The 561,996-nt window shown below is 49.7% G+C and overlaps 17 protein-coding genes, 2 long non-coding RNA genes, 3 other non-coding genes and 9 pseudogenes across 57 annotated transcripts; 17 read left to right on the forward strand and 14 right to left on the reverse strand.

Moving 5' to 3' along the window:
* Positions 1-597: 597 nt before the first annotated feature.
* KEAP1 (kelch like ECH associated protein 1) lies at positions 598-9,062 on the reverse strand. 3 transcript variants are annotated; one of them, XM_036313189.1, is made up of 6 exons: positions 8,928-9,062; positions 6,248-6,933; positions 3,486-4,171; positions 1,953-2,158; positions 1,500-1,676; positions 598-1,336 (listed from the first exon to the last, which is right to left on the reverse strand). In XM_036313189.1, the coding sequence occupies exons 2-6, from the start codon at positions 6,884-6,886 to the stop codon at positions 1,170-1,172; spliced, it is 1,875 nt and encodes a 624-aa protein (XP_036169082.1). In that variant the 5' UTR covers positions 6,887-6,933; positions 8,928-9,062; the 3' UTR covers positions 598-1,169. The 3 variants fall into 3 exon arrangements, with proteins under 3 accessions (XP_036169082.1, XP_036169081.1, XP_036169080.1); XM_036313188.1 differs by lacking the exon at positions 8,928-9,062 and adding an exon at positions 8,594-8,719; XM_036313187.1 differs by lacking the exon at positions 8,928-9,062 and having other exon boundaries at positions 6,248-8,420.
* Positions 9,063-11,877: 2,815 nt separating this feature from the next.
* Positions 11,878-18,261, reverse strand: S1PR5 (sphingosine-1-phosphate receptor 5). Its single transcript, XM_036315242.1, has 3 exons — positions 17,887-18,261; positions 16,224-16,529; positions 11,878-14,859 (listed from the first exon to the last, which is right to left on the reverse strand). Exons 2-3 carry the CDS (start codon positions 16,423-16,425, stop codon positions 13,667-13,669), a joined length of 1,395 nt encoding a protein of 464 aa, XP_036171135.1. The 5' UTR covers positions 16,426-16,529; positions 17,887-18,261; the 3' UTR covers positions 11,878-13,666.
* A 16,814-nt stretch (positions 18,262-35,075) lies between these two features.
* Positions 35,076-36,114, forward strand: LOC118659334. Its single transcript, XR_004968495.1, has 3 exons — positions 35,076-35,212; positions 35,565-35,745; positions 35,947-36,114. It is a non-coding gene; the product is annotated as an uncharacterized LOC118659334 (long non-coding RNA).
* Positions 36,115-38,371: 2,257 nt separating this feature from the next.
* ATG4D (autophagy related 4D cysteine peptidase) lies at positions 38,372-45,535 on the forward strand. 2 transcript variants are annotated; one of them, XM_036315616.1, is made up of 10 exons: positions 38,375-38,749; positions 39,219-39,302; positions 39,387-39,560; positions 39,837-40,113; positions 40,187-40,251; positions 42,207-42,337; positions 43,178-43,256; positions 43,333-43,409; positions 43,494-43,613; positions 44,128-45,535. In XM_036315616.1, exons 1-10 carry the CDS (start codon positions 38,518-38,520, stop codon positions 44,299-44,301), a joined length of 1,413 nt encoding a protein of 470 aa, XP_036171509.1. In that variant the 5' UTR covers positions 38,375-38,517; the 3' UTR covers positions 44,302-45,535. The 2 variants fall into 2 exon arrangements, with proteins under 2 accessions (XP_036171510.1, XP_036171509.1); XM_036315617.1 differs by lacking the exon at positions 43,178-43,256 and having other exon boundaries at positions 38,372-38,749; positions 44,128-44,261.
* Positions 44,324-53,838, reverse strand: KRI1 (KRI1 homolog). 3 transcript variants are annotated; one of them, XM_036315613.1, is made up of 19 exons: positions 53,700-53,838; positions 53,525-53,595; positions 52,736-52,841; positions 52,277-52,382; positions 51,969-52,023; positions 51,844-51,890; positions 51,481-51,577; positions 51,314-51,391; positions 50,898-51,025; positions 50,465-50,591; positions 50,290-50,385; positions 50,031-50,201; positions 48,962-49,037; positions 48,773-48,861; positions 48,561-48,687; positions 48,345-48,475; positions 46,101-46,165; positions 45,899-45,997; positions 44,324-45,265 (listed from the first exon to the last, which is right to left on the reverse strand). In XM_036315613.1, exons 1-19 carry the CDS (start codon positions 53,791-53,793, stop codon positions 44,926-44,928), a joined length of 2,103 nt encoding a protein of 700 aa, XP_036171506.1. In that variant the 5' UTR covers positions 53,794-53,838; the 3' UTR covers positions 44,324-44,925. The 3 variants fall into 3 exon arrangements, with proteins under 3 accessions (XP_036171506.1, XP_036171505.1, XP_036171507.1); XM_036315612.1 differs by having other exon boundaries at positions 51,844-51,893; XM_036315614.1 differs by lacking the exon at positions 51,314-51,391 and having other exon boundaries at positions 51,844-51,893.
* Positions 53,839-54,256: 418 nt separating this feature from the next.
* On the reverse strand, positions 54,257-56,814 carry CDKN2D (cyclin dependent kinase inhibitor 2D). The gene is made up of 3 exons (XM_036315620.1): positions 56,674-56,814; positions 56,265-56,417; positions 54,257-55,201 (listed from the first exon to the last, which is right to left on the reverse strand). The coding sequence occupies exons 2-3, from the start codon at positions 56,403-56,405 to the stop codon at positions 54,842-54,844; spliced, it is 501 nt and encodes a 166-aa protein (XP_036171513.1). The 5' UTR covers positions 56,406-56,417; positions 56,674-56,814; the 3' UTR covers positions 54,257-54,841.
* A 1,242-nt stretch (positions 56,815-58,056) lies between these two features.
* Positions 58,057-68,565, reverse strand: AP1M2 (adaptor related protein complex 1 subunit mu 2). 2 transcript variants are annotated; one of them, XM_036315618.1, is made up of 12 exons: positions 68,410-68,565; positions 66,506-66,662; positions 66,202-66,269; positions 64,585-64,715; positions 64,327-64,474; positions 64,105-64,231; positions 63,486-63,634; positions 63,335-63,406; positions 60,526-60,684; positions 59,386-59,511; positions 58,807-58,882; positions 58,057-58,440 (listed from the first exon to the last, which is right to left on the reverse strand). In XM_036315618.1, the coding sequence occupies exons 1-12, from the start codon at positions 68,449-68,451 to the stop codon at positions 58,418-58,420; spliced, it is 1,278 nt and encodes a 425-aa protein (XP_036171511.1). In that variant the 5' UTR covers positions 68,452-68,565; the 3' UTR covers positions 58,057-58,417. The 2 variants fall into 2 exon arrangements, with proteins under 2 accessions (XP_036171511.1, XP_036171512.1); XM_036315619.1 differs by having other exon boundaries at positions 63,486-63,628; positions 68,410-68,559.
* Positions 61,242-68,297, forward strand: LOC118659335. The gene is made up of 3 exons (XR_004968496.1): positions 61,242-62,111; positions 65,324-65,429; positions 67,526-68,297. It is a non-coding gene; the product is annotated as an uncharacterized LOC118659335 (long non-coding RNA).
* Positions 68,566-69,249: 684 nt separating the features above from the next.
* Positions 69,250-70,259, reverse strand: LOC118658549 (annotated as a pseudogene).
* Positions 70,260-79,512: 9,253 nt separating this feature from the next.
* SLC44A2 (solute carrier family 44 member 2) lies at positions 79,513-106,771 on the forward strand. Of its 4 annotated transcripts, none has more exons than XM_036312965.1 (23): positions 79,513-79,648; positions 93,830-93,878; positions 96,386-96,459; positions 96,587-96,671; positions 97,643-97,727; positions 97,912-98,022; positions 98,094-98,154; positions 98,244-98,367; positions 98,484-98,567; positions 98,662-98,774; positions 100,506-100,637; positions 100,733-100,832; positions 100,910-101,002; positions 101,178-101,265; positions 101,835-102,097; positions 102,187-102,281; positions 102,777-102,880; positions 102,983-103,056; positions 103,154-103,224; positions 103,379-103,467; positions 104,627-104,711; positions 105,118-105,235; positions 105,495-106,771. In XM_036312965.1, exons 1-23 carry the CDS (start codon positions 79,618-79,620, stop codon positions 105,514-105,516), a joined length of 2,151 nt encoding a protein of 716 aa, XP_036168858.1. In that variant the 5' UTR covers positions 79,513-79,617; the 3' UTR covers positions 105,517-106,771. The 4 variants fall into 4 exon arrangements, with proteins under 4 accessions (XP_036168858.1, XP_036168857.1, XP_036168859.1 ...); XM_036312964.1 differs by lacking the exon at positions 79,513-79,648 and adding an exon at positions 93,205-93,377; XM_036312966.1 differs by lacking the exons at positions 79,513-79,648; positions 105,495-106,771 and adding an exon at positions 93,206-93,377 and having other exon boundaries at positions 105,118-105,239.
* A 10,093-nt stretch (positions 106,772-116,864) lies between these two features.
* Positions 116,865-160,709, forward strand: ILF3 (interleukin enhancer binding factor 3). Of its 4 annotated transcripts, XR_004968117.1 has the most exons (23): positions 116,865-117,059; positions 133,291-133,387; positions 134,260-134,489; positions 134,652-134,829; positions 137,572-137,719; positions 139,115-139,206; positions 139,595-139,690; positions 140,331-140,442; positions 140,865-140,962; positions 141,535-141,646; positions 141,746-141,856; positions 142,187-142,386; positions 142,755-142,922; positions 143,374-143,499; positions 143,605-143,781; positions 143,880-144,033; positions 144,178-144,231; positions 147,586-147,945; positions 148,595-148,723; positions 149,109-149,292; positions 150,424-150,589; positions 158,651-158,787; positions 160,472-160,709. XR_004968117.1 is itself a non-coding variant. In XM_036312352.1 (20 exons), the coding sequence occupies exons 2-20, from the start codon at positions 133,385-133,387 to the stop codon at positions 149,243-149,245; spliced, it is 2,685 nt and encodes an 894-aa protein (XP_036168245.1). In that variant the 5' UTR covers positions 116,866-117,059; positions 133,291-133,384; the 3' UTR covers positions 149,246-149,782. The 4 variants fall into 4 exon arrangements, 3 of the variants coding, with proteins under 3 accessions (XP_036168247.1, XP_036168245.1, XP_036168246.1); XM_036312352.1 differs by lacking the exons at positions 150,424-150,589; positions 158,651-158,787; positions 160,472-160,709 and having other exon boundaries at positions 116,866-117,059; positions 149,109-149,782; XM_036312353.1 differs by lacking the exons at positions 147,586-147,945; positions 150,424-150,589; positions 158,651-158,787; positions 160,472-160,709 and having other exon boundaries at positions 116,866-117,059; positions 149,109-149,782.
* Positions 154,331-154,454, reverse strand: LOC118659456 (annotated as a pseudogene).
* Positions 158,782-160,709, forward strand: LOC118657770 (annotated as a pseudogene).
* A 1,182-nt stretch (positions 160,710-161,891) lies between these two features.
* Positions 161,892-161,997, reverse strand: LOC118659513 (annotated as a pseudogene).
* A 6,595-nt stretch (positions 161,998-168,592) lies between these two features.
* Positions 168,593-179,378, forward strand: QTRT1 (queuine tRNA-ribosyltransferase catalytic subunit 1). Its single transcript, XM_036314854.1, has 10 exons — positions 168,593-169,123; positions 169,388-169,456; positions 169,562-169,700; positions 176,774-176,852; positions 176,956-177,071; positions 178,200-178,338; positions 178,598-178,673; positions 178,793-178,902; positions 178,989-179,076; positions 179,164-179,378. The coding sequence occupies exons 1-10, from the start codon at positions 168,881-168,883 to the stop codon at positions 179,314-179,316; spliced, it is 1,212 nt and encodes a 403-aa protein (XP_036170747.1). The 5' UTR covers positions 168,593-168,880; the 3' UTR covers positions 179,317-179,378.
* A 2,198-nt stretch (positions 179,379-181,576) lies between these two features.
* Positions 181,577-268,929, forward strand: DNM2 (dynamin 2). 13 transcript variants are annotated; one of them, XM_036314639.1, is made up of 22 exons: positions 181,577-181,920; positions 211,155-211,228; positions 225,267-225,416; positions 227,016-227,219; positions 227,802-227,900; positions 232,755-232,915; positions 234,482-234,624; positions 237,763-237,898; positions 239,177-239,244; positions 239,845-239,983; positions 242,346-242,432; positions 244,830-244,900; positions 246,486-246,515; positions 248,215-248,266; positions 249,128-249,139; positions 253,760-253,873; positions 259,559-259,668; positions 261,637-261,748; positions 262,554-262,721; positions 265,100-265,332; positions 266,388-266,639; positions 268,548-268,929. In XM_036314639.1, exons 1-22 carry the CDS (start codon positions 181,760-181,762, stop codon positions 268,585-268,587), a joined length of 2,616 nt encoding a protein of 871 aa, XP_036170532.1. In that variant the 5' UTR covers positions 181,577-181,759; the 3' UTR covers positions 268,588-268,929. The 13 variants fall into 13 exon arrangements, with proteins under 13 accessions (XP_036170532.1, XP_036170528.1, XP_036170526.1 ...); XM_036314635.1 differs by lacking the exon at positions 268,548-268,929 and adding an exon at positions 267,188-268,099; XM_036314633.1 differs by lacking the exons at positions 239,845-239,983; positions 268,548-268,929 and adding exons at positions 241,231-241,369; positions 267,185-268,099.
* Positions 194,873-194,935, forward strand: LOC118659442. The gene has a single exon (XR_004968560.1). It is a non-coding gene; the product is annotated as a U7 small nuclear RNA (small nuclear RNA).
* Positions 268,930-269,067: 138 nt separating the features above from the next.
* On the reverse strand, positions 269,068-271,676 carry TMED1 (transmembrane p24 trafficking protein 1). The gene is made up of 4 exons (XM_036314645.1): positions 271,435-271,676; positions 270,645-270,742; positions 270,319-270,502; positions 269,068-269,658 (listed from the first exon to the last, which is right to left on the reverse strand). The coding sequence occupies exons 1-4, from the start codon at positions 271,624-271,626 to the stop codon at positions 269,440-269,442; spliced, it is 693 nt and encodes a 230-aa protein (XP_036170538.1). The 5' UTR covers positions 271,627-271,676; the 3' UTR covers positions 269,068-269,439.
* Positions 271,677-280,074: 8,398 nt separating this feature from the next.
* Positions 280,075-295,172, forward strand: CUNH19orf38 (chromosome unknown C19orf38 homolog). The gene is made up of 7 exons (XM_036315122.1): positions 280,075-280,537; positions 282,266-282,571; positions 284,670-284,759; positions 286,884-286,911; positions 287,647-287,690; positions 288,842-288,879; positions 294,542-295,172. Exons 1-7 carry the CDS (start codon positions 280,507-280,509, stop codon positions 294,689-294,691), a joined length of 687 nt encoding a protein of 228 aa, XP_036171015.1. The 5' UTR covers positions 280,075-280,506; the 3' UTR covers positions 294,692-295,172.
* A 2,383-nt stretch (positions 295,173-297,555) lies between these two features.
* LOC118659502 lies at positions 297,556-297,689 on the reverse strand. Its single transcript, XR_004968612.1, has one exon. It is a non-coding gene; the product is annotated as a U11 spliceosomal RNA (small nuclear RNA).
* Positions 297,690-298,117: 428 nt separating this feature from the next.
* CARM1 (coactivator associated arginine methyltransferase 1) lies at positions 298,118-346,766 on the forward strand. 4 transcript variants are annotated; one of them, XM_036315036.1, is made up of 16 exons: positions 298,121-298,659; positions 330,173-330,298; positions 331,926-332,032; positions 332,985-333,089; positions 335,743-335,853; positions 337,008-337,185; positions 339,244-339,334; positions 339,508-339,589; positions 343,503-343,588; positions 343,783-343,872; positions 344,340-344,477; positions 344,563-344,652; positions 344,744-344,856; positions 345,007-345,084; positions 345,353-345,421; positions 345,577-346,766. In XM_036315036.1, the coding sequence occupies exons 1-16, from the start codon at positions 298,440-298,442 to the stop codon at positions 345,717-345,719; spliced, it is 1,827 nt and encodes a 608-aa protein (XP_036170929.1). In that variant the 5' UTR covers positions 298,121-298,439; the 3' UTR covers positions 345,720-346,766. The 4 variants fall into 4 exon arrangements, with proteins under 4 accessions (XP_036170931.1, XP_036170933.1, XP_036170930.1 ...); XM_036315038.1 differs by lacking the exon at positions 344,340-344,477 and having other exon boundaries at positions 298,118-298,659; XM_036315040.1 differs by lacking the exons at positions 345,353-345,421; positions 345,577-346,766 and adding an exon at positions 345,259-345,295 and having other exon boundaries at positions 298,119-298,659.
* Positions 346,204-351,648, reverse strand: YIPF2 (Yip1 domain family member 2). Of its 2 annotated transcripts, XM_036315042.1 has the most exons (10): positions 351,510-351,648; positions 351,297-351,357; positions 350,748-350,902; positions 350,581-350,661; positions 349,302-349,389; positions 347,965-348,081; positions 347,713-347,879; positions 347,452-347,634; positions 347,238-347,366; positions 346,204-347,157 (listed from the first exon to the last, which is right to left on the reverse strand). In XM_036315042.1, the coding sequence occupies exons 2-10, from the start codon at positions 351,325-351,327 to the stop codon at positions 347,152-347,154; spliced, it is 957 nt and encodes a 318-aa protein (XP_036170935.1). In that variant the 5' UTR covers positions 351,328-351,357; positions 351,510-351,648; the 3' UTR covers positions 346,204-347,151. The 2 variants fall into 2 exon arrangements, with proteins under 2 accessions (XP_036170935.1, XP_036170934.1); XM_036315041.1 differs by lacking the exon at positions 351,510-351,648 and having other exon boundaries at positions 351,297-351,487.
* Positions 351,649-351,695: 47 nt separating this feature from the next.
* Positions 351,696-353,732, forward strand: TIMM29 (translocase of inner mitochondrial membrane 29). Its single transcript, XM_036315043.1, has 2 exons — positions 351,696-351,838; positions 351,928-353,732. Exons 1-2 carry the CDS (start codon positions 351,745-351,747, stop codon positions 352,620-352,622), a joined length of 789 nt encoding a protein of 262 aa, XP_036170936.1. The 5' UTR covers positions 351,696-351,744; the 3' UTR covers positions 352,623-353,732.
* A 7,779-nt stretch (positions 353,733-361,511) lies between these two features.
* LOC118658737 lies at positions 361,512-363,532 on the forward strand (annotated as a pseudogene).
* Positions 363,533-367,280: 3,748 nt separating this feature from the next.
* On the forward strand, positions 367,281-369,132 carry LOC118658550 (annotated as a pseudogene).
* A 12,113-nt stretch (positions 369,133-381,245) lies between these two features.
* LOC118658777 lies at positions 381,246-381,840 on the reverse strand (annotated as a pseudogene).
* A 37,857-nt stretch (positions 381,841-419,697) lies between these two features.
* LOC118659541 lies at positions 419,698-419,833 on the reverse strand (annotated as a pseudogene).
* Positions 419,834-423,109: 3,276 nt separating this feature from the next.
* Positions 423,110-493,024, forward strand: SMARCA4 (SWI/SNF related, matrix associated, actin dependent regulator of chromatin, subfamily a, member 4). Of its 7 annotated transcripts, none has more exons than XM_036312787.1 (34): positions 423,110-423,331; positions 425,345-425,477; positions 426,260-426,664; positions 426,987-427,085; positions 428,043-428,301; positions 430,493-430,619; positions 431,176-431,349; positions 433,222-433,395; positions 434,561-434,728; positions 434,815-434,865; positions 441,539-441,669; positions 441,831-441,888; positions 445,696-445,817; positions 446,160-446,310; positions 447,654-447,817; positions 451,755-451,821; positions 452,693-452,803; positions 454,393-454,635; positions 456,752-456,865; positions 457,754-457,861; positions 458,977-459,063; positions 459,919-459,965; positions 461,050-461,216; positions 463,287-463,450; positions 465,724-465,951; positions 466,217-466,315; positions 466,572-466,649; positions 467,399-467,617; positions 471,943-472,205; positions 487,616-487,724; positions 488,042-488,143; positions 488,875-489,007; positions 489,207-489,349; positions 492,518-493,024. In XM_036312787.1, the coding sequence occupies exons 1-34, from the start codon at positions 423,110-423,112 to the stop codon at positions 492,548-492,550; spliced, it is 4,953 nt and encodes a 1,650-aa protein (XP_036168680.1). In that variant the 3' UTR covers positions 492,551-493,024. The 7 variants fall into 7 exon arrangements, 5 of the variants coding, with proteins under 5 accessions (XP_036168680.1, XP_036168681.1, XP_036168682.1 ...); XM_036312788.1 differs by having other exon boundaries at positions 487,619-487,724; XM_036312789.1 differs by having other exon boundaries at positions 471,952-472,205.
* A 19,372-nt stretch (positions 493,025-512,396) lies between these two features.
* Positions 512,397-554,750, forward strand: LDLR (low density lipoprotein receptor). 2 transcript variants are annotated; one of them, XM_036314534.1, is made up of 18 exons: positions 512,397-512,557; positions 523,505-523,627; positions 524,646-524,768; positions 528,767-529,153; positions 532,131-532,253; positions 537,371-537,493; positions 539,457-539,576; positions 540,126-540,251; positions 542,012-542,183; positions 542,269-542,493; positions 543,841-543,959; positions 544,286-544,425; positions 545,666-545,807; positions 545,915-546,067; positions 548,705-548,803; positions 551,267-551,347; positions 552,251-552,408; positions 553,081-554,750. In XM_036314534.1, exons 1-18 carry the CDS (start codon positions 512,506-512,508, stop codon positions 553,114-553,116), a joined length of 2,502 nt encoding a protein of 833 aa, XP_036170427.1. In that variant the 5' UTR covers positions 512,397-512,505; the 3' UTR covers positions 553,117-554,750. The 2 variants fall into 2 exon arrangements, with proteins under 2 accessions (XP_036170427.1, XP_036170428.1); XM_036314535.1 differs by lacking the exon at positions 548,705-548,803.
* Positions 516,690-516,796, reverse strand: LOC118659405. The gene has a single exon (XR_004968537.1). It is a non-coding gene; the product is annotated as a U6 spliceosomal RNA (small nuclear RNA).
* On the forward strand, positions 526,113-528,258 carry LOC118658817 (annotated as a pseudogene).
* Positions 554,751-561,996: the final 7,246 nt, after the last annotated feature.

Raw genomic sequence — 561,996 nt, forward strand, 5'->3', positions numbered from 1 at the left:
ACTCACTTTGTGATGGTCGGGAACCAGACCCACGCTATCTCAGGTATGCCTATAGTGGAGACCACACTTCATTTTATTTCCACCCCCACAAAACGAATAGAGTGGATTGGCAGAAGATCCAGAACACATACTGCCTTCACACATATTGTTCAAGGGACCAGACTATTGAGCCCTTTGTCTAAGAAAATTCGCCAAAACCCGTCTTTTTTATTAAAGGCACTTCAATAAAAGAAAAGGCGCAGTCTGTGACTGAAGTACACTAAAATGACCAGACAGATTTTCACCACATTTGGAAAGCATGTTGGGGATGGTTTGCCCTAAAACAGAAACTGTGTGCACATATGAAATTAGCCCCTCAGGGCCTGGGAGATGTGTCAGGAGTTAGGTCATTGTCTTCGAAGCAGCCCAAAGTGAGAGACAGAGCGGGCTCTGTGTCCTGCCTGCAGGAGAAAGATGCCCTACATATCAACAGGCAACGGGCAGTTAACAAACTGGTTTCAAATCTAAGGCCTGAATCAAAGATCAAAGACTCGAGTGCATTTCAGGAGAAGAGTCTTTTCTGTCCTCGGGTTCAAGGTCTTGAGCCGAGCGTAGAGGTAGAAGACACTAGTTAGTTTGTTCTTTATTTTCATTGGAAAGTTACAGGGTTACTTATCAACAAAACGACTGTCCAGGACAAAAATATCCAGTGGTTTCTATGTACAGGCGCATCCTGGGGTCCCTACCTCCTGAAGGGCCTCACCCCCAAGGCCTCAGTTGGCTCCTTCCCAGTCCTCTAGGAACCAATCACAGAGACACAGGGGACAAAAACCAGCCTGACCTCAGGACTTGCTTTCACCCCAAAGGGAGGTGGCGTCTGCTGGTGTGGGACCCAGGCCCCTTCTTGGGATAGTGGATGGGAGGTTTTCTTTCCCAGGAACCCACCCTGCTGGACCCCCCCCCCCCCCCCGCCCCCTGGCACTCTCTTGGACATTCCTGGGACTATTCTGACGGGCTCACGGGCTCCCACTCCGGTCTTTTCCTTCCAGGTAGTCATTCTAACACTAGGGCATCCCAGCCTCGCATCCTGGTGGACACGCATTTGCTCTGTAGCTTTTTTTTGTCCCTGTTTTTGTACAAAAACAATACTCCTGATGAGACCATTTTTTGCCCAAGAAAACCAAAGTGGTTCAACAGGTACAGTTCTGCTGGTCGATCTGCTTCCGGCAGGGCTCCATGGTGACAGCGACGCCCACACCGCTCCGGCCAGATGTCATGCAGGTAACCTCGCTCCAGGTGTCCGTGTCTGGGTCATAACACTCCACGCTGTCCAGGAATGTGTGGCCGTCGTAGCCCCCTGCAGGGATAGCAGCGGAGATGGTCACTGCCTCCAAGGGCAGGGGAAAGAAAAAGGAGGGAGAAACCACAAGAAGCCTTCCTATGTGACTTGAGCCAGCCCCCCAGCGATGAGGTTACTTAATTCGTCTTCTCTACCCAGGTCCCCACGCCCAGGGCCTCACCGAGAACATAGATTCTCCCCTGGTGCACAGTGATCCCCAGGGCACTTCGCCGGTGCTTCATGGGAGCTACGAAAGTCCACGTTTCTGTCTCCACGTTGTAGCACTCCACACTGTTCAGCTGGTCCTGACCATCGTAGCCCCCAGCCGCATAAATACAGTTGTGCAGGACACAGACTCCTAAACCACACCATGAAGAAAGGGTGACTCCGGGGCCTGGCCTGGGGGGCCCCAGCCACCACCTTCTTGGGGGGCCCCTTCCCTCCTCCCTCTCCGAAAGGACCCTTCAGAAACTAAGCCAGGAAAGAGGAAGTTGATGTCAGAATCTAGCTCTCCTGTGTGTGCCACAGGGTACTCAAGATGGAAACAACAGGCTTCACTCAGGCCTGGCCAAGTCTCACTCCCGGGGCAGGGAGGGTGATCCTCCATGACCCCCTCCCCTCAGCCCCCACCCACCTGCCCCACTTCGGATGGTGTTCATGGGTGTGATCATTCGCCACTCATCTCTCTCTGGATAGTAACATTCGGCTGAGTTGAGGCGGTTCGTCCCGTCAAAGCCCCCAACGGCATAGAGCAGCCGGTTGAGAACAGCTACTCCCACCCCGATTCTTCGAGTCAGCATTGGGGCCACCAAGTGCCACTCATCACGCTCTGGCTCATACCTGCAAGGGCACAATAACAACGACAGCAGCAGTCACAGCCGTCCTCCAAGGAACACTTCCTAAAGCCCAGTATTCCACTAGGTCTATTCTGCTAGGTCTAGCTCTTTAATCCTCACAATTGTTCTCTAAGGTGCAAGTTATCAGTAGCTCCCTTTTCCAGATAAGGAAACTGAGGTTCATAGCTGTCATGTGCTCAAGGTTTTACACACACACACACACACACACACACACACACACACACACACACACCTGCTGGACCCTGCTGGCTTCATCAGACCACTTCCAAGGCCTGTGCTGAGTCTTATGTGTGCTATCTCACCAATGCCCCAGCCTAGTGGGCAAGGGGTCCTCATTATTGTCACCTCTCTTCAAAGATGATAAGATGGAGGCACAAAGGGGTTAAGAGGTACATCAGGACATAAAAAAACCCGTGGAATCAAAAAAGCAATGGAGCTGGGGTCTGACCCAGCCCTCTCGGAAAACAGAACCCCAATTCTAACAACGAGGCTACCTCCCAGGATGTTTTTTCTTAAAGTTTGATCTCAGAGAGAGGGGGGCCTGGGCAACTCCAGTTCATGCCTGTGCTCCTGGAATAATTAATAGTGTCCTTTTTTTTTCCTTTCAAAAATAGCCTATTAAGGGTGATGCATCATCCCATCATCCTAGTTACAGACCACAGGCATTAGAAACCTCTGGGGCATTTGTTTAAAATTTCCATTCCCCAGCCTTGCTCCAAACCCACCCACCAATGCCAGACCTCCACAGCTCCAGCAGCGGGCTGGCGAGTTTAACAGGCTCTCCAGGTGAGACCTATATCCTGGGTCTCACTTCTGGAAGAAGAGAAGGTAGAGGGCTAAACTATGCAAAAGTCAAAAGTCCAACATGCTTGGCCCTAAACGCAGGGTCACTCCGCACAGCAGCGCAGGCTGCACTGCACCCGGGCACCACGTCGAAGAGGGCACGTGCCACACACCAGACCGCAGACTCTATTACAACAATTTGGGGGCTGACGACAGTGAGGGGTTGCGTTTTAACAAAATTAGCATATTACATCAATTTCAACCTGATGGAACTCTTTCCAAGTCTGCACAAAGGAGCTGTATGGTTTTGTGACGGCCCTGTACGCAGTTCCCAGGCCCAGACACATCATCCAAGGTCACCACTAGAAGTCTCCCGCGAATTTAGCTTTAATTTGAGGTTTCTACTACCTGAAAGCAGGCTGTAGAGACAGGCACTCAACAATAGGAGAAATCCCCAAATGCCAATGGCTTGGGACCTGTCAGCTGGGGGACCCTCTGAGCCCACCCCTTCTGGCCCTGCTACTTACCTCTCCACACTGTTGTGGTGGATGCATCCATGGGAGCCACCAACAGCATAGATGTGCCCATCGATGACCCCAACCCCAATTCGGTTGCGTGGGACACTCATGGGCGCACAGGGTGACCACTGGTTGGTCATGGGGTTGTAGCAGTCCAGGGCGCTGGAGTCGGTGTTGCCATCAGGCGAGTTGTTCCGGCCGCCCACGGCATACAGCAGCCCGCCCACCACGCAGCCTGCCAGGCCACTTCGAGGCACCTGCAGGTCTGCCAACCGGAGCCATGTGCCATCAGTGGGGTTGTAGGCCTCCAGGTAGCTGAGTGACTGGCGGAAATAGCCACCAGCAGTGTAGATGAGCCGGCCCACCTTGGGCGCCCGGCAGGGCATCACCTGTGTGGGCTTGTGCAGGGTGAGCTCCTGGAAGATCTTGACCAGGTAGTCCTTGCAGCGGGAGTCTGACTGCAAGATCTCACACTTCTGCAGCTGCATCTGCAGGAAGTGGGGTGTCAGCGAGTGGCAGCGCACGGCCCGCAGCAGCGCCTGTACATAGAAGCGTCGGTGCTCACAGTCGTACTTGACCCAGTTGATACAGGCATGGAAGACCTCAGACTCGCAGCGCACATTCAGATCATCCCGGCTGATGAGGGTCACCAGCTGGCAGTGGGACAGGTTGAAGAACTCCTCTTGCTTGGCCACCTGCAAGGGGGTTAGCGTGACAGGCTGACTCCTGTGTCCCCCCCAAGGCCTCAGCTGTAGTGACCTTGGACAAGTCACTCAACCCGCCTCTGACAGTCTGGTTCATCATCTGTAAATGGGAGTTTGAATAGTATGAACTCATTGGTTGTGAGGATTAAAGGCGTTAATACCATGTGCCAGGCATGTAGTACATAAGTACTCAGGTAAACGGGCAAAGACACAATGTACTGTGTATCTTTTTTGTTTCATTTTTTATTTGAACTATAAGAACATTACCTTTTAAATTTTTATTTATTTATTTTGAGAGAGAGAGAGAGAGAGAGAGAGACAGAGACACTGATTTGTTGCTCGACTTATCTATGCATTCATTCACTGGTTGGTTCTTGTATGTGCCCTGACAGGAGGTCAAACCCACAACCTTGGCATATGGGGACAACGTTCTAACCAACTGAGCTACCCGGCCAGGGCTACCTTTTCTTTTTTTTTTTTTAATGATATTACTTTTTCAAATGGCATATTTACTAAAAAGGAAAAAATAGCCCTAGCCGGTCTGGCTCAGTGGATAGAGCGTCGGCCTGCAGACTGAAGGGTCTCAGGTTCGATTCCGGTCAAGAGCACATGCCTGGGTTTCAGGCTTGATCCCCAGCAGGGGATGTACAGGAGGCAGCCAATCGATGATTTGCTCATCATTGATGTTTCTAGCTCTCTCTCCTCTCCCTTTCTCTCTGAAGTCAATAAAAATATGGTTTTTAAAAAAAGGAAAAAATAGCCCTAGCCGGCTTAGCTCAGTGGATGGAGCATCGGCCTGTGGACTGAAGGGTCCCAGGTTCGATTCCGGCCAAGGGCACATGCCTGGGTTGCGGGCTCCTTCCCCAGTGTGGGGTGTGCAGGAGGCAGCCAATCAATGATTCTCTCTCATCATTGATGTTTCTATCTCTCTCCTTCTCCCTTCCTCTCTGAAATCAATAAAGAAATATATATTAAAAAAAATAAAAATAAATTTTAAAAAAAAGGAAAAAATAATAGCAATAGAATATTCTAGGGAAAAAAAGTACAGGCTCTGAAGAAAGCAACCTGAGTTGTAATTTTGGCTCCCTACTTTCTAACTGGATGACTTTGGGCAAATATCTGAAACATTCCATGCCTTTGTTTTCCTCCTCTATAAAGGGGATTATATCAGTAGCTCATAATGGGGCTGCTCCTAGGACATACAGGGCCCTGGGGCAAATCCTTCCTGTCAGGCACTGGTCTATAAAAATAGACCCCACATCAGCAGGTTACCACTGTTCAGGTGCTCCAAGCCCAGGCAATCCCTTCAACAAGCACCATGCAGGGCAGTGGAAAAGCCTGTTTGCAGACTGCCTTTCTGGAAGCTAGCTGTCCAGATCCTCGGGACAACTGGTCAACCCCACATGTGGCGGAGAGGAAAGAAGAGAAATGGTGACCAGAGTAATGTCTACCCCGCTGGTCCCGGCCACTGAAGGAGGATTTTGAATACTTTTAGGAAAGCCCTCCAAGTAGCCCAGGCATACTTCCTCCTGGGATAGTTAAGAAGATTCAATGATTTAAAGGATGGAAATCATTTAGAACACAGGCTGGCCCACAGCAAAGACTCAAGCACTTATTATTTCTGCTTTCACAACTTCCTCCACGTAAAAATGAAAACGAAACCAAGAACATAGGATGACACTGCATGAACCAAAGAAAACACGTCTAAGGGTCACATTTGCAGTCAGCAGCATGTCATGGGTCTACAATAAATATTTGCTGACTGCCTGAAATGCCGGGCCCTGCTCTGCACACACCAGGGCTGAGCTGCTGCTGTGTTGGCTGCATCCTATCCCCACTCTGGACCCAAGAAACCAGGGAGCCCAGATACCCATGAAGGTCTCACTCGCCTCAGCTGTTTCCCAGCGTCGCCCTAGATGTGTACACTAGAAGCTCAGAGCTCCGCTCTTCTCCAGCTGCTTGCCTTCACCCTTCATATCTCAAGGGAGAGAGTGATGACCACCCCTGATCCCTGGTCCTTCTCATACCACCCCCAAGCCTTGCTCCATGTCCCGTCCCCTCACTCACCTCCCCGAAGTGCATGTAGATGTACTCTCGGGCACGCTGGTGAAGCTCAGCACAGCCAATCTGCTCAGCGAAGTTGGCGATGCCGATGGCATTGCTGGGGTCCAGCTGCTGCACCAGAAAGTCACTGCAGGCACGGACGACACTGTCGATCTGGTACATGACGGCACCGTTCATGACATGGAGCACGCACTTCTCACCCATGGAGATAGAGGCTGTATAGGCGAACTCGATGAGACGCTCCATGACCTTGGGGTGGATGCCCTCGATGGACACCACCTCCATGCCCTGCTCCCGCAGCCCGTTGGTGAACATGGCCTTGAAGACAGGGCTGGATGAGGCCAGAACCACCTTGTGGGCCATGAACTGTGCAGCCGGTGCGTCCTGGTACTTGACCTGAAGCGTGACATCGCACAGCTGCTGGCTGAGCCGCAGTTCATTCATGATTCCGAAGGCCTGCTTGGTGTGGTCCTCCAGCGTGTAGCTGAAAGTGCGGTTGCCATGCTGGGAGGGTGTCACCTCAGCCTTGCACTCGGTGGAGGCGTACATCACTGTGTCCCCTGAACCCTCAGGGCGCTGCGACCTCAGGGGCAGAAATCGGGTGTGGACCCCAGCCCCGCTAGGCCTGGGTTCCGGCTGCATGGGGTTCCAGGTGACAAGGGACAACACCACCACTGACACTCAGGGGCCTGGAGGAGGGAGAGCACAGGGCTGGGGACAGGGCCTGGCGCCAGGCCTCCTTTTTAAAAATAAAGTGACTCCTAGACCAGTTTTCCTTGACAGGCCCAGGTGAAGCAGCATCCATTTGTTCTTGCTAAATGTCCCATAGCCTCGCCAGCCCACAGGTCCATCTTAAAACAGGTCAGATGATGTCCCTCCCCTGCTCAGAATCCCCCAACTCCCTATAGCATGAGTAAAACCAAATGACCTGCCAAGCCCTCCACAATCAGCCCCTGTCCTCTTCCCTTTGCTCACTCTGTTCCAGCGGTTTACTGGCCCTTCCCTTCCTAGATCATGTCCAGCTCACTCTTTCTTTCATTCATTTCACCAACATTTATTGATCAGCTACTGTGTGCCAGGCACTGTTCTAGGCACCGGGGACATAGCAGTGACAAAGACAGACATAAACTGTGCTGGAGTTGACACCTGGGGAGGAAATGGCCATAAATAAAATAAACAAGATTTGAGTAGAAACTGGAGTTATGAAGAAAATGACAATAGCATTGACAGTGTGACTTGGGGAGAGTTACTTTAACGTGGGCGGTCCAGGCCTGTGGTGGAGCTGAGACAAAAAGAATGAATATATGAAAGCGGGTGCGGGTGGGAGTTAGTTTTCCAGGTGAGGGAACCGCAAGTGCAAAGGCTCAAAGGCAGAATGAGAGCGACAACCCGGAGAATCAGGGAAGAGTGTAATGACAGATAACGACTACAGAAAGGGGGGTCTTCTGGGGCCTGGAAAGCCAGGGCATGAGTGGTGTTTTGAAAGGTCCTGCGTGGGAAAAGGTGGGGGTCGGGGGAGACCTGCAAGGGGCTCCCCAGGTTCTCCATCTTATCTTTCCGGGGCTCAGCTCACATTCACCTCGTTTTCATTCCCATAACCGCCCTGGTCAAGAACTGAAATGAGCTGCTTGGCTTGCTCGTGGAGGGGCGGCCCATCGCCCTGACCCTCGCCCCGGCGCTTCGGAAGGCAGGGAGCCCCGTGCAGGTCAGGGCTACACCACCTTCTCCTGCGCCTCCCCCACGTCCAGCCCGGAACGTGCCAAGGCGCAGGGTCAGCGGGCTGCGGCTGGCCGGCTGCCCCTCCACTGTGCCCGCGGGGCGCCTCCTCCCCTGGGCCCCGGGCGCCGCGGGCCACTTCTCCCGGCCAAGGCCCCTGGCCAGTCTCTTGGTCGGTGGCCAATGGGTCCACGGTGCCCCCTGGGCCCTGGGCGCTCACAAACGCGGGGGGTGGGGGGGAGACGGACGGGACTGCGCATGCCCCGCAGGAGCCGCCACCGAAGCCCAGAGGAGGGAGGAAGTGACCCCACCGCGGCCCCGCGACTGCCTACCCCGGGGCGCAGATCCAGCCCCTCAACGTCCCGGGGTCCCCGCGCCTCGGTGGCAGCGGCGCTCCCAGGGCCCCTCGGCCGGCTCGCGTCTCTCCCGGGCAACCCCGCGAGCCGCGCCGTCCAACAAAAGGACAGGACTCGAGCCGCGCCCTCCTGGCCTCCGCCGGGCCGCGGGGACCCCGAGCGACGGGCCGGCGGGGCCGCGTCTCCCGGTCCCCCCCACCCCCACCCCGCCCCGCACGGCCGCAGAGGCGCTCCCGGCCCGCCGCGCCCGCCGCCCAGGCGCAGGCCGCGCACTCACCCCGCCATGGCTGCGCTCGGGCTCCGCCTCCGCCGCCCAGGCCCGGGCGCCTCCATCGCAGCGCGCGGGGGGGGCGGGGGGGCGCGCGGTCACCGTGACTAAGCAGAGCGGCGGCGGCGGTGTCAGAATAAAAGTCCCCGCGGCCCGGGCCGCTCCCCTCCCCTGCCCGCCGCCGTCGCCAGGCTGCACGTCCCCCGCGCGGCGAGCACGGCGTCCATCCCCGCGGCCAGCGCCGCGTGGTCAGCGCCGCGGGGATCCGAGTTCCCGGTTCGAGGCCGGGCGAGCCCTGCCGGCACCTGGACACCCTCCCTGTCGCCGCGGCGGGCGCGCTCACCTCGGCCCCCGCGTGGCCTCGCTCACGCTCGCTGCGGGGCGGGGATGCCCTGCACGTGGCGGCGGCTCCGGGCGCGGTGGTGACACCCGGGCGCCGAGCGGCCGCGGCCGAGCCGGGGGCGGCTCCCGCCCCACCTTCACCGTCGGGGACGCGGGGACCCCTGCGCTGTCGCGGGGCCTCGGCTCCGGGTCGGGGCGAGGCTGAGTCGCCGGGAAGGAGGCGGGGAGAGGGCGCGGCAGGGAAGGAGCCGAGACTCCCCGCCCTGCCCTCGGGTGCCTGAGCCCTGGGAGCGGAGCCGGCGCCGGGCGAGCGCGCGAGGCCAGGGGCGCCCCCGTTACCCCTTCGCTGCCCCTGCCATCGCCCTGTTTCCTCGCCTCAGCGCGCAGCCGCTTCGCAGCACCAGCTCTCCTGCCCTCGCGCCGGCGGCCGCAGCCAGAAACGCCCAGCCGGCCGGGCTCTCCTGGTCTTTATATTCCAGTTGCCTCCAACCTGGAGGCGCGTGGCCAGCGCGTGCGGGGGTTCAAACCCCAGCTCTGCCGCCCCCGGCTCTGTGCGGCGGGACTGAAACTTGGCCTCTCCATGCTTCAGTTTCCTCCCTGTGAAATGATAGCGAATGCTAGCGCCCAGCAGATGTTAGCTATTGCTGTTTTTTAAAAATATATTTTATTGATTTTTTACAGAGAGGAAGGGAGAGGGATAGTTAGAAACATCGATGAGAGAGAAACCTCGATCAGCCGCCTCCTGCACACCCCCTCCTGGGGATGTGCCCGCAACCAAGGTACATGCCCTTGACCAGGGTCGAACCTGGAACCCTTCAGTTCCAAGGCCGACGCTCTATCCACTGAGCCAAACCAGCCAGGGCAGCTATTGCTATTTTTCGTGCTGTTTATTTTTATTTTTTTAAATATATCTTTATTGATTTTATAGAGGGAGAGAGATAAAAAACATCAATGATGGCCGAAACCGGTTTGGCTCAGTGGATAGAGCGTCGGCCTGCGGACTGAGGGGTCCCGGGTTCGATTCCGGTCAAGGGCATGTACCTGGGTTGCGGGCACATCCCCAGTGGGAGATGTGCAGGAGGCAGCTGATCGATGTTTCTCTCTCATCGATGTTTCTGACTCTCTATCTCTCTCCCTTCCTCTCTGTAAAAAAATCAATAAAATATATTTTAAAAACAAACAAACAAAAAACATCAATGATGAGAATCATTGATCAGCTGCCTCCTGCACGACCCCTACTGGGGATGGAACCCACAACCCAGGCATGTGCCCTTGACCGGAATCGAACCCAGGATCCTTCAGTCACCAGGCTGATGCTCTATCCACTGAGCCAAACCAGCTAGGGCCATGCTGTTTATATAAAGTTAAATTTTAAGTAAATGGATTTAAGGTTTTTCATTTTTATTTAATTTATATTTTTATTGAATTCAGAGAGGACGGGAGAGGGAAAGAGAAATATCAATGATGAGAATCATTGATTGGTTGCCTCTTGCACATCCCCTACTGGGGATTGAACCCGAAACCCAGGGCATGTGCCCTGACCAGGAATCTAATGGATTACCTCCTGGTTCATAGGTTGGTGATCAACCGCTGAGCCACGCCCACTGAGCGATTTAAGTTTTTTGAAACATAAAACTAAGTGAATAATGGGAATGCTAGGCTGAACATACGTTAGTCTAAGAAAGGATTCTGCCAGCCTCCAGAGTGAATTTGGAGGATTCAACGTCCTTGCTTGGGGTCTGGGATTAAGCCCCCTCGGAGGATGGGGTGGGGTGCCCCACCACCACCACCTCCCAGTTGCATGAGTCTCCTAGTACCCCTAGGGTCCTAGTGCAGTAAGTAGTGGCACATCCATGCTGGAAAGTAATATTGTCAGCGAAAAGGAGCAAGACATTTGCTGTATGAATATTTACCTCAATATTTTAAAATGTTGTGTGTGTGTGTTTAAGAACAAGTGCTATGACTGAAACTGATTAGGTTTAAATTAGGTCGTGAGGAGGAGGCTCCCATGAGGGGATTAGTGCCCTTATAAGAAGAGACATCAGGAAGCTCCTTGAATTCTCTACACCAGAAGGCAACTGTCTCTGGCCCAGAAGAGAGTCCTCACCAGCACCCAACCACACTGGCACCCTCATCTTGGACTTCCAGCCTCCAACTGTGAGAAATAAATGTCTATTGTCTCAAGCCACCCAGGCTGTGGTGTTTGTTATGGCAGCCTGAGTGGAATAAGGCAGCCAGACAGAACAAAATCTGTAGATGGACAACAGTTTCCAAGATCTACTATTAGGTGAACAAAACAAGATGCAGAGCAGTGCTAAAATTGTATAAAAAGAGAGAAGATGTATTAACATTTCAGCTCATTTATTCACAGACTAGTGGCCCAGTGCATGAAATTCGTGCACAGGGGTGGGGGGTGTCCCTCAGCCTGCACCCTCTCCAATCTGGGACTCCTCAGGACATGTCCAACTGCCGGGACATCCCTCTCTCAATCCGGGACCGCTGGCTCCTAACTGCTCGCCTGCCTGCCTGCCTGATTGCCCCTAACCACTCTGCCTGCTGGCCTGCTCTCCCCCAACTGCCCTCCCCCACCATCCTGCTCGCCCCCAACTGCCACCCCTGTCGGCCTGCTTGCCCCAAAATGTCCCCCCCCCCCCTTGCTGGCCTGATCGCCCCTAACTGCCTCTGCCTCACCCCGCCACCATGGCTTTGTCTGGAAGGACATCTGGGAAGGTCTCCCAGTCTAATTAGCATATTACCCTTTTATTAGTATAGATAGAGGCCTGCTGCACAGGTGGGGGCCAGCTGGTCTTTCCTGAAGGGGGTCCCGGATCAGGGTGAGGGTCCCCTTGAGGGGCATGGCCAGCCTGGGTCAGGGGCTGAGGGCCGTTTTTTAGGCTGGCCACACCCGCTTCAGGGTGGGGGGTCTCCGCTGGGGGGTGGGGCCAACCTGGGTAAGGGGAGGGCTGTTTGCAGGCTGGTCATGCCCCATTGGGGTGAGGGTCCCTGTGGGGGGTGTGGCCGGCCTGGTGGAGGAGCTGAGGGGCCATTTGGGGGCAGTTTGCAGGCTGGCCAAGCCCCCGGCTTTGCCCAGAAGGGTGTCCGGAAGGTCTCCGGAAGGTCTCCCAGTCTAATTAGCATATTGCCCTTTTATTAGTATAGATAGCTCTGGAAGTTTCCCAGGAACCTCCACAGTGATCATGGCCAATGAGGTAACTAGCACTTTTTGAATTTTGTAAAATGTGAACAAACAAATCTGCCATCACATCATTAAACAACTGAACAATGGGGTGAGCTTCAGGCTCCCCTGGAAAATTAAAGGAGCCTGGGGCAAGGAGTGTTAGGCTGGGTTGGGAATTGGGTCCAGTCCTGAGACTGTGACCCCAGGCATGAGTGTGTTTGTGTTCCAAGAAATAGGTTGTTTCCTGTGTGCCTGGCCTGTCGGGGAGGCCTGAGCATGGCCCGCAGAGACTGGGCCCCCCTAGGCTGGGTTAGTGCCCCCAAAACACTTTACAGCTGCCTGAAATTCCGCTGTCTCTGGACAGGAGGCGTGTGACAGTCTGAGCTACAAGTTTCCCCATCGGGGCCCCACCTCACAGGAGTCAGGAATGCGCCTGGGGACAGCCAGGGACCGTGGCCAGCAGTCTGGAGCCTTTTATGGGCACAAATGGGGCTCTGGAATTGCCCCCCATTCCGGAGGAGCCAGAAACCCAGCCTGCACCTCTGCAGGCCTAGGAGCCTGACAGCTTGGGCGAGTGCAAGGTACTCACCGCTTAGAGTTCCCTCCCCTGTAAAACGGGGGTGGGGAAGCTCACCTTGCCAGGTTGCAGTGAGGGTGAGTAAAAGGTGTGTCCTGGACCTACCACTGTGGGATGACTAGCCAGGCACAATAAGCTGTAATTGGTCGTATTATTTTATTACATTTTTATTTTTTATGAAGGATCTGACACACGCTCAAATCTTGTTTCAGCTCAGAATTGGCTGAGTCTCCCAGAGTCCCATTGCAGGGTGCCCTGTCTTTGGTGCTCCCGCCTCTAAGCTGGAGGGAGAGCTGTCCTGGACTCCTTTCTCGCTCCCACACTCAATTCCTCAGTAATTCTGTCTGCTGTTTCCAAAATCTATCCAGAACCCACGTGGTCAGAGTCCCCATCATCACGCTCCGTGGCCAGTGCAGCCACCACCTTGTTCTTTGCCTCACACAGAGGTCTGTGAACACTGAACCAAGTCAAGCCCTTCCCTCACCGAGAACTCTCCATGGCTCCCGCCTCAAGTAGAGCAAAAGTACAGTCCTCCCCTGAGCCCACGGGCCCTGAGTGATGCGGCCAGTCACCTCCCCGCCTTTGTGTGCACGCTCCCACTCGGGGCCGTGGCACCTGCTGTCCCCTCACAGGAAACGCTCTTGCTTCAGGTGTTCAGTCATGTCTCAGCTCACAGCACATGTCACCACCTCTGCAGCGAGGCCTCCCCTGACACCATCACATCACCCATTGTCACGGGAACTATCTCCATGATTTCTTCACGCTGTTATCTCCTGTGCCCCCACCAGGACGTCAATTCCACAAAGAGTGTGGTTTTTGTCAGTTTTGTTCACTGTTGTGGGGTTTCACACCAGCCAATGAAATACCTTTCCCTGCGTCTTCTTTCTCCACCATCTTCGGCTGGGTTTCCTATAGAGTTCATTATTTAAAAAAGAAAACGTCTGCGAAACAGCTCTTAGGAAGGGCAATGGCCGGTCAGAGGGCGTCATTCTGCGGCTGGCGCGGGTACCCGGGTCCCTGGGGCTGTGGGTGCGCCGGCAGAGAGGGTTATGTCCAGCCCGTCCCGCTGGGGCAATGAGCGCTCAGAGCGGATGGAGCTGCCATCCAGGCTGGGGGGCAGCCAGTGGTGCAGGCCTTCCGAAGCCCCAGCGGCACTCCCGGATCGCGGAGAGGCTCCCGAGCCCCGGCCCCGGGGGCGCCGGCCGCAGCAGAGGAGGCGCAGGAGCCCGTGGCGCAGGTCGCGGTTGGTGAGCGTGTAGATGATGGGGTTCAGAAGAGAGTTGGCCATGGCCAGGCCCAGGAAGGGGTCGGCCTGCAGGAGCACGGGGCAGGCGCGCGCCGGGCACGCCACGTCGAGCAAGAGCAGCAAGAAGAGGGGGCCCCAACACGCCACAAAGGCCAGGAGCACTATGCTGAGAGTGCGTAACAGGGCCAGAGAGCGCGGCGTGCGGCGTGCCCGGCTCGAGGAGCCCCCAGCAGCTCGAAGGCGCCGCGTGTTGGCGCGCACCTGGCAGTAGATGCGCGCGTACAGCGCACAGATGGCAGCCAGGATGCCAAGGAAGGCGAGCACGCAGAAGAGCACGTAGGCCTTGGCGTAGAGCGGCAGGACGGTGGAGCAGGCGTCCAGGCGGCCCAGGCAATTCCAGCCCATCACTGGCAGTAGCCCGAGGATCAGCGACAGGCCCCAGGCGGCGGCCGCCAGGGCCAGCGTGCGCCCCCTTCGGGCTGCGGGCGCGGGTCCCCGGCGCGCCATGGTGAGGCTGCGCTCCAGCGCGATGGCCAGGAGGCTCAGCACCGAGGCGGCGAGCGCCACAAAGACGCCGCCCTCTCTTGCGAACCAGAGCGTCGGCGACAGGCGCAGCGTGAGCGGCCCGGACAGCAGGATGTTGGCGGCATACGCAGCGCCCGCCAGTAGGTCAGACAATGTGAGGCTGCCCAGAAGCAGGAACATGGGCGCATGAAAGCGCGGGTGGCGTCCGAGCACGAACAGCACAGCCAAGTTCTCCAGCACGATGAGCGCGCACACGGCCAGGCAAACGACGGCGTCGGCGCGCAGCCCCGCGCCCGGCTGGTAGCGGGCGCCGCGGAGCTTGCCGGTGTAGTTGTAGTGCAGGACGATGACCTCGCTCACCGGCGCAGGGCGCAGCAGCCCCGACTCCATGGGCCACCGCCCCGAGGCTGCGGAGAGGCGGTGCAGTGTCAGGCTTGGCGCGAACCATCCTCGCTGCCAAAGGGGCGAGGGGCCCTAACCCACTCCCCTCCACCTCCCAGGTACACTGGGGAGCAGGGGGAGTTCCGGATGGAAGGGGGATGGCCATGGTGACAGGCCGACACAGAAATAATAATAGGGAACAGGGTGACACAGTCCCACAGTGCCTGAGGGATACTCATAACTCGCACATCATCGAGATAACCAGAAGTATATTCAATCGTAAACAGAATGCAGCACACAAATACAGCCTCACATAGGAAGGGACACACAAATACAGTGACACACCGACAAGGATATATATGTACACGGTCACAAACGAGGGCAAAAATGGTCAGATCCCATCTGAAAAACACACAGAAATGCATTCATCCGTAGATAAAGCAACACGCAGAGGCATACAGCAATACCAACAGCCACACAGGCCACAATTTCACAACCTCCACCCATGCTCAGCCTGGAGCCCTGAGCTGCACACAGGGCTTGTTCCTGCCCTTTCACCCACCGCAAAAACCCGTGAGAACGCTGAGCCATCGGCCCATTTCACAGAGCCCGAGCCCGAGGGCAACCGACAGGCCCACAATGCACGGGTAGCGCCAGCAGACAGGCACACGTGTCATGAAAGCATGATAATGATCCCCTGCGCCTGGGCCCTTTAATCCCCTGGACGACTCTCACCATAGCCCCGTGTACAGACGAAGACACTGAGCGGAAAAGAAGTGCCTCGCAGAGAAACAGACACAAAGGTGTTCGTGCTCCCACACAAGCACAGCCACGCGGAAACGGCTACACACACAGTCGCGCAGGTCCCATTTCACGGATGAGAAAACTACGGCCTGGGGACGGGAACCGACTTGTTTGGACCTGGCTGGGTCCAGTGCCTGCCAGGCGGCCTCAGTTGTGCACAGGGAAGCAGGCACAAATACAGACCCACGGAGAGGCTGGGGCTCCGTCCCGCTGCGGGGAGCGGGCATCAAACACACGCAGACACGGGCTGCCCTTTCTCTGACGGGGACTCGGCAAACAGGCTCCCAGCCCCCGCACCTCCCGCCTGGCCCCGGCAGGCAGGCAGCGGTCCTCAGGTAGGGAAACTTGCAGGGCAGTGACCAGAAAGGACAAGGCCTGAGGGTTCCAGGCGTGTCCCCCCCTCCCCCCCCCCCCGCCCCAGCCCGCGCCAGCATCCATGCAACGACACCGGCAAAGTCGCTGGCTTTCTCCGCCTCCAGGAGAGGCCCGGGCACTCCAAGGAAGGGGACCCGCGGAGTGGCCAGAGCAACCTTTCCGGGCCAGACCAAGCCATGCGCGTCCCAAGGGCCCAGTGCTGTGCACTCACCCAGCGCCTTGTCCGTGCGCCCCCCGCAGTCGCGCAGCCTGGAGCCCAGAGTTCGGGTGCCGCTCGTGGGGGCGGGACTGAAGACGGCTGGCGGAAAGGGGGGTGGGGGTGGGGGGAGACTGGCCCTCAAAGCCGAGCTAAGGCGGTCGCCAGCAATTGCCCCGCCCCTTGGGCTGCCAGCCTGTGCCATCCGCTCCAGCATCAGAGCGCGTCCCGGCGGCGACTGGCACCGGCGAGCCCTCGGCTGCCCCTTCCGGACCTGGGGCGCTCAGGGACGCTCCGTCGCGGTGGGAGGACCTGGAGACCCTGGAAGGGGGAGGGTTCCCAGCGGGGCAGCTGCAGCCTCTTCTCACCGCCCCCGCCCCCCGCCTCCTCCCCAGTCACCACCGCAGAGGGATCCCATCGGTGGCTGGGTTCCTGGGCACTGGTCCCTCCCGTTTCCCGCTTACCTTCCACCTGACCCTGCAGGACTGGACCCGAGAACGCCGGGTCTGGGAGGGACCCGGGCAGCGCGGGTTAGGAAGGGGCTCCTGCGGGGCGGCCGGAGCCCGAGTCCCCTCCCGGAGCCCGAGTCCCCTCCCGGGGCACATAGGTCCCGGCAGCTCCACCCGGGCTTGGGGCCTCCGAGGGCGGGCAGCGCAGGAAGGATTCTTGTGGGAACATCCGCCCCCCCCCCCCCCATAAGGAGGATGTGGGTCCTGCGCCCCCTGGTTACTCCATCCCCTACCCTTACTGTTCCTAAAAATGGGACTTACTCATCTATGGTTCCTCTGGGCTGAGTCCCCACCAAACTGCCAGCCCCAGGGAGCAGTGATTTGAGTCCGTCGTGTATCCCCCCAGTGAGTGAGAGAGAGAGTGAATGAGTGTATCTTGTACACTTTCTCTGTGTGTCTCTCTCGCTGCTTCTCTCCCAGTTTCCAACCGTGTGTGTGTGTGTGTGTGTGTGTGTGTGTGCGCGCGCGCGCGTGTGTGTCGCTTTCCCACGCCTCTTCCAGGCTTCCGCTCCTTCAGCGGGCCAGTCCCAGCTGGCCCCGCACCCCCAACCCCCCCCCCCCCCCCGTTCCCAGGAGCTCCCTGGCCGGGCCCAGCTCCCTCACCCTCAGACCAGAGGCCAGAGCCCGGAAGGGGGGCTGGGCCTGGCGGTCCCAGGACCGTGCCCTTTGCCTCGGCTGCTGCAGCCTCTGCCGGCCACAGGGGCGATGAACTTGAACGGGAGGCTAAGAATGGGGTGGATCTTAGACGTCCGGGTAAGGGACGGAGAGGGACACGCAGGCCAGGGTGCGACCCCAGGTAGCCCCTGGCAGAATCCCGGGCTCCTGTCCCCCCTGTTCCGAGACAGAGCGCTCCTGCCCGCTCTGACCAATCACAGCGCGCGCGGGCGGCACAGCGGGTACTGCCGATAGGGGGTGGGGGTAACCCTGTGCACAGCGAGTGCCTACAGCCTGGCGACCTAGCCGGCTGGAAGGAGCCTGGAAAAATACCCGCACGCAGCAGAACCAGCCCCGCATGCAGCAGAACCAGCCCCGCGCGCAGCATAACCAGCCCCGCGCGCAGCAGAACCAGCCCCGCATGCAGCAGGTTCTCCGTAAGTGACCCTCTGCAAGGGGAAGCTGCAGCCTGGTGGGAGGGTGGCTGCTTCACACCTCCCAGGCAGCAATCTCACCTCCAATGGCTCGCTCAGAAGTGGAGGGAGCCTCTTCCTGCTGCGGTAGGTCGGTGGGTAGGGGCCCAGCACCTCCCACTCCTGCCTCCTCCGGGCGCTGCTTTCTCTGGGGCCCAAAGGAATGGGGCTCCCAAGACTGGGCCAGATGTCAGGAACCTCCTGGAGGATCTGTGCTTCCACCCTACACCCCGTTCCATACCTGCAGCCAACAGCTCTTAAAACTCAGATCACACCCCTTCCCTGCTCCAGACTCTGCCCGGGCTCCCCATGTCGCTTTGAGTAAACATCCAGCCCTAGTCAGGGCCCATAAGGCCCTGCACAGTCTCTCCTCCTTCCTTCTCCAGAACTGCCCCCCCTTACTCCCAGCCCCACTGGCCTCCCCGTTCCTCACATACTCCAAGACCTTGGTACTTGGGAAGAAGTCTGCCCGAAGCACCCTTCTTCCAGCCCCTCCAGGCTGGTCCCTCCTCCTCAATCTCACATGACAGCACCATCTGAAATTACACTGTTTTTTTTTTTTAATATTTTTTTATTGATTTCAGAGAGGAAGGGAGAGGGAGAGAGAGAGAAACATCAATGATGAGAGAATCATTGATTGGCTGCCTCCTGAATGCCCCCTATTGAGGATCAAGCCCACAACCTGGGCTTATGCCCTTGACCGGAATCGAACCCGGGACCCTTCAGTCCACAGGGCAACGCTCTATCCACTGAGCCAAACCGTCCAGGGCTACATTGGTTATTTGTTTCTTCTTCTGGTACATCTGTGCCCTAGATCCCCAGCTCCAGGGAGGCAGGGACCCTGTGTGTCTCTCTGCCCAGCTCTCATGTAAATATTAAGGTCTGGGAGTCTGGAGCCAGACTCAGCTGAATTGCTGCCCCTCTGAGCCTTGGTGGACTCATCTGTAAAATGGAGATGACAACGGCCCCCGCTCTGCATGTTGTTGCGAACGGAAGCAAGACGGGAGCAGAGCTGGGATGTGCAGTAAGAGCCCAACGTTAGCTCCCAGCTCCCGTGCTATTGCTCACCGCTGTATCCTCACAGAGGCATTAGGAGGGGACTCAGCCCAGGCCCCATCAGGGCCCCAGGCAACACCAGCTACCCAAACCACACCCACCCCAGCCCAGCCTGGTCCCTTCTCCGGAAAAGGCAGCCCTGGCCTCAAATCCTGCCACAACCCATTTGCCTAATGCATGCCTGGGCCGGCACACTCGCCTGGCAGGTTCTGCTGCCAGGGCTCTTGCCTGGAGAGGACACCTCACCCAGTGTTCGCCGTTCTCACTGAGCCGTGTCTGCACCTCTGAAAGGGCCAAATGCCTCTCATGCTCCTCTCCAACCCCCACCCATCGAGAGAATCAGGGGACTGCAGCAGAGGTCCCCACCCGCCTCCTCCACCCTCCACCAACCCGTCCTGAGGCCGGTGAACGTGGCTGCACCAGGGTGTGAACTGACAACCAGAGCAGGCATGAGGGTCTCAGAGTGGAGGCCAGAGGGCCAACTCCAGCTCACAACCACAGCTTTGCTTGCTTAGCTTAGATGTTTCCTCTGCATTGTACAGAAACAGTGGACAGTCAGTACATTTGTTTCTCGGGGGCTAACAGTTCTGGATCTGCTTCTATGCGAGCCTTGAACAAATAGTCCACATGCTGTAGACACTGACGGCCAGATTTCATGGGTAACTAAATTACAGATAAGCGATGTGGTGCTAGACTGGGGTTATCAGCATGACATGTTTATTTTTAATAGGCACAAAAATAAATACAGATATGTGTGCATGCATGGGTTCTGACACACACACACATATTTCCTAGCTCTGTCTGCCCCCAAAAGCAGTGACATCCTAGTAGCAATGAGTAAACTCACCGCCCAGATCTGGGTTTCTAGAACCAGGGCTCCTCAGAGAAATGGCTGACTCTAGGGTTGGGTCAGAGAAAATGCAAACTGATCTTGGAGCATCTTCCAATGCCAGAAAGTGCTTTAAAAAAGAAAAAAGCCAAAGGACATAGGAGCCAGCATGAAAGAACTCCCACTGGCCACAGCTGGGACAATTTGAACAAGAAAATAAATACCAACAGTCTTGGATTATAACCCAAATAATAAGATAAATTAGCGCAGTTCATACTGATTTAAAGACATTATTGAATCGATTTAAAAATGAGGGAGAAGGGACAAATTATCCTGAGAGCAGAATTCTAATACAGTGGGGCCTTGACTTACGAGTTTAATTCTTTCCGAGACCGAGCTCGTTAAGGAGCTCGTTAACTCAAATTACTCTATCAACTCAATGCAAAAAAATCCGCCGAGAGACAGCTGGTATCTCAAAAAACTCATTAGTCGGGACACTCATAAATCAAGGCCCCACTGTATAGAAATGTAAAATGAATGATGAAAATAGAAAATTAACATTAGACCCTGCTGGAGTGACTCAGTGGTTGACCCATAAACCAAGAGGTCACTGGTTCGATTCCTGGTCAGGGCACATACCTGAGTTTTGGGCTCAATCCCCAGTGGGGGTCGGGGGGTCGGGAGGAAGGGGGCGTGCAGGAGGCAGCCGATCAATGATTCTCTCTCATGGATGTTTCTATCTATGTCTCTCCCTTACCCTCTCTTTAAAATCAATAAAAACATATTTTAAAAGAAAATTAACATCAGAGCACCACTATAATAATCGCTGCACATAGACTGTACTGATTAACGGAAAAGGTAATAGGCCAACCTTTAAAGAGAAGCAGGACATTTGCATAGCATCAAAGTTTCTCCCCCAGAATATTATTAGTCACCTTGGTAGCCTTAATCTTTTTTTTTTTAAGTATATTTTATTGATTTTTTACAGAGAGGGAGGGAGAGGGATAGAGAGTCAGAAACATCGATCAGCTGCCTCCTGTACTCTCCCTACTGGGGATGTGCCCGCAACCAAGGCACATGCCCTTGACAGGAATCAAACCTGGTACCCTTGAGTCCGCAGGCCGAGGCTCTATCCACTGAGCCGAACCGGTCAGGGCAAGTAGCCTTAATCTTTGTGCACAAATTCTTGAGACTCCTCCCTTAAAGTGGTGGAGTGCAGCTCCCCTCCCCTTGCGCGTGGTGCCTTCCACACAAAAGCCTGCACGTGGTGTGCTAGCCACTTTGTCCATCATTGCCAAAACTTAAAAGAAGCCAAGCTGTCCTTCCGAAGGGGAGTGGATGACTAAATTGTGGCACATCCATCCAGGCCATGGAATATTTATTTAGCAAATAACAAAAGAAGTGAGGTTTGCTCTGACAGGTACTTCATTTGGTTAGAGCATTGTCCAGCTAGGTCAAGGTTGCCGATTCAGTCCTCACTCAGGGCACATACAAGAATCAACCAATGGCCCTAACTGGTTTGGCTCAGTGGATAGAGTGTCAGCCTGCGGACTCAAGGGTCCCAGGTTCGATTCCAGTCAAGGGCATGTACCTTGGTTGCGGGCACATCCCCAGTAGGGGGTGTGCAGGAGGCAGCTGATCAATGTTTCTCTCTCATCAATGTTTCTAACTCTCTATCCCTCTCCCTTCCTCTCTGTAAAAAAATCAATAAAATATATTTTTAAAAAAAGAATCAACTAATGAATGCATAAGCAAGTGGAACAACAATGTCTCTCTCTCTCTCTCTCAAATCAATTTTTAAAAATAGAATAAAAATAAAATCAATAAGTTAAAAACCACTTTAAAAAGAAATGAGCTTTCAGGGGGAAAGAGGGGAATACTTCCTACAATAAAGATAAAAATTTTTAAAAGAAGGAAATGAGTTTTCAAGCCATGAAAAGACATGGCGGGACCATACATGCATGTTGCTAAGTGAAAGAAGCCAATCTGAAAAGACTACACACCACATGATTCCAAGTCTGTGACATTCTGGAAACGGTACAACTATGGAGACAGTAAAAAGATCAGGGGTTGGTGGGGTTAGGGGTGGGGAGGGATGAACAGGCAGAGCACATGGGATTTTTAGGCTGTGAAACGACTCTGTATGATGCTGTCATGGTGGATACATGTCATTACACATTTATCCAAACCCACAGAATGTGCAAACACCAAGAGTGACCCCTCATGTGGACTGTGGACTCTGGGTGGTGATGTGCCAATGTGGGCTCATCAGTTGTACCAAGTGCACCACTGTGATGTGGGGTGTCCGTGGTGGGGAAGGTTGGGGGGGACAGGTATATGGGAAATCTCTACCTTCTGCTCAATTTTACTGTGAGCCTAGAACTGCTCTACAAATAAAGTTTATTAATTTTTTTAAAAAATAGGTAAAAATGTCTGCTAGAGAGGTCCTCGAGGGGGCAGACTCCCAGGCCATGCCACCTGGTGGCCTTGGACATTTGCAGCGCCGGCCTGGCCCCTGAGGTGACTTGCGTTTCAGACGCCTGGTGCAGACGCCAGGAGCGTGGGTTCTGGAGCAGACAGGTGGCAGGAAAGTCAGTTTTCTAAACTGCCCTGAGCCTCAGGGTCCACAGCTGTCCCCTGCCAATAAGAGGCTCACATTTTAGTAGGATATAAAAGGAATCCCGACAGAAGGAGATAACGCCCTGGCCCTGGTCGGATAGTTGAGTCGGTTAGACCTAGAGCATCGTCCGGATACCTCAAGGTTGAGGGTTCAGTCTCCAGTCAGGGCACACACAAGAATCAACCAATGGCCCTGGCTGCCTCGGTCGGTTGGTCATTGTCCCATGCACCAAAAGGTGTCACCTGGATTCCCAGTCAGGGCACATGCCTGGGTTGTGGTTGAGGCCTCCATGCCCGGTAGGGGGCGTGCAGGAGGCAGCCAATTGATGTTTTCCTCTCACATTAATGTTTCTCTTTCCCTCCCCTCTTCCTTCTTCTCTCTAAAAAATCAACTAAAAGTCTTTTTTAAAAAAAGAACCAACCAATGAATGCATAAATAAGTGGAGCAACAAACTGATGTCTCTCTCGGGCTCCCTAACTTTCTCTCTCTCTCTCTCTCTCTCTCTCTCTCTCCCTCTCTCTCTCTCTCTCCCTCCCTCTCCCTCCCTCTCTCTCTCTCCCTCCCTCTCCCTCCCTCTCTCTCTAAAGTCAATAAATAAAAAAGGAAGATAATTCCGCATAGTGATATTTGCTATAAACAAATAAAATATCATAATGTGATATGCCAGTGACGGGATTATTTTAGATTCAGAGCGGAGGGAAGGCCTCTTTGAAGACATGAAATGAGCTGAGATCAGAATAACAAGAAAGCTATAGGAAGGGTGTTTCTGGCAAAGGAATCAGCATGAGCAAAGGCCTAGTGTACTCCCTTTTATCTTAGTTTTTTTAAAATATATTTTTATTGGCTTCAGAGAGGAAGGGAGAGGGAGAGATAGACAGGAAGATCAATGATGAGAGAGAATCATGGACTGGCTGTCTCCTGCATGCCCGGCATCAGGACTTCTTTTATATCCCTCTCGGTTTTGACAGAGCCCCAAACCCGGGCATGTGTCCCCGGCTGGAACTGAACTCGGGACCCTTCAGTCTGCAGGCAGATGCTCTATCCACAGAGCCAAACCGGCCAGGGCTATCTTGGTTTTTTAAATTGAGGTGATAGTCACATAACAAAGTTAATTATTTTGTTTTTAAAGTTTTATTTATGAGAGAGAGAGAGAGAGAGAGAGAGAGAGAGAGAGAGAGAGAGAGAGATTTACCATTCCACCTATTCATGCATTCATTTGGTTGATTCTTGTATGTGCCCTGACCAGGAATTGAACCCAAAACCTTGGTGCACTGGGAAAACCTCTAAACATCTGAGCTACCTGACCAGGGCCAACATTAATCATTTTAAAGGAACAATTCAGTGGCGTGGAGTACATTCACAATGATATGCAACCACCACCTCTATCTAATTTCAAAACATTTTCATTTTCCCGAAAGGACACTCCACACCGATTAAGCAGACATTCCCCAACCCCCTCCCTAGCCCCTGGCAACCTCCAATCCGAGTTTTGTCTCTAAGGGTTTACCTGTTCTGGGCACTTAAGCCGTATAAATGGAATCGCACAGTTTGTGGCCTTTTGGATCTGACTTCTTTTTTAAAAAAATATTTTATTGATTTTTTTATAAAGAAGAAGGGAGAGGGATAGAGAGTTAGAAACATCGATCAGCTGCCTCCTGCACACTCCCTACTGGGGATGTGCCCACAACCAAGGTACATGCCCTTGACCTGAATTGAGCCCGGGACCCTTGAGTCTGTAGGCTGACGCTCTATCCACTGAGCCAAACCAGTCAGGGCTGGATCTGACTTCTTTCATTGAGCATAATGTTTTCTGAAGTCCTTCCACATTGTAGCAGGCATCAGGACGTGACATCTTTATATGGCTGAGGCGGCATTCCATTTTATTTGAGGACTTCTTATGAAAGATCCTAAAAGGTTTTAAGAAGAAGTTATGAATTGGGAGGGGGAAGGGAGGAGGAGGCAGCTTGGGGAGGGGGGGCGGGTATCGCTTGGTCCTGAGGTGCTGGGCAAGAATTTGGCAGAACCACATCTCTCCTCTCACCTACTCACTCAGGCCTGGCAAACCCCGGAGGGGGAAGATCTGACCTGACCCTCCCTCCAGTGTCCCCAGCTACACCTTGGGTTAAACCAGGCCTCGTGCTCCAAATGCATGGGTCAGGGGCCAAATCCTCTGGAGTCAGGCCCTGATCTTTCCTCCCAAGCAGCCCTCTAAGTGCCCTGTCCTGTACTCCTTCCTTCCTGGGCTATAGGCTTGGAAATTTGGAGTCTTGCCCCCTCACTCTTAGACATTCATTTCACAGATTCTGTTGGGAGGGAAAAGAACAGCTGGGCACAGGTATGGGATCAGCACATGCAAGAGGCTGGAGGCTGGAGGCTGTGTTTAAAAGAAACAGAAATCAGGTCAATTGGGCAGGAACTTGGTCTAGGGCAGTGGTTCCCAACCTTGGCTGCACATTAGAATCACCTGGGAATCTTTTTAAAATCCTGATTTCTGGGCCTCATCCTCCGGAAATTCTGTTTCTTTGTTACTAATGTTGCGGCCCCCACCCCGTAACAAAGAAACCAAGGGCAGTGATGGCGAACCTATGGCGAACCTATGGCGAACCTATGTCAGAGGTGACAGGCGAACTCATTTTATTTGGTTGATTTTTCTTTGTTAAATGGCATTTAAATATATAAAATAAATATCAAAAATATAAGTCTTTGTTTTACTATGGTTGCAAATATCAAAAAATTTCTATATGTGACACGGCACCAGAGTTAAGTTAGGGTTTTCCAAAATGTTGACACACGGAGCTCAAAAGGTTCGCCATCACTGCCTTAAGGGGAAGGAAAGTGGAGGGAGGGCGAAACTGGGTGTGGGGCATGGGTCAGGTCTGGTGGGGCCTTAAATGTCAGGCCTCCGGTTTTCTGGCCACGGGCTCACTGTGTGACTTGCTTAACCTCCCTGACCTCTGTCATGAAAGTCTTTTTGTTTTTCACAGTGATCTTGACAGTGTTAATGCAATCGTCGCCTGGCCCAGAGCTAACCACTCACTAAAAGGCAGGTATTATTTGTTAACAGTGTTACTGGGGTATAATTCTCATACCATACAATTCATCCAATTAAAGTACGCAATTCTTCCTGGCCGGTGTGGTTCCATGGTTGAGTGTCCCCGCCATGAACCGGAGGTCACCGGTTCGATTCCCGGTCAGGGCACTGTTAGGAAGTACTTACCCCTGGCCTCTCCTGTTTGGGCATGTTTTCTGAAATATATTGTCATAAGTTGTTTTCCATAACTTGAGGCAAACAGCCTGCACCTGCGGGAGATAAGACACACTCCCCAGCCGACGCGGGCGCTCCCTCTGCCTGAGTCCTGCACCCACCAGGCACCCTGCTGTCTTCCAAGGTCGTTGTTTAGGCAGCTGCCCCCGCTGGCTGGTGCCACCCTGGCCCTAGAGAAGAAAACATACACACGCCCTTGGTGCTGACACCGACACGCTGGTCTCAGCCGCTGCGGGAGAAGGTAATAGCATTTCCTAGACTCGGGGACTCCCCCCCCCACGTGGGAGTGTGCTGTGAGATTCTTTCACCTTCCCCATGTGGGAATCTGTACTTGTTCTTCAATAAATTTCTAGCTTTGCTATACCACCTTCTGTCTATGGATTCATTCTTCGACTCTGGTGGACAAAGAATCTGGGACACCCTGCCCAGGGGAACACACGTGTTCCAGTCCAAAAATTCCGTTTTGCCATTGATGTTTCTCTCTCTCCCCCATTCCCTCCCTTCCATTCTCTCTAAAAAATCAATGAAAAAAATATGCTTACTCCTCAGGTGAGGACTAAATAAATAAATAAAATATTTCTTAAACTCTCATAACGTCTCTTGGCCTGGCTCCTGTTGGCACAGATCTAACAGGCACATGCCTGGGTTCCAGGCTCTCTCCCCAGTGGGTGGCTTGCAGGAGGCAGCTGATCAATGATTCTCTCTCATCACTGATGCTTCTTTTTTTAAAATATATTTTTATTGATTTCAGAGAGGCAGGGAGTTGGAGAGAGAGATAGAAACATCAATGATGAGAGTGAATCATTGATCAGCTGCCTCCTGTACACCCCCTACTGGTGATCGAGCCCACAACCCAGGCATGTGCCCTTGACTGGAATCGAACCCAGGACCTTTCAGTCCGCAGGCTGCCGCTCTATCCACTGAGCCAAACCAGCCAGGGCTCATCATTGATGTTTCTATCTCTCCCTCTTTCTGAAATCAATAAGAACATCTTTAATGATGGTGCAGGTTTTTCTATGTGGGCATATGTTTTCATATCTATTGGGTAGACACCTAGGAGTGAACCTGCTGGGTCATATGGTAACCTTATCGTTAACCTTTTGAAGAGTTGCCAGTCTGTTTTCCAAAGGATTGCACTGTTTTACATTTCCTCCAGCAATGTACAGCGGTTTCGACTTCCCCACATCACTTGTTATTTTGCACTATTTTCTACTATAGCCCGCCTAAGTGAGTGTGAAGTAGCATCTCACTGTGGTTTGGATAGTTACCACTTTCTGTTACTATTTTTATTGATCCCATCGTCCACACTGAGTACGCCCTTCCTCTTGTCCTTCCCCTGCTTATAACCCTCCGTCTCTCCTTGGTGCCCTTTGAAGAAAGTTGGAGGAGCTGTGCATTGGCATCTGGCTCTGCTCCCCTTCCCCTTCCTCTCCCCAGACCATACCTCCTGCTTCTGAATCTCCAAATCTGACAATTACTACTGACGGTCCAAGGGGCAGGTTATGGGCTCAGAAAGATGTGGGTTGGAATCCTGGCTCTGATGATCTTGGGCAGATGGATTTACCTCTGTGAGCTCCAGTTTCCTCGTCAGCTAAATAGGAATCGTAATTATTCCCTCTCTCACAGGGTTCAACAAGACTGTTATGTCAAGTCTTTAGTGCAGGGATGGGCAAACTTTTTGACTCGAGGGCCACAATGGGTTCTTAAACTGGACCGGAGGGCCGGAACAAAAGCATGGGTGGAGTGTTTGTGTGAACTAATATAAATTCAAAGTAAACATCATTACATAAAAGGGTACGGTCTTTTTTTTTTAGTTTTATTCATTTCAAACGGGCCGGATCCAGCCCGCGGGCCGTAGTTTGCCCACGGCTGCTTTAGTGCAATGCCTGGCCTTGAGTAGGAGCTGTATTTTTTTTAATATATTTTATTGATTTTTTACAGAGAGGAAGGGAGAGGGATAGAGAGTTAGAAACATCGATGAGAGAGAAACATCGAACAGCTGCCTCCTGCACACACCCTACTGGGGATGTGCCCACAACCAAGGTACATGCCCTTGACCGGAATCGAACCCGGGACCTTTGAGTCCGCAGGCCGACGCTCTATCCACTGAGCCAAACCGGCTAGGGCAGGCGCTGTATTTATTAGGACTTTTTTAGTTGGAAGTTCCAGAAAGAAAAAAAATAACAGCAACTAAGTTCAACTAAAAAACAACTGGCCATAGCCGGTTTGCTCAATGGTTAGAGTGTGGGCCCTTGGACTGAAGGGTCAAGGGTTTGATTCTAGTCAAGGGCATGTACCTTGGTTGCAGGCTCAATCCTTGGCCCCCCGGGGTGCATGTGGGACGCAAACAATTCTTAACATCATTAGCTATAAGGGAAATTCAAAATATCATGGTTGTATTTTAATCAGCTGAAACTGGAAGGCCCGCCCTAGCCAGTTTGGCTCAGTGGATAGAGCATCAGCCTGGGAATGGAAAGGTCCCAGGTTTGATTCCGATCAAGGGCACATGCCCGGGTTGTGGGCTCAGTCCCCAGTGAGGGACTTGCAGGAAGCAGCCGGTCCATGATTCTCTCTCATCATGGATGTTTCTATCTCTCTCTCCCTCTTCCTTCCTCTCTGAAATCAATAAAAATATATTTTAAAAAAAGAGAGAAAGAAACCGGAAGGCCCAAGAGCTGCAGAAAGATCAGTTCAATTGGGAAGTTCATTTTGGGGCAGACGGGGTTTCAGATGCAGCTCAGCCATCACGTGGTGCCACTGAGTAATCAACCGGCTGAGACATGCGTTCACCTGATGTCTTGGCGGCTCACATTCTTTTCATTGTTTTTATGGAAATGTAATTTCTTTTTTCTTTGAAGGATACAATTGAGACGTGTAATTATTATGATGTATAATTTCTCCAGCTGGAGTTAATTGCCTTTTTTTTTTCTTTACTTGTCTTTCTTAGAAGTTCTGACAGTGTATCTCAATTCAACTTTCTAAATGACCTATAGGTAGAATTCTGTTTTTAATTCTGCCAATAACCTATAGGTAGAATTCTGTTTTTCTCCTGGCTTCTTCCTGCGGGGGGATTCCTCCTCTCACCCTCCCGGGAATTCTCTTTATATCCTACAATGGGACCTCAATACCGTGCCTTTTTCTTTACTTCTTGCTATACCACCTTGTTTTGGTGGGGTGCGTCCTGTAGTAACTTTCTGAAAATATAAGAGCATGGGATGTAACATTTTTGAAACCTTCCATGTTTTAAATGTCTTTATCTGCTCCTTACATTTGGTCAGTGTTGTGGCTGGAAATAGTAGTATGAATTGAAAGTCCTCTATTGTCTAAATTTTGAGTCCAAAGACCCATTGTCTCTTTGCTTCCACTATTTTTGAATGTGTTGTTCATTCTGCCAGGAATGCACTTCCCTCCTCTCTTTTTCCTGGCTAATTCCTACTCATCTTTTAGGCCCCATGATAGACATTTGTAGGGTAGAACAGTATCTATTAAATGAAAAGCTACATTGAATTAAGTGGCTCCCTTGACTAATTTCAGCCATTTGAATGTGAGTAGAGATGAATATGTCACTCACTTCTGAGCAGAGGCACCCAAAAAACCCACACACACTTCTCCAGTTTCCCTTTTGTCCCTCAGTGGCAATGGAGGTGATGAGTTCCAAATGGTACAGCTACAAGATGGTGGGTGCCTTGTCAGCATAGACCACGCATGACTGTGTGGAGCTGAGTCCCTGTCAACCCATGTAGGAGTATAGTGAGGGGGAATAAACTTTGGTTGTGTTAAGCCACTGCTCTTTGGACTTGCTTGTTAGTGCAGTGAAACTTGACCTATTCTGACTAATACAGAGCCCATCTTAAACGTAGCTTCCTGCCTGACCGGTTTGGTTCAGTGGATAGAGCATAGGCCTGCGGACTCAAGGGTCCCAGGTTCGATTCCGGTCAAGGGCATGTACCTTGGTTGCGGGCACATGCCCACTGGGGGGCGTGCAGGAGGCAGCTGGTCGATCTCTCTCATCGATGTTTCTAACTCTCTATCCCTCTCCCTTCTTCTCTGTAAAAAACCAATAAAATATATTTTTAAAAAAACAAACAAAAAACAACAACGTAGCTTTCTCAGAGAAGTCCTCCTAGAAAAAAGTCCCCAAACTAGATTTCTTCCCCCTATTGTAAGCTTGTGTTTTCCTACATGACCCTTATTAAACCGGTAGCTATGTAATTATTTATGTAATGAGTTCTTCATCTATCTCCCACATTCTAACTCCAAGATCCCAAGAAGAGACAACAGTATTTATGCCATCCGTCGCTGCAGCCCCAAGTCTAGCACAGAATCTGGCACAGAGCAGGTGCTCAAGATACATTTGTTGAATGAAAACATTAGCTTTGCAAACTTTCAGCCAAAAAAGCAGCAGTGAGCACAGCTCGTTTCCAGAGCAGCCTCTCACACAGCCCTCAGTACGATAGAGGCATGAGAGGCGGAGGACAAGCGGCTCCAAGCAAACAAGGAAGTTGGGCAAGGAAAGTCTCAACTATCGTGAGAAAGCATCTCTCCACATATTTATGTTTCCTGCAAGAGGATGTAATTTATTCTAGCAACTGCTCAGTCTGGAAGGAATTTCCAGGGCTTGATTTATTTCACTAAGGGGCATGGGAACTGGGTAGAGAGGCATGGAAACATTCTTAGAATGGCTGAGAGACCCATGATAAAATTCATGCAATGGTGCCAACATACAATCCCCGGAAGACAATCCCACCTTATAGAGTTTCGCTTTAGTACAAGTTTTCACTGGTGCCCGCTACACTGAATTGTTGCTGTTGTTTGTCAATTTCATCACAACATACGACAAACTGCATGGACTTCAAATGTTCTAGTTCCTCTATATCCTTGGGAAGGCCAGGCTTCATTCCACCTGTTCCAATGGGCTTGCAGTGGCATCTGATTCCCATGCTCTTTTGAATTTCCCTTATGGCTAATGACGTTGAAAATCTTTTCATATGCTGCCTGGCATCCAGTTACTTCTTTTGTGAAAAATCTGTTCAAATCTTTGGCCCGGGTTTTTATTGAGATGCTTTCTGAACTGTAAATGCAGGGTGACGATGAAGATTACCACAGGGGAAACATAGTAGCTCCCTTACTGCAAGCGTTCTGTATCTGAGCCTCTATTTTCTCATCTGTAAAATGGGTTCTTACTTGTACCGACCCTAGAGGGTTGTGCTGAGGGTTAAATGACTTAAGACAGATAAAGCCAGTAAGGCCAAGCTCAAGGAAGTTGGTCTGGAACCCTAGAGAAGTCAGCTGTGGAGACTCAGAAACAGCGGGGAGGAGGCTCTGAGGACAGCTAAGTTCCGTCATCATGTATTTAGTCATTCAACAAACGGTTATTGTGCGTCTTGCGTGTTTCAACACAAGAGGCACTGGGGAGCAGGTGCAGCTTGTTTTCTCTCCTTGGCATTGCCGAGCCTTGGTGTGGGCGCGCTGCAAGGGATGATGGAAGTTCTTGAAAGGACAGTGGCCACAGGACAGTTGTCATTCATCTTCGTGCGGCTCTCACTCTCACAGGGGACACGGGTTGACAAGCGGTGACACGGGTGGTTGGGCGCTATTACACTCGTGGTCAAGGGAAGCCTGAGAACACATAAAGGAGGCCTGGCCCGAGCGGGCGGTCAGGATGGGCCCCTGGAGCAGGTGAAGGGCAAGCTGAGGCACGGACGGGAGGAGGGCTCCACAGGCCGCGTTGCTTTCCTGGGGCTGCTGTGATCAATCGCCACCAACAGAGTGGCTTAGACAGAAGTGGATTCTCTCACAGTTTGGAAGCCGGATTCCAAAGTCAGGGTGTCACTGGGGCCACGCTCTCTCTGAAGGCCCAGAGGAGAGGGGAGAACCCCTCCCTGCCTCTTCCCAGCTTCTGGTGGTCACGGGCATCTGGTTTACCCGCGGCTACATAACCCCAGTCTCTGCCGCCAAGGCCACGGGACCTTCTTCCTGTGAGTGTCCCTCTCTGTCTTCCCTTCTTTTGTTTTGTTTTGTTTTGTTTTGTTTTGTTATTGTTGTTGACTTCCCAGAGAAAGGGATAGGGAGAGAGAGAAACATCAATGAGAGAGAGTCACTGATTGGCTGCCTCCTGCATGCCCCCCACTGGGGATCGAGCTCGCAACCCAGGCATGTGCCCTTGACCGGAATCAAACCCAGGACCCTTCAGTCTGCAGGCCGATGCTCTATCCACTGAGCCAAACCAGCTAGGGCTGTGTTCCCTTCTTATAAGGGCACCCAGTCATCTTGGATTCAGGGCCCACCCTAACCCAATACGACCTCATCCTACTGATTACATTGACAAAGACCCTATTTCCAAATAAGGCAGCGGTTCTCAACCTGTGGGTCGCGACCCCTTTGGGGGTCAAACGACCCTTTCACAGGGTCACCTAAGATCATCCTGCATATCAGATATTTACATTATGATTCATAACAGTAGCAACATGACAGTTATGAAGTAGCAACGAAAATAATTTTATGGTTGGGTCACAACATGAGGAACTGTATTTAAAGGGCCAGAAGGTTGAGAACCACTGATAAGGTCACAGCCACAGGTACCTGGGCTTAGGACTTCCGGGCTTTTTGGAGGACCGGAATAGACATTTTTCCAAACAAGACATACAGCATGCCAACAGGCACATAAAAAGAAAAGTACTGAACATAACTAATTATCAGGGAAATGCAAATCAAAACCACAATGAGATATCAACTCACACCTGTCAGAATGGCTGTTGTCAAAAGAGCAGGAAACAATGAGGGTTGGCGAGGATGTTGTAGACAAAGGAACCCTTGTGCACTGTTGGTGGGAATGTAAATTGGTGCAGCCACTATGGAAAACAGTTTGGAGCTTCCTCAAAGAAATAAAAATAGAAATACCATACGATCCACCAGTTCCACTTCTGGGAATATATTTAAAGAAAATAAAAACATGATCTCAAAAAGATATCTGCACCCCCATAATCACAGCAGCATTATTTACAATAGCCAAGATATGGGAACAACCTAAGTGTTCATCAGTGGATGAACGGGTAAAGAAATAGAAACTCCAGCCCTGGCTGGTGGTTCAATTAGTTAGAGTGGCATCCTGTACACCAAAAGATTGAGAGTTCGATACCGGGTTGGGGCACATACTAGAGGCAACGGATTGATGTTTCTCTCTCTCCCCAACCCCCCCTCCCCCGCCCCGCACCTTCCTATCTCCCTAAAATCAATAAAAAAAATATCCTCAGGTAAGGAATATATATATATATATATGTATATGTATATATATATATATGTATATATATATATACATATATATATATATATATATATTCCATTATACATAATGGAATATTATTCAGCCATAAAAAAGAAGGAAATATTGCCATTTTTGACTATATATATCAGTGATTCTCAACCTTGGCTGCACATTAGAATCACCTGGCAATCTTTTTAAAATCCTGATTTCTGGGCCTCATCCTCTAGAAATTCTGTTTCTTTGTTACTAATGTTGTGGCCCCCACCCCATAACAAAGAAACAGAATTTCCAGAGGATGAGGCCCAGAAATCAGGATTTTAAAAAGATTCCCAGGTGATCCTAATGTGCAGCCACGGTTGAGAACCACTGGCATAGATGGAACTTGAGGGCTTTATGCGAAGTGATAACACTTGTTACTTCTTGTCTCTTTGAGGACAGCCGTTGTGACGGGTGCGAGTTGCCAGCTCAGTGCGAGTTTTGGTTTGCAGTTCCCTGATGGTCAGTGATGCTCAGCACCTTTTCGTGTGCCTATTGGCCATCTTCTTTGTCTTCTTTGGAGAAATGACTGTTCAGATCTTCTGCCCATTTTTCAATTGGATTGTTTGTACTTTTTTTTTTTAAAATATATTTTATTGATTTTTTACAGAGAGGAAGGGAGAAGGATAGAGAGTTAGAAACATCGATGAGAGAGAAACATCGATCAGCTGCCTCCAACACACGCCCTACTGGGGATGTACCCACAACCAAGGTACATGCCCTTGGCCGGAATCAAACCTGGGACCTTTCAGTCCCCAGACCGAAGCTCTATCCACTGAGCAAACCAGTCAGGGCTGTTTGTACTTTTTTAACATAGATACTAGAATATTAAAAATTATATCTCACGCTATGTTTCTAGTGGATAGAGCTGCTCTAGATTTTTTTGTGTGGTGAAAATTGTTCATAAAAATAATTTTATATATAATTATTTTATTTTTTTAAAAATTTTATATTTAGAACAAATATTTTGTTTTTAGTTAACAGATGTCAACCAGACTTATTGTGATGGCCATTTTGCAATATATACAAGTACCGAGTTATTATGTTGTACACATAAAACTAACCTTATATATCAACTAGAGGCCCACTGCATGAAATTTGTGCACTTGGGGGGTCCCTCAGCCTGGCCTGTGCCCTCTCACAGTCCAGGAGGCCTCGGGATAGGTCCGACTGACAGCTTAGGCCTGCTGGCCTAAAGTAAATAAAATGAAGTTTAGTATCATTTGAAAAAGAAAATAATAATTTTATAAATAGAGGTGTTCTTCCTGCTGTTGTATGGATTTGAGGGGTCAGGGTGGCAGCCAAGAGGCCAGGAACTGGGGAACACGGGTGATGGGGCTTGACCTGGGAGGGCAGTGGTGGGAATAAGAATGAAAGCAAGAGCAGCTCAGCCGGAGTGGCTCATGGTTGAGTGTCGACCTATGAACCAGGAGGTCAGGGTTCGATTCCCGGTCTACCAGGTTGCAGGCTTGATCCCCAGTAGAGTTGTGCAGGAGGCAGCCGATCAATGATTCTTTCTCATCATTGATGTTTCCATATCTCTCTTCCCCTCTGAAACCAATACACACACGCACGTGCGCGTGCACACACACACACACACACACACACACACATATATACCATATATACATATGGTATATATATATCCTATATAATAAAAGCCTCAGTGACTATTCAACCATTCAACTGTTTGACCTAGCGACTCGTAGCTATGACATGCACTGACCACCAGTGGGCAGATGTTCCACCTGGTAGGTTAGCTTGATGCTGGGGTCCAACCAATCGGGACTGGGCGAGACGGGCCGGACACGCCCTGGAACCCTCCCATGGTCCCTTCCCGGCCTTGGTCATGCACCGGTTGGGTCCCTTGGCCTAGCCTGTGCCCTCTTGCCATTCTGGACCCCCTCGGGGGATGCCCGCAGGCCAGGCTGAAGGACCCCACCAGTGCACGAATTTGTGCACCGGGCCTCTAATATATATATATATATATATATATATATATATATATATATATATATATTAGCAATAACAACACACACTAATGTAGCGATGGCTGTGTGCCAGGGAGTGTTCTAAGTGTTTTGCATATTCACTTCCTCCTCCCAACCCCTAGGAAGTAGGCACTAGTTCTCCTCATGCCCCATTTGGCAGATGAGGAAAATGAAGCGTAGAGAGGGGAGGTCACTGGTCTGAGATAGCTGGCTGCAGCCTCTCTGCAGATGGCCAGGACTATTATGTTGCTTTTGGGAATATGAGGACAACTGGGGCACAGGTTAGGAGGTGGTAAGACAGACCCTGGTAAGAAAGGCAATGGAGGCGGGGGGCGGGCAAGGGCTGGGGAGGAAAAGCCAGTGGTGGGGAAATGCAGGACCAATTCAGGACCAGGAGGACATTCCAGGGGCAACACAGGTGGTGGCTGGACCTTGGGCTGGGGACGGAGACCCAGGTCGAGAGCTGATATTGTGGCTGTGCTCATGGAGGAGCGGGGAAGGTCGAGGAATCCAGGGCCCCGCAGTAAACCACCCCCTTCTCAAGGGGAACCAGCTGTGGCCATGGTGGAGGTCAGACACCAGATCAAACAGAAGAGGGCCTGTGGCTCCACCACCCATCTATCCCCTGTGAGGCAACAAGTCCTCCTTCCATTTCACAGGTGTTTTGTGGCTCCTACTGTGGGCCAGGCCACCGGCTACATGTTGAGGCCCTACTGTGGGCCAGGCCACCGGCTGCATGTTGAGGCCCTACTGTGGGCCAGGCCACCGGCTGCATGTTGAGGCCCCAGCAGTGACCTGGATGGACAGACACCCCACCCTCAAGCTGTGGTGGAAACAGAGGTAATAAACGTAGAAATTACATATGTAAAACATATACTAAAAAAAACCCAAAAAGCGTACTAGTATACAGGGTGGGGAAAAAGTAAGTGTAAGGTTGTGAGTATGAGAAACAGTTTATTTTTGTATTACTACTTATTCATTATTGTATTATTTTCCATATGAACAGTTGTAAACCTACTTTTGCTCCACCTGGTACCGTAGGGCCTCGGGTTACGTCGGAGATCCGTTCCCGCGGCGCGACGTGATGCGATTTTCACCGTAGTCGGAACCCACCCACATAAGCACCTACGTCACTCACATGGAGCACACACACAGCAGTAATGAAGTGAAACAGTAAAAGGATTTAAAAGAAAGATAACAATTCCTGACCTTCACTTGTGGTAAATAAATAATAAAAAACATAAAGCACATATGTACGTACGTCAAAATGACGGACTTTTTTTTTTATAAATACTATAAACGGAAGATGGTGAGGTAACTACGAAACGACGTACGTCGAGTCCGACGTAACCCAAGGACTGCCTGTATATATAAAATCGGTGCTATGGCCCCGGCAGTGTGGCTCGGGTGGTTGGGCATCGTCCTGTGCACCAAAGGGTTGCCGATTCAATTCCCGGTCAGGGCACATGCCCAGGTTTCAGGCTCATCCCTAGTGTGGGGAGATACGAGGGGGAAGCCGACCAATAACGTGCTCTCACATCCTCTCTCTCTAAAAATCAATAAGCTATCCTAATAATAAAAGCCTAGGTGGTGTGGCGTGATGTCATCACAAGATGGCTGGCAGGGGCGGGCAGTTGGGGGAGACCAGGCCTGCAGGGGCGGGCAGTTGGGGGAGACCAGGCCTGCAGGGGAGGGCAGCTGGGTGCGACCAGGCCTGCAGGGGAGGGCACTTGGGGGCCATCAGGCTGGCAGGGGAGCATTTAGGTGTCGATCAGGCAGACAGGGGAATGGTTAGGGGGCGGTCAGGCAGGCAGGCAGGCGAGCCGTTAGGAGCCAGCAATCTTGGATTGTGAAAGGGATGTCTGACTGCCCCCAAGGGGTCCCAGATTGGAGAGGGTGCAGGCCAGGCTGAGGGACACACACTCCCCACCCCCGCACACAAATTTCGGGCAGTGGGCCTCTAGTTACTAAACAAATAAATAAATAAATAAAATCAGTGCTATGGTGTGAATGCTTGTGCCCCAAATTCATATGTTGAGGCCCTAAACCCCAATGGGATAGTATGTGGAGGTGGTTAGGGTTAGGTGAGGTCATGAGGGTGGAGTCCCCATGGTGGGAATGATGATGCCCTTATAAAAACAGGAAGAGACTCAGTCTTGCTCTCTCTCCAAGGAGAGGCCATGTGAGGACATAACCAGGAAGAGGCAGGCCCTCACCAACATCCCAGCTCCACTGGCACCCTGATCTTGAACTTCCACCTCCCAGAACTGTGAGAAATAAATGTCTGTTTTTCAAGCCACCCCGTCTGCGGTGTTTGTGACAGCAGCCTGAGCTGACTCAATCAGGGTTGTAGCTGCTCTGTAAACAAATATAGCAGGAAGGGAGAAGGGAGCCCAGGGTGGGCATGGGGAGGAACTCTGAGAGCCGTCACCCTGCAGGGATGACATTGGAACGAAGTCCTGACGGAGGTTCAGGAGGAGTCGTGCAGATACCTCAGGGAAGAGAGAAACAGCATGTGCAAAGGTCCTGTGGTGGGACCTGCAGAGTTTAAGGAGGCAGGGGTGCCTGAAGGGCGAGCAGAGGGAAAGTCAGGGAGGTGACTTTCCTTTTGCGCCTTCTCCTTTGCATCCCACACCCTCACCCTAATCCTCTCTGACTTTCTTAGCGGCTGAGGACAGTGCGCTGCGCATCACACAGGCCATCACACTGTCATCTCCCCGTCAGGCTGAGGCTGAGGCTGAGGCTGGCCGCGCTGAGCCCTGACTGCGCCTTCGGTGCCAGTGAGGAGCTTAACGCGGAGGGGCTCAGCCCCCTTCCAACACTCCTGCGCGTTAGATGCACTGAAACGTCTGCAGCTTCATTAGCTGTGATTGGCGCACAGCAAACACCCGACTTAGAGTGCACGCGCGGGTGAGTGTTCACCTCCCGGAAGCCGCCTCCGCCTTCCAGACCGTGAGCCCTTCCCGGCCCTGAAAGGGTCCTCCCGCCCTTGTTGGGCTCCTCCCTCTCCCCCCGCACCGGCAGCCGCTGAGGGTGTCAGGAGCTGCACTTCCTAGGGATTGAGTTTGATCTAAACGGGACGGAGCGTATTCTCTCCTTTGTCGTCTGGCTTCTCTCCGGGAGCAAAATCATCATGAATATTCGTTTATGTTGTGACGTGTCTTTGAGCCCCCGTTTGCTTATGGGGAAACTGAGGCACACGGAGGGGGGATGAGAGGTGGGGAGGGAAGGGGCGTCACGGACAGGCCTGCCCCGCCCGGGCCCGGAGGGGCGGAGGGCGCCCCGCGCGGCGGGAGGCGGGGCGGGGGCCTCGATAAGGACCCGCGGGGCTCTGCGCGCCTGGGCGCCGCGATAAGGCGGGGGGGGGCGGGGGGGCCGCCGGACGGGAACCGGGGCGGGGCGGGAGCCGGGGCGGGGCGCGGGCCGGGGCGGGGCGCGGGCCGGGGCGGGGCGTCGGAGGGCCACGCCCGCCGCCTCGTCCTCGGGCAGCGCCGCTAAGATGGCGGCGGCGGCGGGGACAGCGCCCCGCGCCGGGCCCGGGGACCTGGCGGCCGCGGCGGGGGCGGACTAGAGCCTCCCGGGCGCTCCGGCCGGGCCCGGGACCCGGCGCCCATGCACCCCGTGTCGCCGGCCGCCGCGCAGTACCGCCGCGGGGGCCCGGAGGACGCGCGCCGCCCCGAGGCCCGCCGGGCGCGGGCGCCCCGAGGCCCGGACCCCAACGGCCTGGCGCCCCCCGGAGCCGGCGGCCCCGCGCTGGGCCCGTCCGGAGCCGCCCCCGGGGAGCCGGGCGAGGTGGACAAGTTCAAGGCGAAGTTCCTGACCGCCTGGAACAACGTCAAGTACGGTGAGCGGGGCCGGGCGGGGGCCGGGTTGGGGGCCTGGAGGAGGGGGTGAAGGGGGGCGGGGGGCGGGGGGTGAAGGGGGGCGGGGGGCGGGGGGCGTCCGGGCACCAGTCCTTGCCCTGCATCCGGTTCCCACCATTCGCTCTCCCGGAGGCACCTGCGGCCCCGCCCCGCCCGGCCCGGCAGGTCCTGCAGGGAAAGTGTTTCCAAATGCCCCCCTTCCCGTGACCTTGAGCAGCCTTTTTACTTCCTTGTGCCTCCACCTTTCCCTTCTGTGAAATGGGTACGATAGTCAGACCTGCCTTCATTCATCCCGAGAGGATGGCAAACACTTCCATCCGAGAGGACGGGGCTGGGTTCCCCCGGGGCCACCCGGAGCCGGGCGGGGGGGGGGGGTCCCCATTTCACAGATGGGAGCTGTCGCTGCCATGACGACTGTGCTAGAACCGTCATCTCGCTGCTGCTCCACAGGCTGGACAGTCAAAAGCCGGACCAGCTTCAGCAAGATCTCCAGCGTCCACCTCTGTGGCCGCCGCTACTGCTTCGAGAGTGAGGGTGAGCTGGCGGCCCCGGGCCCGAGTTGGGGGAGCCCCCCTCCCCCAGATGTTTGTGTGGCCGCTGACACACCTGCTCTTACAGGTGACATCCAGCGTTTCCAGCGGGACTTCGCGTCCCGCCTGTGGCTCACCTACCGCCGGGACTTCCCGCCCTTGGCCGGGGGCTGCCTGACCTCAGACTGTGGCTGGGGCTGCATGTTGCGAAGTGGGCAGATGATGCTGGCACAGGGCCTCCTGCTGCATTTCCTGCCCAGAGGTGAGAGGCGGAGGGGGAAGGGCACACCAGGCGCATGAGCCAACCGCATAAGTCAGCAGGGTTAGAATTGTTTGTAAATAAAGTTTAAAGTCACGTCAGAATTACGTAGAAAGCAAGTTCTGCCCCGGGGGAGTTAGAGTTGTTTATGTTTCAGGACTGTGAGAATTGTTAAACGTGGAGTCTCAGGGGCATTAGAATTGGGTGTAAAGCATGAGTAACTGGGAACTGTGACCCCCACACACTGGCATTGGTTGACTGTTGATTCCATCCCTCCAGACTGGACATGGGCGGAGGGTGCAGGCCTGAGCCCCCCTGAGCCAGCAGGGTTGGCCTCTCCCAACCGGCACCATGGGCTTGCCCACTGGAAGCCCCCACGCTGGGCCCAGGGCGCCCCTGAGCTGGAGCAGGAACGCTGGCATCGGCAGATTGTGTCCTGGTTCGCCGACCACCCCCAGGCCCCCTTCGGCCTACACCAGCTGGTGGAGCTCGGACAGAGCTGGGGCAAGAAGGCAGGTGACTGGTATGGGCCATCTCTTGTGGCACATATACTCAGGTGAGGACCACGGCAGGGGACATGGGAGCCAGTGGGTACCCCAGGGAACTCAAGCCTTTCTTCTGGCCCCCAGGAAAGCTGTGGAGAGCTGCTCAGAGGTCACCCGCCTGGTGGTGTACGTGTCTCAGGATTGCACAGGTAAGGGGCTGCTAGCCAAGGTCACGGGGTTCTCCTCCTGGGCCAGTCACTACTGCGGCTGCCTCTTAGGACCCGCCTTTCTCAGAGGCTGAAACAGTTCTGGGTCAGAGGGACCCTTGGAAAGGATTCAAGGCCTGCTCGGGACAGATGCTCAGGATCCCTCTGCTGCCTCTAGATCCAGGAGAGCAAGCTTCAGGGGCTTCTCCCCAAGGATAGAATAAAGGACATAAGGACTTATTTCTCTGAGATCCAATTAACTCTTACTGTAAACAGCTCTGACATGTACAAAAGTCTGGTCTTCTCTACCTTGTAGTGTTGTTATAAGAACTAAGTGAGCCCTAGCTGGTTTGGCTCAGTGGATAGAACGTCAGCGTACAGACTGAAAGGTCCCAGGTTCGATTCTGGTCAAGGGCACAGGTCCGGGTGTGGGCTCGATCCCCAGTAGGAGGCGTGCATGAGGCAGCCGATCAATGATTCTCTTCATCATTGATGTTTCTATCTCTCTCCCCCTCTCCCTTCCTCTCTGATATCAGTAAAAATATTTTAAAAAATAAAAGGATTGGGCCGTAACCGGTTTGGCTCAGTGGATAGAGCGTCGGCCTGCGGACTGAAGGGTCCCGGGTTCGATTCCAGTCAGGGGCATGTACCTTGGTTGCGGGCACATCCCCAGTGGGAGATGTGCAGGAGGCAGCTGATCGATGTTTCTAACTCTCTATCTCTCTCCCTTCCTCTCTGTAAAAAATCAATAAAATATATTTTAAAAAAATAAAAATAAAAATAAAAGGATTGGTATCAGGGAAGCTACAAAAACTAAATTGTTATGCAAAATTGTAGGGGTTTGGGACAAGGTTCGATTTTCACAGAGAGCTATTGTCTTAATCTGTTTAGGCTGCTACAACAAAAATAGCACAGACCAGGTGGCTTATAAACAACAGGAATTTATTTTTCATAATTCTCAGGCTGGAAAGTCCAAGATCAAAATGCAGGCAGATTTGGTGTCAGTGGGAGCCCATTCCCTGGCTTGCTGTGCTGTGTGCTCACATGTCAGACTGGGCAAGCAAGCTCTCTGGGGTCTCATTTTTGTTTCATTTTTCCGTTCAGGTATAACTGACCTATACCAATATAGTAGTTGCAGGTATATAATATCATGATTTGATATTTGTATGCAGGGTGGGGCAAAAGTTTACAGTTCGTATGGAAAATAATGCGATTAATAATAGTACAGGAGTAAGCTCTGTTTCACATACTCATGACTGTGTACCTATTCTTGCCCCACCCTGAACATTGTGAAATGATTACCACACCAAATCTAGTTAACATCTGTCAATATACATAGTTTTTAAAAATTGGGGGGGGTACCTCTTTTATAAGAGCACTTATCCCATCCTTGAGGGGTCCAGCCTCAAATGACATCATCACCTCTCAAAGGCTATCACCTTGGGATTAGGATTTCTACATACAAATTTGGGGGGACTCAAGCATTCAGATCATAGCAGCTGTGTCTCCAGAAAGGGTCGGATCCACTTCTCTGGTACCAGCAAGAAAGGAGGAGGAGAATGGACAGCTGCAGATGAGACTTGAGGAGGAGGGACACACAGGGACATTGGTTGAGGACTGCTCTGTGCTCCCATTTCCTTATTGGCAAACCCAGAAACCGAGTCAGTGAGGACCAGTAGGGCCTGGGGTTGGGGGTAGGCTCCAGGCTTTGGGAAAGGCTCCACCTCCTGGCAGTACGTTCTTCATCCGACTCTTAGGGTCATGGTTGCTCTCTGTGAAATGGGGGCCCTGGGATTGTCTAGGGGAGTTTGGGGGTTCTGGAAATACTTCCTTCTCCACTGACAATGGGAGTGTCACCCCCTAGGGGGTTGCTTGGATGAGATTGGACCCCTGGGGTTAGAGGGTCACACTCTGAAGCTGAAGGTTAGCAAGATGACCTTCTGCCCTGTCCCTTCCAGTGTACAAAGCAGATGTGGCCCGCCTGGTGGCTCGGCCGGACTGCACAGCGGAGTGGAAGTCTGTGGTCATCCTGGTGCCTGTGCGGCTGGGCGGGGAGACTCTCAATCCCGTGTATGTGCCCTGCGTGAAGGTAGGTTCAGCCAGATTCACCACGTCTCCCCCAAAAGCCCCCTGGGTTCTTTCAGTTTGGGTTAGGTATGTGTGCTTCCTTCATCTGTTTATCCAATAGTCACAGGGCACCTGTTATGTGCCAAGTGCTCTCCCAGTTGCTGAGGATTCAGACGTAAACAGGCAAAAATTTGTGCCTTTTGGGGGGTGAACATTCTAATGACAGGCAGTGAATCTGGGACCAAATAGACAGCCTGGGAGTTACAACTCGGACTGTAAAGGAACGAAAACTAGTGATGATGGGGGTGGCTGCACAACCGAGGAAAGCCCCTCTCTTGCCAGGGCACATGAAGAGCCAGAGGAGTGTTCCAGGCAAAGGGAACAGCAAGGCTGGAAAGACCCTGGTGTGTTTACACTCAGAATAAAGGCCACAGCCCACAGGACCCTGGACCCTGTCCCTTCCTTCACCTCATCTGCTCCCACTCTCCTCACTCCGCGGCACCCACATGGGCCTCCTTGCGGTCCTTACAACGCACCTGCCTCGGGGCCTTTGCACTTGCTGTTTCCCAAGATGCTGGAACATCACCTCCCAGTGAGGCCTTTCCTGACTCCTCAATTTATAATTTCAAGGCTCCCTTACCTCCTTTCTTCTTTTCCCAGTGCAGTCACTTCCAACACATAACTCACTCACCTTGTTCCTTGTCTAACATGTCAGCTCCATAGATAGTACTTTAGTCACTGCTGCTCCCCAGGGCCCAGCACACGCCTAGGTTCGCACACATTGGGTGTTTGCGAAGTATTTCTTGACAGACTGACAGCACCTGCCCCGAGTTCTCACCTTTGCCCACTCTCCTCCCTGCAGGAGCTCCTGCGTTCAGAGCTGTGCCTGGGCATTATGGGGGGCAAGCCGCGGCACTCGCTGTATTTCATCGGCTACCAGGGTAGGCCTGCTCCGTCACATTCCATCCTGCCTCACCTCCCCCTTCCCCACCCCCACTTACACCTCCTCCCCTGCAGATGACTCCCTGCTCTACCTGGACCCCCACTACTGCCAGCCCACTGTGGATGTCAGCCAGGCTGACTTCCCCCTGGAGGTGAGCTGGTATCCCCAGAGTGGGGTTGGGGGCATGTGGAAGAAGTTGGGGCCCCCCTGAGCTCCCCTTCTTTGTCTGCCTCAGTCCTTCCATTGCACCTCACCCCGCAAGATGGCCTTCACCAAGATGGACCCCAGCTGTACTGTGGGGTTCTATGCTGGAAACAGGAAGGAGTTTGAGACACTGTGCTCAGAGCTGACCAGGGTGAGCAAGAGGAGTGGTGGAAGGTGTGGGAGAGTCAGGGCTGGAGGGGAGAACGGACAGAGGCCTCCGGGCCAGCAGACCTGGGGAGGTTACTTCCAGGCTGTGTTGTCAAGGTTGTCATCCTGTCCATGTTACAAAAGCCCAGCTTTGAATAGACCCAAAAGGGGCATAATATGAAAAGTTAGGGGCTTTACCCTTATTGTGGCAAAGGTCAGCTGTCAGCCACTCTGGGCACCTACCTCCCCATTCGTGGGAAGGGAACCCTACTCTCCCAGCACAGAGTGAAATCCCAGGGCTGCCTTTCGTCGTCTGCATTGGGGCACATGCCATCAGAGTCCATCACTGTCCGGGGGAGTAGAAGGTGCCGATTTACTGGCCTGGGTCACTGCCCTGAGGGATGGGATTGAGTTCAGGAAGCACCTTCTGAATAGACCTGTTAGAATAGCTGTGCCTGTGGGGTCAGTAACTGGCGACTGCTTTTGGTACTGAGTTGCTCTCTCCCTCCTCCCACCAGGTCCTCAGCTCCTCCGCGGCCACACAGCGGTACCCCATGTTCACCCTGGCCGAGGGCCATGCTCAGGACCACAGCCTAGACAACCTCGGCTCCCAGCCAACTCTGCAGCTCCCTCGCACTGGGCGGCTCCTCAAGGCGAAGCGCCCCAGCTCTGAGGACTTTGTCTTTTTATAAAGGGATGGGATGGGGGAGAAGATAGGACAAACACTATTTATTTTTTTATTTATGTCACACTGGATGTGGGAGCTTGACCTCTGGTGGTGATGGTACTTCCCACTTCTCACCCCCTTTAGCGCAGCTGAGACCAGCCCAGGAAACCTCCAGGCTGGAGCCATTAAGCCAGGGACGGAGCCCAAAGGCCTGCCTCCTGCCTCTTGGGCCCTCACAGGGCGAGGAGGGAGGGATGGCAGATGGACTCCCAGGCACCCACTCAGGGCCTGACTCAAGTACTGTAGTTTGCACTGGACTGCTCGTGCCCTCACTGGCCTCCAAGCTCCTGTCCTGCTAAGGGCTGGTGGCAGTGTGGGAACTGGCTGCCTGGGGCCAATAAAGCCGTCAGATTTGACCTCAGCTATGGCCAGACGGAGCATTTGAGAGATGGGACCAGGGTGTGTATCAAGATGAGACATGTCCACGTCTCCTGGGGAGCTGGAGTAGACTCAGCTTCCACATCTGTAAGACGGGACTTCTCCCTTGCCCACAGGGAGACACGTGGGTCTGTACAGTCAACAAGAAGGGATGCACTCAGGGGCCTATTGAAGGGAGAGAATCTGAGGGCCCTTGTCTTCTCCATCGAGCTCAGGGGCAGCTCTTGAGCCCCTGCTGCTTCCTCCTTTTCCGGGCCAGCAGGCGGAAGTGCAGCCTTTTTGGATTGAGGCCGAAGGCCTGCAGTCTCTGGCGGCTGAACTCCTGTCCTCCAAGCGTCACTGTGGGGCCCAGGAGTCGAGCCTTCTTGCCCCTCCTCCGCCTCTGGGGGGCTGGCTTCTCTGTGGGTGACATGGGGGCGGCCTCTTTCTGTGCTAGGGGGCTCTCAGGCTGGGGCCGCTTCCTGCAGGCCCCATCAGATGCCAGCAGCTGCCCCTGTGGGCCGGCTTTGTCTCCCTGTGGCTTCCCTGTGGCTTCTGTGGGTGTCTCTTTCCTGGGGAAAGAAAGTCAGGGCTCAGCCCAGGCCAGCACAATTAGACCCCTTCCCAGTTGTACATCCCCCGTTTTACAGTTGAGGAGAGAGGCTCAGATAAATGGCAACGCAGCAATTCAGGTGCCTGCCTGGAATTCACACTGGGGTCTGACACCAAAACTGGGTTTTTCTACTGAATCCTGAAGCTGGACTGTGTTGCTGATAATTCTTGTATTTGAGCCTGGGCTTACACTAAGCTATTCACATAAATTAACTCATTTCATCTTTAAATCAACTCTGGGAATTCCTGTCACCCCTGCTCCCTGCTGTATAGACCAAGAAGTAACATGATGATAACAATAGCTAAAACCTATCAGCACTTACTATGTTTTAAGCACTTCACATAAATGCACTTAATCCTCAAAAAACCCCAACAAGAAATGAGCCATCTTTATCCCCATTTTATAAATAAGGAAATAGGCTGAGAGGGGAAATGACTTGCCCAAGGTTACATAGCTGTAGCCCAGGCAGGACTTGAACCCAGGTCTCAGAGAGGGGGAGGGCCCAGTCCCAAAGTCATGCAACAAATGGCTGACAGAGCGAGACTCAAACCCTGGCCTGGCACCCCACCCTCCCCGGGCAAGCAACACTCACTCCTCTGAGCAGAGCGATTTGAAGATCTGCCTCTTTTTCCATGAGTTCTGCGCCTTCTGGCTGTACGCCTTCTTGTCCTGCAGCTCCTCCTGCTCCGACCTTGGGTGCCCAGCGGACACGCGTGTCATTGGGTGCTCAGGGAGATGCCATGCTTGCCTGTCTGCCCCTCCTCCCAAACACCTGGCCCAGCCCCACCCGTCACCTATACATGCAGGTCTTCTTCAGGGAGCACCACCGGTTCAGCTCCTTGTCGTCAGCAGCAAGGATCTGCATGGGAAGGGAGAGGGGTCCTGCTGCGTGAGCCCTGGGGGGGCTCTGACTCTAAGCCTTAGTCACCTCATTAGTCATTAGTACAGGGCAATGCTAGTACCACCCAGTAGTGATGTCACGATGGTGGGAGAGAAGTGATGTCCGTGGAGGCTAATGTTTTTTGCAGAGGACAACAGATAGGGAAACAGGTTCAGAAAGGGGTTCCTTGCCCCAAGTCATACAGCCAGGAAGTGACTGATTTCGGATTCCAGGGCCCTGTAGCCCTCACCCATGCGCTATGGTCCCAGCAGCCTCAGGGCAGGGACCTCTATGCCAAGCACTAGATTTGCTAATTATAGGTAAGGCCCAGGTTCTCAACCTCCAGGCTCCTGCCTCCAGGCTTCAGATTCCTCATTTATGAGGTGGGCATCCCCTCAGAACCTATTAGAAGGTTGTTGAGAAGAGTGAGTAAATGCAGATGGTATAAGCTCAATCGACATCAGTTCTATTTTTTTTTTTTAATATATTTTATTGATTTTTCACAGAGAGGAAGGGAGAGAGACAGAGAGTCAGAAACATCGACGAGAGAGAACCATCGATCAGCTGCCTCCCGCACATCTCCCACTGGGGATGTGCCCGCAACCCAGGCACATGCCCTCGACCGGAATCGAACCCGGGACCTCTCAGTCCGCAGGCCGACGCTCCATCCACCGAGCCAAACCGGTTTCGGCGACATCAGTTCTATTTTTATTGATTTCAGAGAGGGTGAGGGAGATCGAAACATCAATGATTAGAGATAATTATTGATTGGCTGCCTTCTGCATGCCCCCTGCTGAGGATCCAGCCTGAAACCAGGGCCTGTGCCCTGACCTGGAATTGAACCGTGACCTCCTGGTTCATAGGTCCATGTTCAATCACTGAGCCACACCAGCTGGGCGACATCAGCTATTTTTACTGACCAACAATAGTCAAGCACTGACAGCCATCATGGATAGCTAAGGGACAAGTGCCATCTAAAGAGACACATGGGTGCGGCCAGTGTGGCTCAGCAGTTGAGTGTCGACCTATAAACCAGCAGATCACAGTTCAATTCCAGTCAGGACACATGCCTGAGTTGCAGGCTCAATCCCCAGTAGGGGGCGTGCAGGAAGCAGCCGATCAATGATTCTCTCATAAGTAATGTTTCTGTCTCCCTCTCCCTTCCTCTCTGAAATAAATATATTATTTTAAAATATATATATATATATTAAAAATAAAGAGCCACACATCGTTTCAGCTTCAGGGACATGAGGTAGGGGCTGTCATTAGGCCCGTTTTATAGATGGGAAACAGGTACAGAGCCCAAGTCCACGGTCACACAGCTGATGAGTGGCTAAGGCAGGATTTGAATCCAGGGCATCTGGTTCCAGAGCCCATCTAGTCTTAAAGGCCACCCTGCTGCACATAGAATAGTAACATAATTAAAGGTACAGTTGACCCCTGAACAACATGGGTTTGAACTGCATGGGTCCATTTATATGCAGGTTTTTGTCAAATATTTAAAAATTTTTAACATTTTCCCCCCATTTACTTTATTGTAAGAATACAGTACATAATGTGTATAATATACAAATATAAGTTAATCAACTGCTTATGGAATCAGTAAGGCTCCCAGTCAACAATAGGCTATTAATATAGTCAGCCTGAATCTGCAAAGGTTGAATCCATAGATGTGAAACCCACAGCTATGAAGGGCCAACTATAGTTGAGTTTTTGGGGAATCAAAAATTATATGCATATTTTTGACTGCACAGGGACCAGCAGTTGTTTAAGGGTCAACTGTAATATTTATAATGGGCTGTTTGAAGCCCCTCCCCATCTCATGGAAACCCTCTGAGGTAGGAAATTTCAGTCGTCATTAGCACTATTATTCCTGTATTTTTTTAACTTATGGAATTTAGAGAGAGAGAGAAACATCTACTTGTTGTTCCATTTATTCATGCAGTCACTGGTTGACTCTTGTATGTGCCCTGACCAGGGATCGAACCCGCAACCCTGGTGTATCGACAATGCTCTAACCAACTGAGCCACCTGGCCAGGGTAGTCCTATCAATTTTGACATGAGGAAACAGGTCCTGTGGCAGCAACCACTGGCTCTGAGCTCCCTCTTGCCTCCTGGGTGCCTCCCAGTGTCCCGCACCCGCCTGGGGCCCCCTACCTCTTCAGTGCTGAGCCCGAAGTCACAGGGCACGACAGTGCGGTACTTGAAGCGACAGGGTAGGTCGTCGATGATGTCCTCATAGTCCAACCGGTAATACTCGTCCAGGTACTCCTCAAAGGTCTTGTCCCCTGTGTGGGTAGAGAACTGGGCTGCTATGGTGCGCTGGCCCTGCGGAGCCCCTGCTCGCCCACGGAATGCCCACCAGAGCCTCACTGGGGTTGAACACAGGTTTCTCCTGCCCCACAGCTGCAGCAAAGGGTGACTTGCGCTTCTTCTTGCCCGTTAAGGGGGCCTCACGCTGCTTCTTCTGCGGCTGGCTGGGGTCGTAGTCAGCATCCATCTGCCAAGACATGCAGGTCAGGCCAGTCCTCGCAGCCCTTGGGACTTTCCAAGGCAGCCCCCGCCCCCCTCCCCATGGCACCTACATTGAAGTCTGGGTCCTCGCAGTGCAGCTCCTGCTGGCTCCAATCTCCACCCTGCTCCAGCCCAGTCCACGTGTCCCAGTTCCAGTGATCTGGCTCCAGAGGAAGGACAGACAGGGATGAGCCCAGGGGGCTCAGGATTGGGAACTCGGGCTTCAGGCCCAGCACTCCACCCCCACCCAGTGACCTCACCTTCGAACCCTTCCTCTTCCTCAAATTGTGGCTTCTCCTCCTCCATTGTGCCGTAGTACTCGTCCCCGAAGCATTTCTGCAGGGCCAGGGACCGGGAGGATCAGCAGGGCCCAACCCTTCCAGACAGCTCTATCCCTGCACCTCACATGCCTCCCTAGCATCCTTCAGGACCCAGCTCCTGAAGTGGGCCTGACAAAGCTGGTCAAAGGACTCCTCTCAGACCCCACCTGCCCCTGCAGGTCCCCATCACCACTCAGGCCCTGCAGGTTGTAACCACATAGTTAAACGCCTGCCATCAGATTGAGGGCTCTGAGAGGGCAGGACCTCTACGCTGCCCAGTGTTTGGCATACAGCGACTGTCAGGCTGGCTCTCACCACTCCATCAGCTCCAAGAAGGCCGACACTGGGCTCCACGAGGGCTGAAACCCCAGTGCCCAATGCAGGGCCTGGCAAAGGCAGATATTGTTAAACATGTCATTTATTGAGCGTCTACTATATCCCCAATACTGGCTACACCTCACATTTGCACAAGCACCAGGAGACAGACAGTATCCCCATTTTATGGAGAAACTGAAGCTTAAACTCCAACTATATAGCTCCCCCCACCCCCCCCCCCCCGCTTCCCGCCCCCATTCTGGTTTTCACCTGGCCTACCTACATATCCTCACTCCCCTTCCCTCACTTTCCAGACTTCGTCAGAGGCTTCTCTGAGGCTCCTGTGGTCCCCACTGCTCCTCACATGCCTTCATCACCTGTTTCTATGGCCTGATGTTGTATTCCCACAAATACAACAATAAACATTAATGGCACAATAAATGAGTTTAAAAGAAACACAGCAACCCACTGTTCCTTGAGCACTTACCAACTAAACTTTTATGTGTATTCCTCTCAAGCTATCCTTACAACAGCTCTGAGGTGGATGCTATGGTTAGACCCACTTTACAGGCAAGGACAAAGGCTCAGCGAGCTCAAACCACTTCTCTTAGCCCCACAACCAGGAAACAACTGATTCCAGAGCCATGCTCCTGAGCACGGGCTGCACGGCCAGGCCTGGGCGTGGGGGCCGTACCTGCATGAGCTGGTCATGCCGGGTGGGGTCGAAGTCGTCCTCGAGGTCCCGTTCCTCAAAGCCCACTGTCTCGTTGCCCGTGACCTGCCGCAGCTTCTCCAGCTTGGCCAGAATCTCCTTCCTCTTCAGGTTCTTCAGCTGCTTGAGTTCTTCCTGCTTTTTCGCTTTCTCCTGTGGGTGGCAGGCAAGAGGGAGAGGGAGGATATGGGCTCTCCCCACAGCTAAGGGCTCTCCTAGCCCACCGCCCCCTCACACTCACCCTCCTCTTCCGCTCCCTAATCTCCTCCCTTTTCTCCTTCCTTCGCTCGTCCTTGCGGCGCACAGAGGACGCAATGCTCCGAGGGTAGGTCTTGACCTGTGGGACAGGGATGATTCTGGGCTCTCTGGGCCTGAGCCCAACGAGCCAGCGCCTCCCAAGCCCTAGCTCTACCCACCACGGCCGAGTCAGGCTCCTCAAAGCGGAAATTGTACTTGTGCTCGAAGTCCTCCTGCTTCTTCAGAAACAGCTCCCCCTCGTCAGAGGAGTCATCTATGGAGAGCTGGACCGGGGGGCCTGGGACCCTGAGGGACAGGATAGAGGGAGGCTGGGTCAGCCGAGCTCCTGTGTACCAGCCCTGTTAACACATTCCATCGTCCAAGATCCCTACAGTAGGGTGCCACTGTTGCCCCAACTGTAAGGACGGGCAAACCAAGGCACAGAAGTCTAGCAGGGTCAGGATTTGAACACCTGGCTCCAGAGCCCACACTCCACGGCTCTTCCTCGAATGACTAACTCTGCTACGATGTGTGTGCAAAAGTAAACGCCAGTGCCCTTCGCTTTTCAGCCAGCATTGGCTCCAGGCCCCGGGTGAGAACATGGCTGCTCACCCTTCCTCCTCTTCCTCCTCCTCCTCCTCATCTCCCTCTTCCTCATAACGTTTGTTGAGGATATAATCCCGCAGGAACTGCTCCCCTTCGTCCAGCTCTGGGTTATTCCAATATTCCTTGAGGTGAGTCTAGGAGTGAAGGGGTGACAGGACCCAGGTTAGACACTCAGAGGCAGGGAAGGAGGGCAGACATGGGCATCAAATGGATTCAAGTAACTGAAACTTCACAGCCAGCCTATGAAATAGGTGGGGGGCATTATTCCCATTTCATAGATGTAGAAACTGAGGCCCAGAGAGGGGCACACCCATTTTCAGAGTATTGCTCTTAGCTACCCCTTCGAGGGTTACTTTCTAGAAAAAGGTTGGATGAAGGCGGGACAAGCAGTGTAGTCCTTCAGCAACTGCATGGAAACTCACCAGTTCTCTCAGGGCCTCAGGGTTCTGAATCTCCCTCTGCCCCTTCAGCCATTCAATGTAGTCAGCATCTTCCTGGGCCTGGGGGAAGGCTGGCACTGAGGGTCTGCTGGAGCCCCAGCGCCCCTCCCTGCCACCAGCCCCAGTCCAGCGAGGGCCCCAGCACCCACCTTCTCCTCCTTGGTTTTAGCGCGTTTCTGCAGCAACCCAGAGCCACCTTCCCCGGCGCTATCCTCATCTTCACTGTCCTCCACAAATGCTCGGAAGCTGCCCACCGAGAGAACAAGTCTCAGAACAGCCAGGCTAGCCCCGAACCCTGTTCACCAAGCCGGAGTTCTTCCTAACAAGCTCAGAGTGGTGCTGAGACATAGCATTATCAACCCCATTTAACTTCAGGAAACTGAGGCATGGAGAGAGCAAGTATGTGCCTAAGGGCACACAGCCATTAGTGACAGAGCTGGATTGGAGCCCAGACCTATCTACACCCAGAGCCTCAACTCCTATCCATTTGGCCACTCGCTGGCCCAGCTCACCTTTCCTTGAGCTGTTCCTGTTCTTCCACGTAACTTTTCGACAAGACCTGCTAAAGAGAGGGAGCGGTCGGCCTCAAGCCCAGCCCCGGACCCCTCAGCCCCAACCCGGTCTCCACCCCACCCACCTGGAGTCTCTGATTGGAGGTCTCCCCGTCTGAATTCTCCTCGTCAACATATTTGCTGTGCAAGGAAGGATTGGGGCTTCAAAATAGACTCCCCACGGTCTGCCGGTCCCAGTGGGTGGGGGCAGTTATGAGAAGCAGGAGGGGGAGCCGACAGGGGTGCAGGCCGTCACAGAGGAACATGCTCTCTGGCATTCCTTCAATTCTGGTGAGTCACTGGCTTCTTCCCACCCCTGCCCCTAAGACCCCCATGCATCCACCTGCTCTGGGAAGGCGGGGCAGAGGATGGTATGTGTCCAGCCTGTCCTCACCCTTCTTTCTCCAAGATAACCTTCCTCTCATAGTCCTTCAGGTACATGGGCCGCATCTTCTTTTGCTTCTCAGCTGCCAGCTCCTCCTCGCTTTCCGAGGACGTTGCTGCGGAGTCATCGGAAGACACCTGCTATTTTCCACAACCACAACTCCCTTCCTTCCCCAGACAGAGAATGCCACGGGGCTGGGCCAGGGCCAGGGCCAGATGAAGGCCTCAAATCCCAACCACCAGTCCCTAGCTGTACAACAGTTATCATACTGGCTACCACCTGGCGGTACCTGGCGGTGATCACCCAGTAACTCCCACTCTGAATAGCACAAAGCACACGGTTGATGTTAACATCAACGGGTTATAATCTAAGACACTCTGCTAAGCACTTTTCACATAAAATGATTCAATAAATAGTCACAACAGACAACAAGGCCACGAGGAACCTTGGAGAAGAGCAGCCCCAGACCTGTCCTCTGGTAGAAGGTGGCATCTTTCTGGTAAATCCGGGGATCCTTCTTCTTCAACAAGGAGAGTGTCCTGTAAAAGTCTCGCTCCTGCTGGGGGTCAAATTCCTAGGGCAGGACAAGGATTGGGGGCAGACTTCAGAAGGAAGGTGGTGAGAGCATGGAGGGCAGAAAGCAGGAGGGCAGGTGGGCTGAGAGGGTGCGGGCATTGGGGTGGAGGGATGAGCATCCATTAGGTGGAATGGGCATCCGTCACATGGAAGGAAAGGGGATCCCGCTGGGGGAAAGGCAGGTGTGGTGTGTGGGGTGTCAAACAGGGGGAAAGGGAGGGAGGGCCACACATCAGGACAGAATCTGAGACAGAGGGGGGCTCCAGGCAAAGGGACCGTGCGTCCTGGGGGAATGGATCGGCGTGGGGCAGGAAGCAGAGAGGACACGGGGCCCAGCAGGAGGGACCGGCTGCACAGTGAGGTGAGGTGGCTGATGTGGGGGAAGCTGGTGCCCATGTGCAGAGATCTCCACTTCCAGGGCAGAGTGGCCACACCAAGCACATCGGGACGGGCAGGTGGGCCCGTAGCAGGGGGGGAGCGGGGGGAGCAGGGGGTGAATGGAGGGGACAGGGGGGATTCGGTCCCGCCCCTGGGGATGGGAGGGTGCTGTCTGTCCCTCGTGGAGTCGTGGCGGGGGGCGTGGGGGGGTTGGGCCCGGTACGGCGCTATGGGGTTTGGAGTCAGGATGTGGTGGGGGCTTGAATGCCGCCCGCACGCCCGGGTCGGGGTGCGGAAGCTCACCACGCGCTCGTCGCTCGAGTCCGACTCGGAGCTGGAATCCTCACCGTCGCGGTCCCGGTAGCGATCCTTCACTGCGGGACAGACGGGAGCCCCTGATCAGCGGGGGACCGGCTCCACCACCGCTTCCCGCCGGCCGGCCGCGCCGGCGCCCCGCGAGCACGCGCCCAGCACTCACGCCGCTGCAGCTCCTCGCGCTCCCGGTAGCGGCTGTACCGCGCGGCAAACGCCGCGTTCACCCGCAGGGGAGACGACCCGCGCGGCTCCGGCATGGCGGCTGCGCGACCCACTGCGCACGCGCGGGCTGGCGCCCGGGGGGTGGGGCTGCTGTCGGCCCCGCCCGGCGCTACCTTTAAAGGAGGCGGGGCCTCGGGGGCCGCGCCCTAACCCCGCCTCCAGCCTTTCCGGAATCTCTGACGCCGCGTGAACTCAGTCCCCACCCACGGGCACGCCTCTGCGCGGAAGGCTGCAGCCACCGCCCACCCCACCCCGGGGGCTGCCCGCACCCAGCTGACATCTGGGGGCCCTTTCTCCACTCGCGGTTTCCTGCCTCGCTTCCGCTCCGACAGCGCAAAACGCCGCCCCACCCAGCTCTCGCACCCCTGGCGCCCTGGGAATGACCACTCTCTCCACTCCCCGAAGCATCCGTGACCCGCGACCCCCGTGCCCACCCCCACGAACATCCTGGACGCGTGACTCTCCATGGCAGATTAAAGAATCAGAAGCCACCACCACTGCGATCAAGCACAAGAATTAATTTAATGGGTAAAAACATTAAGTTATCACACAACTTTTGTCCATAAAGCTTAATAAATAGAATCTTCTTTTAAAGCTGTACAAGAGACAGGAAAACAAGTTTCCAACAAGATATGAATGAACTCATCCCACCCTCTTATTCATTTGGAACTCCCCCCGCCCCATGCTCAAAAGCAGAGTGCACACTTGAGATCGCTCTGTACAGTCAGCCAAGTCGCCAGGTTCCAGGAGCCCTGGAAGCCATGACCTCACTGTGGGGCTGAGGCTTTAAACGCTCTGCCCTTGGGACTCTGTCGCCCCAGCAGTCTGGGGAGTGGAGGAAACTGAACCGTTTAGGTGGCTGTTGCCTACAGGAGCCCTTCTCACCAAACACACAAAAGGGAAAAACAAATGAGAAATGTCCCTTGAGCACACACACTCCAGAAATCAATACCAACAAGCCACAAACTGGTGCTCCCCCACCCTTGGCAGCAGGACTGGAGGAGCAAAAAGAGAAAGTGTTTCTTTCTTCCTTTCGGAGAGAGAACCCAGCTGGGTCCTGTGGCTGCAGTGGGTGGTCCTGGGTCACAGTGGTGCCACCATGTGCCCCTGCAGTATGTCCATGAGATCCTGAGCCCCTCTCCCTTGCGCCAGCTCCAGAGGCGTGAGCCCCCTGGTGTCCCTGTGATGGAGATCAGACTCGGCAGCCAGGAAGCTGACCACAGCCGTGTGGCCCTCCTGCACGGCCAGGTGGATGGGGAGCGACCCCGTGTTGTCAGGGGCGTTCACATCAGCACCGTGCTCCACCAAGACCTTCAGCGTGTCGAGGAATCCCGTGCGGGCTGCATCGTGGGCCGGAGTGGTGCCGGAGGTGTCCTGGACATTGGGGCTGGCGCCTTGTTTCAGGAGCTCCAGGGCGATGGTGGGGCTGCCAAACATCATGACCTGTGCAGGGGCAGAGTTCCGGGGGTTCTCAAAAGAGGGGTTCCAGGAAAAGGCATCACTTGGAGAGAGGGGTCATTCAGAAATAGGGAACACCAGAGAAGAGGTCCTCTGGAGAATGGAAAAAGCCCAGGGAACGCAAACCCCCAGGCAGCTGTTTGAGACCTCAGAGGACAAGGTCTCCTAGGAACCGGGACCCCCAAGAAACTAAGGAAAAACATCCACCCCAGGAACAGCTCCCATGCAAACTTTCAAAGAACATAAGACCCTCCACAAGGAACCAGAGGACCACCGCCCCCTCAGACGTGGGAAATCACCAGGAAATATACACCTCCCTCCAGGAAATGGGTCTCATAAAATGAGAACTGCCCTCCCCCCCCCTCCCCCCGAACTTGACAGCCCCCTCAAGCGAAAGGAGAGGCCCAGGGAATCTGAAACCCATTCTCCAATGAACAGCCCTCCCATATAGCCGGAGCGCCCCCCTAGAACACCTGAATCATTCCAGAGATGAGCTTCCTCTCTAAAATGACTCCAGGGAATGGGGACTACTATGCACCCTGTACCTGTTCCCCCCGTGGGACTCCCCGTGATATTCCAAGAATCTAAGGGGGAGGGGGAGAGAAAAGAACGGAGATCACCCCACACACAAGGAACCGGATCTCTCTGGGGACCCCATAGGCAATAAGAACGCGGTGGAGACCTGAATCCCTAATTCCAATGGTCGGGTCTCCCCATCGGAACCCAAAGAAACAAGGGCCGGCCCCGTGAAACCGGTATCCAGAGAAGCTGAATCCTCGCTCCCGGAAAAAGAGCCTCCCAGGAAAACTGCACCCCAGCACCCGAAGACCGAGAACTCTCCAGAGATGGAAAGCCTTCCCTTCCCCCATCCACGCCCCATCCACCAGCACCTACGAAAGGGGGCATCAGGGTGTGACGTAAGCCCCCAAATGGGGGCCCGGGGCCCGGTCGGCCCCCGCCGGGCCCGGAGACTCAGGAGCGGGGTCTGGGCCCCCGTTCCCTCCCGGCTCCGCCGCCCCGGCCTCGCTGCCAGGCCGGCCGGCCTCACCTGCAGCGCCGTCTTGCCGAAGCGGTTCAGGGCGTCGGGGTGCACCAGCTCGCGGTGCAGAAGGCGGCGCACCTCCCGCACGTCGCCTCGGGCCGCGGCCCCGCTCAGCCGGTCGCCGGCGCGGACCTCCTCCAGCAGCATGGCGACACCGGCCTGGGAAGCCCCCCGACCCACCCGGCACGGTCAGGGCGGGGGCAGCCACCGGTGCTGGCCCCCACCGCCCCCCCGCGGAGCTGCCAGCCGGCGCCGGGCTCCCGGCCCGGCTCGCCAGTCCGGGGCTCCGCCGCGACCCCCACCGCCCCCACCCCCGGCCGGCTCCTCCCCGCTGTCAGCCGGCAGGTCGCGAGGGGCTGGGAAGCAGGCCCAACCCTCCGCGGCCCGCAGGGGGCCCGGTCTCCGCCCCACTCACCCTCCCTCCTCCTCTGCGGGCGGAGTCTCTTCTGAGCAGACGCCGCGACGCAGCTGCGGAGCTGTCCGCCCGGGACCGAGGCTGCGCGCTGAGCTCCGCCCCCGGACGCGGCCGATTTGTTTTCTTACGAACTCGCTCGCTACAAAGTAGCCCCGCCGCGCCGCCCGGCGCCCGACCCTGCGACGCCCCGCCCACGCGCCCAGCGCAGCCAATAGCTACGCGTTGCCGGGGAGGGTTTGAGCGCTGGCGTGGGCGGTGCCGCTCCTGATTGGCCGAACCGTGGCGATTGGCGGACCGCCGGCAATGGCGGGGTTTTCGGTTTTTCAAATGCGCCTGGCGCGCGGGAGGCAGAGCCGGTTTAACTGACCGGGGAGAGAAAGTTCAAGGCTAGGGGAACGCGGGCGGCTCCAGGAACCCAGCGCCTCCGCTGGGGCTGCTGCGCCCGCGGTTCCACCATAAATGCTGCACGATAAGCATTTATTCGTCCTTCACAGGGAGCGGAGCGTTTTGTCTCCTTCATCCACCCACCTTGTGCAGGAACCTTTCCCATCGCACCTTCAAGCACCTACATAAGTTAAGACAGCGTGAGGCACCGTGGAGAAAATAAAACGAGCGAATGAGGAGGAAATCTCTTTCTGGCTCAGATTGAACCAGCCCGAGCACAGCAAGTGCAAGGGACGCGAAGGAACGTTCACGCCGCAACTGCCACGTGGCTGGACCTGGCAGAGACCTCCATTCAAACATATACTGGGGGGAAATTTTAATTTTTTACTGAACACCTACTGTGTGGTGGGCGCCCAACTGGAGAGCGAGCTACAGTTCAGGGCAGGAGGGAACAGTAATTACATATTTTCTGAGTGGTAAACGCTAAGGGAGTTGATACAACGGGATAAGTAAGAGTCTATTTGGAAAGGAGCCTGTTGAAACAGGGGTCACCCTGAATTGGTGACATTGATTTGAGACCGGAAGTTACGGTAAGGAGCGTGTGTGGATACCCAGGAAAAGCATGCCAGGTCCAGGGCACTACAAATGCGAAGGCCCTGAGGTGGGAGTGCGCCTGGTGTGTCCAGGAAGAGCCGGGTACGGAGGGGGAGGTGAGGGCACGCAGGTGGCGGGATGGGTGGCACAGATCGAGGAGGGAAGCACGCGAGGGTTCTGAGCGGAGGAGCCAGGCGCTGACTTGGACGTTAACCGCGCCCTCTGGCGGCTGCGGGGGGAACTGACTTTGGGGGGGGGGGGCGGGGAGGAAAGTCCCCAGCCAGGGGACTGGCCCAGAGGAGCTGTGACCAGGGCTGAAGAATGGATCTGTGCTACCCACTCCCATCCCAGCAAATCAAGGACGTCCCTGGCACCCCCAGTCCCCAGCCAAGAAGCACATGCACAGCAGCTGAGTTGATGTTTTTAATGCCATCCTCAAATGAGCAGCTGTGAAGAAGGAGGGGCACCAACACCCCCTAAGGCAGGTCACTGGTGAAGGCACTCCTGAATGGGCTTCCAGGCCCCTCCTCTCTTTCTTCATATAAAAGTGGAAGTGGAAGAGGGAAGCTGGGAGGCCATCCCTCCCAGCCTATGGGTAGAGGACAAGTCTGGGAGGGGGCCAGGTGCTGGGAGCAGGAAGCAGGAAACTGCTAAGCCAATAGAGGCCTGCTCACACCTTCCCCACCTTCCTTCCCTCCCTCTAAAGTCCGCAATCAGGACCGAGGGAGAGGGAGGCCCGTGTTCCAGGCCCTACCTCCTCTCCTTCCTAGCTGGTACGAAGTTGATAATCTGCAAGAAAACAATGAGCAGGGACATCTCAGAATGGGACAAATGGCGAAGACGGACAGCCTCCCCAATCCTTCCCCAGCCCCAGTGTTCAGGATCAACCCTGCCAGGAAGTTACAAGGCCAAGGGTGAATCAAACACAGGGAATGAACCCACAGTAACTAGCCTGTTTCCAGGCAGCAGATGGAACTGACAACTGCCCCCATTTTAAAGATGGGCAAACCAAGGCCCAAGTTGGCACGGTGACAAAGACAGGATAGGCCTGTTGAGTTCTGGAGCCCTCGAAGTGAGAGTGAGAATGCATCTAAACTCCAAGACCATCCCCATCATCTCTCTGACCCCACTGTCCCAGGGAGCCGGCTGCCTTACCTCCACTCTGGGTGATGTAGCGGACCCAGGGCAGGGCCTGGTAACCGCTTTTCTCGATGATCTTCATGTATCGGACCTGAAAGGAAATGAACGGAAGGGGCCCAGGTTGAGGGGAGAGAGCTTGCTAGAACCAGGGGAATATATGTGACACCAGTTGGGGGAGGAAGGGCACAGGCTGGGAGTAATTAAGTGACATGGCTTGGGGCAACCATGTGGCATGGACAGTGGGACGGGGGAAAGGAAGGTGGTCCAGGAGAGAGGTCCAGAAAGAGATGACACAGTGTAAGGGAAGAGACACAACACGGTTTGGGGGAGATGAGGTGCCACAGGCCAAGGGAACGGTGAACAGCCTGTAAGTAGGAGAGGGATGGAAGTTACAATGGGGGGCGGGGGGAGTGGCACAGAACAGAGAGAGGGGGGGAGGGAGAAGGAGAGAAAAAGGGAGAGGAGACCCAGGCTGAGGGCAGAAGAGGCAACAATGTTCTGGGGAAAAGACATGGTCGGCTACAGAGGAGAGGTGACTCAATAGGGGAACCTACTGAGGTCTAAGAGAAGAGCCACCCTGCCCACTTCCCTTACCTGAATCCCGGAGACGGTGAAATAGGGGATCTCAAACTTGACCCCAATGGGGGGCCGGCCCTCCTCCTCCTCCTTCTCCACACTAGGGAGGCCAAAGTGGGCACGCATCAGGTACTCCTTGCCGCCCTAAAGGCAATGGGGGCATCAGACACACCGAGGGGTCCCTAAGACCACAGACCATCCTCACAACAGCCCCTGGAGCCGTCTCAGCTCTCGGCCCCTTTCACAGACAAGAAAGGCTCCTGGCTAAGACTCACAGCCTCAGCCCGGTTGGAAGGTGGGGTGGGGCCATCTCCCACTTTTCAGGCCCTGATGAACCACCTCCCCGACCCTACCCCCGATTCCAGGGACAGACCAAACCCTCCATGGGCCCACGGACGTGGGTAACATCATCCTGCCTGTTTCAGGTGGGAAAACTGAGGCTCCATGTGGGGAACAGGGCTTCCCAAGGCCACACAGCTCAGAGAGGCAAGAGTGGGATGGGAGCCGAAACCGGTTTGGCTCAGTGGATAGAGCGTCGGCCTATGGACTGAAGTCCCAGGTTTGATTCCGGTCAAGGGCATGTACCTGGGTTGCGGGCACATCCCCAGTAGGAGATGTGCAGGAGGCAGCTGATCGATGTTTCTATCTCCCTTCCTCTCTGTAAAAAATCAATAAAATATATTTTTAAAAAAATTTAAAAAAAAAAAAAAAAAAGAGTGGGATGGGAGCCCCATCTGTGTGGCTCAGTGGTTGAGCATCGACCTATGAACCAGGAGGTCACAGATTGATTCCAGTCAGGGCACATGTCTGGGTTTCAGGCTCACTTCCCAGTAGGGGGCGTGCAGGAGGCAGCCAATCGTTGATTCTCTCATGACTGATGTTTCTCTCTCTCTCTCCCTCTTGCTTCCTCTCTGAAATCAATAAAAATATATATTAAAAAAAGAGAGTGGGGTGGGAATCTGAACCCAAGGCTGGGTACCTCAGACCTGGTAGGGAAGCTTTACCACCATGCCAGCCTGATGTCTAGCTTTATTTCCCCACCCCCACCCCCACAATGACAACCATGTGCAGGTAGATGTGGGTCTGATTGGTTATCCCCCTGGCCCTCAAGCAGTTGGAGTGGGTCCTTACAGAGCCCCACCCTTGCCCAGTGCTCACCGGGAAAGACTTAATGCTCCAAATCACGATGTTCTTCTCGGGCACATACTTGGCACTGCCCACGCTGGTCTTGAAGCGCGGGGAATCGGCATCACTGGGCACCGGCACAGATATCTCCACACCGTTGGCCACCGACTGCTTCTTAAACTGTCCCTTGGCCTGGTGGGCGGGGGGGAGAGTGCAGCGGGAAGAATTTGCTCATGGATTCTGCAACTATTCCCCAAGCCCTTTCCATATGCCTTCTCATCGAGAGCCTCCACAACCTGAAGTGAAAACCAGTCCTGCCCAATTTGCAGATGAGGAGAACAGAGGCAGAGAGGCATTTGCCTGGAGACACACAGCCAACAAGTGGCAGACCACAGTCCACACCCATGAGACCCCAGAGGCCCTACCCTTAGTGCCTTCCATATGGAAACTGTCATACCCCTCTGCCAGGTCCAAAATGACTTCCATGAGCCCATCGGAGAGGGGTTTTCATTTGAAGGTGGCACTTACTGAGCCCCTGCCATGTGCCAGGCCCTGTGCCAAGCACTTAATCCTCTCACTGATTCCGTAAAGTAGGATCCATTCCTGAAGTCCATTTGTAAGAGACTGAGGTACAGCCCTAGCTGGTTTGGCTCAGTGGATAGAGCATCGTCCTGTGGACTAAAGGGCCCCAGGTTTGATTCCGGTCAAGGGCACATGCCCGGGTTGCAGGCTCGATCCCCAGTAGGGGGGGATGGGGGCGAGCACGAGGCAGCCAATGAATGATTCTCTCTCATCATTGATGTTTCTCTCTCTCGCAAATCAATAAAAATATGTATTTTTTAAAAGAGACTGAGGTACAGAGAGAAAGAGCATTTTGCCCAAGTCACATAGCTGGTAACTGGCATAGTGGGGATTCAAACTGAGCCTGTGTCCTCAACCATTACATGTCCTCCTTACAGATGAATGAAGAAGCTATACTATATGTGTACCTCGAGCTGTGTGACAGGACAAGCTTTCACCATAAGGTCTCTAAGTGTTCCGTGTGGTAGCTAGCATTATGATTACTACTATTATTTATTCACTTGGGGAAGAATATGTGAGAAGTGGGATCTGGGCAGAGGACTTGGAGGTAAATGGTGAGGGGGGGGATGAAAGGCTCTAGCGTTAACAGCCCCTTTCCCTTTCCTGCAGAGATGGGGACACTGAAGAGCATCAAGACCCTCCCTGGTGACCCTCCACTGTGCAACCCAGCTCCCCTGAGGCCCCAAGGCCAGGGAACAAAGGCAACTCTAAGAACACAGACTCCTGAGTCAGGCAGACCAAGTGCAACGTGGGGGGAGCTCCCTCCCTAGATGAGTGACATCATAATCCCAGGACCTGTTTCCCCGTCTGTGAAAGAGGGCTGTGCTACAAGCTCTGAAGAAGTTCCTGCTGTGGGACTGGGACACATGCACAAAGCTGCTTATGGCAATGGGAACTGGCGTAGCCACGAACTGAAACAACCCATGTGAGAGAATGGAGACATAGATTTCCACGGTGGAATATTCTATAGCTATAGAAATGGATGCACAAACTATGACACCTGGAATTCATTTTTAAATCGATGTTACACGAATAAAGTAAGTTATACACAAAATCATACAGCCTGAGTCCACTGCTACGAGGGTCAGAAGCTGGCAGGAATGAAATATTTGTGGCTACACATGTGGGGAGCGAAATTATGAAGAAAAGCAAAGAAATCATTTACATAAAATTCAAGATTGTAATTACCTCTGGGCAAGGGGAGGGACATGTGGGGATTCAGAGGCTCTGGTCAAATACATTTTTTCGTTGTTGAAATATATTTTTATTGATTTCAGAGAAGAAGGGAGAGGGAGAGGTAGAAACATCAATGATGAGAGAGTACCATCGATAGGCTGCCTCCCGAACACCCCACACCGGGGATCGAGCCCCAACCGGGGATCAAACCATGACCTCCTGGTTCATAGGTCGACACTCACCCACTAAACCATGCCGGCTGGGCAGGTCAAGTACATTTAAATAAGCTAGGTAGTTCACTATTTTTAAAATCATATAAATATGCTATTTATCTATCTAAAAAGTAAATATGTAAGTAAAACAGATCATAGATGGTGATAATAGAAGAGAAAAATAGAGCAAAGAAGGGAGGTGGGAAATGTTGGGGGTGGGTATAATTCTCAATAGGCACATGAGGGAAGGCCTCTTTGAGGAGATGACATTTAAGCACCTAGACCAGCAGTTCTCAACCTGTGGGTTACGACCCCTTTGGGGGTCAAATGACCCTTTCACAGGGGTTGCCTAAGACCATCGGAAAACACATATATAATTACATATTGTTTTTGTGATTAATCACTATGCTTTAATTATGTTCAATTTGTAACAATGAAAATGCATCCTTCATATCACATATTTACATGACGATTCATAACAGTAGCAAAATTACAGTTATGAAGTAGCAACGAAAATAATTTTATGGTTGGGGGTCACCACAACATGAGGAACTGTATTAAAGGGTCACGGCATTAGGAAGGTTGAGAACCACTGACCTAGACTATCTCCAATTTAAGAGATTAAGGAGATGCGATTAGGAGTCCTGGGTATACCTGGGTGAGTGGGGGCGGAGTGATCCAGGGAAAGGGGACAGCCAGTGCAAAGGCCTTGCAGGGGTTCAGGGACCTGAGCCTGGAAGGTTTGGGAACCAGCCAGGGGCCTGTGTGGCTGGAAGGAAATGAACCAGGAGGGAGGTGGGAGAGGAAATTAGATTGGTGAGGAGGCGGGAGGGGCAGATCAAGCACTGTGAGTAACTGTTCCTCCAACCCACCTTGACCATGATCTCCACCCGGCTGTGGGAGAACTTCTCAATGACAGACTCAATCCAGATCAGTGGCTTGACCTGCAGACAAAGGAAGGGGGGCTCTGGGCGGTTCTGGGGTCACTCTCCTTCCCTGCCATGGGGCTTGACCCTGCCTCACCTGGGTGCTGAGGCGGTAGGACATGAGCTCGAAGTCGCCATCAGGTGGGATAAAGGAAATGGTGCGGTCATTGTCAAAACGGGAGAGTCGCACACACTGGTGAAATTTCACATCCTCCAGTTCCACCGACTTGTTCTTGTTTCCTGAAACTCAGAGCCAAGCATGCAGGATGACCCTGGGGGCCGGGGCAGGGTCCCTTATCCCTAACTTAATAGCCCACTGCTATCATCACCCCCATTTGACAGATGAGGAAACTGAGGCCCAGAGTGGATAAGTAACTTGCCCAGTCACCCAGCTGCCCAGGGGCAGAGCTAGGATCCGAACCCAGGGAATCTGAGTCTCACTGTCAGGCTTTTAAATGCAATGCTAGTCTGTCTCCTTGTATAGCCCAGAATGTCAGCTCTGTGAGGGCCAGGATTTGTCTTTTTCGTCACTGCCCTGTCCTTGCACCCAGCACTTAATAAAGAAGCGTTTGAGCAAAGAACCAGCAGCTGTAGTGCTGGCCATGACCAGCAGAGGGTGCTCGAGTGCTGATTTCAGAACTGACTGCAATTCTCTGGGGCCCCAGATGCAGAGGGGTCTCCATCTCCTCCATGAACCCCCTGCTCCAGACACCTACGGCCAGTGAGCTCAAAGAGCACGCGATCGTTGAGGCCGAGTCGCAGCTCTGGCATTCCCGACAGAAACACCTTGAGCTTGATGGTGCCCACGATCTCGCTCAGCAGGACACTGCCATTGGCATTGACCTGGGGATGCACACATGGGCATGAGGGTCAGCGGGCAGGGGCCCCCTCTCCTGTCCCCAACCGTGGCAGGGGCGGGTGGGGCTGTGGGGGCTCACCAGCAGGTTGACAGACTCTATGACGTCGATGAAGACCTCATTCTTCTTGTACTTGATGCCCTCGGAGCGCCAGGACACAGCATTGGTGACAGTGGGCGGCACCCGTGACTTGCCCGTCTCCAGCTTGTTGCCCTGCTGTGTGATGTACCTGGCAGGACGGCAGGGAGCATGAAGAGGGGGGCCCGGGGACACCTCCTGGCCCTCCTCAACTTCGTGCCACCATGACCTGCCCTGTGGCTGCTCCCACAGCACACTCACTCCTGCAGAATCTTGCTGTCAGTGGTCTGGGGGAAGCCAAAGTCCATGAGCTCATCCAGCAGCTCGTAGACAATGACAAAGTTGTCCCTGATGCTCTCCTCCTCCAGCTCCTTGAAGTATTCGGAGAATACCTGGGGGTGCAGGAACAGACACCCACAGAGGTGGAGCTGGTGTAGCCATAGGCTGGGTCCCCATTGATCCAGCCAGCCATCCAATAAGCAATTATTGAGTGCCTACTTTATACCAGTGCTGGGACATTAACGATGGACAAAGCCCCCAGGGTCCCTGCCCTCAGGGAGAAGTCCAGTGAGGGAAATGGACTGGTAACAGAACCAATATAATCCAACGTGTTGGGTACAATAATGTGGAAAACTCAAGGAAAATAGGAACCCAGAGGTGGGGAGGTCCAGGAAGAATTAGAACTGATCTTTTTATTTGTTTGTTTTTTCTTTGACTATGGATCCCTGCATATCTGATGGTCATGAGCCCATCTCAGAATAAATACATAAAACAAAATACACAGGATGGCAAAGGAAACCTGTTATACAGAAACATGACTGAGGTCATGGACTTTCTGTATTCTATTCATAGTCCTTGGAAGTTTGGGGTCCCCAAGTTAACAGGCCCTGGGAATTAGTAGGCATAACCACAGAAGAGAACCTGTTAGTCATCAACATTTGAACTATTCTCCACTCCTCATTCTGCTCCAACCTCACTGGCCTTTCTATTCCTACCCCAGGGCCTTTGCATATGCTATTCCCTCTGCTTGGAACACTCTTCCTTCAGCTCATCTCACAGAGGGCTGCTTGTCCTTCAGACCTCAGCTCAAATGTCACCCTCTCAAGGTAAGGAGTCATGGGTATACCTGGGTGAGTGGGGACCACTCCCCTCCATGAGTATCATGATGCTATGGTGAGATTAGCATTTTAATCAGATTTAATCTCCTTTACGCCCTTTAACTCCTCAGGACAGAGACCTGTCTAATGCATAGGTGTTTTTCCTTTGCCTGGCAGAGAGGAGACAAATCCATGAATATTTCTTGTTTGTTGAATAGTGATGACTGAGCACTTTCTCAGTCACTGAGAATGGCATATATTAATTGTAGGCGCCACTGCACTCGGACCAGCCGAGAATGGCATATATTAAGAGCTCACTAAATTATATAATTTTATAACATTTGTGATAATGCTAACAATAATACCAAGCCTTTATTGAGCACTTAGTGTATACTGAGCACCGTTTTAGGCACTTTAGAGGTATGAATTTTATTAATTTGTACAACCCCGAGGTAGGACTTGCTGTAACCCCCAGTTTAGAGGCACAGAGAGAAGAGACTTGCTCAAGGTCATATAGCCAGGAAGCAGGGAAAGCTAGGATTGGAAACCAGTTCACTCTGGCTCAGATTTGAGCAGTTACACTCTCTCGAAGACCCCTCGGTCCCTGCCTATTATAGGGAGAGATGATCCCATAGCAGCCAGTGACAACACAAGTGATGGGACTTTGTTAGGGCACCCCCAGGGAGGTCACGCAGAGCTTCTTAGGAAAATGGATCATGAAAGAGATGGGCAAGACAGGTGGACCAACAGGCCAGCTGACCAGTGGGAGGCCCCAACCTACCTCCACCGTCTTGTAGAGGAAGGAGTACACGAGCGAGGCATTGGCGTTCTTCAGCGTGGTGGCCACCACTGCGGGCAGCGAGGTTAAGGAAAAGGTGCCGTTTTCGAAGGGCTCCAATGGAGCACAGACCTTGAACCCCCACCCTGTTCCCCACCAGCACCCCATTTCTGCCCACGCACACACCCCTAGGCTGAGGACAAGAGTTGCACTGATGTGCTGTGCAACTCCTAACCTCAGCCTACCCTCTCTGGGCCTGAGCTGCCACCACCCCAGCCCCCCAGGGACCCCACCTGTGGCTGGATACAGTAGAGGTTGCTGTATTTGATCCACAGGAAGTGGACCCGGCCGTGGCTCAGCAGTGGGGTCAGAGCGCCCTCTTCCTCCCGCTGCATGAGCAGAGGCATAAAGTGCTCTATCTCGCTCATGGCCACATCGCCCTTGTAGTTTCGACTGATCAGGGGCTAAGGGCGGGCAGAGAAGGCCCAGTCATCACTGGGATCCAGGGACCCTCCACCCAGGGGCACTCTACCTAGAGTGCCTGGTTCGGACCCTACTCCCTGGCCCAGGGGCCTGAGCACCTCTCTGCACCTCAGTTTCCTCCTCTGTAAAATGGGCACGTGATAAAACAGCTAACATGTCTAGACCCTTCACTAAGGTCCAGGTCATAGTTCTACTAAAGCCTGGATGCTTGGCCCTCCCCTCCCAGGAGCACACCCACACCTTTCTTCACTCTTAAGTGTGCATCTCCTACACCAGTGTTGGCGAACCTATGACACGCGTTAGAGGTGACACGCGAACTCATTTTTTTGGTTGATTTTTCTTTGTTAAATGGCATTTAAATATATAAAATAAATATCAAAAATATAAATCTTTGTTTTACTAAGGTTGCAAATATCAAACAATTTCTATATGTGACACAGCACCAGAGTTATGTTAGGGTTCTTCAAAATGCTGACACGCCGAGCTCAAAAGGTTCGCCATCACTGGCCTACACCCTAAGGGCCCCCAGGAGACTTGCAACCGGGGGAGCAATGGGCAGCTGCAGCTCCTCCCAGGCAGGACCTGTCTGTCGCCAAGGCCCTCTTTTCTCTGACTTTTCAGTGAGCCAATAGCAGCCCTGCCCAGGCTCATTTCTTTCCTATAAAGTGCCAAAGTAGGCTCTCTCCTGTTGCTTCTTCTATCCTAAACCTTCCTTTTTCATTGTCCCAGCTTTAATAGGTATGCTCTCAGGAAAAAAAAAAAAAAAAAGAGTGGATGTTTGCTTGCTGATTTAGTTCTCACCACAACCCTGTAAGGTCGTGTCATTGTCACCTCCATTTCACAGCTGGGGAAACTGAGGTAGGAACCGTGTTCATAATAAGTGGGAAATCAGGAATTGGACCAAGTACCCTCATTCCAGAAATCCTGGTCTTGCCCAGGGCTTCAGATGCACCAAATCGGCAAGGTAGGGATGACGAACGGTAAGAAGGGAAGGATGGGAGGAAGGACAGATTATAGAAAGAGGAGAAAAGAGAGATTATAGAAGAGGGACGGAAGGAAGAAAAGAAAGATCATGCCAAGAAGTAAAATAAAAAAGAAAGATTATACCTAAAAGAGAAAAAGAAAGAAAATAAAAATGATTGTGCCCATACAGCTCTCTTAGCTCTGACTGGCAGGGAGGGAGCCACCAATAACAGCAGAACCTACTTGGTAAGGTTGTTTTGTCCAGCGCTCAGAGCTGGGGGCAGGTCCTCAGACACCTGAGCTCTCACTATCATTATCGGAAACATTATCTTCCCCACCGCTCTTATGATTGCTCCTGAACGACGGGACAGTAAGAGGGGGCCCCAGAAAGGGACAAAGCAGCCCCAAAGGGGAATCAGGGCCCCCTGGCCCTGCTGTCTTCCCCAAATATTCATACTGTGGGTGCGGATGGTGACAGAAATAACAATTCCAGTGGGTCGATCCCCGCGTGTTCGCAGCAGGGCTGCGGGGCCAAGTGGTCGCCCCCGGCTGCGGGTTGTGCTAATTGTTTGGGGTGGAGACCCCTGTCGTTCCCATGGTTACGGAGCGTGAGACCGAGGCTCCGAGAGGCGAGCGCGCGGCCGGTGCCGGCGGGAACGGGACCCGGGACCCGAGTGGGGGGAGGGGAGCCCCCCGCCCTCGGGGACACCTGGGCCGCGCTGCCACCCACCTGTGCGCCCCCGCCCACCCCACGCCCAGCCTCACCTTGCCCTTGACGTCGAGGATGAAGACAGCCGAGGCGGACATGGTGGCGGCCGGCGGACCGGGAGCCGGGAGGGAGGACGGAGACGACGGCGACGGCGGCGCCGCTTCCTTCTTCCTGCGGAAGCGCCGGCGCAGGTGAGCGCCCAGGTGAGCGCGTCTTAAAGGGGAGGCCGCCAGGTGAGCGGAGCTGTCAGCGGACAAGAAGTCCCGGCGGGAAGGAAAGGGGCCGGACTCTAGGCCGCACTGCTACCCCGCCTGCCTTCGCACCCAGGAGTGCGGCCGGGTGGAGACCCAGGTCAGCCGTCCGCCCATCCGTCCGCCCATCCGTCCGCCCGTCCGGTCTCTCCCACACGCATGTCAGACCCAATACAGCAGGGACTGTGTTCTGTTCATGTTTGTATTTCCAGTGCCCAGCACTGGGTGCTCAATAATATTCGTCCAAATCATTAATTCTTTTCCTCGTTTATACAATAAATATTTATGAATTATTCTCTCTTTATTTTTCATCTTTACACTCAGTGAATTAACAGCTGTGGGTTCAGACTGGCCAGGTCCCGGGTTCTGTGAGCCTTGGGGGCAGGCCTAGCCACAACAAACACAGGAAAATGGGCGAGAGGGCAGGGGGAGGAGAGAGTTAACAGATTTGGTCTTGAACTTGGGGGGTTGGGTGGAAAAGTGATGATCCTTGCCGCTTGGGATGAGGACCAGCAGGAAGAAAGCTGTCTGATGGGGGCCTGGGAAGGCCCCAGGGATGGGCTGGGCCCTTGGGGCCCCCTCCCCGGAGGACAGGCACTTGGCTCAGTCTCCTGCCCCACACCACCCATGGGAGAGATGCGGCCCTCATCCCCTCGCCCCTCTCAGGCTCAGAGGCTGTTTCAGGTTGAGCCTCTGAAAGAAGCTTTTGCCCAACTCCTGTGCTGATCATGATGGCACAGGAGGGGGCGGCCTTGATGATCGTTGGGAGGAAGCCTGCAAAGAGGCCCCTGGTGCCGGACTCAGCCCAGATCCGCAGCAGCCACAGCAGCAGCAGCCACAGCCACGTGGAGTCAGCGTGCACGTGGGCGGGTGACACTCTCACAGCCTCCACCGCTCCCAGCGCAACATGGCCTTGAGCCTTCGCCACATCAAAGGGTAGAGTCAGGATGGCAGCCATCGTCCCTGAGATGCAGAGCCACAAAGCTGATGCCCACCGAAGTCTGGTCCTTTGGCCTGCGCCCACTCACCAGCTCTTTACCAGCTCACAGTCGAACCAGTGCAGGGCTGAAGAGGGCACATCCGGAAGAGCAGTGGGGCCCCAGCCCAGCCACAGTGAGGCCAGCCGCCCTGAGCTACGGAGGTTCGGACTCAGGCACCCAACTCCTGGTATGACACGGGCTGAGGCTGCAGCTTAGTCCCTACGGCCTCTAGGGGCCTTATCACAGTCAGGGTGCCCAGGCCAGTGCACCAGCCACCATGGGTGCGTAGAAGTCAGAGGCCAGGGCTCGACCACACAGGAAGGCCCTGAAGTAGATGGCAGTTGCTGGCACAGTCATCACCAGGTGAAGCGAGTGGGGTCCTGAACGCAGGTGGCACAGCGGGCACCATTTGGGCACAGGTCCCGGGGTTCCAGGACACCACTGCAGTACAGGAGGCACTTCTCTGTGGGTTGGAGGGAGGAGGGCAATTTGGCGTAAGAGGCTCCAGAGTCTGAAGGGAGGCATCAGCTCGATGGTCACTGCAGGGAGTTGAGACTGCAGGTGGATCTTCACCACGTCCAGGGGCGTCAGGAAAGTGGAGGTGATCACAGCCCCAGCACCTGGGGCCACCGTTTGTTGGAGGGGACTGATGCCCCCAGCGTCCAGATCAGCCATCAATTCTGGCTTTAGGATGGGGTCTGCGCGCGTTTACCTCACCTATGAATTATTCTTTCACTCAAATATTTACTCACTAGTAAATTCTTTCACTCAGTGACAGGAACTATGGGTTGAACTCTGAGTAAGGCAAATGTAGCTGCTTTTATTATTATTCCTAATGTTATTCTTATTCATTCAAAAATATTTTTAATATTTTTTATTAATTTCAGAAAGGAAGGGAGAGGGAGAGAGAGATAGAAACATCAATGATGAGAGAGAACCATAGACCGGCTGCCTCCTGTCGACTGGGAATCGAACCGTGACTTCTTGGTTCATAGGTCGAAGATCAACCACTGAGCACACAGCTTGAACCATTCAAAAAATATTTATAGTCCTAGCTGGTTTGGCTCAGTGACTAGAGCGTTGGCCTGCCGATTGAAGGGTTCCTGGTTCTATTCTGGTCAAGGGCACATGCCCGAGTTGCGGGCTCTATTTCCAGTATGGGACGTGTAAGAGGCAGCTGATCAATGATTCTCATTGATGTTTCTATCTCTCTCTCCCTCTCCCTTCCTCTCTGAAATCAATAAAAATATTTTTTAAGCCCTAGCCGGTTTGGCTCAATGGATAGAGCGTCGGGCCTGTGGACTGAAGGGTCCTGGGTTCGATTCCGGTCAGGGGCACATGCCCGAGGATATTTTCCCATTGATTTTTTTTTTTTAATTAAATCTTTATTGTTCAGATTATTACATTTGTTCCTCTTTTTTCCTCCCATAACTCCCCTCCTCCCAGTTCCCGCCATTGATTTTTAGAGAGAGTGGAAGGGAGGGGGAGAGACAGAGAGAGAGAAACATTGATTGGTTGCCTTCTGCCCGCACCCTGGCCAGAGCCGGGGATAAAGCCTGCAATCAAGGTAGGTGCCCTTGACTGGAATCGAACCTGGGACCCTTCAGTCTGTGGGCCGACGCTCTATCCATTGAGCCAAACCGGCTAGGGCCCAACACTTCTTATTTTCTTTTCTTTTTTTTTAAGATTGTTATTTTTTGCTGTGTTTGATTCCAGTCTTCCCAACTATGTTTTATCTGATAACTCAGGACCTGAGGGGAAGACCTTCTTGTCTTCTTACATTGGAAGAAGCAGAGGTCGAGAGAGGTAAAGCCGCTGGTTCAAGGCCGCAGCCTGGAGACAGCTGAGTCTGAATTGGAATCTGAGTCTTCAAGCCTGGTCCCAGCTTTCACCCACCTGCTCTGTCTTTTTCAATCGTGAGGGAGTCTCAAGCTCCCGACTGCTCTGAACTCCAGTTCCGGGCGAGTCTCTGGGGACCCAGGACTCATACGGGGAGAAACTGGACTGTCTGGCAGCAGGCAGAACTCGAGGGCGGCTTTCTCTCAGAGGTGCTTGCAGTGATTACCGGGACACTGAGATGCGGGGCCTCTTAGGGTAGGGCTGAGGTGCAGCCATAGCTTTTTGCTCCACCCTGTTGATTCCCTGAGACCCCACCCCACCCAAGCTGTGCACAGAGGCTTTTGCGTATGAATGCCCTGGCCCTTTGCAATCTGAAAATTACCTAACAAATTGCAGCTGGGCCAAACAGACCCAGAACTTCCAAAAGAAGGCCCAAGGCCCCACAGCAGCTTGCATTGCTTCATAGCTGGGCCTCATCTAGGCACCTCCAAACCCCAAACAAAGAAGAGGAATCTGCAGATCTCTCCATAGCTCCTGCTGGGTAGCCTCAGGCCGAGGCTAAATTAGCACCTCCTTAGAGATCCAAGAGCCTGTGTACCCAGTGGTCAGATTGGGACCATCCAGATTACAACTCCTCAGATCCATAAGGGACACACTCAGGGGGCAGACTCAGTGAGCACCAAAGCCTCACTGAAGCAGGTCTTGCCCCAGAAGGGTGTCTCCAGCACATAAGTTCTCCCACTGTAGATACAGCTGATTCTCACAGCCAATTGGACTGGAGGTCAATTTCTCCCAGTGATCCTACAACAATCAAGGCTTAACTACAACAAGACTGTGCACAAAGCCCACAAAGGGGTGCACCAAGAGTGTCCACCTCAGGTAATTGGGGAGGCTGAGCCACTGGGCCCTATAGGACACCTAGCACAGAAAGCCACTCTATCAACACAGGAAAGCATAAAAAATGCGGAGACAAAGAAACAAGTCACAAATGACAGAAATGGAGGAAAGCAAACTACTGGATATAGAGTTCAAAACCACACTTATAAGGTTTTTCAAGAATTTTCTAGAAACCGGTGATAAATTTAGTGAGACCCTCAATAAATCTAGTGAGACCCTTGAGGATATGAAAAAGGACCAACTAGAAATTAAGCATACACTGACTGAAATAAAGAATATTATACAGAGTTCCAACAGCAGACTAGAGGATCGCAAGAATCAAGTCAATGATTTGAAATGCGAAGAAGCAAAAAACACCCAACCAGAAAAGCAAAATGAAAAAAGAATCCAAAAATATGAAGATAGTGTAAGGAGCCTCTGGGACAGCTTCAAGCGTACCAACATCAGAATTATAGGGGTGCCAGAAGAAGAGAGAGAGCAAGATATTGAAAACCTATTTGAAGAAATAATGACAGAAAACTTCCCCTACCTGGTGAAAGAAATAGACTTACAAGTCCAGGAAGCGCAGAGAACCCCAAACAAAAGGAATCCAAAGAGGACCACACCAAGACACATCATAATTAAAATGCCAAGAGCAAAAGACAAAGAGAGAATCTTAAAAGCAGCAAGAGAAAGAAAGTCAGTTACCTACAAGGGAATACCCATACGACTGTCAGCTGATTTCTCAACAGAAACCATGCAGGCCAGAAGGGAGTGGCAAGAAATATTCAAAGTGATGAATGCCAAGAACCTACAACCAAGATTACTTTATCCAGCAAAGCTATCATTCAGAATTAAAGGTCAGATAAAGAGCTTCACAGATAAGAAAAAGCTAAAGGAGTTCATCACCACCAAATCAGTATTATATGAAATGCTGAAAGGTATCCTTTAAGAAGAGGAAGAAGCCCTAACCGGTTTGGCTCAGTGGATAGAGCGTCGGCCTGCAGACTGAAAGGTCCCAGGTTTGATTCCGGCCAAGAGCATGTACCTTGGTTGTGGGAACATCCCCAGTAGTAGGTGTGCAGGAGGCAGCTGATCGATGTTTCTCTCTCATCGATGTTTCTAACTCTCTATCCTTCTCCTTTCCTCTCTGTGAAAAATCAATAAAATATATTTTTTAAAAAAATAAAAATAAAAAAAGAAGAGGAAGAAGAAGAAAAAGGTAAAGATACAAATTATGAGCAACAAATACACATCTATCAACAAGTGAATCTAAAAATCAAGTGAATAAATAATCTGATGAACAGAATAAACTGGTAAATATAATAGAATCAGGGGCATAGAAAGGGAATGGACTGACTATTCTTGGGGGGGGGGAATGGATGTGGGGGGTGCGGGAAGAGACTGGACAAAAATCGTACACCTATGGATGAGGGCAGTGTGTGTGTGTAGGCGGGGGAGGGTAAGGGCAGAGAGTAGGGTGGGAACCAGGTGGAGGGGAGCTATGGGGGGAAAAAAGAGGAACAACTCTAATAATCTGAACAATAAATATTTAATTTAAAAAAAAATCACCTGCCAGCAAGTGGTCAAACTGGAATTCTAATCCTGCAAACCCAAGGTTTTATGCTGCCTTCTTCTCAAATAAGGGTAATCTCCAAGATCCTACCAGCCCTCCGCTCAGAAGGTGATTTAGGGGGGCTTGGGAGCTGCCAGTCCGTCACCCCAGCCCAGGCATCACTGAACCTCATCAAGGGCCCTTCTCCTGGGGCCCTGAGATGTTTTCAGGCAGTAAATAGAACCCAAAAGCCTGGGCCAGGTGCCCTGGAATCTGAAACTCAAGTCCTGTTTGGCTGAAAAATTCATGAGCCCCGAAGCTACAGTGGGGTCAGAGAACAGAGCATCTCTGTGTGAGCAGCTGCCCCGTCTCAGCTGCAACTTCCCCTGTCCCCAGGACCTGTGGCCTTGCCCCAGTTCCTCCTGGGTGCCTACAGCCTGCCCAGCTTCCCCTGAGGGACCTGCCTCTAGGCACCCCATTCAGCCTCTTCTCCACAGCACTAAAGGGATCTCTCTAAACCTCGCAGCTCCTACTGCCCTCCCTCACTCTCACATCCCCCATGGCTCCCCATTGCCCTGAACTGCCCTGCCTGGCATAGCAGAGCCCTGCTGACTTCTCCCAGGATGCACCTCTTGAGCCCACTGCCCCAGATACACTGACTTCCCTAATTTCAGTTCCTCTCTCTCTTTCTCTCTTTCTCTCTTTCCTCTGGCACCTGACTACTCAGGGCATGCCTGTGCCTTTTTGCTTTCTCCACCCCGTTCTCTTTCAGCTTTCAGGCCTCCTCTTCAGGAAGCCCTCTCTGACCTGCCAACCCATGTCTAGGCCATATGCATCCTGTGGGCTTTCCCAAGTGTCTCCCATCACAGCTGTGTTGTACCATATTTTTAAAAATATATTCAAATTTTTTTTATTATGGTAAAATATACATAACCTAAAATTTACCATTTTATTCATTTTAAGTGTACGCTTCAGTGGCATTAAGTACATTTACATTGTTGTGTAACCATCACCACCACCATCCGTCCCCAAAACTTCTTCATTTTCCCAAACTGAAACTCTGTCCCCATTAAACTCTCCAATTCTCCTTCCCCCAGACCCTGGGACTCACCATTCTTCATTCTGTCTCTATGACTCCTCTAGGGACCTCCTGTAAGTGGAATCATACAGTGTTTGTCCTTTTGTGACTTGTTTGTTTAAATCTATTTTTTGAAATAGAGTTTTAATAACCTAAGAAACATATACTTTCTCCTATGAGAGAGAGAGAGAGAGAGAGAGAGAGAGAGAGAGAGAGAGAGAGAGAACATAGATCAGGAAAACTCGTCCCCTTTGCCAGCTTCACTCCATTCTGGTCCCTATAACAACCACTGAAGTGTTCAGATCTTTTTCTGTTTAGTTTAATGCTGACATATGTATGTATATACCTCTGTGTGTAATGTTCTCTCTCTCTCTCGCTCTCTCTCGCTCTCTCCCTCTCCTCCCCCTCCCTCCCTCCCTCATACTATAAATGACTAAACACTGAACACACCTTGCTATTTTTACTCACCAGTAGGACCTAAAAGCTTAGTTGGGCTACACTGTCAGGGTTGTGGCTAAAGGGTGTGGAACATGTGTGGGTTTTGAAGTCAGGCTTATGAGTTCAAATTCTTGTACAGCCCCAGGCTCACTAACTGGCTGAGAGTAAATTAACCGCTTGTGTCACTTTCCCCAACTGACAAATGATTGCAAAGATTTACTGCAAAGCCCTTAATAAGTTACTTAACCTCTCTGTGCCACTTTCCCCAACAAGGAAACGGTTATAAAGATTTAATATAAAGCACTTATTTCCTCACCTGATGCTGAGTAAGTGCCTATAAACACTCACTCTTGTTACAACCTGCAGGGCCACCTCTTTCTTTCTTAAACTATATTTGAAAATTCCATTTAAAAAATTGGAATGTATATCAAGTCACTGTTGCCAACTGAGCCCACCCGTGTAACCACAGGACTGTTTCCAGTCCCCGAAAGTCACCCTATGGCCCCACCAGTCACTACCTCCTGGGAAGGCAACCCCTAATCCAAGTTCTTTTATCACAGGTTCATTAGCTATGCCTGTTCTAGAACTTCATACAAAAGTGACTGGCATTTTTTCACTTGGTATAATGCTTTTTAAAAAAATTACTATTAGCCCTAGATCAAGCATGTCAAACTTGTGGTCCGCTGAATATTTTTGCGGCCCAGCCAATATAGTGGTATGTAAGAAATGTTTTAATAAAAATTTTGTAGCTTAATTTTTACAATATCCACTTATACATAATTGTTAATAATGAGCTACAATGTTCACTAATGACTGATGACTATAATCGTGTGCATTCATTTCCCTTATGCGCAGGCGCACCATTTCTCTCCACTAATACTAGCAGCGAATATTTTAGCAGCCGATTGCCACGCCATTAGTCTTGGACTGACTTGTTTGGTGTTCACAACAGGAAATATTTCGCGTTTGGAGAACAAGAAAGATAGGTTTATTTGCGTTACGCTTATTAATTTGTGCAGTTGTTCAGTGTCTGCTAAGTTAACGTTCAAGCAAAAATATTAATTTTTATTAAAATGTTCTATTATTTTATCTTACGATGACTCATTTACCTCAGCCCTTTGTATTCAGCATGTCTCTATCGAAATAAACCTACGTTTCTATGAAAATTGAAGCTTTTGTTTTTTTGCGGCCCACATAAACTTAAACCTTGTTTATTTGGCCTGTGTTAGCCTTTGAGTTTGACATGCTTGACCTAGATGGTTTGGCTCAGTGGATAGAGCCGGCTTGCAAATTGAAGGGTTCTGGGTTTGATTCCAGTTAAGGGCACATGCCCAGGTTGCAGGCTCAATCCCCAGTAGAGGGCATGCCGTGGGCAGCTGATCAATGATTTCCCCTGATCATTGATGTTTCTATCTCTCCCTCTCCCCTCCTTTCTGAAATAAAAAATATGTATTTTAAAAAATTACTATTATTGGTTTTTAGAGAGAGGAAGGAAGAGAGAGAAAGAGAAACATCAATTTGTTCTTATGTTTATTATGCATTCATTGGTTGATTCTTTTTAAAATATATTTTTAATGATTTCAGAGAGGACGGGAGAGAGAGATAGAAACATCAATGATGAGAGAGAATCATTGATCGGCTGCCCCCTGCACACTCCCTTGACTGGACTGGAACCTGCGACCCTTCAGTCTGCAGGCGGATGCTCTATCCACTGAGCCAAGCCAGCTAGGGTCATTGGGTGATTGATTCTTGCATGTGCCCAGGCTGGCCCACAACCTTGGCATATTGGGAGGATGCTCTAATCTACTGAGCTACTCAGCCAGGGCCGGCAGGATGTTTTAAAAAATATATTTATTCACGCTGTTGCACTTACCAATAGTTCATTTCTTTTTCTTGCCAAAGCGTATCACCTTATATGGATGGACCACCGTTTGTTGAACCACTCATCCATTTATAGACGTTTAGATTGCTTTCAGTTTTCAGCCATTATGAATAAAGCTGCTATGAACATTTGTCTACATGTCTTTGTGGGGTTTTTTTTCTTTTTCAATCAGTGTTATTTTTCTTGGGTAAATACCTAGGAGTACAATGGCTGGGTCATGCGGTGGGTACCCATTTCTTATAAAGGAAACTGCCAGACCTTTTTTCCCAAGTGGCTGTGTCATTTCACATTCCCACCAGCAGCGGAGGAGAGTCCCATTTGCTCACCAAAACTTGCTACTGTCTGTCTTTTTAGTTTTAGCTGTTCTGGTGAAAATGTAGTGGTATTTCATTATTTTAACTTGCATTTCCCTGATGTCTTTTTCTTTTAAATTTAGTAAATCTTTTATTTTTTTTAAATTTTTAATTACAGTTTACATTCAATATTATTTTGCATTAGTTTCAGGTATACAGCTTATGGTTAGATAATCATGTGCTTTACAAAGTGTTCTCAATATTTCCAGTACCCACCTGGCACCATCTATGTTATTTTTTAAATTTATTTTTTATAATGTTACATGCAATAAACATTAATATTTCAAGAAAACTATTTTAAATGTAATAATGTTACATGCAATAAGCATTAATATTTCAAGAAAAAACATTTTAAATATATTACCAAAACTGTACTAACATAGTATAATATCACAAAAATTGTAGGAAATATTTAAAAATCTGCAAATAACAGGTTACTTCTATTATACTCTAAAAATTTTTTTTCTCATTTCCCTGATGTCTTTCATTCTTTCTATCTGCTCATGCTATTCCCTCCTGGGACCCTACCATCCTGGTGTATGCAGTCCTCCGTTGATGGACATGTCTCCCCGTTTTTTGTTTTTTGGGTTTTTTTAAATTTTTTATTTATTTTTATTTTTTAATATATTTTATTGATTTTTTACAGAGAGGAAGGGAGAGGGATAGAGAGTTAGAAACATCAATGAGAGAGAAACATTGATCAGCTGCCTCCTGCACACCTCCTACTGGGAATGTGCCCGCAACCAAAGTACATGCCCTTGACTGGAATCGAACCTGGGACCTTTCAGTCTGCAGGCCGGTGCTCTATCCACTGAGCAAACGAGCCAGGGCGTCTCCCAGTTTTTTTTAACACTAACTATCAAAGCTGCAGGTAACTGGAAGGGTTCAAGATAATAAAACGGGGCAGAGGAAACTTATTGTGCTTAGCAGATATCTTGTGGAAAGCTTGCAGTCTTGAACGCGGCATAGCCTAGATAACCACTGGACGTCTGGCATGGAGGAACCAAGAACGGACCCGACCCTTACGTGAGCAGAACTGTTTGCAGCCAGCAGAGGTTAATAAAAGTCTCTGCCCTGGCTGGTTTGGCTCAGTGGATAGAGTGTCGGCCTGCGGACTGAAGGGTCCCAGGTTCGATTCCGGCCAAGGGCACATGCCTAGGTTGTGGGCTTGATCCCCTGTAGGGGATGTGCAGGCGGCAGGCGATCAATGATTCTCTCTCATCATTGATGTTTCTATCTCTCTCCCTCTCCCTTCCTCTCTGAAATAAAAATAAAAACAAAATTAAAAAAAAAATAAAAAAGTCTGCCTCCCCCTTCAGTCACCGCTGATTCCTTTTTCGGACTCAGCCCATCTGCACCCAGGTGCCTGGAATAAAAGTTCTTTTGATACATTATGGCCTCATATCATAGGTGCCTGAACCCGGCCCACTCGGAACCTTTCAGTAACACCCTTTGTTTGGCATGGACTCCCCACGCACACACGCCTGCCACGGCAGAGAGGAATCGCACGGGGTGAGCACGGTTTGGATTTAATCCTTCTACAGCCTCTCTTCACCTGGCTTGATGTTACCAAACTCAAATTCTTGCCAATCTGAAGAATGAAAAATGGCATCATTTTGTCTGTTCACTGGCACACAGACAGCGAGCGCTCAATATCTATTTGACGAATGAATGGGTGGGTGGATGGACGGACGGACGGATGGATGGATGGATGGATGGATGGATGCAAGATTGAATGAATGACAACTCCTCCTTTTACAGGAAACACACCGAGAAGGTCTCACGGTCCAGAAAAGAAACAAAGGTTGAGGTACCACCCCTTCCGAGCCGGGCCCGCCTCCGGCCCCGCCCCTGCCTCCGCCCGCGCAGGGCTCCCATTGGAGAAGGCGCGCGGAGCGCCGGGCGGGCTGGGCGGAGCCCGACCCGGGGCGGGGCGCTGAGCCCGCACAGCCTCCCGCCCGCTCGGGCTGGGGTCGCGCTGGCTCGGACTCCCCTCCCAGCCCGCCGTGGCCATGGAGGACGAGCGGAAGGACGGAGCCTACGGTAGGAGCCGCCTCTGACCCGTGGCCGCCTTTGCCGAGTAGGGGGGGCCCTTGGAGGAGGGGCAGGTCTGAGATCTTAAACGCCCGCGCTGCAGCCGCGGCCTCATCCTGCTCCCAGGGCCTGCATCCCTCCCTGCGCCGTGCCCACTCCCCCTCTCCCCGCCCTGTCGCCCTGCGGACCCTCCGGGGAACCCTTGCTCCCCCTCGGGCCGACGGGCCGGGACGCATGCGCATGCTCCGCCCGGGGAGGTCCCGTTATCTGGGTGGCTCAGATGCCAGGCGGGGGAGGGGAGGCGCGGCGACCTGGGCTTCGAAAAGGGACAGGGCCCCAACCTTCCCAAACCCCCTCCTCTTCCAGTCCCCTTTGTCCACTTCTTATTCCTGCCCACATCCCTCTGGAGGTCGCCGGCACGGGCTTTTGGCTGGATGGGGAAACTGAGGCAAGACTCGGCAGACCGAATGCAAGGGTGGGAGCCCATCGTGTCTGGCCCGCCGCCTGGGAAGGGCGGAAACCGGGGCGCCTCCGTTGCGGGGGCAGGTAGGAAGCCGGAAACCATTGGCTAACTTTCCCTGCCCTGTGCAAAGGGTTGGGGGTGCCCCCCTCCCCGGAACCTCTGAAGGCGGCCTGCACCTCAGGGCGCAGGGACTGGAGCCAAGATGAGGCCCCTCCCCAACCACGCCCTATTGCGCTTCTCTTCCTCTGGTTCCCACGGCGGGACTGGGAGGAACAGTCCTCAGTTTCTCCTTTCTCTTCCCCCTTTTGTGTCCCGGGGGCCGATCTGGTCACACGCCTCACAAGGCAGTGCCTTGGGGCAGAGAGGCCCTGCCACCCTCCTAGTGTGACAGAAACTTCCTGGAAACTGTAAGACTGAATGGCCTTGGGGAAGGGGCCGGAAACCACTCAAAAATGAAAAACAAATGTGGCAGAGCTGTGCCTCTCTCCCTCCCCTCCCCCAAGTCCCACCCCCCTAGAGACTGTGGCCTCAGGAGGCTGCAGAGACACATCTGGGGGAGGCTGGGACACTCCCTGCCCAGCCCACTCAAGAGGGAGGCAGGGGACCTGGCTACCACCCAGCCGCTCCCCTCCTTGCTTGAACTTGCCGGTCTCTTAAGGGTCTTCCCTGTTCTTGGTTTTGGCTCAAGCCCCAGATCCTGCAGCTGCCCATGCTGTGCATCCCTGGGCTGTGGCCAGCTATCTCTGATCTTCAAATTTTAGTCTGGGCTCCAGGCCTGGCCCGGCCTGCCTGTGGGCGGCACTTCACTTGAGAAATCTTTGGGCTCCATGAGGCCAGACTGGAGTCGGGATGGGGGACAGAATGGACAATGATGTTATTCACCCAGCCTTGAATCTGCCCAAAGGGAGGTAGCCATGGATGGGCCTGAGCAAACCCTCCCAGCCCTGCCAGGCTCACAACCGAGACAAGGGACCTCTGTGCCCAGCAGACCTTATGCTGGGCGCTGGGAGCACATTCTATCTACAAACATTTATTGAGCATCTTATAAGGTGGGGTCTGGACACTGAGTATACAACAGTGAACAGAGCAGAATCCTTGACCGCAGGGAGTGGACAAGGGAATAAAGATGTAATTCTAGGTTGTTGTAAGTGCTGTGAAGCGAAGGACAGGATACGGTGAATGTAGGGAAAATCATCTGGGTTTATTTTAGGTGACCAAGGGCTGGAGCTTGAGCCAATGGCTGTGGGGAAAATGGGAAGAAGCGTGTTTCAGACAGAGTGAACAGTAAACAAGCCTCACAGTTGCTTCATTATTTCTCTCTGTGAGGCTCAGAGGTGGAGGCGTCAGCAGGATCTTGCAGCCAGGGCCTCACCTCCTCCAGGGGGGCCACCTGGCTTGAGTCCTCCAAGTGGGGAAGGGTCTCACTTAGCTTGTGAAAAGTCTTTTCTCATCAGAACCAAAAACCTGGGGCCCTCCGGCTGCCCTGTGAAGACCCTGCCAGACAATGAGGACCTTTCCTTTGGGGATAGTGTACAAAAGTGGCTCACATATCCTCCCTTTGCACCCCAGTGCTTTCTGTGAGTTTAGACGGTGACATCAGACAGACAAAGGCTCAAATCCAGACTCTAACACAAGCTGTGTGGCCCTGAGCAAGTTGGTGACCTTGGGGCTGGGCATGGTGGGAACCATTTTGCCTAGTTCCCAGCAAGCTCCACGTAGTCAGGATACTTCTGGGGCTGGTGATACTGGGGACATGGATTTTCCGTGAGCTGATAGAGAAGCAACCCACTCTGTCAGGACATAAACTTGAGCTGACCTGACAGGGCCGGAAGTTCCCTTCTCAGCAGACACGATGTCTAGAGGAAGGCCGTGGCTCCAAGAAGGAAATGACTCCCGGGCCTCGACTGATGTCAGCAATGGGCACAGCCATCCTTACCAGCCCACCCTTAGCATGAGCAGCATGGAATAAGATTCTAGAACCTGATGGGGTAGGGGTGGAAAAAAGGAATGGTGCTTGTTAAAAAAAAGAAAAAGAACAAACGAACAGATTTCATGGCCCAGTTTCCTAGAGTCCAACTCAACCAGCAGTGGGTTCCTAGCACCTGATCTGGAAACAAAACGAAACACTGTTGGGAGAGGGTATTTACTTCTTAACTGCAACTTTTTACAAAAGAGAACATATATTAGTATAGTTACATGCTTCAAAATACAAATGATACAAAAGACTTTTATAGCTTTACTAGAGGCCCTTTGCATGAAGATTCGTGCAATAGGCCTTCCTTCCTCTGGCTGCCGGCACTGGTTTTCCTCCGGGCCCCGGGGCTCAGGCCTTTGCTCTGGCCACCGCCTTCCGTCTTCACTCCCACCAGTCTTTGCTGTGCCCGGAGCCTTCAGTCTTTGCTCCAGCTGGAGCACCACTCCTGTAGCATCCCCCGGCCCCGCCTTCCCCCTCATAGCAGGCGTCCTGCCCTGCCCTGAGCAGCTGGGGGGTGGGGTTGCCACCATCTTTGTTGGGCTAATTTGCATACTCAGTCCTGATTGGCTAGTGTGCGTCATGGAGGTACGGTCCATTTGCATCTTTTTATTAGTGTAGATTATGAAAAGTCTCCTTGTTTCCTTTCCCAGCCCCATACCACTGTCTGGGAGTGCATTAGTGTTACAGCAACTTGTGTTGTCTTCCAAATGAAGTCTAGACCTTAGAACATGTAAAAATACGCATATTCTTTATTTCATGGTTTGAGTTCTAACTGCATGAGGCAGGAATGCGTGTCTGTTTGGTTAGAAGGTGTATGGACAGTGCCTGGCACTTAGTAGATGCTGAACAAGTATTTGTTGAATGAAAGGTGTTTGTTTTACATGTTGCTTTTTGTCGTTGTTTTTTCTTAATATATGTTCGAGATGATCTCTCATGCCAGTGCTTGGAAAGCTTCCTCAATCATTTTTTTTCTTTTTTTAAAAAAATATGTTTTTATTGATTTCAGAGAGAGGAAAGGAGAGAAAGAGAGAGAAATATCAATGAGAGAGAATCATTGATTGGCCGCCTCCTGCACACCCCTTACTGGGGATCAAACCTGCAATCTGGGCATATGCCCTGACCAGGAATTGATGCCAGCAACCTTTCAGGACACAGGATGACACCCAACTAACAGAGCCACACCAGACAGGGCTGAACTGTTTATTGAAACAAAATTCATACATAAAAGGGTTCAGATCCTACACTTATGAGGCTCTGGGAGTTTTCACACCCAAGTAACCAGCACCCAGTTTAGGAAAAATATTACCAGCACCCCAGAAGCCTCTCATATTATTTTTTGTGGTAAGAACACACACACACACACGCACAAAATTTATTATCTTAACTGTTTTAAGTGTATGAAAAATAAAAAGAATGTACAACAGAGGTGATATGTGAACCACAAAAATTAACATCTTGAATATCTGGCCCTCAACAGAAAAACTTTGCAGCCCCCTGGTAAAGCCTTCCCCATCACGCCAGAAAGTTCTCTTATGTCCTTTGCCCCATCAATCCTCAAAGGGAGGGGTATTTTTAAGTAGATGTAAACACTCTTAAATAAACAAAATTAACATATTCTCTGTGGGAGCTGGAAATTAAAATTTAGCCCTCAACCGCACGGCAGATTTAGCCTGCCGCCCGAAAAAGCCCTTCAGAAACACTCAGCCAGCTGTCCTCATCCAGAGGTAACCTGGCCTAGAAGTCTCCAGAGCTTCGTCTACTGATTTCTCTGTCTCTTTCTGTGGCATTTGTATCTTTTTATAGTTCCTCAGGCTGGTTTAATGAAAAATTGTACTGTTCCCAGAGTAGGATACCATGTTGCCTTGTAAAAAGATGAAGTAGGTTTAACTTCTCTGATGGGGAACCATGTCCGATTATGTTAGTGCTAGAGGCTCTATGCATGAAATTCGTGCAAGAGTAGGCCTTCCTTCCCCCGGCTGCTGGCACCGGCTTCCCTCTGGCACCCAGGACCCGGGCTTCCCTCGCAGCCCTGGAAGGACTAGTTAGCATATTATGCTTTTATTATTATAGACTAGAGGCCCGGTGCACAAATTCGTGCACCAGTGGGGTCCCTCGACCTGGCCTGTGGGATCGGCCAAAACCGTATCGCCGACGTCCCCTGAGTGGTCCCGGATTGCGAGAGGGCACAGGCCAGGTCGAGGGACCCCACTGGTGCACGGTGGGGGCTGGGGAGGGACGCAGGAGGTTGGCCAGCCAGGGAGGGACCGCAGGAGGCTCCAGGGCGTGTCCGGCCCATCTCGCTCAGTCCCAGGTCGGCTGGACCCCAGCAGCAAGCTAACCTACCAGTCGGAGCATCTCCCCCCTAGTGGTTAGTGCACGTTACAGTGAGCGGTTGAGTGACTTTAGCATATCATTAGCATATTACACTTTGATTGGTTGACAGACAACTGGACACTTAGCATATTAGACTTTTATTACATAGGATGTGTGCCAAAACTCAGGGCTAAATAACTAGAAATCTGCTTGTGTATCTGAACTGTAACCAGTGCCTGGAAGGAGGAAAGGAAAATCAGTGAGGAGAACTGCTCCCACGGAGAGGAAGTGAGGGCTCAGGGCCTGGGGTGACAGAGAGAGTGATTTCTGTTAGTTTTTATCTTGATTAGCATATAGGTTGCATAATCTAAAGTTCATTCATAACTTCCCTCAGCAAACATTTATCCTGCAGGTACCGTGTACCGGGGTCTGTGCTAAATGCTTGAGGCGCAGCAAGCACTGCACTTCTGGAGCTGACATTCTAGAAAGGAAGCCAGACAAGACATTAGGTGAATGAGGAAAATTCTTAAAATGCCAGAGAAGGGCCCTGGAGAAAAATAAAGCAGGAAAGAGGGTTGAGAGTGATATAGAGGGCCTCGAGGGAAAGTTTAAAATTTTAAATGGGAGGATCAGGGAAAGCCAGCCTGAGGTGACCAGAGGAGTGAGGGAGGGAGCAGTGTGGTAGGTTTCAGGCAGAGGGCACTAACTGTCTATGCAAAGGCCCTGGGGTGGGATTGTCTGATGTGTCTGAGGATCAGTGAGGAGGCCTGTGTGGCTGGAGTACAGGGATCAAGGGGAAGAATGGGAGGAGGTGAGGGCAGGATTTGGAACTTAGTCCTGGGAGATGGGAGCCATTGAGAGTTCTAAGCCGAGGAGGAGCCTGGTCTGACTCAGGTGTTCACAGACGTGCCCTGGCCCTGAGGGGCTGCAATTGCAGAAACCAGGAGACCAGAGCAGAGGCAATAAGATTAGTTGAGTACTTATATCACCTAGTACCAAGAGGCTAAATAAACACATCTACAGGAAAAGCTAACCAGAGTTCTGACTCTCAGCCAGGTTCCGGAGCCAAGCCTTGGCTCTGTTCCAGTCCCAGATCCATTCTTCCCAGTTCTGTACCATCTTTGCCTTTCGTATCCATGAGCCTTTTGTATCTATACCTTTCATATACCTGAGCCTCAGTTTCTGTATCCATAAAATGGGGGTAACAGCAGTATGAACTCCCTCTGTCTCCTGGGTTCAGTGAACTGACGTGAGTACAGCATTTAGCCCAGAAGTTGGTCCATGGCAAATGCTCAGTTAATTAGAGTTATTCATTTATCATAGAATTTAAGAATATGGTGTCAGGAGCAGAGTTCAAATCCCAGCTACTGCTGGCTGTGTAATTCCGGGCAAGTAATTCAACATTTCTGTGACTCAGTTCCTATATTGTACCATCTGCCCTCAGAGTCTTGTGAGGCTGACATGAGTTTCTAGAAGTAAATGCCTGGCACACAGTGGGCACTCTGTATTTGTTCTTAGCTTTATGATGAATAGCATCGCTTCCAGCTTTCCCTCCCACATGCTGTCCCCAAACCTTTTGTCAAAGGATCTCATCAGGCACAGACTTCTGGGAAGGTGGGGTGAGCCAGACTGGCTGCATGGGCGAGGCTTTGGGCCTCTGTAGGCTTGGGGACTTGGCCAGTATACGGCAGCCGTGGGGGCTGGGTGGCACTTGATGTCCTGGCACCGGCATCGTAACCAGGCAGCCTGTGTTGGTTCTCTTATCTCCCACGCCCATTGCTCGGGGTGGGCTGACCATGGTGCCCAGCAAAGCCAGGACTCAAGGGCTGTCTCCACCCCTCACTTCCACCCCTAGTCTGGCCTAATGGCTCAGCTTTCCCACGCCTCCCCCCCCCCCCCCCCCCCCCCTACCATTGTTGCATATTTAGCTCTGTCTCGCCCAGTAGCTGCCAAAGAACAGGCCTGGGTTGGAGCCAGAGGGGCCTTGGTTTGTTTTACAGCTCCACGCACCAGCTATGCGGTCTAAGCCAGTGGCCTCAGTTTGTCCCTCTGTCGAATGGGACCACGTCCCTGGTTAGTGTTTGCTGCAGCTTTGTACCCCAGGCCTGGGCTAAGTGCTTTTTGAGTATCGCGTCCTGGCAACACCTGTGAAGCAAATGCAGGTGTTAGTCTCGTTCTCCAGACAGGAAAACGGCAGCCTGGAGAGAAAAAGAACTTGTTGGTTTCCTGGCCTGTGTCGCTGGGGAGTAAATGACACACCTCATCGCCTCCAGTTGTTACAAGGAGAGCACATGAAACACGCCAGCACAGACCCAGCTCAGCATGTTGCTTCATTGGCCTAGAGACCAGGAAGTGGAAAATTTTGTAAAATTTGAGAGAATAAAAGTTTCCAGCTTCGCGGGCCACGTGTAGTACAGTCTGTTGCTGCCACTCAGGTCTGCCTTTGTCGTGTGAAAGCGGCCAGACTATGAAAATGACCATGGCTGTGTGCCCTGGAAGCTTGATTGATGACCACTGACGTTTGAATTTCACGTAATTGTCACATGACAAAATAGTCTTCCTGTTTTGATGTTTTTCAGCCATTTAAAAATGTAAAGACCGCCCTGACTGGTTTGGCTCAGTGGGTAGAGCGTCAGCCTGCGGACTGAAGGGTCCCAGGTTCAATTCCGGCCAAGGGCATGTACCTTGGTTGTGGGCACATCCCCAGTGGGAGGTGTGCAGGAGGCAGCTGATCGATGTTTCTCTCTCATCAATGTTTCTAACTCTCTATCCCTCTCCCTTCCTCTCTGTAAAAAATCAATAAAATATATTTAAAATAAAAATAAAAATGTAAAGACCATTTGCGGCTCTGGTTTACATGAAAGCAAGCAGTGGGTGGTTCTGTCCCACTGGTGACATTTTGTTAACTCCTGGCCTAAATGGTAAAGACACTGTGACAGACAGAATAACGGTCCCCCCAAAGATGTCCACATCCTAATTCCTGGAACCTGTATCTACATTACTGTACATGGCAGAAGGGAATTTGCAGAGGGAGTAAATTAAGGATTTTGAGCCCTGGCCGGCGTGGTTCAGTGGATAGAGTGCCAGCCTTTGGACCGAAGGGTCCTGGGTTCGATTCTGATCAAGGGCACGCACCTCGGTTGCAGGCTTCTCCAGGGCCCGGGCCCTGGTCGGACTCATGCAGGAGGCAACCATCGATGTATCTCTCTCATATTGATGTTTCTCTCTCCTCTGTCTCCCTCTCCCTCCTTTTCTCTCTCTCTACAAAGCAATGGGGAAAATATCCTCAGGTGAGGATTAACGGAAATAAATAAGTAAAATAAATTAAGGGCCGAAACCGGTTTGGCTCAGTGGATAGAGCGTCAGCCTGCAGACTGAAAAGTCCCAGGTTCGATTCCGATCAAGGGCATGTACCTGGGTTGCGGGCACATCCCCAGTGGGGGGTGTGCAGGAGGCGGCTGATCGATGTTTCTCTCTCATCGATGTTTCTAACTATCTCTCTCCCTTCCTCTCTGTAAAAAATCAATAAAATATATTTAAAAAAAAAAGAAATCATGGCAACTTTAATAAAAGAAATCATAAGGATTTTTTTTTTTTTAAAAAAAATAAATTAATTAAGGATTTTGAGATAGGAAATTTATCCTGAATTATCCAGGTAGGCCAGGGACAATGGTTCTTATAAAGAGGTTGGGAGGAGTCAGAGGAGACAGTGACAATAGAAACAGGTATGTCCTTGATGGGAGTGCTGGCTTTGAAGATGGGAACTTGCTGAATCTTTGCAACAGTGTTGCAAGGTAATAATAAGAGGAAGAGGCCACAAGCCGAGGAAAGGGGGAGGCTTCTAGAAGCTGGAACAGGCAGAGAAAGAGAGTCTACAGAAGGAATGCAGTCCTGCCAACATCTTGATTGTAGCCCAGTGAGATGCACGTGGGGCATCTGACCTCATACATTTTTTTGTGTTGTCTTAAGCCACAAAGTTGGTGGTGATTTGTTACAGGAGCCGTAGGAAGCTCATACAGACACTAACATAGGAGCTTGGCCTGGCTCTGTTGCTCACCATCTTTGTGGCCACCTGAACAATATTTCTCTCTGAGCCTCAGTTTTGCATCTGTCAAATGGGGGTTATAATGATAGAATCAACCTCACAAAGTTGCTGTAAGGATGAACTGAGGTCAACTGTGTAATGTTTGAGAAGAGTACCTGGCACATGGCAAACAGGTCAGTAAAGGGAGGCATTGGGACATTTGTACTTTTCTTATTATTACCTTGCAACATCGTTGCAAAGATTCAGCACGTCCCCATCCTGTAGGGTTTGGATCAGGCTCATTATCAGAAACCATCAGTATTTGCCTCGCCTTTCCTTCCTTCCTTCCTTCCCCATCCACTAATATTAGTAAGAGCTAGTGGAATCCATGAGGTGATGGTACCAGTGTTCCCTTTTGTATTCCCTGAGTGCCCACCAGGCCAGGCCCTGAGCCAGGCCTCGGCCAGGTGCCCGTCTCTGCATCTTTAGTTCCATCTTAAGGAGGGGTAACTCACGTTTTCACAGCAAGGTCATTGACAGCCATGAGAGCTGTCTGAGATTTCCCTCCGTGCCTCCCGCAGCCTGGCCTGGCTACGTTTCTGCCCAGACACCCTCAGTGGCTCCCGCCCACCCATCACACCTGGTGCAGGGGCGCACCGCTCGCTGCCCCCCCTCCCTGAGCCTCGGTTTCCTCTGCTGTGACATGGGTGGACGGTAGGACCTCCAGAGGGGGGAGAGCAGCGCCAGTGTCTGAAAGGCCCCCCTTTGTTAGCACCAGCTGTTGCGTGGCTGCTCCCCCTCGGCCAGTCTGGCTGCCATTTAACTGACACAGGAACTTTCGGTGTTTCTCTCTCCTCCACATGCTTACCAGTCTCACCTCCCTCTCAGATGGTAGAAATATGCCCCTGTGTTTTCCCTTCATACTTGTAATCATGTTGAGTTTTCATGTATTTGCATGACTAATCCATGTGGAATTGTTTTGCTATGTATAGTGGTGGAGTTAACTTTATTTTCTTCCAAATGCAGCCAAGCCAGTCACTGACTTATCCTTTCTCTGCCAACTGGAAATTCCACATTTGTCATGTATTAAATTCTTTTATGTATAAAATTCACAAATTAATTTTTAAAATATTTTTAATTGATTCCAGAGAGAGGAAGGGAGAGAGAGCGAGAGCATGACCGAGCTGAGAAACATCGGATCCATTGTCTCCCGCACTCACCCGGACCAGGGATCAACTGGGAATCAGACCCACCACCCTTTGGTGTACGAGAAAATGCTCCAACCAACTGAGCCACACTGGCCAGTGCTCAAATTAATTTTTTAAATATATACACCTGGAAAACGCTAAGCTACATTTCCATTTTCAGTCTTAAGTATACATTTGACCCTTGAACAACATGGGTGTTAGGGGTACTGACACCCCACTCGGTGGAAAATCTGTAACTTCTGACTCCCCCAAAACTTAACTACTAATAGCCTATTATTGACCAGAAGCTTTACCGATAACAAGCAGTTGATTAACACATATTTTGTATATGTATTATATAGTGTATTCTTACAATAAAGTAGGCTAGATAAAAGAAACGTTATTAAGAAAATCTTAAAGAGCCTGGGCCTGTGTGGCTCAGTGGGTTGGGCATCATCCCGTGCACTAAAAGGTTGCAGGCTCGATCCCCGGTATGGTGGGGTGTGCAGGAGGCAGCAGATTGATGTTTCTCTCTCACATTGATGTTTCTCTCTCTCCCTTTCCTTTCTCTCTAAAAATCAATTTTAAAATATTTTTAAAAAAAGAAAATCATAAGAAGAGAAAATACATTTACAGTACTGTACATATTTACTTTAAAATATCCACATGTAAGTGGATCTGCACAATTCAAACCCAATGCTCAGGGGTCAACTGCATATACATGGATTATATAGAGCGGTTATTCATTCAGCAAACACTTCTTCAGGGCCTGTTCTGTGCCAGGCACTATGCTGGGCACCGGGGACACCACCACAAACAAAACAAACATAAACCCCTGCCTTGGGGCATGGGCGCAGACACCAAACAACCAGTGCATAAATGTGTGACATGTCAGGTGGTGGTAAGAAACGAAATAAAATAAGGTGATTTTAATGGAGGGGAGCAGGTGCTGTTTTAGAGAGGCTGGTCAGAGAAAGCTTCTCAGAGGAGGCGCTGTGAGCAGAGGCCTGAAGGAGGCGGAGCCACATGGACTCTCAGGGAAGAGCTTAGGCGGAGGGAGCACGTGCAAAGGTCCTGCGTTGAGCCCAGGCCTGGTGAGTTCTCGGTGTAACCAGAAGGCCAGTGAGGCTAGAGTGGAATGAGCGAAAGGGAGAGAGGGAGCAGGTGAGGGCAGTGGGGGGACAGGGCCTTGTGGGCTATAGTGGGGCTTCTCTTCTGAATGAGGTGGGAGCCATGGAGGGTTCTGGACAGAGAAAGGATGTGCCCTGACCCAGGTGTTTACAGACTCCGCTGGCTGCATCGGGAGGAACACGGGGGGGGGGGGGGGGGGGGACGGGAGGGGGGGGGAACGGGGGTAAGAGTGGGAGCTGGGAGATGGGTGGAGACACCTACACTGGTCCAGGCAGAAGATGACCGCCATGTGGCAGGGTTCGGGCCAAGGAGTGGGTGAGAAGCGTTTGGATACTGGGTAGATTCTGAAGGCAGAGCTCATGTTAAGCAGAGAGACATCCCAGGTTTCTGGACCGAGTGCTCTGGAAGACAGAGCTCCCGTTTCTGAGTCCAGGGGGCCGATGGGGAGGGGATCGGATGTGGCGGTGCTGAGTGTGAGGTGCCCATGAGAGCCCCATGTGGGGCACCGGGAGGTAGGTGTCTCAGGGGCGTGCGGCTTGGGGGCCAGGCCTTCCCAGGGATGGACCTTTGGGAATCATCAGGATGGAGTTGGTTGAGGTCCTGAGTTTACAGGAGTGACCCCAAGAGGCCTGGTGTATCTGGGAAGAGAAGAAGCTGCAGCCTGGGCACCACTCAGACGGCCGGGGGTGGGACTAGCTGGCAGGGACCTCAGGAGCCACAGGATCTCTTTAGGAGACCTGGTCATCCGAGGGCATGGCCGGAAGCCTTGAGCCTCGCCTGTTTGCTGAGGTCTGCGGGCCAGGGGTCAGGTAGGGCCTCACAGCTGTGGGCCCCTGGGAGGAGGTGGCCTTTCTCTAGGAATGCTGGGTTAGCGATCAGAGTGGGGCAGGCGTGGGGTGGGACTCTGAAGCAGCTGCTGTAATTATTGAGCACCAACTGTATGCGACCACACTGGATAATCCCATGTTAACTGTATGCCCCACACTGAATATACATTCCTGCCGACGGTACCCCCATGCCGGCTGTATATCGGTAACTACACTGTAAAGGATACAACTGGCCCCATGACTGGTGGGAGATGCAGTGAAACTGAGGGGTATACGGTTCACATGGGGGTGGAAGGTTGGTGTGGGGAGGATAGCCGGCTGCCTGCACCCTCTGCCGATAGTATACCTCCCTCTAGCTGTATACTCCACCCTTACTGTATACCCCACACTGATTAAACACCCTGTAGCAACTGTCTGCCTCCATGTCAGCTGTGTGAGTCCACACTGGCTGTAAATGCCATTCTGACTGCCCCCCATGCCGTATCCCCATCCCCACATTGGTCGTACACCCCTACCCTACAGTACAGTACATCCATTTCCTCTGTAAGCCCCAGGCCAACTGTATACCTCCTGGCATCCCATGCCTGGTCTTTGACTAGTTTTGGTTTTTTGCTTTAGTCCCATTTCACCGTGGAGGAAACTGAGGCTCAGGGAAGGCAAGGCGCTGGCCTAAGTGTTCTCTGGTTTGGGGCGGGGGGTGGGGTTGGGGGTGGAATATTTGAATTCAGGGCCACCCAGGAGGATGTTGGCTCCACAGGACACACCAAACCTGGTGTCCAGCCCAGAGCCTGCTCCCCTAGGGGCTCAATAAATCCCTGTTCTACAAAACTGGCTCCTGGGTTCACAGTTGTGAGAGTGTGCAGGGATGATGACTCAAGTGTGTAGCTTTGGGGGCCATACAGGGACCATCTGGGTGCCAGGCAGGAATGTGGCATGGGGGCTGCCCGCCCCAATTCGCCAGTTTTCAAGAAATTGGCCGTGTGGATTTTTTTAAAAATATATTTTTATTGATTTCAGAGAGGAAGGGAGAGGGATAGAGAGTTAGAAACATCAATGAGAGAGAAACATCGATCAGCTGCCTCTTGCACATCCCCTCCTGGGGATGGAGCCGGCAGCCCGGGCACGTGCCCTTGACCGGAATGGAACCTGGGACCCTTCAGTCCGCAGGACGACGCTCTATCCACCGAGCCAGACCGGGTAGGGCGGCCGCGTGGGTTTTTATACGGACTCTCTCAATGTTTAACTGTCGCCATTTAATGTTTTTAAGTGCAGCTCAAAATAAAATACAGCCACTTGATTTGAGACTTTTCAGCTGAAATACTTTACAATTGGGCGTTTGGGGCAGCCATCGCCGGTTTTGTGGCGGGCGCCCGGCTAGAAATCGCCCTCCTTGTGCCTCAGTTTCCCTTCCTAGAGAATGGGGTCATATTTGGTGCCCTTTGGGGTTTGAGGGGTGGGGGTGGGGGTGGGGGTGGCCCCGGGGGGTTCTCCGATGGGGGCGGGCGGGGCGTGCGGGGCGGGGCGGGCTAAATCCGGCGGCGGGTGAGTGGCGGGAGCAGCTGCCCGCGCCCCGCCCGCCTCCCGCCTCCCGCCTCCGCGGGTCAGTCCCCTGGCAGCCGCTCCGCTGGGGCCGGTCGGACTGGTTTGGGCCGCCCCGCCCGGCTCCCTGCGGGGAGGAGCCGCCGCCAGTCGGTCCGACCGCCCCTCCCTCGGGACACCCACGGGGCCAGACCCCAGGCCGAGGGGGCGCGGGAGCCGGCGGCGGGCGCGGCGGCGCAGGGATGGGGGGCGACCGGCAGCATTACTACGGGAAGCACGGTAGGCAGCGCCGCCCGCACCGCCTGGCCGCGGGGAGGGGGCGCAGGGGTGCCGGCTCTGCCCGCGGCGCCCCCTCCCCCGCCAGCACCGGCCAGCACCCCGCGCCCCCGTCTTCCCCGGAGCGCCTCTCAGAGTCCCCTCCAAACCCCCTCCCCGAGGGCCCGTCCTTGAAGCCCTCTCCCCAGTTCTCCTGTGGGGTTCCCCCGGGGACCCTCCCGCTCCACCGAGCGCCCTGGCGGCCCCCGCGCCAGCCCGCTCCCCAGAGGGTGGTCTCCAGCTCCCCCCGCGCTGGCCGTTTTGGGGGCTTGGGCACGTCCTCCCCCGGAGGCGGGCGAGGCGGATCGGCAGCGCCTCTGAAACTTACTCCGGGGACCGAAGACCCCGCAGGAGCGTCTGCGGGCGGGCGGGCTCCCGGCGCCTCTGGGCCCACCAGCTCTGCCTGTGATTTTCAGGGACGCCGCAGAAGTACGACCCCACCTTCAAAGGACCCATCTACAACCGGTGAGCGCTCCGGGTTCCCGTGGGCCGAGGGGGGGTCTGCTCGTACTGCCCCACCCCTGTGTCTCACACTCCCCGCTCTGTTCTCCAACAAACCGGTGATAAATATTTTGCAACTTGACGGTGAAAGGATTCGTTTCCTTAATATAAAGAGTCCTTACAAATGAATTAAAAAAAAAAAAAAAAACGCAGGCAAAAGCCTGGGACAAGAAATACTGCAGGCGATGAAGTTATGGAAAAATGTTTCAAACTCAATGGAGAGTAAAGGAATATCATTTAAAACGATAACCAGATAGAATTTCCTATCACGGATTAGCACAGCGTAAGTAGATCAACACACATGTTCTGCATTGAAAGTAACTGTGGCGGTTTTTCAAGGGAATATGGAAATGTGAACGTTTTAAGTGTGCATGTTTTTGTTCCAAAGATTAAAATTTCGGGGAAAAATAGTTTTCATAAACCTTGCACACATGGACAAAAATGTATGAAATAGCTATCTTTTAGGAAATGGCAGAAATCTAACCATCTGAATGTCCACCCTTTGCAACTAGCTACAGTGGATGCTTAGGTTAATATTACACAGCTGTTAAAATGTACGAGTCCCGCCTTGGTTAGTGTTGCTAGGTGGTTAGAGCATCGGCCCTTGCACCATAAGGTTCGATTTCACATCAATATTTCTCTCTCTCTCTCTCTCTCTCTCTCTCTCTCTGACTCTCTCTATTTCCCCTTTCCCTCCCTTCCACTCTCTATAAAAGATCAGTGGACACCCACACCTTCTCTACCCTCTACCACTCCTCATCTGGTAATTCCTTCAGATTTCCATCTGAAAATCACTTCTTCTGAGGTCTTCGGAACTGTCTTGGAAAATCTGAGCATAACAATCACCAAAAACATTGTAGTTATTCATTACTTTTTCCCTTTATCAATCTGATCTCATGATCTAAATAGCTGGGTTTTTTAGTATTTGTCTGACGGTGTTTTAGACACCAAAGTGCCTGTCTACTAATTATGACATCGTCACTGTTTTTCCATGTCTCCATTTATGTTTTAATATTCCAGCAACTGCCCTGTGATCCCTAAGCAAACAGGAGTCTATTCAAAAAAGTAGATACAAGAAGACTGTGTTCACTGTCTTGTTAATAGAGGAGCTGAGGCATATTAAACATTTTAAGAGTTTATTTTAGCAAAAACAAATTCAACTCCGGCTGCACCAAGTCAGAAATGGTTAGGCATGTTCCACTGATGGGAGCTCAGGAAGATAGTTTTATAGAGAAGGTGGAGATAAACTAAGAAAATTATTGATGGGCTGTGGCTTACAACTTTTGCGTTTTGATTTTGTAAACGTGAGGCACATAAAGGCTTTGATTTTTGGATTGCTGCCTAAATCGCTAAGGTATTAGGGTCACCTCAGTCTCCTGGTTTAATTAATTTAGTAGTCTTCATAACGCTTTATTTATTCATTCACTTATTTGTTTGTTAATTCATAAGTTCAATTTGAATTCATATTGATTCTGCCAGGCAAGGTACTAACCACAATAACTGACGTTGTGGAGTACGCAGTAATAAAGGTATGAATGAGGTGTGTACGCAGGAAGGATGGGGGTGATGGCCATCCGTGCCTGAGGTGGTAGAAGCTAACTGGCCTTGGTTTTGAAGACACAGTGGGCATTTCCCAGTGAGTCAAAGTGAGGAATAGTAAAAAGAAAAAAGATCAATGGAAAAAAATATCCTTGATGAGGATTTACAAAACAACAACAACAAAATGTACAAGAGTCATAAGTGATGATATGGATCCCTCAATATATTAAGCAAAAATAGCAAGACACAGGAGATGTATCATCACACTTAAGAAAAAAGTTTTTTAACATGAATACCTAATAAATAACCCAAAGGACTAACTAACAGGTTACTTATGGGCAGGCAGGGGTGTGTGTGGTGGTGGGGGGGGGTGGGGGGGGGGTTATTTCTTTATTGTATTCATCCCTATTTTGTGGTTTTAATTTTTACCATGTTCATATATTTTTTAAGTTTTTATTTATTGATTTTGGAGAGAGAGAGAAAAAAAACACATCAATTTATTGTGCCACTTATTTATGTATTGATTGGTTGATTCTTGTATGTTCCCTGACCAGGGGTCGAACCTGCACCCTTGGCATATAAGGGACGACATTCTAACCAACTGAACTACCTGGCCAGGGCTCATCTATTTTTTACTATAATATTTAACCTTATAAAAATAATTTAAATTAAAAAAATATGTAATGCTGGTAACGATGTGAGAAAATAGACACCCTCAATCAAAAGAGAGCTGCACGTCGCTGCACCTGCTTTGAGGACAGTGTGCCATTACGCATTAACATGTAAAGTGTACGTGCCCTTTGGTGTAGCATCTGTGTAAGTCAGGAACATGTCCAAATCACACATCGGTGTAAGTGTGTGCACCGGGTCCCGTGGGTCTCTGATCCTCAGGGCACCAAGGCGCCCACCCTGACACTGTCTCTTGCTCCCAGGGGCTGCACAGACATCATTTGCTGTGTGTTCCTCCTCCTGGCCATCGTGGGCTACGTGGCCGTGGGGATCATAGGTGAGTGGAGGAGGGAACAGGACTGAGGGTTCCAGGGTGAGAGGGAAGCCACAGCCTCTGGGTCAGGGGTGGGACTGACGCTGAGGAGTGGCAGGCAGTGCCTCAGTGGCTCTGGATTCCTCCACAGCTTGGACCCATGGAGACCCTCGAAAGGTGATCTACCCCACTGATAGCCGAGGCGAGTTCTGCGGGCAAAAGGGCACAAAAAATGCGTAAGTCTAGCTCCTTATTGCCTGGTGGGTCTGGGGAGAGGAGTGGGCAGGAGGGCTTCATGAGTTCTGGGGAGAAGGTTCTAGGCTTCTCCTACTTCCAGCCATCCGTTAGTCCAGTCAACAAATATTTATAAAACTCCCACTATCCCCAGCCACTGTACTAGGCCTTGGGGACACAGCATTAACTGAGACATTAAGAGCCTTGTCCTCTGGAGGCCCACGTTTTAGGGGAGAGACAGAGAGGAGACGTTATGGGATCTGATGTCGGTCATGACAGCTGAGGTAAAAGAGGGAGTTCTTTCATTTCACCTGTACATGTGAGGGTTATGTCACGCCCTGGCTGTGTGACCTAGGGCATGTGTCTCAACCTCTCTGAACCTATTTTCCTCATCTCCAAACTGGGGATTCTAACAGTCCCACTCTAATAAGGCTGTCTAACCATCCTAATAAGGATGGTTAGATGAGCCTATATGTGTTCAGAGCTTAGAAAGTACTTGACATGAAGTTGCTGCTGCTGCAGTTATTGTTATTGTTGTTGCTTTCATTAAGATACTAGTGGCCCGGTGCACAAAATTCATGCACATTAAAAGGGAATTAATTAGAGGAAATATTTTAATATTGCTATTTGCCCTTTCTTTATAATAGAAGCGTCAGAGATGAAAGAAAATTAGTAAAATGTATATGAAAATCTCCCTCCTGTTAGAGCCTGGGGGACCCAGGGTCAAGTCCCCGCCCAACTGCTTGTGCCTCAAAATCACACCAGACCCAGACCCGGCCGGCCCCACCCCCATCAAGCCCCACAGGGCGGGGGTCCCAGCCTCAGGTCCCCTCCCTCCCCCCGCCCTGGTGTGAGGGTGCGAGGGCATGACGACAATTTGCATATTAGCTCTTTATAATATAGGATAGGATAGGATTTTATATAGGGTGGTTGAGGAGTCTTGACAGTTTCCATCTCCCTTTCCCAACCCCAGGAACAAACCCTTCCTGTTTTATTTCAACATTGTGAAGTGTGCCAGCCCCCTCGTCCTGCTGGAATTCCAGTGTCCCACCCCCCAGGTAACCTGTCCCCTCCCCAGCCCCTTCTCTGTCCCCCATTTCCAACACCAGGTCCTTTTTCTCCTGTAGTGATGACTTCTCACCCAGCTTTTTCTTTTTCCCTGGTGAATGGGAGGTGGAACTTCTATTTTGAGTGGGGATCAGGTGTCTGACCCCACCCAACCCTGCCTCCTGCTCCCCCAAGATCTGCGTGGAGAAGTGCCCCAACCGATACCTCACCTATCTGAATGCTCGCAGTTCCCCGGACTTTGAGTACTACAAGCAGTTCTGCGTGCCTGGCTTCCAGAACAACAAGGTGAGGGGAGCCTAGGCAGGGCCAGGCGGAGGGTGCTGGTCTGGGGGGTTAACTGTCCCCTCTCTCCACAGGGTGTGGCCGAGGTGCTTCGGGATGGTGACTGCCCCCCTGTCCTCACTCCTAGCACACCGCGTGAGTCTGGGGCCCCGTGAGCTCTGGTGGGGCGTGGGGAGGGGTCAGGGGCTCAGCTTGACTGCTGTCCCGTCCCCTGCTCCATGCAGTGGCCCAACGATGCTTCCCAGCCATCCACGCCCATAAGGGGGTCCTCATGGTGGGCAACGCGACGACCTATGAGGATGGGGACGGCGTCCGGAAAAACATCACTGAGCTGGTGGAGGGCGCCAAGTGAGGACCGCAGCCCACCACGCTGGCGTCGCGCTTTCCTGGGTGGGACAGAGCATCCCATGGGGCTGGACCCATCAGGGAGGGGTCTGACGCCACCCTCGTATGCCTTCCCCCAGGAAGGCCAATGGGGTCCTGGAGGCGCGGCAGCTGGCCATGCGGATATTTGAGGATTATACTGTCTCCTGGTACTGGATTGTCATGTAAGAGGGGAGGAACGGCGGCCTTTTCTGGGCTGGGCTGTCTGAGGCTGGTGAGAGGGTGGGGACCGCTCATGCCCCCCATTTTATCCTTCAGAGGCCTGGTCATCGCCATGGCGATGAGCCTCCTGTTCATCGTGCTGCTCCGCTTCCTGGCTGGCATTATGGTCTGGGTGATGATCGTCATGGTGATTCTAGTACTGGGCTACGGTACGTCTCCCCCTCCCTTCCCACTGCCCTCCTCAGAGTCCGCCAAATGCTCATGCCCTTCGACCTGGCACTGCCCCATTAAGCATCTTCTAAGCCACTGGTTCTCCACCTGTGGGTCGCGACCCCTTTGGCGGTCGACCGACCCTTTCACAGGGGTCGCCTAAGACCATCCTGCATATCAGATATTTACATTGCGATTCATAACAGCAGCAACATGACAGTTATGAAGTAGCAACGAAAATAATTTTATGGTTGGGTCACAACATGAGGAGCTGTATTTAAAGGGCCAGAAGGTTGAGAACCACTGTTCTAAGCCATCAGATGTCCTCTACCTTGTCCTCCACTTATGGGCTAAATCGTAGTCTTCCAAACTGGGGCCCACATCTGTATTTTATGACACCAAAAGGCATTCGCAAGCAGACTACTTAGGACAGTGGCTAATGATACATGCTCTGGCACCAGAAAGCTGGGGGTTCAAATGCCGGTTTTGCCAACTCCTCACTCTGTGACCTTGGGCAAGTGACTCACCGCCCTGTGCCTCAATTTCTTCTTCTATAAAATGGGGGTAATTAATATTTACTAGTTAGGAGGCTTAACGAGAAGGAGGTAGTATGCGGAGGAGATGGAGAGAGCTGAGACCGAAGGAACCAACAGGCCACGCTCAAAACCCCGTGCTTTATATTCTGATTATTCTTTTTTATAGAGGCTTTAGAAAAAAGTTTTCATTGGTTTTAGAGAGAGAGAGAAACATTGATGTGAGAGAGAAACACGGATTGGTTGCCTCCCTTACGTTCTGGGACTGAACCCACAACCTGGGCATGTGCCCTGACCAGGAATCAACTGGCAACTCTTTTTTGGTGGATGGGACGATGCTCAACCAACTGAGCCCCGCTGGGCAGGGCCTATTTATTCACTTAAACTTTCCATTTGGAAAGATGGCCTGATATGCAACCCAATCTGAGGGCACAGATATTAAAATATTCATGTTAATAGTAGTTTCTATCTGGATGCTGGCATTTTAGGCAACTAAACTTTTTTTTTTTTTTTTTTTTTTTTACTTTATCTGTATTTTACAATTTTCTGCTACAAAGAGCTAAGAGGAATGCTGAAAATTCCTAATGCTACCCCACTGGACATTAACACCCATGTCCTCCCTTACTACCCATGAATCATTGTTACAGAGTTGCAAGGGGTTCAGGAAAGCCTCAGACCATGCAGCACCCTGACACCTATTCATTCATTCATTTAACATGTACTGAGTGTCTATTGTATCCTAGGCAGTTTTCTTGGTGCTGGGATTATAGCATTGAATAAAACAGGACAAATCTTTGCTCCTGTGAAGTTATATTCCTGGAGGTATGGAGCAGATGGACAAGAAAAAAAAACAAAACACAGAAAACCCTCTAGGACATCAAAGCAGAGCAGGGGGATACGAAGTTGGAGTGTGAGAGGGTAAGATTCTAGAAAGGGGAAAGGTTTCTGGAAGGTCTCATGAGAAGGCGACATTTCAGCACAGGAGGATACGAAGGATCTGTTGGGGAGAGAATGTATCAGAAGCGGGAAGAGCTGGTGCAAAAGCTCAGAGACGGGAGCAAGCAATGGCAGCCCCTCTCAGCCTCCATTTTTGCTTCTGCTAAACTGGGGCGGTGGCGCCCGCTTTGCTCCATTGGCGGAGCAGTGGGTGTGCTGTAGCACGGCGACCCCCCTGTGCACGGCGACCCCCCTGTGCAGGTATATTTCACTGCTACATGGAGTACGCCCGACTGCGTGGTGAAGCCGGCTCCGACATCTCCCTGGTGGACCTCGGCTTTCAGACAGACCTCCGCGTGTACCTGCACTTGAGGCAGACCTGGATGGCTTTCAGTGAGTCCAACCCCCCATTCCTGCCCCCAGCTGGGCACGGGAGGGAGTGGGAGCCTAGGCAGCTGGCAGACGTGGCCACCCTCTGCCCCCAACAGTGATCATTCTGAGCATACTTGAGGTTATCATCATCTTGCTGCTCATCTTTCTACGGAAGAGAATTCTCATCGCCATTGCCCTCATCAAAGAAGCCAGCAGGTGGGTGTGAGGGGGTCAGGCTTGGGTGGTGCCAGGGCTGCTCGGTCCCTCATGCCTATATCTCTGCTCCCCTCCAGGGCTGTGGGATATGTGATGTGCTCCCTGCTGTACCCACTGGTCACCTTCTTCCTGCTGTGCCTTTGCATCGCCTACTGGGCCAGCACTGCCGTGTATCCACTGTCAGGCCCCGATTCCTGACCCCGGGGATGGCTAAAGACCACACTTGCCTGGAAGTGACCTGCAGCTTGGGGGCAGGCCCAAAACTTGGTGGGGGAAAAGACGCTTTCTCACAAGCCCCTGGGGTCCCTAATCTCAGACCTCAGAGATTCCTTAACGGGCTCCCAGCTTCCTGTCCACTTCCAACGAAGCTATTTATAAAATCTTCGGGGATGTCAACACCTGCCCAGTTAATGGGAAAACCTGCAGCCCTGAGGTGGGTATCCAGAGGGGGGAGTTGGGGGGGGGGGGGCTATTTCCCCAGCAGCCCATCGAGGATCTGAAACCTCTCATCCCAACTTTGGGACCATTCAACAAACCATTGGTGCCTGCCGTCTGCCCTGTGCTGGATATGGGGGTATGGCGGGGAAGAGATCCAACTTGGCAGCTCCTATACTCCTGTCTTAACCCAGTGATGGCCAGTTCTTGCTTCTAGAACTCCTTCCTTGCCTTCCCCAAGCCCCTATCCTGACCCCAGCGATCCTTATGCTGGCCTCTGCCACTACCGTCCTGTCCACGTGGCCACTCCACTGACACGGGACCCCACCCTGACCCCCCAAATAGCCTAGGCTACCTCACTGACACCCACTGAGTTTGTTCCATGATCCCTAGTCTTGCTTCTAGAACCCCTTATGCAAGTCCCAGTCCTGAACCCCCAGCCCCTTAACTCTGATCCCCGTGACTCCTGTCCCACCCTATGGGATAGCTGACCCAGACCTGATGCCCAGAGCCCACTCTGAACCCCGGGTCCCTGTGTTGTGACTGGGCTCTGCGTCTCTCCCACAGACCTTCCCCTCCTCCAACGAGTCCCGCCTGTGCCCTGGAGCCCACTGCCAGTTCGCCTTCTATGGTGGTGAGTCAGCTTACCACCGGGCCCTGCTGGGCCTACAGATCTTCAATGCCTTCATGTTCTTCTGGCTGGCCAACTTCGTGCTGGCTCTGGGCCAGGTCACGCTAGCTGGGGCCTTTGCCTCTTACTACTGGGCCCTGAACAAGCCAGATGACCTGCCTGCCTTCCCGCTTTTCTCCTCCTTCAGCCGGGCACTCAGGTGGGACCCCAGATGGGCTGGGGGTGGGTGGGGGTGAGGTGGGGTGGAGGAAGCCTGGCCCAGCCACTGACTATGCCCTTGGCCTGCAGGTACCACACGGGCTCCCTGGCCTTTGGTGCCCTCATTCTGGCCATCGTGCAGATCATCCGCGTGATGCTGGAGTACCTGGATCAGCGCCTGAAAGGTGAGGCCCGTGTGCTGTGGGCTTTGGCCTTAAACGGGGGAGGCAGAACTGGGGGAAGTCAGAGTTGGTTCTTGCTTGAGGGCAAGGCTTGTGTGGGATAGTGATTGGTTTCTGACTATGGGCAGGTAGAGCTGAAAGACGTGGGTGATTGGTTCCTGCCATGGAGGGGATGGGTTGTACCATGGAAGCCTACAGGGATTGGTGTCTGTGGGAGGCGGGGCCCGAGCAGTGGTATGGGTTGTGATTGGTTCCTGTCTTGGAGGCTGGGCTGAAAAGCTTCAAGATTGGGTCCCTCATTGGGGGCATGCCCTCCAAGGGTCCTGGATGGAGGCTCTCCTCTCCTTGTCTCTTTGAGAAGGTGGGCTCTGGGAGTCCTGCACTGTGCAGGGGTGTGTACTGGTAATGAGGAGGTGTGTGTCGAGGGCGGGAGGGGGGGTGCAGGGGGGTGATGGTGGTGGTGTTCCCTCACCTTCACATCCCTCCATTTTCTCCCAGCTGCCGACAACAAGTTTGCCAAGTTCCTCATGACCTGTCTCAAATGCTGCTTCTGGTGCCTGGAGAAGTTCATCAGATTCCTCAATAGGAATGCTTACATCATGGTCAGTGGCCTGGGACCCATAACCAACCCACCAGCTCTTCCTGGAAGGGCGGGGCCCTCGTTCCCACCAGGTGCCCTGACCCTTCCCTTCTACTCCCTCCAGATCGCCATCTATGGTACCAACTTCTGCACCTCGGCCAAGAACGCCTTCTTCCTGCTGATGAGAAACATCATCAGGTCCGAGAAAACACCATCTTCTCACCACCTCCCCCCCTCCCCCCCCCCTCCGGCCCCTGAGCCAACATTCACACCTGCTCCTCACTCTCCCTTGCAGAGTGGCTGTCCTGGACAAAGTTACTGACTTCCTCTTCCTGTTGGGCAAACTTCTGATTGTGGGTAGTGTGGGTGAGTGCTGCTCACCCAGCCTGTCCGGCGAGGAAGCCCATTGGGCTGTGGGGTCCCCATGTCTTCTTCTGTGGTGGGTTGGGCCTTCTCTGGGCAGGGGGCTAATTCCCTTAGCCAAAACCCTTAACCATCTCGGTTTTCTCCCCCTGTCCAGGGATCCTGGCTTTCTTCTTCTTCACCCACCGTATTAGGATCATTCAGGACACAGCACCGCCCCTCAATTATTACTGGGTCCCTATACTGGTATGGAACTTTGGGGATGGGTGGGTGTCGGGGGAGAAGGAGGAGTTGGGGCTCACCTGGCCCCCTGTGACTGGACAGATAGGGTGGGGGTCAGAAGTAGGGGATTGGTTATTTATTCCCACAAACATGAAGCACCTGCTATGGACCAGCCACAGAGGGAGGAAGGGCGTCCCTCTAGAGAACTGCAGTTTAGAGGCAAATAGACATTAATCAATAAATCAATCATGATGTGGGTGGCTACGAGTTTGCAGACTGGCACGTGCCCCAGGGCAGAATTCTAGGGACCTTTTGGAGCCTGAGGTGCAAGTCTGGGAGTCCAGGCAGTTTCACAGAGGAAGTGATGTCAGATCTAAAATCTGAAGGACGTGCAGGCAACAACCAAGCACAGGGAACAAGGACAGAGCCTCTGAGGTGGGACCATTCCAGAGCAGTGAGGAAACCAGTGTAACTGGTGTGGAGGAAGTGAAGAGGAAGATAAGGGCAGGGAGGTAACAGGTGCTGGAGGGCTTAGGTCATCACAAACTCTAGGTGCAGGCCTTGGAGCCCCATGACCTAGATTTTTATTTTAGTCCTCTTTGCTGGTTCTACGATGTGTAACTTTGGGCAAGTTATTTAATCTCTCTACGGTCCACTCATGTCAGTCAATAAACGTTTATCAGGTACCTACCAAGGCCTTGTGAGTCACCAAATTGCTGGGGATATTGCAGTAATCGGGACAGGCACAGTCTGGTGGAGATGTGGGCATTAAACCTGTACTGCCCTAAACATGCATAAAATTGCAGCTAGATGAAGATCTCCGAGGAGAGGTGCTCAGTACTAGGAGAGCATAAAACAGGGTCTAGATGTCAGAGGCAACTCCTTGGAGGAGGTGTTACCTGAGGACTTGATGTTTGAGCTTAAAGTAGAATAATGAGGAAGCATAATAAACTAGACTAAGTCAGGGCAATAGCATGTGCAAAGGCCCTGGGGTCAAAGAGAGCAAATAATGTTCTGTGGATGATAGGGCTCTTCCCACAGGGTTGAGGGGTTAGGTTATTTTTATCCTAAGACGGGCTTACAGCATTGGAGTGACGGTGATCCCTGCCTGGGAGGGACAGGGTGGGTGGGAGTTGCCCTGGGCAGGAGTTGGGATGGAAACAGCTCCTGTCCCCTCACCCAGACTGTGATCATTGGCTCCTACATGATCGCCCATGGCTTCTTCAGCGTCTACGGCATGTGTGTGGACACATTGTTCCTCTGCTTCTGTGAGTGACCCCTCAGCCCAACTCTTGCTGGGCCCTGACTCCCTTCTCCCCTCTGGGCAGAACCCCTTCCCATGGGGCTACACATTCACCTGCCACATGGCCCCAGCTTCCCAGGGGCTGGCTGTCCCTCACCCGGGCCCTGGCATGCCCTCTCAGCTTCCTCCCTGCGCACAGAGCTGCTGCAGCTGGAACACCCTGCCCTGGGCCCTTGGTTTCCGAGTTTTCAGCTTTGTTTGGGGGGTATCTGTGGCTGCCACTAACTCTGGTCTCAATCTGTCTGTTTTTGTTCTCTCTTTTCTCTTCCTCTCTTTCACGCCTGCTGGCTTCCCTGTTCTTCCCTGCCTCCCTTTTTCCCTCCCCTTCCTGACCACCCCATTTCCCCTGCCGGTTCCTGGGGGGAGCCCAGGTGAGGACCTGGAAAGGAATGACGGCTCTCAGGAGCGACCCTACTTCATGTCGCCTGAGCTGAGAGACATCCTGTTGAAGGGGAGTGCGGAGGAGGGGAAGCAGGCAGAAGTCGAGGAGTAGGAGGAGTAGAGAAGGAGGGAGGCCAGCCTCCTCGTTTCCTCCCTGTAGACGGGGGTGCATGCGGGGCTTCCTTGCCTGGGCGTGGGGGAACGTGTGTGTCCCATTCCCGAGCCCACTGTAGCTCCGCCTCTCCAGTGCCCGTGTGTCTTGCTTCCTAACCCTCTGAGGCTTCTGTGGCCCCTGCCCGCCCTGCCCCCCAAGGCCCCTGCCTGTGAGCTCCCCTCATGCCACCTGCTCTGGGGTCTCTCTCTGCAGTGGAGGACCTAGAGAGGAATGATGGCTCGGCCGAGAGGCCTTACTTCATGTCTTCCAATCTCAAGAAGCTTTTGAACAAGACCAACAAGAAGCCGGCAGAATCTTAAAGGCCCCACCTTCCCCCCACCTCCCTGCAAGGTCTCACGCTGGGTGCTCGGCAGCGGGGTCAGAACCCCCAGCCCTTGGGGCTGACCGGAAGTCCTGTCACTGCCACACCCCCCCCCATCATCCAATGGGGACCCGGAAGATTTGTGGCATCTCCTCCCTATGCCAAGGGGCAGTCGGGGCCCCCCCAAGACTGCGCAACGAACCGCTCCAGCCCTCACTGGCCGGGATGGGAAGGAGTCCCGTGAGGGCTCTTGATGTGTCTGGCCTGCGATGGGGCCCAACCTCTGTGGGCTGCCTCCCGCTTCCTGTTCCCTCTTATGGCGGGACGGTGTTTGTGTCTGCGGGAGCCATGGGCACAGTCAGCTCCAGCTCCTGAAGGCCCTCCTTCACACGCATCTGCTCAAGCCAGGACGGAGCCCCCTCTCCAGAGCTGAACAACTGGCACGCAAGCTGCCACATGTGTTTCTTTACTATTTTTTTTTTTAACCTGGCTATGCATTAAAGGGTCTATTAGTTTTTTTCTGTCTCGACAGCTGAAATGGGGCCGCTGAGGAGTGCCTTCTGTTATCTGGTATGGCTGCAGCTGGGTGTGTATTCGTGCCCAGGGGGTTGTCTCCTGGCATGGGGGCAGCAGGGCACCCTGGTGGTTGATGGGAGATGAGGGAGTGAGACTATTCTGGGAGGCTGCTTGGAGCAGGAGGGAGGAGACCACTGATAGCTGCCTGATGGGAACCGGCTGGCGGGCGGGCGGGCGAAGCTGGGCTGAGTTTCTTCCCTTCCTCTGCCAGTGACGGACACAGCTCTGTTTGTAAAGAGAGAAAAGAAACTGAATCCACCCAAGGGACAATTTCAGGGGAAGGGGTGCAAGGCAAATGCTGCCTGCACACCGGACCTCCCTGCCCAGTCACCTCATCTTGAGGATCCTTTTGCCAAATTGGTTGAACTCAGGACCTGGTTTCCTGGTTTCCTCTCCGCCATATCCTAAGGCCCCCGACTTCATGTCTTTGTTCATCAGCACAGTCCCAGGATCCCCGAGAGGGAGAGGTTCCCGCCTGGGGTCTCCATGTCCTGCGCCTGTTGCCAGTCCTCCCACCTCCCTCCCTGTTCTGTCCACACATCCCTGCGTGTAACTGCATTCCAACCACTAATAAAGTGCCTATTGTAACAGAGCCCAAGCCTGGAGTGTTTGTGGGGGCCGCGGGAGGCTGGTAAGGAGAACCCCAGCTGGTATAGCCCTGGAATTCTCTGAGCTGGGGTGACTGTGTCCAGGGGAAGGGGGCCAGGAAGCCCTGTCTGCTGGCCCCCGTCTCCGCCTGAATTCCACCCTGCAAGCGGCTCAGGTTTCTCCTGAACAAATGTCCCTTATTAGGTTCTGGTGCCTGGACTCCAGAAGGCGGCCACGGGCTATTCACCTCCCACCCCCGCCCCGCTATCCACTTCCCGCCTCCCCCTCTTCGGTCACATGGCCTGGGCTTGTCCCAAGGCCTGCTTGTCCCCTGGCCCAGGCACCTCAGGTGCCACCGTTTAGCTCATTTGGATCTGGAAAGTGGCACCCTGCCAGGCTGCCTGGAAGCTCGCCGCTGCCCCCTGCTGCCAGCTGTCACCATCACCTCTCAGCCAAGTGCCCCACCATGTTAACTGCCTTTCTTACTCCTACTAGTATATGCCTTTGCCTGGAATTTTTTCTTAAGCAGCCACCATTTTTTATTTATTTATTTTTTTTAGTACTTCCTATCTGCATACCATACCTGGCTTCTATTGCTCTCCCATTAGTAAGTTTATTAAGGCAAAGAGGTTGCCTAGCCAGCCGGAACGGGGACAGGTTTCCTTGGCCCTAAAGCCCACACCCGCTAACCTGTACTAAGGTTCTCTGGGTTCCTTGTTCACCTCTAGCTTCAAGTATTTTTCACTTACCGCAGCTCCTGTTAGCCTTACCTCCAAAATATTTCCTAAACATGCCCACTTCTCCCCATATCTCAGCCCTCAACCCTCATTATCACTCACCTGGACCATACAGTTCCTTGTGCTGGTCCCCAGCTCCTGCCATCATGTTCCCCCGACAGGTGCAGAAGGGGACCTGTGAACAACTGAATGAGTTCACACCTCTGCTCAAGAGCCATCCAGGGCTCCCACCTTATTCAGAGTACAAGCCAAAGGTCTCACTGCAGCCCGTAGGCCCTGCCCCACCTGCCCCATCACCTTCCCCTTGCTGGTTCATCCAGCTACTCTGGCCCCAGGGCTTGTGCCTGAAATGCTCTCCCCCTGGTTTTTTGCATGATTAGCTCCTCATCCTTCCACTTTCAGCTTAGGGGTCACCTCCTCCAGGGAGCCTTCCCTGCTCACCTAAAGTTGGCCTCTCTTGGTGACAACCACGTCAACCTGTTTTGCGGGAAGCCATCCACTGCCGATACTATCATGAGAGTGCACCAAGGAACGAGGAAGGCCAATGGACCTTGGGCATTAGCAGGGCTAATGCCAAGCACCATTGTTCTGTTGACTTAGTGGTGGCTCGAAGCAATTTCCTGACCTAATAACCTCAAAGTAAATGTTTACTGAACCTTACTGATCTTTACTGATCTTTATTGACCTTAGAGACGGTCTGCCTGCTACCTGTTTGCTGTGCTTTACTGAGGACAAGATGTGTATCTAAAATTGAATAAATAGAGGACAAGGCCAGGTTTCGGTGTGCCTCTCCAAGAGAGAGGTCTCCACCTGGCCCCCATGCCTTCTAAATTCATATTTCTTGTCTAATGTTTTCATTTGTGCGTCGGCCCCTCCTTCAGGCCCTGAACCCTAGCCGTGAAGGTCGCGGCATTGTTTATTTCCTTCACGGCACTGGTCACAGTCTGCAATTATTTATTTGTGTTTTTACTTTCTACGCATCAACCTTCTCGCCCAGAATGTCAGCTCAAAGGGGACCCAGGTCGTGCCTCTTCTTCTCCTTCTTTTTTAAATATATTTTTATTGAGTTCAGAGAGTAATGGAGAGGAAGAGAGAGAAACATCAATGATGAGAGAGAATCATTGATCGGCTGCTTCCTGCACACTCCCCACTGGGGATCAAGCCTGCAACCCAGGCATGTGCCCTGACCGGGAATCGAACCCAGGACCCTTCAGTCCCCAGGCTGACGCTCTATATCCACTGAGCCAAACCGGCTAGGGCTCATGCCTCTCTTTTACCACCTTATCCCAGGACAGGATAGAGTGCCTGGTACAACTGAATGAATGGAAAGAGCTTACTTTACTTAGCATAGCACCTGCCCCAGGGGAAGGTGCACAGTATTGGTGACTGCTGTTAGCATTTAAGTTCCCTGTCTTTTATGCATGCTCACAGCCCTCTGGCTGCTGGGTGCAAGGACTGTCTGATAGAAAACAGAGCACTGGGACCAATTAGGAGGCTACTGCACTAGTTCAGGCACACGCTGATAATGGGCTGGACGCAGGTAGCCTTGGTGAGGGTGATGAGAAGCGTGCCAGTTTTGGATGTCGTTTGAAGATGGAGCTGACCTGCTTGATCCTATGTGACATGTAAGAGAAGAGGAGCCAAAGAAACAAGAGTAAGCAGAGCTGTTGGGGAGCAAGCTCAGGCAGAGTCCTGCAGGGGGCGCCCGCTGCCTGACCCTGCAGGGAGCGCTGGAGGATGTTATATTTTCGAGTTGTCCTACATTGGTAAGTCCTTGGCTGAAGGTCACCCAAGGGGAACGTTTAAGCTCCCGGGCGCTTCTGGTCCTCTGAATGTGTAGCAAACGGCCCAGAGCCCAGGGTAGTTCTCCCCCAGGGTAGTGCTCCCAGAGTTACAGGTGCAGGCCATCAGACAAAAGCATGCAAAACCCTGGCAATGATGCAAAGAAACAATAAGACAGAAGCAAAGGGATCCGGGCAGGACAGTGTTCTGTACAGGGAGGTTGATTTTGGACCCGCCGAATGGAACATTTCCAAGAGAAGTCGTCACACAAATGGTTGGATGTGTGTGCCTGAGCTTCAGGGGAGGGTTCCCAGGCTGGAGGCATGCAACCAGGAATGCTCAGTGTTTTGAAGGTCTTTCAAGTCTTTCCTGAGGTCACCTGGGAAGTGAGTGTAGACCAAGCATGTCAAACTCAAAGGCTAACACAGGCCAAATAAACAAGGTGTAAGTGTATGTGGGCCGCAAGAAAACAAAAGCTTCAATTTTCATAGAAACGTAGGTTTATTTCGGTAGAGACATGCTGAATACAAAGGGCTGAAATAAATGAGTCATCGTTAACATAAAATAATAGAAAATTTTAATGAAAATTAATATTTTTGCTTGAACATTAACTTACCAGACACTGAATAACTGCACAAATTAATAAGTGTAACACAAATAAACCTATTTTTCTTGTTCTCTGAAAGTGAAATATTTCTGTTGCGCACAACAGACAAGTCAGTACAAGACAAATGATGTGGCAACAGGCTGCTAAAATATTCGCTGCATGTAAGGTACATAAGGGAAATGAATGCAACATGATTATAGTAATCAGTCACTAGCAAACATTGTAGTTCATTATTCATAATTATGTATAGCCCTAGCTGGTTTGGCTCAGTGGGTAGAGCAGTGATGGCAAACCTTTTGAGCTCGGCGTGCCAGCATTTTGAAAGACCCTAACTGAACTCTGGTGCTGTGTCACATATAGAAATTTTTTGATATTTGCAACCATAGTAAAACAAAGACATATTTTTGATATTTTATATATTTAAATGCCATTTAACAAAGAAAAATCAACCAAAAAAATGAGTTCACGTGTCACAGTTCGCCATCACTGGGATAGAGCATCAGCCTGGGGACTGAAGGGTCCTAGGTTTGATTCCGGCTGAGGGCACATGCCTGGGTTGTGGGCTCGATTCCCAGTAGGGGATCAATGATTCTCTCTTATCATTGATGTTTCTATCTCTCTATCCCTCTCCCTTCTTTTCTAAAATCAATAAAAATATATTTAAAAAATAATTATCCATAACAGGATATTATAAAAATTAAGTTACAAAATTTTAATTAAAATGTTTCTTATGTTATATTGGCTGGGCCGCAAAAATATTCGTTGTGGGCCGCATGCAGCCCGCGGGCCGCGAGTTTGACATGCTTGGTGTAGACAGAGGTGAAGTCTGAGCCCTGGGGAGAGAAGAAGAAGAAAAAGTGGATGCAGGGGAGAACCAGAGAGGGCCTCTGGGGCTAAGTGGAAGGTAGGGAATATGGGCACAAGTGCTCCTGGCTATGGTGGCAGAATAATATGCTCACAGGGACTGTTTCTTGGGAAATAAGAAGCAAGGCCATCAGCTGAGTGTGGAGTGTAGGGAGATGTTGGAAGCTGTGAGAAGGAAGTACGAGAAATCATCCCGTTGCATGGGAAAGCACCACATAAATGAGGAATGTTAGGGAGGTTGTCGCGGGGGGGGATTCTTTCTTTTTCCCCCCAACTTTCAAGGTGAGAGGTGCAGGCAAAGAGTTGGATTTAGCTGGGATGACAGAGGTGCAGACACTTGAAGGTGTGTGCAAGGGAGGGGTGCAGGACGGATCCGATCCCTTCACTGCCCCAAATCCTCGCACAGCTCTCAGTGCGCTGAGTGAAAGCCACTGTCCGCATGGGGGGCCACAGGGCTCTGCCAGGACTGCCTGCTGTCTCCTGAACGTCCTTTCCTCCCCGCCTCCCTCACTTGCCCACTCCAGCCCCTGGATCCTCCTTGCTGCTGCTTCTATAAGCACAGTCCACCTCTGGGACTTGGCACTGCCCGTTTTCTCTGCCTGGAAGGCTCTTCTCCCAGTAATCTGCTTGCCCTCCATCCCTCAGCTCCCCATAGGGATTTTCCTGTGCGCTGACTTAGAATTGCACCTAACCCAGCCCAGCACCAACCCCCCCTTATTTTTGTCCGTTGCTCTTGCCTCAAGGGGACATATGATGTACTTTGATTATTGTGTATTGCCCGCCCCCACCCCCACCCCCAGGTCAGCTCCATAATGGTTTCTCCACTGTGTCGCCGACAGCTGCCCTCCTGGATGGTCTGTGAGTTACCAACAGGCTTTACTCAAGATCTTTTCCGCTTGGATTGGCCAGCATTCATTTCTGTGGTTTGCATCTCTGAGAGGTACAGACCCAGAGTGACCCAGGATGAGGCCAGCGGGAGGCATGCAGGCACAGGCGTGCCAACCAGTTACAGGCTGGCCGAATACCCAACGTGGCCCAGAAAACCAACAGGCACAGAGAAGGCCATGCTGCCCTGACCGGTTTGGCTCAGTGGATAGAGCGTCGGCCTGCGGACTGAAGGGTCCCAGGTTCGATTCCGGCCAAGGGCATGTACCTTGGTTGCGGGCACATCCCCAGTGGGGAGTGTGCAGGAGGCAGCTGATCGATGTTTCTCTCTCATCGATGTTTCTGACTCTCTATCCCTTCCTCTCTGTAAAAAATCAATAAAATATATATTAAAAAAAAAAAAGTCCATGCTGTATGTTTCCAATCCTGTAACATTCTACTACAGGTAAAGCTAATCCTGGGGATGGAAGAAAAGGGCTGGGGATTGGCTAGGACGGGCAGGAAGGAGCTTCCTGGGGTGGGGACAGTGTTCCTTATTTTGATTGGGGTGGTGTTTACACAGGTGTATACTATAAAAATATATGCCAAGCTGTACACTTATGATTGTAGATATTACACCTTAATTTTTTTTAAAGTGGATTAGGGGCCCTAGCCAGTTTGGCTCAGTGGATGGAGCATCGGCCTACAAAATGAAAGGTCCCAGGTTCGATTCTGGTCAAGGCCACATGCCCAGGTTGTGGGCTCGATCCCCTAGGGGGGGCTTGCAGGAGGCAGCCCATCAATGATTCTTTCTCATCATTGATGTTTCTATCTCTCTCTCTCCTTCTTCCTTCCTCTCTGAAATCAATAAAAATATATTTTTAAAAACCACAAATGTATAATAAAAAAAAAGTGGATTAAGGGATGTGGGGAGTTCTCTTTGGCTCATCTGTCTGTGAGGCTGGACTGACCTGGGCATAGTGGGGCACAGGTGTGGGGGGAGACCCATGCATTCCCTCACCTGCTGTTGCGAGCGCTCTAAGCCAGACACTTCACATAGTAGATATACAGGAGTGAACGAGGACCTTGTTGCCCGGTCTCATCAAGTTTACCATCTAACAAGGGAGACAGCAACTAAATATGTATCAGTGGTTCTCCACCTCTGGCCCTTTAAATACAGTTCCTCATGTTGTGACCCAACCATAAAATTATTTTCGTTGCTACTTCATAACTGTAATGTTGCTACTGTTATGAATCGTAATGTAAATATCTGATATGCAGGATGGTCTTAGGTGACCCCTGCTACAGGGTCATTTGACCGCCAAAGGGGTCGGGACCCACAGGTTGAGAACCGCTGTAGAGGTGATAATAAACACTTTGCAGAAAAATACAGCAGGGCAATGGATAGTGCCCTTTAAGAAATGATGATCAGGGCAGGAGAGTTGAGAGCTAGGAGAAGGAGGGAGCTCTGTATATGGAGGGAAGAGTGCTTCAGACAGAGGAGACAGCCAGGGCAAAGGCCCTGAGGTGAGGGGGTGCTGGACTGAACATTTGGCTGCTCCAGCAACCCTTTGAGGTTGAAAAACTCACCAAAGTTGTCCAGGAATCCTCCATAGAGGTGGTTGTTGGAATCAGGATCCTACCTGCCCCTTACTTTGCTTGGGGCCCCTTTGTTAGGGGCTGCCTTAGAGGAATAAGATCCTCAAAAGCAATTTCTTTAAAAAATGTAACCTTGGGCCCCTCCCAAGAAAAGTCTACAGCAGTGATTTTCAACCTTTTCTTAATCTCATGGCACACATAATTACCAAAATTCTGCAGCATACCAAAAAATACATTTTCTGCCCATCGAACAAAAAAAATAGGTATAATTTTGATTCATTCACTCTGGATGGCTATTGTGTTGGCTGTTACCATTTTATTTTTTAGTGATTTGAGAGAGAAAAACATTGATTGGTTGCCTCCTGCATAAGCCCGGACCAGGATTGAATTCAAAGCCTGGGTACGTGCCCTGACCAGGAATTGAACCCTCCACCTTTCGGTGTATAGGAAGATTCTCCAACCAACTGAGCCGCACCACCCACGGCTGTTGTCATTTTTTTAATTTGACAATCTAAAGGAAAAGAGGCAGGTGCCCCTGACTAAACAGTCAGGTATTGCATGTTTTAAAAATTCTTGTGGCATGCCCTAGCTGGTTTGGCTCAGTGGATGGAGTGTCAGCTTGCGGACTGAAGGGTCCTGGGTTCGGTTCTTGTCAAGGGCGCATGCCCGGGCTGTGGGCTCAATCCCAGTGGGGGGTGTACAGGAGGCAGTCAATCGATGATTCTCTCTCATCATTGATGTTCCTATCTTTCTCCCTCCCCATCCTCTCTGAAATTAATAAAAAAAATTCTTGTGGCACACCAGATGAAAAATCACTGGTCTGCAGACTTGGAGTCAGAAAACTAGAAACCTTTCCTGTTCTACCACTTGGTAGCGCTGTTAGCTTAGCTAAATTGCCCTGCTTCTGAGCCAGACATTGCTGACCTTTAACTTCAGAGGTAAAGCCCGTTAGTGTTAAAAGCCAGTTATTACCTTCATCACAACCTGGTAAATTCTAAACTTAATCATCTGAATACAGCTGCCATTACTTTGACCAAACTTTTCATTAATCTCAAGCTCTGTTTGTTTATGAAAGATCTTCATCCCTGGCTGGGTAGCTCAGTTGGTTAGCTTGCAGTTCAGAGCACATATAAGAATAAACCAATAAATTTATAAGTAAGTAGAACAATAAATAGATGCTTCTCACCCCCTCTCTAAAATCAATTATAATATTTTTTTTTAAGAAAGCTTTTCAAGTAGGGGGGGAGGAAGTTGCAGAATGTCTATTATTTATGTGAAACACAGAAACAGAGATACAATTAAGCATCGTTGGGGGTAAAATGCCTGTGTAGAGAGACACAAAAAACTTTACAACAGCTGCTGAGGAGGAGGGTACCTGGGGGAGGAAGGCAGACTTTTCCTCTCACACTCTCTTGCACATTTGACATTTTATATCATGTGAATAGGTTATCAATTCAAAATTCTGTGTTAATAAAAAGCAGTAAGGTCCTGCTGATATGGCCCAGTGATTGAGCTTCAACCCATGAACCAAGAGGTCACCAATTCAATTCCTGGTCAGGGCACATGCCCAGGTTGCAGGGTTCGATCCCCAGTGGAGGGGGGGGGCGGTGTGTGTGCAGGAGGAAGCAGATTGATGATTCTCATCATTCATGTTTCTATCTCTCTATCCCTCTCCCTCTAAAATCAATAAAAAACCTATTTTAAAAAAAGTAGGTACAGCATGCACCCATTTCTGTAATCATATCTTTACACCTTTTAAAAAAACAACCCTCAGCCCTAGCTAGTTTGGCTCAGTGGATAGAGAGCATCAGCTTTCAGACTGAAGGGTCCCGGGTTTCCGGCTCGATCCCCAGTGGGAGGGCGCTCAGGAGGCAGCCAATCAATGATTCTCTCTCATCATTGATGTTTCTCTCCTTTCTCTCTGAAATTAATAATTAAAAAACACACAAAACAAACAAAAAACCCTCAGCCAAGGATATAGTTTTTTTTTTTATTTTCTAAAATAATGTTACTTGGGCTCTGGGAAAGAATTCAGAGCCAGACCCAAACTATACGGGAACATTTGGTAAATCACATAGGTAGAATAAGTAATTCCTAGAAGAAATGGGCTTAGGAAACAAGTTATAGAGGTTAAAGGAAGGGCCCTTGGAGCTTGGGAGTGAGGAAGCTAATGGTAACATGCCTAGGGCAGGGAGGACAGGGAAGGGAAAAGAAAGGGAAAGGCACACATGCTCCCAGAGGGAGAGCGCCTGAGAATGTTTTCTTGTTTTCAGAGAGAGGAGGGGGGTTAGGGGGAGAAGCATGGATATGAGAGAGAAACTGATGGGTTGCCTCCCAAAGGCACCCCAATCATGGATTGAACTATAAACCTAGGTATGTGCCCTGACGAGAACTGAACCTGTTACCTTCTGGTGTATGGGAGGAAGTTTCAAGCAACTGAGTAACCGGGCCAGGGCCACCTGCCCTTTTGAATAATAGCTATAATTCTGGGGTATTTGTCCTGCACTAAAATTCGCCAAGTGCTTTTTTATTATTACTATTTCGTAGAAAAGGAAACGGGGATCGATCAGACCTTGGTTTTACCGGGGGCCTCAAACCTAGGGCAGGCACTGGACATTGCATCGTTTACAAATTAGCTGTGCCGTCCCTCCGTTTTTGCAAGGAAGACCCGCTACTAGGCTGTAAGTCTTGAATTTCTCATCTCTTTCAGGAAGAAACCCTTTCCAACAACTCCTTATTCTGGACCCAGCCTCGCCTAACGACCATGCCTGTCGAGCGCCAGCCTGACCCTTACGCTGGAGGGGGCAGAGCTTAGTTTAGGTACAGGCTGTACATCAGGGATCTTACACGGCGCTCGGGAGGATTCCCCGACAGGCTGGTAAAGAAAAGGTAGCATGACCTCGGTCCCCAGGGTCTTTCTTTATGAGACCCAAACTGGTGGCCCAGCGTCTGAGTCCCGGCACCGGTTCTCCCGTGAACCCTCAAGTCAGGTCTTTTTTTTCGCATTGCCTCAGTGTCTCCATCTGTGAAAGACAGGCGGAATGACCCGACCAGCTCAGCTCCGCACTCCGGCGGCTCGGGACACTGCCGTCTGGCACTCGCACCTCCGGTCTTCTCCGCTCCTTGCGGAGATGCGGGGAGGGGGTTGGGAGCTCGGCGGGCAGGCCGCCTTTCGAGGAAACGCCTCCTCCGCAGAGATCCAGCTATTATGAGGGCGATAACGGGCCAGATTCCCAGAGGCGTTTCCGCCAACGTACACATGGCGGCGGGTTTAAGATGGTGGCCGCGCATGAGCGTAAACTCCGAGCTTCAGTGAGGACCAGACACTAGACCTGAATTACGTGAAAAGGCGGCTCAAAACCGTCAATAAGAGAGCGCTGGCGTCGTCACATGATGCAGGCCGACCAATACAACGCAGGGAAAGCGAACAGTCCTCATCACGTGGCCAAGGAGGAGTCCGAATTTGCCACTGTCACATGACCAAGCAAAGGCGTGGGAAGGGGGGGGAAACGTTCCGACGCCACGTGATGAGCTCGCAACGTCTACGCCCTCATCACGTGACCAGAACCCACCTCCTCTCTTTTCGTCCCTCACTCTCTTAAGCTGGGCCTGCGTCGAACGCTACGCGGCGGCGAGGGGGCGGGGCTCCGGGTGGTCACGTGGCTCCGCACCTCCCTGGCGCGCGCCCGCCCGCTCGCCCCCGGCTCCTCCTCCTCTTCTCGCCATTGCAGTTGGACTCAGCAGCCCGGTGCGCACCGCGTGGCTTTTGCGGGGGAGATCCCGGCGGGTTGTGGCAGGCGGTCGGCGGCGGTGGCGGTCGGGGAAGGGACGCTGACAAGGTAAGCTCCAATGTGGCGGCGGTCAGGCCCGCTCCCGCCTCTTCCCCTCCCCCCCCGCCCGTCCTCCCACTCAGCGTGGGCCCGGCTGGAGAGTCGCGGTGACAAGGCCAGAGGCGCCCCTTGCTTCCCGCCTCCGCCCGGTCCCCTGTCCCGGCGCCTGGCTCATTCTGCCCTCGCCAGCCGTGCTCCCGCGTTTGGCCGTTACTCTCCCCCATTGTGCCGAGGAAACAAAATGGCGACGTCGGCGGCGAGGGCCCCGTGCGCGCGCACCCGTCCTCCCCCCTCGCGGCCCCTCGTTTGGCGGCAGCGCCTCGCGTGGGGGGTGCGCGCGCACCGGGCTCCTGGCCTCAGCCTCCCCCGGCCCGGGCTTTTGTCTGTTGCGGCGCTCCGCGTGCGCGCACGTGCTGGAAACACACACCCCCTCCTCCGGCCCAGGGCATCCGGGTCCGCGGGGCAGGAGCGCCTCTCACCCCCATCCTCATCTCCTCCTCTCCTCCTCTTTGTCCCACTCCCGCCTCGGATTCCAGGAGGGTCCTAGGCTCCTGAGGCGGGAAACGTGGTCTTTGTCCTTACATGGCGCGGAGAGGTGGACCCCCTCCCTGAAACCTCTTCCATGTGCGGATTACAGAAGAGGTCTTTGTGGGATCATGGGGTTCCCAAATCCCTGGCCACCCAGGCCTCCCACAGATCCTCATCCACACTTGGGGAAGGCTTTGAGATTTCCATTTCTTTAGTCCAGGTGTTTCATTGATGTTGAATTTTTTTTTTCCAGATTGTTTAGGGCTTGCATCCTCCCCCAAAATGGTGATCTGGTGCGATGTTTGGGTGCACTGTAATCTGCAAGCTTGGGACCCAAACATGAGTGCTAAAAACGGTTTTCTATTTTATTTCTTCAAGTAGTAAAATGATTTGAGGTTCTTAGGGTTGTTCTTGATGTTCTGCCCGGGTTAATGCTCTGCCTGGATGAATTATTTGGAGTGTACTGTGATCAGCATAGTTTCCACTAGCTCAATGCCTAAACTTGGGGAGAGTAAGCCGTCTCTTCTAAGTAATTTCAAATTTGATTGAAAGTTGCTTGGGGTTCTGCTTAGGGAAGGTGATGGATCAGCAAGGAATCAACAGTTTCTGTGATAAGCCTCCCTTTTCTGGATTCAGGTATTTCAGATTGTGAACCTGTATTTCTGATGCTTGGTTTTCTTCGGTCTTTACAGTGAGTGGTCCACGGGGAAATACAAGGTGCCCTCAGAAGTTAGAGCTCAAATTTAGGACTTTAGGCTCTCCTCAGGTGTCTGTGATTGGGAGTCTCCACGGATTACTCACAGTGCTGCCACTCTGCTTTGTATGTGATGCTTTGTGTGTGGTCATGTGGGATGTAGTGACGGCAGCCACTCATGCTGTGAATGAAGTGTGGGAACCAGAGGCTCATTCACAGCTGGAAAAGGGGGCGGGGGAGGATCTAGGGCACTGACAGGTGCTGTTATGTAGTCCTGGGGTCTTTGCCCCTGAGCTGTAATTCTTGTCCCTGTGGTTTGCAAATGGAATCTGTGCAGGCCCTAGTGTTGTCTGTAGCTTATTGGAGGCTGGCAATTACTGCCAGGCTTGGCCTTGCCAGCACTGGACATTTAATTTATCAGAGTCTTCCCTGCCCTAGGAGCTTGGGCAAGCCTTCGAATCGTCTTTTTTCTGGAGTGGAATGGTGCCTAATTGTTGGCAGTTTTGTTTTTCTTTATTTGAACTCGTTTAGTGCCTATAGGCAAAAATTTGTTTAGTTACTTCTAGTATACTTGATAATTTTATTCCTTGGAGTGAGGAATCTCTAATTTCTAAAAAAAAAAAAGTTTGCTATAAAAAAAATCCACATTGGCAAGAGCAGCTGCTAATATTCTGATGACACATGTATGGTGCTTGTTTTTGTGCTCCCCTGGTTAAGTTCTTCAGGTAGGCACAGGTGGAGTCCATGATGAGGAAAGAGTCTTCTATGAATCTATAAGTCACTTCTCTTTGGGTAAACAGTATCTTGTCTGTCATTTTTTAAATTTTTAAATGTTTTCATTGATTTCAGAGAGGAAGGAGAAGGGAGGGAGAGATAGGAACATCAATGATGAGAAGAATCATTGATCGGCTACCTCCTCCACGCCCCACACTGGGGATCGAGCCCACAACCCAGGCGTGTGTCCTGACTAGGAATCGTACCGGTGACCTCCTGGTTCATAGGTTGACGCTCAACCACTGAGCCACGCCGGCGGGCTCTTGTCTGTCTTTAGGCTTCAGCAAGATGTAAGGATTGGAAATGTTCTCATTTCTGAAAAAGGCTTTAGATGTTTTCTTTAGGCTGGACATGTGCCTCTTAACCTCTCTCACCACCTTCCTAATTCTTTCTGATTTTACCTTTTACAGGTCAGAGGTTAGAGAGGAAGGAAGGGAGGAGGGGAAACAGAGAGAACATTGATGTGAGAGAGACACATTGATTGGTTGCCTTCTGCACCCCTAACCAACCAAGATCAAGCCTGGAACGAGGTACCTGCCCTTGACCAGAATGGCATCTGCAACCTTTCAGTCCTCAAACTGATGCTCTAACCACTGAGCAACTGGCAAGGGCTGTGCAGTTTTTTTAAAAAAGATTTTTTAATTGTTTTTGAGAGAGAGAGAAACATCAATGTGTGAGTAAAACATCCATTGGCTGCCTCCTGCACAACCACAACTAGGAATTGAGCCTGAAACCTTTAGGTGAATGGTAGGATGCCCAGCCAACTGAGCCACTCCAGCCAGGGCAATCTGGTACAGTTTTGAAAGATGTGTAAATGTCACCATCTGGTATTAGCATATATGGCCCAAAAAGTGGTGACATTTTATTTATATTTTTTTATTGATTTCAGAGAGAAAGGGAGAGGGAGAGATGGAAACACCAATGATGAGAGAGAATCATTGATTGGCTGCCTCCTGCACGCCCCACATTGGGGATTGAGCCCACAACCTGGGCATGTGCCGTGACTGAGAATCAAACCTATGACCTCCTGGTTCATAGGTTGACACTCAACCATTGAGCAGTGCTGGCCAGGCAAGTGGTGACATTTGAAATCACTAGAGGCCCAGTGCACAAAATTTGTGAACTTGGGTGGTGGTGGGGGGGTGTCCCTCAACCTGGCCTGCGCCTTCTTGCAATCTGGGATCCCTCGCTCCTTATGCTCAGCTTGCTGCTCCTTAGCGGCAGGCTACTTACCACTCGGCTTACTGCTCCTTAGCCCTGCATCGGAGGTGGGAAAGACTCCCACCACCTCCGCTGTGCTCGCCAGCCAGGAGCCTGGCTTCTGGCTGAGCAGCTGCTCCCCCTGGTGGTCAGTGTGCATCATAGCGACCGGTCGTTCTGTTGTAACAGCAGCTTAGGCTTTTATTATATAGATAAATGCTTTAAACTTAATCAGAAATTAAGATTTTTCTAGGCTTTCTGAATTGGGTGTTTTTTATTTTAGCAGAGTCCTGGGAAAGGAAGATCTTACTTTTGTTTCCAGGGGAAGGGTTTGGAATTAGAGACAGATGGTGGATTGATAGGAGTCTACACACAGGTTGTCAGTGAAGTGTGTCTGAGTCCTGAAGAGATGAGGTTGACTTCAGTTTTCTGCTGCAGCATTTGACAATTAAACCTGAAACAACTAGCTTTCCTCTCTGCTTTGTTTGGGTAAGTTGGTGCTGCCTCTTCAGAGTGTTAGCTGTGTCGGCAGGTATTTGTTAGGGAGCCTTGTCAGTGTACTGATTTTTCAAACTTGCTTCTCACCATATTTATGCTCTGTTAAACCCCTGTGAGGTTTTCCCAAGACAGCACTTTCTGGTGATCCCATTAGAAATTGCAGTTGGAAGTTCAGACATTTTTTATTGGTTGCTTCCCAAACTCATCCCATAGAACCTGAAACCTAGGTATGTGCCCTGATTGGGAATCAAACCCAGCCTTTTGATGTATAGGACCTCACTCTAATCTACTGAGAACACCTGGCCTTTGCCAGACATATTTTCAATACCTGCTTTTTTTCAGATGTTTTAAGAAAGCAGTGTCCAGTGGAAATTTTTTCCTCTTCTCATTGAAAATGTAGCCACCAGTTTTAACAGGAAAATGAGTTTACTATGGGCCTTTTTTTTTTTTTTTTTTTTTTGTGGGAGCCATATACTATCACCAATGATCGTTTAGTCAAAAGTTGACTATATACCCTGGCTGATCTGGCTCAGTTGATTGGAGCTTCTGGTGCACTGAAGGGTCTTCAGTTCAATTCTTGCTCAGTGCATATACCCAAGTTTCAGGTTCGATCACCAATTGGGGTGCCTACTGGAGGCAACTGATCCATGTTTCTCTATTGTTCATCTCCTTCTCTCTCTCTCCCTCCACCCCCCTTCCTCTTCCTCTAAAATCAGTAAAAATATATTCTCACCCAGCCGGTGTGGCTTAGTGATTGAGTGTCAACCAGGAGGACAGGGTTCGATTCCAGAGCAGGGCACATGCCTGGGTTGCAGGTTCAATTCCCCATGGGAAGCGTGAAGGGGCAGTCTCTCTCAACATTGGTGTTTCTATCTCTCTCTCTCCTCCTTTCTGAAATCAACAAAAAATATATTTTTTAAAAAACAACTCAAATACGTCCTCGTGGGAGGATTTTAAAAATAGTTTAACCTGCAATCCGCTTATTAGGATATGTAAATTGGCTCCATATTATTTTTATACTTATAGGTGATTAGTGAAAAGTGGTGCTGTTGGCAGTTTGAGATCCATGATAGTTTTTTTTAATTTAAGTATGTTTTTATTGACTTTAGAGAGAGGAAGGGAGAGAGAGAGAGAGAGAGAGAGAGAGAGAGATAGAGATATTAACTGGTTGATATCTGTATGCACCCCCACTGGGCACGGAGCCAGCAATCTTTTGGTGCACAGGGTGACACTCAGCCAGCTTAGCCACACTGGCCAGGTTGGTCCATGATGATTTTTATTGAACATTCCAAACAGCCTTCCTTTTACTTATTCATTTTACTTGAGAGAGAGAGAGACTGTTATTCCCCTTATTTATGCATTCATTGGCTGATTCCTGTATGTGCCCTGACCAGGGATTGAACCCGCAACCTAAGTGTATTGGGATGACACTTGAACCAACAGAGCTATCCAGCCAGGAGAGTTCTTCCTTTTTAAAATTGTTCCTCCTTTTTAAAATTTTTTATGTTTAAATTTTATTTATTGATTGTTAATTCTTACCCAAGGACATTTTTCTATTGATTTTCAGAGAGAGTGGAAGGGAGAGGGAGAGACAGCGAGAAACATAGATGTGAGAGAGACACATCCATTGGTTGCCTCCCACATGCGTCCCAACCAGGGCCAGGGATCAAGCCTGCAACCAAGGTATGTGTCCTTGACTGGAATTAAACCTGGGAACCTTCAGTCCACAGGCAGTGCTCTATCCACTAAGCGAAACCAGCCAGGGCTTTTTAAAAGACTTTTAAATTGATTTTTAGCGGGGGGGGGGGGGGGGGTGCAGGGAGACCAGGGGACGGGGACATTGATGTGAGTGTGAAACATAGATCAGCTGTCTCCTGCACACTCCTACCAGGGGTCAAGCCAGAATGAAACAGGCAACCTTTCGGTGCATGGGATGATACCGAACCAACTGAGCCACACCATCAGGGCCAACCACAGTAGGACTGTGGTTCAGACTCAAGGATGAGGTCTTATTGGAATAATCTTCCAGGCTACTTGTTTTTCTACTGCTTGCCTTTCAACTAACCTGAGAAGAGTATGTGTGTGTTTAAAAAATGAAACTCTGCAAGTTAGCTTCTCAATAGTACATGTAGTGATTTGCAGGTTGACAGTCCCTTGCATTCATAAATTACTAGTAAAATGTAAAAAAAAAAAAGTTTAAACGTCAACAGTCTATATATATAATCTATCCTATATAATAAAGATGTAATATGTAAATGGTCATTACGCCATGAAGCATAACAACCGACCATGTAACCAGATCACGGATCAGCAGGAGGGTGGGGCAGCGAGCTACAAGCGGGCAGCAGAGAGCTACAGGAGGGGGCAGAGCAGCAAGCTATGAGGGGAGGGGCGGGGGGCAGGGGGAGCTATAGGAGGGCGATGTAGCGGGCGGAGAACTACTGGAGGGTGGTGGTTAGCTACTGGAGCACAAATTCATGCTTAGGGCTAGTCCTATATAATAAAAGAATATGCAAATTGACCCTAACAGCAGAACGACTGGGAATCACTGTTCACTATGACACACTGACCACCAGGGGGCAGACACTCAATGCAGGAGCTGCTCCCTGGTGGTCACTGCGCTCCCACAGGGGGAGCTCTGCTCAGCCACAGGCCAGGCTGACGGCTGCCAGTATAGCGGTGGTGGTGGGAGCCTCTCCCACCTCCTCAGCAGCGCTAAGGATGTCCAACTTCAGCTAGGCCTGCTCCCCGCTGGCAAGTGGACATCCCCCGAGGGCTCCCGGGCTGCCAGAGGGTTGTCTGACTGCCAGCTTAGGCCCAATCCCACCGGGGAGCAGGCCTAAGCCAGCAGGTCGTCATCCCCCGAGGGGTACCAGACTGAGAGGGCACAGGCCAGGCTGAGGGACCCTCCCAAGTGCACATTTTTATGCACCGGGCCTCTAGTGTGTGTGTATGTGTGTGTGTGTGTGTGTATATATATATATATATATATATATATATATATATATATATATGGCTAATATGCTAAGTGTCCCTCCCTGCCTCTGTCCTACTGGTTGCTATGACATGCACTGACCACCAGGGGACAGATGCTCAACACAGGAGCTGCAGTGACTTGGCAGTGGTTCTTAGGTACGCACCCCGACACCAGAGAGGAGGGAGCCCGATTCCTCACTGGGCTGCACAATTCCACCTTTGGACATGGGTTATGTTGTTGGCTGGGGGCACTGTCGGCCCCGAATCTGGTTTTTCTGCACACTTATGTTTGCGTTCCACACCCTGTACCACAGCAACTTTGCAGAGTGCCCTCTTGCACTCCGGGGCCCCTTGGGGGATGTCAGACTGCCAGTTTCAGTCCAATCCCTGCAGGCCTGGCTGAGGGACCCCACTCACTCCACAGACACCTTTTGAGCCACAGCGCCACCCCAGGTGCGGCCGGCCAGGGAGGAACTGCGGGAGGTTGGCTGCAGGGCGTGTCCAGCCCATCTCGCTCAGTCCTGCCCTGCCAGACACCTCCTAATTAATTTTCGTTCAGTGTGCACGAATCTGTGCACAAGGACACTTGTATGACAATAATTGGCTCAGTCCCATGGCTCTTAGTAGCACCTAATATTTGTCCTATGGATGACCTGTGCAGAATGCTTGCAGAAGGGGAAAATAGTTGCCCAGTAAACAGGGAGAATTATAAGCTGCCCAGTGAGAGCTCACCAGTGACCACAGCTTCACAGAGCAGATGTGTGAACTGACAGGAGTGTAGAAAAGGTGAACTGAGTCAATTTTGGTGAAGTTACTTGAGTTGTTTTTTACTTTAAATATGTTTATTGATTTCAGAGAGAGGAAGGGAGAATGATATAGAAACATCAATGATGAGAGAGAAAATCATCGATGGGCTGCCTCCTGCGCTCCCCCTACCGGGGATAGAGCCTGCAACCCAGGCATGTGCCCTGACCTCCCGATTTATGGGTCAACAGTCAACCATTGAGCCACACCACTGGACTCGAGTTTGTTTTTTAAAGTGTGACACTTCAGCTCTGAAAAACACTTAGGCAGTTTTTCATAAAATTGGCAGGCAACTACCATATAATCCAGCAATTTGACTCCTGTGCATTTATCCCAAAGAAATGAACATATGTGTTCACACAAAAATGAATACACAAATGTTCTTAGCTTTATTTGTGACTAGTATCCCTGTGTATGAATCCGTGCACCAGTAGCTCTCTGTGGGTCCTGGCTGCTCCACGCCCACTGCCCAGAGGCTCTCTGTGGCCCAGAGGCCCATCTGCAGCCAGGCGCTGAACACTTGCCTCGTCGCCACAGTGACGAGGGACTGGGAGACTCTGGTGGGGCTGAGAGGACTGGTTGCCACAATCTTGTGGCTATGGGTGCCACGATCTTTGTGATGGAGTGATGGTTAATTTGCATATTCCCCTTTTATTAGATAGGATAGCCAAGAACTGGAAACCCCACAGATGTCCTTCAGCTGCTAAATGGTTAAACAAACCAAGGTGTGTCCATACCAAGGAATACTACTTATCAATAAAAAAGAGCCAACTATTGATACATACACAACTTGCATGAATCTTGAGGCAGTTGTGCTGCGTGAAACAAGCCAATCCTGAATGTTTACATCTCTACAATTTTGTTTATATAAAACATTCTTGGAATGCCAAAATTACAGAAAAGTGAAATGAATTAGTTGTTAGGGGTTAGGCATGGGGGCAATTGGAAGGTGAATGTGACTGTAGAGGGCAACAGGAGGGATCCTTGTGACAGCAACAGTCTGTATCTGTTTCAGTATGAGTATCGTGGTTATATTGTACTATATAGTTTGCAAAATGTTACAACTGGAGGAAACTGGATACAGAGTACACTTAATCTCTTTTTACAATTTCAGGTGAAGTTACAATTTTCTGAAAACAGTTTTCATTAAACATGAATGTACCCCCTTGCCTACTAAAATAATTGACATTTGAGTGTTAATGTCCTTTGTGAAGGAGTCTTTTTAAAATTTTTCTTCTTTTACTTAAATGTGATTTTACTGATTTGAGAGAGAGAGAAACATAAACATCAGTGATGGGAGAGGATCATTGATTGGCTGCCTCCTGCACGTGTCCCTGCCGCCCCTTCATCCCTACCCCCAAATCGAGCCAACTTGGGCATGTGCCTTGACCTCTTACTTCATGGGTGGGTGCTCAACCACTGAGCCACACCACCAGGCAGGCATTTTTTTTTCCTTAGTGGGAAAAAAACTTGGGAGAAGAAATTAAAATGTATGTTACATTTTTTGAAAATCCTCTACGGCTTCCCCATGGGATAGGTGGGCAAGTTGCATCCCCCCCCACCCCCCAGGTGTGGAAGATTTCCAAAGCTGTTTTCTCCTCTCTCTTTGCTGCCTGGAATGTGTTGGAAAGAGGGTTTGATAATTCTCACTTGGTGTCACGTTGAACTTTCTGCTGTGATTTTACATTTCTCTTGGTTCATTCAAGAATAGTTGAAATTACTCCAATAATACATTGTATTTGTGGCTTTATAGTTGAAAAGGAATTTTCCCATATTGTCACCTTTAATTCCTACTCTCTGCAACTTTGAGGCAAGTGATTTTTCTGGAGGTCCTACAGCTGTCAGGTTGGAGAACTGAGGTGGATACAAACCTGGGGTTTCTGTTTCTTAGACCTGTGGGCTCTTCAGTGTCAGAGGGCCTGGGGTCCTGCTTCTCACAGACCAGTTGGAATTTCTAGAAATAGTAAGACTGGAAGGGAGGGGGAAAGACAGAAAGAGAGAAACAGCCATGTGAGAGAGATACATCAATTGGCTGCCTCCCGCACATGCCCTGACCAGAGCTGGGGATCCAGCCTGCAACTGAGGTACATGCCCTTACCCGGAATCCAACCCAAGACCCTTCATTCCACGGGCCGATGCTCTATCCACTGATCCAAATTGACTAGGGCGGGCCAACTTTTTATTTTTCCTAGAAAAATGCCTTTTAACCAGATACCATACACCATTTCCATCTTTTCATAAGAAAAAAGATATTTTAGCACTGAAAATATAGAAAGTAAGTTAAGCATAAAGGATGGCCCTTTACATTGAAAATCTTTATTCCTAACTTTCTACCTTTCTATGGACCAATAAAAACACTGTTGCAGACAGAACTTTGCCAATTGCACTAGACTTGAGACTTTTGTTAGACTTAATTTCTCGGAGTGGTGTCCATGCCACATTTTTTGTTTACTTATTTATTTTAAATCTGTGTTTATTGATTTCTCAGAGAAAGAGGAAGGGAGAGGGAGATAAAAACATCAATGATGAGAGAGAATCATTGATCAGCCGCCTCTTGCATGCTCCCTACAGGGAATCGTGCCTGAAACCCAGGCATGTGCCCTGACCAGGAATTGAACCATGACCTCCTGGTTCATAGGTTGATGCTCAACCACTGAGCTACAATGGTCAGGCCATGGCCACATTTTAGATTGGTATCTTTTGGATTGCTTTGTTTAAATTATTTATTTATTGGGGTGACATTGGTTAATAAAATTATAGCTTTCAGGTGTAACGGTTATATAACACATCACCTATATATTGTATTGTGTGTTCACCACCCCAAGTAAAATTATTTTCCGTGTCCTTGATGTGATATTAAACGTTTTAAGGAGATACTAAAGGACAGCACTTCTGTATTATTTAACTTGACACTCCAGGATAGGATAGCTCCAGAGGTTAGGAAACCAGGAGGAGCTTGCTTGGGTCCTTGTACATTTCAGAATCTAATTCAGTCTCTAGGACCAGCATCTAATTCAGGGCAATTCCCCAGAATCCTTAGGATACCTGCTAGGTTTTGTGAAATACCGTGGAGGTGGGGTTGTGAGTCCACTCTGGAAGAATGATGGGGCCATACCTGTTAGGCTGTTCCCACCACACCTGCTTATTATACAAACATTTGTTGATCTTCCTGGCCAGTGTGTTCAGTGGTTAGAGCGTCACCTCACACACCTAAGGATGGTAGGTTTGATTCCTGGTTGGGGGCAGGGTTGCCTGGGTTGCAGTTTCCATCCCCAGCCCTGCTCTGGGCTTGTGCTGGAGGCAACCAACTGATGTGTCTCTCTCAAATCCATGTCTTTCCCTCCCCCCCCACCTTCCACTCTCTAGATATAGATGGAAAAGATATCCTCAGGTAAGGATTAACAACAACAAAAACATTTGTTGAATCACACGTGCTAACTTGGGCATGTTTCTTTTCCAATAGCAAATGCCATGAACATCATATTCTAATTAGTGAGAGGTCAGAAAGATGATCATCACATTGTCAGCATGATTTGTGGTTTAAACTTCTGTAACTGCATGCCATAGCTGGTCTGGTTTCAAAAACAAAAGAAAGAAATCTGATTCTATTGTGTTAAAACATCCCAAACTACACAGAGGTCAGGCTTAAAATCCTGATTCTTGCTCTAGCTGGTGTGGCTCAGTTGGAGCATCGTTCCATACACCAAAAGGCGGCTGGTTCAGTTCCTGATCAGGGCACATACCCAGGTTTCAGGTTCCATTCCCGATTGGGGTGCATGCAGAAGCAGCCCAATGTCTGTCTCCCTCTCCCCCGGCTCCTTTACTCTTTCTCTTAAAAAAAAAAATCCTGATTCTTCACTCCACTCTTTCCTTCCTTTGGTTTCTTTTTCAGAGAGGCTGGGCTGGTAACAATTAGGTGTCACTTGTGCCTAGGTTTGAATCATAAATGAGGTTGCAGGAAAAGCTTTGTGCAGCCTTTCACAGCGTTAGTTTAAAGTTAGATTGGTAGGGGTCTACGATTTTTTTTTTTAAAGGTTTCTGCTCATCCAGAAGACCCCTGTGTCCATTAATGAGATGGATTCCCTGGTATTCAAGACCAGAGCAACTGGCTTCTGAGAGGCTATGTTGGGTGACAGATCTGGGCTCACAGTGAGACAAGCAACGCCAGTTTTTTTGGGTTTTTTTTAATGCATTTTATTGATTTTTTACAGAGAGGAAGAGAGAGGGATAGAGTTAGAAACATCGATGAGAGAGAAACACCGATCAGCTGCCTCCTGCACCCCCCCCCACTGGGGATGTGCCCACAACCAAGCAAGGTACATGCCCTTGACCGGAATCAAACCTGGGACCTTTCAGTCCACAGGCCGATGCTCTATCCACTGAGCCAAACCGGTTAGGGCTATTCCAGTTTTTAAATGTTTGTTTTAGTTCAGGTAATTAGTACTTTTACTTGCTTTGTCCATGTGAATCACTTTGTCCACCTGAATCAGGAGGCATCACCACCAAGGCCTGGTCTAAAGGAGGAGGGCCAGGGATGAAGGGACTGCAGATGGGCCAGACTTGGTGGTCAGAGCCAGCCATAGCCCAGTGAATTCCCCTCAGAGGAGGATCAAATGACACAGCTTGTTGAAGCAGAGGCATACCCAGGTTCTTGAGTTTTAAACTGTGAGGTGAATACAGCAGAGGGGTGCATTTGGGGGTAGGTGTCGAGTGGCACTTTCTGTGGGCTTATATTTTGACACAATGAATATCTTGTTCCCCAGTGGGAAAGGGGGAGTTTTAGGCTGCTTACCTCAGTTCATAACCTGACATTAGTAGTAGTTTTTAGAGTATGGAGTTGGAATGTAGGCATATCTGGTGGTGGCCAATCATTATTACTTAATTTTGTATTGGTTTTGAGAGAGAATCATCCATGTGAGAGAAACATAGATCAGCTATCTCCTGCATGCCCCTGACCAGGAATTGAATTAGCAACCTTTTTCTGCACAGGACAGCGCCCTTCCAACTGAGCCACACCAGCCAAGGCTATTACTAATTCTTTAAGTTATCATTATGGATTCATGGATTTTTATAAATGCAGTGTGCTTAATGAATTTTAGTTATGTATTTGAAAATTTTTATTATGAAAAATTTAAACATACACAAAAGGTGACAGTTTTATGGTGAATGCCTACCTGTATATGCACCCTAGATTCTGCCATTGATATTTGACTGTTTCGCATATCTGTCCATCAATCTGTTTGGTTCATCCTTCAGCCTACTTTATTTTTATGGTGCACTTCAAAGTAAGCAGAAAGTTGAACTCTTCTCTTGTAATACATTTTTTAAAATATATTTTTATTTATTTCAGAGAGGAAGGGAGAGGGAAAGAGATAGAAACGTCAATGATGAGAGGGAATCATTGATTGGCTGCCTCCTGCACACCTCATGCTGGGGATCGAGCCTGCAACCCAGGCATGTGCCCTTGACTAGAATTGAACCTGAGTCCTTTCAGTCCGCAGGCTGATACTCTATCCACTGAACCAAACCAGCCAGGGCTTCCCTTGTAATATTAACCAGAGCCCAGTATTTATGTAAAGTCCTTTTTTTTCTTTTGAAGTAATGCACAGGTCTTTTTTGTATATATTTTTATTGATTTCAGAGAGGAAGGGAGAGGGAGAGAGAGAGACATCAATGATGAGAGAGAATCATTGATCAGTTGCCTCCTATGCCCCACACTGGGGATTTGAGCCCGCAACCCAGACATGTGCCCTGACCGGGAATCGAACCCTGACATCTTGGTTCATAGGTTGATGCTGAGCCACACCGGCCGGGCCACACGTCTTGAATATACCATTTAGTGAACTCTAACCACTGCATACACTCAACCCGTACCAAGATGTAGACCATGACCAACACACCCAGAAAGTGCCCTAAGGCCCCTTTCCAGGTGTTCCTTGAAACCATTCCCCAGAAGCAACAGCTGTTCGGAATTTTTTCTCATTTATTAGCATTACCTGTTCTAGAACTTCATATAGGAAACTATTTATTTATTGATATTCAGTTGCCCCAAATGTAGCCAGTCAGAGCCCTTACCAGTCAGCTCCTTGTTCTTTGGACAAGACTGCATCAATCTCTTAAGCAGTTTCTGACACTGCAGCTTGACCTAGGCCCACCAAAGTACAGTTCCTGTATCAGGTGCTGAATCAGCCACTTCTCCCAGGAGCTCCTTTTAAATAGGTTTTAGACAATATCAATCCTACAAAAGCCCTGGATAAAAAGGTCAGCCATCTGGAAACTTGGTTAGAAACTTTATTTTTTGAAAACTTATTTTTAAAGTCTCTGCATTTGGTATTTGTGTTGAAGGAAGGATGTGAGATGAGTAGGTGGTATAGGTATACAGTGAAGTATTTGCTCCTGAGCCTCATCGGGTTTAGAGGGAGGGAGTTTGTCCTTTCGGGTTTGCTAGCTGGCCAAGTCCAAGTGAACGGGACTTTCAGGCCGTATCCAACACTGTCCCAGCAGCTAGCCTGTGGCCTGGCATGAAGAAGGTGCACACTGAATACATGTTGAACAAATATGCTTTTAAACACCAGCCTTCTTTATCAGATTGATGAAGTTACAACACAGATATGGCTAGGAGTGGTGGTTTTTTAACACGGGTCCTTACCATTAAGCTATGATTTCTGTTTCTTGGTAGTTTAGAATTAGTTTTCTGAGCTTTGGTTTGATTTTTAGATTACCTGCCATGGCTGCACTTTTGTAAGACTGCTTATGCATTTTAAAAAAAAAACGTGGAAATTTTTAAACATGCACAAATGAATTCCAATATACCCATCCCCTAGCGTCAACAGTTATCAACATTTTGCAGCCTTCTTTTACCCTCTGCCTCATTGGAGTATTTAAGAGCAAATATCAGGCATGTACTTTCAACCATAAAATTTTCTCAATGTATATCTAATAGGTAAAAACATTCTTTTCAAACACAACCACAATATCATTTGTCCCTAACTGAATAGTGATAATTCATTATTACTACAGGATGCAATTTTGCATGCATATCACTTAGCTCTAGGCTTCCACAGCAGCCTGGTGGTGTAGATCCAGCTTCACGCTTTCCTTGGGTTGACATACTCACTTCACAATTCTCCTGCAGAGAGAGGGGTTGCTTCCTTTTCGCAGGTATAGAAGGAAGCTCCAAAGAAATCTCAAGACCACACTGATAGTGGCTGGGCAAGCAGGGTTCAGGCCCACGTCTGTGCAGAAGCTCCCACTTGGTAGTGACCAAGTGGCTCATCGAGGGCCCATGCACAGCCAGAAGCTGAGTCCAGGGAGTGGTCATTCACTCCTCCCCTTCCTACTTGTGCCTTACCATGAAGCCTGTGAACCCCACCTGGCATTTGCTGCAGGGGCATTTGGCCTCCTTCGATTTTCAAGTTATTTGGAACCTTAAAATTTTTTTCTTTAGCCCTAGCTGGTTTGGCTCAGTGGATAGAGCGTCGGCCCTGGGACTAAAGGGTCCTGGGTTCAGTTCTAGGCAAGGACACATACCTCGGTTGCAGGCTCAATCCCCGGCCCTGGTCGGGCCATGTGCAGGAGGCAATCAACCAATCAGTGTGTCTCTCTCACATCAATATTTCTCTCTCTGTCTCTCCCTCTCCCTCTACTCTAATGAAAAAATATCCTCAGGTGAGAATTAACAAAATGAAACCAAAAAAACCTACAAATAAATAAATTGAATTAAAAGTGATTTAAAACATTTTTTTCTTTAAATAGTATAAAGTTTGGATTGTATCCTCCCTTTTTTTAAAAAATTATTTTAGAGAGGGAGAGGGAGAAACATCAGTCAGTTGCCTTCCATACCTGCAACCTAGGTGTGTGTGCTGACCAGGAATTGAACTTGAAACCCTTGGGTGCACTGGATGACGCTCCAACCAACTGAGCCACAGTAGCCAAGGCGTGGAACCTTTACATTTTCAGTTCTGTTACTAGGTAACCCTAAAACATTGTGGGAATTCTTGTTTTGGCCAATCATGTTGACATTTATCTTAAAAGTGAGTCCCTGTCCAGGATGAGCCTGCTGCCCTGGCTAGTGACTGGCTTAGATTGACAGAGCTAGCTGTTAGGTGGTTGTATGCAAAGGGTGTATTTATCTGTTCCATGTTGTGCTGACGGGTTTTTTGTTGTTGTTTACTCATTTGGGAGATTTCTGTGTGGACCAGAATGTTTACACAGAGTGGGGGTTGAGTAGGTTGTAGTCAAAATTATAATTATAGCTGTGTTTGTCCTGAAGACTTCTGTTGTGCGTTTCAGTTGTCTCAGCCTCTCCAAGGATGAACCCACAGGTGTGTCTTTGTGGTGCAGTGGTCACATCTACCTGGTGTTTCAGAAGGTTCTTGCCTTTCCAGTTTATAGGATCTTTTTAGAGCCCTGTCTCTTGCTTCTTCCATTTCTTCATTACCCTTAAGGACCAGAATCCATCTTTTCCTTTATATTTGTAAAAATTGGCATACTTTATATAAGAAATGATGAAAGAAGATAGAAGAAGTAAAAATCATCTGAGTGTGGGCCTGAAGTGATTTTGCTTCTAGAAACCAGCTCTTTTCATTTTTAGGGAACTTTATAATTAATTAATTAGCTGTTTGTACCTTGGCTTAGCGGTGGTTACTTGAAAATAAAGATGTGTCCTGCTGTGTTAATGGGGCTTATTAATGAGTCAGCGCTGCTGTCCTCTAAAATTCATTCATCTATGAAATTTGAAACTAAAAAGATTTTCTGATTTTATAGATAGCTGAAGTATTGATAACACCAAGGAAATCTGTCACAATTTGAAAATATAAGCAAAATTTGATTTCCAGACACTACAGAAAAAGAAGTAAAAATGGTAAGAAACTTTCTTTAATCATAGGTACTATTTCTTCATACATGTACAGATGTTTGTAGTATTGCCTCAATATATTTGATTCTATTTTTTTTAATTCTATTTTTCATTTAACTTGAATTCTACTACATAGTGTAACAATTCAAATAATATAGAAATATAAGTGACCCCTTCCCCCATTGTCTAGAGAAAGAACAACTGTTATGTCTAGTTGTCCTTTTCCTAGTGTTCATATACAGGGATGGGCAAAAATGGGTTTACAGTTGTATGTGAAACACAGTTTATTCTTGTATTGTTATTTATTAGTTATTGTATTATTAATTTGTATTACAACTATAAACCTACTTTTGTCCACCCCTGTACAGTAATCCCCCCATCCGTGGCTTTGCTTTGCTTACCCCTTGTCAACCACAGCCCAAATATTATATGGAAAATTCCAGAAATAAGCAATTCAGATTCACCTCACTTCGTCAAGTAGGCATTGTGTCATCATCACCTCACAAGAAGACAAGGAAGGATGAGTACAGTACAGTGAGATATTTTCAGAGAGAGAGAAATACCACATTTACATAACCTTTATTGCAGTATATTGTTAAATTATTTTATTCATTGTTAATCTCTTACTGTGCCAAATTTATAAATTACACTTTATCATAGGTATGTATGCTCAGGGAAAAAACAGTATATAGAGGGTTTAGTACTATCCGTAGTTTCAGACATCACTGGGGGTCTTGGAATGTATCCTCCGGAGAAGGGGGGACTACTATAGTCTTATTTTCACACAAATGATAAAGCATAGTTATGCAGCCTGAAAGGTAAGTGGTGGGTTGCTTGGTCTCTTCACATTGGTTTTAACTGAATTTTCACATTTCCAGCGTCCATTGCGAATTTTTGTGAATGATGATCGCCACGTGATGGCAAAGCATTCTTCTGTTTATCCAACCCAAGAGGAACTGGAGGCAGTCCAGAACATGGTGTCCCACACAGAGCGGGCTCTCAAAGCTGTGTCTGATTGGATTGATGAGCAGGAGAAAGGCAGCAGTGAACATGCCGAGTCCGAGAACTTGGACGTGCCCCAAGAGGATGAGAGCAAAGAAGGGGCCGGGTAAGTTTGAGGTTTTGTTGTGGTTTTTTTTGTTAGTTTTTCTTATTTCTAGGGAGACTGACTAGTCTAGAGTTGAGCATTTCCTTTCTGAAGAAACTCCAGCCTTTCTGGGTTCTGGCCAGACTGAATCCCTCACATAGCATGCGTTGATCTGTTCTTCAGGGAGCAAAAGACGGAGCATATGACCAGAACCCTGCGGGGTGTAATGCGTGTTGGCCTTGTGGCAAAGGGCCTCCTGCTCAAGGGGGACTTGGACCTGGAGCTGGTGCTTCTATGCAAGGAGAAACCCACAACTGCCCTCCTGGACAAGGTGGCTGACAACCTGGCCATCCAGCTCGCTGTGAGTGTGACCACATCCACTGGGTGGGGCAGAGGAAGAGATGCCCAACTGTGACATGTGCCAAAAGACATACTCTACCCACCCTTATACCTGCTGTGCTCGCACCTCAATAGGGAAAGGACTGGGTGCTGCAGAGCCACTTAGGATCTGAGGACAATAGCTGGGTGACTGCAGTGGTGCCCAGACACTGGCTTCGAGGAAGGACCCAGTACCTAACATATACTAGGCTGCACTGTTCTAGGGCCCCAGTAGGCTTAAATTTCACATCCAGACTCCATTGGATGGCTGGGTGGGGGGATGGATGAATAGATAGTATAATTAACTCTTTCCCTCATATCTAAATTTTGACATCAAAACCTTTTTAAAAATCAGATCCTATTTTTTCCTTAATCCTCACCTCAGGGCATGGTTTTGATTTTTAGAGAGAGAGGAAAAGGGAGACAAACACCAGTTGGTTGCCTCCTGCATGTGTCCCTACAGGGGATGGAACCCACAACTTACAAATGACTAGGAAACAAACCCACAGTCATTTGGTATAGAAGGTAACACTCCAACCAACCGAGCCACCCTCCCAGGGCCAGGCATACATTTTACATGTGTCATTTCATCTTCACAATGCTCCTTGTAGATAGGGCTTTATCAACAAGGTATTTGGGAAGAGTAACAGACACCGGCACCCTTAGCTGCTGATTTCTGGGGCTTCAGAACCTCCACACATCACTGCAACCAGCTGCCTCCTGGATTTAATGACAGGAATAGCAAAAACGAAAGAAGTAAAACTCATTCCTTAGAAATACCATTCACTTTTTTAAAAAAATTCTTGCTTGAGGATATGCTTATTGATTGGGGGTGGGAGGGCGCATTGATGTGAGAGGGAACATCAGTTGGTTGCATTCTGTCCCTTGTGACTGACAATCTGGGATTCAGGACAAAGGGCAGAATTGAAATGTGAAGCTAATGCACTACAATAGGTAATTCTGGGGTGCTATTTAAGATGAAACCCTAGCTTTTCTGTTTTAATAGTAAGTAATTTTAAGTTAATTTTATCCTTGTCTATTAAAAGCATATTAATTGAAGAAAATTAAGCTGATGAAAATGTTTCTGAAGGAAGGACTTTTTTTTTAAATTTCTTACTGATGTTTTAGAGGGTGGGAGGAGAGAGAGACATCAATGTGAAAGGGAAACATTGATGTGAACCAGCATTACCTTCAGTGCATGGGATGATACTCAACCAACTGAGCAGAAAGACAACTTTTTTTATATATAAAGAGTGGGTTTTAGAGAAAGATGCAAATAAACTACATTTTTATCTATTTAGATTGGTGGGTTGTGGCTTTTTTGTGTTTGTTTTTTGTTTAAAACAACACAGATACATTATCTTTCAGTTCTGGAGGTTAGAAGTCCTGTGTAGGTCTCTGTGGGCCAAAATCAGGCTGTAGAGGAGAAACTATCCTGTTCATTCAGGTTGTTGACATAATTCAGTTCCTTGTAGTGGTAGGACTAAGTTTCTTGCCTTCTTGCTGGCTGTGTTAGCCGAGGGTCATTCCCAGCACCTATAGGCCACTGCTGTATTCCATTACTGAGGCTTCCCTCATCTTCAAAGCCAGAAACCTTGGGTGGAATCACTTTCACACTTCAAGTCTGCTCCTCCTCCTGTCTCATCTCCAGATGAATGGGTTTGTTGTTGTTTTGGTTTTGACGGGCAAACTTGCACACACACACCCAGGAGACATATGGTAGTTTCTGGGGACAGTTTTGGTTGTCACAGTGTGGTGAGTAGAGTGCTACTGGCATCTGTTGGGCAGAGGGTGGCGGGATGCTGCTCCTCACCCTACAGTGCACAGAGAGTACTGAAGGCCAGTACTGCGGAGGAGCAAAACCCCCAGTTTAGATTTTTGGAAGTATGGTTGTCTTCCCTACATTTGAAACTTATTTTGTTTCCCTTTAAAAAATAATAAAAGCTTGACTTTCCTTCATCAAGGCATGTAAACTGGTATTAAAAAAAAACAGAAGTCAGACCATTGTGACCATCCTTATAGATATGCATTTGCAGTGAGTACGTGCTTTAATATGCACCACATGACAAACTATTTTACTGCACATCATTTTCACTCCACACATTGGTGGCTGCTCATCCTGGTGTGGAAATAGCAGTTCCTAGATGCTCACTTTGTGCTGTGTGCTGAGCTTTCCATCCAGAGTCCAATTTAAGCCTCCTGCAGCCTTGTGGTATAGATCATGTCATTAAGTCCATTTTACAAATTAGAAGCCACAATGTTTTGGGAGTTTTTTAAGACTTAATTGATTTTTTTAGAGAGAGAGAAGCATCAATGTGCCCTGACCCAGGAATCGACTCAGCAACCTTTCAGTGCACAGGACAACGCCCAACCAACAGAATCACACCTGCCAGGGCTAGAAATAAGAGTCATAATGAGATTAAGTGATTTGTCTAAAGTCACGCAACTAGCAAATGACAAAAGGAGGATTCACGCTCTCAGGCCCTAAACTCTTGCATGTTGCATTATGAAGCTTCCTGTGAAAAATGACATCTTTGTCTATGAAGTACTGGAAAATACCCATAGACCTTGCCAATTAGAAGGAGGTCCTGACCCCCTAGATGAAGGGCCTGTTGTCCATCACACCGCAAGATATTGGCCTGTTTTCTGCAACAACCAGTGGGGCTAACTAGAAGTGTGGATTCCCTTGAGAAAGTATTTTGAAAATTGCATTTTCTTTTTTTAGGCTGTTACAGAAGATAAGTACGAAATACTCCAATCTGTCGATGATGCTGCGATAGTGATAAAAAATACAAAAGAGCCTCCATTGTCCCTGACTATCCACCTGACATCCCCCGTTGTCAGAGAAGAAATGGAGAAAGTATTAGCTGGAGGTAGGGAGGCTGAGAAGGCCAGCAGGACTTTGGAAACTTGGTGTTCCCTCACTACTCAAATGTGCTATTCAGTTTTAGACTTCGTTGATAAAAGGATACTGGTGTAGCTTTGCCCACTTTTACTCTGAGATCACATCTCCTGTTTTGGTACTGGGGAGTTTGATCAAACAGTTGCACTAAAAGTGAGTAGCACTTTTCAGAGGATTGCACCATTTTGGTTTGTCTTAATCCTTGAATGCTGTCATCAGTGTTACAGTTGGCTTTTCTATTGAGCCATTCTCTTGTGTGGCCTTGAAAAAGTATGTCCCGGGTGATGTTACAGTTTTTTTAAATTATGGGAGACAACCGTATGGCTTCTGCGTAAACATCATGATGGAGTTGTACTAGCAGCTTGTGGTGCAGCAGAACTGAGGGCTTCTTCATTTGTCTTCCTTCCATTGGCTGCTTTGATCAGCTCAGTAATTGAAATGCAAAGAACTGATACAAAGTGAGATGCAAAGAGCTGATACAAAGTTAAATTGTTGTGTGATTTTTTTCAAAAAACAAAAGATCAGACACTAATAATGCTTTCACAACTCAGAGTCCTCCCAGGGCTTCCCTCTTGTGTGAATTTTTTTTAATCACAAACATCACACCGCAAATTAAGGGAACAGGCCTTATCCAAATCCCTGATACACACACGGCAGAACTACAAACACACCAGTTTTGCTGCAGCATGGGCTCACACTTAGCACCCTTGTTGCTGTTCTTTGATTACCTTTGGTTCTGATACCCGAATCCAACTACCAAAGCCCTTTTAGTTTATCAGTTTAGGGAAGCTGGACCTTTGACCAACAGGACTCTCTCTGTCAAGGGCTGGGGCTAGGGCAGTCCTGCCTGGTGGGTGGAGGTGGTCCCCTTTGCGGCAGATGCCTTGGGATGGCTGTTGGGGGAAGCAGAGAGGGAGTTCATTTCGACTCCCCCACCACTGTTTTGTTTTTGTTTTTTTTTTGTAGGGTTTTTTTGTGTGTGTGGTTTTTTTTCTCTATTGAAAATTTTAATACAGCTAATTTATTGGGAGATGCCGGGGAGGAAGCATGGTAACAGTCTATTAGAAGATAGGATCCACCTATCTATTCCCTCCCCTATGGGATTATTCCTTGTAGAGTAACTTCCCACTTGTATTTTCGTTTTTGTTTTTGTTTTTGTTTTTTTTGGAGGGGCCTCCAATTTTTGCAATTTCCTCTCTGGGCAGAGTTGACACACTCAGGCTTCTCCTTCCCTGGTCCAGGGTAGAGATGACTTGAGATTCTGGGAACCTCCACTGCTCTTTAGGAAGCTGCCACATCCCCTTTCCACCTGACAGAAACCCCTTGGTCAAACTGTGCCTTGTCTTCTTATTCCATCCATGAATAGAAACGCTATCAGTCAACGACCCCCCGGACGTCCTGGACAGGCAGAAATGCCTTGCTGCCTTGGCGTCCCTCCGACACGCCAAGTGGTTCCAGGTTTGCATTTTGTTCTTCTATTTGTCTTTTGGTAGAGAATTCCTAAGTTTTAACGTGGCTAACTTGCGCTGTAAAGTTTCAGTAATGTTGACCAGTGCCGTGCAGAGTTTAGCACCTGCAGGCATGCAGTTGCTAATGCAGCACGCATAAACCAATTGACAATCCCCCAAGGAGGCTTGTGACTGAGTAGGTGGGTTGCTGCTGCTTTGTGCCAAGAGTAACATTATTATCGTCCACACAGTGGCATCACTGCCAACCACACACTTGATGGTTGTAAATGTTCATCCTTTACCCTGGACAAAGTAGCACCCTGAGACTTGTGTTGTTCATGTTTGCCTTGTGTTCTGGTAGGTGCCTTGTGTAAAGAGCCTGTGCTTTGTTCCTCTAGGCCAGAGCCAATGGGCTGAAGTCTTGTGTTATTGTCATCCGGGTCCTGAGGGACCTGTGCACCCGAGTGCCCACCTGGGGTCCTCTAAGAGGATGGGTAAGGCACCTTCTAGCTATGGCCACCTGGGGATTGTGTACCAGGGACCTTCTTCCATAGCCCAGAAATATCTTCTGGTATCTGGGCTAGAGTGGCCCTTTGGGGTATGGCTGATGTGTCCCCATCCTAGCTGCTTGTTTAGCAACTGCTGTATGCCACATTCTGGGTGGAAGGTGAAAGTGAGAGCAGGACCCCCATCACTGCTGAGGAGGCACACAGCTTAGCCTAGGGAGGGTGCTAGCACATACTGTGACACGCTCGGCTCCTTGATGAAGCCTTTGTGGCCACTCTTGGCCAGCAGTCAGCAAATAGGCCTACAGGCCAATTCTGGCCAGCTGCCTGTTTTGCAGCACGTACTTAAGGATGTTTTTATAACTTTAAATATAAGTACCTACAAAATAGCTTTAACTTGGCCTCATGGCCAATGTGGCTGAAAAGATTGAATGTCTGGCCCTTTAAGGAAAAGTTGGCTGAGCCCTGATCTACGTGTCCTATCTTTGGCTTAGCCCTGTCTTGTGAACTTGAATGGCTGTGACTTTCCATGCCAACCCCTCCTCACATATACACAGTGACAGCTCCTCAAGCATTGGCCAACCTCCCCACCCCTGGACATGGGCTAACTATCCCTCTTGCCTTTCAGCCCCTTGAGCTTCTCTGTGAAAAGTCCATCGGCACAGCCAACAGACCCATGGGTGCTGGCGAGGCCCTGCGGAGAGTGCTGGAGTGCCTGGCGTCAGGCATCGTGATGCCAGGTTGGGGCCTTGTGCTTTGCAAGTTACAGGAAAAGGACAGGGATCAAGGCCCTGAGGCCACTTCCTGGCGGGTCCCCTGACCGGGTTAGGGCAGCAGCAGCTCCATGTCCCCATAGGGCTAAAGCATGTGACTACCCTCTTGCACCATCATATCCAGCCCTGTGCCGGCTCCGCAGCTGTGACTCAGGGCGGATCCGGGGCACTGGTGACCCACTCCCATGTGAGCTCCTTGCTCTGAGACACATGTGGATTATTTCTCTCATGGGCTGGATGCTGAGTGGGTCACCGAGCTCAGCGTGTTTTCCAGAGCTGGGTGTGGATGGGGCGCGGGGGGTAACGCATCTGGTTCCCTCAGCCAGTACAACTCTTCCGAGACACTAAAGGATAATCCTCTGCATATCTTCCTTGTTTCCTGCCTTCAGATGGTTCTGGCATTTATGACCCTTGTGAAAAAGAAGCCACTGATGCTATTGGGCATCTAGACAGACAGCAACGGGAAGATATCACACAGAGTGCGCAGGTATAGTCATCGCCATTGCCACCGTGAGCCCTTACCCAGTCTGTAATCACTGGCTTCTAGTTCCATTACTGGGTATTCTCAGGGTCGCCACTGGACAGTAGGCTCAGGTTGGGACTGAAGGCGAAGGGATTGTGCCTGATACAGGGCGCCCCAATCTGGGCTGCTTCTTTCCCCTGGTGCCACGCGTGGTTGTAGCCTGCTCCCCAGCCTGCTCGAGTGTTGTTTTCAGACACCGAGTTCAGTGGGGAGATGTATTTGCTATTTAGATTTTTCCAGGGGTCCTTCCCTTGCAGGCCCACCACGTGGCTCCGTGTGGCAACCAGTCCCCAGATTGGGGTCTCCTGTATTCCTCTTGAGGCGGGTGGTCACAGGCTGGCCTTCCCCCACAGCAAGGCTGGGTCCTGGAAGTCAGGCCCTCCCCTGGCTGTTGGGGGACCCCTTGCTATTTTAGGGGAGACCATTAGCAACCCCTCAGCTCCTGCCCCTTCCAGAAGGCATTAGCAAGCGTACACACCTTGGCCAGGCACACAGGGCGGCTGAGTCAGGTTCCTGTTCCTCTTCCCCTTTTCCAGCATGCTCTGCGACTTGCTGCATTTGGACAGCTGCATAAAGTCCTGGGTATGGACCCTCTGCCTTCTAAGATGCCCAAGAAACCAAAGAATGAAAACCCAGTGGACTACACGGGTAAGTCTGCCAAGGGCTCCAGGTTGGGCAGCAGCCTTGTGAGCCCCTCACAGAGCACCAGACTAGTCTCTTAACTACTTCTGTCCTGATCTCTTTCAGTTCAAATCCCCCCCAGTACCACCTATGCCATTACGCCAATGAAACGCCCAATGGAGGAGGATGGAGAGGAAAAGTCTCCCAGCAAAAAGAAGAAGAAGATTCAGAAGAAAGGTACAGGCATTTGTTCCTAGGCCTTTTTTATCCTCCATCTGTCTCCATTTAAGGTTAACCACAACGTAGGGAGACATCTGAATTTTTTCAGACATGTTTAAGACGTCTTTAAAATGGTTAAGTATATCATATGGGTACAGAAGACAAGTGGGGGGCGGGGGATGTGCCCCTACTGGTGACCCCAGAATTGGCGTGTACCTGGCAACAGCATAGACAAGGCCTTGTAGCTGCCCAATCTATCATATCCCCTTACAAAAGCCCATATCAGAAGTGATCCCCTCCCTGGTTCAGAACTGATGTTCCAGAGTGATGTTGGTGGTCTTTCTCTAGAGGAGAAGGCAGAGCCTCCCCAGGCTATGAATGCCCTGATGAGGTTGAACCAGCTGAAGCCCGGGCTGCAGTATAAACTGGTTTCCCAGGCGGGGCCGGTCCATGCCCCCATCTTCACCATGTCTGTGGAAGTAGATGGCAGCTCATTCGAGGCCTCCGGACCATCCAAAAAGACTGCCAAGCTGCATGTGGCTGTTAAGGTACGGTAGCTGGTGGCATTAGCCAACATATGCTTTTCCTTTAGACAGCGAAAGCACTTTGTTCATCTAGGATTTTTTCATACCTGTCGTCTCCTATTTAAGTCCTAGCTGCAAACACTATGAGGCTTAGGGAGGGTATACAAACAATGAAATGGTTAGGTTTTTTAATGTTCGTCAAATCACATGTGGCAAGAATGCCTTTGTCAGCATGGCTGACAGGCAGAAGGTGTCCACACATGGTTGGGCATGTGGGGAGCTAAAGGAAGCAACACCCTGCAAATTGCTGGGTTCCACCCTCGGAGCTTCTGATTTAGAGTCCCAGTGCTGAGCCCCATCCCTCACAGGGGCCTTGCGGGTCTCCCTCCCAGGTGTTACAGGACATGGGCTTGCCTACCGGTGCTGAAGGCAGAGACTCCAGTAAGGGGGAGGACTCGGCTGAGGAAACTGAGGCCAAGCCAGCTGTCATGGCCCCTCCACCTGTGGTAGAAGCCGCTTCCACCCCCACTGCTGCCTTTACTGCGGATCCCACTACCGAGGTGAGCCCATGGTGGGCGCCGGGTAGCACAACAGAGTGGTGCAGGCAGCCTTGTGTCCTGTGAACCTGGATGGTTGCTGGTCCTCCTCATTTTCTTGCAAAGGAGTCACCTTCCAGTCTGGGAACCTATAGGGGGGACTGGATTTGAGCCTTTGAGCTATTACCCAGAAGGCTTTGCTGATGTTGACCTAGCACTCAGGGATGTACTGGGGTGACCCTCAGTCAATGATAGGCCATTTCCCAGAAGAAGAGGGTGCAGGTGGAGGTCATCTTGTTGCTGGGAGGCTCACAGGTGATTTTCAGAGGCGAGGGTGGTGTGGGGCAGCAGGTACATGGAGTGGAGGGCTGTGGTGCAGTAGTGGCTGTGCAGCACGTGTTGGACAGCCCTTGGCTGAGTGTGTTGGGTTTGTGTGGTTTTTTTTTTTTCCTTTTTCCCTGAGAACATAAAACAGCAGGGGCCGATTCTGACCAAGCATGGCAAGAACCCCGTCATGGAACTTAATGAGAAGAGGCGTGGCCTCAAGTATGAGCTCATCTCAGAGACTGGTGGCAGCCATGACAAGCGCTTTGTGATGGAGGTGAGTGATCCTGGAGCAGTTCCTGTGGAGGCCTGGAATCTTTGGAGAGTCCCCTTGCCCATTGGGAGGTTTTGGATCACCCCTGACACGTGTCTGTTCTTTCAGGTTGAGGTAGATGGACAGAAGTTTCAAGGTGCTGGCTCAAATAAAAAGGTGGCAAAAGCACATGCTGCCCTTGCTGCGCTAGAAAAGCTATTCCCTGATGCCCCTCTCTCCCTGGAAGCCAATAAGAAGAAGAGAGCACCTGTGCCTGTCAGAGGTGGACTGAAATTTGCTGCTAAGGTAACAACTGGCTGCCCCGCAATCTCTTTAGCTTGGCATGAATTCTTCTGTGATCTGAAAATGAGGCAAATGTAACTTGTCTGTTCTTTCCTGTCCAGCCACATAACCCTGGTTTTGGCATGGGAGGCCCCATGCACAACGAAGTGCCCCCACCCCCAAACCTTCGAGGGCGGGGAAGAGGAGGGAGCATCCGTGGTCGGGGTAGAGGAAGAGGATTTGGTGGCGCCAACCATGGAAACTACATGAATGCTGGTGAGGAACCTTGTCCCATACCCGTGGGCCTGTCTTGCTCTCTCGGGTGTGTGGGGTCCCTAGGGTTGAGCTGAGGTGCTGGGAGAGGCAGATGCAGAAGGAGACCCGCCTCCAGCCCTGATAACCCTGTCGGTTCCTTTCTAGGCGCTGGGTATGGCAGCTATGGGTATGGAGGCAACTCAGCAACAGCTGGCTACAGTAAGTGTGTATTTCTCTTGGTCTGAGTTTGGGAAGAAGCTGCAGTGTAGCTCCCATGCCTGAGTTAGGTCAGGGTGGCCCACCCCATCCTTGGTGATTAGATCAGGTGGTCCTCAAGGCCCCCACCCTCCCCATCCTGCAAAAGTGTGATTTACTCTGTAAATGTTAACACACACACTGTATGACTTGAAAGTACCTTAAAAGTAAAAAATTTTAAATTTCTCTGCTTTAAGCCATGTGAACGAAGCACCAATCTGTGAATATACTTTTCCTGACAATGCACAGCTCTTGTCTTGAGAAGGAGCCTTCATTGGGGGGTTACAGGAGCAGAGAAATCTAAAACATGAATTTCAAATGTGGCGCTCTGTGCCATTTTTCAAAAGAATTCTAATTTTTTTTCTCTGCTCTGTCTCCCCCTTTTGTAGGTGACTTTTTCACAGACTGCTACGGCTATCATGATTTTGGGTCTTCCTAGAGCATCTAAAAGTATTGCACACAAAATCAACTTTTTACTCCAATTTTCTCGAACTCCAAAACCTAAAGTGTCCGTGCTGTGCCCCTGTGCTTCACTGGGTTTCTCAACCGTGGCTTGTCACCGCAGCTTGTCTGAAACTCTTAGCCTGCAGAATTTAAGACAATGGCAGTTTTTATCGTGATTTGCCTTTGAACTTGGTCATATTGAAGTTAACAATAAGTGGAAAACAATTTTCAGAGAATGCATTTTTTGTGCAGAATTGCACAGAATTCTAGAGCCAGCGTTGGTCAGCATCAAGGCAAAAGCCCACCTTTGCTTTTTATGGAAAGCATTACTTTATTTAAGAGACAGATAATGATGCATTTTAATCTACCTTTGTCTTAATTTACAGCAGGTTTTGTATGAATTTTTAACCTTTTAACAAATTCCCAAATCTGGTTGATGCCTTTGATAGTGCTGAAAACTATTTCACCACATCTGAATCCAGAGCAACCGACTTTTTTTCTTTTCTTTCTTTCTTTCTTTTTTTTTTCTTTCTTTTTTTTTTTTTTTTATAAGCATGTAAAACAATGGGAACATTGGGGAATTGTATATTGTACAAAGTTAACCTTTCCTGCCTCTTGTAAATGCTCTGGTGGGTGATTGGGGATGCGACATTCTGTGGCTGGTTTAGCTAGAGGTGAACTCTCAAAGGTATCAAAACTGTGCTTCCATCATTTAGTGCAAGAAATAGACAGGCTTAAGGGATCAATAATGCAGAATTTTGCAAGTCCTGATTACAGTTGCAAATGAATGGAATTCTAGAATTTTATTAAATGGAGTTTTAAAAATAATCAAGCGGAAAGAGCCTAATATGTAGCTCAATTCTCCAGTGAAAATTTTACCTCAGTAGGGCCTGCACTGCTGGGCGCACAGCTGCGACAAGCCCTGGAAGCTTCCACCCTTCTTACCTTAACGTACAGGCTTGAGGTTGTGGCTTCTCCCTGTGTGGAGAGGCACACAGAGGCGGTCCGGCTCTTTACTCAGGCCCCATTTCCTGGTGGGAGTCCCTGGAAACAAATCTGGTTTTATCTCTGGTCAGCAGTTCTTTTTTGCAGCAAAGCCTGCCTCTGTGTTGACTTGCAAGATTTTGCGTTTATTCAGGCAAAAACTGGTCAAAACGGTTACTGCATAATTTGTTCCCAGAGGTTTGAAACATTCAGTGAAACTTTTTAAAACTTTGCATGATGTATTTTTTTTTTTTAGAAAGTTATTGTTTGAGAATAATGTCTTTTTATACCAGGAAATAGTTATCCTGAATGACGTTGAAAACTTCCCCTCTCCTTTTTTTTTTTTTTTTTTTTTAATCAATACATGTTAAAGTAACAAGCCCTAACTACTTGGCGTCTTCATTCATTCCTGTGCTTGTGGAGGGGTGCGGAGGCAGGCACTCAGTGTAGCCCAAGGGTCAGCTGATGTGGCAGAGTTCTAAGAGGGGATTTGAAGAGGACCTCCTGTCCTGGCCTCCTTGTGTTTGCTCTCTTGCATTATGGGACACATCCTTGTCCTTGGCTTTGTGATGGAGGTGTTGGTATAGGGTGGAGACTGCCCGCCTGAAGAAAATAAACCCATAGCAGAGATCAGTTTTATCCAAATTACTGTTCAAATAACCCAAGGCACACCACTGTGGGGTGCACATCTTCAGTGGGTGGAAGGCTGGTGAGGACTCCCAAATTCACCCAAAAGACGAGAGACCCTTACATGGAACGGGACAGATTGCGTGGCAGCGTCCCTTCCCTCTCCTACCTACACTGGGCATAGCCCGGCTGACCAAGCACCAGCCTCAACCATCTGTGGACAGAGGCAGAACTAACCAGCAAAGGCACACCCAGGCCTACCTGCTCTAGGAACCCAGGAGCTCCACTGCCCCTGCGGGAGCACTGGACACTGCCCAGCCAGATGGACAGCAACCCACAGGACCCATCTTCTCCCTGTTCCCCGCGCCTTAGCTGACCCATCTCCCACAGGTCCACTTGAGAGTCTTTTGGGAGCCATATCTTGACAAACAGTGTTCTGGGGGGTCCTTGCCTAATGACCAGAATTGGGGGAGCTCTCTGTGACATTCTCTGCCCTTGAGCCTCAGAATGTGGCGGCTTGCTGCACGCTTGTCCTGCTGCTCAGTCCTGCCTCAGCCCAGCAGCTGTGCTGGGAACAACAAGGTGCCCTCTGGGGGACCACTTGGATCTTCTGATCTCAGCCTTAGTCTTCTTTCCCCTGGAGGCTGTGGAATTGCTCCTAAGGCATGTGTTTGCATAAGTCCCATCGGAGGAGTCCCAGGACATTTGGCTTAAGTGTCCATTCCTGGTTCTTCTGGAACTAGGTCAGAGCAGTTGGTCTTCTAAGAATGACACCAATGTCAGGGACCTTGTTAAAGAGCATTTCCTAGGGTCACCCAAGCCTGTGACTGCCAAGCCTCTTCCCAGCACAGCAGGGGAGGGCTGGTTGCTTCTCTGGGCTTTGCTTTTCCTGTCATCGTTGGGGACATCTGGGTAGCAGTCAGCTAGTTGTGAATGTCATCCTGCACTCGGAGCCCATCTCATTGTAACGTTGACATCCGCTGCAAAAGCTGCTCTCAGCGTGCTGCCGTGCCGCTGCTTGGCAAAGATCCATTGTCATCAGCTAATGGGTGAGTGGAGCTGAAGGCTGGGCCAGCCCAGACCAGGCTGCTTTAGGGACTGGAGCTGCTGCTCCTTGCTCTCCTGCCTCTCACTCTGCCCCCACCTGAGCAGCAGGCTCCTGGGTCAGCCTTCAGGACCCACAGCTTCGACCTTCCCTCCCTACCCCTCTGTTCCCACTCCATTAACCTGAGCCTCCGCCTGACTGGATGCCTTCCTGTTTAGGTCAGTTCTACAGCAATGGAGGGCATTCTGGGAATGCTGGCAGTGGCGGCGGCGGGGGCGGTGGTGGCTCCTCCGGCTACGGCTCCTACTACCAAGGTGACAACTACAGCTCCCCAGTGCCCCCGAAACATGCCGGGAAGAAACAGCCACACGGGGGCCAGCAGAAACCCTCCTACGGCTCAGGCTACCAGCCCCACCCAGGCCAGCAGCAGTCCTACAACCAGAGCCAGTACAGCAACTATGGCCCCCCGCAGGGCAAGCAGAAAGGCTATAGTCACGGCCAAGGCAACTACTACTCCAACTCCTACAGCTCCCCCGGGGGCGGGGGCGGCTCCGACTACAGCTACGAGAGCAAATTCAGTGAGTTGGCATCCGGTCCCCCAAAAGCTCAACACTATCCCACCTCTGGCTGGGGGCTGGAAGGAAGTTGGAGGCATTGGCCTTAGGGTGGGCATTGGGACAGACTTGGAGGCAGAGGCCCCCAGGCTAAAGCCCCTGAGGCTGTGGGTTGAGACGGGCACAGGGTGGAGTCTGAGTCTGGGCCAGCCACTTCGAGGTGACCTGTGGAGCATCCAGCCCCTATAAGAGCGTGAGTTACTCTGCTCCATCTCTCCCTCCATCTCATGTACAGAACCGGGGGGCTGCACTGTGCCAATGGCCCCATTGGGAAAGGGTAGGAGAACCGTGGTTTGTGGTGGGACACCCAGTAGCAGGGGCCGGGACTTGGGCTAGCTCTGCAATTACTGAACTGCTGGGAAACTTAGGTTGGAGGAGCAGGTGGGAAAGTGGGATGGAGCTTGGCTTCAGAGTGGTGATCAGGACAAGCCAGGGCATGGTGACCTGTGGGATTCCAGCCAGCCCCAAGCAGTTCGTGGTGAGACTGACCTGTGCCAAATCTAAGCAGTCAAGACAGGGAAATTTGCAAGGGTCCAGGGTCTTGGCCAAAGGTCTGCCACGTCCAGGGCTGCAGCACAAGGCCCTTTTAACCACACTGTCTTCTCTTTCCCAGACTACAGTGGTAGCGGAGGCCGAAGCGGTGGGAACAGCTACGGCTCAGGCGGGTCGTCGTACAACCCAGGGTCACATGGGGGCTACGGAGGAGGTTCTGGGGGCGGCTCCTCGTACCAAGGCAAACAAGGTGGGCCTGGGGCAGCAGGTGGCATAGCATGGGGAGGGGGGTCCTCACAGAGGCAGAGGCTGTGAGGGTGGGTGTGGCCTGGCTTGGGCAGATAGCCTGGGCAGGGCCACAGTGACAGCTGCCTTTTGGCTTCTGTGTGGGGCAGGAACAGAAAGCAGGAGACGGGGCATATGGGGCTCTATGCAAGCACCAACGTAGGCATGCCTTTAGTTTCTTGGCTTTTAGAACCAGGGGCCCAGGAATTATCGTACCCTAAATTTTGCCGCCTCCATGAAGAAATGCTGGCAATACGGAGAGCCACACAGAACCTGGTGCTTAGCCCCAGTTAGAGCTTCCACTGCTGACACCTGTGACTGGGCTGATCCCCACCCCCTCTTTCCCTCAGGAGGCTACTCATCACAATCGAACTACAACTCCCCGGGGTCCAGCCAGAATTATTGCGGCCCTCCCAGCTCTTACCAGTCATCACAGGGAGGCTACGGCAGGAACGCAGACCACAGCATGAACTACCAGTACAGATAAAGCCCTGAGGGTGAAGATTTGTACCTTCTGCACTTACCCTCCTCGTTGTAAGATTCAGTTTTATGCATCACAGTTAACATGTCTGCGGCCCCTCTGGGTCCTCTTGCCCTACCCTGTCCACGTTGCTGTGTTGTGAGGTGCAGCTGGTCACCTTGTGACCCGTTCTGTGACCCATATTTAGCCGTGTTTGGGACTCCACATCTTCAGTGGTTTGTTAGTTGCCATTACAACTTTGTCCGAGTAGAGTTTTCTGAGTTCTTACAGTTCAGTATCCCTCTGTCTATTTACAATTGGTGTTAGTGTTAACTCAGTTTGTCTTGAAATAGTTACAGAAGGGATACCTCATCTGTTAATGCTTTTGTGAAGTGAGTTAAACGAGCTTTCTGTATTTTAATGCTTTAGTGTTTCAGTTTTATAAGTGAAGATTTTATTTTAAAAAACAGTGGGAAAGAGTGGGGTTTTTGTATGTCTGGATCATTCAGGCAGTACATTTGAATTCAACTGAATGTAGACAAATAAAAATCGGAGAAAAAAAAACTGCGCCATCGTAGGCCTGGGTGTCTGACCCTCCAGGAGTTCAATGGACAGGTTTAGGTTCCTCCACTCTGTTTCCAGCACTGGAAAGTGGAGCGCATGTGGCAGGATGGTCCCTGTTCACCAAAGAGGGTATAGTGGCTACCTCCAGGCTTATGACATCTTGACTGAGTTGGTCAGGGCCAGCAACCAGTTAGCTGGAATCTTGTAGCCCCTATGTCCCAGCGAACTCCACAGCCCCGAGTGTCTGCATAGTAGCCTAGCGACCCATGCTCCCACAATAGAGCATGCTTTGTTTTATGCTCCGTGAATTCTGGATGTAGTGTAAGTGCAAGTTGAAGTCACCATGGATTAAGTTTGGTACATAGAACCTAATCTGAAAAAGCCTGGTTGAAATTTGACTGAGGCGCCCCCAGATGGAACCATTTTTTAGTGCTTGGGAGACATTGTCACATAGTGGTTAGAAGCCAATGCTGCAGAACATTCTACACTTACACATCAGTGTGGAGGTGGAGGAAACCTCCCCTGAGCAGCCCTTCTCAACTCTGGGGGTGGCCTGTCTGGGAAGAGCCCTGTGGGCAGACAGGGCCTGCACTGCCCTCTGCAGGGACCCCTGTCGACTTGCTGCCTCTTCACCCTCTCAGATCCTGGCACTGTTCACCGCCTAAGCTCTTTGTCCTCCCGTGCTTGTTAACCATGGCTACTGGGAGAAGTGCAACCCATTCTTGATGCAGGATTACTCAGCCGAGGCAAAAACTCCAGTGTGTCTTCAAAGGATGAAGACTTGCTTTCTTGGAGAGGTGATAAAAGGTATTCTGCACTAAAAAAGAAAACATTGGGAAATGTTTGCCCTCTGCTGCAGCAGAGGAGGTCCTAGATACCAAGTGATCCAGGTCGGGGAGAGGGGCCCTGTGAAATCCATTCAAGAGGTGGCCAACAGTGTGAACATTTTGGTCAGCCTGAAGTGCCTGCCTAAAGTATGTGTACGAGTTGAGAGAGGAGACAGGCTTGAGGGTGGATATCCACCCCAGCTCCTCTCCCAGACGTGTGCAGGGGCTGGGATAAAGACCCATGTGACATCTTCGGGACCTTGTGTTTGTGATGACAGGATACAGGCTTTGGACAGAGCCTACATCACTCAGAAATCCAAAGGGAGGAGCCCCTTGGCACCAACTGCCAAATGCCTTCAAACTCTGGACCTTTCTTGTCAACACGGGTCTCCTCACATCAGTCTCTCAAACAGAGACCACTATCATATTCCAATGTATGAATATGAGTCTGTGTCTCAAATCTTCCTCTTTCTTACAAAGACACAAATCATTGGAATTAGGGCCCACTCTAATCCAGAATGATACTATTTCAAGATCCTTGTATCTACAGAGACCCTGTACCTACAGTCAGTCACATTCACAGGCGTCAATGGTTAGGATGTGGACATGTCTTTTGGGAAACACTTTGCAGCCCACAATAGGGTTGGGTGAAGGTTTCACCCACTGGGCTGCTGGCACAACCCTGGGAGCTTCAGCTACAGCCAGGATCACCATGGTCAGGTCTGGACAACACTGAGCCAGCAGCAGCATTGCAACACAGTGGGTATCTGTCCTGAGGGGACAGCTCATGAGTCCAGATCCCTTGGCACCTTAATGCTACTTGGGGACCTCATTGGTGCTGATAGCCCGGTGATGCCTGAGGCCAACTGCAATGTCCCAGCCTTCAGGACCTGCTACTGCAGGAGGCTGGGCTCAGGAAGATGTGAACCCACCTTGAGCATGAAGGCCTTGCTGGGGCATCACCCACTCAAAGCTGACCAAGGCCTTCCCAGGCCTGTTGCCCTCCAAGCCCAGGAAGCCAACCTAGAGAAGGCCCTCACTGAGCTGCTGCTCCAACTCATCAGCCAGGGCCATAGTGGGCAACAGAGCTGGCCTATGGGGGAGATGCTTTGACCCATATATTGCTGGAGGACCGTGTCATGCATCTTTCAGTCACCAGCAAAGATCACCAGGAACATAAGCAGGAAGGACCAGCGACCCACATGCTTACTCAGCGAGTTGATCAGACAGGGTGCTTGGTGAATAGGCTGGGGGGTGGGGGGGTGTCAGTGCTTGGGACTGGACACAACACTCCAGAGGGCTCAGGAAAGGAGACCAAACCACTGGTGGGACAGATAGACATGGGCATGGTGGGCCAACGTGTTTTTGGGCGGGGGGGTGGGGGGGGGGAGCAGGGCCTTTCCAGAATTTTGGACTGATGGCATGGGGGTTGGTGGGGATTGGTGACTTGGGACCAAAGGGGACCTCTGAGTAGTAATAGGATACAGATCCAGGATTCCACCTGTCTAGATTGGCAGTCACTGGGCCTCATGTCCCTCTGGGCTAGGTTCCAGTCTGACCTGAAAGTTACCACCTAGCTGCCCAACTACCCTGGCAGAGCATTCAGCTCCCTTGGCCCGTTGACCATTCTTGTGTAGTCAGCAGGGCCTGCTCTGCCCCTGAGGCCTGGCCCTGTACAGCTGGGCTGTCAGCTGAGATTCAGTCTCCTGATGTGAGCCCCATGCTGGCTGTGTGCTCTTTGCTGCAAACCTTTTTGGCCCAGATACTTATTCTAACCCATTCTGGAATAAATGGAAACTTCCTGTGTTCATTGTTTGGTTCACTCAACATGTGTTTATTGGATGTTGGTTTATGTATCACTCCTGCACTGGGTACTGGAACTTCAGTGGCAGAGTTGGTCCCTGCCCTCATGGTGCTTCTAGGCACCAAGAAAACCCTGTTCCATATGAGCAGGAAGGGTCAGGGAAGGCTTTTTGTGTTTCAAGTGAGACAGGATGCTTGAACTGAGACCATGGGTGTGTTGGGGAGGGAAAGAGAAAGCTATGCCATGCAGAGGCAACAAAATTTCAGTTGGAGCCGAACTCAGGTGGTGCTGGGATCCAACCCCAGCAGGTCCAGGAGTCCCCAAAGGTGTGGAAGGAGTCAGCGAAGAAGGAATGACACGGAGACAGCGTTCAGTTGATCAGCAGCCTAGCCAAGATCTCTAGCCAAGTTTGGTGTTTATTGTCTTGTTACATCTGTATTTATACCAGTTGATTTTAATCCTGTCAATTTCTATTGCAAAGGTTAGGGCGTTTCTTATCTCCATTCCAGGGAGTAAAGATTATGTAGCTTAATCGGGATTGTAGTTAGCGATTAACTACCCGCTGGCACTTAGTTAAGGGGTTGTATCCCCTCCCTAACTTCAGGGGAAAATCCCTACCTGGGGAAACAACCTTTCTTGGAGAGGTGACCTTGGTTAAAACACATAGTGCTAAGGGGAGCAAACATCAAGAACAGTACGCCATATACACCAGGTCCCTTGAAACTTGCTGTGCAGATGTTTCTTTCCTGCAGCGACTGTGTCAAGCAGCAAGGATGGACCGGCCTCCGACAAGGTGGGTGAAGCTTTTTGATTGCAAAAAGATAGAAATGTTGCTAGGTTAGTGAGGGACACCCAGTGCAATTCCTTGACAGCTAGCCAGAAGAATTCTAACCTTTATCCTGACAATAATTGAGAGCTATGGAAGGATTCTGAACTGGGAAGACCCCCAGGTTAAGTCAAGCTTCAGAGAAGTCCTTTTGACTTGAGCAGAGAATAGGTGTGTGGGAGAAGTGAGAATGAGGGCAACAGACCAGGAATGAGGCTTGAGTTCTGGAACATCCAAGCTGTGAGTTTCAGGGGGACTTAGTTGGCAGAGTCCACTGGGCTTGGTAAAGGAAGAGCTCACAGACCCAAGACAGGTTAAAACAATGTCCCAGACCAGCAGAATGGCCTAGCAAGGGGCATTGCCTTCCTCGGGATATAGGGAAGGAAGGAGCCCAGGCTCCCAGTTCTTCCCCTCACTGTGAGGGGAGGGGGACGCAAGCAGGAATGGCTAGGACGTGGCCACGAGGTCATTACCCAAAGGTTCCAGGTCCTGTCCGTGGTCTTCCCATTGCCTCCCAAGAAGCCGACACCTAAACTGAGCCTCTTGGCAGCTGGGCTTGGGGAGGGGGCGGGGAAAAATGTCAGTTGTGCCTCCCACCCCCAGATGGATAAACCTGGGACCCCTATTTCAACGTTAGAGGTATCTGAAAAGCCCACTTCAGAGTTCAGGGATTCCACGCTCCGTGTCCAGAAATCCAACTCCTGCACTTACCTGGGACATCAAAGTACCGGCTTCTTAAGGCCAACCACCTAGTACCCAATTTGAGGGACTCCTCGGGGAAGAAATTGGGGGATCTGAGCGCCCCTATAATCCTGATTATGCATCTGTGATGATGCGTGGGCCTCCTCTTGGGCGCAAAAACCGGCCATAGCCCCACTTCTGCAAACACACCCCTAGACCCGCGTGGTACACACCACCCGCCTCTTCCATGCCCAATCAACAGCCCCAGTCCCAATAGAAGCCTTCCACAGGCCCTGCCCAGTGACGCCCCCTCTGTCTGTGTCATCACAAGCAATTTTAATAGGACCTTTCCTAGGCCCCGCCCTGCCACTTTCCCATAGGGTGCTCACAGCACCGCTTCTGTTTTTTTGAACTGTATTCCTTAAATGTTGCAGATCAGTTATGGACAGAACAGCGACCAAGGAAAACTCCCTCAGTACTCCTTTTGACCGCAGCAGCTATATGGACGCAGCTGCAGCTTCCAAAAGGGCCATGAGCACAGCTTCTAATGGGGCGCCTTCCACGCTCCACCCCGATCTAGGCCCCTTTCCTGGTCTCCAAGCAATGTGCAGGCGCTGTCCAGCGTGCTGAAGTCTCCTTCCCAGCACTTCCTCAAGGGGAGACCTCAAGGCGCCCCTAGCCCTCCCCACTGAACGGCACAGAAACCTCGATGCCACTGAACCTCGGTTACACCCCACTTCCACACCCTACTTTACCTCTTGGTGATAGAAAGAGATCGCCTCGCTCCACATCCCACCCTTCTAGCTCAGATAAAAGCCAAAGTTCTCAACGCAAACTAGAGGACTTGGGGGACCTCTCTTTTGACCTCCAGCTCCTCATCTTCTGCTCCTTCCCTCATTCCCTCCAGCCACACTGACCTGCCCCATGCGCCACAAACAATCCAGGCACATTCCCACCGCGAGGACTTTGCTCATTATTTCCACTGCATGAATGCTCTTAGTTCCCATCATGGATCCTTTCTCATGTCTTTCAGGCCTTAACTCAAATGTCACCATTTCAGTGAGTCTGATCCTGACCATTCTATTTTTTATTTTAAGAAAATTTTTTAATATATTTTATTGATTTTTTACAGAGAGGAAGGGAGAGGGATAGAGAGTTAGAAACATCGATCAGCTGCCTCCTGCACAGTCCCTACTGGGGATGTGCCCGCAACCAAGGTACATGCCTTGACCGGAATCGAAGCTGGGACACTTGAGTCCGCAGGTTGATGCTCTATCCACTGAGCCAAACCGGTTAGGGCTTAAGAAATTTTTAAAATTATTTTTTATTGCCCTAGCTGGTTTGCTGAGTGGTTGGAGCATCAGCCTGCGAACTGAAGGGTCCCAGATTTGATTCTGGTTAAGGGTACTTACCTGGATTGTAGGCTTGATCCCCAGTAGGGGGCATGCGGGAAGCAGCCAATCAGTGATTCTCATCATTGATGTTTGTATTTCTCCCTCTCTGAAATCAAATATATATTTTTTTAATTTTTTTACTGATTTCAGAGAGGGAGGGAGAGATAGAAACATCAATGATGCGAGCGACTCATTTGATTGGCTGTCTCCTGCACACCCCCTACTGGGGATTGAGCCCCAAACTCAGGCATGTGCCCTGACCAGGAATTGGTTCATAGGTCAATGTTCAACCACTGAGCCACGCTGGCCAGGCCAACCCTATTTAAATTCACCTTCCAACTCCTCCTCTCCTTCCCTGCTCTCTATTCTTCAGCACTCCTCACCACATAAGACATGATATGCATTAATAATATTTTTGCCTGTCCCTCCTGGGCATGGATAATCCTATCTAATAAAGAGGGAATATGCTAATTGACCCTCACACCATTGCAAAGATGGTGGCACCCACAGCCAGTAAGGAGGGAATATGCTAATTGACTGCCCCACCCTCAAATATGGCGGCGCCCAGCCCCCTCAGCTCCGCTGGGGTGGCAGGCAGCTGCACACATGCCTCCGGAGTCCCCCAGTCCCCTCAGCCCTTAGCTGCCCAAGGCTCAGGTAACCAGGGCCGCCCGAGGCTCAAGTAACGAGGGCTGCCCGAGGCTTGCGCTGCCAGCAGTGGCAGCAGCAGAGGTGTGATGGGGTGTCACCTTCCCCTGATCGCAGGGTCTCCTCCCGCCCCTGAGGGCTCCCAGACTGTGAGAAGGGGGAGGCCGGGATGAGGGACCCCCGCTCCAGTGCATGAAAATTCTGGTAAATATATAATTTTTATTTCTGAACCATGACTTCCTGGTTCATAGGTCGATGCTCAACCATTGAGCAATACCAGCTGGGTCAGAGCATGAATTTTTGTCTGCTTGTTCACTGCTATGCTGCCAGCAGTGAGAACAGTGTCTGACACAGAGTGAGTGCTCCATAATATTTATTGCATATATATTCGTGCATATATTTGGGCATTTACTGTGTGCCAAGCCCTACTTACTTCATAATGACCCCTCTGCCCCTCCTCCTTTCTTTCTTAAACCTCATCCAAGGATATTTTCCCATTGATTTTTAGAGAGGGTGGAAGGGAGGGGGAAAGACAGAAAGAGAGAATCATCAATGAGAGAGACACATCAATTGGTTGCCTCTCACACATCCCACAACCAGGGCTAAGGATCGAGCCTGCAACCAAGGTACATGGACCTTGACTGGAATTGAAACCAAGACCCTTCAATCTGCAAAGCAACACTCTATCTACTGAGCAAAACTGGCCAGGGCTCTGTCCCCATTTAAAGATTAAGAAACAAACTCAGAGCCGAAACCGGTTTGGCTCAGTGGATAGAGCGTCGGCCTGCGGACTGAAGGGTCCCGGGTTCGATTCCGGTCAGGGGCATGTACCTGGGTTGCGGGCATATCCCCAGTGGGAGATGTGCAGGAGGCAGCTGGTCGATGTTTCTCTCTCATCGATGTTTCTAACTCTCTATCTCTCTCCTTTCCTCTCTGTAAAAAATCAATAAAAATATATTTAAAAAAAGAAAGAAAGAAAGAAAGAAACAAACTCAGAGAACGGCAATCACCAGACTAAAGTCCCCTGACTTCTAAATGTCAGACCCTGAATCCTCCCTCTCAGGTTTTCCTGGCTGTATCCTTTCCATCCTTCTCTGTCCTACAATCCCTAATACTGCCTTCTCCTACAGAAAAAGAAGTTGTATAAGAGGTTGACTTCACAGGGCTCACACAGGACTCGATTTCAATTCCTGTTCCTTGATTATTAGCCATATGACCATGAGCAAGCCAGTAAATGACTCTGCCTCATTTTCTTCATTCATAAAATGGGTATGAAAGTAATACCCACCTCATTGTACTCAGAAGGTCAAATAATGCAGTGACAGGGTAGAGCTCAGCAGATACCTGGCACACACCGACACCTACTCCATTAGTGTTGGCTGTTAATCATCATCATCATCTTATTATTATTTGTATGAACTAAAAGTAACTTGAAAATTAGGAGAATGAGACCAAAAAAGCTATAGGAAGACAGGCTCTTAAGAAGGTAGGAGTTGCCCTGGCTGGTTTGGCTCACTGGATAGAGCATCTGCCTGGGGACTGCAGGGTCCCAGGTTTGATTCCTGTCAAGGGCATGTACCTTGGTTGCAGGCACATCCATCCCCAGTAGGGGGTGTGCAGGAGGCAGCTGATCTATGTTTCTCTCTCATGGATGTTTCTAACTCTCTATCCCTCTCCCTTCCTCTCTGTAAAAAATCAATAAAATATATTTTAAAAAAAAAAGAAGAAGAAGAAGAAGAAGGTAGGAGTGGCCCTGGCCAGTGTGGCTCAGTTGGTTGGGCTTTTCCCCGTGCACAAAAGGTTGCCAGTTTGATTCCTGTTCAGGGTATATGCTGGGTTTCAGGCTCCATCCCTGGTAGGGGGTGTGCAGGAGGCAGCTATCTCACATCAAGGTTTCTCTCATTCCCTCTCCCTTTCTAAAAATCAAGTTTAAAATGTTTTTTTAAAAGGGTGGGAATGAAGAATAGATTCCAAACCTCACTGGGATCCCAAACCTCACTGAGAATAAGAGAAATGTACATTAAGAATTACATGATGCCGAGACTGGTTTGGCTCAGTGGATAGAGCGTCGGCCTGCGGACTGAAGGGTCCCAGGTTCGATTCCAGTCAAGGGCATGTACCTGGGTTGCGGGCACATCCCCAGTGGGAGATTTGCAGGAGGCAGCTGATCGATGTTTCTCTCTTTTACAGAGAGGAAGGGAGAAGGATAGAGAGTTAGAAACATCGATGAGAGAGAAACATCGATCAACTGCCTCCTGCACACGCCCTCTGGGGATGTGCCCACAACCAAGGTACATGCCCTTGACTGGAATCGAACCCAGGACCTTTCAGTCCGCAGGTCGATGCTCTATCCACTGAGCCAAACCAGTCAGGGCTGTGATCTCTTTTTAAATAGGGCGCTGTTTGCGGGCTGCTGGCTGCTTGCTCTGTGGCAGAGGCTGCTCATCTCAGGCACCATGAATGGCCACAACAGCGGGACCCTTGAATACCGAGTCTTCTTCAAAAATGAAAACAGACAATATATCTCTCCATTTCATGACAGTCTAATTTATGCAGATAAGGATGTGTTCCAGTCCACACGGTAGTTGAAGTACCTCGCTGGTCTAACACAAAAATGGAGATTGCTACAAAAGACCCTTTAAACCCAATTAAACAAGATGTGAAAAAAGGGAACCGGTTATTTTGCAGATCTGTCCCCTGGTGAAGGATATATCTGGAACTCTGGTGCCATCCTGCAGACTCGGCAAGACCCAGGACACAGGGACAAACACACGGGCTGTAACGGTGGCCATGACCCAACTGACGCCTGTGGGACGGGAAGCAAGGTATGTGCAAGAGGGGAAGTGATCGGGGTGAAAGGTCTGAGCATATTGGCTGTGATCAATGAAAGGGAAACTGATGGGAGAGTGACTGCCGTTAATGTCGATGGTCCTGATGCAGCAAATTATAGTGACGTTAAAGATGCCAGGGGCGGAAACCTGGCTACCCAGAAGCTACTGTGGCCTGGCTCCGAAGGGACACGATTCCTGATGAAAACCAGAGGACCAGTTTTCTTTCCAGGCAGAACTTAGAGATAAGAACTTTGCAACTGATATTATTAAAAGCACTCACGGCCATTGGAGAGAATAAGTGACAAAGAAAATGGAATGAAAAAGGAATTAGCTGCATGCATACCAGTGTCTGAGAGTCCCTTCACGTGTCATCCTGACGCTGCCAAAGCCACTGCGAATGCTTTATGCGTTACCTCCGCCGCGTGGCCGTGTGCATCTGCCTGCAGAACACCAAACAGATGTACATCAGTGGTTCCATAACCAGAAACACTGAGGAAATTTCTTTGGAATACAAGCTGATATTGCTGATATGCAAAAGTAGTGTTTTTCAAAACTTTAACTTTATAGAACTAATCTAATTAACAAAGCAAATTCTGCTGTGACCAATCCAATGTATTTAGTGTGATATCCATATAAAAGCATTGTTCAGAAAGCCGGGTCCGAGCGGACAGGTCCTAGGGGTGCGGGTCCCCACGGCCCCCCGGGCACCCGGGATGGAGGGCAGGGCCCAAGAGATAGCCCCCTCCCCTGGGCTGAGCCCGAGGCCAATGGCCAGGGACAAAGCCAACCCCTGTGCGGTGGACCAAGAGAAATATGGTGCTGATGACAACGTGAAGATCATCTGCCTGGGGGACAGCGCTGTGGGCAAGTCCAAACTCATGGAGAGATTTCTCATGGATGGATTTCAGCCCCAGCAGCTATCCACGTATGCCCCGACCCTGTATAAGCATACAGCTACTGTGGGTGGCAAGACCATTCTTGTGGACTTTTGGGACACGGCGGGCCAGGAGCGGTTCCAGAGTATGCATGCCTCCTACTACCACAAGGCCCACGCCTGCATCATGGTGTCGATGTGCAGAGGAAAGTCACGTATAAGAACCTAGGCACCTGGTACACGGAGCTTCAGGAGTTCAGGCCAGAGATCCTGTGTGTTGTGGTGGCCAATAAAATCGATGCTCACATAAAGGTGACCCAGAAAAGCTTCAATTTTGCCAGGAAGTTCTCCCTACCCCTGTACTTTGTCTCAGCTGCTGATGGCAGCAACGTGGTGAACTCTTCAACGACGCAATTCGATTAGCTGTGTCCTACAAGCAGAATCCCCAGGACTTCATGGATGAGGCTTTGCAGGAGCTTGAGAACATCGATTTGGGGCAGAAGGAAGAGGAACGGCCAGGCCAAGAGCAGTGTGGCAGCACCAAGAGCCTGCCTCCCTCCTGAGCCCGAGGACGCCTCTCCCTTCACAGCTCCGGCTCTGAACTGAGAAACTTCATGAGCTTCCACACCCAGCCCTCTACAGCCACTCCTGTGCTGAAGGACAGGGACAGGGCACCGCCATCCAGACCCTGACCAGGATTGGAGATCAATCCCTCTCTAGGGTTGGACAGAGAAGAGAATCTTGGAACCTGCTTCGTGTGTCTCTTAAGTAAAAGGCAATTTTGGTGTTTTTTTTGTCTCCCAGAACAGTTAAAAGCCCGACTTCAGCATGAGGCATTCCTTCCCATTCCAAGCAGTGGTGGGCGTGGTGCCCGGGCAGCCAGGGCATAGGCGTGCCCTTCTCTCCAGTACCTGTGGCTCACTGATGTGCTTAGTGATCATCTTGTACGTCATTTCCACTGTATTTTTTGTTTTCCTTTTACAATAAAGGTTGGATTACATAACCATTGGAAAAAAAAAAAAAAAGCGTTGTTCAGTCCTGGCCATTAGAGCATTGGCCTGAGCACCGAGGGGTCTCGGGTTTATTCCCAGTCAAAGGCACACACCTGGGTTGCAGATTTGATCACAGGCCCTGGTCGAGCATTTGCAGGAGGCAACCAATCAATGTGTCTCTCTTACATCGATGTTTCTCTCCCCTCCCCCTTCCCTCCTTCCAACTCTTTCTAAAAAATCAATAGAAAAAATATCCTTGGGTGAAGATTAACAACAACAAAGCATTTTTCTTTTTCTTTCCTAAAAAAAAAATATATTTTATTGATTTATTTTACAGAGAGGAAGGAAAAGGAATAGAGAGAAACATCAATCAGCAGCCTCCCACACACCCCCTACCCCTACTGGGATGTGCCCGCAACCAAGGTACATGCCTTTGACCAGAATCAAACCTGGGACCCTTCAGTCCACAGGCCCACGCTCTATCCACTGAGCCAAACCGGTCAGGGCCAAAGCATTTTTTTAAAATCTCAACTAAGATAACTTTTAACACATGCTTAAATATCAAGGCAGTTATTGGAACTGGGAAGTCATTTGTGAATAAATGTGCAAGATGTTGGATGTATATGTTTACTATGTGTTAGTAAATAAAATTATTTTGCTGCCCAGTCGGCGTGGCTCAGTGGTTAAGTGTCGACCTGTGAACCCAGAGGTCAGGGCACATGCCTGGGTTGCGGTCTCGATCCCCAGTGTGGAGCGTGCAGGAGGCAGCCAATCAATGATGCTCTCTTGTCATTGATGTTTCTCTCTCTCTCTTTCTCTGAAATCAATAAAAATCTATTTTAAAAAATTATTTTGCTAAAAAAACTTTAAATATATCTATTTATTTAAAACAATAATAAGTAAAGCTTATTAAACTCCTGTGTGTGTGTGTGTGTGTGTGTGTTTAATTTTGACTTTTAGAGAGAGAGAAAGGGAGAGGGATAGCAAGAAACATCGATGAGAAAGAGGAAAATCATCAATCGGCTGCCTTCTGCAGTCCCCTACTGGGGATTGAGCCCAGAACTCGGACCTGTGCCCTGACCAGGAATTGAACCAGAGACTCTTGGTTCGTGGGTTGACACTCAACCACTGAGCTATACTGGCTAGGTTAAACTCCTGTTTTCAAATTTTTCTTTGTTTTTGACTTTTTTGTTAGTGTACATGTTTTTATTTTTATTTTTATTTATTTTTTAACATGTAGGGTGCTTGTGCACAGGAAGGCCACACGTTTTGTGCCCCTTGTCACAGTGACCCCAGTTCCTGTTGGGTGTGTTGTAAACATGTACATGTTTTTATTCATTAATATATATATTTTACTGAAGTAAGATATATAAAATGTAAATCTCATCTTCTAATCTTTTTTCATATTACTGAGAGATGTCTCTCCCCTCCATTTTTATTGAAATACTAGTGCCCTGGTGCACAGATTCTTGCACATGGAAAGGAAATTAATTAGAAGGTGGCTGGTGGGCAGGACTGGGCGAGACAGGCCGGACAAGCCCTGGAGCCAACCTCTTGGTGGTCCCTCCCTCGCTGACCGCATCTGGAGCGGCACTGGGGCTCAAAGGTCGTCTACAGAGTGAGTGGGGTCCCTCTGACAGGTGTGGTCCCTCGGCCTGGCCTGTGGTGATTGAGCTGAAACAGGCTCTCCTACATTCCCCGAGATGTCATGGATTGCGAGAGGGTAGTTCTCAGGTGATGACCCCTGGAATCGGACTCCCTCCTCTCTGGTTCCGGGTATGTCACCCGAGAACCGCAGCTGTGAAGTCACCACAGCTCGGGAGCTCCTGCATTGAGCGTCTGCCCCCTGGTGGTCAGTGCACATCATAGCTACTGGTCGGATGGTTGGTTGGACAGTTGCTTGGCTGTTATATATGTAGATAATTGACAGGTAACACTGTATTAGTTTTAGGTGTACAACGTAATGATTTGATATGTGCATACACTGCAAATGTATTTTGTATTTTCAGTGGGAAATAACATCAAAAAGTATTAACAGGCACCCTGGCTGGGTGGCTCAGTTGTCCCATGCACCAGAGGTTTTTGGGTTGGATTCCTGGTCAGGGTATATTCCTAAGTTGTGGGCTCAATTCCAGATGGGGGCAAGCATGGGAAGCAACTGATAGATGTTTCTCTTCTCTCTCATCTCTCTCTCCTCCTTCTCTCTAAAACTCAATATACATATCCTCAGGTGACGATTAAAATAAATAAAGTCTCTGGAAATAGTCCTAAGGCCATACGGCCAATAAGGAAACATCTATTCAAGAAAATCTATGAGAAAATTTGATTAGAACAGGGAGTGTCTGTGGTATTTGATATCTTCTACCTCCCTTCTACCAGTTCGGTGAGGTGGAAAGTCCACTCTAGACTGGTGCAATGGGGTTTGCTCTCCCCAGCAATCTGAGGGCTATCTTTTCAGGAGGGGTGGCAAGCCAGCGTTTCTCATCATGCGCCCAGCTACGTATGAGGCTAAGTTGCAGGTAAGTGCAGCACTTCAAAGAGAGAACAGAATTTTCCAAAATTATGGAAAGACTCCAGTAATCAGATACAAGAATTTTAGGGAATCCAAGACAGGCTAAATTAAAAGAAACCCACAATTAGACATATCCTGTGAAATTGCAAACTGGCAAAAAAATTTTAAAAAAATAAATGACTTTAAAGAAACAAGAAAAACAAAAACAGGTAAGAAATAGCACTCAGATTGAGATTTTACTTTAAAAAAAATGTTTTTATTGATTTCAGAGAGGGAGAGGGAGAGATAGAAACATAAATGATGAGAGAAAATAATTGATTGGCTGCCTCCTGCACACCTCCTACTGGGGATCAAACCCCGGACCCTGCAGTCCACAGGCTGAAGCTCTATCCACTGAGCCAAACCAGCTCGGGTGAGATTTTACTTCTTCATATATATATATATATATATATATATATATATATATGTACACTGAGTGGCCAGATTATTATGACCACCTGACGTTTGTAGGCAAATTAGCTATAATTTTTGCGCTGAAGTTGCTAGAGGGCCAGACCATTATAAATAGGGAAGCAGGTTGTTTACCACGACAGTAGAAGTGATTTTTTTCTGAAGATATGGTTAAACAACGTGATTTAACAGCCTTTGAACGTGGGATATATATATATATGTGTATATATATATATATATATATATACACACACACACACACACACACACACACACACACACACACACTGAGTGGCCAGATTATTATGACCACCTGACGTTTGTAGGAAAATTAGCCGTACACTGCATCGTATGGGATGTGGAAGCCGAAGGCCTGTTCGAACACCTTTGCTGTCTGCAGTTACCAAGATAAAACGTCTCCAATTCGCACAGGAACACAAGGATTGGACAGTCGAGCATTGGAAAAAAGTCATGTGGTCCGATGAATCACATTTCCAGTTGCATCATGCTGATGGCAGAGTGAGAATTTGGCGGAAACAGCATGAAAGCATGCACCCCACATGCATGAGTACAACCCTTCAAGCTGGTGGGGGCAGTGTTATGGTTTGGGGCATGTTTTCCTGGCATGATTTGGGCCCTTTAATTCGTGTGGAACAACGTCTGAATATCACAACATACCTAAGTATCGTTGCTGATCAGGTTCATCCTATCATGTTGATGGCGTATCCCAGTGGAGATGGCTTCTTCCAACAAGATAATGCGCCATGCCATGGTGCTCGTATTGTGCAGGAGTGGTTTCAAGAACATGAGGGTGACTTTACCTTGCTTAGGTGGCCCCCACAATCACCAGATCTCAATCCGATTGAGCATTTGTGGGATGAAGTTAAAAGAGCCATCAGGCAGCTGGTTCCACAACCATCAAATCTCACAGAACTGGACAGTGCTATTCGTCAAGCATGGCGTCAGATTCCTCGCATCACCTTTCAACATCTCATGGAGTCAATGCCAAGAAGAATCGCTGCAGTATTGAAGGCAAAAGGTGGCTCAACGAAGTACTGATGGGGTGGTCATAATAATCTGGCCACTCACGTTCAAATATATCCCACGTTCAAAGGCTGTTAAATTGCGTTGTTTACCCATATCTTCAGAAAAAAATCACTTCTTCTGTTGTGGTAAACAACCTGCTTCCCTATTTATAATGGTCTGGCCCTCTAGCAACTTCAGTGTGAAATTATAGCTAATTTGCCTAAACGTCAAGTGGTCATAATAATCTGGCCACTCAGTGTGTGTATAAAATTGATTTCAGAGAGGAAGGGAGAGGGAGAGAGGGATAGGAACATCAATGATGAGAGTGAATCACTGAGCTGCCTCCTGCACGCCCCATACTGGGGATTGAGCCCGCAACCTGGGCATGTGCCCTAACTGGGAATCGAACCATGACCTCCAGGTTCATTGGTCAATGCTCAACCACTGAGCCACACCAGCCGGGCAGATTTTACTCCTTAATAGTGATAATGGCAGCCACAAATGGTGTATGTTCAGTGTGCCAATAGAAAATAATTATCAATCTAGCATTGTATACCCAATGAAACTATCTGCCAAGAGCTAGGGCAGCCCTGGCTGGGGAGCTCAGTTAGTTAGAGCATTGTCCCATATGCCTGGGTTGCTGGTGCATCCCCAGTCGGTGCACATACATGAAGCAACCAATGAATGTATAAATAAGTGGGACAACAAATAGATGTCTCTCTCTTCCTCTAAAACCAATAAAGGAGGGGAAAAAAGAACTTAAATCAATAGTTGAGAATATCCCTACAAGAAAAACAGCATAAGCAAATGGATTTACAAGTAAGGACAATAAAACATTCAAGAAACAGATAATTCCAATGTTGCACAATTTCTTCCTCAATATATTAAGTGTGGGAAAACTCCTTAATTTATTTGATGAAGTTAGCATAATTTGAACACCAGACTTGGACAAGACAATACATAAACAAGGAAAATCATAGACCCATATAATTTATAACTGAGATGCAAAAATTATAAATAAAATGTTAATTAAAATATTAATAAAATGCCACAATCTAAAAAATACCACGAACAAGCTGGGTTTATCTCAGGAATAGAAATAAAATTTATTAGTAAATTAGAAAAGAGCCCTGGCTGGTTGGGCTCAGTGGATAGAGTGTCAGCCTGCGGACTGAAGGGTCCCCGGTTTGATTCTGGTCAAGGGCACATGCCTGGGTTGTGGCTCAGTCCCCAGTGGGGGGTGTGCAGGAGGCAGACAACCAATGATTCTCTCTCATCATTGATGTTTCAGTCTCTCTCCCTCTCCCTTCCTCTCTGAAATCAATAAAAATATATATTTTAAAAAAAGAAAAGAAAATTTATGTCATTAGGCATTTTAAATTGAGACAAATTATACGGCTATCTCAATAGATACAGAAAAGCGTACCAGGTATACAGCATAAGGAGTCAAGGACAGGAGCTGGAACAGTGAGGAGGCGACTGCAATGATCCAGGCAGGAGCTGGTGGAGCCTGGGCCAGGGTGAGGGCTAGCTGTGGAGGAGGCGATGAGAAGCGGTTGATGCTAGATTTTGAAAGCAAGGCAGCCAGGATTTGCTGATAAATCAGAGGTAGGGAGTGAGAGGCAGTGAGAGCTCAAGGATCGTCCCTGTTTATATCAGAGCTCCTGGAAGGTTTGATCTGCTATTGCTTGAGAAGGGGAAGGTGGAAGGGGGTAGGCCAGCTTGGACTGGGCGACAATCAGGAGCCCTGCTTTGTTTGTTTATCTGTTTATTAATTACTAGGGCCCGATGCATGAAATTCGTGTCAGAGTAGGCCTTCCTTCCCCCGGCTGCCGGCACTGCAGCCAGCTGGTTGGTGGCCTGGGCCTCCCTCTGTGGGGCAATCATGGGCGATGGCTGGGGCCTCCAACCAATCACAATGCATTCACCTGGCCGGCCTGGCATTAGTGGGTGTCATAGCGTGGTCCCAGATGATCTTCCGATGGTCGTTCTGCTGTTGGGCTGTTTGGTCAATTTGCATATTATGCTTTTATTATATAGGATTATTTTTAGGAGCCCTGCTTTGGACAGGTAGAGTTTGGATGCCTATAGACACCCAATGGAGATGTCAAGGAGACATCCGTTAAGAGGACGTGCGAGTTCAGGTGATAGGAATAAAAATTGGGGCATTGTCAGTGCATAGAGGTTTTAAAAAGCATGTGAGTTACAGGCCATGCAACATAGAGTGTTGGGGTGAAGGGCTCTACATTTGGGGAGTTAGGAGCAACAGACTGAAAATACGGAAAATCAGAGGAGTGTTGCAGACAATGGCAAAAGCAAAGTGGGCCTCTTGGGTGGGTGTTTCCCAGATGTGGCCTCAGTGAGGACTCTTTGCCACCTGAGGAACTAGCATCATTAGCCAAGGCTGCTAGCAGTGGTTCTCAACCTTGGCTGCACATTAGAATCACCTGGAAATCTTTTTAAAATCCTGATTTCTGGGCCCCGTCCTCTGGAAATTCTGTTTCTTTGTTATGGGGTGAGGCCACATTAGTAACAAAGAAAGAGAATTTCTGGAGGACGAGGCCCAGAAATCAGGATTTTAAAAAGATTCCCAGGTGATTCTAATGTGCAGCCACGGTTGAGAACCACTGTGCTGGAGGATTGGATTCTTGCTCAGGTCAGCCCGGTCAGGCCAGTGATCTTGCAAAAGGGAATCTGGTGTAATTACGCCCTCTGCTGGCCAGGACAGATATCAGCCCCATTTCCAAAAACAATAACGGTCATTATTATATGCAGTGTTTTATATTTTTTAAAATATATTTTTATTGTTTTTTTTTTTCAGAGAGAGAGGAAGGGAGAGGGAGACAGAAATAGAAACATCGATCTGTTGCCTCCTGCACATCCCCGCACCCCCCACTGGGGATCGAGGTCCAAACCTGGGCATGTGCCCTGATTGGGAGTTGAACCAGTGACCTCCTGGTGCATGGGTTGACGCTCAACCACTGAGCACACCAGCCAGGCTACAGTATTTTATATGCTACTAGAAATCATGCACAGCTGGGGTCCTTCAGGGTGGCCTGTGGGGATTGGGCCCCAGCTCGGCCTGGAGCCTTGCAGCCCCACCTGGCATTGGGATTCGGGAGTGACCTGGCGCTGCCCTCTCACCTGCTCCACCATCCCGCCTCAGGGCTTGGGAGCAGGGCAGGAACCCGCCCCTGCCCTCGCTGTCACCGCTGCCGGTGGCCTCTGCAGGGCGATCTGGGTCTCCACTGGCACCCGCCGTGGCCTCGTGCCATCTGCTCCACCATCCTGCTGCGGTCCCGCTCCACTGCCTCCTGCTGCCAGCGCCCCGATGCCCACCATGCTCTGCGCCGCCCCCTGGTGGTCAGCGCACATCATAGTGAGTGGCTGAATTCCCGGTGGAACAATTTGTATATTAGGCTTTTATTATATAGGATTATTATTAGAACACAGCCAGTGCTTAATAAATCCGTGACCCAGCCTCTTTCATCCCTGTGCAGCATGGAGGCTGGCAGTATGGGGATGTATATGTAGGTGTACATCGAATGAATGAATGAATGAATGAATGAATGATGTGTCAGATTCTGCATCTCAGGCTCCCCTTCTGTAAATCCGGGATTCCCTCTTTCATTGAATAAACCAGTGACGGCGAACCTATAACATTCGTGTCAGAGGTGACACGCGAACTCATTTTTTTTGGTTGATTTTTTCTTTGTTAAATGGCATTTAAATATATAAAATAAATATCAAAAATATAAATCTTTGTTTTACTATGGTTGCAAATATCAAAAAATTTCTATATGTGACACGGCACCAGAGTTAAGTTAGGGTTTTTCAAAATGCTGACACGCCGAGCTCAAAAGGTTCGCCATCACTGGAATAAACTAACGTTGATTTTATTGATTGAGAGAGTGAAACATTGATGCTCGATTGCCTCCCCCGGGGATTGAACCCGCAACCTAGGTATGTGCCCTGACCGAGACTGGAACCCGCAACCTTTTGGTGGAAGGGAGGACGCTCCAACCAACTGACCAACCGGCCAGGGCACAAGACAGCAAAGCGCTGCTGTTGGAGCGAACCTCACGCCCCGAGAGGACCGGTGGGCCGGGTGTCCGTTGCCATGGTCCCCTTGACGCTCTCCCAGGGCTTCCGCGAGCCTTACGCCTCACGTGACGCGGCCCAATATGGCGCGGCCCAGGGTGTTTCACTGTCCACGTGGTTCTGGCAGGCAAGATGGCGGCGGCATCCAACGCGACCTCCTTGGAGTCAGCTCCGCGGATCTTGCGACTGGTGGCCGAGTGCAGCCGCTCCAGGGCCCGGGCAGGCGAGCTGCGGCTGCCGCACGGGCCGGTGGCCACCCCCGTCTTCATGCCCGTGGGCACGCAGGCCACCATGAAGGGCATCACTGCGGAGCAGCTGGACGCGCTGGGCTGCCGGATCTGCCTGGGCAACACCTACCATCTGGGTCTGAGGCCGGTGGGTGGGCTGTGCCAGTGCGTGGCGTTGGCGGAGCTTGGGGAGCCCTGGGGTACCCCCTGGGTACGGGTATGCCTCCAAAGTCAACCGACAAACGCCCATGAAGCGCCCCCGGAGGCCCAGGCCTGGTGCTGAGCTTGCGGGAGCGGCGGGGACCCAATTAGACCATCCCGCCCCTCCCCCGCCCCTCCCCCGCCCCCCGTGAGCTCCCAGCGTGGCGCTCACCGCTTACCGGACTCTTCGCCCCCGCACCCCGCAACCCAGGGCCCGGAGCTGATCCAGAAAGCCCAAGGTCTGCACGGCTTCATGAACTGGCCCCACAATCTGCTGACGGTGAGGCGGGGTCGGGGCGGGGGCGGGGGGTGCGAGGACGCTCCTGGGGGCGGATCTCGGCCTGCACCTCTCCCGACTGACTGCCCCGCGGCGGGTGTCCCCCAGGACAGCGGCGGCTTCCAGATGGTGTCCCTGGTGTCCCTGTCCGAGGTGACGGAGGAGGGCGTCCGCTTCCGCTCCCCCTACGACGGCGACGAGACCCTCCTGAGCCCGGAGAGGTCCGTGGAGATCCAGAACGCGCTGGGTGAGCGGATCGCGGGAGCGGCCCCGCCCCCGCCTTTGCAGGGTAGCGGCGCGGTCCCTGTAGGTTGTGTGCCTTTGGGCAAGTCACCCCCCCTTCCCTGAGCTGCAGTTGGGCCAACTCTACTGCAGATAGTTCACAAGATTCATGGTGGGGTGTCGGCAAATCTCTCTGCACAGCGCCTGCCATGTAGCTGCTTTTATGGCTCTTATTGCTGTTATTACTCTTAAACTGTAAATTAATTGGGCAAAGATGTGTTGAAATCATGGGGGCAACAACAGAGGGTTGGGGAGGCTTTAGGCTCCCACCGTCTACATCAATATCCCCCATTCCTTGGTGAGGACAATGAGCATTTTCTCCATTGTGTAAAGTTCTACGGAAACACGGGTGCAAACCTTCCCATCTTCCAACCAAATGGCGCTTTCAAGTCCCTTCAGGTAACAGGTCCTTTAGCTCCTACGCATAGTCACAGGGCTGGTGTCACCTCATCCATGGAACTTAGTCAACAGGGAGACAGGCGCTAGTGAGAATGTCATAATCAGGGGGGAAAACTGCAGGTGGAATGTATTGTATAAAAAAACAAAACACATCTTTCCCCTTAAATCCTTACCTGAGGATTTGTTTTTATTGACTTTTAGAGAGGGAGGTAGAGAGAGAGAAACATCTGTTTGAGAGAAACATCGAGGGGTTACCCCTCTGAAGTGCCCCCATTGGGGATCAAACCCCCAACCTTTTGGTGTACAGGAGGACACTCCAACCAACTGAGCCAGGGCTCTGTTTTACTTTATCTATCTATAAAAGCTTAAGCTCACCTGTTGGACCGGTAGCTATGATGTGCAATGACCACCAGGGGGCAGAGGCTCTGACCAGTAGCTGTGACATGCACTGACCACCATGGGGCAGAGTCTCAACGCAAGAGCTGCCTAGCGACAGCAACTTTGCAGGGTGTCCTCTTGCACTCTGGGGCCCCTTGGGGGATGTAGAACTGCTGGTTCTGACCTGATCCCTGCAGGCCAGGCCAAGGGGTCCCACCTGCCGGAGGGACCCCACCTGCCGGAGGGACCCCGCTCACTCCTCAGACATCCTTTGAGCCCTGGCGCTGACCGGTGGGGAGGGACCACAGGAGGTTGGTTCCAGGTTGTGTCCTGCCCGTCTTGCCCAGTCCCGCCCCACCAGCCACCTTCTAATTAATTTCCTTTCAATGTGCATGAATCCATGCACCACGCCTCTAGTGTAAATATAAATTTGGGACTGTGACCATGGAGGCCAAGTACATGGCCTCAGTCTGTGGGCTCAAGGAGGGCTGCCCTAGGCCTAAAACCTGTGGATGAGAAGAAATAAACTAGATGTCCAAAGGATGCAACCAGTGCAAAGGACCTGAGGCAGGACTAAGGTTGGCATGTTGGAAGAACTGTAAGGAGATGTGTCTGGCTGGAGCATGGAAGGGGAGAGTGGGAGGTGGGGACAGGGAGGTGACTTGAGCAGGTCCTGCAGGGCCTCCTGAGTTTTGATTTGTTCTTTAAAGAAAAAAAAAATTGAACAAGAATACATTTTGGCTTTAGCTGGTTTGGCTCAGTGGATAGAGCATTGGACTGTGGACTGGAAGGTCCCAGGTTCAATTCCAGTCAAGGGCACATGCTTGTGTTGCAGGCTAGATCCCCAGTAGGGGGCATGCAGGAGGCAACCGGTCAATGATTCTCTCTCATCATTGATGATTCTCTCCCTTCCTCTCTGGAATCAGTGTGTGTGTGTGTGTGTATCTATATCTATCTATATATCTATATCTATATCTATATCTATATCTATATCTATATCTATATCTATATCTATATCTATATCCATATCTATCTATATCTATATCTATATCTATATCTATATATATCTTGTATACATTTCTATATAGAAATGTGTACAGAAAACAGTGCTCTTCCCACACCTGTCCTCTATCCATCTCCTTTACTCCCACAGGTTACCACTGTTTCTAGTTTCTTGACTATTCTTCCCGCGTTTATGCAGATACAAGCAAGTTCAAATCTCTTCTAATTTTTTCTCATTATGAGAGCATGCTCTTTATGGTACATTCTTTCTGTACCTTGCATTAAAACTTTTTTAGCCTGGCCAGTGTAGCCCAGTGGTTGAGCATCGACCCATGAACCAGGAGGTTACGGTTAGATTCTCAGTCAGGGCATATGCCCTGGTTTTGGGCTCAATCCCCAGGAGAGGTTGTGTTGGAGGCAGCCAGTCAATGATTCTCTCTCATCATTGATGTTTCTGTCTCTTTCCCTCTCCCTTTCTCTCTTTGAAATCCAAAAAACAAACAAACAAAAATATACAAACCTAGCTGGTTCGGTTCCGTGGATAGAGCGTCAGCCTGTGGACTGAAGGGTCCCAGGTTTGATGCTGGTCAAGGGCATGTATCTTGGTTGCAGGCTCCTCCCCAGCCCGGGCCCTGACCGGGGCTCGTGCAGGAGGCAACCAGTCAGTGGTTCTATCACATCAACGTTTCTGTCTTTCCCTCTGCCTTCCACTTTTCCTAAAAGTCAATGAGAAAATATCCTCGGGCGAGGATTAACAAAAAACCAAAAAGAAAACATTAACATTTTTTAAAAAATGTATTTTATTTTAAAATTTCATTTATTGATTTGAGAGAGAAAGAGAGACAGAAAGAAACACATCAATTTGTTGTTCCACTTATTTATGCATTCACTGGTTGATTCTTGTGTGTGTCCTAACCAGGATGGAACCTGCAACCTAGGTGTATCCGGGCAACGCTCTATCCAACTGAGCTTCTCCGCTAGGACTCTTGTACTTAAAAAGGAAATTATGCAAACTTTTAAGTATATGCCAAATCAGATACAACACCATCCACCTGTCACCCAGTTTCAGCAATCATCACGTCATGGCCATTATGTTAAATATTTCATAAAATTCTGCTGTAAAGCCTCCTGAGCTTGGAGGGTTTTTTTGTTTGTTTGTTTTTGTGGGTTTTTCACAATGAATTCAATTTACCATGTTGATAGGGCTATTCAGATTTTGTGTTTTGTCTTGGATCAGATTTGATAAGTTGGATTTTTCAAGGAATTTGGCCATTTCTTGAACTTTATTTCAACTTCCTTGGCATAAAGTTAATCATAATATTCTCTTATCCTCTTTTTTAAAAAAATATTTTTAGTGATTTCAGAGAGGAAGGGAGAGAGAGAGATAGAAACATCAATGATGAGAGAGAATCATTGATCGGCTGCCTGCATGCCCCACACTGGGGATCGAGCCCGCAACCTGGGCAAGTGCCCTTGACTGGAATCGAATCCAGGACCCTTCAGTCCGCCGGCTGATGCTGTAGCCACTGAGCCAAACCGGCTAGGGCAGGAAACTGGTTTCTTTGCCTTGTGGTGTTGCCCTGGTCTCTTCCCTGTGGTGTAGAGTAACAGTTTTTTTCTGTCACCTACATTTTCTGTAGGTGGGTACTTGGATCTAGAGATTGGAACAATTCAAATTGTTCCTTTTAGCAAGACAGTTTCACCATGTGTATTTCTGTTAGGAGGTGCCTGATGTCTTCCCTTCTCTCCCATGAACCATCTGTGCTTCTTGCTTGGGTCTGTTACGTCATTAGGAGTTGCAAAATGGTGATGTTCTAATTCTGTCATTCATTCTAATTTACTATCCAGATTACTTGCGTAAAGAGAACCATCTCTAATCTATTCCTGGGAGACCAAGTAGTTCAGTTGATGTAGGAAACTTGGGATTCATTCTTTTTCCTTATTTACCAGTTTTCATCGGTTGATTACTTAGCATCCTCTAGTAGGGGCAAATCAATGTTTAGATTTTTAGAATCACCATGAACTCATGGGTTTAAATGTATTTGATGTATCTCAATCCATTGCAATTGGATCAATCCTTATTGATTGCCCATCTTTGGCTAGTGTAGTATACGGTGCTTTTTACTATAATAATACCTGAGACTTGAGCTTTTCTAACATGTAATATAGAAGTCAAGAGTCCCTAATCGGAAATTCTTGGGGCCAAGAATTTTCACATTTTAGAAAGATAAGAAGCCCCATGTATTTTATTTACTGATTGATTTTTTTTAGAGAGAGAGGAAGGGAGAGAGAGAAAAATAATGATTTGTTGTTCTACTCGTTGCTGCATTCATTGATTGATTCTTGTATGTGCTCTAACTGGGGATGGAACCCAAAACCTTGGCGCAAGGGGATGATACTCTAACCAACGGAGCTATCAGGCCAGGGCCAGAAAGCCCCATTTATTGCACACACAGCATCTCAGTGGGGTCTGGGCAGTACCTTGTGGAGTTACACTTCAATTTTTTTTTTAAATTAAAACAAATTACTACTATTTCTTTTCATACAAGGAATTTTATCTATTGTGCAAAGAGAGGGTTATCTGCCTCCCCAGAGGGTTCTAGGCTCCATTTAAACTCTGTTTCTAGCTCTAATTCTTAGAGATTAAGGGATTCAAAGGCCTGTGATCATGGGCACTGATGAGGACTACAAAACATTTGGCTCCAGTTAAATCCCTGGTGTTTGAGGTCTGTGGGAGCTGTGGGTGCTTGCTTCTTGGTCCTGTCACAGCCGTTGAAGTAGCTGGTTTAGGAGAAAAAGGCTGCTGTCTCTGCAAGGCAGGGGCAAGGGTGGGGGACAATTCCCTTTCTACCCCAACACTGCCTCTCGGCCTGATCCTGCTTGTTCCCATTTGGGATCGGCAGCATTCTCTGTAGTCTTTTCTGACCTTGGTACTGAGGGGCAGGTACTTGAAACAACTTCGGGATCAAGTCTTTCTCTGTGAGCGAGAGAAAGGCAGGGCTTGTTCGTTGGTGTCTCCCAGCATCCCGCCGTCGATGACCTTCAGTGTACCCCTCATCTCACCCACATGCGCCCTTGATGCCTGTGCGTTAGCGTCACACTAGTCCTGTAAGCACGTTCCACAATAGGTGGATGCAGGCCCGGGGCCAACGCCCAGGCGGCCACGGGAGGTGGCTGCAGCGAACACACAGCTGCCTGTTCCTTGCTTCGCCCAGCCTCCACGAGGCTGGAACGCCCATCGTAAAGTGTCCAGTTCTATGGCGTTAAGTAGCTTCACATTGTTGTGCAAACATCCACACCATCCAACTCCAGAATTCTTTTCCTTTTTTTTTTTTAATAATTTTATTGATTTCAGAGAGGAAGGGAGAGGGAGAGAGAGATAGAAACATCAATGATGAGAGAGAATCACTGATCAGCTGCCTCCTATACACCCCACACTGGGGATCGAGCCTGCAACCTGGGCATGTGCTCTTGACCGGAATCGAACTTGGGACCCTTCAGTCCGCAGGCCGACGCTCTAGCCACTGAGCTAAACCAGCTAGGGCTCCAGAATTCCTTTCATCGTGCAAAACCAAGACTCTGTCCCTATTAAACAATAACTTCACATTCTTCTCTCTTCCTGCCTCTGGCGCCACTCTGAGAATTGACTACTCTAGAGATCGAATATAGTGAACTCATACAGTGTTTGTCTTTTTGTGACTGGCTTATTTCGCTTAGCATGATATCCTCAAGGTTCATCCATGTTGTTGTAGGAAGTGTCGGAATTTCCTTTCCAAGGCTTATTAATATTCCATTGTATGTCTATGTCACATTTTGTTTATCTGTTCATCTGTCGATGGACACTTGGGTTGCTTCCACCTTTTAGCTTTTGTGAATAATGCTATGAATATGGCTGCCCAACTATGTCTTCAAGACCCTGCTTTTATTTCTTTTTTTTATTTTTTATTTTTTTTATATTTTATTGATTTCTTACAGAGAGGAAGGGAGAGAGATAGAGAGTTAGAAACATCGATGAGAGAGAAACATCGATCAGCTGCCTCCTGCACATCTCCTACTGGGGATGTGCCCGCAACCCAAGTACATGCCCTTGACCGGAATCGAACCTGGGACCTTTCAGTCTGCAGGCCGATGCTCTATCCACTGAGCCAAACTGGTTTTGGCAAGACCCTGCTTTTAATTCTTGTGAGCATATATCCAGAAGTGCAATTACTAGACCATAGGGTATACACTTCAGTTTTATTGGATTAACACTTTAAGAATCCTTATTCTAGCCGAAACCGGTTTGGCTCAGTGGATAGAGCGTCAGCCTGCGGACTGAGAGGTCCCGGGTTCGATTCCGGTCAAGGGCATGTACCTGGGTCGCGGGCACATCCCCGGTGAGGGATGTGCAGGAGGCGGCTGATCGATGTTTCTCTCTCATCGATGTTTCTAGCTCTCTCTGTCTCTCTCCCTTCCTCTCTGTGAAAAATCAATAAAATATATTAAAAAAAAAAAGAAAAAAAAAAAAAAAAAAAGAATCCTTATTCTACATTGGATTTTTGAAAGGATTATAACCATCTTGGGTTTTGCTACCAAATGAGTGTATCATAAACATAAGAAAAAGCCTTTGATTTTGAGAGTGTCTGGATTTTGAATGGTGGGGAAGGTATGTGGGAGCGGTGGGTGCTTGCCCTTTAAGGGCTGGACCATGGTTTATTAACGAGGTTCCTACTGATGGACACGGGTTCCCATCTTGCTGTTGTTGCCATACATCACTTTGCACAGTGTTTTGTTCTTTTTTTTTTTTAATATATTTTATTGATTTTTTACAGAGAGGAAGGGAGAGGGATAGAGTTAGAAATATCAATGAGAGAGAAACATCGATCAGCTGCCTCCTGCACACTCCCTACTGGGGATGTGCCCGCAACCCAGGTACATGCCCTTGACTGGAATCGAACCTGGGACCTTTCAGTCTGCAGGCCGGTGCTCTATCCACTGAGCCAAACTGGTTAGGGCAGTGTTTTGTTCTTGAAGGGTAAATTTGCAGAATTGGGATTTTACTCTATATTCCAGGGAAGGGGTTAGCTGGGGAGGGCTGGGATTAGCTGGGGGAGGCAAGAACAGATAAGGCATGTTGGAAGCTCCCTCTATCTGCTGTATAAACAGGTTGGGGTATTAAGTGGGAGTCGCAAGACCCAAGGAGGGACTTTTGGTGTCCAGTTTTCCTCCAGCAGGTTGGGGCTTTCCTAGTGACAGTATTCCACCCTCCCCTCCCCCCAGGCTCAGACATCATCATGCAGCTAGATGACGTGGTCAGCAGCACTGTGACGGGGCCACGTGTGGAGGAGGCCATGTACAGGTGTGTGTGTGAGCACGGACACATTAGAGGAGGGGTTCCTGATCCTGAAGCCGTGGTCTCCCTGTCCTTCACCAGGCCACATGGCTGATTGATCCTGTTGCAGATCAGTCCGCTGGTTAGACCGGTGCATTGCAGCCCATCGGAGGCAAGACAAGCAGAATCTCTTTGCTATCATCCAGGGTGGTCTGGACGCGGATCTCCGAGCCGCTTGCCTCGAAGGTAGAGCCATGCTCAGTGGGACCGGGTTTGTCACATCGCTGAGGGCCCCACACGGGCCTGGCATGCTCAGGCAGTGGTGGCTAATGGGTGAGAGGGTTCTCCAGGCGGAAGGAACGGCTTAAGCAAAAGCTCAGAAGCAGAATGGAGTAGAATGTTTGTAGAATAATAGCAATTCCAATAGCCATCAATTTTTGGGTGTTCACCTTCCACTATGCCAAGTGCTGCTCATGGGTTGACCCACTGAGGATTTTTTGTTGTTAATCCTCACCTGAGGATGTTTTTTCTATTAAGGGAGGGGAGGGGAGAGAGAGAGGTATTGATGTGAGACTAGTTGTCTCCTGCATGCCCCAGACCAGGGCTGGGATCAAACCTGCAACCTTGGTACGTGCCCTTGACCGGGAATGGAACCTGCGACCCTTTGGTGTGGGGCCGGTGCTCTAACCACTTAGCAACACTGACTGGCCAGGGTGACCCATTGAGTTTTTCTTTTTTTTAAACATTTTTGATTTAAGAGAGCAAGGAAGAGGGAGAGAGAGAGATAGAACATAAATTATGATAGAATCATTGATCAGCTGCCTCCAGCACAGCCCCTACCGGCGATCAAGCCTGCAACCTGGGCATGTGCCCTGATAGGGAATCGCACTGTGACTTCCTGGTTTATGGGTCGAGGCTGGGCAACCCATTGACTTTTCATAACCATCCTATAAGGTGGGAACTACCTGAGGTTGCAGAAGGGAAAACTAAGGCAGAGAGCTCTTAAGTCACTTACCCAAAGCTAGACAGTTTGGATATTACGGACCTGGGGTTTGGACCAGGCCTTGAGCTCTAGAACCTACAGCATTCATTAATTGATTCACTGAGATGCTAGGAAGTCATGGAGGGATGTTGAGTGGGAGAGTGACAGGAACCAATGGGGAACCAAGGAAAACTGGTAGGAAGCAGCGGCCCATGAGGAAGCTGGAGTAGTTGCCTAGGGAAAGAGTGACTGAGGCCTAAAGCCGAGGCTGTGGCCAAAGAGATGAAGGGGAAGAAGAAATGGGGGCAGAGAGGAAGAGGGGGAGGAGGAAGAAGAGGAGGAGCAGCATTCCCTTTTGCCTGATTGCCCCTCACCTTACTCTGTACCCCTAGAGATGACCAAGAGGGACGTGCCTGGCTTTGCCATCGGGGGACTGAGTGGGGGTGAGAGCAAGGACCAGTTCTGGAGGATGGTGGCACTGAGCACTTCAAGGCTGCCTAAGGACAAGCCCCGATACCTGATGGGGGTTGGGTATGTCCAAAAGCAGGGAAACAGCTGTACGCGTGGGATTGCGGATTTCTGGTGGCCCTCTAACCCCTCCTCCCCCCGTGTGTTAGGGGAAAGGACACAGCCCTGCCTGGGAGGGGACTAAGGACATGGCCCTCTGCTGGGGACTGTTGTGAAGGTCCCAGTCTAGGAGGAGTCTGAGGGTCCGGAAGGGGGTCTGGTTGTATGACCAGGGCTTGAGAGATTCTCTGCTCCCCTCCGCCCACCGTGGCCCCACCCCCAGCTATGCCACTGATCTGGTGGTCTGCGTGGCTCTTGGATGCGACATGTTCGACTGCGTTTTCCCCACGAGGACAGCGGTGAGGCTTGGACAGTGGGTAGCTGGGGTAGGCCTGTTGATGGGCCAAGGTTGGGGTGGGGCCAGAAAAGGTGAAGACCTGGTGGTTGACTTGCCTTCCCCACCCCTTTCCTCCCTCAGCGCTTTGGCTCTGCCCTGGTGCCTACGGGGAACCTGCAGCTGAAGAAGAAGCAGTTCCAGAAGGACTTCCGCCCCATAGACCCTAAGTGTGCCTGTCCCACTTGCCAGAAGTAGGGAAGGATGGGGCTGGAGGGTGGGGGAAGGAGTGGAGGGGTGCAGGACCCTACACTGCTCAGCCTTGACTTCCTGTCCCCAGGCACAGCCGTGCCTTCCTGCATGCACTACTACACAGCGACAACACTGCAGCCCTGCACCACCTCACTGTTCACAACATCGCCTACCAGGTGGGCCCATGGTCTGGGTGGACAACTAGGGGTGGGAGTGGGGTCTCCTGGGTGCAGGTGGCTGACACTGACACTTCCACCCCATAGCTGCAGCTGATGGGCGCCCTGCGAGCCAGCATCATGGAGAAACGCTTTCCTGAGTTTGTGCGGGACTTCATGGACACCATGTATGGGGACCCCACCCTCTATCCCACCTGGGCCACTGAAGCTCTGGCCTCTGTGGGAATCTCATTGACTTGACCCAGCTTACGGGAGGGAGGGAGGGGATGGGAGATATTGAAGGGTTGGATTTTTTATTACAATTTAGAGTGTGTCTGTTCCTTCTTGGGGAGGTGGTTTGTCTTAGTCCCCTTCTTTGTCTGAGTGTCCCTGCGGTCAGTGTCCCTCATCTCACATTGATTGTAATAACTAGTAACCATAGCAGCAGCTGGTATCTGGAAACCACCTCTCAGCCCAGAATGTAGGAAGTACCCCAGAGGGGGAGCGGCATTCCTTTTCCTGTGGCCCAGGTCTCCTAACCCCTCGGGGGTCAGTCAGCACTCCTGTCCTCCCCCTTTTTATATGTCAGTAAACAGGCCCAGAGAGAGGAAGTAGCTAACCCAAGGTCACCACCGAGGAAGTAGTAGCCTGGATCCAGAGCTCATGCCTTTGGCCTTGACTCTTCAAACTTGGCATAGTCTTGCTGTCAGTAAGCACAATGATAATGATAATAGGTGTGATCTAGCAGATGCTTACACTGCACCCGGGCCTGTTCTAAATGGTTGTAATGTGCATTTAATTCTTACTACTTTATGATGCATGAATGGCAACTTTCCCCATTTTACAGACGAAGAAACTGAGTTTCAGGGGAATGAAGTCCCTTGGTCATTCAGCAAATAAACAGGCCCAGGATCTAACCCTGATATGGCCAATTACAGAGCTGGTGTTCTTAGAAGATAAGGGATTTTATTTTATTTTATTTAAAAAATTTTTTTAAATATATATTTTATTGAGTTTTTACAGAGAGGAAGGGAGAGAGAGAGTTAGAAACATCGATGAGAGAGAAACATCGATCAGCTGCCTCCTGCACATCTCCTACTGGGGATGTGCCCGCAACCCAGGTACATGCCCTTGACCGGAATCAAACCTGGGACCTTTTAGTCCGCAGGCGGAAGCTCTATCCACTGAACCAAACCGGTTTCGGCAAAGATAAGGGATTTTAAATGGAAAAAGTAATACATGTGTAGGACCACCATTCAAATAGCGTAAAAATTCAACTGATCAGTTTGTGTATTTTTTCAGAAACGTTCCATGTGTACATATTTTTCATGAATGTCGGTGTCCTTTACATGCAGTTTTGTACCTTGCTTTTTTCTCAGTATTTTTCAAATTATTTACATGTCAATACATGAGACTTCCTTATCTTTTTTTACAGCAGCCACATAGTATTTATTTAGCTCCAGGGAAACACCCTAACTGGGTGTTTCCAGGTTTCTCCTACTCTGGTCAAGGCAGAAACCTGTTCCTGACTCCTTACTGGGTTGCTTCAGCACTCTTTGGACTCCTCCGCAGTTTCTCTCTGGCCCATCTGTGCCCAGAGCAATCAAATTACTTCTTTTCTTAGCGTGTCTTTTTATGAGCAGAGGATCAGTTGAGTTTCACTAGGTACTCAAAAAGATCATGATATGCTAAATTTGAAGAGTCATGTAGTTAGCTCATCCAGACAGGACGTGGAGGGAAGGTATTCTTAGGGGAGGGCACAACATAGCAAAGGCATGGTGGTGTGACTGTATATAGGAATATGGGTGGGAAGCAATGCCGCTCCCTAGGAATCCTTAACATCACCTGACTCTCGCATTCAAAGCATACTGGAACCCGCGCGCAGAGAGCTGGTTTGCAAGCCCGGTACCGAGATGCATTCTGGGACTTGTAGTTTTCGTTACAGCCCAGAAACTCGTGATGATCACTACTGGGTCCCACTAAGACTCGGCGTGTGCCGTGGGTCTTACCCTCTGCTCGGGAAGACTCATAATAGACAATAATTATGAGTAAGAATGGGAGATTGACTGACAGATATAGTTCTCAATCAGAGTCAATTCGGAGATTATGGTATTTATATGAACCAACGGGAAATTTTTAGGGAACTAGGTAGAGTCAAATGACAAACCAGTGTCTTAAAAAAATCGATCTCTAACATCATTGGCTAGCGTTGTTGATTGGAGGGTCTCCCTGCCAATAAAACTGGCGATTTTCCTGCTGCCCGGGAACTCCTCTTAGTAGGCGGAGCCAACATGTCTTTTCCGAAACCACCTACCGGTTTTGACGTGTCGCTACCCGCTGGTATTGGCCCAAGCCTAACAGCGACAGTTCTTAACGTCCAATGAACCCGCGAGGAGGTCTCCAGGGGGACGGGTCCCTCCGCCTTAAGACCGTGCCTCATTTTTATTGACTGGTTTGCATGAGTGGCAGCGCAGTTAGCCAATCAGGGGTGGCGCGAAGGTTTTGGGGCCGGGCGGGAGGTCGCTCGGGTCGGGTGTCGCCTGAGAACCGGATGAAGTGGCGACCGTGAGGCCGAGCCGGGAGCGGGTGTCGCGCTGAGGCCCGGGCGGGCGGGGAGCAACGGCCGCGGACGCCGCGGGACCGCGTCGTTGAGGGACGGGGCAGCCGGGGAGCGCTGGGCGCTCGGGCCGGGGCCGCCGGCGCCATGGGCAATCGCGGGATGGAAGAGCTGATCCCGCTGGTCAACAAGCTGCAGGACGCCTTCAGCTCCATCGGTCAGAGTTGCCACCTGGACTTGCCTCAGATCGCCGTGGTGGGCGGCCAGAGCGCGGGCAAGAGCTCGGTGCTCGAGAACTTCGTGGGCCGGTGAGCGAACGCGGTGGCGACGGCCGGCGGGCGGTGGCCCAGGGCGCGGAGGGCGGACGGGGAATGGCGCGCCCTGCGCCTCCGGCGTAACTGCGGCGCTTGCGTGCCCGTGACGGGGTCAGGGGCAGGGAGGCGGGCCCTGTGGGACACTGTGAGCTGAGGGCGCCTTGCAGGGGCTGGGGGCCCAGCCCCGCCCCAAGGGGAGTCTTACAGGCAGGGAGGCGTGGGCCCGGATGTGCGGTGGACCCCCGTTGACTCTCTGGTCCCCAGGTTGAGTGGGTGAATTCTGCCATCTGGTTGCTAGTGGGGCAGGGGGAGGTCTCCCATCTCTGTCCGAAACGTGCCACCTCGATCTCTGCTGGGCCGACTCCTGTCGTCTGCTGGCTGTCCATTTATCTGGAGCAGTTACTGCCGTTTGGTTGGCTGATTCTATCCTGGATAGGCCTCCCTGCTACCACCATTTGGCTGTCCATCTGTCCAGTTCTGCAGGGCAGCTCCCTGCTGTCTAGCTAGCTGTCCAGGGTCACCTGTGCCGTCTGGCCGCCCATCCGTGCCCCTCACAGACTAACAGCCATTTCGCTGGTGGGTTACCCCAGCTGACCTCTGTGTCTGACTGGTTGTTTGGACTCTAGGGAACCCTGTTGTCTGGCTCTCGGACTGACTCTTCAGCTTGGTCCCTGGAAAACACTAGCTCCTCTCTTCCAAGTTCATCTTTTTGTCTTTCCTCCTAGTGACTAGTCTGCCCAAGTGCCCTAACAGCCCCTGAGTGTCCGGTTCAAGCTCTGTGGCAGAGGGTGATGGGAGCATAGGAAGAGCAGGTGGTGAAGTATGAGACTTGAACTGCTCTCTTCGCAGTTGGAAGTAGGACCCAGGGGAACTTTCTAAGGGATTCTTTCCTGGACCATGTCAGGATTTCCAGGGCCCTGGAAGACAGGGACCAGCCCCCAAGCTAAAGCCTGCCAATTTCGGGCTCTCTTGGAACCTGGGAAGGGACTTTTTTTTTCTTCTTTTCCGTTTTGTCACTAATCCTCATCAGAGGATATTTTTTCCATTGGTTTTTAGAGAGAAGGAAGGGAAGGAAGAGAGAGAAACACATTGATTGGTTGCCTCCTGAACCCTCCCCTACTGGGCCGAGGATCGAACCCACAACGCAGGTACATGCCCTTACCGGGAATCGAACCTGTGGCCCTTTGGTGTGCTGGCCGATGCTCCCACCATGGAGCCATACTGGCCAGGACAAAAGGTACTTCTTGTCTGATCAGGCCCTCATGGCAAGAGCTGGGATAGGGTCTTCCTTGGGTAGCCCTGAGAAGCATCAGTTTGCCCATCTGTCTAGTGGGCAAATTCTATTTCTGGGCTGTTTCAGGGATTCAGGAAGCTAATGAATGAGAAATGGTCCTGAGGTCATTAAAGGTGTTTGATTCTCCCCTCTCTTTCTTCTTTAGCCTCTTGCTTTTCTGCCTCCCAGATGGGCGGCCACATTTTCATTCCAGGAAGGACTCCATTTGTGACTGTGGTTGCCAAATGATATCATAGTTGTTATTATTGCTGTTATTATTGTTATCAGTGTTAGGAAGTAATGTTCATTCATTCAGCGGGTGCCAGGCTGACTTCTTTCTTGATTCAGCATCTTGATTCCCATGATGAGCAAGTAGAGTGGAGGTTCTCTTATCCCCACTTTAGAGATGAGCAGGGAGGCTCAGAAAGGACTTTGTTTGCTCAAGGCCACCAAGCTGGCGGGAGCCCAGCTGGGTGCCTGACTGCCCCTGGCTTCCCAGAAGCTTGGGGTTTTGCTCCTAGCATTTCCTCCTCCTTCTTCTTTTTTAAAATGTTTTTATTGGTGTGTTTGTTTTCTTTAGCAAGAGAGGAATGGGGCGGGATAGAGAGATAGAAACATCAATGATGAGAGAGAATCATTGATTGGCTGCTTCCTGCAAGCCCCACACTGGGGATCGAGCCCGCCACCCAGGCATGTGCCCTGACTGGAATCGAACCATGACCTCCTGGTTCATAGGTCCATGCTCAACCACTGAGCCACGCCAGACGGGTGAGGATATTTTTTCCATTGATTTTTATTTTATTTTATTTTATTATTTTTTAAAAAATATATTTTATTGATTTTTTACAGAGAGGAAGGGAGAGGGATAGAGAGTTAGAAACATCGATGAGAGAGAAACATCTATCAGCTGCCTCCTGCACACCCCCCACTGGGGATGTGCCCGCAACCAAGGTACATGCCCTTGACGGGAATCGAACCCGGGACCCTTGAGTCCGCAGGCCGATGCTCTATCCACTGAGCCAAACCAGTTAGGGCTTATTTTATTTTTTATAGAGAGAGTGGAAAGGAGGGAGGGGGAGAGAGAAATATGACCCTGAGAGAGACACATTCATCGGTCGCTTCCCACACATGCCCTGACTAGGGCTGGCGATCGAACCCGCAGCCCAGGCAAGAGGTCCCTGGCTGGGAATCGAACCCTTGACCCTTCGATGAATGAGCCGCTGCTTCAATCACTGAGCAACACTGGCCAGGGCCAGAATTTCCTTTTTTGTCTCTGGCGCTTTGCTCTCTGTCCACGGTGGTGGAAAGGTGTTGGTTTTGGGTCAGCCAGGCTTGGGCTGTGGGCCCCTCTGCATGGCCATCTCCTTGATTGCCGGGCTTCCGGTGGGTGCCTACAGAGCTTGGTCCATTTCATTTACCTTTGTCTCTGAACAGGTTTTTGACCTCTCCAAGCCTCGGTTTCCCCGACTAGACATGGGGTGATTGTCCTTTAAGACTGTTGCAAGGATACAGTGACTTAGTGTGTTGAAAGTGCTTGCTTAGCACAGTGCCTGGCACACAGTAGGTCTATATGGCCATTATTTATTGATCTAGCGCCTCTCGTATAGACAGCAAAAGTTCATCAGGATTAAAGTGCTCTCAAGTTTCACACTGACTTCATGTAAGCCTGTGAGGGTGGGACTGCTGTGGTCTCATTTTACAGAGTGGGAAACAGGCTCTTGTGTGAGGTTGTTCAGTGAGGAATCGGGGGCTCTGGCTGGGTGGAGGCCCGAGTCTCTCTCTCCTCTCTGCCTTTCTTCTGTCCCTCTGCCCCTTGCCTTTCTCTGCCGCCCACCCTGGCATATGGTGACTGCCAACTACTACTGAGCTGGCTCCTGTGGCAACCTCCTCCCGAAGCCTGCAATGCGATATCCCATGTTAAGAGCATTAATTCAGGGCCTGAGAACCAAAGTTGTAAAAAGCCTTTCTTTGGGTAAGGGGTGCTCTAACAGAACTAATTTGTTTTTATTTCTGGAATGTGGAGAAGGCCCCTCAACTACAAAGCCCTGTTCTAAAAGGATAGCAGGCGGGCCTTATTTTGAATTCTTTTCCTACTTCTTTTTGTGAATTTGGTCAAACTACTTTTTTCCTTGTACCAAAGACTTGTACAGTGAATATCCCTGTTGGTTTCAAGGAACAAACAAGAGCGTGTCAAGGGCATGTGCCTGGGGGTCAGCACAAGCTGCTGTTTCATTATCTCCCCCTTGTGGGTTTTCTAAGAATGTGGTCCAAGTGGGAATGACCCAGTTAACTTAGCCCTGTACCAGGGGTTGCTCATGGGTGGCCTTGAGGCCCAAGACCTGCTTGCTGGACCTTTTGTTTCATTTGCCTGGTGTTTAGAAGGTTTTGTTTTTAATTAGCTGTCAATATCTAAGATCTTTAGAGATTAAGGCTTCCACCATGTTTGGCTATACCCATGTACCCATCGCTGCTGCTGTTATAATCATCATTTTCTGATCTCCCTGTTCCATCTCACTTGGGGCCCAATTGCCTAGATCTCAGAATCAGCAGCCACTTGCTGCCTGGTCAAACTAGGACCGGGCACGAGCTGCAGCAGTCCCCACCACTCCCTAGTGCTGCCCAGGCCCATTTCACATTTGCCTTCTGTCCCTGTGAACCTTTGAGTTTAAGACCCCTGGCTTGCCCTGGCCGATTTGGCTCAGTCGATAGAGCATTAGCCTGTGAATTGAAGGGTCCAGGGTTTGATTCTGGTCCAGGGCACATACCTCGGTTGCAAGCTTGATCCCGGGCCCTGGTCAGGGCTTGTGTGGGAGGCAGCCAATTGATGTGTCTATCTCACATCTCTCTCTCTGTCTCCCTCTCCCTTCCACTCTCTCTAAAAATCAATGGAAAAGTATCCTCGGGTGAGGATTAAAACAACAACAAAAAGACCTCTGGCTCTGCACCAGTAGGTAGACCTGTGGCCCTAAGGAGAGGGAGGGGCTTGGGAGATTTTTCTTTGGGAAAAGAGCAGGAGGAGGCCACCGTTGAAGCCTCCAACCCCTGAGGCGTGGGGTGACTCTGTGAGCCTTTCCTCACTGAGCCTCTGTTGACTCCACGGGCCTCCAGGTTGGGTGTGTTTCACTTCTTAGGGCAGATAAAGTCACCTGGTGCCCCTCAGTGAGGGTGGAGTGACGATTAAATGAGATTGTTTAGACGCAGCGGTTGCCAACCTTTCGGACTTCACGGACCACCAGTGGTCCGAGGACCACTGGTTGGCGACCCCTGCTCCAAAGGTTTCCTTAAATCAGCGGTTGCCAACCTTTCGGACCTCACGGACCACTGGTTGGCGGCCGCTGGTTTAGAGTGCTTGGGAGCATCTAGCACAGAAAAAGTGCTTAAAATGCTTTGCATTTTTCATTCCTTCACTGAAACATGTTTCGTCCCTGTTCTAGGCCCTGGGCAAGATAACAAAACCATTGCCCTTGCTGTGTGTGTGTGTGTGTGCGAGGGGGGGGGGGGGGCGGGGGGTGGAGGTAGGGGGGTTGGATTACCAGCAGGGGGCAGATAAAGAAGAAACTTGGTAGGTGATAACTTATAGAAAAAAGAGCAGGGCCCTAACCGGTTTGGCTCAGTGGATAGAGCGTCAGCCTGCGGACTCACGGGTCCCAGGTTTGATTCCAGTCAAGGGCATGTGCCTTGGTTGCAGGCACATCCCCAGTAGGGAGTGTGCAAGAGGCAGCTGATCGATATTTCTCTCTCATCGATGTTTCCAACTCTCTATCCCTCTCCCTCCCTCTCTGTAAAAAATCAAAATATATTTAAAAAATATATATATATTTTAAAAAAAGAAAAAAGAGCAGAAATGAGGAGAATGAATGGGGGAGGGGGAGGTTTATGGTTTTAAATAGGGAGGGGGTCAAGGAAGGGAACATTTGATCAAAGACTTAAGGAGCTGAAGGAGGAGCCTCCAGTGGAGACCTGCTGGAAGAGCATCCCAGGCTGTGGGAACGGCTAGTGCCAAGGCACTGAGGTAGGACTGTGCTGGTATAAGGGGTGGAGATGAAGTTGGGGAGGTTTCTCAGTCTTGGTGGGTGTAGGCCATGCAGAGCCCTGAGGGCTAAGGAGGGCTCTGAGTAGAGGAAAACTGCTGCTGGTGCCCTTACTGTCTTCTTGGTCCTGGGCAAGTTGAGGCTTTCACCTTTGATTTGTTAACGTAAAAAACCATTGAAACGTGTAAAGAATTTTTGTGACTTTATTTGAGCCAAACTGTCGACATATGCCGGGAAGCAGAACCTTGATGAATTGAGATAATGCTCCGGAGAATGGCAGGTTACATCTGTATTTACACATTGCAATCAAAGGAGGGACATAGGTGGTTCACATGCAATCCATTGGTGATAGGCTAGAGAGGCGGGAGAAAGCAAATCGGGGAAACCCCTGGGATTGGATAAAAAGTAAAATGATAGACACATTTAGGTGGGTGCAGGATCAATTAACATGATAATGAAGGAATTTGTGGTGTCTGTTCTGGCGCCTAGCACGTTAGGTTGTGCCCCAAGGGGTCCAGAAAAAGGGAAGTTACAAGTTACCCAGACATTTCAAAGGGTATGTTATCATAGATGCAAAAAGACAGATAGGCTCAGTGAAGGTAAAGGTTGACCTTGTCAGTGAAGATACTGGCCTAGGATGTAACTGCCCACCATCACTGCTTTTAGTTTAATTTCAGACCATCCTTTGTGGTTACTTTAGGTCTCTGAGTTTGCAAGACCTCCATTGAAGCCTTCCCTGAGCTTGTTAGGTTAGCATGTGGCCCCTTTTGTGCACAGATTTTTAGCTTTACTTTGATTTTTTCAGTGAGCAGATCCCCCGAATGCATGTAAGGGCCTGGTGCCATTTTTCTTTTAACGAGAAACAGCTGCCCATGGGACTCTACCATCTCCAACTGCATTTCCATTTGGTCTTTGGTGCTGTGTTCCTTCAGGGACACATGGCTGCTGCCTGGCACACAGTGGGTGCCTGACAAATGCAGGATGACTGTTGGCTCATGTCCCTGCCAGACATGGGCATGGGTCTGCCCCTTGGGCTGCTCTGTCCCTTAATGGATCTTAAGTGGGTGAAGCCACTTGGCAATGATGGCTGCTCCTCCATTTCCTTCCTTCCTTTTTAAATTTAATTTAATTTTATTATTATTTTTTAAAAAATCAATATTTTTATTGATTTTAGAGAGGAAGGGAGAGGGAGAGATAGAAACATCAATGATGAAAGAGAATTATTAATTGGCTGCCTCCTGCATGGGATCGAGCCCACAACCTGGGCTTGTGCCCTTGATGGAAATCGAACCTGGGACCCTTCAGTCCACAGGCTGATGCTCTATCCATTGAGCCAAACTGGCTGGGGCTTCTTTATTAATTTTAGAGAGGAAGAGGGAGAGAGAGAGAGAGAAACACCAATTTGAAAAAAATATTAATCAGTTGCCTCCTGCACGTGCCCTGACCAGGAATGGAACCTGTCAACTTTTGGTGTATGGGATGATGCTCCAACCAACTGGCCTTCATTATCCTTTCTTTTGGGCAAAACTGAATTGCCTTTGCCTGTGTGGCCTATGTACACAGGCCAGTCATCATGGAAGAGGTTACAGGTGCCTTTGGGAATGTGGCCATCCCTTTCTCTGGACCTCAGTTTTCTCCTCTGGATCATGGGGATTACAACGGTCCTTTTCTCCTGGAAATGCGTTAAGGATCAAATGAGCTAATCCTTGTGAAACATTAGACCTATGCGTTTTCTATAGCCCGGGGTTAGGAGTCTGATGATCAGTTGTTAATTTCTTTTTCCTTAAAGAAAAGGAATTCATAATTACTTTATTAATATAAGTAACACTGCATTTTAGCACAAACACTAATTGAGTGCCTGGCAGTGCAAGCCAGAACCAGCTGGGGAACCACAGGCCTGCCTGTTCCCCAGGCTGTGAAATGCTAGCAGGATCCTGTTCCTGGTTTGTTTCTAAATGGGAAAGGTGGCTGCGAACAGATATTTGGCCGTGAAAAGAATTTCTGCTCATTTCATTTATGGTGGTGGGAAATAGGGAGCAAAAATGCCAAACAAGCCCTAGGTGGCTTGGCTTAGTGGATGGAGCATCTGCCTTTGTCCTCAAGGGTTTTGGGTAGGATTCTGGTCAGGGGCACACGCCCTGGTTGCGGGCTCAGTCTCCAGTCGGGTGTGTGCAGGAGGCAGCCAATCATTGGTTCTTTCTCATCACTGATGTTTCTCTCTCTCTCTCCTCTCCCTTCCTTTCTGAAATCAATAAAAATATATTTAAAAAAAAAATAAAGCCTAACAGCCCTGGCCAGTTAACTCAATGGTTAGAGCACTGGCCGGAGGACCGAAGGATCTCGGGTTCAATTCCTGGTCAAGGGCATGTACCTGGGTTGCAGGTTCAATCCCTGGCCCCAGTCAGGGCTCCTGTGGGAGGCAACCAATTGATGTTTCTCTTTCTCTCTCTTTCTCTCTTTCTCTCTCCCTCCTCTCTCTTTCTCTCTCTCTTTCTCCCTCCCTCACCCTCCCTCCATCCCTCCCTCCCCCCTCCTTTCCTTCCTTCTACTCTCTCTAAAAATCAATGGAAAAAGTAACCTCTGGTTAGGATTACCAAAATAAATAAATAAATGCCTCACAGTAGGGAATTCACTAGACAATATGCCCAAACATCCTACTGAAATAGTGATCTAGAAGAGGATTTAATGGCCCAGAAAGCCATGTAAGACCTGCTAAGTCCCAAACCACATGGATGGTATGACTCCTATCTTGTTCAAAATAGTTTTGTTTGTATAGTAAAAAGCCTGGAAAAATGTGTGTCCCCCCAAACCTCACATGTGGGTTGTCTCTCCACGTGAATCTTGGTTTTTGCTCATTTTGTGATTTATAACCAGAAAGATAAATTTCTCCGAAGCTCAGAATTATTTGTCTTAATGGATAATGGCCCTCCTTAGGTTCACAGGTTGAAAGTCCCTGCTAATTAGCCAGGTCAGTTCTGGGTGAGGGCAGAGGACTGGCTTATGGATAGTTCTAGAGTTGGAGTTTTCTTTTTTCTTTTTTTTCCCTTTAGAGATTTCAAAGACAGAGCGGGAAGAAGGGGCTGGTCTTGTAATGGAATCCTGTGCCTCTCCTGGTGTTTGCATTTGGCTCAGAATCACATCTGCCAAGTTTTGGCCCTATTTGAATGAAAATGCCAAAATTATAGGCCCCTTTACTGCAGAAAAAAGTGGGAACATCAGCTAACCCTTAATTTACTGGGGTTGCTAAGCGCATGCTGTAATTAAGCCCTTATTGTGTTAAAGCTTTGGAAAAACGCAAGCCAATAATGAGATATTTATAGGATCTTAGCTACAATCTGAGTAAAAGAAAATAGTAGCCCTACCTGTGAAGCAGAATGGCACTGAAGAGGAGAGACTCCTGCTTCTGGGTGCATCTGGGTTTCTGTTAGTCTTGGCAACGAGGCCCCTGCTGGGCACTGAGGTGTTTCCTCCTTGGAGTCTCTTCCGGCTTGAACAGGATGCTGGGTGGCCCTTTAGGTTTCACCTGCTGTTGGGTGTTTGTGACTTTAACAGTAAGAGCTGATGTTCGTGTAGAATCACCCTGTGCCATGTCTAAAATCTGACCACAAGGTCCCAGAGCCCTGGGAAACAGGTGCTGCTCTTAGCACCCCTGCTTTAGAGGTGGGGAAACCGAGACCAGCCCAGCCCGGGGGACTGGTCTGAAGTTACACAGGGAGGAGCCCAGGAGCCAAGGCCTGAGCTGGGCCTTTCTCACCCAGAGACAGACACCCAGGCACAGTGGGGCTGGGAAGATGTGGCCATGGCTTTCGTGAGTGGGATAAACAGTGGATCATGGCACTTGTGTCTGAGGATGAGGTTGAGGTTGCAGTTTGGGCGACTTCTGGCTTTTAGAATAATTTGATTAGCTGTGCATACCTTAAATAGCACCTACCTTGAGCCAGGTGCTGGGCACCCAGCGGGGACAGAGATCAGGTGAATGGTTACATGAGCAAGAACATTCTGAAGTTTAAGAAATGCAGTGAAAATAGAGGGGGCTGCTTCAGAAGGGGCGGTTCGGGTGGGTGTCCTGCAATGGAGCCAGTCCCTCAGAAACTCCAGAGAAGAGCATCCCAGGCAGAGGGAACAGCAGGAGCAGAGGGAACAGCAGGAGCAGAGGGCCCTGTGCACCTGGCCTGCCGGGTGCCTGCTGCACATGCGGAAAAGGGACTGAGATGGAAGCAAGAATCAGCAGGCACATGAGGGTCAGGAAACTGCTCATCGGAGGCTGATTTTTCATAAATTTTAATTACGCAAGTAGAACACTGGTAACAGTGTTGTTGTAAAAAGGGAAACCATGATACATGAGGAAGAACACATGGCCCACCCTGTCCCTTCCTCCCAGCTCTACGTGCCAGTTTAGGGTATACCCTGCCAGGCGCCTCTTATGTATTTGTGTACATATGTATGTGCTGGTATCTGTAGGAATATACAGCACTTTTAGGGGTGGTTGTTTGAAAGTATGTCTTCTTTCCAGAACTGGGACCAACCCAAGTTTGGCAATTTGTTTTCCGTCCATTCAACACATCCTAGAGGTCTTTATGTGTTGTTTGTAACTGCTACTTAGAGCTTCATGATTGTCCCAGAGGGGTGAGGAATGGAGGCAGGGGGCCAGCAAAGTCCCTGTAGCTGTCCAGATGAGTGATGACGGCACCCTCTGTGTGCCATGATTCACGCTTGAGACCAGTGCTTGATCCCCGTTTACTGGCCAGGAAACTGAGTCACAGAGGTGTGCCCAACGATGCTGGGGTTTCAGGTGGTCAGATTCGAACCCAGAGCCTTGGCCAGCCTGGTAGGCCTACGCCACAGTTCTGCTGGCCTACATGTGGAATAGCACCCTCACCCCTGGCTTCATCAAATCTTCCAACTTCCTTTTCCCCTTGGTCTGGCTTCATGGGGGCTGGTTTTCACTCTTCCAGCACTCTATCTTTGTCGGCATGGCCTCAGAAGTTTCTGGTATAAGGCAGGGTGTCAAGGAGTAATACAAACCCTGTGGATCCTGTGGTGCCCACTGAAGAGCCCGATGCTATGCTTCACTTGCTTGATTTGCCTCCTTCATTGGTGACAGGGTGTGGCTCTGGTCTTCCACACTGAATGGGCTTTCCATGTCTGTGAGGCACTTGCTAGGTGCCAGGCACTGAGTACTGTCTGTATGTCATCTTGGGTCGGCCCCATTTCCCTGATGAGGCAGTGGAGGGGCAGAAATGGGCAGGCCAGGGGGCGCGGGGGGCTCTGAGCCCTCATACTTACCCACTTGTCCACTCAACCGGTATGTCCTTGGTGGAGAAAGGCACCTCCATACCAAGTGACAGAGGATATGTTCGCATGGGGATGTCATGGTGAGAGAGGCTTCAAGAGGTCCTTACCCTCTCAGGTGGCACATTCCAGTGTGAGTGAGAGGAGGCATGTGGAAGATGGAGGCTCTGCTGTGGATCCTTGGGGTGGGAATGGTTGTGAGGGAATGCTTCTTGAAGGAGGCAGTAGGTCTTTCTGCTGAGGCGAGGAGGACAGGCAGGAGCTGGCTAGAAGCAGACAGATGACTGCTGAACTCGTTGTACCTTCGTACCTGTCTTGCCTGGCTGTGGGCCCCAGCTCATGGCTCATGCCCTGTTATCCATAGGGCACTTTCGTTTCTTTTTCACAGCTGTGTAGTACTTCACAATACAAAGACACCTTTATTTACGGGCTCTTGGTAATGGATATCGAAGCTATTTCCAGTCATTCGGTCCCAGGATTTGCACCGGACAGGGTATACCTGTGTAGAATATGGAAGAGGAGGACATTGGGAGGTGATGGCCAGCACTGGGCATGTGGCCATCACTACCTGGGTGTGATGTCTAGGGCACCACCAAGTAACGGCTTCACCGGAGTTCAGTGAGCAGCTTTGGAATTGGTCAGCGTGTCCTTACCACGCTTCACCCCTTCTTACCTCTTCTACTCAGTGCAGTCACCTCTACCCCAGGTCCCCCAGCTCCTACCCTCACTCCCCACAGCATCCACCCGGCTCCTGTGAACACCTGAATCAGGACACATTCCTCCTCTGCTCACCGATATCCGTGGCTCCCACCTCCTTTGGGGCAGATGCCCAAGTAGTCCTCCTCCCATGACCCCTGTCACCTCCTCTCCTTTCCCCCTTGCTCATCCTTCCAGGCACATGTCCTCCTGGCTGCCTCTGGGACCTCCTAGGCTCACTTCCACTCTGGGCCTTTCCCTCTTTTTCTTATTTTCTTCTTTTTAAAAAAAATATATTTTTACTGATTTCAGAGAGGAAGGGAGAGGGAGATAGAAACATCAATGATGAGAGAGAATCTCCGAGGCCGCAACCCCAGGCATGTGCCCTGTACGAGAACCCAACCTGGGACGCTTCCACCTGCAGGCCGATGCTCTACCCATTGAGCCAAACCAGCTAGGGCAACCCTGGGCCTTTCTCTTCCCCTGTCTGCATTTTCTCTTTTTCAGAGCTCTATACTACCTGACCTGCGGGTCTCTTCTCAGGTCTCTGCTCAAACGTTACCTCCCTGAGCGGCTGTCCCTGACCTGCTCCAGCTCACACAGGACCTCGGCACGCTCAGACTGCCTATCCTGATGGTTCTTATTAGCACCTGAAATTGCTTGTTTCTTCTCAGTCTTCTCCCTGCCCTCAAGAATAGCAGGGCTTCAAGGGCAGGGATTTTTGTCTGTGTGTCCTTTGCTGTCCTGGCAGAGTAGGAACATGCATATTGAATGAATGTACTGCCCTGGCTGGTGGCTCAGTTGGTTGGAGTGTTGTCCCGTATATCAGAAGGTGGTGGGTTCAATTCCCACTGAGGGCACATACCTAGGTTTTGGGTTCGATCCCAGTTGGGGGCATATAGGAGGCAACTGATCAATGTTTCCCTCCCCCCCTCCCCTCCCCCCTTTCTCTCTCCCTCTCCCTTCCCTCCTCCTCCCTCTCTCTCCCTCCCTACCCCCTTCTCTCTCCCTCTCTCAAATTAATAAAAAACATATCCTTGGGTAAGGCTGAAAAAAATTTAAAAAAGAAAAGAAATTAATGACCTAGAAACCAGCATTGAATTAATTGCACTGCATAAATGTGCATTGAGGAGGGGGCCAGAGGACTACTCTGGGACTTGTCTTTGGGGGCTCACAGCCCACTTGGGGACATGGGGTGCTCCAGGGAATCAGAAGAGCATTGTCTTTGTGGTGGGCTATGATTTGCCCCTTGACAAAAAGAGTAATAATAGGTTAAGACCCCAAGGTTGGGCAGGCCTGGATGTCTCTTTGGGCTGGCTCCCCAGCTGTAAGATGATGCCCCCCCTCACACCCTGCACAGCTTCCAGTCAGATGCCCCCTCCACTCTACTTTCTGTCTGGGTACCAGGTGGCCCTGGCAGGAGAGGACACCACTCTTCTCAGGCACTCCAGTATCTCAAAACGGACGGGAAGTTTGAAGTCAGCCCCTACTTCCCCCCCTTGGTGCCCACGTGGACCAAGAACCAAGGCAAAGAAGCCTCTGGGGGTTGTCACCCCTCAGCCTGGTAGCCTGTTAGTGGCCACCATGGGGAGATGCCATAAAATACCAGGTCCCAGTTCTAGACCCCTCCCCAGACCAACTTAAACCCCTGGGGAAGTGCTTACAGCTCTTTTTGAATTTGTCCAGGAGGTCTTCCGGCTTTTACCAGAAGGCCCTAAAAAAACACACAAAACAAAACAAAGAACCCTGGGGATATTCCAGGCATATGCTACAGCTTGGAGAACTGCTGCTCTCTTTATCACGGGAGACCCATGGGGCTGTGGACAAGCAGCCAGCAGAGCTGTCCAGGTCCCCGGTGACACTCTTATGCCCAGACGTAGGAGGAGGCGCCCTGGAGACTCTGCCACATGACATTTTCCCAGAGATAAGAGTGTGTTGGGGCTGGCAGGCTGGCAGGCAAGTGGAACAGGCAGGAACAGTCCCAGCTGGGGTTACACCCGCCTCCTGGGTGATACACCCTGGCACAGCCAGGCCAGCCCCCTGTTGTGGGTGAGGGACACAGCCCTGTCTGTCCCAGGCCATGGGGCCTTTGTCTTCGGTGCTGATGGGCAGGGTCCTTCTTGAGGGTCACAGCTTCTTCGCCAGGAGGCCCCCAGCTGGCCCTGCAGCTGGGGAGCTAGGGCTTTGAGGTTGATGCCTTGAGAAGTTTTTACCTGGCAGTGGAGTGCCCGGGATCTAGAAATCAAGACGGGAGCCTGTAACCGGAGGCCAGGAGCCACCCACTCAGCTGGAGGGAGCCTTCCTGTGGTTTGGGTTGGCATGGCTTATCTTGCCACACGGAGTTCCCCTCGTCTGGGCGGAAGCCCTTTTGACGGAAGCTCGGCTTCAGCTTCTGCCCTGGTGGCGTCTCCTGTTGCCCTATCTGGCACAGGTTGCTGGGGAGCTCAGGGTGGCTGCTTTCGAAGGTGGGGAGGCCCTACCTGGAATATACTTCCAGCACTAAGTGAGAAACAACTTCTAGCTTGATTTTTCAACTCTCTCTCTTTTTTTAAAAAATATATTTTATTGATTTTTTACAGAGAGGAAGGGAGAGAGATAGAGAGTTAGAAACATCAATGAGAGAGAAACATCGATCAGCTGCCTCCTGTACACCTCCTACTGGGGATGTGCCCGCAACCAAGGTACATGCCCTTGACCGGAATCGAACCTGGGACCTTTCTTTATTCTTTTTTTTTTTGAACCTGGGACCTTTCAGTCTACAGGCCGACGCTCTATCCACTGAGCCAAACCGGTTATGGCTCAACTCTCTTTTTTAATTAAAAGAATTACTCGACTGTATTCATTGTAAAATAAAATGCACTCCTTTAGTATGTATACAGAGTGAGGCAGAGTTTCCTATCACCATTAGCATGAGAACCACCTCCATCGGTGTATGGCTCTTGTCAGGTCCTTTTTTCTAGATTCCTATGTGTAGCTGTCCCCTGCCCCCCTCCCCCCAGTGCCACCATGAGTTCATCTTTGACCGCCCAAAGTCTTGCCAGAATGTGACCACCTCATGCCATGTCCCTGCTATTTAGTGCCTTGAGGAGTTCTTACCTTTGTTTTAATAAATTTTTTATTTGGGAATAATTCTAGATTTATGAAAAATAAGTAAGCTTTACATTTACAAAAGTTCCAAAGATACATTCAGCTCCCATATACCCTTCATCTATCCTTAATGTCAACATTTTACCTTAATATGGTACATTTCTCACAACTAAGAAGTTAACTTCAGTATATTATCATCACTGATGAGTGCCAGGCGTTACTCAGATCTTCCGTTTCCCTCACTGTGTCCCTTTTCTGTCCCAGGGCCCCATCCAGGACCTCATGCTGCATTTCATTGTCACATCTCCTGAATCTCGGCTGGTCTGTGACAGCACCAGTCTTTTCTTGTTTTTCACAACCTTGGTATTTTATAAAATGTCCTTCAATTGGGGTTTCGCTTATGTTTTCTCATGATTATACTAGGGCTTTGGGTTTGGGGGAGGAAGACTACAGAGATAAGCTGCCCTTCTCTCTGCATCCTTGATATCAATGAGGCTTAGCACAAGTGATGTTGACCTTGATCTCTTGGTTAAGGTAGTGTCTATCAGCTTTCCCCACTGCAGTGTAGTACTCTGTTTTTTTGTTTTTTTTTTTTTAGTAGTACTCTTTTTTATACACTATTCTGGAGCATTGAGGCTTCGAATATGTAATATGTCCAACACAGCCTCAAATTCAAAACCATCATAAAAGATGGAGAGAGGCCTTCTTGTCCTCCTCCTCCTAGCATAGCTAACCACCCTTTCCAGTCTCCTGTGTGTCCTCCCAGTTTCTCAGTGCAAATAGAAGCAAATATGAATGTGTTTTTATTCTCCCCCATACACAGCTTTACACCCTGTTCTGAACAGGGAGATTGTTACTTAACAGTATTTCGTGGTGATTTTAGTGTATTAGCACATAGAGTACTTGCTCATTTATTTTATTTTTTCTTCTCCCTCGAGGTTTAATTTAACCCTAGTAAACCTCCACTCATTTTTAGTGTATAGTTCTAAGGTTTTGACAAATGCAAAGAGTTGTGTAACCACCGCAATCAACACATAGAACATTTCTGTCACCCCCCAAAACCTCCTGTGCCCTTTTGAAAGAATATATATTTTAAAATATATTTTATTGATTTTTTTTACAGAGAGGAAAGGAGAGGGAGAAGGATAGAGAGTTAGAAACATCAATGAGAGAGAAACATCAATTCAGCTGCCTCCTGCACACTCCCTACTGGGGATGTGCCCGCAACCAAGGTAAAAGCCCTTGACCAGAATCGAACCTGGAACCCTTCAGTCCACAGGCTGACCTCTATCCACTGGGCCAAACCAGTTAGGGCCCCTGTGCTTTTTTGTATTCACCCCTCTCCACCCCTCATATCTGACTCTACTGATGGGTTCTCCACTCTGGTTTTGCCTTTTCTAGAATGTCATATAAAAGGGCTTATGCAGCCTTTGAATCTGGCTTGTTTCCCTCTGCATGATACATTTGAGAGCCATCTAGGCTGTGTGCATCAGTAGTTGGATCCTTTTTTATTTTAAAATATATTTGATTTCAGAGAGGAAGGGAGAGGGATAGAGAGATAGAAACATCATTGATGAGAGAGAATCATCGATCGGTTGCCTCCTGCACGCCCCCTAACTGGGGATCGAACCTACAACCCAGGTATGTGCCCTTGGCCGGAATAAAATCTGGGACCTTTCAGTCCGTAGGCTGAAGCTCTATCCACTGAGCCAAACCGGTTAGGGCTTGAGTTAATTTTTGTATGACTTATGAGGTATAGATTGAGGTTTATAATTTGTTTGGCCTATGAGTGTCCAATTGTTCCAATGCTATTTATTGAAAAGACCATCCTTTCTCCCTTGAGTTGCCTTTGTCAGAAATCAGTTGGTCATGTTCATGGGGGTCCATTTCATGCAGCTGCCCTTTGGGTTAAACCACATTTCTTTATTACTGTAGCTTTATCGTAAGTCTTGAATCAGGCTGGGAGAATCTTCCTTGTTTATCTTTTCCAAAATTGTTTTGGCCAGTCAAATTCCTTTGCCTTTACATATAAATTTTATAATCAGCTTATTGATTTCTTAAAAAATGATCTTTGGCCCTGGCCCGTTTGGCTCAGTGGATAGAGCGTCGGCCTGAGGACTGAAGGGTCCCAGGTTCGATTCAGGTCAGGGGCATGTGCCTTGGTTTCGGGCACATCCCCAGTGGGGGGTGTGCAGGAGGAGGCTGATTGATGTTTCCCTCTCATCGATGTTTCTGGCTCTCTGTTCCTCTCCCTTCCTCTCTGTGAAAAATCAATAAAATATATTAAAAAAAATGGTCTTTGTATATCAGTACATGGAAAGCTTTGCTATTTTTATAACTGTATTATTCCATCAACATCACCACTCTATTGTACTTTCTAGCCTAACCTCCCCAAATAGTCATTAAAAAAATATTTAAAAAAAATTTTTTTTGTTGTTATTACATATGTGTCCTTATCCCCACATTACCCCCCATCCCCTCCACTCATGCCCTCACCCTCCAAAAAAAATATTTTTATTGATTTTAGAAAGGAAGGCAGAGGGAGAGGGAGAGAGAGACAGAAACATCAATGATGAAAGAGAATCACTGATCAGCTGCCTCATGCATGCCCCACACTGGGATCAAGCCTGCAATGCGGGTATCTGTCCTGACTGGGAATTGAACCATGACTTCCTGGTTCATAGGTCGATGCTCAACCACTGAGCCATGTCGGCTGGGCTAGAGATGGGTTTTATTGTAGAGATGGATTGATAGACCTGTCCCCTTGTTGGTCCATGGATTGCTCTTTTGCTTTTGGATTATTTGTCTTTTTATTGTTGATTTGTAAAAGTTATTTAAATCTGGTATCAAGACTAGTCCTTTATGAGATGAATGATGTGCAAATACAGTCATGTGTTGCATAATGACATTGTGGTCATTCTGTGTATAGGATGGTATCCCATCCTATCTAATAATAGACAAACATAGTAATTGACCATACCTTCGCTATGCCTCCCATTGGCTAATCAGGGAGATATGCAAAATAACCGCCAGCAAAGACGGCAGTTAATTTGCATACATAGGCACGAAGCTGTAGAGCGAAGACTGAAGGCGGCTGAGACTGAAGGCCGCTCCGGCCGCAGCAGGAAAGGCTTGAAGGCAGCTCCGGCCGGAGTGAAGGCCTGGGTCCTGGGTGCCGGAGGAAAACCGGTGCAGGCAGCCAGGGGAAGGGAAGGCCTATTGCATGAATATTTTCGTGCAACAGGCCTCTAGTAAGATTATAATGGAGCTGAAAAATTCCTGTCCTCTAGTGACATCGTAGCTGTTGTAACACTATAGGGCAACACATTGTTCACGTGTTTGTGGTGAAGCTGGTGTAAACAAACCGACTGCATTGCCAGTCCTACAAAAATATAACACAAGGCCGAAACCGGTTTGGCTCAGTGGATAGAGCCTTGGCCTGCGGACTGAAGGGTCCCAGGTTCGATTCCGGTCAGGGGCATGTGCCTGGGTTGCGGGCATATCCCCGGTGGGAGATGTGCAGGAGGCGGCTGATCGATGTTTCTCTCTCATTGATGTTTCTAACTGTCTGTCTCTCTCCCTTCCTTTCTGTAAAAAATCAATAAAATATATATATAAAAAAAATAAAATTAACACAAGATATTATGTAGAATACATTATACTTGATAATAATAAACAACTATGTTACAGGTAATGTATTTACTATACTATACTTTTCATCATTATTTTAAAATGTACTCTTTCTACTTATTAAAATAATTTTTGTTATAAAACAGTATGCTATTGTACACCCACAGCAGCCTCATACATCTCGTTTTTACTGCTTCTCTTGATTGCATCATTTCTCTGCACTTGACTTAATCGTGTATTGTTTTGTACAGTAGGCTATTTAGGTTCGTGGCCTTTGAGAAATAGGCCTGGTTGTGTAGAAGGCTCTACCACCTAGGCTTGTGTCTGTATACTCATGATGTTCGCACGCATTTCTCAGTTATTGAGCAGTGCATGACAGTATTTTCTCCCATTATGTGTGAACATATGGCGTCCTTTGAAGCAGAAAAGTTTGAAATTTTGATGAAGTCCCATTTATATATTTTTTTGGTCATTTATGGTTTTGGTGTCATATATAAGAAACCATTGCCCAATCCATAAAGGTCATTTCCTAGTTTTGTTTTTGTTTTTTTACATGTTTTATAATTTTAGCTATTACATTTAGGTCTCTGATCCATTTGAATTCATTTTTATATATAGTGTAAGGTAGAAGTCCAACTTCCTTCTTTTGCATGTGGCTTATCCAGTTGTCCCAGGCCTCTGTTGAAAAGAGTATTTTTTCCCTCGTTGAATGGTCATGGCACTCTTGGTTGAAAATCAGTTGGCAATAAAAATGCAAGAGTATATTTCTGGACTCTCACATCTGTTCCCTTGATCTTTATGTCTACCCTGATGCCAGTACCACAGAGTCTTCATTACTGTACCTTTGTAATAAGTTTTGAAATTGGGAAATGTGATTTCTTCAACTTTGTTCTTTTTCCCTCCTGAAGCTTCTTTTGGCCATTCTTCGTCCCTTGCATTTCCATATGAATTTTCGGATCAACTGATGAATTACTGCAAAAAAATGCTCTTGGGATTTTGATAGAGGCTGCATTGAATCTGTAGATCTATGAATGCAAGCTGTCTTTTCATTTATTTAGGTTATTTATTTATTTATTTATTTAGTTTTTAGTTTAAAAGTTTGTTTGTTTGTTTTTTAATGAAAAACTGTATTTAAGGAAGGGATATACAAAGGGAAGGGCTGAGCCAAGGAGATATTGGGTTGATGATGGTAGCACCCAGGAGCTGGAGTTTCATCTTTATATGGAGTCACTGGCAGGAAGCTCTTGTCAGTGGGTCTTGGGGCTTAGAATATGAATGGAAAGCGAATGCTCAATCAGGTGTTTTTAGGACAGTTTTAATTCCTTATGTGGTCTGATTCCTGGTGCCCAGTAAATTTTCCTGGTCTTTGTCGTGTGTTGAGAAGTTTGGACAAGTCTTCCTTGTCTTTGTTCTCCTGTGGTGGGAAGCTTATAAATGGCCGTTAAGGATTATATTGACCTATAGTCCTAACAGGCAAGCAGATTTAAGGGTACACACCTGAGGTCAAATGCAAATGGCTCAGACTCAGGGCACTATTCTCCCTTCAGGTTTCCATATTCTGGGCTATTCAGATGGTTGGTGCAGCTGCTACTGTTGTCAGAGGAAGATGCCAGTGTGGCCAAAAAGGGGCCACATACTAACCTGCCTAGCTCAGGGAAGGCCTGCATGGTGGCCTTGCAAACTCAAGAGACCTCTCCTCTTTTGATTATATGTATAAAAACCTAAGCACTGACTAGCAGGGGACAGATGCTCAATGCACAGGATCAGGCTCCCCTCTGTATGGATCGGGCCTGTGAGGATCAGGCTCCCTCCAGTCTGGATTGGGCCTGCAGGGATTGGGCCGAAACCAGTTATCCGACATCCCCTGAGGGGTCCAGGATTGTGAGAGGGTGCAGGCTGAGGGACCACACCGATGCACGAATTCATGCACTGGGCCTCTAGTAATGTATATAAAACAAGGTGCAAATCTGTCATTCTCTGGAGCATTATCTCAATCCGCTGAGATTCTACTTCCCTGTGTGGTTCGTGTATTAGGCAGTGAGTTGAGCTCTGGGTGATGACTCTGATCGAGGCTGTGGGGCTGTGTGTGTGTTGGAGGGTGGGGAGATGTCAGCAGGGGACTGCTATGGCTAGAGAAGCTCACTCTTCGTGCCAGCTCTCTCAGCAACTAAGTTTGTACTTTTGTTGAATTTATTCCCAAGTATTTTTTAAAAAATATTTGTATTGATTTCAGAGAGGGAGAAGGGAGAGAGAGAAACATCAAAGATGAAATAGAATCACTGATTGGTTGCCTCCTGCATGCCCCCTCCTGGGGATTGAGCCCGAAACCCAGGGATGCGCCCGCGCCCCCCCCCCCCCCCCCCCCCACCGGAATCGAACATGGGACCCCTCAGTCTGCAGGCCGACGCTCTATTCACTGAGCCAAACCAGTGAGGGCCCAAGTATTTTTTTTTTTTTTAATACATTTTATTGATTTTTTTACAGAGAGGAAGGGAGAGAGACAGAGAGTTAGAAACATCGATGAGAGAGAAACATCGATCAGCTGCCTCCTGCACACCTCCTAGCAGGGATGTGCCCGCAACTAAGGTACATGCCCTTGACCAGAATCGAACCTGGGACCCCTCAGTCCACAGGCTGATGCTCTATCCACTGAGCCAAACCAGTCAGGGCCCAAGTATTCTTTTTAATTTTTCTTTAAATTCTCACCTGAGGATATTTTTCCATTGATTTTTAGAGAGAGTGGAAGAGAGAGGGAAAGACAGAGAGAAATATCAATGTGACAGAGACACACAGATTGGTTGCCTTCTGCACATGCCCTGATCAGGGCCCGGACCGGGAAGCAGCCTGCCTGCCCTTGACTGGAATGGAACCCGGGACCCTTCAGTCCACAGGCAGGCCGAGGCTCTACCCACTGAGCAAAACGGCCCAAGTATTTTATTCTTTTTGATGCTGTTGTAAATAGAATTGTTTCCTTAGTTTCGTTTTCAGATTAACTGCTACTGTACAATAATATAACTGATTTTTGTATATTGATCTGACATTCTGCAACCTTGTTGAACTTATTATCTCTGATAGTTTATTATTTTTATTTTTTCGGGGTGGGTAGGTAGATTCCTAAAACATTGCCTATAGACAGGATTATGTTATCTGTGAATAGTTTTCCTCCTTCCTTTGTCTTTACCTCTTTTTCTTACCCAATTGCCCTGGCTAGAAACCTCCAGTGCAGTGCTGAATAGCCGTGTGAGTGGACGTCCTTATTTTATTCCTGATCCTAGAGGGCAAGCTTTCAATGTTTCACCATGAAGTATTGTTCGCTGTGGGTTTGTGTAGATGTCCATTATCAGGTTGAGGACTTCCTTCCTATTCCTAGTTTGTTGAGTGTTTTTTATCATGGAAAGGTGTTGGGTTTTGTCTAATGCTTTTTCTTCATCTATTGATAATTTTGTGATTTACTCTGTTCATATGATGTATTGTGTTGATTTTGACATTTTTGGACCACCGTTGCATTTCTGGGATAAATCCCACTTGGTATGGTGCATAATTCTTTTTATATGTTGCTGTATTTGTACTAGTATTTTGTTGAGGATTTTTGGTGTGCGTCTATATTCATAAGAAATATCAGTCAGTAGTTTTCTTAAATATTTGTTAGAATTCATCAAACTTTTTTTAAAAGCTTTATTGGGTTATAATTGATATACAGAAAATTATAATCTTTCATTTTCTTTGAGGTACATGTTTACATTTATACATTTCCCTGTGCATGTTGCTTTAGCTGTAGCCTGTAGGTTTTCCTATGTTGTGTTTTCAATTTTCTTTCACCTCAAAATATTTTCTAATTTCCTTGTGATTTTTTTCTCTGACTCATTGGTTATTTAGGAATCTGTTGTTTAATTTGCACATAGTAGTGAATTGCCCAGTATTTCCTTCCTTTGTTTTCTAACTTCATTCCATTGTGGCCAGATCGCATACTTTATAAGATTTCAGCCCTTTTATATGCTTTCTTAGAGAATGCTTTATGTGCCATTGATGAGAATGTGTATTCTGCTGCTTAGTGGATTGTTCTGTACATGTCTCTTAGCTCTTGTTGATTTATTGTGTGTTGACATTTTTTGTTTCCTTGTTGATCTTTTGTTCAGTGTTCTGTCCATTGTTGAAGATAGGTATTGATGTCTCCCAACTATTATTATTTCTGTATTTCCCTTGCCCCATGCTATTTGTACATCTGTGTAGTGTTCCTCAGTCTGGACCAATCCCACTAAGTCCAGTTACTCTTCTACATGAGCTTTTAATTTTCTGGTTTTCTAGTATTCCCCTCCTGATAGAGCCTGTGGGGTCTTCAGGCTTGTGTGTCGGCTGTGCCGAGGGCTGATTCCTGTAAGGGAGATGCTGTGTTGGAGAGGAAGCAGATTTAGAATCATCTTGCCAGGTCTGCCTGGAAAGGCTGTGCCCAGGTCCTTCTGAGGTCCCCCCCGTCACCTTTGTGAACTGTCCTATGGAATAGAGTCTCACACTTGCCAGGCACTGGGTTACTGTGACTCATCCTCATTCTGCTGACAACTTGACGGGGTTGGCACTGTTATTTTCCCCATTTTAGATTGAACAACAAATTTAGGAAAGTGACAACCCTTGTCCAGGTCACATGGTGAGGCTATGGCTGTGCTGTTCAGCTTTGGGACTTCTCAGTACAACTGAAAAGCTACAAATTAATATTTGCTTGGTATAAATAAAAGTTATAAAATAGTCTTAAAAGACAAACCCAGATCACACTGGAGGCTATAAAACAGAAAGTTTTTCATTCTCACTCCACAGACAACCTCCATCCAGGTTTGGTTATCTCCTCCAAGCTTGTTGTCCCTACTTAGCCCAGAAATATACACAAACATTTTTTTTTTTAAAAAAGGGCAAAATTGGAGGACACTATCAATTCTGTGCATCTCATTTGGTTTTCAGCACTGTAGCCTGAATTGCTTCCTGGCCCGGTTCCAAGACCAATTTAGCCAACTTCCTGCTGATGGACATCAAAGTGGTTAATGGGTTTCACTCTGGAAAGCACTGCCACAGGGAGTGGCCGTCCTTGCAAACCCACCTAGGAGAGCAGAGTGGTCAGTAGGGGCAGTCAGAGGAGGTGACGTCTGTGTTGAGAGGAAGCCAGGATGTGGAAAGGCTTGAGGAGACATTCCAGGCAGGGAATCAGCATTTGCAAAGGCCCTGAGGCAGGAGTAGGTTTGACTTTCTCTTGACCACTAGGTTTGACTGGAATTAATGAGCCAGGTGGAGGTGGGGGCTCAGAGCAGGAAGGTGACAGGTCAATTGCTCAGGGCCTTGGAGGCCATAGGAACACTTTGGAGCAGAGGAGAGATGTGATCCTGACTCATTGTAAGTGTTCCTTTGGTTTTACAGGGCAAACATTCTTTTGGGCACCACAGTAAGAACTTTTCAAACCCTTCTAATTACCCTCTGAGGCATGGCATTATTCCCACTTACCAATGAGGAAACTGAGGCACAAAGAGGTAACCTGCCCAGCCCATATTGTCCAGAAAGGAGAGGGCAGTGCCTGGATTCCAGCTGGGCTCTGAGAAGCCCAGAGCCAGGGCAGCTAGTTGCCATGGGCCACTTCCTGCTTTTGCTCCTAGCCTGGCTGTCAGTTGAGACCATGGAGCAGGTGACACTAGGGCTGAGTGCCAAGGGCGGGCCCGGCTCTGGAAGCTGCAGAATTCCTGAGCAGGGTGCAACCTGCTGGGAATTTTGTGAAGGGATGGTGTCTGGAGTGAGACGGTAACAGCCAATAAGATGTCTTCCCGCCCCACTGCCTTCTGAGCCGAATTCTCATTTGTACAATGGCAGGTTTGGTTTTTCACCCCATAGCATTGATCATTTGCTTCGTGCCTGGCTCTGTGTTGGGAGCTGGGGAGAACGTGCCAGGCAGAGGACCCTGCCCCCATGAGGCTACCACTCTACTGGGTGGATGGCTGGCTGGGAAGGGGCAGATCACAGCCAGGTAAACAAATCAGTAAACTGGGGGTTGCCAGTTATGAGAAGAATTGAGAATTGATCAGAATGGTGTGTGACAGAAGCTGCTTCATATTAGCGGTGAGGGCAGGGAGGAGGCAGTTTGGCTAGGAGTTGCCTGCTGGCCAGTTGAATGCTACAGGGAGAGGGTCCAGGCCCAGGAGCAGACAGTGCAAATCTCTTGAGGTAGGAGCTTGCCTGGTGTTTTGGGGGAACATTGAGGAGGCCAGGAGCCAAGCGAGCGAGTAGGAGGCTAGGAGGAGGTGAGGACAGGGAGGTGACTGGGCAGATCATGTAGGGCCTTGTGGGCTGTGGGGAGGGAGGTGGGAGGCTGGGAGGGTTCGGAACAGAGGGGGCACATGCCACGACTTGGCATCCAAAGGTGTCCTATGGCCACTCTGGAGAAAACGGTGTGTGGGGGTGAGGGTGGGCAGCCTGAGGGTGCAATTGCACTGTTCCAGGCAAGCACTGATGGGCCAGGCCAGTGGCCTTGGAGATGGAGAGAATTGGCTGCATTTGAAGGTGGAGCCATCAGGACTTACTTGTGGGTGGGGTGGCTTGAGGGAGTGGGTGAGAGGTGGGAGGAGCCCAGGCTTTTGACCTGAGTGAGGAGTGTAACCTTGACCCTTGAGGTGACCACAATGACACAGTGGCACCTGCCTGGAGACTCTGAGTGTGGGCTGGGCCCTGGGTGATCAATGGTCACTGTTGGATAGTCACTACTGGGCGCAGATGAGGCAGGGACTATGGCAGGGTGTGCACAGGCTGGATGTTGAGGCTCTGGAGACTGAGTGATAAGCTCTACTCTATTCTAGCAAAACCACAGAGGAAACCCCCTTGGAGATAGGGGTGACTGGGATGTCTCCCTCATTGGTGTCCCACCTATGTTCCCATCCTGGCTTTGCTTCTTCTGGCTGAGTGGCTTGGGCAAGTCCTAATACTCTCAGCCTTAGTCTATCCATTTGTGAAATGGGTGTATTGACCCTGGCCTCATTCCTTCAGTGTCGCTAGAGGGTTTGCTGAGATGTTACCCATGGTGGCCAGTGGTCCTTGTGGGGTGGTCATGACTGAGGCCCCGGAGCGTGGGGACCCTGCTGACCTTGTGCTAAGGTCTCACAGCCACACTGAGGCTTTGAGTGACTCCAGAAGGGTGTGGTGATAAGGAAGGGATCCCAGCCCAGGGCCCTTGCTGGGCGCCTATTACCAGATTGGTCGGGCGAGGGGTGGCCTGGGCATTCACTGGATCTGGGTTGGGCTTGTTGCTGACTCATCCTCTGCTGGCTTATCTGTTTATTTTCCCTTCCCTGGGAAGGCCTGCCCACCTGCCAGCTTGGGTGTGGCCTCCATTGTTCCCCCATGCAGGAGTTCCCGTGCTCTTGTTGGCTGGAAGTCAAAGGGCTCTTGTTGGGGCCTTGTGCTCTGTTCAGGGGACATTCCCTGAGTCCTCATCACCTTCCAGGGAGAGGTGGCCCATTTTAGAGTTGGTAAACTGAGGCTCCACAGGGGTGAAATGACTCATGCCAGGTCATACAGCCAGCCGGGCCCTCTTTGGTGATTGGGTGGCATCCTGCCATCCCCCAGGTAGCTGAGCCAGTGTTCAGAGAGGGTGGAGACCTGTCCAGGGCTTGTGGAGGCAAAGCTGACCTTTGAACCTAGGCTGTCTGGCTCCAGAGTCTGTGGACTGGACCTCCACTGGAGGCGGTATTGGTGTGTGGAGGATGCACGTTTGGGAGGAAGAGGTACATTTTACTGCATCTGCCCATAGGTGAATGAGCAGGGCCTGTGGGCAGAGCGTACAGCCCTGTGCCTATACCTGCTTGCTGGTACCCAGCTGTCCTCTGAGGTGGGTGGAGTTACACACCCCTCCACCCCCTTACTGACAGGAAACTAGACCAAGAAGCAGGGGAGCCAGCCCAAGGTCATACAGCCTGGGTGCACGGTGGCCCTTGTCGCAGTGGGGAAGAGAGAGGAGGGAGGTGGGACCTTCGAGCCACAGTGAGGAATGTGGTCACCGGTGGAGCATGGGTGGGGTCAAGGAGGAGGAAGCAGATGACTGAAGCTTGAAAGTCACCTCCAGATAAATGGACAGTCAGTGTTCCGGGCAGAGCTGCTTGGGGGAGGTTTTCTTCCACCACGCCGCCATGAAGGCCCCAACAGTGCCCCTGCTGCTGTGTGCCAGGAATGCTGTGGAGGCCTTAGGGCACAACTGGACAGGCCCCTCTTCACCGAGCCCCTTGGAAATTTCTGGGGGCTGCTTTTTGGGGGCTGTCCAGGCCGAGAGTGGGTATTGCTGCTTTCTTTACTCAGCAGTCCAGGAGCTTCTAGAAATGCAATTAGATGAGTCCCAGGGCTCCTGGCTTGTGAAGACCCCCCTGCCTACCCATCCTTGTCCCCAACAGACTCTGCCTCCTTCACCCAGGCTGTGTCCTCCATTCATACTTCCTGCTCACCATGAAGTCCCAGCCACAGAAAGCCGCCTTCCCCTGTGTGTGCCCAGAGCTGTCTGGCTTCTCTTGGGCATCATGCTAGCCCTCGTGTTCTCAGGCTCTCATTGTCCAGTCCATGTCTGTGGTGTCACCATTGTGCTCACGGTGCTGACCCCCCCCCCCCCAAGACATGTCCAGAGCAGTCACAGAGGACACACGTACCAGCACCAGTGGCAGAAGGCCTGGCCCAGGCTGGGGAGACGCTGGCGGCTTCTGTGTCAGATGTTTGGGCCCAGAGGCCTGATGACCTGGTGGTCAGAAGCTCAGACCCCATGGGTTATGGTCATGCTCACGCCACTCCTGGTCACTGGGTGACCTTGCAGAGCTGCCTGTCCTCTGGGCCTAGTTGCAGACTCATCTTTGTGGTTCTCGTCATGGTTAAGTAGGTAAATCCATGGAAAGTTCTCAGCTCCTTGTCTGGTATACGGTGGGCACTCGACAACAGTTAACTACATTTTTTAGAAAGTAATTTTTTAGAATCAGTAATCCATATGGTTGATAATGCACAATTCAAGGACGTTCCAGAACATGCAATGATTTTTCCTTCCCAGCAGGCCCCGGCCTCCATGGGCTCGATTTTGTTGTTGTTGTTTTTTCCTTTAGCTGCAGAACACACACATTTATTTCTGCATCTGTTGTTTCCCTCAGTATAGCCAGGTGGAAGTCAGGAGATAAAAAGCTTGTGTGTGTGTGTGTGTGTGTGTCTCCACAGTAGTGTGAATGGGCCCTAATTTATTTAATTAATAAATTAAATGAATTTATTAATTAAATAAATTATGGCCCACCCCCATAGGCTTTAAAGTTCTTTAGATCTGAGCTATTCTTACTGGGAAACTAACATGATTGTAATGATTTTGTGAGGAAATTTTAATGGGCTGTTTGTACTTTCCCGAGGTTTATTATATTTTTATATTGATTGATTTTTAGAGAGAGAAAGGAAGGGAGAGGGAGGAAGGGAGGGAGGGGGAGGAGGAGAGAGAGAGAGAGAGAGAGAGAGAGAGAGAGAGAGAGAGAGAGAGATTTGTTGTTCCACTTATTTATGCATTCATTTTTTGCTTCTTGTTTGTGCCCTGACTGGGGATTGAACCCTCAACCTTGGTGTATCAGACGATGCTCTAACCAACTGAGCTCCCTGGCCAGGGCCTCTGTACTTTCCTGAGTCATGAGCATGTCCTCTTGGACTTATTTATACGTTTGACCTCTTCTTGAGATTTAACTTAGATACAGGAGCTCGCCCAATCTTAAGTGTATACTTTGGTTTTTAAAATAAATGCATGTCCACCCAGGTAATCACTAGACAGATCACAACAGAGGGTGCTGTCATCATCCCAGAAGTTCTCTCATACGCCTACCAGTCAGTTACCTCAGAGGGAAACAACTGCTCCGATTTCTGTCAGCAGAGACTGGTTTTGCCTGTTCAACTTCAAGTCCACTCTGTGCCTCAGCAGGTGAAACAAGGGCATATGTCAACAAAAGGCACGAGTGAGAATGTTCATAGCAGCTTTATTATGGACCTGAACTTGGAAAGACCCCCAAACATCCCATCACCTAGTGAATGGGTAAACAAACTGTGGTCCATTCATGCAATGGATATGGGTCAGCAGTGAAAAAAAAACTGCCTCCTCTGGCACTCTCTAGGGTCCCAACCGGGGTCCCCAACACAAATAGGGTGCCCCTGAGACACTATAGTTGTCACAGTATTGGGGAGCAAGGTGGCACCAATGCACTAGGCTGGGAACTCAGGGCCGCTGCTGTCTTGCCATATGAGGCATAGCTGCACACCTGTCCAGCCCCAATTGTCCTATGTCCTGCACAGATTTCAGATAATCCAAATGTTTATCTTGGTACAAACATTGTTTGAAATTCCCTGAGTCTAGATAGAACCTTTCTCTGTTTTACATGAAACAAGAGTCCTTTGCAGGCTTTAAAAGTCTCAAAATGCCACTTCTACTTCAGTGCCTGCTTGGTCTTCTGCTCCTCTGCTTTCCTTCCTTAATGGTCCAGGGTGGCTTCCAGTCTTCCCACTCTGCATGCATCCACGTGTAATAGTGTGAGTCGGTGCAGGTAGTGCCCGAGTATTTCTGTAGTTAAATACATGGCATATGTATTTTTTATTAAACTGCACTGAGGAATCATTTACATACTAGGAAAGTCATCCATTGCAAACGCAGTGATTTTTTGTAAATTTACCGTAAATATTAGCAAACGTCACTACAGTCCAATTTTAGACCATTTTCATCACCCCCGAAAGCTCCCTCCTCTCCATTTTCCACCCCTGGACCATCACTGATCCACTTCCTGCCTCTATTTGTCATTTTGGGATAGGAAACATCATATTTTGTCACCAGCTACTTTCCTTTTAGTCTTTATAGCATACATGTGGCATTATATGAACTTAAAACATATATGTAGAAACTGTACTGGTCTCTTTGGGTCTGGGAGAGATGGTTCAAATACTAGTTAAGGAAAGGGCCGTTTGGCATGCTGGGGCTGGAGCAGCCAGCCAGAGGGAAGTGGTTCATTTGTTACCAGCCTTCTGTCATCTGCCTCTCTCCTGCCTCCGGATCCTCCAAAGCCAGAGCATCCCCCCGTGCCCCGTTGGAGTTGGTGTCTTTGCTGAGGTCACCCAAAATGCAAGAGGGGATTGCGCCACCACGTGTGGTCACACTTCCTGTCCTGCAAACTGGCTTCATGAGTAATTTCTGTTCCTTCCTCCTCCCACAGGGACTTCCTTCCCCGAGGTTCGGGAATTGTCACCCGGCGGCCTCTCATTCTGCAGCTCATCTACTCAAAAACAGGTATGGTGGGATGAGTCAAAGCTGTAACAGGAAGTGAATGGGGGGGGTCACTGTGTCCTGCAGGAGCCAGGGGTCTTATGATGGGGGCTCTGATGGCTGGACTGTTGTTTGGGTTTGAGTTCATGTTTTCCACGTGTGCAGGGAAGTTGAAGCACAGTTCACTGAACACGTACACCCACCCCAGCATCCCCAGTCATGACCAGGCTGCCGGGTACATATGTGCTTGCTGTATTGTAGATAACATGTTTTTGCTGAACGCTTTCAAAATCAGTAGCAGACGTTGTGACACTTAACCCCAAATGCTTCAGTGCCCCATCCCTTGCAATTGGGCCATTTTGCAGTCACAGACCCCACCAAGAAAAGTAATCAGTCCTGCATGTTATTTAATGTCCAGTCCATACAGGTTGCCAGTTGTCCCCAAATATCCCCCCTGGCTGATTTACAGCTGCTCTGATCAGTCCCCTGCTACACTCCATTGTTATGTTTCCCGTTTGCGTTACAGCAGCATCCCTGCCATTTCTTCTTTAATCACAACATTGACTTTTGGGAGAGACCCACAGAAGGAATTCCTTTTTTTTTTTCTTTCGTGTGAATTTCAGTTGCTTGAATTTAATAAAGAATCTTCCACATGGAGATTTTTTTTTTTCTATACTCCTCATGGTAGCCTCAAGTTTATTTCTGTTCTTGTGCAAGTCTGACTTGACATGGGCATATCTCGCAGCTTGAAACCCCCTCAGGCCTCTCTCGAAAGCATCTCAGTTCAGAAGGTGGACTGGGTGAGGGGAATACCTGGGGTGGGTTCTCTTTTCTCTCTAGAGCCATGGCAAACTGCGGCTCGCGAGCCACGTGTGGCTCTTCCTAAGCCTTAGGAATTCCCTAATTAAGTTAATAACAATGTACCTACCTATATAGTTTAAGTTTAAAAAATTTGGCTCTCAAAAGAAATTTCAATCGTTGTACTGTTGATATTTGGCTCTGTTGACTAATGAGTTTGCCGACCACTGCTCTAGAGCCCCTAGGGGTCTCAGTGCAGAGTCTCTATGCTGCTTCCCCATGGACTGGAGTGTCAGCCCTGGCCAGTTCAGCACTGGAAAGGCAACAAAAACATCCATTTTATAGATGGGAAACAGGCCTAGCCAAATTACTTGCCGTCCTCGTGGACTCCAGATCTGAAATTTGAGGTTAGACCTCTGACTAGGCTCTCAGCTGAGCCCTAGTCCCACCCTACCCATTTGCCATGGGAGGGCGTGACTGATGAGAGGCTGCATCAGATTGGCCCAGCTCCTCTTTCTGAGGGTAAGCCAATGGGCTGCCTCCCCTGGGTTCAGCTGGCCAATCAGCTGTGCCTGGACGGGCAGCTGCAGAGCAGCGTGTTTCAGAGTTCACATGGATTAGTCACAGAGGGCTTGGCCTACTGGGTTTCTGCTTCCCATTTTGCAGGTTGTTGAGGTAGAAGGGTAATAGTCTGCATTTTAATGAGTTTCCAGGGTATTGCTGATGCTTTTGGCCCCTGGCCATACTGGGAAATCCTCTGACCTGTAGATGGGAGCTGGGAGCTACTAGTAAGACTGCCCAGGTTCAGATCCTGGCTCTGCAGCTTACTGACTGTCTGTCCCTGGGCAGGGACTGCTGCTCACAGCCATGTTTCCTGCCTGAACAGAGAAGATAATAATAGCACCTCTTTGTTATGGCGAAGACCATGTTATTCAGTCTAAGTACATCTTAGAACAGCGCTGAGGAGTGCTGACCCAACAGCTGCAGTTTTGTGCTTGCTTGCCAGCCTGTTTGGGGAGAGCTTGCTGGGAGAACAGGTGGGCGGGCTCTCTCGTCACCTCCACAGTGGCTGTCACCCAGCGGTGGTCCCCTGGCCATGTACCATGTACCACAGGCTGGTCCAGGGCTGGGGCACCCAGGTGAGCAGGATCAGGACCTACCACCTGCCCTCCTGGTACTCCCCTTAGTGGTGGGGGACAGATGAGGAAGACTTGGGTGGAGGGACAAAGAGTGAGACACAGGCCTGGCCTTTATCAGATGGGAACAAGTGTGCTGGGGGGAGGGTGGGGACATCACTCGATTATCGTGAACTTTTCCAAAGAATTAATGTGTGAATTGAGGCTGACAAGTAGGATAGGTATGTTGGGGAAGGGAGCTCTCCTTCCCATCAGAGAGTGTGTGAGGATCATGAGATCCCTGTGCCCAGAGTGGCCTGTTGGAGGAACTGAAATTCCTTCTGCGGGAAGGAGAAGCACATGACGAGCAGTGTCCTGGTGGGAGCACCAAGGGCAGGAACTTGACCCAGATTATCTGCCTCGTGCCTAATGCAGATTGACATTGAAATCTTCGTTCCTGTCGTCCCCACTTCACAGAAGACTGAACTGAGGCCTCTGAGCTGAAACCACTGTCCTGAGGGCACGATGGAGGGTTATCTTGAAAGCCCCATCTTAAATTCACTCTTGGGAAGTGTGGCCGTAGACCAAGGTGTGACTTGACCAGATCCTGTAGCTGCTTGTGGAGAAGAGACCACAGGGACCTGCTCAGGGGCAGGGGACCCAAGAGGAGGCGGGAGCAGGTGCCCCGGGACAGGTAGGGATGGGGTGGCAGCCATGGAGATGGAGATGTACTTGGATCCTGTTGGGTTGGGATGTGGGAGAAGAGGTCCTGGTGTCCCACATGGGAGTGCCTTTGCTGTGTCCCAGTTCCCATACTCCCCTCCCCCACCTGACCATGGCATTCTAGGTCTCTTAATGATCCAAGTAGATGTGTGGCCACTTTGTGCTGGGCCTGGTTCCGACACCAGCGAGGCACTGTGAGTCCTCTGAGAGTCCTGGTGCTCCCTGAGCCCAGCCAGGCTGAGAGGAGAAAGCAACAGAGCATTGCAGAGAGTATACTGGGCACCAGCTCTCCTTTGGCCCAGAGGCCCAGGGAGAACACTCTAGGCAGGGCCAACAGTGTGTGTGCAGCTGTGAGATGAGTCTGGGGAGGGCCGGAAGCAGGTGGCACAGCCTGTCAGGGGCGGTGAAGGATTCAGGCAGTGGGAGCCTGAAGGGCATGCGGGGTGGGGAGAGCAGCTCAGCCCACTGGCTTTGTGGAGGAGGGACGGGCAGGAGCAGGAGTATGGGCCGGGAGGCCAGGAAGAGGGTAGCCTGGCGAGAAGTGATGGGGCCTGGCCCGAGGTGGTGCCTCGGGTGTGAAGGGCAATCTAGAGTGACCTCAAGGTGGGGAGGCCATCAAGACACCAAACAGCAGAGGTCCTGGGGTTGGGGTAGGCAGGTGGGAGGTGGGATTCCCCACTAATAGGAGGGAGGAAGCTCAGTGCAGTGGGAGATGAAGTGATGGCTAGGGCTCCTGGGGTTACGGCCTTGGGGCTGTGTTGTTCCTAGAGATTGACCTTTTGTCCGGCTGGATCTCTGGGACATGACTTTAGAGCTGCCACCCTGTACTAATGGGGTGACAGTGCACCCCGTGTGGCTGTGGTGTGGCCCTGAGACTGGGCCTCATTCCTCCCCTCTGACTCCTGCGACACCCAGTGGTGCCCAGCTCCTCCTCGTCCAGACTGGTCTCAGTGAGCCATTATTTTTAATCAGCTTAGGTTGAAAATTACCTCAGACTGCAGCTTACCAGGGTTTGGAGGCTCCTGAGTGAACCCTGCTCCTCCTCAGGCACCACCCCTGGCCTTGCAAACACTAAGTGCTGAGGACTGTTCTTGTCTGGAATGTGGATGACTAGGGCCTCCTGAGCCTCCCTTCCTGTCCTTGACCTTGGCCGGCACACAGGAACCAGAGAGGGACTTGGTTCCTAGCCTCCCGCCCATGGCTTTGAGGTCCTGACGGGGCCCTGTTGGCCTCTGGGACCTTACCGCCTCTTGGTTGCCAGCTGCAGCCACCTCTCTCCTCATCCTCAAGCGCAGCTCATTTGTTTCTGTCTCAGGCCTTCAGCCTCACTGTGCTCCCTGCCTGAAACACCATGCACCGTCCTCCCTGTCCTGCTCCCCTAGGGGAGCCCTCCAGCCAGTGCTGCTGTATTTCCTCTGCATCCCATGTTATGTGACATCATCCTGTTCTTTGATTTTCTTAATGGTCTCTTTCTGGCCTTGCTCCAGCACCAGTGGCACAAGAGCGGGGATGCTGATCTGCGTTGTCCATTGCTTCTTTCCCGCGCCCCCGTGCCCAGCCCAGGGCCTGGCACCCAGTAGGTGCTCCATCAGCCTTGGCCAGGTACCTAGGCATGCTCTAAGGCAGTGGTTCTCAACCTTCTGGCCCTTTAAATACAGTTCCTCATGTTGGGACCCAACCATAAAATTATTTTCGTTGCTACTTCATTACTGTAATGTTGCTACTGTTATGAATCGTAATGTAAGTGTCTGATATGCAGGATGGTCTTAGGCGACCCCTGTGAAAGGGTCGTTCGACCGCCAAAGGGGTCGCGACCCACAGGTTGAGAACCACTGCCCTAAGGGCTGCTGCTGTGCCCCTTCTCTTCTGTGGGCGGTTTTATCAACGACTGTGCTGTGCCTTCTCCCATGAGCCAGGCTCTGCCAGGGCGCTTTCTATAAAGCCTAGAGGCTCTGCAGCAGTTGGGTGTGCACCTTGTGTCTCCAAGAGGAATCCAAGCCGGGAGCTGGTGAGGGTTGCCTACGGGCTGACTGGGATGTCAGCAGGGCTGTCACCTTCTCCATTGTGTGCTCTTCTCCCGTATCACCAAGCAGTTCTCCCAATTTTAGTGGGCACTTCCCAGGTATCCTGCAGTTTAACTCATTCTGATACTAGCTACCTTCAGATCCCACCGGTTAAAGGCTCAGGCCCACAAGACTGTACCCCGCCCACCCCCATAGACACTAGTTACAAGTCCAGATTGTCATCTGTGCTTTTGACTGATTGGCTATAGATCAGAGGTTCCAGTGACCCCCTCCTTAAGTTTCTAGAGTGGCTCACAGAATTCAGAGAAACATCTTACTCACTAGATTTTCAGTTTATTAGAAGAATAGATAACTCGGGAATAGCCAGATGGAAGAGATGCACAGGGCAAGGTATGGGGAAGTGGCTTGGAGCTCCCAGACACTCCATCAGCACCCCCATGTGTTCACTAACCCAGAAGCTCTCCAAATCTGTTCTTTTGGGTTTTTGTGGAAGCTTCATCATGTAGACGTGAATGATGAAATCATTCCTTATTGGTGGTTGATTCAGCCTCTAGCCTGTACCCTCCTAGAGGTCACAGGGTGGGACTGAAAGTTCCAATTCTCTAATCACGAGGTTGTTTCCCTTCATAAACTCAGGTGTGGTTGAAAGGGGCTTGTTATGAATAGAGACTCCTTTATGGCTCTTATCACTTAGGAGTTTCTAAGGATTTTAGGAGCTCTGTGCCAGGAATGGAGAGAAGACTAAATATATTTCTTACTATGAATCACAGTATCGCAGCTTCCCAGTGGCAGTGTGTCCTAGACTGGGAGATGTTCTCAGCTTGTCTCAAGTCAGAGGGAGCTTGAGGACCAAACGAACTTGGGAGATACCATGTGCTTTGTCCCTTCTTGTTCGGCTAAAGGCTCTGAAAAGTCCCTGGAGATCAGATCCAGGTCCCTGGAAATTGGGTCTGTTAGATCCTGTGATACTCAGGGTCTCCCAAGTATGTTTGAGCCCCATGTCATTCCTCCTGTGCCATGTCAACAGGACCAGCATGCCTGTTGGTGCCTGGTATGGAGAAGGCAGACCCCATCTCCCGCTGCCAGAAAGTCAGCCTCATGGTTCTGCTCTTTGCTGGGTTCAGAATGGACAAGAGATGGGATCTAGGCATGAAAATTATGGCAGAGCCCCTCTGCATAGACCACTGAGATTCCCAACAACTTTGCAAGTGCCCCTAATCCGGCAACTGAGCTATTTGTGTGTTCCCATGGGCCCAGCACTGTGGATTTCATTGCTTTCTCTCGTCCCAGCACTGGGTTTTATGTTGTTTCTTTTCATTGTTCGGAAACTGAGGTCTTGATAGATGGGTGAGGCTAGGTAGTCCTACATCCCTATCTTCCTCCTGTCATCTCCCCAAATCATGTGACACCTGACTCACCTTCTCCAGGCCTGAGAAGCAGGTTGTTCTAGCAAGATATTTCACAATTCTTAAGAAATACAAACAAGCAAACAAACAAAGAAGAAAACGAAGAAGAGGGAGAGAGAGAAAAGAAAAACAGGAGAACCAAGATGGCGGCATAAGGTACAAACCTGTACGTGCTGCCCTCCACAACAACATTAAAATCACAACTATAAGACAAAACAGCTATCATCCAGAACCACGGGAAAGCTGATCGAGTGGAAGTTCTACAACTAGAAGGAAAGAAAAAAGCACATTGAGACCGAGTAGGAGGGGAGAGGCGCCAAGAACAGAGGTACAGGGGCGTGCGCGAGGCTGCCGCACCTTGGTGCACGGTTTGTTTCAAGACAAGCTCTCGAACGCACTGAACTCATTTACTGAGAGACGCTGGGGTCCCAGGCTCCTACGGGGAGAAACGGGACTGTCTTGCAGCGGGTTGGAAAGCGAAGGTGACTTTCTCACAGAGCTGCTCGCAGGATTCATTGTTGCTGTGGGGGCTCTCAGCACTCGGGGGAGTCTCGGAGTCGGAGTCGCGGGGTTGCTGACAACACCATTGCTGTTTGCTCCGCCCTGGGGACTCTCTGAGACCCCGCCCCACTACATCCCCTCCCAAGCTGTGCTCAGCAGCACAAAGGAGGCACCTGTGCTTTTGCAGCCTAACAAACTGCAGTGAATCGGAGAGCTCCAAAACTTCCAAACTCCAAACAAAGAGGAGAAATCTGCTGATATCACTGTAGCCCCTGCTGGGTGGGCCCACACAGTGGTTGACTTGGAGATCCAGGAGCCAGGTACTCCGGGTCAGATACCAGATTTCAGCTCCTCACATCCATAAGGGACACACTCAAGGAGCAGACCCAGTGAGCACCAAAGCCCCACTGCAGCAAGTCCTACCGCGTAAGGGTGTCTCCAGCACAGCAGTTCTTATAGACACAGTGGCTCCTCGCAGTCAGCCAAAAATGCGAAGACAAAGAAACATGACACAAATGAAAGAAATGGAGGAAAGCAAACTAATGGAGGACACAGAGTTCAGAACCACAGTTATAAGGTTACTCAAGAATCTTCTACGCACCTCTGAGGAACGTAGTGAGACCTTCAAGGCTCTTAATGAGAATGCCAAAAAAATGGAAAAGGACCAGTCAGAAGTTAAACATACACTGACTGAAATAAAGAACAATATACAGCTGAAACCGGTTTGGCTCAGAGGATAGAGCGTCGGCCTGCGGACTGAAGGGTCCCGGGTTCGATTCCGGTCAAGGGCATGTACCTGGGTTGCGGGCACATCCCCAGTAGGAGGTGTGCAGGAGGCAGCTGATCGATGTTTCTAACTCTCTATCTCTCTCCCTTCCTCTCTGTAAAAAATCAATAAAATATATATATATATATATATATATATATATATATATATGAATAATATACAGAGATCCAACAGCAGACGAGAGGATCCCAAGAATCAAGTCAAAGGTCTGAAATACGAAGAAGCAAAAAACACCTATCCGGAAAAGCAAAACGAAAAAAGAATCCAAAAATATGAAGATAGTGTAAGGAGCCTCTGGGACAACTTCAAACATAACAACATCCGAATTATGGGGGTACCAGAAGAAGAGAGAGAGCAAGATACTGAAAGCCTATTTGAAGAAATAATGACAGAACACTTCACCTACCTGATGAAAGAAATAGACTTACAAGTCCAGGAAGTGCAGAGAACCCCAAACAAAAGGAATCCAAAGAGGACCACACCAAGACACATCATAATTAAAATGCCAAGGGCTAAAGACAAAGAGAGAATCTTAAAAGCAGCAAGAGAAAAACAGTTAGTTACCTACAAGGGAGTATCCATACCACTGTCAGCTGATTTCTCAACAGAAACCATGCAGGCCAGAAAGGGAGTGGCAAGAAATATTCAAAGTGATGAATGCCAAGAACCTACAACCAAGATTACTTTATCCAGCAAAGCTATTATTCAGAACTGAAGGTCGGATAAAGAGCTTCACAGATAAGGAAAAGCTAAAGGAGTTCATTACCACCAAACCAGGATTATAAGAAATGCTGAAGGATATTCTTTAAGGGATAAATACCACATGATCTCACTCATTTGTGGAATATAATGAACAACATAAACTGATGAACAAGGACTGATCCAGAGAAGGAGAGGCATTGGTTGGACTGTCGGGCCCTGGAGGGAAGGTAGGGGAGGGTGGGGGTAAGGGGGAGAGATCAAACAAAGGACTTATATGCAAGCTTATAGGCCTAACCAATGGACATGGACAACGAGGGGGGGGGGGGGGATAATGTGGGGATAAGGTCACAGATGTAATATCTTAATAAAAAAAAATATATTTAAAAAAAAAGAGAAGTAGCCCTGGCTAGTGTGTCAATGGTTAGAGCATCGGCCCATGCAGTCAAGGATCTTGGGTTCAATTCCGGGTCAAGGGCACATACCTGGGTTTCGGGTTTGATCCCCAGGCCCTGGTTGGGGCCTGTGCAGGAGGCAACCAATCCATGTGTCTCTCACATCCATGTTGTTTCTCTCTCCCCCCTCCCCCATCCATGTTGTTTATCTCTCCCCCCTCCCCCATCCATATTGTTTCTCTCTCCTCCCACCCCCAACCCCATTTCTTCCCACCCTTCCATTCTCTCTAAAAAAGACAATGGAAAAAATATCCTGGGGTGAGGATTAACAAAAAAGAAACAAATAAAAAGAAATGCCAGCAGTGACCTACTCTGCCTTTGGGGTAGGGAAGGTGATCTTTTAAAAAAAAAAAATTTCTTTATTGATTTCTTTATTGATTTCATAGAGGAAGGGAGAATGAGAGAGAGAGAGAAACATCAATGATGAGAGAGAATCACTGATTGGCTGCCTCTACACACTCCCCACTGGGCATGTGCCTTTGGCTGGAATCGAACCTGGGACTCTTCAGTCTGCAGGCTGATGCTCTGTCCACTGTGCCAAGCCGACGAAGGCAGGAAAGTGAACTTATGACCTTGCTTTCATGGGCTGATGTCCTCCCAGGCTACAGTACCTGATGCTTTGTAATAGGCTTCTCAGTAAGGTTTTATTAAGCAACTGTTCTGTACCAGGCACCAGGGAGAGTATGACCAAAACCAAGTCCTCCACAGTCCCTCTCTGGAAATTCCAGCTCTAGTAGGGACATGCGAGCATATGGTGTGGCAGTGTGAGGAGTGCCGTGGAGGAGAGGACAGAGGGACAGACGGGTGCTGCTGGCATCGGGTGGTCAGGTTGGGTCTCCCCGTGTAGGGTGTTTAGAGCTGAGACCTGGAGGAGGCAGGGAACAAGTTGGGGGGGTGAGGGGGGGTGAGCAGAACCTCTTTCTAGAAAAGTACTGCAAGTGCATTCATTGACCCCACAATTAGGACTAGGCGGGAAGCCCTGCGGTGGACGATGGTGGCTGACTCCTCTGGGTTGGCAGTGTGACTGCTGGACAAGGGCCCACTTTATTCCTTTATTCCTGCTGTGCTCCTGGCTCTGGACTGGGTCCCGTGGAGCCCCAAGACCTGATTACACATGCTGACCCTCCTCCCAGGGAAGCGCACTTGGCTAAGAGTGTGGGGGTGTTTGTGTGGCTGTTGAAATACTGTGGCAGGGGCTGGGAACCGGAGGGACTGGCTTTGTTATCTGCGCTTGAGGAAGAGGTTTGGAAACGCAGCAGCTGGGCTGGGGACCGGCAACGCTCTGCGGTGAGGACTGTGGCAGGCAGACTGGGCAGTAGCTCAGCCCTGGCTGCTGGGAACGAGTTGAGAGGGAGCTCTCCAGGAATCACGGGTGATGAGCTCAACCCTAAGGCCTCTGACTTATTGAGACCATGGATAGTTAAGTCATCTCCACATTTGAACACATACAGGGTTCTGGAGGCCTTGGCTAATAACCCTTCTTGTCTATTTCTCCTGTTTCGATTTTCCTCATGGGGAAACCAAGGTACAGAGAGTGAGCCTGGACAGTAGGCAGGCCGTCCCTCCCTTGTAGTCTCCTCTAGGTACAGAGCATGCTCAGGACATGGGGAAATGTCACTTCAGTGAGATGGTGCAGGCACAGGCTCTCTGCCTACCCCTACCCTTACCTGCCTCCATCACATGGACTGGGGTTGGAGTCAGGCCATCCCTTCCAGTTCCTAGTATGTTGGGCCTCTGTCAGACCTGCTGTGACATGCTTATGCAGTGTCCATCTTCCCCGTCAGACCAGGAGCCTGGCTCGGGGCTGGGCCTGTGTCGCCCCCTGTCGTTAAGTAGTGCTTTGGGAAGGAGGGAGGGAGGGGAAGACAACAGATGGCCCTGCCAGACCCTTCCCTGTCTAGACTTCCAAATACCCAGCTTGGTGGCTTTGGGGGTATTGGGCCACCCCAAGAAGCTGAAGCGGGAGCCATATTCTAGCAGAGTGATTCGGCCGTGCATAAAATCATTGAGCACCTACTGTGTGCCCAGAAGGAGCCCCGAGGACACAGCGCACAACAAGAATCAGGTCCCTGCCCTGTGGAGTGGACCTCCCAGCTGGGAACCAGAGAAAATACACAGGATGAGAAGGTAAATGGTATTGGAGTGCTTGGAGGATGAGAAGGATAAGGCACTGAAGAGGGAAAGAGACTGGGGAGGCCTGTCATTTCAGGTGGGGGCCCGGGCAGGCCTGCAGAGAAAGTAACGCCTGAATGAGGAGAGGGAGGGAGCCCTGAGCGTGCCTGCAGACGAGAGAAGAGCCCTGAGGTAGGAGCAGGCCTGGAGTTGTGAGCAGGGAAGCTGGCATGACTGGAGAAGGAGTGAGTTGAGGTCAGAAATGGGGGGGAAGGAAAATTTGTAGGGCCTTGTAGATCGTGGTAAAGACTGGCTTTTACTCGGGTGAGGTGGGAGACATGGAGGGGTCCTAGGAGAGGAAGGCCGAGGTTTGGCTTTAAAAGAGTCAGTGCCACGGGGAGAGAGCAGGCTTGGTAGAAGCTTTTTAATGTTGGTATGACCCTGGAACCTAGCACACGGTTCCAAAGTGGCAAGGAGCCCAGTAAAGAAGGCAGGTGGTGAGGCCCAGCTGGCTGGCTCAGTTAGTTGGAGCGTCGTCCCTTACCCAAGAGGTTGCAGGTTTGACTCCCAGTCAGGCACATGCCTAGGCTGCAGATTAGACCCAGGGTGCGTGCGGGTGAAGGCAGCTGGTGAGGGAACCTTCTGCTGCCCACTGACAGGCTGGGGAGGAAGCAGGGCCTTTCCAGCACCGTCTCCTGCATATCCTTGACCCACACAGACTGGAGACTGTCAGCACATGCAGGGCCCTGGGGGCCACAGCTGACAGGTCCTGGTCCCATAAAGATGATCCACAGTGACCTGGCTCTAATGGGGGAAGACACCCAAGATGCAGGATGGAATGCCCAGTGACATCGAGTCAGGAAAAGCTCCCTAGAAGACGTGACAGGCAGGTAGACCCTGGGAGAGGAGGAGGTGGGGCCAGGCCTTCTAGGTACCAGGTTTGGCTGGGAAAGGTCTGCAAGGGGCCTTTATCATCCCACATGCCCCTGAACTCGTCCTTGAAGGGAGATTGCCTCTAGCAGGTGCTGAGGCCAGGGCCTTGAGCCAGAAAAGAACTGAGGTTTGCTGTGGGGGTTGGAGCGCTGCTCCATTTTTGGGTGGCTGCTGCAGGAAGAGCAGCGAGTGTTTCCTCTTGTCCCTGTGGAGAGCTGGAGCGTGACTGTCCTTGGGAACTGGGTCAACTGATGGGGGTGGGGTGGGTGATCCTGGATCCTCCAGCTGGTGTCCTCATTGCCCCTGCTCTGAGTGGCCAGTGCCCATGCTGGACAAGGTCCTCATTGATCTGAGCGCATGGTGTTCCCCTGATCCTACAGAGCTTCAGAGAGGAATTGCCCGCAGGTGGCTTCACAATGGCCATGTGACTTGAGAGCCACTGCCTGCAGACAGATTATCTGAACTCCAAATCTCAGCTCCACTGCTGAACTTGGGCCAAGTCACTTCACCTTCCTGGGCCTCAGTTTTCTTATCTGTAGTACAGGCATTACAGAGATGACTACCTGCTGAGGTGTTCACTTGTGAGGAGCACACTGTGGCCAACACAAAACAAGGGCTGAATGTTGGTCATAGTTTGTTAGGCTACTGTGATGGGAAGGCGAAATGAGTTCCTTGAACTCATTTTTTTTTCCTCTTGTGACCTGTGGGTAGAAATTCTAGATCTCTCTCTCTCTCTCTCTCTCTCTCTCTCTCTCTCTCTCTCTCTCTCTCTCTCTTTCTTTTGGTTAATCCTCACCTGAGGATATTTTTCCCATTGATTTATTTTTTTTTACATTTTAGAGAGAGAGAGAGAGTGTGGATGGAAGGGAGGGAGGAATTGGGGGGGGGGCGAAGAGAAAGAGAGAAACATTATGTGAAAGAGACATCAATTGGTTGCCTCCCACATGGGCCCCAACTGGGGCTGGGGATTTAACCTGCAATCCTGGTACGTGTGTGCCCTTGACTGGGAATCGAACCCGAGATCCTTTGGTACCTGTGCTGACAATCTAACCACTGAGCCCACTGGCCAGGCCTCCATCCTTTCTTTTGAGTTAGCTAATGATATGCCTGTGCTGCGGTTTATGTAGCCACGTCTCTTCCTGGTGGACATGGAAGTGCTTTCTAGTTTTTCACTTTGTGAAAGCACAGTGGGACACATTTTTGCATCTATGTAGTGGTCCAGCTCTTTAGGCTGTTTGCTGTGTGACTTATTTCCCTCTTTTTAGCATCTCTGTTTGGCAGGAGCCGTGATCTCTTAGCCTTGTTCCCAACATTTACTATGAAAATTCAAACATAAGGAAAAGTTGAGGGATTATTTGGTAAATACCTGTAAACTCAGTAAATACCTATGTCCTACAATGAATATTTTTTATTCTTTATTCCATATCTGGATTTGGATTTCTCTAGCTTGATGACAGGACCAGCACTGCCTTGCTGGTTACTTATTTTCCCCTCCATCTCAGTGTCGATATGGCTTTCAGACATCCTGGGCTCAGAAGGCATGCAGTGGCCTCTTACATCCACTTGAGGCCCTGCCCAGAAAGCATTTTGTCTGAAGGGTTCATGTCTAGGTGGGGAACCCCTTGAATAGCCAGGAGGGGCGGAGGGACATTGAGACAGGCTTCGGTGAGGCAAACAGTAACGCTCTATTCCCCATACCGTGTGGGTGCCTGGGGGAAAGACAAACGATCCCAGGGACGTGTGCCAGCTGGCAAGTGTTGGTGGCATGGAAACACACTGGGACACAGATTTGCATCTTTCACCATGACCCACGGTGAGGGAGGTTCTGCATCCTGACCCGGGACTCAGTCTCGTGTATGACACCACAGCAGACGCTTCATCAGCTTCTGGTTGCTCAGTGGTTGAGTATCGGCCTATGAACCAGAAGGTCACTGTTCGATTCCTGGTCAGGGCACATACCTGGGTTGTGGGCTCGATCCCTAGTAGGGGGCAGCTGATCAGTGATTCTCTCTCATCGATGTTCCTATCTTTCTCCTTTTCCCTTCCTCTCTGAAACCACTAAAAATATATATTTTTTAAAATGTATATAACCCATGATCTGAGTGATATGTCATATTTCCTCTTTTATTCTGTTCATCCAAAAAGAATAAATGTGGTCACATCCATCTGTTGATTTTATTTTTTTTATTCATAATATGTCACTATGTGTATGTAGTTTTGCAAAATGCTTCATGAGAATGTCCGTTCCCTGGGGATGAGATCTTTGCCAGTTTTGCTCCTTGTGGAATCCCTGAGGTCTGGAAGGGGGCTTGGTCTGTAGGAGCGCCCCACCCCCCATCAAATACTTGTCATGAGGATGACTCTATTGCTCTGTGGATTCCTAGAATGACTGTGACTGATTCTTCACTTTCTCTGCTTGCAAAGCACCTGTCCCACAAGGCGGTCTGCTCCCCACCCGCTACAAGACTGCTTCTCTTTCTCATTTTAAACATCTTTCTTCCCTTTGCAGAATATGCTGAATTTTTGCACTGCAAGTCCAAAAAGTTTACAGACTTTGATGAAGTCCGACAGGAGATTGAAGCGGAGACCGACAGGGTCACGGGGACCAACAAAGGCATCTCCCCAGTGCCCATCAACTTGCGGGTCTACTCGCCGCACGGTAGGCAGCATGAGCACGTACCTATCGCGGGGGCAGAGGGGGGCAGAGGAGAGCTAACTGCGCCGGTCACAGGTTGAGTCGGCCTGACTGTCACAAAGAATATGTCCCCTCCCATTTTTCTCACATCCACCCAGCCCTCTTGATCTGTCACTTCCCACTTTTGATAGAAAGGTCATACTGAGAAACTGATCTCAGCTCTAAGAAAAACAGCTGCCAGGAAGACTGTCGGGAGTGGTGGGGACTGGGGCAAATTGGAGCTAGACGCTCCTTTTACTTCTTTATGGATTTATTTTGAATTGAAAGAAAATTTTCTTTTCTTTTTTTTTTTTAAATATATTTTATTGATATTTTACAGAGAGGAAGGGAGAGGGATAGAGAGTTAGAAACATCGATGGGAGAGAAACATCGATCAGCTGCCTCTTGCACACCTCCTACTGGGGATGTGCCCGCAACCAAGGTACATGCCCTTGGCCGGAATCGAACCTGGGACCCTTCAGTCCGCAGGCCGACGCTCTATCCACTGAGCCAAACCGGTTAGGGCTGAAAGAAAATTTTAATTAAAGTTGACGTTCAGTAGTTTATTAGTTCCAGGTGTACAGCATAGAGGTTAGACATTTATATAACTTAGGTGATACCCCCCGAAAGTTTAGTGTCCACCTGACACCATACATAGTTAAGACAGAATTATCGCCTGTACTCCCCGTGCTATGCGTTACATCCCCCTGACTATTTTGGAATTGCCATTTTTGTCTGCTCCTTTTAAAGGAGCAGATACCACTTGGCTACCAGGTGATGGTGGCCACATAGTGACAAGTGAAATCAGCCAGGTCTTTCAGTTTCTCCAGAGGATCCAGAAAGATTTCTCTGCAAAAGTCCTGCCTTTAACACTCTGTGTCATCAAGAGAGCAGCCTATGGTCATCCATGGCCTCGGGCCAGAGCACAGATTGCTAACTTAGATAGCATTTGGGGAATAGTCCAGCAGACTCTTAACTCCTCAGTATGGGATCCTTGTGATGAGTTTTAAAATTTATTTTTGAATAAATTATGCCTATTGGCGGCTCATATTAAAAAATTACAAAAGAAAATACAGTAAATACCCACCCTGGCCCCCAATATTGCAAATATATTTCATGTTCTTCAAATGATAATGCATATATAAGCACTTATGAACATATGCATGTGTATATTTACTCAAATTGTAGCATTATTTAAAACCATTTATGCCTTTTTTTGTGTGTTTTTGCATCTCGGAGTGTGTTTCTTATTAGAGTATCATCTTTTTGTTTTTAATGCTTCCTTAGTATTGGCTGAATCTTTGGGTTGAAATTTATTTAGCCATTTAAAGCAAGTTTAGTATGCAAATACAGATGTTCTCATTTAAAACTATATCACCAAAATAGAGTAGATACAGGGTGTCTGTAGGATAAGATCCCAGAAGGGGCGTTACTGGATCAAAAGGTGTGACCCAGTTGGAGCAGCAAGAGGAATCCTGAGGCCTGGCACCTGGTATTTGGGGAAATGAGCTGAGTGGCTGAAGTGGCTGTGTGTGCCTCCCCTCCCTCAGCTCTGATGACCTTTCCTTCTGGTTTCCCTTCCAGTGTTGAACTTGACCCTCATAGACCTCCCAGGCATCACCAAGGTACCTGTGGGGGACCAACCCCCAGACATCGAGTACCAAATCAAGGACATGATCCTGCAGTTCATCAGCCGGGAGAGCAGCCTCATCCTAGCCGTGACCCCTGCCAACATGGATCTGGCCAACTCAGATGCCCTCAAGATGGCCAAGGAGGTCGACCCACAAGGTAACCACCAAATCCTACAGCAGCTCCCTTTTCCAGGTTCCCCTGAGCATTGCAACTTGCCGGCATTCTTGATTCCAGCCAAGTCACTAGTGTTCTCTTTGATGGTGGCCAGTGTTTGTTTGTTTTTTAATTGATTTCAGAGAGGAAGTGAGAGGAAGAGAGAGAGAGAAATATCAATGACGACAGAGGATCATTGATAGGTTGCCTCTCACAGCCCCCTCACTGGGGGGTCAAGCCTGCAACCCAGGCATATGCCCCAGCTGAGAGAATCGAACTGTGATCTCCTGGTTCATAGGTCGATACTCAACCACTGAGCCACGCTGGCCGGGTGGCCAGTGTTTATTGATTGAACATTTGCCACGCACCAGGTTTATTCTTATGGCCAACTACCTGGGATTGGTGCTGTGGCTGTGTTAATTTCACATGAGGGAAACTAGAGCCTGGGTAGGTGACACTGTGGCTTGTCCCAGGTAGTACTGCATTTGGGGGAGGCGTGGGGGCGGGGGGGGGGGGGAGGCTGTTGGACCTGTGGTGGCCTGGGGCTTCTTCCTAACAGCGCCCTTCACCTCTGGGCTCTTTTAGGCCTGCGGACCATTGGCGTCATCACCAAGCTTGACCTGATGGACGAGGGCACCGATGCCAGGGATGTCCTAGAGAACAAGCTGCTCCCGTTGAGAAGAGGTGTGGCTGTGTGGGAGGCTGGGGGCCCTGGGGTGGGGCAGCGGGAGGCCATAGGGCCAGGGAGGAGGACCTGGAGGGCCACAGGGCCAGGGGAGGGCAGGAAAAATAGGTGGGGTGGAGCTGGAGAGCCGGTGCACCTCTGCTTTTTTAAAACAAAGTTTGTTTTTGTTGTTCTCATTACTGAAACCTCAGCAGATGCTCCCAGGTACATTTTCCCATCACCCTTTTCCCCACTGCCTAGAAGTCACTGCTTTTCTGTACCACTGCAAACCCTTCTAACTTCTTCTTTTCTAGGTGAACTTATGTATCTTTTTCTTCTGTTTGTATACATTCAATTTTCAATTATGCATTTAACACCTGTTCATTTGGGGAACATGAGAAAACAAATACCCTTGAACAACACAGCTTTGAACTGTGCAGATCCAGGATGCTGTATATGGATTTTACACTGACCCGCACTATTTAAACCTGTGTTGTTCAAGGGTCCACTCCCGTTGGGAACCCGAATATGTGGAGAGCTGGCTATAGTTATATGTGGATTTTCAGCTGCACTGGACGTAGGCTCCCCTAACCCCTGCATTGTTCAAGAGTCAACTGTATGTAGAAAGAAGAAACTAAAATCATCCACAGCCTGAATCCCCCAGATAGCCACTTTCAACACTTTGTGGCTATACTTCCAAAATGTTCACAAGAATTTGTAACTTCTATTAATTTATATGCTTCCTGTTATGAGAATTTTCAAACATTCTTGAAAGTAGAATGGACCCAGCCTCGGTGGTTATCAACATACAGCTAATCTTGAATCTTTCGCATGTTCTTGCCTCCTGTTGTCATTTTCTTCCTGGGGGTTTATAAAGCAAATCCCAGGCATCATATCATTTTACACATAAATACCCCACATTCTGCTTGAACAGCTCCCCCCTGCACCCCTGCCCAGCCCCTTTGTTTTTTTCTGTAACATTCATTTGTGGAAGACGTCAGATCACATCCCACACTTGGAATTTGGCCAATGGTAGTTCCCTGTAAACTGGTAATTAAATCTAGACAGAAGCCTGATTAGGCTCAGTTTTATGTTCAGATCTTCTGATAGGAGTAACCTAACTTTATTTATTTATTTATTTATTTTTGAGAGAGTGGAAGGGAAAGGGATAGAGAGAGAAATATCGATGAAAGAGAAACATCATCAATTGACTGCCTCCTGCACCACCCCCCACTGGGGATCGAGCCTGCAACCCAGGCATGGGCCCTACTGGGAATCGAACCTGTGACCTCTTGGTTCATGGTTTGATGCTCAACCACTGAGCCACACCAGCCGGTCCTAAGTATTTCTATTTCCAAAAAAATGAGTAGCAAACATTTATGAAGTGTCTGATATGTACCAGGCATTGTTCTAAGCTCTTGATATGTAGGAGCTCACTTAATTCTGATAACAACCAACATGGTAGCTCTATTCTCATACCCACATTATGGATGAAGGAACTGAGGCATAGTCTAAATCTTTTGCCCCAGCTCACACAGCTAGCAAGTGATGGAGTAGCTTTTTGTTTGTTGTTATAAATCCTCATCTGAGGATTTTTTTTCCATTCCTTTTCAGAGAGGGTCAGAGGGAGGGAGGGGAGAGAGAAAGAGAAACATCGATGTGTGTCTTGGACTGGTTGCCACCCACTGGGGGTAGAGAGTGAAGCCGCAACCCAGGCATGTGCTCTTGACTGGGAATTGAACCCAAGACCCTTCAGTACACAGGCTGACACTAACCATTGAGCCACTGGCCAGAGCAGTGGAGCTGGTTTTGAATCCCAGCTCTCCAGTGCCATGCTGCTTTGTAACCTGGTTTCCCATTTCATGTAGCAAAATAGCAGAACATTTCCCCACAGCAGGCAAATATTCTTCAAGATTGCTTCAAAACGTCCTGCGGAGTTCCTTATATGGGCGTGTGTGGGCGTTTGTTACTCATTCCCCATTTGTTGAACACTTAGGTTGCTTCTGGCTTTTCCCTGTGGCCCAGTGCTGACTATCCACTGAGGGCTTTTATTCTTTAAGCTATTTCTTCCCTAATTATTTTGCTGCCTTTTCCATTCCTTCCCTCTGGCTCTGCACCTTGCCTGCACCATTTCGATCTTGTGTTTTGCTCCCGGGATTTCCCTCCTTGATATCTGGGATAGCCGTGGGGGGGTGGGAGGGGCGGGGCGGACATTCCGACCTTGATTTCCACCTCCCCTAGCACTGCTGAGGCACTGAGGAGAGGTGGCCCCAGGTCAGGACAGAGCATGGTCAGGAGCACAACCTAAAACCCTGTTTCGCTGTGAGGATCAGAGGCTGAAGAGCAAATCCGTGTCAGAGGTTTAGGAAGGAAGGGTCAGTGCCGCAGAGGGAAGCAGCCCCCATCGTCCCCGTGCTCTCCACCCGCAACACAACCCCGCACTCCTTTGCACATGTCTGACCACCATCTTAGACTCCAAGGGGCACTCGCTGTGCTCAGCAATGCTGCCTGGTGGCTGGATGACGTGCACGCCTCACCTTCCTCCCTCCCCACTCACTGTTTATCTGTCTCCCCTCCTTGCCTTCCTGTCTGTTTCCAAGAAAGGGACTCTTCCTGTCTCCACTCAAACACTTGCTTCCGACTTAAGACCTCAGGCTCTCAGGTTTCTCCTCTTGCTCCGTGGCTTTCAGCATCCCTCCAATTGGATCCTTTTTCTTGGCCTATGAAAGACACAGGCACACTTACAGGAACCCAGACCTAAGCCAGACTCCTCTCTCTGCCCCCTACTGTATCCTTCTGCTCTTGATGACAGGGATGATAGAGACTGTGGGCTTCCCATGGACCTGGGCTCAGATCTGGGTTCTTGTGCTCCTTTCTGAGACCTTTGCAAGTGAGCTCACTTTGGCCTGCCTTGGTTCCCTCATCTGTAAAATGGACATAATGACAGATATGGAGAGGACAGAAAGCAAGTCTGCCTAAGACTCAGCTTGTGCCACTCCCCTTCTCCCCAAGAGAAGCGTTAAAAGACCCCCGCTGTCAAGAGAATGGGGATAAATATATATGTTTGTCACTTCAGTTCTTGGGCCACTTATCTGCATTCCACTTTTCTAACTTTAATTATATTAATAGCAATGAATAACTGCCTCTGTTCATTGAGCACTTACCATTTGTTGGCCACTAAGCTAAGTTCCTTTATTTATTTATTTATTTATTTATTTTTAAAATATATTTTATTGATTTTTTACAGAGAGGAAGGGAGAGAGATAGAGAGTTAGAAACATCGATGAGAGAGAAACATCGATCAGCTGCCTCCTGCACAACCCCCACTGGGGATGTGCCCGCAACCAAGGTACATGCCCTTGATCGGAATCGAACCTGGGACCCTTCAGTCTGCAGGCCGACGCTCTATCCACTGAGCCAAACCGGTCAGGGCTATTTTTTATTTTTTAATAAATATGTTTTTATTTATTTTAGATAGAGGGGGGAAAGGGACGGGGAGAGAGAGAGATTGATGAGAGAAACATCAATTGGCTGCCTCCTGCACACCCCCTACTGGGGGTCAAGCCCACACACAGGCCTGTGCCCTGACTGATGATGCTCAACCATCTGAGACACACCAGCCAGGCCTCCTAAGTTCTCTCACGGTGCCCATTTGTTTACCTGTAGTGCTTGGTGCCTTGTGTCCATGCTCAGGGGCTCCTGGATGTTCTATCTTTTAAAAAATATATATTTTTATTGATTTCAGAGAGGAAGGGAGAGGAAGAAAGAGATAGCAACATCAATGGCGAGAGAGAATCATTGATCAGCTGCCTCTTGCACACCCCACACTGGAGATCGAGCCCGAAACATGGGCATGTGCCTGACTAGGAATCGAACTGAGACCTCCTGGTTCATATGTTGGTGCTCAACCACTGAGCTACACCAGCTGGGCTGTTCTGACTTTTTGAACACCATCCCCTTTCCCGTCTCTATTTTGTCCTCTTCTTTATGTTTTTCTTGTTCTACTCTTTATTTCTAAATATTGCAAATCTTTTCTTCACACTAGCATTTTTATTCTAAAAAATGGTTTCTCACATTTGAAAAAAAAAATTCCAAAATGGTACTGAAGGCTCTTAATTAAAGAGACTGTTTCTCAACCCCCTCCCCCAAGTCCCATTTCTCATGTGTTCAAAGTTAACTGTTTCTTAGGTTTCATTCAGCAAATTTTAATATAAATACATTCATTTTGAAAACTCGCTCATTTTTTTTTTTAAAGTATTTCTGTAGTTTCCTATTTTATGTGTAAATTAGTGATCTCTCAAGAATTAATTTTGGTAGGTACCCAACTTGACCAACAGAGACCATTGAATAACTTCACTTTCTTCCCGCTGAATTAGAAGAGTTAGCTGTTAGTTCCCACCTGCTGCTGGGTATGGTTTTGGACTTGCTATTGCACTCATCTCTCTGGACGTATATGCCCCAATATACCCAACCTTTTCCAATATAGTAGCTTTAGAATAGGTTTTAATTTCTGGCCAGATCAGCTGTCTCCGAATTGCCCTCCTTTTTGAGATTTTTTTCTTACTGTCTTCAAAGCTCAGCTTCTGGATTTCATCTTCATTAAAGCTTGTTTCCATCCACCCCCTTCACACCAAGCTGCATATACTCTCCTTCTTCCAAACACTTGTGTTGCTTTTCAAGACTTCACTCTGTATATGCATTCTCCGTGTTTCTAAGTAATGTGTACAGCTTGTAACCCAGTCTGTCAGTGACTCGTAGGACAGAATCCACGTATTCACCTGCACCTTGCTTAGCTCTGTGCCTGGGCTGCAATGGGCACCTGGGCCCTTCGGTCCGCCTGGCAGTGGCCCTGCCCTGACCCTCTCTCCCCGCAGGCTACATTGGTGTGGTGAACCGAAGCCAGAAGGACATCGAGGGCAAGAAAGACATTCGTGCGGCACTGGCGGCCGAGAGGAAGTTCTTTCTCTCTCACCCCGCCTACCGGCACATGGCTGATCGCATGGGCACCCCACACCTGCAGAAGACTCTGAATCAGGTATGTCAGTGGTTTTGTGCAATTGCACTTGCGCAATCAAGTGTTAGGTAGTGATGAGGGCCAGGACGAGACTGGGAGGCAGAGACAACAGCTCAGGGGAGCAAAGAGGGAAGGAAGTGTCCAAAGGCAGAGGCCCTCCAAGAAAGGAAATGAGTCTGCCTGGGCAGAGGGCTGGAGGATCAGGAAGGGAAGTAAAACTACCCGCAAGCTGCCACGGCCTCCTGAGAGCCAGCAGCCCAGCTGGGCTCCCTGAGGGCTTGGCTGCACATCAGATGCTTCCTGGGGCGGTGGTCCCCTTGCCCCTCTATTTCCCCACGAGTTACATGGAACCGCTCTAATGCTTTAGGATGCTTTCTGAGACTGGAGGGGTCTGCAGAGCACGTAGTCCACCTTTAGCATAAATCTGTAGCTCCCGCAGAGGGCCGCTGGTCACAGAGGACTTCGGCGTGGCCCAGGCTCATACCGCGGAATGTGATCCTCCTTTACGCCTTGCGTCCAGCTTGGTGGACATCCTGTAACTTCTTTTCCATTTCAGGACAGATGGAACAAAGCACCACTTTTCAGTTTTGGGGTGTTAGCTGATTTTATGGCACTTCCTCCCAACCAACCTCCCTTCGTCTCTTCCTCCCTTCCTGCCCTTCCTTTCTCTCTCTCTTTTATCTCTATTCTCCTCCCTCCCTTACAATAGTGAACAAAAGAAAGTCCTATAGACCAAATATAGTGAAGGTCCCATTTCCTCCATCCCATGAGGAGGTGGCCAGGGTCATCATTTCCTGGCTTTCCTCCTAGAGACATGCAGGGCCTAGAGGGCCAACATGTCTATTTCACCCCCCTTTTTCCCTCCCTCCTGTTTCTCCATTCCTTCCCTTCCCCCACCCCCCCACTTGAACAGTAAGATACTTTCCCACTACTTCATCTGGCTTTTTCTCCAACAACACATCTTGTGACTCATCCCCTAAGCTTTTCTGCACTGCTGTCTCCTTTTAAGATTTATGAATAATGAACAAGTCCACATGATGCAAAAGCAGAACAGTAGAGGGAAAGGGGGCTTCGGTGAAAGGTCTCCTTCCTGCCCCCCTGCTCCATTCTGCCCATTTCTTCCACATTTGTTTCTTGTTGAGTATTCCTTTTCTCTGTTCCTGCAAATGAAAACATGTTCTTACTTTCACAGAGGGGAGCACTTAATGCATATGTTTCGTACCTTTTTTATAGGGTACATCCCCGTGTCTGTGTATCTGCCCAGTGTCACCCTCCATCCGTCATTCAGTCCATGGTCCTGCGATGGCCTCTTGGGCTTTACGCTGAGCAGCACCTGTGGGAGGCTGTTCTGGGTCAGCACACATGCCCTCGCACATAATTGTGTATACTCCATGGTAGACAATCCATCTGTCCTACAAAGGCCCGTGGGCTTTTCTCAGCCTCTCTCTGCTCGGTGCACAAGTGTGACTCTAGCTGATATTTTGTTGCTTCTCTGGAGGATGGAGGGTGCGGTGGGCCCAGGCGCCATCGTACATGGCCCTTTCTCATGCTTGCACTGATCTGTCATCTCTGGCTTCTCTCTTGCAGCAACTGACCAACCACATCCGGGAGTCACTGCCGACCTTGCGCAGCAAGCTGCAGAGCCAGTTGCTGTCCCTGGAGAAGGAGGTGGAGGAATACAAGAACTTCCGGCCCGACGACCCCACACGTAAAACCAAAGCCCTGCTGCAGTACGTTTGTCCTCTCCCAACCTAGCTCACTGGGGCCTCCACCCAGCCACAGGGTTCCAGGTCTAGGCTGGGCACCAATCCTCATTCATCCTTCTGTTCATTCAACAAACATCTCCCAAGGGCCACCTGTGTGCCAGGCCCTGTCCTGAGCACTGAGGTCACCTCAGTGAATGTATTCCAGTCTGATAGAATACAGTATCCTTCCTGCCCCATGTGATCAGAAAGGGGAGATAGGGAAGGATGAGACAAAATAAGTAATTAAAATATATAGTGTGTGAAATGTCAAAAAATGGTAAAGTGGGTAAGAGGCTAGAGCAGCTGTGGGCAAACTACGGCCCGCGGGCCGGATCCGGCCCGTTTGAAATGAATAAAACTAAAAAAAAAAAAGACCGTACCCTTTTATGTAATGATGTTTACTTTGAATTTATATTAGTTCACACAAACACTCCATCCATGCTTTTGCTCCGGCCCTCCGGTCCAGTTTAAGAACCCATTGTGGCCCTCGAGTCAAAAAGTTTGCCCACCCCTGGGCTAGAGAGTACCAGTGTGGGCATAGCGTGCCATTGAAAATACCGTGGTCAGGCCTAGCTGGCATGGCTCAGTGGTTGAGCATTGACCTATGAACCAGGAGGTTACGGTTCATTTCTCAGGTCACATGCCCGGGTTGTGGGCTCGATCCCCAGTGGGGAGTGTGCAGGCGGCAGCCAATCAATGATTCTCTCTCATCATTGATGTTTCTATCTCTCTCTCTCCCCTCCTCTCTGAAATCAATAAAATCATATTTTTAAAAAAGAAACTAGAGTGGTCAAGAAGGCCTCTCTGAGTCCTTGGGAGTCAGGCAAAGACCTGAAGAGGTGAGGGAGGGAGCCACATAGAGCCCGGGATGGGGCCCAGCCAGTGCAAAAGTCTTGAGGCAGGACTGTGTCCAGCATGTGGGTGGAGGTCCATGTCGCTGGAGCGGAGTGAGGGAGGGAGAGTGGGAAGAGGTGAGGGCAGAGTGTGCAGGGCCTTGCTGAACATGGGGGAGGACTTTGGCTCTTGCTCTGAGTGCCGTGGGAGCCATGCTTGGTTTTGAGCAGAGAATGGGATGGCCTGACTCGGGTGCTGACAGGCGCCCTCTGGCGGCTGCAGGGAGGACAGACATGGAGGGGGTGGGACCAGACCCGGTGTTAGCTGCTTCTGCTTGATCTCTATGAATCCTCACCCTGACTATTGAGTCCAGCTCAGAACTGTAGGCGACTCCCTGCAGCTGTGCAGCCGAGAGGCAGGGGAGCGGGTGTCCCACCATCGCAGGTTCTTACTTGGGGCTCTTCCTTCCCCAGTATTCTCAGTTTTTGCCCTGCTAGGGACCATAAGTGCCGCAAGGACTTGGTTAGAGTGAGTTCCAGAAACTCCCTGGCAGCTCATGTGGCAGGTGGTGGCATGCACAGGACTCCTACAGGCACACCAGAGGGGCACTGCCCCCATGACCATCTTAGGTCTGACGTCCCCTCCCTCTCAGCCATTGGGCGGTGCATGGTGGCGGGATCGGGATGAGAATGCTTTTATGCTCAGTCAAGCTCAGCTGCATTCTGCAAAGCCTTTTTTTTTTTTTTTAATATATTTTTAATGATTTCAGAGAGGAAGAGAGAGGGAGAGAGAGAGAGAGAGAAATATCAATGATGAGAGAGAATCATTGATTGGCTGTCCTCTGCATTCCCCACACGGAGCCAAACTGGCTAGGGCCACAAAGCTTTCTACAGAGCAAATGCTGGTCCTTTGTAGACTTGAAGAGGAGATTTAGTCTAGCATGTGCTGCAACCTGGGGGTAAGCCTGGGTCTGCTGGGCTTCCCCTGGCTGGTGACCATGCCTCTCTGATCCTTGTATTCCTTACCCCTAAATGAAGGTATGAAAGGGAACCATCGAACAGTTGCCTCCTGTATATGCCCCAACCGGGGATTGAACCCACAACCTAGGTATGTGTTCTGACTAGGATTTGAACCCGCCACCTTTTGGTGTTCAGGATGACGCTCCAACCAACTGAGCCACCCAGCCAGAGCAAAAGTGTTTTTTAATTAAGGCATGTACGTTGTTTTTTCAAACATAATGTTATTGGAACTCTTAGTAGACTGCAGTATAGTGTAAAAGTAACATATATGCACTGGGAAACAAAAAATTTCTTATCACTGGCTTTATTGTGATATTTGCTTTATTGCAGTTATCTGGAACTGAACCTGCAATATCTCCGATGTCTGTCAGTGCTTGAGTAGACCAAGAATTTGGGAGGCAGAGATGAGGAAATGATTAAGCAGACAGTGTAAGGGACTGGGGGGAGCAATTAGAAATAGCCAAGGAAAATCGAGACACTAGTAAATATCTTAGATCTTTACTGTTCACTTGGTCACAGCATTAATTAGCAAAACTTAATACTTTGTAAGGGCTAGGCTGGGTTCTAAGGGGCCAATCGTGGTATTAGCACATTTTGTCAATTATGTGACATTTTGACTTCTCTGAATTCAAAAGTTTTAGGAGATTTACCGTGATTTGACAGCATTTTTTATTTTTTTGTGGGAGTATGGACTAGGATTGTATTTTAGGATTAGTGACTTCTTGGAAGTTGATGGAACCTAGAAACTTTTTGAATCCTCAGTGACCTTGTGTGGAGGTGCTGGTATGATCAACCCACTTTCCAAATGAAGGAACTGAGGCTCAGAGGGACAAAGGCCTCAGCCTATAGTGGTGGAGTGCCGACCCACGTGCTGGGAGGTGGCGGAAGCCACCTGAACGATGAGAAGGAACTACCATTTCACTCTATGGTCCTGTCGGATTAGGCCAAACCTCAGGGCAGCGGTGAGGTTGCTAGGTTGCTAACGACGTGACCCCCACGCCTCGTTCTTGTCATCTGCAAAATGGAGTATTAACTGCACCCCCTTCAGTTCAGTGAATGATCGTAGCAGGCATATAGAGTGGGCCTGGCATGTAGTGAGTGCTTGCCACCTGCAGCTCCTGAATTTTGTTTATTTTATTTTTTTTATGTACACATAGATTTTGTTCCTAAAAATGAAAAGAGGGAACGGAACCATAGCTTGACTCAGGACATAACACCGAAGCTTTGTTGAAACCCCTGCTTAATGTTCGTGTTTTCTTTTTCCTCGTAGGATGGTCCAGCAATTTGGGGTGGACTTTGAAAAGCGGATAGAGGGTTCTGGAGACCAAGTGGACACACTGGAGCTCTCTGGGGGCGCCCGAATCAATCGCATCTTCCATGAGCGGTTTCCCTTCGAGCTGGTGAAGGTAGTGCAGCAAGGGCGGGGCCCCCTGTCCCTGGTCAGGCACCCATCTGCTTGGCCTCCTTCCAGAGCTTTCCATCTTGAGCTCTGGCCTTCATGCCTGAGCCCGCCCTGAGTAGAGTATGGCCCGGGGAGGCGTCCCCTATGGTTTCCTTCCCTGAGCAGGCAGCTTACAACTTTCCAGCAGAGCTGTACAAGAAGTTTCATTTTTTTTTTTTCCTCTGACAAAAGCCAATACAATGTATTTCCGTTGCAGAATACATAGAAAATAGTGGGAAATTCACATGTCCTTAGCGGGTTGAAAAAAGGAAAAGGAGGTTGTGGACCCAACACGTGCAGCCTAACACGTAGATAACATGTGTAATAGCCTTCCACACGGAATTGTACCTGTGTGTCTTGATGTGTGTATTTGCATAGATCTGTAAGGATCTTACTGTTCTTACAGTTCTCGGAGCTAGAATTTGAGATTTTTAAAAACAATTTGCTTGAACTTTTTAAAAATTTATTTTATGGATTTTAGGGAGAGGAAGGGAGGAAGAGAGAGAAATATCAATCATTGATTGGTTGCCTTCCGCATGCACCCCGACAGGGAATCAAACTCGTGACGTGGGTATATGCCCTGACCAGAAATTGAAACCACCACCTTTTGGTTTATGAGACGACGCTCCAACCACACTGGCCAGGGTGTAAAAAATGTGCTTGAACTTTTTATTTTTTAATATATTTTTATTGATTTCAGAGAGGAAGGGAGAGGGAGAGAGAGATAGAAACATCAATGATGAGAGAGAATCATTGATCGGCTGCCTCCTGCACGCCCCCTACTGGGGATTGAACCAGCAACCTGGGCATATGCCCTTGACCGCAATCGAACCTGGGACCCTTCAGTCCACAGGCCTATGCTCTATCCACTGAGCCAATCCAGCTAGGCGCTAATTCTTTATTAATTTCTCAAGATAAATTTCTAGAGCATTTAAAACTACCAGGTGACATTGTAGGTATATATATTTTTATTTTTAGGTATATTTTTGGAGGTTCTTAATTTGTAGTGCAAGTGGCCCCCAAAAAGTTTTTATATGAATTTATGTTTCCTCTAAGAGCAAGAGTGTTAGTTTCACAGCTTTCTTGCTGATACTAGGTTTTAATATTTTTAAATTTTTTGACCAATTTAATATTTAGCCATGTGAATACAGATGCATGCAGGAAACAACATTCTCCAAATAAACACCTGTTCTGAAGGTGCCCCAGGTACATCCTTGCTAGTGTTTGGTTTCTCTGTTCTCAGATGGAGTTTGATGAGAAAGACTTAAGACGGGAGATCAGCTACGCCATTAAGAACATTCATGGTGTCAGGCAAGTTCCACAGGGAGCGTTGCCATTGTTCCCTTTACCTTTGCGGTGCCATTCTCTAGGTCTGTCCCCCCAAACCTCTGGGTGCCCTGATTGTGAGGTCTTGACAGGGTTCCTGGGTGGTTCTCGGTAGCCATACTCTCTCCAAGGGCACTTGAGGGTGGATGGGCCCAGTCCTGTGCGAGTAGGTCATGGGTCACAGGACTGTCTGCTGCCTTTGGATTAAACATTGGTAAACCCCCCAGTCAGTTGGCATGAGCCCGAGTTACTGTAGTCATCCAAGAAAGCTCGCTGCATATTTGCCCTGGGGGTGGGGGTGGGGAGCCAGAGCTGAGTCATGATTACAGGAATCCAGTGTTTGAACCCATCCTGGGCTCCCTCCGTGTTCCAACAAAAATAGTCCCTCCAGTCATCCAGTCTCACATCACCATGGAGTCCTCAGGTTGCCCTGGGCTTCCAGGTAGTGGACACAGGCATCTGACCCCTAGACTTGCCATGACCTTGGTTCTTTCGTGGGAACCCGGCCCCTGCCTGTGAGATTGCTGACCATGCTTTGTTTTTCTCTGACTTATCTCCCCTGCCCCCGGGTTTGGATGGTTTTAGGACCGGGCTCTTCACCCCGGACCTGGCATTCGAGGCCATTGTGAAAAAGCAGGTCGTCAAGCTGAAAGAGCCCTGTCTGAAATGTGTCGACCTGGTTATCCAGGAGCTAATCAATACAGTTAGGCAGTGTACCAGTAAGGTATTGGCCCCTCGGCAGGGGACTCCTGGCCGTGTGGAAACGGGGGTTCAGGGCTTTGGTATCAGGCTCCTGGTGCTGCTTCAGCCTGTGCCCGGTGGTGCCTTCCCCCTGCCTCCAGATTGCCTTGGTTTCCAAGAATGTGGCATCTTCCCAGAGGCTGGGGCAGGGGCATGTCGGCCTAGGTGCAGCCGGTAGGGAGGGGAGGGGGGATGGGGGAGGTATCAGGCCTCCAGAACTGGCCATACTTTGGGGCAGGGCTCCCTGGGACCCTGATACCAAGCCTAGCATGTGTCTGATGGAATTGGGGGTGTCATTGGGCTGTCGCTTTGCTGCCTTCTGAGAAACAGAGAGGGACCCCGCATCAGCTGCTGGAGGCCAAGCTCCCTGAACCTCCCTGGCTGTCACTCCTCCTTGAGTGACACCCTTGGGCTTCCCTGGAGCCAGTCATGTTTCTGTCCCCCGGGTGCCAAGAAAGGCCCAAACACTAATGTATAATGAGTGCTCGGGTCCCAAAGTCGGCTCGCTCCTAACTGCCTCCTCTAGTTCCCTTGCTTCCCCAGGAGCAGTGCTATTCCCCCAGGCAGCCAGTCCTCAGATCCACTAGGTCACAAGTGCCTATGTGCTTGGGCCACTGCCTCCCCCCAGCAAGACATGCCTGTTCCCCCGAGGGCCTGGCTCCCAGGGCAGCATGCTTTGGCCGAGCAGCTGAAGCGCTTCTCGATGGGCAGTTTGTGCTTGCACGTCCACGATGGCCATAGAGCTCTGGGTCGGCCTTCCTAGGCAGGCGATTTCTGCTTGAGCCTTCTGTTCTCAGTCTGGAAAAGCCCACATTTGCTTCTTAAGCTTCTTCGATTGGAAAAGGAAGGGGAAAGAAACCCAGGTGGGCTGGAGATGGTCATTCTGGAGCCCATTGTCACAGATAATGAAAACACAAAGCGTCCCCACACCCATAGCCATCTGCACGAGGACACTGACCCTCAGCACTTCTGTGATTAAACCCAGACCAAGTCCACCCCGGGACCCAGATGCCTCTTTGATCCGAAGCAGCTTCCGGGGCAAATGCGGGCACAGGCTACTCCATGCATGTCACTAACCAACTGACTCTCGTTTCTCTCTCTCTCTCTCTCTCTCTCTGTCTCTCTCTTTCCCTCTCTCTCCCACCCCCCCCCCCCACCCCCCATCCCGGGTGTGTGGCCTGCACTGTCCCTGGGTGTCTCTCTACTGGTCCCACCCTTCGCATGACCCAGGACGGGGCTCTTCACCCCTGATATGGCCTTTGAAGCCATTGTGAAAAAGCAGATTGTAAAACTCAAAGAGCCGAGTTTGAAGTGTGTTGATCTCGTGGTCTCAGAACTGGCCACGGTCATTAAAAAGTGTGCCGAGAAGGTAATAGAAGGTTTTGTTATTATCACCTACGCATCTGTCCCCCATCTTCTCCCTCTGTTGTTAGTCTTAACCCGCGCATCTGGGAGACTGTCTCGGATGGATCCCCTCTCCATAGGCCAGTTGTCACTTAACGACATCTCAGCTTTGCACTGGCAGACAAAACGGAGCGAGATGCATCGCACGTGTGTGCCACCTTTGCAGTTTGGGCTACCGAAGGGGCTGGGAGGCCTTTGATGTTGCCAAAAGCATTTACTCAGCAGGCAGTGGGGTGAGGGTCAATGCCCGTTCCTGAGACCCTGAGAGAAAGGGGGTTTCCAAACGGTCACCACAGCAGTAGAACGTTGCCATGTGCAGACCTTCGTGTTCTATATCACGGGACATTTACTGAGTTTTCATCAAGTCATTTTGACTGTCCCACTCAATTTTCTTCAAAATTGAGCTTACCCCAAACTGCAGAAGGTGGCTCTTCATGTGCTGGCTGGAGCTCTGGGGGTGTTAGAGGAGTGGGTTCCAGAGATGAGATGATGAGGAACGGTTTTCTACCAGGGGATCCCTCTGAGATAGATGACCCAGACGCCAACCCACCATCTTAGAACAGTCGCTGTGCGCTCACGCGCTGGGCAAGGGCACTCATCCCAGTGACCGGTGGCTTTGATTATAACCAGTGTCCTCACTCCCACCCAGTGCTGGGCGGAGGGGGATGGCTGTCACCCACATTCTCTGTCACTTTCCAACTCTAAATCGCATTCTCAAAAAGCATCTTTGCTTGTGCACGGGGACCCTGTCACTCTCTCCGGCCCACCGTCCCCCCACTGTCCCCTTGTCTCCCAGCTGAAGCAGCTATGAGACAGGAGTGGGGTGGGGACGCGGTGGGCCCACCCATGTCACCCACCTTCCCCTGTGTTTTCTGTGTAGTTCACATTGCTTCCCATGCCCCGAGGACCCAGCCAACTCTGCCACTCTGCTCTCCCCTCAGCTCAGCTCCTACCCCCGGTTAAGAGAGGAAACGGAGCGAATTGTCACCACTTACATCCGAGAACGGGAGGGGAGAACCAAGGACCAGGTATTGGCTTTTTGTTTTAATTTTCAGTTATAATTTACTTGCAGTAAATCTTGAGTGTCCAGTATTTGGGGTTTTGACAAATGCGCGCAGTAACCCCCACCTCAATCACAATATAGAACGGTTCTATCACCCCTCCAAAACGCTCATCCTTTGCCCTTTTGCGGTCAACCCCTCCCTGACCCCCAGGTCCTAGCAATCACTTGGCGGCTTCCTGTCCCTCTGGTTTTGCCCTTTTTCCAAGAATGTTTTGTGAATGGTCTCCTGTACTACATAGCCTTTTGATTCCGACTTCCTTCTTTCATCCCTGTTTGTGGTATATCTGCAGTTTGTTTTTTTAATCCTCACCCGAGGATATGTGTGTTTTTTTTAATTGATTTTAGAGAGAGAGGAACGATGGGAGGGAGGGAGAGAAACATCAGTGTGAAAGAGAAACTTCATTTGGTTGCTTCTCATACCCCCCTCGTCCCCCCCCCACCCCACCCCACCCCGGCCCAAACTAGGTATGTGCCCTGACCAGGAATTGAACCCGCAGCCCTTTGGTGTACAGGATAACACTCCAACCATCTGAGCCACTGGTCCGGGCTGAAGTTCGTTACTTTTGATTGCTGAATGTGTGGCCCACAGCTTGCTTATCTGTTTGCCTGCCAGAGGACATGAGGGTGCTTTTTGTGGTTTAGTTTTCCTGTGGAGACCATCCAAGCACACACAAAGGTAGAGAGTGGGTTCCTCCAAGCAGTCACAGTGGGAGTCTCCCCTGTTCCCTGCTCTGTGTGCTGAGGGCCTTCATTCCTCCTTCATCTGCCCTATCACTTGGTCTCAGTCACTTTCCCTCCGTTGTTTGCTGTGGTCTCGTGGAAGCTGTTTGTTTAAACCAGAACCAAACAAGCCGACGTGTTGTATTTGGTTGTGATGTCACCTGTATAGAATGGTTCTTCTCCCCTTGACATTGATGGAGAAAACTGGCTCATTTGTCCTTCAGAGGATCCCCCAGTCAACCTGTGCCCTGTTTCCTCAGAGCTTCTGTAGCCTAGAAGCTGTATCAGGAGCTTGAGAGAGTCCAGTTCGTTTTGTTGTCGTTGCTGTCAAGGATGCTGCTGTCCCTTCCATACACAGCACGGCCCCTGGTTGCCTCCCTGTCGACACTGCTGGGCTTGATGCACTGGCTCCAGGATAGTGGGGTTCAGGCTTTATAAAACTAGCAACAGTGGAGCACCCCAGCCTTTTCCAACAACCCCACAGGTCTGACCTACTGCGTGGCCTGTTTTATGCTTGAGGGCTTGGAGGCACAGTGAGGTGATAGGAAGGGGCAGGGTACTGTGTAAGGGCCTATCCCTTATCTTTGATGACATCCCCACTGGCGTGCGTGCGTGTGTGCGTGTGTGTGTGTGTGTGTGTGTGTGTGTGTGTGTGTGTTTCATTTTAATGTCCTCACCTGGCCAGATTATCTTTGCTGTTTAAACGTAGCACTTATGAAATGCCAGGTGCTAGCTAACGACTTTACATATTGTGACTTATTTAACTCTTTGAAGTGGGCCTCTTGTGCCCCTGTTCCACAACTTGGTAACATGGGGCCCAGGGTCACACAGCCGCCTGGCTGAGCCAAGCCTGCAGCCCAGGTAGTCAGCCCCAGAGGCTGTGCCAGTGACTATGGCTGCCTCTCTCTGTTTGGTTGGCTCAAACTTAACTTAGTTGTGAGTCCCTGATGTCTGGAAGCACCTGTGTGTCCCTTCCCCCTACAGATGTACCCCAGGTGTATTTTGGGGGGGAGATGTGCCCCTGTTGTGCCCGAGAAGCAGCGTGGTTCCGCACCCACACCCCACCCCTATGTGAAAAGTGCTTTACTGCTGCCCGTGCCTGCCATGCTGGGCTCTATAAAGATGCTTCTCAGATTACAATGAGTTTATCAGGATGTAATGATGAGGTTACATCCTGATAACCTCATGGTAAATTGAAATAAAGTAACCTGAAAATGCATTTAATACACCTAACCTTTTGAACATTATAGCTTGGCCTAGCCTACCATAAACGTGTTCAGAATTAAGTGAGCCTACGATTGGGCAAAATCATCTAATACAGTGAATGCACTATAGAGCAAGCATGTCAAACTTGTGGCCCGTGTGCCACGTGCCTCATTTATTTGGCCCGTGTTAGCCTTTGAGTTTGACATGCTTGCTGTAGAGTATTGATTGTTGACCCTCATGCTCGTTTGGCTGACTGGGAATTAGGTCTTGCTACCCAGCATCATGAGAGAGTATCGTGTTACGTATCACTAACCCAGGAAAAGATCAAAATCCAAAGTATGGTTTCTACTGAATGCTTACCACTTTCACACTGTTATAAAGTCAGAAAGTCATGTCGGGACCATGTGTACTCACAGGGACTTCTGCTTTCCCTCAGATTCTTCTTCTCATCGACATTGAGCAATCCTACATCAACACAAACCACGAGGACTTCATTGGATTTGCCAAGTATGTACTGTTGGGCACAGCGGCTGATGGGCTGGCACCAGTCCACCCTCAGTTGGGATTCCCTCTGAGAGCTGGAGCGTGAGGGTCTCTGTGTCGGGGTCCTGGGGTGAGAGTGTCTGGAAGGTTGCCTGGACCACCCCTATTGTCCCCACTGCCTCTCCTATGAGGGCACCAGAGGTTTAAGGAAGAAAGTGCAGTCCTGGGGTCAAGTTCATGAGGAAAGGACAAGGCTCACTAGCATCAGTGCTTCCTTGCCTGAGGCCCTTCTCAGAGCCTGTCACAGCTCCTGTGCAGCTTTCCCAGACTCCATGTGCCCTGGCCCTTTCACAGAGTCTCGTGGGTCAGGGCTGCCCTGCATCGCACGGCTTCCATTTATTTTTTTATTTATATTTAATCCTCACCTGAGGATATTTTTTCATTGATTTTTAGAGAGAGTGGAAGAGAGAGAGAGACACCAATGTGAGGGAAACACATCGATTGGTTGCCTCCTGCACAAGCCTGACCAGGGCCCAGGCTGGGAGGAGCCTGCAACTGAGGTACGTGCCCTTGACCAGAATCAAACCCAGGACCCTTCCATCCACAGGCCGGAGCTCTATCCACTGAGCCAAACCGGGTAGGACTCCATTTATACACTGTAGATTTAAAACCAGAACCTTCCATGGAACCTAGATAAGGGGCTAGAACAGGGAGCTCTGATTTCAGCAAAATGTAGATATAAATGCTGGTGGTCTCAGGCATCTCCCACTGACTCCTTCAGCCCTTGTACCCTCTCATTAAGCTTGGGTGTCATATGGGTTGTTCTGGTGGCTCACAAAGATTTTCTTTTCTGAGCCCAATAGCATAACAGACCATTGGTAGCCAACTCCCTTGTATCATTTAGCAAATATTATCTCTCTGTGCCAGGCCCTGTGACACAGCATTGAGCAAGCATAGGCCCAGGTCCCCACCCTCAAAAGAAGGTCCCATGCCAGGGACAGACGTGCACCTGGACAGTTAGGATACAGTGTGGTCAGTGCTAGGGTGGGGACTGTAAGGCCCATGGGAGTCCAGAGGGCGGCCTTCTGGCCTGACCTTGGGGGTGCAGGGAGGCATCTTTGAGGAGGGGCCTGCTACAGCCCAACCTTGGGCTAGCAGGCTGCAGCAAGAGGGTCTTTCTGTCGGGGGATTCTCTGTTGTGCTAAGTAGTTACCAGGTAGAACATTTATCAATGCACTCAACACAGTTAATTGAGCAGCTGTTCTGTGCTGGGCACATGGTAGGTGAGTAGAATGAATAAGGGCATGATCATAAACTTCAGGCCCCAGCTGAGTAATCCCTGCTGGGAGTGGGCTGGGGGGCACAGGCCATGGGCCACCCCCAAGTGTTTCTCAGAGCCTGGGGAACAGCCCCTCCTCCCATCCCCAGCAGCCAGTTGTATGTAGGCTGAAAACACTGGTCCTCCCTGTTCGGTTTGCTGCTGTTTTTCTCACCTTGATATCTCTGCTTCTCACACTTCATCCACAGTTCCTTCTCACAATTTCTCCTGTTTTTCCTTTGACCACTCCACTCTTTCCTCTGGATTCCTGCGCCTTCCCACCTCCCCCAGCTGTTACTATACTGAGCAGCTGGTGACCTGGTGGGTATTGCCTGCTGTGTGCCTTTTCCCTGGTGTGTGAACAGCTGGGGGCGGGGCCCAGGGTGCCAGGCTCCGCCCAGCCTAGGTATAAACCAGGGCCCCAGTCCTAGGTGGGATATCTCAGGGTCCCACTGAACAACCATGGAGCACTGTTTCAGGGCCTTTGGACTAGGACAGTGAATAAGCCAGACTTGGGACTTGCCCCTTCAGAGCCCACAGGCTGGGGACACATTGTCATTGAGCAAATTGTCACAGAGAAAATGAGAATTGGAAAGGAAGGTAGGTGAGGGGTTGTGGAAAGGGGAACAAGGGATGCGTCCTGGAGAGACCTTTCCAAGGAAGTCCTGACAGCTAGGTGACAGGCGGGGTGCACCAGAGAGCGTTAGAGACAGGGAAGGAAGGCCGAGAAGCATGGAGACCAGCACAAGGTGAAGGTGAGAGGCCAGCCCCATCACCTGGAGGGCCCTGCAGGCTGGGGGGAAGTCTCTTCCTGGGGGCAGGCAAGGGAGAGGTGCAGCCATGTGGGCTGCCAGGACAGGCAGGGAGCCAGGAAGCCTGTAGGAAGTAGCACATCGGGACCTCTCTAGCACCCAGGCCCTGCCATGAGTGGCTTAGCTCAGTCCTGTCTTCTTTCGACACGTTTGGTCAAACTTCTTTGCTTGGATGTTCTGGGCTGCTTTCCCATGGCCTCTCCACGCTAAAACCCAAAGCAAACGCCCTGTAATAAACTCATTGAACATTAGGAAAATTATTGGGTTAAATTCCACCTCCATTCTTAATATTTTTAACTTTTACTGATCAGGGAACAGAAACTTACTCCCTTTTTGCGTGTGTACACACACACACACACACACACACTCTCTCTCTCTCTCTCAATTTATCCAACAGCCAACTTGAACTTTAATGTAAAACTCCAGAGGCAGTGAGTAAAAGAATGAAACAGGATGGTTTGCCTTTTCATACTGTTCTGGAAGTTCCAGCTAAAGCAATACGATAAGATATGACATTAGGACAAACAAGTGAGCTAAGTAGGTGCGAGATACATGACCTTCATCTGCACTCATCATTTCCTGGCATGCACTAGCCCGGAAACAGGGTAGAATAAGAAGAAAAGCTATCTGGGACTGTAGATAAATAAGGGACCTTGTAGAAACATGCCCTATGGACCTTGACTGTCCTCTGGTCTGGGGCAGGAGCCATCCAAGATGAGTGATGTTTATTGATAAGCAGCTGTCCCACGGTCTGATCGCCCAGGTCGGACAACACCGTGGTCAGAGCTACTTAGGACTTACTGCTAGGGGTAGGGGTAGGAATTGAGAGCGGAAGAAAGCCTCAAGTTTTTGGCCCCTAAGCACTCAGAAGCCATCATGGCGGACTTTGAGCCACCTGGGACTCCAGCTCCTCATGCCATTCTTGGAGGCTCCAGTACCCAGTCACTTTGGAAATAGCTGGTGCTCTTAAGAGTGGCAGAGATCAGGGCCTAGAAGCCTCAGTGTCGTTCCATTTTCTACTTCCACGAACCTGAGGTCCTTCCCTTGGGCAGCCCTTTGTGTGCAAGGCAGTTTCTCTCTGACTCTGCCCTTAACTGGTCACTGGCCCCCTCGTGTGGTAAAGAACCCCACCTGGGCCATGAGGGCCTCCTGCTCCCTGTCCCTCCCAGCTTCTCCCCTGCATGAGCCTCTCTGTGCTTTGGTTTCAGCGCCCAGCAGAGGAGCACACAGCTGAACAAGAAGAGAGCCATTCCCAACCAGGTAACCACCCCTCTAGGGCCCGCAGCTCCACCCTCAGGGGAGAGGGCGGGAGGGCACTAAGGGACCACTGAGCCTTGCAATGGCACCTGGCGTGTGCATGCCCCACAGATGCTCACCCTGCAGCCTCTTAAGTCCACTTAGGTTGTGATGCTTCAGGAAACTGGTCTGAGAGCCAAAGCTCTGGCAGGGTCAAGGGGGCAGATTTTATACACCTGTGAGTCCCTGTCTGAACATCCAAGGCCATGGTTAGAACTGTACCCTCAGGGCAGCACAATCACCCATGGTGTCTGTGGCCACAATGGGTTCTCGGCCCCAAGGACTAGGAGCCTGTGGGAGGCTGCATTGTGAAAAGAGTTCCATGGTTGACCCCACCTGTGGAAAAACCATAAGTCACACACAGGGTTTTCTACCTTGTTGATGTACCCCCAGCCAGAAGCTGTGAAATAAGAACAGCTTTATATATTTACCACTATTAGTTTTTTGGGTTTTTGAGAAAATCATCATCTTTCTGCCCATGTCCCCTGCTTCTCCACATCATACAGGGTGGGGACTCTGCTATTTATCTTGCACGATTATCAAGCCCTCTGGAAAAGAAGGGTGTAACCACTGCATGATTTTTTTTTGTGCTTGTTGATACGTATGTTGTTGCTTTTTTGTTTCAGGAGATGATAATGAATTAAATATTAACACCATGAATATAATTAATAGCATGTAATTTTTTTCTTTTGCTGTTTTTTTCCTCTGCTCTTCTCTCTTCCCATTTGTGTGCCTTTCCTGCTTTTTCTCTGTCCCCTCATGTCCCTTACGTCTCTTTTTCTCTGCCTGCTCTTCTTTGATTTACCTAACTTTGCATTTTCAAAGGGGGAGATCTTGGTAAGTACCCACTTAGTGTGGTAGCAAACATTAGAGAATGTCGTGGTGGTGGAGACCCCCCCACTCCTTAACATTCCCTTCCCCTCAAAATAAAAAACAACTAACAATCAAGCTAACCTGACCCTCCCTGCCACAGCCTATGTCTGATGTCATGTTGCCCTGGGCATAAGCAGACTTAACACAGACTAACCTGACCACTGCCCTGGAGGAAGGCCCCCCTCCAGCCCATTCCTAACATGTGGACCTGGCTTCCTGTAGGTCAGGGATGGCAAATACTTGACTAATACCCCTCCCTCCCTTCCCTCTATCACATCCTTCTCGGAAGATTTTGCTCAAGCTCTGCTGGAACTTGCCACTGCCACCACTTTGTCCGCAGTGCAGACATCACCGTGGGGAAATGTCCCCTTCCTGTGCTCATGGCAGACATTACTAATTGATCTAGCACTCTTTCCCTGTGCCTCTCCCCTGTCATGTGCCCATGGCAGACACTGCTAATCATTCCTGGTACTCTTTCCTAAGCATGCCACCACTCCCCATCCTATGGCAGATGTGACTAACTGTCTGGGGAATTTATTTCCCATATGATAGCTTTGTATGTGACACAGTTCATGACAGGCATGACTAATTGACCAGGGAACTCACTACTGAATGCTGCCGCTATCCTGCCTCCGTGGCAGATACACGATGGAGTAGGCTCTTCTGTGCCACTTGCCCCATCCCTTATCCTTTGCCTGTGGCGGGCATCACCTGTTGATCCTAGCATTCTTTCCCATTGCACCTAGAATTCTTACCACAGCACTTCAGGCAGCTCCTACTCGTTGATGGGTGTGGCCCCCACATGAGTGGTATTTGCCATCCCTGTTGTTACACTTCCTCTCCTTGTGTGGCCCAGCCCAGTGGGTAGCAGCTGCTGCTTAAGTCTGACAGTTGAACTCTTTTCAAGGTGCCTGCCTCTGGGCAACTGGCTCAGCCCCAGCTCTCCACCTTGGAGAGCAAGGCCTGGGCCCCCAGCCCTAACAACAGCCTCCTTCTCTGGGACGGTCTCCCACCACCAGCCACTGAGGCACTGGGTCCCACAGCTGCCCCCTAGCATGGATCTTCGACCCCAAGATCTTTCCAGTAGCTGAGCTGATCCTGTGCCAGGGCCTCACTGTGCCCAGGGCCTAGAATTCTCTCAGAGGATCCAGAAAGAGCCAGAGCTTGGGGGCAGAGGGAGCAAGAGGAATGGATTGTCTTTGGCTCCTGATTCCCACGTCACCTCCAACCCCCTTGGAACTTGAATGATTTCTTGCCTCTAAACAGTCCAGGGGCCTGAGAGGTTTAGTCATTCTTTTCCTGCTGGATTCCAGACCCCTGGCTACAAAGCCCAGCCCTGCCGTGTGCATGGCTGGTCCCCGGGTCTCCCAGCTGTGGTTGCTATCCCTACCTGGGCAACTGGGGCTGGAACCCTCACCTGGGAGGAGGCTGGCCCACCCTGCTGGTGGTCACCAGCTATGTCGCTTCTTGCCTGCTGCCCATGCTGTCCCTGTGGTCCTTTCTTCCACCCTGGCATGCCTTGCTGTGTACCCTGGAGCCCCGCCTGCCTCTTCTGTCTCTCCTGCCCATCCTGCTCCCATCCCCCATTGTTTTAAGCCCAGTCCCCTTGGGCACAAATCTGGCTTTTGGATGAGGGGGCCCAGGTACTCCTTTTCATTTAGGCTCAGCGCCTGTGTCTGCCACCCACAGCTTGCATCTTTCCATGGTGGGGTTCTGTTTCTAACCCCAGTTGGACTCACATGAAGGCAGCTCTCTGGATGGCTCGAGGGAGAAAGGACCTAGGGGGCTTCTTCAGGTCCGATTAGCAGCCTCCTGCCCTGTGACTCAGATGCGCCATTCCTGGCATGGTCCCCATCTCATACCACATGCCCTGGAGGCAAGCGAGGCCACCAAAGGGTGGTTGGCCACAGGTGCCCTGCAGAGGCCTCATGGGAGGATTTATCTGGGGAACACTGACAGCCTGTCTTTCTGTCCCCCTCTTCCTCCCTTCCCTGGCTGTCAATCAGTGACTGAATTGAAGGTTAGAAACACCCACTCTGTGGGCCTGGACTAACCCGGGGCAGGCCCTACTTACCCCTGGGGAGCAGAGGAGCAGGCATGAGCAGAGCCCTAAGCTTGGGAGCTGGATGTGGTGGCCAGACACAGGGGCTGCTTCCCGGGTCCTAAGCAGGAAGGCCTTGGCCTGAGTCTGGAGACCACCCTTGCCCTCAGCGTGACCTACTTTCCTGCTTTAACTGGGACTCGAGACTTTTAGTGCTAAACTGGGGTGAGTTGGTCATCGTGCTGCGAGGGAGGATACCATGGCCGCTGCCTCCTTGCCAACCAGGCAGCCTGCGGCTGGACAGGTGTTAGAGGTCACTGCCTGCTTCCTGATGGCCAAAAGATTCCAAAATGCTGTCTAGTCATCCAAGGGAGGGAGAAGTCTATGCCCTTGGCCTTAACAAGGGCTTCCTGCTGGCATACCATGCCATCTCCAGCCTGGGCAGGGGCTTCTACATGGTGCAGGGGTCTCTGAGCGCTCTGTGGCCATCTCCATCTTTATGTTCTGAGGCTCAGAGCCTAAGTCTAGCCCCAAGAGGAGTAGGGGTTGGGGGTTGGTCTCCCTGTTAAGATTTGGTAAGCCTGGGGTCAGGTCAGGGTAGGCAGAATGCAGCCCGTCCTGATACCCACCCACTAGGAAGGTATGTGGGCCCCAGAAGCACCCCCAAATCCTCATGTAGGGTGCTCCTGCCCCACCCCAGTCTGGGGTCCCACCACTAGCTCTTCTCAGCTATTTGTGGCCGCTTGCAGCCTACTCTCTGCAGGTAGGCATGGGCTGTTGCTGCCTTGGTCCCAGGCAGCCCTGCCTGTGCCTCCACATGCTTCCCGCTGCCCTGGGGTCCCCAGTCCCGATTGGTGGGGGGCTCTGGCCCACACATGTCTCCATGGCCCAGGGATCATGAGAGCATTGCCCCCAGGCTGCCTGTGTATAGCTGTCAGGTGAGTCCCCTGCACCAGCCTGGGTTCTGCCTCTCACTCAGATGACAGCCACTGCCTGATGACCCCATCCAGGAGGTCTCCCAGCCCGATGTGTCAGACAGAAAAGTGGGACGACGGGGCATATTCCCTGCAGGCCCCAGGGCTCCGGATGAAGGCATCCCTTCATCCTCACGCCCGGAAAGGGAGCCCCAGCATGGGGGCTGCTAAAGCAGGTACCTGTGCCCGCTGAGCACCTGTCCTGGTTTGCTGTCAGAGCCAACAGAGGAGGCAGCAGAGTCAAGGCTGAGTTGATGAGCCTCTGCCGCTTGGCTCCTGAAAAGATAAAATAACTGTTTCATTGTGGGGGTGACTCCTCCAGTCCTCCATTGACCTTCCAGAGGGGATGAGGGGCAGGGCCCAAGGGCATCCCTCATGCCCATGTCTCGTGAAGATAATTGCGATCATCCACTGTCACGTGCTGTGTGGCTGCACACACAAGCCTGGGTCCCTCCTCGGGGCCCCTTTCAGCAGGCATACCTTTGCCACCTGTGCTAACTCATCCTAACCCCAGGCATGTGAGGGATCAGTGACTGTCCACCCAAGTGCCCCATATGGGTTTCCAGCAGAAAGTGCTTGGGTCAAGATGAAGTTGGTTGGCTGTTTTTTTTTATATATATAAATTTTTATTGATTGATTAATTTTAAAGAGGAAGGGAGAGACATCAGTTTGTTGTTCCACTTATTTATGCATTGATTGATTGATTTTTTAAAATGTTTTTATTGATTTCAGAGAGAGGAAGGGAGGGGGGGAGAGAGAGCTAGAAACATCTATGATGAGAGAATCATGGATCAGCTTCCTCCTGAATGCCCCCTACTGGGGATCATGCCTTGACTGGAAGTCAAACCATGACCTCCTGGTTCATGGGTCGACACTCAACCACTGAGCCACACTGGCTGGGCTATTTGATTTTTTAAAATATATTTTTAAAAAATTGATTTGAAAGAGAGGGAGAGAGAAATACTGATTTATTGTTCCACTTATTTATGCATTAATTGGCTTGTATGTGCCATGGCCAGGGATCGAACCCACAACCTTGGCATATCGAGATGCTGCTCTAGCCAACTGAGCTACCCAGACAGGGCCTCATTGGTATATTCTTTTTTTTTTTTTTTTTTTTAATATATTTTTACTGATTTCAGACAGGAAGGGAGAGGGAGAGAGAGATAGAAACATCAATGACGAGAGAGAATCATTGACTGGCTACCTCCAGCACGTCCCCTACTGGGGATCAAGCCCACAAACTGGGCATGTGCCCGTGACTGGAATCGAACCTGGGACCCTTGAGTCCACTGGCCGATGCTCTATCCACTGATCTAAGCCGGCTAGGGCAGTAGATTCTTATATGTGTCCTGACTGGGGATCGAACCCACAACCTTGATGTATTGGGCTGACACTCGAACCAACTGAGCTACCCAACCAGGGCAGGTTGGCTGTCTTTGAGTTGTAGGTGTCTCTGTCTTGTTCCCTGGCTTCCTGTCCTGCTGGGGGCAAGGGCTCTGGCTGCTGTGCTGGGGGTGGGCTGGGCTGGGCGGTGGGTCCTCCACTGAGCTGTGCCCTTCTCTCCAGGTGATCCGCAAGGGCTGGCTGACCATCAACAACATCAGCCTCATGAAGGGCGGCTCCAAGGAGTATTGGTTTGTGCTGACGGCCGAATCTCTGTCCTGGTACAAGGATGAGGAGGTGAGTGGCTGGCAGAACTGGAGCCAAAGGGCAAGAATAGTGACCCCTCACTTGTCACTCCCTCACTCACTTATTCATTCATTTGTTTACTCATTCACTGACTCGTTCATTCAAGAAATGTTTCCTGATTACCACTGTGCCTCAGAGGTCACCATTAGGATGGTAACAGCCAAGGCTGGAGGGTGTCCCAGGCAACACACATCATATCCCAGCCTCCATGGGCCCTGTGGGGTCCAGCCGGATGGAGGAAAGGAAGATGGGGGAGGGAGCCACTGGTGGGCTGGAAACAGACCTCAGCCTCCAAAGGCATAGCAAGGGGAAGTTCTGGCTCTCAGAGGGAACACAGCCTGGGGTCAGGGACTCAGGCTTACAGCCAGGCTGCTGGAGTATTGGGATTCCATGGGATACAACCTATATGGGCTCAACCAAGCCCTTAGCCTCTCTGGGCCTTCGTTTCCTCACCTGTGAAGTAGAATGAATGGCCCCTACCCACTGTGAGGTGCTGAGCCATGGCGTCGTCTTTAGAACATTACACACTTTCTTGTCCTGATCAGAAGGACAGAGGGAGGCCTCATGGAATAGCACCAGGAGCTGCGGGGAGCACCTCAGGGAGCAGTATTGCATGCTGTTTGAGCTGCTGTCTCCATGAACAGGGAGCAGGGGGCGGGGAGGGAGGGAGGCGCTGCTCTTCAGGTCCGTCCTCTGTCTATGCTCTAGCCCAGTGGTCGGCAGACTGCGGCTCGCGAGCCACATGCGGCTCTTTGGCCCCTTGAGTGTGGCTCTTCCACAAAATACCGGCTCTTCCACAAAATACCAATTTCTGCGCATGGGCCACGAAGTTTCAATCGCACTGTACGTGTGCGCCCGCACATGGTATTTTTTTTGTTTTGTTTTGTTTTTTTAAAATATATTTTATTGATTTTTTACAGAGAGGAAAGGAGAGGGATAGATAGCTAGAAACATCGATGAGAGAGAAACATCGATCAGCCGCCTCCTGCACATCTCCCATTGGGGATGTGCCCGCAACCCAGGCACATGCCCTTGACCGGAATCGAACCTGGACCCTTCAGTCCGCAGGCCGACGCTCTACCCACTGAGCCAAACCGGTTAGGGCCGCACGTGGTATTTTGTAGAAGAGCCACACTGAAGGGGCCAAAGAGCCGCATGTGGCTCGTGAGCTGCAGTTTGCCGACCACGGCTCTAGCCCATTTTCCCATCCGGAGTGGCCCATTTCTTTGCTTATTATCTTAATGGAACAACATAACTGTGGCTTAGCGGCCTGGGAGTGAAGCCACTCCTGCGGGTCCTGTTGCCACTGTGATGGGCCAAGGGGTTACCAGCAGGAGTGCTGTGTTTCTGTCCTTTTCCTGGGTTGCCTTCGGAGAGCCCCGTAGGCTCTCTCTGTTGGCCAGGGCAGTGTTGTGTGTCTGTGACAGGCCCCAAATGAAGGCACTTCCCCAAACAGAAGTCTGTTTCTCACGTGCCCCTGGTGAATTTGGTGGCCCTGTGATGCAGGCTGACCAGGGCGTCGGCTTCTCTTTTCCCGTTGCCGCCTTAACACAGGGCTCCCCTCACTGTCCACGATGGCTGCCCCACGCCCATCACCACATGGCCTCCAGCAGCCCCAACAAGGGCCTCACGAAGAACATGCACACATCACCCTGCTCGGGTGTTCCTGCCCAGAGTCTAGTCACATGGCCCCTGTGTGTCCTGCTTATCTGGGATGGCATAGCCCCCGGCCCAGCCCAGGTGCCCTCAGAGGAGAGGTTAGCCCTGGGGCCTCCCCTGGGGAATTGGGAGGACCCCCTTTGGAAGTGCCCAATAGGAGGCCTCATTGGCAGATGACAGCCAGGCCTGGGCCAAACTGCGTATTTCCACCCGGGTCAGAGACGAGGCAGGTAGCGCGCTGCTGGGGCCCCTGGGGGCTCTTATTTATGACGCCCACTAGGCCACCCGTGGAGGGTAACCTCCCCTCAGGGACTCCTCACACTTGGTCAGTGAGGAAGCTGAGCCTCCAGCCAGTGACTTCCCCGTGGCACAGAGCAGAGAGGGGGCCCGTGGGTGGGTAGAGGGCACAAGCGCCCTGACCCGAGAGACACCTCAGCCCCACAGCCCAGGCCGGATGTGGATTCCTAAAAGGGACCGTGTTTGGGGGTGAAATCATCCCACCCACATGAGTCCAGATACTCACCCTGGAATGTTCTGGAAACCTCAGGAGCTCTGAGTCCACTGAAGGGAGGGACCCTGTCTGGGTGGCTGTTTTTTAAACAAGTTGTTCAGGACCCCACAGCTTCATAGGGTTTGGATGCGGGGGGAGGGTGAGACCAGGCATTCCTCAAGGAACCCTGGTGGCCACATCAGCACTAAAATGGCTGGGTGAGGGGTGGGGTGTCGCCTTCGCATTTTTTCCCTCTCCGCCCCCATCGTCTGAAACCCAGCCTGCTCTGTGGTTCGTCAGCTGTCAGGCAAGCTCAGGGCTGGTCCCGCCTTTGGGCTCGGGGTCCCAGGGCCTGGTGTCGCCCGTGGGCAGTTACAGAGGGGCTTCTGGGCCCAACCCCTAGGCTGGTTCACTGCTCGCCACCATTGCAAGTCCAGTTTTCAGAGATTCTCTTCTTGAACTAGAAGAAAGGCCAGGCCCTTCGTTTACCTCTCACCTGGGGGTTGAAAGCAGGAGCCCCAGACTCTCCCTTGGGGCCCCAGACCAGAGGCAGGGGAAGTGTTGGGAGGAGGGTCGAATGCCCGCCGGTGGTAATGAGAACCAGCAGGCCTGTGAAAGGGGCCTTGTGTGTGCCCCAGACACAAAGCGGGCTCAGATCGGGAGGGGCAGGAGTGAAATCCTGTGCCTCCGCCCAAGCTAGGATTCCAGCCGGGACCCTCAGAGTCACACATGGTGGCCACCCCCAGGGCCAGGCTCCTTAGAGAAGCCTCAGAGAGGGGCAAGACATTTGTATTTCTTTATTTAAAAAAATAAACAAGAGATGGTTACTGCAAGAGGTGGGTATAGGAGGGGTGATTCAGCCAGGGCCCCCCAACCTTAGGACCGGCATCAGGGCTCCCTCTGCCTTTTCCTGGAGCCTTTCCTCCCACCCAAACCCTTTTTCTGGACTCCAGAACCTTCCATCTGAGTCTCCACCCCGGTGGGAAACAGGGTGGTGGGCAATAATACTCACCTCCAGGTCTGCCTCTCTGTGGGGGTGGCAGCAAGTTTGGGGGGCCCCTGTCCCGACGTGCTGCTGGCCCAAGCCCAGCCTAACCAATGTGCAGACTACTGTACACATTCAGAGCCCCCTGAACAGGTAGTCTGAACACTGGGTTGGCGGGGCTGGCTGTCCGTCCCGTGGGCCCCCCAGGCAGCGACAGGGCCACCACGCTTCGGCACCTCTGAGCAGGCGAGGAAGCCACTGCTGCGCCCGTGACAGTCCGCTCTAGCTTTTCTGACGTGGCAGGGCTGGGCTGGCGTGCGTCTGGAGAAAGTTGTGGGTTTTCAGGAAATCCTAAGGAGGGGGTGGGTGGGAAGGAGGGTTTGGGTCCGGGGCCTCTGCGTGCGGGAGACGCTTTCCTTGGGGGTCGGGATAGGGGCGGGCGCACACGCACACACAGACACACACACAGCGGCTGTGTGTGTGTGTGTGTGTGTGTGTGTGTGTGTGTACGTGCGCCGGCAGCATCAGGAAGGCAGCCGCTGTGCTCTGGGTGGAATCACACTATAAACAGTTCCAGATGTGGCGTCTCGCTCGGGGTCCAAAAGGACTGTGACTCAGTTACTTGGCCTGGCCAGCTGACTAGAAGCTTCCTGCCTCAGGACACAGCAGGGTGGGGGCAGTGAAGGCCTTTCCACAAACTTCCAGTCAGGGAACTCCTGCCCTGTTCTCTTCTAAAGCCCCCAAACTGCCTGGGACAACGGGTGCACCCTGTCTTCACCACACTCTGTCCCTTGGGCTCCAAGTCTGGAGCCTGAAGTGTGTGTGTGTGTGTGTGTGTGTGTGTGTGTGTGTCCCATTTCCTGGGCACTGGGCCCCTCTCCCTGCCTCCCGGCAGCTTGGCCTGGAGAAGCGCTGTGTCTGCTTCCTCCCTGCCCAGAGCCTAGTAGGCTGACCCTGGAGCATGAGAGACACAGACAAAAGAAAACCCTGGTGTCTTGTAAGCACTGGCTCTGGGTTGGCACATGATCAGTACTTTCTCATAAAGTATCAACCCTCACCTCACACAAGGAGGGCAAGGCTCCTGTCTGCCTTTGATAGACAGCGGGGAAGTGGCTTGCCCGGGGGCACATGGGCAGGGAGGGGCAGAGGTCTGAGCTCCCAGTGCCCAAGGACAGCCCATGCTTGGCACCAAGCTGGCCACTAGCTCCTGCCTCCCTGTCTGTGGTCTTGAAACTCTGAGGGAGCCCCTGACCCCTTCCCCTCCGTCACGGGTTGCTCTTGAATTTGGAAGCAGCAGCCATGTTGGGCTTTGTTCTGGGGCCTTCTGGCAGACAGGGACAATAAGACAGGTGGAAAGAAGTGAACTGCTGGGTGAGGAGACAGGTCTCCAAAGTCGCCAGGAGGTGAAAGGCAGGGAGAATGGGGACGAGAGCGTGGTCTGGGGCACACGTCCCTCTGTGGCCCATGCTGCCTGCTGTGTGGCCCTGGGCAGCCAGCTTCCCTCCCTGAGCCTAAAGCTTCCCTGGCAGGGATGGTGGAAGGTTTCATGAGCTGATGAAGGAGGAGCGCTTCACATTGGCTCTCGAGATTTGCCATGGGTCATGTGGGCATGGGAGCTGGGGAACCCTGACACCATGCTCTGGTTTCCTGGTGTGAAAACCCAGTTAAAGTGTGCAAGCGCATGCGCACACATGGCTTGGCTACTGTGAAAACTAACAATGATGCGCTGGCCCTGTAGGTGCTTTGCCAACAATGGTGGGGAGCACTGGGCTCCAGGGCTGCTTCCCCAGGGGCACTTCCTCAGTGGGCATCCGTCAGTTCAGTGGGCCTTGCTTTCCAGCTCCTGGATCATCTGAAATCCCAGCCCTGCCCCTGATCCCCTGCCTGCCCTTCTCAGTGCCTCTGTCTCCCTCCCCTCTGTAAATGGGAGCATAGTGGTAACTCACTTCCGGGCTCATTATGAGGCCGTAGCTGAGTTAGTTCATTCCCTCAGCCTGGAGGGGAGAAGTGGATCTGGGTGGAGTCAGAGCTGGCCAGCTTTGAGCATCCACTGTGTGTCAGCAGGGACCAAATAGACAGGAGTCCCTGCCCTCCTGGAGCTGAGGAGTCTGTCCGGTGACAGACGGCAGCCCAAATCAATAGCAAGATATACAGTTGTGTTGTGAGGGGAAGCATCAAGGAGAAAGAAGTTGGGGTCTGCGGGAGGTTGGGGTGGGCTTAGGGCGGGTGTTGCCAGGGTCTCCTCTACACAAAGACCGGAAGGGGGCAAGGAGGGAGCCACGGACGTGGAGTGCTCCTGGCAGAGGTCCCAGATGTACAAAGGGTCCTGGGTGGGCGCCTGCCCAGGATGTTCAGGGGGTGTCAGGAGGCCAGCATGGCTGGGGCAGGGTGAACAGCAGTAGTGGGTGAGTTAATCTGAGTAACGTAGCTAAAATGAGAAGCATCAGGTGTTGGCAGTGGTCCGTGCAGTGGAGCCCAGCCCCGGTCATCCTCAGGTCTTCAGTTAAACAGCATAGGCTGACCCCTGCCCTTCCACCCTCAGGAGAAAGAGAAGAAATACATGCTGCCTTTGGACAACCTCAAAATCCGTGACGTAGAGAAGGGCTTCATGTCCAACAAGCATGTCTTTGCCATCTTCAACACGGAGCAGAGGTGAGTGCCCATGGGGCCCCAGGATGGAGACTCCTTCAGTCAGTCATTCAGCAGCATCCACTGAGCACTTGATGAGTATAGTCCCTACCCTGGCATATCACATTCTAGAAAGAGAGTCCATTGAAAAAGATGCCATGGGTGGTCAGGGAGGACCCTCTGGGCAGAGACAGATGAAATGATGCCAGGAGCCTTGGAGGGTTCTAAACAGGAATAGGACCTGACTCAGGTGCTCACAGCGCCCTCTCGTGGCCATGGGAGACAGACATGGGGGGGTGGCGGGAGCCCAAGGCACCTGGAACAAGAGACTGTGCTGATCCAGGTGGGAGATGGTGGGGCTGGACCTGGGTGGCGCTTAGGGACATAGAGGGGGAGTTGGCCAAACTTCTGGTGGATATGGAGAGAAAGGCATTGCTGGTGACCCTGAGCTCCTGCAGGGAGGGAGCTGCCAGCAACCATGATGAGGAAGGTGGAGGCAGGGTAAGCTGGGAGACAGGAGCCATGAAGAGGGAGAGAGGCCTGTGGGGTTTTGGGAGGTAGCTGGGTAGATATAAGAGTGTGGCATTTAGCCGAAACCGGTTTGGCTCAGTGGATAGAGCGTCGGCCTGCGGACTGAAGGGTCCCAGGTTCGATTCCGGTCAAGGGCATGTACCTGGGTTGCGGGCATATCCCCAGTAGGGAGTGTGCAGGAGGCAGCTGATCGATGTTTCTCTCTCATCGATGTTTCTAACTCTCTATCTCTCTCCCTTCCTCTCTGTAAAAAATCAATAAAATATATATTAAAAAAAAAAAAAAAAAAAAGAGTGTGGCATTTAGGAACAAGCCCCAGGAAGGGATGTGAATTGGGGAATTGTGATTGCAGGATAGTGTTTAAAGTCAGACCGAATGGGATCCCTGAGTGAGTTCAGATGGGGAAGGGACCAGGAGGCCCTCAGTAAATCTTCCCATAGTGTGTTGGGAGACTTTAGCACAAGTAAAGGCACTTTTCTCAACTCAGGAAGGGAGGCCACCCCCCCCACCCCACCCCAAGACACACATACCCTCATCCAGGAACCAGGGACCACCTGAGCCAGCTGGCAGGTGATTGACATCCCAGCTGGCCCCAGGGCCACCACCACATTGCTTCTCTGCACCACCAATTCCAGCTGAGCCCCTGTTTTGTGTCAGAAAAACTCTATCCTTTTTTCTGGACTGCCCTCAAGACGTACTTTGGCCATCAGCTGGCTCCAAAAACCTTTATAGCTCTGTGAGGCTCACCTACCTCCCCTGCCCAAGAATCCCTAGCGGGGCATGTGGCAGAACCTGAGCTCTGCAGGGAGACAGACCTGTTGGGGAGCTTTTCCTGACTGAGTGACACTGGGCAACTGTCCCACCACCCTGGCCCCGTGTCCCCCTGTGAAAATATTACCTGATAGATTGTTTAGGAGTTTAGAAAACCCAGAATAATAGTAACAGAAACAAGATAGATGTTTCCTTTTTTTATATAAATCAAATTAAGACTTTACCATCCAGGGCAAGTGGGGCAGCTCCACAGGTATGTGGGCCCAGGTCCTCCTTATCCCTCAGCCTTGCTGCTCATTGTCCAAGGTGGCTGCCCAAGCTGCAGCCAGCCCAATGATGATGCGGGCATCAGAGAAGAGTCGGAGGAGCACTAAAGGCGTGCCTCTCCCTTCACCACTCCTTCCGTAAGTCTTTCCAGGCCCTCACTCACCACCAGTTGGCCAGAGCTCCATCAGGGGACAGTGCCCCACCTCAAACCCAAGTCTCTCGCAGAGACTTTGAGCAGCTTGGCCGTCTCAGCCATGCCCACCTGTGGGACAGGATAGGGTACAGAAACTGCTACCATCCTGGGGTCTCTGGTCGTGAGTGTCTGGGTCACATATGAATCCCAGTCACTCAGACCCTAGAGCTCATTACACCCAATCTGGGCCCACGGTCAAGGTCAAGCATGTGCCTCTCTTCCCATAACAGGAATGTCTATAAGGACCTGCGGCAGATCGAGCTGGCCTGTGAGTCCCAGGAGGAAGTGGACAGCTGGAAGGCCTCGTTCCTCCGAGCTGGTGTCTACCCTGAGAAGGACCAGGTGAGGCGCTCCATGCCCTGCCTGGCCAGCACCCTTCTGGCTGAGCTGACCCCGCCTGGGAGAGGAAGGGGCTACAGCCGTGGGCAAACTACGGCCCGTGGGCCGGATCCAGCCCGTTTGAAATGAATAAAACTAAAAAAAAAAAGACCATACCTTTTTATGTAATGATGTTTACTTTGAATTTATATTAGTTCACACAAACACTCCATCCATGCTTTTGTTCCGGCCCTCCGGTCCAGTTTAAGAACCCATTGTGGCCCTCGAGTCAAAAAGTTTGCCCACCCCTGGGCTAGGATCTCAATAGGATGAGTCATCTCCAGGCTGTATTTACCACAACTTTCTGAAGGCACGTAGCCCACACCCTTGAGCTCACAAAACAGAGAAGTGGAGAGGATTTTGTCCTCAGGGCCCAGAAGGTTCTCCAGCTGAAGCCAAGGACAGGGATGAGTAGGGACTAGGACCCCATCTGCTACGTTTTCTCTTCTCCTTGAAGTAGAGAGAACATGGCTATCCACATCCCCTAATTAACATGTTCTTTTTTTTTTTCTTTTTAATTGTTATTCTTAACATTTGTTTCAGTCTCTAAGTAAGAAGATCTAACCCGCTTTGGGCCATGGTCACCTCAGGTCAGGGCAGCTCAGTCCAGGGGCAGGCAGGGCCACATGCCAACATGGATATCAGGAGCCAGCCCTGGAGGGTTGGTTGGTTGTGGGTGGGACAGGGCAAGCAATTTTCAGAGAAGGGGGGCTCCCTATGCTCTCCTTAGACCTCAGTCACCCTTCACCACCTCTCTCCCACCTTGCAGGCAGAAAACGAGGAAGGTGGAGTACAGGAGAACACCTTCTCCATGGACCCGCAGCTAGAGCGCCAGGTGGAGACCATTCGCAACCTGGTAGACTCCTACGTGGCCATCATCAACAAGTCCATCCGCGACCTCATGCCAAAGACCATCATGCACCTCATGATCAACAACGTAAGTATCTGGCCCTGCAGGGCCTCAGTCACAGCGACGGGTCAGTGGTGGCCACAGCCAGATTTGGCCTAAACACTATAAAATAAAAAATTTAGTTACTACCTTTTAAATATCAAAATCAGGATTTCCAGCTTCTTCTGGAAAATTGGAAGGTACAGGCCACACAGGGTTCATTACATTTGTCAGGTAACTTAAGCTAGCACGACATGTGTGCACTTTCTCTAAATTAATCTTTTTAGTCTTACAGTAACCATAGGAGAGGGACTGCTGTCATCCCCATTTTATAGACAGGAAAGTGGAGGCCCAGAGAAGTCAAGAAACCTGCCCCAACACTCAGAAAAGTGGAAGCTGGGATTCTAAAGTCAGACTGAGCCTATCCTCAACTTTAGCCTAGTGTTGGCAGCCTTGGCCTCCTGATGGCCTGCAGCCCAGGCCGCCTTTACTTTCAGCGTGTTACCTGCCTGACCTGAGCTCGCAAGCCTTTCATTTAGGCTTGTTTTTGATAAAATGCCGCTGTACTAATGTCTCCCACGTCAGGCCTTTGGCTTTGCAGCAGATACTCTGAAAGCTATATAACCAGGTTTGATTTGTGTTGTGACCATAAAAACTGAAACTATGACAGGCTCTAAAGCAAAAATCCCAAATCCCTTCCCTTTTGTTCCATTCTTCACAGTCTCCTTCTCAGTGATGATCAGTGTGAAGTTTTGTGGGTGCCCTGGTATATTCTTCACATATTGATGAGATTTATGATATAAACTAGAGGCCCGGTGCACAAAATTTGTGCATGGGGGCGGGGGGGCGCGCATCCCTCAGCCCGACCTGCAACCTCTCCAATCCGGGAGCCCTCAGGGGATGTCCTACTGATGGCTTAGGCCTACTGCCCGTGGTTCTCTGCTGTCTGTGGGGCCTGCTTGGCTGCTCCCGGGTTGCTGCGGGTGACAGCCAAGTGGGCCCTGATGTCCGCAGTCTACGGGGCTGCTTGGCTGCACCCAGGTCGCCGCCAGCGACAGCCAAGCAGGCCCTACCGTGCATGGTCTGTGGGGCCTGCTTAACTGCTCCCAGGTCGCTGCTGGCGACGGCCAAGTGGGCCCTGCTCTCAGCGGCCGCCCCCAGAACTGGAGGACTCCAGCGGGGCTGAGAGGACTGGACGCTGCCATCTTGTGGCTATGGGCACCGCCATCTTTGTGTGGGAGTGACAGTTAATTTGCATATTACTCTTTTATTAGATAGGATGGTTCTGCAGCCTCAAATTTAAAATGCATATATGGGCCCTAACCAGTTTGGCTCAGAGGATAGAGCATCAGCCTGTGGACTGAAGGGTCCCAGGTTCAATTCTAGTCAAGGGCATGTACCTTGGTTGTGAGCACATCCCCAGTAGGAGGTGTGCAGGAGGCAGCTGATCGATGTTTCTCTCTCATCGATGTTTCTAACTCTCTATCCCTCTCCCTTCCTCTCTGTAAAAAATCAATAAAATATATATTTTTAAAAAAAAATGCATATATGGGCCCTAGCCGGTTTGGCTCAGTGGATAGGGTGTTGGCATGTGGACCAAAGAGTCCCAGGTTCAGTTCCGGTCAAGGGCACATGCCCAACCAGCGTGGCTCAGTGGTTGAACATCTAACCTATGAGTCAGAAGGTCACATTCAATACCCCAGTTTAGGGCTCAATCTGTCTCTCTCCCCCTTCCTTCCTCTCTGAAATCAATAAAAATATCTTTTTAAAATCTTTATTGTTGAAAGTATTATATATGTTCTCTTTTCCCCCCCATTGTCCCCTTCTAGCCCGCCCCCGCCTTCACCATCCTATTGTCTGTGTCTGCCCTCCTGCCAGTCTCAATGTGCTTTCTTCTCTAGTTGTAGGACTTCCATTCAGCCATATTTCAGGCAGCTCTGAATGATGGTTCTGTATTTTAGTTGTAATTTGGATGTGGTTGTGGGAGGCTGCTAATAGTGGCCGGCATTTACCTACGCTGCCATCTTGGTTCTCTCCTTCTTGGTTCCCTTGAGCCTCTCACCTGTGTTTTAAACATCATACATGTTCTACGATAAAGACAAAGCGCCCTGGCCGGTTTGGCTCGGTGGAAAGAGCATCGGCCTGTGGACCCAAGGCTCCCAGGTTCAATTCTGGTCCAAGGGCACACGCCTGGGTTGCGGGCTTGGTCCAACGTGCAGGAGGCAATCAATGATTCCCTCTCATCATTGATGTTTCTATCTCTCTCTTCCTCTCCCTCTCTCAAATCAATAAAAATATTTAAAATAAAATGAAAGACAAAGAAAGCCCTTTCTATTGTGGTGAATGCTTTTCCAGCCAGTCTCAGTGGTCAACTGAGTGCATGGTCGGTTGGTGGGAAGCTCTGACCGCTCTGATCCTTGTCCCAGACGAAGGCCTTCATCCACCACGAGCTGCTGGCCTACCTGTACTCATCGGCAGACCAGACCAGCCTCATGGAGGAGTCAGCCGAGCAGGCCCAGCGGCGAGACGACATGCTGCGCATGTACCACGCACTGAAGGAAGCGCTCAACATAATAGGGGACATCAGCACCAGCACTGTGTCCACACCTGTGCCTCCACCCGTTGATGACACCTGGCTCCAGAGCACCAGCAACCACAGGTCTGTAAGGCCTGGTCACCCGCTTGCTGCAGAGGCTGCTGCCTGCAGGTTCCTAGCTCCTCTCCGAGCCCACGAGTGGGCAGGGTAAAGGGGCCCAATCCGGATGGCATAGCGCCCAGGGCTAGTCACAGTGGGAACTGCTAGCCCACCTCAGCCTGAAGAGACTGGGAGAAGGGTTAAAGGCCAGACTGTCTCTTGATGCCTTCCATTGCTTCAGCCTAAATGGAAGCCAGAGAGGGGAAGAGGCCCGCGTGACACTGGCCAGGGTGGTCAGCCTCCTCAGGCACAGAGCATGGCTAAGAATGGTGGGTGGAACAGGATCTGGAGGGGCAGAAAGGGCATAACCAGCAAATCTCCTCCCCTCTGACCACCCCTGAGCTGTGGATGTAAATGAGACTCTGGTGTGGGTGGGTAATTCAGAGCATCAGGCAGGGAAATCTAATCAGTAGAAGGTCAGGCAAGTGGTAGGAGAAGATAGGTCAAGGAAATCTCATAGAAAGTGCCAGCTCTGCCGAGACCTCAGGGAACCAGAGTTAGGTAGGGAGAGGACACAGCATCCAGGAGGGGGAGCAGCAGGTGCTCAGGCCCTGGGATAGCTTGTGGGGCACCTGGGACAGGGACTTGTGGCCTCTGGAAGCATCTGATCATGATTTATAGGGCAGAGCTAAGCTCTGGTAGGATTTGCAACTATGGAGGGTGGATTGGAGGAAGCACCGAGGTGGGGAGGCCCGAGCAGAGCCAGTGAGAGTAAAAGTCTGTGGAACTGAGGTCAGAGGGAAAAAGGAGCCCTTAGCCAAGGACAGGTAGGTCTGGGGTGGGAGGGTGGCCATTTCTAGCAGGTTTGGGGGTGAGCAGAGGATCCCAGTCGACTTGCACTGCCCCTTGTCTAGGACCAGGCGTTCACTCATATCTCCCTGAGTCGTAGCTTGTCCCAGCCCATTACAGAGGAGGCCATTGGGGTCAGCAGCCCCAGCCCACCTCTGGCTTCTGTGTCTAATGGGCATGGCTGGTGTTCCTGCCCACTATTTCCAGCTCATACCCTCTTTCTTCCGCAGCCCCATTCCGCAGCGGCGACCTGTGTCCAGCGTGCACCCCCCAGGAAGGCCCCCAGCAGTGAGGGGCCCCACTCCAGGGCCTCCCCTGATGCCTGTGCCGGTGGGGCCAGCAGCCTCCTTCTCAGCGCCTCCCATCCCATCCCGGCCCATACCCCAGAGCGTGTTTGCCAATAATGACCCCTTCATGGCCCCGCCTCAGATCCCGTCTCGGCCCGCTCGGATTCCACCCGGCATCCCCCCCGGAGTGCCCAGGTAAGGCTGGCCCCCTGGTTGCCTACCATCTAGTGCCACTGGCCTGAACCCTGCAGGGAGTAGAGGAGTCACTGGCATCTCCATTTGACTGGTGGGAAAACTGAGGCCCAGAGAGGCCAAGTCAACTGCCCAAAGTTCCGGAGTCAGATGACTCCACGGCTGCAGGCCTGTCTTCTGCCACACAGCTTGGGACCCTCACATGGGGCCTCTTCCCCTGGCCTTTGCTTCTTTACTGAGGACACACATCAGTCAGGGCATAACCCTGCCCTGCCTCTCCCCACCTTGCAGGCCAAGCTCTCTTCTCCCCACTTGTCCTGTGAGGAACACGAGGTCCAGGGCGGGTGGGGGACTACCCAGGGTCACACAGCAAGTGAGTGACTGCAGGCTACCAACGCCTAGGCTTGACAGACTCATTCCTGGCCGCCTTCAGAGCATCTAGCAAAGGGCAGCAACCTGGGAGGGGGTGGTGGTGGGGCCTGGGTCCTCATTACCCTGCTTCCAGCCTCACTGCCATCTCCCCCTCCCTGTCTTTATTCTCTTTGCAGCAGAAGACCCCCGGCTGCGCCCAGCCGGCCCACCATTATCCGCCCATCCGAGCCTTCCCTGCTCGACTAGGCTGCAGGGGCATTTTCTCGAGGGCTCCCTGTGCACCCTCAGTGCAGGAGCTTTGTTGATCTGGGCCCCTCCGCCGCCCCTGGCCCTCTCATCCCCATGCCAGGCCCAGGCTCCCTGAGTCTTTCCTAACCCTGGCCTGGCCGGGGGCGGGCCTGGCCCCTACCCCCAGCTGGACATAGCACTGAGGGGCCCTGGATCCTCAGTATGGGGGGAACTTGGGTGTTGCACTTTGGGGGATGAGGCCTGAGGTAGCAGAGGAGGAAACTGGACCCTGAGCACCATCTTGAACAAGGGATCCCGGCTGGTATAACAGGGACTCACCCAGGGGCTTCTCAGGCCTAGAAAGCCTGAGTAGACCAGGCCTTCTGGAATCTGGGCACCAAAGGCGCCTGTACGCTTAGTCCTTGCTGGGGTGCAAGGAATGTGTCCACATCTCAGCAGTGGGAGCTCCTGGTGGCAAGACAGGAGCCGCTCCAGTGCTGCCCGCCCTGCCCACGTTGTACATATTCCTTTCTTGGCCGTATTAACTGCACGGCCCAGCCTTGGCTGCCAGAGGTGCCTTTGCCAGGTCTGGAACCCTCAGCTCCGCTGGCCTCGCTCTCTCTTCCCCTCCCTCCACCCCTCCTCCTCCTCCTGGGTCCCCAGAGTGGCCTGGGTTGAGGGCTGAGTGGGTTGGGAGGCTTTGGGAGCCCCTTGGCTCCTACCCTGGCCTCCTACATGGGGCGGGCCCCCGGTGGCCACTCTCTGAGCAGACCTCGCTCACTGTTCGCTCGGGTTGACCACTGTAAGTGCCTGCACTCTGTATCCTATTAATAAACTAAAATAAAGGGAAGAAGCTTCTGGTGGCTGCTGTGTGGGCCTTTTGTGTTGGCGTTCAGGCTGAGGGTGTGGACTGCTTGCCTTCCCCCAAGAAGGCCTCCAATGAGGACCCCACCCTTTCCACCACAGCCTCCCCCACACCTTACTCATGAGGGGGCTGCTCTTGTGGGGAGGACTCATTCCAGAGGAATTCGTGCTCTAGAGGGGAGAGCTTTTACTACCCATAACATCTCAGGACTGGAGGAAAATACCCCCCCTCCCCCCCACCACACTGAGGCCTGGAGCGGGCATCCAGATCCCTGATGGGAGAAGGAATCCTGGCCTTCCACCCCAAACTGCCGTGGTCAGGCACTCTGCCCTGAAGTCCTGAGCACTTCCCCCAGGCCCCCTCTCCCCCTTCTTGGGGCCCCAGGCCTTCTGGCCCAGCCGGGGACACAGTTAAACTTTGCTTTCTGATTTTTCTCTTATGCCCAGGCGACCACCTCCATCGGCTCCCGCCAGACCCTTCTTCTGAGCTTCGTGAGAGACCCCTCCCGCCTGCCTGGCTGCCCTCTTGGGGGCAGGTCTGTCCTGGCCGGTGTCCCTGAGCCCCAATCACCAGGCTGTGTGATTTTCTGATCATAATTTATTGGCTCCAGTCCCCAGGCCAAACCACCCTTTGTTCTGTGAGGCTCCTGTATGGGCTTCGGTCAGGCTACCCCTCAGCCCTGTCTGGGGCCCCTGCAGGGAGAGTAGGAGGGGCAGAAGGACTTGCAAGCCCCGCTCCTGGAATTCTGTTACCAGACCTCACACCTAGCCCCTGCTGGGCCAAGGGGCCGGCTCCTTCCTGTCAATAAAGCGACTGTCCTGGCAAGAACACTGCAAGCTGAGTCTCCTTCCCAGCTCCGGCATGAACAGTCCTTCTCAGCAGCAGCAACAGGCCCCAGGTGGAGCGACAAGAAGGGGAAGGAAGGCATGGGGTTCCGTGAGCAGCAAGCTTCCTCCCTCCATGTCCTGGCTCATAGGGCCAGTGCGGGAGGGAAGAAAAAGTTAGCTTCCTGGATCCCATTCTGCACCAGGCAGTGGTGGTGCAACTGGAAGGCTCAGGCTAAGGCACATTCAGGGGACAGGCGGGGCCAGAAAATCCCAGGGTTGCATTCAAATGCTGCAGTGCCCCCCACGCACAATTTCCAGGAAAGCAGATGCAGTCACTGAGCTACCCCTTCTGGATGGCCCAGGCCTGCAAGCCAGCCAGTATTCTGGCCTGGAAGGGAAGACACGGGCCACACCTCAGGCCCCGAATATACAGCCTCGCTTCTCACAGGAAACTACGTCACACACACATGCACCCTGCTGCCGTTGCTTTTCCCTGTTCTTCAGGGACGGGCTACGTAGGCACCGGGCGCTTATCCTGGAAGAAGCGCTTGAGTGTGCAGACCTGCAGCACAGCCACCAGCAGCAGCACGGCCACGTTCACGGCCGACCAGAAGGTGACCCGTTCCAGGTTGCCCTCCTGCAGGTTGCGGTCCCGTGCTTCCAAGGCTCGCAGCAGGGTCAGCATCTGGATGCTGCGCTCCAGGCGTGTCCTCATGGTCTCGATAGACTCCTGTGGGGCAAGGAGGGAGCAGGGTCAGGCCTCTGTCCTTTGGGGAGCAGAGACTGATAAAACGGGGAAATGGGGTGAGAGTCTGTTGGTCAAGGAGAGAGCTGAGAGCACAGACTGACCAGGCTGCCTGCTTGAATCTAAACCCTCACTCTGCCATTCACTGGCTGTGAAACTATGAGCAAGTTAATGAACTCCCTGGGACTCAAGTGCCTCAGAATTGTGAGAACTGAATGCTTACATAAGTGTAAAGAATGTATTTTTTTAAAAAAATGAATGTATTTACTAGCGGATAACAGCACAGTTTGCTGAAGCCAGACTGCCTAGTTTCAAATATTGGCGCTGCCAGTTGCTAGCTGTGTGGCCTTATAACAGTTACTTAGCCATCCTGTGCCTCAATAAAATTGGGGATGATTTGAGCACACTGCTTAATTCATAGGGTGGTTATGGAGATTTAATGAGTTATTTAAGCCCTTAAAATCAGGATTTACACCTAGAAATGTGCTATGATTTTTAACTGAGCTGCTACTGTTAATTAAGTTGGGGGCATCACTGGTAGGAAAGGCTGGGCCAGGCCAAGGAGGACCCCAGCCAAGGTTAGAGGGCAGGGGCACACAGCGCAATGCCAGAGATCTGGGAGGACTCTTCTCAACCTGTGCACACCTTGATGTCCTCCATTTTGACATCCAGCATCTCCTCAGGCTCCACGACCTCTGCCCAGCCTTCGACCTCCTCATCATCCTGCAGGCTGTCAAAGATGAGTTCGAAGAACACCAGCTTCTCGGAGATTGTGCTGAAGGAGTTGTCGAAGCACAGCTTGTAGTCCCCAGCCTCCGTGGGTTCTACCCTGGGCAGATAGGCAGACACACAGACATGACCCTGAATGGCCGCCAGCCGGACTTTGAGAAACAGGCAGGGCGGTAACCGGAGGCCAATGGGGAGGGGCAGGGCTGTAACCGAACCCCAGCAGGCAGCAGGACTTAACTCACGTGTGCACCCCATCTGCCTTGCGGGACTCACTGACCAGCAGCACACCCCGAGGGCTCTCCAGCGTGAAATCCACATCCAGCCCAGCACCTGCGATCACCTGGGGGGCAGGTAAGAGCAGGTGGAGGGCTAGAAGTAGGCCAAGAACACCTGCCAGAGGAGGCCAGGGCTGGACCACCGAGCAGACCCATACAGACCGCTAAGAGCCTACCTGAGCGATGACTGACACCCACACCTGCAACCAGGTCCTGCCCCACCAGTCCTCCAGGCCACGCCCACTGCCTTGGCTCTGCCCCCCCTCGATATGACAGCTTTGGGATCAGCTCTTTCCTCTGGCAACGCCCCCGCCCCCGTGGGAAGTACTTCATCGGCCAAGCCTGGCCACGCCCCTGACTTGATCATGCCCCAAAGGAGACGACCCAGTTCAGCCTTTAGCCCAAGCCCCCCAAAATGTAGATCTCGCCGTTTCTCATAGCGCATCCTAGCCACGCCCACCAACCTCTTCAATCCGCCACAACATTTTGGTCACGCCCACGGGGGCCCGACCCTCTGAAGGGCGCTATTCTTCCCGACGGCCCGCCTCCAGGCTGTCGTCCCCTAGCCCCGCCTCCGTCCTTTACTCCCACCCCTTCTGCTCCCACGCGCTGCGCCCGTCCCCTTCGTAAGATCCCGCCCCCACGCTCTTACGCACAGGCGCCCGCCCCTTTCCTCTTTAAGGCCAGCCTTGCAGTAGCTGCTTGGCCACGCCCTCTCCCCTTGGCCCCGCTCGCTCTCCGGCCCAGGTCCCTCTACCTGGTACTCGGTCTCGAGGCTTGCGTTGGCCGGCGCGGACTGGTAGAAACATTGCTTTCTCCCCGCAGGCAGCAGGAATGTGAACTCGCCGTCCTGTATCGGTGGGGGCCCGGCCCCTCTCACCCCCGCTGATGGCAGTAGGAGCCCCAGGGCCAAGGCTAAGGCCGCGCTGGCCGCCATCATCTGGATCATCCTATGGTCTCCTAATGGGTCGTGGCTCCTTTAAGGGCTAGCCCTGCCCCCTCTGCACTCAGCGGAGCTCATTGGTAGCTGCTTCTGCCCGTTATGCGAAACCAGCGGAGTTGGGAGTGTAGGACCTCCTGAGGGTGTAGCTGCCCAAATGAATGCCTGGTGTGCCCGAAAACATTCAACCTTCTAGACTTTTTTTCTAAAAGACCCCCATTTTCAGTTTCAATTGCTGGTGAAGGAAAATGACAAAAATAAGTAACAATATTACGTTCTTCTCAGGCAAACATTAAGACAACTAAAGTGGAGGCGGTCGGGTCCTTCTTCAGCGGTTCTCAGCCTGTGGGTCGCGACCCCTTTAGCGGTCCATGGGCCCTTTCACAGGGGTCACCTAAGGCCATCCTGCATATCAGATATTTACATTATGATTCATAATAGTAGCAACGAAGATAATTTTATGATTGGGTCACAACATGAGGAACTGTATTTAAAGGGCCAGAAGGTTGAGAACCACTGAGCGGTTTCCCCAGAGTAGGCCACGCGTGAAGACCGTGGGACCATCTTGTCAGGCTAGAACGGGGCCAAATAGAGGACGGGCGTGGCCCTGCAAGGGACCCGTAGGGCTCGCCTATGAAAAGGCTCGGCTGGGGTGGGGGGCTGGGGGCGCAGAGAATCGTCCGTATTAACGGGGGTGTCATATTATCTCTGGTCTCTGAACAAAGCCTCAGCTTCGAAGCCCGACTCCTCATTCCTTTTGTGCCTTGGAACCGTCGTCACTCTATCCGTTTCCTCACCTGGAAGTTGCGGGTAATGAGAACTGAGTGAGGTGCAGCCTGGTCCACAGTGAGCAAGCGCTCGCTTTTCCTTGCAGAGTTCATAGACTTGGCCCAGCGGGCACCCCGAGGGTCTCAGACTTGGGGGCCAGCAGGTCAGCAGAGCGGCTCAGGCGGCCCGTTTTCGAGTCCACAGGGGAGAGGAGGCGAAGAGTGCGGGCCTGGGCCCAGTTCAAACCACGCCCCGCCTTCCCTTGCGGCCGTCACCCTGCTGGTCCTCAGTTGGCTCAGCTGTAAAGTGGGGCTGACATGAGGCCCACCTCATTGGGCTCAGTGCTTGGTATATCATAGGTCCTCATAAATATCTGTGACAGTCTAGGTTATCATCCAGCCCTTCAATCTCTTCCTCAGTCTGGCTTAGAGGACTCGGAGACGACCTCCCTCTGGGAAGCAGACAGATAAGCAGAGAAGTCATGGGAGAAATGGATTCTGCTTGGTGGTTCCATCTCAACATTAGAAAAATTGTTTAGGCGGAAACTTTCACCTTTTTTTATTTTCTTTTTTTAAATATATTTTATTGATTTTTTACAGAGAGGAAGGGAGAGGGATAGAGAGTTAGAAACATCGATCAGCTGCCTTTTGCACGTCCCCTACTGGGGATGTGCCCGCAACCAAGGTACATGCCCTTGGCCGGAATCGAACCTGGGACCCTTCAGTCCGCAGGCCGACGCTCTATCCACTGAGCCAAACAGGTTAGGGCAGAAATTTCACTTTTATTTACTGGTTTTAAAGAGGGAGAGAGAGAGAAACATTGATTTGTTGTTCCACTTATTTTTGCATTCATTGGCTGGTTCTTGTATGTGCCCTGACCTCACTGGGCATTGAATCCCGCCCCCCCACCCCCCACCCCCCTTGGTGTATGGGGATGATGCTCTAACCAACTGAGCTATCCAGCCAGGGCTGAAATTTTGAATATACATATAGGACGGGGGAGAGGTTGGCAGATAGTGACAATTACTCTTTAAATACAGCTGCTGGCTGTCAGCGCCTTCCTGCATTTGAAGAACGTGGAGTAATACCACTTTGTAATGTCACAGTTTATGAACAGTTGTTTGTTTCACTAGTTTTTCTATCATTCAGACTCTGCTTGAACATTTTGAAGTAGTTGTGGAGAATGGATGGTTCCTTTTCCTTCTTTTATGTTCAAAGCTGGAGGCCGAAACCAAGGAAGGACTTAGAAGCAACAGGAGAGAGCCCAGGCCGTGCTGCTTTGGACTCTAGAAACGTCACAGGGAAGAAGCGAGTCACACGGGGCTTCGGAATAACTGAGAAGTAAAAGTCAGTGACACAAGTGGGCCAAGGTGGGACTGCTTTTCGCTCACTGAAAAGTCAGAGAAAAGGGGGCTTTAGAGACAGGTTCAGCGGGGTTCGCCTAGGACGAGCTGTCGCTGCCCACGGCTGCCCTGGTTGCAAGTCTCATGGGGGCTTTTAGAGTTTAGGAGAAAGAGAGCAAACGTGCAAGCCCGAGAAAAGGAGCGCACACTGATTCCTTTTTTAAAATTTTTTATTGATTTTTTTTTATTGACTTACTGAGAGGAAGGAAGAGAGAGAGAGAGAAACATCAATGATGAGAGAGAATCATTGATCGGCTGCCTCCTGCACACCCCCCACTGGGGATCGAGCCCACAACCCGGGCATATGCCCTTGACCGGAATCGAACCTGGGACCCTCAGTCTGCAGGCTGACGCTCTATCCACTAAGCCAAACTGACTAGGGCTGATTCCTTTTTCAATGGATTTTGTAATGAGATGAAATTCACATTACATAAAATAAGTCATTTTACAGGGAATAACTCAGTGACATTTAGTACATTCATTATGTTGTGCCACCTCCACTTGTACCTACTTCCAAAACATCAGCCCAGAGGAAACCCTGTACCCATTAAGCAGTTACTCCTCATTTCCCCATTCACCCCAGCTTCTGGCAGTTGTCAAGCTGCCTATATGAATGTACAGATTCTGGATTTTTCATGTAAGTGGAATATGTGACCATTTGGCTAATTGCATCTAGCATAATGTTTTCAAGGTTCATCCTCATAGCATTTATCTGTATGTAATTCCTTTTATGACTGAATAGTATTCCATTATATGGATCACCACAATTGGTTAACCATTCACCTGCTGAAGGACATTTTAGCTATTGTGGATAATGCTGCTGTGAATGTGTGTGTGTGTGTGTGTGTGTGTGTGTGTGTGTGTGTGTGTGTATTTGTTTAAGTATCTGCTTTCAATTCTTTGGGGTATACACCTAGGAGTGGAATTGCTGGATCATATGGTAATTCCACATTTACCTTTTCTGAGGAACCGCCAAACTCTTCCACAATGTCTGCACCGTTTTCATTCCCACCAACCATGTATGAGGGTCCCAGTCCTTTACACGTTATTTTCTACTTTATTTTTATTATAGCCATCCTAATGGGTGCGAAGATGTATCTCAATGTTGTTTTGATTTACATTTCCCTAGTGATGTTGAGCATCTTTTCATGTGCTTGTTGGCCATTTGTATATCTTCTTTGGAGAAGTGTATATTCAAGTCTTTGTCCATTTTTAAATTGAGTTCTTTTTGTTGTTGAGTTATGAATTTTTTATATGTTGTGAGAGAAAATGGAAGAAAGAAAAAAAAATGAAAAACCTCTCTCACTCTGCAGCTCTATGAAGTTTTAATGCTTCACCAGGATATTTCCAGCTCTGCCTCAGCCCTCGCTTCCTGTTTGTGCGGAACCTAGAGATTAGCCAGAGTGAAAGCTTGTCTTTTCAGGTCTTTCTGAGCATTTTCCTGCCTTGGGGATGCACAATGCTTTCTAAATTCCCCAATATATATGGTGCTTTTCAATGCTCTAATTACCCAAAGAAACTTCCACCCCAGCTTTTCCTCACAGCTGCTAGCCTGTCTGTCATTGTTCTCAGTTGTAATCTTGCCCTAGGTGGCTGTGGGTCTTCTTTTGCCTTATACCAGTGATTTTGTACCCTTTTCATCTTTTGTTGTTGTTTTATTTTAAATTCTTTTTTAAAGTATATTTTTATTAATTTCAGAGAGGAAGGAAGAGGGAGCAAGAGATAGAAACATCAATGATGAGAGAGAATCATTGATTGGCTGCCTCCTGCACACTCTCCACTGGGGATTGAGCCCACAACCTGGGCATGTGCCCTTGACCAGAATCCAGCCTGGGACCCTTTAGTCCGCAGGTTGACGTTCTGTCCACTGAGCCAACGCGGCTAGGGCTTATTTTAAATTCTTTATTGTTGAAAGTATTACATATGTCTCCTTTTTTTCCCCCCATTGACCTCTCCCTGGCCCCAGCACATGCTCTTGGAATCTTTTTCATCTTATGTCACACATAAACTAAAACACACCAAAAATATATTTTTTGCAGATCCAACAAAAAAATAGGTGTAATGTTGATTTAATCACACAAGGCAGCTATTTTTTTTTAAGACCTAATTGTCTTTATTAAGTGATTCACAAATCAGGCAGCAACCCATCCCATCTAGTAACCAGAATGGCACTCCAGACAGCTATTATGTGTTGGCTATTGTCATGGTTTCATTTGACACTCTAAGGCAGTGGTTCTCAACCCTGGCTGCACAGTAGAACCACCTGGGAATCTTTTTAAAATCCTGACTTCTGGGCCTCATCCTCCGGAAATTCTGTTTCTTTGTTACTAATGTTGTGTCCCCACCCCATAACAAAGAAACAGAATCTCCGGAGGACGAGGCCCAGAAATCAGGATTTTAAAGATTCCCAGGTGATTCTAATGTGCAGCCAAGGTTGAGAACCACTGCTCTAAGGGAAAAGAGGTCAGTGCCCCTGACTAAATAGTCAGGCATTGCATATTTTAAAAATTCTTGCAGCACACCGGTTGGAAATCGCTGCCTTGCACTGTTTTTTAGGAGTACGTTCTGAACTAAACAGACAAGTGTCTGGAGTTCGTCCTCAGGTAGCCCCCAGACATGTCAGAACAGACAGACACTGTGAGAATGAGGGCTTCTGCTCCCTCCGGAACCGGGGACGCAGGCTGCCGTCTGCAGGACCTGCCATGCTGGGCAAGGAGATGAGGGAAGGGCAGGGAACACACAAGGCTTTCCTGCCACATTCACACCGCCTTTTTCCTGACTGAGCATTGGCGTGGTTGGGATAAATCTTTAGCTCTTTCCCAGCGGTTAGGTAAAGTTGATTCTGACTATCTTTGCTCGATTTGTCGATTTTTCTGGAGGGACAGGCCCTTTGAGCTACTGATTCCTCTATTTTCCCTGACATCTGGGGTCTGAATGGGTGATTCTTATGTTCCTTGATTAAACAAAAACAAAAACTTCCCCCTCCCCTATTATTCCACAAATCTTTACTGAGAGTCTGAGGCTGTGAATAAAACAGAAACTGTCCATGTCCTGGTGGAGTTGTCATCCTACTGTTGCTCCACTAAGATGATGTTAGGTAGTCATAGGTGCTAAGAAGTAAATGCTTGGCTGTAGGTGGTATGACCCATTTAGCCTGGTGGAGTCAGGGAGGGCTTCCCTGAGGAGGTGGCATTGAAGCTCAGACTGGAAGTAGAAGGGACAGGAGGAGACAAACAAAGAACAGTGCCCCAAAGCAGAAAGGAGGTGATGGGGATGGAAGCAGTCAGTGCAGGCCACATCATGTGGGGTCCCTCTTCCCTTTGTAGCGTTGGCCTAGAATCTTAGCCTGAGGTCCTTACAACCATCGGGAGTTGGCAAAGTGGTTTCTGGAGGTGAGGGTTCCCCTGAAATTATAACCAAAAGATTCTAAGAATGTGCTGGGAAATCTTTGTGCGCCGCCCCCACCGGAGCTGTTCTTCACCTTTCCCTACACTGCTCTGTACCCTGGAAGGCTGATCTCTACACACTGGATCAATCTGGCTGCTTGAGTTTGGCCCTGGCAGGAGATCTGAGGCCTGGAGAGGAGGAAGGCCTAGATATATATCCCCTGGCTCCCACCTGTTGGTCTGTATCTCTCTACCAAAGCCTGCAACTCCAGCTCTCTCCAAATTCCAAGACCACTTCCTCCCCAGCAACTTCAGATCTGGGCTGGTCACAGCTCCCTGACCCCAGGAGTCACCATTCCTTGTTGATTTCCCTTCATCCTGTCCATGACTCCTCAGGGGTGCCTCGTAAGTACAACAGCTGTGACAGGTGACCAGTACAGGCATGTGTTGCTGTTTTTCTGAACACAATTCCAGGTTATAGATTTCTGCACCACATTAAATGCTCCCAGGATGAAGTCCTTACATTCAAGTTCCTTCACACACATTATTCCCTCCACCTAGCATGCCCTTCCCCCTTCTCAAGACTTTTGGAGTCAGATATCTGGAAGAAATCTCAATTCTGTCTCCTAGCCATCAAAGCCAAGAATCTCTTAACTCTTCTGTACACACAGGATAGAACCACAAAAATAGACCGAATGAATATGTTTTGGCTTTCAGGCCAGACAGCCAAATATTTATGGCTCACTGTATGCCGAGCTCTGTGGTAGGCTTCGGGAAGCTGCAGCAGACAACAAGGACCCCCTCCCTGCACCTCTGGAGAAAGAGAGCTGGATGGATTCAGTAAATTCAAGCATGTTCTGTGAACCACCTGGACCTAATCTAATTGGCATTTACAGGATATATCAAACAGCTGCAGACTGTTGTTTATATATTTTAAGGGCCAATAGAACGTGGAGCAAGATATGCTGGGCCATTAAAAAGTAATAAATTTCTTCCCTAGCTGGTTTGGCTCAGTGGATTGAGTGTCTGCCTGGGGACTGAAGGGTCCCAGGTTCGATTCCAGTCAAGGGCATATGCCTGGGTTGTGGGCCCTATCCCCAGTAGGGGGTGTGCAGGAGGCAGCTGATCAATGATTCTCATCATTGATGTTTCTATCTTTCTCTCCCTCTCCCTTCCTCTCTGAAATCAATAAAAATATTTTTTAAAAGATTAATAAATTTCAGAGGATTAAAATTATATGGAGTATATTGTCTAACCACAAAGGAATTAAAGATCACTAATAGTAAGTTATTTAAAAAGCCCAAATATTTATAAATTAAGGAACACCTAAATAAACTATGGTTCATAGAAAAAATTCACAGGGAAAAAGATACTATTTCTAACAATGATAATGAATCACAATATATTAAAATGTGTAAGATGTAGTTAAAACAGTGCATAGAGGGAAATGTATAGCTTTAAATGCTTATATAGAAGCATTTATATAGAAGATAAAGGTTTTAAATCAATGATCTGGGCTGCTCAGCTTATTGGAACATCATTCTATACACCAAAAGGTTGGGGTTCGATTCCTAGTCAGGGCACAAACCTAGGTTTCGGGTTCAGTCCCCGGTCTGGGCACATATGGGAGGCAACCGATCAAGGTTAGTTTCACATCAATGTTTCCCTCTCTCTTCCTCTTTCTTTCAAATCAATAAAAACATATCCTTGGGTGAAGATTAATATAAATGCTGAAAAAAATAAATGATCTAAGTTTCCATCTTAAGAAGCTAATAAAAGAAGAGTTGATTAGACACAAGGTAAATCGAAGAAAGAAAAAGTAAATATAAGACCAAAAAGCAAAGAAATAGAAAACAGAAAATAGAGAAAAATAACAAAGTAAAAAGTTAGTACTTTGAAAAGATGAATAAAACATTAATTTCTAGCAAGACTAATCAAGGAAGAAAAAAAAACCACCCACAAATTACGTTGCCAATGGGACATCACCACAGACCCTACAGACATTAAAAGGATAACAAGAAAACATTAACAGTTTATACCACTAAGTTCTACAACTTAGATGAAATGGACAGATTCCTTGGAAACAGCAAGCATACTAATTACAATAAAAGAAAATTACAAGACACTATGGGAGAATTCGGCAAAGGGGTTTTTCTAAGTTCAGAGGGAACTGGATAGGTTTCACAGAAGTGATATGTAAGCTGAGACCTGAAGAAGTGGGATTTGACCAGAATGATAGAATGATGCCCAAAGGTCCTGATATTGGAATGACGGTTTTTTGTCCAAAGAAAAAAAAGTCTAGTGGTCCTTTTCGGTGTTTGGTGTACACATGTTTATGTCCTTCCTGGGTGTAAACCTCCAGGTGGACCCACTTAATTGAACAGAAGTGTTTAGAGAGCAAAGCAAACCTACTTGTCAAACAAATCTTTGCAAGTTTCTGAGCTGGAGCTGGAAGGCAATTTATTCTGCAAAGTAGATCATGGCCTCAGTTCCGGAGCTGGTGTTTCACCTGGCCAGCGAAGCTCCTAAAGCTTTTCCTCTCTGTGGTTTCACGTTGGAAATTCTCACACCCCTCGTGGCATGTGCTCCATCTCATGAGTTCTTCGGATCTCGGTCTGCTCCTCTTTTTTAAAAAAATATATTTTATTGATTTTTTTACAGAGAGGAAGGGAGAGGGGTAGAGAGTTAGAAACATCGATGAGAGAGAAACATCGATCAGCTGCCTCCTGCACACCTCCTACTGGGGATGTGCCCGCAACCAAGGTACATGCCCTTGACCGGAATCGAACCTGGGACCTTTCAGTCCGCAGGCCGACGCTCTATCCACTGAGCCAAACCGGTTAGGGCTCTGTCTGCTCCTCTTAGCTGCATTCTACAGAACAAGAAGATGAGGCTTCAAAGGAGAACTGTGCCTTGCCTGAGGTCACGGAGGCCAAGCCCTAACCACCCTCCATCTGACATGTACATCAACTTTGGCGCTGGTTGGGCTGTGGTACATGCCTTGGGCGTGGATTTCCCCAACAGCCCACAGTCCTTACCCTTCCTCACGCCCAGGAGTCCTCTCATTTGTTTGTCCCTCACATCTTCAGAACTATGGCCACCAAGGCTCCGAGAGGTGCTCGGGTCTGATGTGCACCAATGGAAGGGGTGGGGAGAGGAGAAGGAGTCTTTCAGTAACTCAGATATATATGCAACTTCCTGCCAGTGAGGAAATACTCGGCTAGAAACAGCCCAGCTTCTCCTTTCCCTGCTCTGGCCCCACAGAAGGAGTTGTGGTGAACCGTGGGCCACACTGGCCTCAGCCAGATTGCCTAGCCAGTCGCTGGAGAAGCAATGCCCTGGACTGTCCTGCTCTTTGCAGCTGGTGAGCCTGACACCCCTGCACCCTCCCCCCCCCGCCCCGAGCCACTCCCCATGCCTGCCCACCTTACCTCTGCTCTGGGGGCAGGAACCTGTACCTGGGGCTGCCCTCCCCAGGTGCTGGAGAAGGCTGAGCCCTGACAGATTTGTCCCAGAGCCTTGGAAATGTCCCAGGAGCATGGCTTTCTTTTATGGGGCTCCTCGTTACCCCCACATCATGGTTATCAGAAATGCCACCCCGCCGATTAGAGCGGTGCCCACGCCCCATGACTCAGCCCTGTTGGCCTCTGAGGCTCCCACCTCCAGGGCCAGAGCAGCAGATTTGCGGGCGGAAAACGGAAGGCTTGTGTAGACCTCACCTGAGCCAGATCCACACTGTGCCCAGGAGCCTGGGGGCAGCTGGGGAGACACTGAACCCCGAAATCTATATTTCTCACCACAGCCTGGGAAGCAAGCTAGAACCTCCCCTCCTCTGGCTCTCCCTGTTTCTCATGCCCTCCTCGAATACCCCACACCCCTCCAGCCTCCCAGCCTTTGCCCATACTGTCCCCTCTGCCTGGAATGCTCTCTCTCAGCTCTTCCTGTGTCGCTTCTTCAGGGAAGCCCTCCAGGGTCAACCCAGCTACTGCAGCTTCTCATGACTCTAATGCAGCGGTTCTCAACCTGTGGGTCGCGACCCCTTCGGAGGTCAAACGACCCTTTCACAGGGGTGGCCTAAGACCATCAGAAAACACATATATAATTACATATTGTTTTTGTGATTAATCACTATGCTTTAATTATGTTCCATTTGTAACAATGAAATTGGGGGTCACCACAACATGAGGAACTGTATTAAAGGGTCGCGGCATTTGGAAGGTTGAGAACCGCTGCTCTAATGTGCTGCACAGCATTTCTTGTCTCCTTGAGAACATGAGCTCCCGGAGGCAGGCATGTCTGTCTGTCTGTCTGTCTGTCTCATTCACTGCTCTGTCCCCAGTACCTAAAGCAGGGCCTGGTGCCAATCAGTACTGGTGAATGAAGCAATGAGAATGTGATTGCATTGCTGTGTAATAACTACTGCTATCATTAAAAAAAAAAATGACTCAGCCGAAACCGGTTTGGCTCAGTGGATGGAGCGTTGGCCTGCGGACTGAAGGGTCCTGGGTTCGATTCCAGTCGAGGGCATGTGCCTGGGTTGCGGGCACATCCCCAGTGGGAGATGTGCAGGAGGCAGCTGATCGATGTTTCTCTCTCATTGATGTTTCTAACTCTCTATCCATCTCCCTTCCTCTCTGTAAAAAATCAATAAAATATATTTTTTAAAAAATGACTCAAACGCAGGGACCCTGACCATGTACAGGGCACTTTATCCCCCAACATCGCAGTGGCGTGGGGATGACTAGCCTCCAGCTGTACATAAAAATCAAGGCCCACAGACATTTATCAACCTGTTTGACTCTATCTTGATTTGAATGTCTTCTAGATTGTGTAACAGTAATTAAAGATGTATCTTCCATGCTACATGTATAATAAGAACTTCTATTAATTGCATATATGCCTTTGATGTATTTCCCCCCTCCAAATTATCAGCTGTGTACTAGGATTGGACACGTGAAAAATAAATTTGTAATCAGCTCGGGGAGGGAGGAACAAGGTCCAGAGAGGGTGAGCCACTTGCCAAAGCCACACAGCCAGGTTGGGCCCCTGCGCTAACCACCCGCTCACCCAACCTCCCTTTCCTGCCTTGTAGGCTCCATGGCGATACCAGCGCCATCCATCCTGCTGGCGCCCCCACACCCCAGCAGTCAAGAGGACCCCATCTTCATTGAATGCACGGCCCCCCAGGGCTTCCCAGGGGCCAACTTCACGCTCTACCAAGGGGAGAAGGTGGTCCAGCTCCTGCAGGCCCCTGCGGACCAGCTCAGGGTCACCTTCAACCTGAGTGGCGGCTGGGAGGCGGCCGGGGGAACGTTTCACTGCCAGTATGGCGTGTTAGGCGAGCACAGGCAGCCGCAGCTGTCAGACCTCAGTGAACCTGTGCGCGTGTCCTTCCCAGGTAAGGCCCTTTCACCAGCCCTCACTGCCTGGCTCCATGTTCTCACTACCAGGCCTTTCCAAGTGCTGTTCCCTCTGCGTGGAAGTTATCTAGGACGAGCCAGGCTTCCAACTTGCCAGGATTTACTCACTTTTCCTTGTTTAAGCCTCACAGTCATCCCGTGAGGTGGGTGTAGTGATTCTCCCCATTTTGCAGGTAAGGAAACCAAGAGATGAAGGGACTTGCCCAAGTCACACAGCGAGCAGGCAGGGGAGCTGGGATTCCGCTGGTCTCCAAAGCCCAGGCATGAACTGTGCATGCTCTGCTGCCCCTCCCCTCCTGGCCATGGGACATGTTAGAGCACCTGCCACGCACCGTGAACGAGTAGTCTGAGAATTATTCGATCTGCCAGTGGGGGCAAGTAAAATGCAAGGATGAAATACAGCCTGGTGAAGGGTGTCATTTTATTTTTTTAAAATATATTTTTATTGATTTCAGAGAGGAAGGGAGAGAGATAGAAACATCAAGGATGAGAAAGCATCAGCTGCCTCCTGGCACGCCCCCTACTGGGGATTGAGCCCACAACTGGGGCAAGTGCCCTTCACCTGAATCAAACCCAGGACCCTTCAGTCCACAGGCCCACACTCTATACAGTGAGCCAAACCAGCTAGAGCTAAAGGGTGTCATTTTAAATACAGAGGAGAGTGGTCAGGGAACACTTCTCTGAGGAAGCAGTGTTTGAGAACAGACCTGAATGATAAGGAGTCAGCCACATGAATGTCTCTGGCAAGAAGGTTCCAGGTAGAAGGAGCAGGATGTGCAAAGGTCCTGAGGCTGGAGTGTACCTGGTGTGTTTGAGCAACATGGAGGCACCCGTGATTGAAACCTAATGAGCAAGGAGGAAAGTGGGGAGAGACAAGGGCAGGGAGGTAGCAAAACGGCTCTTGTAGGGCCTTGTGGCTGCAGGAAGGACTCTGCGTTTCTGGGTGAGTGGGACAGAGTTCGGGAAGCTGCTGATCTTTTCAAGACAGGGTGGGTGTGGGCTCTGGATCAAGGAGCGGAGAGAGGGAGGAGCCTCCAGGTGGAGCCTCTGTGTCAGCATCAATCAGAACTTTTCCAGCTGCAAATAGAACTTGGTTGCTAGCAGAGGCTCACACATTGTGATGACAAAACAGTCTCTATGTCCTTTCCAGCCTCAAGCTCTACTATCAAAGGCCCCCTTCTCTTACCTTGGTCCTGTGGTCTCAAGAGTGGGGAGGTGACAACCCTTACCCCTCACCCCAGATGAATGAATGAACAAGGCTAACACTGTGAGAACACCAAGCGTGCATTCCTCCTTCACCCTTCTGGCTTAGCTCCTACCTCCACTGGGTCAGGGCATCTGCTCCAGGCTCCCCCGAGAGATCCCCTCTCTCTCCAGGAAGGGGCAGACAAAACTCTGGAGCTTGGCTTTAGCTTCTGTGGCTGACCTCTGTGTAGGCCTCATGGTCCACACATGGCTGAGGGCGGGGGGGATTTGTCCTCTGATCCCCTGGTACCCACGCTGAAATCAGCAGGACTCTTCAGGCTGCAAGTAACTGAAAACTTGACTCAAACTGGCTTCGACAACAAAAAGGGATTTGTTGATTCGCTGAACTGAAGTCAGATCACAGTGCTGACTTCAGGCATGGCTGGATCCAGGTGCCCAAAGGTGTCAGGAATCATTTGCCACCTCTCAGTTCAGCTTTCTTCTGTGTCTTATTCTCAGGCAAGCCCTCCCCCACATGGTAGCAAAATTCTACCCAGCAGCTCCAGATGTATATCCTACCAGTTTTGTAACATTGGGTAGAGGAGTAAATCTCTCTTCCCAGCAGAGGCCTAGCCAAAGTCTCAGAATTAATTCTCATTGGCTCAGCTTGGGTCACATGCCCATCTCTGAACCAATCACAATGACCAGGGGGAGGGAATGTGCTAATTGGCTAGATATAAGGTTTGCTGGGTCCCTAGGGTCCAGTTACACTCAAGCCACATAGTTGGGGTGCAAGGGGGGAAAGCTGACAAGATGACAGTTGTCCTACCTCCTCCTTGTGCCTCCACAATCCATGACCTGCCCACTCTCTCTTTTCCCATTTTCCTCTAGTACCCACTTGGATCCTGGCACTCTCCTTGAGCCTGGCTGGAGCCCTTCTCCTTGCTGGGCTGGTGACTGTTGCTGTGGTGATCAGGAAAGGTAACAGCAGGCAAAGAAAGCCTCACCGGAGGATGTGTTCATTGATTTAGAGAGAGAAAGGGAGAGAGAGAGAGAGAGAGAGAGAGAGAGAGAGAGAGAGAAAGAAAGAAACATCCATGTGAAAGAGAAACATCGATGGGTCGATCTGTCACCTCCCACATACACCCTGACCAGGGATCAAATGCGCATGCAACCCGGGTATGTGCCCTGACTGGGAATTGAACCCACAACCTTTTGGTGCACAGGATGAGGCTCTAACTAAGTCAGCCGGCCTGGGCTCCAGAATTCTTTCATCTTCTCAAACTGAAACTTTGTCCCTATTACACATTAATTCCCCATCCCCCTCCACCTCCATCCAACCCCTGGCATCTACTGAAATTAATTTTTTAAAAAATCCTCGCCCGAGGATAAAATACGTTTTTATTGATTTTTCTTTTTTCTTTTTTTTTTTTTTTAGAGAGAGGATGGGAGAGGGGTAGAGACATAGAAACATCCATGAGAGAGAAATATCAGCAATTGACTGCCTCCTGCACACCCCCGACAGGATCAAACCCGAAACCTGGGCACGTGCCCTGACCAGGAATCAAACCAGTGACTTCTTGGTTCCTGGGTCGTAGTTCAACTGTTGAGCTACACTGGCCGGGCCAAAGGATATGTTTTTATTGATTTTGGGTAGAGAGAAAGAGGGAGAAACATCAGTGGGCCAATCAGTCACCTCCCATATGTGCCTTAACCGGGGATCAAACCCAAAACTTAGGTATGTGCCCAACAGGGAGTTGAACCCACAACCTTTTGGTGTATTGGACAACGCTCCAACCAACTGAGCCACCAGGCCAGGGCCAGACCTTTTTTAAAATTATAAGGTATTTGCCCTGACTGGTTTGGCTCAGTGGATAGAGCGTCAGCCTGCGGACCGAAAGGTCCCAGGTTTGATTCCAGTCAAGGGCGTGTGCCTTGGTTGCGGGCACATCCCCAGGAGGAGGTGTGCAGGAGGCAGCTGATCGATGTTTCTCTCTCATCAATGTTTCTAACTCTCTATCCCTCTCCCTTCCTCTCTGTAAAAAATCAATAAAATATATTAAAAAAAAATTATAAGGTATTTATTACTTATTTTATTTTAATCCTAACCTGAGAATATTTTTCCATTGATTTTTAGAAAGAGTGGAAGAGAAGGCAAAACACAGTGAAATATCTATGTGAGAGAATCACATCAATTGGTTGCCTCCTGCACGGGCTCTACCAGGGGCTCTGGGCCAGGGAGGAGCCTGCAACCAAGGTACATGCCCTTGAACAGAGGGAGAGAGAGAGAGAGAGAGAGAGAGAGAGAGAGAGAGAGAGAGAGAGAGAGAGAAACATCAATGATGAGAGAGAATCATTGATCGGCTGCCTCCTGCATGCCTCCTAGTAGGGATCGAGCCTGCAACTGCAACCCAGGCATGTGCCCTTGACCGGAATCGAACCTGGGACCCTTCAGTCCCCAGGCTGATGCTCTATCCACTGAGCCAAACCGGCTAGGGCCAGACAGACTTTTAATATCTGCTGTTTTTCAGGTGTCTTGAGACAGTGATGTCCAGTTGAAGTTTTTTCCTCTTCTCATTTAATGTCCATATAATAAAGAAATTGAGAATGTAGCCACCCATTTTAACAGGAAAATGAGTTTACTACCCAAGGGCCATCTTTTGTGTGGGCCATCACATATGATCACCAAGGATTATTCAATCAAAAGTTGAATGTGTGCCCTGGGGTGGCTCAGTTGGTTGGAGCGCTGGCCCGGGCACCAGAAGGGTAAGTTCCGTTCCTGGTCAGAGCACCTGCCTAGGTTGTGGGTTTGATCCCTGGTTGGGTGCGTGCGGGAGGCAGCCTCTCTCGCTCGCTCCCTCTCTTTTCTAAAACAAAACAAACAATTTAACATGCTTGTACCTTGTTTGACGTTTTTACCAACACACATGACTCATGTACTTGGGGAAAATAAATGTTTGCAGTAGTTCTGTTGAGTGGCAAATTTGCTAGGGGAGAAGGCAATGTCTGAGGGGGGCTTTTGGCCTTTTAGCTTTCAGAAACTTGCAACCAGGATGCACCCAGGACCAAAATCTAACAAATGCTTGTTTATTTTTTGTTCCCCAGTTAAAGTAAAAAAAATGCAGAAGAAAAGGTGAGACCATTTCTGGACACCCTGTGGCGGTGGGGGGTGGGGGGCGGAGGGGCGGGGAGGCAGGTGTTAGAAGAAAGAAATATTCAGTCCCAGGGCATGAGCTCCTGGTGGGTGTTAGGGACTCTAAGAGCCGGCCAGGTTCTGGGAACAGAAGGGCACTTCCCTGGCTGTGTGGGAGCTCCACCGTGAACAGCACTGAATGATGGGAGGGCCGCCTCATAGGAACAGGTGTGGGGGCACTGTGCTAGGAGACGCTGAAGCTGGAGCGCCTGTTAGCCTCCTAGCACCCTGGAAGCAGGCACTATTAATAGCCCCGTTTTACAGACCAGGAGATTGAGGCACAGGGACTGGTGGCTGAGCCTTCCTCACATCCGTTTACTGCCAGCTGCCAAAATTGTTCTAATCACTCTAGAAGTCCACAGTGGGAGGAGGCGAGTGGCGTCCCTGGGGTTGTGTGGTGCCCAACTTGGTGCCCTGGTCCCTGGGCATCAGGATGTTCCAGCTGGTCCTGGCCTTGGTTTCTCCAGCTGAGAGGGGTGGACACCCGGCTGCCTGGTGGCAGAGAGCTAGCAGAAGCCCCGGGCTGGAATCCTGGCTTCATCTGGCTGGTGGGCTCTTACAAGAGCATTTCCATATGAGAGGACTCAGGATGGGTGGGGAACTAAGGTCAAGTTCAGGGCCTGGAAAAAGCCTCCTGCCGGAGATGGCATCACTGTCTTCCCAATCCCTTTTCAGAGAGCGGGAATCCTGCTGGGCCCAGGGTAACTGCACCACCACAGGTTTGTGCTTCCTCCTTGATCCTGTCCCTACCCCCTCTCCCAGGCAGGGTTCACTGCCTCAAAACACTATGGGCCTCACTACTCAGTACTGAACCTCTTTCGGGGCTGATCACTTCCCTTGGGGGCAAGAATACACTCTCTCCCCTTTCCAACTCCCCTCGACCCCATGTTTCACCTCTCACCTTCTCTCCTTGCCCTATGCGTGGGCCTTTCATGCACACTGCCCTCTGCCTAGAGCACTCTTCTTCCCTCTGGTCTCAGTCCGAAGGTCACCTCCTCCAGGAAGCCTTCCTTGATTTTCTAGACAGAGTCTATGCTTTCTACTTACATGATCCCAACAGACACCCTGTCATTCTTCTTGCCCCTTAGTAGAAACACATTCAAGTAATCTTGCCTGTTGGGTATGTAACATTCGCCTCCACCGCTGGACAGTCAGCTCCCCGGGGGACGCACTGCGTCTGTCTTGTCCCCTGGAGCACCCTGGTGCTTTCATGGTATCTGTCACCATCCTCCCATGGAGCCCCATTTGTGGTCCAAACGTGTCGTTCTGCCGGCTTCCACCAGGGGGCGAGGGGTAGCCAGTCTGTGTGCGTGATGCTCGGGAAGGGGCCCCAAAGGGAGACACTCCATTCTTGTACTTTTTTCACTGCCTCGCGCATTTGTTGGGCACCTACTATGTACTGAGGTCTATGGGACTCCCTCGGTGACCAAGACGGAGGTGGTCTCTGACCACAGCTCACATTCCAGGGGGGGAACATCTGATGTTGGCCCAGATCTGTGGGGGCTAGGAGGGCTGTCCCCCAAAGAAGTGATATTTAAGCAGAGACCTGGAGAAGGCGCTTCGGGGAGAACCTGGGGCAGTGGAGGAGCTGAGCGGTGCTCCCGAAAGCGGGAGTGGAGATGAGGAACCCATTTTCCAGAGGGTATCGGAGGCTGCCGAGGAGGGCTCGGAGCAGAAGACGGACGTGATACCATTTGCGACTGTGAAGGGCTCACCCTGTGAATGGGCTGGAAGGGAGCAAAGAGGATGCCCTGAGACGGTGCAGACCCTTTCCTCAGGGTCTACACTGGGTGCTGGGCTTGGGGGAAGTGGGTGAACAAGGAATTGAAACTGGCCCCAGTTTTGGTTTCCCTCTCTCTTTCTTTTTCAGACATGTCCTTCGATAATTCCTTGTTTGCTATCTCAACGGTAAGTTGTTTCATTTCTTGGCTTACTGTCCTGATGCCAGGAAGGCAGGGGCCACCACCAGGCTGGGCTGTTTCTGAGTTGGGGGGGGGGGGCACGAGGGGGAGGGGCGCTGGGAAAAGCCCAGAATCACTGAGCCGGGATTTGTCTGTGAGCTGAGAGTTGGCTCTGAGACATCCCGGGGGTGGCCTCATGCAGGCCATTGTGTGGCAATGGGCAGGCCCCTGCAGGTGCTTGGTCTTGGGGTCAGCACTGTCTTTGCATTCAGTTGGGACGACCCCTTAGAATGGTGACAGAGCAGACTCGGGGGACCTGGTGGCTCTGGGGGATCATGGAGCCGCGTGACAATCCGATGCACACTGTAGCCCCCTCCTGGTATAAAGAACAGCCTACTGTGTGTTCAGTTTCTGGGACTTCAGCTTAAATGTTCCTGTTGTACATTTTCCCTTTTAGTGGGGAGGGTCTCACTACACACACCTCTCCTCATCAAGGAGTGTGGCTCCCCTAGATCCGTGGTCGGCAAACTGTGGCTCGCGAGCCATATGCGGCTCTTTGGCCCCTTGAATGTGGCTCTTCCACAAAATACCACGTGCAGGTGCACATACAGTGCGATTGAAGCTTCATGGCCCATGCGCAGACGTCAGTTTTCGGCCTGGGCAAGTCTATTTTGAAGAAGCACTGTTGATATTTGGCTCTGTTGACTAATGAGTTTGCCGACCACTGGGCCTAGATCATACATGTTCGAGCTGGGATTTGAACCCCTCTGCACAACTGCATCTTGGGGTGGCCTTGGTGTTTATACTTTATTACTTTTTTTTTTTTTTTTTTACTAAGTTAGAGAAGGCTGAGCCATGGACACTATAGATAAAGGCAATGTTCAGCTGCTCCTCTTCACACAGAGAGGAGTACAGGTCTGAGGTGAAGGTGGCCCCACGCGAGGTGGCCTCAGATGTCCCATTTGGCCAAGTAGACACTTTGTTTTTGGTGTTTTTAAAAAAATATATTTTATTGATTTTTTTTTACAGAGAGGAAGGGAGAGGGATAGAGAGTTAGAAACATCGATGAGAGAGAAACATCGATCAGCTGCCTCCTGCACACCCCCCACTGGGGATGTGCCCGCAACCAAGGTACATGCCCTTGACCGGAATCAAACCTGGGACCCTTCAGTCCGCAGGCCGACGCTCTATCCACTGAGCCAAACTGGTCAGGGCCAAGTAGACACTTTGGGACTGCTGTCAGGGCACCTGGGGCAGAGTCCTCTGCTTGAAGTACCCAGATGGGGACTGGGGTGGGGGTGGGGATGGGGTGAGAGTATTGGATTGGTCATCGCATCCTTCCTGGGCATCTGGACAAGAACAGAATGAGGCCCTCCCTCCCTCAGAGCTTCTTGTGTTTTGTTTTGTTTTTATTTTTTTTTTTATTTTTATTTTTTTAAATATATTTTATTGATTTTTCACAGAGAGGAAGAGAGAGAGATAGAGAGTTAGAAACATCGATGAGAGAGAAACATCGACCAGCCGCCTCTTGCACATCTCCCACTGGGGATGTGCCCGCAACCCAGGTACATGCCCTTGACCGGAACCAAACCCGGGACCCTTCAGTCCGCAGGCCGACGCTCTATCCACTGAGCCAAACCGGTTTCGGCTTGTTTTGTTTTTAAATGGAAGATATATACACACACACACACACACACACACACACACACACATATATATATATATATATTTTTTTTTTTCCTGGAGAAGAAAGGAGAGGGGGAGAGAGATAGAAACATCAATGATGAGAAAGAACCATTGATCAGCTGCCTCCTGCACGCCCCCTACTGGGGATCGAGCCCACAACCCAGGCTTGTGCCCTAACTGGGAATCAAGCCAACATCTCCTGGTTCATAGTCAACGTCCAACCACTGAGTCACACCAGCCGGGCTCCCTCAGAGTTTCTTAATTCTATGAGGGGAGAGATACACGATGCCACGTGGGGGGAGTGAACAGGAAACTCGCTTCTCACTTACGTAGGGAATCCAAGGCATCTCAGAGATGAGCCACAAGCAGGACGTAGCTGTGGACGATTGATCCAGGCTCAGGGCACCTTCCTGGCACAGCACATATAACTGGGGAGGAGGGGAGTGAGGAGCTGGCGGGCCACGTGGAGAACTTGGACTTTTACCCCAAGTGGGATGGGAGCCACGAAGGTTTCAGAGCAGAGAAGGGTCGTAACCAGATTCAGGTGCTCGTAGGCTGGGGGGGCGACAGACTCGGAGGGTGTGAGCGGACTGGCCCTCAACGTGGTTTGGTCCAGCGTGTGGGCAACAGAGGTGGACGAAGCAAACGGATGCAGGTCAGGGAGATTCAGCAGATGGGAAACATGGCACTGCTTTTTTTTTTTTTTTTTTTTATCCTCGGGTCCAAGGATATGTTTATTGATTTTAGAGAGAGAGGAAGGAAGAGAGAAAAAAATTTCATATCTGCCCCAACCGGGAATTGAACCCGCAACCTTTTGGTGCTTGGGACTATGCTGCAACCAACTGAGCCACTTGGCCAGGGCATGGCACTGATTTTGTGTTAGATGAGGGCTGAAGGAGGAGGAGGCGTGGGGGTGTCTTAGGGAGGGAAAAGGGACAGACCACCTCATTCGGTTATGCCCAAGAGCAGACGGAGACATGAGTCTGGAATTCCAGAGAGAGGAACAGGGAAGTTTAAACCGGTCCCCAGTCCCTGGTACACAGATAGTGGCAAGGAAGGGGCTTGGCGCCAGGCTGTTCAGCCCTCTGAGGTCTTAGCTCTGGAAACAAATCCTGAGTTGTTAAGAAATGCCAGCAGGCAGGGCAAATTCTAAAACTTTCTGTGAGATGCCACAGGCTCAAGGCACAAGCCTGATGATTTTTCCTTTTAAAAAGACATTTAGCCCTAGCGGTTTGGCTCAGTGGATAGAGCGTCGGCCCTGTACTGAAGGGTCCTGGGTTCGATTCCAGTCAAGGGCACCTACCTCATACCTCGGTTGCAGGCTAGATCCTCAACTCTGCCCTGATCAGGGTGTGTGAGGAAAGCAACCAATCAATGTGTCTCTCTCACATCGATGTTTCTCTCTCTCTGTCTTCCCCCTCCCTTCCACTCTCTCTAATAATCAATGCAAAAAAAAAAAAAAATCCTCGGGTGAGGATTAATAACAACAACAAAAAAGACATTGAAAATGAAACTATGGAAAACAGAGAAACAAATTATTTCTCAGTATCTTAGCCTTGATGACAATATACTTATTTATTGCTATATTTTTTAATTAAAATTTTTGAATATAAAACACACCCATATGTCAAAATTATACATATAGGAGTGTTTTTTCTATCACTTAACCCTTCTCAACTACAGACATAGAAGTAACCACTGTTAGGAGCTTCTTGCAAAAGGCAAGCAAAGGTTAAAATAGCAAATCTATATCCTTACCCTTTTATTTTATTGTAAAGATTTTTTTATTGATTTTTTTAGAGAGAGAGGAAGGGAAAGGGAGAGAGAGACAGCAAAACATGGATGGCTGCCTCCTGCAACCCAGGCATGTGCTCTGACCAGAGCTGAACAGGCAAACTTTTTTTGTATGGGATGACGCCCAACCAACCCATACTGGCAGGATTATCCTCACAATCTTTTAAACATAAATGATAGCATGACACCTACATTGTTATGTATGGTGCTTCTTTTCCTTAATGGTAAATTCTAGTGATCTTTTCTAGTTTCTTTTTTTTTTTTTTCAAATTATAGTAAAATACATATAATACAATGTACCATTTAACCATTTTTAAAAATTTTATTGATTTTAAAGAAAGAGAAACATTGATTTGTCGTTCCACTTATTTATGGTTAATTTTTTTATGTGCCCTGACTGGGGTAAACTCACAACCCTGGTGCATCAGGTTGACACGCTAACCAGCTGAGCTCCCCAGCTGGGATCCCATTGTAACCATTTTAAGCAGCGCGGTTCCGTGGCATTAAGTACACGTACATTGTTGTGCAAACATCACCGTCTTTCATTTATAGACTTGTCTTGTAAAACGGAAACTCTGTTCCCACTCTACAGTAACTCCTCGGTATTGGCAACCACCCAGCCCTTGGCAACCGCCATTCTACTTTCTGTTTCTGTAGATTTGCCTTTGTTTGTTTGTTTGTTTGTTTGTTTGTTTGTTTGTTTTAGAGAGAGAAGAAGGGAGAGGGAAAAAATATCAATGTGAGAGAGAAACAGCAATCGGCTGCTTCCTTCATGCCCCCTACTGGGGATCGAGCCTGTCCAGGCAGGTGCCCTGCCTGACCAGGATTTGAACCATCAACCTTTCGGTGCATGGAGCAACATTCAAGCAACTGAGCTACACCGGCCAGGGCATGTAGATCTGCCTTTTTTTGGACATTTTCTATAGAAGTGCGTCTATACGAAGTTCATCCTTTTGTGTCTGGCTTATTTCACTCAGCATAATGTTTTCAAGGTTCACTCGTGTTGTAACATGTCAGAATTTCCTTCCTTTCTCAGGTTGAATAATATCCCATTGTGTGTGTGTACCACATTTGTTTACCCAGTCACCCACTGGTAGACACTTGAGTTGCTTCTACCTTTTGGCTATTGTGAATAATGCTGCCATGAACACATGAACATGGGTGTGCAAGTATCTGTGTCCCTGCTTTCAATTATAGTTTCTTTTTTTAAAAAAAAAATATTTTATTGATTTTTTACAGAGGGGAAGGGAGAAGGATAGAGAGTTAGAAACATCGATGAGAGAGAAACATCGATCAGCTGCCTCCTGCACACCTCCTACTGGAGATGTGCCTGCAACCAAGGTACATGCCCTTGATCGGAATCGAACCTGGGACCTTTCAGTCCGCAGGCCGATGCTCTATCCACTGAGCCAAGCCAGTTAGGGCTCTAGTTTCTTTTTGGAACAATAGAAAGCTGTGCTCTTGGCTGAAATGAAAATGCAGCAGCGCTGACAGATCTCTTAGTGTGTACAGTATTGCTACACTGAGGATCTGGAGGATCTTGATATTTACTTTGTAACACCCTATAAAGTGCGAGTGACTTTTTTTTTTTTTTTTTAACTAACGAAGAGACTGAAGCTGGTTATGTGCCTTACTGGGGTCACCCAGCTTAGGGAGGACCTAGCTGCACTCACCTGCCAGGTTTCAGGTTTAGCAGGTTCATCTCTTCTTGGCTGGATTTGGAGCAGGAGCCTGCAAGGCAGAGGAGAGGGTAGACGTTTGAGGAAGCCCAGAATGGAAAGAGAGGAGATAATAGTAATGGCTTTGTTCACTTAACACTTAGTACTTACAATTTGATGTGCCAGGTGCTTTAACTCCTTTATGCTTCTTCCTAGCAACCCTAGGAGGGGGGTATTAGTGCTCTCCCTCTGGTGCAAAAGGGGAGACTGAGCACAGAGGAATTAAGTCATTCGACTGAGGTCACACCACTAGGAAGTGCTGGAGCTGGGATCGGGACCCAGGATGCTTGGTTCCCTATTCAGCAGAGAGGAAGGCAGGAGGACAGAAGGCAGATCAGGGTCCTGACCCTGTGGAGTATGTGGGTGTGTGGGTGAGATGAGACCTGGTGGACTGCGGAGTCTCAGACTCAGAACATGGGGAAACCCTGAAACGCCAAATCACCCAGTTCTATTTCTCTTCCACGGACAAAGAAAATGACTTCAGAAGGAGACGAAGGCGCCCTGGATGCTTGCTCAGATTCTGCAGCAACCTATGAAAACTCTGGGCCCCGGAAGAGGCCCACCTCCACATCATCCTCACCTGAACCCCCTGAATTCAGCACCTTCCGGGCCTGCCCGTGAGGCTGAGAATTGGGGCCCCCGTCTCTCTGTCCATGCACTCCGCCCTCCATTCAGTGCTCTCACTTGATCTGGTGGGGCCGGTGGGGCCCGAGGTCCCTCCAGCTACTTTGGGGGACTCTAGCTGCTGCTATCTCAGGGAATTGAACAGAGACAAAAGGGGTGCCTGGCCTTGGGATCTTCCTCACAGAGGAGCAGGAGCAGAAGAGGGGGAGCAGGCACTGGCTGGGAGCTGGACCGAAAGCAGGAAGTCTCTCTTTGGAGTCTCAGCTTCTCAGACCACCAGGGAAGTTGTTATGATCCCGTCTGGTCCCCAGCTGGGCCATAAGAGGTCAGAGCTTTCTGCACACCCCTCCTGCTTCCTCTTCCCTTGCCACAACCCAACTTGGCTTTTGGAGCATAGGGTACCTGGGGGCATGTTTTGAGTGTCTGCCTTGCTGGTATGCCTAAGTTGTTAATATAGCACATGTTGAGCTGTCCCCAAGACCTCTATGGAGTGTAATCCTTCAAGCCTGGGGCTTCTGGGGACCAGTCACTGGATGCCTGGTGCGTGGGGGGAGTACCCCTCAACTGCATGCAGACAAGGGTGTTTACAGGGAGGCCCAGGACGGTGCGGGGAGGGGACAATGCCTCAGAGAATCTCTGCTAAAGTCCTGGTGTTTGTGGGTAGAGGAGGTGGAATGATGCGGGGATGGGGCAGAGGAATATTGAGGAGAATGAATCGTAAATGAGAAGGTCCAGGGAAGGGTGGGAGCTGGGGAAGATGATAAGTGGCCACAAAACTCTTTGGGTCCCCTCAAAAGCAGCCCTGGAACAGTGGAAGAGGGGGACTTAAAAGGAAGGTGTGTGTGTGTGTGTGTGTGTGAGAAAAGGCACTTTGCCATGTTTAGCTGGACTCACCAGCCAGCAATCATTGAGGGAAGGCAAAGTAGGGGCTAACGGAGGGGTCCAGAGGGAGGGGGCCAAGAATTTTTTGTGGGGGAGGAGGCAGTGAAGGTCTGAGCGTGGAGGGGGCGCTGTGGGACTGGAATGGAGATGATGGGGAGGAGAGCAGGAGCGCTTGAATGTTTCGAGAGAGGGGTTTAGGTTGGGTGTAGACCAAGCATGTCAAACTCAAAGGCTAACACGGGCTAAATAAACAAGGTGTAAGTGTATGTGGGCCGCAAAAAAACAAAAGCTTCAACTTTCATAGAAACATAGGTTTATTTCGATAGAGACATGCTGAATACAAAGGGCTGAATGAAAGAGTTACCTATATAATAAAAGGGTAATATGCAAACTGACCCTAACAGCAGAACGATTGGGAATGACTGGTCACTATGACACATACTGACCACCAGGGGGCAGATGCTCAATGCAGGAGCTGTCCCCTGGTGGTCAGTGTGCTACCACATGGGGGAGTTCTGCTCAGCCACAAGCCAGGCTGATGGCTGCCAGCACAGCGGTGGTGGCAGGAGCCTCTCCTGCCTCCTCAGCTGCACTAAGGATGTCCGACTGCAGCTTAAGTCTGTTCCCTGCTGGCAAGTGACATCCCCCAAGGGCTTTCGGACTGCCAGAGGGATGTCTGACTGCCAGCTTGGGCCCGATCCCTCAGGGAGTGGGCCTAAGCCAGCAGGTGGACATCCTCTGAGGGGTCCCAGACTGCAAGAGGGCATAGGCCGGGCTGAGGGACCCCCCCCCAACCCCCCGAGTGCACAAATTTTTGTGCACCAGGCCTCTAGTCGTTAACATAAAATAATAACACATTTTATTTTATTTTATTTTATTTTTTTAAATATATTTTATTGATCTTTTACAGAGAGGAAGGGAGAGAGATAGAGAGTCAGAAACATCGATGAGAGAGAAACATCGACCAGCCGCCTCCTGCACATCCCCCACTGGGGATGTGCCCGCAACCCAGGTACATGCCCTTGACCGGAATCGAACCTGGGACCCTTCAGTCCGCAGGCCGACGCTCTATCCACTGAGCCAAACCGGTTTCGGCAACACATTTTAATAATTAATATTTTTCTTGAACCTTAACTTACCAGACACTGAATAACTGCACAAATTAATAAGCGTAACACAAATAAACCTATTTTTCTTGTTCTCCGAAAGCGAAATATTTCCTGTTGTGAACACCAAACAAGTCAGTCCAAGACTAATGACGTGGCAATCAGCTGCTAAAATAGTCGCTGCTAGTATTAGTGGAGAGAAATGGTGCGCCTGCACGTAAGGTGTGTAAGGGAAATGAATGCAACACAATTATAGTAATCAGTCATTAGCGAATGTTGTAGTTCGTTATTAATAATTATGTATAACAGGATAATGTAAAAATTAATTTACAAAATTTTTATTAAAACGTTTCTTACATACTGTTATATGAGCTGGGCCACAAAAATATTCCTTGTGGGCTGCATGCGGCCTGTGAGCCGCCCGTTTGACATTGTAGAGTGTGACTCCCACCTAAAACTGCTTTTCGGGACTAATGGACTGAGGGAATGGGGCCTCAGCCCAGGGTGTGCCCCAAGTGCCACAGGCCTCAAAAAGTGAGACCCAGCCCTCGCCGGTTTGGATCAGTGGGTAAAGCATCCCCCTGCGGACTGAAGGGTCCTGGGTTTGATTCCGGTAAAGGGCATGTACCAGGGTTGCGGGCTCGATCCGCAGTAGGGGAGTGCAGGAGGCGGCCGATCAATGATTCTCTCTCATCATTGATGTTTCTATCTTTCTCTCCCTCTCCCTTCCTCTCTGAAATCAATAAAAAAAATATATATTAACAAAACCAATGAGAACGACATCTATGCATGCAGTGCATGGAATGGTTAGGAATGAGAAAAACAAAGTGCAAAATGGGATGTATAGAAAACCGTTTTTGTGTATTTGGGAACGATGGGGCCAGGACCAACAATTACCAGCTGCCCAAGTGCCAAAAAATGATGCTTCCAAAATCTCTTGATGCTGATTCCGCACGAAGAGCAATAAGGCTGCTCTACGTGAACCACTCACCACAGAAGCCCTTTTTCCTCTCTCTCATTGATGTTTCTCTCCCTCTCAAAAAAAAAAAGGGAGGACCACTGGAGGGAGCAGAGCCAGCATGGAGGCGGGCCCATCGCAGCTGAACTCTGCCCCTCCTCACGCCGCCTCCCACAGCCAGGCAGGGAGGGGGCGGGGCCAGCCTCAGGGGCGTGTCCGAGCCGTGGCGTCAGACACGCCCCCACCCCTTCCCGGACTGGGGCACCGCCTCATAAAGCGCGGCCCCTGGCGCTGGGCGGACCCGGGCGAGGGCGCACGGCCGAGCACCGCCCCCGACGCGCTCCTGCCCGCCCTCCTCCGGCCTCCACACTCGCACTGCTCATTAGCGGGGCCTTTCCTCTGCGAGCTGGGGGCGGGGCTCAGCTGGGGGCGTGTCCGAGGCCGAGCACCGCCCCCTGACGCACGCTCCCGCCGCCGCCGCGCCGGGGCCACCGACCACCTCACAAAGCGGCGACCGTTCGCGCGAGGCCGAGTGGGGCGGGGTGGGGCCGACCCCTTCCCGCTGCGAGTGTGGTCCCCCGCGTGCTCCCTCCCCGCGCCCAGGGCGGCCGGCAGGGGGCGCTGCGCCACGGGGCCGGGCCGTCGGCGGTGGCAGCGAGGCGGCGCGTGGCCCGCAGGCGGCGCTGCCCGGCTCGGCCTCGGCCTCGGCCTGCGCGGCGGCGGCGGCGGCGGCGGCAGTAGCGGCGGCGGCCTGGGCCCGGGCGCGGCGGCGGCAGTGGGGCCTGGAGCCGGATCTAAGATGGCAGCGGCGGCGGCGACGGCGGGGCCGGGCGCGGGCATTATGGTGACGGCGGGCGCCGGCGTCGTGGGGCCCTGCGCGACTGTGTCGGTGTTCTCCGGCACCCGCCTCCTCACCATTGGCGACGCGAACGGCGAGATCCAGCGGCACGCGGAGCATCAGGCGCTGCGCCTCGAAGTGCGCGCCGGCCCGGAGTCGGCGGGCATCGCCCTCTTCAGCCGTGAGTGCGGGGTCCCGGGTCCGGGCAGACGGCCGGGCGGCGCGTGGCGACGGCGCACGAGGCGGGTCGGGCGGGGGCTCGGGGCGGGAGGGACGCGGCGGCGGGGGTGGGTGAGGGGCTTGGCGGCCCGAGGGCGAGGGCCCCGAGCCCTGGGGGCCTGGTGTGGGGTGTGTGGGGCCCGGCGGAGGGAGCGCGCGGCGTGGGGCCCGGCGGAGGGGTGTGGAGGAACTGGATCAGGGAGCAGAGGCAGGAGAGAGGGCGTGCGTGGCGGTCAGAGGTGAGGTGCCCGGTGTGCGGAGGGAAGCGGGAAATGGGGGAGCGAGGGCCCTGAGGTTGGGAGGGGGTGGATGGGCAGGAAGTGGGGGGCCGAGAGTGGAAGGTGGGTTCGGATGACGCCAGGGGCGTGGGGGCTGGGTGGGAGCGAAGGGGGCCCGAGGTGGGGAGGCTCGCGGCCGGGTGTGGCCGCCCGGGTCGGGGGCGAGGCGTGTGGGCAGCTTCTGGCCGTCGCAGGGGCCCCCTGGGCTGCTGAGCACGGTGGGAAAGTGGTGCCCGGGATGGGGCGGCTTCGGGGGCCGGGTCCACCCATCGGGAGGGCGTGGTGTCGGGACCCCCGAGTGGGAAACTCGGCGACCAGGGCAGGAGGAGGGGGTGGTGCGAGCACCTGGGTGCGCTGGGCGATGCCGGGAATGGAGAGGCCCGTCCTGCCGCCGCTGAAGGGGTAACAGTTTCCTCCTGTGCCGTGGTCCTCGGGTCTCCTTTCGGGGGTGTGAGAAGCTGGGTGCTTTTTCAGAAGCTAGTTTCAAAACTGACATTTTAGGGGGGGTGGGGATCACAAATGTGTTTGCCAAGGACCCCTAGTCTTTGTAGTTCAGCCTCTTTCTTTTGTTACTCTTTCTTATCTGTTCTCCCCCATTCTTGATTCCTCCTTCAGATTTTGCTATTATGTTTCGTTCAGCTTTGTCTCTCAGGGTTTCTTACACATATGCTCTGGGGGAGCCATTCAGGAGTCTCTTACTGGCTGTAGCGCGTGTGGATTTTTGGCCACTTGGGGTATAGGGTGTGAAGATAGTAGGTTCACACAGGTTTCTCCCGGTGCCTCCACTTAGAAAACCCAAACTCCGGGAGCTGTGCCTGTTTCCCAAGTGTCCACCCCACTTTGCTGGGGCAGAGCTAGATTCAGGACCAGATGAGAAGGGAGAAAGGTGCCCCAGGTGGACATCAGAGCTCAGGACAGACACTTAAGGTCCATCTTAAGCTGAGTAGGATCCCCCAGGTCATAAATACGGGCAATCATTCTGCAAGTATTAATAGGGAACAGAGTAAAGTAGGGTAGAGTTTTTCGAACTAGGGTCCCAAGGCTGACCCCCAAGGGAGTTTCAGGAGAGTTGATTTTCCTTTGTAAATAAACTTCTTTTGATTTTAAAACAATTTGGGGTTGATAGGATTATTAGGAAGATAGTACAGAAAGTTCCCATATGCTCCATACCCAGTTTCCCCTCTTAGCATCTTTGTTCAGCAGAGTTTTTACTTTTGTGTTTTTTGCTGGTAATCTTGAATTGTATATGCTGTGCAGATAGCACTTCTCTTTTTGAGGTAATTCATAACTGGAGTATTATTTGTAAAGAGGAGAAAGTTCATGTTTTTCTAACAGATCCTTAGTCTGGGATGATATAGTCTCACGAGTCTGAAAGATTCCCCTGCCTCCCACCCCCCTTTTGTTCACCTAACGTAGTGTGGGGTCGAGAGCGGGGGTTCTGGAATCAGCTGAACCTGCTTGCCTTAGTCTCCCAGGGCTGCCGTAGCAAATGTGGTGGCTTAAAACAGCAGGAATGTATTCTCATATAGTTCCTGGCCCAAAGTCTGAAATCAAAGTGTTGGCAGAGCCACATTCCCTCCGGATGCTCCTTTCTTGCCTCTTCTAGCTTCCATGGCTCCAGGTATTGCTTGGCGTACAGCAACACAACTCTGATCTGTGCCTCCGTCTTCACACCCCTTCTTCCTGTCTCTTCCCTTCACTTATCTTTGGATTTAGAGCCCATCCTAAATCCAGGATGATCTTATCTCAAGATCCTCATCACGTCTGCACAGATCCTTTTTACCAACGGTGAAGTCATCCTCATAGGTTCTGGGGGTTAGGGCTTGGACATAGTTTTTCTTTTTTTGTCCACTATGTGGGCTTGACTAATGCCCTACCGTAGTTGTATGCCTGTGCCTCAGTTTCCTCATTGGTAGAATGGGGGTGATGATAGGGCTGTGTGGCATAGCATGTTTCCTTATAAATGGACACTTCTTGGAGGTGCTACCTATAACTCCTCCAATAACTGGCTAGCGATGGCCTCCAAGTAGGTTGGGTTCCTTAGTCTGAGTGAGGCGGCATTGGTTCCTGAGCAGGCCTGGAGAGTGGGTGCACAGGAAAGGACTGCTGTGAAGGGTACTGGGGAGTGCAAAGTCCCAGGGCTGGGGTGTGGGCTGCACACTGCTCCTGGATCTGAGAGCAGGCCTGCTGGGTATGGAGTGCTGACTGACAGTCCCCTGGAAAAAGTCAGAGATGGTCTAGCCACTGAGGAAATGTGCAGGCATGCGGGGTTGGGACTTGGGGGTTAACCAGGCTGCTGGAAGCTTTAGGCCTTCTCTTGGGATGAATTTCCTCTCTGGCCTCAGCATTTTCCCACCTGGATCCTTCTGGGATCTAAATGCTTCTTTGGCCAAGTGAGAAAGCATCAGGAGCCCAGTTTTGCTCCCTTGTCCCTCATGAGGTGGAGTCTTTCGAGCTGCTTCTGTTTCTAGATCACCCCTAGGATTTGAATTTGTGTTTGGGTTGGGACAGGGTTGGCCTGGATACCTGCACGAATTTCCCAGTTCCTCCATGTGGGACTTGGGCCAGGGGCATCTTTGGATGCAGGCAAGGATTCTGAATGTGGAGTCTGACTGGTATGGTCTTACACTAGCCATTTCACCTCCCCGAACCTATTTCCTTACCTATAGCATACTACCTGCACACAGCCTCGGTTTACTCATCCGCAATGCTGCTACTTGGAACCCCAGGAATGTGTGTGAAGTGGACCATGGCGTTGTGGAGCAGGGTGTCTGGCATTAAATAGTCACTATTTCTATAGATATTAGTGACTGTGATGTTATTGGTATAGAGTAGTAAAGGAGGACTGGCTTTTCTGGGAGGGATCCCCTTATACTGCAGCCTGCCCAGCTATCTTGCATTTCCTGCAGATGGAAGAGGGACCTCTGGGCTGCAACCTCTGCCTGAGGTGGCATGTCTGGGAGCTGGGTAAGGGTAGCAGGGCATACAGCCCTATTGCTTTCTTTTTAAATTTGATTTTAGAGCCCTAACCGGTTTGGCTCAGTGGATAGAGCGTTGGCCTGCGGACTGAAGGGTCCCAGGTTCGATTCCAGTCAAGGGCATGTACCTTGGCTGCAGGCACAGCCCCAGTGGGGGGTGTGCAGGAGGCGGCTGGTCGATGTTTCTCGCTTATCGATGTTTCTAACTCTCTATGGCTCTCCCTTTCTCTCTGTAAAACATCAATAAAATATATTTAAAAAATTTGATTTTAGAGAGAGAGAGGAGGGGAGAAAGAGAGAGAAACATCGACTTGTTCCACCTACCCATGCAACCCATTGGTTGACTCTTATATTTTCCCTGACTGGGGATTGAACCCACAATCTTGGTGTATTGGGACAGCACTAACCAACGGAGCTACCCAGCTAGGGCCAGCCCTGTTTTCCTTTTTTTTTTTAAATCCTCACCCGAGGATATGTTTTTTTTCATTGATTCTAGAGAGAGAGGAAGGGAGAGAAAGAGAGACAGAGAGAAAAACATCGATGTGAGAGAGAAACATGGATTAGTTGTGTCACCCACACACCCCGGTTGGGATCAGACCTGCAACCTAGGTATGTGCCCTTATGGAATTGAGCCTGTGACCCTTCAGTGCATGGGATGACACTCTAACCATGGAGCAACATCGGCTAGTACCCTCTGTGTGGGAACGATGACAGCTGCAAAAGGCCTTGTCCCAGTCACCCTTCCTTCTTGCCAACGGAAGTAGCTTTTCCCTACCCCTTCTTGCCTCTTGAAGTTGCCCTGTGTCCATAGCATTGACTAAATGGCAGCTACCAAAAACCAGGCCATTTTCCCTGGGCAGAGGTACAGCTTTCCTGGGCTTGAGGAAGCTTTGGCACAGCATCTGGAGTACTTGGAGCAAGCTGCCCCCCCCCCCCCCCCCAAGGATGCAGCTCCTTGAGGAAGCCCATTGTGGGGTGGCCAGGGCAGAGAGCAAAACAGACTCTTAGTTCCTCAGTCCCATGGCAGACTTTCTGGAGATGACTGTGTCATTTGTTTTCTTGGTTAGCACAAGTTACTTTGGTTGGCTCTCTGGATTGTCCCCAACCCTTTGGCTAGGAAGAAATATATAGCAAGACTGGCTCATACAGGGCTAAATATCAGTTTGTGGGGGCATGCCAGGATATGGAAACCCCAGAGAAAAACCCTCTGTGCAAACAGGTGAAGAATGGCCTGCTGCCACAGAATCTGAAACTCTTGTGATTTCCTTCAGTCATACTCATGGTAAACGCCCCCCCCGCCCCCCCCCCCCCCCCACATCTGTGGGAGGGGGTGAGGGCACAGAAGAATTTATCATATGTGCCTAGCCTTTAGAATATTCAGTGACATGTTGGGGTGAAAATCAAGAAAGTAATACTGGAAGGGCATTCATATTTCACTGGTACCTGATGTTCCTATTGGCTGCTGTTCTTCATTGAGCATTTACTGTGTACCAACACTGCATAAACTTGTGTTCACATACTCAATTGCTTGACCTTGGGAGTAGCTGGGGAAAGGATAATGGTATAAATTAGGGCCTGTGAGCAAACTGTTGCCTATGGGCCAGGTTGGGTCTGCAGCCTTTTTTAAAATTTATTTTTATTTTTATTTTTTAATTGATTTTAGAGTGAAAAGGAGAGGGAGAGAAAGAGATAGAAACATCAATGATGTGCCCTGACTGGTTTGGCTCAGCGGATAGAGCGTCAGACCGTGTACTGAAAGGTTTCTGGTTCGATTCCGGTGGAGGGCATGTACCTTGCAGGCTTGATCCCCAGTAGGGGATGTGCAGGAGGCAGCTGATCGATGTTTCTCTCTCATCGATGTTTCTAACTCTCTATCTCTCTCCCTTCCTCTCTGTAAAAAATCAATAAAATATATTAAAAAAAGAGAGAGAGAGTGAATCATTGAGCGGCTGCTTCCTGCCTGGCCCCTACTGGGGATCGAGCAGGCAACCCAGGCATGTGCCCTTGACCGGAATCGAACCCAGGACCCTTCAGTCCAGGCCGACACTCTACCCACTGAGCCAAACCAGCTAGGGCTAGCCTATTTTTATATAGTCAAAGCTAAGGGAGGTTTATATATTATTGAAGGTTTGGATTTTTTAAAGACAATCCAAAGAATATTCAACCAAGACCATTGTGTCATGCAAAACCTAAAATACTTATTTGCTGGCCTTTGACAGTAAAAGCTTGTGGACCCTGGGATAAATTAATGAAGCAGGCAGAAGGAAGGGGCACTGCGGGAACTTGGCCTCAGCCAGGGATGCCAGATCTGCCAGTTTTAAAAGAAATAGAAAAGCCTTTCATCATGTTTGTTTTGATTATGAAGTGTCCTGATTGCCCGGGCCAGATAGAGTACACTTTCTGGACTGTGTGGGCCAGTTGGCCCGACAGGTGTGACTCTTGCTGTGTGTTACCATTGGTCCTTAAGACAGTCCTGTGAGGTCAAGGACACCATTCCCGTTGTATTGGTGGAAAACAGGTGGAAAGGCTTGATTGGCCAGGTGGCATGGCTGGCAGGCAGCAGAGCTGGGTTTAGAGTTCAGGGCTCTTGGGGCTGCTGTCTTAATGCAGAGTGGTTCAGTGAAAAATGGTGATCAGGATTCAATTTGTTTGTTCATAACACATACCCAAAGTATTAGTGGCTTAAACGAGATGACATTTTATTTCTCATGCTTTTTATGCTAAAGTCTGGAGATTGGCAGACCAGGGCTGGTGTGAAGCCTCTACTTGAGGAACTCTTCAGACCCAGGTCCTTCCTGGAGTGAGGTCTTGTCATTGTTATCAACTTGGTGGCTGAAGTTCAGCCATTACAACATGGTTTCCAGGCAGCAGGACAAAGAAGACCTAAAGGATGCCAAGGGTCCATCCAGGTGTCTGTTATCGGAGGTTCCCAAAAGCTGGTTGAGGGGTTTTTTGCTTTCATCTCATTGGCTAGAATATAGTCACATGGCCACCACTAGCACAAGGAAGGCTGGGAAATGTAGTCTTTGGTACAAATGGTCATGCGCTTAGCTAATTTCAGGGTTTCTTTTTCTGTAGGGGAAAGGGAGAACAGACACTGAGAGACAGACGCCTTGGCCACAGTGCGTAGGATGTGGATATAGCCAAATTGCTGGGAAGGACATGGAGAGGTGCTCAAGTGGATGGGGGGTGGGGCAGCAGCCTATCATAGAGCAAAGGGGTCTCTGAGGAAGTGGGGAGCTAAAGGAGAGGTAACAAAGTTGGGTCCAAGTCATGTTTTACAAGTGACGTCCTTTTCCTATATGTGGTCAGGACTACATTTTCCCAGAGGACTAACATGATACAAATGGTATTTCTGAAGATTACTCTGCTAATAGGTTATGGTGTAGCTGGAGCAGGGAGAGAGAAGCCTGTGGAAGCTTCCAGACCAGAGAATAGAACAGGAATGTAACTGAATAGTTTCACCTTAGCCCATCCCAGAAGCATTCAGGGGTTCAGGAGTTGTGATAATGAACAAAAGGTGAATTCGAATTCTGCTCAGGGCATTGGGGACAAGATAGCAAAGCTCATGACCCTTGGTCAGGGGTTGTGAGTGACCTGCCAGAAGGGTTTGCTTGGCCACAGGATTAAAATAAAAGTAGACATCCAATATTTTAAAAACTGGTTGATTTCACATCAAAATCTGACTTAGTACTTCTGAAAAATCAGAAAGCCTGGCAATCCCAGGCCTACATGCCCCGAGACCAGGTAGAGAATAGTGCCACCTTCAGAAGGGGCTATGCCACCCCAGTTAGCCAGAGACATCTTTCTGCCCGCTGCCACCCTAACACAGGCCTTGCGCCAATAGTCATCTGTCCTTTCACTTGCAGTGGTTTGTTTCTTAAAATAGAGAAGCATTTGTCTGAACCCAGGTCTCCATCTGGTGTGGGATAACATCTCTTTCCCTTAGCCTGCAATCTCTTTTGGCCCCCAGACCCTTCCTTTAGGTGGCTCAGGTGAATCCCTGTGCGGGTAAGGGCTGTTATACCCAGTCCTAACCTGGCCTGGCTTTTAGTCCCCCTGCCCACCCCGCAGCCTCTCCCCTTCCTCACCTCCATTTGCAACCTGTTTAGTCCACAGCCCTCCCTGGCAATTTGGAAATCCAGAACTTCTGGAAACCTAATCTGCCATTCATTTGACAGCAAAATTTAATCAGACCTGAACTCTGCCGCCTCGGTTCTTTATTATCTCTACATATCCAATTTAGTGTGACTAATCCTATGTTTCCCTGTAAAATATGTTTGGTTACAGGTGTTACCCATACTCTGCTGGGGACAATCTACATTATCTGTACCTGCTACCTTTATAAAACTGAAGAGTTTGTACAGGTGTACCTCATTTTATTGCACGTTGCATTATTGTGCTTTACAGGTCTTGCGGGTTTGTTTGTTTTTTTTAACAAATTGAAGGCAAGACCCTCCACCAGAAAAAAGATTATGACTTGCTTTATTGTGCTACTCACTTTATTACGGTGGTCTGGAACCAATCCTGCAATATCTCTGAATCTGCCTACGTGGGCCTACATGTTTCAGACAAGGAGCTGAGGGCCCAGCATCATACCCTCTTTAGGGTTGTTGGGGTCTGTATGTGAGATCACAGGAGAAAAGAGGGCTGCACTGTGTGTGTTACCTGGCAAGTGAGCAAACATGCATTACGTTTAGGGGCCTGGACGTGATAGTCACGCAGGGCCTTTTAACAGGAGGGGTGTGGCATGAACTCATGTTGATTCTCAGGTGCCAGACTTTGGACCAGGTCAGATTTAGCAGAATGGGGGAGGATCAGGTACCCTTGTTGGTGCTAGTGTGTTTTCTTTCCCCAGGAGTCCGCTCCGTGTCTGGGATCTGCCTGCTACCCAGGGAGGTGGTGAGTTTAAGTTTGTCAGGACATCTGTCAAGATGCCCATCCCAGAGAGGGCGGGATGGAGGGTCATACCTGACTGCTCCAGGTGGAGAGTGGAGGCCACTCAGAGCTGGGGCTCTTAGCCTGAAGTCTGTGGACAGCTCGTGGGGTCCCACAATTCCCTGAAATTGTATGCAATTTTGCATAAGGGCACAAGGACAAGAGTCAGTGGCTGTGACTCAGATAAGCCTCTTTGATTGTAGAAAAGGTGTGACAGTGGCACCTCTCCAGAGGGAACACATGTAAAATGCTTTACTTCGTATGCATCTGGTAAACCATGGCCTTGGTGTTGCTCTTGGTTTTATGTGCATTTGGTCAGGAGGAGAGTCTCCCTTCTTATGATCTCCCTCAGAGGGATCTGTGATCAGAGAAAGGCTGACAGGAACTGGAGGACAGTACCAGAGTGGGTTGGGGGGGTGGTGGTGAAGTGGATGCTCCTGGCTTGTAAGGGATCGTGGTAGTCAGTGGGAGAGGCGGGGGCAGGGGGCCCTGTGTCTGCTGGGTCTCGGGGAGTGGGGAGCAGCTTTGAACAGGCAGGATGGAGAGGTTAGCAATATTGGCTGCTGCCCAGGGTTAGAGCTAGATCCTTGGGGAGGTTACCGGATTTCTGACCTGGAGGGCAGCTCCCTTGGAGGGCTGCAGTGGGGAGGGGACCCAGCTAGTTGGCCGGTTTGGTGGGGCAGGGCTGAATGCGAAGTGGGAGAGCTGAACCTCACCCAGGATGGCAGGGCCCAGCCACAGTTCTTTGAAAATAGGGAGACTCCTTCAACCAGAAATGGGTATGGAGAGTGGACTTGCTGTCTTTTTATTGCAGTAGTTACCATTCATCTAACTTTAAACAGCAAAATTTTACTGAGCATTTGCTGTGTGCCATTTACAGTTTTAGGAGCTAGGGATACAGTGACACCTACAATAAGCACATGGCCCCACAACTTTGGGTCTGGGGGTGTTGTGTGACAGGCACTAAGTCAGCAATCACCTCCAATGTGCTAGTGCTCCTAATGCTCTGTGCCTGGGAGAAAATAATGAGCTGATGCTCAACAACGTTGGAGGAGGCAGTTGGGGTTTGGTCAAGGAGGGGGTAGGGGGCTGGGGGGACCTGCTCAGGATGGAACATTGAAGCCGTCAGTAGAAGAGCAGGTGGGGGCTGGGCCAAGTTCTGACCCACACTTCACCATCTGAATGCCCTCTCTGTACCTCAGTTTCCTCTGCTGTAAAATGGATCTTGATAGCATCCACCTTGAAGGGTTGTTGTGAGTTATGAGCTAACAGAAGTAAAAATAGTGCCTGCTTTCTTTCACCTAAATGTCTTCTGATGTCTCTTGGCTGTTTTTATCTCAAAGCATTAATCTATGTTTCTTGAAGAAATTCATGAAGATGCATCAGTAAATTCTCAGCAGCTTAAAGATTGCCAAAAAAAAAAAAAAAAAATTGTGCCTGTTCCCCTGTGGTGGGAAGACCTCCAAGAGTGAGGTTGTGGGTCCTGCATGGCTAAGAGCAGCCAGCAGCCAGCAGCCCTAATCGTTTTGGCTCAGTGGATAGAGCGTCGGCCTGTGGACTGAAGGGTCCCAGGTTGGATTCTGGTCAAGGACATGTACCTTGGTTGCGGTCACATCCCCAGTAGGGGGTGTGCAGGAGGCAGCTGATCAATGTTTCTCTCTTATTGATGTTTCTAACTCTCCCTCTCCCTTCCTCTCTGTAAAAAATCAATAAAATATATTAAAAAAAAAAAAAAAGCAGCCAGCAGCCGGTGTGGTTGGAGCAGGGGGAGCATGGGATGCATGGGGGAGGGGCGGGCCCCAGCAAAGGGGCGTAGCATTTATTTCAAAAGGGTTGGGGAGGGAAGTGACCCCTGTGGCTATGTCTGGGTTAGCCCAGTTCTGTTCCCTGTCCTTTCCAAGTAGGATGATCACGAGTGAGCCTCAGCCTGCCGAATCTCAGCTTCCTTGTTGATAGGGAGGACTCACTGAGGGCTTGAGCTGGTGGCAGGTGGCCTTGGTGAGGGTGGACGTCTGTGCCTGGACTGTAGGCACAGCCCTGCTGCACAAGTCAGACACGATCCCCACTCCCAGCACACCTAGTCTTGGGGAGCAGAGAGAAGGCAGAGGAGGAACCCCATCTCCCACTGTATAGGAAGTGGTCAAGGGCCCAGTGTAAAGAGAATGGTAGCTAAGGAGCTATGTGTGAGGGTAAGAGGCCACAGGCCAGAGAGAATTGAGGTGGGAAGGAGAGAACCCAGGGTCAGGGGGGCGGTAGCTCTGCTGGGGTATCAGCCTGCTCTGAGGGCAGCTAGGATGTGCAGTGTCTTGCCCCTGCTTTGCATTTCCTGGGTGGAATATTCTCCTTTCCCCTCCTGGACTGCAGCAGCCCTCTCTGGGTCAGAAGATGCTGGAGGTTGTGATTAGCATAGGTTAGGAAGCCTAACCTTGATATGATCTTGTGACCCTGGCCAAGTGACCCTTGTCGTCACCACAGTTTCCTTTCTGGACAAAGGTAGTTTCAAAGGTTGGTGTCAACCCAGCACATAGCAGATGAATAACATGGCATAATCCTATATAATAAAAGTGTAATATGCAAATAGACTGAACGGCTGAACAACCAGTGGGCAGGGGGCGGGCCGGTGAGCAGGCAACGCCAGGTCAGCCAAGGCGGGTGCCAGCGGGTAGAAGGAGGGGACGGTGGCGGGGTGATGGAGGGCAGGGCCGGCCGCTTGCTGGCCGGTGCTGTCCCCTGATTTTCCGGTCCCCTGATCTGCCTGCTGGTCACCTCCCACAGAGGGAGGCCAGATTGTAGCCATCAGTTGGACATCCCCAAGTGCTCCCAGACTGCGAGAGGGTGCAGGCTGGACTAAGAGACCCCTCCTCCCCCCAGTGCATGAATTTTCGTGCACTGAGCCCCTAGTATATATTATATATTATATAGTATATTTATATATATATTATATATAACTAGGGGCCCCATGCACAAATTTGTGCACCTTGAAAGGAATTGTGGGCCGCGAGGCTGCGGTGGGCACAGGGGCGGGTCTCGGCCCATTCTCCGTGCCCCAGCTCAGCTGCTCCGGCCGCCGCCACTCCCATGTGCTGACTGCACTGGCTCCGCTTGCACCCACTATCAGTGCAGAGCGATTGGGGCTGGGGCTGGCTCAGGAGTGGCGGCTGCTGCCCCAATCACCCCTCAGGAGCAGGGGGAGGTGGAGAAACCCTTAAGGGCTATTGGGCCAGCAGCTGCCGCTTGCACCTGCTGATGGCGCCAAGCAATAGGGGCTGGTGCCAGCAGCAGGTGCAAGCAGCAGCTCTGGCACCAGCAGTGGGTGTGAGTGCTAGGTGGGACCATGGCACGCGGAAGCAAAGAATTTTCAGTAACCACTAGAGGCTCGCCCCGATGACAGTGACTGGCACCCCACCTTGGTCTGGCGCCCCCACTCACCTGCTCCACCATTCCACTGCGGCCGATGCCCACCATGTTCTGCGCGCACCCCCTGGTGGTCAGTGCACATCATAGTGACCTGTTGTTCGGTTGTTCTGCCCTTCAGTCTATTTCAGTGATGGCGAACCTATGACACATGTGTCAGAGGTGACACGCGAACTCATTTTTTTGGTTGATTTTTCTTTGTTAAATGGCATTTAAATATATAAAATAAATATCAAAAATATGTCTTTGTTTTACTATGGTTGCAAATATCAAAAAATTTCTATATGTGACACGGCACCAGAGTTAAGTTAGGGTTTTTCAAAATGCTGACACGCCGAGCTCAAAAGGTTCGCCATCACTGGTCTATTTGCATATTAGGATTTTATATATATAGATACAGTGAGGCCTTGACTTACAAGTTTAATTCGTTCCGTGACGGAGCTCGTAACTCAAATTACTCCTTGTCAAAAAGTGAACGAGTGAGACACGTGATGCTGGGCCGATGTTGTGGCGTTCACTGTGACGTTCGCTGCACCAACTAGAGGTGGGGTATCTGAAGCTGGCCGTAACCCGAATTTTAGCTCGCAACTCAAAGCAAAAAATCAGCCGAGAGACGGCTCGTATCTCGAAAAACTCGTTAGTTGGGACACTCGTAAGTCAAGGCCCCACTGTATATCTCTTCAGCCTGCTCTGTGCCCTGGAAGAGATGATGTGTCAGAGGTGTGGGGGTGATCATGAAACCCCTGACAGTTGGAGCTGGGTGGGACACAGAGGTGCCCTTGGAGATCCTGTCTGAGCCCCCTGTTAGGGATGACTCAGGAGGTAGCTCCTCCCTTTGTGTGATCACCCTCCCATTGTCTCACTTTGAAGACTTGTTTGGTAAGCTTCAGGATTCAGGCCTCAGGAATAGTGCATGGACCTCTTCACATCTGCCCAGGAAAACCATGGCACCTGCTCTGACTCTTGTTTTGCTGCCCAGATCTGACTTTCTGGTTAGGAGTCTGGAGTCTCTGACTCCCCCCACCCCCACTCCCTTTGTTCCCTGAAAAAAAGTTATATGAAGGAAATTGAGACCAGGCTCCACCCAGGCCTGCAGGAGTTGGATATGGAGACTCCATGGCCCTTGTTTGTCTCATCTTGTGGGTTATTCTTTTGATTCCTTATTTAATTGTTTAATCAACACACAGATGCCCAGGCATTAGGTGTTCAGGGCATTCGACAACTATGTACATTCACATAACTGCCCCTCAAAACCAGACCTAGAATTTATCCCTTAGCCTCTGGGTAGTTTTCGTTTGGTCAGGTGGGTCTGTCCCCGGCTGCCAGGCAGAGCACTCCTGAAAACTGGTCCAGACTGGTTGAAGGGAAGGGGGCTCTGTCTCCTCCCCACCCCGCTCCTTACACAGAGAGGGGAGAACCTCCTTTTATTCCCTGTTTTTGTCTGTCTGTCAAGCAATTCATCACTCACAACTTTGGCAAGAGTGGATCTGGGCTGTTTTTCTTTTAGATTGTTGGTGAATTTGCTCCCCACTAATTGTGTTCCTGTGGCCAGGGTTTGTTTTTTGCTGGAATTGTTACACATGTCAGAGGGGAATGGTTTTATGGATAGAAACCTGCCTGACAACCAGGACAGATAGGATTCTGAGCAAGGAAAGGACCCTTGCAGTTCAGCTTCTTCATGAAAAAGGGAGACACTTGTGACCCCTGCAGGGGCCTGGGAATGAATAACCGAAGAACTTGCTACGTTCTTCCTTGGGCTGGAGCTCAGGCAAAGGCAGCCTGGAGCTTCCAGACTTCTCCTGTGTGCCCAGGGGGCTCCTCTGCAGAGCCTGGCTCTGACTGCCTTCATCTCCGATCCCCTGGGCCCTGCTTATGGACACTTCCAAGCCCTATCACGACTAATGTTTACTGAGTCCGAGCATGTGCCAGCAGCCCTATGCCAGGCACTTTATGTTCATTGACTTGTCTAACCATGGAACAACCCCAGAGGATGCTATCTGCTGTGTGCTGTTGGCACAAGGGTGCTTGGCAGAAGCGTGAGTTGGGTGAGACCAGCTCATTCTCTTGGGGAGCCACAGTAGCCACAGATCCTATCCCTGTTTTGTAAACAGGAAGCTGAGGCACTGTCTGATGGATGGTAGAGTTCGGATGCCAACCCAAGTGCACTCGGTAACCTCTACCAGCCCTGCTGCTTCTTGGGCGCTGATGAGGAGTCCAGGCTGTACCAGGAGATTCAGCTAGCACCTGGCATGGAGGAGACACCCACCTGCTCCTTCTTGTCATTGTCTTTTGTTAGGGCAATGGCCCCTTGGACTCTTCTGGAGTTCAAAGCCAATTTTTCCTCATTCCTGCTTAGGTTTTTTTGTTTTGTTTGTTTTGTTAATCCCCACCCGAGGATATTTTTCCCATTGCTTTTCAGAGGGGAAGGGAGAGAAAAATTGATGTGAGAGAGGCGCATCAAATGGTTGACTACTGGTTGCCTCCTGTACACACCATGAACGGAGATGGGGAGTGAATCTGCAACCCAGGTATGTGCCCTGAGACTCTGTTGCGCAGACGGATGCTCTAACCACTGTGTGCACTGGCCAGGGCCATTCCTGGCTAGTTGCTGAGCCCTTTATGGTGTCCCCTATAGCCTGCAACACATCTGGAGTTACATCTGGTGAAGCGGGCGGGTGGGTGATGGATGGCCTTCCTAATGCAAACATCCTGTGCAGTGGGGCCAGTTGGACCTTTGGAGCCCTAGGGGCCTGACAGAGGCCTTTCCACCAGCACTGCAGCCCCGGGACATCCTGTTTCACCTCTGGGCCAATGGTCAAAACCTTTCTTTCTTTCAAAATGGGTCTTGGAGAGGAACTCCAGACGGTCAGCCCTTGGCTGCAGTTTCCTCCAACATGCATTCCCTGTGAGGCAGCCCCTGCCCCGTCCACCAGCCTCCCCAGAGCCACACTGGCCTGCATGTTGAGGCCCCTTAGCTGGCCAAGGGTGGCCCTCTTTCCTAGGAGCCACATTCATGATCCTTAGACCTGCTCCACTTCCTGCACTGTCCCAGACAGCGGCTGGAGCCAGAGTGAGGAGTGTACCAACCTCCCAGAGGGCCAGCCTCCCTGCACAACCCCAGGGATCGTGACACACTTCATGTCAACCTGGCTTTCCAGGCTTCCCTAAGGGTCTCCTCTGCCAAGGGCTTGTTTGTCTCGGCCCTTACAGAGCACTGCCTGCTCAGTTCCTGCTGTGTGTTGCAGGTGGGGTCCCTCAGTGATCCCTCACAGCCATAGGAGGAAGGCTCCACTGCCTCCCTTTAGTGATGGTTCAGGGGATGGCGCCTGCCAGCCATGGTCAACTAGCCAGGCCTGGCTATGTCTGGGCCCAGAGCCCATGTCCTTCCCAGTAGTATCCTGAGCCTGGCCCTTGATAGCCTCCTGAGCCCAAATCTCCCAGGAATATGGTCTGGCTGTCTCTCACAATCTATTGGATCCCCAGGCTGAGCCGCTCCCAGCATGTCATATCTCTCTCTGTCTCAGTTTCCCCACTTAAAGACGAGCTAAATGTGCCCTGGAAGGTGTTGGCAGCACTAACTGATGCACTGTCTGGCACTTGGTGTGTGCCTGGTATTGCATAAATCACAGTTTCAAAGTCATGGTTGGGGAAAAGAGGCCAAGTGAAGGAGGCAAGAGGGGCTGGGGTTGCCTGTTTGTTTCCTTGCTCACCTCCCTCCCCTTCTTTCATAATTATCTGCTAAGCCCCTGTGCTTTCAGGGCCCTGCCTAGGAACTGGCGCACATCTGCTGTCCCTTTTGTAGCTCACAAAGCCCGGCTGGGGCTGATTAGCATGGATGGGGAGATATTTGCATGTAATAGCTCCTGCCCAATCGGTGCCCTAGGATTCTTTTCAGAAAAGCCAGGCCCTTTCTTTGTCTGGTCCTCCTTTGCTTGGGGTTGCCCTTCTGCACATCTAGCAATTAGATGGGGCCTGTTCAGATCAGGCCTACAGAGCCCAAAGCTTTCAACACCTGAAGGTCGAACTGGCCTCCCCAGGAGAGGAACCTTCTGAGTGTCCATGCTCAGGCTTCTGACCTCTCCAAGCCATCACTGATTTAAGAGGTTTGGTTGTCTCTAGTGCAGGGACCCTTCTCAAGCCTGTGGTCAGCCCATGGTTCCCGAGGGACAGGCCTGCCTGGCATTTCTCAGGGTGTCACGCCCCACGAGCAGCTTCAGCAGTCTCCCGAATACAGCCGAGAAGCCTGTGGCCTGAGTAATACTGGGCTGCAGGGGCATTACCTAATCCAGATGCCAACAGGAAACCTTGGGGGGAGTTAGTGCCCCCCAGATGGCTGCCTGTCTGACCAGAAGACTGTTCCATCCTCAGCCCTGTTCATGCACCACTCCACAGTCCTGTCATCCTGTCACTGGATGACTTTGGAAGTGATTAGCCTTCATGGGAAACCTGTATTCTCATAGCCCCTCTTGGAGTAGATTTAACTGTTTGACTTTTCCAGCTGCCTGTAAATTTTGCCAACGCTGGACTCAGCGTTGGGCCAGCAGAGGTGGCTGTGTTGAGGTATTGTGAAATATTTTGAAAGGAATGAAGAATAACACAGTAAACACTGTGTCCTTCCACCCTTACCTTAAGAAATAAAATGCAGATAGAACGAAGGACCTTCCCATCTTGTCTCCTCCTGGGGAGGTAACCTCATGTTCCCCCAGTTCAGGGGGAGGGTTAGTTACCTTTCACCATGGGCCATTTTGACGTGGCCTAAAGACCCAAACTAAATGAAGATGTGCCCAAGCAAGACGTGAGGCTGGGCCTAGTATAGCTTCGTGTCCAGAATTCTCTCTGGGTCTCCTCCTCTCTACTGTTTACCTCTAGCCTTAGGGACATGGGGGCCAACAGCACCTGCTGTGTGCCCTTGGATCTTAGGCTGGGCAAGGGTGTATTAGTGCTACGACAACACTAAGCAATGAAATATTTTTCTAGAAATGAAAGCTGAGGATTTGGTGAGGGTCCCCTTGCTTGCAGATGGAAGAGCCAGGATTCAAACGCAGGGCTAACTGACTCCAGAATCAGGGTTCTGTAAACTACTTTGCCATGTGGCTTCCCCTGCTGGGGGAGAAGGGCTTTCCCAGGTGACAGCTGCCTGGAATGCAGGTCTGCTGCTCCAGGCTTAAAGAAACCTGAGTCTCTAGTGGCCCTGGGCACCCTGACCTGGCTAGCCACTGCCCCTCCTCCATCACACTCACTAAGAGGGGGTGGTGTGGGTACAGGCCTGCTCTGAGGGAGCCAGTGACTGGAGGCTGAGATATTGGTGTGCTCCATCCTCTAGCTGTAGTAGGTCTTAGGCCAGTGATGGCAAACCTTTTGAGCTCAGCGTGTCAGCATTTTGAAAAACCCTAACTTAACTCTGGTGCCGTGTCACATATAGAAATTTTTTGATCTTTGCAACCGTAGTAAAACAAAGACATATTTTTGATATTCATTTTATATATTTAAATGCCATTTAACAAAGAAAAATCAACCAAAAAAATGAGTTCGCGTGTCACCTCTGACACGCGTGTCATAGGTTCGCCATCACTGATTAGGCCATAGGGCCTGAGCCATCACCATCTGCAGCCTGTTCCCACTCCCCTTCCTCATCCAGCAGGATTAGGGGGGAGGTGCACCTAGTCAGACCCACTCACTTGGAGGAAGGCCCAGCAGATGTAACGATTGCCTTTATCTGGTTATCTTTTGTGTATGTGGTAAAAATTCCAGCCCCTTAAGGTATAACATGAAAAGTCCTTTTCCTACCTCCGGATCCTGGCCTGTCCCCATACTAGGTCTTCTGGTGTGGCCTTCCTGCAATGGTTTTCAGGCACATACAGGAATGCGTGCATAAATCTCTCCCTGGGACCCCACTGTGCTTAAAGTTCCTCAATTTCAACAATGGGAAGGCAGGTGGTGGGATTGGCTACCAGGCCCTCCACATGGATTGCCATCTCATCCTGCGGGCTGTGTCATGATCATCATTTGACAGATGAGGACGTTGAAGCCCCTGGTCACACAGCTGGAGAACGGCAAGTTCAGCCCTAAACCGTGGTCTGCCTTGATGTCCATCATGTTAACCACTGCTGTCCTTAGCCTTCCTTACTGGATGGTCAGAGAATGACCTCTTCTCTCTCCTGGCCATGTGGTGGCATGCCACACAGGGACAGATGGAAGTTTTCAGTGCCCAACAGTTTGGAAACTTGATCGCTGCCTTCAGGGCAGTGGGACCTGTGCTTCTGGTAGATGGGATGTTCTTCCAGGATTTGAACCCTGCATCACTGTGGGCCTGGCTTGGCATGATTGTCGTCACCTCCCCGAGGCAGTCTATAATCTGCATTGTACCCCAAAACTGTGTGATCAGACCCCTGAGTTTCTTCCAGCCCCTCATATTTTATCTTCTTACTGGCATACCATGTGCCATCAACCTCCCACTAGCATCTGAGTGTGGGAAGGCAGGGTCTGGCATCCTGTTCACTGTTGGGGTCCCTGGTGCCTGCACTTGGCACACGATGGCTGTAGGCAGGAGCTGCCCATGGGCCCTGAGCAGAGGGAAACCGCTGGGCAGGGGGCTGGGAAGAGTGCACCTTGAATTTTCCACGCCTCGTGCTTTCAACCTAATTCCCCTTTTACTTAGAATGTTTTTCCTCTAGAAGGTGAGCAGCCCGTGTTTTATTTGGCAACAGGAGGTGATTTAATAGAAGACCTCACATTTGGATAAGTGTTTCTATTCCCCCCAACCTTCAAGTCTGCCAAGATAAATAGTTTTAATTATTCCTCGTTTGGTGGCTGTAATGGTTTTCCTACTAGACCAGTGATGGCGAACCTTTTGAGCTCGGCGTGTCAGCGTTTTGAAAAACCCTAACTTAACTCTGGTGCCGTGTCACATATAGAAATTTTTTGATATTTGCAACCATAGTAAAACAAAGACATATTTTTGATATTTATTTTATATATTTAAATGCCATTTAACAAAGAAAAATCAACCAAAAAAATGAGTTTGTGTGTCACCTCTGACACGCGTGTCATAGGTTTGCCATCACTGTACTAGACTCTAGTAACTAGAGAGACAAGGACTTGAAATTTGGCCTTTTTGTTGTTCGTCGCCAGAGCTAGAGCTGGTGGCTGCTTTCTTGTCTTGCCTTCTACCTCCTTGTTCTCCATGAGGGAAAGAACCTCCCTCATCCTATTTATTTATTTATTTATTATTTTTTAAAATTGATTTTTACAGAGTGGGGAAGGGAGAGGGAGAGAGAAACATTGAAGTGAGAGTAAAACATTGATCGGCTGCCTTCTACACACCCCCTACCAGGGATCGAGCCTGCCACCTGGGCATGTGGCCTGACCAGGAATCACACTGGCAAAATTATTGGTGCACTGGGCAGTGCCCAACCAACTGAGCCACATCAGTCAGGACAGAAATTCCCTCATCTTGCATGAGGATGGAAGGTTCTGTTGGAGGAGAGTTTAACTCCAGGTGTTTGTCCTTGTTCCATTGCGTCCCTCTGATCCAGGTCTGTCCAGCCTGAAGGGATTGAAGCCCCCCTGCTTGCTTCATTACTCTCCAGAAGCCAGGGGGAGGGCCAGGAGGACGGTAGGGGCAGAAAGGTTACCGTGCAGGGCCACCCAGTACCCAGTGTTTTTGAGCAGCTAAGTGACTTTCCCCAGGCCATGGACACGGTCAGGGACTGGGTGCCTGGTCTTCCATACCAGCTACTTCCTGCAGTTAGGGAAGGGACCCCGCCCCTGGGCCTTCATGCAGTGCCCTTCACATGCAGAGCCTTGGGTCTGTGCAAGGAGGGTGTTAAATATGGAGTCACCCTGTGATTGGTGCTTGTCCAGGAAGTTCTGGAGGACCTCTAAGAGAAGGTGACAGGGATACTGGGGAAGAGAGGAAGGGTGCTCTGGGTCTCAGGAGCCATGGAGGCAGAGAAGCCCATGGTCTGGGGGATGGCAAAGGTCAGCATGGCAAGGATGGGATGATGGAGAGGTGTGACAAGACTGTGGACATTGGCAGGGACTCATGGGCCCCATAAGGATTTTACACTTATTCCAGAAGGCTCTGGGAAACCATGAAGGAGTGTAAGCAGGCCAGAGACCACAGCAAATCAGCTGTATTAAAAACCATGACTCAGCCTGGCTGGCATGGCTCAGTGGTTGAGCGTTGACCTATGAACCTGGAGGTCATGGTTCGATTCCCGGTCAGGGCACATGCCCGGGTTTCGGGCTCGATCCCCAGTGTGGGGCGTGCAGGAGGCAGCTGATCAGTGATTCTCTCTCATCGTTGATGTTCGTAGCTCTCTCTCCCTCTTCCTTCCTCTCTGAAATCAATAAAAATATATTTAAAAAAATAAAAACTAAAAACCATGACTCAGAGGTGACTGGAGGAGGCTCCTCCTGTCCCACAGGACCACTGGTAAGTGCCCCCGAGACAGGTGTTTATGTGTCTGCCTTTTCCTGAGGCAGCCAGCTCTTCTGAGGCATTCCTGGGTGCTGGGCATGGAGTAAGGAATGGGTAAGGAGCAGGGCATTTCCTTGAAGCCAGAATCAGGGAGCCCCCTGTGTCTCAGGCTCCCCCAGATTCTGCTGCCTGGATCCCAGGGTGCTGTCCAGGGAGCCACCAAGGAGGCTGGCTCTGTGGTAGGCAGGGAGCAGGCAGTCTGTGGCCTCTAGAGCTGCCCCTTTCCCAGCCTCCCTCATCTCCTGGCCAGCAGCTCCCCTTTCAGTCCTGTCTCTCTCTCAGCACGTGGTCCTGCTACTGCCAGTGGCTGTGGAAGCAGCCAGACTTCTGAGCCACACATACACTAGGGCCTCTTGCAACCCCTCAGCAACCCTCCTGCAAATCACCTATCTTGCCCAGGAGTCTGTCTTGGCAACCTCCCTGGGTCACAGCCACACTGTTTTGATCACTTTCATTTTCCCTGCTGTACCCTTCTAAGGAAAATCATTCCTCCTCTGAGTCTCACACTGAACACTGGAACACCTCTGATTACCAAGTATGTGTGTGTGGGGGGGTGCTTCCAATATGGGTGTCCTATAATTCAACTTGGTTCTGACACTGCCTCCTTGGAGATAGGGTCAGATCCCACAGGCCAAGGGTTGAGTCCCACAAAATTGACTGTCGTGCTCCGCATGCAAATAGTAGGTCTAGGTCAGTGGTCGCCAACCTTTCGGACCTCACAAACAACCAGTGGTCCGTGGACCACTGGTTGGATACTGCTGGTCTAGCTTTGTCACCTGTGCTTCTGAGCAACCAGCTTATAGGTTGGATTTTCCCATGACTCTGTCCTTGGGTTTGACAGATCTGCTAGAGCAGCTTACAGAACTCAGAAAACATTTTACTAGATTCAGGTTAATATAAAAGGATATATAACTCAGGAACAGCAGATGGAAGAGATGCGTAGGACAAGTGTTTGGTAAGGGACACAAAGCTTCTATGCTCTCCCCAGGGGTGCCACTTGCCCCAAGTAAGTGCTTTATTCAAAGTAATGTCCATCACTAGCTACACATTTCCCCCATCTTCCAGGTAATTTGTGGATACCGTCCCAATAGAACTTTTGTTTTGAGGCAAACCATTCAGAGACCCAAATTTCCAGGTGTTTCACCAACCTGAAAGCTCTCAGAACCCAATCCTGTTTGAGTTTTTATGGAGGCTTTATTATGTAGACCAGGGGTCCTCAAACTTTTTAAACAGGGGGCCAGTTCACTGTCCCTCAGACCGTTGAAGGACCTGTATCTTTAAATGTGTGATGGTGCGGTATCAAGAAGCAAAATTACTTTGCCGTGTCTTCTGGCCAGTTCTGGTCGTTTTACGATCAAAGTGTCGTTCAAATTGATTATTTGTTGTCGGAGGCGATCAGTATTAAGTTTCACCTGGTTTTAGAAGCTCATAATACACCACACCTTCCTGATCCCACCAAACAGAGAGCTTTGTCTTCTTTCCAAAGCAATTTGGCCTTGCATTCAATGTTGGTGGTTGACCTGGATCAATCCATGATTTTGTGCGTTTGGGAGTCTCAAAATAAATCCACTTCTCATCGCCAGTCACTATTCCATGCAAAAAGGACTTTCTTTCGTGTTGTTGAAGCAACATTTTACTGATGACTTTTCGGTTTTCCATTTGTCTTTCGTTCAGTTGATGTGGCACCCATTTTCCTTCCTTTAAAAACTTTCCCATTGCTTGTAAATGAACAAAAATTGTTTGCTGAACAATGTTTAATATTCCTGCAAGTTGTTTTTGAGTTTGACATGCATCTTCATCCAATAATGCTTGTAATTGTTGGTCTTCAAACTTTTTCGGTTGACCTGGACGTTCTTTGTCTTTTGTATCGAAATCATCACTTTTAAAGTGTTTAAACCAGTGTTCACAAGTATCTTGAGATGGAGCATGTTCACCATAAGCTTCCTGAAGTATACGATAATTTTCAGCAGCACTTTTTTTCAAAATAAAGTAATGAATTTAAACTTCCCACAAATGCCCTTCTTATGGCATGAAATTCGACATTTTTAAGCCTAAAAATATCTATGATAACACCGATAGAAAATTTGACATATGGCCCTGACCGGTTAGGCTCAATGGATAGAGCATCGGCCTGTGGACTGAAAGGTCCCAGGTTCGATTCCGGCCAAGGGCATGTACCTTGGTTGCAGGCATATCCCCGGTAGGAGGTGTGCAGGAGGCAGCTGATCGATGTTCCTCTCTCATTGATGTTTCTAGCTCTCTATCCCTCTCCCTTCCTCTCTGTGAAAAATCAATAAAATATATTTTTAAAAAAAAGAAAAACAAGAAAAATCTCAAATAAACAACCTAACTTTTCCAAAAAAAACAACAACTTTTGACATACGAAGTTTTGAAGCTTGCTGTCAATACAACAAAATAGTTTACATATCAAATCACATATATATCAACATATGTGTAACTTCATCTATTGAAAAATATCCACATTATTAACTGGTGCATCTAGTAAAAGGCTAAGCAACCGTCCAACTGTACAACCAGTAGCTATGACGTGCAGTTACCACCAGGGGGGCAGACACTCAATGCAGGAGCTGCCGAGCTGCGGTAACTTGGCAGCAGGGGTTCTTGGATGACCAACCCTGGAACCAGAGAGGAAGGAGCCCAATTCTGGAACGCATCACCCAAGAACTGCCCTCTTGTAATCTGGGACCCCTCGGGGGATGTTGGAGAGCTAGTTTTGGCCCAATACCCTCAGGCCTGGCCGAGGGGGTCCCACCTGCTGGAGGAACCCCGCTCACTCCGCAGATGCCCTTCGAACTGCAGTGCTGCCCTAGGGGTAGCCGGCAGAGGAGGGACTGTGGGAGGTTGGCTCTAGGGTGTGTCTGCCCATCTTGCCCAGTCCTGTCCCGCCAGCCACCTTCTAATTAATTTCCTTTCAGTGTTCATGAATCCGTGCACTGGGGCACTAGTCCTATCTAATAAAAGAGAAACATGGTAATTGGCGTATGACCGCTACCCTTCCCATTGGCTAATCAGGGCGATATGCAAATTAACTGCCAGCCAAGATGGCGGCTGACAGCCAGGCAGCTTAAACTGAACATGAGGCTTGCTTGCTTCAGTGACGGAGGACTCCAACGTTCCCCGCCTTCCTTGCTGGCCTCTGAGCCTGCAGTTTGAACATTGTAACAAATATAGAAGTTAAACAAAACTCCAGAAACCTGCTTTCAGCGAGCCGCAATCTCAGAGCTGGAGTTGATACAGAGTTTTGATTATAGAATTTAAACAAACCAGATACCTACTTTCAGCAGCTGAGGCCTCAGAGCTGGAGCCAAGCCTCAGAGCTAAAGCTGGCCCAGAATAAAAAAAAAAAAAGAAAAAAGGAGCGGTTGGGAGCTTCAGTCCCAGCCTGAAAACAGCCCTCAGCCCCTCACCCAGACTGGCCAGGCACCCCAGTGGGGACCCCCACCCTGAAGGGTGTGTGACCAGCTACAAACAGCCATCATCCCCTCACCTAGGCTGGCCAGGCACCCCAGTGGGGACCCCCACCCTGATCCAGGACACCCTTCAGGGCAAACCAGCCAGCCCCCACCCATGCACCAGGCCTCTATTCTATATAGTAAAAGGGTAATATGCCTCCCAGCACCGGGATCAGTGGAGCCGCAAGGCCTCCCGGCACCGGGATCAGCGTGACAGGGGGCAGCGCCCAAACCCCCTGATCGCCCTGCTGCTCTGTGTGTGACAGGGGGCGGGGCCATAACCCCCCCACCCCACGGGCCCTACTCTGTATGTGACGGGGTGGAGCCATAACCTCCCCATCGGCCCTGCCCTGAGTGTGAGAGTGGCGGCGCCCCAACCCCCTGATCGGCCCTGCTCTGTGGGTGATAGAGGGCGGCGCCCCAACCCCCCCCCCCCCCAACGGGCCCTGCTCTGTGTGTGATGGGGTAGAGCCATAACCTCCCCATCGGCCCTGCCCTGAGTGTGACAGTGGCGGCGCCCCCACCCCCTGATCGGCCCTGCTCTGTGGGTGATAGAGGGCGGCGCCCCAACCCCCTGATCTGCCCTGCTCTGTGTGTGACGGGGCCTCACCCCAACTCCCCTATTGGCCCTACTCTCTGAGTGACAGGGAGGAGCTCCTCAACCCCCTAATGGGCCCTGCTCTGTGCGTGACAGGGGGGAGCTCCCCAACCCCCTGATCGACCCTGCTCTGTGCGTGACAGGGTACGGAGCCCCAAGCCCCCTGATGGGCCCTGTTCTGTGCGTGACAGGGGGCAGCGCCCCAACCCCCTGATTGGCACTGCTCTGTGCGTGACAGGGGGTAGCACCGCAACCTCCCCATCGACCCTGCCTTGAGTGTGACGGGGCGGTGCCCCAACCCCCCAATCGGCCCTACCCTGAGTGTGACTGAGGGTGGCATTGCAACCTCCCAATCCGCCCTGCTCTGTGCATGACAGGGGGCGGCGCCCCAACTCCCCAATTGGCCCTGCTCTGAGCCCAACCAGGGGCTGCACCTAGGGATTGCGCCTGCCCTCTGCCACCCAGGAGCAGGCCTAAGCCAGCAGGTCATTATCTCCCGAGTGGTCCCAGACTGCGAGAGGGCACAGGCCGGGCTGAGGGACCCCCCCTTCTCCCCTGAGTGCACAAATTTTTGTGCACCGGGCCTCTAGTATAATATAAGCCTAATATGCTAAGTGTCTGGTTGTTCGTTCAATCAAAGTATAATATGCTAATGATATGCTAAGGTTGCTCAACTGCTCGCTATGACATGCACTGACCAGGGGGCAGACAGTCTACTGGTTGACCAATTGCTGTGACGTGCACTGACCACCAGCGGTCAGACACTCTGACCGGTAGGTTGGCCGGCTGCTGTGGTCCAGCTGATCGGGACTGAGCAAGACCGGGCCGGACGTCCCTTGTAGCCCTCCTACGGTCCCTCCCCGGCTGGCTGACCTGTGTCCGTCCCTGGCTTTAATTGTGCACCGGTGGGGTTCCTCAGCCTGGCCTGTGCCATCTTGCAATCCAGGACCCCTTGGGGGATATTGGAGAACTGGTTTCGGCCCAATCCCACAGGCCAGGCTGAGGGACCCCCCTGGTGCATGAATTCATGCACCAGGCTTCTGGTCCTATATAATAAAAGGGTAATATGAAAATTGACCCTAATGGTGGGCTGACTGGTCACTCAATCCCCTGGTGGTCAGTGCGCTTCCACAGGGGGAGCGCCGCTCAGCCAGAAGCCAGCTCATGGCTGGCCAGCGCAGCGGCGGTGGCGGGAGCTTTTCCCGCCTCCAAGACAGTGCTAAGGATGTCTGACTAACGGCTTAGGCCCACTCCCCCAGGGACATCCAGCAGGTGGACATCCCCCAAAGGGTCCTGGACTATAAGAAGGCGCAGGCTGGGCTGAGGTGGGGACACCCCCATCCCCCGTGTGCATGAATTTTCGTGCACCTGGCCTCTAGTTTATCATAAAATCCCAGGCCCAGCCATTGTGGCTTAGTCATTGAACATTGACCCAGGAACCAACAGATCAGTTCCTGGGCTGATTTCAGGGCTCGATCCCCAGTACGGGGCCTGCAGGAGGCAGCCAGTCAATGATTCTCATCATTGATGTTTCTATCTCTCTCTCCCTCTCTAAAAATCAATAAAAACATTTTTTAAAAATCACAGTGTCACACCCCCCTTCTCTCTCTCTCTTCCATGTGCTTTTCCTCTTATTGTAGAATTTGTTCTTAATCTCTTTCCCAGGCTGGGTCAAGGGCCACCTCTAGGTACCCACCATGGCCCTGTTCCCCTGACCTCAGCACCCCTCACCTGGGGATCCTCATAACTGCCACCTGGCTAACCCCACCTCCTCTGGGATAGGGATGGTTTCTCTATTGCGCAATGGCTGGTGAGCAAAGTGAGAAAGTAGGTGGAGAAGGGATAGGAGAGAGGGGGAGCGGGGAATAGCATGTACAAAGACCCAGAGCTGGGGGATGGAGAGGCTGATGAATGAGGGGTACAGGCCTCGACTGCCAGCCCGAGAGCCTGCTGAAACTTTTGAAAGCACGTAGGAACACGGGCCAGCTTATGCTTTTTTTTTTTTGTCAGATATTTACTGAGCACCTATGTACCAGGGACTAGCCTGTGAGGTGGCATAGCTGTGACTCTCATAAAAGGCTGGCTTCCCAAGCTTTGGGTGCCACTGAGGTCAGGTTGCCCGCAGCCCCAGCTTCCCTGGCCCAAGCCCAGCCTCTTGGTTTAGCCAAGCTTTACTCAGCCACAGGTCCTTGTGGTTGCCTGCTCTGCTCTGGGTTACAGGGGACGCCTAGGGCAACTGGTCAGGTTGCCAGGCTGCTTTGCAAACAGAGGCCCTCACTGGGTTGCTCTGGCACAGCCAGCGGATTGGCTTATCTACTGCCCAGGAAGGGCGTGGGCAAGGGCACCATGCCAAGGTTTGGGGTTCCTTCTTGGGACCTGCTTATAGCTGGACTTAGGAGTACCTTGTCGTGAGTTCCCTGTGGGTGGGGCATGGCTGTAAGCCTGCAGCAGTGCCCTGCCAATATGCTTTTCCCTCCCGCCCCTGGTTAGGAGGCTGGCCATGCCCTACCCCCACCAGGAGGGTGGGACCTGGCTCCTGAGGTGTGAGGCAGTTGGGCAGAACCTGCCCTATGGCTTGGGGAGCCCTCCTCCTGGGCCTGGCCCTGACCCTGGCCCAGTGCTCAGACTACACAAGAGGAGAGCAGGGGGCCCAGTGAACACCCGTAGGCCCTTTATACCTATTCCCCTGGGAAGATTCTTTTTCTGTTGAGATAAAATTCACATAACTTAAATCATTTTAAAGTGTATAGTCTAGTGGCATTTAGTCCATTCCCACTATCTTGTAACCATCACCTCTATCTAGTACCAAAATATTTTCATCAACCCAAAGAAAATCTTAAGTACTCATTCACCCATCCTCCCTCCTCCCCAGCCCTTGGCAACCACCGATTTGCTTTTTGTCTCTGGATTTTTCAATTCTGGATGCTTCATATAAATGGAATCATATATATATATGTGACCTTTTGTGTCTGACTTCTTTTGTGTCTGGCATAATATTTCTGAGGTTCATCCATCTTGTAGATGTGTCGAAGCTTCATTCCTTTTTATGACTGAATGATACTTTGTTGTATGGCTGGACCACATTTTGTTTATCCATTCCGAAGTTGATGAACATTTGAGTTGTTTCTTCTTTTTGGCTACTTAGAGTAGTACTACTTTGAGGGTTTGCATACAAGTATTTGAATACCCTCTTTCAGTTCTTTTGGGTCTATAACTAGGAGTGGGGTTGCTGAGTCAAATGGTAACTCTGTTTTTAACTTTTTGAGGAATCACTGAACTGTTTTCCACCATTTTCTGTTGCTACCAAGCAGGGTATTAGGGTTCCAATTTCTCCAAATTCTTGCCAATACTTATTTTCACCCCCCTCTGTTTTGTTTTTGTTTTTTTACATTACAGCCATCCTAGTGGATGTGAAATGGTGTCTCATGGTGTTCTTAAAAAATTTTTGTTGTTGTCCTGGCTGGTTTGGTTCAGTGGATAGAGCATAGGCCTGCAGACTGAAGAGTCTCAGGTCGATTGTGGCTAAAGGCACATGCCCAGGTTGTTCGATCCCCAGTAGGGGCCATGCAGGAGGCAGTTGATCAGTGATTCTCTCATCATTGATGTTTCTATCCATCTCTCCCTCTCCTTTCCTCTCTGAAGTCAATAAATATATATTTTTAAAATATTATTTATTTATTATTATTATTATTTTTTGTTGTTAAGCCTCACTCGAGGATGTTTTTCCATTAGATTTTAGGGAGAGTGGAAGAGAGAGGGAAAGACAGAGAGAAACATTGATGTGATAGAAACATTGATTGGTTGCCTCTGACTAGGGCCAGGGCCTGGGGAACTTGCAACCAAGGTGCATGCCCTTGACTGGGATCAAACCCGGGACCCTTTGGTCCACAGGCCGACGCTCTATTCACTGAGCCAAACTGGCTGGAACTGCTTTTTATTGATTTTAGAGAGAAGAAGGGAAAGAGGGGGGGGGGAGAGAGAGAGAGAGAGAGAGAGAGAGAGAGAGAGAGAGAGAGAGAGAGAGAGAAAGGAAGGAAAAGGAAAGAAAAGAAAAGAAAAGAAAAGAAAAGAAAAGAAAAGAAAAAAGAAAAGAAAAACTGTGATGTAAGAAACATCAATTGGCTGCCTCCCATATGCACACTGACCAGGGATCCACCCACAACCTGGGTATGTGCCCTGACCAGGAATCGAACCCGAAACCTTTTGTTGTACAGGAGGATGCTTCAACCAATTGGGCCACACCAGCCAGGGCTCATAGTGGTTTTGATTTGCATTTCCTGATGACAAATGTTTCATTGGCTTGTTGGCCATTTGTATGTCTTTGGAGAAACCTGTCTCTTCAAGTCCTTTGTACACTTCATTTTTTTTTAAAATCCTCAACTGAGGCCATGCTTAGAGAGAGGGAGACAGAAACATCGATGTGAGAGAGAAAAATCAATTGGTTGCCTTCCATATATACTAAACTGGCAATCCAGGCATGTGCTCTGACCGGGAATCGAACTGGCAATTTTTGGTGTACAGGATCAAACGCAACCAACTGAGCCACTCTGGCCTGGCCCTTTGCACATTTTTTAATTGGGTTATCTTTTTGTTGTTAAGAGTTCTTTATAGCCCTGACCGGTGTACTCATTGGTTAGAGCATCTCTCTCTGTTTCTCTCTCTCTCTCTCTCTCTCTCTCTCGCTCTCGCTCTCGCTCTCGCTCTCGCTCTCTCTCTCTCTCTCTCCTGCTTCTTCCCTCCCTCCACTCCCCCAAAAATCAGTGGGAAAAATATCCTCGAGTGAGGATTAACAACAACAAAAAGCTTTCCATTTTGACAAAGTCCAATTTATGTAGTTTTTCTTTTGATGCTCTTGTTTTTGGTGCTACCTCTCAAAATCTTTTACCAAATAATGAAGATTTACTCCAGTGTTTTCTTTTAGAAATTTTATAGTTTTCACTCTTATATTTAGGTCATTAATCCACTTGAGTTAGGTTTTATGGATGGTATGAGGTAGGGCTTCAACTTCATTCTTTTGCATGTGGAGATCCAGTTATCCCAGCACCATTCATTGACGAGACTACTTTCTCCCCACTGAATGTCAATTGACTGTGAACAATAGGGTTCATTTCTGGGCTCTAATTCTATTCCATTGATTTATATGTCTGTCCTTTTGCCAGGGCTATTCTGTTTTGATTACTGTACCTTTATAGTAAGTTTTGAAATCAGGACATGTGATTCTTCCAACTTTATTCTTTTTCAAGACTGTTCTGGTGATTCTGGGTGATGGGGAACATTTTGCCACATTTTACTTGTGCTTCTCTGTACAGATATTTTGTTGTTGATTTGATGAGCAACTCCCAAGCAAATTGTAGACAGCATAAGAATTCACTTGAAGTTCTCCCATGTTTTTCTCTCTCTTTTTTAAATATATAGTTTTATTGATTTTGGAAAGGAAGGGAGAGGGAGAGAGGGATAGAAATATCAATGATGAGAGAGAATTATTGATCGGCTACCTCCTGCAGGCCTCCTATTGGGGATTGAGTCTGAAATCTGGGCATGTGCCCTTGACCAGAATCAAGCCCGGGATCCTCCAGTCCACAGGCTGATGCTCTATCCACTGAGCCAAACTGGCTAGGGCCCATGTTTGTCTTTTAAGAATAAGGGCATTCTACAGAACCACATTGCTATCATCACATCCATATCATTTAAAATAATCACATCTAGCCCTGACCAGTTTGGCTCAGTGGATAGAGCGTCGGCCTATGGACTGAAGGGTCCCAGGTTCGATTCCGGTCAAGGGCACGTACCTTGGTTGCGGGCACATCCCCAGTAGGGGGTGTGCAGGAGGCAGCTGATCGATGTTTTCTCTCTTGTCGATGTTTCTAGCTCTCTATCCCTCTCCCTTCCTCTCTGTAAAAAATCAATAAAATATATTTTAAAATAATCACATCTATAGTTCACACTTATGTTTCCCCAGTTATCCTTTATAGCTCCTGAAAATTTTTTCCTTAGTTCCAGTCAAGGGTCATACTTGGCATCTGATGATCACATCTCTTTAGTCTCCCTTCTGGAATGGTTCCCAACAATTTTGGTATTTCCTGACATTGGTCATTTTGAGAGCAAGCAGGCTTTTTTGCAGACTGCCTTGTGATCTGGCACTGTTTATTGTCCCCTTGTAATGGGACGAGGGTAAAATTTTTGCTAAGAATGCATGACAGATGCCTTGCCCGTCCTGCTGTATTATATCAGGACCACAGTGTTATATGGATTTGTGTTGTTCCTGTGATGCTAAGTTTCACCTGTGAGCTGAAGTGGACACACTTGTTGCGTGTGCCTGTTGAATGAATGACTAGTAATGGTAATAAGGTTGGGCATGTGGATGCAGTGCTTCCTGTTGTGCACTGGATCCTCTGCCTGTCCCACCATTAGCCCCATTTGACAAATGAGCAAACCAAGGCTTAGAGAGGCTAAGTGACCTAAGCATCATAGGTGGGACATGAACCCAGGCTGTCCCGCTCCAGTGGCCACGCTCATAATCACTATGCTGCATAAGGAGAAGAGAGTTCAGCTGAAGGAAGCAGAGGTGCTACCAAGAATACTTTATCTCACCCTAACTGGTTTGGCTTAGCGGATAGAGCGTCGGCCTGGGGACTGAAGGGTCCCAGGTTCAATTCCGGTCAAGGGCATGTACCTGGGTTGCAGGCACATCCCCAGTAGGGGGCATGCGGGAGGCAGCTGAATCGATGTTTCTGGCTCTGTATCCCTCTCCCTTCCTCTCTGTAAAAAATTAATAAAATATATATATTTTTAAAAAAGAATACTTTATCTCCATCCCGGCCCCACTTAAACTCTGAAGGCCAACATCCCTCACCCCCGTTGTATGGCACAAATGAATGCCGACTCCCTCAGCTGGGCATAGGCACCCACCAGGATCTTGGGACTCTCTGACCCTGCCAAAGTTGCCCTTTTGTCGCTATCTTTCTACCTAAGTGCCCACTGGATGAATGTGCTCTATGAAGGAATTTACTTGAAATATCTGCTCCTATAGCTCCTGGCATCCCCCATCTCAGCCCTTAGTTGCCCTGTGAACAGCAGTCCTCTCTCTCTGGACAGGCTGTGTCCCTGCGTCCCCACTACCTGATCCGCCATCACCTTGTCCTCAGCATAGGCTGGGCACATGGCAGCACTTTCAGGGAGGGATTTGTGACACCCTGGAAGAATTGGAAACAAGGGAAGCCAAAGGGTGGTGAGGATAAGACTCTAAGGTAATTGACAGGGAGCCTTGCTCACTGGCCCTGGGGCCTGCTGGCTCACACCCGCTTCTCCTCATAGATGAAGATATATGTGTATTCAAGTGCTCGGTGTCCCGTGAGACGGAGTGCAGCCGCGTGGGCAAGCAGTCTTTCATCATCACCCTGGGCTGCAACAGCGTCCTCATCCAGTTCGCTACACCCAATGGTACGTGACCCTTCTGTCCCGGTGGCACACAGAACACCCAGAGCCAGGAGGTCTTCGGCGCTGGGCCGTGGCTGGTGGGAGCCAGGAGCCTAGTTAAATTATGGCCTATCCATCTGTCCCAGCAAAGGATCCACTTTTGTTCAAAATCATATTTCTATGTAGCGTTCTGTCCTCAGTCAGCACATCTTGGTTTCTAGAATGCTCTGCACCAGATTCTTCCTCACAGGCTCCTTTAGGTCCTTCTGGGCTTGGCTCATATGTCCTCTCTTCTAAGAGGCCTATTCTAACCACCTGGCCAAGCTGCACCCCAGGCCTCTAGGAGGAGCCTGTCGGGTGGGGTCTGGGGCCTGGCACTCCCAACAGCAAAGGAGGAGGGTGAGACGAAGTCCTGAGGCAAGCAGAGGCTCTGTTCTGAGTTCAGAGAGGTCATTGGAAGGTTCTAAGCCAGCGGTTCTCAACCTGTGGGTCGCGACCCCTTTGGGGGTCCAACAACCCTTTCACAGGGGTCGCCTAAATACATCCTGCATATCAGATATTGACATTACGATTCATAACAGTAGCAAAATTACAGTTATGAAGTAGCAATGAAAATAATTTTATGGTTGGGGGTCACCACAACATAAGGAACTGTATTAAAGGGTCGCGGCATTAGGAAGGTTGAGAACCACTGTTCTAAGCAGACCTGTCTGAGAGGACACAAGCAGACACATGAGGTTACTGAGGGCTTGAGGTAGGGGGTGGGCAGCAGTGGAGGTGGTAGGATGCCTAGGGTGGGAGACTGCTTGAAGGTCTAGCAATAGGGCTTGGTCACTGCAGAGCAGAAATCAGTGGGTCTGGTGGGCAGCAGAGGCTGTGCAGGAGAGCCCAAGTTGGAGGCCACCTGCCCACGGCCACCACTAGCTCTCAGGAGCCCCTCCCTTGGCTCTGCCCCAGGGAGCGGACTTCCCATGGTCCAGACCAGCCTCAGGCTAATCACCCTTGTGCACTACACACTCCGCATCCCCACCCCCCAGTTGCTGGCATTTTTCCTTCTACTTTCTCTCTCTGATTTTGTTCTACCTTTTTTTACTTGTTACAAGTTAGTGGTCATCATTCTATGTTAATAAACTTAGTTAATTTTGAAGGCTGTATAACATCCAGTCATGTAGACCCATGGTGATTGGTTCTCTGACATGCTGCTATGTCCACTAAGGTCCATCAGTCCCCTATTGTGGGATATTGAGGTGGTGTTCCTGTGTCCACTGCCATTCACAGACTCTGTGCACTGCTGGGTGGCCTTGCCGGGTGAATCCCAGAAATCTGTTGCCCAGCTTGGCAGGCTTGTGCCCTGCAAAGGCTCCAGCCACACTGTCCTTTGATGAGCCAGTGCTGGACCCACTGCTACCAGTCATGTGGAGCACACTCGCCCCAGAGTACGAGGCAGTTGCCTTTGTCAGCCACCAAGTGGCGGACTTGGCTACCCTTCTTTTCCTTAAGTTTCAGCATTGCCTTTTACAAAAAGAAATCACCAAGTTACACATGCTCAGTGCAGGAAAGTCAGGGTGTGCAGCTAGACGGAGGGTCACTGGCTCATATGAACCTTCACATCGCCAACACTGCCATGCGTGACCTAGCTTCCCCCTTCCAGATTTCTGTTCCTTCTACAACATCCTGAAATCCTGTCGGGGCCATACCCTGGAACGGTCGGTGTTCAGTGAGCGGACGGAAGAGTCCTCTGCCGTGCAGTATTTCCAGGTGGGTACATGTGGTCCCAGGCAGACCACCGTCACCTGATGGCCCCCGGGAGGCTGCGCAGCACAGGGCAGGCCCACTTGGGTTCACGTCCTGGCTCTGCCCCTTACTAGCTGTGTAACCTTGGGCAGGTTTCCTCCACTTGCTGGGCCTCAGTTTCCTCATCTATGAAATGGAGATGCCAGGGCTTGTCTAAGAGGGTTGTTGTTGGAAGGACTCAAGAGCAGATGAAGTTTAGGTCCACAGATGTTTTGAATAATGAAAGCACAGATAGAATGTACCAACCATGTAGGGTATGCCAGGCACTGGTCCAAGCGCTTTCACACGTATGGAAGTGCTTGTGCCCTCCCAACAACTCTAGGAGGTAAGTACTATTATTGTCCCCATTTTGCAGATGAGAAAACTGAGGCTCAGAGAGGTTAAGTGACTTGCTCCAAGTCACACAGCTATTATGCAACAGAGCCAAGATGGGAAGCCAGGCCTGCCTGATGCCAAAGCCTGTGCCCCGCCCAGGTGCCACGCTGCCTCCCGATCGCCTGTTATCTTACCGAGAGACCCCGCAGCACCTCACCCGCCCTGCGCTCTGAGTCCTAGGGTTCTGTTTGATCTACTCTGCTTCTTTGAGTTCCCTAAGATGGGTCAGTTGGCCCCAATTCCAGAACTCTGCCTGTGGTAAATCTTGAGTTCTGCTGGTGGATCCCAGGTCCAGATGGCATCCAGCTGTGTCCTTTGGCCACGTGACGTGGAGATGTCTGTGCTCGGGGCTGCCTCTGGCTCTCGCTCCCTTCTCCTGAAGTAGCCAGCAGCTGCAAGAAGGGTTGGGGCCAGCAGAGAGGGTACAGCCTCCTGCTGGAGGTTTGTGCCCAAGGTGGCCCTTCTTCTGTCTTGGACCAGCCAGGGACTCGGCCATTTGTGCCGTCGCGTGCCCTGTGCCATTGGCGTGTCTCTGTTCCAGTTTTATGGCTACCTGTCCCAGCAGCAGAACATGATGCAGGACTATGTGCGGACAGGCACCTACCAGCGTGCGATACTGCAGAACCACACGGACTTCAAGGACAAGGTAAGCAGGACCTGCTCTGACTCTCCTCTTCTTTCTCACACCCCTTCTCTCAGGCTCAGTGCCTGTCTCACTGTGGCAGTTACCTCTCTCGCTTTTTTTTTTTTTTTGCTTGCGGATTTATCTTAAATTTTTTCGGATTACAAAAGCAAAATCTACTTTTTGTAAAAACTCAAAGAACCCAGCATGTATAATATAGACATGAAAGACTTCTGTCATTTCCTTCTAAAACAATCATTGCCCCAGCATATATATTTTAGAGTTACTTAATCTTTTACACACACACACACACACACACACACACACAAATAAGATTGTGTTTTATTTCATACTTTTCCTGTAAAATTCTTTTCCCCCACATAATGGTATGTCTTGGGACATATTATCAAGTCATGTGGATGTAATGTGACTATCTGGTTCCCAATTTTTTTTTTTTAAATTATGCAGTATACCCTAGCCAATTTGGCACGGTGGATAGAGCATCGACCTGCAGACTGAAGGGTCCTGGGTTCCATTCCGGCCAAGGGCACATGCCGGGGTTGTGATCCCCAGTGGGGGGCGTGCAGGAGGCAGCTGATTGATGATTCTCTCTCATCATTGAAGTTTCTATCTCTCTCCTCCCTTCCTCTCTGAAATCAATAAAAATGTATGTTAAAAAGAAATAAAAATAAAAAATAAATTATGCAATATTTTCTAATTTTTATTTTTTCATTAATCCTCACCTCGAGGATTTTTCCATTGTTTTTTTTTTTTCTTTAGAGAGAGTGGAAGGGAGGGAGGTAGGTAGGGAAGGCAGGGAAGAGAGAGAGAGAGAGAGAGAGAGAGAGAGAAGAGGGAGAAAGAAAGGAAGAGAGAGATCGAGGTGAGAGAGATACCTCAATTGGTTGCCTCCCTCAAGCACCCTGACCAGGGCTGGAGATCCAGATTTGTCTGACTGCTTCCATGTCTGACTGCAACACATACCTGACTCAGTGGATTGACCAGGAATGGAACCTGTAATGCTTCGGTCCGCAGGGCGATGCTGAGCAACCCCAGCTAGGGCCCTAGTTTCTTTTAAGATCTAGTATACAGTGAGTCCTCACATTTTGTCATCAATAGGTTCTGTGATTTTAAATGAAATGACATACAAGGAAACCAGTGTACCCTAGGCTAATTGTTACCAGCAAGATTTAGGTTTCTGTGCCACCTTATCAACGTTAGAATGAACAACATTGAATGAAATGACGTTGAGGATGTGCTCTATGCTCATGATCAAAACAAGAAAGAACAGTACAGAGTAGCTATGTTCAGAAGTGAAAGTTTATTCCCTTCTCCTCCATTTTGACCCAAATGAGAGCTTATGTTTTTCTCGACTTATCTTTGTGGGCTCTCAACATGATCAATGTAGATCTGCCTCTTCCATTGTCTTGGTCATGCCACCACCACCCCACCCCCAGCATTGCAAAGAGTCCCCTCAGGACACTAAAGCCCCCTCAGCCTCAGGGCCTGACCCTTTATCCCAGGAATATGTCCTGGACACAGCAGCATGCCTGTCAGAGTCCTCCTGGGGTCCCCAGCTTCCTCCTGGCTGCTGGAGCAGTGCTTAAGGCCCAGGAAGTGCATTCTCCTTCAGCAAAGTCCATTCCAGCTCTCCTAGGATGCCAGTCCATTTCCTGGTTCATCCAGAGCTCTGAGAGGCACCCGAGGCCCTCCCACCCAACTATCACAGCGCCCCTCTGGGCGCTCACTCTGTGCCTGCCGCTGTACCCAGAACAGCTCTGCTTTAGAAATCACATACTTGCCATCATCAGGAACTTTTATCCTGATTCTGCTGACATGGAAGCAGTCAGACAAATCTGGAATGAGGGATGATCTACCACCCGCTAGCCTGTACTCTTCCAAAAGATCAAGGCATGGGAACCAGCAGCCCTTGAGCGGGTGCCCAGCTGGCCTCGGGGCTCAGGCAGCTCACCTGCCCCAGGCCAGCCCAGCCACTGGCTGATTCTCCTGGCTAGGGTTGGTACACAACCAGAACACACTGCCACCAACACCTCTTGGACTCCTTCCCCCTCTGCGAGGGCTGTAGAATTCCCAGAAGGACACCTCTTTCTCAGTTGTTGCACCATTTTCTGGGGAGGACCACAGTACTCAGCCTAGCTGATTCAGAGGCCATAGGGCCCATGGGGCTGGGGCCAAGTAAACTTTCCCTGGGGACTTCTCCTAGTCCTCAGGAATGTCCTGTAGGGCCTGGGACTAGGGGCTGTCCAGCTCCTGCCCTCTGTGTGGACCTCAATGGTCATGCTGCAGGGCTCAGAGGTGTCCTTTATCTACTGAGCACTCATTCCAAGAAACTGCAGGCTCACTTGTGACAGCCAGGTATCCACCATGCTACACAGATAGTTCACAACCCAATCAGTTCTTCTTGAATCAGGTGTGAGAGCACGTGATGGTTTTAACACCCTAGCTGTCTTCAGAAATCCTGTTCTACCATCTTCAGATCCAGACCTGAGGGCTCCCATGTGCTCTAGGTGGCTCAGAAACCAACCTATGGTCAGTTGGCCCATGCCAAGGGGAGGCAGGCTGCAGGGCTCTCAGCTGCATGAGTCTGCAGGGAGCCAGAGCCTGGCGATGTGATCACTTCACGGTATCTCGTTCTCATTGCTCCATCCTTCCTCAGATTGTTCTTGATGTTGGCTGTGGCTCTGGAATCCTGTCATTTTTTGCCGCCCAAGCTGGAGCCAGGAAGATCTACGCGGTGGAGGCCAGCACGATGGCTCAGCACGCCGAGGTCAGTGGTCCACTGGAACCCCTGCAGTCCTCGTCCTTCAGCTATATGCCCTCTTTAACCTGGGAAGCTGGCCCTGCTGGGAGCCCCCAGGAGACCTGACCCCCTGGCTTTAGGGGATTGTGGGACATCACTTCTCTTTGGTCTTTTATCCCCAAAACCTGAGCTGAGGTGGTGTCCCCTCCTTAACTGGTAGTCACCTACTGGGTTCAGGGGTGATTTGGGGTCTTCAGAGGCTTGGTGGCCTTGTGCTTCAGGGGACTATGCAGTCACACAGGCCAGGTGAGATCTCAGACCTGGCCAGTGCCTGCCTCTCTGAACCCCACTTCCCACATCTGTGAAATGTGGGTAACAACAGGGTTTCATTTCATTAGTTTAAGCTGTCATTTTCTTTGTTACTTTTTTTGCACTGAAACCTTCATTCACAAGGTTCAAAACCTAAAAGCCACAAAAGGGTAAACATTGACATTGCTCCCTTCCCCATTCCTTGCTCCCAGCCTCCTCATCAGGGGGAGAGGGACACATATGCAAGTTCTGCAGAGCTATTGGGTGGCTCCATCAGCAATGTGTACCCTTCTTCGCCTGCCGAGGTCTTATACAGCTGGTAGCACCTGCTCTATTCCCTTAACAGTTTGTTTGCTACTGTGTCATCATATGAAGAGCTTCCTTACTCCTTCTAATGGCCACAGAGCATCCCTTTACCCAGACGGACCACTGTGTTAGACACAGATTATTATCATCACTTAGGCTGTTTTTCCATCATTGCAGCACAAACATATGCTATATTGAATGCCTCCTCATACATGTGTCACCTCTTCTGTGTGCAATTATGTTCATAGGACACATTTCTAGCAGTGGAAGTGCTGGGGTGGAGAGTATATCCAAGTTTAGCTTTGGTGGCTATAGCAAAGCCTATCGTTCCCATCTTAACTCCCATTAGCAGTGCCCTCTCAGGATTGATGGTGACATGAGGGATCCGGTAAGGCCCTGAGGAAGGACTGAGGCTGTGACTAATCATGGCTCTGGTTAGGGTGCCGATGAAGGAGGCAGAGGGAATTGGGTGGCCGTGGGGACAGAAGCCTTCCCTCCCCTGAGGATGCGTGGTGGATGAGTGGGTACAGGGACCCCTGTGACCCCTCTGGCCCACCCACCCACAGGTCTTGGTGAAGAGTAACAACCTCACCGACCGCATCGTGGTCATCCCCGGGAAGGTAGAAGAGGTCTCGCTCCCTGAGCAGGTGGATATCATTGTCTCGGAGCCCATGGGCTACATGCTCTTCAATGAGCGCATGCTCGAGAGCTACCTCCACGCCAAGAAGTACCTGAGGCCTGGTGGTGAGTGTCCCTGCTGGCACGGGGCCTGGCACCAGGGGCGCACCCACCGGGGCCCCTTTGGGGCGCCCCTGGCTGCTACTCAGTGGGCACTGTTGTGGTTCAGCTCTCTGCTGGCCTGTTTGATGGCCTGCGGTGCTAAGGGCATCTGGGCTTTCATGCTTCCCTTCCTCCTTCCCCCCTTCCCTGTTCCCTATGCCCATCTTGTCCCAGACAAGGCCACACAGCCACTTGCCCAGCCCGCCTGGACAGGGTACTTAAGGGCTCCTCTCAGGTCCCCTGAGAGCCTCCGGGGTGCCTGCCATCTCATGCCCTGGTGTCTTGGGGATAGTGTCTGCTGGGAATGTGACAGATATGGAAGGTGTTCTGTGGTCAGCACAGAGGAGTTGACCTATCGTCTTCATTCCTCACCTGGTAACCTTGCCTTCAGCCAGGGAGATGGGGCAAGGGTCAGTGTGTTGCAGGGGCAGCTAGCTGTCTAGCATGCCCATCAGTGGCCTCTTGCTTGTGGCACTGTGCCTCTCGTCCATGCTCCTAGGTCATTGAGTCACTGTTTACACCTACCCATCTGTATCCTTGTGCATTTGTGCCCAGCTCTGGAGGGGGGATCTGTGCTTGGCCCTAAACATCTGATGATGTGTCCATTTCCTGGTTCAGGTTGTGTGACTTTGAGTATTTCTGTACAAGCAGGGATTGTGTGTATGCGTATGTGCATGTGGCACAGGAGGACCTGGCCAGGACAGGTGTGGGAAGCCAGCAGACTGGTGGCCCCAGGGTGGGCAGGGGGGTTGGTCTGTGGAGAAGCACCTATTTGGTCCTCTGACCTTCCTGGATCCAGACTGCAGGGACCTGCCTTGGGCTACGCTTCTGGAGGCGGGAGGTGACTACCATTTCTGACAACGGTGTCCTGTTTCCCAGCTGTGAGTGGGAAGCCAGGCTTCGCTAGGGTGTTGTCTGGACCCACTCTCCTCCCATTCTGCCTTTCGGTAGCCAAGCCTGCTGGGGGGGCCGGCCCAGCAGAGTGGACTCCTCCTTATGGGACATAAGGACAGACAGGAGTCAGGCTCTGGTGGGCAGCTGAAATTCTGCCCCACTGCTCACACAGCCTTCCCAGAGTGCGGCCTGGAGCCAGTGATGCCCCGCTGCCCTGCCTACATGAGTGTGTCTTCATTCGATCTCAGGAAGCTCTTTGGGGGATTGGAAAGAACCTTCTTCCCAGCTGTACACATTTAGGTGTCTTTAGGACTGGGGCACTTTCCCATGATGCTCCAAGTGACTAGCAGACTCCTGGGCAGGCAGCCCAGCGAGTGGTCTCTTAGCCAAAGTAGACCATCTCCCCTCCCCCACCCCAGCCTGAATCCTGCTAGTGCCTTGACTTCCCCCCACCCCCAATAGGAAAAGGGAGGGAGGCCCACACCTGGAGGCCAGGTGACTCAGCCCTAGACTCACTGAGGCAGCCACTGGCCCTGACTCATTTGTTCCTTGAGTCACACAGATGGAGGACCCTGTGGCCCCTCCCATTTCAAGTCATGTGCCAGACCAGGGTGGCTAAAAGGCCCACCATGTCTGCCAGCAGCCTGGACAGTCTCAGCTGTGGGGATTCAGCTGACCCTCCACCCAGCCTCTGGCCTCTGCTGAGATCCCTACGCCATAGCCTGGGGTTTAGCCTTCTTTGTCCAGAGAACTTTTCTTTGCTTTCCCTGGCTGCATGTCCATGATGACAGCACCTAAGCAACACTGCATGGCTTATGGAGCAGGGCTTACCCTAAGGCTCTGGCGGGTTCCTTCCTGTCTCCCAGCCCTAGTAATGGGACATAGGACAGGCTCTCCTTTCTCCCTGGCTGGCTTTCTAGGTTTGGAGGGATGGTGCATGTCAGGTGCTCATTGGCCTCTGGCACAGCAGGTGCCCAGTATCTCTGTATTATACCAATGCATGAATGAATGGATGAATGAATGAGAGGCTGGGAAGGCCCAGGGTTGGAGGTCCTGGGGCCCTTTGGAGGCTCTGCCAGGCCCTGCAGAATGTCCCACCATGACGCCAGCACCCTCCGTGCCTCCCAGGAAACATGTTCCCTACCATTGGTGATGTCCACCTCGCGCCCTTCACGGATGAACAGCTCTACATGGAGCAGTTCACTAAGGCCAACTTCTGGTGAGTGCCCTGCGTGTCCTGCCTTCTCAGGGATGGCCCTGCCTCTTTTTTTCCTTATTCTCAGTAGGACCTGAAAGACTTGGGCTGGACGAGGGCCAGCTGGGAGCAGACAGGCTACCCACCTGCCTCTCTGCTGCTGGTGACCTTACTGTGGGGGTTGGGGCTTTCTGCAGGTACCAGCCATCTTTCCATGGAGTGGACCTGTCAGCCCTCCGAGGTGCCGCTGTGGATGAGTATTTCCGGCAGCCTGTAGTGGTGAGTGGGGCACCCAAGGTGCTATCACAGTTAGCACTGGGCATGGCACTTCTCTGGGGGGCTGGAGGGGGCGGGTCCTGTCAGGCCTTGTGCAAGCTGCAGCCCTAGGGACACCACTTTCTCTCTGAGCTCTCCCTTCTGCCCCTGAACAGAGTTCTCTCACAGTTGTGTTGGGAATAAAGTGGCAATGCATATAGAGCACTTAGCACACAGTAAGCATGCAGTACACGTGAACTGTTATTAGATGAATTGATCCTTGGTGAACTGATTTTATTTGACTGATTTTAATTATTGAAGTGATTATATAGACCCAGGGTACACAAATCAAGAAAGTATAAAAGTGAAAACCCTCCCTGCTCCTGTCCCCAGACACAGTTCTCCTTCCAATAGGCAAACAATATATCATGTATATCTTTTGAGAAGTTTTATACCTAAATGTACATATACAAATGTGTATATATACCTTTTTTCTCAAATTATATATAGCATATTCAACATACCATTCTGTCTTTCTCTGTGGTCAGAGAACATGCACTGTATGATTTTAGTCCTTTGAAATTGAGAGTTGCTTTATGCCCATTATGAAGTTTCTTTTGGCTTATGTTCTATGTGTACTTGTTGAATACAGAGGTATGTTACTTTCAGGTCCCATTTGTTAATCATGTTGGTGAAATCACTATCTCTGTTATTACTGATTGAAGATATAATTATCCATTTAGTTCTGATACTTTCTGCTTTATATTTTCGGATACTACGTTATTTTGTGCGTACAGGTTTAGGATTATTATATATTCCCGTTGGATCAGTCCTTTTATTATAAAAAGTGTCTCTACTGCCAGTGGTATTTCTTGCCATATGCCTTTTTATTTCTGATGGCAGTTTAGCTACTTTGGTTTTATATTGGTTAATCTTTGTACAATATATGTTTCTCCATCCTACTTTCAACCTTTTTGTTTCCTTATCACTTGAGGTTTGTCTCATGTAAGTAGCATGTATTTGGGTTTTTGTTTTTTAACAAGGTTAATGTTTTCTGTCTTAAGTGAATAGCCCATTTGCATCAAATGTAATTGCTGCTTTTTATGGATATAAGTCTTTCATTTTACTATTTTTCTATTTCTCCTGTTATTTCTTTTTAACTCTTTGCTTGCCTTCTTTTAATACATTATAATTTTCCTTCTTGATGTCTTTCACTAGTTTTGAGAGACTCTTGAGCAGTATCTCTTTAAATACTTCCTCCGCACCATTTTCTTTCTCCCGGGGTTCTGGTTGCATGGACATTACACCTTTCACCAAGTCTCAAGTGGTTCTTATATTCTTTTCTATATTTCCGTATTTTATTCCTCAGTTGCTTCATTTTTTTTTTTTTTAATATATTTTATTGATTTTTTTACAGAGAGGAAGGGAGAGGGATAGAGAGTTAGAAACATGGATGAGAGAGAAACATCGACCAGCCGCCTCCTGCACACCCCCCACTGGGGATGTGCCCGCAACCGAGGTACATGCCCTTGACCGGAATCGAACCTGGGACCCTTCAGTCCGCAAGCCGGGGCTCTATCCACTGAGCCAAACCGGTTTGGCCAGTTGCTTCATTTTCATATTTTCTACTGATTTATTTTCCAGTTCCAATTCTTTGTTATGTCTAATCTGATTTTTAAATTCTTATTTTTTATCTTTTTTTTTTATTATTGATTTTAGAGAGGAAGAGGGAGAAGAGAGAATTTCATTTCTCTGTGAAATTCTCCATATTTTCACCTTCCTTCTTGAACATATTAATTATAAGTCTTTGATCACTTTTAGTATTTGGATAAGTGGTGTGTTTTTGTTGTTTATTCTCTTGGTATTTGGTTCTCATCCTTTGGTCCTGTCTCTTGGTTCCTGGTTATCAAATGCCAAAATGCAAAATTGTAGAGAGTCTGGATGATGTTTTTTCTTTCAAGGACTTGTTTTTTCAGACAAGATCACTTGGTCCTGTCATGCATTTGAGTGAGATACTTCATGGCTACTTTTCAGTCTCTGTTGGTATATTTCCTGGGCATTAAATCTCAAACATTTTAATCTTAGGTTCCCTTTACATTCTTAAAAATGGAGAACTCCAAAGAACTTTTGTTAATGTGTGTTATATCTATTGATATACTGTCTGTGTCTATTGATATTAAAAACTAAGCCTGGCCAGTGTGGTTCAGTGGTTGAGTGTCTACCTATGAACTAGGACAGCGGTCGCCAACCAGTGGTGGTCCGTGAGGTCCGAAAGTTTGGCGACTGCTGAACTAGGAGGTCTCGCTTGATTCCTGATCAGGGCACATGCTCAGGTTGTGGTCTTGATCTCTAGTGGGAGGCATGCAGGAGGTGGCCAATCAGTGATTCTCATCAATGTTTCTATCTTTCTGTCCCTCTCCTTTCCTCTCTGAAATCAATAAATAAACATTAAAACACACACACACACACACACACACACACACACACACACAGAAAAACAAAACCTAAGCCCAAGAAATATAAAAATATTTATTAACTCATTTAAAAAAAAAACAACAGTAGTGAAACCATTGTCTATTAACATAAATAGCATTTTTAAGAACAAAAACTGTTGTCCAAAACTTTTCAGTGAGGATACTGGCATTTTAAATTTGGATTCCTCTGTTGTGATATCACGGTGAGTTAAATGAATTTGGGCAGAAAACATCTGAGTCTTGTTGTGAAAATAGTTTTGACCTTGGGTGCTTTGGAAGGAACCACACTTTGAGAACTGCTGCTGCTTTAGGGTGTAGCCTGCAGTGGTTTAAGTGGGCCCTGGTTCTAACCTCCTAGCACTAATACAGTGCTGAACCTTTCCTTAGCTTTTTAGTGCCTTCTGCTTGGTCTCTTGTCCTCTAACCCCACCCTACACACAGCTCAGGAATTGGCAAATGCCACGAAGTGAAATCACATGCAGCACATGCACCTTGTATTTCCACATTTCCTTTAGCACAGTGATTCTCAACCTCAGCTGCACATTAGAATCACTTGGGAATCTTTTTAAAATCCTGATTTCTGGGCCTCATCCTCCGGAAATTCTGTTTCTTCGTTACTAATGTTGTGGCCTCACCCATAACAAACAGACTTTCTGGAGGATGAGGCCCAGAAATCAGGATTTTAAAAAGATTCCCAGGTGATTCTAATGCACAGCCGAGGTTGAGAACCACTGCTTTAGCATCTTGGCTCCTTGTGTCCCAACTGCCTTGGTAACCCCGAGCCCCCCTTTCGCTTTCCCAACCCAGGGAAGCCGCTGAAAGGTCCCATATCGAGGGGGAAAGGCACAGGAAAAAACACCTCCCTTCTTTCTAGGATCTTGGCCCTCAAAGCCTTGGCTGCTGCTATTGCTTTCTGGTGCTTTCAAGCAACTGGGTTTTTTTCCTTTGTATTTTATTCGGCTCATATAATTCTTGGCAAGAATGTAAGTCTGATAGAAAATCTGCATTGTAGCTGTGATTGGACATCAGCACACAGTCCTCTGACTTGCTTATCTCAGAGATCTTTCCCCGTATGTTCATAAAGAGCCTCTTTGTTTTTTTTTTCACATACAGCCTTTTATGGATGGGCCACCAATTTAATTAGATGTTTTCCGTGTGTCACTACTATAGACAGTCTGTAACTAGATGTGTGAATTTGTATGTGTGCACATCTATCTGTAGGTTGAACTCCTGGGAGTGGAATCTTTAATGCATATGAACACTTGTTATTTTGAGAGCTGTCATCTAATCGTCCTCCATGGTGTGGTAAAAGTTCATCCTCCTCCAGCATGTCTGACAAGGGCTAACTGGTTTGACCGGAATGGCCTGGAGGCCATGGCCAGACTCAGGGAGAAGAGCAGGGCTCTCCCTTGCCTTGCTGGCCCCTGAGCTCGAAGCCAGGTCACCCTTGTGGTCTTTCCCAGGACACATTTGACATCCGGATCCTGATGGCCAAGTCTGTCAAGTACACGGTGAACTTCTTAGAAGCCAAAGAAGGGGATTTGCACAGGTACCAGCCCTCACGCCCCTCGTCCTGGGCCACTGCTGGCTCTTGCAGGCATTCTACTGCCCCAGGGCAGGCAAGTGGGCCAAGGTAGGGCAGGCAAGTGGGCCAAGGTCTGGGACTCTGCACCTGACCACCCCTCTTCTCTCCTACCACCCTCCGTTCAGCTTCCCCAGTAATCACTGCCCTTTGCTTTCCAGGATAGAAATCCCATTCAAATTTCACATGCTGCATTCCGGGCTGGTTCACGGTCTGGCTTTCTGGTTTGACGTCGCATTCATTGGCTCCATGTGAGTTCAACGGAGCAGAGCATGCTGTCCCCAGCCCCTGGGACCTCTCTACAGTTGTGAACCCCAGGCCTGGCTGGTTTGGATGCTGACTGGGGGCTGGGAGGGCAGGACAACCCTCCAGGTTCTCCTGTCCCTCCCAAAAGACAGTGAGAGCTTGCCCTGGGCCAGAGACTGTTGTGAAAAGGGAGAGTGTCCACCTGTTTTGAGTGACTGTCCTTCACAGGACCTGGTCAGTCTTTGGCATGTATGTCAGGGTGAAAGAGCACCCCGTGACTGTGGTCTCCTTGTATGTGTGTGTGGGCACATGACTGGGACTACCTGGGTGGTCATCCTGTCTCAGCTCCAGGGCTCCCGAAGACCTATCAGAGGGCAGACACCTGGGGAGAGCTCCTGGTGCACAGGGAGGGTCACCTGGGTGTGAGCATGCTGACTGCTGGGCCAAGTTCATGCCTGTCCCTTCTTGGCAGAATGACTGTGTGGTTGTCCACGGCCCCGACGGAGCCCCTGACCCACTGGTACCAGGTCCGGTGCCTGTTCCAGTCACCACTGTTTGCCAAGGCTGGGGACACGCTCTCAGGGACATGTCTGCTTATTGCCAACAAAAGGTGCAAGCTGCCACCCTGGGCTGGGGGAGGAAGGGGTTCATCCACCCAGCCAGCTCATGGCCTTCAACCCCTGCCCTCTCTACAGACAGAGCTATGACATCAGTATTGTGGCCCAGGTAGACCAGACGGGCTCCAAATCCAGTAACCTCCTGGATCTGAAAAACCCCTTCTTCAGGTGAGATGGGCCCTCGGCCTCCATCAGGGGGAGGGGGCTTCTCCTGGCCTGCAGCCCCTTGGCCCTGCCCATGCGTCCATCTCTGCTGCAGATACACAGGCACGACACCCTCACCCCCACCTGGCTCCCACTACACATCCCCTTCAGAGAACATGTGGAACACAGGCAGCACCTACAACCTCAGCAGTGGGATGACCGTGACTGGTGAGCAGGTCCCTCTTTGGGGGTATGTGTGGAGGAGCCACTTCCTGGTCACACCTACTAGCACTCCCTGGGTAAAGCTGGCAGTTCTGGCCCCTGGAACCCCGAACAGGACACTGTCCCCACCCCTGACATCTCCCTCTCTGGACACAGGGATGCCAACTGCCTACGACCTGAGCAGTGTTATCTCTGGCGGCTCCAGTGTGGGCCACAACAATCTGATTCCTTTAGGTGAGTGTCCCTGGGTCTGGGGAGTGGGGGGAGGGTTTGCTGCCCAGGATGGCCCATGTGCTTGGGCCTTCTGTATCACCTTTTCCTCTTCCTGGGGCTCCTGGCTGAGGTCCTCATTCCTTTCTGCCTCGCTCTGCCACTGCTGCACTCCCCCTCCCTGCACCCTGGTGACAGTGTGAGTGGGAGTGCCTACCTCAGGCAGAACATGGGCCTGAGCTGGCTGGGGGCGGTGACGCCGTCTCCCTTCCTTCCTCCCTCTGCTGCGCAGCCAACACGGGGATTGTCAATCACACCCACTCCCGGATGGGCTCCATAATGAGCACAGGGATTGTCCAAGGTAATGGAGGGGGAGGGTCACCTGGGTGTGAGCATGCTGACTGCTGGGCCACCCACTGGCCCTCTCGCCTGCTCTCTCTCTCCCTGTGACTCTGCTGTGGGGCTGGGCAGGCGAGGGGCAGGGCTGTCTCTCAGTGCCCGTGTCCTGCTCCACAGGGTCCTCCGGCACCCAAGGCGGCAGTGGCGGAGGCTCCAGCGCCCACTATGCAGTCAACAGCCAGTTCACCATGGGCGGCCCTGCCATCTCCATGGCCTCACCCATGTCCATCCCAACCAACACCATGCACTACGGGAGCTAGGCCCCTCCAGTGGGGAATGGACTGACAGCACCAGGAAACCAAATGAAGACCCTGCCCACCCATCCCTCTGCCCGGGCGGCTTTCACCCTGTACTGGAGAAGCCCAAACACCAGTCACAGTCCTCTTTGCTATGGGAACTTGGACACTTTTTTACACAACATTGCTGCCGCCGCTCCCACCCCACCATCCACCACATCTTGGCTCTGAGCGCGTGTCGCTGCCATATTTTACACAAGATCATGTTGTGGGAGCCCTGTTCCCCCCTCCTGCCCTCTCCATCCTGACCTGGACTTAACATCTAATGGAACAGGCGTGTCCAGGCCTGACAGCTGCAGGCCCTGCTGGCAGGTGGCAGGGAGCAACTAGCCCCGCCCAGTTCCCTGGCGCCTGCCCTCCCTTGCCTATCTCCAGTGGGAAGGCAGTCCTAGCTAGATGGGGCCTCCCCTTCAACTACCAGGCGTTGGTCACAATGGGCGTGACATGCTGCTTTTTTTAATTTTATTTTTTTACAAAAAGAACCAGTGTCAATCCACAGACCCTCTGAAAAAACCAGGCCGGCCGGGCCGAGCCAGCAGCCCCTTTCCCCAGCTCAGAGGCTCGGTGGTGAGGGGTGGCCCTGCCAGGTCTTCAGGACAAGGTGGGGCCAGGCTTGTGTAGCCCCACAGGCCCCTCTCACAAAAGGGTTCACCTCACACTTGAATGTACAACCCACCCACCCCAGCTGTTGGGAAGGCCCTCCGTCCAGCCCCTGCCTCTTGCTGCTGTCCTGTCCCTGAGCCTGTCTGGGTCCCCCTGCCAAGAGCTAGAATAGGAGGCCTGTGGGCCTGGAGGGGAGGAGGGTCCCTGTCAGCCACTGGGGCAGACACAGAGAAACCTCAAGGACATGTCATGGAAGGCGTCCTTTCTCCTTGTAGCTGACATTAGGCCTGTGTATTTCCCTCCGTATTTGTAGATGCTCCAGTCCCTACTATGATGATGGCATTTTGGTCCCTTCTCAGTCTGGGAAGGGGCCTTGCAGGGATATTTCCCTCAAAAAAAAAAAAAAAACACAACAACAAAATAAACAAGGAAATGTGTTTCAGCACAGGCAATTTTCTTCTACTTCTGCTCCCCCCATTTCTAACACCCCCAAACTTGGATGTGGTGGAGCCAAGGGTGGGGCATAGCTGAGGCTGGAGTGACCCTTTGCTTTCCTGCTGGTCCCTCAGGGGAAGAAGGCCCAGCAGGTGGCCCGTGGGGCAACTGCTGCACTGGGAGCTCCTAGTTCAGCCACCCGTCTCCCACCTTTATATAAATTCTCTGAATCACCTTTGCATAGAAAATAAAAGTGTTTGCTTTGTAAGAAAAGTCTGGAAAGTAGCAGAGTGATCTTGAAATGTCAAGGGAACCTTCACTCATCATCTTGGGGGCAGGGCAGGCAGTGTCCCTCCTGTTAGACCTGAAAGAGAAACTCTGCCAGTGGCTCTTGCGGGGCAGAGGATGGAAGCCCTTTAGCCACAGTTGGAAACAATTCCTTACCTGTAGCCTCAGGCCTTCGGTTATCATAGGCCTTGGCGGGGTGGGTGTCAGGACTACGTTTGGGTGCAGAGATGTGTCCTGGTGTGCAGGTGCCATGTGTTCCAGAGGCAGTGGCTGGAAAAAGTAAAACTGAACCCAGACCCCTGATGTTAGCATCAGGGCCAGCAAGCTGACCCCCAACCCTGAAGTCCAACTGACCACCCCAGACCCATACCTTACAACCCATGGCCAGGAGGGCGTGGAGTAGTACGACAGCAGATAGCAGCATGGAGGCCACCAATCTGGTGTCCTCGCGGACAATGGGCCAGAGGGTGAACACCAGGCCAGCAGCTGACAGGGCCAGAGCCAATGCCCCAAAGAGCCACTGTAGCCATGGGACAGGGATCAGCCACAGGACCTGGGGACAACATGGGCAGGTAGCTACCAGGTTTCTCCATGGCACACGCCATCCCCCACCCCCTGGGGCCTTACTCACCACAGTGGGAATGAAGATGAAGAGGGAGTAGCCATAGAAGCACACAGTCTCCAGGAATGTGTAAGGCCCCATGCGCTCCCGGACGCCCTTGCGCCACTGCAAGAAGGCCCACAGTGCGAGTGGCACCAGCCAGGCATAGCAGTAGATGGTGATGCCAGCCACCGTCACTGGGGGGCAAGGTAGGCAGTCACCTCTGGGGCCCCATGGCACCCCTAGCCCCACCAGGTGCTGGGCCTTGCCTGCTTTGCTTACCCTTGTGGAACTGGGGGCTGTAGTGGATGGAAGGGTCCCTCCTCTGGGCCAGCACCACTGTCAGGTTCCCAGTGACGGCCAGGACAAAGGCCAGTGTGGCGCAGATCCAGAAGGGGCCTGCGGGTGGAGTGGGTCGGGCCCAGTCACAGAGCTTCCAGGACAGGTGACTTGTCTTGTTTTGTCCCAGTCTTTCCGGGCTCTGGGCTACCTCCACACCCACCACTCCCCTGACCTGACTTACACCACCCATTTGACAACCTGGTGGTCGAATCCAGTGCTGGCTCAGTCCTCATCTTTCTTGGCCTTTCAACAGCCTTTGATGCAGCTGACCCCCTCCCTCTGGGAAGAGTCCACACTCTGGCTTCAGAGTCTCATGTCACTGGCAATTCCTTAACTTATTTCACTCCCTGACCTCTAATGGGGAGCTGGCTGGGCCCAGTCCTTGCCCCCCCTGTCTATGTTCACTCCTTGCATGATCTTGTCCAACCTCAGGGTTTTGTGCTCCCTCCAGGTCAACAACTCCCAAATGTCTCAGGGCTGGGCCTCTGCCCTTAACCTCAGGCTGCTATTCAATGTTTTCACGTGTGCACCTCCCTTTCCACCCACCACACTCTCTTCCCTCAAACCCGCCCAGCATTTCCTACTGATAAAGAGCAACCTCACGCTTGGCATAGTCCAGGCAAAAACCTTGGCACCCTCCTTGGCGCCTCTCTTCCCACCCTGTATCTAGTGGGTCAACAAATTCTGTCAGTCCTGCCCTTCAAGACATGGGCCCGAGTCCAACCACTCGTCTCTCTCCCTGGGGCCAGTCCCCACACCCACACCCACACCAGCTCCTCCTCCTCCCTCCCCCAAGATCTGGACCACAGCAGTTGTCCTTCCCTGGCCTCCTGGCTTCTACCCTCTCACCTGACAGTGGTCAGGGGGCACCTAGGAACACTCAGCTCCCTTACTGAAACAGGAGGTTGTGCGGTCTGTCACCAGGTGCTGGCCTGGCAGGTTCTTCTGCTCCAATGACAATGCTGCCTGAAGTTCGGGTGTTTTTCCACTACAGGGCTTATGCCCCTTCTGGAATGCTTTCCCTGAGTTCTCCCTAGCCCAACCCTGACACCAACAAGGCTCATTCCCTCACCCTCCTCAGAGGGTCCTTCCTGACCAACCCATACAGAACAGCAACTGTCATCCTCTGGAATGACTGCTGCTCTGCAACCTCCGACGTCTGACTCCTTGAACGGTGTGAGTCTCATACTCTCCGCGAGGGGCTCTGCTATAGGATCAGGCACACAGTTCACATTTGCTGAATGAATCAAATGAGCTAAAAGCATAACCTCACTCACCATACAGGTCTGGGCGATTCCGCAGATGGTGCCGCACAAAGCTGTGGCCAGGCCGGGGGAGCAGCGATCCTTTAATCCGGTCCAGAACCTGGGGGCAAGGTGGGACACAGGATGGAAGCCTGCTGGGGCTCCCCACCCACAGAGGAAAGGGGCCAAGCTCCTCCCCTGACCTACTAGGCTCCCCTGCTGCCCTCCCTCCCTCCTCTCCACACAACTTGAAAGGAACCCCACTTTCCTCTGGGATTTTGATGAGCTGTTCCCATGGCCTGGAGCCCCTTCCCCTGACCAGCCCCACTCAATAGACCATGTCCCACCATTCTGAAAGACTTAAGGGCCTCCACCTTCCTCTTTGCAAGGCTGCCGCTCTTGCTGCCTCCCCCAGCCCCCATAAGGATAGACAGGCCCTGGGCCTTCTCCCTCCCGCATCTCTCTCCAATAGGCCCTCTCACCCTGTAGCCCTGGTTTATTATCACCTCTCACCCTGGCATGGGGCCTCTGATCCACCTTCCATGTTGCATATCTGCTCTATACCCTCCACAACTCCCCAGCACCCTTAGGATAAAACCCGAAGTCCTGCACATCCCTCACAGGTCCCTTGTGGTCTGGCTTCTGCCTGTCTGCCTATCCCCCACCTCTCATGCTCCAACCAGGAGTAAGTGACAGGTAGCTTCTGTGCTAGGTCCTGCCTTCTCTCGTTTCTGGTCGTCGTATATGATGCTCCCTGTGCCTGGAACACACTTAGGCATCCTTCCACTCAGCCTGGCTAAGGTTTCCTTCTTCAAGTCTCAGCAAATCCCTTACCACCTCCAGGCGGCCTTTCTCTAACCCACCATAGCAAGTGTGCTTCCTGTGTTCCCCAAAGCCCAGCGCAGCACATCAGAACCCCATGGCCACAGTTACTTCCACCAGCCCCGGGGAAGCCTTTTCCAGTGATGGCGAACCTTTTGCGCTCGGCGTGTCAGCATTTTGAAAAACCCTAACTGAACTCTGGTGCCGTGTCACATACAGAAACTTTTTGATATCTGCAACCATAGTAAAACAAAGACTTATATTTTTGATATTTATTTTATATATTTAAATGCCATTTAACAAAGAAAAATCAAACAAAAAAAAGTTTGCGTGACACCTCTGACACGCGTGTCATAGGTTCGCCATCACTGTCCTTTTCCCATGTGTGTGTCTCCAGCCTGCCCAGAGCCCAGGGCACAGAAAGGGCTGGGCGCAAAGGAGCTGAACCCCAAGCATGACAGCCCCCTCCCACCAGCTTCCCAGACCTGACCTGCGAGGTGTCCACATCGAAGAAGCTCTGATAGTAGCTAAAGGTCCAGAATCCCGGCTGCGGCTGCGGCTCCTGTAGAAGCTGCACAGGGTGGGCTGTCAGTCCTGCCCGCCCCGCCCGGGCCGACCAGGGGCTGGAGGACGGGGCACAGGGACTCCCGGACTCACCGCGGTCTTGTCGCTCTCCACCTCGTCCTCGGCGCCATAGCCACCACCTGAGCCCACGGCCACAGCTACCTGCCCCTCTGGGGTCCGCGGGTCACTTCTGCTGATAGTGGTCACATCTGGGGTCTCGGCCAGAAGATTAGTGGCTTCCTCGAACTCTGTCGGGAATAAGCGTGGGACACAGGCATGTTGGGGCGGGGGAGGGGGGGGGTCACGACAATTTGGTTTGGCCCAAGGGGACCATGACTCTAACCGTAGCCCCCTCGGTGCGCTCCCCAACGCGGGGCCAGGCTTCCTCGATTCGGGAGCGGGAAGGAGCTGAGTTCCCTCACGTCTGACAAGGATGGTAACTGGGGGCTGGTGCCGGGACGGGGTCGGGGCTGGGTAGGACTCCGGCTTGAGGTCGGAGTTCAGGACTGGAGCGGAGTTCGAGTTAGAGCTGAGTCAGTCCCGGCAGCTGACGGCGGCTCGGGTCCGATATGAATTAGGACTTGGATGCGAGGTTCTGGCCAGAGGGCGGAGGAGGTCGGGCCAGATCACAGGCGCACTCACCATGGAAGGCCAGTTCGTCGGCCGCGGCCATGGTTGCTCAGGGGCGTCTCCGCATCCCGCGCTGAAGACAGAGGCCAATCAGGTCTGCACGCAATCACACTCGGCGCCCTCCCGGGGTTTATCCCTCCGCACCCACCGGGCCTGGCGGTAAGCGGTCCCCGCTTGGGCGTGAACTCGCCGACCCTACACACAGGTGCACCCCGCCCTCCTCACCGGACGCCGTCGCAGTCGGCGTGGCCGGGGGTTTCTGCGCCTGCGCGGCCGGCCTACGGGCCCGTCAGTCCCACTCGTCCCAGAGAGCAACATCCGGCGCCGGTCCGTTTTCTATACTCTTCCGATGGGAAACCACTACCGGCAATATTGACGTCTGCGCAGATAAGACTCCCGGGCCTTTTCCTTCGCGTAGCTGTCGTTTCCCTTCGGAAAACGGACGTCAAGCCGGAAGGGGATGGCGGCGGCGGCTCTGAAGCGACTTTGGTTGCGAAGCCGCGGAGAGGCAGGGGTCGCGGCAACCGCGAAGCCAGGCGTGTGGACGAGGTTGGGTGAGTACGGCGGGCGGGTGGCTGCAGCGGCGAGAGGCGCGGGGTGAGTGGCCGCAGCCCGGACCCCTCTCTCCGCTTCTTTCCCGTAGGCACCTGGGCCCGCGCGCTGCTCCGGGACTACGCCGACGCTTGCAGGGACGCGGCGGCGGCGGCGCGGGCTCGGCCAGGCCGGGCGGCCGTTTACTTGGGGCTGCTGGGCGGCGCGGCGTCCTGCTGCGCTCTGGCGCCGGACGAGGCGGCCTTCGAGGAGGCCCTGCTCGACGCGTCGGGGACCCTCCTCCTGCTGGCGCCAGCCACGCGGAACCGCGCCTCGGAAGCGCACGTCCAGCAGCTGCTCTGGCTGCGGGGCCGCGGGCGTCTGCGCCACGTGAACCTGGTCCTCTGCTCGCTGGTGTACGAGGCGCCCTACGACGCCCAGGCCAGCCTGTACCAGGCCCGCTGCCGCTACCTGCAGCCCCGCTGGGTCGAGTTCCCACACCGGATCCTGGACGTGGGCTTCGTGGGCCGCTGGTGGGTGCTGGGCGCTCGGATGCGCGACTGCGACATCAACGACGACGAGTTCCTCCACCTGCCGGCACATCTGCGCGTCGTCGGGCCCCATCAGCTGCGCTCGGAGGCCAACGAGCGGCTCTTCGACGAGAAGTACCGGCCGGTCGTGCTCACGGACGACCAGGTGGACCAGGCGCTGTGGGAGGAGCAGGTCCTGCAGAAGGAGAAGAAGGACAGGTTGGCCCTGAGCCAGGCCGACTCGCTGGCGGGGAGGGTCCGCGATGAAACCCGGTGAGGCCCGGGTCCCACCCAGCCCCGAACCTGGGCAGACGGTCCGCCCGGGATTGTGCAGTTGCGGTGAGTGAGCCCCAGGTGCAGTGACTGAAACAAACGATACGTAAAGTGTCCTCGCTGGGTTTTCGCAAAATTAGGAGGCCTTTCTCCTCCTCACACTGTTCTTAATGCTATAGCTGCTTCCGAGCCTTCGCGGTCTAGGCGTTGGGGAGAGCAGATGTGACAAAAGTATGGATGTTTATTGCTGCCAGTTAGTAATGAGCCTTGGACATAAATTGGCCCTTTTCACTGGCCCCTCCGTCCCCTTGACTGAAGCGTCCTATGCCAGGTGACTCCCCGGATCTCCAGCCATTCAGGTTTTCATTCTAAATTTTGAGCTACAATGTTTATACTCCCATTTTAATGAGTAAATTTTAAAAAATTTAAACTTATTTTGAAATCATTATAGTTTCAGAGTAAACTGGAAAAATAATACAGGACATCCTTTGTACCCTGCCCCCAGCGTCCTCCAAATGGTAACGTTTTTTAAGCCTGACCAAACTAGAGATTGACATTGGTATGAGTATTTGGCTTTTACAGGGACACTTTGTGTAAAATAGCCTGCTTTTATCATTTGTGTATTAATAGTGATGTTAAAGTGAGTTGGAAGAATAAAACATTCTCTGATCAGGAGATCTGTGTGGGAGCATAGATTCTGGTTATGTTACACTTCAGTAACCTTTACAACACAGACTTGTATGGAAAGGAGCATGTTAGCTGTACTTAGCTCGGTTATGGTAATCGCACTTTAAAAACTGAACTTACAGCAGGCTCGCCGGGCCTGGAGGCGGGCTGCACAGGCCACGCGCCCCAGGGAGGTGGAGTCAGTGAAAAATAGTCTCTGAACGGAATCCTGAACTTGTCTTGTTGGTCAAAAGATTAAGGTACCAGATTTCCTTTTCATTTGATAGTATTATCATTAGCATTGTTAAACCCCTCCCCCCAAAACCTTAATGTTCCATAATAAAGTGATTAGAATCAGTAAACAAAAAACAACTAAACTTACAGGCATGATACTTTCTTACCTAGGTGCCCTGTTGGTAGTTAATAAAACCAGGAGATGAAACAACCAGCTTTTTTGTGATTTTGTGTTCTTGTGCTTTGCTATTAAGTTTTGGTATTTAGACCTTTCATTTGTACTATGGGTATCATATGTTGGACACATGGTAATTTTTAAATACCTTATTTTGGGGGCAGAGGAGCATCTCAGCATTTCCATTTTCTTTTTTATTGATTTCAGGGAGGAAAGGAGAGGGAGTGCGAGAGAGAGGAACATCAGTGATGAGAGAAAATCATTGATTGGCTGCCTCCTGCACGCACCCTACTGGGGACCAAGCCCGCAACCCGGGCATGTGCCCTTGAACGGAATCGAACCCGGGACCCTTCAGTCCACAGGCCAACACTCTATCCACCAAGCCAAACCAGCCAGGGCTCAGCATTTCCATTTCCCAAAGGAAAAAAGTGAGGTTCATAAAGGTTATTTCTCCAAGACTAGCAGAGCCATGATTCAAACTGTGACTTCCAACCCTGTCACTTAATTCTCAAACTCATGGCACTATCTTTGGTCTTAACCACATAATGTCAGAAATTATTAAATACTGCTATCACTAACCATAAATAAAACTTGAATACAGAAATAAATGAATATTTAAAAATGCAATGAAAGCAAAAGAAAAAGAAAGCCAAAGGCAATACTAAATTCTAATCGTATACTATTACCTGCCAAAGGCTCTGAAGCTAAATCCTGCTGTTTTTGTTCAAGAGAGACTAGCCAGCTGCAAGGCAGGATTTAAGACCTTGGCATCCACATGAGAGGTGTTCCTCGCGGTGACCAGAGTATTGAAAGGGCCGGCACAGCGTTGCTTGAGGGAGTTCTAAGTGCCGCTTCTGATTTGCTGCCGGGTGTGTTCACGCAGACCCTCTGGCTGGGAAGCTCAGCAGTGGCTGTCGGTAAACTAAACAACTCTCAGTGTGTTCACAAAAATCGAGGGTCTTGGTAAGAGGCCTGGAATCTGTGTGGCTTTGTCTTTGGTAGGAGGGTGGGCCTTCCCCAGAGGAGGACCACCCAGAGCTCCTCTAGGAGCTCTGACCTCTGGTGTGATGTAAGGCATGTAGACCGGAGCTGTTAGATTGGACAGATTCCTCATGACCTGCATCGTGTACAGGCGCCCACAGGACAAGTCCAAGTCTCCTTGCTCGCTGCTGAACCCCAGTAGATGTTGAAGGATGTAAATGACCAGGAACTTACATACAGTAGAACCTCGGTTCATGAACTTAATTTGTTTCTGAAGGTTGTTTGAAAACCAAAGCATTTTTTCCCATTAGCAGTAATGTACATTGAATTAATCTGTTCCAGAACCCCAAATTATGCCATTTTAACCTTATGTACAGTACATGTCTAATATACTGTGTAATCCAGGGGTCCTCAAACTACGGCCCGCGGCCACATGCAAATACAAATATTGTATTTGTTCCCGTTTTGTTTTTTTACTTCAAAATAAGATATGTGCAGTGTGCATAGGAATTTGTTCATAGTTTTTTTTTAAACTATAGTCCGGCCCTCCAACGGTCTGAGGGACAGTGAACTGGCCCCCTGTTTAAAAAGTTTGAGGACCCCTGGTTTAATCTATAAGCACGTTAAAAACAAAAAGGGCAAGCCCTAGCTGGTTTGGCTCAGTGGGTAGAGCAGCGTGCAGACTGAAGGGGCCCGGGTTCAATTCCTGTCAAGGGCACATGCCCAGGTTGTGGACTCGGTTCCCAGTGGGGAGCATGCAGGAGGCAGCCAATCAATGATTCTCTCACAATTGATGTTTCTAACTCTCTCTCCCCCTTCCTCTCTAAAATCAATAAAAATATATTTTTAAAAAAGAGGACAAGCCCTGACTGGTTTGGCTCAGTGGATAGAGCGTCGGCCTGTGGACTGAAAGGTCCCAGGTTCAATTCCGATCAAAGGCACATGCCCAGGTTTTGGGCTTGATCCTGTGTGGGGTGTGCAGGAGGCAGCCGTTCAATGATTCTCTATTATCAATGATGTTTCCATCTCCCTCTCCCTACCTCTCTGAAATCAATAAAAATATTTTTTTTAAAAAAGGACATGAAATATAAATGAAAATTTAACAAAAAGGAAATGTACATTAAAAAATGAAAATTTAATAATAATGAGCAAAAAAACATGAAAATAATCACAGCACAATTTCCTGACATGTTAACAGCAGTAAACACTCATATGCATTCTCTCCTTTGTTACTTAAGGGACGCATCACTGATCATACACCTATCAGCGTGAAAGGGTTGTCAGGTTGAGACGCAAACTATTTGAGATGAGAGACTTTTGAGAACCAAGGTTTGACTTTTATTAACAAACCAGAGGCCTGGTGCACAAATTTGTGCACAGGTGGGGTCCTTCTAGGTGGCCTGCAGGGATCGGGCTAAAACCTGCAGTCAAACGCGCCTGCAGCTCCTACTCCCGCTCATCCCAGCCCCACTGTGCTCATCCCAGCCCCACTGTGCTCGCACCCAATCAGGAGAAGCTCGTGCCAGCCATGAGTCCTGCATCTGGCACCCTCCCCAGGGGAGTGGCCTGTGGGATCAGGCCGAAACCGGCTCTCCAATATCCCCTGAGGGGTCCCAGATTGTGAGAGGTGCAGGCCAGGCTGAGGGACCCACCAGTGCATGATTGGGCCGGGGAGGGACCGTGGGAGGCCTCCAGAGCATGCCCGGCCCATCTCGCTCAGTCCCAATCGGCCGAACCCCAGCAGCAAGCTAACCTACCGGTCGGAGCATCTGCCCCCTGGTGGTCAGTGCTCATCATAGCGACTGGTTGACCAGTTGACTGTCTGCCCCCTGGTGGTCAGTACACGTCATAGTGAGCGGTTGAGCAGCCTTAGCATATCATTAACATTACACTTTGATTGGTTGTTCAGTTGTTCTGCCATTCGGTCTATTTGTATATTGCCCTTTTATTATATAGGATGTCACCCCAATAAGTTCAATAAAAAATAAAAATTACCGGGGGGATGGGGCATAGAGGGGTCAATGGGGAAAATATGTAATATGTTCAATGAAAAATTTTTAAAAAGACTTAATTGAGATACTGCACATGCCCAGTGTGGGTGAACTAGTATGCCTGGTGGGGAGTGGAAGAGGACCAAGATTGGCTCCCCATACCAGCAGCCCAGGGAAGAGGCCTCTGGTCTTGCCCTGCCCAGAGCCGTAAACAGCACAGTGCACACACTGTCTCCAGTTCCACAAGGGCGGTAGGACCTGGGAGAGAAGTGGGCTTTCAGTCAGGGTTTAAATCTCAGCTTTCACATTTATTAGCTCTATCACTACCTGGGCCGTAGCCATAAGGCAAGAAAAGAAAAAGGCATCCAACTAACCAGTTTGGCTCAGTGGATGGTGTGTCAGCCTGCGGATTGAAGGGTCCCGGGTTTGATTCTGGTCAAGGGCATGTACCTTGGTTGTAGGCACATCCCCAGTAGGAGGTGTGCAGGAGGCAGCTGATCGATGTTTCTCTCATCGATGTTTCTGGCCCTCTATCCCTCTCCCTTCCTTTCTGTAAAAAATCAATAAAATATGTTTTTTTAAAAAATAGAAAGAAAAAGGCATCCAAATCATAAAAAGTAAAACTGTCAGTATAGTCATGTGCCATTTAATGACAGGGATACTTCCTGAGAAACGTGTTGTTGAGGGATTTTGTCCTTGTGCAAACATCATGGAGTGTGCTTACACAAACCTAGGTGGTATAGCCTCCTGCACACCTAGGCTATTACTGTTCTTAGGCTACTGTACTGAATACTGTAGGAACTGTAACAATAGTATTTGTGTATCTAAACAAATCTAAACAGAAATATGTAAAAACTAGAGGCCCAGTACATGAATTCATGCACAGGTAGGGTCCCTTGGCCTGGCCGGTTATCCGGGGCTGTCTCGCCTAGTCCGGGGGGAGAGACTGTAGGAGGGCTCCAGGGCGTGTCTGGCCCTCTCGCCCAGTCCTGATCGGCCAGATCCCAGCAAACATTCGGAGCGTCTGCCCCCTGGTGGTCAGTGCGCATCATAGCGACTGGTCGAGCAGTCGACTGGTTGGACACTTAACATATTACCCTTTTATTCTATAGGAGGATATGGCATAAAAGATAAAAATTGGTACATCTGTATAGGGCACTTGCCATGAATGGAGCTTTTAAGAATGGAAGTTGCTCTGGCTGACTCAGTGAGTAAGTGGTGAGTGAATATAAAGGGCCTAGAAATCACAGTACTGGAGACAATAAACGCTGTACACTTAGGCTACACTAAATCTATAAAACAACACAAGATTAAATTTAAAAAATTATGCAATCAAATGAGGCTGCTGTCGGCATAACACAGCATATTGTTTTACAGCAAATTTTCCTCCCAGCCGAGTGGCTCTGTTGGAGTTCTGTCCCATGTACCAAAAAGGTTTCAAGTTCAAGTCCCAGTTAGTCAGAGCATGTGCTGGAGGAAACTGACTGATGTTTCTCACATCGATGTTTCTCACGAAATCAGTAGGATTTTAAAAAACCTTTTTCTTTTATAGTTAGAAAGAGTACAAGAATCAGTAACATAGTAATTTATTATCCAGTATTATGCACTGTATATAACTGGATGTGCTATACTTTTCTACTGTACTATAGGTTACATTCTATACTGTAAAAGCATGTGCTTTACTTTCACATGACTGGCAACACCGGTTGCTTTACATCATCCCCACAAACAGAGTACTGTGTTGCACTGCCTTACAATGGCTGCCATCAGCCAGTAAGAATTTTTCAGCTCTATTATAAAGGGACCACTGTGGTATATGTGGTCCACTGTTGACTGAAATATTGTTATGTAGTACATGACTATATTTGCAGATGACATGATATTATCCTATCCTATATAATAAAAGGCTAATATGCAAATAATCCGAATGGCAGAACAACTGAACAACTGGTTGCTATGACGTGCGCTGACCACCAGGGGGTGCGTGTGGAACATGGCGGGCATCAGCATGGCAGGATGGTGGAGCAGGTGAGCGGGGGACCAAGGTGGGGCATCAGTCGCTGTCATCAGGGCGAGCCTCTGGTGGTTACTGAAAATTCTTTGCTCATGGACGCCATGGTCCCGCCCAGCGCTCTCACCTGCTGCCAGCATCAGCCCCACTCGCACCCGCTGCCGGCACTGGAGCTACCACTCGCACCCACAGCCAGCGCCTGAGCTGCTGCTCACACCCGCTGCTGGTGCCCAGTGCCGGTCCCAATCACTCGGTGCCATCAGTGGGTGCAAGCAGCGGCTGCCGGCTCTGATTGCCCCTGAGGGCTTCTCCACCTCCCCCTGCTCACACCTGCTGACAGCACCAGCCCCACTTGTACCCACTGCTGCTGCTGGCCCCATCACGCTACCTTCAGCAGTACATGCACTGTCAGCACGTGGGAGCTGTGGTAGGAGCAGGGCTGCCTGCAGGCAGGACTGGGGGCCACGGTGGGAGGGGCCGGGGGGGGCACGGATGATGGGCCGAGACCCGCCCCTATGCCTACCGCAGCCTCACAGCCCACAGTTCCTTTCAAGGTGCATGAATTTGTGACCCTAGTATATATAGAAAACCCTGAATACTCCACCAAAACAAAAAACTGTTAAAACGAATAAATGAATTCGGTATATTTGCAGGATACAAAATCAGCATACAAAAATCTCTTGTGTTTCCATAAACTTTCTGATAGTTATTAACAAACTATCAGAAAGAGAAATTAAGAAAACAAATCTATTTAAAATTGCATCAAGAAAAATACATAGGGCCCAGCTGGGGTGGCTCAGTGGTTGAACGTTGACCTATGAACCAGGAGGTCCCTGTTTGATTCCTGGTGAGGGCACATGCCAGGGTGCCAAGCTCGATGCCCCAGTGGGGGCATGCAGGAGGCAGCCGATTAATGATTCTCATCATTGGTGTTTCTATCTCTTGCTCCCTTCCTCTCTGAATTCAATAAAAATATATTTTTAAAAAAGAGGACAAGCCCTGACTGGTTTGGCTCAGTGGATAGAGCGTTGGCCTGTGGACTGAAAGGTTCCAGGTTCAATTCCGGTCAAGGGCATGTACCTTGGTTGCAGGCACATCCCCAGTGGGGAGTGTGCAGGCGACAGCTGGTCGATGTTTCTCCCTCATCGATGTTTCTAACTCTCTCTCTCTCTCCCTTCCTCTCTGTAAAAACCAATAAAGTATATATTTTTTTAAAAGAGGACAATATGCCAGAACCGGTTTGGCTCAGTGGATAGAGTGTCGGCCTGCGGACTGAAAGGTCCCAGGTTCGATTCCGGTCAGGGGGGGTGTGCCTGGGTTGTGGGCATATCCCCAGTGGGGGGCGTGCAGGAGGCAGCTGATCGATGTTTCTCTCTCATCGATGTTTCTGGCTCTCTGTCCCTCTCCCTTCCTCTCTGTAAAAAATCAATAAAATATATTTTTTTTTAAAAAAAGACAATATGTAGGAATGAATTTAACCAAGGAGGTGAAATGCCTGTACATTAAAAACTACAAGATACTGATGAAAGAAATTGAAGAGGACACAAATAACTGGAAAGATGTTTGTGCTCCTCGATTGGAAGAATTAATATTGTTAAAATGTCCATACTACTCAAAACAATCTACAGATCCAATGCAACCCCTATTAAAATCCCAATGACATTTCTCACATAAATAAAACAAACATAACATTTGTATGGAACCACAAAAGACCTCGAATAGCCAAAGTAATCTTAAAAGGACAAAGCTGGAGGCACCACATGCCCTGGTTTCAAGCTATATTACAGGTTATTGTAATCAAAATACGTAGTATGATATTGGCACAAAAACAGACACGTAGATCAATGGAACAGAAGAGAGACCAGAAATAGCCCCACACATACTGGTACTAGTATATGATCAATTAAATTTATGACAAGGAGCCAAAAATAATACAACAGGTAAAAGATAATCAGTAAATGGTGTTGGGAGACTGAACAGCCACATGCAAAAGGATTAAACTGGCGCTGGCTGGTGTGGCTCGGCTGGGCATGCACTGAGAGGTTGCAGGTTCAATTCCCAGTCAGGGCACATGCCCGGGTTTGATCCCGGGTAAAGGGTGTGGTGGAGGCAGCTAATTGATGTATCACTTTCACATCGATGTTTCTCTCTTCCTCTCCCTTTCTCTCTCTCTAAAATCAATTTAAAAAGTCTTTTTTTTTTTCTAAAGAATGAAACCGGACCACTATCTTACACCATACACAAAAATCAACTCAAAATGGATTAAAGACTTGAATGTAAGACCTGAATTCAGTAAACTCCTAGAAGAAAACAGGCAGTAAGCACTTACCAATCGGTCTTGCTGATGATTTTTTGGGTTTGACATGGAAAGCAAGGGCAACAAAAGAAATACAAACAAGGGGGTTACATCAAAATAAAAGCTGCACAGCAAAGGAAGCCGCTGACAAAATGAAAAGGCAACCTGATGAATGGGAGGAAATATTTGCAATTATATATCTCATGAGGGGTTAATGTTAAAAATATATATGCCGAAACTGGTTTGGCTCAGTGGATAGAGCGTCGGCCTGCGGACTGAAGGGTCCCAGGTTTGATTCCGGTCAAGGGCATGTACCTGGGTTGCGGTCACATCCCCAGTGGGAGAGTGTGCAGGAGGCAGCTGATCGATGTTTCTCTCTCATCAATGTTTCTAACTCTCTATCCCTCTACCTTCCTCTCTGTGAGAAAATCAATAAAATATATATATAAAAAAAATATATAGATAACTCATTCAATCCATGGCAAAAAAACAATCCAATTAAAAATGGGTGGGAGGGGTCAATTGGGGGAAAAAAGAGATATATGTAATATTCATAAACAATAAAAAATAATAATAAAAATAAAAAATGGGTAGAGGATCTGGAGGGACATTTTTCCAAAGAAGACATACAGTTGGCCAACAGGTGCATAAAAGTGTGCCCAACATCACTAATCATCAGGGAAACGCAAATCAAAATCACAATGAGATAGCAACTCCCACCTGTCGGAATGGCTATTGCCAAAAAGACTAGAAGTAACACATGTTGGTGGGGATGCAAGTTGGTGCAGCAACTACAGAAAACAGTATGGAGTGTCCTTAAAATTATTAAAAATAGAACTACCATATGACCCAGCAACTCCACTTCCGGGTGTGTATCTGAAGTAAACACTGGCTTGTAAAGATATTTGCACCCTCGTGTTCATCGCAGCCTTATTTACAATAGCCAAGATATGGAAACAACCTAGATATCTATCCATCGATAAATGAATGGATGAAGAAAACGTATATACATGCCATGGAATATCTGGCCATAAAAAGAAGGAAATCTTTCTTTTGTGGGCGGCGGCGGGCACGCTGCTGGAGCACAGGGTGGGGGGTGCTGCCTGCCCGCCACCAAGCGCCGCACACCGCCCCTCCACCATACGTGTGCCTTTGTGCCTAACCACAGCATTGGCAAGTCTTGCTTCTGGTACTTGGTGTCTCAACGGAAGAAAATGAAGAAATCTTCAGGGGAAATCGTCTGCTGTGGGCAGGTGTTTGAAAAATGCCCCCTTTGGGCAAAACACTTAGCCATCTGGCTACACTACCATGCGCAGTGGCACCCACAACATGTACTGGGAGTACCGGGACCTGGCCACGGGGGGGGTGCCACCACCCGGTGCTACAGAGACACCCCCTTCCCGCACGACCTCCCTGCCCGCTCAATCCAGATCATGAAGGTGGAGGAGATCGCAGCCAGCAAGTGTCGCCCACCAGCGGTCAACCAATTCCGTGACTCTAAGGCAGCCGTGGGCAAACTGCAGCCCGCGGGCCGGATCCGGCCCATTTGAAATGAATAAAACTATTGAAAAAAAAGACCGTACCCTTTTATGTAATGATGATTACTTTGAATTTATTTTAATTCACACAAACACTCCAGCCATGCTTTTGTTCCGGCCCTCCGGTCCAGCTTAAGAACCCATTGTGGCCCTCGAGTCAAAAAGTTTGCCCACCCCTGCAAGATCAAGTCCCCACTGCCTCACCTGGTCCTTCCCCAGCGCGTGCCAGGCCTCACCACCAAGAAGCCCAGCATCTTTTAGGTGCCGGGCCTCCCTGTGCCCTGGTCGGCCCAAATCAACCCCTTGGGAACACTGGCGAGGGGGTTAGGGGAGGAAGAAAGCTTGCCATTTGCAACAACATGGATGGGCCGTGAGGGTATTAAGCTGAGTGACACGCCTGACAAAGACAAGTGCCCTATGATCTCATATGTGGAATCTAAAAAAGAAAGAAAAGGAGCTCATAGGTCAAATTGGCTGCTGCCAGAGGGTGGGGGCCTGAGGTGGGGTTGGTGAAATGGGTCCAGGGAGTCAAAAGGTACAAACTTCAAGTTATAAAAAGTCCTGGGGACGTAACGGACAGCTTGGTGGGCACAGTTAATAGTGCTGTACTGAATGCTTCTTAAAACGTGGGGTTTGAACCCCAGCTTTCACACTAGCGACTGACCTGGGACATCTCCCTGCCTCCACTGCCTCATCTGCACATGGGAGCGATGCTGCTCAGGACTGTTAGGGAAAATCCAAACCTCGTGAAAGCTTCCCCAGCCCACGGCGTGGCTGTGTGGGGACGATCGAGGCTCTGAGGCTCTGAGCCCAGGACCCACACAGCCTGGTGCCTGGGTGTGCGAGTCTCTCAGAGCCAAAAGACACTTGAATCTAATATGAACATTTTTCCAGTTCTCACTTCCTCTTAAAATGTAGTCTGCCCTGGCCGGTTTGGCTCAGTGGATAGAGCGTCGGCCTGCGGACTCAAGGGTCCCGGGTTCGATTCCGGTCAAGGGCATGTATCTTGGTTGCAGGCACATCCCCAGTAGGGGGTGTGCAAGAGGCAGCTGATCGATGTTTCTAGCTCTCTATCCCTCTCCCTTTCTCTCTGTAAAAAAATCAATAAAATATATTTTAAAAAAAATTTAGTCTGATCATTTCCATTTTCAGGCCTGGCCAGCGTGGCCTCCGTGCCAGCTGTTGTGATCAGAGAGGCCAGCAGAGGGCACCCGAGGTTCGGTTCCGACACTGGCCTTACCCAGACTGCTGGCCAGTTTGCTTTTGTTCTGAGGAGCAGCAGGAGGTGGTGCAGTCTGCACACTTACGCGCTTACTGCTCGTTAGAGGTGGTAGGCTGTGGCCGAAGTCAGGGCCGTGGGGCTCCAGGGAGTTCCATCCCCAGAACGTGCACCTGCCTCGTTAGCTTAGGAAGCCGAGGCCCCCCGATGAGACGCCCGTCTCCTTCCCAGGGTCGCCTGGTTGGCCCTGGGAGCTTGTCCAGTTCCCTAGTTTTCTGGAAGTTGGATTGAGCACCCAGTGCATTAGGCCCTGGACCAGGGTAAGGCAAGTGGGGTCCCTCAGCACAGGTTTTAAGGAGACATCCCTCTTGGGGTCCAGCAAGCGCAGGGTCCGCCTCAGAGATGGAGTGCTTCCTTAGGTGCTGGCCTGTGGCACCTCCAGCGCTGTCCTTAGGCCTGGCCTTGAGCATCTTCAGCCGTATCACCCACGTGTGCCCAGCAGGCTTTTCCAGATTTGCTCGACCCTGACACCACGAGCCCTTCTTCTTCTTCTTTTTTTTTAAAAAAAACAGCAGTATTTTATTTTTTTTATATATATTTTATTGATTTTTTACAGAGAGGAAGGGAGAGGGACAGAGAGTTAGAAACATCGATGAGAGAGAAACATCAATCAGCTGCCTCCTGCACACCCCCCACTGGGGATGTGCCCGCAACCAAGGTACATGCCCTTGACCGGAATCGAACCTGGGACCCTTGAGTCCGCAGGCCGACGCTCTGTCCACTGAGCCAAACTGGTCAGGGCTCCTTTTTCTTTTTTAAAAAAATGTATTTTTATTGATTTCAGAGAGGAAGGAAGAGGGAGAGGGAGAGATAGAAGCATCAATGATGAGAGAGAATCTTTGATTGGCTGCCTCCTGCACGTCCCCCACTGGGGATCGAGCCCACAACTGGGGCATGTGGTCATGGTCGGAATCGAATCTGGGACTCTTCAGTCCACAGGCCGACGCTCTATCCACTGAGCCAACCCGGCTAGGGCCTTCTTTTCTTTTAATCTTCACCAAGGACATTTTTGAAAAACTGATTTTAGAGAGAGGAAGGGAGAGGGGGAGAGGGAGAAGGGGAGTGAGGGAGAGGGAGAGAGAGAAACATCCATGTGACAATGGAACGCTGATCAACTGCCTCCTGCACTCCCCGCACTGGGAATCGGACCAGCAACCTTTTGGTGCATGGGACGACGCCCAACCAACTGAGCCACACTGGCCAGGGCAACAAGCCCTTCTAAACTGATGTCCGAGCCACAGATGGGAAGGCGTGAACAGGCATCTGACATTTTTTTTTTTTTTACTTCTCAGCCTATCACTCGCCTTCAGGTTTGGTCACATGACAGGTGCAGGCATAGCTCAGAGATATTGTGGGTTCGGTTCCAGACCACTGCAATAAAGCAAGTACAGTGGGGCCTTGACTTTCGAGCGTCCTGACTAACAAGTTTTTTGAGATACCAGCTGTCTCTCGGCCGATTTTTTGCATTGAGGTGGTAGAGTAATTTGAGTTAACGAGCTCGGTCTCGGAATGAATTAAACTCATAAGTCAAGGCCCCACTGTATCTCAATTAAGCTAGTCGCAATCTTTCCACAGGTGTAGGGTCTTGCTCTCAATTTGTAAAAACGGCAACATCTGTGAAGCACAATAAACGGAGGTAAGCCTGCGCTTATCAGGGAGACAGTTGAGAGGGGAGAGGCAGAGCCAGCAGGACGTTCAAGGTTTGGGGCTTCCAACCACACCCTGAAACTCCTGTAGAAGAGAGTTCCAAACAGAGGAGAGTGTCTGAACCCCATGCCCTCAGCGCCCAGTGGGACAGGGACGATTTCGCCACATTTGCATCAGCTGGTTTTTCGTTGCTGGAGTATTTTAAAGTCCATCCCAGACTTCAACCAGTTCACCCTGTAATTTCAGTGTGTGTCTTACAGGATGGTCATGAGGTTAGCACAGCTAACAAATTCACCGTTATGCTTTGGTTCCATCTGATACCAGCCCATGATCACATTTCCCTGATAGTTTAAACTGTCGATTTACATGTTCATTTGTTTCACTCTAAATCCAAAGCCCACAATTATATTTGGTTGTTGTGTCTTTTTTTTTTGGGGGGGGGGTGTTGTTGTGTCTTTTAAGTCCCTTTTAATCTGGAGAAGTACCCCCCCCAACACACACACACATTCACGCCTATTTCTGACCTGTTGCAGAAATGGGTTCTGTGATCTTGAGAAGTATTCCACACCCTGGCTCTGTCGGTTTGCGTCATCGGACTTTGTCCCTTATCCTCCTTAGCTCCTGTATATCAGCTCTCGGCTCAGAATGCACGTTGGGCACACCTGGTTTTATTGCACGTCACTGTTTTTTTTTTTTTATTATTATTGCACATCACAGGTGTTGCATCTTTTACAAATTGAAGGCAAGACCCTTGAACAGCAGAGATTACAACTCTCTCTATTGCAGCAGTTCTCAATCTTGGCTGCACATTAGAATCACCTGGGAATCTTTTTAAAATCCTGATTTCTGGGCCTCATCCTCCAGAAATTCTGTTTCTTTGTTACTAATGTTGTGGCCCCCACCCCATAACAAAGAAACAGAATTTCCGGAGGACGAGGCCCTGAAATCAGGATTTTAAAAAGATTCCCAGGTGATTCTAATGTGCAGCCAAGGTTGAGAACCGCTGCTCTATTGTGATACTTGCTTTACTGGTGATGTAGAACTGAGCCTGCAACCTCGCCACGGCTGCCTGCAGCTAGGCCCCCATCTAGGCCACTTGATTCAATGTCCCGGGGTGGGTCCCAGGTCGCCAGTTTTTAAATCTCTCCAGGTGACGCTAGTAAACAGCCGTGTCTGAGAACCACTGCTAAGAGGTTTGATTGGAATCCTGTTCCGTGGTTCCAGCGTGTTCCCTGCAGGGGGCGCTGCGTCCTCGTGGGGCATCGCGGGGAGAGGCATCCCATGCCTGGCTGTCCCGTCTAAGCCTGGTCCCTCTCAGGCTTCCTGCCAGCCTGTCTCCTAACGACGTCGTCATTCTCCATCCGTGGGTGAATCAGTCCTGTCTCGGGGGCTGTGTTCTTGCAACCCCAGCTGGAGCCCCTGAGTGCAGGCAGCCCACACGCTGCCGCAGGTTCACCGCGACCTACAGATGGGGAAATTGCTGCCAACCTGTGACACGCCCGGGCTTGGCCTTTTGAGACCCCCCGGGGCGGCTGCCAGGGTGCCGCGCCCCTTCCTCCACCTGAGGCGGACCTCTGGCTGCTACAAATAGTCACTTATTATTGCAGGAGGCCTGTGAGGAGGGCCGCTCAGGGCCGGGTGCGGCCGGCAGCAGGGCAGGCAGCCAGGAGCACCCCCCTCCCCAACTTTCCCTAGGATCCCTGCGGCCCTCGGAGATGTCCCAGGGCTTCCCCCGTCCCCTTTGTCCTTTTTCTTACGTGATTCGCTTTAAATAAAGAAAAAGGGACTAGGATAGCTGGCATTGGTAAGGCTGTACGTTTTTTATTTTGCTTATTTTAATGGTTATGGAGGTGAAACATAACATCAAATCAACCATGTAAAGTTACACAAGCGAGAATTGGAGGGACCTCGGCCAAGCATAAAAGTTGACAACAGCAGCTGGGCCCACTTTCGCACCTGCGAGAGGCGGGAGAAGGTGCCGTGAGCCAGCTCCCAAAGCAGGATTCAGGCGGAGACCTACCTCTCACAAAGACAAAATACAGACAGACACTCAGGCGGCCCCTGGAGAGGTTCCGAACCGGGACTGCGGAAGAGAATTAGAAGGGAGAGAGTTGCTGCGAGAGAAGAGAACGGGTCGTCCAACTCGAGAACCCACAACCCCCTCTTCCGTGTCCAAGCGGCCTCGGCGAGACCAGATTCCTGCTGCCAACCTCGAGGCAGATGAGGAAGATGAAGATGAAGATTTTGAAGAGGACAACGAGAAAACCCACTGTGTGGGAAAACATATTTGCCAATGTCATATCTGATAAGGGCCTAATCTCCAAAATTTATAGGGAACTCATACAACTTAACAAAAGGAAGATAAACAATCCAATCAAAAAATGGGCAAAGGACCTAAATAGACACCTTTCAAAAGAGGACATTCAGAAAGCCAAGAGACATATGAAAACATGCTCAAAGTCACTAATCATCCGAGAGATGCAAATCAACACAACAATGAGGTACCATCTCACACCTGTCAGAATGGCTATCATCAACAAATCAACAAACGACAAGTGCTGGAGAGGATGTGGAGAAAAAGGAACACTTGTGCACTGCTGGTGGGAATGCAGACTGGTGCAGCCACTATGGGAGACAGTATGGAGTTTCCTCAAAAAACTGAAAATGGAACTCCCATTTGACCCTGTGATCCCACTTCTAGGAATATATCCCAAGAAACCAGAAACACCAATCAGAAAGGATATATGCACCCCTATGTTCATAGCAGCACAATTCACCATAGCTAAGATCTGGAAACAGCCTAAGTGCCCATCAGTAGATGAATGGATTAGAAAACTGTGGTACATCTACACGATGGAATACTATGCTGCTCTAAAAAGGAAGGAACTCTTACCATTTGCAACGTCATGGATGGAACTGGAGAGCATTATGCTAAGTGAAATAAGCCAGTCAATGAAGGAAAAATACCACATGATCTCACTCATTCATGGATAATAGAGACCATTATAAACTTTTGAACAATAATAGATACAGAGGCAGAGCTGCCTCAAACAGATTGTCAAACTGCAGCAGGAAGGCCGGGGAGGGTTGGGGGGCAGGAGGTAAGGGGGTAAGAGATCAACTAAAGGACTTGTATGCATGCATAGAAGCATAACCAGTGGACATAAGACATTGGGGGATAGGGGAGGCTAGGGGACTGTCTAGGGCGGGGGGATAAAATGGACACATATATAATACCCTTTGTAATACTTTAAGCAATAAAAAAAAAAAAAAAGATTTTGAAGAGGAGAGTGATGATGATGACACTGCAGTGCTTCTTGCAGAACCAGAAAAAATTAAAAAAGAAAGAGCTGACGGGCAAGCCAGGAAGGAACAAGAACAAAAAGCGGAAGAAGAAAGGATTCGTATGGAAAACATTCCAAGTGGAAACTCTCTCCTTAACCTCACTGGCCCATCCCAGCCTCAGGCAACTTCAGAGATAAGAGAAGGTGGGATGATGATGTTGTTTTCAAGGCCTGGGCAAAAGGCATGGAGGACCAGAAGAAAGACAAAAGATTTGTCAATGATACACTATGATCTGAACTTCACAAAAAGTTCATGGGGAAATATATTAAACTAGAGGCCCGGTGCATGAAATTTGTGCACCGGAGGGGGGGTGTCCCTCAGCCCAGCCTGCACTCTCTCCAATCTGGGGGTCCCTCAGGGGATATCCAACCGCTGGTTTAGGCCTGATCCCAGGGACATCCCTGTAAACCAGCAGGTGGACATCCCTCTCACAATCTCAGACTGCTGGCTCCTAACCACTTGCCTTCCTAGCAGCCTGATCACCCCCTAACCACTCCCCTGCCAGCCAAATCGACGCCTAACTGCTCCCCTGCCAGCCTGATTACTCCCAACTGCCTTCCCCTGCAGGCCTGGTCCCCACCAACTGCCCTCACCCCCTGCAGGGGGTTCCCCCCCACTGCCCTGCCCTGCTGGCCATCTTGTGGTGGCCATCTTGTGACCACATGGGGGCAACCTACTTTGACCACATGGGGGCAGCCATCTTGTGCGAGGGCATGATGGTCAATTTGTATATTACCTCTTTATTATATAGGATAGTACAGTTTTATGTGCTTAATTAAAGACTGTATAACATGCAATAAAAATAAAGTCACACAATGCACGTGTCCTGACCGGTTTCTCAGTGGTTAGAGCGTCAGCCTGCGCACCAATAGGTCCTGGGTTTGATTCCAGGTCAAAAGCACATACCTGGGTTGCAGGTTCAATCACAGGCCCAGGTCAGGCATATTCTAGAGGCAATGAATCGATGTGTCTCTCCCACCATCTCTCTCGTGCTCCCTCTCTCCCTCTCGTTCTCTCGCTCCCACCCTCCTCCCCCATCCCTCCCACCATATTGTTCTTGGATTCTAAAGAAACACCTGGAGGACTGGCTGTGAAAGACGTAGGTTTATTGGGACTTACGTGTGCACCGGTGGCAGTGGACCGGTGAACTTTACTGGCCGACCCGCAGTTGGGCAGCACCAGCTGCGGCCAGCCGGTGCGATTGTTTCTCTGTCACCCAGACTTTCCCAGCACAAGGTTCTATAGAGTACGGAAAACAGCGCGTGCAGGGGGAGGGGATGTCATGAGATCAAAACACGAGCTGTTTACAATCCAGGCTCACATCTAGAAGCAGTTTCTCTTTGGCCTTTCTTGCTGGCTGGGTTCCTAAGGTCTCACGGTTCCTCACAGATGGCTTTCACTATTATTCCCCCGGGGGGAGGGGCGTTGGCACATGGGAAGGGGCCATGTTCCCATTTACCACACACGTGGATACATGGGACAGACTGACAAACGGCAGAGGAACGGGTTGTAGGGGGGACGCATACAGGCGAAAGGATTAGCTAAGGAACATATATGCACAGTCCTCTGTAAGCGGACTTGGCAGTACATGTGGGATGATGCTCAATCAACTGAGCCACACTGGCCAGGTCTCATGAAGTTTAAACAATTTTTTTAAATTGATTTCAGAGAGGAAGGGAGAGGGAGAAAGAGATGGAAACATCAATGATAAGAGAGAATCATTACTTGGCTGCCTCTTGCACTCCCCCCTACTGGGGATTGAGCCTGCAACCTGGGCATGTGCCCCAACCAGGAATCGAACCGTGACCTTCTGGTTCATAGGTAGACGCTCAACCTCCAAGCTACACTGGCTGGGCCAGGATATACTTCTGATCGCACCAACTCCTCTTAGGGGTATATGACTAAGGTGGAGAAAGACGAAAGCTCACTGTTATGGCTGCTCTGCTGGGCAGAGGGCCCTGGGCTTGGACTCAGACACTCCTGGGTTCCAGGCCTGCTTCATGGGCCGAGCCAACTTCCTCTCTTTCTACGTCCCTCTATAAAACGAGGCTAATATATCCCACTTGGGTTCTGATGGTTAAATGAGGCACACATGATACAAAATGTGTAAAATCACCTTGTGAATTGTAAGTGCAAGTCAAAACATTCCCATATGCCCCTCAAATAATTACCCTGCAAGTTCCTTAGCATTTTTCCATGTATCTACAACAAAGCACCCGTGTGCTGTATAAATTATGCTGAGTGCTCTGAAGGTAGAAGCCTCATAGACCTCAGCTTTCTGTACTTGGCACAAATGAAATGCTCAGCAAACCAAAAGGCTTATGAATTAAAAAGTTGTGGGCAGTTGTTTTAACAGAAACATAACTTTTGAGGAAAGAGTGAAGAAATAAAATGAGTCAGTGTAGTCAGGCTGACTATTTAGGCTAAATTCCTAAAATCAAGTAGGCTGAGGCAGGAGGAAATAGTTCTATTCTTGCTTTAACTAGGTGAGGACTTACACTTAAAAAAATGTTATTGATTTTAGAGAGAGAAAGGGAGAGAGATTGATGTGAGGTCAAAATATCAATAAGCTCTTTCCAGCACCCTCCCCCCTCCCCCCCCTCCTGGTAATTGAGCCCACAACCTGGACATGTGCCCTGACGGGAATCAAACCGTGACCTCCTGGTTCATGTGTCATCGCTCAACCTCTGAGCCACACCAATCTCATAAAGTTTATTTTTACTCTTTTTTTTTTTTTTTTTTTTTTTTTGCTCCAAGGCAGTATGTTTGCTGTATAAAATCAAAACAATACAGAAATTAGGCCCCGTCATCCCATTCCCCTGAGTTAACATATTCTTCCAGACTTTTACCAGAGCCTTTTAAAAATATTTTTTACTTTAACAATACAAAAGTTAAATGGAACAAAAAAATCTATCCGGGTAAGCTGTTTGGTAGATATCCCAATGACAGGTTATCAGTGGATATAGCAAGACATGCTAATTAGATGATCAGGGTTTTTTGTTTTTTGTTTTAAAAACCGGTTCAGGGATTGATCTCTGCGTTCTTTCAGCATTTGAGAGGCTGTGGCTGAGTCTCCGGATGAGGCGATGGACTGGCTCGGTGGAGACCAGAAGCCACACTGTCCTTGCTCTGCAGCCAGTCCCCCTGAGCACCCCCGTGGCCCTGAGGCCGCTTGGAAAGGTAGGCAGGGGACCCCAACACAAATGCCATTTCCCAGGCATCAGATCCGCAAAAACGGAAAAGCCTGACAAAACCAAGTTTGTGTGTGTGGGGGGGGGGGGGCGGGGGGAGGTGGTGGAGAAGAAACAGGACTTCTTACAGCTGGTGGCAGTGGAAACGGTGCAGCTGCCGGGGAGAACTGTTGGGCGAGAGCGCTGAAGGGCGCGTGTCCTCAGCGTGTGTCTGAGTGTGCCTGGAGACCTCGAGACTGTCCTCAGCAATGCCCGTCTCGGCCAGTGTGTACAGAGCTCATGTGTGGGATGTGCAGACGTCTTAGCCCGTTCGGGCTGCTGCAGCAAAAGACCACAGACCAGATGGTTTATAAGCAACAGAAAGTTCTTTCTCCCTGTTCCAGAGGCTGCAAGTCTGAGATTGAGCCCCAGCGTAGTTAATGGAGGACTCTGGGCCCAAGCACCAAAGCTCTATTATTTTGGAGAAGAGTTTTCAGAGACCAAATGACTGTGCCAACTCTCAGTAACTGTGGTTTGAGAGGCCGCAAACGCCAGTCTTTTAGTGGCGCTTAGCAAATTAAGAGTGAAAGCTGAATTTTTGGAAGGTTTTGATACTCTATATCTTGGAGTATCCCTCTAAAAGGCATATTTGTCTAAAAATTGAAATCCATATAAATGTCCGTGAGGAAATGTTCCCGGGAAGCCCCGGGTGGGCTCGGGCTGCCTGTCGCCGTGTCCAATAACGAAGGCAGGGTTGAGTCATGCAAGGCGTTTATTGGAAGGCCAGCCAACCAGGAAGGCAGGGAGCTTACAAGCATCTGAAACCTGTTTTATGGCAAGGTGCAGGGGACAGGATTATAAAGGGGGATGGGCGAGGGTGAGGCTGGGAATGGAATGCAGCTACATGCAGCCCTGGAGGTCCGCAGAATTCAGCTACCGTTCTTGGTCGTCGGGTGATGAGAGGATGTCTTGACTCCTGGTGGGGTCGGCCTGACCATGCATGATGGTTCTGCTTGCTGGGTACATTGTACACTGTCCCAGCTGAGTCACCTCCTCAATCACTTTGCCTGGGATCAAAGGGAGTATGCAGGTGCACCGGCCTAAGAAATGAAACTCAGGAAAACTTAACCCTCTGCTCCCATAAGTACATGTATTCTAGGATTTAAAGTTAATACGCCCTGGCTGGTTTGGTTCAGTGGATAGAGCGTCGCCTGCAGACTGAAGGATCCTGGGTTAGATTCCAGTCAGGGGCACATGTCGGGATTGCGGGCTCAATCCCCAGTGGGGGGCGTGCAGGAGGCAGCCGATCAGTGATTCTCTCTCATCATTGATGTTTTTCTCTCTCTCTCCTTCTTCCTTCCTCTCTGAAATAAATAAAAATATATTAAAAATAAATAAAATAATGATTATTTTTCAGATTAGTTCAGGTGCTCTATCAGATTATAAATCCCTCCCCCCCCATCAGAAACAACAGCTAATCCCAGGCCCACCCTCCTGTGGAATATTACAGAAATTGACAAGAGGGCGCGATCACATGCACCAACATGGAAGGGTGGCCAGGAGATGGAATGAACGACCAAAAGCAAGCTTCAGCAGAGGCTGAAAGTAAGTTCCCCAAAGTGGGATTGCTGGGTTAAAGGATGGGAGCGCAGCCGTGGCCGAGCGTCAACCTATGAACCAGGAGGTTGCAGTTTTTTGTTTTTTTTTAAAATATATTTTATTGATTTTTTACAGAGAGGAAGGGAGAGGGATAGAGAGTTAGAAACATCGATCAGCTGCCTCCTGCCCACCTCCTACTGGGGATGTGCCTGCAACCAAGGTACATGCCCTTGACCAGAATCGAACCTGGGACCCTTGAGTCTGCAGGCCGACGCTCTATCCACTGAGCCAGACCGGTTAGGGTGAGGTCGAAGTTTGATTCCAGGTCAGGGCACATGCCCAGGATGCTGGCTGGATCCCCAGTGGGGGCCGTGCAGGACGCTGCCAATCACTGATTCTCTCTCATCATTGATGTTTCTATCTCTCTCTCCCTTTCCCTTCCTTTCTGAAATCAATAAAAATATATTTTTAACAAAAGATGGGAGTGCATACACCCATTAGGGGGGGCTATCATCTCGGCAAGGATGCGGGGAATCTGAAACCCTGTGCACTGTTGGTGGGAATGCACAATGGTGCAGCTGATGAGGAAAATGGTGTGTTGGTTCCTCAAAACGTTAAGCATGCAATTACCATACGACACAGCAATTCCACTCCTAGGGGTACAACCAAAGCATTGAAAGCAGGGACATGAACAGGTACTTGCACATCCTTGTTCACAGGAGCATTATTCACAATAGCCAAGAGGTGGAAACAACCCTAGCGCCCCTCGATCGATGATCGATGAACAGATAACAAAACATGAGTACATCCATACAATAGAATATTTTTCAGCCTTAACAAGGAAGGAAGCTCTGACCCTGCTACAACATGGGTGAACCTGGAGGACATGATGCTGAGTGAAATAAGGCAGACACAGAAGGACAAGTACTGTACGACTCCTCTTATAGGAGGGTTAGAGGAGCCAGACTCATAGAGACGGGAAGTAGGTGTGGGTGCCAGGGGCTGAAGGAGGGGACTGGGCGTTAGTGTTTAACAAGGGGACGGGGTTTCAGATTTACAAGATGAAAAAAGTTTTGGAGGTGGGTGTGTGAATGTGATTATACCTAATGCCACAGAACTGGATGGTTAAAAGTAGTAAACTTCATGTTACATGAGGAGCATTTGAGGTCTTGCTCCCCAGCATATGTTGTCAGCTTGGCTCAAATAAACTCTTATAGAGCTTCAAAAAATTTTTCCATATATTATGTGTATTCCCCGAGCAGTGTGTGTGTGTGTGTGTGTGTGTGTGTGTGTGTGTGTGCCCGCGCGCAATTGTCATTTTGGTTAGTATTGCCATTTCCCCATAGGAGTCAGCCCATTGGTCCCTCCCACCAGCAGTATATGTGACTGCCAGTTGTCCCAGAGCCCTAACCACTGACACTGTTATCAAGCTTTTGGATTTCGCCAACGTGATAGTTGAAAAATGGTGGTTCCTTCTATGTGTTGTTGCTGTTTTTTAGAGAGAGGAAGGGAGGGGAGAGAAAGAGAGAGAGAGAGAGAGAGAGAGAGAGAGAGAGAGAGAGAGATTTGTTGTTACACTTATTTGTGCACCCAGTGGTTGTTTCCCATATGTCCAGGGATCGAACCCACAACCTTGGCGTATCCAGATGATGCGCTAACCAACTGAGCCACAGGCAGGGCCGCTCCCTGTAGTTCATTTGCATTTGTTTTGTGAGTGCGGCTGAGCATCTTCTCAGAGGTTTAAAGGCCATTTGTATTTTGGGGTCTGGTTTCATTTTGCTTCCTGTGAAGTGATCATATCCTTTGGTTGTTCATCGTTATTTACTGCTGAGAACTCTTCATATTGGCATGTTAGGCTTTTCCCTGTGGCCTGAGTTGTAAATATTTTCCCCAGTTAGTTACTGATTTTGGCCACGAGAAGTTTATTTCTGTGTAGTTGAATTTATCAACAATTTATCTTCTAGTTTTAGAGCCATCATCAGAAAAGTTTAGAAAGAGATTTTCCCAAAGTTTCTTCAAATAACTGTATGATTTCCCATCCCCCCTCTAAGCTTTGTGTTAAAATACATGTGAAACTTACCTTTTTAACCACTTTTAGTGGCCAGTTCAGTGGCGTTAAGCAGGTCACATTGTTGTGGAACTGTCTCCACCACCATCTCCAGGACGCCTTCACCTTGCAAAACTGAAACCCTGTCTCCATTAAACATGAACTTCCACCTGCCCCTGGCACCCACACTCAACTTTTTTAAAAAATATATATATTTTATTGATTTTTTTTACAGAGAGGAAGGGAGAGGGATAGAGAGTTAGAAACATTGATGAGAGAGAAACATCGATCAGCTGCCTCCTGCACACCCCCTACTGGGGATGTGCCCGCAACCAAGGTACATGCCCTTGACTGGAATCGAACCTGGGACCTTTCAGTTTACAGGCCAATGCTCTATCCACTGAGCCAAACCGGTTAGGGCCACACTCAACTTCTAATCTCAGTGAACTTGACTCCACCAGGAGCCTCCTGTGAGTGGTCTCCCATAGTGTTTGTCCTTTTGTGTCAGTGTTTATGCCAGTTATTCTCAATAAAGCTTTCTTTCTTTTTTTTCCAGCAAAGCGAGCAAGGATTTATTGACTGAAGCAAAAACACACTTGGGACAGTGAAACAAGGAAGGGCACAGAAGGAGCAACAGGAGAGCCTGGGCTGGGCTGGGCTGGCTCGCTGGGAGTCAGAGAAAAGGGGCCTTGCAGACTGGGTCAGGGGGTGAGCCTAGGTTGAGCTGCCACTGTCCATTGCTCCCCTGGTTGCAAGTCTCCTGGGGTCCCTTGCAGTTTAGGAGATACGTGCCTGCCCTGGCCGTTTTGGCTCAGTGGACAGAGTGTCTGCCTGCGGACTGAAGGGTCCCAGGTCTGATTCTGGCCAAGGGCATGTACCTAGGGTGCAAGCTCGATCCTGGGCCCTGGTTGGGTGCATGCAGGAGACAACCAATCAATGTGTCCCTTTCATCATTGATGCTTCTATCTCTCTCCCTCTTTCTTTCTGTCTGAGATCAATTAAAACAATTAGTTTTTTTTTTTTTTTTTAAAGGAGATACGTGCCTGTGGGGGAAAGAGAGGGAGAAGGGAATGGGACAGGCGTGCTTCCTGCGGGGAGAGCACCGAAGCTGTTTTTAAATAGACGTCATATTAGGTTTACAGAAAAAAATGAGCACATAGTGCAGAATGTCCCCATATCCCCCCTCCCCACCCCTAGTTTCCCTGTTATTACCATCTTAGTTCAGTGGGGAACATTTGTTACAATTGATGAGCCAATATTGATACATGATTATTACCTAAATTCCACAGTTTACATAGGGTTGACTTTCTGTGTAGAGAGAGTGGGTTTGGACAATTGTATGACATATATGCACCATGATAGTCCTGTACAGGATCGTTTACTGTTCTAAAAATCCTGTGCTTCACTTATTCATCCTTCCCCATCCCCAACCCCTGGCAACCACTGATCTTACTGTCTCCATAGTCTTTCCTTCTCCAAAATGTCTTATAGTTGGAATCAAACAGTATGTAGCCTTTTCAGACTGGCTTCTTCTACCCAGAAACATGCATTTAAGCTTCCTGCATACCTTTTCATGGCTTGAGAGCACAGTTTTTAAAATCACTAAAGCCCTGGCTGGGTGGCTCAGATGGTTGGAGTGTCGTCCTGTCCATCAAAAGGTTTCGGGTTCAATTCCCAGTCAGGGCACATACCTAGGTTGTGGGTTTGATCCCCAGTAGGGGTGCATATGGGAGGCAACTGATCGATGTCTGTCTCTCTCTAAAAATCAATGAAAACATGTCCTCAGGTGAGGATTAAAAAGAAATCAGTTTAAAAAATAAAGTCACTAGGTATATTGCTCTAGTTGGATTACCACAGTTTGTTTCCCTACTCACCTATTGAAGGACATCTTGGTGCTGTCAGTTGACTAGGTGGGTTATGGGTGGCGGTGGAACCCCACAGCCTGAGGAGTGTGTAGCCCGGGGCGACCACCAGAGGGTGCCAGATCTCCCCTTTCCTCTCAAACCCGGTGGGCGCCAGCCACTTCCCCATCTGTTCTAACCCACTGTTCCCTGCACTAGGGCTGATCTGGTCTTTGGAACTAGGATTGATATGGACGCAACTGTGGGAAAAGTTAAGATGGACCTGCTTCCTTTGGAATAAAATCCAGGGATTCATGACTAGATGTTTTCCTTGGACTTGAAGGGTGTGTGTGTGTGTGGGAGGGAAGTTCTTGCTTCAGCGTTTATGGAGCTTGTCCGGAATCTTGCCCCCAAAGAATTAACTAAAGTGCCAGCTGGGCCTTCCATCTGTAGAGATGGGCAGGGAGGAAAAGCAGACCCAAGTCCTGCTTTCCCAGAGTGTGATGCCATCAACCTGTTGTGTTGGCTGTTTGCATCTGGTTGGTGTGACGGCCCTGCAGGAGGGACACACATGTTGTCAGGCTCTGTAGAGAAGGCATTGCCTGTTCCCCAATTGCTGATCAATTTTTAAGAATGTGTTTATTAAGACACTTAGGATGATAAGGAGTATGGATTTCTACCCACCGATAGGTTTTTAATTATTAATTTATGATGAATTATTACACACTGAATCCAATTCAGGGGAAATAGAGCATTAAACCACTTAAGAATTCTCATGGAAACTTGAGTGAAACTGGAACTCTTAACTCTTGTCATTCTCATTTCCTGAACTCTCTCCCTCATCCTTTAAAAGAGAAATGAGACTGTCTAGGGCGGGGGGATAAAATGGACACATATGTAATACCCTTTGTAATACTTTAAGCAATAAAAATTTAAAAAAAAAAAAAAAAAAAAAAAAAAATAAAAGAGAAATGAGCCCTGGCTGGTTGGCTCAGTGGATAGAGCGTCAGCCTGTGGACTGAAGGGTCCCAGGTTCGATTCTACTCAGGGGCATGTGCCTGGGTTGCAGGCGCAATCCCCAGTGGGGGCTGGGGGTGTGTGCAGGAGGCAACCAATCAATGATTCTCTCTCATCATTGATGTTTCTATCTCTCTCTCCCTCTCCTTTCCTCTCTGAAATCAATAAAAATATATATTAAAAATAAATAAAAGGGAAATGACAATTCATTTTGGTGAGAGCATCCTGGACAAAGGTATATTGACCCTATAGGGGACTTTATAAAAACCCAGCTCTGGCCATACCCATGGTACTTGGGTTTCTCAGATCCTCATACAACATTTTGCCTAGATCACCACCCGCCTCCAGAAGCCACAGGGACCACGGATCACGAGGGGAGGCTGCTGGGGAACCCTGCCTGGGAGTCCAGGACGTCTCCAGCATAAGGAGGGGCATCCAGGCAGAGGCAATACTGTGTGCTAAGACCACCAGGTCATGCGACCTTGGCCGTGGTATAGAGATGGACTTGGTCCTAGGCAGTTGGGACGGTACATGTATTTTGTAAAAATTAATAGCCTTTATTTTTTTTGAACAGTTTTAGGTTTATAGAAAAATTAAGCAGTAAGCATAGTTTCCATACTTCTCCCCACCATAATTTCTCCACTATTAACATGCATTGGTGTGGTGAATTTGTGATAAAGAATGAAACAAAATTGATACATTACTATTATTAACTGAAGCCCATAATTTACAGTAGGGTTCACTCTTAGTGCTATACAGTTCTATGAGTTTGGACAAATGTATAGTGACAAGCATCCACCATCACGGCACCACACAGAACAGTTCCACTGCCCTAAGTCTTCTGGGCTCCACCCATTCCTCCCTCATCCCCAAACTCCTAGAAAATACTGATTTAAAAAATATATTTTTAATTGATTTCAGAGAGGAAGGGAGAGGGAGAGATAGAAACATCAATGATGAGAGAGAATCATCAATCAGCTGCCTCCTGCACTCCCCCCCACTGGGGATGGAGCCCGCAACCTGGCATGTGCCCTAACTAGGAATCAAACCATGACCTCCTGGTTCATAGGTCAACACTCAACCACTGAGCCACACCAGGCGGGCAATACTGATCTTTTATAGTCTTCATAGTTTTGCCTTTTTCCAGGATGTCCTAAGGTTGGAATCATATAGTATGCAGTGTTTTCAGGCTGCTTCTTTTGTTTGTTTGTTTGTTTGTTTGTTAATCCTCACCCAAGGATATCTTTTCCATCGATTTTTAGAGTGGAAGGGAGAGACAAGGGGAGAGAGAGAGAAAGAGAGAGGGATTGGCTGCCTCCCTCAGGCACCCCAACTGGGGCCGGGGATCAACTTGTCACCCAGGTACAAGCCCTTGACTGGGACTCTAACCTGAAACCCTTGTGTGCACAGGCTGACATTCTAATCACGGGGCCACCCGGGCCAGAGCCAGGCTGCATCTTTCAATAAGCAATATGCATTTAAGGTTCCTCCATGTCTTCTCATGGTTTGGCAATCTTTTTTTTTTAAATTTTTTAATGTATTTTTTATTGATTTTTTTACAGAGAGGAAGGGAGAGGGATAGAGAGTTAGAAACATCGATGAGAGAGAAACATCGATCGGCTGCCTCCTGCACATCCTCTACTGGGGATGTGCCCACAGCCAAGGTACATGCCCTTGACCGGAATCAAACCCGGGACCCTTGAGTCCGCGGGCCGACGCTCTGTCCACTGAGCCAGACCGGTCGCAGTGGTTGGCTGGTTTGGCAATCTTATTTTTTCTTTCTATTTTTCACGTACATTTTTGTTAATTACGGTGAGATACACATAATATAAAATTTATAATCATCATCAGTTTTAAGTGTCCACGTCAATGGTATTAAGTGCATTCACATTGTGAGCGACCATCACCATCCTCCGTCTCCAGAACTCTTTTCATTTTCCCCAACTGAAACTTTGTCCCCATTAAAGGTATCTCTTCCTTTTTCCCCCCCCAATCTAAGAAATTGTGATAGAATACACATATCATAACATTTGCCATCTTAACCATTCTGGAGCGTACAGTTCAGTGGCACTAAGCACATTCACATAGTTGTGCAACCATTACCACCTACAGAACGTCGTCATCTTTTCAAACAAAACTCTGTCCCCATTAAACACTAAGTCCCCACCACCCCAACCCCAGCCCCCGGTGAATCTGATTCCCCTAGAGACCTCATTTAAGTGGAATCACACAGTGCGACTGGCTTGTTTCACTAAGCACAATATCCTCAAGCTTATGCATGTCATTACACTTGTCAGAACTTCCTTCCTTCCTAACGCTGAATGATAAGTTGGGACTTGCTCTGTCACATTGCTATTTGTTTATTTCTATATACCTTAGGGCTTTTTTTATTCCTCATTCCCTGCATTACTGTTTTCTTTTGGGGTTACTTTATTGTAGTGAAACATTTAAGTTCCTTTCTCATTTCCTTTTGTGCATATTCTATAGCTATTTCCTTTGTGGTTACCATGGGGATTACATTTAACATCCTAAAGATACAACACTGTAATTTGGATTTATGCCAGCTTCACGTCAATAACATATAAAAACTGTGTTTCTGTGCATCTCTACCTCCACTCCTTTCAGTTCTGGGTTTAAAACATTTACATCTTTATACATTGTATGTTCAAAACAAGAAACAATTACCTTTTTTCTTTATTGCTCCAGTCAACGACAGGGAAATTCTGAGGTCCAAGGGCTGGGGTTTAGGCAGGAGGCTGCCCTGCAGGCCGAGGAGGTGGTGGAGGGGCCCTATTTGACCTTCTTCTTGAGGCCCAGGTGGTTGGTGTGGTCGCACTTGGGGCATTTGACTGCATAGGGGTGCGGATGGGCATAGCACCCGCATCATATCATCTTGTTGCAGTTTTACTTCTGGGTGAGGTGGTGGAGGGAGGGCTCAAGCACCAGGTGTAGGGTGGACTCTTTCTGAACATTGTAGTCAGAGACGGTGGACACCCTCCAGCTGTTTGTCTGCAAAAATCAGCTGCTGCTGGCCAGGCGGGATGCCCTCCTTGTCTTGGATTTTAGCTTTGACACTCTCAGTGGTGCCACTGGGCTCGACCTCAAGGGGATGGTTTTACCTATCAGAGGTTTTTTTTTTTTTAATATATTTTTTTATTGATTTCAGAGAGGAAGGGAGAGGAAGAGAGAGATAGAAACATCAATGATGAGGGAGAATCATTGATCGGCTGCCTCCTGCACGCTCTCCTCTGGGGATCGAGCCCACAACCTGGGCATGTGCCCTTGGCCAGAATCAAACCTGGGACCCTTCAGTCCACAGGCCGACGCTCTATCCTTGGAGCCAAACCAGCCAGTGCCCCATCAGAGTTTTCACAAAGATCTGCATCTCTGCATCTGCCGGGGACCCTGCATGGTGCCTCATTGAAGAGCAAGAAACAATTTTTAAAATGTATTCGTCTCTTAAATTATGTATAAAATCATGAAGTTAAAACCAACATTATAATAACACTGGCGTTTAGACTAAGCAATCAGTTTTTAAAAATGTATTAATCTCTTAAATCATGTAGAAAACAGAGTGGAGTTGCAAACTGTTGTTACAATAATGTTAGCTTTTACAACTGCCCATGTATTTACCTTTATTGAGCCCTTTATTTCTCCTTGTGGCTTTGAGTTACTGTCTCGTGTTCGTCCCTTCATTTCACCCTGCAGGATGCCTTGAGCATATCTTGTGGACCTAGTGGTAACAAACATTCTCAGCATTTGCTTATATGGGAATGTCTTAATTTCTCTCTCACTTTTGAAGGACAGTTTTGCAAGATATAGGATTCCTGGTTGACAGTTTTCTTCATTTTGCACTCTGAAAATATCAGACCTCTGCTTCTGGTCTCCACAGTTTCTGATGAGAAATCTGCTGATGATCTTGAGGGTAAATTTGTATGCGATGTGTTGCTTCTCATTTGTTGCCTTCAAGATTCTCTTTTTCTTGCCGAAACCGGTTTGGCTCAGTGGATAGAGCGTCGGCCTGCGGACTGAAAGGTCCCAGGTTCTATTCCGGTCAAGGGCATGTACCTGGGTTGTGGGCACATCCCCAGTAGATGTGCAGGAGGCAGCTGATCGATGTTTCTCTCTCGTCGATGTTTCTAACTCTCTATCCCTCTCCCTTCCTCTCTGTAAAAAATCAATAAAATATATTAAAAAAAAAAAAAAAGATTCTCTTTTTCTCTAGCTTTTGACAACTTGATTATAATATGTCTTAGTGTAGGTTTCTTTGAGTTAGTTCTACTTGGAGTTCATTGAGCTTCTTGGATGTTTATATTCATGTCTTTAATCAAATTTGGAAATTTTCATCCATTATTTCTTCAAATATTTTCTGGCCCTTTCTCTTTCTGGAAAATCCCACAATGAGTATGTTAGTTCACTTGATGGTTTCCCACAAGTTCTTCAGGCTTTGTTCACTTTTCTTCATTTTTTTTTTTCTTCTGTTCCTCAGACACAGTAATTACTATTATCCTCTCTTCATTTTTGCTGATTTTTTCTTCTATCTGCTCTTTTTAGAATTCCTATCTCTTTATTGATATTTCCAACTTATTCACACAGGTAGTCTTACTGTCCTGCTGTCCCCATCTTATAGGCAAGTGGCAGGATCTAAATTCAGACTCAGGTAATTAGGTTCAAGCCCAAGGTCTTAAGCTTTGCTCCTCCTTGCCCTGGTAAGGGATTTTACACTAGTTCAACTCTGTGGTACATCGCATCCTGGAACTTCCTGGTTAGTTAGTTACCTGAGGAAATATAAGGCCCAGGGGGCAAGAGACCCCTCCAGAAGGTGAGATCAGGCATCTTAACCTATCCAAAACAAAGCAAACAAACAAAAAACCCCCACAGAAACCTCTCTCTACTTTGTTCAGAAAGCAATTTAAGGGAAGTAAATTTCAGCACATACCACATTGAGGGATAAAAACAAGATGGTCTCCTTTTCTTCAGCCCTTAATACTTGCTAAAAGCTTTCTAGGTGCCTGTGAGGGTAGCACAGATGATCTAGTAACCACCAAAGTCTTCACAGTAGCCTTTAAATCCCTCCTGATTCATCCTGAATTTCTTTTCCCTCGTCCATGCAGTTCCTAGCTCTTTTCAAACACAAGTACACAAAACATGGTCACACCTCAGTGCCTTTGCATTTGCTGTTTCTTCTACCCAAAAGCTGGTTTTGCCTTATACCTGTGCGGTTTCTTCCCTTCATTCTGAGCTCTCCTCAGAATCACCTTATTGAAAAGGTGTTCCTTGACCACCCTGTTTGAGAACCCTCTCTAGCCTCTTGTCCTGCTTTCCTTTTTTGCTGATACTCATTAATGTTTTCTCTGTCCATCTCCCACACTGGACGAAGGTCTGAAGGAGCAAGGATCTGCCTGTCTTCTTCACTACCACCGCTCCAGTGCCCAGCATGTAGTGCAGACTCAATGTTATGGACTGAATGCTTGTAGCCTCCACAAATGGATATGTTGAAATCCTAACCTGCAAGGTGATATTAGGAAGTAGGGATTTTTGGATATGATTATGAGAATGAATGGGGTTAGATTTCTTTTATTGTAAAGAAATCCCAGAGAACTCTCTTGCCCTCTCTTTCCGTCACATGAGGACACAGTGAGATGTCCCTCTATAAACCAAGAACTGAACTCTCACCAGACGCTAAATCTGCCGACACCTTGATCTTGTCCTTCCCAGCCTCCAGAGCTGAGAGGAATAATTTTGTTGTTGATAAGCCACCCAGTTTACGGTGTTCTGTTGAAGCAGCCTGAACAGACGAAGGCAGCCACTATTTGGAGTTAAATGCATGAGCTGACATCCTGCACGTTATGGTTTGCAGAGAGGGCATTGAGGTGACCTCAAATGACAGCCTGATTTGCTGCTATTGAAAAATCCTGTCCAATCTTGAGCAATGAATGTCACTTACTGCATCCCAGGGATTAGATCCTGGTGGCCATAGATTATATTTAGGCTTCCTGCCATCTTTTTTTTTTTAATATATTTTATTGATTTTTTACAGAGAGGAAGGGAGAGAGATAGAGAGTTAGAAACATCGATGAGAGAGAAACATCGATCAGCTGCCCCCTGCACATCTCCTACTGGGGATGTGCCCGCAACCCAGGTACATGCCCTTGACCAGAATCAAACCTGGGACCTTTCAGTCTACAGGCCAACGCTCTATCCACTGAGCCAAACCGGTTTTGGTGGCTTCCTGCCATCTTATTGCTACTTTTTTTTTTTTTTTTTTTTTTTTTTTTGCAAAGAGTAAGCTTCATAATTGTCTCTGCTTTTGAAACCAAAGCTTGGTGGCTGTTCCATTTAAGCATGTGGTCAAGGAAAGGTCCCTTCACCTGTTCAATTTCAGGCCATTGCTCCATGAAACTCGCCTCTGGAATGCTACTTTGCAAAACAGTTGAGGCCCATTATGAGCTCTTTTGCTCTTAAAGCATTGTAAACGTGAATTACAGAGATGGAATTTGTTTTGTTGGAGATTTAAAAAATGCACCAGGTTCTGGCTAGCGTGGCCCAGTTGGTTGGAGTGTCATCCCATATACCAAAATGTGGTGGGTTCAATTCCCGGTCAGGACACTTACCTAGGTTGCGGGTTTGATCCCGTCGTGGCACATGGGGGAGGCAACTGATTGATGTGATATTTCTCTCTCTCTCTCCCTTCCTCTCTCTAGAAAGAAAAAATCAATTAAAAATGCACCAGTATCTTTTCCTTTCCTGGCTCTATCTTGGTCCCTGTGAGACCATGATCTTGAAGGAATGAAGGTGACATTGAGAGAGTATAATGTCACCATGGAGACAAGTGTGTCTGATCCCTGTGCAACCATGTTCTTGGAGAGTTGAAGGTGACGTTGATAAGGTACGATGTTACTATGGAGATGACTGAGATTTGTTCTATGAACCATGTTCTTGGAGAGATGCAAATGATATTGATATAGTACAGTGTTACCATGGAAACAGCTGGGCCTGATTCTATTAGCTGCAATCATGGCAAAAAGATTGTGAAGAAATTAATATGCCAGCAGCTCCTAGGATATATGGCTGCCAAAAAAGTCTGTGGTAATTTGTGTTTCTACTGACAAATCAGTGAATGTCACCTGAAATCACTGTGAAGATGAAATATAAAAAACTGCCAGAAAGGAAGTCAGAAAGATCTTCTAGTCTACCCCTTGTTGGAGATTTCTCCTGTATTAATAGCTGGATAAAGCAGAAATGTTTGCACCATTTGTTGTAAGTATACATGCAAAAGAAAACAAGTAAGGCAAAGAACAAAATAAGGCCACCTTGAAACTTCATACTTGGCCTACAAATCAAACTGTAGGAGTCAGAGCAGCTGGGGGTATGCCTCTATATGCTCTACGCCTAGATTTTTTTTTTAGCAGAATTTTAGTTTTATTTCAGTGGGTTTACCAATTCATCTAATGAATTTTTTAAAAGGAAAATTTCTATTGGCAGCCAACATCACTTGTTCTAATTAGAATATAACAGTGAAAACAGACGTGATGACAGCTACTACAGAAACAGTATGGTGGTTAAAAATAGGATTTCCACCCTGGCAAGGTGGTTCAGTTCATTGGAGCATCATTCTGTACACCAAAAGGTTGTGGGTTTGATTCCGGGTCAGGGCACATACCTAGGTTGAGGGTTTGCTCTTCAGTGGGGGCAGGTATGGGAGGCAACAGACTAATGTTTCTCTCTCTCTCTCCTCCTTCTTCTCTCTCCCTCTCAAATAAATAAAAAAATGTCCTGCCCCAGCTTGTTTGGCTCCATGGATAGTGTGTCGGCTTGTGGACTGGAAGATCCTGGTTCCAGTCAAGGACACATTCGAGAATTGTGGGCTTGATCCCCAGTGAGGGGCATGCAGGAGGCAGCCAGTCAATGATTCTCTCTCATCATTGATGTCTCTGTCTCTCTCTCCCTTCCTCTCTGAAATCAATACAAAATATATTTAAAAAATAAATAAAAACATGTCCTCAGGTGAGGATTAAAAAAAATAATTTCCATACCATTCAGCAATTCCGCTCCTGGGTATATGCCCCAAAGAATTGAAAGCAGGGCCTTGAACAGATAGGTGTACACCTGTGTTCACAGTAGCATTATTCACAATTTGCACATCTTCTGGGTTGCAGATAGTAGAGTTCTCGTTGTATTTTCGCGTAGTGGGAATAAGGCCAGAGAGTTCTGTGAGGACTCTTTTATTTTTTTTTTAATCCTCACCTGAGTACATTTTCCTATTGATTTTTAGAGAGAGTGGAAGAGAGAGGAAAAGACAGAGAGAAACACATCTACTGGTTGCCTCCTACACAAACCCTGACCAGGGCCCAGGCCACAGAAGAGCCTGCAACTAAGGTATGTGCCCTTAACCGGAATCGAACCCAGAACCTTTCGGTCTGCAGGCTGATGCTCTATCCACTGAGCAAAACCAGCTAGGGCTGAGAGGTCTTTTTTATAAGGGCACTAATCCCATTCATGAGAACTCTACCCTCATGACCTAATCATTTCCCAAACACCCTGCCTCCTGTTACCATCCCATTGGGCATTAGAATTTCAATGCATAAATTTTAGGGGACACAGCATTCAATGCATTGCAGTGATCATTATCTTCAGAGGAAGAACTTTCACTCTGGACAACAGTTAAGGGGCAGCTCTGAAGTTAGCAGCCTCTGATTCCTGCTGAGCACCCAAGCCCTCATCAATGGCACATTGACACATGATTCAAATGCTTCAACACTAGAAGAAGACCAAAAAAAAAAAAAAGTCCCCACTCTTTACATCCAACAAACTCCCTGGTACTGGGAGACAGCAAAGATGGCTGCAGTTTTCTGCCCTCTTGGACTTTATCATTTCCTGGAAGAAATGAATGAGAAAGGTGTGTAGTAAGAGTTTAACCTGGCCCCAGAAGAGGTTTGGACTTTGAACCCACCTTCTGAGAGGTGGACTCTAAGATGCCATGTCTGGATGGTCCAATGGTATGCGTTAGGGCAGAAAGACCCACAATGTGATTTAAGGTGGGATTTTGGGTCTCGTGGTATTAGTGGACCTGGGGACTGAGACGGCATGTGGACAACCAACCAATCCACAAAAGGTGCCTACAGAATGGAATGCCAATAAAAACTCAGGGCCTGTGCTTGGGTGAGCTTTCCTGATGGGTCATACTCTGTGCGTATATTACTCATTGATGCCGGGAGAGTGTATCTGTCTACCTCACAGGTAGACATTTGGTGCTTCTCCTGGATGCTGCCGTATGCTCCATTTTTGTTGTTTAATTTCACGCTGTATCCTTTCCCTGTAATTCATAACCATGAGTATAACAGCTTCCAGTCAGTTCTGTGAGTCTTTCCAGTGAATGACCAAACCCAAGGGTGGTCTTGAGGACCTCTGATCTTGCAGCTGGTATCAGAAATGAGAGCAGTCTTGGGTGGACTAGTGTCCTCAAACTTTGTGGTTGCGTCTAATCCTTCATAGAAAATAATTAAATGAAAATTATCTCTTTGAAGCCCTAGCCAGTGTGGCTCAGTTGGCTGGAGGCTGTCCTGTGCACTGAAAGGTTGCTGTTTTTATTCCCAGTTGGTCAGGGCACATACCTAGGTTGCGAGTTTGATCCCCTGTAAGGGGCATGCAAGAGGTAGCCAATCAATGTTTCTCTACCACTGAGTCACGCTGGCCAGGGCCAGAGTAAAGTATTAGTTATCGAGTTTATGCTTCGCAGTAGGAGATTCTTCACACCTCTCAGCCTGCTCCGGAGGTTGGTTGTGAGGTCCTGGCTGCGCTTAGAAGTTAGCTGGGTGACTGGGATTTATTACTGTGTATGAATTTTTTAAAAATTCAGGCAAAATATGTATAACATAAAATGTATCACCATAGCCCGGCTAGGTATGGCTCAGTGGTTGAGCATCAGCCCAGAAACCAAGAGGTCACAGGTTCAATTCCCAGTCAGGGGATATGCACAGATTGTGGGCTCGATCCCCAGTCGGGGGCATGCAGGAGGCAGCCAATCAATGATTCTCTCTCATCACTGATATTTTTTTTCTTCTTTTTTAAAATCCTCACCCAAGGATATTTTTCAATTGCTTTTTAGAGAGAGTGGAAGAGAGATGGGAAGACAGAGAAAAATATCGATGTGAGAGAAGCACATCGATTGGTTGCCTCCTGCAGGAGCCCTGGCCAGGGCCTGGGCTGGGGAGGAGCCTGCAACAGAAATACATGCCCTTGACCACAATCTAACCCGGGGCCCTTTGGTCCACAGGCTGATGCTCTATCCACTGAGCCAAACTGACTAGGGCTTATCATTGATATTTCTATCTCTCTCTCCCTCTCCCTTCCTCTCTAAAATCAATAAAAATGTATTTAAAAAATTTACCGTCATAACCATTTTAAGTGTCCAGTCCAATGGCATTAAGCACATTCACACTGTTCTGCAGCCATCACCACCGTCCATCTACAGAATTATTTTCATTTTGCAAATCCAAAAGTCTGTCCTCATTAAACACTAACTCCCCCTCCCCCAGCCCTGGGGATCCACCCTTCTACTGCCTGTCTCTGAATTTGACTCCTTTCGGGATCTCCTGTAAGTGGAATCATATGGTGTTTGTTGTTTTGTGTTTGGCTTATCACTCAGCAAAATGTCCTCAAAATTCATCTATGCTGTAGCATATGTCAGAATGTTCTTCCTTTCTAAGGCTGAATAATATTCCGTTGTGTGGATATAGTCATTTTTTTATTCAGTCATCTATTGATGGGCACTGGGGTGGTTTCCACCTCTTGCTATTGTGAATAATGCTGTTGTGAACATTAATAAAGGAAACCTAAGATTGAATTAGGGGGGCGGCCTATAGGAGGGAGCTTGCATCTCCAGCAGGAAAATGTTTTCTATTCTACTACCCCAGCAAGAGGAAGGAAGATCTTCTCTTACCCTGGCAACAGCTTAGCCAATGAAAGCCACTACATTTCAAACTCTCAATTTCCCTCCATGGGCTTTGTTTATAACAGCTCCTCCCAAATAACCCCTTTTCTCTATAAAAGAACAGTTCCTCCCCTTTGTTCACTGACTGGCCTATGGTTTTGCCACAGCTTGCATGGCCCAAAGTGCAATTCGTTGCTATTCCCGAATAAACCAATTTTTGCTGACAAAATAAGTGTTCTATTTTTAAGGTCAACACTGCTATGAGCACAGTGTACAACTATCTCTTTAAGACCCTCCATTCAATTCTTTTGATCATATACTCAAACGTAGAATTGCTAGATCGTATGGTTAATTCTATCTCTAACTTTTTGAGGAACCGCCGTATGTTTTTCCTCAGCAGCTGCACCATTTTACATTCCCACTAACAGTGCACAGGAGTTTGGATTTCTCCACATTCTTGCCAGCACTTGTTATTGTTGATAGGAGCCATCCTCATGGGTGTGAGGTAGTAATCACGTCCCAGTGTTGAGTCTGCTCCTGCCTTCCTAAGAAGGGTATCTCGGGTTTATGAAGTCATCAGAAGAACCAGGGAGAAGTAACAGCCAGAGAAACCTAGGGCAGTGGAACCCTTCCCCCAGGAGAAGCACTGAGGCCCCACCTCCTGTGCCTTCCCCAAGGTCACCCTGCAGATGGGAGCGCAGGTGCAGGCAAGGTTCATGGACACAGCATGAACCTGCTCCAGCAGACGCAGGTTCTTGTTTCTCCAGTTCAGGGTTGGACAACCTGTTCTGCCACAACCGCTAATGCCACTCCCAGGCTTGATTTGCACTGCAAATGAGGCCAGTGGAAGAAAGGCAGGAGAAAGTACAGGGGTAAAGAGGAGGCTGATGGAAAGGGGCCAGTGGGACAGCCACTTGGCTCTGTCAACCCATGCCCTGCTGCTGGGTCTACACAAACGCACGCCCTGCTGCAGGGCCGAGGTGACGAGCCATTCCTGCTATGATCCTTGCATGACAGATGAAGGTGAAAGAATGCTTAGAAACTCCAAGGGACATTTGGTCATGTCTGGAGACATTTTTGGGTGGTCGTAACCCTGGGTTGGGAGGGTGGGTTTTTTTTTATTTATAGGAAATATTTTTATTTCAAAAAGTATTGAAGGTACCCTACAACCTTAAACAGGGTCCTGGATATGTAAACCTATAGAACAGACAAATAAATACGTAAATCTGTCCCCTCTTTGGGGCTGGAACTGGATGTTGGACATTGGAGTGAGGTGTCCTTTATCACATGCATCTCTGAAGTCATATATAGAATACTTAATAATATTTATTATTATACATATAATTATCCTGGGTCTTTGGATTTTGGACTTGTCAGCCTCCATAATCACTAGCATTAAATACTAGTAACCGAATTTATGCAACTTAATTTGTTTTGCAGACAGATAAAGTCTGGACATCAAATATGTAGAGACAGTCCCAGCCCCAGTTGGCCCAGCCTCTGTCCCCAAGTCAGTGTATGGACATCTGTATATTATGGGAGCTACAGAGGGGAGGGCAGGGCAGGGCAGGGGAAGGGAGCAGGTGTCTTCGAAGGATAGTCCCTATTCCTGGACTCCCAGCTGGAGGCTGGAGGGCCCTGTTGTGGCTGAGGCTGCTGCCTCTTCTTCCCATCGTTGTGGATTTTTTAAATATTCATTACTAGAGGCCCAGTGCATGAAAATTCATGCACTGGAGGGGCGTCTCTCAGCCCGGCCTGCCCCCTCTCACAGTCTGAGAGCCCTCAGGGGCGGGAGGTGACCCGGTGATCAGGGGAAGGTGAAGCCCCCATCACACCTCTGCTGCCACCACTGCCTCAGCTGGCCCTGGTTACCTGAGCCTCAGGTGGCCCTGAGCGGCTGGGGACCTGGGGGACTCTGGAGGCAGGTGCTTGGCAAGGCCGGGCCCAAGGCACCTGCCGCCCCAGTGGGGCTGAGGGGACTGGGCGCCACCATCTTTGAGGGCATGGCAATTAGCATATTCCCTCCTTATTGGCTGTGGATGCCGCCATCTTTGAGGGCGGGACAATCAATTAGCATATTCCCTCTTTATTGACTGTGGGCTCCACCATCTTTGTGACAGCGTGAGGGTCAATTAGCATATTCCCTCTTTATTAGATAGGATAACTTTGTATTAATATCAGGTATACCCATCTTTGGTCTTTTAATCAACCAATGGTTTCCTGGTGGTGGGGACCTGGGTAGTTCTAGGGAGTGGACATGAAGGAGAGGAATGTAGACCCAGTTCTCTCTCCTTCACTGGCCGACACCAAATCAACTATCATCTGAGCAGCTGCGAGACAGTGGGATGGTCAGTCACAGTGAAGGACCAAAGAACAGGAAGCCAGGACACGGGACCCCCACAAGGGAGCTCCTGGAGGGAAGGCCAGACAAAGGCCCAAGCCCCAAGGTGGCACCTGGGGGCAAGCCCTGGCTCTGGCCTCCATGCTGATCGGTGATGGATAGAGGCCAGGGTTGTTGCTTGACAATCTATGGTCACAAGATGGTTTTCACAGCAGAGGATTATTGGGCTGAAAATGTCAATGGCACTGTGGTTGAGAACCCCTGCCTTAGACTGTCTTCTAACAAACCCTTGAATAAATGGACTCAAGGTGGTCCAAACCTGACATACACCTCCTCCTCGAGATTTTCCCCACAGAGAAGGGAGAGAAGTGCTACATTTTAGATGTTTTCATTTTACACTCCTTGTGGTGGCGTCACCCTGGTCCAGCCCCGGGGATGAAAATTGAATTCGTTGGTACATCCATGCCAGTCGTCCAGGGAGTGTCCAGTGAACACTGTGTCCTGTGCCCATGTGTTTCTACTCTACTTTGGTGATGTGATGGTTAATTTTATGTGTCAACCTGGCTGGACTACAGTGCCCAGGTATTTGATCAAGCATTAATCTGGATGTTTCTGTGAGGGTGTTTTTGGATGAGATTCACATTGAAATTAGTAGACTGTGAGTAAAGCAGATTGCTCTAGATGTGTGTGGGCCTCATCCAATCAGTTGAAGGCCTGAATAGCTCAAAAGACTAATCTTCCCTGAGCAAGAAGGAATTCTGCCAACAGACAGGACTTCAACTACAGCATCAGCTCCTCGTGGGTCTTCGAATTTTGGACTTGCCAGCCTCCAAATCACTTGAACCAATTCCTTTAAATCAATCTTGTATTCGTCTGCTCAGGTTAACTACAACACCATAAAGTCGGTGATTTTAAAACGGAAATGTATTTTTCACAGTGATGGAGGTTTGGAAGTCCAGGATCAAAGTGCCAGAAAATTCACTTTTTAGTGAGGGCCACCTTTTCCTGATAGATGGCCATCTTCTCATTGTGTCCGAGGGGGAGGGGGAGGGGGAGGGGGAGGGGGAGGGGGAGGGGGAGGGGGAGGGAGAGAGAGAAACATCAATGTGAGAGAGACGCATAGATTGGTTGCCTCCTGCACGTGTGCACGTTGCCTGACCAGGTCCTGAGATCTGAGATTGAACCTGCAACTCAAGTACATGCCCTTGACTGGGAATCCAACCTGTGACCCTTCAGTGCATGGACTGATGCTCTAGCCACTAAGCAACACTGGCGAGGACAAAGAAAGCAAGTTTAATGGAAACCAGAAAATGCCTAAATAGATAGATCACATTCATGGAAGACTTAATAGTGTTAAAAGATGGCGCTTCTCTTGATTTGGTATGCAAGCCCAGTCAAAATCCCATCATGTTTTTTTGGTTAGAAATTGAGAAGATGCTAAAATGTACATAGTAATGCAAAGGATCTAGAGCAGCAGTTCTCAACCTGTGGGTCGCGACCCCTTTGGGGGTAGAATGACCCTTTCACAGGGATCGCCTAAGACCGTGGTCAACAAACTGCGGCTCGCGAGCCACATGCGGCTCTTTGGCCTCGAGTGTGGCTCTTCCACAAAATACCACGTGCGGGCGCACACGTACAGTGTGATTGAAACTTCGTGGCCCATGCGCAGAAGTCGGTATTCTGTGGAAGAGCTGCACTCAAGGGGCCAAAGAGCTGCATGTGGCTCGTGAGCCGCAGTTTGCCGACCACTGGCCTAAGACCATCGGAAAACACATATATAACTACATACTGTTTTTGTGATTAATCACTATGCTTTAATTATGTTCAATTTGTAACAATGAAAATACACCCTGCATATCAGATATTTACATTACGATTCATAACAGTAGCAAAATTACAGTTATGAAGTAGCAACGAAAATAATGTTATGGTTGGGGGTCACCACAACATGAGGAACTGTATTAAAGGGTCACGGCATCAGGAAGGTTGAGAACCACTGATCTAGAGTAACCAAAACAATCTTTAAAAATAACAAAGTTGGAGGATTACCTGATTTCAAGACATTATAAAGCTACAGTAATCAAGATAGTGTTTTAGCACAAGGACAGAGAGGCCAGAAACAGACTCACACTTAAAACAGTCAACTGATTTTGACAAAAATGCCAGGGAAGTTCAATGGGGAAGCAGGTAGTCTAGAACAATGGAATATCTCTATGGAAAACCATGAACTTCAACCTTACCTCATACCATGTGTAAAAATTAACTCGAAATGTATCAGAGGATTGTTCCCAACAGATATCTGATCCTTAAAACAGGATTCCTGATCCTTCCTTGCCAGTTTCCATGTTCCACTGTCCTAGCTGCAGAGAAAGATTGAGCTCATTCTTTTTTTTTTTTTTTTAAATATATTTTATTGATTTTTTACAGAGGAAGGGAGAGGAATAGTTAGAAGCATCGATGAGAGAGAAACATCGATCAGCTGCCTCCTGCACATCTCCTACTGGGGACGTGCCCGCAACCCAGGTACATGCCCTTGACTGGAATCGAACCTGGGACCTTTCAGTCCGCAGGCCGACGCTCTATCCACTGAGCCAAACCGGTCAGGGCTCAGCTCATTCTTGACCCTTCTTTACTTCAGGTCCATTCTTCCAATTTCTACCCAGTCTTCCTCCAACTCTACTTCCACCACCTTCAATCTAGTGCAAGCCGCCATGTTCTCCATCCTGGAGAACTGCTATGGCCTGGAGTGACTCCCCACTTCCTCTCCTTCCTGGCCAGGCCAGTGTCCACCCAGCAGCCATGGGAATCTCCTGATTAAAGCCCTTCAACCGCTTCCCGCCCTGCTCCAGAGAAAGCTGCAGATCCTCACCACAGCCCACAGGGCCCTGCCCGCTGTGGCTGTGGCTGACGCCTCCTGTACAGCCACATGACCTGCATCTATTCCCACACTCTTCCTCTTCAGAGCAAATTCGGATTCCTCTACCTAATGTCCTCCTCTTGGCTCTTGTCCATCTTTTGGGTCTTGGCATAAATACCTCTTCCTCAGGGAGGTCTGGCCGACTCCTTAGTCCCAGGAAGGTCCCATGTTATGACCTCATCACACCTTAGGCATTTCTTCCATTGCATTGAAGATTTTCCTATCAAGGCTCGAGGCGGTGGGGGCCACGCCTGTGCCCTTCCCTTTCTTCTGTCAGAGGCGCGTGCTTTGCCTTTCCCTCCCCTAAGTTCCAAGGGCCCCTCTTCTGCCCCTGTAACTTTTTTTTTTTTTTTTAAATATATTTTATTGATTTTTTACAGAGAGGAAGGGAGAGAGATAGAGAGTGAGAAACATCGATGGGAGAGAAACATCGACCAGCTGCCTCCTGCACATTTCCCACTGTGCCCGCAACCCAGGTACATGCCCTTGACCGGAATCGAACCTGGGACCCCTCAGTCCGCAGGCTGACGCTCTATCCACTGAGCCAAACCGGTTTCGGCTGTAACTTGTTTTAAGCCTATGAAGCTCAGCTGGCTCACTTCTACTCTGTAACTTAAAAAAAAAAAATGTTTTTATTGATTTTTAAAGAGGAAACGAGAAACATCCTCCCATACACACCTGACAGGATCAAACCCACAACCTGGGTATGTACCCTGACCAGGAATCAAAGCTGCAACCTTTGTGCTTGGGAAGACGCTCAACCAACTGCGCCACACCAGCCAGGGCACCTCTGTAACTTTCTAAGTAAACTTTCTCTTAAAAAAAAAAAAGTCTTTTCTCTGATGTATTAGTGTGATCGACATGGGAGACAAGTCAACTGAACGCACAGACTGCTCCCTGGGCGGGAGCCCTGCCCTCCCCCTGCGTCACTGCAGGCCTACCCTCTGCTCAGTGTGCTCAGCATGTTGGGGACCCTGAAGAAGTATTACATGAATGAGAGGCCAATGTTCAGGCCCCACTTGCCCATTTTCTGTGCATTACTCAACATTAGGAGCTAAGGTTTACGGAACTCCCAGGTGGCTTGCTTTTCATGGATTCCTCATAACCAGCCTATCGAGGTGGGCAGGGTTTCCATTTTACAGGCGAAATGTAAATGAGTCCCATAAACTTTCCTGGCACCCCCAGCTACTAACAACAACGGAGTCATGTTTTAAATCCAGGTCTTTCTGCTCTATGTTGCAAGGGACTCACCTTGGGCTTGGAAAGACTCAATGAGTTAATGCACACTCAATAGGCAGTTAGTCTCTATTCCTCTTTCAATTAAAAAAAAAAATAGTATTTAGTATGTGGCAGAGGGCACCATACTAGATGCTGGGTATTCACTAGTGAGTAAAATGAACATCTTTGCCATTTAAGTTCCATTTGAGAACAGGGAGACAGAAAATAGAAAGAGGGTACCCCAAAAATGTGAAAAGGAATCAGTGACAAAAAAGGAGAGATGCCTGAGGTGGTGAGTGAGCTGACCCCTGAAAAATGAGGAAGGGCAGGCCTGAAAGGCAAGGGCAGGGAGGGACAAGCAGGCTGTGGAGCCTGACCCTGGGGCACCTGGCTCAGCTGAGGGACTAAACGAAGGCCCTGGAGATCCTTCCAGAACAGAGTCCCCTAGGGCAGGGGTGGGCAACCCCTGGCACGCGTGCCAAACATGGCACGCCAGTAACTTTTGCTGGCACAGGAAATCCTCTCTTATAATCTTCCACTTACAATTTTTTTCTTAATATCGACTTTTTTTTCCCAGATAAATTCAGTGTAGGTGCATCTTAGATAAATAAATAATTTTACATAACAAGTTATCTTAAAGACCTTAGACATGGATTGACGAGAGAGGGGAAGAGCAATTTCTATGCTTCTGCCTTAACTCTCCCTGCCTTCCTAGACCCGACCACTGTTTTGGTTTCACCCACATACGCTTGTGAATCTTTGTTCTCAGTGATGAATTTTGTTAAGTCTCATAATAGGAGTAGCCTGACGGATGAAAGTAGTAGCTCGTGCATATCTCTGAAGGTCACGAAATATCAACCTGATGTAAAATCTCTGTCATCAGTGATGCAGCAGCAAAAGTCCCACTGATAATATCAAACGGAGTCATAAAGTTTTCTGTCGGACTATCAGTGTACATGTATACATTAAAAATAAATTTATTTTTCATCATCATATACTGTGTTTTTGTTGCTCGAATGAATTTTATTATTTCTTCAAGGTTCTTCACATACGTACACCTTAAGAGATATCAAGTAGGCGTAACATGTTCTCAAAAATTTAGGGTTGGCATGCACTCACAGAAAGGTTGCCCGCCCCTGGGTCTGCGCCTTCACACTCTCCCTCACTGCTTTCATGTTTTGACTCAAATGCCTTCTTCGCAGCGAGTCCTTCCCAGATCGCTCCATATAAAATCTACATGACCCGCCGTCTCCATCTCAACATGACGTGTTTTACTTATTTCTCTTGCCTGTCGCCTGCCTCCCCCATTAGGCCCCCCATTAGGCCGTGAGCGCCACAAGCGGCTGAGATTTTTGTCTGTTCTGTGCTGTATTCCGCCTGGAATATAGTAGCAGGTCAATAAACATTTGCTAAACTAATTAACAGCACTAGGGAGGCTTAGCAGAAAAGGCAGCCACGGTCGAGTTCCCCTCGGACCCGCCGCCCAAAAGGCCCCACCACCCTCTGACCAGGGATGAAAGCGACTCCCCGGCCTACGCTCGGCCCACTCTGCTCAACTTCAGTCCAGCCTTACGCACGGCCTCCCGCTCTCACGAGTCTCGGGGTCCCCGGCCAGCCATTTCCCACAGATCCCACCACCTCTCGCCCCATCCCCCAACCTCCTGCCGCCGCCGCCGCCGTCACGACCGCCGCAGTGGCGGCCGCTCTGCGCACGCTCCGCGGCGTGGGTACGCGCGGCGTCGGAAGGCGAAGACCCCTGTGCGTCGGCGTAGGACCTTCCCCGACAGAGATGGGAGGGGCGTCGGGCACTGGTGCTGTTCCCGGCCCCGCCCACCTTCCTGGTCTCGGGGAATGCGCATGTGCACTGGGAGCGGAAGCGCGGGCGGGCGCGCGCTCTAGGCCGGGCGGACGGCGGAAGCGGGAGAAGCCATCCGTGAGGGGGGGGGAAGGGGAGTCGGCGAGTGCGCGCGCCGCGGGGGCGCGGGCGCCGTGAGTGCAGGGTAGGGGGAGGCCAAGGCGGGCGGGCGCGCGCACGAGGTTTAACCTCGCTTGGTGGCGACGGCTTCTTTGTTTCGTGAGGAGAGGCGAGACGCCCACTCAGCTCCCGGCAAAGCGCAGAGGGGCGGGGGCGACGCCGAGAAGGCGACGGTGCAGGCGGCTCCCGGTAAGGAACGTGGGCCGCGGGGGAACGGCACGGGGTTAGGAGGACGGTTTGAATGGAGTCGGGGCGCTGAGGGGGGAGGGGGCTGCTGGCTCCCAGAGCCGGGCCGGGGTACGGCGGCGCCCGAGGGTCAAGAAGCCCGGCCGGCACCGCGCGCGCGAGGAAAGCTGTGTAGTGAGGCTGCGGCGGCTACGAAATCCGCGGGCCGGCGGGGTGGGGGCCGGTGCCGCGTGGAGGCCGCGCGCCACCCGCGCGCGTTCTCGCCGGATTCGCCGGACAAAGCTTGCCGCCCCCTCGGCGGGCCAGGGCTCCGGCCGCGATCGCGGTCTCCGTGGCGGCTGTAACAAAAGCGAGGCGTCGGGGATTTTCTGGCTGTTATAACGGGTCCGACCCGAATGTTGCCTTTTTGGCGAGGTTGCGGTCGCGGCTCAGTAGGAAAAAACCCTTAATGTGTGCGGTGTCGCCTGGACACGAGCATTCGCAGCCTCCTTGCGTTAGATGACCTAATATTTCATTTTAAAAATCACATATTTGAGATTTTTAAAGGAAAGGTAAATAATTCGCCCCATCCCTTGCAAGTAGGAACTTCAAAATGTTTGTCCTGAGTGGAGGGGTGGGGTTGGTAGCAAGTGGGGTAGGACTGGGGGAATTGTTTGCTATTGAAAGCGTTGTTTTTGCATCCTTTTTCCTTCCTACCAGTTGATTTTCCAGGTTAGGGTTTTTATGTAAAACCTGGACCTTTCTGGAGAGTGTTTTGTGACAGTCTTGGAGACACTGGTTTTGACCCCTCCCCGCCCCCCAGGGAATCCTTGGGAAGGTAGGAGATAAGTGTAAGAACCACTTCCCGGGAATTTGAAACAAGTTTTCAGTTTGAATTGACAGACCAGATTACTGTATGATTCCTGGCGCTTGCTTGGTTACTTAGCTGTGTGACTTTAAGCAGATAGTTTAATCTCTCTGAACCTCTTAGTTTCCTCCTTTGTGAAGTGAGAATAATGTTACAAATGGGGCTGGGTGAAAGCCTGTAAAATGGTTCCTGCAAGTGGAAGCGCTGTTACTGTCTGGTCCAATCTGCTTCTTCTTTGTTCAGCAAATCCCCGAGTCCCTACTGGGGGTCAGATGGTTGGGAGGACCCTCTCCAATCTTTAGGGTGACAGGTGGTTAATGTGGGAGCAGCTCCCCCTGGCCTATCATTTAATCCTCCCAACTCTTTCTGTGAGAGGAGAGCAGTGGATGCCCAGGGAGTGGTGTGAGCCCGAGCTCAGGAAGGTGTGTGGAAGAGAGGGCTTTTACTCAGAGTCCGGGAGGATGTCCAGTCTTGTATTTTGACTGCCCTGTCACAGTCATTGTTCCCTCTGCTACACTGGTGCATTGCCTCAATTTGTAATTACACATCCATATTCTGAGGACCATCAGAGCTGGGGTTGTCTCCCACAGCACCCTGGGCCTGGCCCGCGGTAGGCTGTAGTGAACATTTGTGCAATGAATGAAGGGCCCTTGGTTGGATTGAGTGAACATGGGTGTGAAGTTCTTGGCACAGGACCAGAGTGGTTGTAAACAATAAACATTAGTTGCTGTTGGGTTTTAACTTTCAAGGCCATTGTTTCCCAAACTTCATTCTCCTGGGAAGGAGAGCATGGGATGGTTGTGTGGGATGGTGGTAAGGAACAATGGTTCTGGAATCAGACCTGGTTTCACACACAGCTCGCTAAATCTTTTTTTTTTTTTTTTAATAGGTTTTTATTGATTTTGGGGGAGAGAGAAACATCAATGTGAGAGAGAAACATATGCACTGCCAACTGGGGATCAAACCTGCAAACCGGGCTTGTTCCCTGATGGGGAATTGAACCACCAACCTTTTTTTTTTTCTTTTAATATATTTTATTGATTTTTTACAGAGAGGAAGGGAGAGGGATAGAGAGTTAGAAACATCGATGAGAGAGAAACATTGATGAGCTGCCTCCTGCACACTCCCTACTGAGTGGGTATGTGCCGTAATCAAGGTACTTGCCTTTGACCGGATTCGAACCTGGGACCCTTGAGTCCGCACGCCAGTGCTCTATCCACTGAGCCAAACTGGCTAGGGCTGAACCACCAACCTTTTGGTGCATAGGACAACGCTTAATATGGACCAGGGCCCAGCTGTCTAAATCTTAATTAGACCGCAAGCAAGGCACTTACCAGTGGGTTTCCCCATTTGTGAAACAAGTATGACAAATGGTGGTTGAGGGATATCTGTTTAACACATTGCAGGCCTTGGCATGTATGAGTGGTTATATATATTTTACTAGCCTCCTTTAAAATCAGTGCATACATAATTGTGAAATTCTCCATGTACCACCTAAAATCATTTTTTTCCTTTATTTTTTTTTTAATTTCTTTATTAGTTAAGGTATTACAAATGTGTTCTCATCCCCCCCCCCATTAAACCCCTAGTCGTCCCCCCCCTCCCCCCACACACACACACTCATGCTCCCATCCCCTGTTGTTCATGTCCATTGGTTTGGCTTATATGCATGCATACAAGGTCCTTTGGTTGATCTCTTCCCCTTGCCCCCTCCCTCCCCTACTTTCCCTCTGGGAATTGATAGCCTGATCGCTGTTTCTCTGTCTTTGGATCTGTCCCTGTTCATCAGTCTATGTCAGCCGTGGGCAAGGCCCGTTTGAAATGAATAAAACTAAAAAAAAAAAAGACCGTACCATTTTATGTAATGATGTTTACTTTGAATTTATATTAGTTCACACAAACACTCCACCCATGCTTTTGTTCCGGCCCTCCGGTCCAGTTTAAGAACCCATTGTGGCCCTCGAGTCAAAAAGTTTGCCCACCCCTGGTCTATGTTGTTCTCTATATTCCACAAATGAGTGAAATCATGAGGTATTTATCTTTCTCTGACTGGCTTATTTCACTTAGCATAATGCTCTCCAGTTCCATCCATGCTGTTGCAAAAGGCAAGAGTTCCCACCTAAAATCATTTTTAAAAAAAATATATATTTTATTGATTTTTTACAGAGAGGAAGGGAGAGGGATAGAGAGTTAGAAACATCGATCAGCTGCCTCCTGCACACCTCCTACTGGGGATGTGCCCGCAACCAAGGTACATGCCCTTGACTGGAATTGAACCTGGGACCTTTCAGTCCGCAGGCCGACACTCTATCCACTGAGCCAAACCGGTTAGGGCTAAAATCATTTTGATCTTGTAAGTTTTGGAGTTAGGGCTGGGGGATGACATCAGAACTGTGACCTCAGTGCATGGTCTATAATCTTTGTCTTTGAAAAGCAAACATACACATCTTCATTTGCATACTTTGCCACTCCTTTTGGACTCTCAAAACAATGGGAGGTAATCCTAATGCAGATGTGGGAGAGCGGGCAAATGTCTGGTGAGAACAACATTCTGCTGGCAAAGAAACACATCCAGGGGTGTTTCTTCACCAGGGGCTCTCCAGTCAACCACCCTGGGTTTGACTTCTGGTTTTGCCACTTTCCTTGGTGCCTCAGAGAAATGGAAGTGACAGAGTGCCTGCCTGGCACATAGTAAATCCTCAGTTGTGCCAGTTGATTTTAGCCTCGGTCATCATTCCTTGCCTGCCATGTACAGAGGGACCCATTTACCTTAACAAAAGACTGAACACAATGTCAATAGCGCCCCCTAGAGTTGTGCAAGAAGTGGCTCAGGAGGGACTCATTCATACCGGCCACAGACAGAGCACAGTGTGAATTGGAGTTGTGCAAGAAGTGGCCCAACCACTCATTCCCCATTCATATAGCAAACAAATGTGCATTGAGTGTCTGCCATGAGGCAGGCACTGCTGGGAGCTGGTGATTCAACCAGGAGCAGGCAGACAAGGCCCCTGTTCTGATTTGCTTATATCTGTCTTCTTATTTGCCAAAGGCGGGTAGTAATAGTACCCAACTTGTAAGATTGCTGTAAGGACTAAACAACAACAAAAAATGACAAACGTAAGTTGCTTACAGGGTGCCTGGTGCATAGTGCTAACCATTTGGTAGCTGTTGTCATTAGGATTCCTACAACATCTTGGTGGGTACAGAATATATTTTTGCCAAATTGTAGTCATTTTGTATGATTCAAGGTGGTAATGAAGAAATAGACTCCTGCCCTAGCTGGTTTGGCTCAGTGCATAGAGCATCAGCCTGTGGACCAAAGGGTCCCAGGTTCGATTCTGACCAAGGGCACATGCTCGGGTGCAGCTGATCGATGATTCTCTCCCTCTCCCTTCTCTGAAATCAATAAAGAAATATATTTTAAAAAAATAGACTCCTCCATTTTCCCTTAATACTTAAAAATTTTATGCTTTTCAATTTCACCATAACGCATTGGAAAGGAGGAGGCATGTTTGGTAGCATGGCTTTTGAAAAATAGCAAACATTTGTTAATTTCACATATTTTCTTATAATTTGTAACATTGATTGGAATATTTAAGAGAAAATTGAAGTTTTTAAAAAAATTAGAATTAAAGAGATGTGGAAAACCTATTATAAAAGGGAAGCAACAGCTGCTGGAATATGGGGGGAAATGTCCAAGGGGAAACATGTCAGAATCAAGTTTGAAGCCAAATGGAGAGCTGCCATTGCTGTTGACCTTATACTTAACATCTCAAAGAAGTATACGCCTCATGAATATGATCACTGATGTCTTGGTTGGAATTTTCTGTTAGTTGCATGCTGCTGCTATTAATTTTTCAGGATATGGATTTGGTGAGCATGAGAAATTAAATTGGACCTGTACTCATTTTCCTATATTGATAGGGAAGGAAAGCACCAGGTGTAGCTGGGTTTATGGGGAGGTCAGATTTCACAGGGCAGAGAAAAATGAGGGGATGCATCGATTTCCCCCCAATTCTTTCAGGGCAGGTGCTTTCTTTAGAAAACAGGTACATGTTAGCTAGAATCAACCTGCTCTGACCCCTTCCTTTGCAACCCCAGGTGGTTTCCAGAGCTTCACTTTGGGACTTGTTTACTTTGCTAAAGGAACATGTCTTCGTTTTTGCACATGGACACTTGTCACTGAGATCAGTCTGAGTTTTGCTCTGTGAAGTTCACCAGCCGTGAGTGTGGTAAAGGAGGGTTGACTGTTTTTAGTAGCAGTGGCCTTTAAAATGGTTCTTTGGGCTGGTTTAAGTTCTCCTTTAACCGGCAGGTCGCGCCCTGCTGGCTCAGGATGCAGGTGGCCGCATGGCAGTTGCTGCTTCACCTGTTACAGTGGGAGACTTGAGGTGGCAGGTTTGATGTATGTCACCCTGACTTGCCCTGTGAGTGCCAGTAAAGTGACACAGTGTATGGTCTCACTGTCCTAATGGTGATACTAAAGTACAGCAAGCCGTTTGCTATATGCTGAGAGCTGATTCTGGCCCTGTGACTGCCAAGTGTTTCTGATCACAGCCTGGACTGATTGTGTACTGAGTACCTACCCTTGCCCGTCTCCACAGAACACCTCCTGTAGGGGGCTTCTCTTTGCTGTACTTCACACCCTTCCAGGCTCTCTTCCTCCTATACCAGTGGTCGGCAAACTCATTAGTCAACAGAGCCAAATATCAACAGTGCAACAATTGAAATTTCTTTTGAGAGCCAAATTTTTTAAACTTAAACTATATAGGTAGTTTGCTTCTTCTTTGTAGCGATGTCAAACAGGGCACCTAAAAAAATGTTTCATTTTATAATAATAAAGCCACCAACACAAAATAATTACAATTCTTAAATTGATGACAAAAATACCTGTAGGATTTGCAGCTGGTTGGAAAAATACAGGTAAGTTTATGCTTCGAGTAGGTACTTTTGTCACCTGCGCGCAATTTGTGACGCGACTGTCACTAACCACTGCAATGAGACTGCTGACTGACTGGCTCACTCACCTCGTGCATGAATCGCGTGCGCCTCCCCCGCGCTGTGTGCCTGCCTGCGCCGTGTTGCCCGTCGCCCGACCGACCCCCACTTCTTCTAATGCCACTTCTTCAAAATAGACTCGCCCAGGCCGAAAACTGACTTCTGCGCATGGGCCACGAAGTTTCAATCGCACTGTACGTGTGCGCCCGCACGTGGTATTTTGTGGAAGAGCCACACTCAAGGGGCCAGAGAGCCGCGGTTTGCCGACCACTGTCCTATACCTTCCGATCCTCAGCCGGATCAGTTATTCAGACCTTGCAGTCACACAGACTTGAGGACTCTACTCCCTGCATGAATTTTTAAAAATGTTTTTATTGATTTTTAGAGAGAAAGAGAGAGAGAAACATCAGTGATGAGAGAGAATCATCAATCAATTGCCTCCTGTACACTTCCTACAGGGGATCAAGCCTGAAACTGGGCATGTGCCCCAACCGGGAATCGAACTGTGACCGCCTGGTTTATAGGTGGATGCTCAACCATTGAGCCACACTGGCTGGGCTCCCTGCATGACTTTGGGCAAATGACTTAACCTCTCTGAGCATACAATCGTCTGTTCCTACCGTAGTCTCTTAGTCATCAGTGCTGAACCGAGGGGATGCGAGTTGGGGCTGAAATCCATCCTGGCTGGGCTTTGCCAAATTTGGCTCCAGAGCTGGGGAGCCCCAAGTAAGGGGCGCTTTTTATATTTCAAATGGCATGTGCTAGCTGAGGCCCTGCTGGTCACCTGAACTCTCACCCTATCGCACCAGCACGTCCAGAGAAATCTTAGAAAAGTTTTTATCAAATTGTGTCACTGCCCTGTCCAGAACCTTGCAGTGGTTTCCAATCTACCTAGAGTAGACCCCTTACCTGTGATTTGGCAAAGCCCAGCCAGGATGGATTTCAGCCCCAACTCGCATCCCCTCGGTGCAGCACTGATGACTAAGAGACTACGGTAGGAACAGACGATTATATGCTCAGAGAGGTTAAGTCATTTGCCCAAAGTCATGCAGAGAGCCCAGCTGGTGTGGCTCAGTGGTTGCCCTCCAAACCAGTGATTTGCCCTCCCCACCAATCTCTGACCTCATCTGCCACACCCCCATCATCTGCTCCACTCTAACAAGGCCCTACCCCAGGGCCTTTGCACTTGCTGGTCCCTCTGTCCATAGATAGCCATGGACAGATCATCTCTGGCCACCATGTTTGAAAGAGTACCTGCCATCAGCTTGAGTGCTAACTCTGCTTGATTATTTTTTCATAACACTTCCACCCCCTACATGACATGTCATATTATTTGTATGTTTGTTTCTATCACTCAGTTATTAGTCCCACCAGACAGAGCCTGTTTCTCCTGGATGCCCAGTGCCTAGAACCTTGCTCGCTCAGAGTTAGTTGGTATTTGGGGTGGCTGGGAGGTCTGTCCCAAGTGATACTTGGCAGGTATAGGGGCCATGCCTCCTTGCACTTTCTAAGCTCTTTTCTTGGGGGAAGTTCCCTTCAGCGCTCTCCAGGGATCATGTCTTGCTCAGTGTTGACTATATAGCAGGCTATAACAGACCCAGCAGTGAGTCATGACATCCTTCCAGGGTTGACTAGGCTTAACGGGCAGGGTCAGGAAAGATTTGTAAAGCTTGTTGCAATTACTTGGTGTATGTTTGTGTTGGGCCAAGTCATGACTCTGTGTCATGGTCAAAAGAGTTTAAAAAACACATATCTAATGGATAATAGGATAGTGTTTGTGTTCTTGACGTAAAGACACTACATTTTCTTGACAGATTAGAGTGTGAACTCTCAGGGCAGAAAGCCAACCTGGTTATCATGTCTTCTGGCATGTTGTATGTGGGGAGTTACTCTTTAGTGGTTGTCAAGTGAATGAAAAAACTTTTTAAATGGGCAAGGGTAGATTTCAATGAATAAAATGATACATAATCCCCAGTGCTAGAAATAATACTTGGACCCTGGCCAGTGTGGCTCAGTTGGTTGGAGTGTCATCCTGCCCTGTATATGGGAAGGTGGCAGGTTTGATTCTAGGTCAGGACACATACCCAAGTTGCAGATTTGATCCCTGGTCTGGGTGCATACGGAAGGCAATAGTTTCTCTCTCACATTGATGTTTTTTTCCTCTCTTCCTCCCTCCCTCTCTCTTCCTTCCTCTCTCTCTAAAATCAATGGAAACATATCCTCAGGTGAGGATTTAAAAAAAAAAAAAAAAGCCTGGCCTGTGTGGCTAAGTGTTTGAGCATCGACCTATGAACCAGGAGATCTTGGCTTGATTCCCAGTTAGGGCACATGCTTGGGTTGTGGGCTTGATCCCCAGGAGGAGGCATGCAGGAGGCAGCTGATAGTTGATTCTCTCTCCCTCTCCCTTCCTCTCTGAAATCAATAAAAAAAATTTTTTTTAAAAAATAATAATACTTGGTAACAATTCAGCATGCCTACCTTTTAGGTAGAACTGAAAAGCCATTGTAATTGATTGTGACATGACTTTTCCTTTCTAAAATGTATTCCCTTTTAAATGCAGGGCAAGGTTTTGCTACGTAATTATATTGCAAGGAAAGTTCTATTGGACACAGTGATGGGGAAGCACAGTCTCAGGAATAAGCCATTTCCACAAGGTCCCTAAGTCCACAGATGCCTGCCCCTTAACATCCTTCCAGGTTCATTTACTAGAGCACTCCACACCATCAGTGCAAGTGTGGAGGGTTTTTCTTAGTAGATTTATTAGGAGAGAAATGTTTTGTATTCTGAATGTAAGGCATGAGGCTGGTTTTGCCTCATGAGTAACTCCCCACATACCCACTATTGCTGGGTATGAACACCCTGCTATGACTTGACTGTAATGTTGACTCTGCTGATAAAACGTCTATGTAAATAAATTTCTCCACACACCCCAAAAAACAGCAAATATTCTGGGCCAACCTGAAATATAAAGCCGTTTTCCTGGCAAGATGAAAAAACATACACCATAATTCCAGCAAGCAGATACCAGAGGGTCTAAATTGCTTGTTAGCAGCTTTTCCTGCCACAGAGGCTGGCCACCAGGGTACTTTTTTTACTTATAAGACAAAAGGCAAGGGTGTTAGGAAAGAAGAAACTGGACCAATCCTCCAGCACTCCTGTTCCACATTTGATGGCCAGAGATGTTTTATTTTAAATGATAATTTTTAAAAAAATATATTTTACTGATTTTTTTACAGAGAGGAAGGGAGAGGGATAGAGAGTTGGAAACATCGATGAGAGAGAAACATCAATCAGCTGCCTCCTGCACACTCCCTACTGGGGATGTGCCCGCAACCAAGGTACATGCCTTTGACCGGAATCGAACCTGGGACCCTTGAGTCTGCAGGCTGACGCTCTGTCCACTGAGCCAAACCGGTTAGGGTTTAAATGATAATTTTGATGAAGTTGAAAGTAGATGGAACATAATGCAGTTTCAAATCCTTTCATTTTTCTCTTTTATTTCCACAAAGGCACTTCCTGGGCCTCTTCTGGGTATGTAGTTCCTGAGTATTTTTCTAACCTAGGTATTTTTCCTTAAAAAGTGGCTTGGTTGGTAGGGTGTCCTCCCATGCTCCGAAAGGTTGCCATTTCGATTTCCTGGTCAGGGCACATGCCCATGTTGTGAGCTTGATCCCCGGTGGGGGGCATGCAGGAGGCAACCAATCTATTTATTACTCTCACATCCATATTCCTCTCTTTCTTTTTTTCTCTCTTCCTCTCTCTCTAAATAATCAATAAAAAATATTTAAAACATTTCTAAAAATCTGGTTATGGAAGTAATAGATGGTTATTATAAACAAACACACACAAAGAAAAACATACCAGAAATCTCTGAAGTGGGAAATGTGAAGTTTCCCATCATACACCTCCAGAGAGCTGATGGCTGCTGCTGATAGTTTGGTATATATTGGCTTCTATGCTTCGATTAACATGCATAGACAGTACAGTTGATCCTTAAACAATGTTGAAAATCGACACATAACTTTTACTCCTCGAAAACTTAACTACTGTCCAGCTCAGTGGTTGAGCATTGACCTGTGAACTAGGCGGTCACAGTTTGATTTAAGGTCAGGGCATATGCCCGGGTTTCATGCTTGATCCCCAGTGTGGCATGTGCAGAGGCAGCCAATCGATGATTCTCTCTCATCGATGTTTCTATCCCTCTCTCCCTCTCTGAAATCAATAAAGATATTTTAAAAAACAACAACAAAAACAACTTAACTATTAATAGCTTACTGTTGATGGGAAGCCTTACTAATAACATAAGCACTCGATTACCACGTATGTTGCACATTATATATATTGTATTATAGTAAGACCAGTGGCCTGGTACATGAATTTGTGCACAGTGAAAGGAAATTAATTAAAAGAATTATTTTAATATTGCTATTCTCCCTTTCTTTATAATAGAAATGTCAACCAAATTCACAATCAACAATAACAGATTAAAACACACGCGTGCGATTGACACCAGCGAGATCTTTACATGTATCGTGCATGCGCAAGTCAACTTAGCCTTTTATATATATAGAATGAACTTGCTTAATTAGACCTGCTTTCTGATTTAGCTAAACTTTTTCCAGCCCAGTGAAGCACTCCAGCTTCTCTTTTAGGTAATTGTCAGCAACACAGCAGTAAATTTCAATACGAAGCAGATTATTATTGTAGATCACACAGGGAGAACAAAGGGTAAAATATTTAACTGCAGCAGCTTTTGACTATATTCTGCACATTTGAAGTCATTTTCAGGGTCCACCATTTCTTCTTTTCAGTCGGGTCAAGTTTCCAAGCTTTCTAAATCTCCATTTTCCTGCTAATGAAAAGAAAATAGGATTCCACTGAGTCTCCTATCTACCTACTCCAGGACTTCTGTGAGGATCAAATGAGATGAGGCATGGGAAAACGCTTCACAGACATTTGGTTATAGTGTAAACTGTTTGCACCTGGCTATAAAGCAAATTGTGTTCCTGGGCTGAAGAAACTGCAAGGAGGCTAGTTGCTAAGGAGAGGAAGCCGGGCATTGCTACATGATGTCATTACCCAGATGGACACTTAGCATATTAGTCTTTTATATATATATATATATATATATATATATACTAGAGGCCCGGTGCACAAAAATTTGTGCACTGGGGGGGGGGGGCCCTCAGCCCGGCCTGTGCCCTCTCACAGTCTGGGGCCCCTTGAGGGATGTCCATCTGCTGGCTTAGGCCTGCTTCCCAGGGGATCGGGCCTAAACTGGCAGTCAGACATCCCTCTGGCAGCCCGGGAGCCCTCGGGGGATGTCCACTTGCCAGCGGGGAGCAGGCCTAAGCTGCAGTCGGACATCCTTAGTGCTGCTGAGGAGGCGGGAGAGGCTCCCGCCACCACTGCTGTGCTGGCAGCCATCAGCCTGGCTTGTGGCTGAGCAGCGCTCCCCCTGTAGGAGTGCACCGACCACCAGGGGGCAGCTCCTGCATTGAGCGTCTGCCCCCTGGTGGTCAGTGTGTGTCATAATGACCAATCATTCCCAGTCGTTCTGCTGTTAGGGTCAATTTGCATATTGCCCTTTTATTATATAGGATAGAGGCCTGGTGCACGGGTGGGGGCCGGCTGGTTTGCCCTGAAGGGTGTCCCAGATCAGGGTAGGGGTCCCCACTGGGGTGCCTGGCCAGCCTGGGTGAGGGGCTGAGGGCTGTTTGCAGGCTGGCCAAGCCCCCCAGCGGCGACCCTCACCCCATGGGGGTGTGGCAAGCCTGGGTGAGGGGCTGAGGGCTGTTTTCAGGTTGTCCACAGCCCCTTCAGGGTGGGGGAGTCCCGCTGGGGTGCCTGGCCAGCCTGGGTGAGGGGCTGATGGCCATTTTCAGGCTGGCCACGTCCCCTGGCGACCCTAGTTCCCAGCCTCTTTTTCTCTTTTTTTTCTGGGATTTATTTATCTTCTATAATTGAAACTTTGTAGCCTTGAGTAGAGCCTAGGTCCAGTTGGAGGCCATGGCTGGCTGGAAGCAGGTATCTGGGATTTATTTATCTTCTATAATTGAAACTTTGTAGCCTTGAGCGGAGCCAGGGCCAGCCAGGGCAGGCGGGAAGCTTGGCTTCCTCCATCGCTGGGGCAACCCAAGCCTCCTGTTCGCTCCAGCTCTGTGGCCGCTGCCATCTTAGTTGGGTTAATTTGCATACGTGCTTCTGATTGGCTTGTGGGTGTGGCTTGAATATAGTGGAGGGATGGATAATTTGCATGTTTCTCTTATTATATAGGATAGGATATAGATAAAGAAAATGTTAAGAGCCATAACCGGTTTGGCTCAGTGGATGGAGCGTCGGCCTGCGGACTGAAGGGTCCCGGGTTCGATTCCGGTCGAGGGCATGTACCTGGGTTGCGGGCACTTCCCCAGTGGGGGATGTGCAGGAGGCGGCTGATCGATGTTTCTCTCTCATCGATGTTTCTGACTCTCTGTCTCTCTCCCTTCCTCTCTGTAAAAAATCAATAAAATATATATTAAAAAAAAAAAAAAAAAGAAAAAGAAAAAAAAAGAAAATGTTAAGAAAATCATAAAGAAGAGAAAATAGTATTTATTGAAAAAAAATCTGTATTAGCGGATTCACAAAGTTCAAACCATGTTGTTCAAGGGTCAGTTGTATTATTATTCTTACCTAAGTGGGCCTCAGGTCAAGCACTTTTACCTTTCTCTATGCTTCATTTTGGATGGTCCTCTGTGTCCATTTGCACAGAGCCCCTTCATTCACTTTTAATGGTGCCACAACTTCTGCAGCATGGATTGTGTGGGGTCCTGACTGTTTGGCATTTTAGATGCTTCTCAGAGAAATAGAGGAGAGGTGACATGGCCAAGTCACTTCCAGACCCTGTGGCCAGGGGATCCAAAGCAAGCACGTCAAACTTGCAGCCCACAATGAATTTTTTTGCGGCGCAGCCAATATAACGGTGTATAAGAAAGGTTTGTTTTTTTTTTTTTTTTTTTTTGGATAAACCTCTTTTTTTTTTTTTTAAATATATTTTTATTGATTTTTTACAGAGAGGAAGGGAGAGAGACAGAGAGTCAGAAACATCAATGGGAGAGAAACATCGATCAGCCGCCTCCTGCACATCTCCCACTGGGGATGTGCCCGCAACCCAGGAGGCAACCCAGGTACATGCCCTTGACCAGAATCGAACCCGGGACCCTTCAGTCCGCAGGCCGACGCTCTATCCACTGAGCCAAACTGGTTTCGGCAAGAAATGTTTTAATAAAAATTTTGTATCCTAATTTTTACAGTGTTACACATAATTATTAATAATGAACTACAACGTTCACTAATGACTGATTACTATAATCATGTTGCATTCATTTCCCTTACACACCTTATGCGCAGGTGCACCATTTTTCTCCACTAATACTAGCAGCGAATATTTTAGCAGCTTATTGCCACGTCATTAGTCTTGTACTGACTTGTTTGATTGTGCAACAGGAAATATTTTGCTTTTGGAGAACAAGAAAAATAGGTTTATTTACATTACGCTTATTAATTTGTGCAGTTTTTCAGTGTCTGGTAGGTTAATGTTCAAGAAAAAATACTAATTTTTATTAAAATATTCTATTATTTTGTTAACGATGACTCATTTATTTCGGCCCTTTGTATTCAGCATGTCTCTATCAAAGTAAACCTACGTTTCTATGAAAATTGAAGCTTTTGGTTTTTTGTGGCCCACATAAACTTAAATTTTGTTTATTTGGCACATGTTCCCCTTTGAGTTTGACATGCTTGATCTAGAGCAGTGATGGCGAACCTATGACACGTGTGTCAGAGGTGACACGCAAACTCATTTTTTTGGTTGTTAAATGGCATTTAAATATATAAAATAAATATCAAAAATATAAATCTTTGTTTTACTATGGTTGCAAATATCAAAAAATTTCTATATGTGACACGGCACCAGAGTTAAGTTAGGGTTTTTCAAAATGCTGACACGCCGAGCTCAAAAGGTTCGCCATCACTGATCTAGAGCCTATTTTCATCTTGTGGCCTCTGGAATATCTTAGCATTCAGCTTTTCTGTTCTTACCGGAGTAGTTTTATTTCCTGTCACATTCCTTCAGACTGCCCACTTGGATTCCCAAGCTCTGTTCCTTTCTGTGGAACCCCAAATGCACCTAACCCATGGGCCAGACACATCTGCTAGCTTTCAGATGCACCCGGCTAGCAGTTTCACCATTTTGGCTCCTTCGTCCCCTTGTCCTTCATTTTGTCTCTGCTTAGGTAGAACTGGTTGGGTGGATTTTATTGAATGTGAAGTTGCCCTTACTTTCCCAACCCAGACACCAAGTGACTTGTCTGAGGGATTTGTTGCGGGAGTTCTCTGGCAGCACTATGGAAGTTACCTGGAACCCACAAGGCCTTAGGACGACCTTGGGGAACCAAGGAATTTGCTGGAAAAGCCAACTGTTTAGTAAGGGAAGAAGGAATGGGGAAGAGGGATGTCAGATCTCACCTGGTTAATCCTGTCTTGCTCCCTAAGTAGGCATCTCACTGGAGTGTAGTGGTACCCCTTCCTCCACCGTCTTCAGCCCTCAAGCAGGGCCAGGTGCACTCCTGCCCCTCAGTTGGCTAGCTAAAAGGAACTTGATAATGGCTAAGCAAATTGCTTTTGTGGCAGTGATGGCCAAGAGGGCAAGCGAGAGTTTGCAGCAGCCCAAATCCTGCCCATTGTGAGGCTGGACCTTGTTTGCACGGGGCTATGCTGATCTTCAAGCAGCTTCTGCTTCTTGAGGGGAGAAGCAAGCATATTTGTCCTGAGTGCTGAGGGATGGGAGCATTAATCAAGGTTTGTCCTGCAGGGAAGCTAAAGTTAGGAAGCAAATTCTCTAGAGTGGTTACTTACTATGTGGCTAGTTTACTCATCTCTCTATGGGGAGAGGAAGGTGGAAATGCTTAATCTGTATGACATTTCTAGGACAGTAGTGACAAGCAGTAAGCATTGCCCAGTAAATGTTAGGACCCTTGATTTCACCAGATGTGTGGTGGCACTTCCTGCCTGCATATGCTTTGCATGCGTTAGCTCATTCGATGCTGGCTGTGACCGCTCAAGGGACATCTCTGCTCCAGCCTACAGAAGAGGAACCAGGCTCAGAGAAGTTAAGTCACTTATCTAGCATGGTGCAGTTAGTAGGTGACAGAGTCCACACTCAGAGTCTGAGTTACACTGTGACGTTGGCCTTATTTCTCCATCTTCTCCACTGACCTGCTGTGTGACTTCTGAACCTCGGGGACACCTCTGTCAGTGAGACCAATGATAATCCTTTCGTGTAGTGTGGTGGTATGACTCAGTGAATAAATCCGGGTCCTTATCACCAAATGGGCCCACAGCTCTGCCTCTCTCTATGGCTGGATCTTCCTTCCTGTGATTTCTTTGTGACTGATACATCCTCAGCAGTTGTAAATTACTAGGGGCAGGGACAAGTCACAGCCCCCTTGGATATTAAAATGTCCCTTCCCTTTCTCTATCCCATGACTTTGGGTAGTACAGGAAAACCTGTTTCCTCTGATCACATTTCTGACATCAATGTGGGTTTTCCACACCAAGCAATTCTCTGCAAGTTTCTGCTGACACTAACTGTCATACAGTTCAGTTCTGGCACTAACTGGAGTTAGTGCAAACCCCACAGATTAAGGATTCAGTCCCACAATACTGCCCCCCAATTCTGACGCCTTCTTTGCAAGTAGTGGGTCCTCACATTACCCACACTTCTGTCCAAATAAGCTACAAATCAGGGTTTCCCAGAATCCCCTCCTAAGTTTTAAAAATTTGCTAGTACAGCTCATAAAATCAAGGAGACATTAAAGGATACAGATGAACAGCCAAATGAAGAAATATGTAAGGTGGGTCCTGGGCATAGGAGCTTCTGTCCCTGTGGAGTTGGAATTTACCACCCTCCTGGCCTATGGATATGCTCACCAACCCAGCAGCTTTCTGAAACATGTAGTTTAGTTTTTGTGGAAGCCTCATCACTCAGACATCCCTGGAGGATGGAGGGTAGGGTTGAAATTCCAACCTCCTAACCATGGCTTGGTCTTTCTGGCAGCCAGCTCCCATCCATCCTGAAGCCATCGAGGAGCCAACCAAGAGAAGCCTCATTAGAACAAAAGATACTTCTATCACTTAGGGAATTCTAAGGGATTTTGGAGCTCTGTGTAAAACTATCCTGTCACCCCTATCACATAGGGAATTAAAAGGGTTTTTTAGAAGCTCTGTGTCAGGAACAGAAGGTAGATCATAATGTCACAGGTAGACAAAGATTTCTTAATCAGGACCCCAAAATTATCCTATCTAATAAAAGAGAAACATGGTAATTAGCGTACGACTGCTACCCTTCCCATGGGCTAATCAGGGCGATATGCAAATTAACTGCTAGCCAAGATGGCGGCCGGCAGCCAGGCAGCTTGAAACTAACACGAGGCTTGCTTGCTTCAGTGACGGAGGAAACCAATGTTCCCTGCCTGCCTTGCCGGCCTCTGAGCCTGCAGTTTGAAACATTTTAACAAATATAGAAGCTAAACAAAACCCCAGAAACCTGCTTTCAGTGAGTTGGGATCTCAGAGCTGGAGTTACACATTGTTTCGATTATAGAACCAAAACAAATCAGATACCTGCTTTCATCAGCAGAGGCCTCAGAGCTGGAGCCAGAGCTAAAGCTGGCCCAGAATAAAAAAAAAGGAGCAGTTGGGAGCTTCAGCCCTCAGCCCCTCACCCAGGCTGGCCAGGCACCCCAGTAGGGACCCCCACCCTGATCCAGGACACCCTTCAGGGCAAACCAGCCAGCCCCACCCATGCACCAGGCCTCTATCCTATATAGCAGAAGGGTAATATGCCTCCCAGCACCGGGATCAGGGTGACAGGGGGCAGCGCCCAAGCCTCCTGATCGCCCTGCGGCTCTGTGTGTGACAGGGGGCGGGGCCACAACCTCCCTATCCACCCTGCTCTGTTCCTGACAGGGGAAGGCGCCCCAACCTCCTGATCAGCCCTGCTCTGTGCCTCATACGGGGGAGCTCCCCAACCCCCTGATCCACCTGCGGCTCTGTGTGTGACAGGGTGCGGTGCCCCAACTCCCCCACGGGCCCTGCTCTGTGTGTGATGGGGTAGAGCCATAACCTCCCCATCGGCCCTGCCCTGAGTGTGAGAGTGGCGGCGCCCCAACCCCCTGATCGGCCCTGCTCTGTGGGTGATAGAGGCCCCCCCCCCCCCACATGGGCCCTGCTCTGTGTGTGATGGGGTAGAGCCATAACCTCCCCATCGGTCCTGCCCTGAGTGTGACAGTGGCGGCGGCCCCACCCCCTGATCGGCCCTGCTCTGTGGGTGATAGAGGGCGGCGCCACAACCCCCTAATCCGCCCTGCTCTGTGTGTGACGGGGTGGTGCCCAACTCCCCTATCGACCCTACTCTCTGAGTGACAGGGGGGAGCTCCTCAACCCCCTGATCGGCCCTGCTTGTGCGTGATGGGGGAGCTCCCCAACCCCCTGATGGGCCCTGCAATGTGCGTGACAGAGAGGAGCTCCCCAAACCCCTGATCGACCCTGCTCTGTGCGTGACAGGGTAAGGAGCCCCAACCCCCCTGATGGGCCCTGCTCTGTGTGTGGCAGGGGGCAGCGCCCCAACCCCCGGATTGGCCCTGCTCTCTGCGTGACAGGGGGCAGTGCCCCAACCCCCCAGTCGGCCCTACCCTGAGTGTGACTGAGGGTGGCATTGCAACCTCCCAATCCGCCCTGCTCTGTGCATGACAGGGGGCGGCACCCCAACTCCCCAATCGGCCCTGCTCTGAGCCCGACCAGGGGCTGCACCTAGGGATTGGGCCTGCCCTCTGCCACCCGGGAGCAGGCCTAAGCCAGCAGGTTGTTATCTCCCGAGGGGTCCCAGACTGCGAGAGGGCACAGGCCAGGCTGAGGGACCTCCCCTTCCCCCTGAGTGCACAAATTTTCGTGCACCGGGCCTCTATTTCTATATAAAAGCCTAATATGCTAAGTGTCTGACAGATTGGTTTACTGTTTGGTAGACCACTCGACCAGTTGCTATGATGTGCACTGACCACCAGGGGGAAGACACTCTGACCGGTAGATTAGCTTGCTACTGTGATCCACCTGATGCGGACTGGGCGAGACAGGCTGGACACACCCTGGAGCCCTCCCATGGTCCCTCCCTGGCCAGCCAACCTCTCACGGTCCCTCCCCTGCCAGCTGGCCCCCATTGGCCCCAGTTGGGACTGGGCAAGATGGCCCTGATTGCCAGCCAATCCAAGAGACACCCCCCCCCCCCATGCACAAATTCGTGCACCGGGCCTCTAGTTAACCATAAAAAAAAAACTTGGTAAATCAGACATCGTTAAAATTAAGAACTACTGTTGCCCTAGCTCAGCCGTGGGCAAACTACGGCCCGCGGGCCGGATCTAGCCCGTTTGAAATGAATAAAACTATTGAAAAAAAAAGACCGTACCCTTTTATGTAATGATGTTTACTTTGAATTTATATTAGTTCACACAAACACTCCATCCATGCTTTTGTTCCGGCCCTCCGGTCCAGTTTAAGAACCCATTGTGGCCCTCGAGTCAAAAAGTTTGCCCACCCCTGCCCTAGCTGGTTTGGCTCAGTGGATAGAATGTCGGCCTGGGGACTGAAGGGTCCCAGGTTCGATTCCAGTCAAGGGCACATGCCCAGGTTTCGGGCTTTGTCCCCAGTGGGGGGCATGCAGGAGGCAGCTGATCAATGATTCTCTCTCATTGATGTTTCTATCTCTCTCTCTCCCCCTTTATGAAATCAATAAAAATATATTAAAACAAAAAGAACTTCTGTTTATCACAAGACACTGTTAAGAAAGCACAGAGGCGAGTCACAGATTGGCATATGGTAATTGAACCACTTATTACCAATAAAATTCTAGCAGAAATGTAGAACCGTTATAGAAGTGGATATCTTAATGAACAATTAGAATATGAAAAGAAAAAAAAAAGAATATGAAAAGGTGTTTAACACCATTAGTCACAGGGAAATGCAAATTAAGATCATAAGATATTCAGGGTCCATTGCATTCCTGGGGATGCTGTGGGCAACAGAGTGTCACCTGGGCTTTATTTCTAGTGACCTCCCATGTCTGTCCCCAATTTGGTACTAAGATGTGATCATTCATTACCTCACAGAGGGGGTTCTCAGTGAGCCAGGATGGAGGGGTAAAGGTGGTGTCTCTGAGGCCCAAGGAAGCAATGTTGGGACAAGAGAAGGAATGGGCTGGGGGCCCTGGTGGCCTCCAGGTCCAATGCCCGAGGACCTCTGTGCACCAACCTTGGAGTTTGCTGTCTTCTGGTTTCCTCTTTACAAATTCCAGTCGCCTGTTGGGTGAACTGCCAGGCAGTCCTCTTTTTGACCAGAGTCCCACCAGGACCTAGGATTGGCCATGGCAGTAGAGCTGATGCTGTGGCCCAAAGTCGTCTGCAGACCCCATAGACATGGGTTTATGAGACCTGAAGTCACCATCTCCTCGGGGCAAGCTCCCAGGATGCCTCAGCCCCAGTGCACACCTCAGTCTCGGCACCGGGGATCCCCAGTGTTAGTCACTTGCAGCATTCCACAGGAGCTCCCCATCATACCACATGTGCCCTGTGTTACTGCAGCCTTGCCCACATGGCATTCTGGTTTTGTTTGTTTTTAGTGTCTGTGCCTCTTGATTTTAGTATGTTTTTGTTTCTTGGTGAGCTTGAGCACTCTGTATATTGGCATTCTCCTTACATCCCCCTGGTGGAAAGTGAGCCTGTGCCATGTACCTGGTGGCTCTAGCTGTGGGCTGTAAACACTCTCTCACAGAGCTGGTAGTCTTGGGCCTGTGGTGCAGACACTTGCTAGACTGGTGGTGTTTTTATTGTGTTTCTCACTGTTATTTTTATTGTCTGGAAATACAACTTTCCAAATAGTCGAGATTATTGAACTTTTACTTTGTAATCCTTTCACTCCTTCAGTTGTTGTTGTTTTTTTAAATATATTTATTGATTTCAGAGAGGAAGAAAGAGGGAGAGAGAGATAGAAACATCAATGATGAGAGAATCATTTATTGGCTGCCTCCTGCACGCCCACCACTGGGGATTGAGCCTGCAACCCGGGCATGTGCCCTTGACTGGAATCGAACCTGGGACCCTTCAATTCGCAGGTCAACGCTCTATCCACTGAGCTAAACCAGATAGGGCACTCCTTCAGTTCTTATTAAGCAAGTATGTTCTGTATCTGGGGTGGGTGTTCTCTTTGCTTTCTACTGGTTTCTTGTGGCCTAGTGTCCATGTGGTCTCCTAATTCAGATAATGCCACACTAATTGCTACGTTACTTCCCAGCTGCCTCCGTACTCATCACAATGCCTCCTGTCCTGCTACCTGTTAGTAACTGTTTTCTCCTGTAATTAACATCTGTTCATAAAATATTACACACCCACCGGAATTGAAAAGACTGGAACTTCTGGTGACAGGGATTAGGGAAGAGGTGACAGGCACCATGTGCACTGAAAAAGTGGCAAGAGTAGGTCAAGGAGATGGATGAGCAAGATAAGGCATTGGAGCAGAAGCAAAAAGGAGCAGAAGGAACTAGAGGAGTTAAAAGAGAAGGATGCGGAGAAGGGGTTCCCTGGCCACAGGTGGAAATTAAGAAATCGGGCAAAAAATGAGCTGTTACTTGTGCCTGGGGCAATGGTGATCCTTAATTCTATTTCTGTTTGAACATCTAGATTCCCTGTCAACATCTGTTACCACCTATAGAATGAAGGGTTGTCTTGGAGCCTGTTGTACATTTAAGAATAAACTTTTGTAAAAAATAATAATCATGCAGTGGCTCATCTCTTTAGTTCTTTTCACTCTGCCATTTCGACCTTAGCTGTGAGGTCAGAGTAAACGCAGCCCAAAGTCTTTCCAGAGTGTGTTCTTCAGTCTTTGTTCCAGCCTGAATTCTGTACCACCTGTAACTAAACAAACTCATTAAAAAAAAAAAAAAAAGACTGACAGCACCAAGTGTTGGTGTAGATATGGAGGAACTGGAATGCTCACCCACTGCTAGGAGAAGGGCGGTGTGTAGGATTATATTCCTAATTTGAAAAACTGGCAATAGCTACCAAAGCTAAATTTATGCCTTCCTTAGGATAACAGTTCCACTCCTTGATATCCAAGAAAAATGAGCATCTGTGTCCCCTAAATGACATTGTTCATAGCAGCTTTATTCACGCTAGCTCTAAACTGGTAGCACAGTGTCCGTGAACAGGACAAAAGAAGAACGAATGACCACTGTACCCAACAACGTGGGTGCCCCTTCCAGATGGGCAAAAGGACACTACTGTGTGATTTTCTTTTCAGATGCAGTTCACTAACAAGTGAAACTAATGTACAGTGATAGAGTCCGGACAGTGGTTTTGCGTAGGGGGTGGTTTCGACTGGGAAAGGAGCTGAGGGCGCTTTCTGGAATGTTGGAAATGTTATGTCTGATCTAGGATTCATCATACAATCAGGGCACCTTAGGTATGCTACAAGTCATTACAGGTAATTAAAATAAAAATCCCCTCCTCAGTACTACACTGAGGACCAGAGAGCCACACCGGTTCCATTTTCCTGTTCTCTCCACCACAACAACGCTTGTCCACATGTGGCACCAGCACCCTGATTGGGCTCCTCAGTGTTTGACAAAGCCCTACCTCCTGTGCTGCTTGGATGGTTTTGTATTGTATTTGCACTCCTTTGGGGCCCTGTTACTGTCACTCCCCACATGTGTCTGAGCTTTCACTCCAGAAATGAGTTTGCTGCTGATGGTGGCTCCATGCACTTACCTGCTTCATGGCAGCTTGACTCTTCAGAGGTGGCAGTTTCTGAAGCAAATATTTTATTAAACTGATAAGAACAGATGCTTCACTTGATCTTAGCCAAAAGGCCAAAAAGTGATTGAAGCGAATATTTTTTAAAAAGTGTCATGAAACCCTATGCTTCTCAAAAGTGGACAGTGTCATATTCGGGCACAAAAAGTCTATTTTGATGCCCTTCAGTAACTTTGGTGGGTGCTGTGTTGATGAATTTAGCCCTCCTCAGTGGAGGCAGGTAATTTCTAGAGGTACCACATGATTTGATGGGAAGAGGTCTGTTGATAAATATAAACTGCGTTTAGAAGAGCCATCATTCCGAAGGTACTTCAGTGCTTGCTTGCCAGCATGTCTGCCTTTAGATGGGAAGATGATGTTCCCTTGGTGGCATGGATTCTATCTTGCTGTCAGTTTCAGTTGGCTTGACTTAGAATAGAGACCCCAAGTGAGAAAGAAACTCTGAGCCTGTGGATACTGCAGGATTCCTGAAGGATTTGCAGAACCACCGTTCCTTTCCTCACGTCACTGCAGTGCTCTGTGGGCCTGAGAGAGCCTGTGAACATGAAGGGGCCAAAGGGAAGCTCGGGGGAGCCATCATCCTTTGCCCAGTGTGGCCATGTCAGTGTTGCTTGGTTTCCCACCTGTGAACTGTGATTGCAGGCGTGTCCTCCTGTAGACAAGACCCTGGGCCAGAAATTTCAGACTCTAGAATCAGGATTTTAGCAAAGGAGATACAGAATACTTGGCAGAGACTGGGATCGAGCAGGATCCTGTTTCCATGGCAGAATGTGTGACTATTCACACAGAGCTGAATCAAGTCACATTTTGCTTCTAAATGTCTTCCAAATGAATTTGTCTCAAATGTATATATTTTTCATTTTACTTGATTAGAAATATTTTACTTATTGATTTGAGAGAGAGAGGAAAGAAGAGAGAGTGAAAGAAACACCCATTTGTTGTTCCACTTATTTGTACATTCATTGGTTGCTTCTTGTATGTGCCCTGACTATGGATTGAACCTGTACCCGTGGCATATTGGGAGGATGCTTCAACCAACGGAGCTACACAGCCAGGGCTGTATATATTTTTTAAAGTTTAATTTTAAATTGAGCTTATTGGGTTTGGATTTGTGGAGAAGGGCTGTGAGCAGACATCAGTTCTCCAGTATTCCTATGAGGCTGACTTAAGGTCCAGCACTGAGGCTCCTTGAGCTTTGGAGGGAATCTGGGGCCTCAGAGGATGGAGGAGCCTTTTCTTGCCTGTTGAGGTCTGTTCACGGTCATGCTGGTGTGCCGGCCACGGATTTCTGCCCTGCTGAAGTTTCTGATTCTCTCGGCTCCGATTATTTAGTCATGAAACTGGAACAAAGAAATTTGGGCTTTTGATCTGTTATCAAGGAAGATGCCTCCACCTTTCAAGTTAAACCTTTTTTAATCAAGAGAATTAAAAATGTTCCTGAGCCCTGGCTGGTTTTGCCCAGTGGATAGAGCGTCAGCCTGCGCTCTGAAGGGTCCCGGGTTCGATTCTAGTCAAGGGCACAGCCCGGGTTGTGTGCTCAGTAGGGGGCGTGCAGGAGGCAGCCAACAATGAGTCTCTCTCATCATTGATGTTTCTCTCTCTCTCTCTCTCTCTCTCTCTCTCTCTCTCTCTCTCTCTCTCCCTCTCTCTCCCTCCCTTCCTCCCTCCCTCTTTCTGAAGTCAATAAAAATATATATTAAAAAAAATGTTCCTGAACTTCTTAACAGGATTTATTCCTTAGAACCAGAAGTGCCCTGTAAAGTCTAGAGGCAGTGAGACTCATTATAAAACCAAAATAAATCCACAGAAACAAAAACCAGATTTGTGACATGCCAACAAGAGAGGGGCTTTTCAGTAACTCAGGATTCACAGAATGTGAGAATGGGGTGGAGCCGCTAGAGTTCATGTTTTGAAGACTATTAAATGACAAAAATGGTCATAGGTATGATTATATGAAAAATAAAAGCTTGCCAGCCCGACCAGTATGGCTCAGTGTTTGAGCGCTGACCCATGGACCAAGAGGTTCGATTCCTGGTCACAGCACATGCTTGGGTTGTGGCAGGAGGCAGCCAATCAGTGTTTCTCTCTCAGTGTTTCTGTCTCTCTATCCCTCTCCCTTTCTCTCTCTCTAAAATCAATGTAAATATATTTTGAAAGAATAAAATATATTTAGAAAGGAAAAAAGCTTGCCTACAGTGTGTTGAGTAATTCTGTTGTGAGTGAGTGTGTGTGTGTGTGTAACAGGGCCCTAGGGACATCAGGGCAGCTCTGTGTCCTTAAGAGGGCCCATCCTCGATGTCTCAGCATCATCCTCACCACTCTGGGGGCGCTCTGAGGGTCCCTTGGGAGCCCTCCAGCCCTCTGTTCTCACACACCTCCTCTCGAATCCTGGGAGGGGTCAGAAGGGCAGGGTTGCTTCTTTCTCTCTTGTAGGACCAGCAAGCACCTAATTCTGCCTCTGGTGGGATGATGGGTGATTTTAAGCTTCGTATTCTTTTTGTGTTTTCCAGATTTCACCACTGAGACTGTATTGCTCCATCATGATGAAAGAGGTTATTAAAAAAAATTTTATTTAAGGCCATGTAACCACATAACGAATTAAGGGTTACTTGAAAATTGAATCCTTATTGTAGTTAGCAAGTATAATTTATAAACATCATTGAATATTTATGGACTTGTTGGAGGCTCTGGGTCATAATTCTGGGTGTCAGTTTTTAGTGTACAACAATATTCATCAAACTTTAGACACTTGATTATCACTCTCGAGGTATTTGAAATATCAGAGTGCCATTATTTATGTAATAGTTCTTTTTAAATGAACCTACTTTTTAAACTTCATTTATTTTAAAGGAAACTTGATCTCACTGCCTTAAATGGAAAACCAGTATTATTGGCCACGAATATTTGTTTTTATTGAATTTATGAGAATCCAGTCAGATGCTGCTTTGAACCTTAGTTATACTCTTCTTTTTTGTTAAATTGGAAGGTAAGCAAGCATTAAAGTGGTGTGAAGTACAGATCAGCGCCACCCTTTGTTGTAATCAGAAAGATGGCAAGGGAAGCAAAGCCCCTCTCCCCCACCTCCTGAGTTCCACCCCTTCCTCAGGGAACTCTTATCTGATTTTGTGTGTCTGGTGTATGACCTCCTTCCAGAGGAATGGAGGAGAAAGATCTGGAGGAGAAAGGCTTGCATGTCAAAGGCACCAGCTCCCTGTCAGATGGGTGCTTCTGACATGACTGTGATCCTCCTGCAATGCCCTGACCCACCTAGCTGATGACCATGACCCCCAGACTGACTTCGACTTTTCTCTAGCAGGAGACCACTGTCCGGAGCTCCTGTGAAGATGTCCACTCCAGACCCACCCCTGGGCGGAACTCCTCGGCCAGGCCCTTCCCCAGGCCCTGGCCCCTCTCCTGGAGCCATGTTGGGCCCTAGCCCAGGTCCCTCCCCTGGCTCTGCCCACAGCATGATGGGGCCCAGTCCGGGGCCTCCCTCAGCAGGACACCCCATCCCAAGCCAGGGGCCTGGAGGATACCCTCAGGACAATATGCACCAGATGCACAAGGTAGGGACCCAGGGCCCACTGCTTTGACTGGTTGGGTTCACTTGGTCAAAGGCGGGAGGGTGAGCCATGCATCCTGGCCCCTGCTGTGAGCTGGCAGTCATCATTTCATGCAACTCCCCCCACCCCACCCCAACTCTCCCCTGTGTGTCTCTCACACCCATTTTTCTAGGTAGGAAATGTGGTAACATTACTCCTAAGTTGCCTTTCATTAATGAATAAAAATGTCCAAATCTATAAAAGATTGCTGAAGGCAAATGGACTCTTCCAATTTGGTTGCTCTGTGTACCCATGTAACCCATAGAGCAGGGCAGTTGCCTCATTGGGTCACCACTTACCTGACCCGATTAGGGTTGCTTTTGCTAGTGAGGTGAAAAACTGTCAACACAAATAGTTTCCTCTTTCTCTGTGTTCCTGAGAGGTAGTTGAAGGAAACAAGGAACTGTCCTCTTATATGTATTAGCATCTGCAGGAAAGGGTGCCATTCCTCAACCTCAGAGACCACAGGAAGCCCGCAGGTAGAAGATGCAGATGGTGTGACCTGGGGGCAAGGGGACCTTGGTAACCCTCTGGGCTCCCTACCTGTGCTATCTATGTGTTTGCTCCTCATTCCACTCCCCCTCCCCCACCCATCAGGTATAGGTGAGTATTATGCCCATTTTATAGACCATGAACCAGAGTCCCAGAGAGACAGGCACTCAGAAAATTAGTGGTAGAATCATCTCATCCCTCTGCTGCTCCCTGCAGCCCAGGCCTGTGCCACCTCAGTGACCTCCAAGCACAGCCAAGCGAGCCCCTCCCTGCCCTCCCATCTCCCGTATATTTCTGTCAACTTTGGTACAGTGTCTGTCTTGTCACTGCCTTCCTGGGAAGTTGTTGGTGACTACCCTCTGCACACAACACCAATTTAGGCCCTCTTCTTTAGCACAGCCCCCTCTTTTCCTCTCTGCCCATTTCTTCCTTCCTCCTGGGACTGCTAACACACACTCCATGCACATCTTCAAACCTCTGTCAGAGGCCTGCCGTGTGTCCAGCCCAGTGTCAAGAGCATAGGAGCCGGGGTCTGGTGTGTGTGTGTGGGGGGGCACCTCCTGTCTGTACAGAGCTCCCACTCTGTGGAGACAAGCCCATCCCAGGAAAGAGGTGTGGAGGGCAGGTCCCCACCCAGGGCTCCTGTCAGCCTCCAAGGGTGCCCTACCCTTTTCCTGTGTAGACAGCTGCCCCTCCTGTCTCAGCCAGGCACCCTCTTGGCCTCCTTTCACTGTACACATATTGAGCTGCAGTTGATGGGGGGTTACCCATTAGACTAAGATCCCAGAGAACAGGACATTTGCATTCACCAGGACCTAGCAGGGTGCCCTGGAAGGGTCTTAAGAAAAGGTCCCCTTTAACAATCATTTCCATAGGGGAAGTGTTTGTGCTGAGCATTAGGAGGGAAAATAGGTGTCGTCATTCTGCCAGAACGATGCCCTAGATAGCCTCCCTCCCAGCCAGCAGGAGGCCGATACTGGGTCACCGAGGACATCTGATGTAGTGTTACCATACTCATGGGCAGAAGTTTCTGTCTGTTCCTCTGATTTACAGACTCCCCAGGAAGAGGGTCCCCGATCTCAAGATTTGTGGTGACAAGGTTTCCTTGTGGCAATGACAAAGAGTCCTGAGTTCTAGCTAAAACTGCCCCTGACCAGAAGCTGTCACTCATGTCCTTTGTTGTGGGATTCTGGCCATCTGAAACTGTCTTCTGTTCTTGCCGAGTGCTCTGGTCTGGTTGTCCCCTTGCCCTTCAACCACTGGTCTCCTAGGCAGTCATCCTCCATTGGTTGGTATTATTTTATGCATCTGCTTGACTGTAGCTGTCAGGACCATATCTTGGACCTAAGCTGTTTGGTCATGTTGGCAATTCAGTAAATGCCATAGTGTTTTCAGTGACATTGAACTCTTGGGCAGTGCTTTGCTGTGCCATCTCATCCTGTCCCCACTTGCTGATCCTGCCTTGTCATTACCCCCCTCTTGCAGCCAATGGAATCCATGCATGAGAAGGGCATGTCGGATGACCCCCGCTACAACCAGATGAAGGGGATGGGGATGCGGACAGGGGGCCACGCAGGGATGGGGCCTCCACCGAGCCCCATGGACCAGCACTCCCAAGGTATTGTTTTGTTTCTCTTCTTTCCTCATGTTTGTCACCCCCCAGGAGTCCTAAGGCCATTTTCCTAATCAGGTCTCCCACAGGTAGACAGGGAGGACATGGGGCAGTGCGGAAACCCTGCCACAGAGGGCTGTTGAGCTTAGGTTTGGCTGGTGCCCTGTTTGGGCTTTCTGTCTCAGAGCAGCCCAGGAGAGTGAATACCGGTGGGAATGAACTGTGTTTAGTGCTGGGTGTGAGATGACAGCTGGACAGGCGGGCTCCTCAGGTTAGCAGCTCTGCTGTCACCCAAGAGTGTATTAGAAATGCAGATTCTTGGATCCTACTGCAGACTAGCTCGGTCAGAATCTTGGGAGTGGGGCCCAAGCTGCTTTACGGAGCATTCCAAGTGGCTTTTCCAGAACTTTGAAAAGTGACAGAGTAGTTGACCTCTTGTCATTAGGGCAGGAAACTCAGGGGATCCCCAGGTCAGAGAAGTGAGGAGAGTGGGCCTGGACAGGGCGAGGGTCAGGATGGGAGGCCCAGAGAAAGCTAGAATCTGTGTAACTTCTCAGTGTGACCATCAGCAACTTACTGAAAGGTGGGCCAAACAAAACCAATCACACCGGCTGCTGGTCAGTGCCCTCTGGGTGCCTCTTGTTTAAATTATAAGAATGAAAAAATGTGGTCATGCCATGTCTCAGGGTAGGTGCCAGTGTAAGCCTGGCGGAAAGGTTATCGTCTTTGCCTTAAAAATCTTTGAATGTGTACTCCTGGTTGACCTCTGGAATTTGCATTTTCTGCAGGTTACCCCTCACCACTGGGTGGCTCCGAGCACGCCTCTAGTCCGGTTCCAGCCAGTGGCCCATCCTCGGGCCCACAGATGTCGTCTGGACCAGGAGGGGCCCCGCTGGATGGTGCTGACCCCCAGTCTTTGGGGCAGCAGAACCGGGGCCCAACACCATTTAATCAGAACCAACTGCATCAGCTCAGAGCTCAGATCATGGCCTACAAGATGCTGGCCAGGGGGCAACCCCTGCCTGACCACCTGCAGATGGCAGTGCAGGGCAAGCGACCGATGCCCGGGATGCAGCAGCAGGTGCCAACACTACCTCCACCCTCTGTGTCTGCAGCAGGACCTGGCCCTGGCCCTGGCCCTGGCCCTGGACCAGGTCCAGGCCCAGCACCTCCAAATTACAGCAGGCCCCATGGTAAGGCCCACTATCCCCAGCCTTGGGGGAGGGAGAGGTCTCAGCAAACTGACCCAGTAGGGGCAACAGTGTCAGGCAGACCTGGGCTCTGCTGCTCACAAGTTTTCCCCTTGGGGCTGGCACAGTGTCTGGTGCTCAGGCAGGCAGGCAAGGCTGTCGTCAGGATAAAAGTTCTTTCTCCAGCTCCCTGCTTTCCCTTGATGCCCACACTTCAAGGCTTGTTGTTGGGTGTGTCCCCTGGAGACAGGGCTGCCCATGGGGGTGGGTGCAGCATGAGCACAGGACACATTTTATCCTATTGTTTGTTTTTCCCTGTGTGTAGGTATGGGAGGGCCCAATATGCCACCCCCAGGACCTTCAGGAGTGCCCCCCGGTATGCCGGGCCAACCCCCTGGAGGGCCTCCCAAGCCATGGCCTGAAGGTGAGTACCCTCTGTCCTGGTGACATTTCTGTGCCCTGACTTATGTCATGAGGTTACACAGTGCAGATCCTGAGATGAGCCTGTCCAGAGAGAGAGAGGGCCAAGGACAAGTCCTTGCTTCTTCCTGCTGTCTTCTTTGTGTCTTATCTATCCCTAGTTATTTTCTAAAGGCTTGGGTTGGTTTCACTCCACAATTCCTGCCCACCCTTTTCCTGTCCTGTGGGTCATGGAGATCCTGGGCTATCTTTAAAATGTTAATAAGAAGAGAAAAATATGAATGAACAAGTTCACTGTAACTCCAGTGAGAGGCTGTGGGGAGGCACGGCTGTAGCCATAGACACGACCCTTCAGGACCTGGTGCCTCCATGCCTGTAGGTTACAGCTGACTTCCCTTCCCTCCTGGGATGCCCCCCCAATACTATGGGAGGCCAGCAAAATGACAGGGTAGTTCAGGGTTCTGTCTCCTCACCATGTTCAGTTTCTCTTCCTTCTGTCAAATGTAGTTGTCAGCAAGGATTTGAGGGTCACGTCTGTTGGGTGAAAGCAATAGACAAAATGGATTCGTTTCCTACCCTCTTAGAACCTGAGGTTTAGTGATGGGCATAGATGAGCTAATCACTTAAACCTGTGATTTCATTTGAACCGTAGTAGCTGGAAGTCAGGAAAATGCTGCCCAGGAAGAACGAACTCAGGGTCGGCACTTGGGTCAGTGCGGGGCTCCCGGGAAAGGCATGTAGGCTGAGATCTGGAAGAGGCTTGAACCTTAAGGCAGGAGAGAGGAAACCCCTGAGTGAGAAGCTGCCTGCCATGCCAGTTCAGTGAGAGGCGGGGAGGTGGGGAGGTGTAGCCCAGACAGTCCGTCTGTCACTGGGGCAGTGAGCCCCATGCAGGCTTTTTATTTCCACTGGAATTGACCTGAAGCTCAATGCTGTGCTCCTGCTACTTGACTCTCCCCAGGACCTATGGCGAATGCTGCTGCCCCCACAAGCACACCTCAGAAGCTGATCCCCCCTCAGCCTACAGGCCGTCCCTCACCTGCGCCCCCTGCCGTCCCGCCCGCTGCCTCTCCTGTGATGCCACCCCAGACGCAGTCGCCAGGGCAGCCGGCCCAGCCTGCCCCCATGGTACCGCTACACCAGAAGCAGAGCCGCATCACCCCCATCCAGAAACCCCGGGGCCTGGATCCTGTGGAGATTCTGCAGGAGCGGGAGTACAGGTGAGGGCGCTGCTGCCGCTTCAGGTCACTCCCAACCATGTCATCCCTGACACACGGTGTGGTTTCCAGTTCCAAAGGCTAACAGGGTATGCAACCAGAAATCACCCTATGCCTTTCTCTCTTGGTTCCCAGCTCCCCAGTTGGCATGTGTCCTTCCAGAAAAGTGGTGTGCATATGCGAGCAGATAGGCACAGGTAGCCATATTGTCCCCAGGGGGTTCATGAAGTGCATCGTTCCTTCCAAAATAACATCGTGTAGAGATCATCCCTGTCTGTCCAAAAGGAGCTTTTCTTTTTTCTTGTTGTTCAGTGTTCTGCCTGGTGAAGTAACATTGTTTTTTCAGCCAGTCCCCTGGCTGAGTGCACATGAGGTTATTTCTAATCTGGCGTTAAGACAGTGTCATAGTAAATGCTACTTCTGCATTTGTTTCTAATTTCACACGTGTGCACGTGTCAGGATAAGTCCCTAGAAGTGGCATTAAGGTGTACAGGGAACGTACACAGGGGAATTTTGTAGATTCTGCAAAGCTGCCCTCCACCGAGATCACACAGATATATGTTGCAGTGAAAGTATGTGTTTCTCCTCACCAACACAGTGTATCCAACTTTTGGTTCATCACACTCAAAGAGAAACCCGCAAGCTCTGCAGTGGATCCTTCTCACTAGTTGCTGGCCCTTTGCCAAAGCCTCCTAGGCGCCATGTGGGATGCCTGACACACTGTAGGTCTGTGATATTTCATCCCACACTTCTGGGGGCACCTGAGATTCACTCCTGGAGCACCTTGCACTTCCCATTTCCTCATTGCATTTATAACTTGTTCAGGGCAGGCCTCCCTTGGTGAGTGTAAGCTCTATGAGGGAGAGGCTGTGCCTTGTTCACTGTATATTCCCAGAGGCTTCAGTAAATCTGCCTAATGACCATCTCTAGAGTGCATCCCAGCTGTGGCATGCCTTGGAGCCGGGTGCCTCCCCTTCAGCTTGAAAATGACCTGTCCAGATAGCTTCACGTTTCCCTGCTTTCCCCTCCAGTCTCTGTTCCCATATACCTGCCATCCAGCAGCTCATTGGGCCACCGACACTGCAGCCCCTTTCTCATCCCCCTTTGCATAGGTGGTGCATGACCCCTTGGTGAACCAATTCGTCTCAGCTCCCCTCCCCAGACATGGTTCTCCCCCCGCACTGTTAACTGCCACCTGGTCTCCTCCTCCTGCCCCGGGCCTCCCTCCTCTCACACTTGCCTGTGCATTCTGTTTTCCACACAGCAGTTGGGAGTCTCTTTTTACAGTTTACTTACACTAGATTCCATTCCCCAGGTTAAAACCTGCCACTCTGTTCAGTAAACTCCCTTCTGTTCAGTTCCTGTCCTGTGCTCTGTCCTCTCCTATCCTACTTTCCTTGTTCCAATATGTTTATTTAACAAGTTAGGCTTATTTCTGCCTAGGGCCTTGGCTTGGCAGTACACGACTCCTTGCGCTCACTTAGAATTCATTACTGAGGTCACCTCCTCATAGAGGTCCTGCCTAGTCCCTCACCTCTAGCCCGCTCAAAGTAATGTTTAAATATTTTTTCCATTGATTCTTAGATGGGGGCGAGGGAAAGAGAGAGAGAGAGAGAGAGAGAGAGAGAGAGAGAGAGAGAGAGAGAGAGAGAGATATGGAAAAACAGAAACATCGATGTGAAGGAGACACATCAGTTGGTTACCTCCAGCACAAGCCACAACTGGGGCCAGGGACTGAACCTGCAATCCAAGTATGTGCTCTTGACCGGGAATTGAACTCACTATCCTTTGGTGCGGGCCTACATTCTAATCTAACCACTGAGTACCATTGGCCAGGGCCATAGATGTTTAATTTTTTAACGCCTTTATGGCCCATATTCCTGATAAGGCTCCCAGGCTAAGTAGATTCCCAGGGCTGGGAGGGAGAGCCTGGCCTGCCTGACTCCTGAGGCTGGCTCACCCTGCTGAAATGCCTTCAGTCGGCTGTGCCCTGTCTGGTTTCCTGTTTGCTGAGGCTCTGAGTCCTCCGCTGCTTTCCTCTGTGTTTTGTGGCTGGCATCCTTTTCTGAGCCATCTCCTGCCTCTCTCAAAGGATGGATTCTTCTGAGGCTCCTGCTTTAAAGAAAGGGCATAGGTGGGCTCCTTGTGTGCAGTCCTCTCATTGCCTGTCCTTTTTTCTGTCTTTGCACCCTAGGCTTCAGGCTCGCATCGCTCATCGAATTCAGGAACTTGAAAACCTACCCGGGTCACTGGCCGGGGATTTGCGAACCAAAGCAACTATTGAGCTCAAGGCCCTCAGGCTGCTGAACTTCCAGAGGCAGGTGGGCGCAGGCACAGGCCTTTTCTGCCAACGCTGATGCTTACATTCAAGTAATTGCTTGCTGAGCAATTATTAAATAAATGTCCCTTGACCATTGAAAGCAGCAGTGTCCACACACACTATTAGCTCATTGTGCCCGCCTTCCTTTTCACGACCTGCACAGTGGTGGCACATTGAGTGTTCCTGGTGTGAGTAAGCATGGTTCCCTAAGGCGGCGAAACAGGAAACTTAAATGGGTCTCTATCTGCGGGGGCTGTACTTTTGAATGAGCCATAGGAAATACTTTGTGTGTGCTTGAGGGAAGGCAGAGCTGTAGCCCTGAAGGGATAAGAGGACCTTCTGCTGGGTGTTCAGAAGCAGCTGTCTCCTGACCTGTGCTTGCCCCCCTGGCCCTTGGGCACTTATCAGACATCCTCCACATGCACACACATTGGTGCTTATGAGATTTAGCAAGGACCCTTCTGGAGGCAGCAGTGTTGTGCCTAGCTTGCACTGTGTAATTGTGCATTTTGTGTGGCCATGACCAACGTGTGCCCATGTTTCTCCTCTTCCTGAAGCTGCGGCAGGAAGTGGTGGTGTGCATGAGGAGGGACACGGCCCTCGAGACCGCCCTCAATGCCAAGGCCTACAAGCGTAGCAAGCGGCAGTCCCTGCGTGAGGCCCGCATCACCGAGAAGCTGGAGAAGCAGCAGAAGATTGAGCAGGAGCGCAAGCGCCGGCAGAAGCACCAGGTGCGTCCCCAGCTGCTGCATAGCTTGTCCTGCTGGCCTTCCTGTGTACCTGGGTCCTCACAGCTCCCACATTGTTGAGTCTTGTTTTGTGTCTAAACATGCTGTTTGTCTTTTCTGTTTATAACACTATTTTAGACACCAAGAATACACTCTTGAACAAAATTGAGTGGTAGGGAGATGGGCCACAATCAAGGGATGTAAAATATTGGGAGGTGATAGGATATAAAGAAAAATGAAGCAGCGGTGGAGAGTGATGACGAGCTGTTGACACAGAATGGTTGGGGAAGTTTTTTCTGAGGTGTTGAGATCTGAGCAGAGATCTGAGGGGCGGGAGCCCCATGGCTATGTGGGCAAGAGCTTTCCAGATAGACAGGGAAGTGCAAACGCCCTGGTGCTATGTGCTGTGTGTTCTATAAAAAGCAGGGATCTCTGTGCAGCCAGAGTGGAGCACGGCAGAGAGTAGGAGGAGATAAGGACAGAGTGTGCTGGGCCTTGTGAGCCAAGGAGCAAGTTGCACTATTGCTCTGAGTGAGGTGGAAACTATGGAGTCTCCCAGAGGAGGGATTGATTTAGGTTAGGTTTTTATTTAATTACTAGAGGCCCGGTGCATGAAATTCATGCACTCGGGTCGGGGCGGTCCCTTAGCCCAGCCTGCACCTTTTCGCAGTCCGGGAGCCCTGGGGGGTTGACTGATGGCCCCACAGGGAGTGGGCCTAAGCTGTCAGCTGGACATCCTTAGCGCTGCCACAGAGCCTGGCTTCTGGCTGAGTGGCGCTCCCCTCTGGGAGTGCACTGACCCCCAGAAGGCAGCTCCTGCATTGAGCATCTGCCCCCTGGTGGTCAGTGCGCATCATAGCATCTCGTCATTCTGCTGTTTGGTCGATTTCCATATTAGCCTTTTATTATATAGGATTTATTTAGTTTTAAGTTTTAAATATATTTTTATTGATTTCAAAGAGGAAGGGAGAGAAACATCAATGATGAGAGAGAATCATTGATCAGTTGCCTCCCGCATGCCCCACAGTTGTAGGGATTGAGCCCACAACTTGGGCCTGTGCCCTTGACCGGAATTGAACCTGGGACCCTTCAGTCCTCAGGCTAGGGCAAAGTTAGGTTTTTACAAGATCAGTCAAGGAGACCAAAATTTCCACTCAAGTATGATTTGGGATGATTCTGTTTGTTGTTCACTCGTTATATTTCCTAAAGTTCCAGTCAATATCTATTAGTGGTGTAGTTTAAAATAATAGAAAAAGTCAATACTCAGTGTAGACCGCTGTTAACATTTTGGTATATATATATCTTTCCAGCCTTATTCTGTATATATGTAATCAAACACTGAGATAGTCATTTTTTTTTAATCCTTACTCGAGGATATGTTTTTTATTGATTTGAGAGAGAGAGAAAGGGAGAGAGAAAAAAACATTGATGTTAGAGAACATCAATCGGTTGCCTCCTATATGTGCCCTGACTGGGAATTGAACCCGAAACCTTTTGGTGTACGAGGTGATGCTCCATCCAACCTGGCCAGTGCTGGGGTAGGCATTTTTGTTCTTGAATTTTTTTGGACAATTTCTGCTATTTCCTTAAAATAAAATTCCTAGCAATGGAATAACTTGGTTGGAGGGCGGGAGCATTTTGAATCGGTTAATGTTATTGTCAGCTTGTCTTAGCAAGGATGATTGTCTGTTGTGTACAAAGAAGGGCCCTTCCAACCACCCTCCCAGCATTGAGAACACGGAACCTCGGAACCTCGTAGGCAAACAGTGTTAGAGTATTGTTTGACTGTGTCCTCTTGGTTTTAAACAAGCTGCCTTTAAAGTTTTATTTCAGGGAATGTTACAGTAGTCAGTCTTGTCTTGTGTGTCCTTGTAGGAATACCTCAACAGCATTCTTCAGCATGCCAAGGATTTCAAAGAATATCACCGATCTGTCACAGGCAAAATTCAAAAACTCACAAAGGCAGTGGCCACGTATCACGCCAACACAGAGCGGGAACAGAAGAAGGAAAATGAAAGAATCGAGAAGGAAAGAATGCGGAGGCTCATGGTAAAATTCTGCATTTGTAACTGTGTATCCCTTTGTGTGTGCACTGGGCGGTGCAGGGACCAGGAATCCATTACCCTGTATGACACTGAGGCATTTTGCTGCTCAGAGTTAGAAGTGGAAGGATTTGGGTTTGAGAATCTGAAAGAACTGGCCTCAGACCTTTGCCGGTCACACCAGCCATTAGAGTGCCTGCATGACCTTAGCCTGTTAGCTGGCTACGTTATGTCCTCCAGAAAATGAAGGTGGCAACCCCTCCTGGCTGTGAGCCATCAATGGTGTGATCTGATCCCCCACCCCCACCCTGTGTTTCTGACCATTTATTCCTGGGTGATTTCCTAATTGGGTAGGTATTGATAGGCATGACTGTGTGGACAGAGGCCACAGAAGTAAGAGAAGGACACAGCTCTGTCCTCAAGGGGCTTGTGCTAACTCTAGGGAGATAGTGGACCAAGTGAAACAGTTTTGAGTGGTGGAAGGTGCACTAAAGAGAACGAAGCAGGACTCATGGGATTGACAGGGTGGTACTGAAAGGGTGAGCAGAAACCTGGCGGCAGTGCCTCCTAGGGTTGAGGAACCAAGGTCAAGGGCCCAAGGTAGGTAAAAGCCAATTGCAAGGCACAGCAGGTGGCCCCTACAACAGAACGGTGCAGGGGAGGAGTGAAGTTAGAGTCCCAAGAGCAGGTCATATGGGGCCTTTCAGGCCATAGGGAGGGCTTTGGATTTCATTCTGAACATGATGGGGAGTCACGAAGGCTATAAGCTGGGTAGTAATGTGATCTGATAAATTCTTAGAAAGCCCGGAGGGAGAGAGACTGCTTGGACCAAGTAGAGAAAAGGGCTTCGATTTGGGGTATGTTTGTGAGATGGGACAGAACTTGATATTGGCCTTTATAAATAACTCAGTAGGATTATGTCTGTGCAGCCAGGTCCTTACAGAGCCTAGCTCTGGGTAAGAGTTGGGGAAATACTAAAGGGAGAGATGATAGTTATGTGAAAGACCTACATACAGCACAACACAGGGTGTGACTAAGAGCTCCCTAAATGTGGGCCTGATTGCTGGTTAATAATAATTCCCAGTGGACTTCTCGACTCTGATTTGCCTGTCTTGGTTGCTAATGGACAAGCATGTCTTGCAGGCAAATGCTATAACTGCATGCTTTTGCAGGCAGAAGATGAGGAAGGGTACCGGAAACTCATTGACCAGAAGAAGGACAAGCGCTTGGCCTACCTCTTGCAACAGACAGACGAGTACGTGGCTAACCTCACGGAGCTGGTGCGGCAGCACAAGGCAGCCCAGGTTGCCAAGGAGAAAAAGAAGAAGAAGAAAAAGAAGGTATGCTGGGGACTGGAGCGGCATTCTTGGCCCATGTTGCCTCAGTCTCCCTGTCAGGGAGTGACTATATCTCTCTTTATTTCCAGAAGGCAGAAAATGCAGAAGGACAGACACCTGCAATAGGACCCGATGGCGAGGTGAGGAGCCAGGTTTTTGGTGTGTGTTTTTTGTGGAAATGTCAACCCAGCCCTGGACCTTGGGTCTATTTCATTCTTTTTTTCTTTTTCTTTCTTTATTTAAATTGATCTCAGAAGGAGGAAGGAAGGGATGGAGAGACACACACACACACACACACACACACACACAGACACACACACAGAAAGAAACATTGATTGGTTGCCTTCCTCATGCATCCCGAGCAGGGATTGAACACGCAACCTAGGTATGTGCCCTGACCGGAATCGAACCCACCATCCTCTGGTGTATAAGACAACGCTCCAACCAACTTGTTTTCTTTTTAAACTGTAAAAGCTGAATATGATGATGGTAAGAATCCATATATGTCTCCTGCCACCATCCCACCCCTTCCTTGAGCCCACTGCCCAGAGGAAACATTGTTAACTATAGGTTTTTTCTCCCAGGCTTTTCTATGCATGTGCCACATTATTTACTTTCCAGTTTTTATTTTCATGTAATTTTAGACTCATGCGAGGTGGAAAACAGTACAGGGGATTTATGTGTACTCTTCACCCAAATTCCCTGTTTGCACTATTGTCATTTTTTCCTAAACCATTTGAGCATCAGATGCAGACATCATGGCCCTTTTCCTCCATGTGTTTCTGTGTGTATTTCTTTTTTTTTTTTTAAATATATTTCTTTATTGATATCAGAGAGGAAGGGAGAAGGAGAGAGATAGAAACATCAATGATGAGAGAAAATCATTGATCGGCTGCCTCCTGCACACCCCCTACTGGGGATCGAGCCCGCAAACTAGGCATGTGCCCTTGACCAGAATCGAACCTGGGACCCTTCAGTCCACAGGCTGACGCTCTATCCACTGGCTAGGGCTCAGTGTATACAGTGGGGCCTTGACTTACGAGTTTAATTCGTTCCGTGACGGAGCTCGTAACTCAAATTACTTGTATATCAAATCAAAAAGTGAACGAGTAAGACACGTGATGCTGGGATGATGTTGTGGCGTTCACTGTGACGTTCGCTGTGCCAACTAGCGGTGGGGTATCTGAAGCTGGCTCGTAACCCGAATTTTAGCTCGCAACTCAAAGCAAAAAATCGGCCGAGAGACTGCTCGTATCTCGAAAAACTCGTTAGTCGGGACACTCGTAAGTCAAGGCCCCGCTGTATTTCTTAAAAACAAGATAATTCGTTTCCATAATTGTGCAGTGATCAAAAACTGGAAATGAACATGGATGCATTACTACGATATAATCCATAGCCATTATGAAGGTTTCTCCAGTTGTCCTTCTAGTGTCCTTCACTGCAACAGAAAACCCCAGTTCACATGTCACATTCAGTGGTAGTCCCTTTTGTCATTGATCTTGAGCAGCTTCTCGCTTTTTCTTTGCCTTTTATGACTTTGGCATTTTTTAAAAAATATATTTTATTGATTTTTTACAGAGAGGAAGGGAGAGAGATAGAGAGTTAGAAACATTGATGGGAGAGAAACATTGATCAGCTGCCTCCTGCACATCTCCCACTGGGGATGTGCCCGCAACCCAGGTACATGCCCCTGACCAGAATCGAACCTGGGACCCTTCAGTTCGCAGGCTGATGCTCTATCCACTGAGCCAAACCGGTTTCGGTGACTTTGGTATTTTTAAAAAAATATATTAATTTTTTACAGAGAGGAAGGGAGAGGGGTAGAGAGTTAGAAACATCGATGAGAGAGAAACATCGATCGGCTGCCTCCTGCACATCCTCTACTGGGGATGTGCCTGCAGCCAAGGTACATGCCCTTGACTTGAATTGAACCTGAGACCCTTCAGTCCACAGGCCGACACTCTATCCACTGAGCCAAACTGGTTATGGCGACTTTGGTATTTTTAAAGAAGAGTAGGCCAGGTATTTCCTGCAGTGGCCTTCAATTTGGGTTTGACTGAGGTTTCCTTGTGATTAAAGTCAAGTTATATGTTTTGGCAGGAAGACCCTAGAGTGACGCTGTATCCTTCTTGGGACGTCACATTGGGAACTGCATGGCACAGATTTGTTCTGCCACTGGTGCTGTGACCTTGATCCTTGATCTCTTGGTGTTGACCAAGGCAATCCCACTGTAAAGTTACTGTCTTTCCTTTTGAAATTAAGTACCATGTGGGAGATACCTGACACTACATATATTGTAACTCTAAATACTTCTAATTCACTGGTTTCACATCCATTGATTATCTCTGCCTGCTTCTATTTATTAGTTGGCTTTCTGTAGGAAGGAAAAGCTTTCTCTTATTTGCTATTTGGCCCATAGGCCATAATTTGCAAACCCCTGGTACGAACTCATGGATTCTTATTTAATTTAATCCTTCATTGTCAGTATTTATTTATTTTTTATTTGAGAGAGGAAGGGAGAGAGGGAGAGAGAGAAAAACATCAATTTGTTCCATTTATTTATGCATTCATTGGTTAATTCTTTTTTTTAAAAAAATTATTTTTTATTGATTTGAGAGAGGAATAGAGAGGGAGAGAGAAAATCAGTGATTGAGAGAGAATCATTAGTTGGCTGCCTCCTGCATGCCCCGCTACTGGGGATCGAACCACAACCTCCTGGTCCACGGGCCAATGCTCAGCCACTGAGCCACACCAGCTGGGCTGGTTGATTCTTTTTTTTTTTTTTTTTTAATATATTTCTTATTGATTTCAGAGGGGAAGGGAAAAGGAGAGAGAGAGAGAGAGAGAGAGAGAGAGAGAGAGAGAGAGAGAATCATCAATGATGAGAATCATTGATCAGCTGCCTCCAACATGCCCCACACGGGACTGAACCCACAACCCAGGCATGTGCCCTGACTGGGATTCAAACCATGACCTCCTTGTTCATAGGCCAGTGCTTAACCACTGAGCCTTGCGGGTCAGGCAGCTGGTTGATTCTTGTATGTACCCTGACTGGAGCGTGACCTTGGCCTATCAGGATGACACTCTAACCAACTGAGTTAACTGGCCAGGACAGTATTTCTTTTCATGCTCAAATTGTTCTAGTTGGGCCAGTAGGAGCCCCTTCAAATTGGCTCCTGTGTCCTTTTGATGTGTCCCTATCATCCTTTGGGGGCTTCCTGACTTCTTTATACACCAAAATGGTGCAACCTTATAGTCTGCTTTTCCTGCCTGAGCCCTGGAGTCAGGCATTTCTCTAAGGAGCCCTGATTCCTTTTCTCAAAGAAGAATATTTTAAATTCAAAATCTAGGAGTGCTCATTGCTCCTGGGTGTCATTGCCTCTAGGCCCTCTCAGCAGACAGATGTAGGAAATAGGTGTATGTGTGTATATACATGTTCATTGCTATTTATATATACGAATATTAACACATCTTGAGAAAATACTGATACCACCAGTTCTAATCCAATACCATGGGATTATTTCTGTCCTTTCCCTTTCCACACTCAAACAGCAAAAATCTGGCTGCCATTAGCCATGATACTCTTTCCTGTTTGCTCAATCCTAGGATACACAGGATGTACATTCAGAATTCCTAATGCGCCCCCCTCTGTAAAAGGAGCCTCCCAGAGCATTTGAGATCTTGCTCCCCGGCATATGTCATCAGTTTGGCTAAATTAAACTCTCATAAAAATTCAAAAAAATAAAAACAAATACCAAGAGCCTCCCAGCTAGAGGTCATTGTTTGTTTGGAGCTCTTCATCCCGAGAGTGTCCTCTAAATACTGTGCACAGAAGCTGCTTGGATTAGTTCTCCCCTCATGCCCCTGTTACTGTGGTTTCCCCCACCTTTGTTGGTTTTATTTATTCACTCGTTGTGGATTTATTTAGTGTGTGAAACACCAGCTTGTTCCAACGTCTGAGCTGTACAAAGTGGCCCACTCAGAGTGGTTGTTGTGTCCACACACCCACCTTCCCACAACATCCCTGCCCACCTCCTGAAAACAACTCTTCTGGTGTAACACACACATTTGGGAGAAAGATATATAAAAGTGGGATGTGTAAATAACAAGTTTTTTTAGTACCTCCTCTGGCTCCTTGTCCCACTTCCAAAGGGTGGCCTTTTCTATGCATGAGCCACTGGAAGGCTTTTCTTTTTCTCACCTAGCATTGTATCTCAGACAACTCACCCTGTTAGCTCATGGACACTTACCATATTCTATTTTTTAAAAAATTTAATCTCTTTCTGTCCCCCCCACTCCATCCTCCACCCACCCCCCCCAATAAGATTTGCTATTCTGTTCCATGTATCCATACCTCTGGACCTATTTGGTTTGTCAGTTTATTTTTTTCATTAGACATATAAGTGAGATCATGTGATGTTTGTCTTTCTCTAACTGGCTTATTTGGCTTAGCATAATAGTCTCCAGGTTCATTCTTCTTTCTTACAGCCACATAGTATTCCATTGTCTAAATGTGCCATCGCTTTTTTATCCACTCATCTACTGGTGGGCACTTGGGCTGTTTCCAGATCTTAGTTATTGTACATAACTCTGCTATGAACATAGGGGTGCATATCTTCTTTCTGATTGGTGTTTCGGAGTTCTTAGGCTATATTCCCAGAAGTAGGGTTGCTGGGTCAAACGCCAGGTCCATTTTTAATTTACCCTATTCTTTCTAACCTCTCCAAAATGTCATACTTCCTATAGAAAAAATTTAAATGATAACATGAAGAATGGAAAGCCTAGGTATGCATACTGATTCCTGGTGACATCTTCTCTATTCTTCCTGAAAGCTTTATGCTTATATCCCCTTTGTTTTATTTTGGGACTATTTGGGTCAATTTAGACATTAGCTAGACTTTTCCCACTTAGCCAAATATCTTGTGCCACTTTCCATATCACATCATTAGTTCTATTGTCATTTTATTGTGTTGACCGGTTAGAATCTGTTTCATCATTCAGACCGATAGCTCTTTAGGATGCTTCCCATGTGTAGCTGTTACAAATGCACTGAAAAAAAAAAAAAAGATCCTATACTGAGCTACTCTTTACCTCCTCTTCTATTGATGACTATTTTCGTTGCCTTTTTTCCTATTGCAACGTTGTTGTAGTGAGCCTCCTTATGTAACACCTTTTGATACTGTCTTAGTCAGCTTGGGCTGCTGTAACAAAACACCATGGCACCATAGCCTGGGTGGCTTAAATAACAAACATTTATGGTCTCACAGTTATGGAGGCTGGAAATCCAAGGTCAGGGTGCAGCAAGGTGGTTCCTGGTTAAGGGCTCTCTTCCTGGCCCGTTTTGTAACAGAAGCATCACTCAGTGGTGGCTGTGAATTGTCCTTGTTCCCAGCCAGTGGTTCTCAGCATTGGCTGCACATCTGAATCATCTGGGAAACTTTTATAAAACCCTAGAGCAGTTGAATCAGATTTTTTGGGTGGGCAGGTGCAGGCATCACCACCATTAAAGTTGGTGTCACCCCTCCCCCACCATGGTGGGCCACTTTGAGGGTGAGGTTGTATTGTGCACAGAGACTAATCTCTCTCTACTGTATGAATGGTGTTGGTAGTGCAAAACTTTGGAGGGAGGGAGGGATATAGGTTCCTGAAAGATGCTGTTAATAAAGTTTAACTGAGTACATTTGAAGATCTAATTGGTTTTATCCGATGATATGTGAATTGGGTAGGTAGCATCTCATCTAGCAAACAGCTATCCTGAGCTGTTATACAAGATGGACGGCTTTTATAGTAATGAGGATGGATCAGGAAAGTTAGCAAAAGAAAAATGAAAATTTATTGGAATAAAGTAAGAGTTCAGGTGATGACAGCTTCTCATTGGTTTAGCTGGGTTTCAGTTGGCTAGACGTGTTGCAGTATAAGAGATAAGCCTTCCTCCTGCTTTTGTAGTACAGTAGATGCATTTCCTGTTTGGGAGTGCAACGTAGGTCTCTTTCTGTTGGGATCTGTAATTGACTTCCTGTTGGGGGCAATTAATTTAGAGTGGTAGGACATGAGAGCTTCTCTACAGGCCTTTATGATGCCAGTTTTAGTTTAGATTAATTGGATCCAATTTAGTTGACCTAATTTTTTGTTTATTAATTTTCACAATGCAAAGAAAGGTTTAAAGTAAGAACTTGATCCTTATTCTGAAATCTTCAGGAAATTTGAAGGGGGAAATGTTCATCCAAAGTTGATATCTCAGAGTGAGAAATCAAAGAATTTCGTATGTTTTGCTAAGAGGAAGTTAGTTGTTTTATTTTTCAAATATTCCAGTTAGCTATTTAACAACAACAAAAATGAGGATCTTGATGAAGTAACAAACACATTACAAATGGAAAAATAATCAAGGGCCAGAAGAATGTGAGTAGTAGTCATTTGTGTAAAAATTGGGAGAAACCAGTTCTAGTTTCTTATGCATGGAATTGATCTGTAATGATGCATGGTGGGCATCTATGAAGAAGGAAACTGCTGAGGGATAGGGGATGGAAAGAATCCATACTCTACACTCTTGAGTTTTAAACTATGTGACTCTATTACCTATTTGAAAATAAAAGTATGTATGTCAGTTATCTCAAAGAAACTGCTGTCATCAGTGGATTATATTTTTTCCTGGATTATTGACATATAGGAAACCCATTTTCACAACCACTAGCCATGGTTGTGTGCCAGTTTTTTGGTTATAGAGTTGACAGGGCACTTCCCAGTTGGCCATGGTTAGTGAACATCTGAGGTATGGTCACCGCAGAACCTAAAGTCACACGTGTCTCTTTTCAGCCTCTGGACGAGACCAGCCAAATGAGTGACCTGCCTGTGAAAGTGATCCATGTGGAGAGTGGGAAGATCCTCACAGGCACGGATGCCCCCAAAGCAGGGCAGCTGGAGGCCTGGCTTGAGATGAACCCGGGGTGAGTTGGGCCTTGAATTCCAGATGCAGCCAGGATCCTGAGTCAGCTGCCTGGCAGCTGGCGGTGATTTTGCTTGATTTGGAAACAAGCCAGTTTGCTAAGGTAAATGAATTATGCTGGTTTGGGGGAGATTTATATTAAAACACTAATATTTTTTCTAGGTATGAAGTAGCTCCAAGATCTGATAGTGAAGAAAGTGGCTCAGAAGAAGAGGAGGAGGTAAGAGTCTATTTCCTTCTGTCAAGGCCCTTGGTGCTCTGTATTGGTGACCTCTCTCCCTTGTGTGTCAGTCACCCCTGCGTGCTGTGACTCTCCCACTCTGCTTGGGCATCATGTGGGACAAGAGATGGGCAGAGGGTGGCCAAGGCCTCAGTCCTGATGAAAAGTTGGTGCTTTAAAGCTGTGCTGTCCAGTACAGTAGCCTCTAGCCCAGGGGTGGGCAAACTTTTTGACTCGAGGGCCACAATGGGTTCTTAAACTGGACCGGAGGGCCGGAACAAAAGCATGGATGGAGTGTTTGTGTGAACTAATATAAATTCAAAGTAAACATCATTACATAAAAGGGTACGGTCTTTTTTTTTTTTTTTTTTTTTTTTTAGTTTTATTCATTTCAAACGGGCTGGATCCGGCCCGCTGGCCGTAGTTTGCCCGCGGCTGCTCTAGCCACACATGACTGTTTTAATTTTAAATTAAATTAATCAAATTAAGTAGAATTTAAAACTCATATTCTTGGTCATAATAGCCACTTTTCAAATGCTCAACAGCCTTCTGCACAAAACAAGTAATCACTATAAAGTTGTGAGCATTAAATCATGTGCATGTTTACTTATAATCTCTTCATTGGAAATACTATAAATGGTTACATTTTCATGCATATTTTTTTAAAAAATATATATTTTTATTGATCGCAGAGAGGAAAGGAGAACGGGAGAGAGAGAGAAACATCAGTGATGAGAGAGAATCATTGATTGGCTGCCTCGTGCATGTCCCCTACTGGGGATTGAGCCCACAACCCCGGGCATGTGCCCTGACTGGGAATTGAACCCGGGACCTCTTGGTCCATGAGATAATGCTCAATGCATTAGCACACCACAGTGGGGCTTATTCATATTCTTTAAATCACTTAATTATTTTATGCTAAAGTGACTTCTAGATTTTCCCTGGTTGACAAAGCTCTGATTAAGAGCTTGTTCCTGCCCTAGCCGGTTTGGCTCAGTGGATGGAGAGTTGGCCTGTGGAGTGAAGGGTCCCAGGTTTGGTTCTGGCCAGGGGCACATGCCTGGGTTGCGGCCTTGATCCCCAGTGGGGGACATACAGGAGGCAGCCTGTCGATGGTTCTCTCTCATCACTGATGTTTCTCTCTCTATCCCTCTCCCTTCCTCTCTAAAATTAATTAATTAAAAAAAAAAAAAAGAGCCTGCTCCTCTATCTGTTGTGAATTGCCTCCTAGGAAAGGATAACTCAGAGGGAGCTAGGATGCAGTTCCTGTAGGCAATGTTCCTTTCACACATTTAGCATCCAGCAGGGTGATCTTCACTCCCCCTTCAGCTGGGGTGAGCGGATCTTAAAAGGCTTTCAAGTGATATTTTAAAATATTGATCTTGTTGCCTATGAACTTGCTAAACAGATATTGTTATTTCTGATAGTTTTGTTTTATTGTTATTGTAGACTAGAGGTCCAGTGCAGGAAATTCATGCACTTGAGGGGTGGTCCCTCAGCCCGGCCTGCACCCTCTCGCAGTCTGGGAGCCATTGGGGGATGTCCAGTGGAAGCGGGGGAGGCTCCTGCCACCTCCACTGTGCTCACCAGTTGTGAGCCTGGCTTCTGGCTGAGTGGTGCTCCCGTGTGGGAGCACATTGACCACGAGGGGGCAGCTCCTGCATTGAGTGTCTGCCCCCTGGTGGTCAGTGCACGTCATAGCGACCAGTCGTTCTGCCGTTCGGTCGATTTGCATATTAGGCTTTTATTATATAGGATTCTTTAGAATTTTCACACACAGGATCATGCCATCTGTAAATAATGGCAATTTTACTACTTCCAACGCTTCCTGTCATTGTGCTTTCAATTTCTTTTTTCTTGCCTTATTGCACTGGCTAGATTCTCCAGTACAGTGTTGAATATGTGTCAAGAGCAGACATCCTTGCCTTTTTTCCTATGTTAGGGGTAATGCATTTCGTCTTTCACTGCTGTTTGATGTTAGCTGTAGGTTTTTTGAACATGCTCTTTATCAGGTTAAGTAAATTATCTTTTAATCCTAGTTTATTGAAAGTTTTTATACTTCTGTCTATAGTTGATTTGTTTTTTTATCTGTTACCCACTAGTATGCTTTATTATATAAATTAATTTTTGGATATTAAACCAAACTTCCATTCCTGGGATAAGTTCTACTTTGTCCTGATGTGCAATCTTTTCTATATATCGTAGTGTTGCTAATATTTTGTTGAGGATTTTTGAGTCTAGTTTTCTCATGATATCTCTGTGTAGCTTTGATATTAGGTTAACATTGGCCTTCTAGATGGGGTTAGAAAATGTTCCCTTCTCTACTTTCTGGAAGAGTTTGAGAAAAATGGTATTAATCTTAAAATATTTGATAGAATTCTCCTGTTAAGCCTTCTGGTACTGGCCTTTTCATTGTGGGAAGATTTTTAGTTACTAATTCAATTAGCTATCAGATTTTATTCAGATTTGTCTACTTCTTGAGTCAGTTTTAATAGTTTGTATCTTTCTAGGAGTTTGCCCATTTCATCTTAGTTATTTGTTGGTAAATGGTTACTTATAATAGTTCCTTATTATCATATTTAAAAATACATACATATATATGTATATGTATATGTGTGTGTGTGTGTGTGTATATATATATATATATATATATATAATTTCAGAGAGGAAAGGAGATGGAGAGAGATACAAACACCAATGATGAGAGAGAATCATTGATCGGCTGCCTCCTGCATGCTCCCTAATGGGGATCGAGCCTGAAACCTGGGCATGTATCCTGACCAGGGAATTGAAACATGACCTCCTGGTTCATAGGTTGATGCTCAACCACTGAGCCACACTGGCTGGGCTGAAGTCTCTTTTAAAAGAATTTGTCTACAACCTTACTCAGACTTAGCTAAAAGTCTCACCCCAATATTAATTTCAGATATGGTAATATCAGTTAGGGTAAATCGGTACTAATAATGATTTTTTTTGGCCGAAAATGTTTGGGCTGTTATCGCCTGTTTAATATTCTGAATGATCTATAAAATCATTTTGCATACCCCGAAAGAAATCCCACTAGGTTTTTTTATTGGAATTTTTAGCAGATTAATTGGATTTTTTGTTTTTTTAGTTTTATAGCAGTTCCTTTATACATGAAAATAATTACTGGGACTGTGTGTCACTTATATAGAAATACAAGGATGGTTTACTACCAGGAAATACATTCATGTGTATTTTATTAATATGTCACGCAAAATCCCTTTATCATCTCAGTAAATGCTGAAGAATCACTTTCATGAAACACAACACTTACTTTACAGGTTTATAGAAACCCTCTTACTAAATTAGGATGCCTGTTATCACCAGTATTATTTGACATATTTTAGGCATTTTAGTCATATTGATAAAGCTAGAAATAAATCAAGAGCAATATTGAAAATTGGCTATTAAATGTTTTATATTGAGAAACTCCAAGAGATTACAGTGAAAATCAGCTTGAATAGGTTGGACAAGGAATAAATGTGTAGTGTACATTGTATAATGGGGGCAGGGGACATGAAGAATCTATTGTTAGTAAACAAACGTACCAAGTAGCCTGAGACAGCCTGAAAAAGAAGTGTCTGAACTCTGCTGGGAAAACTAAAAATAAAATGCCGAGCAATTAAAAGAGATGCAAAGAGGAGGCATGACACATTCTGGGATAAGAAGAAGGTGTGAGAGTTGTAAAAACTTCGCTTGCTTCTAAAAGTGTGTTCTCCCCTGGCATCCCTGTGCCTGTCCCTGTGGGGTGTCTTGAGCTGATGCAGTCTTTTCTCTTGGTAGGAGGAGGAGGAGGAGCAGCCGCAGCCAGCACAGCCTCCCACTCTGCCTGTGGAGGAGAAGAAGAAGATTCCAGATCCAGACAGTGATGACGTCTCTGAGGTGGATGCTCGGCACATCATTGAGTAAGGCATCCCTGCACACGCTCCTGCTCCACCAGCTTCCTTCACGGGGGTCCTGGCAGGACGTTAGCGGCCCAGCTTCTCCCTGGATGGTGCTTACCGCTGTCCAGCTGGAAGCCGCTGTGAGACCACACATGGGAGTTCAGTCTCCCTCCCCGCCTCCCCACTCTTCCCAGGATTAATATTTGCTGCTGCCTTGCCTGTCCTTAGACTTTCCAATTACTTTTCTTACCTTAAGGCTTGAGTCACAGGTCCTTAAAGGGCTGCTCCAGAGTCTTGTGTCAGAAGTACATTGTTACAGATAGAAATGTGTGTCTTTAACTCAGTGATTCTCTTCACTTACAGGAATGCCAAGCAAGATGTTGATGATGAGTACGGTGTGTCCCAGGCCCTTGCTCGTGGCCTGCAGTCCTATTATGCCGTGGCTCATGCTGTCACTGAGAGAGTGGATAAGCAGTCAGCGCTTATGGTCAACGGCGTCCTCAAACAGTACCAGGTGAGGCAGGAGGGGGCTGTACCTACCTAGCAGTCCTGACAGATAGGTCCCAGCTTGTGGGAGACTGCTGAAGTCGGGCAGACTCAAGTTCACATTCTGCTCCTTGTCTCTGGGTACCTCACTCTTTTTCTCTAAGCCTCAGTTTCCCTTTCTATAAAGTAGAAGCATGATTTGTTAGGTTAGCCACCAGGAGGAAATGAAACGGTGCAACATATTAGTATTTGCTGGGTGCTTAATCTGTGCAGGGCAGGATAGCCGTGTGTTCTATGCTGTTAGTTTCTGAATCCCCAACAACTCTGACATAGGCACTATCATCCTCCACACTTCACAGGATTAGGGGTGTGTGCAACCGAGGAACAGAAAGGTGCAGTGATTTCTCAAACGTACAGCTTGGGAGCGGTCACACCAGTACCGGACCCAGGTTTAGACACAGATCCATGTTCCCTGATGGTCTGTGCAGCATAGGACAGCGGGAGTGATGGCATAAATGTCTGGAGCTGGCAGCCTGGAGCTTAGCCTTCCTTCTGTGGAGGTGACGTGGCACTGGCACTAAAGCTCTTTGTCAGACAAGAATCACAGCTGCCATAGTAGACATTTCTTTTTCTGTGGCCCCATATCCCAAGCTCATTTATAAGCTCTCAAGAGGCAGCTGGTTTATATTTAATCAAAGATTTTCTTTTTGGTTGTGGCCCTTATACTCCAACTTTCCTTTAAAGAACTCTCACAGCCTCTATGCCAGTATCGAGTTCCAAAGAGGCAAAGCCAGCGGCGACCAGTGACATTTCCAGTGGCCAGAAGTTACTTCCTTAATCTGTTAGGAAAATGTCCAGATTTCCCTTTATGACATTATATTCCATTTGAAAACGGCCTTCTCTTTAATGGTTCATATATTGCAGAAACCTTGCAAGCTTTGGAAAGCTCTCAGTTAATCCTGACATGCTAGTTAGGTGGTCATTGGCCGTTTGGTGGATTCATCAGCACTTTCTCTTGAAACCCTAATGATCTCCCAAATCGAGTGTCACATGGTTGTGGGCAGGTTTGTCCCAGTGTGCCACATGGCTTGGTGTCAGGCAGTGACAGACGGACCTTGTAACTTTAGTTCAGATGTTCATCTTAAAAATAAATTTTGTATACTGTACATATATTATTAACACAGCAACCCTATCATTTCATAGGAATGATTGCTGAGGATGAGGCTAAGGAAAAAAGAAGTGGGGTGATGGAGAGCAAATCACCAAATAAAAATGGCCGTGGGCAGTTCGTGGCTAGGGCTGAACTTGTTCCCGGTTGTGCGCGAGTCTCTGAAGTGTGGGCTTCAGTGTTTGCTGTCTCTCTCCTTGCAGATCAAGGGCTTGGAGTGGCTGGTGTCCCTGTACAACAACAACCTGAATGGCATCCTGGCCGATGAGATGGGCCTCGGAAAGACCATCCAGACCATTGCACTCATCACGTACCTCATGGAGCACAAGCGCATCAACGGGCCCTTTCTCATCATTGTACCTCTCTCGTAAGTGCACCCCCCCCGGAGGTCCAGGAGTGTCCAGTGCAAGTAACCCCACTGCCCCGCTTCAGTGACACCCCAGCCTTCATTCAGACATCGGTGTGTGAGTTTACTGGGTCTTTCCTAATAAAGTACCACTGCCTTATGGCTTAAACATCAGGCGTTATTTTCCTGGAGGCAGAAAGTCTGAGAACAAGGCATCAGCAGAGTTGGTTTCTCCTGAGGCCTCTCTCTTCTTATGTCCTCACATAGTCTTCCGCCTGTGTGGTCTATCCTGATTTCCTCTACTTATGAGGATACCAGTCATTGGGTTAGGGCCCATCCTTATGACCTTATTTTAACTTCATTACCTCTTTAGAAACCCTTTCTCCAAATACAGTCACATTCTGAGGTTTTGGGGTTGAGGACTTCAACATAGGGATATTAGGGTGACATAACTCAGCCCATACCAGTCTGCCTATGGGCAGGATAGGAAAGGGGCAGGTGTCTGTATTAATTCATTGTCTGAATTGGGGCTCACTGGATCTTAAGGTTCTCTTCAAGCCCACAACCAGCAAATTCCATACAAGGGTGGTGAGTCACAGGAACTGAGGATCCTCATGTTAGAAGATTAGAGTGGAGCCATTTGAGCAAACACTTTCCACCCTGGAGCCCTGTCAGTCCCATCCCAGCCCTGGTGATACAGATGCTCAGGTGTAGTGGGACCTGACAGCATCCTGAGGAGGTTCTCACCATCCCTGTGCGCCACTGGTCTCCTTGCAGACACCCCTCTGGGTCTGTGATTCCATCAGCCACTCTGGGCAGCCCTCATTTCAACTCAGTCTGTGTCACAAAATGTCTCAACTCCCCCAGCATGTTTGCAAAAGTCCCAGGGCCCCCTCTCATCAACCCAGCTCCAGTTACATGTCAGGCACCAGTCCAATTACAGGCCTGGGGTGTTGTCTGCTCTGATGTTGCCAGGCTTATGTGTATACTTGGCCTAGCCCTGGATGGAGGGGAACCCCCTTAACTTCAGTCCAGTACTAAGTGGGGACCATGTCATCATCGGATTAGTGGATGAAGGGAGAATGGGAAGCTGAGTGCTAATGCCTTCCTGCCTTTAAGAAGGCCAGGCCTTTAAAGGTCACGCACTCATGGGTGGTTATCTCAGAACCCCATAAGAATTTAACTTGGAGAAACGTATTTCTTCTTTCTGCCCTCCCTCCCACGTGGTGGTATAAAATAGGCTACCTTGGCAGTCTTCGTGGAGAGGGCTGTTTGCAGTGTGAGAGGATGTCCTAGGCTAGCAGATGGCCTTACCTCCTCCTCCCTTGTGGTCAGACCCAACTTGCTTCTTGGCTTCCCACTGCACTAGCCTGTGCAATGTCTCCCAGCCCTGCAGTGGCTGAAGTCCCCTCTGTTTGTTCCCCCGAGGTGTAACTTCGTCTTCACACAGCTTTCTTCAGTGTGCTGTTCTGCAGCCTGGGTTGTTTATTTTTACCTTCTCATTTTAAAATTATTTCACACTCATAATAATTGCAAAAATATTGTAAAGAATTGCTATACACACAGCCTCCCAAATCTTACACCAGGTCAGTTAACACCACGAAGGGAACAATGACTTAATACTGTTAATGAATCTAGAGACCTTATTCAAATGTCTATTTCCCCATTTATAACCTTTTTCTAGTCCAGAATCCCACTTTGCATTTTGTTGTCACATCTCTGTGACAGTTTGCCAGTCCATCTTCGTCCTTCATGATCTTACCACTTGAATCCTGGTCAAGCTGTTCCTCAGATTGTGTGAGATGTGCCTATTTCTGAAATTCTGGCAAGGATCCCCCAAGAGGGATGCCATGCTCTTTTTGGGACCTCATGTCAAGAGGCACCAGGTGAGGGTAACTTTGATCTTGTGTATGTGGTGCCTGCCGGTTTTCCCCTCCCGTCATAAATCTAAGAGTTTTCCTTTGTAATTCATAAGTTTCATGTGGGAAGGCACTTAGAAACCATATAATATCCTATTTGTCATCATACTTTCCCAGTAATTTTAGCATCCATCAGTTGAGTCTCACTTGAAATGATTATTACTGTGGGAAGTACCAAATAGTGAAGTTCTCTTTCCAACACAGTGGGTTCTATCATTATAGAAGTCCAGAATGGACACGTCATTATTGATTTTGTTCCTTAAATTGTCCCAAAATCCTTAAATTTGGTCTGGGGAGACCCTTCCAGTTAGTTTTAACACATCCCCATCATCATTGTATTGTGGTTGGTGTTTACTTCAGAATGCTTTTATTTATTCATTTGTAGTATTATTATTATTATTATCATTATCATTATTATATATTTTAAAACATTTTTATTGATTTCAGAGAGGAAAGGAGAGGGAGAGAGAGATGGAAACATCAGTGATGAGAGAGAATCATTGATTGGCAGCCTCCTGCACACCCTCTATTAGGGATCAAGCCTATACCCTGGGCATGTGCCCCCGACCGGAATCGAACCCGGGACCCTTCCGTCCACAGACTGACGCTCTATCCACTGAACCAAATTGGCCAGGGCCAGAATGCTTTTAGACATATGAAGAAGATGTGAAGATACTAAAGAGAGCTCCCAGATACCTTCCCCCAATTTGCTCTGGTGCTGATAACATCTTACATGGCCGTGTTACACTTGACGCAACTCAGGAACTAGCCCTGTCACGCTACTATTCACTAAACTCCAGACGTCATTTGTATTTCACTAGTTCTCCCCCAGTGTCTGGTTTCTAATTCCAGGATCCTAGATTACCTTTAGTCATCACTTCTCCTTAGCCTTCCCTGGTCTGTGACCGTTGCTCAGATTTTCCATGTTCTTGATGACCTTGATGGTTTTAAGGAGAACTGTTCAGGTGTTTTGTAGGGTTCCCTCAGTCTGGATCTGTCTGGTGATTTTTCTCATGCTTACATGGGACAGACGACTATAAGGTAGTTACTGTCAACATGACTTTTCACTATTGATGTTGACTGATGATGAGGTCTCTAGGTAGGTGTGGAAGTGGTCCATCAGCCCTGTACTGCAGCGGCAGTTTCCCCGGCTGCTGACCCCAGACACCCCCCACCCATTCTGCATAGACCAGACGACCCCAGTGTCCTCGGTTCCCAATGTGGGGATCCTGCAGTCCGTGGCACTCCAGCAGGAGCTTGAGGCCCTCTCTACCATAGACCTACCTGCTCAGCACTCGAAGCTGCTGACATGGATTAATTCAGAAAATCAAGCACAATTCTTTTTTTATAATATATTTTATTGATTTTTTACAGAGAGGAAGGGTGAGTGATAGAGAGTTAGAAACATCGATGAGAGAGAAACATCGATCAGGTGCCTCCTGCACACCTCCTACTGGGGATTTGCCCGCAACCAAGGTAGATGCCCTTGACCGGAATCGAACCAGGGACCCTTCAGTCCACAGGCTGACGCTCTACCCACTGAGCCAACTGGGTAGGGCTGTCATTTTTATTTTGAGGTGGCATAAAGATACAGGTGGTATCTCCCGTACTCCCAGGTTTTATAGCATGATCTAGCATGGTTCTGAACCTGAAACAAAGCACCATGAGTCTGTGCGTTTTTCCTGGTAACAGGTTTATAGAATATAGCTTATTCCCACAGATGGTTGTGACCCATAGTGATGACAGAGAGCTGGTCTCTAAGGTCCAACTTCTGGGTTCAGCCTTCTCTGGCCGACCAACTCTAATCCAGGCCGACACAGGCTTCTCACTGTCCCTGTACCTGCCGCCACACTTGTGTGTCCCTGATCCTCCCTCCCACGGCACCTTCCCTCACTTGCCCCCATTGGAGACCATCAGTTACTCTGCCAGCTCTGAGCGCCACGACCACACTGGCCTCACTTCCCAGTGGACGTTGGTATGAACAGTGAGCTATTGTTGACTGAACTAGAACCTGACTGTTCCTTCCTTGTTTCCGTTAGAACGCTGTCAAACTGGGCTTACGAATTTGACAAGTGGGCTCCCTCCGTGGTGAAGGTGTCCTACAAGGTATGTTGCAGCCTGTGGAGTGGACATAGGTGAGAGCAGGGTAGGAGAGTAAGGAATACAGATAGTGAATAGGGAAGTCAACTTGTATTAATAATGAGGCATATGTGCGCATTTTCTATGTTATACACTTGGGATCGTGGTGTTAATGCAGGGTTGGGGTCACTTGTTTTGGGGGGTAATGTTTATTTCTTATCAGTTCACCCTGTGAAGTGGGGACTTAATTGTACTTGTTTTCCTGGTGGGGATACTGAGGCAGACAGGGCCTCATGCAGCCACTTAGGTGCAGAGCCAGGTCATGTCTGGTCACTAGGCTCCAGGGACCAGGTTTTCACCCTGTGCTGTGAGGCTCTCTGCTCATGCTGGGGAGAGGGGTCTTGGCAGAAGGGACAGCATGTGTGGAGGAAACTTGACACGTTTGAGGAGTTAAAAGTATTTCTGGCAAAAGCTTACGGGACCCAGTGGCAATCAATCTGTGTGGAATGTGAACCTGAAGAACTCTGGGGTTCTGGTCATATGGTTCAGGAGTTTGGACCTGGGAGCAGGACTGGGCAGGTTTGCTAATTGCAAATAGGCTGGAGCTTCTGTCAGGAAATGATCTCAGTGGCCAGTGCTCAAGTGGGAGGTTTTAAGGAGGATGCCCTGGTGTTCAGCTTGGAAGCCTGAGGGGACCCAGGAAGAAGTGGGGAGCTGACTTGCCATTGGGACTCAGGCAGATGGTGGTACAGACAGCAAGCCTCCCAGAGAACCCACAAGCCTTTCTCCGACCCTGCATTTGGCACTCAGCACATTGCAGTTGGAGAACAGGAGCCAGCAGCTCACCTAATTCTTTTCCCCTGGAGGCTGATGTGTGCATGCCTTCTCTTCTTCACAGGGCTCTCCAGCAGCCAGACGGGCTTTCGTCCCCCAGCTCCGGAGTGGCAAGTTCAATGTCTTGCTAACAACGTACGAGTACATCATTAAAGACAAGCACATCCTTGCGAAGGTAGCGTGTCCTCATGTAAAACACCAGCCCTAAGCGCTCAGTGCTATCAGGGAGCATGCGATCCGGCCCGATCCAGGATTGTTATGAATGTGAACACTTAACATCTTCTCAAAGCCCCTTGCAAATAATTTTTCACTGATTCCCCTGCATATGTGTATAAAGATAGCTGCTGTGTATATGCAAGGTCCCTGTCAAGGTGACCTTGGGTTTGCCTCTCTTCCCAGGCTAGCCTGGGTTAGATCCAGAGATGGGAGCCTACATAGCACGTGTGCTAGCTTCTCCTGGGGCTTTTCCCAAAGAGTCTGGTCACACAGGATGCCTCCTGACCCACCTGTCTTCCTGCAGTGTCCTGATAGGGCCATGGAGAAGTCAGCCTTGTCTTTACCTGTCTCCAGCGACCTTAGCCGCCCCCCCCCCCCCCCCCCCCCCGCCCCCCAGTGACTGTGCCTCCCCCAGCATAGCCATGGGAAACCAGCCCATGATGCTCTCTGAGGCCCTTGGGCTGCTGGGCTGGCAAATTCGGTGGGGGCTGTACAGGCTTCTTAGCTGACGTAGTTGTGAAGGTGGCTCTGATTAGGCCATACTGAATTACTGAGAACATAGTGACATAAAACAGACACCATCCCTTGTTTCCTGGTTTGAGGAGGGGTCGAAGCTGAAGATGATGCATCTGGTCTCACCTCTAACCATTCAATAGAGTGAAGTAGAGGCTAGAGTCTTTGACCCAAGATGGAGATGTTTACAAGTTACCACATCTCAGGGACTTGGTCAGAATGATGATATTGGGTGCTTAATAGGCATCTCTGAGCCTGCAGATGAGGAGAGTGAGGCCCAGAGAGCAGATGTACATTGTATGGTCACCCTCTGACTCAGTACAAAGTTATCTGTGCTGACCTGGCAGCGGCTTTAATTAGCAAACACTCTGCAACAGAGCTTCCTCGTGGGAGAAGGCTGTTGTGCCCTCACACCAGCCAGATCTGACATACTCTGCGTCACGCAGGCCTCACTCACCCTGTGTCCCCAAGAGGCTAAAGTTCAGGACGGCCACACACTGATATAGTCAATGTCTGGCTCCTTTCCATCAGATGTGTAGCCATGGACAGGTTCTAGAGCACAGCCCCAGCCCCCCAGGCTCATACTCAGAACCTGCCTGAGCCTCTCTACCTTTAAAGGCACAGCCTGCTGATTGGAAAATGTACTCATTACCTCACTGAGTCCCCTGTGGATGCACCTCTCCCGCATTGGGCTGCTCTGATCAGTGAGGGGAGTGCTATTTGACGATTTTTCTGTGCTACAGACTAGCATATGTGATTTTGGGAAGGAAACCAGACTACTTTCTACAACTTGCTTTGTTCATCCAACAGTATAGTTCACGGGCATGTCTCCTTGTCTGTCCGTGCGTACCCCATTCTTTATAGAGGCATGTTGTGTGGCTTTCTCTCGGTGAGCTGGTCCCTTGTCAGGGGACATTGTCATGCCTCAATGAGCTCTTCCACATGGAGCCCTCTTGCCTAATGGCTGTGAGAGTATTGCTCACCTGGGGGCAGCCCTGCTGCCTCTCCTCTAAACGCCTGCTCTTGGGCCTGCAGATCCGCTGGAAGTACATGATCGTGGATGAAGGCCACCGCATGAAGAACCACCACTGCAAGCTGACTCAGGTCCTCAACACGCACTATGTGGCTCCCCGCCGCCTTCTGCTGACAGGCACGCCGCTGCAGAACAAGCTCCCTGAGCTCTGGGCACTCCTCAATTTCCTGCTGCCCACCATCTTCAAGAGCTGCAGCACCTTTGAGCAGTGGTTCAATGCGCCCTTTGCCATGACTGGAGAAAAGGTGGGTGTGCGCGGCCAGCCCTGTGGTGGTGAGATGGGCAGGGAACTGGTCGTGGGCCACCCTCAGAGGAGCTGGGTGTGCATTGAGGGCCCACCACAACGGGCTGGGACTGTGGTAGGTGTCAGGGTCCTAGAGAAGAGCAGTGATTGAGGAGGTTAACTCTGGGGAGACACTTGGGGCTTCTTTGACCCTGTGCCCCAGACACAGAGGGCACAGTGAGGAATATGGCCTTGAGGGAGCTGTGGGGCCAGAGCAAGGGTGTGAAGGGGCAGTTGGAGGGCCTGAGGGGCCTGTTGGTCCCTTTAAGGATTTACCCTAAGGGCAGTGGGAAGCCCAAAAGTTTTTAGTCACAGGAGTAACATCATATTCTGTGTGTTTTATTTTTTAATTTTATTTTTATTGATTTCAGAGAGGAAGGGGGAGAGAGAGAGATAGAAACATCAATGATGAGAGAATCATTGATCAGCTGCCTCCTGCACCCGCACCCCCACCCCCTCCCCACTTCGGGTGGCCAGCGCACAACCCAGGCATGTGCCCCTGACCAGAATCAAACCTGGGACCCTTCACTCCACAGGCCAACACTCTATCCACTGAGCCAAACCAGCTAGGGCTGTGTATTTCATTTTTAAAGAGCTCTGTGGCCGGTGGATCTCAAGGCCTAAATGGCAATGGGTGGCATTGCAGACTGAAAACCAGACTGTGGCATCTGGGCTGTAAGGGGCTAGGTCCTCATCACTTGATGAACTCTTCAAGCAGACTCCAGAATGAGCTGCTATGCTATTGGGGTTTAAACTGTGTTTTGGGGCCAGCTGCATTTCTGTTGAAGGCAGTTAAGCCGCCAGAACCTGGCAACTGAGGAAGTAGGTACAACTGCAGCGGGTAATGAGCGTCACTGCCCTCTAGTTCCTGATTATGAGGTTTTCCTGAGACAGGTGCAGGACAGCTGGGGCCACCACACCATGTGTGCAGAGGGGCCTCTGCCAGCATCAACTGTGAGGTACCCCTCCTTGACACCAGCTTAGGCTGAAGCCATTCTGAAGGAGAAGCAGACCTTTCCAAGAGTACCAGGACCCCCATCCAATAACTGAGAAGCAAATGCTCTAGTTTCCTTTATTTTCAAGTTGAGCAAAAGCTTTGCCAAGAGATTTTTTAGGGAACCCACAGAAGAAAAGTTCAGGTGTTACTTTATTTTTAACCCTTTTTTTTTTTTTTGGTAAAGTATGTCGTTTGTTGTTTTAATTTATTTTAGAGAAAGGAATGGAAAGAGAGACAGACACGCACGTGCACACACACACATACATACACACATACAAATCAATAGACTGGGGATCGAACCCACAACCTGGGCATGTGCCCTGACCAGGAATTGAACCTGCCACCCTTTGGTGTACAGGATGATGCTCCAACCCAGTCACACCTGCCATGGCTTATTTTTCACTTTTTAAAATTTTTTTAAAATTAACTTTTTATCAAGAGTAGCAGTCACCCTGGGAGAGCAGTATTTCTTTCCCTCCATCCCATCCCAGCTGAAGTGAGAGTGGATATGGGGCTCTCAGTGGTAGAGCCCTCCATGAGAAGCATCTGGTTTACACCAAATACTTTATGAATGTGGCCCCATCGTGCCACTTAGCTTTCATTTAGATGTGCTGGCGGGGAAACAGCACTGTATGCTGCTGTGTTTCTCTCTTTTTTTAAAAATATATTTTATTGATTCTTTATAGAGAGGAAGGGAGAGGGATAGAGAGTTAGAAACATTGATGAGAGAGAAACATTGATCAGCTGCCTCCTGCACACTCCCCACTGGGTATGTGCCTGCAACCAAGGTACATGCCCTTGACCAGAATCGAACCTGGGACCCCTGAGTCTGCAGGCCGACACTCTGTCCACTGAGCCAAACCGGTTAGGGCTATGTTTCTCTTTATAAGGCCTGTGGAACGTGGTGCCCTGGGGTCCTGGCATTTCTAGGGAAGGGGTCAGATCCTCTGTTTTCCCTTTCTGTTTTGCCAAACCCCCTAAAACAGAGGGCAGTCTGTGAAGGCAGGGCAGGGCACGGGGTGACTCCAGATTTCCCCCCTTTGGAAGTAACGCTCAGTGTACATTTCTCGTGGCATGCCAGGTGGACTTAAACGAGGAGGAGACCATCCTCATCATTCGTCGCCTCCACAAAGTGCTACGGCCCTTCCTGCTCCGGCGGCTCAAGAAGGAGGTTGAAGCTCAGTTGCCTGAAAAGGTACCATGAGGATTTTAAGTAGAAGAAACCACAGTGCAGGGTTTCCTTAGGGTGGGCCTGGCCAGGTGGCTTTCCTGTTGTCCCTGGCCTGTGGGCTCATGGTCCTGGCCTTGCCCTGTCATTCTGGAGTAAATCCATCCCAGGGATGACTGCTCACCCCCTCTAGATCACTAAAGTGGAAGGCAGGACTGGTAGGTTAGAGTACAGAATCCCACCTGTTGTCAGTGGGTCAGATGCTTGGGCAGGTCCTGCCCAACTATGTCACAAGCTCAGCTTGGAGACCATGGGCTCTCAGGGCTGCTCCCCAATGTTGAAATGGCCCTGAATTCTTACTTAGGGAATCAGTACCACAGTGGGCCCCAGGGCTTCCTTTCCTTTCCCCCGGCAGGGCTGGAGTTCCTGGCCAGTTACCCCTCTAGTCATACTTGGAGAGGCCTTTGGGAGGTGGCCACATTTGTCCCCAACAGAGAGGCAGCCCATCTCTTTCCCCAGAGTTCCAGGGGCTGGCTCTTATTAGGCTGCTGTGAGCCACGTGCCCATCTCTCCACTGCCCAGGTGGCTGTGGAGCTATCACTAATCGAGCCTGAAACTGGAATCAGTCTTTGTTCTTGCTGGAACCTTGAGCGCTGAGAGTGGGAAAGAAAGGGAGAGAGCAGATGCCGTAGGGGCAAGAGCAGTCCAGGACTCCCCCTCCATGTTTCTCTGTCCTGGTGCATCACTTCCCTCATGTCCCCAGCTGTTGGGGCCCTTTCACCATCACCCCTGTGTGCCTTGATCAGAGCACACATCCCAGGGCCCAGGATGCTGCCAAGAGATAGATGCACTCAGGTGGGGTGTTAGGCTCAGGACCCCTGGACCCCCACTGATGGCGCTGTGTGTCCCTTACAGGTGGAGTACGTCATCAAGTGCGACATGTCTGCTCTGCAGCGTGTATTGTACCGGCACATGCAGGCCAAGGGGGTGTTGCTGACCGATGGCTCTGAGAAGGACAAGAAGGTTTGCCCAGGCCCCACTTCCCCACCTAAGTATCCAGGGCGGGTGGATTCGGGGCAGCCAGGTGTGTGGGGTTGAGCACACTGTAACCTGCAGGTCTCCCACCTTCTTGGAGCTTATTGTTGTGGTCTAGGCCCCATGAAGTGGTGATCCCGAGGGCATTGCAGGGCTATTGTTTAAGTCACGGCTGGTGTCGATGGGCTCAGTCAGTAAGGCTGCGGGCGGGCGCAGAGGCTCATGGACCAGTTCTGGGGCACACTTAGGGCCCCAGGAGCCTCCCAAGTCAGATGTTGTCTGATGTCCTTTTTGTTTATGAAATGTTAGCCTCCATGGGTGTGACAGTGGCAGCACAGGGCCCAGCACTAATTCCCGCAGAATTAGAATGTTTTAGTGAGCCCCACCTTCCCATCTGGGAAAAAGCTGCCCCAACAGCCATGAACACTTAGCCCTTTCACCTTTTTAGCAAGTGACATTGGGCAGGCGGGTGGTGTTACAGTGGAGAGGAGTGGGAGCTGGGCTGGCTGCTGACTTCTGGGATTCCTCTGAGGTCCCAGTGCCCCCCACCCCATCCTTTACCTGAACTGAAATGATCATCCCAGGGCTCTTGATTCCACACCCAGTACCTCAAGCTTAGCCTACCTCCCCATTTCCTCCTCTAGATGTTTTGTTCGGGCCCTTTTGTACCTGAGCGATGGCAGCAGCCTGTTTACAGGTTTACTTCTGTCCCACGGCACCCCCTTACTCCTGAATCCTTCCTTCACCCTGTAGCCAGCAATCTTCCTAAGTTATGACCCATCTGGCTGCAGCCCCCAGAGACTTGCCACAATGCCCAGAATGAGGCTGGCTTCAAAAAGCGTTTGTGATTCAGCCTTAGCTCTGTCACTCTTATTTCTCTTCCTTCCCACCTTCCATCCCTCCAGTGCGCAGGTAGTCTCTGCTCCCCCCAGAGCTGGTTTCAAGCCTCTGAGTTTCCACAGGAGCCAGTTCTTCACTCCTCATCTCTCTGCCACAAGCCATACCTGCCCCTAAAGCTTCTCCTTCCACGATCCTCTTTCCACCACCCATTTCTCCCCATCCTGGGACAAGGCCTGACGTGGGACTCTTTTCTTCCTCTGCAGGGCAAAGGTGGCACCAAGACCCTGATGAACACCATCATGCAGCTGAGGAAGATCTGCAACCACCCGTACATGTTCCAGCACATCGAGGTGAGGCCCCCCTCTTCCCAGCCCCAGTGCTGCCCTGAGCACCCATCACCGGGGATAGCCGGCGCCACTGATCCCATAGGCAGAGCTAGATTGCCTCTCCTTGATAACTTAAAAAAAAAATAGTTTATAATATTTTAAATAGACAATGCCTGTACATTTATCTCTGTTGATTTGCTGTTTGCAAGTGCTTATGGGAAAGAATCAAAACAGTGTAGAAAAATGTGATAGAAATGGAAGTCCTTGAAAGGACTATGATAACCACAAATTATTAGGAAACTCCTCTCTGGGTCATTTTTCACCTTGTGGGGTCACACTGCCTCTGTTCATTGATGCACTAGCATTCCCCATTCAGTGACATGTGGGGCCATCCTGGGTCATTGCATCGACTCAGAGCAGCTTTCCTCTTCAGGAAGTCTCTGGGTCATACCATTTTGGGCCACGGTGCCCTTTAAGAATTTGGATTCTTGTTTCTGAAAAGCACACACATATATGTTTGTGTTTTGGCATAATGTTTCAGGGTTGTTGGAATACCCCTGATGCCCCTAGGATTCTGTTTCCGCAATCCCAGGATGGTCTCCGGTGCACACTCTCCTTGTGTGCTCATTTTGGTGGTTGAGTGTTATATCATGACTACCTTTCCTTCATTGGAAAAACACGGGGAAGGGACATACATGGGTGGGATAGAAGAGCTGTAGTTGACGTCTGTGGCTTCAGAGCCACTGTGGGCAGGCACTGAGCACTGGTGTGAGGGGTCAGAGGCATGGTGCTGGGCAGCACTTTTCTGCCCGTCGCCCCACAACCCCACAACCCCCTCCCTCCCGACCCCCCATTGAATTGTCTCTCATTCCATTGCAGGAGTCCTTTTCCGAGCACCTGGGATTTACTGGTGGCATCGTCCAAGGGTGAGAAGCTTCCCTGCTGTATGGGGTGGCCAGGCGGGCCATGTGGTGGTGTTTCTCACATGGTTTGTTGGTTCTGTTGCTATTGTTACATTGGTTTGGTTTCAAAGGCATTAAGTTCATGACAGAAAGTTTAGAAAAAATAGACAAATTCAAAGAAGAAAATAAATCCTCCACACGAGAGTTGTCCACCATTAATCCCAAAAGGCAGAATTCCTAAGGTTGAACCTGGTTTCCAGGCCCCACTCTGCCACCTCCCTCAAGGCTCTGTGAATGTTACCAGCTTTCTTCACCATTCTGAGCCTTAACTCTGTCTGCCAACAGGGAGATCCTCTATATGGTGTGCTGCCCACCTTGCCATGGGTGTGCTTTTCCTGGCATTGTTTATAACGTTCAGCCCAGGCTTCATTAAGCCCTGGTGTTCTGTGTGGAAGCTGCATCTAGATTTCACCATTGCCAGCAGCCTTGCTAACACCATCATTTCTCTGGGATACTAAGCCACTTCCAAGAGTAGAGGCACTACATCAAAAAGTAAAACATTCTTCTGAGTTGTCGTTTTTTATTCCGAATTGCTTAATGGGCTCCCACAGATGTGGGTTTGAGTCCTGGACCAGGCACTGCAGCAACCCCAGCTGTCCCCAGCTTCAGTTTCCACATCTGTAAACCACGGGTAGTAGATTGCAGTGACTGAGAGGAGCTGCAGTGACCATTAGCCCTGTGTGTGGCTCAGTGTGGGCACTCTCCAGTGTGAGCTATGGCTTCTGGTTCTTTAACAAAAAGGAGACGTTGCATAGTTACTAATAGAGTCTCTTCTCACAAGTATCCAAGTTGGATGATGATTACATGGCCACCCTTGACCAAGGATGGCCTGCGTGTGTTTTAGTTGGGTTGAAATGGCTTTGCTGAATCTTTATGGGGGTAGGGGATCTGCCTAGGAAGTCACTTGTGTGCCCTTACCCCTGATGACCCGCCCGTGTAGGCTGGCTCAGTTCAGCATGGAGACAGGACCGTGCCTCCTTCTTTGCCCACCTACTATGTGCCATTGTTAACATTGTGTGTATTCTCCCCTCCTCCCTCCACTCACCAGGCTGGACCTGTACCGAGCCTCAGGGAAATTCGAGCTCCTCGATAGAATTTTGCCTAAACTTCGTGCCACCAACCATAAAGTGCTACTCTTCTGTCAGATGACCTCCCTCATGACGATCATGGAAGATTATTTTGCGTATCGTGGCTTTAAATACCTCAGGCTCGATGGTGAGTCTGACCAAGAGAGACATTTGTTAAGGGGTCTCATTATCCACTGATGGCAGAGCTTCTGGCCAATGTGCCCTCCCTCGCAAGGCAGGACGAGGTCCGAGCCTCTAGGTGTCCCAGCAGGAGTGAGTGCAGCAGCACGCTCAGTGACACAGGCTCTCAGGGCTACAGGGAGGTCTGTATTCTCCTGCTGTGGGCACAGCTGAGCCAGGGTTCAGGTGATGCTGGAGGGGCTTTCCTGGGCTCTTGGTGCCTTTGTCCTTGACATACTCTCCAGGTGCCCTTCTGCCTGCGCAGTGTCCCCAACAGAGAGTTCCAGGGGCTGGCCCTCATTAGGCTGCTGTGAGCCACATGCCCATCTCCACTGCCCAGGCGTCAGTGCCACTGTCACTGATCAGGCCTGGAGCTGGAACCAGGCTTATTTCTGCTCAAACCATGAGCACTGAGTGGGAAAGAGAGGAGGGAACTGGATGCTGCAGGGGTAAGAGTAGCAAGACCCTGGGAACTGCTTGGCTGTGACCCTGCACTCTCACAGGGAGGCCAGTGTTCCTGCCTTTACCCCACCACACTGGAGCCTGGGGCAGGAGTGGACTGAGTGAGATGCTGACAACATGCAGGACCTGTGATGTGACATGTCAGCTGGCCAGGGAGGCCCTAGAGGGAGTCCCCATCCTCTGTCAGATGGCAAGAATGAATGGTGTTCATGAGAAAAATGAACTTGAGTGCCATTGGGGTGAACATGGTTAAGATAGTTTCTTCATTCCCCGCACAACTCAGAATCTTTAAGCCTATTGCCGAGTCCATCTCCATGGCCACATGCTCCAAACCTCTATGTCGCTGTGTTGTCTTTCACTCTGCATCTTGTGGTTTCACAGACCACGGACTGGTGGTTGCTGAGATGATTATCGGTCCCAGAACCTGCCCTGAATCTTGCCTTCCTCAGCCCATTCTTGGACTTTTGTCCAGGGCAACCTTTAAAAACACAAATCTGATCATGGGTCTCACCTTACTCTTCTCTCTGTGCCTTGGCCTCTCCAGCTGCTCCATCCTCTGGGAGGGCCCGTTCTTTTCTGTGTCACCATCCCAACCCTCCAAAAGACAGGCTGTACAGTATTTGAAAAGCATGTTTTCACCCACCCCAGTGCCCATCCACCTACCCTTTATCCCTCCTTTCTTCCATGACAAGTTATTTCCATAAGGATAAGGATTTTGTGGGTTAAGCATGATTCATCCCTAGTACTTCTCATGGACGCTGCCAAGCAGATAGAAACCAGTAAAGAATGGAGGAAGGGGGCTCAGTGACACACACTGTATACAAATGGAGCCTTCCACCATCAGAGTGGTAAAAGTAAGGGTGCAGGTCAGGCACCTGGGGAGGTGGCCCCTCCTCCTGGACCTGTCCCTGCCCCACTTGAGGCCTCAGCCCCTCCTTAGATCTGTTGTAGCTGTGGGCACATCTGGAGGGCAGCAGGCCTTTGAACTGTTCATTGGGACCTGTAGGTGAGTGGCAGGAAGTGTTTAATTTTTGTTTCATCACCAAAAATGACTCCTGAATTTGCCAAGGTACCTCTGCTCTGAGCTGGCAGCAATAGCATCGTGAGTACTTACATGCCTCTCTGGTACTCATGATGCTGAGGATCTTGTCCTGGGCCAACACCTGAGAGTCCCTGTAACTCTTAGAAGCCTGTCCTGCCAAAGGGAAATGAGCCGCTGAAATAAAACACCTGTGTGCTTGCATGCAGGCGATTCTCTCTGAACTAAGAAATCTCATTGCAGTAGGTTTGAAGGCAGACTCTTGGCCTCTGGTCAGTTGCTGGGGAGCCCTTGTTGCCTGGGCTTCAGCCCCCACCTGGTCTAGTTCTTGCAGCATCCCTGTTTTATACGGAGGAGGCGCAGCCATCTTCATGGGGCTCATTCTTTCCTTCTGGGATGGGGAGAGTGGCTTTTAGTGGTGTCACATGTAGGTGCAGTCTCTGTTCTCCAAAGCACATGTTCCTCTGTGTTTCTCTTTGCTACTGCCTATCTCCCCCTCAGTCACCTCACTAACCCTGTTGGCCTTGTACCTGGCAGGAACCACAAAAGCGGAAGATCGGGGCATGCTGCTGAAAACCTTCAACGAGCCCGGCTCCGAGTATTTCATCTTCCTGCTCAGCACCCGGGCCGGGGGGCTCGGTCTGAACCTCCAGTCGGCTGACACTGTGATCATTTTTGACAGTGACTGGAACCCCCACCAGGTAAAAGCCCCTGGTGCCCTGGGTGGAGAAGCTTGAGGCTCCGGGAGACCCTGCTGAGCCACTAGCCTCCTTGAAATCTCCCAGGCCCCGGGAGCAGCACCTACAGTGCTTGAGGCTTTTGGAGAGAAGCCCAGATTATATTCATTCCCCTCTGTTTCTCAAACCAAAAATAGCTTTTTGTTCTGCTATGACAAAAATTTATTCCATTGTTACATATATAAAAAGAAGCCTGGCCCTAGCTGGTCTGGCTCAGTGGATAGAGTGTCAGTCTGCGGACTGAAGGGTCCCAGGTTCGATTCCGGTCAAGGGGACATGCCTGGGTTGCGGCGTGCAGGAGGCAGCCAATCAGTGATTCTCTCTCATCATTGATGTTCCTATTTCTCTGTCCCTGTCCCTTCTCTGAAATCAATTTAAAAAAAATTCTGGTATTAACACACATGTGGACAGAAAATGGAAAAGGCCCCACTCCTGTCAGCTGGCAGTAATCGTCGCTGTTTTATGATGGAAGTCCTAGGCTGTTTTCTTTTGTAAACAAAACCTGGGTCATCTTTTATGCACTTTGTGTTCTGCTGCTCTGTTTCTCACCTGTATACACTCCATGGGGACACGTGCCAGTAGGTGCAAGGATGTGATTTTAGAGATACAATAGTTTTCAAATATTTAACTTTTTCTTAACTTTAAAAATGGTAAATATCAATAACTCCAAGTTAATGTAGAGTCAATTTTTCCCCTTCCCCACCCATCCTGCTCTTCTCTGAGTGTATGCCAGCATCTAATCTGTGTGTTCTGTTTTTCACAAAAATATAGCATTTTCCAGGACATGTCCCTTCCCTTTAGCTGCTGGGGTGTTTCATCTCTGTGTGAGCATTAATCAGCTGCTGGCCGTCCCAGCTTACAGTGGCTCTCGGACTTTTAACTCAAAGTCCAGTTATCAGACATCTGGGGTTCTGGTGTTTGGCATGACCACTAGCCCCCTCAGTGAGCCCTATTATTGCTGTCTCAGAGCACCAGCCAGGTCAACCCTGAGAGGTGGGATTGCTTGGTTCATGGGTGTGTCCCCTTCATGATATAGTTGCTTCTGCCCAAGTGGCCTCCAGAAGGCTTCCAGGTTTCTTTCCCACTGATGGGATGTGAGTATACTCCTACCACAGCCTGGTGGCACCCATTATCAGTGTGTAAATGATAGCCCATCTGATGGACAAATACCCTGGGTGTTTGCTAGCATCCCTTTCTACTGTCAGCTTGGGGAGTAGTTCCTGCCTGGACTTTGACAACTGGCCAGTTTCCCCAGAGGTGGTTGGGGTGTGCCTCTACTGTCAGCAAGCAGGCAGCCGGCAGAAGCTCCTGTGGAGCCCTGTCCTCCCTCTGTCACACTGGGCAGTATCAGAGGCCACTAAGCTCACTGCAGGGACTGGGAGCTGCCATCGAGTGCTGGCCCTGCCAGGAAGCATGCTGGCCAAGCCAGGGCGCCCAGCAGTGGAGAGAGGACACTCCTGTCTCGCAAGCAGGTGTGACCTCTGTGTCCCCCATTAGGTACTAATTTTGAGCTCAGCCCCAAACAGCCCCAGCCCCCTGGCACAATATTTCGTGGGATCCCTCCTGGTTCTGTGCTGGGGGGTGATGATCGAAATTAGGTTGGCAGTCATGGCTATCACTTTATTAGAGCTTGTTCCACACCAGGCACTGGACTGAGTACTCGATGCCCATTCGCTCCTCTCATGTACACAATAGCCAGGAGAGTGGCTTGTGTGAACAGAGTGAGATCTGAGGTTCAGAGAGGTTGAGCTCGGGCCTCTCTGTAAGGAAGTTGCACAGTAAGGAAGTACTAGGGTCCACAACCAAAGTAGGCATCGCCAACATGCTATCCAGCTTTGCCCCCATCCTGTTAATGGTACTGTGATACAGTCACGCTGAGCATAGGGCCCCCTGGGGTGGGCAGGAGGACCCAGGCATTTGCGATAGGAGCTGCTTGGGATATAACCACCCAAGGGTTGTCCTCCCAAACTGTGCTATCTTCTTGAGTATTTCTCAAGTTTCACTAAGAAAGTGACACTTCTGCAGGAACTCAGGATGAAATCTTCCTGGCACAGGCTCCCGATCCTGTACCTGAACTCCAGGCCAGGCGGCTGCTGGTTGGGACTAGCAGAATGGCCAGGCAAGAGGCAGGCACAAAATAATCAAAAGGCCCCACCTCTCCCAATGGCTTTGCAAGGTCGACCTCCCCTTAAAACTCTAAAGTGCTTGCTCGGGACTGACCAGTGTTTCTTCCTCAGGACCTGCAAGCGCAGGACCGAGCCCACCGCATTGGGCAGCAAAACGAGGTGCGGGTGCTCCGCCTCTGCACAGTCAATAGTGTGGAGGAGAAGATTCTGGCTGCGGCCAAGTACAAGCTCAATGTCGATCAGAAGGTGATCCAGGCCGGCATGTTTGACCAGAAGTCCTCCAGCCATGAGAGGCGTGCCTTCCTGCAGGCCATCCTGGAGCATGAGGAGCAGGACGAGGTGAGGGCAGCACCGGCCCCAAACCCCTCCCCAGCGTGAGTGGTGAATGCATGAGTGGCTTTCATTTTTGTTTTTTTACCTTTTTTGCACTCTTTTTTTTTCTTTTTTCTTTTTTTGCATCCCTTTGGAGTAAAGGGAGTGTGGGCTGAAAGGAAAGAGGATGAGTACTTGCTTTTTCTTTGAAGTGGTTTTTTTTTTTCTAAACTGCTGGTGAAAGACGCTGGATTGACAGCCCTGGAGACTGAAGTCCTCTATTTATCCACAGAGCAGACACTGCAGCACGGGCAGCGGCAGTGCCAGCTTCGCCCACACTGCCCCTCCGCCAGCGGGCGTCAACCCCGACTTGGAGGAGCCACCTCTAAAGGTGAGAGGGGTAGTTCAGTCTCCATGCCCATTCAATCCTCGGCTTCTCGGCTGAGATGGCCAGCAAGGGCCCTGATCCCACGGAGCGTGCGTGTGCGTGTGTGTGTGTGCCTTTCGCTGCTGTGTGGGTCGCCATCCACTGCAGCCGGACTGGGACCACCAGCTCATTTCCCATGGATGCCGCCGCTCGCCTCCGAGCCCGGCCACCGCCCATCCTGGCCTCTCCACCCTTGAACTAATCATGGGAAATCTTGTAGGAAGAAGATGAAGTGCCCGACGATGAAACTGTGAATCAGATGATTGCCCGGCACGAAGAGGAGTTTGATCTATTCATGGTAAGCACCACAGGCGGCAGTTGAGGTGGCATTTCTGCCTCACACACCTTTAGGGAGCTCAATTTCCACCCATTTGAAACTGGGAGCCTGGAGGGGTTCACATGCCCTGCCCTGATGACTTCAAACAGAGGAAAAACTCTCAGTGATGTTGGAGTCCCTGGGTGATAATGGAGCTAGGGGTGGCCCCACAATGCCTCTTAATTGACCCATCTTTCTTCCATGTCCTAAGAGTGTCAGGGGGGTAGTGGACACACACCTAGCCATCCTTCTCATTTGTGACCCTCAGTCCCCAAGTACCTGTGTTCTTGAATTTGTTGAGGCTCCCTTGAAGTTTGCTTTAAGGGGGTATTAATACTGTCTAAAGCCAAGGGTCTGGTGAACACCTTGGCCACCAATACCTCATGCTTCTGGATGAGAAGTATGGTATTAGTTTGGGCTCTTGGCCCCAGCAGGCTTTGTGCCTCCTGACAAGACTATACTTTGAAGCTGTCACCCCATTTCGGCTCCCTTATGCAATTCGTCAGTCCTTTCCAGTTTTCTCTGTCCCTAAAGCAGAGCCCCTAGCCAGGGCCAGACGTAGGAGCGAGGCCACCTTGGCCTTAGCAATACCCAGAGCTGCTGTTTAACTACTGTTGGGGCATTGGTCCCCGAGGCAAAGAAGCAGCCCCTTATCAACATCCCTTGAATGTTCTCCTGGCTCTCCCTGTGCTGATGCCTCTCCTTGACCACACCCTCTCCTTGCTCCCCAGCGCATGGATCTGGACCGCAGGCGTGAGGAAGCCCGCAACCCCAAGCGGAAGCCACGCCTGATGGAAGAGGATGAGCTCCCCTCGTGGATCATCAAGGACGATGCGGAGGTGGAGCGGCTGACCTGCGAGGAAGAAGAGGAGAAGATGTTTGGCCGTGGTTCCCGCCACCGCAAGGAGGTGGACTACAGTGACTCACTGACGGAGAAGCAGTGGCTCAAGGTATATGCCAGAGATGGCCGGCGAGGAGCAGGGCTGGGGGAGGAGAGGCTCACACCACGATAGCTCGGCCTTTGTCCAAAACCTGAGCATGTTCCTTTCAGCCGTTCTTGGCTTTCATTCACGACAGCAACACTTCTAACATAGGGTCAGGTTTGCTCAGTTCCTCCCGACCAGAGACAGGAAAGAGCACCAGTGCCATCCCCAAGCAGTTCAAAACTCACTGCTGTATGTAACTGCCTCTTCCGTGTGAGGGTTCACCTCTTCATGAGGTCAGAGTAAAACATTGCCGATCTCAGCATGGTGCAGGTTTCCTGAGTGCCGGTCCATAGGAAACACAGCCAGAGATTAGTGAACATTCAGTTACTCTGCCAGCTGCTCAGAAATGCTGATGGGGTGAGGTAGCCCCGCTTTGGACATATCACCCCAAAAGTACGTCACCTTAGGACCTGGACTCCTAGCCAGGCTGGGGAGGAAGGAGGAGGAAGCGAGCTGCTGATGAGACTGCAACCGCAGTTACTAATAGAGGTGAGGTCAACACTCGTTTTCAGCAGGTAGCACCCGGCCCTGTAGCTGTAGTTGCAGAATGCTGAGTCAGGGCCCAGCCCAGGGCCCACTGCATGGATACTGGGATTATAGTGATAAATCAGACCCCTCCCCATGTTTGGGGACTCTGAGTGCAGAGGTAATGATTAAAAAATCCAACCTGGAAGTTGTTTCATAAAAATGTCCCTGAAGCAACTCTTCCCAGAAGGTTGGTGATGGCTTTTGCTGCACCCTGCTGAGTGCCACATCCCAGAATGAGAGGTGCTGCCTCTGATTGTACACCCTAGGGTTCCTTTGGGTTAACTGGGACCCGGTCCCTGCCTACGAGCTCAGATAACCCCAGACTTGGAAACTCACCCACAGAGATATGCATGAGGGGCCGTTGAAGCATGCCAGGGAACCAGGCAAACCTTTGTGAGGGGTGAGTGTAGTGTCCTGTTTTCTGGCCCAGGACTCCAGGGCCAAGAAGAAAGCTCCTGATGAGGGAACTTAGGCCCAGTTACAGATCTGTATCAGCTTCCATGGAACATTACCACCCCCACATTTTTGAGACAGTGAGTGCCTTTTGCCATATGCTACTAATGTTTTATATACATTTTTTGAAGGTGTAATTTATATACTGCAAAATTTACCCATTTAAGATGTACAAGTCAATGGTTTTTACTATATTATCAGTCTTGAAATTGTCATCACAAACCAATTTTAGAACATCCTCATCATCCCAAAAAAGAAGCCCTTTCCTCTTTAGCTGTCTTCCTTCCCTTTATTCCCCTTTGCCCTTGACAGTCACCCTATTCTGGACATTACATAGAAATAGCATCATGTAACATGTGATCCTTTGATGTCTGGCTTCTTCTGGCTTCTCTCACGAGGCAAAATATTTTCATGGTTTATCCATGATGTAGCATATATTCTTTCTTATCAAGGCTGAATTATGTTTTATTGTACGGATATACCACATTTTTATCCTTTCATCAGTTGATGGACACTTGGGTTGTTCCCACTTTTTGGCTATTGTGAATAATGCTGCCATGAACATTTGTGTACACGTTTTGTGAGGACGTGTTTTGATTTCTCTCAAGTATATACTAGAAGTGGAATTGCTGGGTCTCAAATGGTAATTCTATGTTTAACCTTTTGAGGGACTGCCTATTTTCCAAAGCAGCTGCACCATTTTACATTCACACCAGCAGGATATGAGGGAATTTCTCTGCATCCTTGTTAATACTTGTTATTATCTCTTTTTTATTTTAATCATTCCAGTGGTATAAAGTGGTGTCTCTTTGTGGTTTTGAGTTCCATTTTTCTAGTGGCTAATGGCATTGAACATCTTCATGTGCTTATTAGCCACTTGTATATCTTTTTTATAAGTCTCTTATCAGATGTGTGATTTGCAAATATTTTCTCCTGATCTGTGGTTTATCTTCTTCATGGTTTCCTTTGGAGCACAAAAGTTTTTAATTTTGATGAAGTCCAGTTTATTTTTCTCTTACTGCTTATCCTTTGGGATCTTGTCTGGGAATCTCTCACCAGATGCAAGGTCACAAAGATTTACCCCTATATTTTCTTTCAAGTTTTAGAGTTTCAGCTTTTACATTTATGCCCATGATCCTCTAAGTTCATTTTGTATATAGCAATAATTTAGGGTCCAACTTCATTCTATTACCTGTGGATATCCAGTGGTCCTAGTACCATTTGTTGAAAAGACTGTTCTTTCCCCATTGATCACATAGCTTTTTATATGTCATACTCAATAAAATTTACATTAATAATAAATATGTTTGCCCAAAACAGGCACTCTCCTCTTTTAGTAGTGGATGTGTAATGGGCACTACTTTTTTGATAGGCACTCTTATCCCCTATGTGCCCAAATCCTTCAGAATGTTTCTGGCTGTTGCCTTGCAGGCCCAGGGACCAGAAACTCAGATATTAGATATTCCTAGGGCTGCCATAACAATTACCACATACTTGGTGGCTTAAGACAACAGCAATTTATTCTTTCACAGTCCCGGAGGGCTAGGGTTCTAAAATCCAGGTGTCAGCAGGACCCTGTTTCTTCCGAAGGCTCTAGGGGAGAAGCCTTCTATGCCTCTTCCAGCTTGTGGTCACCCTGGCATTCCTTGGCTTGTGGCCCCATCATTCCACTCTCTGCCTCCATCTTTACATGGCCTCCACCCTGTGCCTCTGTGTGGCCTTTCTGTCTCTCATAAGGTCACCCTCATTGGATTTTGGGCCCACCCTAACATAGGATGAACTCATCTTGCTTGATTCTTAAGTAATAACATCTGCAAAGATTTTACTTTCAAATAAAATAACATTCCGAGGTTCCATTTGGATATGAATTTTGGGGGACAGTATTTTTTGTTTTTTAATCTTCACCCGAAGATATTTTTTCCATTGATTTTGAGAGAGAGGAAGGGAGGGAGAGGGGCAGAAAGAGAGAGAAGCATCAATGTGAAAGAAACACACTGATTGGTTGCCTCCCACATGCGCTCCAACCAGGGCCGGGATTAGACCTGTAACCCAGATATGTGCCCTTGACCGAAATTGAACTTGTGTCTCTGGTGCTTGGGCCGATGCTCCAACCAGGGCGGGGGACAGTATTTCACCTACCCCACTGGGCCTGCAGTACATGCCCTCCCCTGTGCTGACCTTCTTTCAGTTCCTCCTGCCTGCCACAAGCCTCCATACTGTCCTGTGGCCTGGATGTCTTTTCCTCCCCCCACCCTTCAGTTCTCAGCTTCTGTGCCACCTCTTGTAGGAAGCTCCTGAACCTCTAAGCGGGACAGGTCTGCTCCACAATCAGAGCACCACTCACCCTTCTTCCTGGCACTTGACCCACATTTTGGGAAGTCTGTCTGACTAGTGTCCATCTGATTCTGTTCAGTGCTGTGTCCTCTGTGCTAGGCCCCCTGCCCATTTCATAGTCACAGCTGATAAATGAGAGACAAATGACCAGCACATCCCTTTGAGTCCAGCCCCCCTCCTTTTATGATTCCAAGCTTCCCTGGAAACCTAGCTTCCTTTCCCTTTGTTTTAAACATGCAAATTATTTATTCAGAATGAATAAATCGGGATCATTTTAAAATTAACATTGTACGCGTTGATGTCCTTCAGTTCAGCAGCTTCACTTCTGTAGTCTGTACAGAAAAGACAGATGTCAGTCATGCCATTATGTGGAGTAGTCACACTTGCCCCAAATAGTGGAAATAACCCAAATGCCCATGAACAATTATGGCCCTTTTTGCAATAAAATACTTAACAGGCATTAAAAATTATGTTGCAGAAAAGCGACAGGAAATGCATCCAGGATATAGTAAGCAAAAACATGAGTCATGGTATGGTATGTGGATACAGTTCCATGCTGTCTCTGTTGTGCACATGTACGTGGGAAGGGCAAGGAGATCTTGGAGCTGGATGGTGGTGGTGGCTGCACACAATGTGAATGTACCTAATGCCACTCAGCTGCACACTTAAAACCTGTTTCACCCCAAATTTTAAAAAAAGATGCAGCGGGTCCAGAGAAGTGTTAACAGTGTCACCTCTGGGTGGAGGGATACAGGAGTCCATTACACGGGAGTGAAGATACGACTCTTTATTTTTAAAGTACAACCCTCTATTTGTGAAGGGCAGGCGTGGGTGGGGTGTGCTCTGGCCTTGCTTGGCCTTTTGGAGCCTTTGAGAGCCCTGGTGTGTGTCCTGCCCCAGCCAGAACCCACGGGTTTGCGCCGCGGCCTCTGCTTGTCAACCTCGGTGCTGGCTGTCCTATTTTACCACTATTGACCCTGAAGGCCATCGAGGAGGGCACGCTGGAGGAGATCGAAGAGGAGGTTCGGCAGAAGAAATCATCGCGAAAACGCAAGCGGGACAGCGACGCCGGCTCCTCCACCCCGACCACCAGCACCCGTAGCCGCGACAAGGACGAGGAGAGCAAGAAGCAAAAAAAGCGCGGGCGGCCACCTGCCGAGAAGCTCTCCCCCAACCCGCCCAACCTCACCAAGAAGATGAAAAAGATCGTGGATGCTGTCATCAAGTATAAGGACAGGTAAGCTGAGGAATGGGGTGGGTGGGTGGGCGGGTGGATGCTGCAGGTCCTCGGGTGCCTTTCCTGGCCTCCCATGTGCCTGTGAGACCATTCCACAGTCATTGGTTAAACAAGGAGGCAGACAGGTGGTGTCAGCAGGGGGAGAGGGAAGTAAGCGTGGTGGGGGGGCCAAGAAGCCCTGATGAAAGAGGTCTGGGGGTGAGTCTCCAGCAGAGGCAACAGCAGGTGGAGAGGCCCCAGGAAGATGAGGTGTGGCTGGTGAGATTGAGGTTAGTGATGAGGCGAGGTGGAAGGAGAGGAGTTTGGTGCTGTGATGGGTGCCAATCTCATGGCCGGCACTCATGACTATGGTGGAAGCCAGAGTTGCTGGAGCAGAAATGGTTTCTGTTCCTTCTGTAGACTACCCCCATCCTCACTGCCCTGTCCCCATACTTGCATGACAAGCCCGGTTTTCATGCTGGGTCATTGGAGATCCGCCATGTGTTGGCTGACTGCTCTAGGCACTGAGAGCCCTGCCCTCACAGGCACCAAATACAAGAGAGTATGTGTTTTCAGCTTCAGTGGATCTGTTTGTGGAGCACAAGTACCATTTAAATAATAATAAGAAAATAATGGTTCTACTGCAGCCCTCCAAGGAGAATGTGCACATTCTGCCAGTGCAGGGTGGGCATGCGGAGCTGCAGAAGGTGACCAGGGGTACACGGCCTGCACCTTGCCCAGAACTCTGTTTGTGCTCCCGCTTTCCAGTGTCTTATTCCACTTCCTGGTACATACCAGCCCAAATGACTCTCCATAACAAGGGTTGTACAGCTCGATTTTATAGTAATAACTTTGCAGGTAGTCGTGAAGCAAAGTAAGGGAGAATTTTAATCTGTAGCAGTGGAAAATGTCAAGGTGTGAGCCATTAGCAATCATTTAGAGAGATTCTTACCAAGCATGACATTTTGGGGGTGGTGATGACTGGTATCCAAATAAAAAATACGAATTGACCTTTAAAAAGAATCTTACTCTCTGGCCGGTTTTCTCAGTGGTTAGAGCATTAGCATGGAACAGTCCTGGGTTCCATTCCTGGTCAAGGGCACATATCTGGGTTGCAGGTTTGATTACCAGCCCCAGTTGGGGTGCATGCGGGAGGCAACCAATTGATGTGTCTCTCTCACTTCGGTTTCTCTTTCTCTCCCCCCCCCCCCCCCCCCAAAACACCAATGAAAAAATACCAAGTGAGGATTAACAACAAAAAATACCTTATCATAGCCCTGGCTGGTGTGGCTAATTTGAGTGTCGCCCCATGCACAGAAAGGTCGCCGGTTGGATTCCCGATCAGGGCACATACCAGGTTGCAGGTTTGGTCCCCAGTTGGGGTGCCTACAGGAGGCAGCTGATTGATGTTTCTCTCTCATATCAATGTTTCTCTATTTTCCTCTTCCTCCTCTTTAAAAATCAATAAAAACTTTTTTAAAAAAAATCTTATCAAAGAGGAACAAATGATGAACTAAAAGGCATATTTGAGTTCATCTGCTCGACCTAAAAATGTAATTAGTGTCAATATTGAGAAGAAAATATTGATGCTAATTTGCTAACTTGACCTTTGAGAGAAACTCCACAAAGAAAAATGTAAAAGGTGAAATATGGAATGTGTAAAAACCCAATGAAAACAGTAGACTCCACCCTGCCCAGTGATTCAGTTGATTGGAACATCATCCTGTGCACCAAAAGGTTGTAGATTGGACTTCTGGTCAGGGCACCTGCCTAGGTTGTGGGCTCAATCCCCAGTTAGGGTGCATGCAGGAGGCAGCCAGTCAATGACAAAGGACATACCCTAGGGTGAGGATTAAAAAGATTCTCTCTAAAAAAAACAGTAGAGCCCATGTTTTTTCCTTAATGATGTTCTTGTGAGGGAAACTTAAAATTACCAAAATGAAGAAGACCCTTGAAGGTCAGTGGGGCAAGGATGGACTTTATGGAAAGTCATGCTGGTCTTTTGGATATCCGTGCGGAGAAGAACCTTGATGCTGCCTCACATTATATACATATATTAGTTTAAAATGGATAATAGATATAAATGTGAAGGGTACAGTTCTAGAAGAAGGCATGGGAGAAACTCTTCGTGGCCTTGAAGTAGGCAGACTTCCTCAACAGAACACAGATGCCACCACCCATAAAAGACTTCACTAACAGTAAGAACAACTGTTCATCAAAAGACACACTGCCCAGCTGGTATGGCTCAGTGGTTGAGTATTGACCCATGAACCAAGAGGTTGCTGGTTTGATAGCTGGACAGAGCACATGCCCGGGGTTTCAGGCTCAATCCCCAGTTGGGGGCGTGCTGGAGGCAGCCGAGGATGATGTTTCTCTCATTAATGTTTCTATCTCTATCCCTCTTCCTCTCTCTCTAAATATCAATAAAAACATATTTTTTAAAAAAAATAAAACACTCACGATAGTGAAAACTGCCACAGATTTGGGAAAGAAACCCAATTTTAAAATGGGCAAAAGGCATGAACAGACTTCTGGAAGGTGTCCCCATGAGCAATCAGCATATGAAAAGGTGATGGGGATCATTGCGTCAACAACATCAAATGAGTGTGAGATGCCTAAACAGAATGGCTACAGTTCCTTTGAGTGTATGAAGCAGTTGTACCTCACACTACTCAAGATGACATAAAGTTCAACATAAAGATGAACTTTCTGACCCAGCAACTCCAACCCTGATTATAAGCCCAGGAGAGCTGAGTGCATGTCCACCAAAGACTTGTACAAGCACATCCACAGCGGCTATGATAGTAACTGCCCCCAATGAAGTAGCCCAAATATAGTCCACCTCCAGGAGAATGTGTCGATGATCCAATTGTACAGCAGAATTCTAACAGCCACAAAACCAGAAATACCACTGCTCCTTCAATGAATCTTACGTTCTGTTGAGTGAAAGAAGCCAGAAACTAATGAGTACCTACTGTGTGCTTCCAGTTATATGAAGTTCAGAAGCTGATCCACCATGATGGGCATTGAATAGTGGTTACCTCAAGGTGGGGAATTGGCAGGGAAAGGCCATGAGGGAGCTTTCTGGGGTCTTGGGAATATTTGTCAGTCTGAGTGTATATGTGAAAATGTTCATAAAGGTATATACTTAAGATGTGTGCAGTGTCCTGTATAAGGTTATACCTCAATTTAAAAAGAAACACTTGGAGCCTGGCTGGCGTGGTTTAGTGGTTGAGGGTCGACCTATGAACCAGGAAGTCACGGTTCAATTCCTGGTCAGGGCACATGCCCAGGTTGCGGGCTCGATCCCCAGTGTGGAGCGTGGAGGAGACAGCCAATCAGTGATTCTTTCATCATTGATGTTTCTATCTCTCTCCCTCTCCCTTCCTCTCTGAGGTCAATAAAAATATATTTTAAAAAAGAAAGAAAGAAACACTTGGAAATGGCAGCCTGAATTTGTTAATGGGGCGTTAGATATTTTCAAACCAAAACATGTCAAATATCAGTGTACTTTCTTAGTCATCCTACAACTCACTGAAAAACCTTTCTCAGTCTCATATTTAGCTATATATCATGCGCCAAAAAATGGCGCATTTCCATAACAAATAGTTGTTCTCCCACTCTGTGTAAGGTTGGATGAAAAATCAGCCAATAAATGAAAACTAGCTTTTAGGGTTCAGTGACCCCTTGTAAAGACTGTTCTGTTGCAGAATGCTGAGATCCTGGTAGGGATTCTGAGATCCAGTTTGATGCTCCCAGCTGATGTCAGACCCACGTGGCAGGACACCTTATCAGAGGGTATGATGGTTTACATTTAATCTCACATCCCCCTGGTATGCATAGTGTCACAGAACTTGGGAGTTCTCCATTAGACAAGAAAGAACTATAAAGGAGTTACAAGGGGGACTGCAAGTGTGACCATTAAAGGAGGCTACCATGCCCTGGCCTTGGGAAGCATTTGGTTCAAATTTGGAGCACAGCCGTCCACTTGCTGGTTTGCTAGTGGTCATACGGGAAGAGATCAAGTGTGCACATAAACTCAGGAAAACAGGCGGTTTTCCTGGTTGAAAAGTTACCTCATTTGGCAGATACTTTCAAAGACATTTGGGTACAAAGTTTACCTACTTAATGGATAATATTTCTGATGATAATATTTCTTAAAAAACTGAATTTGAAACCATGGGGAAAACAACAACGTGGTTCACCCTGTTGAGGGGTTAAGTGACAATCCATAGACCACCCTCACTTCTGACACCTCTGCAGAGTTCAGGGGTCCCCAAGACCACCCTCAGGCTTGAGGATTCTCTAGAAAAATCTCAGAGCTCTCTGAAAGGTGTTATACTCATGATTATAGTTTATTAATTACAGCAAAAGCATACAGATTAAAACCAGCTAAAGGAAGAGGTACATGGAGCAGCATCCAGGAGAGCTCCGTGCCTCGAGCTTCCTCGCCCCACGGAGTCCCAGACAGCACTGGCAACATCATGAAACAACAGGCACAGCATTGCCAGCTGGGAATCCTGTGTCTGGGGTTTTTATTGGAATTTAGTCGCACTGACACGACTGACTGCCCATGTGGCAGACATCTCCAGCCCTCTGTAGGTTGAGCCGATACCATATGACCAGTGCCCCTGCCCTAAATCACATTCTCAGACTATCTGGGCCCAATGTGCCCATCAGGCAGGACACTCCAGGGGGGTTGAGAGATGGTCTCCCTGGAGCCTGGGGCGAAGGCCAGACCTCTCTCTGGGATAAATTTTTTTGCAACTACATGTCACACACTGAGAAGATTCCAAAGAACTAGTCACTGTGCCACACCAAGGAACTGGGGTGCAATAAAATTGGAGGTTGCCTAACTCGCACTTTCTTGTCTCAAACTTTCAATTGCTCCTTTCCAAAAGAGAAAATGAAACTTTTGGATTTTTTTTTTTTCCATTGCTTTCTACAACCCTATAATTAGCTAAATTCTATACTTGAGTTCCATCTAGAGCCTGAGGTTACAACTGGGTTTTTCCTAGACCCCAAAGAATGATATCAGGACGATGTCAGCTTTTGCAATCAGAGTCAGGAGCCTGCCTGTGGAGCAGGAGGATGTGGTGCTGCTGTTACTGACCAGAGGCACCACAGGTGGGAGCCAGGGTTGCACCTTGTTGCGGTGACTCGCCTGAAGTGGCTCAGCTCTGCCTCTGCTGCACGTCTGAGCAGGGATGTCCGTCCGTCAGCTGGCATCACTCCAAATGTTGCTTTTCACTGTTTGTTTCAAGATGCCCCACTTATATTTAAATACCAGTGCAATCTTGTATAATACTCCCTTTGTATTTACATTCTTGTCCATATGAAGGGAATGTCCTGTCTTGTAAGCTTAGCTTCCTTCACATGTGTCAGATTCAGGGCTGCCTTGCCCCTCCCTCCCAAGACCCCATGCGCCCTGTGAGTGGCACTTCCTGGAGTTGTGTGGGAGTCTGGCCTTCACAGCCACAGCAGCCTCAAATGGGTTGTGGTGAAAATGCACTGTGAGCAGTAGGGCCCCTGGAGAGTATAGTACTGTGCCTTTGACCTGTGCTGGCACAGATGGCCCCAGGGCCCTGGTGGCCGCAGGTAGAAGTGCTTCATAAGCAGAGCCTGAGGACAGCAGGAGCCCGCCAGGGGAGAGGGAAGGATTGTCACAGGTAGAGGAGACAGCGTGTGCAGCCTGGAGGCTGAGTGCACAGGTTTCCCCGACCAGAGGAAGCTGAGGGGCCCCCACAGGGGTCAAGTCAGAGTGCCGGGCGTCACAGGTGCCTTCTTGATGATTAGAAATCTCAAATGGCATCAAAGAATCCACTGGTCAACAGCCAAACTCGAAATTGGAACTAAGAGTTTGCACTTCAGACGTAAACATACAAGTCAGGCAGGCTCCTGGGTCAGGTTGGTTCTTAGTCGTGGGGCTGTGAGTGCTGCCAGTTGGTGTCTTCGCTTCTTGATCCTTCAGAAGCCAGTCAGCAGGGGTGCAGATACCGTGGGGGCCCCGGAGAAGTGCATTTGCTGAGGTGCTGCCTCGGCAGGCAGGCCCCAGAGGGCCCCATACAACCTTTTGTGTACCCCCAGGCCGCAGTAGCTGTAGGGGCTGTGGGGCGAGTGTCACAGAGATCTGGTTTCAATGTGCGTGTCTCTGCCTATTTCCAAGTCCGCGGCACAAAAATTGAAGCCCCTGTGTGGGGTAATAGAGACCCCCAATGAGATAACATGGGCCGGGCATGCAACTCAGAGACCACTGAGTGAGGAAGGGCCCAGCCAGATCCCCCGTCAGCCCAGGCCTGGACCTAATGGGCACTGCCCAGGGCCTGCAGGCCTTTCCCTTTGCCCCTGCACCTCCATTGTTAGAATCAAAAAGAAGGTGACTCTTCAGAGTTGAAAGGTTATGCCTTGATTTACAAGAAAAACTGGAACAACTTAAGCCCAGGACAGGTGGTCAGGTTGAAGCATTCTTAGGAGAGGTCACTACAGGTGGCTCCAAGATCCTCAGGACCGGCCCCTGGAGGGGAGAGGGCAGAGGGTGGGAGCTGTAGGGGGCAGGGAGGCCTCAGGGTTCCCTAGCCCTGAGAAGGCCCCAGCCCAGAATGGATGTCTCCAGAGGAGGAGGCGGCTCTGCCTGCGGGCCCAGGTCTGGGGTCAGCGCTATCTGCTCGGCACCCCGCCGGGAGTTTCACCTGAGAGGCACCGAAATGAGATGTCTTAGAAAAGTGCTGATCCCATCATCAAGCCCCGGGCCAGCCTGAGAGTGGGTGCAGGCTGGGCTGAGGGCCCAGTGGGGCTCAGAGCCACAGGAGGATTAGCCAGGTGCCCGTGGAGCAGTGCTGTGGTTCTGAGCCTGCCATAGAATTCGCTGGAATAAGCTCCACCTGCCTTGTTTATTGGACTGTTTATCATGCAAAACAAAACAGGTTTAGAGGGGGCTTAAAACTAGAATTACATAAAGCTTCAAACAGGACAGGGACAGATACCTGGACTCTGGAAATAAGTAGATTTGGGTGAACAGGTTGAACCTTGATTCCCCCTCAACCCCCTTCTGCCTCCGTGGAGTCCTGTCCAGGTGAGAACCTTCTGAAGTGCTCAGTGCATTTTGTCAAGCTTGTGCTACTCCTGTATGCAAGGAAAACAGAAAAGGGGTGTTCATGACAATAGGAGATACTAAACAGGTAACACAGGAGGTATGAAATGAATGGGGGGGAAAGGATGGGAAAAAAGGTCCGAAGATGCGGTCGAGTAAGTGAGAAATCACAAAAGAGGGTAAAATTTAAAATTAAGCCAAGAGACAGTTGGATAAAAAGATGAATTGAGAAATGTTGAACTTCTGAGGTGAAACTAGTTAAAAATATAAGTTAACCAAGGTGAAAAATTAGCTGGAGGGAAGGAAGAAAGAGTGGGTGTGAGGTCTCTAGGTAGGTGTGGAAGTGGTCCATCAGCCCTGTACCGCAGTGGCAGTTTCCCTGGCTGCTGACCCCAGACACCCCCCACCCATTCTCTGCATAGACCAGAGGACCCCAGTACCCTCAGTTCCCAATGTGGGGATCCTGCAGTCCGTGGCACACCAGAAGGAGCTTGAGGCCCTCTCTACCATAGACCTACCTGCTCAGCACTCAAAGCTGCTGACATGGATAAATTCAGAAAATCAAGCACAATTTTTTTTTAATATATTTTATTGATTTTTTACAGAGAGGAGGGGAGAGAGATAGAGAGTTAGAAACATCGATGAGAGAGAAACATCGATCAGGTGCCTCCTGCACACCCCCTACTGGGGATGTGCCCGCAACCAAGGTACATGCCCTTGACTGGAATCGAACCTGGGACCTTTCAGTCCACAGGCTGACGCTCTATCCACTGAGCCAAACCGGGTAAGGCTCAAGCACAATTCTTAAGTCCATGGTCCCCTAGCTCTGCAGAAAGTGGCCTTGGGCCTCCCTGCACTCACATGACCACCTCCGCAGGCCTCTGAGAAATGCTCTCTGCAGTGCCATAAACCTGTCACGGGCACTCTGTTCTTTGTCCTGGTCACCCACAGCTAATGTCTTCTGAGCGCCTGCCACAGCACAATGCAGCCTGCTTGAGAAAAGGGCCCAGTGTGAGTTGCATGCCTGGCCCATGTTATCTCATTGGGGGTCTCTATAATCCCACACGGGCTTCAATTTTTGTGCCGCGGACTTGGAAATAGGCAGAGAGACGCACATTGAGACCAGATCTCTGTGACACTCGCCCCACAGCCCCACATGCCACACCTAGGAGCGAGTCTGGATTATGATCCAGCTTCTGCTGCTTGCTCTGTGACCCGGGCCTTCTGTCTTTCTCTCTCAAAGCTCAGATCTTGCCTCCAAAATTCGTGTTTCAAACTAAGTGGTTTCCCGGTTTGGGTTACTTGGAGGGGGAGTCAGGATTTTTAAAAAATGAGATTTGGAATTTATATTTGAACTAGATTGAGACATGCACCCCCAGATGTGTTGTTGGCTCATTTGGACCTATCAGCTCGCTAGACAATCACCATCGGAACCTACAGCCCATGTAGCCCTTGGCATTCGGACCCTGCAACAAAGCCCCCACCCTCTCTCTGCAGTGGAAGAGTGTGGAATGCAGGGCAGCCTACATACCATTCTCACTGGTGAATATCATTTCCCTCTCACTCATGCTTAGAATTTTTTCTGTACCTCAAAGCTGTAAATTTAACACCAAAATAGATCTTTTAAAGGTGGATGCTCAACTGGTAGAGGCTCTTAGTAAATATTTGTAAATAAGTGCATCTGCCCCAGACTTCTTACTTTTCTAATCCTTAAGATATCCTTGCCAAAACCGGTTTGGCTCAGTGGATAGAGCGTCGCCCTGCGGACTGAAAGGTCCCAGGTTCGATTCCGGTCAAGGGCATGTACCTGGGTTGCGGGCACATCCCCAGTAGGAGATGTGCAGGAGGCAGCTGATCGATGTTTCTCTCTCATCGATGTTTCTAACTCTCTATCTCTCTCCTTTCCTCTCTTTAAAAAATAAATAAAAAAAATTTAAAAAAAAAAAAAAAAAAAAGATATCCTTGACTTGGTAATGTGTCCAAAAATTAAGACTAGGAAATAATTCTATACTAGTACAACTAACTCCATTTTAATGTGTTTCATCAATTCATTTTCAAACTTTGTTTATCGAGTACCTTCTGAGATTTGTTTCACATAAATACTTTGCTAAATCAGGTTTGAAAATACTGAGTTGCTCATATCCAGGACCTTTCTTGGCTCAGTTCACTGGTTGAGAGTCAAAATAGAAAATGGTCTAGAAGGTGTCATTGAGAGATGGCATAGGAACATTGTCTGAACTGGACTCTAGGAAGGGGAGCAGGGCTGAGGGAGTCCTTCCAGGCAGACTGGAACCACTTATATCTTGAGCACCATCTTCAATCAATTGCTTGTGCCTGCCTGAGACCGTGGGAGCGCAAGGGATAGCGCTGTGATCACTTTTTTATGTCTGCCCTGTCAGAGGATGTGGAAGTAAGGACACCGAGCAGTCTGGTACCATTGCTGTTACATTCTTTGTTGTTTCACACCAGGGGTCAGCAAACCAAATCTGCAAATCAGCAGCAAAGACAAAAAAATCTGCCCTGGCCAGTTTGATTCAGTGGTTCTATTCCTGATCAAGGGCACATACTTGGGCTGCAGGTTTCAATCCCTGCCCCGTATGGGTGCATGCAGTAGTAACCAATCAGTGTGTCCTTCTCACATTGATGTCCCCCCCCCCCCCTAAAAACATTTGGAAAAAATATCCTTGGGTGAAGGTTAAAAAAAAAATCTGGCCTGCCACCTGTGTATGGATAGCTTGTGGATTAAGAATGGTGGTGTTTTTTAGATGATTTTGAGAAAATTAAAAGACTACTATCTCATGATGTGAAATTCAGATTTCATTGTTTATAAATAAAGTTTTATTGGAACACTGTCAGAGCCCATTCGCCTGTAAAGTCTGTGGCTGCTTTTGTGCAACAATGGCCAATTGAGTAATTGTGACAGATATGGTATGGCCCACGAAGCCTAAAATATTTACAGTGACTTTTAACAGAAAAGGGTTGCTGACCCTTGATTTAGAGTGGGGTATGATATAGGAGGTAGAGTCGCTGACTTAGCCTAGGGGACTTCTTCTCAAGTCCTGCCTGCCACCAATTTTCTGTGTGTGTCTGTAGCCATCTTTCATAGCCTCTCTGGTTGTTTCCATCTGTTTAGCGAAGGGCACTGATAGATGATCCCTTAGATACTGAAAGTCCATGGTTCTGTATTTTCAGGCTCTGATATTCTCTTCTGATTCTTTGTTCCTCTTCCAGGAGTTATAATTTTATTTTAAGGATAAACCAAATAATATACTCAAAGGGATGTGTCAGTTCAGACTTTTGGCTTCTGCATGTCTAAGCCTTAAGGCAGAGTCAGAATGTTTTTGGCCTGGAGGCCATGGAGGAGTTAGTGAAGACTAGTTCTTGGGATCTAGAGTCGTCAGTCACCTCTCTCCTCCCACGGTTCTCATGGCTGAACCATGGCTACCACAAGCGACTGCTGCTTCCCCGGCTGGTGGTAGAAAATCCCAGAAAAGGACTGATTGGCTGGCTGGTGCTGTGGTCCTGCTTGATGATAGTCAGCCCCACCAGAACCCCAAGTTAGTGTAGGGGAGAGCACTTTTCCACAGAGAGGCAAACACTGTGCAGGTTAAATAATAAGGGTCCCACCAAGGCTATTCAAGCTCCAAGGAGAAGGGCTTGTAAAATTAGACAAGGCTTTGGTCTCTCTGAGCACCTCCTGCGTATCATGTCCCTGTTGTAGTGATGGGGACTGGGCAGTGACGAGGTTGAGGGAAGTCCCTGCTCTGGGAGCTGACATCTAGAGGTAGAATAACATCATCATTTTTCTGAATAACATCATCATTTTTCTCATCATCATATGGATTGTCAGCAACAGCCATGGTTGCTGTTGCCAAACCAGTGACAACCTGAGCTAGAGGCATTAGGGCCATGGGAGGCTGATCCTGACAGCTTCATGGTTCTTCCAGACTCCTTCATTTCCATCCCACCCCTGCCAGGACTGCCAGACATGGGGCAGGGCTGGGGATGGAGTTCCGAACAACTCTGTCTGCAGCAGCTTTTTCAGAGCAAGTCTCACAAGTAGGAGGCTATTGCGGTGTAATCTGCAGTGGGACTCCTGGTAGTTGCTTCCAGAGTCTTTTCTATAGCAGGATGGTATATAAATGACTGCACGGGGTTGGGGGTGGTGAGGCACCCTGGTTAGAGGTGACCTTCGTGAGACCCAGGTTCAAGCCCTGCCCTGTGACCCTGAGACTTTCACCCTGCACTCTCTCTTCCTCCATTCATCAAATGTTTATTGAGGACCTGCTGCATACTAGGCTTTGTTCCAGGTGCCACAGACAGAGTAGTGAATAAAACAGGCAAGGTCTCTGCCCTCTTGACTCATGTTCTGGGTGTGGTGGGATGAATGGTAACTTCTATGGACAGAAACTAACCAGGGCAACTGGCCTTATATCCAATCATGTAAATAGGTGAAAATATCCAAGAAGAAAATGCAATATCTTTGTGACCTGGGAGTAGTCAAAGATTTCTCTAACAGGGTAGGAGAAACACCAGTTATAAGAGGAAATACTGATAAATTAGACTTTGATTAACACTAGTATCTATTCACCAAAAGACCATCCAGGGAGTAAGAAGACACACCATAGATTGGAGAAGGGGTTTGCAATAAATATGTCCAACAGAGCACTCCCAGGGGAAGCAAAGACATGAACAGGTGTGCCTGACAGGCTGTCGGACCCCAGTGCACCTGTGAAAAGGTGGAAATGTGAATTAAAACCACAAAGCGATAATGCACAGCAGGACGTAGACCACCCACATCGAGGAGCGACAGGAGCAAATGCAGCTGCACAGAACCAGGACGCTCACCTGCTGCTGGAGGAGTGGACACGGGCTCAGTAGCTACCGAAGCTGGATGTCCTCTGCCCCGTGACCCAGCACTTCTGCCCCCAGGTAAATTCCCAAGAGATGCGAGCCAAAAAGTCAGACACAAGTGTCCACAGCCACTTGTTTTATATAATATCCCAAAGCAGACAAGCCTGGTGCCCCGCAACAGCAGATGGACAAGTGGACCACGGGGGTGCCTGCTCTGGAGCACAAGGCAGTTAACAAACAGTGAACTGCTACACACGCCAATGGATAAATCTCATGGATGACAGTGAGGGGCACTGCCAGGCCTGGGGGCTCACCCTGTGTGATCCTGTAACATCAAGTTCAAGAAAAAGCCAAGCTCAGTCAGTGTCAAAGGTCAGGGAGGCTCCCAGGAGCCTTGGGCACCTCAGGGAGCCAAGTGCTGAAGATGTGTACCTTTGTCTTACAGCTCACGCCTCCTTTTTTATTAAGAGGTCTGAGGGCAAGGTGGACAGAGGTCAGAGCACTCTCAGGAGAAGGTGACATTTATGCTGCGGTGAGGGCAGGATCCTGGGTTTCTTAGGAGAGCAGTGACGTGGGCCCTGACGTGGGTGTGAGGAGGTAGAGATGGACGCGACATCAGAGGCCATGGGTAGTCCATCCTGGAGGACTGTGCGGCTGTCAGAAGGACTTTGGGATTTATTTACAGGAGGTGGAGAGCTGTGGGGTGTCCACCTCTGATAAAGAGATGAGGAGGGCCCGGCCGGTATGGCTCAATGGTTGAACATCAACTATGAACCAGGAGGTCACTGGTTCAATTCCTGGTCAGGGCACATGCCCAAGTTGTGGGCTCTATCCCCAGTGTGGGGTGTGCAGGAGGCATCTCATCATTGATGTTTTATCACTCTCCTCCATTCTCTGAAATTAACAATTTTTTTTTTTTTTAAGAGAGATGGATGGTGGTTGTTGAGTCAATCTGGATGGCTCTTGATCTCAAGCCAATGGCTTGGGGTTTAGTGGACTGACTCTCTAAGGGTCTTCTGAGCAATTAAAATCTTAAATCAGTGGCTTTCCAAGAAGCCTTGGCTGTCTGAGAGAGGATAGTTTTAAAAGACCCTGTGATCCTGGCACCCTCTCCCTCCTTGTGTACACCCAGGTCAAGGCTATCTGCACTCAGAGCTCATTACAGCTGAGAAGGGCTGGTGGCAGGTGGGCCTTTATTCCTCAAAGACTCAATTCCCCCCAAAGGTTTATAAGAGGAGGCCCTGTTTCTTTGCTTTTAAACAATTTCTTAGGGTGCAGAGGAGAGGGGGTTTTGCTATGAAACTTTCTGCTCTATTACAGCACTAGAGTTCCTCCTCTGGAGGGCCACACACACCCCTGAGGCCGGCTACCTGCATGGATTTCACGGGTGACAGGGCGTGTGGCCAGGCTCCACTGGCCCTGGCACTGCACGCAGGGCTTTTCAAGCTGGAAGTCTGTGCCCATTAGTGGGCTGTGAAGTGAATTTTGTGGGTCCCACCTGGCCTTTCTCAGTGAGATAGAGTAGAAATCAGAGTCCGTTGCACTTTGTAAGGAGACTAATGCCCCACAGAACTTGTTATTTTACACGTGTGGGTGAGAGTCCTGGGTCAGAGTGTAAAATGCAATGCTCCCCAACGTCGTGCCAAAGTGTGGGATGACACTGCCGTGAGAAAGGAGGGCTCTTTGCGTGTTTTGTTACCTGTTCTCAGTTTTGGAGTTGACATAAATGAATTGCAGTTGCTTGTTGCCAAACCACCCACCCGCCTGTTCATGAGAGAAAGGAAGCCTGTGTCAGGGAGGAGCTCCCTGGCTGGGAAGGGCAGCCTGGAGGGCGTGTGCCCTCCCTCACACCTGGTGTGACACCTGGACCCTGCACAGGGCAGGAAAGAAAGCGGGAGGCAGCCACTGACTGGTGTCCTCACGTAACACTGGGAGGAAGGCAAGGCCCGAGGTGGGCTGTGTCCTGCCAGGCAGGCTGAACTTTTGCCTTAGTTCCTTCATCACAACAGTTGAAATAACAGTGTGATGCGAACCCGTGTTACAGTGTGTCTGGCCCACAGCAAGTGAAGGCAGTTGTCCAGGGCAAGTAAGGTGCAGGGCCCGGGTTCCAGCCCGTCTTTCAGGCCAGGGCCCTCATGATGCACAGAAACCCCAGATGAACAAAGGCTTCCAGGGATCCCACCGGGAACAGCCTCGGGGAGGTGGCGCTGGCCAAGCTGCTCCTGAAGGCCATTGTGAAATGGGGGCATCCAGCAACAAAACCCGAAGGGCAGTTGTGTTGTCGCTACTGTCTTCCAGAATAGTAAACAAAAACAGGAGTGGGGGCAAGCGTTGGGCTGGAGTGGGCGGCCTGCTCTGTCCTTTGAGAATTCTGTTGAAAAGAAAAGGAAAGCAGTCGGGCCAAAGGGGCGCAGCCCACGGGCAGCTCTGGGCCCGAGTCCACGGCCTCCGTTGTGACTGAAAAGCCCGCGCGGTGAGCAGCCGGAAGGAGGGGGCGGGGCGGCAGAGGGGCCAGACGTTCTGGCAGCAGGACCTGGATAAAAGCGCAGCCGGAATGTGGGCGCCTGGGTGGGGAGACAGGCTGGCAGAGCAAGGCGGTCACCAGGTCACCAACTCCCCGGATGGCCCTGGGCCTCTGCTGGCTGTTTTGGAGCCCCAGCAGGACGGAACCCCTGGGGCACGTTAGGTTCCTGGAGGCAGAACCGCCACCTGCAGGCTGGCTGAACAGCAGGGGGACTGACGCGGGGGCATTGTCGTCTCCCTTGGTCCTTCAGGCCTGAATCCAGCCCCTGTTCACTCCCTCCCCGGGATGATGTCTCATCTGAGCTGCTGTCCCTAGTACAGAGCCAGGCTCAGGTGTGGCGCAACCTGCTGGCCTGCTGCACAGGTTTCTCCACGAGTGAGACCCAGGAGTGGGTGCAGGAGGCCGGGTCATCTCTCATGGGTACACATGCCACATCTTTCCTCAGCTCCCTGTGGGGAACAAGGAAGCTGAGGAAAGGGCTAGAAAACAGCTTTTATCTTTCCTTAACATCTTGCTGGGGGGCATCTTTCTTCCTGGGTTTTTGCCAGCTTCTCTGAAGGTCACTGCTCCTAAGTGCTGCCTGCAAGAGACACAACGTGTTTGCAAACGGTCACTTCTTTGCAAATGCTGGTGCTCAGTGCTCCCAGCACCGAGCAAACTGATACTTGCCTCGTGCATAATCGTGATCTGTCCAGTGCCGAGGCTGGCTTGGTGTGGCACGAGGGCTGAGGGGGTCGGGGAAGTTGGGTGAGCTCAGAGCCTGGATTGAAATACATCCCTGGCCTCTCCATGCATGGTTGCCACTCAGGAATGTTCCAGAGCTCTCAAGACAGCACAGGTACAGGAAATAACTCCTAAGCCGGCTTTGACTTTCTCACCCTCTCTGGCATCAAACCATGAAGGGGGGTGGGGTTCCCCCAGTTGGCAGGGCCTGTGAGTAATGTCCATTCTGCTCCCTTACAGTAGTAGTGGACGTCAGCTCAGCGAGGTGTTCATCCAGCTGCCCTCCCGCAAGGAGCTGCCTGAGTACTACGAGCTCATCCGCAAGCCCGTGGACTTCAAAAAGATTAAGGTAACCCCCGCGTGGGCGGGGGGCTCTCTCACTGACCCAGGACCTCGGCCCCCTGGCTAGAGACCCGATCATTGTCTCGGGGTTCTCGTGTCCCAAGGATGTGTCATCAGGCCACCAGTGTTCAGGACTCCTGCCGGGTTACCCAGACTTCAGGCCTCAATCATGTGGCTCTTGTGTTCAGTGGGTCTGAGCTTCTGAGTCTGCAGAGAGGATCCCGAGACTCGGCTGTGACCTTGCTAAGCAGAGGGACTCCCAACCCCGGGTCCCCAGGCACAAGGTGGAGCCCTGCGGTCAGGCTGCTCTCTGGTCTCCCGCAGGAGCGCATCCGCAACCACAAGTACCGCAGCCTCAACGACTTGGAGAAGGACGTCATGCTGCTGTGCCAGAACGCGCAGACCTTCAACCTGGAGGGCTCCCTGGTGAGGAGGCGTCCCTTCCCAGCCTTTCCACCTTCACAGCTGGGCCCCAAACTACCATGCCCCTCGCTCCATTTTGAATTGACTGGTGTAAAAATAATTCCCAACAACTGGTAATAGTTTACTAATTACAAAAGCAGTATGTGTTCATGACTGAAAAAAAAGGGCAGAAAGTAAAGGCAAGTAAAATAGAGAAAGGAGACTCAGTCCCATCCGTCCAGGTGGCCCTGTGAACAACTCCTGTTTATCTTGGAATTTTATTTTGAATTCACTAGGGAACCCTCTTGAAAGGAATCTTATGGATGTTTCCTTTCCTATGATGAAATTAACACACAGTCTCAATGTAGCAAAGTTTTGCCAAGTGTGTTTGGGATAGGGGCCTCCTGGAAAAGGTTTTACAGTCATAAATTTGGGGAAAATGAGGGATGTGCATTTCTGGTTACTGCAGATGTCAGAGCCTTTAAAGGTGCTCGCTGTGATTCTGGGGGAGAATCCTTCAGCTGTTTCTTTGTTTTGGGGGGAGATTTTTGTGTGTTGCTTTTTCTACCTTCAGCTGTTTCTAAACTAACACACCTGACCTTTTGTCTGGAGCCATTTCATAATCCTGATGTTCTCTTGGGCACTGATTGGGAAAGGACAGTTGAGATGTCCCTCTGTCCCACATGGGCCAATCTGGCCAGAGCTCCCCCTCCACTGGGCTCCAGTCCTCTCAATACCTGCATGTTTCTGCCCAGATCTACGAAGACTCCATTGTCCTGCAGTCCGTTTTCACCAGCGTGCGGCAGAAAATAGAGAAAGAGGATGACAGTGAAGGCGAGGAGAGCGAGGAGGAGGAGGAGGGCGAGGAGGAAGGCTCAGAGTCTGAGTGTGAGTCCTGGGGTGTCTGGGTGGGTGGTTGTGGCTTCCCGGGATAGTCAGGATCACAGGGTTCATGCCCACCTGAGAGAACCAGAGGTCTCGTGCCCCGTCCATTCACAGCCTGCCCAGCTCCCAGGTGCCCCCAACTCAGGAGGTGCCGTGCTCTCCTGAGCTCATGTTTTTGCCCCCCTTTTTGATCCCACCCCAGCCCGCTCAGTTAAAGTGAAGATCAAGCTGGGCCGGAAGGAGAAGGCACAGGATCGGCTGAAGGGGGGCCGGCGGCGGCCAAGCCGTGGGTCCCGGGCCAAGCCGGTGGTGAGTGACGATGACAGTGAGGAGGAGCAAGAAGAGGTAAGCCCCAAGGCCCTGGGACAGGCGGGAGGTCCAGTGGCAGTTGAGTCATTGGAAGTCCATCCCCATGCCAGCTCCTGGACCCTTACCAGGTGTATCGGTTAATAATGCGGATTTTTTTCAATAGATGGAGTTACACATATATTGATATATATGCGATTTGATATGTGTGCTATTTTGTTGTATTGACATCAAGCTTCAAAATTTCATATGTCAAATTTGCTGAAGGTGTTATCATCAGATATACTTTTACACTTAAAAATGTCGAATTTGCCCTAACTGGTTTGGCTCAGTAGATAGAGCGTCGGCCTGCAGACTGAAAGGTCCCAGGTTCAATTCCGGCCAAGGGCATGTGCCTTGGTTGCCGGCACATCCCCAGTGGGGGGTGTGCAGGAGGCAGCTGATCGATGTTTCTCTCTCATCGATGTTTCTAACTCTCTATCCCTCTCCTTTCCTCTCTGTGAAAAATCAATAAAATATATATATTTTTTAAAAATGTCGAATTTCATGCAAAAAAAAATTATTTGCGGGAAGTTTTTTTTTTTTTATATTTTATTGATTTTTTACAGAGAAGAAGGGAGAGGGATATAGAGTTAGAAACATCGATGAGAGAGATTGATCAGTTGCCTCCTGCACGCTCCCCAGTGGGGATGTGCCCGCAACCAAGATACATGCCCTTGACCGGAATCGAACCTGGGACCCTTCAGTCCGCAGGCCAATACTCTATCCACTGAGCCAAACCGGTTCGGCTATTTGCGGGAAGTTTTAATTCATTACTTTATTTTGAAGAAAAGTGCTGCTGAAAGTTATCGTATACTTCGGGAAGCTTATGGTGAACATGCTCCATCTCAAGATATTTGTAAACGCTTTAAAAGTGATGATTTTGATGTGAAAGACAAAGAATGTCCAGGTCAACTGAAAAAGTTTGAAGACCAACAATTACAAGCATTATTGGATGAAGATGCGTGTCAAACTCAAAAACAACTTGCAGAAAGATTAAATGTTGCTCAATAAACAATTTTCCAATCATTTACAAGCAATGGGAAAGATTTCAAAGAAAGGAGAATGGGTGCCACATCAACTGAACAAAAGACAAATGGAAAACCGAAAAGTCATCAGTAAAATGTTGCTTCAACAGCATGAAAGAAAGTATTTTTGCATCAAATTGTGACTGGTGATGAAAAGTGGATTTATTTTGAGAATCCCAAATGCATAAAATCATGGGTTGATCCAGGTCAACCATCAACATCAACTGCAAGGCCAGATCCCTTCGGAAAGAAGACAATGCTCTGCATTTGGTGGGATCAGGGAGGTGTGGTGTATTATGAGCTTCTAAAACCAGGTGAAATTGTTAATACTGATCGCTGCCAACAACAAATAGTCAATTTGAATGACGCTTTGATTATAAAACGACCAGAACGGGCCAGAAGACACGGCAAAGTAATTTTGCTTCATGATAACGCACCGTCACACACTTCAAAACCAGTTAAAGACGCGTTAAAGGATCTTGCCTGGGAAGTATTAACCCACCCGCTGTATTCACCAGACCTTGCTCCTTCACATTACCACTTGTTCCGATCAACGACACACGCACTTTCTGAGCAGCACTTCAAAATGTACAAAGAAGTGGAAAATTGGGTCTTTGTATGGTTTGCCTCAAAACAAGAAAAGTTCTATTGAAACAGTATCCACAAATTACCTGAAAGATGGGGGAAATGTGTAGCTAGCGATGGACATTACTTTGAATAAAGCACTTTTGATATTTCTCTTGAAATTACCGTGTTTTCTGATTATAAGATCCGCATTATTAACTGGTACACCTGTTAGGCTCTCACATCCCCACTCCACAGATGGGGAAACTGAGGCTCATCGTTATATGACATGTAACTCAAGCCCAAGTCCATGTGACGCTAGAACCAGTCCTCTGCACCAGTGGGCATCTGGGGACAGGGTGGGTATCCCGTTCTGTTCCCACTGCAGGAGCCTGCACAGCTCCTGCCAGGACCCCAGGGCTGTCCTGCCATGGCCCAGTGAGGCCAGGTCTTTTTTGAGCTCAGGGGCAGGAGACACTGGGATTCGAGATGCCCCTGTACAGTCCCTGTCCCCTCAGCCTTCCCAAGCAGACACTGCCTGGCCATCCAGCCACAGCAGTCACCGTGTCCTTACCACATGTGCCTGGTCTCTCCGCTCGGGCTCTGTTCTGGCCAGCCTGGGAGAATTTCCTAACAACGCTAGTGCGTTAAAAAATACCTGGCTCCACAGTTACAAAAGGATATGGAGCAAAAACCATGAATGGGGCTGGTGCATGTCCCCTGTTGCAGGCTGTGGCCCCCACACACTGGGGAGAAGCTGCAGGCTCGTCAAGCCCACAGAGGACGGTTTTGAGGATATGGGGTGCGGGAGCAGACCCACATGCTGGTCTAAACAAGCTTTGCCTCCTGGTCCCAGTCCAGACCTGGCCCTTCCCTGCTGTGGGGCCTGGGCAGTTAGTTCACTTCACTTCCGAGCCTCAGTTTCCGCTTCTGCAAAGCAGAGAGGTGGGCTGGATTATGGGGCCAGGCTCCTGGCCAAGCTCAGTAGGCGCATTTTAGTGTTGCTCTTCTATAGCCATTTGCAGTAATAATAGCAAAACTAAGTACCTTGCAATAAATCCAACGGAAGACGTACATGACCTTATGAGGGTGTCGTTCTGCCTTGAACACAAGGATGGGTGCCCGTGCTTCAGGAGAGGAGGTCTGGGCTATAAGAATGCCCCACCTGCCCAGTCCAGACCCAGCAGGGCATTTTATGGCTCTTGCCAAGCTGCTCAAAATGTTTAAACAGAAGAGCAAAGACCTTTCATGGTTAGGAACAGCCACGGTGGTTTTGAAATGCCAGGGCAGGGGCACAGGGACGGGGCAAACAGCAGTGGGATGAAGCAGGGAGGGCCTGGTGAGACTCCCAGATTCCAAGGAAGAGTCAATATGAGTACGGGGGCCAGTCCTCAGGCGACAGATGGCGTGGCAGAAGGGGCTGAGGCCAGAGACCGCTCCACCTCCAGCCTCACAGGGCCTGTGCTGCTCACACACGCCCAGGAAAAGCAGTTCCCTTGCCTCTGCCAGTGTTTCAGTCTTGGGGTCCCCTCCAGGATGCAGATGACTCATGCTCTCTTCTCCTGTCCCCCTCCAGGACCGCTCAGGAAGTGGCAGCGAGGAAGACTGAATCCGGACATTCCAGAGTCTCGGCCCCAAGCCCCTCGTCCCGGAGCCGAGGCGGTGTAGCTCTTAGCAGTAACGGGTAGCAGCAGATGTAGTTTCAGACGTGGGGTATAACTGTATACACAAAAATCTTCCATATTTATACGGCAGAGAAGATGTAGGGCTGTTTGTGTCTGGTCCTGTCCTGGCATCAGTAGCGTTTGTTAACGGCATTAACTGTTTAAAATGACAAAGAATTATGAATCGGGGAACACACGACACCTGTTTTTCTTTTCCTTTCCTGGCAGTACTGTTGCGGCCACAGTTTGGAATCACTGTAGTTTAAGCCGTGGATGCATGTGTGTAGCCGTCCACTCCTTGTACTGTATTTTATTGGACAGGTCACGCTCGCTGGGGCCCGGGGTCCGCAGGCCCGGCGGGGGTATGTCAGTGTCACTGGATGTCAAACAGTAATAAATTAAACCAACAGCAAAACTCATCCCTTTGCCTTCTTCTGGTGGACTCGTTCCTGCTCCTGGCGCATTGGCAGTGAAGCCTGGCAGCCTGTGTGGAGCCTCATGTCCTCCTGGCACCAGCTTCCGGGTAGCCTCTCACAGTGGCACCAGCTCCCGGGTAGCCTCTCACGGTGGATACTGAGGCCGACCTCACACCATCTAAGGACAAGCTCAGGCTCTTGGCCCTGCCACTGTCATTCCCACCACTTGTTCAAGCCTGCCCTGTCACAGGAAGCAAGCAGCATGGTCCCTGCCCTACCTCCAGCCAAGGTGGGATCAGGGAGATGGTCACATGAACAGTCAGGTGCCATACAAAGCGGTCAGAGCTTTCAAGTCCACCATCCGGACCCCCACAGAGAAAGGTTCTATTGGCTGCTCTTGTCCTCAGTGTAGGTCACACTTTCCTGTTTCTTTGCATGTCTTGGAATTTGTTGTTCAAAAATGGGCATTTTATTTTATTTTTTATTTATTGATTTTTTTATTTTTCTTGTATGTGCCCTGACTGGGGATTGAACCTTGAAACCGTGGCATATCAGGATAACGCTCTAACCAGCTGAGCTACGCAGCCAGGGCTAAAAGTCAACATTTAAAAAATAGGTTGTCACAACTCTGAATTCCAATTCCTCCAAGGAGTGTTGTGGGTTTGGTTTTGGGGGTGTTTTTTTTAATATATTTTATTGATTTTTCACAGAGAGGAAGAGAGAGGGATAGAGAATTAGAAACATCAACGAGAGAGAAACATGGATCAGGTGCCTCCTGCACACTTCCTACTGGGGGTGTGCCCGCAACCAAGGTACATGCCCTTGACCGGAATCGAACCTGGGACCCTTCAGTCCGCAGGCCAACGCTCCATCCACTGAGCCAAACCGGTTAGAGCTTTCTTTCTTTTTTGTTTGTTTGTTTTTAATTCTTTAATTTTAATCTGGCTTCCTCTCAGAGCTACACCGGTCAGCCTCGTTTTGAGGTCAGCTTGTGTTGGCTCAGAGGTGGTGCTCAAACACCGGAGTCAGTGAGGCCCTGTGCCAGTGGCCTGGGCTCAGGCATTTTGCAAGTCAGACCTTTGCTCCCTGCCCATCCCTCTTGCAGAGAAGTTGACATAGGAAGTTTTGCCCTGTGAGCAAGCTGCATAGATTAGTGGGTTGACAGGGCTCTCTCCAGCTCTCCCAAGCATGTGTGCGGCCCCTCGGGATGTGTGGGGCCAACTGAGGCTGTCTCATTCCCTGGACTTCCTGTCTGACTTTATCAATCTGTGGAAACCAGGATCCCCACTTAAGCAAGTTAGGAGACCGCCTCAGCCCTGCCCAGTCCTTCTACTCTGAGATCCCTGCTGCTTCCAGTCCCCCAGGGCCTGAGGCTTTCCTACTCAGCTCCAAATCAAGTCAGCCTCCTCCAGCAGGGGTTTTCATGGCAGTGGGAAGAAGCTGGGAGGCCCAGGTGGGAAAGTGGGGGAGACAACCCCAGGCAAAAAATACAGTCTCCTCTGCTCTGTCACTCTTTCCGTTTTCTTGAATAAATGCTTAATTTGTCAAATGCCTTTGATAAACCTCCAGAATCCTGATATGGTTGTTTTTGACAACACTGTGTAGTTTCATTGTTGATGCTGTCAGGGGTGGGATTTGCCAAGATCCTCACTCCATCATTTTGGAAGTCCCTCTCCCCCCACCCCTTTTCCTTAATAGTTTTGTCTTTATTTTAATACATTTGAATTTATTTTAATTTCTACAGAAAATCAGCTCACCAAACCCTTGGTTTCATGGTATTCAGGATGAGACCAATTTAAAGTATTAGTCCCTTGAGAGGAGAAAAAGAGTATACTTAGAACTGGAAAATGAGAAAAATGTGATGCTATAGTTTGATAATTCTGACTTAAGTTAGACGCGAGTTCATATCTGTCATGTCAGAGTCTGGAGTTGGTGCCCCAGAGTGCAGGAGTACACCTCCCCGCCCACGGCGGTTGCAGAAGCTCCATCTATTCATTCCATATTCCCAGCTGTCAACAAGGAGGCACCACCCCACCCCAACCCTTAGAGACCCTCTGTGGAAACTGACACTTCACTCTTCTGTGCTGCTGGCCACGATGCAGTCGAATGGTCACACCTAGCTGCATAGGACTGAGAAATGCAGCCTTTCCGCTGCTGCTGTGTGTCCACCTAGAGATGTGGTTCTGTTGCTAAGAAAGGAGGGAGCCAGGGGTTGGGAAGGCTTATGAAGCCTGAAGACCCAGGAAATGAGGTGTGAGCCCACTGCTCACTGGGTGATTATCCCGTTTTCAGATGTGGAAACAGGCACAGAACAGAAGCATTTGTCCAAGCATTTGCACGGCTAGTCTTGCAACAGGTGTTTCTCAAGCTGTGTTTGCCCTCCTCCCATGCCAGGTGGTTGGGGGTTTCTATCCTGGCCCTGCTGCTTCCAGGCTGTGTGGCCTTGGGCAGCTCTCTGCCTCTCTCAGCCCACTACGAGATGAGAAAACAAGATGTTCAGGAAGGTTTCCACTTCCTTCAGGCATGTTTATGTTTTCTGTGACAATGGAAAGGAAAATTACTTTGGAAAAAAAAATGAAGGGAATTGACAGTGGGTTTGGGTGTCCACATGTGCAAAGCCAAATTCATGGTGACCCAGGAGCACATGGACTCTGGTAGGGGTGAGAGTTCAGGGCTGCAGGCCCCTGGCCTGACTCTTCCACGTCAACCTTGGCTTGAGGTCCTGGAACCAAGCTCATGTAGACACTGGCCACGAACCAGGGGTCTCCGTCAGTCAACTCCTGTGGCTCCTGGTGACAGCCACTTGCTGCCTCCTCCCACCCCCACCAGCCTTGGCTCTCAGCACCCTTCTATCAGGATGGCCTTTCCCTCATCTCTGCCCTGCTAGTCAGTGCCTTCCCCCTTCCTCCCACCAACCCTGAGGGGTGGGGGACTTTGTGCCCTTTTCACAGGTGATACAAGCGGGGCTCAGAGAGGGTGAGGCACTTGCCAAGACCACACAGATTTGAGCTCAGGCTTGTGGGCCACAAAGTCCTCAGGAGCAGAGACTTGCTCTAAGTCAGGAGGAGAGGCCTTCGGTCTGGCAGAGTGGAATGGCCCCATGGAAAGGGTGGTAGGTTGAGCAATGGGGTGCAGTTCTCTGTGTCCAGGGAGGCAGGGAAGCAGCAGGCCACGGGCGGGACTTCCATGGAATGGCTTAAGGCTGGAATGTCAGGTGTCGGGGCAAGACAGGAGCCCACCGCGTGTCCTGACACAGCTGGGACTGGGAGAGGGCAGTCTGGAAGACTGCGGGACTGCATATGTGACACGGTGCCACTGCATATGTGACACGGTGCCACACATCTGCCACCCCACATGCAGTTCTAGAACCTTGCAACTCCCCGCATCAAGACATAGACCCTAATTTTTTAACTGAATTTATCGGGGTGACATTGGTTAATAAAATTACATAGGTTTCAGGTGTACAATTCTATAAAACATCGTCTGTATATTGTATTGTGTGTTCACCACCCAAACCAAGTCTCCTTCTATCACAATTTATCCCCCCTTTGCCCTCCTACCTCTCCCCACCCCCTTTCCCTCTGGTAACCACCACACTGTTGTCTGTGTCTATGAGTTTGTTGTTTTTTCTTTGCTTAATCACTTCACTTTTTACACCCAGCCTCCCCTCTGACAGCTGTCAGTCTGTTCTCAACCCATTCTACTTTTTTAAAAAAATATATTTTATTGATTTTTTACAGAGAGGAAGGGAGAGGGATAGAGAGTTAGAAATATCGGATGAGAGAGAAACATCGATCAGCTGCCTCCTGCACACTCCCTACTGGGGATGTGCCCGCAACCAAGGTACATGCCCTTGACCGGAATCGAACCTGGGACCCTTCAGTCCGCAGGCTGACGCTCTATCCACTGAGCCAACCCGGCTAGGGCCATTCTACTTTTAATTCTTCAATCCATCCAGCTGCTCCATCCCTGGCCCCCATCTGAGTCACCACCACGGGTCATCGCTACTCTGACCAGTGTGGTCAGCTCCTCCCTGGTTCCCCAGCTACCACCCTCATTCCTGGCCAAGCTGTTTTTCCCACGTGGCCAGAGGCTTCTAAACTATTATAATTCCTGAGTGCACGTGGAGCCCTGATCACTGAGCCTGGCATCTCTCCAGCCAAATCACTCTACTTCAGCCGCACTGGAACTTTTACACTACAGACTTCCAGGCACTTGCATGTGCGTGCCCCTCTTCCCATAATGCAAATCTTCCCCTAAGCCTCATCTCAAATGTCACTTTCCTGCCCTGGCCAGGTGGTGCAGTTGGTTAGAGTGTCATCCCGTTGCACCAAGGTTGTGGGTTCGATCCCTGGTTGGAACACATACAAGAATCAACCAATGAATGCATAAGTAAGTGCAACAACAAATCTCTCCCAATCAATAAATTTAAAAACAAGTTGTCACTGATGAACTTAAAAAAGTCACTTTCCTTCCCCTGGCCTTTGTAGACAATCTAGGGGAGAAAGCATGTAGGGCTCTCCCTAAAAGAATCCTAAAAAGGTGTGTTTTCAAAGCATATTCCATGACACCCATGAAGGCTTGTTGATAAGTAACCAACAGGAGGGGGATGGGAAAGATGAATTGATGGAAACTGAAAACTGTTAGCTTGTTTGCTGAGGTTCTCCAGCCAGGTTCTGTCCAGGTTCCAGGTTCTTTAGGTTCTTCAGCCAGGTTCTCTCGCTAGGTTCTGTCTCTAGGTTCTGTGTCTAGGTTCTGTGTCCTGTTGTCTTGTTACATCTGTATTTATACCAGTTGATTCCAATCCTATCACTCTTTATTCCAAAGGTTAGGGCGTTTCTTATCTCCATTCCAGGGAGTAAAGATTATGTAGCTTAAGCATAATTGTTCGTAGTTAAAGTGATTAACTACCCGCCTAGCACTAGTTCAGGGGTTTTATTCCCTCCCTAGCTTCAGGGGAAAATCCCTACCTGGGGAAACAACCTTTCTTGGAGAGGTGACCTTGGTTAAAACACGTAGCGCCAAGGTGAGCAAACATATTAAGAACAGTATGCCATAAACGCCAGGTCCCTTGAAACATATGCTGTGCAGATGTTTCTTCCCTACAGCAACTGTCTCAAGCAGCAAGGATGGACTGGCTCCCAGCAAGGACACATACCCAAGTTTTGGGTTTGATACCCAGTAGGGATGTGTGTGGGAGGTAACCGATCCATGTTTCTCTCTCAAATTGATCTCTCTCTAAAAATAAATAAATAAATGAAAAACATATCCTTGGGTGAAGATTAAGAAAAAAGAAGAAATACCAGTATGTGAAAAAAGAGATTTTATCCTATTAACCACCAAGTGAATGCAAATTAAAATGATGAAATTATTATTATTATTATTATTCAGCTTAGCAAATAGGTAATGATTTGTTAAATAATAACATGCAGTGTTGGCAAGGTGATGGAAGGCTGGCCCCCATATTAGCGACTGTATCTGGGTGTGACTTTCTAAAAGGCAATCGGACAGGATGACTTTTAAATGTTGCCCTGGCTGATTTGGCTCAGTGGATAGAGAGTCTGCCTGCAGACTAAAGGGTCTTGGGTTCGATTCTGGTCAAGGCCACATGCCCAGGGTTGTGGGCTTGATTCCCAGTCGGGGGCATGGAGGAGGCAGCCAATCAATGATTCTCTCATCATTGATGTTTCTATCGCTCTCTCCCTCTCCCTCCCTGAAATCAATAAAATTATATTTTTAAAATAAATAAATAAATAAATAAATAAATAAATAAATGTTATACCTACCCTGGCTGGGTAGCTCAGTTGGTTGGAGTATCTTCTCGGGTTTTGGGTTTCATCCACAGGGTACAAACAAGGGTCAACCAGTAAGTGCATGAATGAGTGGAACAACAAGGCACTCTCCCTTCCTGTCTCTAAATTCAATTTAAAAATAAAAAAAATATTTATAACCTTTTCTTAGGAATTTCTCTTAAGGAAATCATTAAAGATACAAAAATATGAAGGAGTATTATTTTCATTGGGAATGAAAGTGTTCAACAATATTGGACTGGCGGGGAAAGGGGGGGACATATGTAATACTTTCAACAATAAAGATTTTTAAAAATAACAAATTATAAAAAAAATAATGGAGTGGCAATGCCTGCCAAGGTTCATTCAGAAGATACGGGACAGCCATTAAACATCATATTATGAGGATGAGGAAGGACTTATATATGACAGAGAGGGAGGGAAGGGACTACAAAATGATATCAGTCAACAAAATTTGAGTTAAGTCTATAGTCTTGTACTAATGTCACTTCCCTGGGTTTAATAAAGTACTATAATTATGCAGGTGTTACCAACCATATGGGAAGAAGCTAAGGGGACCTCTCTCTACCATTTGCACAATTTCTTGTGAGTCTATAATTATTTCAAAACAAGGGTAAAAAAATAATGTCCGTCAGGACAGGCTGGTTGTATGCTGCTATAACAAACACCCCCATCATCTAAGTGATTTAAATCAACAAAGAGTGATTTTTTTCTTTGCACACAATGAGTTTATGTTGCAACCCAGGTGTACGGAGGTTCTGTCTTGACATGTGCCTCCACAGGTTGCCAACCCAGGAAAACGTCTGTGGCCTAATCAAGCCATATGGCCATGACTAACTTCACTTGGGGACAAAAAGGAACAATCCTTTTCGGACCCAGAGAACAAACTTAGTGACTACTACATTGTGCATAGAAAATAATCCCACTTCATAAAAATGTACATATTTATATTTTTAAAAACATATTTATTTTAAATGGGCATATACTAGTATATAAATTTGTAGAATACACATACACACACGTATATGAAGAAAAGAGACTAGAAAACATAAAATACAAACTGATCATATTGAATGATGTGGACGTCTACTGCTTTCTTCTCAGAAGCTCCAAAGTGTCCTACTGTGTAACAATTTTACATTTAAGTACGTGCTATAATTAAACAAAGATAACAAGGAAAGTAAATGAAATTCATATCAACCTCAGAGGAACATTCTAAGTAGGAGATCATGGGACCAAAAATTTGAGGTGGCAAAAATTTGAGGTGATGCCAGTGGTTTTTCTAGCCCCGAGACATGGGTTACTTCAGTTCAGTTTTAATCTAATAGACATTTTATCCAGCAGCTTCTTGTTTGCAGATGTCACAAACCAGATAGTAGGTGGTTTTAGAGTAAAAAGGACAATGGGTGCCAGATCGACAGACTGGTTCTGGAGTCAAAGTCTTGGATGTGAGGACATAATTGGCTGAATCCAGGTCACGTGCTCATGTCCTTTGCAATGGATACTTGGGAAGCAAATATCTGGCCTTGGGAAAGTCCAAAGGGGGATGCAGCTGTGAGGCAGATGCCCAAATGCAGGAAAGGGATTCTGATGCTGAACAGACAACATAAAGGCGGAAGGAACATAGCTTGAGGAAGGGGAGACCCACCTCTGCCACCAACCTGCTCTGTGGTTTTGGGCAAACCCCTTCCCTTCTCTGTGCCTCAGTTTCTCCATCTGTTAAAGGGGAGGAATGAATGCTTTTGCTTTTGCCCATATTCTCCTTAGGAAGACAGACATCTATATATATAAAAGCCAAGCGACCGGAATGGCGGAACGACCAGTCACTACGACACGAACTGGGGCGGCCAACTGGCCTGATCAGCCCCCCCAACCTCCCAAGGTCCCTGCTCCCCAGCCAGCCCCAACCCCAATCAGTCCCCCCAACCCCAATTGAGGGCAAGGCCCACGAGCCAACCTCCTATATCCCCTTCCCTCTGCCAGCCTGGCCCTGATTGGCCCCCATTGGGGTGGGCTGGCCAGACCCCACCTATGCACAAATTCATGCACTAGGCCTCTAGTTTAGTATTAAAGACTTTTCTTATTAAAACCAAAGTTTACTTTTTGAAAACATGTTCAATTTCTTGGCGTTTTATATAAAATGGGACACAAATAAATTAAGACTGAATTAACATATTGACCTCCACATTCTAGAGGGATTTTTTTTTTTATAAGGCAGAGGTTGTAAACCTCTCATTCTTTGAGAATCTGATGAAAACTAGGACCCTTCTCTCCAGAAAAATACATATTGCACAAAAGATTTCATTTCAGGAGATTTTAAATGAATAAAGATAACCAATTCTCATTCTATTTTTTTAAAGTATGGACTTCTTTAAAAAATATATTTTATTGATTTTTTACAGAGAGGAAGGGAGAGGGATAGAGAGTTAGAAACATCGATGAGAGAGAAACATCAATCTGCTGCCTCCTGCACACACCTCACTGGGGATGTGCCCGCAACCAAGGTACATGCCAGAAATTTTTTTCTGTTTAAAAAACTTTGCAACAGCGTTACTCTCCATGTTTTCATCCACATACGCTTGCGAATCTTTGTTCTCAGTGATGAATTTTGTTAAGTCTCGTAATAGGAGTAGCCTGACGGATGAAAGCAGTAGCTCGTGCATATCTCTGAAGGTCACGAAATATAAACCTGATGTAACATCTCTGTCATTAGTGATGCAGCAGCAAAAGCCCCACTGATAATATCAAACGGAGCCATAAAGTTTTCTGTCGGACTATCAGTGTACATGTACACATTAAAGAATAAATGTATTTTTCATCATCATATACTGTGTTTTTGTCGCTCGAATAAATTTTATTATCTCTTCAAGGTTCTTCACATACGTACACCTTCAGAGATATCAAGTAGGTGTAACATGTTCTCAAAAAATTAGGGTTGGCACGCAGAAGAATTTTGAGTCAGAGATTTTGCTGGTTTTGGCAGGCACTCACAAAAAGGTTGCCCAGTCCTGATATATGGGATTTTTTTTCAATATAATTTTAGACCTAGCTGGTTTGGCTCAGTGGACAGAACGTCGGCCTGCAGACTAAAGGGTTCCGGGTTTGATTCTGGTCAAGGGCACATGCCTGGGTTGTGAACTCAGTCCCCAGTAGGGGACCTGCAGGAGGCAGCCAAGCAATGATTCTCTCATCATTGATGTTACTCTCTCTCCCTCTCCCTTCCTCTCTGAAATCAATACAAAATGTATTTTAAAAATATAATTTTATTGATTTCAGAGAGGAAAGGAGAGAGAGAGATAGAAACATCAATGATGAGAGAGAATCATTGATTGGCTGTCTCCTGCACACCCCACACTGGGGATAAAGCCCGCAACCCCGGGCATGTGCCCTGACCAGGAATAGAACTGTGACCTCCTGGTTCATAGGTGGGTGCTCAACCACTGAGCCATGCCGGCTGGGCTGTGGGACTTCTTTGTACTTACATACTTATCGGTTTTAGTAGGGTTTTTTTTTGGTGACTCTAGGGTTCCATATATACAGTATCATGTCATCTTCTGGGGAAGTATTTTTAACTGGGCACATTATAGTCTGAAACAGGATTGGGATTCTATAAATAAAGGAAAGGAATGCGAAACGGCGTGGCTGGTGCACAAAACAGTATGAAGCTTCCACAAACAATTAAAAATAGAATTACCATATGATCCAGCAATTTCACTTCGGAATATTTACCCAAAAGAACTGGAAGCAGGGACTCAAGAAGATATGCACATCCATGTTCGTAGCATTATTCAAAACAGCCAGAAGGGAGCCCCGGCTGCTCGGTGATGAGAGCATCAGCCCTTGCACTGAAGGGTCGAGGGTTCGATCCCGGTCAAGGGCACCTACCTCGGTGGCAGGTTTGCTCCCTGCCCCCATTGGGGCACATGCGGGAGGCAACCAGTTAGTGTGTCTCTCTTACATCAATATCTCTCTCTCTCTCTCTCTCTCTCTCTCTCTCTCTCTCTCTCTCTCTCTCTCTCTCTCCCCCCTTCCCTCCCTTCCATTCTCTCTGGAAAGCAATGGAGAAAAATATCCTCAGGTGAGGATTAACAAAACAAAACAAAACAAAACAAAACAAAAGTCAAAAGGGAGAAGTAACCCAAGTGTTCATTGATAGATTAATGAATAAACAGAATGTGGCATATCCATACCGTGGAATATTATTTAGCCTTTTAAAAAAAGGAAATTCTAGCACATGCTATAAAATGGATGAGTCTTGATGACATTAAGCTAAGCGACATAAATCAGACACAAAAGGATAAATACCGTGTGATTCCACTGACATGAGCTGCTTAGAGTGGTCAGATTGATGGAGACAGAAGGTGGAACGGTGGGTGCCAGGGGCTGGGGTGCAGATGGGGCGTAAGAACATGAAAAAGCCCTGAAGGCGGGTGGTGGTGATGTTTGCGCAATAGTGTGAGTGTGCGTATTAATGCCACCGAACTGTACACTTAAAATTGTTACAGTGGTACATTTTGTTATGTATTTTGCCACAATGATCCATTTTTTAAATTAAAAAAGAAAAGGAGGGCACTCTAGTTGCAGGCACTAGCAGGGTCCAACCCACACCTGCACCCAAAACCGAGAGCTGCATCAATTCAACAGGAGGAAAGGGCCTGGCTCCAGGCAGGCCCCCCGAGGCGCCATGGGCCCAAGTGCGGATGAGAAGAACCCGCACAGGAATTTCTGATGGGCTTTTCCTCCCTGGGCTTCTATAGGTTCCTGGCAGCAGGGGGAGGGCGTCCTGAGGGAGAGGCCGGGAGGCGGTGCTGCCCGTGAACCTGAGGCGGAGGCTGAGGCTGCCCCAAGAAGCTGTGGGAGCCGAGGCTGAGTGTGCGGCTGGGGAGCTCTGACCCAAGGGTTGTTTTCTTTCTCTTTTCTTTTTTACCCTCCCTTCCCCCTCCCTCTCCCCTTCCCCCTTCCTTCCTCCCTCCCTCCCTCCCTCCCTCCCTCCCTCCCTCCCTCCCTCCCTCCCTCCCTCCTTCCTTCCTTCCTTCCTTCCTTCCTTCCTTCCTTCCTCCTTCTCTCTCTTGCTCTTTCCCTCCCTCCCTTCCCTTTCTATTTCTTTATTTTTTTTTACTTTCTCTATTTTTAATCGTGGTGAAGTACACATAACCACAAAATGTACACGTTAACCCCGATGTCAGCGTGCAGCTCAGTGGCATGACTGCACTCACGTTTCTGTGCAGCCGTCGCCACCATCCAGCGCCGCGGCTCTCACCTTGCCCAGCGGGACCTCTGTCCAGTGAACACTAACTCCCTCCCCTCCCCCAGCCCTGCCACCTACCGCCTGCTCTGTCTCCATGGATTTGACCCCTCTGGGGACCTCCTGCAAGTGGAATCATATAATATTTGTCTTTTTATGTCCAAGTCTACTTCATTGTTTTCTTTTTTTAAATAGTTTTTCATTGATTTTTTTTTTTTTTTTTAGAGAGAGAGAGACATCAATCGGTTGCTTCCCGGAAACACCCCGACCAGGGATTGAACCCACAACCTAGGTCTGTGCCCTGACTGGAAATCAGACCAGCCACCTTTCCGTGTATCGGACGACGCGCCAACCACTGAGCCAAACTGGCCGGGGCTTGGGCTTCTGTTTTTGTAAAATCACACAAGAAATAAGTAACACATGGAAGTGACACATCCTTGTAAGACATCAATCATAGGAGGACATCGAGTGAAAAGCACTCGCCTCCTCAGACTGGAATCCAGGGCTATGAGCTTCCCTAACGGTGTAACCACTTGCTACCCAGACAGCTGACGTGCAGTCTTTTTATGTATGTATGTATGTATGTATGTATGTATTTATTTATTTATTTTAATTTCAAAGAGAAAGGGAGAGGGAGGGAGAGATAGAAACATCAATGATGAGAGAGAATCATTGATCAGCTGCCTCCTGCACAACCCCCACCAGGGACCGAGCCTGAAATCTGGGCATGTGCCCTGACCAGGAATCGAACCGTGATCTCCTGGTTCATAGGTCAACGATCAACCACTGAGCCAAGCTGGCCAGGCATGACATGCAGGCTTAACTGGCCTAGAGTCAGGGCCTCCAGCCCACACCTGCCTCCCACCTGGTCTCTGCAGCCGGCAGGGAAAGGGGCATGGAGTGTGTTCCCAGCAGCCCTGGGGAGATGCACCCCCGGGGGCGGGGGGGGGCGGGGAGGGGGGCGGGCAGTGGGGGGGGAGGACAGCCTCGCCGCCCAGGCCTTTGCAGACCAAGAACACTGCTGGCAAATGGAAACCTGATCTTGGCCTTTGGCCTCCTGTGGCATCTCAGCCGAAAGGTAAACAGACTCTGACCGTCCCTCATCACCTCCCTGGCCCACCCAGGCCCCACCCCTCACCACTCACCTGCCAGTACGGTCACCTCCTCCCTGATTTCCCAATCCCCAGCTGGGCCCCTTCAGCCTGTCGTCCGCACAGTGGCCAGAGGGCACCTATGAGCACTGAGTCAGGGCCATCCCTCCTCTGCTCAGAACCCTCCATGGCTCCCACCCTAATTTGGACAAAAGCCAAAGTCCTCCCTGCCGCCAAGGCACTGCACCGCCCGCCCTGTGGCCCCCTGCCTTCGCCTCCCCCCACACACTCCATTCAGCCGCACTGGCCTCCTTCCCGCTGGGGTCTTCTCACCGCGGTCCCACCTCGGGCACCTTGCGCTGCTCTTTCCTCGGCCCACAGTGCCCTTCCCTCCGCCAGGCCTTCCTTTCCATGTCTCCCTCCTCAGAGAGCCCTCCTTCCCTTCCCGCCAGCTCAGGCCAGCCCGGGCGGGCGTGAGGGATGCTGCTGATATCCCCCATCTTGTTCCAGGGGGTGCTACACAGCTGTGACAATATAAAACAAATTCCGGAGCTGAGTTCCTGAGGCTAGTACCCTTTCTTGGATGTAAGTTATATCTTAGTTAAAAAGTAAGAAAAATGGGCACCTCGCGCACCAATCACTCCTCCTCATGCGTTTGGTTACCCGAAATCGTCTTGCCGATTTGTTTGGGTGCAGGAAGCAACCAATGGATGTTTCTCTCTCACACTGATGTTTCTCTCTCTCTCCCTTCCTAATATCAGTAAATTTAAAAAGAATTATTTGACGATACATGGAAGAGTTTATTTCTGAGCTCTCTGTTCTATTCCATTGGTTTATGCCTGTCTTTATGCTGATGCCAAACTTACAACAGAGCTATGCTTTGGTTACCAGAGCTCTGTTGTAAGTTTTGAAATCAGGAAGTATGAGACCTCCAACTTTGTTCTTTTTAAGATCATTTTGGCTTTTCAGGGTCTGTTGAGATTCCATATGAATTTTAGGATGGATTTTTTTTCCTGCAAAACATCATTGGGATTTTGATAGAGACTGCATGGAATGTATAGGTTGCTTAGGGCAATATTGACATCTTAACAATGTTAAGTTTGCCAATCCATGAATTCAGGATGTCTTTCCATTTATTTGTGTCTTCTTTCTTTCAGCAATAAATTTTAGTTTAGTTTTGTTTTTAAATATATTTTATTGATTTTTTACAGAGAGGAAGGGAGAGGGATAGAGTTAGAAACATCAATGAGAGAGAAACATCAATCAGCTGCCTCCAGCACACCTCCTGCTGGGGATGTGCCTGCAACCAAGGTACATGCCCTTGACTGGAATCGAACCTGGGACCTTTCAGTCCGCAGGCCGATGCTCTATCCACTGAGCCAAACCGGTTAGGGCCAAATTTTAGTTTTTAGTGTACAAGTTTTTCACCTTCCTGGTTAAATTTGTTCCTACCCTTTTTTGTTTCTTTTTGATTCTATCATAATTGAAATTTTTTCCTTAATTTCTTTTTCGGATGTTTTTTTTCTAGTGTATGATATGCAACTGGTTTTGGGGGCTTTTTGTGTGTTGTTTTACAACTTTGCTTAATTCATGTATTAGTTCTAATAGGTGTGTGGTGTGTGTGTGTGTGTGTGTGTGTGTGTGTGTGTGTGTGTATTCAGGGTTTTCTATACATAAAACGTCTACTTCTTTTCTACCTCTTCCTTACATTCTCGGATGCCTTTTATGTATTTTTCTTACCTTTTATGTATTTTTCTTAATTATGGTATCTAGAACTTCCAATCCTATGCTGTTGAATAGAAGTGATGAAAGTGGGCATCCTTGTCTTTTTCCTGATCTTAATAAAAATTGTTTTACTTTTGAACCATGGGAATGTTTCAACTATTTGAACTAAAGGCAAATGTACTAGACGTGGCCTCTGCATTCCCTGGCCCTGCGTTCTTAGGCACATCCTGCTGTGTTCTCGCTTCCGAATTCCTTGAGGATCAGGTTGGCATCTCCCCTCAGGGCCCTCTCTGTGTTCTCAATGCAGGCTTGTTTTTGAGTCTGGTGTGCTATTTGAAAGGAGGGACTGACAGCCCCGGACAAAATTTTAATTCCAAATGATCAAAATCCCAAGAAAAGTGGAATTCAGGAACAGCAGCTCTCTCGTGTTGCAGTCACGCCCATGATACTTTCTCATATTTTCACTTATTTAATCATTGCTACAGGCAGGCGCTGGAGTTGGAAGCCATGGTTTCTGCCCTCACATGGCTAACGGGTGTTTTATGGAGATAATTCGATGGCAACCAAGTCAAGGCAGGCCCTTAATCGCACTGACTGGAAAGCACCAAGCACCTGCAGCTACTCATCCTTCCTCTGCTGTCTGCCGGGCCCAAGGCCAGACCATCTGCCAGGGCTCACTTCTACCAAAGGCCCGACTTCCTCCGGTGGAGACTATCGGAGTCCCAGCTGCCTGGTGAGTTAGAGGTGAAAACCAGGACAAGGTGGGCTACCCATTAGAATGAGGAAACAGCCTTGCCTGGGTTGTCTTAGATTATTTTGCAACCAGGAACTTTCAAATGAAGGGGATTGACGGAAAGATTACTTTTTAAAAATATATTTTTTTATTGATTTCAGAGAGGAAGGGAGAGGGATAGAGAGTTAGAAACATCAATGAGAGAGAAACATTGATCATCTCCCTCCTGGGGATGTGCCTGCAACCAAGGTACATGCCCTTGACCGGAATCGAACCTGGGACCCTTCAGTCTGCAGGCCAACGCTCTATCCATTGAGCCAAACCAGTTAGGGCCAGAAAGATTACTTTTAAGTGCCTAGAAGAAAGAATGTCTTCCCTGAAGAGAAGAAAAAAAGATGCCGTTGCCACACAAAGTCAGTCAAAAACTAAAAAATAAAAGAGCAAGCCCATTTATGATGTTTATTGTGGCAAGTCTATATGAAGTTACCAAATACAACAACAACCCTCTGAGCTAGTTGCAGAAGAGCAATGGAGGCTCCGAGAGGTAGAAGTAGAAAAATGAATCAGCATGACCCTGTCCTCAGGCCATGTGTGGTGTTAGGAACAGAAGGGGCCTGATGGGGAGAACCAAGATGGCGGCATAGGTAAACACCGGAGAATGCTGCCTCGCACAACCACTTCAAAAATACAACTAAAAGACGGAACGGACATCACCCAGAACCACAGGAAAGCTGGCTGAGGGGAAATTCTTCAACTAGAAGGAAAGAGAACAGCATACCGAGACTCATAGGAGGCGCAGTGCGGAAAATACAAAGGTGCAGAGGTGCGCGCGGAGCGGGCTGGTGGCTGAGGGCGCGGTTGTTGTTTTCAATTGGGAGGGAGGCCCAGGCCCTGAGCTCCAGTTCTGGGTGAGTCTCTAGGGACCCAGACTCAAACGGGAGAAGCGGGACTGTCTGGCATCGGTCAGAACGCGAGGGCAGCTTTCTCTCCGAGGTTTGCAGCGGTTGCAGGGACTCTGAGAGGCACAGCCTCTGGGGACGGGACTGAGAGCAGCCATAACTGCTCCCTCCACCCGCCCTGTTGATCCCGTGCGACCCGCCCAAGCCAAGCCCTGCACAGAGCCATTTGCCGGATAGCCTCAGGCAAAGGCTATATTAGCACCTCCCCAGAGGACAGAAGTTTTCCCACTGCAGACACAGCTGACTCTCACAGCCAGTTGGCCTGGAGGTCAAATCACCCCTAGTATTACCTACAACAATCAAGGCTTAACTACAACAAGACTGCGCACAAAGACCACTAGGGGGTGCACCAAGAAAGCATAAAAAAAATGCGGAGACAAAGAAACAGGACAAAATTGTCAATAGAAGATATAGAGTTCAGAACCACACTTTTTTTTTTTTTTTTTTTAATATATTTTATTGATTTTTCACAGAGAGGAAGGGAGAGGGATAGAGAGTTAGAAATATCGATGAGAGAGAAACATCGATCAGCCGCCTCCTGCACATCTCCTACTGGGGATGTGCCCGCAACCCAGGTACATGCCCTTGACCGGAATCGAACCTGGGACCTTTCAGTCCACAGGCTGACGCTCTATCCACTGAGCCAAACCGGTTTTAGCCAGAACCACACTTTTAAGGTCTCTCAAGAACTGTCTAGAAGCCGCCGATAAACTTAATGAGATCTACAAGAAATCTAATGAGACCCTCAATGTTATGATAAAGAACCAACTAGAAATTAAGCATACACTGACTGAAATAAAGAATACTATACAGACTCCCAACAGCAGACCAGAGGAGCGCAAGAATCAAGTCAAAGATTTGAAATGCGCCGAAGCCGGTTTGGCTCAGTGGATAGAGCGTCGGCCTGCGGACTGAAAGGTCCCAGGTTCGATTCTGGTCAAGGGCATGTACCTTGGTTGCGGGCACATCCCCAGTAGGAGATGTGCAGGAGGCAGCTGATCGATGTTTCTCTCTCATCGATGTTTCTAACTCTCTATCTCTCTCCCCTCCTGTCTGTGAAAAATCAATAAAATATATTTAAAAAAAAAAAAAAAAAAAAAAAAAGATTTGAAATGCGAAGAAGCAAAAAACACCCAACCGGAGAAGCAAAATGAAAAAAGAATCCGAAAATACGAAGATAGTGTAAGGAGCCTCTGGGACAGCTTCAAGAGTACCAACATCCGAATTATAGGTGTGCCAGAAGAAGAGAGAGAGCAAGATATTGAAAACCTATTTGAAGAAATAATGACAGAAAACTTCCCCTACCTGGTGAAAGAAATAGACTTACAAGTCCAGGAAGCGCAGAGAACCCCAAACAAAAGGAATCCAAAGAGGACCACACCAAGACACATCATAATTAAAATGCCAAGAGCAAAAGACAAAGAGAGAATCTTAAAAGCAGCAAGAGAAAGAAACTCAGTTACCTACAAGGGTATACCCATACGACTGTCAGCTGATTTCTCAACAGAAACTTTGCAGGTCAGAAGGGAGTGGCAAGAAATATTCAAAGTGATGAATACCAAGAACCTACAACCAAGATTACTTTATCCAGCAAAGCTATCATTCAGAACTGAAGGTCAGATAAAGAGCTTCACAGATAAGGAAAAGCTAAAGGAGTTCATCACCACCAAACCAGTATTATATGAAATGCTGAAAGGTATCCTTTAAGAAGAGGAAGAAGAAGAAAAAGGTAAAGATACAAATTATGAACAACAAACATGCATCTATCAACAAGTGAATCTAAGAATCAAGTGAATACATAATCTGATGAACAGAATGAACTGTTGATTATAATAGAATCAGGGACATAGAAAGGGAATGGACTGACTATTCTTGGGGGGGAAAGGGGTGTGGGAGATGCGGGAAGAGACTGGACAAAAATCGTGCACCTATGGATGAGGACAGTGGGTGGGGAGTGAGGGCGGAGGGTGGGGTGGGAACTGGAAGGAGGGGAGTTATGGGGGGGAAAAAAAGAGTAACTAATGTAATAATCTGAACAATAAAGATTTAATAAAAAATTAAAAAAAAAGAAGGGGCCTGATGATTTCCACAGGCAGGTCACAGGGAGGCTTGGGGAGAGCTGTCCTGGAGACCTTGCACCCCAGGAATGTTCTTTTCAGAGCTTTTGTGGTCCTTTTCCAGGCCCGCCCTCGCATCTAAGGAGGACTAGTTCTGGAGACTTAGAGCGACGTTACTTTCCGGAAGACAGCCTCTTCCTGGTCACTCTTCCAGGCCCACTGAGCAGGGCCTCCTGCCCTCAGATGGTTCAGGGGAAGCTGGGCTCCCCACAGAAACACAGCATGTTATGTCTTGTCATTTTTCTGAAGGGAAACCAAACTTCTGATCCTAATTGATTGAAAAAAGAAATGGAGCATATGGTACAAGGAGTGGAGTTTCATGGTGGCACACTCACAAATGTTGCAACAGTTCCCAGAACTTGCCCATCCTTGTAAATTTGCCCAGGTGATTGCTAATTAACTCATTTGATCCTGAGCCTGAGCCTGCCAAGTAAGGGAAGAGGGCATTATTTCCTCCCCTTTCCAGGCTGTGAAAGCTAATTTACTCACCCAAGGTCTGTCTGATTCCAGAGTTGGGGCTCTTAACTACCATTCTGCTTATAAATCTCTTCCTCTGTATTCATCACCGTTTTCCTTTCTGAAGGTTTGATGGTCCCCTTCTGCCTCTTTTTAATTTTTACTGATTTTACAGAGAGGAGGGGAGAGAGAGAGAGAGAGACATCCATCTGTTGTTCCACTTATTTGTGCATTCCTTGGTTGATTCTCTCACCTGCCTTGACTGCGGATCAAACCCGCAGCTTTGGCATTTTGGGCCGACGCTCTAACCAGCTGAGCTACCCAACCAGGGCTCTGGCTCTTTTCTGCCGTCTCCCATGGGTTTCCCATCAGCGTCCTAGGGCTCCGTTTGTAAACCCCAGGGCACTCCACTCATTCTTGGGGGAGCCCTCCAGGGCTGCCAGCTGCTGGGTGAGCCTTCTGGCCGCGGGCCACGGGCAACCGCACAAATCCCCAAAGAGGCTTCTGATCCTGAGAAGCTGCTCTGCTCTCCACCAGCCTCCGCCGCCGCCGGCTGGGCAGCCGCTCGGCTCTGAACGCCCCACTTTGTTTTGATTTTTCCTTGGGGAGAGGACGTGGCCTGTTTGTTCCTCTCTTTCTCCGAAAAAGGATAAATCAATATCTATGTCCAGGCTCCAGGTTTCGGGTCCGTTGTTTTAGCGATGTTTTTTGCTCATAATTCATCCAAGTGTCGAATCCCACAGACAGAGCCCGTGGTTGGTTGTACTTCGGTGAGGATTTTAGTCAAAGGCCTCCTGGATTACTGTGTATACTGCGACTTGGAATAACCGTTCTAAAAACTATAGAGAACTAAAACTCGGCTAAAATCTACATTCGACTCCTAGAAAGGAAAAGGTGCGGAGAGAAAGGAGGGGGGAAACTTTCCCAGGTCCAGTGTTTCCGTCTGAGGCAGAGGGGAGACTGTCGCCAGCCCATGAGCCCTTGTTGGGAGGGCAGACCGTTCATCTCGGGAATGGACAGGAGATCCGACAGGAGACGCGTTTCCAGTTTGGGGAGAGCCCGCTCGTCACCCACAGCCCACACAGCCGGGTCCGGCCCGGAGCCCGCAGGGCTAAAGGGGTTAAGGGGCTGTGTCCCATCCGCGGCCCAAACTCCTCCTCTCGCCGCGAGGTGCAGATATTTGAAAATCACCCCATGCAGACTCCTCCCCCTCGGAGGGACCTCGCATTGAAATGCTGCAAATGACTGGGCCCCGGGTGCAGTCGCCGCCGGGCTGTGCGAAGCCCGAGGTTGCCGCGCGGACACTGCCAACAGGGGCCGGCAGCCGGGGCCGGGCGCCGCGGAGAGCATGAGGCTGTGCTGGCTGCCCGTCCTGCTCCTCGCCGCGGAGATGCCTGCAGGTGAGGTTGGCTCCGGGCGCCCGCTCGGGGTGTGGGGAGCCCCCCGAATTCCCGGAGCCCCCTTGGTAATTTTTTGGGGGGCGGGGCAGCGAAAAAAAAATCACTGCATCCTCGGGAGACGTGGGACAATGGCACAAAGTCCTCCCCAACAGCTGGAGAGAACGCTGAGGGGCGCGAGGGTCTGGGGAGCCAGAGGAAACGGGATGCGGCTTTCTCCGCAAGTCCGCTCGAATGGGGATTCCCCTGGTCTCCCTCAGACCGGGAGCCGGATCCCCAGCGCTGGGGAGGGGGACCCCGTCCCGGAGTTACTGTAGGGGCAAGGGTGACCCGAAGTTCGGCTTCCCCGCGCCCCACCGCGGGCAGGAGTAACCGAGGCTCCAAGCCGGCTTTGTGCTGCCCGCGGGCTCCGCGCACCTGGGAGCCGAGCCGAGCCGAGGGCATCCTACCCGGCCGCGGCGCGCGCGCTTCTGCCCCCGGCCAACGCCTCCCACCCCGCCCCCGGCCCGCCCCCGAGCCCCCATTGGGCGCAATTCAAACAGGCGAGCCTAGAGTCTCTCCCTCTGACCAATGGGAGGCGGCATCTGCGGAGGCGCGCGCGGAGCGGGGCGGGGCTTGCGCACGCGCGGGGCGGGGCTGGCTGAGGGTTCGCGCCGTGCCTGGTGCGGCATGAGGCGGCCGCAGGAGATCTGCTCGCTCGCCTCGGTCCCGGGCGCCCATCACAAAGGAGACGACCCTCCCCGGGCCCTGCAGTCTCCTCCGCGCGCGAGCACGAGGCGCCCGCTGAGCGCCGTGGTCCCCTCGGCGAATTCCGCGGCTTCCTCCGCGCTCCGTGCCCCGGCCTCCACTCGCACTGTGTCTTCGAGGCCGCCCTCGCCTCGCCCGCCCGGGACCTGTCGCAGTGTCTCCGGGCGCCTGCGGGGCTCGGCTCCTCCCGAGGCCGAAGCCTCGCCTCTGAAATGGGCCGGTGGGGGCCGGGCCGGGCCGGGAAGGTGCGACACCGACGGACCCCTCCGAATCGCCTTGTTTGTGCGGAGGCTCCCAAGCGGGTTCAGTTGACTGCCTCTCTGACGATGGTTCACTTTGCAGCGGTTCTCAACCCGTGGGTCGCGACCCCTTTGGGGTCCAAGGACCCTTTCATAGGGGTCGCCCAAATACATCCTGCATATCAGATATTTACATGACGATTCATAACAGTAGCAACATTACAGTTATGAAGTAGCAACGAAAATAATTTTATGGCTGGTGGTCACCACAACATGAGGAACTGCATTAAAGGGTCGCGGCATCAGGAAGGTTGAGAACCACTGCTTCAGGGGGTTTCAGATTTAGATTTGGACAAGAGGCTGGTAGGTGCACAGTCCTGAGTGGCTTTAAATGAGCTGCCAGAGCCGTAAACGGATTGGGGTTTCCTGATTCACAGGATTGCAGGAAGCTTTTTTTTTTTTTTTTAATGGGGAGGGGGGTGGCTTTGACTGGAGAGCTTTGAACTCTTGACCTATGGGTTTGTGCTGGGAGGGGAGCCAGGAGGGGAGGTGCAGCCTCAGAGCAGAGGACAGTTTAATAATTCAGCCCGCAGGTGTGAAGTGCAGGGGCCAGGTGTGGTCGAGACACCCGACTCACCTGCGGTTCACACACTGATCCCCTCCTTCCCGGGGAGGTCATGGCAGTGAGGCTGGGGCAGGACGTGCAGTTTAGTTTTCTCTCCCGCTGGGTGGCTGGGAGCGGATGGGTCTCCTGTTCTGAAGGCGCCTCTGAGTCCGATCTCCCCAAACCCTGGCAGCTGGCAGCTACTTCTCTCTCCTGGTGCAAACCCGATGCTGCAGCAGCCCCGGTGGCTCCTGGGCTGTCTGTCTTCAAAGCATCTCGGGTTGGGGGTGGGGTGGGGGGTGTCTTGTTCATTTCCTTTGGAATCTGAGCTGCAGGCTTCCCTTAGCCAGATCAATGTCCCTCAATAGTTGTCTGATGATGGAGCAAAGATGTAATGGCTACTGTAAGGAGAAGGTATCTTAAGACCGACACACGAAACAGGCACTTCCATAGAATATCACAGAATCTATTTCCTTGAGGGAAGATTGGGCCAGAGTGGAAGGGACAACCCAGCAGTTTTCCACTAAAATTATTCTCCGCTAAAGACTCCTGTTACTGCACATTTTTTAAAAATATATTTTATTAATATTTTACAGAGAAGAAGGAGAGGGATAGAGAGTTAGAAACATCGATGAGAGAGAAACATCGATCAGCTGCCTCCTGCACACCTCCTACTGGGGATGTGCCCGCAACCAAGGTACATGCCCTTGATTGGAATCGAACCTGGGACCCTTCAGTCCGCAGGCTGACGCTCTATCCACTGAGCCAAACCAGTTAGGGCTTACCGCACATTTTTAAATATTATAACGCAGGTACTAAGGATTGACAAGACCAAGGAACAAAGAATACAGTAGTGCTAGGGGCCATATATCCTGGTGGTCCATACTATCACTAGTTTGGTATTCATTTCTGTTGTCATCTGGTCATTATTAACAAAAGTATTTTAAGGAACACAGATACTCATTAACTAGAAGGGTTTTTTGTTTTGTTTTAAATGTTTTTATTGATTTCAGAGAGGCAGGGACAGGGAGAGAGAGATAGAAACATCAATGATGAAAGAATCATTGATCGGCTGCCTCCTGCACACCCCCTACTGGGGATTGAGTCTGCAACCTGGACATGTGCCCTTGATCAGAATCGAACCCAGGACCCTTCAGCCCGCAGACTGACACTCTACCCATTGAGCCAAACCAGCTAGGGTAAACTAGAAGGTTTTGATGTACTTACTAAGGACAGTGAGTTTAAGCAAAGGTCACAACATGAAAGGACACAAAGATGGAGATGGTTTTTTGTTCACATCTGCATCTATATAATAGTTGTGTGCAGAGTATCAAATATGCCAAGGGCACACCCAAACTCAGAGAACATAGAGCATCCTGTTAAGAGTTGTGTCTGCCTTAGCAAATTCTTCCACAGCCATACTGGGAAAAGATAGGGAGAGCTTTTTTTGAGGCTGGAAACCTGAAAGGGGAATTATGTACCTCATCCTGTCTTTCCAGGCTAGTCCTGCTCTTTTCTGTGGGGTTCCTCCCCTGATAATATTCAATTCGAGATGCCTTTGTTGCTGGGTGCTTCGATGGTCCCTTAGCATTCCATGTTGAGTACATTAAGTTGAGTACTTCACACTGCCTAGCCGGTTTGGCTCAGTGGATAGAGCGTCAGCCTGCGGACTGAAGGGTCCCAGGTTCGATTCTGGTCAAGGGCACATGCCCAGGTTGCGGGCTTGATCCCCGGTTGGGGGTGGGAGGGCGGGGTTTTCAGGAGGCGGCCGATCAATGATTCTCTCATCATTGATGTTTCTCTCTCTCTCTCCCTCTTCCTTCCTCTCTGAAATTAATAAAAATATATTTAACAAAATAACATCCACACTTTGCCCAGCTGTCAAGCAAGGGACCGTTCGTTGCTGTGGGAGTAACTGCAGTGAGTATTGACAGGGACAGGCTACTGCTCCCCAAAGTTGCCTGGCAACAAAGTCTACCATTGAGATCACTCCTGGGGAAACTACCCTGGCGTCCGAGTTCGGAAGAGCGCACTGGTAAATGGATTTCTCATTCATTTTCAGCTGCGTCTGCTAGCTCCAGGCATCTCTTCTTTCCAGGAAATGACCCTATCTATAGTTTTTATTTCCCTTACCACAACTACCTTCAGTATGTCGATGTAAGAACCTGCAAAGAATTTTTTAGGAGTTTATTTGGGCCAAAATGATGACAGTTGCCAGGAAACAAAATCTCAACGGACTGAGAAAATGCTCCGGAAAATGGCAGTTTTGTAGTTTATTTGATACATTAGAATCAAAGTAGGAAAAGGGCGGGAGAAAGCAAAGCGGGAAATCTCTGAGATTGGATAAAGAGGAAACCGGAGAGATACTTCTTTCACATTGGTGGACACAGGATAGTTAACAATTAACGTTTACAAAACATAGACATAGTATTCCTAGAGCAAGGTGAAAATGAGGGGTTCTGTGGTCTGCCCTGGTGCAGAGGTTGTGCCCTGAGAGGTCTGGAAAAGAAGATTTCTCTTACTTTTTTTTTTCTTCTCAAACAAAAAAAAAATATGGAACACAATGCATTTACGTGTCATCCTTGAGCAGGGGCCACGCTAATCGTCTCTGTCTTGGTCCAATTTTAGTATCTATGCTGCCAAAGTGAGCACACTATGACTTTTCAAAGGTATGTTATCTTAGATGCAAAAAGACAGCAGACGGTCTCAATTAAGGTAGATATTGACCTTTGTCGAGGAAGCTACAGGCCATGACTCGCTTTTAGTTAGGAATTTTCTGTGTCAGATCATCCCATGCGGTTACGCTCAGCCTCTGAGTTTGTAAGGCCTGCATGCGGGCCTCCCAAGCTTTAATTTCGTCAGGTTTAGTGTGTGGCTCCTTCGTCCACAAGCAGCGTGGGACAGCAAACATCGAAAGCATTTACTACCTCATTTGTGTGTTGGAGAAAAAGCAGAAATGTGTATTCTCCTTTTCTGTTTCGATCACTTGGTTCCTGATTTGTCCCTCATAACCGGAGCAATTTAAGGGCTAGAGGTTAGAGATCTGGGGGGTTGGGTGGGGTGCAGTGCTTCAGTAATTTTAGGCATCCCCAGCAGGAGATCTAAAAGTGTGTGCTCCCTTTTGCTTTTGCTGAAATGTAAATGAAACTGACATAGGCAATCCAAACCTCGCTTCTGCAATGGGGAGGAAACAAAGATGTGCAGTTCCTTTGGGCTGTAGTGTTTAGAACAGAGCCAGTCCTGTCTACCACGGGGACACCCGTCTGATGTGTTGTTACCTGCTGCTGCCTGAGGTGTTGTTTTTAAAATTTTTTTAAACATTGATTTATTTTTTTAGAAAGAGAGAAAAACTGATTGTGTTGTTCCACTTATTTTTTTTTTTTAAATATATTTTATTGATTTCTTACAGAGAGGAAGGGAGAGGGATAGAGAGTCAGAAACATCAATGAGAGAGAAACATCGATCAGCTGCCTCCTGCACACTCCCCACTGGGGATGTGCCCGCAACCAAGGCACACGCCCTCGACCGGAATCGAACCCGGGACCCTTCAGTCCGCAGGCCGACGCTCCATCCACTGAGCCAAACCAGTTAGGGCTGTTCCACTTATTTATGCATTCATTGGTTGATGCTTGTATGTACCCTGATCAGGGATCGAACTCACAACCTTGGATTATCTGGACAATGCTGTAACCAACTGAGTTATCAGGCCAGGGCAGTGCTCCCTGTTTCTGGTTGCCGTTTCTCAGCCAACTGCTGTCTGACTGTACCTATAACAACAAAATCCATCCCCTTTTCAAACATTGTCTGGAGCTGATGGCCAGCTGTTGGATGACCTGGTCTGATAGAAATAGGTAGTGGTGGGGTCTTGCTGTTGGTGAGGTCTTCAGCCACCTGTGGCTGACAGATATTTAGAGAACTATTACCAGGTGAAGGCTTGATGTCCAGGAAAGGAGTTTAATGTTGTTTTTTAAATATATTTTTATTGATTTCAGAGAGGAAGGGAGAGGGAGAGATTGAAACATCAAGGATGAGAGAGAATCATTGGTTGGCTGCCTCCTGCACGCCCCCTACTGGGGCTTGAGCCCACAACCGGGTATACCTGGTATACTCTGATAGGGAATTGAACTGTGACCTCCTGGTTCATAGGTCAATGCTCAACCACTGAGCCATCCAGGCGGGGCAGAATTTATTGTTCTTATCTTTATCCCTCTTTATTTATTTATTTATTTATTTTTTAAATTTTTTAAATATATTGATTTTTTACAGAGAGAAAGGGAGAGGGATAGAGAGTTAGAAACATCAATGAGAGAGAAACATTGATCAGCTGCCTCCTGCACACCCCCCACTGGGCATGTGCCCGCAACCAAGGTACATGCCCTTGACCAGAATCGAACCTGGGACCCTTCAGTCCGCAGGCCGAAGCTCTATCCGCTGAGCCAAACCAGTCAGGGCTCTTTCTCCCTCTTTAAAGGGCCTTAAGATATTACTATTATTTCCAGTGGCTCCTTTAGTTTGTAAAATAGGTCCTTGTGCAAAGGTCGGGTGGTGAGAGCATTAGTGGTGTGGACGAAAAATGGTTCTACAGAAAGTAATCTCACGGGATGTTCTGATCATAAATTCCTAGCTTGGCAGGTCATGGTGGGAAGTCACACCTCAGGCATATAACTTCGAAAAGGCTTGTATTTGCCTTAAGCAAGCTCTGTCCGTTGTTTCTGTGCATCTAGTCCAGCCGTGGGCAAACTACAGCCCGAGGGCCAGATCCGGCCTGTTTGAAATGAATAAAACTAAAAAAAAAAAAAAGACCGTACCCTTTTATGTAATGATGTTTACTTTGAATTTATATTAGTTCACACAAACACTCCATCCATGCTTTTGTTCCGGCCCTCCGGTCCAGTTTAAGAACCCATTGTGGCCCTCGAGTCAAAAAGTTTGCCCACCCCTGATTCTAGTCAGTGATGGCGAACCTATGACACGCGTGTCAGAGGTGACACGCGTGTCAGAGGTGACACGCGAACTCATTTTTTTTGGTTGATTTTTCTTTGTTAAATGGCATTTAAATATATAAAATAAATATCAAAAATATAAATCTTTGTTTTACTATGGTTGCAAATATCAAAAAATTTCTATATGTGACACAGCACCAGAGTTATGTTAGGGTTCTTCAAAATGCTGACACGCCAAGCTCAAAAGGTTCGCCATCACTCATCTAGATTAAGACACTTGAAAAAAGCATAACCACCCTCAAGAGAGCACATAATCTTTATTTATATATATATTTCAGAGAGGAAGGAAGAGGGAGAGAGAGATAGAAACATCCACGATGAGAGAAAATCATTGATCAGCTGCCTCCTGCAAGTCCCCCACTGGGGATTGAGCCCACAACCTGGGCATGTGCCCTTGACCGGAACCAAACCTGGAACTTTTCAGTTCGCAGGCTGACGCCCTATCCACTGAGCAAAACCAGCTAGGGCAAGAGAGAGAGCGCACATAATCTCGTTAACTGTCCTGTAATCCAGTCCTTACCTTGCTTTCTCCCACTTCCATGTAATTTTACTGCCGTTTGGGCCTGACTCTCAAATGCATAAAAGAAACGGCAACACTGTCAGTTCTGCCCAGCATCTGAGGTCTTGTTTCCCTGGCTGGTGGCTCAGTGGTTGGAGCAGAGTCCTGTGCACCAAAAGGTTTCGGGTTCAATTCCCAGTCAGAGCGAGCAAGGGAGGCAACTCACTCATGCTTCTCTCTCACCTCTGTCTCCCCACCCCTCCCACCTTCCTCTCACTCTAAAATCAATTAAAAAACAATAACATATCCTCCGGTGAGGATTTTAAAAAAATTCCCTACAGCTTTGGATGTTCTTATGTCTACAATGATAACCAAAGCTTGGCTAGCAATGGGAGGAGGGGGATGGTGACAGAAGCTCCTCCTCCAAGGTCCTCATCACCAGTGCCCCTTGCCTGAACTTCCTCTACAGTTTTTTTCAAAGATTCCTCAAATCTCCATTGCTTTTTGCCCACCCTGTGTGTGCCACAGCAGCAAGAAGTGTCATTTCCTGCTTTCGGCATGATTACGATTATGATTCAGCTGTTTGTCATTGGGGTGTATTGTAGAGGCATCTCCAAAGGAGACATCCTGTTCTGATCAGTGGTTGGGCAATACAACTATCAGTACTGACGGCAGATTCCAAAGCTCAACTCACTGCCTTCCCTCTTCACCCCCTCTCTTCTGCTCTTGTCCTGGTCGCCTGGGCCTTGTAATTAGCACTTACCAAGTTCTGTTGGTTCTTGGAAACAGTCCTTGTTTCTCTCTCGTTATCACCTCTGTCTTCCTCTGGGGCTTCCTCATATCTCTCCTAATCTCATCTGACTGGTTTCCTAATTCTTGGTAAGAGCATTGGAATTGAACTGTGAAGACCCAGAGTGGTTTTTTTTTTTTTTTTAATTTAGATACAATATACTATAAAATGGATAGATAAGAAGTGAGCAAAAGTTCAGTGAGGTTTTTTTAAATTGAATTTTTATTATTATTTTTAATATACTTTTATCGACCTTAGAGATAGAAGAAGGGAGAGGGAAAGAGAGATGGAAGCATTGATTGGCTGCCTCCTGCATGTCCCAACTGGAGATCAAGCCTGCAACCCTGACTGGGAATCAATCCGGCAACCTCTTGGTTTCTGAGTCCATGCTCAAGCACTGAGCCAAACCAGCCAGGCTAATTGAATTTTTAGAGAGAGAGGGGAAGGGAGAGGGAGAGAAAGAGAAACATCGATGTGAGAGAGAAACATTGATCAATTGCCTCTTGTACACATCAAACCTTCAATCTTTCAGTGCACAGGAGGACAGGACACTCAACCAATTGAGCCACGCTGTACAGGATCCTGTGTGTGTGTGTGTGTGTGTGTGTGTGTGTGTGTGTGTGTGTGTGTGTTTTAAATATATTTTTATTGATTTCAGAGAGGAAAGGAGAGGGAGAGAGAGATAGAAACATCAATGATGAGAAAGAATCAATCATTGATCAGCTGCCTCTTGCACACTCCCTACTCTGGGGCTTGAGCCAGCAACTGGGTATATACCCTAACTGGGAATCGAACTGTGACCTCCCTGTATCATAGGTCGATGCTCAACCACTGAGCCATGCTGGCCAGGCCAGTGAGCTTTTATAAACACCTGTTTCTATGTAATCACCTCCCATTTGGATATAGACTATTTCTAGCCTTTCAAAGAGTTTTCTTCTGCCCCTTTCTCTAATTTAATTACTGCCCCCACACACCAGAGGCAACGGCTAATCTGAATTCTAATTTAGATTAGTTTTGCCTGAACTAGCTAGAACTTCACATAAATGCAGAGTACATACCCTTGAACAAAATAAGTCAGACACAAGTAATGTTCAGCAAGTCACGTGTGTCAATACGTTTATCAGCTATTTGTCCCTTAAATTAGGGGGGGAAGGGGAGCATTGATTTTTTTTAGAAAGGTAGGGAGAGGGAGAGAGAAATATCATAGGCTGCCTTCTGCACGCCCCCTACTGGGCATGTGCCCTGACTGGGAATCCAGGTGGTGACATGGGATGATGCCTTAGCAACTGAGCTGCCTGGCCAGGGCCCAGGTCCTGATCCTTCCTCTTCACCGCCCAGGATGAAGAAGGAAAGGCTGCTCTGAGGGCCAGGCAGCATCATTCAAGTATTTACTCTCTCCATTTCTTTTTGTCTGAGGTTTCTCCCAAGAATGGAATAACCTTCTGTAGATGTGAAGTCTGCTTCAACTTTGATGCATGTACCAGTATAAATTACCTTCGTGCAAAATGAGCTAATGACTACATTTCGCACAAACCATTAAACGATTTTTTTGGTTATAGCTAATGCTCAAAATCAATTGATAAAAGGAAAAGTCTTCTTACAAGGATAGTAGAACATTTAAGTAATAGAGCCATCAATCAAAACTCATGTTTATGTACTATTTGCCTACAGAGAACATCTGACTCACGAGGAAAGTCCTTCTAGCTGCTTTTATTGTTTTTCTCTTACTTCCTTATTTATTCAATATAAAGCATGCTAACATAAGCCAGGTCAGAATTTTTATTGGCCTCATTGTTTTAGCTTACATAGGAAATCAAAGTTTATACTTTGAGCTTAAAAGATTATTATTATCAGGTAATTGCCAACCAAAAAAAAATTGGCTTTGATTCCAGTTTACCATATACCTAGCAGTGCATTCTAATTTAAAGTATAGTATTCAAAAGGAAATGCAGTCAATATATTTTTTTGTTAATCCTCACCCGAGGATATTTTTTCCATTGATTTTTAGAGTGTGTGGAAAGGAAGGAGGGGGAGGGAGAGAGAGAACGAGAGAGAGAGAGAGCGAGGGAGAGAGGAACATTGATTGGTTGCTTCCCAAACGCACCCCTACTGGGGCCAGGATCAAAGCTGCAATCCAGGTACATGCCCTTGAGAGGAAATTGAACCTGAGACCCTTGGGGGTACAGGCCGATGCTCTAACCACTTAGCAATGCTGGCCAGGGCACAATCAATATAATTTTGATCTCTTTTCCAAGGTGCAAAAATCATGTATTTTAGGAAATTTCCCAGACACTTACCTCGTCTTCATTTTTATCTAAAAATTTGAGTCTTTTTAAAAAAATTGATTTTGAAAGAGAGAGAGACTGACTCCCTATTCCACTTATTTATGCATTCATTGGTTACTTCTTGTATGTGTCCTAACCTGGGATCAAACCTGCAACCTTGGCATATCAGGACACTGTTCGAACCAACTGAGCTACCTGGCCAGGGCCCAAGTCTTTTTCTAGGAAAATTTTCTCTTATTACACCTAAGGCTACTGTTTCTGTTCCATTTCTTTTGCTCTGATGTTGAGACATTTGATTACCTTTGTTGCTGGGTTTCTGCTCTCTGGCCTCCACAAATAATTTATCATAATTTTTCTTTCTATTTCCACTCTACCTACTGGAGAAAACTCAAGTTTCAATGATTTTGCACTGTCAATTTTCATCATTACTGTTTCCAATACAGGCTTATAATATGCTAAATAATTTTCTTTATAAATGTGCGTGAAAGTTCTAATATTTTGTCCCCAGATCCCAATGAATTTGTACTTTGGACTCAACAAACCATTATGTCAAAGTCTTACGCTTTGTTGACAAGTCTTACTTTTGGATGTGTTTTTTGGCATCCTCCGCTATACTTTTGGTTCATGAAATTTAACTTATACGTGTTTCATTTCCTGGGAACCAGACTGTTACAATAGGGTTCTATTTCTGGTTTTGTTCTTTAGTTGGCAGGAAACAGACATAGGTGGTGTGGTCAGTTTCTGATCCTGGCATTGAATCTTTCTTCCCCTTTTCTCTCTTAGTGGAAGGCAATTGTGAGAGAAACGAGTTCCAGTGCCAAGATGGGAAATGCATCGCCTACAAGTGGGTTTGTGATGGGAGAGCTGAGTGCCAGGACCAGTCTGATGAATCCCAGGAGACGTGTAGTGAGTCCCCTTTGGGTATTACACCCATCCCAACACTTAAAACACACACACACACACACACACACACACACATATAATTGATTTCAGAGAGAAAGGAAGGGGGAGCTAGAGATAGAAACATCAATGATGAGAGAGAATCATTGGCTGCCTCCTGCACGCCCCACACTGGGGATTGAGCCTGCAACCCAGGCATATGCCCTAACTGGGAATCAAATCATGACCTCCTGGTTCATAGATCAACACTCAACCACTGAGCCACACCAGCAGGGGCCCCAACTCTTTTTGATGATAGCAGGGAACAGATGAGGTGGATTTCGGCCATTAGATTGATATGTTCAACCATGACTTGGGAGGTGGGGAGCAAAGATATTACTAGAACATCCCTTGAACAGCTCTTTTAAAAAATTGTTTTGAGGAGGGGTAATTCACACATACAAAATTAACCATTTTAAAGTGACCAGTTCACTAGCATTAATGCATTTGCAATGTTGTGCAACCACCACCCCTTATTCCAAAACCTAGCGTCTGATTTTTAACAAACTCCATTAAATTTTGACCCTGAAAGGTGGGATTGGCACCTTTTTTCTGAAAACTCTGGGTTCTAAAATAGATCCAGATAGAAGCATGGAACAGACTATAGAATCTAAGAGGGAATGCTCTGGGTTCTAAAATAAATCTAGAGACATAGAAGCATGGAACAGAGTAGAGAATCTCAGTGGGAAGGGGGGAGGGTGGGTGAGTGGGAAAAGATTAACCAAAGAACTTGTATGCATATATGCATAACCCATGGACACAGACAATAGGGTGGTGAAGGCCTGGGGTGGGGGTGGGGGTGGAGGTGGGGGCAGGCTAGAAGGAGTCAATGGGGGGAAAATGGGGACATGTAATATTTTCGACCATAAAGATTTAATTTAAAATAAAATACACGCAAAAAAAGGGTTCTTCCTTGCACAGCTGCGACTGGGGAAGCAGACTGGCCTTCCCTTTGAGTTAAGACTCAATCCTGTTTCTCCCACAGAGTCTGTCACCTGTAAGGTGGAGGACTTCAGCTGTGGGGGTCGCATCAACCGTTGTATTCCCGAGTTCTGGAGATGTGACGGCCAGATAGACTGCGAGAATGGCTCGGACGAGCAAGGCTGTTGTAAGTGTGGCCCCTCACCGGCAGCCCACATGCCAGAATGTCCATGTGGCCCGATGGGCTTCTGGCTGCTATCAGAGCTGGTTCCCCAAGCAGCCCTGCCTGGTGTGGATCAGCTGCTCTTCACTCAGCTCCACCCCTGGGAGCGCATACCAAGCCCCCTCCCTCCCATGGAAGCCCACCTCCGCTAGAAGGTATTGCAGCAAGTAGTGATGGCGCCCCTCTTAGGGTTATCAGCACACTCGGTGAGGTTGTCCTTGCCACCTGGCATATGCTCCCGTCAGTGAGCCACTATGACCATCGTCAGCCACCCCAGGAGGCTAAGCACACAGTAGGTATTCACCCACCAAGGTCACTCATCCAACTAACCACTAAGAGGAGGAAAGCTTCACCAAAGAAACGGATTTCTTCAAAGAAACAAGGCCAAGAGTCCTGGAGGGGAATTCACTTTGGAGCTGGGTGTCTGTCTTGGCTCTTTGATTTTATGTATTACTAGAGGCCAGTGCACGAAATTTGTGCATGGTGGTGGGGAGGGGGGCGCCCCCCCCCACCCCAGCCTGCACCCTCTCCAATCCAGGACCCCTCGGGGGATGTCCAACTGCTTCTTGAAATCTGGGACCGCTGGCTCTTAACCACTCACCTGCCTGCCTGCCTGCCTGATCGCCCCTAACTGTTCCCCTACTGGCCTGATTGCCCCTAACTGTTCCCCTACTGGCCTGATTGCCCCTAACTGTTCCCCTACTGGCCTGATTGTCCCTAACTGTTCCCCTACTGGCCTGATCGCCCCTAACTCTTCCCCTACTGGCCTGATTGCCCCTAACTGTTCCCCTACTGGCCTGATTGCCCCTAGCTGCCTCTGCCTCGCCCTGCACCTGGGACCCAGGCTTCCCTCCCTCTGGCCAGCCACAGACACCCAGTACCCGGGCCGACTTCTGAGTCAGCCACAGCTGCAGGGGACCACGGGGCGGGTGGCTTGTCCCTCTCCCGGGCTGCAGCCTGGCTGGTACCCATTCCTCTCTTGCAAGCTCATTTGTGCCTGGTTGGCCCCCATCCCTCTCTCCCCAGTGTTGAGTGTCTGAGCCTGTTATGGAGTGATGATGTGCTGACATGAGGGTGTGATGACCATTTGCATCTTAGCTCTTTATTATATAGGATTATTATTTTTTAAAAATATATCTTATTGATTTTTTACAGAGAGGAAGGGAGAGAGATAGAAACATCGATGAGAGAGAAACATCGATCAGCTGCCTCCTGCACATCTCCTACTGGGGATGTGCCCGCAACCCAGGTACATGCCCTTGACCAGAATCGAACCTGGGACCTTTCAGTCCACAGGCCGACGCTCTATCCACTGAGCCAAACCGGTTTCGGCGAATTATTATTGCTTTTTCACGTGTATAGATTTTTTTTCAAAACCAGAATAACGGAAGATCACATTAACTCTTCAAATTCACAAAATATCAAAGTCCTTAAGAGATTTTTAAAAATATTTTAAAATTGATTTTTAGAGAGAGAGAGAGAAAGAGAGAGAGAAACAAAAACATCAATGTGAAAGAGAAGCATGGCTTGGCTGCCTCCTGCACATCCCCAACCGGGGATCGATCCTGAAACCCGGGGATGTGCGCTGACTGGAATCGAACCCGCAATCTTTCAATGCACAGGACAATGCCCAACCAGCTGAGCCACACCAGCCAGGGCCTTAAGAGATTAAAAAAAAAATCAACAACAAAATGGTTTACTTGCATTTACCTTAGAAATACATAACTGTATATACAAATAAATAACCTTCATTAGTAGTCATCTAATGAAATGACTTCTTGGGGAACATTTTAAAATAAAATGGATAAGTGTTATTTCCCAGACACTCTTTTAATTTTCCTTCCGGTTTCATTGAGATGTAATTGACATATAACATTGTGTAAGTGTAAGCTCTGGAGGTGGTGGTGGCCACAGGTGCGACTTTGGAGGTGGCTGTGGCACTAGGATGATGAACACCCCTCCAGCCTTCAAGCATTCTTGCTGTTCGGAAGCGAGAAGATCATCATTAACAAGGACACCAAGGTATTCAATGCCTGTTTTTTCACCATCAATGAAGATCATACACTAGGAAACATTAGTAAATCACAGCTGTTGAAGAACCCACAGGTGCTGTTTGCTGGCTACGAAGTCTCCTACCCCTTGGAGCACAAAATCATCTTCCGTGTGCAGACCACACCAGACTACAGCCCCCAGCAGACCTTTGCCAGTGCCACCCAGGCCTCATCCGCAAGCTCTTTCTGCTGGAAGAGTGATTCCAGGTGGCCATCAAAGACAAGAAGGAACTGAAATTTTTTTTAAAAAGAAGGAACTGAATAGTAGGCTAGGAGGGGTCTTGCTTGGCCAGTTCCTACCCTGCACTGGGACCTTCTCTAGGCACCAAGTGGAGGAGAACAGCTTGTCCCAGCCATGGGCCTCCTTGGAGACATCCTGGAGGGCCCCTCTCCTCACACCGATGTGTCTTGTACACAGATTCTGTAGCATCTTCCTAATAAAGCGTGGCAGGAAAAGACCTGGATGTGAGCTGAGGCTGAGGTGACTTCACAGCTAATGGATCCTCAGACTCAGTGGAGGCGGATTACCTGACTCAAGGACACTCAGGGGCCACATTTCAGAGTGCATTGGCCCAGAGACCCAGATTTCTACCTGAGAGGGTGGCAGGAACAAACTCATTCTGGACCAAGAACTGGGGACCCGGGGGACTGCTGGGGAGGCAGTCTTGAGCAGAAGGGAACTGAAACCTGTGTGCTTCCATGAGTCTCTGCTGGAGCAGCTTTAGCTGCCAGTTCAGCCCATCTTAGTGCAGCAACAAACAGCTTTCCCGGGCTTCTCGCTTTTTAAAATAGATATATTATATATATAATTTACTTCGGGGAGGAAGGGAAAGGGAGAGAGAAACATCAATGATGAGAGGATCTTTGATTGGCTGCCTCCCGCACGCCCCCCTACTAGGGATTGAGCCTGCAACCCTGGCATGTGTCCTGCCCGGGAATCAACCTTGGCCTCCTGGTTTAGAAATGGACACTCACCCACTGAGCCATGCCAGCAGGACTCCCAGGCTTCTCTTATATAGAGAGAGTTTAATAAAAAATATTCACCAATGAAAACAACAAAAAATATCCGTGAAAGTTTAAAGAGTATGACTTGAGACATGATGATTTGATACACACGTATATCTGGCCTCTGTACTAACAGGTTTCACCTCCATTGACGCAACCAACTGCAGATTGAAAATATTGCAAGGGGAGAAGAGAAATTCCAGAATGTTCCCGAAAGCAAAACTTGAATTTGCCATAAGCCGAGAACTATCCCGAATTTATGCAAATGAAGGGATGTGTAGGCATAACCTGCTGGGGCCTATATACAAATACAGTTTATATGCAAATGTAGGTTTTATGCAAATACAGATATATAAGGGACTTGATTGAGCATTCTTGGATTTTGGTATCTGTAGGGTTTCTGGAACCAATCCCACTAGGACCCCGAGAGATGATTATATCGTGAAATGATTACCACAGTAGGGTTACTTAACATCTCTATCAACTCACATATTTACCGCTTTTTTTTTGGAGGGGGGTGTGTCTCATTTAATAATAGCAAACCCTTAATCAGCCATTCTTGCGAGCCAGCCCAACCTGAGAGCTGTACTCACCAGTCCTGGTAATAAATCCCTGAGGCAGGAGGGGGCCCAGAATGGGGGGCGGGGGGCCACCGGGACCACTGTTGGTCTGTGAGGTTCGAAAGGTTGGCGACCGCTGGTTTAAGGAAACCTTTGGAGCAGCGGTTGCCAACTGGAGAGTCCGAGGTTCCCAGCCTAGGACCCCTGACTGCTCTCTCCCGCCTCTCCAGGGACCAGTAACTGGGGTCTGGCTTCTTCTCTCAGTGTCCCTATCTGGGGAATGGGCTGGTGTAGGGAGGCAGGGGCTCCCGGTGACCCGGTCTTCATCTCCCTTCCGTCCCCACAGCCCCCAAGACCTGTTCCCCAGACGAGTTCCGCTGCCGTGACGGCAAGTGCATCGCCCCAGAGTTCGTGTGCGACGCGGACCGGGACTGCCTGGACGGCTCGGACGAGGAATCCTGCCCGCCGCCCACCTGCGGCCCCGCCAGCTTCCAGTGCAACAGCTCCTCCTGCATCCCCGAGCTGTGGGCCTGCGACGGCGACTCCGACTGCGACGACGGCTCCGACGAGTGGCCGCAGAACTGCGGCGGCCGCAACACGTCGGCCAAGCGCGGGGACGAGCCCTGCTTGGCCAGCGAGTTCCACTGCAGCCGCAGCGGCGAGTGCATCCACCGGAGCTGGCGCTGCGACGGCAGCGCTGACTGCAAGGACAAGTCCGACGAGGAGAGCTGCGGTGAGGCGCCCCCGCCCCCGCCCCCGTCCCGGTGCTTTCCAGGGGTTAACGACCTCAGATCACTTGCCTATTTCATGCATCTTTTTTTCTGAGAGGGGAGGAAGCCACAGCGGCAGGATTGTTTTGGTTCAGAAAGAATCCTGGGCTCCAGGCCCGGCTGGGGGCGTGGAGCCGAGTGACCCTCGGCCAAGGACGCCCCCTCACTGCGCCGTGGCGCCCTCCCGGGCGGGATGGGGCAATGCGTTGGCCTTGGCGGCCGGGGTCAGAGTCCACCGCCGCCCAGGAGCACGGTCTGTGACGGTGGAGGCGCCCTGTGTCCGGTGGAGGTGCCCTGTGTCCGCACTGCCCAGTGCAGTAGCCTCTAGCCAACGTGCATGGTGCGGCCGGAGAACAGAATTCCTTGCTGGAGACAGTGCAGACCGGGGCTCTGGCCCTGTGTCAGTCGGTGCTCCTGGAACCCCCAGGCCGCTATTTCGAGGCTGGCATGTGGAGTCCCTGTGAATCCAGGAGGTCTTTCCCTTTTTCTGTGTCAGTTTCCATCGAGTTGTACTCGCCAGTAAGATGTAATTGGACCTTTGAAAGTCACGTTTTAAAAGCAATGCATGATGTTGTATGTGGTCTGTTCTAAGACTTAACACAAGCTCATTTAATCCCCATCACTTTACAGATGGGGAAACCGAGGCACAGAAAGGCCGAATAATTTTCTGAGAAAACACATACTTGAGAAAACGAAAAACCCCATCCTCCTATCATTTTAACTGTCATCAGAGTTTAGGCTTTGCTAAAGTTACCTTTTGTTGGTTTTTTTCTTTGATGCGAAGATATACATATGGGTTCAAAATAGGATCATTCCCCTTTTTACATATCACAGCAGAGCAAGTGTCCACTTGAACATACAGAGTGCCAAAAATTTGGACATATTATTTTAAAGGTGGAAGGGGTTCCATTCTGCTCACAGATTTATTATCTCTTCTCACTCACATCCTGAAATCAAAATTATAAATTGTAGACATTTTTATTGTGAAATACAGCCCAAAGGAAAGTGCATAGAAGAACCAATAGCTTAACGACTTAGCACAAAGCAAGTCCTGTGTGAGGTCAAGGTCTGGACCATGGTTGGCAGTACCCTATTCCAGTCGCCATGTACATCCTCTGAGTTTTAATCGTAATGTCTCTTATCACATGGTGTCATGTCATCGATATTTCATATAGTTGTGGTCTCAGTCATTTGAACAACTGCATTATACTCGGTGGTATTGATCTGGTTTGTCATGACTTACTTGGCCTGTCTCTGTCTAGATTGGGACCATATCATTGTTTTTTCTGCTGAGAATGGCTCCTTGGATTTATAGTTTTCTTTTCTTTTTTTAAAAATATTTTTTATTGATTTCAGAGAGGAAGGGAGAGGGAGAGAGAGAGATAGAAACATCCATGAGGAGAGAGAATCATTGATTGGCTGCTTCCCGCACGCCCCGCACTGGGGATTAAGCCCGCAACCCAGGCATGTGCCCTTGACCGGAATCAAACCCGGGACACCCCAGTACGCAGGCTGTTGCTCTATTCACTGAGCCAAACCAGCCAGGGCTATTTTCTTACCCTTTCTTTCTTTCTTTCTTTCTTTCTTTCTTTCTTTATTTCTTTTTTTCTTTCTTTCTTTCTTTCTTTCTTTCTTCTATATCTCTCTCTCTCTCTCTCTCTCTCTCTCTCTCCCTCTCTCCCTCCCTCCCTCCCTCCCTCCCTTCCTTCCTCCCTTTCTTTCTTTTTTAAAAACAACAACCCTGTTTTCATTGATTTCAGGGAGAGGAAGGGGGAGGGAGAGAGAGATAGAAACATCAATGATGAGATAGAATCACTGATTGGTTGCCTCCTGTAGGCCCCCTACTGGTGATTGAGCCATCAACTCAGTCATGTGCCCTGACGGGAATCAAACTGTGACCTCCTGGTTCACAGGTCAATGCTCAACCACTGAGCCACACTGGCCGGGCAGGTGTATAGTTTTTTAATGGATTATGTGATCTAAAAAAGCATGTGAAGCCCTAACCAGTTTGGCTCAGTGGATGGAGCGTCGGCCTGCGGATTGAAGGGTCCCAGGTTCGATTCCGGTCAGGGTCGTGTACCTTGGTTGCGGGCACGTCCCCAGTGGGGGGTGTGCAGGAGGCAGCTGATGGATGTTTCTCTCTCATCGATGTTTCTAGCTCTTTATCCCTATCCCTTCCTCTCTGTAAAAAATCAATAAAAAAAAATAAAAAATAAAAAGCATGTGAAGTAAAACTAGAGAGAAGTCTAGGAAAACCTTGATGGCTGTGGTGGGATATTTGGGTTCCGGGTGCTTTCCTCCCCTTTCCAATTTTCCAAACTTGGCTTTATTACTTTAGTAATAATTTTTCATGATACTTCTTCATGAAGGAAAAAAGTACTTTTTGCCATAAAAGAAAAGAAATCGTCTAAAACAGCGGTTCTCAACCTGTGGGTCACGACCCCTTTGGGGGTCGAACGACCCTTTCACAGGGGTTGCCTAAGGCCATTGGAAAACACATATATAATTACATACTGTTTTTGTGATTAATCACTATGCTTTAATTATGTTCAATTTGTAACAATGAAATTGGGGGTCACCACAAATTGAGGAACTGTATTAAAGGGTCGCGGCATTAGGAAGGCTGAGAACCACTGGTCTAAAATCTACATTGGTTACATTTGAGAATACAAAAGTAGATGCACCTGGGGAATTTTCCCCCATGTTGGGAAGGAAGGCCACTTCTTCTCTTTTTTTCCTGCTCAAAGAAGCAGATAAAATGGGTAGCCACTGTCTCCTACAGTGGAGGAGGCTGGGTGTGTTTTTCCATTTACATGCTGTCCCCAAGGCCCAGGGCAGCCGACTCCTGTGAGGCTGTCGGAAAACTGCTTCTTCAGTGAGGGGAGTCTTGCGTCTCCGCCCCTCCCTGAGAAAAACCAACACGTGCTCTGTCTTTCCTAGCTGTGGCCACATGCCGGCCTGACGAGTTCCAGTGCTTTGACGGGACCTGCATCCATGGCAGCCAGCAGTGTGACAGGGAGCATGACTGTAAGGATATGAGTGATGAGCTTGGCTGCATCAATGGTGAGCTCCATGCCTTGACACCCCTAAACTGTGGCAGCATACGGGGGTACAAGCAGGGTGGATCCCAGAGCAGGGCAGGGGCAGCTGTGAGTCCTTCGGCAAGTTACTTGGCCCCTCCCTGAAAAAAATGTGCATAGTGAAAGCACCTACTTCAGCACTGTGAGACTTAATGAGGTCAGAGTGTACAAAGCCCATATCTTCGAGCTCAGAGTTATATGCGAAATACAATTCTATGTAAAAAGACTTTCCTGAATTTACATACAGCAATTCCACTAACAGGGGTGGGCAAACTTTTTGACTCGAGGGCCACAATGGGTTCTTAAACTGGACCGGAGAGCCAGAACAAAAGCATGGATGGAGTGTTTGTGTGAACTAATATAAATTCAAAGTAAACATCATTACATAAAAGGGTACGGTCTTTTTTTTCAATAGTTTTATGGCCCGCGGGCGGTAGTTTGCCCACAGCTGCACTAGGAGCTCGGCTCTGGAAGGTCAGAGAAGCACTGTGCTGATAGTAAAACCCTGGAAGCTGCCCAAATGTTCATTAGCAATAGAATTAATTAAAAAATTTTTTTAAATATATTTTATTGATTTTTTACAGAGAGGAAGGGAGAGGGATAGAGAGTTAGAAACATCGATGAGAGAGAAAATCGATCAGCTGCCTCCTGCACACCTCCTCCTGGGGATGTGCCCGCAACCCAGGTACATGCCCTTGACCGGAATCGAAACTGAGACCCTTGAGTCCGCAGGCTGATGCTCTATCCACTGAGCCAAACCAGTTAGACCTTAAAATTTTAATTGTGGTAAAATACACATAACGTAAGGATATTGCTTTTTTAAAAAATAATTTTCATTTATTTTTTATTGATTGATTTTTAGAGAGGAAGAGAAAGAGAAAGGGAGGGGGAGAGAGAAACACCGATTTGTTGTTCCACTTACACACATTCATTCGTTGTTTCTTGTATGTGCCCTGACAAGGGATGGAACCTGAAACCGTGCATATCAGGATGATGCTCTAATGATATCAACTGAACTACTCAGCCAGGGCCAGGATACTGCTTGTTACATTTTTCTTATGGCCCTGGCCAATGTGTTCAGTGGTTAGAGTGTAGCCCACACACCAAAGGGTCTCAGGTTCGGTTCCCGGTCAAGGGCATGTGCCTGGGTTGCAGATTCATTTCCAGGCCGGAGGATTAAAAAAAAAAAAAAAAAAGTATTATGTTATTTAGTGAATAAAGAGTTAAAGTTTGATAATGCACTACCGTTTTAAAAATTGTGGTAAAGTACCTACAACATAAAAATTTACCATTTTAACCATTTTTTTTAAAGGAAGTCCTTCAAGCAGGACTTATTTTTATTTTATTTTATTTTTAATATATTTTTATTTTATTTATTTCAGAGAGGAAGGGAGAGGGAGAGAGAGACAGAAACGTCAATGGTGAGAGAGAACCATCGATTGGCTGCCTCCTGCACACCCCCTACTGGCATGTGCCCTTGACCAGAGTCGAACCCAGGACCCCTCAAGTCTGCAGGCCGACGCTCTATCCACTGAGCCAAACCAGCTAGGGCTATTTTAACCATTTTTAAGTGTCCAGTTCTGTGGCATTCAGTACATTCACATTGTTATGCAGCCTTCACCACCATCCATCTCCAGAACTTGGTCTTCCCAAACTGAAACTCTGCCCCTATTACACACTCACTCCCCATCCCCTCTCCCCAGGCCCACTTTCTGTCTCTTTGAATGTTCCTGCTCTAGGATATAAGTGAAATCATACAGTGTCTGTCCCTTTGTATCTAGCTTATTTCATGAGCATAATGCCCTCCAGATTCACCCACATTTAGCAGGTGTTAGAATTGCCTTCCTTTTTAAGGCAGAGTAATATTCCATTGTATGGATGGACCACGTTATGTTTGCCCACTTATCAGTCGACAGACACTTGGGCTGCTTCCATCTCTGGCTATTGTGACTAATGCTGCTATGAACACGGGTGTATGAAAATAATGTTAAAATGGCGATGTAGTCACGCAGTGGACTGTCACGCATACAGCTCAGAAAACGAGGCCAGGGCTCTCAGGCTGCAGGTGAACCTCAGAACTTCACTTGATCTTCGCCTAAAGGCCGAGAAGCAATTGAACCTCATAACTTCAGCAAGAAGCAAGTTGCAGGTGATTACTGAATACAGTTATTTTACAAGACTTGAAAACAAGCAAAATTCAATAATATATTGTTCATTCCTACATGTTGATAAAACTATTAATGAAAAACATAAGAGTATGGTAAACCTAAAGTTCAGGATCATTGTTACCTCTGAGGGTGTAGCAGAGGGTAGCAGGGTGGGATGGAGAAGGGCGTGTTATAATCTAGGTCTGGGCTCTGCAAACCTGTACCATAAAAGGCCAGTTAGTAAATATTTTATGGACCACAGTCTGCACTCAATTCTGCTGTTGTTGCTAGAAAATAGTCATAGACAGTATGTAAATGAATAGGGATGCGTGTCAATAAAACTTTAAAAAAAAATTTTTTTATTGCCCTGGCTGGTTTGGCTCAGTGGATAGAGCGTCAGCCTGTGGACCTAAGGGTCCCAGGTTCAATTCCAGTCAAGGGCACGTACCTCGGTTGCAGGCTCCTCCCCAGCCTGGGCCCTGGTATTGATTTCAGAGAGGAAGGTAGAGGGAGAAAGAGATAGAAACATCAAGGATGAGAGATAATCATTGATCGGCTGCCTCCTACGTGCCCCACACTGGGAATCTGATCGAGCCTACAACCCAGGCATGTGCCCTTGACTGGAATCGAACCTGGGACCCTTCAATCCACAGGCTGACACTCTATCCACTGAACCAAACCAGCTAGGGCTGGGCTAAAACTTTTAATCTATATATATAAAAGGCTAAGGGACCGACTGTACGTCTGTCCAACCGTCCGACTGGCCAGTACATATGACGCGCACTGGCAATTTAAAAATAAAGGTTGACTTGCACATGCGCGATACATATAAAGCTCTGGCTGGCGCCAAAATGCACGAGTGTATTTTGATCTGTCATTGTTGATTGTGAATTTGGTGGGAGTTTTTTTGTTTGTTTTTTTCGTTCAGAATACACAAATGTGTTTTTATTGATAAAGAATGTTTTTTACATTATTGCTAACTTAACCAAAAATTTTTGGTTGTTTTTAATGGTACTAGATTTATTATCAAAAGATTGCAACCTAATATAATCAACGCTGAAGTATTAACAGGATCTGTGGCAGGAGAGGTTGTTCTGATTCCAAGAATTGAATTCGTCCCCATCTGACACTGGCCTCCCATTTAAATTAATTTGAAGACAGTTTCCCTTGATGCCAGCATTTGTGATGACTATTAATAAATCACAAGAACAAACTCTAGACAGAGTAGGCATGTTCCTACCTGCACCCGTTTTCACACATGGTCAGTTATATGTTGCTTTCTCTCGAGTTCGATTAGCATGTGACGTTAAAGTTAAAGTTGTAAATACTTCATCACAAGGAAAACTAGTCAAGCACTCTGAAAGTGTTTTTACTCTTAATGTGGTGTACAGGGAGATATTAGAATAAGTTTAATCAATTTATCAGTCATTATTTTATTTTTTTAAAATATATTTTATTGATTTTTTATGGAGAGGAAGGAAGAGGGATAGAGAGTTAGAAACATCGATGAGAGAGAAACATCGATCAGCTGCCTGCTGCACACGTCCTACTGGGGATGTGCCCGCAACCAAGGTACATGCCCTTGACCGGAATCAAACCTGGGACCTTTCAGTCCGCAGGCCGATGCTCTATCCACTGAGCCAAACTGGTTAGGGCAGTCATTATTTTTATCAATGTTTTTTTTTTTTTTTTTAAATATATTTTATTGATTTTTTACAGAGAGGAAGGGAGAGAGAGATAGTTAGAAACATCGATGAGAGAGAAACACCGATCAGCTGCCTCCCGTACACCCCCCACTGGGGATGCGCCCGCAACCAAGGCACATGCCCCTGACCGGAATCGAACCCGGGACCCCTCAGTCCGCAGGCCGACGCTCCATCCACTGAGCCAAACCGGTTTCGGCATATCAATGTTTTTTTTATGTCATGTTTTTGTTGTTATATCATATTGTTATTGTTTATTTATTAATCAATTTATATATTATTTTCATATATATTTTACTAATTTTCTTTCATCTCCAACACTTCTATTATAGAGAAAGGGCGAATAGTGATCTTAAAATATTTCTTCTAATTAATTTCCTTTCAATGTGCACAATCCATGCACCAGGCCACTAGTATTTAAATAAACAAGCAGTGGGTAGATTTGCCCATCTTTCCTAGTTTGCCCAATCCTGCTCTTGGTGACATTCTAATTATGTTTTTTTGTTTTTTACTTAAAAAAAAATTTTTTTTATTGATTTCAGAGAGGAAGGAAGAGGGAGAGAGATAAAAACATCCATGATGAGAAAGAATCATGGATTGGCTGCCTCATGCAAGTCCCCCACTGGGGATTGAGCCCACAACCCGGACATGTGCCCTTGACCAGAATCGAACCTGGGACCTTTCAGTTTGCAGGCTGATGCTCTATCCACTGAGCCAAACCGGCTAGGGCGACATTCTAATTCTTAAACTGGTTTTACGAGTGTTCAATAGTTAGTAGGTTTTATTACTGAATACATTTGCATAAAATCTTGTACAAATTATTATATTACTAGAGGCCTGGTGCACAAAAGTTCATGCACTTGGGGGGTCCCTCAGCCCGGCCTGCACCCTCTCGAAGTCTGAGGGCCCTCTGGGGGGCCTAAGCTGCAGTCTGGCCTCCCTCTGGAGGAGGCAACTGGAGGACAGATAGGGGGACAGCGCCGACCTGGTGAGCAGCTGGCCCCGCCCTCCCATCACCCCTCTGCCACTAGTCACCACCACCCCCTGATCACCGTCCCCTCCCTCTGCCTGCAGGCACCCGCCTTGGCTGGCCTGGCACTGCCTGCTCGCTGGCCCCGTCCCCCGCCAACCGGTTGTTCCGCCATTGGGTTGTTTTGCATACAGTATTAGGCTTTTATTATATAGGATTAAAAAGTACTAAACAGGGTCCTGCAGCTCAGAGCACTGACCCTCTTCTTTGGCTCTCATAGTGACTCTGTGCGAGGGCCCCAACAAGTTCAAGTGCCACAGTGGCGAATGCATCACCATGGACAAAGTGTGCAACTCGGTCCGGGACTGCCGGGACTGGTCAGATGAGCCCCTCAAGGAGTGTGGTGAGCCTTGGGGGGCAGGCAGCTCTCGGAGCTCGTGGGGAGCTGGAAGCGGGACCCAGACACGGGCGCTGTGGGGCTGCAGGGCTCAACCCACCCATGCCCCCAAGGGCTTTGGCTCTGGGGCCAGACAGATGGGGGGTCTTGGGGAAAGTGGCTTTGCTCCAAGTCTCAGGTTTCACAACTGTAGGACGGGACCGTAATTGCTCCCACATCCTTGGACTGCTGGGGACTGGCCGATGGGATACTTGTAAAGTTTCAGCCATGTTCTGTCACCCATAGCTGTGTAAATGTTTGGATGTTTCCAGTGCTATAGTCTCTTTTGCAACCAGGCAACTAGGCCATTTTAGCAGAAAAGCAACCACATGAATGCATTTGTACACACATGAATGTGTGTGGCTAAGTTACAAGAAAACTTTATTATGGACACTGAAATTTGAATTTCATAGACCTTTTATGTGGTGTGAAATATTTTTATTTTGATTAATTTTTGAGAGCACATTTATTAACATTGAAGGTGAACCTCATAACTTCACTTGATCTTAGCCTAAAAGCCGAGAAGCAATTGGATTTCTGCACTGGGGACAGGGAAACAAGGAAGGGTTCAGAGTAGAAGAAGGCACAGGAGGAGCGTAGGGGGGCTGCTTTGGCTCTAGAAATGTTATAGGAAAGACGTGAGCCGAGGCGGGGCTACCTGAGCTCCCTGGGAGCCAGAGAAAAGGGGCCTTGGAGACAGGTTCAGGGGGTCACCCTGGTGCACATTGCTCCCCTGGGAGCAAGTCTCGTGCGGACCCTTAGAGGTTAGGAGGTGCCACCTGTTGGGGAAGAGGGAGGAGGGAAAGGCATGGGTGTGCTCCTGGGAGGGAGACCACACCAATTCTTATTTTTCTTTTTAACTTTTTAAAAATTTGGAATTGTTCTTAATTGTTGGCCTGTTTAAGAACAGGTGGGATGCAGGCTTTGTTGTTAAGAGCTAGCACATGGATTCTGGAGCCAAACACCCTAGGTTTGAGCCCGGCAGTGTGATCTTGGGCAAGTCATTTAACTTGGACGTGCCTCAGTTTCCCCAGCTAGCTTTAGGGTTGTTGGGAGGATTAAATGAGTTAATATATAGGGGATGGCAAAAGTAGCTTTACAGTTGTGAGTTCACCAATTCTTGTATTATTTATTAATTATTGTATCATTTTCTATACGAACAACTGTAAACCTACTTTGTCCACTTCTGTATGTAACTGTAGTATGTGGTTTACAGTTTTAATCAATAAAAAATTTTTTAAATTGTGGTTGAAGAAAGCAATAAGATTTATCATAACCATTTTTTAATATGTTTTAATTGACTGTAGAGAGAGGAAGGGAGAGGGAGATAGAAATATCAATGATGAGAATCATTGATCGCCTGTCTCCTGCATGCCCCTACTGGGGATCGAGCCCACAACCCTGGCATGTACCCTGATCAGGAATCAAACTGTGACCTCCTAGTTCATGGGTTGATGCTCAACCACTGAGCCACACCAGCCAGGCTATCATAGCCATTTTTAAGTGTACAAATCAGTATCATTAAGCAGATTCACATTGTTGTACCGCCATCACCACTGTTTATCTCCCGGACTTTCTCATCTTCCCAAACTGAAACTCTGCTCCCAAACTCTAACCGCACCCCCTCCCCATGGCACCCACCATTCTTCTCTTTGTCTCTGTGAATTTGACTCCTCCAAGAACCTCATATAGGTGGGATCATACAGGATTTGTCCTTTTGTGAGTGGCTTATGTCACTCAGCACAGTGTCCTCCAGGCCCATCTGTGACACTGCACGTGACAATGGTATTTTACGTCCTCTTAGGGGTCGTGGCACCTCACTGGCCTCACATTTGTTGTGGTGATTGTGATACAGATAGTGAAATAGAGAGGGAGGCTGGGGAGGGGGCTGGAGGCCTGAGTGTGACCGTCTGTTCCCCGCCCGGCGCAGAGACCAATGAGTGCCTGGCCAACAACGGTGGCTGCTCCCACCTCTGCAAAGACCTCAAGATCGGCTACGAGTGCTTGTGTCCTGAGGGCTTCCGGCTGGCGGACCAGCGAAGATGCGAAGGTGATTCCCAAGTGGGGTGGGCTCCGGGCCTCCCCAGCCCTTTCCTCTGAGACGGTGGCCAAGCCCTCTGTGCCTTGGTTTCCCATCTGTTTTGTGGGCAGTCCCCACTCACAGGGCTGTTAGGGGGATTTAACAAGATGCCATAGGCATGGGGAGTCTAGCATAGGCCTAGCCCGTGGGGCACACTTGGTTCTTGCTTTGGGATTCGTCATTTTAAAAACGAGACCTGGCTGGGTAGCTTTGTTAGAGCATTGTGCCCATATGCCAAGGTTGCGTGCCTTTGATCAGGATTCGAATCCACTACCCTTTGGTGTGAGGGCCGATGATCTAACCACTGAGAACACTGGCCAGGCCATTGGAGATGATTCTTCGCTGTTTTTAAGATTTTATCTCTGAACCTCATAGTTACTGAGACGCCAGCCCTGGAGATCTTCCCCAGAGGAGATGGCTGTCCCCCATTTACCATTATGGGGCACAGCTTCGTGTTGGGGCCCATCACTCTACCTGCGGGGAAGATGCCCAAACCTCTTTCTCTGTCCCAACTCATAGATATCGATGAGTGTGAGGACCCCGATGCCTGCAGCCAGCTCTGTGTGAACTCCGTGGGCAGCTACCAGTGCAAGTGTGAAGAGGGCTTCCGGCTGGACCCCTTCACCAAGGCCTGCAAGGCTGTGGGTGAGTGTCCCGAGGCGCCCAAGGAGCCTGGCCTGGCCGCTCCCAAGGCAAACGGGTGGGGAGTTGCATCATCTGAACGTTGCGTCATCTGAACTTCTGTGGACAGGGCGTTTGCTCCCGGGACCTCTGGCAGGTAACGGAGCACATGCAGATGGACTCGGGCTTGCTGGAACGCTGCCCTCACGTGTCCGGCTTCTCAGCAGACACAGCTCAACCCCTGGGGGGTGGTTTTCAGCCCACAGGCCCCACTGGAGACTTCAGGGGGCAAGAGGTAGAAAGCCATGGCCCCAAACAGCCTGCACCTCCTCCAGCTCTTATGAGCTAAAGGCACCTGCACAAAAAAACCCACAAAAAAAAAAATACATTTAAAAGAGACCAAAATATAGTAGCTCGTGATGAAACAGAATAGTAGAAATATTTGGTTTTTTCCTCCCTGAACTTCAGGTTAGAACTGCAAGCCTGCACTAATTATTAGAATCACCTGCACACGAACCATGTTTTTGGAGGCGTAATTGTTGTGGCAGATTATCTCCCAGAAGGTCGGCCAGACAGTCTTCGTTTTGCCTCATGTTCTGCTCGTGCAGTGTGGTTCCAGTGAGGGTCCGTTTTGCAGAAATATTTTAGTGCTTGTTCTGTTTCCCTGAGAACCTCTTAGGCTTCCATCCCTTCCCCACTGTTGTCGGCCTCCTATCCTCCTTCTGCCACATCCCCATGAATGTTCCAGTTCTGGAGAAAACTGGGGGGTGAATTCCTGAAATCCTCCAGGATTTGAGATTTTACTCTCCTTCCAATGTGTAGGGTCAGTATCTGTACAGATGCCACCCCAGGGGCAGGGATATCCTGGGTGAGGTCAGCTGTAGAAGCGGTCAGTTTGTTGGAGCCTATCAGCGTCATGGTTACAGCACAGCCCCCAGAGTCAGAGAGACCCGGGTTCAAATCCTGCCTCTGTCGCTCACTAGCTGTGTGACCTGGGGCCGGACCCTTTCCCTCTCTGGGCCTCAGCCCCTTTATCTGTAAAAAAGGTTGACAACAGCACCTGCCTTATAGGAGTGTGAGAATCAGTGAGGGAAAACTTAAGAAAAGCACTAAGAAGAATTCCCTGCTCTAAGGAATCACTCTGTACAAACGAACTTATCATTTCTTCATCCTCCTGTTCTAAGATGTAGAATGCTGGGGCCCCGGTGTTCTAAAATGTAGCTTTTATTATTAGGCACCTGTGGTGAGGCCAACAGATCGGGAGGTGGCTGCCCTCGAACAGCTAGTTTGTTTCTCACAGATCCCAGAGGAGGAGACACATGGCACCAGGCCGGGCCCCACGGGCAGGCACCAAGGTGGCCAGGAAGTAGAGGGAGCGGGGAACTGGGGCAGGAGCCTTTGTCGTGGTTTCCTCGGGAAGGGTAGCCGGGCTTAGGACTGGCTGGAAGGATTTCCATGGGCTCTGGGGTGTAGGGACTGTCCCTGGTTGGTTCCATGGCCAGGCCACGGTGGCCGGGAGTGTGAGGAAGTGAAGGAGGTGGTGGGTGTGGGCCGGTTAGTTTGCATTTGAGGCGAGTGGGTGACTGCCTAGGAACCGCGAGGCCTGGGAGGGGCCGTCCCTCCGGCATCTGCAAGGCCCAGAGTCGGGGCATCAGAACCGCGTGGTACATACACCAGGGAGGCGCGTCCACCCCGTGTCCTGGGCGTCTCCTCTGGCTCAGCCAGGCCCCGGAAACAGGTCCGGGGGCCTCCCGCTCCCCTGAGCGCCCTCCGTGCCTCCACAGACACCATCGCCTACCTCTTCTTCACCAACCGCCACGAGGTGAGGAAGATGACGCTGGACCGCAGCGAATACACCAGCCTCGTCCCCAACCTGAAGAACGCGGTCGCCCTGGACGTGGAAGTGCACGCCAGCAGAGTCTACTGGTCCGACTTGTCCCAAAGGAAGATCTACAGGTGAGCCTCAGCCACGCCCGGCTGCCCGACCCCTGCGTGAAACCATGGCCTTGGGCACTGACTCCTCCTCCTCCTCCCCCCTCAGCACCCAGATCCACAGAGAGTCCAACTCCTCCTATGACACCATCATCGACAAGGGCCTGCAGGCCCCCGACGGGCTGGCCGTGGACTGGATCCACGGCAACCTCTACTGGACGGACTCCATGCTGGGCACCGTCTCTGTGGCCGACACCAAGGGCGTGAAGAGAAAGACCCTCTTCAAGGAGAAAGGCTCCAAGCCGAGGGCCATTGTGGTGGATCCCCGTCACGGGTGGGTATTCCCAAAGCTGAGGGGTACGGAGCGTGAAGAACCAGCTAGGACTCATGGGGGGAGGTCTGTGCCCGAAGTAGACTCGGCTGGGGGCAGGGGGCTGGAAAGGGGGGCCTTTCCCACATGCCCTTGGGGCCGTGGGATCCGTCCCTCTGACGCCCGCTGTGCCGCCTGTGGTGCAGGCAGACCCTGAAAAGTCCTGGCCTGTGGAATAGAATCCACAACCAGACATTCATACTGACTTAACCTGGTGTTAGGAATTAATCCTTATTTGAAATTATAAAATAAAAATCGATTTAGTCTTTTGTGCCAGGACAGGATTGGAGAAAAGTAAAACTGCGCAGGCCCAACGTTAATCGTTGGACAGGCCTTTCCAGGACGTGACAGGGAGCGAAGGTCACCCCCTGGGTAGCCCCAGGCTGGTGTCCGCAGGGCTCGTGGCTGACGCAGCAGCTCTAGGGCCCACAGGGACAGGAGGGAAGCATGACGGGTCTGTACCTGCCCGACCACGTCTGCCATCGCAGCATGCCACGTGGAGGAGCTCACAGTTCTGGTGGGGCACTGCCAGCCCCGAGGGGCAGATGTAATTAGAGGTCAGGGAGCATTTGGCTGTGAGCGTGGCGATGGGACAGACCCCGTGGTGCAGGCCTGGGTCCCCCCCGATGGGCCAGGATTTATTTAACTGCTATTCAAGTCAGCACATGAAATTTAGAATTTAAAAATAAAACCCCTTTTTATCCTACCACTCGCACAGTAGCACTGCTTTATTGCAGTGGTCTGGAACCAAACCTTACATATCCCTGAGGTATGCCTATATATATGTTGGAAAAGCAAAACAATAAAAATTTAAAATTGCAAAAAGATGAAAAAATTATAAAACCCTCAGAAAGTAGTGTTTAGAGTGCAGATTCCTGGGCCGCAGCCCTGACACTGGAATCAGAACCTCCCTTTTTCTTGAAGGCTCTAAAATCCTGCCCGGTCTTGCCAGGTGGCAGGCCTTGGGGTAGGGCAGGGAAGGCTGGGAGCAGAGGAACCAAGCTGAGGTCTCCCCAGGGCCTGTGTGGGACCCTGGCCTGGCTGCCTCAGGATGTTTTTCCATTGGTTTTTAGAGAGAGGGAAAGACAGAGAGAAATATATCAATTGGTTGCCTCCTGCACGTGCCCTGACCAGGGCCCTGGCTGGGGAGGAGCCTGCAACCACGGTCTGTGCTCTTGACCAGAATCGAACCCGGGACCGTTGGGTCTGCAGGCTCTCTCCACTGAGCCAAACCGGCTCGGACTCTTCAGTGTTGGCTGGGAGCCACCCTGGCTGACGTCTGAGTGTCTGTTCTCACTGTTCTCCCTCCAGCTTCATGTACTGGACTGATTGGGGGACCCCTGCCAAGATCAAGAAGGGGGGCCTGAATGGCGTGGACATTCATTCCCTGGTGACAGAGGACATCCAGTGGCCCAATGGCATCACCCTGGGTATGTTCGAGGGACTGTGGTCCCCGGGGCTGAGCAAGTCTAGAGGAGAGAGGGGAGTGGCCAGGCCGCCCCCGCACACACCATGCAGCTCCCCGAGTTGTTTATCACCCTGTTTATCACCCGCCACTAAACCGCCCCCACCCCCACCCCCACCCCCACCCCAACCTCTGGCTCAGCCTCCCACACGGCAGGGGTGGTCAGAGCTGCTTTTCTGGGCACACCTCTGCTGGGTCCTTCGGGGGCTCCTTCCTGCAGCAGAGTGAGCAGGCCCAGTGGCCCCTCTGGCATCAGCACGTGACCTCTCCTTGTCCACCTGTGGGTTCTAGATCTTTCCAGCGACCGCCTCTACTGGGTCGACTCCAAGCTCCACTCCATCTCCAGCATCGACCTCACTGGGGGGCACCGGAAGACAATTTTGGAGGACAAGAAGAGGCTGGCGCACCCCTTCTCCTTGGCCATCTTTGAGGTGGGGGCTGGGAGCACATGGGTGCTCCCCTGGGGTTTGAGGGAATTCCCAGCCAAGTGCTGTTCACTGAGGCGTGAGTGCTCATGCCAACAGGTCAGGTGACATTGTCCAGTTCAGTGGTTCTCAACCTTCTGGCCCTTTAAATACAGTTCCTCATGTTGTGACCCAACCATAAAATAATTTTCGTTGCTACTTCATAACTGTCATGTTGCTACTGTTATGAATCGTCATGTAAATATCTGATTTGCAGGATGGTCTTAGGCGACCCCTGTGAAAGGGTCGTTCAACCGCCAAAGGGGTCGCGACCCACAGGTTGAGAACCGCTGGTCTAGTTCATTCAAGCCGAGACTAACTCAGAAAACTGCCCTCCACTATGAAGAGGGCTGAGACCTCTTCAGCCGCTGTTTCCGTGTTATTGTCGCCAAAAGAATCCTCAAAGGCCTGAAGCAGCAGCTCTCACACCGAGGCCATTTGCTGTCCAGAGCACTTGGGAATGCCCGGGGCTTGTGCGAGGGCTGCCATGCATCCAGGGGGGAGGCCGGGATGCTGCTAGACAGCCTGCAGGAGGAGCCGGCACGAAGGGCTGTTGGCCCCCATAGCACCCCGGTGGGGGGATTCTGCTCTAAAGAAATGGAGTTCTATTGGTAGACCCTGATTCATAATAGCCAAGAGGTGAAAGCAACGGGTGTCTGTCTGGGGTGAATGGATAAGCACCATGTGGTCCCCCCATACGGTGGAATATCATTCAGCCTTAACACGGAAGGGAATGGTGACACCTGCTACGATATGGACGAACCTGGAGGACACCGTGCTGAGTGAAATAAGCCAGTCACACAGGACGAATATTGTCCGGCTCCACTCGCAGGAGGTCCCTAAGGAGTCAGATTCAGAGAGACAGGAAGTAGATGGGGAGCCAGGGGCTGCGTGTTTAAGGAATTAAGTGTTTAAAGAATTTCCGTCTGGGAAGATGAGAAAGTCTGGAGGTGGATAGTGGTGATGTCTGCACACACAGTGAATGTATTTAATGCCATGGAACTGGACACAAAAAACGATTAAGATGGTATATTTCACCTCATGTGTATTTTACCGCAATTAACCTTTATTTTCAAAAGAATAAATGATGCTGCCACCTAGAACTGCTTCTTCCCAGAAAACCTCCGCGGTTCGGGGGCTGGGAAGGCAGTGGTCCGCCCATCCCAGTGGTTAATGGGGTCTGTCATCTTCCTCACTGCCCCTGCAGGATAAAGTATTTTGGACGGATATCATCAACGAAGCCATTTACAGTGCCAACCGCCATACGGGGTCCGACATTAGTCTGATGGCAGAAAACCTGTTGTCCCCGGAGGACATTGTCCTTTCCCACCGCCTCACACAGCCAAAAGGTGAAGGCAGGGCGCTCCCCCTCCCCCGCTTCCCTGGTAGAGCTCTGGAGTTTTCTAGAATTTTCTGACCTCATTCTTGCCCTGACTCCCTGCCTTTTGCACCTCAGGGATAAACTGGTGTGAGACAACTTTCTACTCCTACGGCGGCTGCCAGTACCTGTGTCTGCCGGCCCCACAGATCAATTCCTACTCACCCAAGTTCACCTGTGCCTGCCCTGATGGCATGTTGCTGGCCGAGGACAGGAGGAGGTGCCGCCCAGGTAGGGGACGCCAGCCTGCCTGGCACAAGTTCTGCTTCCCCCACCCTCTCGGCTCGGCCTGAGCCTCTCTTTCCCCATCTGTCAAATGGGAGAGCGAGGCCCCAGGAGGCCGTTGTAAGGACTCCTTAGCTGGGGGAACCGCAGCCTGCCTTTCTTAAATATGGGGCATACCAGCATGCGCTGGGCACTTAGACTCAGTTTACCTTTGATGTCTAGTCCACTCTTTCCCAGCTCTTTCGTGGGCTATGCCTATTTGCATATAAGTTCCCTGCTTACTCTCCCCCCAACCCCACCCCCACCCCCACTCCCACCCCCGCCTTCCCTCAGATTCATCAGTCTGTCCCATGCTTCTGTCTCTGCATCCATTTTGTCCATCAGTTCATTTTGTTCATTAGATTCCACATAGGAGTGAGATCATGTGATACTTGTCTTTCTCCGACTGGCTTATTTTGCTTAGCATAATACTCTCCAGGTCCAGGAGGGAACTGATTTTATTTATTTTATCTTTTAAATCACTTTTATTTATGTTTTTTTAATCTTTTTTTTTTTTAATATATTTTATTGATTTTTTACAGAGAGGAAGGGAGAGAGTCAGAAACATCGATGAGAGAGAAACATCGATCAGCCGCCTCCTGCACATCTCCCACTGGGGATGTGCCCGCAACCCAGGCACATGCCCTTGACCGGAATCAAACCTAGGACCCTTCAGTCCGCAGGCCGACGCTCTATCCACTGAGCCAAACCGGTTTCGGCTTTTTTAAAAAAAATCTTTATTGTTGAAAGTATTACATATGTCACCTTTTTTCCACCATCGACCCCCTCCAGCCTGCCCCTGCCCCCGACTCCCCACCCAGGCCCTCACCACCCCATGGGTTATGCATACAGCATATGCATACAGGTCTTTGGCTAATTAGGGGAGGTGGCTGATTTTAGAGCCATGTCCCTTTTCAATGTCTTTATATGTTGCTAAAAAAATTGATGATTTCATTTCAAACACTAGTATTTTTCTGAAGTCTTTTGGTACGTCCCCTCTTGCCTCCCTTAACAGTCCAGTGTTAGGAAGTTTACCCACCAGCTTCATATACTTGAATTTCCCCCAAAGTTCATAGGTGGGTTATTTTGAGGAGGAGGAGATCTCTTTTATATTTAGGGATTTAAAAAAACACTGTGGACTTTCATATGTGATTCTGAGCTTTCATTTAAAAGGAAACAAAACGAACTTGTCTCCTTTTGCTGCTGCCATAAATATTTTTGTTCCTTCATGTCAGTTCGGAACCCCGGTTCTTACTACATTTCAGCTTGGCCTTTGAGTTCCTGTGAAAACATTTTGCTATTGTGTGGTTGGTTGTTTCATTTTATTTCTCTTTTTCTGCATATCTTGATTATTTTTTACCTTACATTGAAATTTTTTAAACTTTCACAGAAAAATCGGGGCACATTTTGCTCACAGTCGCTCTCCAGTCCTTGACCAGACCTGTCCGTCCCGGCGGGTAGGAAGGAGGGGCAGAGGGGCCTTCGGCAGCATCAGAAATTCTTCCTCAGGTGCAAGCTCGTGCTCAGTGCTGGCGGCCCCGAGACGCAGGCCCCTGAGAATGGCAGCTGGGCTCTGTCCCTCAGGAACTAGCTTGAAACTGACGATATGTTGTAGCCTTAGATACCAGGACAGTAACCTTCCATTACTTCACGTGCGCTCTCGGCCGCACAGGCCAGCGTCCCTGTGCCCATTGTGCTTTCCTGTCCACAACCAGCAGCGTGGAGGAGACTGCCGCCTTCCTCCCCATCTCCTTTTTTTCTCCTTTCTTCTTTCTGCAGAGTTGGGGTCATTCGTCCTGTTTTCATAGTATTGTCCTTCTTCATTATATTCATTGTTTTGCCCTTATATCCAGAAACTTCAAAAGAAAAAGACCTTCAGATTAGTTTCAAGGCTTATGCAGGGCACACATCTCAAGGCCTCTCGTGAGACTGCAGTCAAGCTCTCAGCCAGGGCTGCAGGCAGGTGAAGGTTCGCCTGGGGCTGGCCTGTCTGCTTCTAAGATTGCTTACGCGGTAGCTGTTGCAGCAGGACTCAGTTCCATGCTGGTTACTTTCCCACTGCAGGGCCTATCCACAGGGCTGCTCCCAGTGACATGGTGGGAGGTATGGCATGTTATGATTCCCTTCGCCTCCCACCCCCAAAGTTCATATGTTGAAAGTATATTGTTGAGGCCTGGCCAGGGAGCTCAGCTGGTTAGAGCATCATCCGGATATGGCAAGTTTGCGGGTTTAAAACCCAAACATACAAGAATCAACCAATGAATGCCTAAATAAGTGGAACAACAAATCTCTCTCAAAAAAACACAAAAAAAACCCCACAAAAAAAACCCACAAACAAAGTTATAGAAAGTGTATTGTTGAAATAGAATCTGCCCTTTTCAATTCTCATCCTCAGACAAAGCCTCGATTTGGAGCTAGTGTCCATAGCACTGCAATCCCCTCTCTGAAAGCAGACCTCGGTTGCTTGTATTTTCACTGCTTTTGTTTTCGGTTATTTCTCTGTGGCCGCTGGGCTCACCGGCACGCGTTGCTGTGAGCAGCAGAGCTTTCAGAGCGCTCCTCGGCCACAGGGCACTCAGGAAACGCTTAATCTTTCAAACACAGAACCTGTAGTGACCACCCGGGGACCCAACATGACTCGCTCCACTGTGACCACTCCTGAGCTCACCACCGCCAAGATGGTGACGAAGGCCCCCCCGCAAGGTAAAGGCCGGGACCACCCTGGGCCCCGGCTCGTCCCCATGAGCATCTAGATGGGCTCGTTCGGAGGCCAGAGCATCTCGATGAAGAGCTAGGGAGCGGAGTTAGTTTGGGCCCCTTTGCTGACTCTCTGACATAGCCTGTGTATCTCTGAAGCCTCAGTTTCCCTGCCTATAAGCAAGGCTGGTAACAGTGCCCACCCACCTCCTGGTAATAGTGGGGATCCCATGGGCGAGCTCATGTGAAGAGCCTGAGCTCATGGTGGCTGCTGACCCCAGAGTCCGCCAGGCACACGGGCCCAGGAGTGTGAAGTGTTGTCCAGGCGCATTCACTGCCCTGTTTTCATGTGTGTGCCCAGCAGGGCCAGGAGTAGGGGGAGGCAGGTAAGGTACTCTTCGAGGCAGCACCTGAGGGGCACCAAGAAACTCAGGACTCAATATTTTAAAAAATCAAATTGCCCAGCTAGAGTCTGTGGGGCCAACCACCTGTTGTAAGTGAAGGTTGATTGGAGCCAGGGCCCTAGGAAGGCAGGGTCATTCAAGGGTAGCGTCAAATCCATCTGGATATTTTGTTCATCATAGGGTATTGGAATTAATTTTGATTTTTAAAAATAACTCATCGCCTAGCTGGTGTGGCTTAGTGGTTGAGCACTGACCTATGAACCAGGAGATCATGGTTCAATTCCCGGTCAGGGCACATGCCTGGGTTTTGGGCTCGGTCCCTAGTAGGGGGCCTACAGGAGGCAGGCAATCGATTATCCTCTCTCATCATTGATGTTTCTCTCTCTCCCTCTCCCTTCCTCTTTCTGAAATCAATAAAAATATATATTTTTAAAATAGCATTTCCCTGGCCGGCAGCGCTCAGTGGTTAGAGCGTCAGCCCACACACCAAAGGGTCCCAGGTTCAATTCCCGGTCAAGGGCAAATACCTGGGTTTCGGGTCTCAGCCTTTACTCTGCCGCCATTCCACTCTCTCTGAAAAGCAATGGAAAAAATATCGTCGGGTATGGACAAACAAGAAATAATAATATTAAAATACTGCTGAATTACTGAATTGGGGCTGGGGGAGCTTTAATTTTTGTGCTTGAGGCCAGTGACTCCTCACCCTAGCCTGGCCTAAGAGGAGGTCAGAACTGTGCTCTTGGTGAATTGATCAGAGACCCACCGTTTGTGTCTTTGTCCACCAGAGGGCGCCCGGCCTGGCTTTTGAGCAACCGGAAATGGAGCTCATGGACTTTTCTGGCCAGAAAAAAAAAGTCACATCAGCACGTTTCAGACATATTTCCCCCCTCAGAGTAGTTGAAGCCTTTGTTCAGCCATAAAGGAGATAAAACAGGAACTGCTGTGCTTATGGGATGCCTGGAGCCCTTCTCACTTGGGGTGGGAAGAGGGGGCGCTGTTTGAAAAGCCATCTTCGCGGACAGGCCCATCCAGGGATCTGGAGTTTGGCAAAGGATCCTTCGTAAGGGAAAAACTTCTCAAAAACGCTGCTGCTGCCCTAGATTATTGTTGCTACAAGGCTTCTTACATATGTGCAAATGCAATACTGGGTATAAACTTCGTATACACATGTCCAACAGCCGGTAGAATTAAAACCCAGATGGATTTGAACACGGTGGTAACCACAGCTCACGGGCATACTGTGGCCTGGATGTGGCTTCTTTAATCTTCCCAGCCCTTTTTTCTCTTTAGAGACCTCGACAATTTTTAAAAAGGTATATTTTTATTGATTTCAGAGAAAAAAGGAGAGGGAGAGAGAAATAGAAACATCAACCATGAGAGAGAATCATTGATTGGCTGCCTCCTGCATGCTCCCCCACTGGGGACTGAGCCCACAACTCAGGCATGTGCCCTGACCAGGACCTCCTGGTTCATAGGTCCATGCTCAACCACTGAGCCACTCCGGCTGGGCATAGAGACCTTTCCATTTTCATTTGCATGGAGCCCTTTGTTGTCTGGCTCAGGTGCATTTGCATGTGAGTGGTTATATAATGAGCTGTCTTCCCCGGCCCAATATATTTTATTAGCTGGGGACAGTTGACTCAGGACTATGGGGTTTGGTGCCATCCAACCCCGGCTGTGGAATTGGTGAAATTGTGCAGCAAAGGCTCATTACCTGGCTCAAATGCAGAGCCAGGTTGAAAATTTCACTGGGGACCATTGGGAATGTAACCACAGGCTCTGCCTCGCAGCCCATCGGTCCCTTCCCCAGTGCCTCTCAACGCTGGGCTAGCGAACCTTTAATATTCATACCACACTGAGTCCCACAACTCCAATTGCTAACAAATAAGGCCCAGGCACGAGCCATCGTGCTGCCCTTGAAACCTGGGAGGTGCTCCAAGTTCCTCGAAACCTTTAAGGACAATGGGAGGCGGCAGGTGCTCCCTTTGGGTGTCAGTCCTACACCGGCTGGTTCCCATGCCCTGCCTGAGGGTCTGAGCCTCACTTTCTCCCTTTCCCCCTGCAGCCTCGGAGGATATTCCTATCAAAGAGGACAGGAAGGAGAGGCCCCGGGGCGTGGGCTGGCTCTACATTGTCCTCCCCATCGGTAAGCCCCCCACCCGCCCTCCCTCGGTTCCCTGGCCTCCCTGCTTAGCCTCCTTCTCTCTCAGGAATGGGGTGTCCCCGCCATGTGTCCTGTCATCACTGCACTCCCCTTCCTAGCTTCATTCATTAACAAATCTAGTTGAGCGCCTACTGTATACCATGCCCGCTTCTGGGGACACAGCTGTGAAAGAAATAAACACCTCGCCCCGTGGGTGCCGACAGCGACGTTCAGATGGGGAGATGGGCCCGAGGTCCCCGGGGCGCAGTGACGGGCGCTGACACCAGGGGAGGCGAGAGCGGTCAGGGGAGAGTGTGCAGAGCGCAGGGCCCCTTCCTCAGCCTGTCAATCAGAGCTCGGTGAGCGTCACCCATTCTTCCTTTTGTGAAGAGATCCTTTTGAGGCGTCCCTTCAGCATGCAGCCTGCCCACAGACACTTTCATTTCGGTGCCAACAGTCATCCGACTGTGGGTTGACAGACATGGCAAGTGGGACCCTCACCCCCTGGTGGCCTCCAAGTGTGTGCCTGCCCTGTGTCTTCCCAGCAGAGCCCACGTCTCTCCCACCCGCTGGGCACTGGCCAGGCTGTTTCACAAACTGGGCTGTGCAAGCCCTTGGCTGTGCCCTGGGTCTAAAAAAGTAGTAGCCCCCTGTGTGGGCAAACCCAGAAGAAACCCGAAGAACCCACCACAGTTGAGCATTTCTGGGGTGAGGCGGTCGCAGAGGTCTTCAAGTGAGAGGTTGGTTATGCTCGCCGATCGCGTTTTTACAACGGGCAGTATTTCTTTAAATCAGAACAAAACCATTCACAAATAAAAAGGCTGGGGTTTGAAGGCAGCGTCACTGGCCACTTGGGGCAGCAGGGGGGGGTGCGGGCAGGGGTGACGCCCGGCCACCTCTCCACAGTGCTGCTCACCCTCCTGTGCTCCGGGGCCTTCCTCCTCTGGAAGAACTGGCGGCTGAAGAGCATCAACAGCATCAACTTTGACAACCCCGTGTACCAGAAGACCACGGAGGACGAGGTGCACATCTGCCACAGCCAGGACGGCTACACCTACCCCTCGGTGAGCGCCCCAAAGCCATCCGCACGGTTGGGGAACAGGAAGGGGGGTAAGGAGAGACCCTGAGTCATGGCAGTGAGCAGAGGGAAGCCACGGGGGCTGGGAGAGAGGGGAGGCAAGTTTAGAAGAGGTGGTTTGGGCGGGCCTCCCTAAGCAGAAGTGTATGGTGTGCAGAGGGCGCAGCATGTGCAAAGGCCCTGAGGCTGGACCGAGCCTGGTGTGTCTGAGCCCTATGGCCACTCCGCGGCCAGTGTGGCTGGAGCGGAGAGAGCGGGAACGAGGGAGGAGACAAGGGCAATGAGGGGGCCTGGCAGATGGAGGAGGACCTGTGGCCCATGGGGAGGACAGGGGCTTTGCTCAAAGTGAGGAAGGAGCTATGGAGGGCTCTGGGAAGAGGAGGGTCATGGCCTGACTTGGGGGCTCACAAGCACCCCCTGGTGGGGACTGCTGTGGCAGGACAGACTGGGGAAGGGCGAGGGCAAAATCTGACGCGGGTGCTCACAGGCGCCCTCTGGCTGCCGTGGGGGAAACAGACTGGGGTAGAGGTCAGTGGCCAGGAGGCCCGGGCGGAAGTGATTGTGCTGGTCCAGGCCGGTGATGAGGAGCAGGTGGCCTCTGGCCGTGTTTACTGGATGTTGGACTGATTATTTCCGGCGTTTATCGTTTTGTTGACAGAGACAGATGGTCAGGATGGAGGATGACATGGCATAAGCCGCTGCCTCCAGTCCTGCCTCTCCCAGAACCTGCTGCTGGTCAAGGGCAGGAAGAACACTTTCTCCCCAAACCCTTGACCTTTCCAAAACCCTTCTTCAGACCTCCGACACCCGCCCGTTCCGTTCAGAGAAAGAAGCAGCCAAAAGCCCTGCTGGCAGCTGACCTCGACGCTGGCAGCCACGGGCCTGTCTGCCAGAGCTTTGTTTTATATATTTATTCGTCTGGGAGGCAGGCGACAGAGCACACGGAATGGGTTTGGGTTGAAATATTTTTCTTGACCTTTTCTCCTCAATTGGCTCCTCACCTGAGGAACGAATGGACGGAGGGACACCAAGCAAGAGAAAGCAAGTGGCTTTGAATCGAGAGCAGGTGATGCCCACAGGGTCCCAGGCAGCTGCCGAGCCTCTAACCTCAGGAGTAAATGTGTTTACCTCTGCCGCGCAAGCCTTGGTGGACGCCAGAGTCGGCTTCTGCTCTGCCTCCCCTGACCAGGATGAAATCCGTTTCCTAAGCCGAGTCTGTGCCCTCTCCTTCAGCCGGGAAGGGACTCTGGCGCTGGTGTGGACATGGCTGAATCCAGCACACCGGGGTGGCCGACTGAGCCCATTCATTCAACAAAACCTCAACAGTCCCCCAGGGAAAGCCTGAGCACCCTTTGCCCTTAATATTTATCGAGTGCCCGCGATCCCCGGGCACCTTGTGTGTGAGAATAAGTGGCCTCCGACCTCTAGCTGTGTCCTTCAGCCCAGCCGTGCCCGTGCCCCAGCCCCAGCCCCAGCCCCAGCCCCAGCCCCTCCACGTGCCCGTGCACTTTTCCAGTTCAGGTTTGTACATCTGTAAAGACTACAATTCCTTATTTTGCACTGTTTTCTGGTCCGATTAGGATGGGCTCCCAGGTCGGAGAGGACCCGGGAGCGGGGAGGGGATGCGGTGCCGTCTTGCGGCCTTTCTCCCAGCACTTCAAAGCCAAGAGGTGATTATCTGGCTAATGTTTCCACTTCTATGCACCTGTCCCTGAGCCACTCCTCTCCCCGACAGGACAGTAGTCACGGATGGGTGTTCCAGCCCTGAGATGCCCCTGGGTGTGGTCATTATATGGGGCTTATGAAACAAGAATGCTTTCTGAAATGGTCACACACGTATTTACAACGGAAGAGACGGTGGGAGGGGCCGCCCCTGGCTTCCCCGTCAGTTGTGCACTACAGACCCCAGCCCCTGTGCCCAGCCTGCAGGAAACTGTGAAAGGTGTTTCTCGCTCTGAAGCCTGTAAATAGAGCCCTGAACCTAGGAGCGGGGCATTTCATTTTGCACTTTGTACATTTGTTGGAGCATTTATCACTCATATATATGAAAACAGACCTATTTATTTTTGCGAACCCTGGGTGCTGCTTTGTTGGGTGACCCCTCAGGGACCTGCATGGGGGAGAGGCCTCATCTTTCTGTACAGCTGACCCTGCAGCCCGGGTCTGTGCTCTTCAGGGGACCCGTGTCCATGTTGCCACATGGGCTGCTCTGGGGGTGGGTTTTGACTATAAACCACTGTATAGAATGTTTTTATAGTCTGAGTGTCTTACTTTGATTAAATTTCTTAAATGAACCATTTGGCTAAACCTGATGCACGTTGTCTTCTGTTCCCTCACTTCCTGCCTCTGCTGGTGGGCTGGGCTCCCCAGGGGAAGGGTCTGCGAGGGAGCCTGGCCCTGAGCTCAGGGCAGGCTCAGGCTCTGGCTGTGTTGTGCTTAGCCAGGGGGCAGCCCTGCTGGGTGCTCCCCTGAGTTGGGGTTTTGCTAAATCTCCTGCTTGTTCATTCATTCAACAAACATTTATTGGGCACCTACTGTGTGGCCAGGCCCTGTTCTAGGCATGTAGAATAAAAGACAATAAAAGTGACTAAGAGTCTGGGCCCTCAAGGACGTGACTTTTTAATTTTTAAATATGTTTTTATTGATTTCAGAGAGAGGGATAGAAACATCAATGATGAGAGAGAATCATGATGGGCTGCCTCCTGCATGCCCCCTACTGGGGATCGAACCTGCAAGCCAGGCATGTGCCCTGACCAGGAATCGAACCTGGTTCATGGGTCGATGCTCACCACTGAGGCACACCGGCTGAGCAAGGATGTACATTTTAGAAGGGGAAACATAGAATTACTATATTTTAGAAGCATGTTAAACAGGGTAATGGGACAGACAAATACCTGGCAGAGGATTTGGGCTGAATAACTGGCCATGTGAGGATCTGTGGGGAGTCGCTGGGGCTGAGACACCGGCTCCATCGAACACGGCATTTCTGCAGGGCATATCCCTTCAAACCCTTGGGCCCTCGGGGTGGTTGGTGTGAGGTCCTCTGAAAGGATAAAACAAAAGCTAAGAATGTGACTACATTTACCACTGAGACAGAAAAAAGTTTGGTGAGTCTACAGAGTCTACATAGAACTACTTGGCGAGAGCTTTGGGCGTCTGCTGTGCACACTGCAGTCCATCTCAGTACCCACACCTCCACTCCCGTGCACCCCGGCTTCACGTGAGCCTGGGCCTGTGGCCATTTCAGCATGCCCTGGAGCATGCCCTTGGACATGGCAGTCAAACCACAAATCGTCCCGGAGTATCAATTGGCTACAGTCAGAGTCCACAGCAGATCCTTGGACAGAAAGAATTCAATATAGAGACTTAAGTATAAAAACAAAGGGGGCAGGCCATGCGGTGCCACCTCACACCCATTAGAATGACTATAACAAAAAACAAAATGACAAGTGTTGGTGAAGGTGTGGAGAAATCGGAGCCCTTATGCACCGTAGGTGGGAATGTAAAATGGTGCAGGTGCTGTGGAAATAGTATGGTGGTTCCTTGGAAAATTAAAAGTAGAATTACTGCCCTAACCAGTTTGACTGGTGGATAGAGCATCAGCCCAGAGATTGGAGGGTCCCAGGTTTGATTCAGGTCAAGGGCACATATCTTGGTTGCAGGCTTGATCCTGGGTTTCTGGTTGGGGCTCGTGTGGGAGTCAACCAATGGATGTGTCTCTCTCACATCGATGTTTCTCGCTCTGTGTCTCTCCCCCTTCCTTCCACTCTCTCTAAAAATCAATGGAGCCCAGCCCATGTTGCTCAGTGGTTGAGTGTCAGCCTATGAACCAGGAGGTCACGGTCGGATTCCTGGTCAAGGGTACATGCCCAGGTTTTGGGCTCAATTCCTAGGGTGGGCGGGGGAGTGCAGGAAGCAGCTGATCAATGATTCTCTATCATCATTGATGTTTCTATCTCTCTCCCTTCCTCTCTGAAATCAATAAAAATATATTTTAAAAATAAAAAACAATGAAAACCTCGGAGATATATATATATATATATATATATATATATATATATATATATATATATATATATACACACACACACATACACATAATCCTCTGGTGAGGATTAACAACAACAACAAAAAGAATTACCATGTGATCCAGCAATTCTACTTCTAAGTATATAGATTCCCAAAGAATTAAAAGCAGTACACCAATGTTCATAGCAGCGTTATTCACAATAGCCAAGAGGTGGACACAACCCATGTCTATCGATAAATTCATGGATAAAGAAAATGGAATAATATACAATGGAATAATATTCACTTTTAAAAAGAACATTCAGACACATGTTACAACATGAACCTTGCTCAGTGAAGTGTCAGTCACAAAAGAACAGACATTGCCGTTCTAGAAGGTTCCTAGAGGAGCCAGATTCAGAGAAAGTAGGTGGTGGGTGCCAGCTGCCGAGGGTAAGGATGGGAGTGCTCGATGGGGACAGAGGCTCTGTTTGGGAAGATGAGGACGTTCTGGAGATGGATGGTCAGTGTGAAGGCACCTAATCCCACTGAATTATACACTTAGAAGTGGTAGGGGAGCCCTAGCAGGTTTGGCTCAGTGGATAGAGCATCGGCCTGTGGACTGAAGGGTCCCAGGTTCCATTCCAGCCAAGAGCATATGCCCAGGTTGCAGGCTCGATCCCCGGTTGGGGGTGTGCAGGAAGCAGCCAATCAATGATTCTCTGTCAGCACTGATGTTTCTCTCTCTCCCTCTCCCTTCCTCTCTGAAATAAATAAAAATATCTTTTTTTAAAAAATGGTAGGGGATGTCCTGGCTGGCGTGGCTCAGTGGTTGAGCATTGACCCATGAACCATGAGGTCACAGTTCCATTCTCAGTCAGGGCACATGCCTGGGTTGCGGGCTCAGTCCCCAGTAGGGGGTGTGCAGGTGGCACCCAATCAGTGATTCTCTCTCATCATTGATGTTTCTATCCTTCTTCTCCCTTCCTTTCTGAAATCAATAAAAATATATTTTAAAAAATGAAAAATGGTTAAGGTGATCAATTTTATTGTAGTGGACTACAATTAAAAATAACTAGTGACGCCCTGGCCAGTGTGCCTCAGTTGATGGGCATCGTCCCGTGCACTGAAGGATTGCCAGTTCGGTTCAACTCCCACTGAGGGCGCATGCCTGGGTTTCAGCCTGCTCCTTGGTAGGAGCTGTGCAGGAGGCAACCGACTGATATTCCATTCTCACATCAGTGTTTCTCTCTCTCCCCCTCTTCCTTCTTCTCTAAAAATCAATACAAATATTTTTTTAAAATAGTGATAATTATTTTTTTTAAAAGGGCAACTAGAAATATGCCACAGCAGAGGGAAGGCTTGGCAGGAAGGGACCGCGGGCAGGAGCATGGGGTGGGGAAGAGCACAGCTGGGTCAGGCCGCCTGGGTTGAGGGATGACCTTGGGCCCATCAAGGCCAGTTTCCCCAATAAAACCGGGGCCAAGGCTAATCCACCTCCCGTTCTGTGATCTGGTTGGAGGCGAAGGCCAGGAGCCGCAGGGACTGCTATGGTTTCTGTCCACAGGGTGGCACTTCCTTCCTTCCTTCCGAGCTTTGTCTTGGGAAGGCTCCAAAATGCCTCTGGGGTGAAAGCTGAACTGGCCAAACAGGAAGCTTCAGGGGCTTGCACTGGGCGGTCAATAATTGGGTGATTGACTGAGCCCATGCTCAGCCATGTGGCAAAGGGGACAATGAACTTGAATGGCCTGCACAGGGGAGTTGGCCAAGCGATGGCTGGAGGACGAGTACCTGGGAGAGGCAGAGGGAGCGAGGTTTCTGGTATCTGGCCTGGTGGCTCTCTTGAAGGAGGGGTCACTATTACCCATCAGGCACCCCGCTGGGCACGGACTATGGCGCCGACTGTGGTTAGAGCTTTGTGACATACAGGGTGCACGTGTCTGCAGGATGAACTCATCCGCTCCCTGCGGTGACCGGCACCCACTTTACAGATGGGGAAGGGGAGGCTCGGGGTCCCTGGACCGACTCCCCTGGCCTTTCCCCCACCAGCCTGGGACGGTCACCATGGGGGTGACCCCCTTTCTGGCTGCAGTCCTCTGGGATGTCACCAGGTACAGCTCAGCCCCCTTGGCTGTCTGGCCAGCCCCCCGGCCTATGGGCTTGGCCCGCACCCAACGTGCTGGTCCTGGAAGGGCAGGGGCGGCAGTCTGGAGTTTGGGGGCTGCCTCCCCAATACGGGTGCGGGCTCGACAGCTCTGGCAGGTCGGGGTGGGTCGCAGAGGAAGCTGCTCCCCGGAGCCCGATCTCTACACGCCCTCTGATGCTGCCGGCCCCCAGCCCTGGCATCCCAAACCACAGCTGCCTGTGGTGAGTCAGGCTGGAGCCTGCGGGGCTGGGCCCAGGTCCTCTGGAGGAAGGGGGAGAAGGGGACGGGGAGAGCTGCCCCCCAATGCCCTGCCCGGGAGGGGGTGGGGGAAAGCAGCACCCTCTCCCCCTGAGATGAGGAGGGAATGAGGCTGAGGGGGTGTGAGCTTGTACAGGTCCCGTCACCCACCCTGGGCTGGTCGCCTCCCCTCCAGGCAGCTCAGCTCCGGTTTCATGCAGCTTCCTGGCCTCAGCACAGGGGCTTCCTCCTCCCCCGCCCCGCCCTCCCAGCCCAGCTGTTCCCACTCAGCCTGGCGTCCTCTCCCACGCGGCCCGGGATGGAGGAGGGGCCTGGGAGTTCAGTGAGACCAGCACCCTGGACTCCGAAATCCTCCTGTCTCACCGACTGCAGGCCCAGCGTGACCACGCCTGTGCCCTCGGGTCCCCTCGGCCCTGGCCGCTTTGTGGTGGGCACCAGCCTTCGCACTTTGCTGTCCCTTCTGCCGGGATCGCTGGCTCCGCCCTTCCGTCCCCTGGGGGCTCAGGTCTGGGCTCTCAGGACACCTCCTCCCTGGGCCTCCTACAAAGCCCTCGCCCCCCCACCCCCCCACATTCCAACAGCATTTATCAATAACTGAAATGACCTCGGGGTTAAATTCCAGGTCTGGATCCAGTTCAAACCCCAGCTCTGCCAACATCAGCTGCCAACCCTTACCTGTAAGGAACCGCGGAGCCAGCACACAGCACCTGCTCAACCCTGATGCCATGGCCTCCACTGGAGCGCGGCTTCCTGGACGGGGTGCAGGTCACAGATGTGAGCCCACATTTCTAAGTCAGTCCTGGGACCACCGTGCGGGCGGATCAGTGTGGGCCACACACGGAGGGTCCCAGGGCATCCAAACAACGCTGTGCCGACGCCCGGAGGCCCGTCCTGCTGGCCGTCCCCCAGCCGCTCGCGGGAGGTGCGGGCGAGGGGTGCGGCCTCAGCACCACCACCTGTCCGCCAGGTGACCGGGCGTGGGCCTATCTGACCAGCAGCCACTGGTCCTGAACGACCTCACTACCCGAACCCAGGCCGCTTCTGTCACCCTTAGGGCTTGGCCCAGTGCAGGTGCTCGTCCAGCTCTCACTGGTCTCTTTCTATCCGTGCGACCTGGACAAGGCGCAGACCCTCAGAGGCTCCCTCTCGTCTGAAAAGGGAAGCGACCCTGGGCCCTGCTGCCCTGGCCGGGGACCTAACTGGCCCGGGCCATGCCCGTCTGTAACGTAAACCTTCCTCAGGGCTCAGGATGGGCCGGGCCCGCGCTGGGGGTGGGGTGCGCGCAGGATTAGGAACGGGCGGGGTGTGGGGTTGACCCTCAGTTCTGTAGTCTGGTGACCTGGTTCCCCACTCCCTGGTCCTGGGGACATGAATCTTACTCCTTCCTCCACAGGCTGGGCCTAACGCGCAGCGGCCTCTGGCCAGCCTCCAGGATTCAGAAAAGAGCTGGTGGCTGCCCGTGGAGAGGCTCCAAGAGTGGGCGGGGGGTGGGAGCAGGGGTGCAGGCTGGAGGCTGTGGGCCTGAGCCTATCCTGCTGGCTGTCCCAGGCATCTGGCCAGATCCCGGCAGTGAGTCAGGGCCGAGGCATGTTGGAGGGCCAGGGCCGCTCCCGGCCCCTGTGAGCTCAGCACCTCCCTGAACCCCTCCGCCCACAGGGCCCCGGCCAGCCACGCTCCCACACACACTTGCTCACTCCTTCGGGTCAGTCCCTGGAGACGGGGGTTTAGGGGACAGACACGGCCCCTTCCTCCTCTTGGGGGAACCGAGCTGCAGGCAGGCACCGGCCTCCGCGGCCCCTCCGGGAACCCCACGCCTGCTTTCTCTCGGGCGCTCCAGGCTCAGGGGGAAATACGCTCTCCTGCCCTGGACTCTCAGCTGGGCTGGGGGCGCTCCTGGCACCTTCCCCCACAAAGGTGAGCAGGTGGGAGGCCAGCTGTGCTAGCAGGAATGGCCACCAGAGTGACCGCTGTTATTTAGCTGACCACGGGCCAAAGCCTGTTCTGGCTGAGGCTGCAAGGCTGGTGGGCAGCCTTAAGGGGGGGGGGTCCCCCTGGGACACTGGCAATGGCCGGAAACACTTGTGGGTGTCACACCTGAGGTGGGTGCTCCTGGCATCTAGCAGGTGGAGGCCCGGGGATGTTGCTGAATGTCCTGCCATGTCCAGGGCTGCCCACCACAGACAATGACCGGCCCGGCGGTCACCAGGGCTGCGGTGGAAAACCCTAGTGCAGGTCGTCTGTTGCCCTTTAGGCGTGGGTGGTGCAGACGGGGGCTCTGCTCCCACTTCACACGCTACCGATCTGCAGCAGCAGCAGCCCAGGGCCGTGTGAGCAGGCACAGCCAGGCGCTGGCACGCAGCAGGGCCCCTGGAGTTCTGGAACCGTGAGCCGAATGGGCGATCGGCCCTCTTTACTGGTCCGTCTCCCTGGAGCCCCACAGGCAGCTTCCTTGCCCAGGACCTCCGTGGTCGGGGCTGAGTGCCCACTGGATGCTCAGGTGCTGCTAGAACTTCCTGTCCGCTGCCTAGAATGCCCGTCTCTGATTAAAACACGAATCGTGCTTATTGTAAACACTTCAGTGGTATAGAGGTGGGCAGAACCCAACACCCAGAGGGCCTGGAACAATCTACTGGCTTCGGGCACAGCTGTACCAGGGGCAACAGGTGTCCACGGCTCTACTTCTCTCCCCTCAGGCAGGCAGGCCGCGAGCTTCCCACCGAGTAGTGCCAGATCACCGAAAATGAGCTTTAGATGAACACCGATTGGCCGGCCCTGGTATGGTTCCATGCTTCTCAGTTAGGGTTTATTTTGACTGGGATAGGAACACAAAAGTAACCATGGCACACGGGCTAGTTTAGGTCAACCTCTTCTCCCCTTTAAAGAAGTCCACGGCTGACACCAGCTCTCCCATCATCAGATCCCAGTTCTGTGTCGCCCCCAGAGCGCGGCACCGCCCCTTTCTTGTGGAATGTGGATGCCGGGTCTCCAGCCATCACACCCAAATTCCAGGGAATAAAGGGTAGGGGAAGGAAAGCGTATACTGCCTTGCCTTTTAAGGATCCTTCTCGAAGTCTCATACAACACTTCCACTTACATGGCTCAATTTAGCTGCAAAAGAGGCTGGGAAATGAGTTTGGACCAGGCACAGCTCCAGGGTGGCAT

This window comes from Myotis myotis, unplaced genomic scaffold (genome assembly GCF_014108235.1).
Source record: "Myotis myotis isolate mMyoMyo1 unplaced genomic scaffold, mMyoMyo1.p scaffold_m19_p_6, whole genome shotgun sequence".
Classification (NCBI taxonomy): Eukaryota; Metazoa; Chordata; class Mammalia; order Chiroptera; family Vespertilionidae; genus Myotis; species Myotis myotis.

What these genes read in the sequence shown, in the direction of transcription:
- KEAP1 (XM_036313189.1), bottom strand. Translation starts at nt 6,886, where the DNA reads ATGCAGCCGGAACCCAGGCCTAGCGGGGCTGGGGTCCACACCCGATTT. An exon ending in TCTACATGCACTTCGGGGAG is followed by an intron (nt 4,172 to 6,247) that starts GTGAGTGAGGGG and finishes ACCCCCTTGCAG; the next exon opens with GTGGCCAAGCAAGAGGAGTT. An exon ending in CACCACAACAGTGTGGAGAG is followed by an intron (nt 2,159 to 3,485) that starts GTAAGTAGCAGG and finishes GTGCCCTTGCAG; the next exon opens with GTATGAGCCAGAGCGTGATG.
- S1PR5 (XM_036315242.1), bottom strand. Translation starts at nt 16,425, where the DNA reads ATGCTGGAGCGGATGGCACAGGCTGGCAGCCCAAGGGGCGGGGCAATT. An exon ending in GCGCACGGACAAGGCGCTGG is followed by an intron (nt 14,860 to 16,223) that starts GTGAGTGCACAG and finishes GCCTCTCCGCAG; the next exon opens with CCTCGGGGCGGTGGCCCATG.
- ATG4D (XM_036315616.1), top strand. Translation starts at nt 38,518, where the DNA reads ATGCACCCCGTGTCGCCGGCCGCCGCGCAGTACCGCCGCGGGGGCCCG. An exon ending in CTGGAACAACGTCAAGTACG is followed by an intron (nt 38,750 to 39,218) that starts GTGAGCGGGGCC and finishes GCTGCTCCACAG; the next exon opens with GCTGGACAGTCAAAAGCCGG. An exon ending in GCTGCATTTCCTGCCCAGAG is followed by an intron (nt 39,561 to 39,836) that starts GTGAGAGGCGGA and finishes CCATCCCTCCAG; the next exon opens with ACTGGACATGGGCGGAGGGT.
- KRI1 (XM_036315612.1), bottom strand. Translation starts at nt 53,793, where the DNA reads ATGCCGGAGCCGCGCGGGTCGTCTCCCCTGCGGGTGAACGCGGCGTTT. An exon ending in CTGAGGCCCTGAGAGAACTG is followed by an intron (nt 51,026 to 51,313) that starts GTGAGTTTCCAT and finishes CTTCACTCCTAG; the next exon opens with ACTCACCTCAAGGAATATTG. An exon ending in AAGAAGACCTGCATGTATAG is followed by an intron (nt 45,998 to 46,100) that starts GTGACGGGTGGG and finishes TGGGCACCCAAG; the next exon opens with GTCGGAGCAGGAGGAGCTGC.
- CDKN2D (XM_036315620.1), bottom strand. Translation starts at nt 56,405, where the DNA reads ATGCTGCTGGAGGAGGTCCGCGCCGGCGACCGGCTGAGCGGGGCCGCG. An exon ending in TCGGCAAGACGGCGCTGCAG is followed by an intron (nt 55,202 to 56,264) that starts GTGAGGCCGGCC and finishes GCCCCTGCACAG; the next exon opens with GTCATGATGTTTGGCAGCCC.
- AP1M2 (XM_036315618.1), bottom strand. Translation starts at nt 68,451, where the DNA reads ATGTCCGCCTCGGCTGTCTTCATCCTCGACGTCAAGGGCAAG. An exon ending in CAAATACAGCAACCTCTACT is followed by an intron (nt 66,270 to 66,505) that starts GTATCCAGCCAC and finishes CGCTGCCCGCAG; the next exon opens with TGGTGGCCACCACGCTGAAG. An exon ending in GCTCTTTGAGCTCACTGGCC is followed by an intron (nt 63,635 to 64,104) that starts GTAGGTGTCTGG and finishes CTTGGCTCTGAG; the next exon opens with TTTCAGGAAACAAGAACAAG.
- SLC44A2 (XM_036312964.1), top strand. Translation starts at nt 93,341, where the DNA reads ATGGGGGGCGACCGGCAGCATTACTACGGGAAGCACG. An exon ending in TCCTGGTACTGGATTGTCAT is followed by an intron (nt 98,568 to 98,661) that starts GTAAGAGGGGAG and finishes TTTATCCTTCAG; the next exon opens with AGGCCTGGTCATCGCCATGG. An exon ending in AAGCAGGCAGAAGTCGAGGA is followed by an intron (nt 105,236 to 105,494) that starts GTAGGAGGAGTA and finishes CTCTCTCTGCAG; the next exon opens with TGGAGGACCTAGAGAGGAAT.
- ILF3 (XM_036312352.1), top strand. An exon ending in ATATCACACAGAGTGCGCAG is followed by an intron (nt 140,963 to 141,534) that starts GTATAGTCATCG and finishes CCCCTTTTCCAG; the next exon opens with CATGCTCTGCGACTTGCTGC. An exon ending in GACTGAAATTTGCTGCTAAG is followed by an intron (nt 143,782 to 143,879) that starts GTAACAACTGGC and finishes TTTCCTGTCCAG; the next exon opens with CCACATAACCCTGGTTTTGG.
- QTRT1 (XM_036314854.1), top strand. Translation starts at nt 168,881, where the DNA reads ATGGCGGCGGCATCCAACGCGACCTCCTTGGAGTCAGCTCCGCGGATC. An exon ending in ACCATCTGGGTCTGAGGCCG is followed by an intron (nt 169,124 to 169,387) that starts GTGGGTGGGCTG and finishes CCCGCAACCCAG; the next exon opens with GGCCCGGAGCTGATCCAGAA. An exon ending in TTTTCCCCACGAGGACAGCG is followed by an intron (nt 178,674 to 178,792) that starts GTGAGGCTTGGA and finishes TTCCTCCCTCAG; the next exon opens with CGCTTTGGCTCTGCCCTGGT.
- DNM2 (XM_036314633.1), top strand. Translation starts at nt 181,760, where the DNA reads ATGGGCAATCGCGGGATGGAAGAGCTGATCCCGCTGGTCAACAAGCTG. An exon ending in AGGGGAGAACCAAGGACCAG is followed by an intron (nt 242,433 to 244,829) that starts GTATTGGCTTTT and finishes GCTTTCCCTCAG; the next exon opens with ATTCTTCTTCTCATCGACAT. An exon ending in TCTACCCTGAGAAGGACCAG is followed by an intron (nt 261,749 to 262,553) that starts GTGAGGCGCTCC and finishes CCCACCTTGCAG; the next exon opens with GCAGAAAACGAGGAAGGTGG.
- TMED1 (XM_036314645.1), bottom strand. Translation starts at nt 271,626, where the DNA reads ATGATCCAGATGATGGCGGCCAGCGCGGCCTTAGCCTTGGCCCTGGGG. An exon ending in AAGGCAGATGGGGTGCACAC is followed by an intron (nt 270,503 to 270,644) that starts GTGAGTTAAGTC and finishes CTATCTGCCCAG; the next exon opens with GGTAGAACCCACGGAGGCTG. An exon ending in TCAAAATGGAGGACATCAAG is followed by an intron (nt 269,659 to 270,318) that starts GTGTGCACAGGT and finishes CTTGCCCCACAG; the next exon opens with GAGTCTATCGAGACCATGAG.
- CUNH19orf38 (XM_036315122.1), top strand. Translation starts at nt 280,507, where the DNA reads ATGCCCTGGACTGTCCTGCTCTTTGCAGCTG. An exon ending in TGTGCGCGTGTCCTTCCCAG is followed by an intron (nt 282,572 to 284,669) that starts GTAAGGCCCTTT and finishes ATTTTCCTCTAG; the next exon opens with TACCCACTTGGATCCTGGCA. An exon ending in TGCTGTGGTGATCAGGAAAG is followed by an intron (nt 284,760 to 286,883) that starts GTAACAGCAGGC and finishes TTTGTTCCCCAG; the next exon opens with TTAAAGTAAAAAAAATGCAG.
- CARM1 (XM_036315036.1), top strand. Translation starts at nt 298,440, where the DNA reads ATGGCAGCGGCGGCGGCGACGGCGGGGCCGGGCGCGGGCATTATGGTG. An exon ending in ACACGGACTTCAAGGACAAG is followed by an intron (nt 333,090 to 335,742) that starts GTAAGCAGGACC and finishes ATCCTTCCTCAG; the next exon opens with ATTGTTCTTGATGTTGGCTG. An exon ending in GAAGTACCTGAGGCCTGGTG is followed by an intron (nt 337,186 to 339,243) that starts GTGAGTGTCCCT and finishes CGTGCCTCCCAG; the next exon opens with GAAACATGTTCCCTACCATT.
- YIPF2 (XM_036315042.1), bottom strand. Translation starts at nt 351,327, where the DNA reads ATGGCCGCGGCCGACGAACTGGCCTTCCATG. An exon ending in CAGCCCCCAGTTCCACAAGG is followed by an intron (nt 347,880 to 347,964) that starts GTAAGCAAAGCA and finishes CTTGCCCCCCAG; the next exon opens with TGACGGTGGCTGGCATCACC. An exon ending in TCATCTTCATTCCCACTGTG is followed by an intron (nt 347,635 to 347,712) that starts GTGAGTAAGGCC and finishes TGTTGTCCCCAG; the next exon opens with GTCCTGTGGCTGATCCCTGT.
- TIMM29 (XM_036315043.1), top strand. Translation starts at nt 351,745, where the DNA reads ATGGCGGCGGCGGCTCTGAAGCGACTTTGGTTGCGAAGCCGCGGAGAG. An exon ending in AGGCGTGTGGACGAGGTTGG is followed by an intron (nt 351,839 to 351,927) that starts GTGAGTACGGCG and finishes TCTTTCCCGTAG; the next exon opens with GCACCTGGGCCCGCGCGCTG.
- SMARCA4 (XM_036312787.1), top strand. Translation starts at nt 423,110, where the DNA reads ATGTCCACTCCAGACCCACCCCTGGGCGGAACTCCTCGGCCAGGCCCT. An exon ending in AAAGAATGCGGAGGCTCATG is followed by an intron (nt 433,396 to 434,560) that starts GTAAAATTCTGC and finishes ATGCTTTTGCAG; the next exon opens with GCAGAAGATGAGGAAGGGTA. An exon ending in CAATAGGACCCGATGGCGAG is followed by an intron (nt 434,866 to 441,538) that starts GTGAGGAGCCAG and finishes GTCTCTTTTCAG; the next exon opens with CCTCTGGACGAGACCAGCCA.
- LDLR (XM_036314534.1), top strand. Translation starts at nt 512,506, where the DNA reads ATGAGGCTGTGCTGGCTGCCCGTCCTGCTCCTCGCCGCGGAGATGCCT. An exon ending in TCCCAAAGGAAGATCTACAG is followed by an intron (nt 542,184 to 542,268) that starts GTGAGCCTCAGC and finishes CTCCCCCCTCAG; the next exon opens with CACCCAGATCCACAGAGAGT. An exon ending in CTACATTGTCCTCCCCATCG is followed by an intron (nt 551,348 to 552,250) that starts GTAAGCCCCCCA and finishes ACCTCTCCACAG; the next exon opens with TGCTGCTCACCCTCCTGTGC.